The 562,459-nt window shown below is 44.1% G+C and overlaps 12 protein-coding genes and 1 long non-coding RNA gene across 34 annotated transcripts; 7 read left to right on the top strand and 6 right to left on the bottom strand.

Moving 5' to 3' along the window:
* Positions 1-1,661: 1,661 nt before the first annotated feature.
* On the bottom strand, positions 1,662-4,835 carry POLR1C (RNA polymerase I and III subunit C). The gene is made up of 9 exons (XM_064158778.1): positions 4,631-4,835; positions 4,479-4,550; positions 4,294-4,401; positions 3,784-3,916; positions 3,549-3,668; positions 3,212-3,364; positions 2,881-3,030; positions 2,274-2,390; positions 1,662-1,961 (listed from the first exon to the last, which is right to left on the bottom strand). The coding sequence occupies exons 1-9, from the start codon at positions 4,697-4,699 to the stop codon at positions 1,843-1,845; spliced, it is 1,041 nt and encodes a 346-aa protein (XP_064014848.1). The 5' UTR covers positions 4,700-4,835; the 3' UTR covers positions 1,662-1,842.
* Positions 4,836-5,004: 169 nt separating this feature from the next.
* YIPF3 (Yip1 domain family member 3) lies at positions 5,005-10,306 on the top strand. 2 transcript variants are annotated; one of them, XM_064158779.1, is made up of 9 exons: positions 5,005-5,115; positions 5,190-5,390; positions 5,473-5,579; positions 6,201-6,246; positions 6,626-6,718; positions 7,046-7,177; positions 7,678-7,791; positions 8,233-8,356; positions 9,823-10,306. In XM_064158779.1, the coding sequence occupies exons 1-9, from the start codon at positions 5,035-5,037 to the stop codon at positions 9,942-9,944; spliced, it is 1,020 nt and encodes a 339-aa protein (XP_064014849.1). In that variant the 5' UTR covers positions 5,005-5,034; the 3' UTR covers positions 9,945-10,306. The 2 variants fall into 2 exon arrangements, with proteins under 2 accessions (XP_064014849.1, XP_064014850.1); XM_064158780.1 differs by lacking the exon at positions 7,046-7,177.
* A 4,484-nt stretch (positions 10,307-14,790) lies between these two features.
* On the top strand, positions 14,791-21,388 carry LRRC73 (leucine rich repeat containing 73). The gene is made up of 6 exons (XM_064158770.1): positions 14,791-15,436; positions 15,920-16,080; positions 17,151-17,273; positions 18,467-18,567; positions 19,217-19,400; positions 20,942-21,388. Exons 1-6 carry the CDS (start codon positions 15,165-15,167, stop codon positions 21,010-21,012), a joined length of 912 nt encoding a protein of 303 aa, XP_064014840.1. The 5' UTR covers positions 14,791-15,164; the 3' UTR covers positions 21,013-21,388.
* A 1,478-nt stretch (positions 21,389-22,866) lies between these two features.
* Positions 22,867-68,949, bottom strand: TJAP1 (tight junction associated protein 1). 4 transcript variants are annotated; one of them, XM_064158774.1, is made up of 12 exons: positions 68,809-68,949; positions 67,719-67,793; positions 40,909-41,003; positions 39,327-39,380; positions 36,039-36,197; positions 33,028-33,056; positions 31,832-31,993; positions 31,131-31,197; positions 30,645-30,674; positions 29,361-29,468; positions 28,582-28,665; positions 22,867-26,903 (listed from the first exon to the last, which is right to left on the bottom strand). In XM_064158774.1, exons 5-12 carry the CDS (start codon positions 36,162-36,164, stop codon positions 25,599-25,601), a joined length of 1,911 nt encoding a protein of 636 aa, XP_064014844.1. In that variant the 5' UTR covers positions 36,165-36,197; positions 39,327-39,380; positions 40,909-41,003; positions 67,719-67,793; positions 68,809-68,949; the 3' UTR covers positions 22,867-25,598. The 4 variants fall into 4 exon arrangements, with proteins under 4 accessions (XP_064014844.1, XP_064014847.1, XP_064014845.1 ...); XM_064158777.1 differs by lacking the exon at positions 30,645-30,674; XM_064158775.1 differs by lacking the exon at positions 68,809-68,949 and having other exon boundaries at positions 67,719-68,541.
* A 12,394-nt stretch (positions 68,950-81,343) lies between these two features.
* On the top strand, positions 81,344-91,251 carry DLK2 (delta like non-canonical Notch ligand 2). The gene is made up of 6 exons (XM_064158768.1): positions 81,344-81,429; positions 83,542-83,643; positions 85,165-85,228; positions 87,502-87,632; positions 88,339-88,483; positions 88,969-91,251. Exons 2-6 carry the CDS (start codon positions 83,571-83,573, stop codon positions 89,744-89,746), a joined length of 1,191 nt encoding a protein of 396 aa, XP_064014838.1. The 5' UTR covers positions 81,344-81,429; positions 83,542-83,570; the 3' UTR covers positions 89,747-91,251.
* A 2-nt stretch (positions 91,252-91,253) lies between these two features.
* On the bottom strand, positions 91,254-111,679 carry ABCC10 (ATP binding cassette subfamily C member 10). The gene is made up of 22 exons (XM_064158767.1): positions 111,222-111,679; positions 109,638-109,834; positions 107,308-108,676; positions 105,067-105,294; positions 104,704-104,860; positions 102,450-102,589; positions 101,893-101,972; positions 101,573-101,744; positions 100,565-100,663; positions 100,175-100,364; positions 99,730-99,807; positions 99,172-99,363; positions 98,621-98,756; positions 98,043-98,238; positions 97,368-97,711; positions 97,046-97,215; positions 96,588-96,748; positions 95,939-96,192; positions 95,474-95,619; positions 94,909-95,006; positions 94,601-94,713; positions 91,254-92,396 (listed from the first exon to the last, which is right to left on the bottom strand). Exons 2-22 carry the CDS (start codon positions 109,796-109,798, stop codon positions 92,261-92,263), a joined length of 4,620 nt encoding a protein of 1,539 aa, XP_064014837.1. The 5' UTR covers positions 109,799-109,834; positions 111,222-111,679; the 3' UTR covers positions 91,254-92,260.
* A 3,806-nt stretch (positions 111,680-115,485) lies between these two features.
* Positions 115,486-144,982, top strand: ZNF318 (zinc finger protein 318). The gene is made up of 10 exons (XM_064158766.1): positions 115,486-115,896; positions 121,448-121,593; positions 123,534-124,161; positions 125,684-127,105; positions 134,206-134,305; positions 135,037-135,320; positions 138,159-138,362; positions 138,857-138,956; positions 139,985-140,103; positions 140,542-144,982. Exons 1-10 carry the CDS (start codon positions 115,528-115,530, stop codon positions 143,848-143,850), a joined length of 6,681 nt encoding a protein of 2,226 aa, XP_064014836.1. The 5' UTR covers positions 115,486-115,527; the 3' UTR covers positions 143,851-144,982.
* Positions 144,983-146,711: 1,729 nt separating this feature from the next.
* LOC135183589 (uncharacterized) lies at positions 146,712-147,423 on the top strand. The gene is made up of 2 exons (XR_010305611.1): positions 146,712-147,148; positions 147,290-147,423. It is a non-coding gene; the product is annotated as an uncharacterized LOC135183589 (long non-coding RNA).
* A 3,922-nt stretch (positions 147,424-151,345) lies between these two features.
* Positions 151,346-170,650, top strand: FAM98A (family with sequence similarity 98 member A). The gene is given in 10 exon segments (XM_064158765.1): positions 151,346-151,421; positions 151,705-151,783; positions 157,020-157,168; positions 159,001-159,135; positions 161,630-161,814; positions 164,196-164,276; positions 165,502-165,618; positions 167,620-167,787; positions 168,807-169,316; positions 169,318-170,650. Coding segments are annotated over 10 exon segments (1,746 nt in total). The 3' UTR covers positions 169,564-170,650.
* A 14,463-nt stretch (positions 170,651-185,113) lies between these two features.
* Positions 185,114-240,887, bottom strand: RASGRP3 (RAS guanyl releasing protein 3). Of its 7 annotated transcripts, none has more exons than XM_064158751.1 (18): positions 240,728-240,887; positions 226,436-226,573; positions 212,257-212,447; positions 210,664-210,764; positions 209,972-210,036; positions 208,688-208,819; positions 207,203-207,350; positions 203,512-203,685; positions 202,763-202,879; positions 202,185-202,460; positions 196,038-196,115; positions 194,771-194,887; positions 193,375-193,490; positions 192,193-192,340; positions 189,693-189,729; positions 187,098-187,223; positions 186,229-186,593; positions 185,114-185,843 (listed from the first exon to the last, which is right to left on the bottom strand). In XM_064158751.1, the coding sequence occupies exons 3-18, from the start codon at positions 212,324-212,326 to the stop codon at positions 185,835-185,837; spliced, it is 2,079 nt and encodes a 692-aa protein (XP_064014821.1). In that variant the 5' UTR covers positions 212,327-212,447; positions 226,436-226,573; positions 240,728-240,887; the 3' UTR covers positions 185,114-185,834. The 7 variants fall into 7 exon arrangements, with proteins under 7 accessions (XP_064014821.1, XP_064014820.1, XP_064014822.1 ...); XM_064158750.1 differs by lacking the exon at positions 240,728-240,887 and adding an exon at positions 226,686-227,764; XM_064158752.1 differs by lacking the exons at positions 226,436-226,573; positions 240,728-240,887 and adding exons at positions 215,539-215,600; positions 215,672-215,775.
* LOC135183585 (uncharacterized) lies at positions 228,005-325,807 on the top strand. Of its 8 annotated transcripts, none has more exons than XM_064158757.1 (4): positions 228,005-228,859; positions 260,979-261,139; positions 276,717-276,862; positions 282,830-282,964. In XM_064158757.1, exons 1-2 carry the CDS (start codon positions 228,269-228,271, stop codon positions 261,036-261,038), a joined length of 651 nt encoding a protein of 216 aa, XP_064014827.1. In that variant the 5' UTR covers positions 228,005-228,268; the 3' UTR covers positions 261,039-261,139; positions 276,717-276,862; positions 282,830-282,964. The 8 variants fall into 8 exon arrangements, with proteins under 8 accessions (XP_064014827.1, XP_064014833.1, XP_064014831.1 ...); XM_064158763.1 differs by lacking the exons at positions 276,717-276,862; positions 282,830-282,964 and adding exons at positions 270,275-270,394; positions 270,983-273,306; XM_064158761.1 differs by lacking the exons at positions 276,717-276,862; positions 282,830-282,964 and adding exons at positions 270,275-270,411; positions 270,983-273,306.
* Positions 252,146-429,720, bottom strand: LTBP1 (latent transforming growth factor beta binding protein 1). Of its 5 annotated transcripts, XM_064158748.1 has the most exons (33): positions 428,856-429,720; positions 428,085-428,155; positions 413,094-413,382; positions 393,162-393,334; positions 382,413-382,580; positions 359,128-359,352; positions 354,684-354,961; positions 344,601-344,703; positions 337,623-337,694; positions 325,652-325,774; positions 324,583-324,750; positions 320,013-320,246; positions 317,578-317,600; positions 316,523-316,625; positions 315,839-315,937; positions 314,882-315,007; positions 313,419-313,544; positions 312,400-312,522; positions 309,314-309,433; positions 305,586-305,708; positions 302,717-302,839; positions 299,286-299,408; positions 294,603-294,728; positions 285,910-286,035; positions 281,675-281,818; positions 276,549-276,734; positions 274,700-274,786; positions 271,462-271,590; positions 270,048-270,188; positions 267,590-267,760; positions 257,887-258,006; positions 254,389-254,538; positions 252,146-253,217 (listed from the first exon to the last, which is right to left on the bottom strand). In XM_064158748.1, exons 1-33 carry the CDS (start codon positions 429,449-429,451, stop codon positions 253,048-253,050), a joined length of 5,139 nt encoding a protein of 1,712 aa, XP_064014818.1. In that variant the 5' UTR covers positions 429,452-429,720; the 3' UTR covers positions 252,146-253,047. The 5 variants fall into 5 exon arrangements, with proteins under 5 accessions (XP_064014818.1, XP_064014813.1, XP_064014814.1 ...); XM_064158743.1 differs by lacking the exon at positions 270,048-270,188; XM_064158744.1 differs by lacking the exon at positions 270,048-270,188 and having other exon boundaries at positions 315,839-315,934.
* A 55,481-nt stretch (positions 429,721-485,201) lies between these two features.
* On the bottom strand, positions 485,202-560,426 carry TTC27 (tetratricopeptide repeat domain 27). Its single transcript, XM_064158742.1, has 20 exons — positions 560,164-560,426; positions 556,703-556,880; positions 553,300-553,429; positions 545,814-545,954; positions 542,456-542,558; positions 538,042-538,206; positions 535,754-535,890; positions 535,374-535,486; positions 532,797-532,863; positions 518,947-519,060; positions 510,483-510,578; positions 508,511-508,633; positions 504,042-504,269; positions 500,233-500,331; positions 498,483-498,535; positions 496,502-496,667; positions 494,688-494,885; positions 489,217-489,328; positions 488,545-488,645; positions 485,202-485,434 (listed from the first exon to the last, which is right to left on the bottom strand). Exons 1-20 carry the CDS (start codon positions 560,375-560,377, stop codon positions 485,312-485,314), a joined length of 2,661 nt encoding a protein of 886 aa, XP_064014812.1. The 5' UTR covers positions 560,378-560,426; the 3' UTR covers positions 485,202-485,311.
* Between the last annotated feature and the right edge of the window lie 2,033 nt (positions 560,427-562,459).

The following is a 562,459-nucleotide window of genomic DNA, read 5'->3' as shown; positions in this document are numbered from 1 at the left end:
AAAAAAAGCAGGGCATGGATCTGACAACACAGGATATGGACATGGGACAGGGCGGGACTGTAGTCAGGATGCCACATGTACCTCTTCCCTACAGCATATCCTCCCTAGGACCTTTAAGGAAGTTTATAATACAAGTAACTATATTCCAGGGAAAAGAGGCAGAGGAAAAGTATGGTTTACTGTACTAAATTCTAGCACTGTAGTGAGAATTGATGCAATATAACTGGAACATGCCCATACTCCCAGACATTCTCTAAAGTTCCAGCTCCTTCATCAGCTTCTCAAGAGATTTTCACAAGCCAGGACCTACCCAGCATGACTAACAGTAGCACTCACCACTCAGGGAAGCCTAGGAGAACTCACAAGTTAGGCTATGTGGACACAGGCCTTTGACTGGCACTTGCCTTCCATCATCCAGTTCTGCTTCAACATCATTCCAGAGTATATTCAGTCACTGAAAGGGATAAGAGAATAATCAAATCTAACACCTAGGAAGGAAGGCCTTACCCTGAGGTATTTTAAGAAAGGACCTCATTGCTGTCTACAACTACCTGAAGGGAGGCTGTAGCCAGGTGGGGGTTGGTCTTTTATCCCAGGCAACCAGCAACAGAACAAGGGGACACAGTCTCAAGTTGTGCTGGGGGAGATACGGGCTTGATATTAGGAGGAAGTTCTTCCCAGAGAGAGTGACTGGCATTGGAATGGGCTGCCCAGGGAGGTGGTGGAGTAGCCATCCCTGGAGGTGTTCAAAGAAAGCCTGGATGAGGCACTTAGTGCCATGCTCTAGATGATTGGCTAGGGCTGGGTACTAGGTTGGCCTGGATGATCTTGGAGGTCTCTTCCAACCTGGTTGATTCTATGATTCTTTAGCATGTTTTTAAACTTCACCTTTGCACAGAGAAACCTGGTACTGTATCACATCTATTACTTGGGCTGGATCAGACCATCAACCCCTCTTGCTGTGGGCTGGGACATCTTTCACTTCCAGGGATGGGGGCTCCATAACTTCTCTGGACAACCTCTTCCAGCATCTCAGCACCACTCTTGTCCAATTTAGATGGGATATACTTTTTTATTTACATTCCTCAAAAAAAAAAGAAGTGTCAATGAGTAACTGCATCAGGATATTTCCAATACTCTACTCCTATATGAAGGTCCCAATAGGCAGGTCAACAGAATAGGTGCAGAAAGCTGCAAAGCACACACAGCAGGGTGTAGCAAGAAAGGGCCAGTGCACTTCAGCACCCTTGTTCTGACAGCCAGCCATTGCTGAAGGTGAGTCTTCCAGTTTAAAACCATTGCCCTTTGTCATGCCACTACAGGGCCTGGTAAAAATGCTTTCTCAGTACCATCTTTTTGTACTGAAAGGCCACCAGATAGGCTTCCTTGAAGCCTTCTCCAGGCTGAACAACCCCAACTCTCTCAGTCTTTCTTCACAGGACCTCCTAACAGTATAGCTTTTTTCCTGCTACACTTATCTACCCCACTCCTGCACTGGTGCTGACTTGTTAGATCGTGCTGATGGGCTGCAAAGTGCTTTACTATGCTGCCATACCAGACCTCTTCTCATAGTGCATACAATCTACAATAAATGCTATTACTCATCTTTCAACCTGCTGCCACCTTTTTGTTTAGTGTAATAGCACAGAGTGAGACAGCTGTAAAGAAAATCCTTTATTTTAGTGCATCTCCTCCCTGAGGCTCATTACCAACAGAAAACAAATTCAAAAAGAGGGTCCTAGAGCTCTCAGCAAGCCCACCTCAGACCTCGTCTATGGAAGAGGAATTGCCCCTGCAGGCAGGTGTAGGAGGTCCAGAACATGTTTCCCAGCTACAGCCCAGTTACTCCATAGGCACAGAGTCCAACTCATTCAGGAAGCGCTGACACTTTCCCATCAGGATCTTGATGGCTTCGCTCACCAGCACGTCTGGAGGCAAGATACCAGTCGACTCCACTGAAACTGCACAGAGAGGTAAGTCAGCACAGCCCCTAGGCAGCTTCAGCCTGCACCTGGCTCCAGCATTTATATTCCTTGTCTTTCTTACATCACACTTCTTGCAAGCCAGGGATTACATCTGCCATCAGGAAGCACAAACACACTGAATCCCAAAGCAGCACCTAATCACAACCTTGGTGGTTATTCACTGGAACATGAATGCTGATGATGGGGAGTGGGGGGAGGCAGAGACCCAGCTCTACCTGCTGGCCAGTCTCTGGCTGTTTGCACAAAGCCCAGCAGAGCACTATGCTCTGTGGAAGACAGGGCACTCACAGATGTAGTGGTTTCGCACTCTGGCCAGGCGCACGAGGTTTTTCAGACCCTCATGACGGAAAACTTCTCTGCTGAACGTGTCCAAGCGTGCATTGGCCACTCTTGCCACCTTCTTTCCTTAAAGGGAAAAGATTAAACAAAGTGGGCACCTGCAGCAGATGGGTCCCTCGTGCAGGTGACCACACCCTCCACTCCTCACCACCCCAAGGCAGTGGAGCCACCAATACAAAGAATTAGCACAGCTCCAGTATGAAACCTTAACAGAACACAGAGCTTACGCAATAGGTCTTCATGCTTGCCTGCTGGAAAAGAGCAAGCACACTACCAGGTCTTACTGACAACTGAACAGCACTGGAAGCTGCAGTCAGAAGCTGGGTAGCTCTGCAAAGAGGCATGCCAGCGTCTCAGCATTTCAGGGACATCCCAGCTCATCATGCAACACATCTGCATGTGACGGCCACGCATAGGAAGAAACAGGCTCAGTATGGCATGAGCACTGCTGACTGTCAGGTAAATATTACAGTGCAGTTCTGTCTCTGCAAGGTCTGGCTCGAGTCTCTGATCAGTCTCTGCTACGGGTAAGGAACTTGGAACAGAATAAAAGTACCCTTGATATTCTGGATCTCAATGACTCCAGGAGAAAAGCACTTCTGCAACTTCTCAGCTGCCTCATCCTCAACAGGCTGCAAGAGAGTAATGTCAGGAAGCAGTCGATAACTAGCTGTGGCCACAGGAGAAAACTTGGCATGGTCTTTACCTGCATGAAGAGTTAGAAGTCAAGGGTAAGGGCAGGGCTCAGAGAACAAGAGTGCAAGGATGCTGGGGCTTAGTTTCAGAAAGCCAGTTTTCCACGCCCCTCCTTCACACAGTGTGCCCTGCTCCAAGTACTCACACTCCTCCTCTCCCGTAGTCCCAAGTTACCTGTACCCACAGCTCACCTATACCCTTGACACAGTGCATAAGCACATCTATCTCCTGGCCAGGTCGCAGCAGTGCAATGAGGATGTCGTCGTGAACAGGTCGGAAGTCAGCATCCGGAAAAAGGTCTGTCTGGTTCCCCAGGGGCATCCATGTCATATGTTTACTGTACACTGCAAAGAGAAGCCACAGACATCAGACAGGTGCTAGCTCAAAACAGGTTGCTGCTCTACACAAGACACAAGATGTTAAAAAGTACTTTTAGTAAAATTAGTGAAGGAACTCTCTGCTCGTGGGGGTGAGAGAACAGACCAAAAAAGGGAAAAAAACAGCACCTGTTTTTAGGACAGATCTCACCTTTGTGATTGAAATACAGTTCGTTAGGATCAGATGATTCCTTGGCTGCCTGAGGATTTCGGCTGCATTTTATCTTCAGCTGGAACTGCAGAGTATCGATTTCTGTGCCTTCTTCATCTCCTGGAAAAGGCAGGGCATGAGCCTCTATGGAATCACACTTCTGGCAGTTTATGTGACCCTGGTCTCCTGCTTTAAGGGAATCGTTCGATATTTCTATTTGATTCAAGACTCTCACCCTGGTTTCTGTATTCAAAGAGTCGAGGGTCGGCGCGAATAGGGATGAGGCCCAAGCGATGAGCCAGAATTTCATCCTGCACAATGGATGTGTTGTTGTAGACAAAGACTTTCTCTACAGCCATTGTTGGCACCTTGGGGAGACGAGAAATCAAGCCAGGGTAAGATGACAGCTGAGCTACATGCCAGCAGCCTCTTTCAAAGAAGCTATCTCAAACAGTGAAGAGCAGGCTGGCTCGATGGCACTGCCAACAGCGCCCTTAGCGAGCACCGGGGCTCATGCTGTTAAGGCCCTGTCTTTCTTTAAGTACACGTGCAGAAGGAGTTTACACTTCTCTGGCGGACCTTGATGCCGTCTATAAGGACTGACGTAAGGCAGCATCTTCCTCTTTCTCCCTGCCCCTCAGCCGCCCCCCTCCCCACTTCTAGGCTGGACCCCCAGCCCTCTCCCTCAGCGTTTCGAGCCGCCCCGGCGAGGTTCAGTCCCCGTCCCGGCCGCCCGCAGCCGTACCTCGGCGAGCAGGATGCGGCGGAAGGCGTTGGCGATGGCGGCATCGATGCCCACCATGTCGAACTCCAGCGCGCCTTCCTCCTCACGGATGATGTCCACGCGGAACGCCTGCGGAGGCCACGCAACGCGGGTCACGCCGGGCGTGGAGCCGGCCCCGACCCCACGGCCGCGGGGCCCTCACCCACCTCCTCGAAGCGCCGCTGGTCCCAGGCGTCGTCGTAGCCGGCGTAGTTGCCAGGGAAATCGGTGGTGTGGACCTGCGGGGGGGCAAAGGGGACGGGCTAGGAGGGCAGCCGGGAGACGGGCGCGTCCCGTCGCTCCGCCGCGTCCCACTCACGTTGCGGACTCCGAATTCGCCCAGCACCACGCGGTCCCGCATCTCGTCTGTGGACCCCTTGGCCGCCATGGCCGCCGCTAGCGTGGGGCCGAGGAGGGAGTCACTTCCCGACACGTGACGGGCCTCTGCCCGCCCACGCGTGGCATCCCCAGCCCCCCGCCGCCGCCCCGCGGGCTCCGCAGCAGCGCATCCCCCTGCGGCCCGCCGGCTGCTCTGGCTCCGCCGCTCCCCGCGTCTCGCCCTCCCTCGGCTCCGGGGCTCTCCTGCCCCCTGCGCCACACACGCGATGGCCGCGGCGCGGCCCCGGGAGCGCGCAGGGACGGCCCCGCCGCAGCAGCGTCACGTCCGGGGCTGCGCTCGCCGCGGCCGGCAGGGGCAGCGCGCTGCGGGCCCGGGGCTGCGCTATGGCTGCGCCGGCAGCGGCGGCGGGCGGCGGCAGGGGGGGCGGCGCGGCCGACTGGGGCGGCTTCGAGGACAACATGCAGGTGGGGCTGGGTCGGAGGCGGCGGTGCTGCGGCGCCGAGGCTAGCGGGTTCTGACGCTGTGTGCCTGGGCGCAGGGTGGCGGCTCCGCCGTCATCGACATGGAGAACATGGACGACACGTCGGGCTCCAGCTTCGAGGACATGGGCGAGATGCACCAGCGCATGAAGGAGGAGGAAGAGGAGGAGGGCGATGTGGCGGCGGCGGAGGAGGAAGACGGCGAGTTCCTGGGCATGAAGGGACTGCAGGGGCAGCTGGGCCGGCAGGTAGCTGACCAGGTGAGTACAGCTCCCTGCGGTCCCCAACCCCGGGGGGCCTCGCCTGCCCCCCTGGCTGCTGCCAGCTCCCTTCTCTCTGCAGATGTGGCAGGTGGGGAAGAGGCAAGCCTCCAGGGCCTTCAGCCTCTATGCCAACATCGACATTCTCCGGCCTTACTTCGACGTGGAGCCCGTTCAAGTGCGAGCCAGGTGGGCAGGGCTTGGCCTGGGCCTTCGACACTGGGGAGAGCCCAGGGAGGCTGCAGTGGCTCCTTGACGGGGGGAAACCAGGCTGTCCGGTTCCCTGGAGTCAGTGAGCTGGGATCGGCTGCCAGCCTTGCAGGAAGGCTCAGATCTGGTGAAACGTACTGCGCTTCATCTTCATCCTGCTCTCCTTCATGAGGTCCCCCAGTTGGTCTGGCAGCCCTGTCCCCTGTCATACAGCTTGGCTGATTGGGGCAGACAGAAGGATGTTGGAGCATCTCCAGCCTTTTAGTACTCAGATGCATTATGTGGCTTCTCTTGGGCTCTAAACATGGGCGTGTGAAAAAAGGCAAAGTTTTATGAGGTGTGCTGTGCCTTCCTGCCAGTGTGTCAGAGATCTCTTACGCCTGAGTAGATCCCTAAACATTTTCACTGAATGCACCCCAGCAAAGTGTGTTTTTTTTTCTTTAGTTGCATTATGTGACCCTTCAAAAGGAATCTCTGTCCCCTGTGGCCACAGCAGAAAACACTAGTAATGGGTGTGTGGGATCTTTTACTTCTGAAGCAGTTTAGCAACCTGTTGTCCTCCCTGCTCTTGATGTCATTCTCTGCTTTGCTCTGATGCAGACTGCTGGAGTCCATGATTCCTGTGAAGATGATCAATTTTCCCCAGGTGAGTTTTGCTGGATCAGACTCTGTGGCTAGGAAGGCTGCATTGCTTAATAATATGGACTAACGTAGCCCACGTTACTAAGAACCTGACTCTGTTGGGTGTTCATCTCCCTGAAAATACTGCTCAGCTCTTGCCTGTGGTTGTTCCAAACTTCAGTGTGCTACCTTCAGTGCTGGTACGATTCTAGACCTGCAGATTTCACACATCCCAGACTCCTCATCACACGACTTTTGCCTGGCTCCTGTCAGCAGTGGCCTTGCTGTTATTTCTCAGGCAGCTGGGTGATAAACTCCATCTAAGCCGCTTCCCATTTGACTTAGGATGGGAAACCTGCTACTCAGGAGCACTAACCAAACCTTCCCTGATCTGTGTTCTGTAGAAGATTGCAGGCGAGCTGTATGGACCTCTCATGCTGGTTTTCACACTGGTGGCCATACTTTTGCATGGGATGAAGACTTCGGACACCATAATTGTACGCTGAGTCTCAGTGATAAGTTGGGGTTTGGCTGGGCTCTAGATTGCTATAACAACACTAGGAATGGGAAGGAAACCTCTCCATGTCTGAACAGCATTTTGCTGAAAAGCTTATTGATTTGAGGAAGAACCTGTTGGCTTGGGGATGGGAGGAAGGAAGTCTTGACACCTTGCTGCTGGGAGGGCTGGGGTGTACATGTGGCACCCTGAGCACTGCCTGTCAGCTATGTGATAATGTCTAGAAAGGCACTGGGCCTTTCTAAGGTGGAGTTTGGGTGCCAGCAGGTCACTTCTTTGAGTCCTCCTCCTGATGCTGTCTTCACAGAGGGAAGGCACACTGATGGGCACGGCCATTGGCACCTGCTTTGGTTACTGGCTGGGTGTCTCCTCTTTCATCTGTTTCCTGGCGTATCTCTGCAACGCCCAAATCACGATGGTGCAGATGCTGTCACTGTTGGTATGTAGAGATGGAGCTGCCCCAAAACGCAGGTTAGCTGCACAGTGTTCCAGCAAAAGCTCTTCTCAGAAGGGAAAAGGCCTTGTAAATCAGTCATCCTAGGTAACTGCAGTGGAATGACCTGAAATTGCAGAGTGTTCTTCTGACAGGCCGGGTTGCAGCCAGAGTGATGGCACAAAGGTGGCTCCCTCATGCAGGCCTCCTGGTTTACAATCCCCAATCTGAGTGCTTGGTGGTAAAAAAACAAGAGATTACAATTTCCCTGGAACCAGAGGCTCCTGTTTTCCACATTTGCAATCTCTGACATCCCCACGAATCCTCCAGACAAGTTACTTGGGTTGCAAGATGCTGTTAAAATTGTGTTTGTGAGCTCTTTGGCATTAAGTGGTTTATGGAGGTTTGCCTCAGTGAAGCATTGCAGAAATAGGCTGCCCACGACCTTGATCAACAGCCCTTTGTGTGGACTGATGTTTATAACCTGGACGTTTTTGTTTTGTCAGGGCTATGGTCTTTTTGGACACTGCATCACTCTCTTTGTCACCTATAATATCCACTTCCACTCCCTCTTCTACATCTTCTGGTTGGGTGTTGGTGGACTCTCTACACTACGAATGGTAAGGCACAGGCAGCCTGGGGCCCTTCTCTTCTGGGGACAGAAAAAGGAGGGAAGTAATGTTTGCCTTCCCTTCTGTGGCACTTCTCATTGCCAGTTAGGCTGCTATGAAGAACAGGCTGATGCTCCTGGCTCATTTGGCCCTTGATGCATGGAGGTGACACTTGGATTAATATGTTCACTCATTCTAACAGCTGCAGGAGGTTTACTCCCATACAGCCCTCGCCATCATGCAGAGTCATACCTGAGCATCTTGTATTCTTGGCAAGGTTCACTTCCATGAAGCAGAGTCAGATTACTCTGAACTTACTGGTGCAAAAAGGGATCTGAGTAGTGTTTTCACTGGCTGTTACTACTTGGCCTATCCTGTGTGCTCCTGATTTCTCAGTGCCAGAGGTTCAGGTGGCAGTTACCTGATCTCTGACCTCCTCTCCTCTCTTAGGTTGCTGTGTTGGTGTCACGCACTGTGGGGCATACCCAGCGGCTCATCCTGTGTGGGACCCTGGCTGCTCTGCACATGCTTTTCCTCCTCTACCTGCATTTTGCTTATCACAAGGTGGTAGAAGGTAAGCAAGGGAGATATGAAGATATATCCTGTTCGATCTGGGAGAAGAGAAGCTGCTTTTTGCACTCTCTGAAAGGAAAAACGGACAGTTTAGATCAGAAGGCATCTGTGCCAGTTTCCAACCCAAGAATGAACAGCACTGGCTTTGTTAGAGGAAGCTGTCAGAAGTAGGGCAGCAGGTAGACATGAGGTAGTTTCTGTGCACTGAAATTCAGTACTTAAGACCTCAGCTGTGATGCAGGACTCCTTTATTCTTTCCCTACAAGTGAAGTGTGACAGCACTGACTCTGTTTACATGCAGATGTTCAGTCTCTTGCTGAATCTTGCTGTAGTCAGGTTGCTTTTCTTTGATTAGGAAGTGGGTCAAAAGTCTTTCTTCCTTCTTTGTGTAATACATATTTTATCTTGTGTTGTACAACACAGGTAGCAGCCAGTGCTGTTTACCAGGCTACATCCCTTTTCTGTGTCTCTTTGTTTTCTCCTAACCAAGTCTCAACCTCGTTTTATATTTGGGGATCTGGAGAATATCCAGATCCCCAAACAGGCAATTTTGTAAACCTCTTTCTGAGTTTAAGGAGACCTGTTATAGATGTTTCAGATAGATCTGCATAATTTCGGATTACAGCATATAATTACAAATCATAGAATCAATCAGGTTGGAAGAGACCTCCAAGATCAGCCAGTCCAACCTAGCACCAAGCCCTGTCCAGTCAACTAGACCATGGCACTAAGTGCCTCATCCGTATTTTTCTTGAGCACCTCCAGGGATGGCAACTCCACCACCTCCCTGGGTGTTCTTTCCTGGATGCATTCTTATGGCACAGGTTCTGAGCCCTGAACTGTAACTTTTTAGCAGATTGAACAGGATAAAATACGCTGCCAAGTAATTTTCTTCATGACACTCCAAGGCTGACAATCAGTCATGAAAGGCTAATTGACAGGGACTGGAGGACTCTTGCATCAGTATGCCTGTTTCCTGCCAAGCACGGTCTATGTTTTCATTGCAGTAATAAAGTTTCCACACTATGCTCCCAGCTGCAGCTCCTGATGTGACTCTGCAAGTACCTCAGAATGAAAACTAACAGCTAGTTTAAAAGCAGGGTCTGTGCTGGGTTAAGGTGGTAAGAGGATTTTATCAGTCTGCTTTGGTAGAGCAGCATCCCTGGCAGCCTCTGAGTTCAGGTCAAATGGCAGGGGACTGAATATGGCACCTTCAAAGTGAAAGGATCTATGTTTCTCTGCCCAAGGGCAAGCTCTGATCTGTACCCTGTGGTCTCTGAATGGAGGTGTTCACTGCTGTTCAGTCTCTGGGACTAGATGTGTCTTCCCATTGACTGCTACTGCTTCACATGTCCTGGTCCCTGCCACCATCAACCACTGCCTGGCCAGAAAGAAAAGCAAGAAGAAACATGCCATCTGCATCTGAACTAACCCTTGCCACTCCCTGTTCTTTTCTGTTCCCTGCAGGTATCCTGGACACACTGGAAGGACCTAACATGCCACCCTTTCAGAGAGTTGCCCGAGACATTCCGGTTGTTTCCAATGCTGTATTGAACGCTACAGCCAAAGCCATTGCATTGACCCTGTAGTTTCACAGACTTGGACTTACTTCCTTCACTACTTTTGAGGTTGCATAGGGCTGCAATAACCTGCTGCCTCTTAGGAACAGGACAGAACAGCAAGAAGACTCGTTTTGTTTTCCTGGACCTTTCCTTTGGGTTGCAGTTTTGGGCAGCTGAGTGGACTGCAACTCAGTGACTCAGAAGAGCTATGCCTTTTCCCCATTCAGGTCTAGGCTGTCTTGAGTGGAGTGCTTCTGTTGCCTGTATGTTCAGCTGGGGTTTTCCCAGCACAGTTTGTCCCTTCTCTTTCTGCTTGCTGATGTAACTCCAGGGGTGCCTGCTCTGTTCTTGTCCTGAAGAGGGAAGAATTAAATTGATGATGGTGCTGAGTGATGTCTTACTTGAAGTCACAGAAGACTGGTGTTGGGTCTTTACACCCTTAGTTGTCCTGCCCTAGAATCAAATCGGGATTCTTTGCAACTTTCTGCTGTCCTCCTTCAAAGATTCTGTGACACATGGCCCAGCTTGGACATGTTTTCTGTAGCCCAGGAGGCAGAGAAATGTTTACTTCTCTGGAGATTTTGGGGGACAGCTCAGTGTTTGACCACATGCTCTTCCTTGTTGTGTTCTAGACTGATCCCTTCCTTTTGACGTGTTTGTCAAGCTGCTACCTGACTTTGCTGTCCCTTCTCCCGTATGTGCCTGAAATGTATCTGTCCCCCTGCTTTCACAGCACCTTTTGTTCTCAACCATCCTTCTGCTTATGTTACTCTGTAGGACAGCAGCTGTGACTGCAGAGGCAGTGTGTTTTCGGATGGTCTTCTGTGGCTATTTGTATTCAATTAAGAAGTTAATTCAGGCCACCCACATGCAACATTCTCTCGTGTCTCACAGCCAAGGGACTTTCACCTTGTTGTTCTGAGCAGGAGCATCTGACTCCCCCAGACACAGTCTGCTGCATACTGTCAGGCTTTTCAAGGCGAGTATACCGTGTTTCTGAAAGCTCTCTTGGAGCTTTAAGAGCCCAGCAAACTTCTATCCAGCATTTCCATGAAACAAAAGGAGAAATGGGGGAATGTGGAAGGGTAAGTTGGCACATTTATCTCTAGCATACTGATGCAAGAAAGCTCCAGTAAGGACAAGGAAAGTAAGCAGCCCAGCCTAGTCTTGCACTGCAATAACTCAAAATCAAGTAGTTCAGATACAGCTTTTCCTTACTGCTGTAATTTGTACTAGTCCAAGCATGGAAAGCTGTTAGCTGGTAATTGGTTTTCACTTTTCTCTCCTTGTAGCTATGGGTGATATGAGAAGAAAGTCACTCCTCAAAATAGTTCACACTTAGGCTGAAAAAAACCCAAGATGTTTCTCTTTCTTGGTGTACCCACAAGTTAGCTGTGCACAAGGCAGGTGGCATGGCAAATCTGCACTCTGGTCCTTTGCTTATATTAATGAGAGAGGATGCAGCTGTAGTGGCATTTGGACTAATACCAAGCTGCAGTGAAAGAGAGTAAGATAGCATCAGCTATTGTCAGGCTGATCATCGGCTTCAGTTAAAACAAAAATGTAGTCAGACAGGACAAGCATTTTCAGCCACAGACCTATTTTCCACTGTTTGCTTTCTCCTGAGTTCATTATTTGTGCTAACAAACACATACACAATCAGCATGCTCTCTCATTCTCTTCCCACACCCCTTGAGAAACTCACTTTGAAAAAGATCACTCAGCAAGTTAGTTGGAAAAAATTAAAGTGATTATTTGGGCTACTTGTCTCCACATTTTTTGATCAGTTGAACCACTTCAAGCTGCTAGAATTTCTATTACTTTCAAACTTGACAAAGTGTACTGCTGACTCAGGAGGTTGTTTTTATTTCACACTTGTCTGGCAGCCTAGAATAGGTCTGTTTCTGTTGGTGCAAACTCTCCAAGCACAGGCAGGGTGGGGGGGGGGAAAGGGAGAAAAAGTTAATTACTGGAATAAGTCCATCCAAGAGGAAAAATCATTCTGAGCTGAACTCTCTCACTGCTGATCTGTAGGCACTGTTGGACAAGGGCTGTGCTCCCTGCTGCATGTAGCCACTTAGTTAAATCGTAGCAATGAAGCTGTGCCCTTTGTCTCCTACATCCCACAGGAAAGAGCAGCAAGCAAACTCTTCATGTTTGCCCGGCACGGTTTGTGTGTCATGTCAGCTGTGGACAGATGACTAGGTCAACAAACAACCACCCTCTTGGAAGCTGTGGGCTTGCTATGCTTCAGTTCTTCATCCCTGATTAATTTTCTGTGCAGCAGCAGCTGGAAGCTGAGCTGTTCTCTACTGCCAGAAATTCAGTACTCAGCTGAGTGCTTCAGCATCTTCTTTTGCTGACAGAGAGGAACACATTTTTGCAGGGAATTTCATGCATGATGCAGTCCCAGGGAGTATGCTGCACACACAGTCTTGAAGTCTTTGTTGGAAGGCATCTCAGTGCTTAATCAAGTCCCCTAGTTATGACAGCAAGCCTTACAGCCTTATCATGCCGCATTCTCTCTGCCTTTGTGTTCTGCCGTGGCTCTTGCAGCAAATCTACATTAATTTTCTCCTTCCACCCTTGCAGCAAATCTAAATAATTTGCCCCTTGCCTCCATCACCCCTTCTTTAGAGGAAAGGTAGCCCTGTGAAAACTATAAGCCCCTTTTTATCAAACATTAAACAAATAAAGCTGTTGTATCAGAATGATAAAATGGATACTACAGCATCTGTGACCTCCTGCTCTCCTCTGCAGTACCTGAAGTCCAAATCTTCTCGCAGTCCACACTAATTGTCACCTTAGTTGAGTTTTGAGTTATAGGTAGGCTGTTTATTCCTCAATTTGTTTTTATTCCTGCATCTAGTCTCACTCTAGATGCTCCTCATCCAGTTTTTCTCTGTTCATGTGTTAGCTCTTAAGGATGTCAGACTAGACATCAGCTCTCCTTTTTTGTGTCTCCAGCAGGTAAGCAATAAACTACCTTCCTCATACCTGCTGGGTAACTGCACACAACAAAGAAGCAATATCTGGTTTGTCACAGAATACCACTGCCAAATTCCCTTCTGCACAGCTCATAATTCGGTTTGGTGAGGCAAAGCTCACTATTAGCTTCTGTGCCACTTTCCCCAATGGTTTTGAGCATAAAGTAAGGTGGGATGCTTGTCTACCCAATGTGCTCTCACTCCTGACAACAGGCAGTGAAGATGCTGCAACTAGGGCATCTTCATCACTGCTTTGGGCCTGCTGCTGTCAATTTAAGTGGGACATGTCTCAGGGGCTCTCCTTCAAGCACCTCTCTAATAATAGCCTGTTAAACAAAGCATGGGTTAATTAGTGCCTGGAGGTAACTGTAAGGTGAGACTGAGTGAAGTCTTCCCTCAGACCTGTACATAGCAGCTGGTACCTTCTTGGACACCACTCTGGCATTCAGCCTTGAAGCCCTGAAGTATGTAGAATCTCACCTGGACCATTTAATGTGAGAGAAATGTGTAGAGATAAATCACTTCTTTTTTGAGAACTGTGACCTGTAAGACAGCTGGATGGTTGCAGCTGCTGATCATATCCCCGTGTCAGTGTTGCCAGGCCAGTCATCTATTCTTGGCAGGCTTGCAGGTGCAGTTTTAAGCCCATGCCACCTTGTGTAATGCAAAAAAAAAGAGAAGTGCATGTAGATAGCTCTAGAGAACAGCAATGGGTTACTCAAAGGACATGGTGACACTTGCACTGTAAGTCAGGTGCTGCAGCCAAAGTCTTAAAGCTCATGAAGGAGTCCATCTCCCTCTCTGCTGCTCTTTGTGTGTTATTCAGGACCTAATATGCAGCCCTCAACCCAAGTGACCTGCTCCTCCCTTTCAGTTGAGGTGAACTGCTTCACATCCCACTCCACAGCCCATTTTCTCCTTCACTTTCCATCCCTTCTCTCCCACCCTGGTCTCCAAACCGAGCAGAGGAGCTTGGGTTTGTCCCAGAGTTACCCACTGGACCGGAATTCACATGGGCACTGATATATGCAGCAGCCAGATTAGTTACGTGCAGAAAGCTGCCTACTTAGGCGGTTTAACCTAATTTCCACATCACTGGCTTCCTTTCTCAGCTCAGCAGAGCTGAAAACACAGTGGCCCTGCTTCCTATTTTTCTCCAAGTCCAGCATTACTCAATAGAGAAGAGACAAATCCCTCTGATCAGCACCTGCAAATTAGCAAGGGGCAAAGATACACTGCTCACACTCCAGGGCAGGTTGAGGGTGCAGCTGTGTGCTGCAGGGATAGGGAAGCTTGCGGTACCTTCCCACCTCTTCACCCTCCATGAGCTGCCTCCGAGTACCAGCTCCCCGCGCCCTGGGCCGTGAGGAGTGTTCACAACTGCTTTGCCATTAAGCCGAGAGTTCAGGCTTGAGGCGCAGCGGGTTCAAGCGCAAACATCCCCGCAGCTAGCGGGAGACTGCTGCTGCTCGGAGCAAGAGGCGCTCGTTGGAGCCCAATGACTTGGGCCCCTTCCCAGGTGGGAGCGGGATTGCAGAGAGCATTTTCAGGGGCTTCTTCCACCCTTACCCCTCTGCTGCGGCCTTTCAGCGCCGGGGGCAAAGCCTCCGCTCGACGTTGTCTGCACGGTCGCCTCGGGGCGGCAGGCGGGAGCCAGCGGACGCCGGTGTCCCCCGTCAGAGGCTTCCAGCGGCGCCGGGGCCCAAGATGGCAGCGAGTGACCCCAGGGTGGGGTGAGGGGTTCCTCCCCTTGCCCCCTTTCGCAAGGAGGCAGACCCGCGCCCGGCCAGGCGCCGGTAGCGTGAGCGGGCGGGAGGCGGCGGCGGCCGGCCCCGAGCAGCAGGAGGGCCCGGGGCGGTGGCAGGGAGGAGGCGGAGCGCCCGGCAGGTGCGGGCGGAGCGCGGCGGGGAGGAGCGGGGCTGCCTCTGCTCGGCGCTGCTGGCGCACTGGGGAGCCCTCGCAGGTTTCCGAGCCTGGCGCTGGTCCGCATTAGTCACTGCTGATGGCTCGCCTGGGTCTCGTCATCCGCGGAGCAGCGGCGGCCCCGTCGGGTGGAGCGAAGCGACCCGGCGACCGCCGGTAAGACTGCGCAGTGACGCCCCCGGGGCCGCGGTGGGCCGGGCTGGGACTGCCCGGTGGCAGCGGCGGCGGCGTTGGCGCCCGCCCCGGTTCGCAGCGCGCAGCGAGACTCCTTCTCGGCGCCCAGCCGCCGCCACGGGATCGGCGGGCGGCGGGCAGCAGCTCCCCGTGCGGGGGGAAGATGCTGCCGGGATCCATCCAGATCTCCGGAGAGACGCTGTCGGGGGCGGAGATCCGGGACATCTGCGAGAGCCTGCGGGAGAACTCGGTGCGGCTGCTGTCGCTGCGGGGCTGCCAGCTCTCCGAGCGGGACTTCGGGCATGTCTGCCGAGGGGTGGCTGAGTCCCGTTCCCTGGCTCAGCTAAACCTCAACTTGGGCATCGTTTCCAACATCAACCGCGTCAAGCAGCTGGCCGAGGCCCTGAAGACAAACCGCTCCGTCCAGTCGCTCTTGTGAGTACAGCGGGGTGCGGGACTGTGAGGGTGCCACTGGCCGCCTCCCGACCAGGGATGTGCCTTTTGAGAGCTCGCAACTGCGGCCAGACCCTCAATTTAAACCTTGTCTGAGCAAAAATGCCCTTGACGTTGCAGAGAGTAGCCCTGGGCCCTTCGGAATTCGGCTGGGAGGGAGCCACCTCCCTCCCCGCCGGCTGAGTACGGTCCTGACTTTAGGCCCGACCCCCTCCAACCTGGCTGCCTCGATGGTAGGGGCTGCCCCTGCCCCGCTGGCGTTCGCTGCACACCCTTGTCCTTGCCGGGAGAGGAGAGCCGCTGTAGCGATCCTCTGACCTTCGCGGCAGAGGCTTCCCAGGGCGTCTTTCTCACCTGGGGTCAGGATTTGTCATCCTTCTCACTGGGTCTGCTTCTCGCTCCCTGTCAGGTTAGTTAGCCGGCAGAAAGAAGGTTCCACAGTAATTTTCCCTTTTACCTGCACAGCCTCCATGGGAGTCCCCTCACAGATGCAGGCTTGGCCCTCCTCAATCCTGCTCTCTCCATCCACCCCTCGCTGGTGGCTCTGGACCTAGGAGACTGCATGCTGGGTGATGAAGGCATCAATCTTATCTGTGGGCTCCTGCCGCCTGACGGGGCCAAGTCCGGTAAGCACCAGGGGCTGTGGGCTGCACAAGGACCAACGGAGCTTTCACACAGAGCAGATGCATGCAGCAATAATTCCTCAGCCCTGGAGGAATCATAGAATCGTTCTGATTGGTAAAGACCTCTAAGATCATCGAGTCCAGCCATTACCTAACTACCAAGTGTAGTGCTGAACCACGGAGACAGGTTCTGTAGTTTGCCTCAGCTGAGGAATTTCTTTCCCCAACTTAAATAAAGCAGGAAAGTCAAGCACTAGAGGAGCAGTTCCCTCGAGCAGGCATGGGCTTTCTGCTATTGATCTGTCCTCCTCGCAGTTCGGAGCTCAGGGACCAACAGGTTGCTTCTGGTTCATAACAGGAGCATTTGGAACCGAAGGAGGAGACATCTTTGGCTTTGAATGTGTTTTTTTGCATGACTACAGACAAACATATGGTGTGCCCCCACCTCAGCACTCACCTTAACCACCAGTGCCTGGGAATTGTTGCTGCTTGCAGGTTGCTACCATACATGTGGGTCTGTGGTCATAGCCATAGTGCCAGGACCCAGATCTTTGTGGGGGATAATCTTTTAGTGGTTAGAGGCCAGTGGGCCAGTGAAGCCAAGAGCTGGCATGTGCTGAGGTTAACATCATCCTTATTTCCTTTCTCAAAGTGCTTCCCACCTCTCCCCAGCACTTCTCTGTGTGCTCACAGTGCCACTGATGCCTTTAGGCCTGTTGGGTGCTTCTCCTTCACAGCCTACTGTCCTCTCCCCAACTTGTCACCTTTTGACACCTCCTTCTCCATAGAGTCACCTCACACAGCTCTTACTTATTTCCATTGTGTTTGTTATTTAGAGTAACTGGGACACAAACTGGGAGAGCAGAGAAATGGTGTGGTCACAGCATGGGAGATGAAGGGCTGCTAGTGAAGGCAGTGAACTGTTTCACTGCTCAGTGAAGTATGTAAAGTTGTCAGAGCAAATCCTTTAGCCCATCTGAGTATGGGGGACACAACACAACTAATCTGTTTAGCTGAATCAGTTCCCCCAAGACTGCTTTTGTGACCCTAAAACTCTGACTTTTCTTCTGCAGGCCTCAAAGAGCTAACTCTGAGTGCCAACCCAGGCATTACAAGCAAAGGCTGGGGACGCCTGGCCATTGCAGTGGCTCACAGCTCCCAGCTCCGCGTGCTGAACCTCGACTACAACCCTCTAGGTAAGCTGGGAGGCCATTTAAGAGAAGCAAGGGCTGCTGCACTCCTGTCTCAGCATTTCTGAGATCTGTGAGGGTGGGTGGCTGAGGACCAGGCTCTAAAAAGGCAGCAGAGCATCCCCAGCAGGATGGGGGGCAGTTTCTTGCATAGGTGTCTCCCGATTCACAGCAGCAAGTTCAGCGTGCCAGGTGCCTTTGGCTGTAGAGAAAGTCACTCTTGATGCTCTGCTCATGTGAGGTGGCCACATATGCTTTGCTCTACTGCCTTTGTTGTCACTTTTGACCCTCCGTGTCTCTCCTATTCATGAAGCTGTCAGCACTGATGTTGGCTTGGCACATGCAGTATGCCACTGTGCTCCCCCCCTTCATTTTCCCTGCATAGCAGGGAGGAGGAGAGCCTGGCACTCGTTACCATAGAAACCAACTCTCTCCAGCTCTGCTGCAAGGTGGTGGAGACTGGGCCATGCCTCCCTGAGTTTCATCAGGGCACTCCCACCCTCACACCATCTGGGAAAGGAGCCTCCCTCCAGGACCCATTTGTCTCACCAGGTACCTCCTCTTGGGCAGAAAAGGCCCCAGGCTGTCACCTGACATTAGCCTCGGTTCTTTTAAAGAAAGCTCATCACAGTTGCACAGTATCTTGGCACTGATGCCAAGGAATGTCAGGAGAACGTGTGGAGTCTTCTCTCTTCACCAGCATCAGTCTTTAATGCTCCTAGTTCTTCTGCATCCACCCTCTCAAAAACCTGCCCCCTTGCCAGGGAGGCACTCTGTCAGCTGGTGCAGAGTGCTCTGCCCAGTTCCAACCCCCCACCTAGACTGAGGTATTTAGCTTCATATTATGCATCCGGTATGCCTTGCAGAGACTGTTAAGGGCCCTCACATCCTTGAGTAAGCAGGAGATTTGGGAAGGTACAGTTCCTTGGAGAATAAAACCAATTTCTCTGTATTCCTCTTTGATTATCAGAGGCAACCGTGACTGCTGCTGTAAACAGGAAACAGTGCAACTTTACCTTGTCTCTTTTCTCAGCCAACAGCCCTTTTTTCCCTTGATGTAACTAAGATTCAGAGATTGCTTGATAGCAGAAACACTCTGAGGATGTTTCCATGACAGCCCCAGGCTGATAAGGGCATATGTTATTACACAACAGAAGCCAGGCACTGCTGATAATAGTCTCAGTTTGCTTCTCTCACAGGTGACCAGGTAGCAGGGATGCTTGCTGTTGCTGTGGCCTCCAGTCGAACCCTCGAAGTTCTGGACTTGGAGGGAACAGGACTTACCAACCAGTCAGCCCAGGTACGAGTGCCTACAGCCACTCTGCAGCATCACTCATATCTAAGGGTATAGGTCTAGACTGTTAGAGGCTCTAGCACTTACACCTGCCTTCAGCCCCCTCCCCAAGTTCATATGCACTCCTCCTTCCCTCCCTGCGCCCAGGGAGGCCCACTGCAGTCAGCTACAGGATGAGCTCATAAGCCACAGCTCTGACCTAGGGCTCTTGAATTTTACTCAAGTCAGCAGGGAGAAAGACACAATTCTAGTTGTAGTTTGGCTTTCTTGGAAGAAGTAAGGGGCTGGCCTTGTGGCTGAGGATCAGAGCTAATGCTTTGTAGGCAGATAAGGACCAAGATTTGGTATCACTGTCTCTCCTCTCGGAGTCCCAGCTCAATGGTAAGAGGTGAGTCTGGGTATGTAGCAGCAGTAGGGTGCAGAGCAGTTATTTCCTCTTTGAACAGAGACAGGGAACCCAGGCTCAGCTCTTCCCACAGAAAGATGGGAAGTCCTCAGGCTTTCAGAAAGCCAGGCAAGGGGAAGTCAAGGCCAAGGGAAATTAAAGGTAAGGAGGGCTGGAGTGTGCACTGAGACAACACATTGAAGCTCTTTCTGCTCAGCCTAGCTGCTGTTTGTACTGCTTGTCAGTCTGTATATGTTGCTCTCTACTTAGACCTTGCTGGACATGGTAGAGAATTACCCCACAGCCCTACGGACACTCATCCTGGCAGAGAACAACATTAGTCCTGAGCTGCAGCAGCAGATCTCGGACCTGCTCTCAGAGGGTGAGGAAGAGGAGGAGACAGAGGCTCGTGAAGTCACAGCCAGGGAGAAGAACCCCTGGATCTGCCAGAACAGTAAGAGCTCTGGGACCTGGGCTGTGGGCAGGGGCAGACAGACAGAAACTGGGGTTTCTGGAGTGCTTCCACTAATCTCTTGTGGTGGAGATGGTGAATGAGGGCTATCCCTTCTCCCTGTGAACTGGAATCTAAACAGCCTTCAGGTGAAACCCACACGTTAAATAGCTCTGGGCTGAGCTGCAATTGGAAAGACAGCCTCCAAGGACAATGCAGCTGCTGCAGAAAGTGGAAACAGGACTTCAGAGGCATTTTCCCTGATGCTGCAGGAACGAGATCCTTGTGCAAAGTCTTAAAACTCAAGGGCAGGAGCACTAAAGATCTCAGGGGCCTTTGCCAGGTATCCTAGCCAAAACTCATGTCATTCCTCACTGCTTCCAGAATCTCCCTACAATGCACAAAGCATCAGCTGTTCCTACCTTTGCATCCCAAATGTGTGAAGGGGTAGCCAGGTGGTACCAGCCTGTCTGTTGCTTGTATCAGAAAAAAAGGTATGTTATGGAGAGAGCTGTTGCATAGTGGTTTTACATTTCACACTGTCGTACCTACCTTGTGACAAGGGTGGTTTAGGGTTGTCTTTTTTACCCTTGGTTCACCTCTCTCCATCACACTTGTTGTATGTCAGACTAGCCCCAGACAAGTACAACCACTCCAACAAAAACACTTCAAATCTTTATTTGTTAGAACCAGGAAAGTCCTCTACTGACAGCTCTAGACAAATTTGGATCCCGTTTCCAGGAACTGATCCCCAAAATAGAGATCCTATGCAGAAGCTTTGAATGTGTAGGACACTGGATCTGAAGTGCATGGCCACTAAAAACCTCCTCCTTCACATCCAAGGACATTAGTTTTCTCTGCTTAAAAAGCCTTCTGGATGGGAAACTGGTACCCTGTTGAGTTTCTTACTTGCTATGCATGCCCATCCTTCTTGCAGCCGATTCACTTGGCATGAAGACAGATGCAGCATTCCTGGCTGGCACTCTGTGCCACTGCAGAGCCGGCGAGCTGCCCTCACCTTCCTGAGGCAGGCAGTGGAGGGCTGCACAAGCTCTCCATTCAGGCAGTACAGAAAGTCATCAGTTCCAGGCATCTGCTGCCATAAAATGGCTTCTTGCCTGCTGCATTCCCAGCTTTTGGGAAGGCAACACCACCACCCTGTGCAGCAGCCTGCCAGCCTACCCCACCTGGACACTTGCTGGAAAGATGCTCGGTGACTATCACTTCAAAGGTCAGCACCACCTGCGAACGTAGCGGGGGAAGGAGCAGCTCAGAGCTGACATTCCTTTTGATAGCCAAGACAGCAAATGTAGATCCCCACTCTGGGCACCTGCTGCTGTCTCTGCCTTCCTCCCTTCCCAAACCTTGAGTGTGTTCTGCTGCGTGGCCGGAGTAGACCTAGTTACCACTTAATCTCACAATCCTCTCAGCAGTTCACTTCCCACCCTGCTGTGGTGCTCTAATTCTTCACCTCTGGATCTGGAGTAAAGCCCTGCACCCTCTGGCGGCCCAAACGGCTCATGGTTTTCTCTCTCTTGCAACAGATTCCAGCTCCCAGATGGTCCTGGTGACGTCAGGTCTCGGTGACAGCCTCTTAGCAGAAACAGAAATGTAGCTGGGCTACCCCACCTGCTTCTGCCGAGGAGAGCACAGCGCCCACGGGGGAGCGTGTGTGCACCAGCCCCCCTGCCTGCAGCGGGCTGCCACAGCTGTCTTCTCGCACATTTCACGTCCCGGTGATGTCTCCCTCGCTCTCCGAGTCAGGAGCGTGGGCCGAGCGAACCTCCACACACATCTCCGTACCGTCACACACCCCGCTGGCCGCTTGTGCGTGTCCCGTCGCTGCATGTGTAGCTCACTGCCCTGCCTGCCCCCCGCATCTGGCTGTGCCCGCAGGCCACAGGCTGTATGTATCCAGATGTGTCTAAGAGATGTTCTTTCTAATGCTTTACTGCTGTCGCGATCAGAGTTTTATAAAGCCCACAGACGTAGCACGACTCACGGCAGCTCCATCGCTCGGCAGCTCCGGCGGCTGCGGGCGGCTGCCCGGTGGCGGGAGCAGCAGGAGCTGTGCCCCGCAGAGCCGGCAGGGGGCGGCAGCCGCTAGCCCCCGCGCCTGCGGCTGCCTCTCCGCCGAGCGCGCCGGTCCCGGAGCGTGGAAAGCAGCGGGGAAGGGGAGGGCTGCCCGGGCGGGGAGCGGGAGGGAGTCAGCCTCAATTTTGCTGTCTCCCGGGGCTGCCTCTGCCCGCGCACCCTCCAGCGAAGGCCTCGGTCGGCACAGGCACTCACGTTTCCCTGCTCGACCAAGCGCCATCTTTTGTTGGAGCCAGGCAAGGAAGATCGCGTTTCAAGGCTCAGATTAGGCTGGAAGATTAAATTGTAGCAACAGCTGCTACTCAAGGCAACACGGAATAAAATCATTAATTATGAAGACAAAGAAACAAGAAACTCTTCCTCTGTTATGCTTTGCACAGATCTAGGTCAGAAAGGCACAGGCTGCATAACTCGGGAGATGAAGGAAATAATCACAGCCCTCTGACCTCTGCAGCACCATTCAATATGCAGTGCAATGCTTCCATCCTAGAGGAACTCTCCAGCTCGTGGCTGGAAGGCTTCCTATCTGCGGTATAGCAAATCGACCCAAATCCTCCTTCCCCCCACCAAATGAAACCACTTGCACTAGAATTATAAACCTCCTATGAGCTCCAGAGAGAGAGCACGCTACATGTCCCCCCCTAACTCAGACTCTGGAATGAAGAAGTCACACTCTTACATGACCCTGAGAACTAAGGCTTCAAGAAAACCAACAAATACTAAAAGACTTAGCTCCACATCCTCCTCTCAACTCAGCATGTGGAGGCCTTTGTCACTCAGTGACACAGACAGAAAAGTACCTGAAATACAGTAGGCAAAATTCTGTGAGAAGCACTTTTAACACTTAACCAGTTTCAGTGCAGGCTTTTTGACAAGCGTAGCCTTCACAGCCTTCAAGTAACGTGAAAACTACCCATGCTGGTATTCAGTGCTTCTCAAAGTTGCCTGCTTGAAGTAATCTGCACCCTTCAAGGCCACTGTCAGCTGCCAAGTCAAAAGTGACACGAGTGCTGCTGTGAATTCTGGTCTCTGGGCTCAGTTTGATCTTTGAGCTGATAGCCAACATAAAACTACAGGAAAGAAACACTGCACATCTCATACGGCACTCCTTGCCTGAGACTTCACTTCCCCTCCGACTGCACAAGCACCCTGAGCCAGGCTGCTGCTGAACTGGGCACTCAGGAGAAGCAGTGAACTTACAGCCTCCTGGAAAACCCACACGACGCAGGATTGCTCTCCCTGGGAGAGCTAGTGGGGGGCACACACAGTTCAGCAGATCTGGGACACTACCACGAGAGGCTCTGCCCCCTCACATGCTCAGCATCAGTCCAGGCCAGGTTTTAACCAACAAACAGAGCACTATAACCACTGACACTTACTTTTAAAATAGTTTATTTCTGGTCTTAAAATATACATTGGTTTCAAAATTTCAGAAAAAAGCCCACACATTAGTTACAGATTAACAGTCTGGAGTTGGGACACTGAAAGTGGGGTCAGCTCAAGGCTCCAGAGACAATACTGCTAGAGGTGAGCAGGAGTGCAGAGGGCAGATCTGCTCCCTGCTGAAACCGAGCTCTGCTCTTCTTGAGGCCACTGGTCCCCCCTTCAACCTCTGCCAGTAGCCTAATGCTGCAAAGCAAAACCATCTGGTGACAGGCACTGGGCACTCTTTTGTCAACCCCCTGCTTCCCCACTGTTTTGCTTTTCAGTCTACCTTGACACAAAGCAGAACTGAGGCTGGCTCTGCTCAGCACTGTCACCACTAGCTGCTTCAGCAAGACTGAGTTTTGTACACCAACTGCCATCTCAAGGTCCAGTGGAGTTGAGGCTAAGCCTTGAAAAGGGAACGCCTCCCACACCGGCCAAACGGGTGTGCTGCCTTACAGGCAGGCCCCCGCTGGCCTCAGAACCAAAGGAGCTCACTCAGTGAGCATCCAATCCCAGGTGATGTCTGTGAGGCAGTAGCTGACAGCTGCTGCAGATGCAAGCCCTTGACGACGCTGCAGAAGAGCAGAAGCAATGCAGCAGTGGAGTGGCTGATGAAAGCAAACAAGGACCCCACCACCATGTGCAGGACAGCTGAGACAAACATCCTGAAGGCTCAGAGGAGGCTCCTGCTCTCAGCACCTGCCTGTTTGCACAGGTATCAGGCAAAATACTGTACTGAAATACTGAGTCCCACCACCCTGCCAGAGGGTGGCATCCAGCTCCACAACTGTTCAAGATGGGAAACAAGGCGATCATATAGGCAGCAGCTCTAGCCAGGGTGCATTTAACAACCTGTGCAGCAGCCAGGGAGGACTGCAGCTCTTCCACAAGCCCTGGAGCCTCGAGGCTTGAGCTGAAGTCTTGGCTGGCCCCAGCTACAAGCCATCCACCCCTTGGGGAGAGAGTGGGTTAGGGAGAGGAGCAGAGTCCCAAGCAGCTAGTGGCTGCAACCACGTGAATGGGAGCTCTCCCTTGGACAGAGGACTGCCCTCCTACAGCCCAGTGAAGAGCCCTCATTGAATAGGGTGGGAGGACACAGACCCAACTCAAAAACCAGAATGCAGACTGAGGACAGCCAGCGGGGTTTGAGGGAGGCATGGTGCAGGGAATCGAGCTAGTATCTCACTCACACCCCTGGGAAAGCCAAGAAACATCAGACAGATGAGGGCATAGGACAAAATTAAAACTGGATGCCTGGGCTTTGCAATCCCTCAAAAAATACCTACATCTACAGACCTCTCCCCTTCCCTCCCCCCACCCAACCTCCCCCAAACAAGACATCAAGCACACAAGACTGAGAAGTCACAAAATATCCACACTACACTAGGGAAAAAAGGCAGGGAGGTCCTACCCAGAAGAGACCCTGGACAGTCATCAGAGACAGCAAGAAGCCCCCCCTAGAAAAAGGGGGCATGTGAGGAGACCCTGGCAAAGGGCTGCTGCAGTGCCATGAGGTAGTATGTCTATAGGGAGCAGCTCCTCAGCATGCTGCCCTTGCATCCCTGCCGGCCCTGCACTGAGCCCTGCCTAGAAAAGCCCAGTAGTGTCTTTCATGCCTTGCTCACATGGGGCAAGACCTTGTTCTTGAGCCTGGAGGGGTTTCTGCAGGCTAGAGGCCAGGATCAGAGGGAAGCATAGCTCTGAGAGCTAAGCCTCCTCAAACACACCCACAACACGGGCATCGGACCAGCTGCCAACAGCTGTATCTGTTTATGCAGGGTGGGGAGAAAGAAAAACAATACATCCCCAAAACAAAAGGCTTGGAAAGAAGAAAGAAGCCCACCCAAGAGCAAAGCATCAGCACCGTTCAAACAAACCAACAGCACAGAGAGCGGGGGAAGAGGTGTGAGGGAGGAGACACACTAACACAAACCCCAGTGCCTAGCAGGCAGTGCCTCCCAGAACCACCTCAGCAGGCAGCACCCGTGCCCCATGCCATAGTAGCAGCACCTGTGTGTGGCCTCACGGAGGGCTGGGTGCTGCACCCAGCACAGGAGACAAGAGATGTGGCCCTGAAGAAGCAGATTCTGAGGAATCACCCAGAGGGCAGCCGTGGAAAACAAAACCTAGCAGGACAATGGGACAGCAACAATCCCAACACGTCCCCCAAGAGCACACAGCCATCTGCTGGGAGAGTCCTTGCGCCCCACTCGTGGCCCCTGGGGACTCCCAGGCAATGAGACACCACCACACAGGCACTCTGCCCTGTTGGCACAAGTTAAAAAGAGGGCAGAGCAGCTGCAAGCAACCAGCACAAGAGCACCCATGGTCTCAGGTACCAGAATGGGAAAGGAAGATGCAAGCCTAAAGAGGCACAGGCACCAGGATGAGGGGTACCAAGAACAAGCTCTGGTACAGGCACCAGTGTGAGGCTGTGAAGAGAGCTGTGGGTGTGCCAGGGCAGTGGATGTGCTTCTGCACACTGTTGTGTGCTAGTAAAGTGGGTCTGAGGGGCTGGGGGGCCCCAGCTCTTCTAGGTAGCAAAAGAAGAAAATAAATATGAAACTTCAGAGCAGAGCCCCCTAGAGAGGAGGTTACTAAGGGAAGTTTCCCCCTCAGAAGGTGGTCAGATGCAGACATCCCACAGCTCTGCAGCATGTGGCTGCTTCTTGCCCTGCCTCAGCTGAGAAGGTTGCCTTGCTCCTGGGCCTGCGTCAGACTGTCCTTGCGGTGTAAGTGGTGGACCCCCATCCTCTTGGGACTGCGGTGCGGCCGACTAAAGGAAGGCTTGACCCTGCTTTCACTTTCCTCTTGGGTACCTCCTTGGCTGCTCTCCTTGCTTCCCTGCAGCAGCATTTCTCTCTCCTCAGCTGGGCTCTCAGGCAAATCAAGGTCCACATAGTCCTTCTGCTTCTCTGGTGAGGGGCTTCCAGGTTCAGCAGTGCCTCCACCACCTTCCTGCAACAGCTTCTGGGCTTCATCCTGTGAGAAATCTGTACCATAGTCTGAGGAAAAATGGCTCCTGCGGGCCCTGGACTCGGTGCTGTCTGTGTCCACACTTGAGTCTCGGCTCACGGTCCAGCTGCAGCTCTCCTCACCGTCCGAGTAAGCGGAGGCTGCCCTGCCCAGCTCCTGCATGGAGCGGCTGAACCTCTTCTGGAGCTCCGGGGCTGAGTCACGTCCGAAAGCTGTGCGGTTCAGCAGCACCCGCTCTGAGGTGGGAGGTGCCTTGTCCACAAACATACGCTGCCAGTTGGCCAGCAGGTCCTCCTCAGAGCTGGCAGAGCTGGCAAAGGCGCTCGGGATCTGGGGAGGGCTGCTGAAGGGGCTGCTCTGGGAAGAGCCATGAGCTCTGGCTGCCTTGGGGGACTGCTGACAGGAGCAACTGGAGGCTGAACGTCGCCCTTCTGAAGCAGGGCTGCTGGGGAGCGTCCGGTGCCTGTCGCAGCTCTCATCTTCACTCTGCACCAGGCTGAGGGAGATGGCCTGGCGTGTGGCATAGGTACAGTTGGGCAGGGGGCTGTTCTTTGGGATCCTTACCTTGTCCTCAGAGAACTCAATCACTTTGCGCCCAGGGTACATAGGATGGGGAGGCGAGGGTGTAGGGTATGGGCTTAGCTTCTCAAAGGCAGGCACCTCCTCTGGCACGCTTTCCACACTGCTCTGCGGCTTGCAGCCACCATTCTGCTGTTTCCCCGCATCTCCTCCCTCCTTCCCCATCTGCCCTGTGCTGTTGCAGGCATCAGGAGGGGCTCCACTCATGTCCACGTGCACAAAGACATCCTCAGCCATGGGACAGCTGCCACTGCTAGACTTGGCTGAATTCAGAACCAGAGATTCTGGCTTCTCCAAGACTCTGGCAATGACTGAGGTGGGCACAACATCAGATGGAGCCAAGGTGTGGGTTGCCTCTTGACCAGGGCCTGCAGACTCCTGAGTGCTATGCAAATGTTTATTGACCATGTCCTGCAGCTCATAGGGAAGCTAAGGAGAAGGAAAAGGACATTAGAATGGGGATGCCACACACACCAATTTGTTTCAAATAACCTGCCTTTTCCAAACAACCTTCACGTATACTTTGTACTCTACCCTGACCCTAGCATTCACCCACGTTGCCTCCAGAAAGGTTCTCTTTCCCAAGCAAGCTTACACCAAGAGAGACTAACAAGGTTGTCACACCAGCCATGTTTCTAGGCCATGGTTCAGAGGCCCCATGTTGTGAAGAGGACAAGAAAAGACAGTGCATGAGCTCAGTCCACTATGCCTCTGTGCACAGAGAGGAGGCCTAGCCAGCACATGCTAGGAAGGGGTCTATTGATCTGTGGAAAATCAGCTGGTAGTTGCACTGAAGTGACTCAACAACCCTCAGTGCTGGGATCTGTAGTGCTCCCCAAATACAGTAATTGCAGCCATGCTGCTTGGCAGCCTGCCCACAGACCAGAATCGATGCCTCCCCCTGATCCTACCAACTTCACCACCTCATCCCACTTCCTCACCCTCTCCATTCCAGAGAGGCGAACATGGGGTTTGTTACCAAAGCTGCAGGACTAGTGTCTCAGCATGGGGTAAGCACTGCTCCTTGTCCTGTCAACGAGCACTCCTGCTCTCTCTATCACTATGCCAAGCTGCCCTCACCTTAGTCACCACACCCACGCACAATATGAAGCGGAGAGCAGAGCTCCACAAGCCACTCAAGGTCTGACCCACCATAGTCAGGAGAAAACTGTGTCCAAAGCTGAGGACACAGGACACACTGCATGACAACAGCTGGCTGTGTGACAAAGTATCTGCACAGCTGTTTAGCATTAACACCCCTCCAGTGGCAGCCAAGTGGGATGCAGCACTCTGGGGTGAGGGCAGAATTCAAAGCTCCAGGGAGGGGTGACAGCTGGGAGTAAGGTCAAGGTTACTCCAGCCGTAACTGATACACTGCCCTCAAGAGTGCTAATTTGAGACACAATGGGGGAGGGTGACATATTGTTCACCTGCCAAGTTAAAAAAGACAAGCACATGGTTTTGATGAGATGAATACAAGAAGGGATGAATACAAGAAGGGTACAGCAACAGGAGAGCTGAGGTAAGGGCCTGAATGAGACTTCCAGCTGAAGAAGTGATACTACTAATATGAAAGACCTAAACATCTTTGCTCATCCCAAGTGCAGGATGAGCTGTAGAGCCCACAAGAGAGAGTATGAGTTAATACCAGTTCAGAAGGCCTAAAAGACACTTTGGTGCTGCCTCCCACCTTTTTCTTCAGTAAGAAGTGAAGCATGGCCAGACTACTGCTGCTTGACTCCTTATCAGGCAGCATGGCCTTTCCACGTGGCCAGGTGAGAAATGGAAGACGACAGAGCAGAGTAAAAGAGAGAGGCCTGTCCTCCTGCCAGCTCTTACAAGGCACCCAGCAGGCTATCAAATTCAAGGTTATTGTGCTTTTTATATCAGCTCCTAGCTGAGCTGTGAAATGGAGCTGGCATGAAAGAGGAGATGACAGAGGCTCTGTGATGCCTTCTCAGTGAGAGTGGGAAGAGGAGCCCCCTCCAACCTCTCTCTGAGGCTGAAGGATAAGAGACCAACAGCCCTGCAGAGAAAGCTGGAGAAAGCAAGATGCAGGCGGAGACCGTGAGCCCTTCTTCCCCATCTCAGCAGGACTGCTACTCACATCAGCAAACTTGTGGTTCCTGAAGTGGGACTTGTTACACTTCAGAAGCTGTACTGCAAGGTTACAGTCCTGTCGATAGCGTTCCTGCAAGAAAGAGCACAGGAGTGCAACAGTGTCAGACTTGTCACTTGCCTGAAAGGGTGCCACCTGAACAGATGCTGCTTGAACAGAGGCAGAAAAAGGCATCTGATGCATCTCTCACAGGGCACCTGCCACTCCCTCCTCTCCACATCCCTATGCATTTTCTCACAACTCAGCCAAGGCATGGCTTTCAGCCCTAGTCCCTGCTCCAGGCATATACTCTGTCAGTGCATCAACTTCCTCTCCCTCTGGGAATTCTAATAACCTCCAAAAGTCCACTAGATTTGCTGTGCCATCTCAGAGCCATACCTGAAGACACTGCCTGATGTTAGGCATCTTGCAGAGAGACTTGAGGGAGTTGAGAGATGCTAACAGAAACAAGCACTGGATCCCAGAACTTCTATATTAATGGTATAGAAGAGGCAGCGGCTCCCACCCAGATCTAAAGTAAAAGACATCTGCCATTGGTACAGCCTAGTCAAACCCTAAGCTCCAAAGAGCAAATACATTGGACTTGAAGATCAGTTCTTCCCTGCTCAACCCCTCAGACACTTCTTCTGTCCCTAGTGTTGTGTACAGCTCCCACACTTTCATACACAGTGAAATAACTCTCGTGCTACTTTACATTAATGATTTTGAACAAGAGGAAAAGCCTACACCTCACACACTTCCACAGCTATTCGCAGACTGACACTTACATTGAGTTCCTCCAGCTTGTTGATGGTGGTTTTGGCATCAAGCAGTTTATTAGTGAGCTCTACAATTTCCCAGTCCAGCGTCTTGCGGTCCATCTCTGCCTTTTTAATCTGGGATGCAAGAACACCAGGTTTAAATCATACCAGGCCAGAAGAGTCTCGTTTCACCACCCACTTCAGCCCAAGCATAGCACAGTAACACATTCAGCTGGGATACAAAAACTTCCAGACAGACAGACAAGGGGGACAGCCTGACTCTTTGCAAAGGAAGAGACCCCAAAGGCCAAATGGAGCCAGCCACTCTGCTAGCTAGTCAGTAGGCTAAGTTTGAACCTACTCAGTCAGTATCACTTCTTACAGCACAAACATGTTTCCTCTTCCCTGGTTCACACAGTGCCTGGTGGAAAGCTAGTGGTTTTGACCAAGCCTGCTACTGGTAGCAAAGACCTCTGAGCCTGAGATACCCAGACCTCTTCTCTGGGGCGACAGAACTGCCTATAAAGATCCAGCAGTCAATGCTGAATAAAAAAAGCAGGTTTAATTCACAGGGAGAGGGCAGCAAACTGAAAGAGTTTAAGCCTCGCTCTAGTAAGAACTATCTGTGTAGCTTCATCTGGAGCTCAGTTAACATCTTTCCTCAAGCAGGTAATACTGCCTTTCTAGACTCTATAACAGAGTTAGGTGCAGAGCCAGAGACCCAGAGGTAACAGCAGAGAACAGCAACAGCTCCGAACAACCAAGCTATCTCCTTCTCAGGTTCATCCAACACTACCCAAGGATGTAGTCACCAGCTGTGCACCAGGAGTACAGTTCAGGGATGCACAAGGGGACAGGGGAGGACTATGCAGCCTCTTCAGGCATTAGCACAGTGCATATTAACCCAAAAATTCAAGTGCTACAACCAAAAGAATTCTCATCGTGGCCAACATGGAGGCAATCAGCATCTCAGCTGTTTGACTTGCCTGCTCACAGGCCAGAAGGGGAAGGAAAGGGAGCAAACGAGGCTCACAGCCATCCACATCTTGTGCTGTGCCACAGTTTATGGGCACCACTTCCCAACACGCCATGCTCCAGCTGGCTCAGAGTCAAATGCTCTTAAGATGGAGCGTTACAAGCTAGGACTTGCTGCATCTGCGGGCAGCTGCTGGATACCAGGTGAGCCCTTGGCTGGACGAGGGCTGGGGCCCCTCCATCTGGGATGGTGTATGTAGGACTGACAATGAAACCAACAGGCTGAGACATGTAACAGAGGAGAAAGAAAAAAGCACACAAACGAAAAGACGCAACTGCAAAAATCCAGCTTTGGCTGAGAGAGGCCTGAGAGGTAAGTGCACCCAGTGTGTGCAGCGGCAGCGTGGGGAGGGGAGAGAGAGAGGGGAAGGGAGAGAAAAGAAACAGCCATGAGTGTTATGAATGCACACAACAGACATACATGCACATTGGCTCTCCTCTGACTGCCCTCGTCCTCCCCTCCCAGACTGACCACCCCAAGACTGGCAGTTTGAGAGGGACTGAAGCAACATGACGGAATACCATGCAATTATGTTGTGGGGAACCAAAGCTCATGTGCATGACCAACTAGGGGGCTCAGTAAACCAAGAAAACAGTTCATGACACCAGCTGGAGTAGGGAGTAGATGGTCATGACCAGAATCTCACCCCTCACCCACTGCCACATCTGCTGAGTAAAGCCAGGGCCCCTTCCTCCATCTGTTCCCAAAAAACAAATTCCTTCCACCTCCTCCTCTCTGTAGCGACTTAATAGTGCACTTACCAGGGCATGCAGCTTCTCCTCCAGGTCTTGGTTGGTTCTCTGGGAAGCAGTGTAGCTGTTCTGCAACCTACAGAAACAAGATTGTAATCATGAGTAGATGCCTGAGATCTGTTCCCAAGTTTCCTTCATAGCTGCCAAGCAAACCACCAAGTCCCTAACTCCAGAAAAGCTGGCACTAAGAGAATCGTGTGCATTAACTATGCCTCGCCTCTGCCGCATAATGACCTTCAGACCCCTGTCAGTTCAGGCAAGATGAGGTTCAGTGGGTGAAAGGATCTTGCAGGGGAAGGTGTAAATGACTTTATAGAATCACCAAGGCTGGAAAAGACCTCTGAGATCATCAAATCCTGCAAAGACACCTTTCAGCTATGTCATGTGGCCAACGACTAGCACTGATTTTTAACTGAAGTACTTTTCAGGTGGTGTGGTGATGTACTTTCTTGCAGCCATTAGTGGATCCTTTTGCACATGGGGTAACCATTCAAGCTGGATCCTGCCTGGTATCCAAGAGGTGAATTCCCTGTTGTTGTAAGCCCCTGAAGCTGGCATCATTCCTGAACTATACCCTGGAGAAAGTAAGGCTGCATCCCCTACAGCATGGGGATGCAGATAGTCTGTGATCTACACAACAGCCTGTTCACAGCAGCTGAGGGCGTCCGCGGTGGGAAGCATCTCTACCCCTTTCGTTTGCTTCTTCGTACCTACGGAATTTGTCCTTGAATTTCTCCAGCTCCTCACGGTTCTGGCCCAGCTCCATCTCCAGGTAGTCCTGACCTGACTCCAGCTCCCTCTCCATCGCCTCCATTTTGTTAGTCACATATGTCAGTCGACGTCGAAGCTCTTCATTCTCATGTTGCAGTAGCCTGGGACACACAGGAACAAAGTACCACTGAGTGCAGAAAAGGTACTCCACACCGGCACTCTACACCCAATACCCTGCTCTAGGGCTCAAGACTCCAGAACAGGGGCCCCAGGAAGCTAAGAATTAAGTGGCACATGCAGCAGGAGATGAATCTCTGTCAGGAGAGGGAGACTCAAACTCTCTGGCAGAAGGGAGCAAAGAATCATGAGCTAGCTGGCCAGGCGTGTGCCCCAGCTCCCTCTCGGGTTGCAGTGCTTGGACAAAGCCCACTAGCCAGATGAGCTGTGCAGCTTTAGTGTCCCTTACTAGTGAATGAAACACACTCAATAATTTATCCCAGTCTAAGTTAGAAGAAGTGAAAGCAAAAAAGAGGAAAATCATCTTCTCTTCTGAAATGGTTCAAAAGCCCTCACATCTTTAATACATGGTGGAAATAGGACTTCATACAGCCTTATGGCCAGAAGCAGAGGTGGTAGGTTATGTTTACAGATGTGATCACAGCTGCCAGTCAAGCCCATTCCAACACAAACTGCTCCTCTCCTCCCCAGCCAGGACATGCCTGGTGGTCAAAAAGACTTCCTGTTGTTTTTCATTCCTTTGTGCTCAGCTGCTCAGAGAAACCCAGAAGCACAGCTTCTCTTTGGCAGTGGAAGCTCTCTCTTCACTGTGGCTTGGGAGTTCAGTGCTAGCAGCTGTCTGTGCCTCACACCAGCAGCAACAAAGGGCTCAGCTCTCATCCTCAGTCAGCAGCACATATTAAAGCCTTCATATCCTACCTTCTTTCACAACCACAAACTTCTCTGTCTTGCACCTGCTCTGGTGATCTAAGTTCCCTCCCTCTACAGGGGCAGAGACATGCAGAGGTTAGCAAGGCACAGACTAAAGGTTCTGCCCACATGGCCCCAAGAAGACTGAAGATGTCAGAGGAGCCCACAAGGACAGGCAGCTTCAATGTGAAGGTGGCACAGGCAGGATGTGAGGAATCAGCACCTACACAGTTGCAGTATGACAAGCACATTGCAGTATGACACTTACTTCATCCTTTCTGCATCCGTCAAGGGTTCCTGCACAGGGGAGAAAACAGCCGTGAGGTTCTTTCAGAGGAGATGGTCTCTCATACTGTTCTAAAGGACAGAATCTTGGTTGCTAGACCCTACCTGTGAATCTTCCTCACTTGTTCTGACAGGTCATACTAGGCAAGCTTAGAGCTGCTAGCATTTGTACACATGGCTCAAGCTGCCTAATACCAAGGCAGACTGTGTGCTCTGTCTCAAGGCAAAAGTGCCAGACTAGAAACCACCACACAAAAGGTAACTTTATGCTCCCACAATACAACCTCAATATCACTTGTAACACGTCACCTTAGCTAGTGCTTCAGCTTCCTCCACGTCCACAGTTGGTGGGTAGCAGAACTCCCACAGGCCAGCATACCCAGGACTAAATTATCACAACAATCACAACACACTTGAAGCCCCACAAAAAGAATGAAGAGAATCATTTGGGAGCCAAAAAATGCATCTATGATTTACACCACTCAGATGGTGCTGTGAAAAGCTGTTCTTTCTGCAGACCTGACGCAGTCACTTGAACTACTCCGGGATAGCAGAAGAAAAAAACAAAGGTCAGAAAAGCCTGTGAAATAAATTAATCTTCTGGAAAGGATCCCTTGAGATGGACAGAGCAGGGACCTGCAGAACAAGGAGACACAGCACAGTGAAAAGAGCACACAGCTCAGCTACTCTCACTTACTTTGCACTCTGTGCTAATGTGTGAGATGGCTGCTGCCAGCCAGCAGGGCTGAGATAGATTGAATTAGCACTAGAAGGAACTCTGTGCTCTGTGAAAGTCCAAGACTGTGACCATTCTCATGAAGTCCAAGCTGCCAACACATTTATTACTTGTGGTGCTTGGTACCAGCAGCACTGCACAAGACCAAAGTGCTGCCACATGTTAAGCTGTCCAGCTCTGAGCTGACAGGCTGTGCCACAGACAGTTGTGGATGGGGTTGCTGAGCTGCTAGCAGTATTACAGAAGGCAAACCATGCCAGTCCTGGCCCTGAAACGTCTCAAGGCTGCCTCCTTCATCAATTTACACTTTAAAAGAATGGTCCTTACCACCTGCATACACCCTCCTATCCCTACAGGCAAAGTATCGATCCATTCTTTTCTTACATGCCCTACATGGCAATCAGTGAATTCACACAGAATTATCTAGCAACTGCCTCACGGACACACACAGAGGATAATGACCAGGCAAAGGGGATAACAGGACTTAGAGTAAAATGGGTGATGGCTCCAAAGCAGGCTGGAGAAAAGGGAAGGCTTAAAAAGACCTGAAACAGCCACTACACAGAGAGGGTACCCCAAGACAGCCACACACAGGGCACACACAAAACACCACGAGCATCCTAGCACCTCTTGCCCTGCAATCTGGAGGGCCTCCAACCTGCAAACACATGTGAAGCCTGCAGTGAGGACAACAGCACCAGCTCTTAAATTCCTAATTCCTGAGGCCAAAGGGAAGCTGGTTCCTCCCAGGAAAATATACCCAACCTGGAGCACAGTCATGAGTGTCGCCCACAACAGAACAGGTTCTGGCAATTAAGCACCCACAACATAAGACTCAGGGGCTTGCTCTTGCTGTCCCCACCGTCACTGCGGTCTGGAAGCCAACGGGGCTTTGGCATTTGTAAGACCCCTGTCTGTGAGCCAGTGGCCCTGGCACCTACCTTCTTTAGTGCCAGGCTGAAGGAAGGGGAGGATCTAGTAGGGGTAGGCCCCTCCTCCCGACTCCAGCGTGTTGGAGTGGAGAAAGATCCTTTCTCTGGGTGGTTCGGCTCCACTGCACGCTTCTGCCCAAGTTTAGCACACAGGTGGTGTGGCTTTAATAGCTGTGAACAGGGACTGCTTTCATCCCTTTTGCCCTGTGCACTGCTTTTCCATGAAGACAGTGAGTGCTGCTGCCCAGAGGATGTCCCTGCCAGCCCCAGGTCTGCCACCTCATACTGACACAGATCTACTACCCTTCTCTCCAAGGAAAGGAGTTTTTCCTTACTGTTCTTCCTCCCAGGGACAGGCTTCTTTCTTAGTCTGGAAGCTCTCTCAGCTTCCTTATCATGCTTTCTCTGGCATGAAGCCACTCCTGGCTCCCCACACTTCTTTTCTGCTTTTCTTCTGCTTGGGCGGGGGGACCTTTCAGTTGCACGTTTGGTTCTGACCCCCTGTAGATGACCTTCCACTTGGCCTTCTGGCATGGAGCTTCTGGGAGAAAGGGATGTGTTCTGGCCTTGTTCTGCTCCCTTGGTCTCTCTCAGTGAGCGCAAGCGGATGGGACTCAGCACCCTCTGGGTAATTTCATCCAGGAATTTGGAGAACTGGAGTTTTTCCTCTCTGATCTTCTCCCTGCGCTTGGCAGAGTCAGCGGCACTGCTGCTGCTGTGCTCCTGTGGGCACTTCTCCCTACGGCTGAGGCAGACCTGAGGATCACTGCACTTGTGTGAGCCACGGCCATAGGAAAGTGTCTCTACTGAGCGGGACTTGCGTAAGCTCTCAGGGCATGGGCCTGTCATGTTGGTCTGCTTCAGGATCCCTTTGAGAGGCGGACGTGTAGAGGAGACCTGAAACTTCCTTGGTGTTAGGACTTCAGGAGGCTCTTTAAACATAAGCGAGCGTTCCAGGCTTCTGCTCTTGAAACAGCAAGTGGGATGGTGCCTTTCATCTCCAGACACCACAACTGTCTCCATGCTACGGCTCACAAATTTCCTGAGGTGCCCACGACTGTGGTTTGGACACCGCTTCCCACTTCGCTGCCCCATCTTCCCACCATGTGGAAGTGCTGGCGAGACAGTCTGACTTTTGATGTTCAACTCTGTTCTGCACCCTGACACTTCCTTCTCACTGCTGGACTCCAAGGACCACGATGAGGAGAAATTCAGGTTGCAAACCTCAAACCCCTCTGCCTGCTTCGGATGGCCTGCCTTGGTGTAACTAAGCCCTGTTTGCTGGTGCAATGGGATTAGGCCCTTTGTGACCCGGCAAGCTGTTACCTGACTCTGCTCAGCCAAGATCACTCCGTCCTGGTCGTCACGAATGATGGGTACCTCATGGCGGATCTCACGATGCTGTGGAGGCGCCTTGCGGTAAGGCTTCTTTGATGGAGCTGTGCTTGACATCCTCCCACCTGCGTGGCTCCAAAAGTGGGTCACCTACCAACAGCAGAAAGTGCAGAGAAGACAGTGTCACAGGCACTCCATCCAACCCTAAAAGTGACCCAGCAGGAATCTGGCTCCCTTAGAGTCCCAAAGCAGGTCCCCATGCAGAGTGGTGGTAAAGCAGGGAAAGGATGTGGCCACAAGCCTTGAGCAGCAGCAGCAGGAGAGGGAGCAAAGGAAGAGGTAGCTGTGTCCTTTTCCCAGTCAGCGAGAGCAGAGGGCTGGTACATCCTCCCCCCGCTTGACACACGCTCACTCACGTAGTTTGTATGTGTCCAGATTATATATAGCAAACAAGAACAGACCTCACAGCAGCATATTGATTAGGCTCTTTAGGAAAGGCCTTTTCCAGTATGGAAACTGCAGGCCTTGCAGGCAGCAGTGACAGCTGGAGCAGGAGTTATTGATCATGTGCTGTCACTGTCAGTGGGGACTGTGTGGGAGGAGATTGAAGTTATTAAAGAGCCCAAACCCAAATGTTTTTGGTTCACTCTGGAACCCCAGTGAAGTAGACCACAAAAAGCTTGTCAGAAGGAGGTACCACACCATTACAACTCTTCACTCTGTTACCAAATTAGAGAGCAATGCCAGTGATCTTGGTAACTAAGGCCAGATTTTGCAACATGCAAACCAGTTTAGTCCCTTTACCCCAGCCACTCTGGGCAGGAGCCGCAGCAGTACAAAATACAGAAGTAGAAGCAGCTGCCTTGTACACATGGAATAATTTCCTTCCTTTCCAGCACTTTGGAGCTGCTGTGGAAAGGAAGGAAGATTTCCTTTCAAGCAGCCAGGATTTTGACCATCCCACTGTACAAAAGATGTACCAGAAATGCCAAGGAGTTCTTGTAGACTTTCCCCAATGACAACATATGCACCACTCACAGCCTCCATATATTCAGGGTAAACACCCACTCCTCATTACCTGTCCCCTGCTGGACCCTAAGGATGAGCAAATCTAGCATCTCTGCAATCCTCCAGCACTTCAAAGTGAAGGACTTCCCTCTCTTCTCTTCTACAAGAAGAGCCATTTGACTCCAAATCACCTACCTTCAAGGCAGTCAACAGACACCACTGGGCCAGTGCCCTAGCAGACTTCACTCTGTGTTTTGGTCAGAGGAGTTGTTCATGTTAAACCTCTAAACAGAGCCTCAAGAATTCTCTCAAATTCATATCTGCTCTTGCTTAGCTGTGTCTTCTTGAGACTTAGACCGAGTCCCCTGGGAGGACTGGCAAGTGTGAGGTGTCTGCACTAAGCACACAGTGGCTCCAAGCCACAACAGGCTTTATATTTCACAGAACATTTGCAAGCTGCCCTTTTCTCTGCTAAAAACACAAGCTCACAAAAGTTTCTCATGCCTTTCACAGACATGAACAACTTCCTAGGACTGCACCACTCTACATCATTTTTGAAAGGTTATGGAGAACAGAGGAGGTGCCTGAGCATTGGAGGAAAGTCAGTATCGCTTCAGTCTTCATAAAGGGCAAGGAGGAGAACTACAATCCAGTCAGCCTCGCCTCCATCCCTGGAAAGGTGACAGAACAGTTCATTGTGGAGGTCACCTCTAAGCATGTGGAGAAAAAGAAGATTATCAACACTAGTCAGCACGGATTTACGAAGGGGAAACCATGCCTGACCAGTCTGATAACCTTCTGTGATGGGTAATGAGGGGACAGCAGTGGATGTTGTCTACCCTGACTTCAATAAGGCTTTTGACACTGTCTCCCATACCATCCTCCCAGATAAGCTTAGGAAGTGTGGGTTAGGTGACTCAACAGTGGGGTGGATTGAGAACCGGCTGAATGGCAGAGCATAGAGTGTTGTGATCAATGGTGTGGAGGCCTATGGCTAGTGGTCTGGTGTAACACATTCATCAACAACCTGGATGAAGGAACAGAGTGTAGGCTCAGCAAGTTTGCTGATGATACAAAATTAGGAAGAGTGGCTGACACAGCAGATGGCTCTGTTGCAATTCAGCAAGACTTGGACAGGCTGGAGAGCTGAGTAGAGGTGAACCTCATGAAGTTCAATGAGGACAAATGTAGAGTCCTGTGCCTGGGGAGGAATAATCCCATGCATCAGTACAGGTTAGGAGTTGATCTGATGGAAAGCAGCTCTGCAGAGGAGGATCTGAGAGTGCTGGTGGATAACAAATTCACCATGAGCCAGCAATGTGTCCTTGTGGCCAAGAAGGCCAATTGTATTCTGAGATGCATTAGAAAGAATGTGGCCAGCAGGTCAAGGGAAGGTCTCCTTCCCCTCTACTCTTCCCTGAAGAGGCCGAATCTGGAATATTGTGTTCAGTTCTGCATTTCCCAGTGCAAGGGAAGTGCTAGAGAAAGTCCAACAGAGTGCCACAAGAATGAACAAGGGGACAGGAGCATCTGTCTTGCAAGGAGAGGCTGAGAAGCCTGGGGCTCTTTAGTCTGGAAAAGAGAAGACTGAGAAGGAATCTTACAAATGCAGGTAAGTATGAGGATGGGGCTGGGCTCTTCTCAGTGGTGGCCAGTAATAGGACAAGTGAAAACTAGACCACAGTGAAAACTAGACCTTAAGGAGAGACTTCCTTCTTTGAGCTTGACAGAGCACTGGAACAGGCTGCCCAGAGAGGTTGTGGAGTGTCCTTCTCCAGAGACTTTCAAAACCTACCTGGATGCATTCTTCTGCAACCTGATCCAAATGTACCTGCATTAACAGGGAGGTTGAACTGGATAATCTCCAGAGGTCTCTTGCAACTCCTACCATTCTGTGGTTCTGTGACTAACCTGTAAATCTCCACCACCAGAATAGTGGAAACTCTTCCTTGCAGCAGTCATTCCCACAAGGACCCTTCTCCTAAAAAGACTCAAGCAGGTGAAGTGATCTCTAATACTTCAGAAGGATCACATCCAGTGTACCAAATACACATTCCACTGGGCCCCCAGGAAAAACAGCTGGGTCTGACTTGCTCAGAAGACATTTATTTTCTTCAAAGAGGAATGCTGAAATTCTGACCAGAAGCAGGTTTGTCAACACGCTACCACCAAACAAGGGATCTAGGGGGCTAAGGAGAGGAGATGCACATGAAGATATTCCAAGCTAAAATCACAACAATTTCTCCAGCCTACAAGGATCTGAGCACTTACCAGCCTCAAGTCAAATCTGAAACCTCATGAAGCAGAGACAGTCACTCAGATGCCCTGAAGAAAAGAAACAAATAGCTTAGCATCCCGTCAAAACAACTAGGTTGAAACCTTACCACATAAATACATATAGGCAATGTATATAACCAAGGACAACTGAATGGTCATCTTACTCCAAGTACCTGCCCCAAACCACATCAGATCTTCTGAAATTAAGTGAAATTGGCCTAGGATAGCTGGGTCACATCATCCAGCTAAAGCTGGAAAGACATCTAGCAAGAACATGTCTAAAGCAACTCAGCTGGGACCACACAAACTCAAAATTCATGAAGCAATAGCTTCAGGAGAAGCCTGGTTTCAGGAAGAACTAAACAAATCTCATGTGAAACGGAACCCTCCCAGTCAACCTTCCCCACTGCAAAGGAATGCTAACTGCAAAGCCTTCAGCACAGTAGTTTGCTAATGATAACAGTTACCACACTCATCCTTTTAAGTCAGTGATCCTTACCTACAAATCAGTTGGCTATTATCAGACTCTCATCTGAGCCAAAACATTACATCCTTGTGCCTACAGCTGTGATAACCCACACCTCCATGAGAGAGGAGGGCAAGTGACTCTCTGACTGCCAGGAAGCAGCTCTGCCTTGCTGTTAACAGGCTTCTGTAAAAGAGTGTCCAGCCAGCTAGAGATGCAATACAAGTTCAGAAATAACCTTCCTCTCTGCTCATAGCTCAGGGTACTCATCACTACAAGAGAACGGTGTTGATCTGGGAAGCAGATGTAAGAGCATAGCTCTGTGGCTGTCATTGCTACGAGCACAAGATACTGCGGAGGAGCCTTCTCTTCCCTGATGTACTTCTGCTGCTGTGCTGCTTTCTCCCTGTCAATAGTACCGAGCCTTGGGAAGCAGGACAGGAGTGCAGGGTGTAGAGCAGTTGTGTACACACACAGAGAGCCAAACTGAAAGTGAATGGAACAGACAGGCAACCAGGACCACACAAACTCGAGCTTTGCCAAAACAAACTGAAGAGGTGCCCTAGTGCTGGCCTTGCCCCAACAAGCTGTCTGGCCCCTTTGCTTACTACAATGCTGTTAAGTCAGGTCTCAACTAGCACAGGAAAAAAGAGCTTCACAACAGCATAACTGCTCTGCAAGGCAAACTGTAAAGTACAGAGGGAGAAAAAAAAGAGAGGGAGAATGTGCACCTCCAGGAGGGACCAGGCAAGCATAGTTTGAATCTGTTTTTCCACCAACTCCCAGCAGGAGCTGGTTCAGCATCAAGGCAAAAATCAGCCACGTGGGCTGGCAGACAAGCAGAGGATTCCAGGAACAGCTGCACGCGTGGGCCAACATGTTTCCATTGCAGAGGTGCTCAGAACAAACACACCAAAGGCCTCCCTGTCTCTAAGCAGACTCCTCGTGCTTCCTACCCCAGAGCTACCAACTGTGCTACCTGCCATCTCATCCCCACCTACCTGGAAAAGATTCCAGGATTCGAAGCTTACTCTTATGATCTGAGAATTTACAGAGACAGTGAAATCCTAACAATGCCTCCAGGCAACTTTCCCTCAGACAATGACTTACAGATCCAAAGTGACAATGTGTCCAAACATTTCTGGTCGCCTCTCTCCGAATCGGCTTTCCCCTGTCGGCATCCAGCAGCATCTGGTCAACAGCTTCTGAAACATGAGAAAGGAAAGTTAGCGTCAGGCACCTATTAGCACAACACATGGAGACAGCCAGGCATGCTCAGAGTAACCCACAGCCAGGTGCCAAAGCAGGAGTTGGCAGCAAACTGCTGGACCATCAGCTAGGCCCTTCTAGTGAAGTAATCTCCTTATCTTCACTGTGTCCCAGAAAGGAACTACCTTCTGAAAGGCAACTGCTTTTATGAAGTTATTCCAAGAGTTACTGCTTCCCTACTTGCATCCCTGTCCAACATCAGGAATCCAGCCTCTGTCATTCTGCTCCCACCACCCTGCTACATCAGTCTAACTTTCCTCTCCTGACTTCCCTGCACTGCACAGCACAGTGAAGCCCTCCTCACCTACAATGCCTGAGCATCCTTTGCTACAGCAGAGGGAGAATCCCAAGGCAGCTCCACTCACTATACCTGCACTTGAAAGAAGCACATACTCTCTGCAGAACAGACAGACCTTGTGCTCCAAAGCAGAAATGGACATTGGTAATACCCAGAAATAGAATGCACCAGTTCTGCTCACCACACTATTCACAAGCCTCTCTCTGAAGAAGCTTGCTGTCAAGTCCACATTCTGAGCACCCTGGAGAAGCTCAACTTTAGCCGGTAGCTACAGCAGGAGGCAGCTCCTCAGCTATTCTAATTAGCATTGTAATACGAGAGGAAACTTAACCTCCTGATTCCTTTTATCTGCTCCTTCCATCTCGCATCAGTAACATTCCTTAACATTTACAGTCCTCTTTCCTAGCAGGCTATCATCTACAGAAGCTCCAGTTCTACTGTCTTGTAGCTATCACCCACAGTAGTTCCAGTCTTACTTCTAAGCTCACTGACAGTTACAGCTTCGCTAGAATGGCTCATTGAGGGCTACGAGGACTGAGATCACATTGATCAGCATCAGCCACTGACGTCTTCTAGGTAAAAAGATACGAACACACAAAGGGTCAAAAGACTGCAGTGGAAAACAGTTTGCTTTGTTACTACCACAAGCTGAGGCTACCTTCACTCCCTCGCAAAGACAAAACATACAACCCCTTCCCTCTTCATAGCAAAGGAGTGCAGTGACAGCGACCGAATCCAGCTGCACAGACAGTACGCAAGCTTGACTCTGGCTGGTTTTATCAGAGAGCATCCCTCAGTGGAACATTCACCTGCAGAATAGCTACGTTCTCTTTTTGATCAGAGAAAGACAAAACCTTTATTACACACCAGGAACAGCTATCACCTACAAAGAATTGATTAAAAATACTCTGTACAGGACATACAAAACTAACAGCCACATGTCATGCACACAATGCCACAATACCCATTAGCAGCGTTAATGTCTCCAGTTAAGACATCCACAGCAGACAAAAAAAGACCCAAAAGCAACCTCAAGAGAAAAAGAGAGAGCACCAAAGAAAATAAGGATAGTAAGCACTTACTACCTTCCTGATATTTGATAAGCCCGTTGAGGGCTGAGTTAGCTAATAGTAAGTTTCAGTTCTAGGATGCACACAGTTTCTTGCCTGCTTGCTGTTGCAGTTGTCTTCATCATCACCTTGTCTAGCATTGCCTTTTCTGACCCTATTAAACAGTTTGCTTCTCAGCGTTCACGGTCAGCAGTCTCCTTTAACAGAAATATCACAGAATCCCACAATGTTAGATGTTCAAAGTGACTTCCAGAGATCACCCAGTCTGACCCCCCTGCCAAAAGCAGGATCACCTAAGGCAGTCCAGAGAGGAATGCATCCAGGTGGGTTTTGACATCTCCATACAAGGAGACTCCACAACCCCCCTGGGCAGCCTGCTCCAGTGCTGCATCACCCTCACTGTAAAGAAGCTTCTCCCCAGGTTGAGGTGAAATCTTCGATGTTCCTATCCATTGTTCTTTTATTGCTGCAGACCACTGAAAAGAGACTGGTCCCATCCACTTGACACCCACCCCTCAGGTATTTATAGGCATTGATCAGATCCCCCTCTCAGTCTTCACTTCTCAAGACTAAACAGCCCCAGGTCTCTCAGTTTCTCTTCACAGGGGAGATGCTCAAGTCCTGTAATCATGCTTATAGCTCTCTGTTGGACTCTCTCCAGCAGGTCCCTGTCTCTCTTGAACTGGGGGGCCCAAAACTGGACACAATACTCCAGGTGAGGTCTCACTAGGGTAGAGAGAGAGAAGAACCTCCCTAGACCTGCTGGACACACTTTTCTTGATGCACCCCAGGATACCATTGACCCTCTTGGCCACAAGGGCACTTTGTTGTCCACCAGGACTCCAAGGTCTTTCTTGCTGGAGCTGCCCTCCTGTAGGGCAACCCCCTACCTGTACTGGTGCCTGCTGTTATTCCTCCCCAGATGCAGGACCCTGCACTTGTCCTTATTGAATTTCATGAGGCTTGCCTTCACCCAGCTCTCCAGCCTGTCCAGATCTCACTGGATGACAGCACAGTCCCCCAGTTTTGTATCATCAGTGAACTTGCTGAGGCTGATTACATTGCAGGAAATATCTCTTATTCCAGACAGTGTCATCTTTCTAGTCATATCTTAAACCCAGGATTTCTTTGTTCTTTTGTTCAGAAAGATAAACTTGTATGACACAAAAATACATCACATAACACAATCACAGTCACACACATGTCTAATGCAACACTACAGAAACATTGCCTATCACAGAGTCACTGTATGCAAAAACCCAAACCCCCAAACAGCTCCGAATGCAGCATCCATATGTAAAAAGTGTTGATGCTGTCCTGTGTCACATATTTGGATCCCCACAGCTAACCCAGAATTTTTAAGCTGTCTGGGCCAACCTACGCTCCAGTTGCATATCCAATACTTGGCACTGGTACACCCTGCTGTAGCAGGCAGCACTGGCTATTCACTAGCATCATGACAAGCAAAAGAAAGAGACATGTCCAGCTGCCTTCCTCTGCTTATGGGCAGAGGCAACCTTATTCTCCACAAGACTCAAGCTAGGCTATGGGAGAAGCTCCTGCAGTAAGCCTGATCAAGACAACTGATCAGCAAGATGGATAACTCCATCAAGAAGTCTTGTCCAGGACAAACAAGTTGTGTGAAGTTAAAAACAGCAGCACCTGTAGGCTGGTGGTGCCAAGTATGATGGAAAAGGACTGCAAGGTTATTAAAGGACACTTTAAAACTTAATAAGAGTGATCTTTTCATTCAGAGAAGTCATCTCAAAGCACATTCAGATCCATTCTGCTACTAGCTACTTTGAGGCTCGTTTTACAATGAAAGGATGACAGCTCCTAAGCAGAAACTCACGTCTCAGTTCTGCCTGGATGGTAATGCTCACGATTCACATCTGAGTAATGGCATTACAATGACTCTTGGATTAAAATTGAGTTTCAGGAGGATTATTGCTCATTCCTGCTTTTCCATACTAATTAACCTTGCCTATTAAGCAGAATCTTCTATTCTGTGCACGGGAACAATTCCAAGAGCTATCAAGAAAAAGGGATCAGGCTAGCTGCTGAACAACAAACAGTCCATGTAACTAGCTCCACTTAGCACCTACCATTTCCAAAGAGAATGAAATCCCTAGACTTGACAGTCTTACATAGCTCATGTTGAATGTAAATGCCACCGGACATACCATGTGTCTGTCATATCCACTCTGCCCTACCAAAGCCTCTTCAAAGTGATCAGAATTGAGCTTTTATTACAGTCTTGCTCCTCTTTTCCACGACACAAAGATCTCGGTCTCCCTAATTCAGTTACACTCCATACCCTCAAGTATTCATGGTTTTATCTACTCTCTCTACTGTGTTAAGAGTAGCGTAGCTTCCCTAACTCTTTTTCTAAAAGCCAGGACAGGTCAGCATCGCCCAAGAAATACCAGCACTGCTAGCACATCATTGGAATCGAACACAACAGCTGATTAACATCTGAAAAGGAATGGGACAGGAAGCAAAAGACCTGAATCCAATCCCTAGAAGGAATGTTAATGGAGAATAAAAATACCGAGGGGAGATTCTGACCAGGAAATGAACATTAACTTTCTAGTGCATACAACAGCATAGAACCACCCTTAATGGCTCCATCTCTGGGGGGGCTGGACTGGATGACTTTCAAGGGCCCCTTCCAGGCCAATGCATTCTGCCATTCTGTAACCTGAAACTGCACAAGAACAAGCTCGGCAAAAGGTCATTTGGGAAGTTACCTTTAGCACTGACACCTACATCATGGGCTACTGACAGCTTCTCAGCTTCCAGAAATGCTGACATGCCAGCAGCCTCTTTGATTTGTTAGTGATCCTGTTGGTTTGATTTCTTCAGCTCTCGCAAGGCGGTTTGGTCTACAAAATTCCAGTCTCTTCATCTTTGGGCTTTCATGTACCCATTCCATCTTCTTACCTGTTCTTTTAACATGCTTTTGGAGCATGTTTCTCAGATATTTAAAGAGAAGTATACCAGACCCTTAGAAATAACTCATGGAGGTTAGGAGAGCACCTAAAAAGTTCCTGAAAATAACTGCCTGGGCCCTAGGAAAAATTTGTTAGGAAAAAAAAAGCTTGACTCTCTAAGATGTATCTTGCAACAAGCTGGCAGACTATACAAGGGAAATTTGGGAGCCACAGCCTTAAATTTTCTCAGATGTAAGCTAGAAAACAGGTAGATCAAGCAAACATTTGAAGAAGAGGAGGAAGTGGGTAAATATTCCTGTAGGAATTCCCTTCCCAGACCTCTGTCAGCTTCTGTGCTGTGTAAGAGGGGACAAAAATAGTGTGGGGAGGGAAGAAATCATCCATTACCCTCCCAGAACATAAAATCAAAACGTATGTAATTAGAACAAGGTAGGAACAGCCTACATTTTTCAGACACTGAGAATGTAGCCCTTGTAAGTATTCCCCAAGCCTCATACAACTCCTAACAATTAGTATCAGCAATCCTTTTGTTTCAGTCTTTGGTTTTAGAAGTTCTGGGAAAACTACAGTCTTCAGCTCCTCAGTGCCAGGGACCAAATGTCACTGAGCTGTCCCTCTATCAGGCAATATAGCAGTGTTAAGAAGAATGCTCCATCAGTGCACAACTTATATACTTGCCTCAATACACTGTCCAAAACATCACCTCTATCTGTGAGTCGCAGTGGTGCACAGATGGCTAACACAGCATGTGTTAGCTACAAAGCCAAGCAATGGAGCACAGCACACTATCTGCATTATTTACAGAGGACAGATGGACAAATTGTTGCAGTGACACAGGCTACAGAGCATCTGCAATGCTGAAGAGGCTTCAAGTCCAGTCCTAACACTCACAGATGCTGGCAAAAGCAAATTGCAAGAAATGAAATGACCGTTTACAGCAGCCAGCTTTATTCTGAAACACTACGGCCACCCCAGTAAAGTAATTCACATGCCAGCTGTGTTCCCATAGAGCCTTCACCTGCAAGCAGAAAACACAAAATGCATTTACTAGAGTTACCCCTTTCAACAAGAAAGAGACCTGACATCTGCAGCCATTTAGTAACTTCTTCCTTGACCATGAACTTAATATGTAAGTTGCCATACATCCTGAGGCACACGCTAGGGAGAGACAGTAACTGCAAAACAGCATCAAAATGGAATGAAATTTCTTCAGGCTTGGAACAGCTGTAGAAAAGTCCAGCCCAAACCTGCTCAGTCATCTGAATCTTTTGAAATACTGAATGTTTGCAAAAGTTCTGAGGCCTTGTTTTTGCTGCATATGCAGCATGCTAACTGGCTCTGCACACACTTTCATTGGCAGGCTGAGGAGGAACCTTACAATAACATTTCAGGAGTCCTACATCTGCTCTAGATTAAAAACGTCTGATTTATAAGGTGGATCAATCTACTTTCATTGAACACTATGGTTAAGAATGACTCAGTTGTAGAAAGGCTTGCCAGGATCAGTTCACCCATCCTCCAGCAACAGGCACCAGAATAGGTTCTTTCATTCTGCAATCACGTGCCTGCAGCCAAACACCAGATACTGTTCAGCAAGTAATAAAAAGGATTATTTTTCCCCCAAAGCCTTGTCTACATATACACTGTACTAAATTAAATGGACTCAGAAAATAAGGCAAGGCAGCATAACTCTCCTAGGTAAACGTTCTTAATTCAGTTTAAGAGCACTTAACACTGAGCCAACTTAAGTTAAATAGATACAAGATAAACTAAACCAAGGATGCCTATAAGAATGCTGCACTAATATAATCACAGCTGCTAATATAATCTAATCTGATTAATTAAAACAGTACAATTTCCTGCAACAGCAACATCCTCACCAATACTGAGCTTAACCCTTTTTTTGCCCTTTTCTATTTCCAAAGAAGGTTTTGCTGGGTTTTGTGTGCTTTTCTTTCAAATAATCCAGGGACATCTCTCTCAGTGTCAGTATCAGCTAACCACACTACACAAGATATTAAAAGGCATTGATGTTTACATGACTTCAAAGCTTTACTACTCCTGTGACATCATAATGTGCAGGCCAGCATGATGTAACATTTTCCTCTGCTTTCCTCAAGCAAGAAGAGAAGGGTGATCACAGATATTTGTGCTGCTTTCCAAACACCCATGCAGGTTTTATTTGCTGAGGCACAAAATACCTGATGTGGTTTTGAAACTGGAAAGGTGATGTTCCCCACTTTGGTTCCTAAGGGTACGACTCATCAACAATTAACTGAGCCAACTGGAGTGTGGAGTTAGAGCACATTATCTAACTGCCCCCAGACATGGTCTTACTGTTGCCCATCTTCCACCAAAATACAAGGTTCTCTCACTAGCTGTTGGATAAGCACATCCACAAAACAAGGCTGAGGTCAAATCGCACTACAGTTGCCTCTCATCTCCTCAGTTCCCATAGTGCTTCCACCTGAAAGGAGAATTACTGGGATTTCTTTTCCTTTTCTCATTGAAAACTACCTGAACTGCTCCTCCTAAATACAAAGACTTAATTTATCTTCATTCTTTTGGTACTCTCATTTTTACCTCTACCAGCTTCCTCAGTTCAGTCACTCTGAGCTCACTCTGACCTTCCTTGCTCTGGCAACACAACCATCCCCCTCTCCTCACTGCCATCTTCTACTGCCATCTCTGAACTCCCATCTACAGCACTAACTTCCTCTTCACTACAAGTTTTCCATGTTCAGCACAGAAAAACTAGAGCAGGAACCTGCTCAGCATTACTTGCAAAGAACTAAGCCCTATAATTCGCCTTCAGAAACTAAACTGTTGCACCTCTGAACAACGTGGTGAGCTGTCACTTCTGCTGAGTACCAGCAGCAGCCCTGAAATCAACCAGAGCTGGAAGTCCATTTCATTTATTGTATTTCTGACAGAGCTAGTTTGAAGCCCTGACCACATGGCAACAGGGACTGTAGGTACACACAAGAGTTCAGTTGCTAAGGGAACCACATTTCCACATATTCTATGTTATGAGATTTAAATTTCAACTCTCAAAGGGCTGCAGGCATATTTTTACAATAAACTGTCTGCTCTTGAGTCTCAGATTCACACTGGTAGCTTCCAGCAATTATAGGGTGATGTGGCCCCACACAAGCTCTAGGATAGATGCTCACCATAAATACAACAAGGAAGGCAGGAACAATTTCCATTCCATAAGCAAAGAAATTAAGGCACTATGAGAAAAAACAGCTGTGTGCACTGTTCCTGCACAAAATTCAGTATTAAAGACACATGACTTTGTCTGTCATAAGAAAGGAACTGCAGGAAAATACAGCAAGACATAGCTTTATTTCTTGCACCTAAATCAAAACTCATCTGGGACAGAAAACAGGAGGAAAGTGTACATGAGACAAACACCTACCTGAAAGCAACTGAGTCGAATAGCCTTAAATTCCATATAAGTACAAATAAAGCAGTATCCCTGATCCAGTGGTAGAAGAACAGTATTTGTACTATACTCAATCCTCTCTGCTGCTGGGGTTTAATCCCAGCAAGAACTGGTTTGGTTTAATTAGCTTTTCACTAGCAGATGGTCAGATGTGAGAGGCAGAGAATGGCACAGGCTTAACTGTTGGGTGATTGTGCAGCTGCATCTGTAGCTGCACAGTTAAGCATGTCCAGGAGTCCAGCTGTAGTTTGCATGACACAGACCATGCATGCCATTAGCCAAATGTCAGCCTCCTCTTTCTCTAGACTATGTATCAGCCAGAGGCAGTATCCAAAGATGGGCAAACAAGCAGCATGCAGTCTCACCACCATCCCCTTTCTCAGACAAACCCCTCAAATCTTAACCAACCAAAAGGCCCTCTTTCTTTGGTGCCAGAAGCATATTCAAAAGTATTGCCATGGAAACTTGAGCCATCCTCTGTGCTATTCATCAGAGATGATGTTTTAGCACTGAAATATTTTATGATCTCTACAACATTAAACAGCAGTTAGTACAATGAAATAAAACTACAGACTTCAGCAGTGTGTGAGGATGGCAGTGGTGCACTCTTCAACTAAGCCACCCAGTTCCCACTTCACCTACATTATAAACTGACAGCAAAATACAGTGCAACAGAGAGAAACAGAAGTGGTGTCAGAGGAGGAAACCTATCCAGCCATGGGGAGAAAAGAGAAAGGGGTTCAAGCCTTTCCACAAAGCTGATCAGATTCTGTCACTTTCCTTTCCTAGAGGTTACAACTGATGTTGTTGCTGACTAACCCAAGTCAGAGACATCATCTACCCTGCATCAAGTATTCCCCACTAAACACCACTCAGCCTCTGCATCCAGGCACATCATGGAGTGCTAAAGTACCTACACACTGGCAGGAGTCTCAACAGGCCACACAAGCACAACAGGGAAAGGAGACTGGTTTCAAAAACATGCTTTGGGCCCAAAGGCAGGAACAAGCACAAAACTTGTCCAAACTCGGTCAACAATAGAGAAATATGGTTCCTAAAATGGAGTGCAATCCCAGAGCATCTTCTCTCTTTCTTGTGGTGTGGCCTGTAGTTTATCTGCCTCAGTCTGTCACATTTGGTTTGGGTTTGGTGGGTTTTTTTGGGGGTTTTTTTGAGTTTGGTTGGTTGGAGTTTTTTTGGGGTTTGGGTGGGGGTAGGTTTTTTGTTTGGTTTCCTGGTTTATTTGATATTTTCTTAGTCTTCAGCATCACTGAACTGCTGAGAGATTTTGTTCTGAGAGTTCAGTCACCGAAATACAACACTGTCTAGTTCATTTAGGAAAAAAGCCAACAGATCCACCTACCTCTCCTTAATTGGTGACCTGCATAAAGCATGCAACTAACTAAGGCTCTTCCCATTCACCTGCAGACTAGTCAGTCCTAATAGCAGGATCTTAACCACAGCAGAGGGGACTTGGGGATAGCATAAACCTGTTAACTATTCTCAAGTTAAGACAGAGAAGTAGTCAGGGCTTGTGGGAAAGCAACAAGGAATGCCAAAGCCCTTTTGGAACTGAAGCTGGGAAAGGAAGTAAAAGAGAACAAGAAAGGCTTCTTCAAATCCATCAGTAGAAAGAAGAACAGGCAAGGTGTGGGGGCACTGCTGAACAAGGAGGCAGCCTTGATAACTGAGGATGCACAGAAGGCAGAGTTGCTGAATGCCTTCTTTGCTTCAGTCTTTACACCTAAGACTAAACTCCCCTATGGACTCCAGACCCTGGAAGAAGGAAGGGAAGCCTGGAGGAGGGAATGCTCCCCACTGGTCAGTGCAGACTGGGTTAGGGATCAGTTACACAAATTAAACATTCACAAGTCCATGGGCCCCGAGAGAACTGGCTGATATTATTGCTCTACCACTCTCCATCACCTTTGCCAAATGGTGGCAGACAGGAGAGGTGCCTGAGGACTGGAGCAGAGCCAATGTCACTCCAGCCTTCAAAAAGGGCAAGAAAGAGGTTCCAGGAAACTACAGACCAGTCAGCCTCATCTCCATCCCTGGAAAAATGATGGAGCAGCTCCTTTTGGAGGGCATCTCAAGGCACTTGGAAGAGAAGGTTATCAGGAGTAGTCAGCATGGATTTACCAAGGGTAAGTCCTGCTTAACTAACCTGAGAGCATTTTATGACACCATAACTGAATGGGTAGATTCAGGGAGAGCAGTGGCTGTAGTCTACCTTGACCTTAGCAAGGCCTTTGACACTGTCTCCCTTGATATTCTAGTGAGCAAGCTGAGGAAGTGTGGGATGGAAGAGCAGACAGTGAGGTGGGTTAGGAACTGGTTGCAAGATAGAGTTCAGAGGATGGTGATCAATGGTGCCAGGCCCAGCTGGAGAGCTGTGACCTGTGGTGTCCCCCAGGGATCAGCGCTGGGGCCAGTCCTGTTCAGCATCTTCATCAGTAACATTGATGAGGGCACAGACAGACAGAGTCTGCTCAGCAAGTTTGCTGATGACACCAAGCTGGGAGGCTTGGCTGAGACAGCTGCAGGCTGTGCTGCCATCCAGAGAGACCTGCACAGACTGAGAGCTGGGCACAGAGGAACCAGATGAAGCTCAACAAGGACAAGTGCAGAGTCCTGCGTCCGGGGAAGAATAACAAACTGCATCAGTACAGGCTGGGAGGTGATCTGCTGGAGAGCAGCCCTGTGCAGAGGGACCTGGGGCTCCTGGTGGCTAACAAGTTACCCACGGCACAGCAATGTGCCCTCGTAGTCAAGAAGGCCAATGGCATCCTGAAGTGTATTCGGAAGAGTGTGTCCAGCAGATCAAGGCAGATTCTCCTCCTCCTCTATTCTGCCCTGGTGAGACCTTATCTTGGAAACTGTGTTCAGTTTTGGGCTCCCCAGCTGAAAAGGGACAGGGATCTGCTGGAGAGGGTCCAGCAGAGGGCTAAGAGGATGATGAGGGGACTGGAGGGCATGGCTTATGAGGAGAGGCTGAGGGACCTGGGGCTGCTTAGTTTGGAGAAGAGAAGACTTAAGAGGAGATTTGATAAATGTTTATAAGTGTCTGAAGGCTGCCAGGAGGGGGGGACAGGCTCTGCTCACTGCTCCCTGGGATAGAACAAATAGCAATGGGTGTAAGTTGCAGCAAAAGAGGTTCCGCCTCAACACAAGGGGTAACTTCTGTGCTGTAAGGGTCACAGAGCACTGGCACAGGCTCCCCAGAGAGGTTGTGGAGTCTCCTTCTCTGAAGACTTCCAAGGCCTGTCTGGATGTGCTCCTCTGTGATCTGTGTTAGATAGGATTGTCCTGCTCTGGCAGGGCGGTTGGACTCGATGATGTCTTTGGGTCCCTTCCAACCCCTAATATCCTGTGAGCCTGTGAAAAACATCTCCTCTTTAGCAGTGAAGACAAGCTGTTCACCTCCACAGGGCTCCACACTGCAGACCCCTCTGTAAGTTAGCTTTACACAGCTCTTCAGAGAGCAAACTGGGAAGCAGAGATGAAGGTGAAGTCACCTAACTTCACAGGCACTCTAACTGGGAGCAGAAGATGATCAGCCCCAAATATCCTAATGAATAAAAGCCATCATATTCCTATCATTTTTCCTTTGTTCAAGTCAAGTGTCAGACTAAACCACTCGAAGAGCTATCAGCTCACCACTCCTCTCAGAGCAAAGACCAAGGATGAATGTCAGTGTGTAGACAGGCAGATATAGCAAAGCTAAGGTGTTTGTTCAGTCCCGACAGCAAGCTGCTTGTTCACGCTTTCAGCTTCATGCAGCTGCATGAGCTTAGTGCTACAGACTCTGTGACTCTGGGCTAAGGAATGTTTTAGCTGGAGAAACCCCACATCTGCTGCTGGCGCAAGGTCCCACAGGATCAGACCAACTCCCAGCTTGCTGTCCAGAAGAAACTCTGCTTTCTGCACCCTGTCCCACCAGGGGGAGATCTAGTTACTTGGTGAGGGTTACTGCTCTAACCAGAGAAGCTCATCGCCCCAGAAGATGTGTTTATGACTGGACAGAGAGAAGCACAGGTATGTGAATTCCTAGACAGTCCTGAAGGACACCAGGGAAGCCTAAACAAGGAATTAGAACCTTTCTCTCCATAACACATTAAAACTCACTGACAGGAAAGAAAAAGGCCAATAATTAGCCTCTCTTCTTCCTTAGCCAAGGACACCTCCATTTCATTCTAGCTCACTTACTCCCTGGCAACCAGAAAGTGACAGCAGAAGTAGTATTTAGTCCTAAATGAGACCTCCATTTTTGCAGCAATAGCCTATAGTACAGAACAAAGCTGAAACATCCAATGATTAAACACACTTAAATGTTCTATCAGTAACACTCCATCTAACACATTCTTAGGCTTAATTTTGCCATACAGCACATTTTTTAGTTTGGCACTTCACAACAGAGGAAGGAAAACAAAGATTCGGGCAACAGACTTTTTTGTCAACATCCAAGCCCTAGAAGGCAGATATGGAGTCAGTGACAACTAGTTTGAAACCAAATACACAGTTAGCATGAACTCAGAAGAGAGCCTAATGTGAATAATTTCAAACTGCTTCACAATAACAGGAGTCTTGTGCAGTGAGTAGCATTCCCCAAATCACCATCACTCAGATCTGCTTCAAAATGTGACACATCCCTCTTGAGAGGGTGGCATGAACCAAGCTGTTAGCAGTAGCTCTGCAGCAACTGACTCAGACTGTGACAACCAGCAAAATTAAAAGCTATACCATGAATCACAGAACATTTTGGGTTAGAAGGAATCTTAACAGGTCATCTAGTTCCAACACCTGCCTCAGTCTTGCCACCATAGTCAGGGACACCTCTTGCTAGACCAGATTGCTCAGGGCCCCATCCAACCTGGCTTTGAACATTTCAGGGCTGGAGTCTTCACAACTCCTGAGGGAGCAGGGGGTGTGCAGCCTGGAAAAGAGGAGGCTCAGGGGTGACCTCATTGCTGGCTACAACTACCTGAAGGGAGGCTGTAGTCAGGTGGGGGTTGGTCTCTTCTCCCAGACAACCAGCAACAGAACAAGGGGACACAGTCTCAAGTTGTGCCAGGGGAGGTCTAGGCTGGATGTTAGGAGGAAGTTCTTCACAGAGAGAGTGATTGGCATTGGAATGGGCTGCCCAGGGACGTGGTGGAGTTGCCGTCCCTGGAGGTGTTGAAGCAAAGCCTGGATGAGGCACTTAGTGCCATGGTCTGGTTGACTGGCTAGGGCTGGGTGCTAGGTTGGACTGGCTGAGCTTGGAGGTCTCTTCCAACCTGGCTGATTCTATGATTCTCTGGGCAGTCTGTTCCAGCACCTCATCCACCCTCAAGGTTAAGAATTTCTTCCTAATGTCTCATCTAAATCTAGCTTCTTCCAATCTGAAGTCACTACACCTCATCCTGTCACTAAATGCCTTTCTAAAAAGTGCTTCTCTAGCTTTCCTGTAGGTCCCCTTCAAGGACTGGAAGGCTGCTATAAGGTCTCCCTGGAGCCTTCTCTTCTATAGGCTGAAAAACTCCTACTCTGTCAGACTATCTTCACAGGAGAGATGCTTCAGCCCTCTAATTATCCTTGTGGACCTCCTCTGGACTTGTTTAAAGAGTTTCAAGTTCTTGTGTTGTGTGCTACAGAGCTGGATGTGATACTCCAGGACATTATACATGAGAGGAGAAGGGGAGAATCGCCTCCCCCACCCTGCTCACTACCCATTCTTTTGATGTAGCCCAGGATACGGTTGGATTTCTGGGCTCCAAGTGCACATTGCTGCCTCATGTCAAGCTTCTCATCAACTAGCATCCCCAAGTCCTCCTCAGGAATGTTCTCTATCCATCTTCCACCCAGCCTGTATTTGTGCTTGCAACTGTTCCAACCCCAGTGCAGGACATGTCACTTGGATTTGTTGAACTTCATGAGGTTGGCACTGGCCCACATCTCAAGCCTGTCAAGGTCTCTCTGGATGGCATCCCTTCCCTCCAGCATGTTGACTGCACCACAGAGCTTGGTGTCACCAGCAAACCTGCTGAGTGTGCACTCAATTCCACTGTTTGTGTCATCAACAGACATGTTAAACTGCATGGGTCCCAGTACTGACCCCAAGAACACCATCTGTCAGTAGTTGTCACTTAGATATTGTGCCACTGACAACCACTCTTTGAGTATGACCATGTCAATTCCTTGCACACCAAATGGTCTACTCATCAAATCCACGTCTTTCCAATGTAGAGGCCAAGATGTTGTGGGCAACAGTGTCAGACACTTTGCACAAGTCCAGGTAGATGACACCAGTTGTCTTTTCATGTTCATCAGCAAAGCCAGAACACTTCTGACCGACAACTTGTCCATGCTTGCTACTGTCCAAGGACAGCACCGAGGAGGTCTTTTGCAAAAGACTCACTTTAATATGGAAATGATTAGCACTCATAGAATTACAGGCTGCTAGAAATTACCAGAATGGCATTCAAGTCCTGTGTAATGAAGGGCTTACCAAGGGCATAGAAGATGCTCTGATGTTCTTTCCACAAGCCTTGCCTATGGGCTGCCCATACTGGCACTGCCAAGGGGACCACGTTTCCCCATACCAGGTAAATGAAAGACTTATATAAAGAAGACAAGGATGGCCTGATAGGGACATGGAAAATTAGTGACCCTATCTCAAAGACACCATCGAGGATGATGTCTTTGAGAAAGTCAAGGATCTCTGCATCCTGATCTGCCATCCTTAACCAAGCTTTCCATCCTCTTCTTTTGGGGTACCAGTCAGCAAAACAAAGCTTTGCCAGAACAAGTTGCAGTAGTCCAGCTGCAGAGCACACATTTAAGAGCACTTACCCACTGACTGAGGGAAACGCCCCTGCCCGGGTTAAATCCTAGAGCCATTCCATCCCCAGGCAGGCATCTCATGCAGAGTTTGTACCACACAGAGCTTGATGCCACTAGCCACTCAATCGTCTACTGATTGCCAAGAGCACGCAGAGGGACAACCCAACCTTAATTGGCCTTGTCGGTGTAAATTAAACCCCACAACACACCCAAGCAAACAGCCAGTTCCTCTGGAGGAGCAGGCATGAGTTATTTTGCTGCAGCTATAAAGGAAACATTGCTGCTAGGACATGCCCCTGGAGTGACTGTGCTGCTCAGCTCTCCTGCTACATTCCTGGGGTTGTTTAGCACGGATTCAGCTCTAGCCTTTCCACAAGCGAGAAGTCTGAACCCTGAATGCCATCTGCAAACACAGCCAGACTCCACCTCCTGCATGCCTGCAGGCCACCAGGTGTGGCCAGGAATGGCACAAGCTACACTCTAAACACACCTTTGATGTGGAGCTGAAAGCATGTAGCCAGAGGGCATGAACAGCACGCCGCCTGCCGCTGCGCTGACTCCCAGGGCAGGAATGCGGCTGCAACCACAGGCCAAGGAAGGCAAACACATCGCATTCCTCACCAGGCAGGGAAGGAAAACAAGCAGCAAGCCCACACACCCACCTCACCGACACTGACCACGCTCCTCAGGCACGCCAGTCCTGCCACTGCCAAGCCCCCAACAACAGCTTCAGCCTCAAACTCATTTGTGGATGAGTCCTTGAGTTCTCCAGACAACTTCTTGTGCCATGGGGCAAGAGAAATAAAGCACGGCAGAGGAGCTATCAACTGAGTTCAAGCCATGGAGAAGATAAGATCTGCCACCAGGGCTGGGAAGTAATCTTTCAGGGCAGAAACAGCTCTGTTCAGTAGTCTGGGAAGGGAATTTCCCTGATTTTTCCTGTAAGACAAGGGACAAACATAGCTTGACAAGTCTCAGTGGAGGCAGAGCTAAGACACCTACATCAGGCATAAGGAGTGCTTGGAAGGATCTAAGCCTTTTTCCATCCCCCAGGAAACCTCTTTACCTTAAGGGATGCAGCTTCTGAGACGCAGACACTTCCTCATTACCCCAAAATCCTTCTGTAAACACTGTCCCCAGTGCCCACAGAAACAGGTCTGATGCTTTTTCTCCCCTTTCCAGTAGTGACACCTGGCCACTTTTATGATCAAAAGATGAGAGACTCAATATACAAAACACCAGGTAACCTCTTGTCTCAGACCTTCACTATTTTGAAGTCACAGACAGACTACATGTTCTAGTCAGAAAAGTAGTCCTCCTTTATGTGCTGCTCCTGCAAATCCCAAAACTTTCCAAAGAACTCACAGTTCCCAAACACAGAATTACTTTGAAGGAAAAAAAAAAAGGTGAGAATGCATCAGAAGGAGAAGTTCTCAGCAGCATTGTCAAGCCCACTAAAGGAAGGGAACTGTACTGTGAACCCCTTCCCTGCCCTGTTCTGAATCTGCACTTACTTCATAATATAACTGAACATCACTCCTAAAATCCCATTTCCCAGTGCTAAAGGCCAACAGTGAGACTTCATAGTCAGTGCTCTCTCGGCACCAAGCTGCAAAGCCAACACTGTCACAAGCACTGTAGCAAGCATACATCCCATTTGAATCTAAACTAACATCCCAAAGGCTGCCAACAAAAAGCTTCTGTGAGTTCTGAATCTCAGCAGTGCACAGGGGTGTCAGAAAGGAAGAGGGTTCCACAGGACACAAATGTCAGGAACTAGTTAACACAGACAGACATGGCAGAACACATCCTCCCTTCCACTGCCCGAGAAGCAAAGGGTGCACACACAAGGAGGGAGCCCTGTGCTGTCACTGCACAAAACAATGTCAGCGCTGGCCAGAGCACTGACTAAGGACTGGAACACCAATCTCTGCAGAACCTGGAGGGGGAAAGGGCAATGCAGCCACAAGCTCTAGAAAAACGCAGATGCAGCTAGCAAGCTGCCAGAGCTGCCAGTTGCAAGGCTGTGGCCCAGCTGCTCACACCCCACACGTGCCCCGGGAAATGCTCTGGTGTTAGGTAACAAGAACAGACCAGATGAGGTCCAGTAGACTTTCACACGGCTGTGAAAATTCAAGGCCTCAAGCTACCTATTCCCTTCCCAGCCAGCACAGTAAGCTGCTTTGCTCAAAGAAAGAGGCACGAAAGGCCAGATGTACCAATAGATCTGTATCCAAAGATATAAATAGAAGCCTGGCAGGATTTACAAAAGCACCCAACCAGATTAGGTGTCTAAATCACTGTATGCAGGAGACAGGGCTTCTGCACTTCTAACCACTCCATACCTCTCCAACCCCAGCCACCACAAGAAAGCCCGTTTCAGGGAGGACGGAAGCCCCTGCTGCTCTACAGGTTGCCAGGGGCCATCTCTGTGTAATCCACTTCGATGGTGACAGCTCCCAACCTCCCACAAGTCTCAACAGTGCGATGTGCAATAGCTGCAGCTCTCGCAGAGAGAGGTCTGCCTGTTTCCTGGAATAGGTGCTGCCTCGCCAGTCTCTCCCTTCCCCCACTACATCCTTATTTTTCCTAAGCTGAATACTGTTTCAAGGTGCAGCCCTCATCCTGCCACCGGTGGGCGGGTGAGTGGGGGAAAGGGGCCCTTTATAATTGTAGTGTTGCAATCTGCCAGCACGGCCAGGCGGCCTGTTCCCGCCTGCACTGTATTAAATACCTTATAACTGATTACACCCCCATGGGGCATGATTAGCAGTCTTCAGAGAACAAAGTCTACTTTCATAGGAATAAGAACAGACACGTACTGCTAACCTACTACACAGCTGGGCAGGTGAGGAAATGGGGAAAGAAAAGGCGGGGGGGAAGAGTTAACTGTACAGCTAACTCCGCTCTTTCCTTCCCTCCCCTATCCTAGCACCTCCGAGTTGAGACTTCCACCGCCCCACATCATTCCCTCCAGAGCTACCCCAGAAGATGCAGGTAACGTAAGCTCAAAAGCAAACTACCATCTATAGAAGCCAAGCAAACTCCTAACCTGGAGGGGTAAAGCCTTGAGACAAGCAGATTGATCTTAGCTCTGGGTGACAGCAATTCCTTCACACTGGTTCCCAGGAAAAGGGGAGGGTGAATTCCACCAGCAGCATCAAAACAAGGAGAAGGAGGGAAAGCTCGAAATACGAGCACATACCCACGCCCCCTCTCCAGCTCCGTATGTACCTGGAAAGTCTACATCAGTAACAGCAAGACAACTAATTCAATCAGAAATTAACAGCTTTCCGGAATCAGGTGACTTTTGTTTTCCTGTGGGGAGAGAAGGCAGCAAACAGGAGGAAAGCCCCCTCCAGCTGATGCCAAACATATACAGTATATGTGCACTGCCGAAATAAAGAACCAGCCTGATGGAAACTCAGCCAATCTGACACGAAATGACCTACAACTCATTATCAAGTGCCTTCCTAATCTCAAGTGCCCACACAAACAGCCACAAACATATTCAGTGCTATCTGACCTCCATCTCAGCAAAAGCACAAAGAACCAAACTAACTGTGCAGCATTTACTAAAAGGAGTAAGAAAACTGGAGGCAACTCCTAGGCTCAAACAAGACTAGGATGAGCCCTTCCAGCTACTCTCCCCAAAACTGTAACAGAGGATAACAGAGCAGGAAGCCCCAGGAAAGCAGCCTTATTTCAGAGGGATGCTGTGCAGCAGCTTCAACAAAATTAGTAACCATCTTCCTAAGTGTGTCATTTTGGAAACAGGTCACCTGCTCTACCCAGCGACAAAACTGGCTTTACTCATGGTAGTCTGGAAGCATTTGCGCTCAAATGATGCATCTAGAAGGGGGCACCTTGCTGACACATTCCACCCAGATTCTTATCCAACTCACCCAATAAAGGATTTGTTGATGAAGACATCACCCCAGCTAAAAATGGTCTATTTATATCTGCTTTACTCAGCAGCTGGTCCTTCAGCCAGCACATAGGAGGCAACTGAACTGTACTGTCTAGTCTCATTTGTGCAGCAGAATCTCTTTATTACAGAAAGACCTGAAGGCACCAACTGACTTTAGGATCTGATGAACTCAGCACTGATGTAAAAGCATCCATACGTTTAGAGTTAGTAAACAGTTTGTGCTTCCAGGGTTTGGATAAATGGGAGGGTTCACCATAAACACAAGACAGTCATTAGAAGCTCCAGAAGGTAACCTGAATTATCACAACCACCATAAAAATAGTTTTCCTATGGAAGCAAAAACTGCAAAGCCATGATAAATCCAAGTGACAGGGGAAAACTTTTTATGAAAGCTGAAAATCAGTTGTGAAGCCCTAGCTGGCCTTGTATATAATCTGATTCTGCTATATGGGCTACTAAAAGGGAAACTACTCTTCACACTGTACTCTTCATCTCCTAGGAGATAGAATTGGCCTGCTTGCATTCTATGTGTATTTATATATGCATGTAAAATACATAGAATTAATACCTAAAATACAATTTAAAACTCCACAACTAACAGTTAATTGTTCAATACCACACCATGCTGGGCAGCTATCAACAGGCATCTGAGATCAAAATGGAGCACTGCAATCCAACACTCTCCTCTGGCTGCTGTACCCTCACACGAATGCCCCGCACCCACCCCCAACTCCCAGAGTAAATTGCCTTCTACCGTAAAGAAGCACTCCTGCTATTCTGGTATCTGTATTTACCACCAGGGCAGAAGACCCTAATTTAGTCCCACACAGGCCTTCTGCAAACTGCTAATCCTCAATACACAGCTGTTTTTCAAATGTATGGGCATGAGCAAACCCTAAACGATTTATGGCACGTGGCAGGAAGACTCCTGGCTCCCTGTGTAGGCAGGGTTTTGGGACAAGATCATGCTTGGACTAATGTTTATATTGCAAGTTGTCAGTCAGGTAGTAAATCATCTCTAGAGTTGCAGAGTAATACAGCTCTTCCCATCCTTACAGAGCCTTGAATTCTGTTATAGCCATTACAGATATACCTGGGGACCCATTTGCAAAGGCATCATCTAATCAAGGGAAAACAGATACACTTATAAGCAGACTCTATAGAAATTCTGCAGCCCAGAAAGAGTGAGTTGCTTTCAAGAATCAATCCAACCTGGTACAAGAAGCTTCACAAATATAATATTTTGTACTAATCTTTGAGAAAAGTGGCCTGTGTGCCTGCCCAGACATCTCCTGACAGTGTACCACTAGCAAAATGCAGTTAGCTGAGAAAATCCCTCTGAAGAAAACTTTCATTTCCTAGCATTTATATTAGCATAGTAGAAGGAATGGTCCTGAAAGCTCAAGAAATGCATTTTGCATACTTTAGTGCATGAGACACTTTCTGCTCAGAAAAAAAAACTGAAACCACTTAAAAGTGTGATGTAAACTTGAAGTCCATATTCAAGAAAGGCTACTTATAACAACCCTAATTTTAAACAGCCTGACATTTCCCATTATTTTCTCTTTCCCCATTTGAAAGGGCTGTGCACACAATACTCTGGGGGCAGATCTCTCACAGGTAAAAGGGAAGGAGGAAGAGTTCTCAACAACCACAAAAATAAATTTTAAAGAAGCACACAATTAAAACCAGCAGAACCAACAGCAATCGATTTTTAGTTACACAAGACATCAAGTCACCTCCCAAAAGTATTTTAATCTTCCCACTGGGCAGCAGTAGAGTCCTCTGCCTAATGAACAGAATGAAATCTGATTTAGCAGACAATGAAGCAAGGCATCTTTGGAAATTGTATAGAGCTCGTGCAACAAGACACATCTAGATCTAAAAGCAGCTACCCCAAGTAGCACATGCTAAAACCATGGTCAAAAACCCTACTGCCACAATGGTTATCTAATTTTTATCTTGAGAAAATCACTTACATTCTTTGGAAACAGTGCTATGAAGTAAAACTTGCCTAAGGCTTTTTATGAGCCTAAGTGCAATTCTCCAATAGAGGAGAATTAAAGAAATTACCTCATCTGTCCCTTTTGATATCAGAACCATTCATGCATGAGTGTTCCACTACGGCAGTTGGACAACTGAGACTTTAAACCTAAGAGTAAGAAAAATCAGTTATGATTCCAACAGTACTGCTACAAACAGCTTTATCACAGTGCCAAAATACAAATAGAGAACTCAAAGACACAGTAGCCACTGTGAGACTTTCAATTCAGAATTTGCTGACTCCTGGAAATCATAAATTTAAAGTTCTCTGTTGTCACTAGTAGTTGGTCAGATGCTCTGCACTAAAAAAGCAGCATAAATCCTGCAGGGAATACTACTTTGCAATCCTGACTCATTTCTGTGAAAGTCAGTAACCCTTTACTCACAGCAGTTATGCCCTATGTAACCCACTAAAAGGTTATGTTCTGCTCTTAAGTACCAGTTACCTCAAGGTTGGCATGACCTGTTCCAGCTCTGAAAATCCTCCCTCCCCACTTTTTCTTTCAAGAGTTCCTTTACTGTTTAGGCAACTGCTACAAACACTTTTTGTATGTGTTGTCATATCACTGCCACCTACCTGTACCAGCTCATCCATCCAACCCAGCTATGTCTGACCAAGCAGCACTGACGATTCTCTTAATCCTCAACGCAGATTGGACATGAGCACAGAACACAGACTATGTCTTCCCAAACACTGGTGTGTTAAGGCTCATGCTACAACATACTGGATCTTATCTGAACAGCCTTAATGCCCTTGGTTTCAGCCACTTTCTGGACTAAAGTCCACCATGAGACTGCGACGTGGAAAGGCCAAACTCCATGCATTCTTTTCCCTGCTGCAAGCAAAGAAGCACAGAACACTTTTCCTTACAGCTCGTCGTGCAAATACAATACTTGCATGTTTTCACATTCATCAATCCTCACTTATGGACTGCACTAGCATTTCAAGAGAACCCTGCTCTTCACCAGCCTAAAACTCTCAACTACCAGGTCTGCTCTAAGAATCTGGAGTGTTTTATGGGTTTGTTTTTTGGTTGGTGGTTTGTTGTTGTTTTTTTTCCTAATGTAGTTATCAAAAAAATAAAGGTTAGCAGACAACCTAACATGGCAAGTAAGTATGACTCAATACCTGGCCTCTGACATAGGCCAGTATAAGCTGGTTTAGAAGATGCAGCAAGAATCTTCAGTGGACAATTATGGAACACACTGCCCTTCCTAAAAAACTTTTACTCAAGAGATTGGATTGTGTCTAAAAAATACACCTTCTAAAATGAGTTCTTTAGCTAAAACAAGTCTGAACATTTCCACTCATAAGTGCTTGATCTTCTCTGAATCCTGCTCAGCCCTTAGCCTCAGTGCTATTATGTGGTAGTGAATTTCCACAGATTAGACATCATGTGAAAATACTTGAAAATTATTATTCAGTTTGATGCCTATCAGTTTCACTGAATTGCATTCACCTCAACTGAAGAACACATTCCAGTTTCTTCACTTCTGCACAGCAGTCTTCCTCAGGCTTGGCACCTAGCATTGTTGAAAAGCAGAGGAAAACTGAGCCCACCCAAGTAATGCTTATTCTGCATTCCAACCATTGCAATGCTGTTCTCACACTCCTACACAGCCTTCCACACCATTTCCTTCCTAAGCACAGCTCCCGGGAGGATACTCCAGAGAGGCTGGCTCATGTCATTCCAAATATAAGACAGCCTGCAAGCTGCTGCTCTTGTCCCTCTCTAAGCTTATTGGCAATAATACCATACATGAATATCCTCACAACGAAGATGAATTTCTGAGTCTGGAAAAAAGGGAGCAAAAAGGAGAAAAGATTCAGCCAGATAAAGCATTATAGGGCATGGAAACATTCAAACATCTCCTGAGAATGAAAAAAAAGGGGATGCCTCAGAATGCTCATTTGCTTAAATAAAGCAGAGCCTGACTAGCAACTTCTCCATGCTAGATTACACAGGACAGTGGATCACAAAGGCATCATCTTCATTTTGAAGTCATGAAAGTGGAATACACTTTTCATCTCTCCTCGACTGAGCTTGCAGACACTAACAGACTCCTCCTCAAATCTTCAGTAAGATGGATGTTAATCCATCTTTGCAACCAAGGAATGAAGAGTAAATACCAGTAACAATCTGAACACGTTTACATAATAAATCTGTAGCAGAAATGAGGTATTCTGCATTGCAGTTCAGAATTCTGACCACAGGGTCATCCTTCCTCTCCAATTAGCTGTAAAGATACTTTAGTTTTAAGAAGCAAAATTCTTCCTACTACAGTTACAGCCCAGGCCAATCTAGATCAATGGAAAAGCCCTCAGGTAAGGTAACCGGCAGGGAAACAGGATGGACTATTTCATGCCCCAAGGCATTAAGCCCTGTTTGCATAGATTATGTGTATAGTTCCTTTGCAGTCTTGTGTAAAATGAATTTCAGAGGGAATTTATGTACTCAGCTCCTACTGACTCAAAATACACACAACTAGCACAAATGCCACAAGCACAAACTTTTCTCCATAGCTTGAGGCATCGTACAGAGAGAGGATAGCTCTCAAACCAAAGCCTTCAAGTGAGGGGATGAATGTATCCAGCTTCAAGACCTTAAATTTACTCAAAAAGCATCAATCAAATCAAACTTCCAAGAAAATTGCTCTATTGTGACAATTCTATCACTTGATAACCTGATCACAGAGCAGAGATGAGTCAATGAGCTGTTATGCCAAATCCTCGTTTCCCGCAAAGGAAACCTACCCTCAGTCTGTACCACATGCAGATACATGAGACCCCTACACCTTGTATTCCTCTGAGCAACATGAAAGGCACAGGGTTATTAGCCACTACATCATTACAGTCATACCTGCCCCTGTACTCTGCACTGGTTAGACCTCGCCTTGAGTACTGTGTTCAGTTCTGGGCCCCCCAGTTTAGGAGGGACATTGAGATGCTTGAGCATGTCCAGAGAAGGGCGACGAGGCTGGTGAGAGACCTCGAGCACAGCCCTACGAGGAGAGGCTGAAGGAGCTGGGATTGGTTAGCCTGGAGAAGAGGAGGCTCGGGGAGACCTTATTGCTGTCTACAATTACCTGAGGGGTGGTTGTGGCCAGGAGGAGGTTGCTGTCTTCTCTCAGGTGGCCAGCACCAGAACAAGAGGACACAGCCTCAAGCTACGCCAGGGGAAATTTAGGCTGGAGGTGAGGAGAAAGTTCTTCACTGAGAGAGTCATTGGACACTGGAATGGGCTGCCCGGGGAGGTGGTGGAGTCGTCGTCCCTGGGGCTGTTCAAGGCAGGATTGGACGTGGCACTTGGTGCCATGGTCTGGCCTTGAGCTCTGTGGTAAAGGGTTGGACTTGACGATCTGTGGGGTCTCTTCCAACCCTGATGATACTGTGCTGCAAGAGCTACACACATGCTAACAAGTACACCACAGAACCAGTGCCTTACAATCTAACCTCTAGAACTCTTTCTCAGGACTACACTGTAGATGTGGTGACACCAGGAATCCTCAGAGTCCAGTTTTCAGTGGATTCTTGACAAAATACAGCAGCCATTTCAAAAGGTTATGGATCCCACCTTCAGAAAAATCACCAGCCTCCAGGACTCACAAGCTTCAAGCCTGCTTCAAGCAACTACTCAAAAATACAGTCACATTTTTGTGAATCTGGTGTATTTTGCTAGAGTTCAAAAAGCTTGGCCACCTTTTAAAATGTGCTTTACATGCCACAAACCCTCCCTCCAAACCAGCTCTGATATCATTTATTATACCACTAGGCTGACCAAAATAACCTGCTCCATTTGCTTTGTCCTGCTTTAGGACTCTCTCAAAGTTACAGACTGTTTTCTCTACTCACTATGCCACATGAGTGGACGGCAGAGGTAAGAATTCAGTTTCAAAACTGCAAAGCAAGTGACTTAGTCAACAAACAACTGGAAACAGACTGGAAAAGAATGCAAGGTCATCATTGGTTCAGAAGGCTGGTTTGAGGAGGCAGCATGTCTTGGCACATAACTCATGCCCCTGTTGACCCGATGCCTTGCTAATATTAAAGATGAAGACAGCCACATGCTGTACTTTGGAACTCAGGTGGCTCTGCTCAAATGCATTCCCATGATTTCAAGAGCACGGAGCGTTTGTGAAGGAATGAAAAACCAGAAACTCCTGATACCAGAGCTAAGGCTACTAACTTAATTGCTGATTTAACATCCAGCAGCTGAAGCACACAGTATGCAAAGCACTGCTGGGATGCATATGCTGTCTCCGGTGAGTCACTAAGAAGCAAAGCAAAGAGAAAAGATTTGTACTAAAAGTGATTTTACAAGTAACTGAAAGGTATGATCAAAGGACCAGCTGCTGCATGCTAAATAGCTGTCCTTTAAATTGGATCTCAACAGTGAGGTCAGAAGAGGCCAGAAAGTTCACCACTGACTACAGGATCAGTTAAAATACTGGTGGAAAACATGATATGGCTGAAGAAATACTGAAACAGAACAGAGTATCACTATAATTGCCCAGCTTTGGCATCACAATTATTGCACAAGCAGGATCATCAGAAACAATTTAATCAGGATTTGGGATAGGTATACCTCTTGTGATTAGAAAGAACAAAGCCACTTCAGCAGTGACAAAAGAGACTTTAGATTGCTTCCCTGGCTGGTGTGCCGAGAGCACTGGCTGCCATCTTTAATTGAACTTTTCTTCCCAGGAGCTCTTAATAAAATGTTCAAGGTCACTCCCTTTTCATTGACATCCCTGGCCTCTCCATTCAGGCAACATAGGCACACTATGATCACAGAATCACAGAATTCTTGAGGCTGGAATAGACCTCTGAGATGATCAAGTCCAGCCTATGACCTAACACCACCACATCAAGTAGACCATGTCACTAAATGCCACATCCAGTCTTTCCTTAAGCACCTCCAAGAACAGCTTATTCCTTCACCTCCCTGGGGAGTCCATTCCAGTGTCTAATTACCCTTTCCATAAGGAAGTGCTTCTTAACATCCAACGTAAACCTTACCTGGTGCAGCCTCAGGCCATTCCCTCTCATCACAAGGTGCCTGAGAGAAGAGCTTGAACCCTATCTGACTACAACTTCCTTTCAGGTAGTTGTAGAGGATGATAAGGTCCCCTCTCAGTCTCCTCTTCTTTAGGCTAAACAGCCCCAGCTCCCTTAGCCTCACAACACTTTCCCTCCAATCCCTTCACCAGTCTTGTTGCTCTCCTCTGAACCCACTCCAGCAACTCAATCTTTCTTGAAGTGAGGGGCCCAGAACTGCATAGAGTACTCGAGTGAGGCCTCGCCAGTGCTGAGTACAGAGGCAGAATTACATCCCTAGTCCTGCTGGCCACACTATTCCTGATACAAGCCAAGCCCTTCCGTGTCACCTGAGAATACTGCTGGCTCATATTCAGCCAGTTACAATGAGCTGGCCAAGTCACTCTCCATCATTTATCAACAGTCCTGGCTCACTGGAGAAGTTCCTGAAGACTGGAAGCTGGCCAATGTCATACCCATCCACAAAAAGAGCCAGAAGGAGGAACCAGGAAACTACGACCTGTCAGCCTGACCTCAGTGCCAGGTAAGGTGATGGAACAGGTCATCTTGAGTGCCATCACCAAAGCACTTACAGGATGGCCAAGGGATCAGGCCCAGCCAGCATGGGTTTAGGAAGGGCAGGTCCTGCCTCACCAACATGAACTCCTTTTATGATCAGGTTCCTGCCTGGTGAATGTGGGGCAGGCTGTGGATGTAGTCTACGTGGACTTCAGCAAAGCCTTTGACACCATCTGCCAGAACAAGCTCCTGGCAAGGCTGGCAGCTCATGGCTTGGACAGATTCACTCTGATATGGGTCAAGAACTGGCTGGAGGGCTGGGCCCAGAGAGTGGCAGCGAATGGTTGGCCTGGATGATCTTGGAGGTCTCTTCCAACCTGGTTGATTCCATGACTCTGAACCAGACACAATGAACACCAGAGCTGGAGGTTTGCAGGTATGTGTTCACACATTATAAAAAGGCTCAAGCAGTGGGACCAAAAGAACAGTCCTGGCTAAGCACTGGCCCACTGCTGGCTTTCTTACCTGCTGCCTGCTGCCTCAGCAAGGATTCATTGCTTCCTCTTATGTAGGCCCTTTATCACGGTTCTTTCTCTGAAGCTGTAAAACAAAAGATGCAGGTCTCTGAAATGCTTTTGCTGGCACATAACTCTCTACATTTGAGGGATGATTCTTTGCAGTGGATAACGTCCACCTGGCAGCTCTCAGATCTAGGTCAGTCTCAGCCTTGCCAGACTAGCATATCATTTGCACATGGTGATGCCTACCAAGGCAACCTCTTGCCCATCTAAAAATATGTTTATTAGCACTTGATCTTACTTTTCTGGATGCAGCATGCTCAAGCCCAGACCCAGATGCAGTTCAGTTTTTACTGTTCATCTGTTTTCCTTTACATTTTCCCGATGTCCCCAGGAGATGTTCACTAACTGTACGGTAGGAAGCATCCCTTGCAAGAGGGATGGGGGGTCCAGGCTGCTAGAGAATTTCCCACTGCTGCTTGGCAAGGACTGGCACCAAAAGAGTGCTGCTCCCTCCTTTTCAACTCTGCTTCTGTCGGTCATAGCACAGGTCTTTAGTGCACACACACATGCTGGTCCAGACTTGTTCCGCTTCACAGCTTTCACAGCTCCCACTCCAGCAGTGCTCCCTGCACAGACGCTAACTTCTTATCCCCCGTATCACCTACCCCTCCATCACCCAGGACAGGCTACACCCTGCGTAGCTCGGCCTGCTTCTTCTGGACTGCTCTGCTCCCCGCGCAGTTCCCCCCACGGGGAAGGAGAGCTGCTGACAGCTGAGGAGGTGGCACTGCCGCCCTTCCCAACGGGGACGGCCCCTTCCCCGCCGCCGCGGCTGTGGTGCCATCACCCTCCCGAATATCGCCCCCGCCTGCCGCCCGCTCCATCCGGCTGCCTCCCCCGGCCCACGATGCGACCCGCCCGGACTCGCTGCTGCGGAGGAACGAGACACCGCCTCTGGGCCCCGAGGCACACGCGGGGCCGGACAGAGCCCCCAGCTCGTAGGGTGACGGCCCGGAACGCGCCCGGGCCCAGCCTCTGTCCCCACCGGTCACGCTCCCCGCTCCCCGCCCCCAGGGCCCCACGCCGGCTCTGACCCGGTGGGGCTCGGCTCCGCCCGGGCTCGCAGTGACTTTGCGGACGGTTCTGCTCAGGTTCGGTCCCGCCTCGGTCCCGCCCCAAACTTTGCCCCGCTCGGCCCGGCCCCGCGCCGCCACTTCAGGCCGCCATGTTGCCGCGGGGCACGCCGGGCGGTGCGGCGGAATCCCCACGCCGAGCGCGGGGCGGGGCGGGGCACGCGCGGGGCGGAGCCGGGCGCGGCGGGGCGGGGCGGGGCGCGTGCCTCCCGTCACCGCGGCAGCGCCGGGGGCGGGCAGAGGCGGGAGGGAGGCGAGGGGCGAGAGCGGGGGAGCCGTGCGGGGGCTGGGGTCAGGATGAGCTGAGCCGAGTGTCAGAGCAGAGGGGGATATGGGGACAGTGCCTTTCACCGCAGCAGGGGGCGAGGCGAGGGGTACTGCGCGGCTGGCGCTGCCAGCAGCCTCAATCTGCTCCCTCACCGCCCGCGCCCCTTACCCTCTCCGGCCCAGTGTGATCCGGGGTCGTAGTGGCAAGCGACGTATGGCAGCCTAGGGCAGTCCACGTTTGTCTGGGAAAGCTTTTCCGGGCTTTCTGGGCTTCTTAGAATCATAGAATCATAGAATCAACCAGGTTGGAAGAGACCTCAAAGATCATCCAGTCCAACCTATCACCCAGCCCTAGCCAGTCAACTAGACCATGGCACTGAGTGCCTCATCCAGTCTTTTCTTGAAGACCCCCAGGGACGGTGCCTCCACCACCTCCCTGGGCAGCCCATTCCAATGGGAAATCACTCTCTCTGTGAAAAACTTCTTCCTAACATCCAGCCTATACCTACCCTGGCACAACTTGAGACTGTGTCCCCTTGTTCTATTGCTGGTTACCTGGGAGAAGAGGCCAACCCCCACCTGGCTACAATGTCCCTTCAGGTAGTTGTAGACAGTAATAAGATCACCTCTGAGCCTCCTCTTCTCCAGGCTAAACAGGCCCAGTTCTCTCAACCTCTCCTCATAGGATTTGTGTTCCAGGCCCCTCACCAGCTTCGTTGCCCTTCTCTGGACATGTTCCAGTACCTCAACATCTTTCTTGAATTGAGGGGCCCAGAACTGGACACAGTACTCAAGGTGTGGCCTGACCAGTGCTGAGTACAGGGGAAGAATAACCTCCCTTGTCCTGCTGGCCACACTATTCCTGATGCAGGCCAGGATGCCATTGGCTCTCTTGGCCACCTGGGCACACTGCTGGCTCATCTTCAGCTTACTATCTATCAGTACCCCCAGGTCCCTTTCCTCCTGGCTGCTCTCCAGCCACTCAGTCCCCAGCCTATAGCGCTGCTTGGGGTTATTGTGGCCAAAGTGCAGAACCCTGCACTTGGCCTTGTTAAATCTCATCTCATTGGCCTCTGCCCACCCATCCAGCCTGTCCAGGTCCCTCTGCAGGGCTCTCCTACCTTCCAACAGATCAACACCTGCTCCTAGCTTGGTGTCATCTGCAAACTTACTGATGCTGGACTCAATGCCCTCGTCCAGATCATCAATAAAGATATTGAACAGGACTGGGCCCAGCACTGATCCTTGGGGAACACCACTTGTGACTGGCTGCCAACTGGACGTGGCACCATTCACCACCACTCTCTGAGCTCTGCCATCCAGCCAGTTCTTGATCCAGCACAGAGTGAATCTGTCCAAACCATGAGCTGCCAGCTTGGCTAGGAGCTTCTTGTGGCAGACAGTGTCAAAGGCTTTGCTGAAGTCCAAGTAGACTACATCCACAGCCTTCCCCACATTCACCAGGCGGGTAACCTGATCATAAAAGGAGATCAGGTTGGTGAGGCAGGACCTGCCCTTCCTAAACCCATGCTGGCTGGGCCTGATCCCTTGGCTATCCTGTAGGTGCTTTGTGATGGCACCCAAGATGACCTGTTCCATGACCTTGCCTGGCACTGAGGTCAGGCTCACAGGTCTGTAGTTTTCTGGCTCCTCCTTACGACCCTTCTTGTGTATGGGAATCACATTGGCCAGCTCTTCCCCACGAGGCTCCGTGGCAAGGGCGTCCCGCGTCATGCCCAGTCCCTGCGCGGCCTTGCACGGCTCTGTCAGAGGCGATGCTTAGGGACGCGGTCGCGCCACGAGGCTGCGTCGGTACCTTCGCATTCATTACACCTCCCTGATGAGACAAACTGGCCCCAAAAGTAGCATGGAGCGCCCGGCACAGGGATAGCCCAGCCAGCCGGGAACCTCGTGCCCTCGGGCAGGACACTGGCAGGGCTGAGATAGCCTCACATGTATCAAAGGGCACGGGATGAGCCAGGGGGCTGTTCGGCTGCCTTCAGCTGCTGAGGAAGGAAGCAGAAGCTGCCTCTGCTACCGCCTCTGCATTTGATTTTGGAGGTTCCAACAGAGCAGCCAGGCTGCGGCCCGTTGTTACTTCGCAGGCTACCTCCAAGGTCACACACTGGGGAAGAAGCCGACAAAAAAAAAGGTAGTCCAGGCTGGTCATGGCAATTAGAACCTGTGGGTGTGCTCAGGACCCAAAAGTGGGCTCACAGTAGCTGCAGATGATCTGCCCTCTTCAGGTCTTCGCCAGCCAGGACAATTCACTTGGAATCTGTCTAGGATCGGCTCTTTCCCCTTGTTACAGGCCTCCGCTTCCGAGAAACATCCCGACAGTGTGCGGCATATCACAACCTGTTCTAGGGAAGAATAATCTCACCTATGGTGTCAGGTGGAGAAGGGGGGAGGGAGGGAGAACAGCGAGCAGAAAAATCTACCTAAACACCCCAAAGCCTGATTCTTAAAGGAGAGGGGGGGACTACTGCATGTACCAGCCAACAGTGGACAAGAAGTAGTCACACTTAGAGATAATTTGGTAATGTGCTGTGGTCTTTGTTAGCAAAATCTTTCATTCTGTTGTTCCAGCCTTGGGGTTTCAAGAAGTCAATACAGTTCCATTTTACCTCAAATTGCCCCATTTATTCCACTCAGAACTCAAACAGATGTTTTGCCTTTTGCCTATCATGCCTGGTGCCATAGACTTATGCACGCTCTACTCTTCTTCCCTATTATAATTTCTGTCATAAGCATCTCCTGAAGTGATTATTCACATGATCAATAATGGAGCCTAGTCCAGAGAAAAACTGCAAGAGAGTCTTGATAGTATTTGGGAGATGTTCCCCAATGTACTGCTTCTACAAAGCCTTCAGGTGTGCATTCAGGTAGTACCAGGCTAACAGCGTTGCAAATGTGACTGAAATGGTTCTCTCTCACACACAACAAAAGGCAGGTGCTCAGCAGGACCCCACTTCCATGACCTTGGCAATGCTGCCCCAAAACGTCTGCTGTGCACCCAGCAAGTGCCGTCTGCACCGTGCCATGCGTCAGCCAGGGATATTTCAAGAAAGCCCTCGGTGCTTGTGCCCCATAAATTCTCCAAACCCTCCCTGTGCCGGAGTCAGATAACAAGCAGAAGGACAATGGCTCCAAGAATCCAGGCTGCCCATCTGCTCTGCACTTCCAGATTCTTGCTTCCACAGCGCCAGCTGATGAAATTTTCATAGCTGATGAGGTTTCTCATTTCCACTGGGACTTGCTGTCTTGGAACCTTCACAGTTGTGGTCTGTTCAGGTTTCCTTGGGTGCACACTGCTGGCAGCAATGATTAGACTCCTTTGCTTTCTTTTGATGACTTATTAGAGTAGGATCATCAACCTTTTTGCAAGTCTGTGAAGAGTAAGCTCTGCAGAAAGGACAGTTTGGTTTTCAAGAGGTCTTGGTATTTATTAATTCCATTAAATTGAAGTCTCCTCAAAACCAGATCCTAAGTCAGACAACTAAAGGGGGACAGAAACTGAACTCAAGGTGTCTGAATGCCAATAACCTGCTCTGAGCACCAAACCCCATTCCTCCCTCAGATCCTGAAGGCCTTGATTCCCCATCTCTCTCCACACACATCCACCCTGCCTTTTCCCATATCTGCTATGCTTTTCAATTGGATTCACCACTGTCCTGAGCCCAGAGATGTGACATGATGCAGAAGCATGACATTAAGTTACATTATATTCATTTATGTAACACCATTAATACCAAAGTGCTGCTCCCTGCTAGAGCCAGTTGCTCACTAAAGCCTCTGAAGTTCAATTAACAAGCACCAGGTAATTTAACACTTGACTCCCAATAATCCTTTTATTTTAAGGGGCCTCTGGCGGATGTAAAGCCCTCAGCAAACAGTCCTGGAAGTACATTTGAGATTCTCTCAAATACCAGCTGAATTTATGACCCTTAGTCAAGAGCAGGAAGGAATCTCTTCAAAATACTTTCCAGCTGGCAGCACTTTATATAGTCCTCTGTAACTGTATAAAAGGAACCCCTGGAGGGGCAGGTGCCACCCTGTGGAGGGACAAATCCCTCTAAGTGCCTATGGTCTTGGCTTGTGAAGAAGTAGACTCCAGAAGTAATGTCTCCCCACCAGAAGAAGGCAGGACAGCCATGGTCCTTTCAAGATCCCCACCAACCTATGTCAAGCAGGTAAGACAGTGGGTGCCAGACCATCCTTTGGTATCTGACTTGGAGGCTGTCACCTGTCTGAGACTAGCATGAATTCCCATTTTCTCGACCCTGGAAGCTGCAGTCCTGACGAGACTCTTAGGAAGCACTCCCCACTTCTGCTACTTCTCTGATGCCAGCTGCACAGAGGATTCCCCAGTAGATGTCAGCTGGGAAACCCTCAGAGGCAGGTTTTATGGGTGGCCTCAGCCCACCAAAATGAAAAAAAAAAAACCCTGATACATATTTCGAGTAGAGCTGGGATGTGCCAGTACAAGAGGAGTGCAGCACCCAAAACCAACATCATCACAGGAACAATAAGATCAGTGAAGCACAACCAGCCTGGCACAGCCAAACAAGTCTGTGGATGCAGAATTGGACGGCCAAACACATCCTGCCAGCATGCCTGGAGCATGCATCTACCAGGGAAAAAAAACAAAACCCAACAACCCACCAGTGAAGCAGTTGCTAACAACACTCATGTGTGTAATTCAGTCTGTTCTACTACGTGGGGGCTGGGGCTCAATTTTAACGTGAAGAAGCAACCCTCAATAAAACTCCAGGATTTTTTTCCCAGGCAAACACTTTGCTGACAGACTCTTCAACAGCAGCAACCGAAGAACAGAATTGTGCTGACCCATTCCAACCCCAAGTGCTCTTTTTCTTATGGGACTGCCTAAAGGCACCCATCAGGGTTGAGGTGTAATTGTGATGGGCGCTGCACAGAAAGATAAGCAGACACAACATCCTGCTCCCAAGGCTTGAATCTCTGAATCTCTGTTGTCTCTCTCAAGATATCTCTGCCAATACACAGGATGGAGGACAAAGGCAGAAGTGGAGAATAACCACAGAAAACCACCGTTGCAATACCCTGGCACTTGGCACGGCTCAGCAGCTTCATACCGTCGTGGGGTTTGCGCAGAGGGGGAAGCTCAGGTCATTTTGGTATTACAGACATACAGAGGGGCACTTTCCCCCAGCTTGTGTATTCAGTGCAGGCCTTGCACATCAGCACTTCCCCACGACGATTTCTGCCTGTGCCTGTTTGCTATCTTTGTAAGTGTATATGTGTCAAAAGCGAATAAAATGAACAGATATGGGTGACTCCTGCTGGCCATCTCTAACCAGCCGTAAAATTGTGCAGTAGCTGGGTCTGGCCCCTTGTCCTGTCCCCGCTGCAGTCTGTCGTGGGATGGGGAGCACAGAGACTGGCAGCAGTAAAATTGTGCAGTAGCTGGCTCTGGCCCCTTGTCCTGTCCCCGCTGCAGTCTGTCGTGGGATGGGGAGCACAGAGACTGGCAGCAGTGGATTTGTACTCTCTGCACTCGCTTTGCACCAGCAACGTCACTCCCAGAGGTAGACAGCAGAACTTGGGGTCTTTCTAGCCTCAAGTATTTGGTTGTGGCACCCCTCTCATCTCTCTGCTTACCCCTGCCTTCATGTCACACTTGCTCAGTGGACTGCTCCTGGCTTTTGCACTGAGCCCTTCACAGGTGCCTGCAACTCTTACTCTGTGTTGTTCCAGGGCTCTGGAACTAACTGGGCCATGACCTTACAGAAGGTATTCTGCCAGAAGAAGTTGGTTCCCAGCTGGGCCCCACACCACAGTTACCACTGCTCCCTGGAATGAACTTCCTGCATGAGGAGCTGTCCCAGCACCGCAGTCTCTCCTCCCAGCAGCCTTGCCCAAGCCCCACCAGTGCTCTGTGTAAAGCCTTTGCCCCAGTGAGCGCTCAATGCAACACGGGTGCTGTTGTGTGACAGGCTGAAGGGCAGTTGCCCTCCCATGGCAACTGAGACTGATGACTGAGCGGAGAGAAGCGGTACCCGTGCCGATGGGCAGGACGGCTGCTTCAGTGCAAGGCAAAAGCTGGAGTCCTGGTGTCAGCCTCAAACCAAGACTCGAGGGGGTTTGCCTCTCCTCCCCTTTGCCAAAACTTGTTTAGCTTGTCATGCTAATGAAGCATTCATAACGGACCGAGGTAAAAGTGCCCGGAAAGGAAGACAGAGGACATCTCAGCAGAGAGGACAAGGAGGAGGCAGAGAGGTTAGGTGTGATGCTGGGTCTCCCCAGTGAGCACAGGTAGACAGGGCTTCTGGCTGTGGGGCAAGGCGTCTGCCCTGCAGAGGGGAGGAGAGTGCATGCTGGGCTGCTTAAATGGGGGCGAAGGAGCTGATCCTCCAAGCCCTCCTAGGGCAGAGGAAGGGCTCATGAGCTCCTCCAGACAGACGTGTGGCTGTGTTGTCTCCGGAGGAGCCCCCCTGCATGCCTAGCAAGCGTCTCTAGCTCAGAGAGACTTTTTGTTTCTTTTCATCTCCAGCATTGCTCTCCCACTGCAGCTCTCATTGTTTATAGGAACGGGCCCAGGCAAGCTGAGGAGGAATTACCTTTCCCTAGGACATGTTTGGTGCTTGGCTGAGTGCTGCTCCCTGCCTCACAGGAGCTGCTGAGGGCCAAGGAGCCAGCCAGTCTGCAATTAACCTCCCGCCTGCCCGAAACGCTCGTCCACATCCCCTGCGGCTGTTAATTACGGACTCTTCTCCCCTGCACCCTGAGTTCAAGCCTTTCTAAGCACAGGCCATAGTTCTGCAGAAGCACCTTGAAATTCAGCTGTGCCATGCTCTCCTGCAGGGTTTCTCTGCAAACATCCAGGCGTTCCAACTGCAAATACCTAGGAGCAAACTCGGAGTCAAGCACCAAGGAAGCCCAAAACATTCAACGACTCAAGAGACTCCCATTAGATGCTTGTGTGCTCCTGGTGAGATGAAGAGGCTCCACTGCTCTAGCTGCTGGTTGGAGAGGGAACGGCTAGAGGTGGGCTTTGAGGCACCTGTGGGTGTGTGCCAGCAAAGGGCAAGTCTGGCAGACATCTTCTCCCTGCTGTAGCCTGTGCCCTTGGGAGAGCTCTGGCGTTAGCTGTCACACGGACGCAGAGAGAAGGCAGCAATCACAGGACAAAACACGGCCCCACACCTTCTCAGTGAAGAACTCATGGGGTTCTTTTTGCAGGGGAATGGCTGATTTTGTTTTAGTTGTGGGGGTGCTTTTCTCTAGCCACCTTCCTCAGATGATTCTTTCTCTCCTTCTTCAAGTCTAACTCCTTTTGTTTCTCATTTTTTTCCTTAGTAGCCCTGTTCTGTCTTGGATAGAAGTACTGAAATCAGACTCAGGGGATGTGCATCTCAAAAATAATGTGTGACTTAAGCTTGCTTTTCCAGATCCTCATGTCAGGTTTGGAGGCTGCCGGGTACTGAGCTCAAGTCCATGACAAAGACACGCACTCTCTCCTACTCTTAGAGGATCTGTTTTGGTGGAGCAGACAGGCAAATAGTCACATTTTAACCCTAAGACAGCAGCTTCCTGAAAGCCAGTGCAGGGTACAGATGGCCCTCAGAAAACAGCAGATCTGATGAAGAGGGACTCTGCAGCTGGTTCCAAGTGGAGGAGAGGTGAGCTGGTGATCAGAAGCTTGGACAGAGGTTGACACTTGGCTCTGGACACCTGGGAATCAGCTCTCCAGGACACCTCACAGACACCACCTGGAGCATCTATATAGTCCATCTGCCCTTGGCCTTGGTGATGGGAAACATATACTGGACCAACCCTCTGTCCAGTAGGTATGTATGAATAGTGCCTCCTCACACCTATCATCCTTCTTTTCCCAGTGCTGGGTCGCCATGGATTAGGGAAAGGTATGAGCACTGCTCTACACAGAATTACTGAGGAACCCACCCTCTTTGAAAGTTGCTCTTTACTCCATGGTCTGGAGATCATCTTCAGTGCCCTGGAGCAGAAGGATTTGCAGTTCTTTGGTCCTTTGCTATTGTTCTTGCCATCTGTATGACTGTCTAGTCATTTTTTTTAACTGATGTCTTGCTACCCAGTGGCAGTGAGTTCTTTGCATCATCCACATTTAGGATAAGGGCAGTCTTTCTTGCACTTATTTCTGACTTTGCTGTGTGTCCTGGCAGGCTGCAGAAGATGCAAATACAAGAGGCTTGTGCCATACCTAGGCAGTGTCATAAGGCAATGTGACACTGGGCTTGGGTAGCATTCCTGAAGGCTTTGGAAAACCACAAAATACATCCTGGGGTAACCCAGGGTGGCTACACCCTAACACAGTACTGAAATGGAGGAGGCTGGATCCCAAGGCAGCTGTCATGCACTGAGACACCCCTTACACAGCCATCAGGCTAAGGGAATTAGCTATTTCCTTCCCTAGTGCCATTTCTCATGTCCTCATCCACCAGAACTAGGGCTTTTGAAGACTGTACTGTATTTTTGCCACCAAGGAGTGAAACTGAGGGAAGGGCAACACAAGATGGATTCACCAAGAGCACAGCTTGGCCTTTTTACTGTCATTGCCTGTGTCTGCCACCAGTGCTACTGCTGCGTGTATGCGTTGTCGTCTGTCAACCCAGCCATGCATCACAGAGTGGCAGGTCATCAAGATGGTGCAAACTGGGAGAGAAGAGCCACCTTTGACCTCCACCCTCTCCTTGCTTCTTTTTAGCCTCCCCCTCCACTTCCCTGCTGCAGGCACAAACACCTACTGCCCATGGAAGCTATTTCTAAGCAATCTGGAGCGCCTGGGGAATGAGACTCTGAACAAATATTGGAGCGTGCCTGTGCAGTAAGCACACACACACAGATACAGAACCCCTGTGCTGCAGAGAGTCAAATATAGACGTTAGGGACAAGGGAACAATGGCTGGGGTTGGGTTACATGGCTGCAGGGCCAGCAAGCTGCTGATGTTTGTTGTGGGATAGGGTGGAATGGGAAAAGCAAAGGGGGGTGAGATGGGGGAGAACACTTGTTTTAGCCAAGGGACCCCAGGCTGGTGCCATGTGTAAGGCAGAGAGGTTGTCCTGGAGCAAGAGCTGCAGAAAAGGATGATGATTTGTGCTGGCAGCTCACAGTTATTTGCAGTGTTTCTCCAGCTGATTTGTGCCACTTCTCTGTCTCTCTCAAGAGATTAGAGTGGGCAGGAAGAGGCGAGCTTCTCCAGGCTTCTGCACAAGGAAGAGTTTCTTCCCTTGCTCCAGAGAAGCTCCTCAGTAGAGGACAGACAACATGTTCCCTCAGCCCAGCATCTGCTTCTCACTCTTGATGTCCAGCTGCCTCCAAAGTGCAGGTTCCAGACTCTGGAATAAAGGGAAGCAGTTCCATCTGATTTTGACAGGTAGTTCCTCCCTCAGGCTGGGAGCGGTGATGGTGCATTGGAAGAATGGCAGGGGAGGCATGCATCAGAGAGGGAGACAGGTCATGCCTGTTCCTAGTCCAAGTCCCTGCTTTGCAAGGTTTCCTTCACTGAAGGGAAAAGGCAGTGGACAGACTTATGGCTAGAAAAAAAACTCAACTTCCTAATTCTGACCCAGCAGCTGTTCCAACTGAGATGCCTCTACTGATGGCATGGCAGAGATAAGAGCCTAGCAGATCAAGGTCTAAGCCAAGTGCAGGAATCCCCCTCTCAGCACCCGTATTTTGGGTCTGCAAATAGAGCTGCTTTGCTTGAATCACTCTGGGCAGTCCAGAGACTGACAGAGGAAGCCTGGGTCTCAGGACTTCTGCCCAGGAATGGGACAGGAACCCTTCAGTGCTGAGAAAGGAACACGTCCATGGTGCTTGGGCTTCACCTCTGGTCCCTTTGCTCTGCTATATATCCACCTTTATTACTCTCTCTCACACACACACACATCTGCCTGCTTCTGTCTGTGATACTCACACACAAAACTAAAGCTCAAACCCCAAGCACCATTGCCTCAAATATGCCCATTTTCCTCTCCCTGAAACCCCATCCTGGTTTCTGTTCTCCACTCCCTTGCCTCAGTGTTCAGGTTGCCAGCAACCAACTTTATCTCCTCAGCCTGGACAGCCCTCACTCCATGTCACAGCTCTCAGCTCTGAGAGATGTGACACGGGAAGAGCCACTTTTCCTGCCCTACTGACTGCAACCTGATCTCATCTCCCTCTCTCACAGTGCTTATGTTGTGGGCACAGACACAGATACTAGAGGATATCAACATTCACAGGGATCCTTTCACAAGTGCCCTCCTACCTGCCCATTCAAATGCACCCACAGCATACAGAGGGTTTTTTTTAGGTGCATTTAATCAGGTGAGAGTTAAGAGCACAATTGTGCAATTGCATTGCAGTGCAGCGTGGTCAAAATCAGGGCAGATCCCAGCAGAGGAGTGCAAGAGCAGGTGAGGATGTTGTGGAAGGTAATGTTGTGTTTCAGGCTGTTGATATGGTCAGAGGGATTTGAAGGAGGAGGTGAGGGTGAAGCTGAGAAGCCTACATTCCATGTTGGAGGTGCCACCAGTAAAAACTTGGTCACCATCCATGACTGGAAGAGCAAAGAGTGCAAGGCAGGGTGTTGTAGGGGTCAGAAGAGAAAGGTGGATCCTCTCAGGTTCTAGAGCAGAAGTGACTGAAGGATTGTCTGGTTTTCAGTTGAGTATCAGGAGCTATGCTTTGCTCTCAGCCTCCCTCTCTACCTTGCTGCAAGCCTCAGACACGGTGTGAAGCAGGACTCAGAAACAGGCTGAGCTTGGCATGAAGGACTGGGGATGAGAACAGCTAGAAAACCACAGGAAGCTTTTCAGAACAGAGCTGTTGCACATCTGCCCCGTAAATACCTGAGAAGCAGATGGAGCAGCCTGAGCAGCAGGAGGTTTGGACCTCTCTGGCCTCCAGGAGCCCTGGAGTAGTTAGGTGGGATGATGGAGCCAGAAAGAGGCCAGCAAGGAAAGGAAGTGCTTCTGGACAACAAGAGAGCAGGAAAAAGGCAAGAAGGACTCATCCTCTGCAGTGGTGGGCAGGGTGAAAGGCTCCCATTGTATTGCTCAGTAGGGTTGTGCTGTCCAGACCTGTCAAGGATGGAGCAAGCAGGGGTCCACAGTAAGAGCTGGCAGAAAGCTGGGCTTTGATGAGGCTGATAGCTGTCCCAGGATGCTGGTGCCCACAGTGTTATTCACATCTGTCAAGCTTTGCCTGGTGAGATGAGATGGGACATGGAGGCATCCAAGTAGTTGCCAGCAGGACATGGTTCTTCTTTCCTGGTGGAAAACAGCAAGGCTCACGGGGTGCAGTGTAGAAGAAGGCTAGCTGAAGTGAATTTGTAATCAAGTGTTGCAAGGACCTTTGAAGGTGATGTTGTCAAGTAGCAGGACAGATGTGACCCCCCAGCCCTTCTCACGGAGTTGCCTTGCTGTCCATCAAAGCTCTGGTGTCCAGGGCTTGTGAGCAGCAGGAAGAGAAGTGCCAGGGACCACAGCTTCGCTGGGTGGCTTCTTTCTTGTGGGGTGACCATTCCCCGTTACACCTCTGCTTCAAGGGTGGGGCTTCTTAATTCTGCTGTTTGCCAGTGAGGTGTATTAGCGTTCCTGGAGTCGTCAGGGAGGGGCTGCAGGAGGTGTTTTCGCTTATGTCAGATAACCTGAGTGAAACGAGGCCTTGGATCATCCAGCCCCTATTTTTGAGAGAGGAACCGCGCTGCGGGGCGGCAGTGCCCCGTGAGAGGCGCTGCCCAGCTGCGTCCGTGTGCAACCGCGGTGGGGGCGAGCACTGGAACCCCCTGCCCCCGGGCGGGGTCTCCCCGGCACAGCGGCGCCCCAGGAGTCACCTTCATCCCAGGTCACCCTCCATCCTCCGTGGGCCGCTCCCGGGGGACGGGACCGGTGATCCCTTTCAGACTCATTCCTCCCTCCACCCCTCGCCTTCCCCGGGGGGGTGCGGGGCAGGCGGGCAGGCGTGAGGCCGGGCCGGGCTCCCCGCCCCCGCCTCCGGCGGCGGGAGCAGGGCAGGGGTGAGCGGGCAGGGCGGGCCGGGGGCTGCCTGTGGTTTGGGGCGGCGAGAGGCGGGATGTCCCGGGGAGGGAGCGGGGATGTGCAGGCACACGCAGCCGCTGGCAGGCGGCCGGGGCTGCACGGCGGCGGCGGGCGGAGCGGCGTGGCACACGCGGAGGCAGCTCCCTCCGCAGCCCCGCGCCTCCGCAGCCCCGCAGCCCCGCAGCCCCGCCGCCGCCGCCGCTGCGCCGGGAATGGCCGCCCCCCGCCGCGGCGCCCCGCGATAGCCCCACGACCCGCCGCGACGCCGAGGTGAGCAGGGAGGCAGAGGGCAGCGCACGGCGGGCACTGGCAGCGCATTCTCCCGGCTTTCCCCCGCGCCCTGCCGCCGCCACCCCGGGCGACGGGGAACCGGCGGGGCCGGAGCGGTGCGGGGCTCCGCGGAGTGTCCCCTCTAGCTGGCCCTGGGGTTAGGGTCACGCCTATGGCCGCGCACCTCCCTAGGGCACCGGGGGCTCCGGGTAGTCCCAAAGCTGCGGGGGTGGGGGGAAGGGGGCAGGAGCGGCGAGCAGCAGCAGTGCGGCATCCTCTGTCTCTGCTTCTCACGCCTGCCCCCAAATCCCTAGCCCGGAAGGGGTCTCTGGTGTCCCCCAGGCTAGGCCGATAGCCCTTTGCTGGGGTTGTCCCTCGCAGCCTCCAGCCGTGTGGAGGTCCTTAACCACCACGAGCGGGAGGAGGTTCATAGCTCCCGGAGGCGTCCGTAATAACCCGCAGGCCCTCGGGGGCTGAAGACCTCAGCCCGACTAGATGGTAGCGGAGAAGTGAGGTGGAGGGAGCTCCCTCTTCCATCTTCCTGTGATCCAAGGACAGACCTGCCGGGTGTTGCTTATATCTCCCTTGGGCAACAGCTGCCACCGCGGATGCCCCCAGCACCTTGCCGGGGTCCGAGGTGGCCTCTGAGTGGGAGCCGAGAGCAGCACCCGTGGGGCGGCTGTGTCAGAAGGTCTGAGATTCCGCGCGTTGAATGAGGAGGCTGCGGGAAGCCGGAGGGGGAAAAATGACCACTGCGCTGTCGAGGCTGATCTGCTCAGGGCCCTGAAGGAACAGGATACCGACCATTCATCGCCAAATTATTCTAGAAGTTTCATAGCAATTGCTTCACCCTGCCCTGAAATGCAGCAGCTGTTCACCACTGCCCAGCATTTTGGGTCAGGAGGCAAAGGAGGGTCCTGCAAGCATGGTGACAAGGGGACTATAAGGAGGGAGGTTGCAGCAATCCATGCTGGAATTTGGCAGGGGCAGTGACAGTAACATCCTGTAGCCCCTCTGAAATGCTGCATCTTTTTTTGGTGATGGATTGTTTGTTGGAGAGCTGCTCCAACAGCATCATGACTTTTGTAGGCTGTTTTGGCTGGTCCAGGTGGGTGAAGCCCTTAGCAAGAACCAGGGGAGTGGGAGGACTTCTGTCCCCATCTGAGAAGTCTTTCATGCAGCTATTGACACCACACAACCTTCCCGAGCTAAAGAGTCAAGCTTAAAGTGGCCCCTGTCCTTCACACCCACGCATCTGGATGGAGTCTGCTCCATACCTTCACCACTCCTAGCAGAACTGTTTAACCCCTCCCATCTCATTATAGTAATGTATTTATGGTATCACCCTCGAATTTCCTGCCCTCAACAACCTCAGAAGGCTGGGAGGGAATAAACATTTTTGGAAAGTATTTAATGTTACTTCAAGTGGGCAGGAGGCAGTCGGAAAATAGATGAGTGCCTGGACCTTGGGCTGACAGGGGCTGCAGGACAGCCAGGGGAAAGAACCACACCTAGGGAGAGCTGCATGTGTACCTTTCCTACCTGGGGCTGTAGCCCAGATCTAGTGCCTATTTGTTGCTTCTTTCCCTTGCTTGGAAGATGAAATGTGGGGTGCTGTTGACTGCTGAGGTGCTTGCTTGCTGGATCTACTAGTCTCCTGAAGGGCTTGAAAAGCAGCCTGGGCACTGGGAAAAGAGTCAACTTACCTTTTCATTGAAGCATGCACAAGAAGCCCTCCATATCTAGGGAGGGAAGAAACAGGTCTTTACAGTGGGGCTGGTATTTCTGGAGGCTTCTGCTTCTGTGACAGCAGCTAGCAAAGACTGGTGCTCCAAGACAGCTTGTAACAGCCTGAGCTATTGCTTGTGCACAAGACTGAGCGTGCACACTCGGTTCTCCTGCACACATTTAAAAGGCTTTTAGTTCTTAGTGTTCCAAAGTTGCTTTAGAGGAAGGTGTCTGGAAGGACAGAGACGAGTGCAGTGACAAGTCTGTACAAAATGAAATGTTTCAAGTCAAAACTCCCAGGTGGCAGAGAGGAAGGGATGCATGAAGTGAAGCTGTGGTGCGAGCCAGGAACTGTTTTTGAGCTTGCTCTTTTTCTCTCTGTAGGTGTTCATCTCGGTGGGCCCACACTGACCATGCTCAGGAGCTTCTGTCTCCAGCTCATGTCCTTAGTTTGGATCCTCTTGGCCCATCACCAGCTTGCCCAAGGTAGGTCTCTGTAGACATGTGCTCTCTTTTATATCCATCTTTCCAAACCTGTCCTTTGCATTGCTGAGGTCTCCTTAGTTTTGAATGCAAAATAGAGCTAGCCTGACCTGGAAGACCAGAAAATGCTGCTCAGTCGCCCAGCACCTGGGGAGCGACTGTCTGCAACTGTAGAGACCCTCTTTCTGGTGCCCATGGAGGTGGCAGTGTCAGAGCAGACTAATAGTGATAGGTCCCACTGGTTTGTCTCTGAGTTAGGGTAAATGAGTCCCTAAACTGATAAGCCTGTTCCAACAGGCAGAGCAAGGGTGAAAGAAGATCTCAAAACTGAACAGCTAAGCCTGGATATTGAGAGACAGAATCTCTTCCCAAAGATTAGTTTGTTTTCCCCTGCCCTGGGTAAGCAATGAATTCCTAAAGCTGTCTGCCAAGAGAAACAATTACAAACAGGAAAGGCAACGATACCCATGTTTGGGCTGAGCAGTCCCAGGATGCTACTCCATCTCCACCAGGATTGCTTAGGGACCTGCAGTGGGACCTGCTACTTCACAGCAGCAAAAATGGATGCATGGAGGATTTCTCCCTGTGCTCACTTACTAGGCAGCACATCACATGGCTTGGGGAACACCTGAGCGTGCCTCTTGGCATAGAGGCTTTAATCTGCCCCAGTATGGGATGGAGTGGCTCAGGCAAGCAAGGGCATTCAACTCCCAGGCCTGGCTTGGGATCATGCTGGGCTCCTGGAGAAACGCCCTGCCTCCTGAACTTGTTCTAACCCTACTGCCTGTAGAGTTGGAGTGAGCCTGCTCCCTGTGGGGCTGAGATGCAAGTGATGAGCGAGAGGGGAAGGTGGAGATGAAAAGGGACACCTGGCTGCAGAAAGCAGGCCAGTGCCAAATGGTGGATGAAAAGTGTCACAGTGAGGCCATGGCTCAATTACAGCTTCTGTGGCCTTTAAATAAATAAACAGAACTGGATACCTGGCCCCATGTGATGCCCAGACCTTCCTCAGCATGCCAGAAGGCGAGTGTTGGCAGCTGGGTCCTGGTGGAGAGCAGAGGCCCTTGAAGCCTTTGTGTCTGTTGCAATACCTGTTCCTGAGCTTTCCCATCATACTTGCTGAATGACCATGGGACCATGGTCCTAGATGGGTCAGGTCCTACTAGATAGGTTGCTTTAGTGCATAGGCAATCCCAGCTCTTGCCCAGAAGGCCCCAAGGTCTAAGTGAAACAGCAGAGAGGCAGGGAAGATGATCAGAGACTGGACAGTTTTGAAGCAGTCTAATTTATCCAATAGTGTTATCACAACTTGAGTGACTGCAACGTCCTCAGCTCTTGTGTGGCATCCACCTAGTGAAAAGAAGGTCCCCCACCTTACAGTTCTGGGGAAGGGCAGGCTAAGGGGAAGGACAGCCAAAACATTCATGAAGGAAAAAAGTGCTGTGAGCCAGCAGGGCCACAGGCAGCTCCTGAGTCATCTATGATCTCTGCTTAACCCAGCTCCACCTGTCTTCTGCTCTGTAGGTGATGACTGCAGTGAGCGCTGTAATCTCGCCCACGGCTGCTGTGACCAGGATGGGAAGTGCAGGTATGGCTTCTCCTTGGCTCTCCACTCCTGCTGCCCCTGACTGTAATTGCTCTTTCTCTCTCTTGGTGCTTTCCCCCTGGTGCCTACGCTCCTTCTCCAAGCTGAAGTGCTCCCTCCTCTGCTCAGGCATGCCTGGAATAAACACCTCTGTTCTCTCTTTACCTGATACCCTCTGGAGTAGAAAACTCTGATCCCACAGCTTGGCTCCAGCCTTTGCTCCAGTGCTTCCAGGGTTCCCACCACCACCCACTGATCAGTGTTGCTCTGCTGGGCACTTACTGTTGGGATGGGAGGCTGGCCTTGCCTGCGTGGTGGGAGGCAGCCTTCAGGCTCAGATACGATGGGGAAAGTCATCAGGCAGCAGGGCAAGCTTGGGGGTTAGCCAGTTTGCTTGGCCTCCTCACTGGTTGAAATAGGAATGCTCTCTCTGGAGGCATGGGAAAGAAGAACTTCCATTGTGCACATAAATATCTAAAGCCATCAGATGTCCCCTCTTGGAAGCCTAGACTGTGGTGGGGATCTCTGAGTGTTTTCATAAAGGGGGATACTGCAAGTACAAGTGTGAACCCTGGCATCCCAGATCCATCTGGTGTCCAGATGCCACAGAAACAAAGCTCAGAAGAAACCACATGGCTGCCCTGGGCTTCCATGGCCCTGGACACTGCCTCTTGTCCCACTGCAGTGCCATCCAGAGTCCCCATCCTGCAGGGCAGCCCTAGGAGGAACAGGCTTCTCTGGGCTGGCTCAGACACTGCAAGGGGACAGACTGCCCACTGCTGCCTCATTTGTAATGAGGCACACTCAGCTCCATTTTACAGCATAGCCCCCAGTGTCACACCATGCCTGGGCCACTTGTTCTTGCCCAGTGGAGCAGATGTGGCCTGGCAGTGACTGTAACCACACTGACCACTGCATCAGGGAGCATCCAGCTCTGGTTTTGCTGGGGCCTCAGTTGCAGTTGCAAAGAATTTGCTCCTCCTGAGCCCTTTTGGTGACAGTGGCTGGTTGGGGGGCTCATTTTGCAAAGCCTCAGATGGAGATGCTGCACTTCTCCATGTTGCAAGTAGGTCTTAGTGGTGGAGGCGTGCATGAGCTGCTGACTCAGACTTCAGGCTTCCCAGAGCATCAGCTTGGCAGTACCCCATGAAAATCACCCCCAAGTCAGAGAGACTTGACCACTTACCTGAGCCCCTCTCTAGTGATTTTTAGGTTGGCCATCTCCCTTTTAGAGAAAGGGAAGAGTTGATGGCACCTGCTTCCTTGTGGGTACTATGATGTGCAAGGTCCACAACCTCGTGTTAGCCCACGGCTGTCCAGGTATAAATGCATTTCCCCAGACCTCATCAGGCACATGGTATCACTCCTCTCATTAACATACTTAAACCCCCCCAAAAAAATAACCTCCAAACATTTTCCTCATCTCTATGGAACAACTTCCAGTGACAAGTCAATCTAGGTGTGACAGTGCAGCCTTGGACCAGCCTAGCAAAACACCTCTCACCACAGATCACACTGAAATGAGCCCCAGCCATGAGAATGAACTTCCTTGCTTACTTTAGAGCCTGTGTTGGTTTTGTTAGGTTTAATTCCATGCTGTTTTGAGTACAGATGTTTCTGTGGCTGGTGCCACCTCCACTTAGCTCTCAGGATGTTATCACTTGTTCACCTCCTTGCTGGTAGGTCTGAAGGAAGCCACTGGAGCAGCACAGCTTGGCTTCACTGTGTGCTGCAGGCTTTCCCATCACACTGCCCCTGTGAGCTGACTGATAACTCTACTCCATATGCTAGCCATGGCAAGTAAGGTTTCACAGCTGGATTGTGGTGCACTTCAGATGAAAAATTACATTAGGGTGCACAGAGATGCAATGAAATGTGGACCTCAGAGGCCTCTTGTCCCTTTCCTTCAGGGAGTTCAGATTCAGGCTGCATGAGGGAATTGCTGAGCTATATGCAGTGCTGTATAGAGAACGGATGGCTGGGGAGAGCAGTGGGACATGGGCACTGAAAGCAATGCTGCTGAGCTCTGGTTTCTGCCCACTCCTCCTTCATGGCTGCAGAGGCTGAGCCTGACTGTGCTCTGCCCGCTGGCTTTCTTTGAAAGATGAGATGCCAGTACTGACCTCCTGTGGAGGAGGAAGTCAGCAGGTTCAGGGAGGTGGTTTGGAGAACTTCCCAGTGCCACCATATCTGAGGGCACCCTGCATGGCGAAGAGCCAGCTTTCCCACAGCACCTGCTTGGCTTTTACCCACTGCCGTGCCCTGTCTTCCTGCAGGTGCGATCCAGGCTGGGCGGGCGAGCACTGCGAGGACTGCGTGCTTATGCCGGGCTGTCTGCACGGGACCTGCCACCAGCCTTGGCAATGCATCTGTCACGCTGGCTGGGCTGGCAAGTTCTGTGACAAAGGTAAGTCACCAGCCAGGCATCCTAGCCTCCAGTTGTGAGGGCAGAGCTGAGCCCAGCACACGCTACACGGACAGGTGAGCTGGCACAGCCAAAAGCCACTGGCAGGGGGTTGGACTAGATGGTCTTTTGAGATCCCTTCCCACCCTTGACATTCTGTGATTCTGTGATGCTGTTTGGACTGCACAGGAGATAGGATATTGCCTGGCTGCCACAGCTGGCACTGTCCCCTTCCTGCACACGAGGCCAAGCTGCTGGCACCTGCTGTCTGGATGCATGGGAATGGCTGCCACCATGCCAGCCAGACTCAGGAAACAGAGCAGATGAACTCAATGCCTTTCTCACCCCACAGCTAGGTTCCAGGCAGCACCTCCTGCTTTCCCTGGGAAGCTTCTTGCCTTCAGCAGGTGGCTGGTAGACACCCCTCCTTCAGTCTGAGAGCCTTCTCTGTGCCATAGGGACTGCACTGTCCAGCTAGATGGCATGCACAGCATCTTATGTCATGCAGGTTTCTCTGCACCCTTAAGCCTGTGCATTTTGTGAACTGAGGCACCACATAGACACTGCCCTACTGCTGCAGGTGTCTGTTGGAGAGGCAGCAGAAGCTCCTGACATTTCTCCATCCCCACTGGGTTTGACAGACTGTGTTTGAATTGACTTGACCATATCATCCCTTTCTTCTAATTCCCACCTTCTTCTTTCCCCTCAGACATACACATCTGTGAACACCAGTCCCCATGCCAGAACGGGGCTCAGTGCATCTATGACAGAGATGGGGAGTATTCCTGCCTGTGTCCAGAAGGCTTCCATGGGAAGGACTGTGAGATGAAGATGGGGCCATGTGAGAAGGCAGGGTGAGACATGGTAGCAAGGGCAGTGAGATTACAGCCAGCCTTAGCTTTGGGTCACGCGCCGCCAAGCAGTGGCCCAGCTTGGCTCCTTACCTGTGCATTTCCATGTGCTAATAGAGCTGAGACAAAGCCATCCTTGACTTTGGTTTGGCTGTGTGCACCATACAGTCCCATGGGCAAGGTCCTTGCTGCAATCTGAACAGATGCCCGTCCCTTGCTGCTGTACGTGTGATGAGCTGACAGCCATCAGGCCTTTGGGGAGCATCAGAAGGGCACATTTCCTCCCTGGCTGGTGGTGGGTCCATGCACAGCAATGGCCTGAGGTTCTAAATCCTCTCACTCGTGGAGGCAGAAACTCCTCCCTAGTCTCCTCGAGATAGCTGCTGGACTAACTTGCCACCTGAGCAGCTCTGTGTGTCTACCTCCCTGAACTGGGGAAAGCTGCTTGCTCTGCAGGGCCATGACTCTTCCTCGCTCTCTCCGTGCAGGTCTCCATGCAAGAATGGGGGGCAGTGTCAAGATGAGAACGGCTTTGCCAGCAACTTCACCTGCCGTTGCCTTGCCGGCTTCGTGGGGGACTTGTGTGAGGAGGATGTGGATGACTGCCTGATGCGTCCCTGTGCCAACGGTGCTACCTGCCACGACGGCATCAACCGCTTCTCCTGCCAGTGCCAGGTGGGCTTTGAAGGGCGTTTCTGCACCATCAACATCAACGACTGTGCCAGCCAGCCCTGCAAGAACGGGGCAAAGTGCTACGACCGCATCAATGACTATGACTGCTTGTGTCCCGATCGTTTCACTGGCAAAACCTGCGAAGTCTACGTCCCTGAGCCCACCTGGGCTCCCCCCTACCACCCTGGCAACCACGAGAATGGCAGGGCTGTGAAAAGCACCACCGGTGAGATGCCAGCGGTGACAGAGCTGGAGCCTGTCAGGACTGCAGTCACCGGGCAGCGCACGGCCAACCACAGCGAGAAAGAGCCGGGGGGAGGGTTGTTGAAAATCTCTGTGAAGGAAGTGGTGACCCAAAGGGACTCAGGGCTGAGTGAAGTCCAGCTGGTGACAGTGCTAGTGTTTGGAGTGCTGACAGCAGTACTGGTCCTCATCACTGTCCTCCTAATGCTGAGGAACTGGCAGAGGGGCCGCCAGAGATCAAACTGGTGCCAAAGCTCTTCTCAAGCTGCACGGAAGCTCCAAGACCCAGAGTGTCAGGTGGGCATGCTCAACACTGTCCTGATCGAGCCCAGGAAGACGACAGAGCTGTGAGCTGCGAGGACTCTGAGCTGGTCCCTGGCAGGTCGTTGTGCTGGCAAACCCCTCGAACTGCACCCTGGGGAGCTGAGCTGGCACAAGCTGGGCAGCAGGGAAGAGCTCCCAGGGCAGTGCCCATGTCAACAAAACCCCTGGGCATTGAGCATGGTGTGGCAGCCTCACCTGGCTCTGAGCTGTCTCCCACCTGGCCAGTGCAGACAGTACCCACGGGTATGTGAAAGCAGAGCTGTGTTGGGCCAGCCTTGCAGGCAAGTGGTAACAGGCTGCTTGTGGCAGCCCACACCATGCGCTGCCGATATTGCCCAGCTTGAGCTCTCAGGAACAGGAGGGGTAGTGCTGAGCAGGGTATGGCCTTCTTGCAAGCCCAGATTCTGCCAGGCCCTTTGTAACTCCTCTTTACTACTACTGGAAAGGGGTTTGTCCTCATTTCTGCTGGTGTTGGGATGTTTCTTCTGAGGCCTTTGGGATGGTCGTGGCTGCAAGGGCTCCCTGCCCCAGCACTGCACGGGATGGCTCCTGGCTCTTTCTGGAGGCTGTCATTTCAGATGCTGTCTCTTGCTCTCTGGTTTTGTGGTTCTGTAAGCCAGTTCAAAGAGACTCTGGAGAGAAGTTGGGGGTCTCCTTGTGCCCTTCTGCTGCCCCTGGTGATGTTCCTTCCTTGTCAGACCTGGGTTACAAACACATTCTGTACTTTTCTCCTGATGATCCAGGTGTTTTCTCTTCCCACTTACCAAGCCGTCCTTTCTGGTCAGGCCACAAATGACCAAGCTCCTTCCCTTCTTCAGTGTGCACTTCTCCCTCACCATGTGCTGACATGGAGGAGCATGGCCTGCTCCCCTCTGGGGTCCTCTGGGCCTGAGCTGGTCCTCATCATTTGCCCTCACAGGTAAAACTAGAGATGGACAAGGCTGAAGATGTGCTGTGGCTGGTTCAGAAGCAATACAAAATTCAGATCCTCTTTTCCTCTCCCTGTCAGTCTGAGACAGGCAGCTGGCACTAACTGCAAATCAGCCATAGTGTTTCTTGACACAGCAAAGGCTAAGCTCCTCATGGTGGATGTGAGAACAAGCTACCAAGCCTGGGATGACCACAGCAAGCAGATTCGGTACTGTCTTCTCCACCACTGCTAAAGTATGACTAAGAGGCTGGCACTTGGAGAGCCAGGCCACTTACCCCTTGTATTAGGTCTGCTCCTGTCTGTGCAGGTGTGGTGTGCAGCAGTGTCCCTCTGCCAGGGCCAGGGTTTTCTGTGCCTCCTCATGGGCATGGAGGGCTAAGCAGTGGAGTAAAATACATGAAAACCCAAGCCTTGCTATTGGCCTGTAGGGTTGCAGAGCTGGGTTAAAGATCATCTAAAGCAAGCAGACAGAGGAGTGAGCACTCAGCCTGCAAGGGATACCAGGGAATGGAGACTGGGGCTTCATCAGAAAGACTATTTTTATACATGGATGGATGATGTACCTGTATGAAATAAAACAAATACAAGCCCAGAAACAGTGTATCAGAGAATCAGAAAATCATTTAGTGTGCAAGGGATCACTGGACACCAACCTCCTGGTTGCAGCCGATTCAATTAGATCTGCTTGGTCACCTACTCACTGTGGATAATTATCTTCCATCACTTCCCTCCAGAAGGCAAAACCAAACTGTAGCACTGAGCTGTCTTGCCTCATGCTCTGGCTGCAGGGGTGAAGGTGACTCCTGCAGGTTTGGAGGAAGGAATGGGACTTAGCTCAGGACAGCAGAGCAAAGGTATGTACCTGCAAGGCACAGCCTTAAGAGTGTCAGGAGAAGGGTAAAGTCCAAGACTGAGTTCAAGGGTGCCAATGAGAACAGCAATCTGACCTTAAAAGTGAAAGCAGCTGGAAGCAGGGCAGGAGGGATAGGGAGTTTTTCCGTTGGAAAAGTAATCTTGAAACAAATGAGCCTCACAGGCCTCTAATGTAATCACATTCTATCTCTTCAGCTAAAGGCCTCTACTGCAAACTGGAGGGAAGGCAGCAAGGCCTCCAGCTGCAACCTTCTGGGCAATGAAAGGTCACTGTCCTCTGAAAGTAGTAGGGAGAAGGTAGGGTTGCCTTTGCACAAAGGGCACCACAAAGTCTATGTCCAGTAGGAAGAGGGGAGAGGGACCTGACTAATGCAGCTTCACAAGAGCTAGAATCATTGAATCATGTTACCACCTCAAAATGCACATGTGAGGCTAAGTCTCAGATTAGAAGCCTCTCCTTCAGTGATCAAAAAACCCCTCTGTAGTCTCAAAGGGGAAACTTGAAGGGGAGCAGTATCCCATCAGTCAGGCTTGCACAGCCCTAAGCACCATGTGCCATCTTCCACAGTGGCATGCTCCCATACCTGAGGCCACACAATTGCTGTCTGCAGGAAGGAATAACCCCTTCCCTCACCTCAGCATCTCCTGGTCCTGCAAGGACAGGGCTGGTTGCTGAGACAAGAGGAAAGCCAGGCACAGAGCCAGGAGGGCTGCCTGGGCCCAGCCCAAGGTGGAGGTCACTGCTGCCCACTGTGCAGGAGGCGCTGGAACAAGGAGCCATCTTTCTGGCTTAGGTGGGTGGGTGAGTCCAGCTCTGCCACTCTCCCAGCTTGCATCACTAGCACACGGTCTGAGTCCAAGATGGTGTTCAGCCTGTGGATAACAAACAACAGGACAGATGTTGGTGGATCTGAGAAATAATCCTGGACATTGCTTCCCCCAGTGTCCAGGGATAGCCCAAGACATGCCCAGTGCCAGGATCTGAGGACCATGTCCCTGTGCACTCAGGGGCACAGTGCAGTGCAGGTCCCCAGAGAGACTCTGCATACTGCTGAAACACACAAGCCCTTAGGAGAGCACAGCAATGCCTTCCAGTTGCTGGACATGGCAGGGCACCAGAAGCAGAGAGGGAAGCTCTATGGAGGGAGAGCTCAGGGCACACCTGGTTCTGTGGTTGAACATCTCTGTTCCCACAGAAAAGTTGCTTCTCTTTGCCCCTACATTTCCTCAGCTATTGCCTCCTGAGGGTAGCATAAATGGCCTTGTGCATCAGCTGCCCTTCCCTAGCAGTCTGGCATATTTCCTCATGCTGCCATCACTAGTGGACAGCTGCCAGACTGCCAATCACAGCACCTGTAGCACACAGATGCACCCAGTTTTGCCCAGACTGCTGCTAGAAGGGCAGCAACCTCTGGCCCCAGGAGAGAAGACAGGGCAGGAGGAATTCCTTTACATGCATTGTGCACTGTTCAGTGTGAAACCACAGTCCTACAAAACTGCAAGTCACAGGGAAGACACTGCACAGCATTTCAGCAGCTAAAAAGCTGTATGGAGTTCAGGATTATAGTTACATATTCACACACGAAAGAGGGCCAAGCTACTGCACTGAAAGTGATGTGGAGTGGCAAGGGACAAGAACAAAGTCACTTCACTCCCTAGATTTCACTCGTGCAACTAACAGTTCACCCAAAGCTGAACACCATGGAAGAGGTGAGGAGGAAGTTCTTCACTGAGAGAGTCATTGGACACTGGAATGGGCTGCCCGAGGAGGTGGTGGAGTCGTCGTCCCTGGGGCACTTCAAGGCAAGGTTGGACGTGGCACTTGGTGCCACGGTCTAGCCTTGAGCTCTGTGATAAAGGGTTGGACTTGATGATCTGTGAGGTCTCTTCCAACCCTAATGATACTGTGATACTGTGATACTGTAACCATGGGTACAAAGCAACTCCATCACCACTTCTCCCTCCTTACTGCTCTCCTCAATCTCCCTTTATCCCACTGGAAGAGAAGCTGGAGCCATCTTCAACCCAGTCTTGCTGCCTTGCCTTCAGCCACTCTTTCCACCACTTTTTCCTCTGCTGGTGTTTTCTAATTACTCCTCCATCAGAGGTAGCCTCCTCCCACCCACCCCAAACACACATCTCAGCCACAGTGCCCTTACCTTTCATCTTTATTTACAGACAACACCCCTAGTGTAGGGACCAAATTCCCTCCTACCTACCTGATGTATTTAACAAGACCCACTCAAAGCACTTACCAGGCCCAGACCACCCTGCCTGCCATCTATCACTCCCACTTCTGTACAGCAGGATACAAGCCTCTGACACCTGCTCAGCTGATTATTTTTGTGGTAACCTTTGTGCTATGAAAACATTCCTCATGCAACTCCTCCAAATTCTCCACTTAGCAAGAGTGAGAGCACTGCCTAATGCTAACCCAGCCCTTCTCAGTATCCATGGTACTCAAGTTTTGCCTTCCTCCTGCCACCGGTAAATATCTGCTGTCCCTGCTCTCACACTAAATCTCTCCTCTGTGGGGCGAGCACTGTTGCCCTGTCCTTCCTGGGCAGCGTCTAGCTTGCTGGCACAGGCTTCTGGAAAACAGAACTACTCAGCGTTCCGCCTCCCCTGGCCATGAGCTCGCTGCAGCCCTATGTGCTGGCTGTCCTGCAGTGCCCTCTACTGAGCCAGAGACACCTGCTCCTCCCCGGTGTTCAGGATGCTCCTTCTGTGGGATTAGTTCTCCGTGGCTCCTTGCCCTAATTTGGCAACACCGCAAGGTTCGATTTACTACTCCTGTCCCAGCAGGAAGCGCCCAGGGGGAGCCATCTGCCACACAGCGTAGAGTTTCGCCCTTCGCTGTCCCGCAGTTTCTGGGTACAAGATTTTCACGTCTAGTTATTCCCAGCACCCAGGAGCTAATAAAGCAGAAAAAGCAAACAGGCAAAGTCCAGCCTTAGACACTTGAAAAGCCTCCTCGTGGAGACCTCCCTGCTCGGCTCAAGGCACAGCCATGGCATGTAGCCACCAGCCCGGAGGGGTGGGATGAATTTAGGCGCAGAGTGCTGCTTCCTCCGTACCTGTGGGCAATTGTCAGAATGGTTTTGGCAGCAAAGCACTGGCGGATGGTCTGCTGCAGCAGCTGGTCTGTCTTCTGGTCCACACTGGCTGTGGCCTCATCGATACACAGCACCTGCCACGGACAGAGAATGAAAGGAAATGCCAAGCACCACAGAGAATCCCACACAATCCCTGCCTGCAGACAACCTGAGCAGGTAGGACAGGATGCCTGTTCCAATCACAGCCCCAGCTCGGGAGTGCTCTGCTCCCCACACAGCCTTCAGCAGCTCCCATCCCAGGATTGCTCCAGCAGAGGCAGGGCACTCACCTTGGCTTGTGTCAGGAGTGCTCTTGCCAGACATAACAGCTGCCTCTGTCCCACAGACAGACTTTTCCCCCTCTCTCCCACTTCACTGTCCAATCCACCTGCAGAGGACAAACTCAGCAGTCACCCCAGCAGGTTCTGCACAGTTTGGGGTGCAGTTTTTGCTCTCCCAGTTTGGGGTTTTCCCAGTAGCACTCAAAATGCTAGTCCCACTCAAGCCCACGCCCTGGGAACTAGTCTTTACACCTGAACACAAGCAAGATCTGGCAGAGATGCCACGTTTCCCAGAACTAGGAGCTGGCTTATCTCTCAGACTCTGCTTTAACATCCACTGGGGCCTGTTATCATCAGCAAGATTCTGTCACCCAACCCATCATCTGCCAGTCCCTTGCCACTGAGTCTCAGGGAACGCCACAGGGTCCCACTGGTCTGTTCCCACCCTGTTCCTAATGTGGCCTCTCCTAACCAATTCTCTACTGTACTCATCTGGCCTCTCTTCCTCAGCTGCCTGAGTTGAGTCCTCCTCCTGCCTCCCCACAAAAGAGCTTCTCACTGGGCTCAGACTCACCCATTCGAGCAACAACATCCCAGAGGTGGCACTGCTCTAGCACCTTGTGGAGCTCAGCATCTGTCCTTTTTCCTTCGGGGTCCAGGTTCTCTCGGATTGAGCCGCTGAACAAAAACGGATCCTGGGGGATGATTGCTAGCCTAGATCTGCAAGCAAACGAGAGTTGAGAGCCCATGGGGTAGGTTCTGCTGAAAAGCAAAGGCCTGTTATTGTTCTTTCCTGAGGTGAGGTGTCTTGGCGTGTTCCCTATCTGAAAGGCACATGTCTCACATATTTAGCCTCATTGCCTCAGCACAACTGTTCAGAAACAACGATGCAACTCCTAAAAATGTGCTACAGTTAGACAAGAGGGTGCCATGACAGTGAGCCCTTTGCTCCTCACTCTTCCCTTTGGCATCCACCCACTGACAGCTCTCAGCCTCCAGGCTCTGCCAGCTGCCCTCCACTCTGCTCTGCCCTCCGTACCTCAGTTCCTCCAAGCCCACAAGCTGGCTGTCAACACCATCCAAGAGAATCCGGCCTGCCTTCAGCTCCAGCATGCGGAAAAGAGCCAAGAAAAGGGTGGACTTTCCAGATCCTGTGCGACCCACAATCCCCACCTTCTCTCCAGGGTAAATGGTGAAGCTCACATCTTCGAGTACATTAGGCAAGCCTGCTCGGTACGCCAGGACTACGTGCTGGAATTCCACAAGCCCCTGGCATGGCCAGTCAGCAGCAACCTACAGGTGAGACAGGACGTGACCATGACCCACTGTTGTCTTCAGCCTCACCTTCCCAAATGTCAAGTCCTATTCCTCCCTTTGGATGGTTACTCTGCTCCTGAGTGGACCAAATGCACAGCCCAGCTCCAACTCCAGCCACCTCCTAGGCTTGTTTTTTTCTCAGTCTGGACCTATCACCCATTCTTCTCTCCTAACCTTTCCCATCATTCCATTCTTCATTAACTCTGCAAGAGATTCAGGGATATACTGATAAAGGATGAGTGATCAAGGTAGTTTGTGGGGATGAGGGCCCTCCACCCATTCACTAGACTCCTGTGATCTCCCCAGGGAGCAAGAGTAGGGCACAGAGCCAGAGGATGCGCAGGGCCCTGAGAACATATTTGAGCTTTTACCTCAATCAGTTTATGCTGAGGCTCTGTGGGGATGTCTGTGGTGTACTCCTCTGTCCGCTCCACACTCACCATCATGGTCTCTGTCATAGTGAAGCTGGAAATCAGACCTGAGAGCAGGTTTGTGACAGATAGGGCGTATGACAGTGCAAGGCCCACAAGTCCTGTGACAACAAAAGCATAAGCAAGGGTGTTACTGGCAGAGAAGAAGCCAAGATCATGATGGCAGGACAAGGAAACAAGGGAGAAATCAGCATTCTGGAGTCTGGGATCACACTTGATGATGGGGACACACAGAACGAGGAACAGGAGCTGATGCACTACACTGTGGATGACTTGCAAAGGGACAGGGAGCAGGACCTCTGGATCTAACTCCAGTGTAGGAAGATGTGCAGCTTCGATCTAGGAGAGAGGAACAGCTGGGCCTAGGGGTGGCCACAGAACAATCCCTGGCAGCCTACCTGGATTTCCCAGCTGTTTCTGGTGCTGGATGATGGCAATTCCTGCAATAGCAGTAACCACGGCGACCCCAATCATCTGCAAGCGGACGTCCAGCCACTGCGCTGCTGTGTTGCTGGCAAAGAGGCAGCGCTGGCTCTCTTCCAGGCGCAGGTGATTCTCCAGCTCAAACCTGGCAGGCATGTAACAGAGGTCTGCACCACTCAGTCTTCACTCCTCCTGCCCCAGAGCACAGCCATTCCTGCTATACCATAACCAGCCCCACATCCAAGAAGGCCCAGGTCTGTACAGCCAAAGCTCTGGGTGCTCTTTCTTTCCACTCACCTCCGTGTTGCCTGCATGGCTCTGATGCTGCTCAGCCCTGAGAGGGTCTCTGAGAAGTGAGTGTAAATGGGAGACAGGGTGACACTGCAGAGGCGCTTGAGCTCCCGGGAGGTACACCGGTAGTAGCGCTGGATGGAGAAGTAGAGGGCGGTCAGAGGGAGTAAGACCAGCCCAATCCATGGGAGGCCATAGGTCATCATTATCAGCATGCCCAAGAGCCCATATATGTTGGCCAGGAAGATGTTGAGCACAAATGGCAGGCTGTCATCCACACAGTACAGGTCTGAGGAGAAGCGGTTCAGGATCCGTCCTGTTGGTGTGGTGTCAAAGAAGGTGACTGTGGCCTGGCAACAAGGGAACCAGAAAGTAAGTCAGTCAGTTGCCCTCACTGTGACTGTACACTGAAGCCTAATTAGTGAATAGATACAGGTGGTAGCCAAAAAACACCCCTCCATGAAATGGAACAAGCTTCACAGGACACATTTTGAACCCCAGGTCACTGGCCCCTTGTCCTGATTGTGGTGCAGCCCTTTTTGGATATAATCCTACAGGCAGCTCATCAGATAGTATCAGCAGAAGCCCTAATCCACCTCCCACATCCTTACTCTCAGCTGTGAAAAAAATGTCAAAGCAGAGCAAGTCGAAGGAGCCTCAGCCTGCCCTGGACTTTCTGACCTTCAGAACCCTCTGGAGCAGTCGGTTGTGAATAACGGTGGCAGCACGGAGAGCACCATAAGCAAAGAGGAAGGCCCGAAGAATGGTGAAGAGGGAGTTGGCCCCTGCAATGCTCCCATAAACTATCAGATAGAAATCCACATCCAGTGAGCCATTGGAAGGGACTGGGGTGGTGTCCAAAGCTTGAATGGGGGAGCTGGAACACAGAATAAGGAAGATTATGCAACTGCCAAGGTCCCCATGACAGTAAACTCACAGACAGGGCATGAGAACTGAGAAGAAATCTCAGTGGGAAACCAGGATACCTCAACATGATACTCCTGTGAGAGACCTCCCCTTTGGCACACTGGGACAAAGTGATTCCTGTGTAGGTGCCTTCCACCAATCCCAAATAGGAGCCCTTTGAGCATTTCATCACAACAGTGATTTTGTTTCTCTTTCTTTGCCAAGGCAGTCAAACAGATCCCCTGGAGCGGGCTGGTTAGTTTATCCCTGCTCTCAGTAAGGATCTTCACAGCAAATACACTTAAGGGCAAAATGGGAGCTTCCTTTGGCAACTCCTGATCAGATTCACTTACACAAGCCCAACAATGGAGAAGAGAAGCAGGTGTGGGGAAGGCAGGGATGCTGAGCAGACCATCACAGAGGTATTTGCTGTCTGGGCTATGCTGGAGATCCAGTGTGACAGCCACCAGTCTGAGACATTTCTGGATGCTACAGAGGAAGACAGGCTATTGCATAAAGTGGAATTCAACCTTCGAATCAGCAGATACAAAGCAGAAAATCTGGAGGGGAGGCTGCTGGGTAGCTTTTGTTATTGTTTCACTGTCTAGCTTAGTCTTCCCCTGCCTTAATTTTCCACAGTTAGCAGTAGAAGCAGGAGCAAGGGAACAGTCCTGACCTGAAGCAGCAACACAGCACTGCTACTGCAGCAGTGTGATGCCAGATCCTGCTCCCACATGTGCTCCCTCCCAGCTGTGCCACTTAAGTTTGGGAAGAGAAAAGAGGTCTTCCTGCAGGGAGAGCTGTTAATTCCCAGGCCTCTTGTCTTCCCTGGACTCTGAACAACCAGGGAATGACAGGAGAGTATACATCTGAAGGGAGATGTGCTGCTGGGCCCCTGGCTCACCTTGCATCAGAAAGAGCGAGAAAAGGATGGACAATACCAAGGAGGTGCCCATTGCTAGCCAATATGCTTTGTACACATGAAAAGCCACTGCCCCTTCCTTCTTCTCTTCCTCCTTGTGGATGAGATGATTGTTTTGTGTTGACTCTTTTGCCTCTATCTCTACAGCCACTTCTTGGTCCTGTTCATCAGGGGCTGTGGGAATGGAGACAAAAGCAAATGTCAGTGTGACACAAGTTCCTCCTGTAACTGTTCCTTGCTGTGAATGGACTGAGCCTAGGGTACAAGAAAGACTTCTCTTTGAAGATAGGTGCAACAATCCTCTCAGACTTGCACCCCAAGTTGAATCACAAGTGGAACAATGGATTCAAATATTACTCCAAGCCAAGAGACAACAACACACGGGCCTCCTCTACCCTTAGGCACACACTACCCACGGATCAGTACTGCCACAGCAGAGTAACATGGTGGAAGCTCTGCTCTAAGGCCAGCAGCCACCAGGTAAAGGCTCTGGGCTGAGCTGTGCTGCCCCTCCCACCCTCAAGCTTGCCAGGTATGGACCTTTCTCCTTCTGTCTCTTGTCCGTGTCCTTGGACTTGGGGAAGGCTTCCACAAGTGGCAGGATATCAGCTGGTGTGCCTGTGAAGAGAGACGTAAAAATGCTTCAGTCCGTGAGGAATAGATGTCAACTACTTCCTGCCTCTTGCTATGAAATGACCCAGTTTTGTTCTAACTTTCCTTATTTTCTCTCACAGCACCTCCATCTGTAAGGCCCTACTCCATACAACCTGCTATAGCCTTCTGCCTTAGCAGCTCCCCACCTCCAGGGCTGTCCTGGTTTGTCTGTGAATCCGCACATTCCTTTCCATCCCATCTTTGCACACACACAGTAACCTCAAGCATGGGGTCCCTCACTAGTTAATCCTACTCCCTCATGCCCATCTTTGCTCAAGTCATTCCCAGACTGGAACACAGGCACGAATGATGCCTGAGACAGTGAATGTACCTGTCTTAACTATTCTGCCGTTGTCCATTAACAACAAGGCATCAGCCTTCTCCAGAAACTCTGTCCTGTGGGTACAAAGGATCCTGGTCTTGTGTTTGAGAACTCCAAGAATGCATTTCTGCATAAGATGGTTGGCTACTTCTGCATCAACAGCAGCCAGGGGATCATCAAGAAGGTAAAGCTCTTTCTCCTGAGAGGGAGACACAAGACAAACAGCAGCAGGAAATGCTGTAGAGAAATGTGCAAGTGCCTCTGTGTGGCACAGTACCAGCACAATGTGATTTAAGACAGGCTGCTAGAGCACACTGTACAGCTGAGTGCTTCCAGCTTCTTTATAGCTGACTTGGCAGTGGGCACAATCTACCACAGCACAACTCCTTTGCTATTTACCTGGTAAACGGCTCTGGCAAGCGCGATTCGAGCCTTCTGTCCCCCACTGAGAGTCACACCATTTTCACCCACCTCTGTCTGGTCACCTGCTGGTAAAATCTGAAACATTTTAGGAAATCCATTTAGAAGGGACAGGAAACTACAGGAGACCCAAAGCCAGAACCCTGGAGTCCCTCTCCTACCTCTGGTAGTAATTCCTTGGGGAAATTATCATACTGAAAATGAAAGGATGCAACAGTCTACACTGAAGCTGCAGACAACTGTCAAGCTTGGTATTACTGCAACTGAACTCTCTTACAACCCAAAACAGGGTGACCATACCTCAACTACCCTTGAGAGAGACTTCTGGTCTGAAATTGCACTTGGGCATTTTCTGGGAAAGCAAGAGCTGTATCCACACCAAAATCATGCCAGGGCCCAGCCAAACAGTTTAGTCGTAAAAGCTACAGTTTCCTCTTGATTTGGTGGCACAGACATAGTTCAGTGTTTGTCAAATCTTGTGTTTATAGAGTATTTCTTTGCCAAACCAAAGAGGAGCTCCTAGTACTTGACGTTTCAGAGAATCAGGTATCAGGTTAGAGAGTAACAGAAGGCAAGCTGTGCTTACTGGCTGATACAGCCACAAGCCTCTAACCTAGCATATGCATATTACTGACAGAGGAGTGCAGACTCAGCCCTTCCAGAGCTCAGGGACATTTCTTCTCAGCCAAAAAAATGCATGAGCCTACTAACAGGTTTTGCCTGAAAAACCTGGCAGCCATCAGCTCTGCACAAACACATCCATTCCTCAGGAACAAGGTTAGGGTTTGGTTTAGCAGCAGCAGAAACTATCCAAAGTGCTACCAGAGTGTATGGTCTGGGACTGGTAATCAGAGCAACATAATGTGACTGGCACATTGGAAAAGCAGTCTATAGCCTGAAAGAATGAGAACTGCTCCCACGGAGCCTCAGGCTGGATGCAAAAGCTGCCCAAGGCAGCCCAGACACGTTTACAGTTCAGGCACTCACATTCAGGTCATCAGAGAGCGCGCAGGCCTCCACCACCTCCTTGTAGAGCCTAGCATCATACTGCCGCCCAAAAAGGATGTTCTCACGGACAGTGGCAGACTGTATCCAAGGCTCCTGTGTGGCCAGACCAAATCCTTGCTCCAGGCCACAAATATACACTCGTCCACCTTGTCTGCAGGCATACCAGAAGTGGATGGAAAGGGCAACAAAGGAGAACTGTTGTCAAATCAAAACGGTCTCCAAATAGGGATAGCAGTGGAGGGTCTCTGTCTGCTACAGCATGGAGGGACCAGGCAGGGAGAAGCCTTTAGGCTACTTACTTAATGAGCTCTCCAGTGACGGCTGCAAGCAGAGAGCTTTTGCCAGAGCCGATCTTCCCAACGACTCCCAGGAGCATGCCCTGAAAAAGGAAATGGAAAGGAGCAACCTGATGTGCTAACACAGAGTGGCTTGTCTAGATTTCTTGAGCCACACATAGCCTGTAAGAAAGCTGACTATTGTATAAAACTAGGACTATCTCACAGGTTCAGTAGTGGAGCTGGGTGCAGTTGTTGGGTATACCAAACTCCTGATATGAAAGGGCACAAGTCTGCAAGGAATGTTAATTCTGGTGCCTTGAGTGTGTTCCCTGCTCAGTCTGCAGCAGCCGTAGAAAGCAGGCAGAGCTGGTTCATCTTTTGTGTGTAAGCCACAACTCAATCTCCTACAGCACCTTTCAGCTCTAAGAAATGTGACACGTGTCCTGAGCCTCTTGACTGAGAAAAGACTTGATCCATGGCTCATAGATGAGGAAAACATGAAAGCATGCCATTCTTGCTCCACTATTTGGCTTCTCTAGAGTAATTCTCTCTCTACGACCTCCTGTGTCCTTGCTCACCTGTTTCACTGACAGGTTCTCAATGTGCAGTTGCAGAGTGCCTGTGAGTAAGGACTGCCTGGTGCTTTCCTTCTCAACTGGTGTCCAGGAGAAGGCTGCACATTGCATCTCTATGGCAGCAGCAGTACCTGAAGGGGTATCTGCAAGAGAAATGCAGCACAGCATACTATGAGAAGGCCACAAAATGAGAGACACTTGGCATCACAAATTCTATCAGCTTTGTTCCCAAATAGATGAGACCACAGGAAGGACATCACCATGATGCCCTTGAGCCAGTCACACAGTGGGACACTCGCCTCCTTACATGTCCTTAAACTTGTACTTCCCTTCCTCCAGTCCTCCTGTCTTCAGCTTCCACCAGACACACACAGTGACCTGCTGGCTATCATGGAGACACTGTGAGGATAAGCTGCTTTTGTTATTGTTTAAGGTAAAAGAATGGCAGGCAACTAACAAAAGGCAAAGAATGAGAGAAAATGAGCTGTGATGGAGGGGCACCTCTCCAAGCCTTTCTGCCAGGGAAATTCAGGGTTGTTTATAGCTTCAGTGTCAGAGGAGCTTTGGACAGAGGAGGAAGAAGCTTCTAAATGGCCATCTGAAGGCAGGGACAAGCAATGGTCTATGGTTTGTAAAGAGAAGTGTTACAGCCTTCTCTCCCACTTGCCACAGCACGATGGTGCAGATCACCCCTTCCCTGGGACACTTTTGCAATGCTGGCACCTGGAAATTTATGAATTCAGCACCAGCTGTGGTGCTCTTGCTTAATTACAGAATGAAAGTGGCTGGGACAACTTCATACCTTCTGATCTTGCCTAATGGGAAAGCAAGCCAAAACAACTCAGTATCTGCACATCCCTGGGACAAGTTCAGTGAGTGGGAACTATGAGGTACCACTAACCACACTTGCAACTCCTCAGTACCTTGGGAAGGTGCTGACAATTCAAGCCCATAGGCCCCTATGAAAAGTGCCAGGTTTGCCTGGTAAGATTAATGGCCACAGTGGAAAAACCACTGGCCAAAGCACCAACCAAACTCTTTCAGTCCTACAAATACTGATCCAAAGTGAGGCTTGTTAGAGCTCTCTAGGATTACAATGACTGTGACTAAAGATTCTGCTGAGCTGGAATGACTCTCAGGTCCAACTCCAATCATCCCCACTGTCTGTCTGTAAAGACTGACGACAGGGAAGACCATCTGCTTGTAGTAATCAGACAGTAGAGACATAACTATTCACTACCTCTATGATTTTATGAAATCCTAAAGACTCCTGTATGCCCAAATCTACTAGGATCCACAGGAAAAGAAACATCCTAATCACAGGCTAATCTCTATCAGTACACAGCTCTCTGTGTGTCTGTTTGCATGATTGGCTTTTTGCTTTTGTTAAAAACTGCCTTACAGTTCACTGCAACAGTGTCCAAGCACTTTAAATTCCTGCTATCCTGAAATTACACAGGATGCACAAACTTATGTTAGCCACACTGTAATCCTTACACCCAAATCACCTCAGTCATAAATAGCTGACCAAGTCTGAGACTAGAGGTGGATATAATCTTACTCTCTGAAGACATCTGGAGAACAAGGGAGTCCATTCTGAGCCTCATTACTCAATGGGAGGGTCTTATTTACCACCTTCACTGCCAGTCTCCTCAGTACTGTTAGTCATGAACTGCCGACCGGGTCTAAGCATGGATGCAGGCACACCTAGGCTCCTCTCCAAGAAGGTGTTTAGAGAGCCAAGGCAACCATTCTGAAAACCTAGTGAGTCAAAGGGAAGGCCATCTTTACCCTCTTTATTCCCAGCTCCTGTGAAAGTCAGCCCAGCCTGATCTAAGTCAATTTCTCTCTGGATACTTCTTGCACAACCATATTAATCCAACTCCAACCAATTTGACTTTGCAGGAAGGTAGTGAATCCTGCCACCAAACTGAACTTTGATTAACCTTTGCTAAACTTTGCTAACATCTCTCAAGCTCATTTGAGCTCTGTCAAATTATCTACCTCAACAAATACATTACTGCCTTCCCATACTGGGCGAGGGGCATTCCACTCATTGCACAGCAGGCAGAATTCTAAACCAGGATTCCACAACAACTGATTTAAAGGGGGAACACACAGAAATGAAGAGCCTTTGCTCTGCCTCTGACATCAAACAGCTTGAATCCTGAAGTCACAGACCGCTGTCCTCCCTGGGCCTTACACCTCAGCTCTCCCTGCCCAGTGTCCCAGGTGCAGCAGCATCCTTTGACATTACCTAGGGAATAATAAGCTTCCAGGTCCTGGTCTACAAGCTCAAGGAAACGCTGGATTCGATCCAGGGAAACTTTGGCTTCCAAGATTGAATTCAACACCCACGGGAAACTATTGAGAGGAAGAATAAGCATCCCAACAAGGGCCAGTGCTGTGAACACCTGTATGGATAGGGAAACAACCGTGAGTTGGAGACTGTACTTCCATGCATCTTGTTCCCTCCAAACAGCTTCACCAGTGAGAACCTGAAGGGCTGTGGGGAAACACAGCCTGGGTTTATCCTGCCGTAATGCCTCAGGACTGCAGCACCACTGAAGACTGTTCTCCAAAAGCACAAGGTTGGAGGTCTGGTCCCCCTACTACTTACTTTTGTGGCCGTCAGCAGGTGACCCAACAGGACATAGGTGATGAAGATGGCAATGGAGACGATAACAGGCAGTGCTGCCCACAGATACACGCACACAGCATCCAGGTACCGGACAGCTCGTAGCTTCTGCAGCTCTTCAGCTCGGCAGGCACTTATCCTGCTGCTGAAGTGCTTCTCCCAGGTGTAGAACTTGATCACACGGATGCCAGATAGGAACTCTGTCATTAACTGCAGGCAAAGAGGAAAAAGCACATAGAGAAACCTGTGCCTGCCTAATACAACAAATGCTAGCTAGGTATCTGGGCTGGGGGCAGGTTTGCAGTTGCCTCCTGCTAAGGGCCTAGCTAGAGATACCAGGAACCATTTACTGCTAACAAAGACAGAACCTCAAGTGGCAGTCACTGGGAATTTTTCTTTCACTCATTTCACCAGCTTCCTCTGCCAGCTGTGCTGTGAAAAGGCAAAATATACTGCTTCTCAACTGAAAGACATGCTACACAAGCAAAGGGGTGTGTGAAATTACTGTGTCCAGACTGGATGCCATTTACCTGCTTTTGCCTGACAAACCCCTGAGATAGTAACATCTGGCTCTCAGGCCTGGTACTGCCATGACACAGCAAGGCTGTGTCCAGCACCTGGCTGGCTGACATCCAGCAGCTCAGGTGTCCCTCCAGCATGCTGTCCTCATTCCTGCTCTGGGGTCAGCATGTGCAGAGTGGGCAAAGAATTATGTGTGTGTCTAACGTGAAAAAAACCCTAACATGAGAGAGTTCACTCAGCAAATCAGTCATACAGCAGCTAGAGAAAAGTTCAACATATTCCATATGGAAAATAAGTACTTCTAAAGCTCCCAACAGTTCCAACATGGAGTTGACTTATGTTCTGTGCTTCCAAGGCACGATAGAAATGGCAAGTGAAAGTGCTGTCCGCTCTCATTACAGATACAAGGCAGGAATTAGAAGTAAAAGGTGGGAATCAAATGTTTGACATGTGGTAAGGAAAGAGAAGGTACTGCAAATATGCAAAAAACAGTGGACAAGACCACTTGAAGGTGCCAAGCTTGGAGCAAAATAAAGCTACCTTGATAACTGCCTTTGTCCATACTGCAAGCTACCTCACCACTGATGGCACTACTGGAGGAAGAGAATACGAAGCAGTTGTGAGTCCTACTTTGACAATAAGGCAAAGTGTAAGGTCCTGCACCTAGGTTTGGGCAATCCTCAATATCAGTACAGACTAGAGAATGCTGAAACAGAGTAGCCCTGCAGAAAATGACCTGGGGGTGCTGGTGGATGAGAAGCTGGATATGAGCCAGCAGTGTGCACTTGCAGCCCTGAAGGCAAATCACATCCTAGGCTGCATCAAAAGAGGTGTGGCCAGCAGGTCAAGAGAGGTGATTCTGCCATTTTGCTCTGGTAAGACCTCACCTGGAGTACTGCATCCAGCTTTGGAGCTCTCAGCACAGGAAGGACAGGGGCCTGATGGAGCAGATTCAGAGGAGGGCCACAAAAATGATCAAGGGGCTGGAATATCTCTCCTACAAGGACAGGCTGAGGAACCTGGAGTTGTTCAGCCTGCAGAAGAGAAGGCTCTGGGGAGACCTAATAGCAGGCTTCCAGTAGCCGAAGGGGGCCTGTAAGAAGGATGGAGAGGGACTGTTTACAAAGGCCTGTAGTGATAGGATGACAGGCAATGGCTTCAAACTAGAAAAGAGTAGATTTAAAATGGATGTTAGGAGCAAGTGCTTTACAATGAGGGTGGTGGAACACTTGAACAGGTTACCCAGAGAGGTAGATGAGGCCTCATCCCTGGAGATATTCAAGGTCAGGCTTGACATGGCTCTGAGCAACCTGATCTAGTGCAGTATGTTCCTGCTCACTGCAGGGGTTTGGATTAGTTGACCTTTGGAGATCTCTTTCAACCCAAACCATTCTATGATTCTATGCTACACACAGAAAATAAAACTGCAAGGGAACATGAATTAGCCCAAGGGGCAAAACAAGCATTAAGGTTTACTTTCTTGTCAGTGGTGAAACTGCATCATCATGAAACACTCCTGAACCGTGTGTGTGTGTGTGTGTGTGTGTGTGTGTGCATGCACCCCGTCTAGCAGTCTTCCCAACAGCTACAACTCAACTAATCTGCCTTGGATCATGACAAGTAGCCAAAAAGCCAACATCTCAAGGTCAAACAGGGAGAAAAAATAGCAATACACTCAGAGAACCATCAGCTTCCCCTCACCTTGACTCGTGTATCTTTGTGTTTCAGCATCTCCTGGTTGTTCATCACAATGCGATTAGCTATAACCTTGTTGATGGGCACAAGCAGCAGTGCCAGGGACAAGCCTCCCAAAAAGGCTACCCCTACCTGCTCATAAAGGAGGTAGAGTGTAATGGCAAACTGGAAAGGCAGGCTCCACAATTCATGGAAGCTGGTGCAGAAGCTGACTAACCTAGTAGCATCTGTGCTCATGAAGTTGACAATTTCCCCTACAGTGAAGCAGGTAAGGCTGCTGCTACTGACACGCAGAACCTTGCGGTAGATGGCAGAGATTATGGCAGCTCGCACCATCAGTGTCACCTTGTTCATCTCATAGTTGAACTGGTTGCGCAAGAGAGCACCCAAGAAGGAGCCAGCAAAGAGTCCAAGGGCATAGAGCACCCCATGGCTCAGGGGCTCTTGCCGTGACTCCATGAAGTTCACCAGCAGGTTCAGAAGCAGAGGGCCTGAGAACCCCAGCAGGCTGCCAGCCAGCTTGAGAAGTCCAAGGGAGTAGAAACGAAGCCCAAATGCTGCATGGAGGACTGAGAAGAGTTGCACAGGCTTCTGGGCACGGTGAAGGCTGTCTGGAGCATTGCTGCTCCCATCACTTCTGGCAATGATTGGGCTAGTATGAGACACAGTCTCTTCCTCTACTTGGTGGAGAGCTGCCTTCTTCTGCCAGCAAGTGTAGAAACGGTCACAGACTCTGGCAGCCTGGAGCTGGCGAGGAAGCACACAGACATCCTGTGGCTGTTTCAGCCTGCCCTGACTGCCACATTTCATAAGAGGGTTCATCCAAACATAAAAGAAGCGCGAGAGCCAGCTCTCACCATCTTCTGCCACTCTCTGCTGGTCAGGCACTGGTATTCCTGCCTCTGACATGAGCTGGTCTTGATGCCAGGAGTGATTGATGGAGAGGAAGTCTTGCCTGCCGGTAGTGGGGAAGAGGTAGCCAATCATATACACAAGCAGAGAGGCCAGCTGCAGACAGAGAATGGCAAACCTGAAGGAGGCGGCAGGGTGAGCAGGGGACCAAGCTATCTTGCTGTGGTAGTACCATACCAGTTTGATGATGAGGGAAGGTATGGGCAAGAGAGCAAGGAAAGCCAGGACCACTGGGCCCTTTTTAGAGTCACGGATGGATCTGAAGAGCATGAGAAGAGCGAGGCCGTGCGTGAACCATGTGAGGGCAGCGGTACCATTTACCAGCACTTCCAGGAACACAGGGCCCAGCTCTTGCTGAGAAATGCTGGCTGGTATGGTATCAGCAAGGAATAAGACAACAAGTACAAAGGAGGCAGCAATTCTGCATCCCCAGCTTGGCCTGCAAGGCACCCAGGAGCCAGATCTAGAGGAGGAAAGAACAGAGCAAAAAAATACAACTGAAATTAAACCATCTTTCAGTCAATACTCTCCTTTCTTTCCTCCCTCTTCCAAGTTTTATCTGTTACTCTTACTTAACCTCCTGGATTCACCTCCCTCAACTTGTAACTTCAGATGCAGGCATTGCTAAACATCAGGTCAGTACAGCCCAGTATCTGATCAATGTCAGAGACTGAGATGCTACCAAAGAGCATTTCTCTACAACAATGAGTTTGCAAATCGTGATGCATTGTGGTTAAATCAGACTCCAGTCCGTGAGGATTAAAGAATAGAAAAAGTTTATTTAACCTCTTTAACACAAACCTGGAAGGACAAATTCTCTCTATCACACTTCCCATCCTTGATTTCTCATGTCTTTCGACATTTGTTATTTTTACCAATGTTGGTTTCAGTGATGCTGTGTACATGAAGTCCACAATCCACTGCCCAAGGAAGTATTCAATTATCACTTGGTACATTATCATTTGTTGCCTTTTGATATCATTAAATGCTGCCATGTTCACAAACTTCAGAAGAGGGTAAATAAATCCCCATTTTTTGGTTTCTTTGAACTCATTATTACCAGATACATATATATATGTCCTGGTTTCAGGACAATCCTTCATGTGATTTTGGATTTATATTCTCTCCCAGAAGACTCACAGTTTTCCCAACCTTCATTTGTTGAAATTCTTTTGAATTATTGCCTGTTGGTTTATATTCTCTACCCTCTCTATTATTTATGGACACCTTTCTGCAATGGAGGGACCAGAGCTGTACAGCACACTCCAAATCAGGACTGATGCTAAGAAATATAACAGCATTAGAATATAGTGTCCTTCTCTAACTACACATACAGTACACTATAAGAAAATTTGATTTCCAGCCTTTCACCTTGCCTCCAGTCCTGCATAACACTAAAGAGCTAAACAAGTTAGTTGTCATACCTTGGAGTGCCAAGGAAGCAGGCACTAACCACTGCAAGCATTGCATGAGGAATCACATTTAGTGTCAGCTGATTAAAGCAATGGCCAATGCTGCCATGAACCCACACAGGGAGTGGATCGTCTGGGCTGGTCCCACACAAATCAGCCAGGATCTTCTCCATCCTTTGTTGGGAACTGAATGTGAAAGACAGGATTTCCTAAAAGAGAAAAGAAGAAACAGCATGCAGTGCAAAGGTACAGCCCCACCCCAAAGTGGACTACGGTAAGAATGAACATAGCACTAGAAGTAACATCCTGGGTCACAGAGTCCAGGTCCTATTACTGCACATTTTCTATCTTATCATCTCCTTTACAGAATGATCAAGCTCCACCTTCAAATAAATTATGCTGTTTGCTCCACTGAGTCATCCTGAGACCTCAATGCTCCGAGAATACAAGACTTGCTACTTCCAGGTTGATTTTTTTCTCATGGTTGGTGTGCTAGTTTGAAGCAGGCTAAAATGTTTTGGTGAGAACAACTAGATTACAGGCTGTGAAAGGGAAACAATGGTGATGTCTGCTTCACCCATAGGCTTGCTGAGATGCATAGGAACAAGAAATAAAAACACAGATAACTACTCTCACTTGGGGCTGCTGGCTGAGCTGCATCTCACTCTCTAACCTCACCCTCCAGTTTGGACTAATCCACTTTGCTTCCTAACCCCCTGGCTGAACCTCCATTCTTCCTTGGGACTGGGATAAGGTTGAGAGGGGCAGGGGGAAGGTGAGGGGCAGTTGGGAGCCCCTCCTGGGGACTCAGGTTTCTGGGAGGGGAGTTGTGTTTCTGTATTACCTTTTACCTTGTCTATTTCTGTCTATAACTGTATCTACTGTAAATATCTGCTTGTATATTGTGCCAGATGTAAATATAAGCTTCATTCATATTTCCAAAGCTGGCTGAGTCTAGTCTGGGTGATTTCCAAAGTGTGGGGGGCAGGGAACACTCAAACCATCACAGCTGGTTTATCCTTTGAAACTAACACGAGAAGGCATTTGCCTCGCATACTGATCACTCTGAAAAACAATTTGAGCTGCTCAACCAACTGTATCGATTGTATTTCCACCTTCAAAACAACTCTCACAATGATACTCCTTAAGACAGCAGTTAACATTTTTGAAAGAACAAGATTAAGAGTCGCAAAAATTCCACATTTTCCAACCATGTGGGCTTGTGTAAGGGGTTGCACCTGGGAAATTAACCACTGGTAGCAGTGCATTAATCTCAAACAAGAATAGCAGACCAAGGATATCAAACATCTGTTTTAGTATGAAGTTAAGAGTAACAATGACTACTCATCTGCTGCACCGCAGTTTCTCCCTCGTTGTCACTTTGTACACGACATGTCACTTCCCCAAAGGCAAACTAGCGTTGTGAATTATCACCTAGCACCCCTTTCTGCACCAGAACTGGAATAAATCAGGTTATCTCAATGTTAATTGGGGTTTTTTGCACACTGGGTAAAGAACCTAGATTTGGGGCAATATAAAACTCCCTCTAGACCGCTCGGGAGAATGCCGGTGGCCACCAAAAAAAGCGAACAGTACCTCCAAGCTACACAGGACACAGAATCCCAGAAGGACTGCGACTCTCTGTGCTGCTCCACGGACTGAAGCACGCGTGGGAAGGCTTCAGCTTCAAAGCCATTTCTGTTTGTACCGGCTGGTCACACTCGAGGCGGCCCCGGGCAGCCTGAGCTATTTGGAGGTGTCCCTGCTCACTGCAAGGCCATTGGACAAGATGACTTTTGAGGGTCCCTTCCAATCCAATGCAATCTGCGAATCCCCAGCGTGGGAACGCGGGAAAGCAGCACTATACCACCCGAGCCGAGATGCACGTTCAGATCACGACGGTCCTCCAGGCATGAACCGCTGCAGCCCTGGCTGCGGGGAAACCCTGGCTAAAGCCCGACTTGGCGACCGCCTCACTGTGGCGAAGAGCAGGCAGACGGATCGGTGCACGGCCTGCAGCGCTGGGGACCGCAGAGAGCTTCCCCTCTGCCACTCCTCACGGCACAACGCGCACCAGCGCCGCTACCCCCGTCCCGCTCCTGCGGCGCGACTAAGTTTGACCTGCGACCCCACCGTACCTCGGCTCGCGTCCCACCTCGGCGCTCACTGAGGGGCAGAAGGGCCAGCGGTGCCACGGGCGCCCCCTGCGGGGCGGGAGGACGCGCGGCAGGCCAGCGCGGGTGCCGCGGGGCCCGGCGGCGGGGCCGGCAGAAGCCAGCGCTGGGTGAGGAGTGGGGTCAGGGACACACCGGCGTGGAGCGGGCGCGGGGCATAACGGGCCAGCGGCGCCAGGGAGGCGATGCACAAGCACCCTGCGCTTGTGGGTAGCTCTCCCCAAGCAGCGCCCGTCAGCCGGCTTCAGAGCGCCGTGCCGCCGGCAGGTAGATGGAGAAACCAAGAGACTTGGGGATCAGCCAAAAGCACCGGGCTGAGGAGAAGCAGCAAACGAACCGAACACATGTAGCTCGTTCAGACTTTTCATCAAAAATAAGGCCTTGTGCTGGGAGGTACAGCCCAGGCAGTGCTTTTATGTGTGTCAGTGTGACTTTAAAAGTTTATGATCTTAACCTAATACAACCCGCCGAATAACACCAGCTAAACAGAAACACTTGCTTTGCCTGCGGATGACAAAGCTGAGCGGTGCAATTCACACGCCAGAGGGACGGGATGTGATCCAGAAGGACCTGGAGAAGGGGGCCCAGGTGAACCTCACGAGGCTCACCGAGACTTAAGTGCAACATCCTGCAGCTGGGTTGTAACAAGTCCCATTATCAATCCAGGCTAGGGGAGGATGTCATATCCACAGCAACAAAGAGCTATGTGGCAAAGAAAGACTGCTCCCCTCCCGTATGGTTTTATTTTGTAACAGATGACTTAATACACTTCCCAAGACTTGGAATGAGTGTTGGTTGCGTGCCCATTCACTCCCCAGGTACAAAGCTAGCCCAGACAAGCCTTAAATTCAGAAATATCAACCTTGTAATTATAGATGTAAAAATTTCTGACAGCAGTTGTCTGCTTGGATGCATTTTCTGTTCTCCTTACCGGGACTCTGCTATCAGCTGAACCATCCTTAAATTCCATGGTGTGATGGTTTGGGTGTTCCCTGCCCCCCTACACTTTAGAAGTCACCCAGACTAGTCTCAGACAGCTCTGGGAATATAAATGAAGCTATTTACAGCTAGCACAATATACAAGCAGATATTTACAATATATACAGTTATAGACAGAAATATACAAGGTAAAAGTAATAAACACAACTCCCCTCCCAGAAACCTGAGTCCCCAGGAGTTGCTCTCAACCACCCCTGCACCTTCCCCCTGCTCCTCTCAACCTTACCCCAGTCCTAAAGAAGAATAGAGGTTCAGCCAAGAGGTCCAAGGCTTAATTACTTGACATAGACCAAAATGTTCTCATGGATAGGCTGCTTTGCCTGGACCTGAAGACACAACATACATATTTTGCCTTGTTTTTCAGGGGGAAAAATAGTGATTTTGTTATAAAAATGCATTAGTTGTCTTTATTCTTACTAGTAGCCTAGCAATTTAACATTAGAGGGAGTGCTGCATGGTTGTCCCATGCCCCTGTATACACTCTTGACTCAGAGATAAAACATTATAATTAGGGTCTTATGCTTTTTCTGTTACTGCACTGCCCTTCAACCTAATGGTCCAAGTTAAATTAAATTCAATTCTGATTCCTGTTTATTTGTTCATAGTGAGCTACTCCTAACTTATTTCCTTAATGTTGTTTTGTAGTCTTCAAAAGAGAGTCCTTTACCTGATGTGTGCAAAGGCAGTTAATACATGGAATTGAGATAGCTGCTTTTTTTGGTTCTGCAGAATGATGTCCTAGACAGTGAAATCACAAATCCAGCACACAATTAGCTCCAACAGTGGTTTACACACAATAATTATGTATGATTTCACATCACAAATCTCAGTATGCATGCTCCATCAATTACTTCATTGTACTACTACTGTATTCATTACATTAAGCTAGTCCTAGAATTTAAATTCTCCTCCTAGAGGATGTGAGTTTTTAGTACTAAAATCACCACACATTAGAATCATAGAACCATAGAATCAACCAGGTTGGAAGAGACCTCCAAGATCATCCAGTCCAACCTAGCACCCAGCCCTAACCAATCAACTAGACCATGGCACTAAATGCCTCATCCAGGCTTTGCTTGAAGACCCCCAGGGACGGTGCCTCCACCACCTCCCTGGGCAGCCCATTCCAATGGGAAATCACTCTCCCTGTGAAGAACTTCTTCCTAATATCCAGCCTATACCTACCCTGGCACAACTTGAGACTGTGTCCCCTTGTTCTATTGCTGGTTGCCTGGGAGAAATCTGTCTCTGGTTTATGGAAAGAAGCTGTAACAAGGCATTATCTACCAAGGCAGACAGAATCATCCCATCTTTAAGTACTGCTCTTAATTACTGTTTCACCAATCAGAGGTAGACGAGGCAGAACTCCTTTTCTTTGTTGTTCCAGTTTGTTGTCTAAAAGAAGAGTTTAACCCTGGCACGTATGCTTCTTTAGTACAATCCCTCCCTTTGAGACTTGAATTTCTTTCTTGCCAGTCTCAACTTCATGTTATTATTATCATCATCTTCTTCCCTGGGGTTTCCACATAGTTTTGTTACACACTGGGTGATCATTTGAACACATTTAATTGTAAGACGAGATACATACAGCTGTCGGTATTACAGTGGCCACGAACGTTTCTTTGACCCACTGCAGGTTTAGTAACCAAGAAGGCAATGTCACTAGAATTTTCTTTTCCCATGCTCGCACTGCATTCTCAATGGATGATGCCGGTGGATGTTGAAATCATCTATCTACATGCACACATCACACATACCCCTTCGGCTGGCTAGTAAGGAATCGAAGGCTCTCTAGAGAGTGTAATAATCTTTCTACCCATAGTCTGTAGCACCAGAACCATCTGATTTGCGAGCCTGCTGGCATCATCATCATCATCGCTTACAGCAGCAGGTGCCGAGGTGAGGGTAAGAGGCAGGAACCAATTCCTCCCTACCGTGTCACCCCAGCTTCTGGCAGCCCAAGCACGGTATCTTTTCCGGAATTTTCCGAGCTGGAGGCTCACACCCAGCATTGCTTCATCGAGTAGAAAAGCACTGTCCTTAAATAGGTTTCTGCTTAAGGACAACATCCGTCCCATACGGACAACCTCCACAGAACAGCGAGGAAAAAAACAACCACCACCACAACCAACCAAGTAAAGCTCTTCTGCTTTTGGCGTCAACCTAGAGGCTGCTGCTGCCACCGCCGGCACAGGGAGCTGCGGCAACGCCCGCCCCTCAGCCTCCGCGCGTCGGCGGACTCCCACGGCCTCCTCAGCCACTCGGGCGGCACTCCCTCTCTGCCCCCTCCGCACCTTTGCCCCTGCCCGCTCTACCGATGGGGCGAGCCGAGAGCGCGGCGGGAGGCCGCGGAGGAGCGGCAGAGAGGACGGCGCAGGCGCAGGGGCGGGGGCGCCGCTGGCTCGCACCGCCGCGAACCGCGCAGGGCCGCGGAGCGAGCCGAGCGCCCACCCCTGCGGCCACGTGACGGCGGCGCGGCCTCCGCCATCTTCTGCGCGCGGCCCCCGGCAACGCCTCCCGCCTCGTCCCCTCCCTCCCCGGCCCGGGTCACTCCGCCCCCGGCCGGCCCCGGCCAGCCAGCCTCGGGAGCGCGCTCGGGGCAGCCGGCGGCGCGCACGCGCGGCGGGGTGCCGGGGGGGGAGCCCCGAGGCGGGGGGGGGGGCGGGTCGGGTCAGGGGCGTTGGGGCGCCCGCACAGGCCGCCGGGACCCCCGCGCCGCTGGCGCCATCATGTACCGCTCCAGTAGCGGCCGCTCCGGCCCCTCGTTCTCATCTTCCTACCACCGGCTGAAAGAGGGCAGCTCGTCGGCAGCTCGTTCCTCCCGGTCCAGCACGTCGGGTCCGGGGCCAGGCCGCGGACGGCCTTCCCTGCCGCCGTCCGCGGTCCCTATCTCCGCTGGCTCTGCCTCGCCTCCGCGCTCCGCTTCGCCTCGTCCCCCGCTGCGTCGCCACCGCTCCCCGTCGGGCCACCGCGGCACCTCCCGCCGATCCCCCTCGCCGCATCGCAGCAGAAGGTTGTCATCGCCGCCTGGAGGACCGAGCCCTGGGGGGCCCCGGGGCCGCCGGGGGAGCGAGCACGGAGACAGTAGCAGCAGCCGGGTAACTACCGTCGTGCTCTGAGGCGTGTTGGTGCGGGCCTTACCCCCTCCCTCAGGCGCTGTCAGGCCGCGGGGGTCCCCGCCGCCTACACTGCCCCCGGCGATGGCGGCCACCGAGTCGCACGGTTTGACGGACGGTGTCTTTCCGGCATCTGCCTCTTCTCAGCGGTACTCAACCGCCGCGACTCTGTCCAGGGGTCAGCCTGTATCCCCGTCGGCAGAAGGGCGGGAGCGGGAGGCAGTGGGGCCAGGATCCTGAATTTGCTTGGCGGGGTCCTTGCCGAGTTTCACCGGCCCCGAGGTCTCCCCGTGCGGAGGGAGAAGTGAAAACAATTAAGTGTCATGTTAAGTAATGTTTTGCTTTTAATTTCTATTACATCTTGTGTTGTATCAGTTACATCCATTTTAGATAAGGCTCAGAGATGATGTTACCTTTCGCTAAGGAAAGGGATGGAACTAGTCACTTTCCTCCATTTAGCACTTATTTGTGTTATTCAATAATTATCACTTGTTTTGTGGGAAGATAACTTTTAAGATGGGTATTTAACGAGTACTTAGAACTCTTCCTATTACGAGTGTGCAAGGGAGACTTACACAGATCGATGTCTTAGAGAGGTAGGCAGTACTTCCTAGCTGGAGCTGTGCGTGTGGTATTAGAGTCTCGCTCAGCCTCGGCAAAATCTGATTTGGACGTGTGAAACTCTGGTTCGACATCTGAAGTAATACCAGCTTGGATGCAGACCCTGTTGCACTAAACCAGCATGTACAACTACTTTTGGAGCAAATGCCTTTCACTCACCTTAATTTTCCCTTGTTGCTCCTTAGTGCAGTGATTGTCTTGTCTGATAACTTACCCATGGTAGGTAGTAGGTTCTCTCTGTGTTTGTATTGCACTAAAAGAAAGAAATTTTCATGTGGGGGTGTTTCAGGCTGTGGTGCCATGGTCACTCAATTTGGCAGATGTATAATTAAAAAGAATGGTGTGCTCTTTCCTGTCACTCAGCAGTATATTGTGGCCCTTCCTTGTGTTCACACTTGTTTGTGAAGTTGCAAGGTGAGCTGATTTGAGGAAGTGGCGTTGCAGAAATTCAGTCCATCAAAAAATGCAGGCTTCTACGATTCATTGCATGGTGAGTCCTCAAGAGAGAACGGGGTCTTTCTGATGGCAGTCGAGGTTCTCATTGGATTTATTTGGTACTGTAGCCATAGAAGAGCTCAGAGATGAGTGCAGTGAAGTTAAAATTCAGTTATTGGTGCTATTTGTTTTTTAAAGGTGTCTTGAAGGTATGGGAAGATAATGTTGTATTTGATAGTTAAGCCAAGCCAAGTTGAGAAACTTGCCTCTGCCCACTTGTTTTCAGGCTGTATTTCACTAGTATCTCAGTCCTGTAAGTTGTCTGTGGAGTAGCCTTGAAAACTGCATTGCTAGTGAGACCCTGGCTGAAAATAAGTAATTATTTAAAAAGAGGTAATTTTTAATCTGATTAATCTCGCTTTGTGTTGTAGCTCAATGGACAGTCCTGTGGTCATAAGGGAGGGGATGACAGACTAGGATAGAATCATAGAATCAACCAGGTGGGAAGAGACCTCCAAGATCACCCAGTCCAACCTAGCACCCAGCCCTAGCCAGTCAACCAGACCATGGCACTAAGTGCCTCATCCAATCTTTTCTTGAACACCTCCAGGGACGGTGCCTCCACCGCCTCCCTGGGCAGCCCATTCCAATGCCAATCACTCTCTCTGTGAAGAACTTCCTTCTAACATCCAGCCTATACCTACCCTGGCACAACTTGAGACTGTGTCCCCTTGTTGTATTGCTGGTTGCCTGGGAGAAGAGGGCACCCCCCACCTGTCTACAATGTCGCTTCAGGTACAGGAGCAGAACTTTCTTAAACTGACTGCAGTCAGTCTACCATTTCAATGTTTATGCAACAGACTGTAAACCTGTGCCAGTTGCAGTCATAGAATCATAAAATTACTTAGTTTGAAAGGGGCCTTACAGATCATCTACTCCAACCTTCCCATCACAGGCTTAGGCCTCATCCAACCTGGCCTTGAACACCCCTGGGAAGGAGGCATCCACAGCCCTCCTGGGCCACCTATTCCAGAGTTGCACCACTGAATAACTTCTTCCAATGATCCCATCTAAACCTACTCTCCCTCAGCTTAAAACTGTTCCCCACCCTTATGAATTCATAAGTCACTCCAGTCTTTCTGTGGGTATTCCAGTCTTCAGGTGTTGGAATGCAGCCGTAAGGTTTCCCTGGAGTCTTCTCTACATTGAATAACTCCAGCTCTCTCAGCCTGTCTTCATTGCAGAGGTGTTCTTGGGTCATCTTTGTGACTCTCCTCTGGACTCACTTGAACAGCTCTGTGTCCTTGTGAACAAACCATTTAGTGCCAAATACGTTGGTCATTCAGACTTAGAGAAATGCGACCTAGGAATATTGTCTGGAAGCCTCCTACTCTCCTTTTAGGAGGAAAAAACCCAAACACAAAAAGCTTCCACTTCCCACAAATGCTATTCTTGATAAATGCCGTTCTTCTGGTGTTATTTTGCACCTTTCTGGCTCAAGTTACAGTAATCTAAGCAAATTGTTGGAGGTTCTTGATATGCTTTGTGCTGATTCTGATTTCAGAGGAGGATTGGAAAATTATTAATCTTGGAATAAGACTTTAGCAAGTTAAGTAGTGCTGAAAACTGAACCAAACAGGCTTTTTGTTTATTTGCAAGAATACTGCATTTGAGACAAGTACAGCTGTTTAACCTGCAGTGTACTATGCCATCTCTTGCATGTGCTGAAGCCCAGTGTTAAGTAATTCTTAGGGTGTACATCATGAACATTTTTTCATGGAATTTTTTGTCCACCAAAATCTGTTTGACCAATACTACTACTACTTTAAAAGTGATATTATAAAGCATAAACTTGTACAGGTTGATTTTACCTTTTAGAACTTTACAAAACTAGAGAAAGGTAAGCACTGGGATTATGCTGATGTTTTCCAAACAGTGAAACAAAGTCTTATCAAAACAAAACAGACACCAGATATGTTGGTCAGCATGACTGGGTAAAGTTTTTTTCAGATTTCTATGGTTTAAGACTTCTGCAGAATTTTGAGGATACAAAATGTGGAGAGTTACACAAATGTTTTAGTTAGAGGCATTTTGGAGCTGTCACTGAAAGGAGATTAATTCAGACATAAGATTGTGGAAGAGAAATTTAAGATGCAGCAAGGAAGGAGGACTTGGGAGCATATGCGTAAGGGTGGAAGATATAGGAGGTGGAATGAAGACACTGATGGAGTAAGGGCATGGGAGTAGAATGTCTCTAGCCTTAATATGAATTGGAGTATGGAATGAGCACCCTTAAAAAGTTCTTACTCTGTTTTCTTCATTATGAGAGTTGTTTGGGGTTTTTTTGGCTCTATTTTTTGTTGGTTTGGTGTGTTTTTTTAGATGGAATGCATGCACTCCCAGGTTATCAGCGTTGTTGCCTGTTTTCTCATGCATAACTGGGATGCTGCTTGCCACTGGAGCTTGACATTGCAAGTATGGATGGTGCTAGTTTCTTAGTAGCTGGGAATTGGAAGAGCATGAAATGAGTAATAGAGGAAGAGGATCAGGATTGTGCAGTAAGAGATTTTGGTGGACTTTATTTGTTACTGCAAGCTTGACACATGTTGTTTTTATTTGTTCCTACTGACCTGCATGCTTGTCTCTTTTTTTCAGCTTCTCTCAGCTTCTTTGTGGTGCTCTAAGAAAATAGTCTGAAATTAGAGGACTGTAGTTTGTTGGGTCAACAGAGAAAGAGGTAATGAGGAGCCAGTATGCATCCTGTGCCATAATATGGTAATAGTACCTGTGGTTAGGAAAATACTGTACAGCTCATAGATAGGAATGACTAGTGGTGCTAGTCAGTGCTCCAGATGAAAAACTTGTTCAAAGTGGAATTTCTCAAACAAAACCCAGAAGATTTGTGAAGTTCAAATGTGTACCACTGTAACTGCTGTCTCTGGGCGATCTGTATAGCAGTTGTAGGCAAGCTTAACATCCCAAACTTTCTGAAAGTAAACTCTCTTTCATTTGTCCATAGGTTTGTGCTGAGATGTAATCATCACTTCTGTCTCCAGTTGTTGAGATGGTTGTCATTTATGTGTCCAGCTTGCTGGTGGTCTCTTTGGCAAGAAGATGCCCTTCACAAAAATCACTTCTTGAGGCAGCCTTCAAAATTCAGTGTTGTAGGGGGCACGTGTGAGCTTTCAGAGTGTTTGTGTGAGACACATACAGGTTGTATATGTTCTGCCTCAGCCAGGCTGTTGTGAGATTATATTATGCTATACAACAAAGGTCTTAGAGAGTAATTAAAGTGTGTTCTGATCAATACTAAGACTGGAATTAATGGAGCAAAGCAGAAATAGCTAATACGTTACCTCAGGAGGTTATGTACACAATGTACGTAGCAACAACAAATCTACTGTAGGTTTGTGCTGCAAGTAAATTTTGTTCAGACAAATTTGTGAGGTTCAAATTTTGAGCTGAATCTGGGGCATCTTACAGTGGGTGCAGACAGCATGGTGCACCTGCTACTCGTTTCTGCAGTTTTCAACAGTGAAAGCAATATGCAGTGTGTGACTGGTTTGGCAGAACTGAAGATGGTTCATTGTTTTATGTTAAGCAGAATCTAAATTGCTTTGGGTAAAAAAAGCAAATAAGTATCTCTGTCTTCAGGCAGTGTCACCCTTTTCTTATGGGATTCTCCTTACTTTGTATATTAGAATATTTCTATATTCTAATTAGAATATAGAAATTAGAATATTTTTATATTCTGATGCCCTATTATAGAATGGTATGAGGTGTAAGTACTTAAGCATAATACATCAGTAATGACATTTTCTGTAGTCCGCTCAGTGCTTCTCTGCTGTATTTTTTTTTCAAAGGCAACTGTACTTAGCTCTGGTTTAGCTTTACCAATGATAGTAGGAATTCTATTATAGAAGATGTTTCTCTGTTCATTGGTGTTCTTTGTACTATGTCATGCTTACCTGCTGAAAACACCAACACTAGGAAAATTTTATTTTATACTTTGGTTCAAGTTATTACAAAAGTTGGAAAAAGACAAAAATCCAGATGCTTTTATTGAGAAATTCCTGGCACTGTTTTAAATGCAGTATTTATTTAGCCACTTTTCCTCTGCAAAGAAGGGAGGACAACAGCAAATCTAGGGCTTCTTGAATTTATCTCTCTTGTTTTTCCACCTTCCCAAATGATGCTTTATGAAATGCTTTTCTGTGTTGAAAAGTGCTGTTCTAGTTAGTGTAGCTACAGACAGTGTTAATGGCAGCTGGGATAAGAAGCAGAATGCCGTCAGTACCCTTACACTTCTTTAGTAATTAAAGACAACTGAAATGTTTCAAACAATTGTTCTTCTGGTTTGTTTTTTTTATTTATCCATCCACCTCAAGTCTTATATGTTAAGCAGAGCAGTCAATTGCAGAGCAGTCAAGATTGAATTCCCTGATTGATGGGCTTGCACTCTTTCTTCAATTTACAGAGACGTTCACCAAGTCTCCGCTCTGAATCATCACTGGAACAGAGTTTACGGATTACGGTTGGCAATGACCGGTATTGCATTGGGACACCAGAGCGCAGGAGGCTGCCTGATAGACTGGGCTCACCAATTGATAACCTGAGTGACAGGTATGGTTCTCTGCTGATGGGAATTGGAGGGTTTGAAACAGTAAGAATGTGGGAATGGCTGTACTTGGTAAGACCAAACACCTAATTAGCCCAGTGAATGCATAGGAAATGAGGGTAAGAGGGCAAGCATGTAGTGATGCTTCCCCTGGAATACTCCTTAGCCTCCAGCAAGTTGTGGTCCAGGAGATTCCTGGACAGAAGTCACTGCCTGTGTTCATAGTAACTAAATGGGTATTTCTTTCCTTTTTGTCAACTGATTCTGACACCCTTATAAACTAAAAGTGCCCAGGGTATATTGCAGGAAGCAGCTTCTTCATTTGTCATTTCACTGCTTCAGCCATCTTCTTTTTCTTAGGAATCTAACTGAAAGGAAAGTCATATGTGGATAGTGTAAAGCTTTAGCTTCCTCATTTTTTGGGAGGAATAATCTACTTTCCTGATTTTTTATAATATTCCATAAGAAAGCTCTAGTGTAGATTGAAGATAATGTATTTTGACTTTTAAAACTCTGCAGAAGAGAAGTGAACATAGTCAGATAGTCTTATATGTGATTAAATGATAAAATTCTTATGATCCCTTGATGGGTATTAGAGAAACATAGTTAATGAAGAGATGTCTTTTATGTTAAAAACACTACTGTGAACAGCATAGTATAAGTAATATATGCTGTTTAGAAATCTTTGCCTTGAATAAGGAGAATAGGTATACTCTGTCAAAAGAACTAAAATCAGAAGGATTCAGGCAGGTAGAATGTTTCCTTTGTCTTGAATTGCAAAGTTAAAGAGGACGTAGTTTATGTTCCAGAGCATCCAATTTCAGTTTCAGGTCAGAGTTAAACACCCAGCACTAAAAGAAAGCATTATAACTTCCATTTTGGATACAAATATCTCCAGCAATTAAATGAAGAGAAAATTGAAAGAAAGAGGAAAGTGATCTGAATGAGTCAATTTCTGGTCTTTCTCAACTGTAAGGTTAAGCTTTAGCAGGTGCAGAAAACCAAATGAGACTTTTGTGTTCAGTACTTCTATTGTACATCACTTGTACACCTTTAGTTCTCCTGAGATCAGTGTTCAATTCCTAAATCCCCTGTCAGTCTACAGTCTTATGAATGAAATGAGTTTATGTGCCTGTGGAGAGCAGTAGTTGTAAATGGTAAGTAGGAGAACCTGCACTGCTCTGGCAAATCAAGGACATACAGGGCGAGGGACTGTTTGTCCCATTGCTTCCTTTTCCCTAGTGTGGTTTTGTGTTTAATCTGTTTGGTTTTGTGTTTGTGATGCATGGTTAGAAATAATACCAGCTACAGTGGAGTTTATTTTAATGTAAGAATGAAAATGACAAAGAGCTTCCACTTTGTCTCTGTTACAGGATCCACAGATTTAAAACCAAATGGTCAGAATAGACTCCTGAGAAGGTGTTAAAGTGACAGATGAATCAGAATAAGAGAAAGGGAGACTCTCTAGACCACAGTTTTCAAGTGATTTCCCATATATTGCTAGTGTAGGTGTGGAAGAATTTAAAAAACCTTGCGAAACTAAATTGTCCTTTGAATAATTCATAGAAAATGTGACTTTGGTGTCTTCCTGGGAGAGGTGAGGGAAAAAGGGATTGTGGTTTGAAATATGATTCTTTTGTAATGTTTAACCTCTCTCCTTCACGGAAATAAATCCATCTGATCAGTTTTTCAAGGCTCTCCTGCAGTCATATTGTTCATGTCACTGTGCTTGCAGATGACTTCCCAGGAGGGATGTATCCTACCATTAAAAATAAGTCTCTCTCTATCTCTGCTTTGCCTTTAAGTACATACAATGCAGCTTCTCTTTAGTGATGCAGATATTATTCTGGAACTAATTTGGAAATTTCTTTCTCTTGAGTAGGAGCCAGACTTAGTTTACTCCAACTTAAGTACTTAACATTTATTCTGTGCCTCTCCTACACAGGGATGATATGGCTGATGGTGCAATATTCAGTAGAGGCCTCTCATGCCCTCGAGGCCTTGAGAGATACCCATCGCATGAAGATCCACCTTCAAGTCCCTACATCATGAGACATGATGAAGACTACCGCAACCGAGATGTCTTCCTTCATCGTTCAGATTATAGTCCACATTATGGCCGTCGAGAAGAGCTGCCTCACGGTTCTGACAGAGATGGTGACAAACTCAGGAAATCCTCCTACTCGTCAAGGCCAGAAGAGAGGGGACGAGAAATCAAGCGCCCGCGATATGAAAAGGATGAGAAGATGCACGTTACAGGCGGAGAGCATCAGGGTTTCTCATCAGGGACACGAAACTATCGCAGACGAAGCCACAGCAGAAGTCAGAGCCCATCATACCTGAACGAAGAATTCCGAGAGCTCGACCGTGCAAGGAGGAAAAGAGAAGAGGAAGAGCGTAGCAGAAATTTGAATCACGACGTTTCAGGCGGTGGTTATGCGATCCCTGGCTTGGCTAACACGCTGCAGGCCTCTGAGCCCCGATACACGTACAGGCCTGAGGAAATCCCATCCATGCCCAAGAAGTCTATTTTGAAGAAACGAGTGGAGATGGAAGTAGAGTCTCCTATTCAGGTTTGATCTCTGTCTTTCTATGTTTCTACTTTCCAAACCAGTGTTTTAATGGCACAGGATATTAGTTTGATTTCCCAAATAGAAAAGACAAATCTCAAATTTCCTATCTTTGAGAGTACAGATGTCTTTTTGCAGGTTTATACAAGTAAGGATTACATGAGGAACTTTAAATTGTGAAGTTGTTTAATCAAGAATCACATATACATGTAAAATCTGAGTCAGAGTAAAATATCCTTGTTAAATTTGAGCCCAAGATGCTGAGATCTGGGTCAGCTGTTATAGGAAAGCTGAGTCTTTTTGTAACACAGGCAGTCAGGACATTGATCAGGGAAAAGTGCTCTGCCTGTTAGAGTATGCCTTGCTTGTCTCTTTATAGACCTTGAGAGCTAATTGTGGCTGTTTGAGCTGATCCTCTAGCTCAGACATAGGGGAGAGATGAACATTCCAGGGATAGGCCACATAAATGGCAACAATAGATAAATTAATATAATTTCATTGGAGCATCAAGAACTTAATGTCTAGAAGCACAGCTTGTTCTGCCCCTTCTCCTGCTGGCTTCTGCTGCTGCAGCTTCGCCTATCTTCCCCGGCTGCTGTTTTGGCTACTGCTGCTTTGCTGCTTCGCCACCGCTTGAGCCCTCCCCCATCTCCCTTAAGGTTATTGTATCTTTTTTTTTTTTTCCTTCCTTCCTTCTCTAGTTATTATTTCTCTTTACATTGTTATACTATAAGAAAATACAATTTCATCTTTCCCTGACTTTCAAAAAAGGAGGAGGGTTTGTGTTGTGAATTTTCTTCCCGGGGTAGGGATCAGCCCAAACCCAGGACACTAATCCTGAATACCTGTGGCTGAAAATGTGTTAAAGTTTCTTCATTTTTTCCCCTTCAGACTGTAGGCTAGGGTCAACCCTACTTAACTGCTATCCAAGCTATACCAATCAAATCTCAAAATCAGAGCAGTAGAAAGATAAGTGTTTGCAACCACAGTGATACATTGACTTTTCTCATATTTCAGTACATCACTTTTGATCTTCCTATGTTGTACTGATCAGCGTTGATTTGACAGTGATGTGTTTAATCTCAGGAACTGCTCTAACTCCTATTATTGGAAATCTTATTTAATGTGGCATTAATATGACACATCTGAAGAGGTGACTGGGAATAACCCCAGTGCAGTTGATATTATCTGTCTTAAGGTGTTGAAAGTCTTTGACTAAGCTCAAAGAGTAGCCAAAACTGTGTTAACAGTGTTTCCATTTGAAAGTTTCAGCTCTTAGACTTGTAAAAAGTAAGCAAACATAATTGTGATCTTGTGTAATCTCTGAGATAACCATTCATTGCTGGATGTGACATTTCAAAATCATTAGGCAACTTGTTTTGTAATCTTGTGTGTTCTCTTAACATTTTATATTGTCTTTTCTAATTGGCTGTGAACTCAAGGAGAAATTATGTTCCTTTGTTCAATGAGCTGCATAATTGCCTCAGAAGGTGCTGTAGTAAATATTAACTTCTGTCTCTTTCAGCCTGAGGGCTTTTCAAGCAGTCTGGATCCCAGCAACGATCTTCCTCTTCACTCTAGTCACTCGTCTTTGCCCCAGAGCAACACCACCGCTCCCTTTGCCTCTGAAGTAGAGAACTTTCTCAAACGGTTTAACAAGGATTCTGTTGTGGAAGCTGCAAATGAGGGCTTACGTGACAGTGTATATGAGTGGAGTCCTCTTTCTGGAGCTCCCAAAGATGGTTTCACATTTGAAGAGAAATTTGGGAGCTTCTTAAGTCACAAAGAAAAGGTAGAACCCAAATCAGAGACTGGTGATCGCCATACTGACTTCCTGCTGCCTCATGAGAGGGCCAGTCAGGATGGCAGTGGTTTCTCCCGAATTCTGGGCATGATGGCTGATTCTGTCAGTGCACAGGAGAAGAGGAGGCGTAGTTTTCCTGACATTGAGGATGAAGAGAAATTTCTTTATGGTGATGAGGATGAAGACACCAAAATAGAATCTCTTCCCCTTCAGAAACCCTCAGTGAATTGTGGCAATGAGATAATAAAGCAGAAATTGAGCCCACCTCCTCCTGCTCCAGCTGTCAAGCTGGATCCTTTAGAAGAGCCTAATGCTGAGTACGCCAAGATCCACGACCTACTCAAAACCATTGGACTGGACATTGGCGTTGCTGAAATTGGGAAGCTGGCTGTTCGCACCCAGGAGCGCCTCCACGGCAAAAAGGTAGCCTCTCGGTCTCCCGACCGGCGCTCTTCAGATCCTCACAGACTGGACCCCTGGGACTTCCGTCGCAGCAGGAGTGACACTCGTTCTCCTGAGTCAGGCCAACAGTGCTCAGCATCGCCTCCTGTCTCTTTCCAGCAGTCTAAGGATATATCTTCTCTTCAGAAATCAGAATATACTAAGAACCAGCCAATGGGACAGGATATACCTTCGTGTGCACCAGAACAGCCTATTCCTTCTGTCTCTCTCATTCCTTCAGTTCCACCAGCTCCTGCTAGCTTGCCACCTACACCGACTTCTGTTTCCCAATACCAAATCCCCAGCTATTCCCAGTTCACTGCTGCTCAAATTCCCCAGAACTATCCACCTCCCACAATGGCTCCTCCAGGATATGATGCGTATGGGCACTACATGGCATATGCAGCACCTAGCTGGCCCATGTACCCCCCGGCCCAGCAGCCTAATCCTACACTGCCAGAAGCTCACGGTCTTATTACTATGTCCATGTCAGCAAACCCCATGCGTCCTAACCTCCGGGTGATTGAGACAGTCTCTATGAGGAAGGATGCTTCTGATTTAAAAAGAGATGGTTCTGTGCTCGTTCATGTCCCTACTATTCCTACTCCTCCCAAAGTGCCCCCTCGTCTGTCTTCACATCCTCTGAAAAATACCACAGAAAAAATATCAGATGAAAAAAATCGTGCAACTCAAAAGCAGAAGGTATGTTACCTGTTCTGATACAGCAACACGTGTTGGGCTGCTTGATCGCTGGGGTAAAAGCTTTTCCCCTTCAGATGTTGTGGTGGTTTGGCCCTGGCTGGGGACCAGATGTCCACCAAAATTGCTCTATCACTCCGCTTCTTAGGGAAGAGGGAAAATATAACAAGAGGTCTGTGGGTCAAGGTAGAAGCAGTTTAAGGGAAAAGCAAAGGCTGTGCGCAGAAACGAGCAAACAAAACTACTGTTCTCCAGCTGCTTCTCGGGAAGCAGGGCTTTGGTACGCGCTGTGAGTGCTCCTGAGGACAAATGGCATTAACACACAGCCTCCACTTCCTTCTTTCTCCTAGCTTTTTTGTCTGAGCTGACATCATATGAGATGGAATACCCCTTTGGTCAGTTTGGGTCAGCTGGCCTGGTGTGTCTCCTGCCAAGATCTCGCCCATTCTTCAGCATACAGTTGGGGGGGAATGTTGGAAAAGCACAGCCTTGGTGCTGTGTGAGCACAGCTCAGCAGCATCCAAAACACTGTTGTATTACTAACCAGCTACCACTACAAGACACTGTGAAAGATGCTGTGGGTAGAACTATCTTCATCTCATCCAATACTGCTATGTGTTGTTTTTTATCTTCCATAGTGGTTTCAGTTTAAAAGCAATTGGACTGAATTTGCTGTAGTTAAAGATTCTTAGGCACTTGCCTGTATTACTCTGAGACAGGTTTAAAAAATGCCTTTAAGGTCCCTCAAAGTCATGTGCCCATAGGTTATCAGTAAAATCAAGCATGAAATAGAAGTACTTTGGGGCAGACAAAATCTTAGAGAAAAAACACCTCTTGGCCACAGATGGAATTTATTCTGCTGAGCTTTAGATACTGAAATACCTGAATATATAGACATACAAAAAGGGACAGCATAAAGGTGGAGCTGGGCTTTCAGTGTTCATTGGCTGGACAAGAGGCAATAGGCACAAACTGAAACACAGAAGACTCCATCTGAACATGATACATGGTACAGTAGTACCATGGTTGTACCTATATTAAACATTCTTAAATACATACTAAAGGATGTCATCATACACAATTGCATACAGTTTGCTCTAATTTTGTAATAATTATGTCTTAATCACAAAATAGAAGAATGTAAGGGAAACAGTTATTTACTTGATGCCTCTGACACCAGTTTAGGTTACAAGTGTTAGTTTTTTCCTCTTCTAGTTACCTCAGTTTGTGTGATAATTAAGAGAGTAGTGGGAAAGAACATGTTTTAAAATAGGAAACTGTAGTTACATAGCTGTCAAAAGACTGGATGATTTCTGGAAGTTGTTTGGGTTTTAAAACTGGGGGCCACTCAATCTTTCTTGTTAAATTAAAGGCATAAAATCATAGAATTATTTGGGCTGGAAGAGACCTTAAAAAATCACCTGGTTCCAACCCCTCTGCTGTGGGCAGGGATGCCTTCCACTAGATCAGACTGCTCAAATCCCCATCCAGCCTGGCCTTGAACACTTCAAGGGAGAGAGAACACCCAGTTTCTCTGGGCAACCTGTTCTGGTGTCTCACCACCCTTATTGTAAAAAGTGTTCTTCCTTATGTCCAGTTGAAATGTAGCCACGTGTAGCTTAAAACTGTTGCTCCTTGTCCTGTCATTACAGGCCCTGGTAAAAAGTCCCTTTCCATCTGTCTTACAGAATTACAGAATCATTGAGTCTGGAAAAGACCTGAGATCATCAAGTCCAGACTATGACCACAACATCAGCTAAACCATGCTACCAAGTGCCACATCCAATCTATTTTAAAGACCTCCAGGGGTGGTGATTCCACCACCTCCATGGGCAGTCCATTCCTAATCGCCCTTTCTGTGAGGAATTGCTTCCTAACATCCAACCTAAACCTCCACTGGCACAGCTTCAGGCCATGCCCTCTTGTTAAGTCACTAGTTGCCTGGGAGAAGAGCCTGACCCCCACCTGACTACAGCTTCCTTTTAGGTAGTTGTAGAGAGTGAAAAGGTCCCCTCTAAGTCTGCTCTTCTCTAGGCTGAACAACCCCAGCTCCCTCAGCCTCTCCTCATACAACTTTCCCTCCAGTCCCCTCACCAGTCTTGTTGCTCACCTCTGGACCTGCTCCAGCACCTCAATATCTTTCTTGAAGTGAGCAGTCCAGAACTGCACACAGTGCTCGAGGTGAGGCCTCATCAGTGCCGTGTACAGGGCCAGAATCACATCCCTAGTCCTGCTGGCCACACTATTCTTGATAACAGGCCAAGATGTCATTGGCCTCCAGTGCCACCTGGGCACACTGCTGGCTCATGCTCAGCTGTTGTAAACCAGCACTCCTAGGGCCCTTTCAGCCAGTCTGCTTTCCAGCCACTCATCACCCAATGTGTGTGCATGGGGTTATTGTGGCCAAAGTGTAGGACCCTGTACTTGGTCCTGTTGAATCCCACACCATTCATCCCATCCCATCTATCCAGCCTGTCCAGGTCCCTCTGCAGCATCTTCCTACCTTCTAGCAGATCAACACTCCCTCCCAACTTGGTGTTATCTACAAATTTAGTGATCCCTCATCCAGGTCATTGGTAAAGATGTTGAGTAGAACTGGGCTCGGTACTGGTCCTTGAGGGACATCTCTGGTCACAGGATGCCAACTGAATGCAGCACCATTCACAACCACTCTCTGTGCTTGGTCCTTCAGCAGTTGTTAACCCAGCGAAGGGTGCACCTGTCCAAGCCATGGGCTGACAGCTGTGCCAGGAGGGTGCTGTGGGAGGTTGTGCCAGATGCTTTGTTGAAGTCTAGGTAGACCACATCCAGAGTTTTCCCTTCATCTACCAGGCGGGTCACCCAGTCCTAGAATGAGATCAGGTTGGTTAGGCAGGACCTTCCTTTCCTCAATCCATGCTGGCTGAGTCTGATTCCCTGGTTTTCTTGTACATGCCACTCGGTGGCATTCAGGATGACCTGCTCCATAACCTTGCCAGGTACTGAGGTCAGGCTGACAGGCCTGTAGTTCCCCAGACCTTCTTATTTTGGCCCTTCTTGTGGATGGGCATCACACTGGTCAACCTCCAGCCACCTGGCACCTCCCCAGTTAGCTAGGACCGGTGATAAATGATGGAGAGCAGCTTAGCTAGCTCTTGTGCCAGCTCCTGAAGTAGCCTGGGATGAATCCTGTCTGGACCTATAGACTTGTTAGGATCTAAGTGGCATAGGTCACTAACTACTTCCTTCTGGATTACAGGAGGGATATTCTGCTTCCCATCCCTATCTACCAGCTCAAGAGTGCAGTAGCCCTGGGGATAGTCAGTCTTTTTGTTAAAGACTGAAGCAAACAACAGTGTTGGGTACCTCAACTTTTTCCTTGTCTTCTGTTACTATATTCCATCCTTCATCCAATAAGGAATGAAGATTTTCCCCGGTTCTCCTTTTGTTATTAATGTACTTAGAAGAGCACTTTTTACTATCCTTAGTAAAGGATTAAGTTCAAAGTGAGCTTTTGCATCTCTTAATTCTCTTTCTACATGACCTTACAATGTCCTTATATGCTTCCTGGTTCACCTGCCCCTTTTTCCAGAGTTGATACACTCTCTGTCTTTCCTTTGAGTTCTTACAGAAGCTGATCTTCTCCAACAGCTTGTTTTGTGGCACGTAGGGACAGCCTACTCCTGCACCTACATAATTCCATCCTTAAAGTAGACCCAGACTTCCCAAGCCCCCTTGCTTTTGAGGGCTGCTTCCCAAGCGAGTCTCCAAACCAGCATCCTGCACAGACTGAAGTCAGCCCTCTGGAAGTCCAAGGTAGAGATTTTGCTGAGAGCCCTCCTAACCTCACCACCTATTGAAAATTCTATCATATCGTAGTTGCTGTGCTCCAGATGACCTCCAGCCACCACATCTTCCACCAGCCCTTCCCTGTTTGTAAACATCAGGTCTAATGGGGCACCGCCCCTTGTAGGCTTCTTTACCAGCTGCAACAGAAAGTTGTCATCCACACATTCTAGGAACTTCCTGGACTGCTCCCTTTCTGCTGTGTTGTACTTCCAGCAGACATCTGGTAAGTTGAACAAGGCCTAGGAAACGTGAAGACATCTCCAAATTGTTGAAGGAATGTCTCATCGGTGTCTTTATACTGCTCAGGTGGTCTGTGGCAGACTATCAGCCTCACTGGCCTTCCCTTTTAACCTTATTCCTAGACTTTCAACTTTGGTGTGTCTAACATTGAATTCAGGACAGTCAGACCATTCCTTAACACACAACACTGCTCCTCCACATCTCCTCCCTTTTTAAAGAGCCTGTAGCCATCCATTGCAGCACTCCAGTTGTGCAGATCATCCCACCACATTTCCATGATGACAATTATATTGTGGTTTCCCTGGTGTGCAGTAGTTTACATTTCCTCCTGTTTGTTGCCCATGCTACAGGTGTTGGCATACAGGCACTTGATCCAAGGTACAGATACAGCCTCTAATACCTTTCACGCAGGCACTGGCATGTTGCATTCAGGCTCCTTTCTAGTGACCTCAGTTTCACCTCTGCTCCACTTCATACCGCGTTTTAAGCTCTGATAATGAGCCCTGCCAGCTCCCTTCCTAAAACCCTTTTCCCCCTGTGGGATAGGCTATTCCCATCTGTTGCCAGCAGGCCTGACCTCTTGTAGATCAAGCCATGGTCAAAACCCCCAAGCCTCTGCCAGTAACAAAAGGCTTGGAGCCAGGTTTTAAATCTGTTGGCACATCCTGCCTTATCCCTCGTCGTTCCCCACAGCTGGAGGAGAACACAACCTGTGCTCCCGATCCCTTGACCAGCCATCCCAAGGCTCTGAAATACTTCTTCATTGTTCTTGGAGGTGTTCTTCCTATTTCATCACTGCCTACCTGAAACAACAAAAGGGGATAATAATCTGAGGGCTGTACTAGGCAAGGGAGCTTCTTCATTACTTCTTTAACCCGGGCCCTTGGAAGGCAACAGAGGTCCTTGTGTAGCAGGTCTGGTCTGCATATTGGGCCTTCTGTTTCCTTAAGCAGTGAGTCACCAGTGACAGTGACCTGTCTTACTCTGCTGAGGAGGTTTTAATGCAGGGGGCAGTTCGACTAGACTTTGGTGACACCTCTAAGCAGGCAGAACCATCTTCCTCACTGTTGCCCAGTTCCCCTTGCAGAGCACTGTACCTGTCCTTGTCTCCATCTTCATTCTCCTGACTGTCAAGTCCCAAAGCCCCATACCTATTGTACAATGGCAACCAGGGAGGTGAGGGGGGCTGAGTAGACTCTTGCTTGCCTTTCCAAGCAGGGACCTCTTTGCATTCTGCCTTGTCCCTTAAGTACTAAAAGGCCACAGTAAGGTCTTCCCAGAGCCTTCTCGTATCCAGACTGAGCAACCACAACTCTCTCAGTCTTCCTTCATAGGACAAGTGCTCCTAGCTCACTAATAATTGTCATGACCCAAAAAGGTCCATGTCTTGTGCTGGGGGGGCCCAGAGCTGGATGTAATACTCCACATGGGATCTCACAAAAACAGAGTAGAGGCTGAGAGTCACCTGGGTGCACCTGCTGGCCTTGGTTTTCCTGCAGCCCTGTCTTCAATTTGCTTTCTGAGCTGCTAGTGCACATCCTGAGTTTGTAACTACATACCCCTAGCTGCATGACATCACTTCAGTGTAGCGGTGGTAATCATACATTGTGTCGGTAGATCTGCTAGTAGAGGAGCAGCACAAGACACAGGCTGGAAGCTTTTTGCCTACTCAGATCATGTTTGAATCCACTGATTCCAAGTGGATATTTGGGCCACTGATTCCAGGAAAGGCTCAGAAGAGGTCACTTTAGAGTTTTGTTCTGAGAGAAGCTGTCTGATTTTTTTATTTGAAGAGATATAAAGAGTATTTGCACAAAGTTCTACATGGAGAAATAAATGAACTTTTACTGCTTACAAGTATTAATTTCTTCAGTTGACATGCTTGAAATGTTGGTTTTAATGAAACTTGCTACTTCTGGAAGAGCTTTGTTGGCTGAAAGTGTGTGGTTTTCTCCTGCTATGACATACTCTTATAGCTCCTTTATGCATCTTGGCAGAACTTTTAGGGCTCAGTCTGCACTGCAGGTGTCCTTGCCTTGGGCTTAGTCTGCAGGTTTTATTTCTGTTGGGATGGCTTGGAGTATCCAGTTGATGCTTCTGTGCTTTAAGAAAACCCAGAATGAGAGACTGGTGTTTTGGTGATCAAAAAAAACAACACAAACTCCCAAAAAAACTTGTTGCATTTAAGACATGGCATAACTGTTTTGGTAGAACCCCATTCAAGGTTTACTCCAGGCAGGCTGTAGGGGTCTTACTGACATTGACAGTACCACAGTAGGACCTGGGTCATTTTTCTTTGTTGTCATAGTAGGCCTGGGTAATTTGTTCAAGTAAGAAGTCAGTAATAAGCTTTAAGAGCATTGTGGAAGTAAAGAAAAGGGATTTATCTGTTGAAAAATGTAGCTGAGAAGGAAATGGAAAGAATTTTTCTGATTAATTTTAGCATATTGCTTGGTTTCCTTCTGTGAGAATCAATGAAAAACAGTGAAAAGCAGGTCTGTGAGTTCCTTATGCCACAGTTCACCTTTTTGAGCAAGCAACAGGCTTCATCCAGATGTTTCTTTTTGGATAATTATGCCTGCAGAATGTATTTGGTGATACAGTTATGATAAGATTGAAGTAAAAGCCTAAGTAATATCTAATACTGTCTGGATGGAAAGCAGGAGGCAAAGTGAAGGGCTGATGGAACATGCTACCTTTAGAGGTACTGCATGAAGAGCTGTTTGGCATTGATCTTGCTCACCCCTTTAGAAGATAGTTGGCTGAGCTGAAGTACAACAAAGCAAGTATTTTTGGGCAATATGCTATCCAAAAGAAAAAAATGGCATTCCTATAGGGTTGAAGTGTGAGCATATGATTTAGTTACCTGCAGATGCAGAGGAAGAGTTGTATTGTGTTAAAGTTCTCAAGAACATTTTGGGAATAGTGAGCAGTGTTCTGTGACTGACAAATTGAGGTCTTGCTGTCATTCTGGCAAGACTGATTAACTGGCATAGTGAAGAGAAGTAAATCTGGTCCTCTTCCAATCTGCTTAGGTTATAGAAGAGAGAGAAAAACTAAAGAATGAACGAGAAGCACGGCAAAAGAAGCTTTATTACCTCAAAACTGAGCTGGACAGGCTTCGTAAACAGCAAGGTACAGTGCATTCCTCACTCCTGGATAATTTTTTTCCCAGTTGTATTGTAGGTTGTATCTCAAATCCTAGTACATAGTAGGACAAGTGAAGACCAAAAGAATAGTAGTTCATAGTTTCATATTTTAATACTTGGAGAAATGCAAAGTATGAGAAAACACTGACATAATTCCTGCATTAAAATTCATTATGTCAAAATTTGACTGTTATGATGAAGCAAGCAGTTGCTCTTGCGTCTTCTTTGGCAACTTGGTAAGTTAAATCAGTCACAGTTTGTGCATTTTAGTGCTTTTTAAAAGAAGTGAGAAATAGAAACTGAAGACATGTCATTGTGCCTTTCAGTTTTTCATAAATGAATTCTTACTTGGAGAAGGAAAAGTAGTCCTCTTTAGACAGAGCTACCTTATTTTTAAAACTTCTGTTCCATCAAAGTAAGTAGTAATTTATCTCAGCTTTGGAAAATGATACTTTCAGGTTAGAATACATGATTAACTTTAGTGTGTTTAGTCATAAAAGGAACTAGTGATCATTAAATGTGCCTCTGATAGGGTTGTGCATTAAAGCAGTCCTTATAGAAGTGGATTAATGCTGCTGTATCTGACAGTCATCTTTACAAGTACCTAGTCACAATTTAGCTGTAATATTAACATTTCTCTTGTTGCTGGAATAGTTGTGCATATTGTGTGACTTTTCCTGTTGCATTTCAACTCTTCTACTTCTTTGATTGGCTCAGGAGAGATGTTGAGGAAAAAACGTCGTGAGAAGGATGGACACAAAGACCCCTTGTTGGTTGAGGTGAACAGACTACAAGAGAACATTGTGAAGGAGATTTCAGAGCTGCATAAAGAGTCTGATGCAGCTGACAAGAAGCAGTCTGAGCTTGACAAAGTAGCACAAATCCTGGGGATTAACATATTTGAAAAACCTCGGAAACCACCTGCAGAAACCAAAGATTCCTCAGAGAAGAACAAGTCAGAAAATGCGAAAGGTCCAGAGAAAACATCTTCCTCCAACAAGGTAAAGTCTTCTCATGTGTATGCTAATGATTCTCTCAATAAAAGAACAGGGCATTTCAGAGATGGCCACTCCCAAACACTGACTAGAAGATTGTTTGATGCTGTTTGTGATCGCATCTCATGCACTGTTTTTGATGGTGCATGCAGATGGGAGTGAGTGTACCAGTGTTTATAATTTCCCTCAGGATTTGCACAGTTCAGTACCACCTGCTGATTTTGATCTTGGTTTTGATGAAATGACAGTTGAACTAAAATAGTATCTTGAGTGTTTGTAGCTGTTCAGTCTCAATGCCATACCAGCAGGACAGACTTCTCTAGAACATTTTTGGCACAGCCTGTCAAGGAGGAATGTTTGCATCAGCAAACCTTGACATGAGTTTGGAGTGTGCTGGTATCTCACTGGGTGATGATACTAACAAATCACAAGACTTATGATTGTAATCACCTTAACATGATTATTATGCACATATTACATGTTCTCACTTAAAAAATGTCAGTATGTATCAGTATGGTGTCTCTGACATGGTCTATAGTACTCAATGCTGGATATACCAAATCAAGCTTCTGGTGTTCCTGAAGGTAGTTTTTCCTTTGATAGTAGTGTATAATAGCAACATCTGAAAGGTTTTACATGTATTCAGGAGATTATTTATCTTTCTTTTCAGATGTTTATTCAAATATGTAATAGAAATAGCTGATGGGAGATTGTGGATGCTTTTTGTGTAGACCTCACTCTGCATTTTTTGCAGTGAGGAAAATGTTAATAGGGTAAGAGGCATTTCCCACAAGGTCACTCAAATTTGTGTATCCTGTAAACTTTCCCTTATGCTTCTTCATGGTCTGGTTCAGAAAACCCATTTGATTTTTAAGGCTTGCTGTTGTTTTTTTATTTTTGTTGTTTCTTAAAACACCTCTGAAATTTAGTATCCATTTATCCAAATCATTTGTTTCAGTCACCACATCGTGAAACTGAAGTAGGCAACACTGTCTTTTAAACCCTTCATTGCATTAAATTATGTTGCTTTCCTTTTGTGAGATATGGCATATGTGAATTTATTTTTCATTATTTTATCTTTCATTGCCTGTATCAACCAAACTCATAATGATTTGATCCCCTTTTCATAATTCTTTGTTTAACAAGTTCTGGCCAAGAACATTTAGTACTTTCTGATACCTGTAGGTACGTAGAACACTGTCTTTAGTCTTTTAAGATTCACTTTGTAGTTCTGATTGTTAACTTTTTTAAATTAAAAGAAAGGTGGTAACAAGTCTTCTGACACTCAGATAGGTTGACTCTGCTAACCTAAGTGCAGAGACATGGACATGGACATGTACAGAGCTTATGTGCAAGCTACCTTGTGGTGCCCTGCTGCTGCTCCTAGGTCTGTGTGTTGTGGTCACATGGTGAGTGCAGAGGTAAAGCTAGCCTGGTACCAAACAGGTATTGTCCCTTCTGGGGTCTAAATAGCCACAAATTACAAAGGCATCTTTGAGCTGGGCTTGAGCACAAACTGGGATTAAAGGTTGGCTGTCACCTGTCTGTGTGTGAAGCATTGTCTTTTTGAAGTTCTGGCTGAGAGAGCATTTTTATACAGTGGATGCTTGGATGTCTGTAAATAGCACAAACAGTGACGCTTCTCAGTCACTGTGAACATCCTTCCATGGACTTCCTACAGATCATACACTGATCTTTTTAAGAGAATGTCAGCTTTGCTGTTTCTTACAGACAGAATATATACAAACATTCATGGGGTCACTTCCTACTCTGCTACAAAGAACTAGATTGCATTGGGATATGGGTATCTGCAGGGTGCATAGTGGACAAAGTGTCTCTTCGTTGTTTGATTTACGATGTATGCTGTGTGGGGTGCTGTTAATAGGAGAGAATCTATCTGGGTTTTCCAAAAGGAGTTTCAAGTACTGCAGATGTTATTTAACAATTTCATTCAGTGTCTGTAGTGAATAACTTGGAAATCACACAACCAATTCAGGTCTGCTAAGTTAACATGCTCTTCTTTCCAGGCTGCCATGAGGATTAGAAATGGTAGCATAATGGGCTTTCAGCTGTTGAAAATGTGTTTCAAAACTCAAATGACATTTAGTACTATTGTAATATAAAGTAGCAGGGCTCATTCATGATCCATTTCAGGGATTCTTTGCTGCTCTGCAGTGTTAGTTTAGTATTCATTTTAGCTAGAGTTCTGAAATGTCTGTGTGTCACTGTATGGTGTCTTTCTGTACGAGTCAGTGTAAGTGCAAATATCACAAGCTCAGATCACAAGATGCTTCACCATATATACTCAGGTAGTTAACAAAACACCATCTTTATTACTGCTAAGCAATGACTTTTCTGGAGAATTCAGGAACTGTCAAATAATCTAATAAAGCTGATTGAGTTAAATGCTTTTAGTCAACTAACTTACTTCTTCATTCTACTTTCATTCAAGCTACTTTTGCAGTAAAATTCTGAATGCTTCTAGGGGAGCCATTTTAGGTCGAGGCACTGTTTTGGCTAGGATGGTAACTATTCAGAACCCATACAGTGAGAAGGGTGCATGCCATAGGGAATGTGTTCATTTGGTTCCTTGATAACCTACAACTGTCCAGCCATTACATCTGGGAGCCTTATTGGAAACTCTTCTCTGCGGCCACGTAGCGTCTTAGTCGGCAATACCAGCTCCCTGAAACACTGGAATTAGCCTGGGCACTGAGAAGCAGGTGATGTATTTTATTTCATTTTTTGTTCTTTGTGGCTTCTGCTGGAGGCAGGTTCTGAGTTTTAGACCATTATGTCTGTCCTGCTTTGACTTAGAGAAGTGTTTCCTTTTGTTCAATTCAGGAATCAAAAACTACTAATGACAAATCCAGAGGCAGAAGCCCGAAACCAGCAGAGTCATCTTCACAGTCTTCCAAACATCCTTTCCAGCTGGCCAATATTTATGACTATTACGATGCAGGGAACCACTGGTGCAAAGACTGCAATACCATCTGCGGGACCTTGTTTGACTTTTTCACACACATGCATAATAAGAAACATAGACAGGTATGTTGCAGGCTTCCTTCACTAAGTGCATTTCATACTGCTGTAAATACTGGCACTAAAACATACACCAGAGAACTACATTTTACAAGAAAACCTGAAGTAATAACCCAATGAGTTGCTTATCAAATTCCTTTTCCCTAATGTTGGACTTGAGCAGTTTGTACGCCCACCAGTGTGTTCCAACTAGTGTAAATGGGGCCTGTGTTCAGTTCACTTAGGATCTAGCATTTGATACTTGTGTTTCATATGTTTAACCTGTTCTTTGCTATGGTTTACATTTTACACTTCTCACAGATTATTTTCCCAGTGTAAATTGCAAAATGGGAGGGTAAAGAGAGGAAAACATATTTCTTGTAAATATTTGCACGTTGATTTTAATGTTCAGTGTTCTGAAAGGAAGAAGGATGTTCTGATGTTAAAAAGGAAAAAGACAAGTGTATTTGCCTTGCTGGTGTAATACATGAGCCTGTATGCCTCTGTCACTGTGCAAATAGACCCTGGATCCTTACAACAGACCTTGGGCTTTGAAGACCCAGAGTGAGACCAAACAAGACTCCATAAAACGCATTGATAAGATAACTGTTCCTGCCAAAGGTATGTTAATTCTTTTTAACTTTGATATCTTCATCCTTTGCCCTCCAGCAAGTTCCAGTTGCATAGAGAAAGGAATTTCAAAGCTTTACCTTCTTATAGCAGCATATATAGGTATTATTAGATAAAAGGAAAACAGTTTAATTTCCTCACTGTTCTTGTGGGAAAAGATCATGAAGCAGGAGTGCAGGAAAATGTAGCATGGTTCCTCCTCTTCTTTTTAGAGTTTCATTTATTTATTTTGACTATCAGGTGACTTCTTTCTCCAGTGTAGTTCTGAAGTGATTTTTGCTAACATACTAGAATTCAGAAAATTACTACAAGAGCTTGCAGTGTTTGGGCAGATTTATGCAGTACTCCACCCAGTCTTGCAACAGTCTTCTATTCAATACATTTTTAGTAGAGGTGCCCTTGAAAAATCACTGATGAATACTTGATAGAGTGTGGTGGATACAGAGAATCTGAGAAAGTCATGTGGAAGGTGTTGCAAAGTGATTTGAAAAGTAATACAGTATTTAAAATCTTACTGTCCAGATAGGCCTGCCAATGGTCAATCTCAGTTCTTACATTACATACTTTTAGTAGGTCCCACTGAAAAAGAATCTGCAGTGCTGGGTAACTGCAGCTGTTTCTGTAGGCACAAAGATGCAGTCTTCCTGAGCTTCAGTGAAAATAAATGTGTTTTTCTCATAAACCAGATGTTTAATATTTCAGCAGACTGCATCACAAAGATGTAAAATACATTAAGACTGTAGGAAAAGTTAGCCTACTTGAATAGAGGTTATCCTTAATGTGGTGGAGAGCACTGAAACAGTACTTTGAATCAAAGTAATCAAGCTTTTTAATTTAATGTGTTTGTTTCTGGTAGTGCTGTTTTTCATCCTGTAAATGTAAGGAAAGCAGCATTAACTGTTCCAAAAGGAACACTGCTGGAGGTATTGCTGTTGGTTTTGATACATTTATCTGGCTTTGTTAAGAGCTTGGCCTTTATTAAGTTTTGTCTCTCTGATCATTTTCTTCGGCCTTTTCAGGCTCTGAGTTTCTGATTCCCATCACTGGATATTATTGCCAGCTCTGTCATGAATTTTTTGGAGATCAAATCTCAGCAGAGCAGCATGTGAAAAGTCATCCCCACAATGAGAAATACAAGGTTGGTAACCAGTATGCTAGGAGTGAGTCATTCCTTCTGTTAGCTTCTACTTGTTTTGTCTTCATTTTCCAAAGACTGACATTTGACTCCTCAGAATATGTGTATTTGCTTATCTTCAGTACATTCTACAGAATGAAATAAGCAGAACTTCTCATTACACAGAGACTAAGCTTTCATCTGCCTGAAGTTGAAAAGGTGTTTAAGACCCAGTGTTGATTTTCAAACTCATCTTTAAAGTGATAGCACTGCTGAAAGCCACCACTCAATTCACACCAAATTGCAGAGTGTGGAGTTTGTAGAACCTCCTTTTCCTTTAGGATAAAATTCTCTGCTCTTTTATCATTGAGATAGCTTTACTGAACAGGTCAAGAGCAGAATTTATTGATTTAATTATTTTAATAGTAAAAATGGCTAAAATTGTGCCATTTATTTCCACAGAAGTACATAGATGAAAACCCACTCTATGAAGAGAGGAGAAATCTAGACCGTCAAGCTGGATTGGCTGTAGTTCTGGAAACAGAGCGCAGGAGGCAGAATGAGCTGAAACGGAAACTAGTTGAGAAACAGAAAGAAGTGAAGGATGAGAAGAAACCAAAAATAGTAAAGAAAGATGATGCAAATTGCATGCCAGAACTTGGAGAAGGGACTAATGAAACTCAAGGCAAAACAGATTCTTCTGAGCAAAAACTGGGTATCAAGCTTAAGCTGAAGCAGGAAGATAAGGAGGAGAAAAAAGAAGAAAAGAAAGAGGAATCAAAAAAGGAATCACCAAGCCAGACTTCCTTTGGGAAATTCAGCTGGAAGAAGACTGAGAAAGAGGATAAAACCCCAGGGGGTGCTGTTCCAAAGGAAGAGACTACAGAAGGAAACAAAGAAGAGAACAAGTGTCAGTCTGGGAAGCTTCATGTCAAGCCCATTGAAATCAAGCTGTCTGGGAAAACTGTTATTCCACACACTAGCTCGTGGACACCAGTGGTTTCCACATTATCATCAACAAAAATTCTACCCAATCTACCAGTCCCCACCATGATTTTCAGGAAGACTACTGCTACAACAGTTAGCAAACCGGCACCGTTGAACACCTTTTTATCCATAAAATCCTCTGGAGCTACCACCAAGCCGCTACCTGTTGTAAAAGAAACCAATTCAGATATTCTGCTGCCTCCAGATATCATCTCAAAAGCTTTTGGAGGAGAAGAAGTAATTTTAAAAGGGGCAGAGGAGGATCTGAAAGAAGCAGAGAATGATGGATCTTCTCAGACCTCTGATACGCCACCTTCCCCACCTCATCCACCAGCGGTCCAGCAGGCAGCTGTCATCCCTGCAGATGAGGTAGCTCCAGGTGTATCTGAAAGTGAACAGACAATGCTGGCAATGCCTGTGAGGCCTCCTCCACTACCACCTTCAACTGCTTTCAGTGACCAGGCAAAAAAACTAGAGAAACGAAACTCTTGCTTGGCCACAGCCAATGCTAAAGATCTGTATGATATTTTCTACAGCAGTGGTGGAAAGAGCTCGTCTGACAGCAAGCTTGCGAATGCAGTACCTCCAAACGGAGAAAACTCTAACCTACCAAAACCTGCAGACTCATCTGCAGACCCTGGATCAAATAGTAGCTCGTGCTCCTTCAAAGAGGATTCTCAGAATGGGGCTTCTGAGGTTAGGCAAGTCCACTCAGTTGAGAACAGCTCAGAACTGGAGAGAACTGGTATTTCAGAGACTTTAACATGTCATAATGAGATGAACTGTGACACTGAAAATGGTACTCAAAAAGATGTAGCTAAAAAATGTCAGGCTCCTCTTTCAATAGATGTTCAGTCTCAGCTGAAGGAAGGTTCCTCACAGTGTAATAATCAAGTAACAGAAAGTTGTCTTCTTGGTGAGAATCAGGCTGAAATGAACAAGAAATCACTTCAGCCTCAGCTGTCAGAAATGTTGGTCACAGAATTTCCAGACACAAAAGCTGCTTCCCATACTGGACTTGTGGATATAGGAGGTAGAGAGCAAGTAGACATTCAAGAACTCTGCGATCTACAGAAAACAGAGGTCCAAAAGAAAGTTGGACAGAAAGATGCAGATAAAACTACAGTTACTAACGTGAATGTTCCTGGTTCCTTGAAGAAAGATAGAGAGATGAAAGACTGGGAAATAAAAGCAGTAAAGCCTGAGCTTATTTTACACCCAAAGACTTTGTTACCTGAAGCACAGAATGAAATTAAAAAATTGGGAAATGCACATTTGGAGGAGGAAGGGCTAAATGGTAACTGTAGAACTCAGTTGGAAACTGATAGTCCAGACTTGCTTTGTGATTCTCAAAACACTTCCAAAGAAAAAGCTTTAGTAGCAGTAATGACAGAGCAGAATTCTGTTGATGCCTCCTTAAAAGATGTAAAACTGAATAGTGTAGCTTTGGTAGTATCTCAGAGAGGAGTCCCTGACAAAGCCTCTCGAATTTCAGAAACACAAAATCAAATTTTAGAATTGACAAGAAGTGAACGGGACACTTGCACAACTAGTAATGGAGAAAAACAGGTCATCACAACCTGTTCTTGCTCTGAAAGTGGCTGGGATCTGTCAGCTACCCCAAAAGCAGAAATAAAAACTGATTCTAATGAAGTTAGTGCTTCAGAGATAGAGGTACAGCCAGACACGTATCTTGCCAATGAAGAAACTAGAGGTAGCATATTGGAGATTCAGGAAAGGGTTCAACCTGAACTCCCAGACCATGCAGTGTTGGATAACCAAACTCAAAGGAAGGACAATGCACAGTTGGGCAATGCCAATTGTGCAAATATTGTTGAACTCAGATCCAGTGTAGAATTAGTGGTTGAAGTTGATCAAAAATCATTAGGCTGCACTGGATCTGATGCAACATTAGACAGTACTTTTATCAAGAGAGATGCAAAAGAGGTAGGGACTGGAGGCTTTCCTAGGGTTCACTCTGATCTTGTCCAAGAACCAGTAGTTGCTTTATCAGCAGATTTCCATAGGAAGCATCTTTCAGAAGAAGCTGTCCACTCCCCAGAAACAAAGCATGAGGTCGTAAGAAATTCAGCAGCCAATGACTTTCATCTGACTTACGTGGGATTGAACACTGAACAGTCCAAAAGTCTCTCTGAAAATGTTCATGTGGATAACAAGAAAGTGTCTTTGACATCAGAAGATGTAAAACGCAGTAAGACTCCCTCCCAGAAAGCAGAACTTGAGTTTAGAAGCACCGATTGCAGTTTGGGAGATACTAAGGTAAAGCAGGAATGCTTCAGCATCCTTACAGCAGGACTTTTAAATGAGAATGCAGGAGAAGTTTCAAAACTAGGAACTACTGCATCTGTTAGGCTAGAGTCTGGTAATCTTAAGAAGCTGGGCACTGGAAAAACAGTAGATGAAACAGAGATTACTGATTTTGCTGCACTAACTTCTGGTAGTCAGGAAGATAAATTTTGCACACGGATTTCTCAAACGGCTCTGCCGCGGCTGGGGTTGCAGTCCTCAAACAGTAGCACTACAGAAGTGGCCCTGCCAGTTGTAGAAATGCAAGGCATTTCTCCTATGTCTGAGATCCTCCTGCAAGTAGAGGAGAACAAAGGCGATGCTGTCCAAATGCCATCACTGAGTTGTGATGGAGGCAGCACAAAAAGTCAGGCTTCTGGATGCGCAGGAACTGTCTTTCCTGGGGTTAAAGAAACAGGGAAAGGATGGTGGCTGAGGAGCCAAGGGAGCGTGTACCATCCCGAGCAAAAAGACTGAGCAAACAGAAACTGCTTGCAGTAGCTTGGAAGCTACAACAGATTCAGAAATCACTGAAAGCATAGCAGAAAGCCCAGTGGGTTGAAATGAACCTGGCCAGTCCCAATATTTGAGGAGCCTGAGCTGGGATTATGTATATATTTGGGTATTTTTATTTTCTCTTGTTATTGTTTTGTTATAGTTGAGGGGTTTGGGTGTATTTTGCATCCCGTGGTAGGACCTGACTGACGTCCAGCTCACATCGTTGGAAGCAGATACCTGCTTTATTCTGTACATGAACTGTGTAACATGTTTGCTCGTGTGAATTCTTTGGCCAATTTCTTTTCTACGCTCTGCTATTAAAATGGGATCTCTCATTTCTAATGTGTGTGTCTTTGTTGTTTATTTTGGAAGCTTTTCTTTCACCATTCATGGAACGGTTTGCAGCTCACCCTGTTTGTGTCCATAGCACCATGTAGCCCAGCTGCTGGGACAAGCTCAAGAACAGCAGTTGAGAACGTGGGAAAATGGAGACTTGCAGAAGAGCTAAAACGGAAGGTTTCTTTAAACTGTAATGCATGGTTTTGTTTACTTTCACTGTTTGAAATGCAAGAATGTGATTGGAGTTTCCTTTGTTTGTTTGTTTGTTTCTCTGTCTCTGTGCTTTGTAATTACTGTTGTATGACAACTGTACTTAAGCTGTTCCATTGTATTGTATAAGCACGTGTATGGATGCCACATCACTAAGCAAGGGGAGAAAATCTGCCCGACTGACTGGAGAAGAAGACTAATCGGTAAGGCTCTGTGGCCTGACACCTGAACCAGACATGTTGAGGTCACTTAAATTATTTGAAATGGGCTTTCTTTCATTGTATTTTGATCCAGTAACTATTTGTGTTAAATCATTTAGCAGCTGACCAGCTCTGAAGAAGCAGAAGATCAGAATCTTGGTGTCAGGAATTGGACTCACTTCATGTGATATAGACACATGCATGCCTACCCTGAATGGTCCTTGAGCAATCAAAAGCTCTAATGTGGTGATTCTCATTTGTATAGCTTGTTAAAGACTGAAGTATTAAATGTGTTTGCTTGGATAAATATAACATTTTTCTTTGTAAATTGTTTAAAAAATAAACATAAGTGATCAACAAGACTTTCTTCTGGATTCTTTTTGTCCTTAAGGAAAGTGTTTTGCTTCAATTAGTTTCTAACTCCTGTGGTAGCTAATAAAATGAGAACCTGTAGACAATGAAGATACTGAATGGTTAGCCTGATCAGTAGGAAACCTACTCCCAGCAGAAGTCAAAGGAAGAACTGCAGTCATCATCGTCAGTGGAAGATTGTTTCAATCCTCAGTCCTATGTAAAGTTCAAGGTGGGGCACTGCAGGGAAGGAATGCAAGCAGAGTTCATGTTCTGTAATCATTACCAGCATATGAGCCTCCAGAGGGGAGAAAACCCCCCACCAGTTTTCTCCCATCTCCATGCCTGTGTCTGAAGAAGGTATGAAACATTTTTCAGAGTCATTATGGTGCTTCTCATATTAGAAATGTAAGAACTGTCAGAGCTGAATTGGAAATACATTCTATATGGTCAAGTCACAAAAAAGCGAATTAAGAAGGGAAGAGTGGTTTGAGAAAGACTTTTAAAGCTGTGTTTCTGATGTTAAGCTCTGAATATTAGAAGTCATTACCCTGTTTCTCCAAATAACCATTTGCTGTCAAAACCAAAGACATCAAAGGTTTGACATTTTTTGATACTTCCTAAATGGAGTTGTATGAGGAGTAGAGATTGGTTAAATTCTGGTTTATAAAAAAGTCCTTTGCAGTTGTTTCTCTCTTTTCCTATGTAAATGATTTTTTATTCTATCTCTGAGTTTCTTTGTTTATATTTGACAGTTAAATATTTTCCCCTCCTTTTTTCCCCCAATTTATTCAGTGAAGTGCCTGGTGCCTTGTAAGTCCAGAAGAAGGGAACTGAGTTTCTTGCCTGCATTGTATTGAGGGATATCAGTGCAGGGAAGAGAGACATTAAAGGGAAAGATGAATTGTTTGACAGTTCTGCATTTTAGATGGTGCTGTTGTGGAATACAGACATACTTTGTGGTTAGTTTCCTTTTGCAGAATCCTTTTCTTGAAGTTCTTGGTGCAGACAGTGACAAACAATAATTTGGACAGTCATCTTCAGATGACTTTATTCAGTGTTGTGTTATGTGCATGTTATGCAGGACATGCTCTTGATTTGGTTTAGGGGAAAAGATACCAGTTATCTGCTCTCCTACACAGTTGTTACTAAGAGTAGTGGTGTTGTTCGTGCTGAACCTGGCTGGGCACAAATGGAGAGCAGCTAGCACCCAGGGAAAGCAAGAACTTTGCAAATGATACACAGAATTTTTACCCCATGTTTGTCTACAGCCTTCCAGAAGCTGAACCTTATGGTACAAATTACATAGTACTTCTCTTCATACCCTTACTCAAATTGTCCTGTTCTTAAGTGGAAGAGGGCTCTCTATTCCACACTGAAGAAAAACAACAATCTGGTCTTTCTTTGAGATGGGAGTAGAAGGTACTCCTGGAACCACTGCCATGGACAAAGATGAAACAGGCGGTGTAGATGATGACAGCTAGAGAGCCTGGCAGAGGCTTTAAGAGCTGAAATGTTACAAAATGGCATGTATCTTTTATTTATGTATGCTTTTTTTTTCTTTCTTCCTTTTGTGTGTGTGTGTGTGCTGTGGCTTCCAGAGGCATGCAGTACATGGTTTGTCCACTGTACTGGTACCCTGTGCTGGCAGAACTGTAGCGTAGCGCACTGACTGGGAAGCCTTAAGTTCTAGGCTGGCCTTGGACTCTTGACTCCAGCTCTTCAGGAGGAGGGGTGAGTTAATAGAAGGGACTTACTTGTGTGTCTGAACGGTGCAATGCAGTGCTACCTCTCCGTCCTGACCTAGTTCCCTAAAAGCTGTATAAGGCATTCAGACTTGAGCAAAATAACACAGCTGCTAGTGTGCTGCTCAAGCTCCCAGTATGTTCAAATACAGCTCTTCATTCTGCATGAAGGTTGCCTGATTTCTTCCAGACTTACAGCAAAAGCTTTTGGAAAGGAAAGCTTTTGATGCAGAAAGGAAAACAATCAAAAGGGCCTCAGATTTGAGAATGTAGCAATGAAGTCCACTAACTGTTCTGCAAGCAGGATTTTAGGATGAGCACTGAATTTGCTGTAACAAGACCATTCTCTTTGCTGCCTTTTGGTTAATTTCCACAGGAGCTAAGAAAATGTTAGCTGGAAGTGCTGGACTGCTGGAATCCTGTTCAGAGAAGGTGGGTATGGATTTGCGTGACGGGGAATGGCTTCTCTTTCTCTTCTCTTTGATAGGAGGGCACAGCCTCTTTGTTAGTCTTGATGTGATTAGTTGGTGAGGCTTTTGCTATATTTGTAACAGTTAAACATACTATTCACAGGTATGTCTGTAATTTCATTTCATGTGCCAGCATCCAAGAAGGCTGTGTGTGTAGATCACAGGATCACAGATGCTTCCTTTCTCTTGATTGAACAGTATTGTTTTTAAAATGAGCATTAAACTTTTATATACTAACACTGGATCCTGAGTGCTGTTTGTTTAAAAATCAGTCTCTAAAGAGGATTTGAAAAGTACAGTCTGCTTTAGGGTATTAATGATGGCAAGAGATTGAGCTAGATTCTGAAGCTTCTTGGTTCATAGAGCTTTCATGGCCCAACAGTAATCTGCAGAGAAGGGCAACAAAGCTGGTGAGGGGCCTGGAGCACAAATCCTATGAGGAGAGGCTGAGGGAGCTGGGGTTGTTTAGCCTGGAGAAGAGGAGGTTCAGGGGGGACCTCATTGCTGTCTACAACTACCTGAAGGGAGGTTGTAGCCAGGTAGGGGTTGGTCTCTTCTGCCAGGCAACCAGCAACAGAACAAGGGGACACAGTCTCAAGTTGTGCCAGGGTAGGTCTAGGCTGGATGTTAGGAGGAAGTTGTTGGCAGAGAGAGTGATTGGCATTGGAATGGGCTGCCCAGGGAGGTGGTGGAGTCACTGTCCCTGAAGGTGTTCAGGAAAAGACTGGATGAGGCACTTGGTGCTAGGTTGGACTGGATGATCTTGGAGGTCTCTTCCAACCTGGTTGATTCTATGATTCCTGGAAAAGCTGCTTGAAGTAGAAGAAAATACTTTAGAACTCTCCTCTCTCTATTTCATCTGGACTCTTCTAGTTATTTTTAAACTCAGCTACCAAGTTAAATTATTCATGCAAATTTTTTGGTCATATGTTCACAGAAGTCCCTTGTTGACTCTTTTTGCAGTTGTTTCACCAATAAAAAAATCCCCTGACAGCAGCTCCTAAGCATGTGAAAAATATGAACAAAACCCAGCCTGCTTTTTTGCAGATGTATCATAGCTGTTGGCTCTAGAAAATAATGGGTAAGAGATTGCTGTACAGTATGTAGATAGGCTTTTCTTGCTTTGAATGTGATGAAAAAGGCACAGCAAGGAAAGGAGGAAGTTCTGTATTGTCAGACAGAACTCAGGTCATGCTGGATGCTAAAACCAATCAATCACAAAGCACAGATTAACAAAGACAAGTTTCCTGTGTAAGGACAACTGGTGTCAGAGCAGCAGAGCACCTCACAGATCTCAGAATAAGTATTTCTGGCCACTGCACAGCCTCAGGTCATGCAGAGGCTGCCAACTTCCTTAACTTATGTATGTCACAGCCTGAAAGCATCTGACCAGGAGGTGTCTCATACATCCACATTCCTCCAAGACTCTGTGGACTGGAAGGCCTTTACTGGGGGGTCCAATGGATAGGACAGAAGCAGCCTGGGCTACTTTGGTTCTTCTCATAGGGGAAATTGGTATTAAATGGCTTTTCCAGTGCTGGCACAGTGCAGGGAGCCATGCACAACTCCAGCCAGGATGCTGCAGTGAAGCTGCATACAGCTCCATGTGGAGTTCCAGAACTACAGCTTCTCATGAGTGGGGAGGGAAGGAGCCATAACAAACCTAGCCAGGGAGAGAACAAGCAGGAGGAGAGCTGAGCTTGGTTCTGCATCTTGACAAGTCTTCTGCAGAGCTTTGGGTAGCCCATGGAAATCAGTAACCACAGTTCTAGCCCTGGTGTGAGGTGATGGCCCGAGTGGCTGCTGCTTCCAGAAGTAACTGTTCTGCAAAGCCATGGACCTTATTGTATACCAGTAAACTGCTTGGAAGCTACAAGATGAGATTGCTTGAGAAGTACTTGTATGCAAAGCAAAAACTGTACACTATCCAAGTGAATTTCTTCTAGAGGGGCCAGGATGCTACGCAGTTGCCACTCACATCTCCCATGCCTCCAAAATTTGGGTGGTGAAAAAACTTTATGTAGCTAGGAAGAAAAGAAATCACAACTGACAAAGCACAGAATGACAAAGCAAAGCTCTCTTCCCTTGCCTCAGGGGAAGTTGTAGCTGCCTGCTTGAGGTCAGTATGATACCTCCACTTGTTCTCCCCAGCCACAAGATCCAGGCTGCTGACAAGGAACTGCTGGTTCCCACGGCACAGAGAGGAAAACAAGGCAGATGTAGAACTGAGAGAGAGACTGGAGAGGATGCTTTCTGTCTTGTCCTCACCTTGCAGCATTGCCACAATGGAATCAGAGAGAGAAATAAGCAAAAGGCAACTGGTCCTTAATTGAGCACCAAGATGAATACAACCCCTCTCTTATCTAAATCACCTACATAGTGTCAATATAAAGTTTGCCTGCAGTTAAGTGTAGGACAGCAAATGTTTCCATGAAGTCAGCACAGTGTCTTTGCTTCTGTGCAGATTCAGGAGACAGAAACGGTCTCTGAATGAGAAATCTGTTTCACATACTGCTTGCTACTACAAATGCCTTCAAGCCCCAGTTTTGTCCTTGTCCACATGCAAGAGAAAAAGCAGAAGCTTCAGAAATAGGAGCTAAACATCAAGACCAGAAGCAGCAACTGAGGAGCAGGGGCTGACCATACTGCCCTGTTTTGTACACTTCAGCTGTGCAAGCAACCCCAGCTGTTGCAGCAAGAAGTGTCACAAGTCTTCAGCAGCCGTGATCAATTTAGGAGGGGAAAAACCCAGTCCCCCAGACTCCCAGTTTGAGACTATCCACACAGGCAAGGCTCCCAGGCAGAACACCTGAGGTGCTCTGAGTAAATCCAAAGTGAATGAATCTGAAAGGAATGGACTAAAGAAATTCCCACAGCCAACTTTAGCCCAACAGCGACACGGCAGCTTGCATGTCCCTTACTCAGTTTCTGTTGGCTGTTTTGGTTCGGGTTTGTTTGTTTTAATTGAAATGGTCTACAAAGAGACAGGAATGGCCTTTTTATTTTCTCTTCACATCAGGTTTTCAAGAGGTATTTTCCCCCTCGATGTACAGATTGATCTGTCTTTAATAGTAGATCTGTCTGAGACACTGTTTTGCTGTCCTTCAAGACTACAAGGTCCCTCTTTACTTGACTACAGTTTTCCTCTCTGTTTGCCAGGGACAGTGACTAAGTACAGGCAAACCCGGACTTGCTCGTTAGAGAATCAACTTACTGACGGTGACAGACTGGCATTGTTTTTTAACGAGAGCTTTTGGATTTCCCTGACACGGCCTGGCTGTCACAACTTGCTCTGCTCTTGCAGCCACGCTTCCTTTATAGTGCTGATGTGCTTTCCGCAGGACTGCTGCGCCCCAGGCAATGCGGCAGTGCTGCCTCAGAGAACCAGAAGGAGCAAGCATGGTGATATACAACAGAGTCTCCTACTTTTAGTAACCCATCTCTTCACGTGCGTGGCTTTCCTGTCCGAAAATGCCGGCAGGGACACCTGAACCAGTGTGCCACTAGCCTCTCAGCCTGCGGGGGGAGAAAAGTAAAGCTTCCGGAGCATTGCCCAGAGGAGTGCCTGGGCTGGCGCTAAGCCGGGCAGCATCTGGCACGGCCAGCACTGCCTCAGCGTCCTCAGAAGTCGCACCAGCAGCAGGACACAGGCACTGCTGCAGCCGGGGAACGGGCACAGGCCTCCGAGCCGCTTCGGTCGGCGCAAACCGGCGCAGCGAGAGACGAGACGGCGGCAGCAGCGACTGCAATTCGCTAACACTACTTGCTGCGGAGCCGCGCCACTCGCCGCCAGCCCCGCCAGCCCCGGCGCCTCTACGGCGGCCGCGGAGGGCCCCGCCAGCCCCGCGGCATGCTGGGGCTTGTGGCCCCGGTGGTGCAGAGGGGTCCTCCAGACGAGTGAAGCACTCGTACGCCGCTGCAGTGTGGCCCTTCTGGCGCACCGTCCCCCAGCGCCTCCCGGCGGTACGCTCACCGCGGCGCCCTCCGGAGCGGGCTCCCGGCAGGCGGGGCAGGGCGGTGCGTCCTGCGCGGGGCGCGCCCAGAGCTCTGCCTGAACGCAAACCCGGGAGTCTTTGCTCCTCTCCACCTCCTCCCCACACAAATACCCTGGCATCTGCCCTCGCACCGCTCAGTGCGTGTAGTAGCACTGTCTGGCGCCATGAGCAGGAGAGAAGCCCCGCGAAAGGCGGCAGTGCCGGTCAGGCAAAGCGGCGGGGCAGCCCGAGAGACGCCTGGTGAGGGGTCAGGCCGGGGGCTTGCTGCTCTTTCCCTCCCCGCCCTGACATGCCAGCCCGGCAGTCGGCGGCGCAGGAGCGTGTGAGCAGTGTGCGTGGGGCCGCCGGGGCGGGGACGGGCCGTGCTGGGCAGGGTGTTCACCGGGAGCTCCGCACGCTCCCTACGCCGCAAGGCAGGGGCCGGGTGTGGCCGCTGGGGCCCCGCAGGGCCGGGCTCGGGGAGAGCGGGTGCCGGGCGGTGGGGCTGCCGGTTTCGGAAGCACTGAGTCCCGCTGTCGCGCAGGTTCATCCCCCGTGCCCCGTCGCAGGATGGAGTTTGAGCTTCTAGAAAACGATGTGCTGGAGTCGCTGGAGGACCTGGGGTAGGTGCCTGGGGCCAAGTGCGCCCTGTTGCGGGGCTGGTGGGGTCTGAAGGGAAGGGCAACTTGGAGGCCAGTGACGGGGCCATGGCGTCTTCAGGCCGCCAGTGTGAGCCGGGAGCAGGAGAGTGGCCAGTGTGTGGACCCGTGGCGCAGGAGGCGTTGTTGTCCGCCTCGGACAGGAGGGGCCCGTGTCCCCCTAAAGCGGTGTGACCTGGGGCAAAGCTGCGCTTGGGCCAACAGCTGGAATGGTGCCGTCTCATCAGAGCTGAGGTGCCGCCTCCATGGCGAGGCTAATGGTAGTGCCGACTGGACGTGGAGAAAAGCACTGAGTCAAACAGGCAGGTCTTCAGCTGCTCGGCCTTTGCGAACGTTTTGTCTCTTGCTGCCTGCTGATCACCTTCAGTCTTGCGATGCTGTTATATCGGTAACGTCTCTGTTCAATAGAGCAGTCCTAGCGGAGGGGGAGGGAGGGACAAAGAAAGCTCTGCAGAGAGTTCGGGAGAAAAAAGCAACTTTTAGGTTTTGTATTCAGGCAAAAATTATAGACTGCAAAAAGCTTGGAAGTTGCAGTATGTTCTTCCCCTTCACTTCTTAAAAATAGAATAGATCTCAGGACACTTTTGTTGTTGAAGCCTGTTTCTCTGATGGCGTCTTTAAAGGTTATATAAACATGAAAGCCAGAGCAAGGAGAAGGTGCTTTGTTGTAAGCTTGCATGTCTGTAAGCTGCTGAGAGCTCAGCAAAGAGGTAGGCACACTTTTGCTGTGCTTTGCTGCATAGCACCAGCCTCTTATGCAGAGAGTTCTATTTACTCACAGTGGCCACGTTCCCCTGAATCACTTGGTGGTTAGAGGCACTGTGCACCAACAAAGATCGTGTTTCCAGGGTCAGTTGGTGATGAGAGCTCCAAAGCTTGACAGATAGGCTTCTGCTTGGGCAAGTATTTCTCTGACTGAAATGTGAAAAGGTCTCTGCCATGACACACTGTACTGTGATCACTTTTTTTTTGTGCTGTGTGTCAGGATGTTAGTGGCTTGAAGGACAGTTTTGCTCCTTATCAGTGTAATCATAGACAGAGTATTGCCACTGGCTTTTGAAATAAGGAAACAATGCAAGCACATTACAAAATAAGTCATATCAAGCAAGATTTGCAACAGTGGTTGAAAAGAAGATTTGGAGGACGAAAGACATGGTGCTTCAGCAGTGTTCTCAACAACTGGAAAAGCTGCTGCAGAGAATCATAGAATCAACCAGGTTGAAACAGACCTCCAAGATCAGCCAGTCCAACCTAGCACCCAGCCCTAGCCAGTCAACCAGACCATGGCACTAAGTGCCTCATCCAGGCTTTGCTTCAGCACTTCCAGGGACGGTGCCTCCACCACCTCCCTGGGCAGCCCATTCCAATGCCAATCACTCTCTCTGTGAAGAACTTCCTCCTAACATCCAGCCTATACCTACCCTGGCACAACTTGAGACTGTGTCCCCTTGTTCTATTGCTGGTTGCCTGGCAGAAGAGACCAACCCCCACCTGGCTACAATCTTCCTTCAGGTAGTTGTAGACAGTAATAAGATCACCCCTGAGCCTCCTCTTCTCCAGGCTGCACACCCCCAGCTCCCTCAGCCTCTCCTCATAGGATTTGTGTTCCAGGCCCCTCACCAGCTTTGTTGCCCTTCTCTGGACATGTTCCAGCACCTCAACATCTTTCTTGAATTGAGAGGCCCAGAACTGGACACAGTACTCAAGGTGTGGCCTGATCAGTGCTGAGTACAGGGGCAGAATAACCTCCCTCATCCTACTGGCCACACTGTTCCTGATCCAGGCCAGGATGCCATTGGCTCTCTTGGCCACCTGGGCACACTGCTGGCTCATCTTCAGCCTACTATCTATCAGTACCCCCAGGTCCCTTTCTTCCTGGCTGCTCTCAGCCACTCAGTCCCCAGCCTGTAGTGCTGCTTGGGATTGTGGTGGCCAAAGTGCAGAATCCTGCACTTGGCCTTGTTCAATCTCATCCCATTGGCCTCTGCCCACCCATCCAGCCTGGCCAGGTCCCTCTGCAGGGCTCTCCTACCTTCCAACAGATCAACACCTGCTCCTAGCTTGGTGTCATCTGCAAACTTACTGATGCTGGACTCAATCCCCTCGTCCAGGTCATCAATAAAGATATTGAACAGGACTGGGCCCAGCACTGATCCCTGGGGAACACCACTGGTGACAGCTGCCAACTGGATGTGGCACCATTCACCACCACTCTCTGGGCTCTGCCATCCAGCCAGTTCTTGATCCAGCCAGTTCTTGATCCAGCACAGAGTGAATCTGTCCAAACCATGAGCTGCCAGCTTGGCTAGGAGCTTCTTGTGGCAGACTGTGTCAAAGGCTTTGCTGAAGTCCAAGTAGACTACATCCACAGCCTTCCCCACATTCACCAGGCAGGAACCTGATCATAAAAGGAGATCAGGTTGGTGAGGCAGGACCTGCCCTTCCTAAACCCATGCTGGCTGGGCCTGATCCCTTGGCCATCCTGTAAGTGCTTTGGTGATGGCACCCAAGATGACCTGTTCCATCACCTTGCCTGGCACTGAGGTCAGGCTCACAGGTCTGTAGTTTTCTGGCTCCTCCTTACGACCCTTCTTGTGAATGGGTATCACATTGGCAGCTTCCAGTCTTCAGGGACCTCTCCAGTGAGCCAGGACTGCTGATAAATGATGGAGAGTGGCTTGGCCAGCTCAGCTGCCAGCTCTCTCAGCACCCTAGGGTGGATCCCATCCTGTCCCATGGACTTGTGAGGATCCAAGTGGCTCAGCAGGTCCCTTACTGCTTCCTCATGGATTAGAGGGGGACTGTACTGGTCCCTGACTCCATCCACCACTTCAGGAGTCCAGCTGTCCTGGAGACAACCTGTCCCACTAGTGAAGATTGAGGCAAAGAAGGTGTTAAGCACCTCTGCCTTTTCCTCATCCTTTGTCACTATGTTCCCCTCTCTATCTAACAAGGACTGGAGGTTGTCCTTGGCCCTTCTCTGCCATTCAGATATTTAAAGAAACACTTTTTATTTTCCTTGACAGCCGTGGCCAGCCTGAGCTCCAAGTGGGCTTTTGCCTCTCTAATTTTTCCTCTACAAGACCTAACAATTTCCTTGAACTTCTCCTGGGACACCTCCCCTCTCCTCCAAAGGTGATACACTCTCTTTTTAATCTTTAATTCCTTCAGCAGCTCCCTGCCCATCCAGCCTGGCTGCCTCCCTCCTCTGCTCATCTTCCGGCTCAGTGGCACTGCCTGCTCCTGTGCCTTCAGGAGTTCTCTCTTGAAGCAGCTCCAACCTGCCTGGACCCCTTTGTTTTCAAGGGCTATTTCCCAAGGAACTTTCTGAGTTAGTTCCTTAAATAGGCTGCAGTCTGCCCTTGGGCAGTCCAGCATGGAGGTTCTGTTGATGCCCCTCCTGGTTTCTCCACGTATTGAAAACTCTATAATTTCATGGTCACTGGACCCCAGGCAGCCTCCGACCACCACATCCCCTACCAGCCCCTCTCTATTTGTGAGCAGCAGGTCAAGCAGGGCTGCCCCCCGGTAGGTTCACGTAACAGCTGGGATAGGAAGTTGTCTTCCATGTGACTAAATGGCTTCTGTTTCCTTGTCTGGGAAGACAGGGGTGTTTTAGTGGAGTTTTAAGGCTTGGCAGTGATCCATTACAGTTCATCTTATTTCTCTTCAGGATCTAACCAGATACCCAGATACTGAAGACATTTCTGCTATATGATGCTTTTGTTTTTTTCCCAAAAGCATAGCATGTTAAGTACTTGTTTCTTTCTGGTTCTGTGCTCAAGTAGTGGCCTTTTGCCTTGTAAGTCAGTTTCATGAACTACTGAAGTTGCAAACAACTTGGACAGCATAATGTTACCAAAAGAGGAGTGAAACATGAGAACGCGTGCCACTGGCAGGAATGGAAGGGGAAAGCTACTTGCAATCAGGAATGTCTGAGTTGTTTTAATAGGCACGCAGCTGAAGCTTAGTTGTCAGGGAAAACACAGCCAAGATGTCATATCTGTCAAAGAAAAATTCTAGAGAAGAGCCTTCAGGCAAGACCAGTGACTTAAATCCAGCTCCTGACAAGGCAAAAAGGCTTGTCATCACTTCTCTTCTGCATTAGTCTGTAGCTGGATGTTTCTGTTCTGAGTCCCAGATGTTCCTATATGCATATAGGTCTGAAACAGCTGTGCAAATGGACTGAAACTTGCTCTGATTAGTTGGTTGGAATTGTTTACCCTACTGTAACAATGTAGTAGGATTGTAGTAGATCAGATTACAGCTTCCCACCAGCTGCTGGTATGTCACTAATCGAGGTGCTCTGTGAGGTAAAAGATATTTCTGTGTGTGGCTTTTTCATTGTGGTTGGATAAAGTAGCAAGCTGTTAGAGTGAAGGCCAAATCTTTTGTAAGTGATGTTAAACACAAGAACAAAATGTGGAGAGCAACATTTTAATTTGCTCTTTGAGAGAGGGTTTGGTGGTTGTTTTTTTTACTTCTTGATGTTTGCCAAGAGTTGTTTAGACTCAGTGCAGTATATCAGAATAATGTGGTACATTTTTTCTTGTCAGCTCTGACTTTGTGCTCCTACCTAGCTAATAAGGCAGTTTCCTCTCTGCTCACAGATGCCTTCTCTCGGTACACAGGTGTTATGAAAACTGTCTTCTGAGGCCTGATCTATGGACTTAAGCTTTCTTGCAGTAGGCTTGATTTTGGCTTAGTTTTTCTCATGTGAAGAATTCATTGCATTTCTTGTGACTGTTGGAGAAGATTGGTTTGCAGATAATTGTTTTGCAGAAAAGATGCTCTAGTTCAGGAGCAGTTATTCAACTTGGTGCAAAACAACTGCTGAAGAATGATGCTTTGAAACTGCAGATGCCTTAGGTCTATAGGAAAGTAACACCTTCAAGAGAGAGAAGCAGGGAAGTTGCCACTTTCCATGGTAACATTCTCCAGGAGGAAAACTTTAACAATAATATTTTGTGGCACTATCTCTTTGGCAGCAAGCTAATGTGCATAGAATTGCTGAGTTTACTTCTGTTCTCAGTGTATTTTTTCTTACAGTTCAGTGCAGAAATCCTACTGGCTTAGGTGTTCAGTATTGCAGCTGTGATGGCAGTGTAGCTTTCAATATGTTTCTAGCATACAATAAATTTATCACAGGACATCAACCACAGCAAACTTTACTAAACTGTGCTTTTGTTTGACTTGCCAGTTACAAAGGTCCATTGTTAGATGACAAAGCGCTGACTCAGGCAGTCTCCAGTGGAGCCAGCTCCCCTGAATTCACCAAACTTTGTGCTTGGTTGGTGTCGGAGTTACGGCTGTTCTGCAAACTCGAGGAGAATGTGCAGGCAACAAACAGTAAGTAGCTATAACCCTAGCACAAGTGTGCACTTAGTGTGTATTCCTGCATGCCAAAAACATGTGGACTAACCATTGCTGAATCTGCTCTGTCAGGGAGGATTGTCTACAGGCTGGCAGTTTTTGGATATTTTCCACCTCAGGCTTGGCTGATGAGTGGCCAGTAGAGGTTGAAATAATAGTGAGGATCAGACAGTCCTTCTGAAACTAGCTTTTTCTTTCAGTTGTTCAGTCGTGGAGTGGTTTGGTGTTAAGTTCTTGCATGGGTTTATGAAAACATCAGTGTGGATTTTTTTCTTTCAATTAGATCGTGAGGCTGCTTCTATTTCAACACTTCTGTTTGTAATTGATTTAAGAAATACCTACTGCCCAAGGAAACATGACTACAGTAACAATAGTTTGTTTTTATTGTTCATTACTTTACTGAGAGACACTGTGAGAAGGAGCCTTGGAATACTTATTTATTGTTTTGATGGAGGAAGCACACCTTAGGGTTTTTTTTTTAATGGCTTTTGGTTAATTCTAGAGATGAAATTGTTCACCCAATAGGGTAAGCTATACTTCTGAATATCTACTGTCTTAACTCCTAATGTCTTTGTAAACTTATCTTTGGCCACTGAGTATATTGGAAGATCTCTGCTTTTAACCTCAACATCTGTTCTTTTCCTCCAGCTCAGGGCAGAGCTCATTGCTGTCTACAACTACCTGAAGGGAGGTTGTAGCCAGGTGAGGGGTGGCCTCTTCTCCCAGGCACCCAGCAACAGAATAAGGGGACACAGCCTCAAGTTGTGCCGGGGGAAGTCTAGGCTGGATGTTAGGAGGAAGTTGTTGTCAGAGAGAGTGATTGGCATTGGAATGGGCTGCCCAGGGAGGTGGTGGAGTCCCCGTCCCTGGAGGTGTTGAAGCAAAGCCTGGATGAGGCACTTAGTGCCATGGTCTGGTTGAGTGGCTAGGGCTGGGTGCTAGGTTGGACTGGCTGAGCTTGGAGGTCTCTTCCAACCTCGTTGATTCTATGATTCTATGTTCTTTCTTCTTTGAGTGTATTCAACTTCCTTTGTTAACAGTAGAGGATCTTGCTTCTGGAAGTATGAGGCTCCTACTATATCTTTTGTATAAAAATACAATCCAGAAGTGTTCTAACACTTGTTGAAACACAGTGATAGAAACATTTTATCTGCATCAAGTCCTACATTCATGTTGTGTGACTTGAGCTTATAGTAGACACTGTGTGTTGAAGTCACTTTTCAAGAGTGACGTAAAAGAGAGGTAATGAGTTGCCTCTTGTTAATCACTATTCAAATGAGTTTTACTAATTTCTGAAATAAATGCCAGTCTAAGCTTTGGTCTACATGACTTAAAGAATAAGTAAGGCTATTGTTGTGAAATAAGGTCAGTTGACCAGTGTGAGCTTACAGAGAGAAGGAGCAAAAGCAAGAGCACACAAACAGTGTTATTCATGATGTTACTAGAACTATCTAGTACATTTTGAGTGGAAAGGGTTAGTTGATACTTAAACTCCTGTAAAATTGGTAGATTTTAATGTCACTTTTCTTTGGAGATTTTGCCAGTGGCTCTGGAGTAGCTGGGAAAAGCTGTTAGTGAAGTGTAATTTTCCAGTGAGGAATATTGTGGCTCCAAACAGGTTGTGCTGTGTTTTTAGGAAACCCAAATAATTAATTTGGCCTCTATTAAGACCAGGGGTTTAATGTTAAATGGCAACTGAAGCAAAGCATCATATACTTTTTTTCTTTAAAGTAGCTAGTTATTCTAATTACAACCAGAGATACATATATTGGCCATGAACAAGTTGTTCTTTCTTTTTCCCTTCTAAGGTCCCAGTGAAGCAGAAGAATTTCAACTCGAAATGAGTGGGTTGCTGGCTGAAATGAACTGTCCATACACATCATTAACATCAGGAGATGTAACAAAACGCCTTCATAATCAGAAGAACTGTCTCTTGCTGCTTAGTAAGTTAAGACAGTGCTTGCAAGCAAATCTGGTTTTGTGCAGGAATCATACTATTGTTTCTTAATGAGTTCTGTTTACTACAGTGTATAAAATCAATTACCTCAAATTAGGAATTCTTTTTCCTGGTGATTTACACTGTCAGGGTGTTATACTTTTGGGTTTCATAAATTAATCTCTCTGTAGCCAATATATAGTAGAAAATGTTCTAAGTATTAACCTTCTTCACATTCACTAGCAAAAAGCCTGTCCTATTAGTTTTCAAAGGTGCTCTGAAGAGGGAATAATTTGAAGACTTCTGCCAGGACTTAGCCACTGAGCTTTGTTTAGCAGGGTTGTAAAAATGACCACAAACACCAAATGCATCTTCCATTTTCAGCCCTAAAGTACTCCCAATTCCTTTGATGATCTCTCTTAGTAAATAGCTTCAACATTGTTTTCTGCTGGTTAAATTAGCAATAGCAACAGTGATGTCCTTCCTCTCCTTTTCCACCCAGCAGACCTCCATTCCTAAATTCCTGCTTAGGAAATGCTAATGGGAAAGATGGAACGTTTCAATTTGGCAAAAGTATGTGATGTTAATTCCTGATAAAAAAAATAATTGTTGAAGTGTCTGAGTTAGAAGTTACAACACCAATTTTAATCTGGATATTAACTCCAAAATAAATGTGTTTTGTTTGGTTCCTCAACCACTGCTGATTCTTTAGCTTTTCAAAACAGGAATTTAGTTCTGCCCTCAGCCTGAGGTGTAAGAACTTTATACAAACTTCCTGTATTTCAGCAGTAGGAGAAAGATGAATAATAAGACTTAATCTGATTTTCTTTTGATAGTGTGTTCAGAAACGTAAGATAAAGTGAGCTAATTGTTGTACAGCTCTATGGCTGTCACAATCTGCCCTTTAGCTTGTTCTCTATAAGCCAAGCTGTTCAATAAATTTGGCTTGCCTATGGCACACAGTTTATCCCAGCAGTCCTCACTGATGTATTCTTTGGTAGCACAAGGACATGTTCAGAAGCTGAGCTCTGGTATCCCATCTGGCAGGAGCAATATGTTTACTGTCAGATAGGGAATTGAAATAGCAGACTTCTTTTTTGTGCACCACGATAGTTGCATAGCTTTCTTTACCTACATTAAGATAAATTATTAGGTGTCTTGTATTACATGAGACATAAAATCACGTTTGTTTTCTGAACAGAGTAACTTTCTTTGATGGAATACCAGGTTATTTTGCATTTTAACAAAATGCAGCACAGTTTATGTCAGTCAAAGATGTAGCAGCATTGCTGGGAGAGGAAATGACCAAATAAACATGAGTAGTCAGGATCGTCCTGGTGCACAGCATCACTAGAGTACAATGTTAAGTACTGGCATCTGCTAAAAAAATTTCAGGTTGTTTTGGAAATCATCTGCAAAAAAAGAATTACTGTCTGGAGAACACATGTCTTACAGTAATGGACTTAAATTTCAGTTTTTGTTAGAGGAGGCTGAAGGTAGCTTGAATGGGATCTCTGAAACAAAATTCTTCTGCTGGTTTTCCTTTCATGAGGTCCTTACAAGGTTTAAATAATTGAAAGTTGAATGTAAGAAAAATCTATATAAAGTACCACTGAAGGAACTTGCAGAGAATTTTTCACTGCTTCACCAATGTTAAGAATTGTGTAGTTTATATGTTCTTTATCTTTACTGGACAATATTCTAGAGAGCTAGAAGAAATTCTGGAGATTATTAAACTGCTGTGATTTTTAAGTCTTTTGACCTGTCTCAGTTTTACAGGTTGTAAGCTGCATTTGTGCAGCCATGGGTTTACATCCCTGCTCACAAGTCTGTCTTTATCAGTGCTGTATGTATTCTGCAGTCCTTATTTTCATTAGTGTTATGGTCACTCAGCATGATGAAAAAGACTGTGAGCATCCTAGCTTCTCTTTTATCAGTTACTGCTTCCTTTTCTGTAGTTGTCATAGACCTGAATTCTTACTCGTGCTTTTAAAAGTGCTGTTATTTTTCCACTCTGCATCTTGCTTGGGGAAGTAGAGGATATTCATCTAACATTTCACTTGTGTCTACTCATTTCCTTGCTTTGTTTCCTAGATCTTCAGGGAGTGCTCTCTTGTCTAGCTTTAAGCATGTGTTCTAGTCCTTCATCGTGCTTGTTTCCATGTTCCTAGTCTCCTGTCTTTGCTGGGCAAAGCCTGAAGAAAAAGAGCTGTGCTCTCTTGAACTCTGTGATTAATACCTGTTGGAATCAGGGATTTTTTTTTTTCCCCCAGGTTTTAACTGGTTGTACTAAAAGTTTCCCCTGTTTGTTGTTTCTAGCCTTGGTCTCAGTGATTATTAGAAATATGAATGTTCTGTGGATACCAAAATTTACAGTCCTCATTCTTTCTAAAACAGTTCATGTGCACATTTGTTGATTGTAGCCACTTGGATTCTTGTTGGTACTAAAATAATTTAACTTGGCTGTATGTGATGCTGAAATCTAATTTTTCTTACCCCAGCATACCTCATCTCAGAACTGGAAGCTGCCAGAATGCTGTGTGTGAACGCCCCTCCTAAAAAAGCACAGGAAGGAGGTGGCAGTGAAGTCTTTCAGGAGCTAAAAGGCATATGCATTGCTTTAGGCATGTCCAAGCCTCCAGCCAACATAACGATGTTCCAGTTCTTCAGTGGAATTGAAAAAAAAGTAAGAGCCAAAAGAAACCAAAATAGACTATTTAAGATATTGCTGTTGTGATAAACCCCAGTTCTGCTGCCATGAAGATATTTACCTCTTGTGAAACCCCCGTGTTTGAATTGTGAAGAAGAGTTAGCATGGTTTACTGAGCATGCCGAGAGTCAGCGTTTTGAAAATGAAAGGCTTTTTCCACGCCCAGGCATGAGGTCAGGGACTACTGCTGTCATTGCCTTCTGGCTGAGGTATTGGTTACTCCACTCTAGATTTTAGTGTCATCTCCTGTTGTGGAAGACGTGGGAAATGCTGAGTTTAGGCCTCAGGAAGAATGCTAAGGAGTAAGGTATTCCAAGAAATACACCTAAAGAAACTTTTATGGAAGCACACTCTTTTAAAAATGCTAAAGTTAAAAGGAGCTGTTGCAGATCAAATCAGGTTTAGACATTTTCTCTAGGGCTGCTTCAGTTCTTGTGGTTCCATTTATTTTTTTTTTCTTTTACATGTATGTTTCTCCAGGTTATTGTGTTTGGGAGTTGTCAAAAAGAAATTTACTTCAGAGCAATATTTCTAAAGCAGAGAAATGAAGTGGCATGGACTGTCCAGTGCACAGACCAAAGGTGGGGGGACAGAAAGTTTTAAAATGACATTAAGCAACTTGCAGGAAGGGAAGAGCAGAGGAAAACCTTTCATGAACTTTTATAGAAGAGAGAGAATTACAAAGCTCCTCATCATGTTTTCCCAGAAGTTTTTTAGTTACATTGTAGATGAACAAGTCCAAGCAATCGAAAATAGTGCTTCTTTTTTTGCAAGAAGTCTGTTTGAACTGGTTTGTTTAAGAGAAGGAGGATGGTTTTACAGCAGGAGTCCAAGATGTAGAATGGAAACAGTTTGTTTTCCAATGTTGACATTGTCATGGGCATTAAATAGTTTGACCCATAAGAAATCTGTGCTTCCATTCTCTGTAAAGGTAGAAACTATAACAGTGAACAACACTAGCAAGGTTTGTTGGTGAAAGAGACTATAAAAATGCAGAGTCTAAAGTAGATCACGATGTAGGAATTCTGTTTTACTCGTTGACTTTTTTTCTTCTACATTGTCTTGCAAGGTTAAATGGATGTTACCTCCATTATTTATAACCATGGGTGGTTATACTGAAAAAAATACAGCAGAAACATTTAACCTATAGATATGTTTGAAATTGTACATAGCTCTGATGCTTATAGTCCAAATAGATTCATAGAATCAACCAGGTTGGAAGAGACCTCCAAGATCATCCAGTCCAACCTATCCCCCAGCCCTAGCCAGTCAACTAGACTTCAGTTATTGGTAGAATCTGAGAAATAGAAAGCAGTGCTGCCTAATAACTGAAAAATTTATTTCACTTCATAAATGAGAAAGTATCACAGAGGTGAGCAAAGTGTGAAAACGTAAACACCACAGTCAAGAGTAAAATTCTCACTCTGTAAGATTGTAGTTACAACAAGTGATCACTCTAAGATGTTCCTGATTTTAAAAAGCCAGTTTTAGAAAGGCAGTGTCTAACATGTGAAAATCAGACCACCTTTTACTCTGCATGCACATTGTACAGCTTGAAGTAGAACCTTTGTATAGTTGGCTATCTTTTGTTAGTGGTCTGCCACGCTTTAACAAAGCAAGCTATGGATACTTGAATGAACTGCTGACTCTGCATTTCTGAAAGCACTTGGGTTTAAAATCTTCAAGTTAAACAAATTGGTCTCAGTGCCTTTGGAAAACCAGGTCACTACGTGCATTAAATCAACTGCTGGAATGAGCAGCCAAGGAAGATGAAAAATGTGGCTCGCGGCAGTGGAAAAGTGAAGTTTTCATAGCTCAGTCCCACTTTGATCCAAGTTCTTGTCACTGCTACTCCATTTCTTCCCCCTCATAAGTTTTTTGGATGGGAAAGATAACCTAAGGGGTACCCAGACTTTTAAAATGGAAGTTAAATTTTCATTTTCATATTGAAGATTTTCTCCTTTTGATTATAAACAGGAGTCCTCCTTTAGGTCCTGTTCTGTTTCACATAGTATTAAATACTGTTTGATACAAGTGTGGGGTTCTTCCTGAGTTAAAGAGATGATGTGTAGAATAATCTTTGTTTTCAGACAGAGCTGAAATTCATGGAGTTTTTGTATTTTAGCTGTAGATTTACTTTATAGTCCCTTTTATTGACTTTTTTATATAGCAGAGACCACTAGAAATATAAAAAGAGTTACTTTCCAAATGTGCTTGGTTCTCCGTTCCAGAGAAAACAACTTGGTATTGGAGCCTGTTCTGTCACATCTATGACTGTCTAGGAGTTTTCTCCTGTAATTTGAATCTTTAAGATCTTTTTTTAGTCAATCCTTACAGTTTTATATGTCTCCTAACAGCTGAAGGAAACTTTAGCAAAGGTTCCACCTAATCATGTTGGAAAACCTTTATTGAAGAAACAACTGGGGCCAGCTCACTGGGTAAGTAGTTGTTAGGTATTAGAGCCTGTTTCTCATTTTCAGGCATATAAACTATTCATCTTGATTCTGTGTATAACACTGCCAAATTATTTTGCTCAACTTTTCCTAAAGATAAGACAGTTTCTTTCAGTTCTTAACATAAATGTTGGTACAATAAGTGTCCAGCAACTGATGGTATTATCTTAGGATTGTGAAATCTGTATGTCTGGATGCAGACAGAAGTTTTCCAGCTTAAAGGAGATGTACAGTGGTAGGGCTGACCTGAGTGCTTAAGCCTTCCTCTCCTTTGCCAGCACTGTGTGACTCACCCTTGCTGAGATGTGAGCTGGAAAGATGTGACACCATGTGAAGTCTTCTGATCATTTCCTCTCTCTTTCTGGCCTGTTGGAATAGTCTGCTTCCTTAATAGACTGCTCTCCAACGAGTAGTGAGTGTGCAGGTGGAAGCTGGGAGAGGCTGTGCACCCAGGCAGCAGAGCCACAATCATTTTCAGATGTGTTTTGGCATCTGCTATTCAAGAAGAATAGTGGCTGGGTTAGATACTTGTGCTGCACTAGCACAAAGTTGTGGTGGCTGCTGCTCCAGGTCTACGAGTCTGCTTTGTCTCTCTTGCTTAAAGTTTGAACCACATCTACTCTGCTTCCTTCAGCCCTTGTAGTGTTGAGGCTTAAAGTGGGCCCCACTGGCTACCTGCATCCAGGCTTCAATCCTTTTCTTAGTGGTGCATAGCTCAACTACATCTCTGACTAGAACACTCTGCTACCAGATGTGGTTTTAGTGATGTTTTTTCCTGATAGGGCACCTTGTTGTCTTGTCTGTATGCAGATTTTGCTTTAATCAGCATCCTCTTACAGTCCTTTACTTTCTTCTAGTGCTTTATCTTTGCACTTTCTTTGTCCTTAAGCTTACTACTTTTTAGGGTGGCAAGGACACCCTGCTCCCTAGAGTTTATATGTATTCTTGCATGTAGAATTTTCTGGTTTGCTCCTCTATCCTAGTGGGTGCTGAGAAGTGACTCAGCAGTGCATGCAGTTCCTAAGTCCCTTCTGGAAAGCAGACAGCTGTGCTGTTAGAAATGGTAGAAAGCTGAATGTGAGGGTGACAGCCTTTTGAGCCTTCAGGAAGGTGTCACATGCTGTTTAATATCTCTTCCATCCACATATTTCTATTTAAGGTAATAAACTATTTTTTCTATATAGGTTATGTTTGCATATTTTTGTTTCAGGAAAAGATTGAAGCAATTAATCAAGCCATAGCCAATGAATATGAAGTCCGAAGAAAACTCTTAGTCAAACGCTTGGATGTTACGGTGCAGTCCTTCGGCTGGTCAGATAGAGCTAAGGTACAAACAACTTGCTCTGATGTTCTGGTCGATGGTAATGCTTTATTCTAAGTGTCTCTGGAAGATTGCTTTATTGTTTCATTCTTCATGAATACAGAATAACCACAGAAACTGTCTGCTTCTGGATTGAGTTTCTAGAGAAGTTTGTGACCATGTAAGATAGCTTAAAAATAAAACAAAACTGATGTGTTGGATTTTGAAACTGTGTGTAAACTGAGAAGAGAGACTGCGTGTAAATGTACACTACAGCCAAAACATACAGTTGAATAGGTCACTAGAGAAAAAGAAGAGGTTACTGATCCAGTCATTTCTATTCCTAGTACCATAGCATGAATCTTTAAGTACTTTGTGTGATGCCAGAAAATCAGCTTCCCGTTGACAATGTCTTAACTTACTTTGTGCTGTCTACAGTGGTCAGGTTTCATTAACTCAGAATGTGAGCACTACTCCACAGATGCACATGAGAAAAGCTGCTAAGGCACTGATACTAGGCAGGGTAATGTTCTAAGCGGTTCATTTGTGTTTGAACAGTGCAAGTGGCTGTGCCATGACATCTGTTCTCTCCAAGTATGTGATACATATTCTGCTGTTAAAAATAATGGCATGTTTTCCCTATTTCCTATATTTTATAGTGGAAAATGAGTGATTAAAAAATAATACAGGTATTTTCTAGGACTAAACCAAATCTGCTAACGTACTGTTAATTGTGCTGCTGACAGCATTTGGGACTGACTTATTAGTGATAAACTGTGACACATGAATCATCAAATGCCAGTGTGGTTAATGCCAAAAGGTAGCAGACTAAAACAGATTGCATACAAAGCACAGTTGGTGTGCAGGATCTCATTCCTAGAAAGCACAGTTGATGTGCAGGATCTCATTTCTAGTTTGGGTGCTACAGTGTGAAACAAAGGACTGTTAGAACAAGCACTTGAGAGCTTTAGTACCTCTTGATGGCTTGACTTTGTGAAGAAGCTGCCTGGAATGAAAACTGTGAAAGTGTTAACACAGCCTTGTTCTGGTGTTGGAGATACAGTGGTGCTAGCTTCACTGGTATGGGTGTGAGTCAGGGTGAGGTGAAGAAGGTCTGGAGGCTGGACACAGATGTGTCACCTTCAGTGTCTCTTAGGCGTTAGCAGTAATTTGTATCACTGTGTGATACACTTCCATTCTGTGTTTGACTGCCTGAAAGTATGTGATGGGTTAGGAATGATCCCTCTCCACTATTTGACATTACCCAGACCAGTTCAGGTGGTTTGGAAGTAAGATGAAGCTCTATTTACAGCATATATACACAATATATACAAGTATTTACAATTACATTCAAATTAGAAACACAGAAATCCCAGTTCCCTCCTGGACAGAGAAGGGCTCAAAGCTACCCCCATCTCTGTTTCCCCCCCCCGTTATCTCAGAAGCACGCACATAAACAAAGGACATCTTACATGTTAATTGCCGAGATTAGAGGTGAGATATCAAAGCAGATTGGGGTTAACGTGAGGCAATTAGATTGAATGCCACAGACCAGACCGAGAGGGGAATAGGGCAACAGGGGAATAGGACAAAGTCCCAGGACAAAAGTGAGAGAACCTTGTTTATGTTTTGACTTCTTAATCCCTCTCAGCAAACCAGTGAATGATACAGACATCATCATTATTTTCTTCTCATAACCATTCAAATATTCCAATTAGCCTCAAACCAACACAATGGAATGCAGTCTGAATGTATATAGATATTGTTAGTCTTAAATCTGTCAGAAGGTCAGTGTCTTGGCATGAGTCTAAACATCATTTCCTGCACTGTGGATGAAATTCCTGTGAGAAATGCTAGCTTTCTTGCAGTGATTCTTACTTATAAAGTGGTTCTCACTAAGTTTGTCTTTATTTGTTTTTGTTCTTTTACAGTAGTGTCTTGTTTGTCAGTGTTGATTTGGCCCTTCTGGTGAGGTGTCCTGTTGCTTTCCTATAACAGACTTTTTTTTTTTATTCTTCTCTCCAACAGAGTCAAACAGAAAAACTGGCTAAAGTCTACCAGCCAAAACGTGCCCTCTTATCTACTAAGTGCACTGTTTCCGTGGCAAATCTCTTGGCAGCTCGACAGGATCTGTCAAAGATTATGAGAACAAGCAGTGGGTCCATCCGAGAGAAAAGTGCATGTGCCATTAATAAGGTACCTTTGGTGGCAAGTGACTTGTTCTGTTATGGATATTGAAGCATTTTGAATGTGGTAATAAGTAATTAATTGTTTAAAAAGGTTAAGTGGATTTTGGAAATAAGGATTAGAAAGTTGTTGTTTGTGTGCTCCATATTATTCATCAATGCATTATGGGAACTGCAGTTCATAGAATCAACCAGGTTGGAAGAGACCTCCAAGCTCAGCCAGTCCAACCTAGCACCCAGCCCTAGCCAGTCAACCAGACCATGGCACTAAGTGCCTCATCCAGGCTTTTCTTCAACACCTCCAGGGATGGTGACTCCACCACCTCCCTGGGCAGCCCATTCCAATGCCACTTACTCTCTCTGTCCAGAACTTCTTCCTAACATCCAGCCTAGACTTCCCCTGCCACAACTTGAGACTGTGTCCCCTTGTTCTGTTGCTGGTTGCCTGGGAGAAGAGGCCAACTCCCACCTGGCTACAGCCTCCCTTCAGGTAGTTGTAGACAGCAATGAGGTCCCCCCCTGAGCCTCCTCTTCTCCAGGCTAAACAACCCCAGCTCCCTCAGCTGTGGTTGGTGCTGTCTGACACCTGGTTTTGGTTTGCAAGTTTTTGCATGTGCTAAAGAACAACAATCTTGTCACTTTGTTCATCAAGCCAATGGTTTCTACAGTAACTGGGAGTACTAGTTAGGAGACAGTGTGTTGCACTGTAGTTGTGCCTCTTTGAGATGTGTGGTCTGCACTAGTAAACAGTTCAGTGAAAGACTGTTGAGGCTGCCTCTACTGGTGTGCCTGCTGTTCAAGCAAAAACCCAGATCTCCTGATTTGTCTTGTTAGTTGCACCTGGAGTACTAGATAAGCTTCATCTAGTTTTTGTTAGTTGGAGACTAATCAACAGGCATAAGTTTGTCTCGATGAAGTTCTCTGTTGTAAGAACCTTTGAGTAGCTGCTGCTTGTAGTGTGTACCAGCAAATGTGACTCTCCTGTGAAGTGCTACATCTCCTTTGGCAGTTTTCTTTTTGCCTTTACAGGTGCTGATGGGCAGGGTGCCTGACAGAGGAGGAAGGCCCAATGAAATTGAACCACCACCTCCTGAGATGCCACCGTGGCAGAAAAGACCAGAGGGTGGTTCACAGCAAGGTGGTGGCAGAGGAGGAAGAGGTGGCTATGAATCCTCTTATGGAGGACGAGGAGGTTATGACCATGGGGGTCACGAACGAGGAGGAAGAGGAGGCTATGACTCCTCATATGGAGGACGAGGAGGTCATGAACAAGGAAGCCATGATCGAGGGGGACGAGGAGGACGTGGTGGTTATGATCATGGTGGCAGAGGAGGTGGAAGAGGAAACAAGCTTCAAGGAGGCTGGACAGATGGTGGCGGTGGTGGCTACCAAGATGGCAGCTACAGGGAGAGCAACTACAGAGATACAGGTTTTCAAACAAGTGGCTACCATGGCGGTGGTGGTGGCTACCAAGGAGGAGGCTATGGTGGCTACCAGTCAACTATGTATTCAGGAAGTGGCTACCAAGGTGGGGGGGGGTGGTGGTGGCTACCAGCAAGACAACAGATACCAAGATGGTGGGTCCCACAGTGACCGAGGGGGTGGGCGTGGAGGAGGGAGGGGTGGCCGTGGTGGGAGGGGTGGCCGTGGAGGTCAAGGAGGAGGCTGGGGGGGTAGAGGTGGACAGAACTTTAATCAAGGGGGGCAGTTTGAGCAGCACTTCCAGCATGGAGGTTATCAGTATAATCAGTCTGGCTTTGGACAAGGAAGACACTTTACAAGTTGAGGATGCTCAAAACTTTTGCTTCAGCAGAGCTCACGTAATAGAAACCCAGTTTCAGAGGCCTGGTTTAACTGCTGCTTGAGTCAGAAAAGGTTTGTACATGACAAATAGAATCTCTTGGGATGGGATGTTTTGCATTGAGTGCAACTCTCCACCCACCCCCAGCCTGTCTGAATTAAATGCATCATCACTACCCTAAACATCAACTAATAGCCATGGCTTTTAGATGTTGGACTGGTTCACTCTGCACAAAACACTTTTATGTTCAGAAACTACCTTCTATGTTTTGCCTTCTGCTTTGGTTTAGACAAATATTAAGACCTGATCAAATTTTTCTAATGGAACTTGTGCATTTCCCCCCCCTCCCCAGTTAAATCATTCAATTACATGTTCTGAAGCCAGTTCTGAGTATTGCTTTGACCTCTCCTTTCAGTCACAAAGGTGTTAAAGGCGCCTGTGTGCGTGCAGGCACAGCCAACTTCCTCTGACAAAACAGGTTCTATGTATTACGTGTGTTCTACTGTGAATGCCATGTTCAGTAGCCTTATCTCCTTCTAAACAAAGTTGTCCCCCACCTGCTCAACAATGAAGACTGACCACCACCAACATCTGCAACGGAGCATTTAAGACTAAGCTAATTTGTGAACTGATAGCGTCTGTAGGCCTGTAGTTAGGTATAGCAATTGAAACTGACCTGCATCCATCCAAAACAAATTGCTCCTTCTCCAAATGAAATTTTTACTTAAGATCAGCTAGAAGAAGTGGTAGACTGAAACCTGGGTTTGTTTGCAAGTGGATACCACTGCCTTGGCCAATCTAGGGCAATTTGTTTTGGAGGCTGTCTTTTTAAAGAAATGCACTACGGCCTGGGAAGATTAGTTCCTGCCTGGAGGAAGCCCTTTCATTATTGCTGCAGAAAACAAAGCCTGGCTGAGTTTCATGTTCTAATGTCATTTGGTTTCTTTTTTTTTCTTTACTGCTTCTTGCTGGGTTTTTTGTGTGTACATAAACATTGTCAAGCTGTGAAAGAAAATGGCTGAAGGTGTGCTGTTGTATAAAAGGTGAGCAATAAAGTATCTGTATGTCGTTCCCTTTTGCTTTAGTTTCTTTTCGTTCTCAGTAGTAAAAAGCAGTAGCTGGGAATTTGTGTGAGTTTCTGTCTGTTTCGTCTATTTTATACTTTAATCTGGTTTATATGTTCTATTTTTCCTAGCTGTATTCTGCAGTCTGCTCTCCTGAGAAGCTGTCAGAGTAGGAGCAAACAGGAGGAGCTGATCTGTAGTTGCTCAGAGTTTTGTTGTGTTTCTCCTCCTGAAGCGGTGTAGCAGCATGCAGTGCTCTCTCTTGGGGGATCACTGTGTAAAGTTACTCTTGGGCTCTGTGAGGACTCGCTGCCCAGGTTATGCACCTGTGTGCCATGTGAACGTGGTGTGCTGCTTCTGGGAGCTCTCCTGTTGCTCTGCAGCCCTGTGAGAAACATAGATTCCTACTGGTGTTCTTTGAACACTGCAGCAGAAGCTATGGTGTTGGCATTCCCTGGCTACTTTAAGTGCCCTTGGGGCTGAATCCAGGTTGATGCAGGCAGTTCCTTGGATTACAGAATAACACTCAGAGAATTTTTGTTAACGCTGGCGCTGCTGTAATTCAAGCTAATCGTGTAAATAAGCTGACAAACGTTGTTTTGAAATCATTTCCCTGTATCTCATTTCATGATGGACATGACCACGGCTCCTTTAACTTGTGACCACTGGGTGCTGCTAGTGATTCACGGGTTGGAAGCAAAGGGCTCGGTGAAAGACACTTGAGAAGCTGACTTAGGATCTCTTCTCGCTTTTTAGTGTTTCAAACAGTTTATCAAGCCTGACAAGGTAAACATTTTTGTATTGAATCCAGATAGAGATCTATGTCAGCAAAATACAAGCCAAGTTATGAACATCTGAAAATGAATGTTGCTACTTCACAAAGGTATTGATGGTTTCTTACAGTGGGATGCTCTAGAGAAGAGATCTCCCTTGTGGGAGAGTAGTACCTTTGTGTGAGCATTAGCTGGTGGTAAGCTACATACATAAAATAAATACATGCAAAAATGATTAACAAGTTTCTTAAGAATTAAGGTTTCTACAACTGGATCAGTCCTGAATTGTTGGAAGTAGGGAGACTGACACAGTTTAGAACCCTTTATTTGGAATCTTCAAGTTGACAGCTTCTGCCTTTCTTCACACTGCTCCTCGCTATAAAGAGGCTGGTGTTTTCATTCAGAGTGCTGCCAGCTTGTTCCTAGCAGGAGGAAACCCAGGAGGCTCTTCAGAGAGTGACTGAGTGAGTTGCATCAGCACCTTCAGAGGCTTCTCGCTGTGCTATAGCTGCCAGTTTCTCTGCAAGGTGACAACTGTTGATACAGTGAATAATTTTTACACATTGACACAGTGAAATGATGCTAGAATGAGGCAGGAACATAGAGCTTCCTTTTCTCTCAACTCCAGGCACCTCTTCCCTCAAAAGAGGTTGCTTCTCCTCCCTGTTCCAGGATTGAGGGTAAGCTAAGCCTTGCTTTGTTGCTGTTTGAGGGGGAAAGCACGTTTTGTGTTTGTTTTTGAATCGGGAGGCAGCAAAACAGGAGACTTCTTAGTCTTCCAGCAGGAAAGAAAACATTCTGTTTCTGCCAGCTGTTGTTGCTTTTCCTTGCTTTATTGTTTCTTCCTAGTGTGCTGTGACTTCTTTGTTCTCCAGAGAAAACAAGCTTTGTATATGTGGAGAGAACAGCTTTGATTAATGAAAGCAAAGAGCCACTGTGGTGTTACTGTGTGTATGATACTCTGATACTTACTATGTTCCAAACACGATTCCTGCTGCACTGGAAGAAATCTCTTTAACTGGAAGCTGGAAGAGGAGAGATCAGTTGTGGAGATTATTAGGCTTGTGGTGGATCAGATATTGTGCTCGATTTCTTTGTGCATCATGACTGAAAGCAGAAGTCCAGTGGCTCAGTTAAGTAAGCAGGCATTAATACAGGGGACAGACATGTTCTTTTTAACTATGGCTGTTCTTGCTACTCTTCTTCCACATGCTTTAGAGATCTTGTTCTGATTTTCCATTTGCCATTCTTTCCTGAAGACTCCACTTTCACTGCCCTTTCATTCCATCTGTTAGGTTCACCCTGTCTCAAGTATTGTCACCATGCAGTAAAATAACTGTAAGGAGTGGGGACACTTGCTTACTATGTCAGACACGTTAGTGTGTGACTTAATACTATGATCTATATGCACAGTGGCCAGGGTTGGGTTCTCCTTGCAGGTCTAAGAACTGGATAGAAATCTCTTCCTCACTGTGTGCAGAACAAGGGACAGGGCTTCACGCAGAAGCTTTGCCATGCCTCACTCGCTGCAGGAGGGAGCTTTGACTGTGTGTCTCCATTAAACTGCTGTTTGCATCTGAATTGGCATAAGTGGCAAGTGCCCCAGCCAACCTCTGGCCTAACGAACAACTCAACAGTGGCACCTGAGACAGAGCTGGGAATAAGGAAAGCAAGGTTCTTGTCAGTGTACAGTTGTAAGTAGTGACTGGTGCTTGAAAAGTACCATGGCATAGAAATACTCCCTGTAATGGGCTATGCACCTGAGAAATAAACTGTGCCGAAGTGAGAAGAATTGAATGGGCAATAAAGGTTCTCACTAAGATCTGATGATTCTCTTAGGTGTCCAAAAAGTTCATGCTGGTTCTTAAGAGCACTAGAAGTTAATCCATCTCCTTAGGTTAACAAAGGCCAGCATGCAAAAGCCTTGGGCTGTCTGCTTCTTGTGCATCATTTCTTCTTAGTTCTACCATAGTTAGGACACAGTAGAGTGTCTGTTGCTGCTGCTGGAGGCTGCCAGGCTTGTGATTCTGCTGCCTCTTTCAGCTTACTGATTCTCTTGGAAACTGGGCATGCTACAGAAGTATGGATACATTTTTAAGGTGTTCAGTATGATTTATCAGTCCCAAAGAAGACTCATGCTAAACTGCAAGCTTGCCCTATCAGCCTCCTAGCATATTCATGAGTTAGAGTCACAGCAGCGGCATTGTCAGCAGCACACCAAGGTGGATGTGAACTTCTGTTTCCCCTGTGTGGGCGCTCAGGATTCTTGTGTGCTGGCTTGTTCCGGGTTATGCCTTTCCAAAGGGACACAGACTGCAAAGGCAAGCGCTGCTGCCAGCTGTAAGCATTGCCTTCTGCCCTCTTCGGCTGGAAATACATTGCAGCTCTGTCCTGGAGTCCTGTATGCCCCAAAGTCCCTCTCCCGCTGTGGTTTGGATGGGAGAGGAAAGGCGCCGAACACCTGTCCCCTCCCCGGGGGCTGCAGGCTGCAGGGAGGCGGCACAGGGCCCGTGCAGCACGGGGGGAGCCCGCGCAGTGCCCGCGCTGGGCTGGGGCTGCGCTCGGCCGTGCGCTTCCCGCCCGGGCTGGGGCCGTGCTTGGCTGTGCGCTTCCCGCCCGGGCTGGGGCTGCGCTTGGCTGTCCGCTTCCCGCCCGGGCTGGGGCTGCGCTTGGCTGTGCGCTTCCCGCCCGGGCAGCGGCGCTCGGCCCTGTGGCCGGGAGGGTGTCAATGCTGGGGGCTTCCCGCCTTGGGGTGCCTGCCTTAGAGCGCTGCCCCGCCGGGATAGTCCCTGCAGAAGGAGTCCCCTGGCGCTCCGAAGGACAAGCTCCTGAGGGACAGGACCCTCCCTGCTTTGGGTGCTTCCCGCCTGAAGTACCTTCTGTGTGCAGCTTGATAGGCCTTAACGATAGGCCTAATGGCAGCGGACAGGCCCCTGGAGCGCCCTTCCTCTCACACAGCCTGGCTCACCTGTGAGTAACCTTTTGGCTTAACGGTGGGGAAGGCTGTGCTCAGTAGCTTTTAGCTTTTCCAACTCCTGACTTCCAAAACAGTCCAATTTACCTGTGGTATCCTTGTAAGATCTTCTCAATCAAGCTGAATCTGCTAATGAAAAGTAAATTAATTTCAGTGTGTAGTTTGGGGGAAATGTCAGTATATAGTTTTGGGAAAACAAAATAAGTCTGTTTTTATATATCTGTGTTCCTGACTTGACCACATTAATTCCCTGCCTCCACAACAGTCTCTAAAGGCTTAACAAACAAAGGTGGAAAGGAACAAATATTTTCCTTTGTGTTTACTTTGTGCTTTTTACAGCTCTGAGTGCTGTCAGTGTCATTGTTTCCCCTTTATTGTCCAGTAGTTTCCCCTCTTGCCCACGTGGGTCTTTCCCACAGCAGAGGGGAGAAAAACAAGTGCCAAAGGTAGCAAAAACACTATTGTAAAGGCAAAGAAAGATGGAGTCTGCCTGTGCTGTGGACAGGTGGAAGGTCAGAAGTTGTTTTCACATATGAAACCATGATGAAGGTGATGAGGGCTCCTTAAACTTTCTGGCATTAACTTAATGCTTAACTCACGGAAAAAGCAAACTTTTGGGCTGTATTTCATTCTGCTCTAGTGGCAGCCTTTCACTGATGGCTTTTCTGTTTCCTAGGACCAGATTGTCAACAGCTATAAACAGCACTTGAGAGTTCAGCACACAGATTTTCCAATGACTTTAGCCTGCTGGCTGCAGTGCTTATTTTGTAAATCCAGTACAGATCAATGCTGATAATGCAAACGTGTTCCAAAATTACATCTATTTCTCCGGTGTCCCTGGCTGGGCAAACTCTGCTGCCAAGACACTCTTGAGAAGTACGTGGGGCTATTTTTTGTGCTGTGCAGAAGCTTGTCAGTTAACAGGTTGATTGTATAGGGTTAACACTCCTGGGGGAGTGACCCTGAACCTGACCCTAGGGGTCTTGGCCCCTCCTCAGGGGTGGGCCACACTCCAGGTGATGGTTAGCCCATTCCCCCCCACTTCCTGTGGTATAAAAGACAGGAGTTCTCCTGTCTCTTCCTCTTTTCGCCCTCTTGCTCCCTACCTGCGTTCACGAATACACACACACACTGATACTGCATACCAGCCACGAGGCAGAGACACCATCACACTACTCGGGTTGTATCCATCCCTGTTTTGTATTTTGCTGTTTTCCCTTCCTTATCCTTTGTAAACTCCCCTACCTCCAATCCCTTTTTCTAAGTTATTGTTAAACTTTTCCTTTTTAACTTCCAAATCGAGTGAGATTGATTTATTGGGGTGTCCCTACCTTTTATCTCTCTCCCTGTCTTTTGGGGAAAGGAGGGGGAGGAGGGGAGGGCACTCTATAAACTCTATAAATTCTATAAATTGTCATTGGGTCTACCAAATTTATAAGAGTCTCTGGGAACTTGCATTTGAACCCAAGACAATTTATTTGGCGTCTCAACGTGGGGCTAGGTAGAAAGAATTCTTTCAGAGAAGATTTGGAAGTTAAAAAATGGATATTCTGAAAGTCTTAATCATTAACGCATTTGCATGGCTGTTGTGGGGCTGGCTGTTAAAGTTTATAAGTTACCATGTCTTCTGGATTGTCATTGATATGCTCTGGGAATATTCTAAGCATTTGCCTGCCCGAGTCTATGCCTATTTCCTGAATTCTGTTAGTAATATCACTGTGTTTAGAAATGTTTCTGGAACATGGAATCAATCTGAGTATATGCATTGGAGCACAGAAGCTCCAGATATTTTGGGGGAGAAATGGTACTGGATAGCTGTTATTTCACTGTGTGTAAATGTGGGTTTGGGAATTTACAACGTAGCTCCGAGCTGGAACACGTGGGGACATCGGGTGGGCGCCGCCATTAGGGTGCTTAGGGGGAGGGGTGGTCCTCACTGCCCCAGCTGCAGTTGCGGGGGTTGGGCGACAGGTCAGGCCGTTCCGGCCGCCCCCAGCGCAGGCACCGCCCCTAGCGCGGCTCCGCCCCGAACTCCGCCTCCGGTCCCGCCCAGGGCAGCCCCCCGGACCCTGCCCCCTCAGCCCAGCCCCCTTCACCTGGCGCCAATTACGACGCGGCCAGCAAGATCAAATCAAAACCCTCCCGCAGATACCGATCCAGGGCAAGGGACCTCTTCGGGAACCAGCACCCCCCAGCAACAGCAACCAGCTGGAAATGGACCTGATAATGGAGTGATCCTTATCAGCTCCACGCCCAGAAAGGAAATCAGGCACATAAGGCAGGAGTATGCAAGGGCAAACGGACAGTCCCTTTTAGCCTGGCTTTTGAAATGCTGGGATGCAGGAGCAGAAACAGTGGACCTAGATCACAGGGAGGCGAAGCAGCTGGGATCCTTGTCGAGGGATGGAGGTGTGGATAAGGAGCTGGGAAGGCTCGATGGTACCCACTCACTTTGGGCCAGGCTTCTGATAGCTGTGAGGTACAGGTACCCGACTAAGGATGACATGATTTTCCATCCCCTTAGATGGACAGATATGGAACAGGGTATCTCATACCTGAGGCAAATGGCGGTTCAAGAGATAATTTATGGAGCCGACCAGAGGCCCTCGGACCCTGATGATGTCCGCATGAAGCCAGCCCTCTTAAAGAAACTGACTCAGTGTGCCCCTTCCACATATGCCCCCACATTGGGAGCACTGCTGCTGGGCAGAGACCCCAACAACCTTCCCACAATCAGGGAGTTTGTGAATGACCTAAGACAGTTTGAAGACAGTTTGTCAAGGAAAACCTTAATTGCCACTGTAGAGACCCTCACCCAAGAAATGAACGAGCTAAAAGCCTCTTTCTCTGAAATGCAGAAGGCAGAGGATAACTGCTCTTCACCTTCAGAATGGGTGCAAGTCTCAGCTATAAGGAACACACGCCGCCGTGCTCCTCCTCCTCCTCCCCGCAGGAGACCAGCCCAGAGCAGACAGGGTACACACAGGGGGTCACTCTGGAGAACACTCTGTGACCATGGGGAAAACATGGATAGATGGCATGGCCAGCCCACCTCAGCTCTATGGGCCAGGGTAAGGGAACTGCAGGGGACAAACACAGGGAATAACTCCTCCAGAAGAGGGGTTGCCCCAGTGTCCCGCAGGCAGCGCTCTCGCTCAAGGGGTGGTGAAGCCAGTAACTCAGGTCCATGTGCCTCATGCAGTCACACTGCTCAGAATTAGAGGTGCCCTGTCTCCAGCCAGGCGGAGGCCAGGGATAACAGAGTATATTGGGACGTGTTTGTGAAATGGCCTGGCACTTCTGAAGCCGAGAAGTACAGAGCGTTGGTAGACACCGGTGCCCAATGCACTCTGATCCCCTCCAGCCACAGGGGGACAGATACTGTTACAATTGCAGGAGTCACAGGGGGGTCTCAGGAGTTGACTGTGCTGCAGGCTGAGATAAGCCTCACCGGGAATGTGTGGGAGAAGCACTCCATAGTAACTGGCCCTGATGCACCTTGCATCCTGGGTATTGACTTTCTCCGGGAAGGGTACTTTAAAGATCCGAAGGGGAACAAGTGGGTTTTTGGCATAGCAGCTGTAGAGACTGCAGACAAAGAGCAGCTGTCTATCATGCCTGGCTTGTCAGATGACCCTTCCGTGGTTGGTACCCACAAGGTGGAAGATGTCAAGTTACCTATTGCTTCTCGTGTAGTTCATCGCAGGCAATACCGCACCAACAGAGACTCCCTGCTACCCATACAGCAGCTGATTCGCCGCCTGGAGCAGCAGCTTGTCATCAGCAAGAGCCACTCGCCCTTCAACAGCCCGATATGGCCAGTGCGAAAGGAGACAGGGGAGTGGAGACTCACGGTGGATTTCCGAGGCCTGAACGAAGTGACTCCTCCAATCAGCGCAGCCGTGCCTGACATGTTGGAGCTGCAGTATGAACTGGAAACAAAGGAGGCCAAATGGTATGCCACAATTGACATTGCTAATGCTTTCTTCTCCATCCCCATTGCAGAAGAATGTAGGCCGCAGTTTGCCTTCACCTGGAGAGGAGTCCAGTACCACTGGAACAGACTGCCTCAAGGGTGGAAGCACAGCCCTACAATCTGCCACAGCATCATCCAGACTGCACTGGAGAAGGGTGGAGCTCCGGAACATCTGCAGTACATCGATGACATCATTGTATGGGGTGAGACAGCAGAGGAGGTCTTCCAGAAGGGTGAGAAGATCATTAATATCCTGTTGGATGCTGGTTTTGCCATTAAGAGAAGCAAAGTGAAAGGGCCTGCCAGAGAGATCCAGTTCCTGGGAGTTCGATGGCAGGATGGCCGACGCCACATCCCTATGGATGTGGTGAATAAAGTGGCCACTATGGTGGAACCCACTAACCGGAAGGAGACACAATCCTTCCTGGGGTTTGTGGGCTTTTGGAAGATGCACATTCCCGGGTACAGTCAAATTGTGAAACCCCTCTTTGACGTTACAAGAAAGAGAAATAACTTTGAGTGGGGACCTGAGCAGCAGGTGGCATTTGACCAGATCAAACGAGAGGTGGTCCATGCCATGGCCTTGGGACCAGTTCGAACCGGCCCAGAGATTAAGAACATTCTGTACACAGCAGCCGGTGAGAATGGTCCTAGCTGGAGCCTATGGCAGAAAGCTCCTGATGAGACAAGAGGCCGCCCACTCGGGTTCTGGAGCAAGGCGTACAAAGGCTCAGAGACCAAGTATACCCCCACAGAGAAAGAAATCCTAGCTGCCTATGAGGGAGTCAGAGCTGCCTCTGAGGTGATTGGGACGGAGTCACCACTCCTTTTAGCTCCAAGGCTTCCGGTCCTGACTTGGATGTTTAAAGGGAAGGGTTCGACTCCGCACCATGCCACAGATGCCACTTGGAGTAAGTGGATGGCTCTGATAACTCAGAGGGCTAGGATGGGGACTCTCGAGCGTCCAGGCATTGTGGAGGTCATCACCAACTGGCCAGAGGGCACTGACTTTGGAAAGCCAGCAGAAGAGAAGGCAGTGACCCGTGCCGAGGAAGCCCCCCCATACAGTGACCTTCCTGAGGAGGAAAAGGCATATGCTCTCTTCACAGATGGATCCTGCCGCCTGGTAGGCAGCAAGCGGAGATGGAAGGCTGCCGTCTGGAACCCCACACGCAGGGTTGCAGAGGCAAGAGATGGAGAAGGCGAATCCAGCCAGTATGCTGAGGTGAAAGCCATCCAGCTGGCCCTGGACATTGCAGAACGAGAGCAGTGGCCAATGCTATACATCTACACCGACTCATGGATGGTAGCAAATGCCTTATGGGGGTGGCTGAAGGAGTGGAAGAGAAATGATTGGCAGAGAAAAGGGAAGCCTATTTGGGCTGCTGATCTCTGGCAAGACATTTCTGCACACCTGGACAAACTGCCAGTTAAAATCCGCCACATCAGTGCTCACATCCCAAAGAGCAGAGCCACTGAAGAGCAGCAGCATAACCACCAAGCTGACCAGGCTGCCCACATCTGCCAGATTGACCTGGACTGGAAGCACAAAGGTGAACTGTTCTTAGCTCGGTGGGCACATGACTCTTCTGGTCACCAAGGAAGAGATGCCACATACCAATGGGCCCGAGACAGGTCCGTGGACATATCCATGGAGGCCATAACTCAGGTTATCCATGAATGTGACATCTGTGCCACCATAAAGCAAGCCAAGCGCATGAAGCCTTTGTGGTACGGGGGAAGGTGGTCAAAGTACAGGTATGGGGAGGCCTGGCAGATTGATTACATCACTCTGCCTCGGTCTCGTAGTGGCAAGCAGTATGTGTTAACCATGGTGGAGGGAAGCACGGGGTGGCTGGAAACCTACCCAGTACCTCATGCTACTGCCCGTAACACCATTCTGGGTCTGCAGAGCCACATCCTGTGGAGACACGGTACCCCAGAGAGAATTGAGTCAGACAATGGGACCCATTTCAAGAACCACCTTGTAAGCAACTGGGCAAAAGAGCATGGGATAGAATGGGTTTATCACATCCCATACTACCCACAAGCTGCAGGAAAGATTGAGCGACACAATGGCCTGCTGAAAACCACCCTGAAGGCTATGGGAGGTGGAACTCTCAGAAACTGGGAGAAGCACCTTGCAGAAGCCACTTGGCTGGTGAACAGCAGGGGATCAGTTAACAGAGCTGGTCCTGCTCAGTCTGCCCTACTGCCCACAGTTGAGGGAGATGGAGTTCCTGTAGTCGGTGAAAGGAATCTACTGGGAAAGACTGTGTGGGTTGCTCCTGCCTCTGGTGGGGGAAAACCTATCAAAGGGGTGGTATCTGCAGAGGGTCCTGGTCACACATACTGGGTGATGATGGAAACTGGTGTTATCGAGTGTGTCCCTCAGAGAAACCTCTCTTTAGCTGAAAAGGTTTTGAAATCTCAGAGTTGATTCCATGTGTTCCAGATACTTTCAGGTTATCTTGTATTATAGTTGTATAATAGTTGTATCATAGTTGTGCAATACTTGTATCATAGTTGTGCAATACTTGTATTATAGTTCATAAGGGGTTACAAGTTGTTTTTGTAGTTATACCCTCACCACTACACGGCGTCCAACAGAACCTACATCACAGCAGCAGCTATCCAGAGTCCTACAGCATCGCATCACACCACGGCGTCCAACCAGAACCCTGCATCTGATTCGTCACTGATGCCCTGCAGTGAGAGACTGTTCCTGATTTCCCTCCAGAGGATGTCTACAGCCAGCTCATCTACACCTGTTCCCCTGATGCCAGACACCAAGAGAGACTGTTCCTGATGTTTTTTTTCTTCACAGAGGAAAAAGACTTTCCTGAGTTCCAACAAGAACTGTTCCTGTTTCACTGACTTTTCTTCCGTTCCTGCCCTGCTCACATCTCAGCAACCTGCACCGGGCCAGAGGAGCACATCGCCTTGAGATACAGCCGGGGACCAAGAAGGACTTCACGAACTCTTAACCCATGGACACTTTTCCCATCTTTGGAGAAGAAGACTGTTCTTAGGAAGGTGGAAGTGGTCTAACCAAGGGGTGGAATGTATAGGGTTAACACTCCTGGGGGAGTGACCCTGAACCTGACCCTAGGGGTCTTGGCCCCTCCTCAGGGGTGGGCCACACTCCAGGTGATGGTTAGCCCATTCCCCCCCACTTCCTGTGGTATAAAAGACAGGAGTTCTCCTGTCTCTTCCTCTTTTCGCCCTCTTGCTCCCTACCTGCGTTCACGAATACACACACACACTGATACTGCATACCAGCCACGAGGCAGAGACACCATCACACTACTCGGGTTGTATCCATCCCTGTTTTGTATTTTGCTGTTTTCCCTTCCTTATCCTTTGTAAACTCCCCTACCTCCAATCCCTTTTTCTAAGTTATTGTTAAACTTTTCCTTTTTAACTTCCAAATCGAGTGAGATTGATTTATTGGGGTGTCCCTACCTTTTATCTCTCTCCCTGTCTTTTGGGGAAAGGAGGGGGAGGAGGGGAGGGCACTCTATAAACTCTATAAATTCTATAAATTGTCATTGGGTCTACCAAATTTATAAGAGTCTCTGGGAACTTGCATTTGAACCCAAGACATTGATGCTGAAAGAAGCAAACATTGGTGGTTTTTTTTTGCCATGGTCATCATGGAACAAGAATCCCTTGCTTCTCCTGCCTCTTGTGTCTCCATGAAATCTGCATTCAGTCTCCTTCCTTTCTTTCTTCCTCCACTGCTTGGGCTCCATTGGGATTCTCTTCTGTTTTTGGTGTCAAGTAGAGAGGGAGAGCTTTCTTACTGTACTTCCCATATTTACTCCCCATCCATCTGTTATTTATTCTCCAGGGCTGGTTGTCTGGGTTTTCTCTGCCCATGTCCAGGATCTTTCATATGCAGCTATTTTGCATTCAGATGCCTAAGGCTTCTGGTACTAGTGTCCTAGGCTGCATGGACACTCCTCTGACTGCTAAGACTGTCTCAGACAAAGGCTGCCAGTCTCCCAGTGTGGAAAACCTTGGGACTGCGTTAGGGTATGCTTTCACTTTTATTTCCAGAGAGGAATTCCTGTGTAACGGTCCACAGAGGTGCCAGCAGCCAGCCCACTCCATTGTGAAAAATGACAAATTTTAGGCAGGAGCTGCAGCTCAGCTTTTTATCTTCTGTATTGGAAACAGCTCACCTTTCCCAGCTGGTGAAAGTCCATGCTTCAGGCTAACTCTGGTCAGTGTTGCTGTCCCCACCCACCTCTATTCCCTGAGACTTCACCTCTGAGAAGATACCTCCCTTCTAGAAAGACATTTCTTTAGGAAACTGATAGTACTTTGTTTAGAGTCCAAACGCTAATTAAGACTGGAGGGTGGCTGAGGGGGGCAAAGCTTTCAAGGAGATCTAGAACAGAGGGCTGCAGCTCAAACTTGGGTTTATATTTTACTCAGAAAGACAGATGTTCCCTTGACTTCTTGCATAGCACTCAGGGCTACTCCATGAAGTTGACAGCAAGGCTGAAGCTCCCTTATTTACAATGCAAAGCTTTGCAGAGGTTTTGCACAAGCACAGAAAGTCCCCATAGGTCTGTTTCTGCAGAGGCAAATTATTTGTTATGGGATCTGTCTCTCCAAGCATCCTTTGGGATTGTAATCTCACTTTAGGCACTTTGTTAATCCAGTACTCTTGTCATTTTGACACTTTTCCTACTGGACACTCTCCTGCAGTTGCTCTACTTGTAACCGCCAGGATTTCTCCAAGCCCAGCAGTGGCACATGTCTCAGTTAGGACCTGTGCTGGCCAATACATTTTGCCTTTTGTGAAGGCAGGGAGGTGAACGAGAAAGTTCTTTGTTGATTTGCCTAGACTGGAAAACTAGAATTAGTTTTGTGGTGCAAGGAATAGCCTTACCTCTGTTCAGAAAAAGATGTCAATTTGAAGTAAGGAGATACAGATTTTTTTCTCTCTTTCACCAAGATTTTTAATTGGTTGTTCATGTCCCATCAGTTCTCCCTGCTCAGATGCCTGCTACAGAACTAGAAGATTAGTATTCAGCTGCAAAGGGCCTGTTGAGGCTTAGTTTCGTTGGCTTTTGATGAGTCTACTTCTTTTAAGATGGTAAGGGGGGAGGAATAGTGTGGTGGTGAAAAAGAGTGTCTTTCTACCCAATGTTTTGTTCCTCAAGTTTTTCAATGGCCATGAAAGTTTACTGCCAGCAGCACACTTCCAAGACCTCCTTCCTGAAATGCCTAAAGCAAAAGATTTCCAGTAGGAACAGGTGGCTTGGAATTTTCACCTAGTTTGAGTCCCTCTCTTTGGACACTGCAGTATTTTGCTTAGAAGGATCAGCTATGTCAGCTTGTAGTCTGTGCTTGATCTGCGAACACTGTTGTGGTACGCACCTAACTGCCCAAGGCTACCAGGCTTGCAAGAGATAAATTGGTGAAATCTCTACAGTGGAATGAAATGTAAGCAGTCTAATTGCTAGGAGAATGCCCCCCCCGCCCCCACCCCAGAAAGTGGGAGCTGCTTCTGTGGGAGGCATATTTTTTTTTGATTAAGCATGAGTCTATGGCCTGATAATACTGTACATGGAAAAAAAAGTCCTTGAAACGGACTTCCTCTGAAGAACATTGTGCACCTACCCTTTTAAACAGCTTAGGGAAGAAGCTTGGTAAGTATCTTGGGGAGTAAGTAAATGAGAAGATTGAGAAACATTCTAGTTCAACAGTGAAATAGGAAAGCAGGTACCTTGCAGAGCAAGAGCAACAACTAGCTGAAAACCTGTGTTGTGCGATGCTCATAAAGAAGTTGCAGATGAACAACTGTCAAAAGCCTCATTGCAATGGAACTAGTGACACCCTGGGTCGTAAACAAACTTCTCTATTCAAATTCTCTACCACTTCATCCTGTGCAAGCTGCACGTTCTAACAGCAGCTGTGTGGTCAGCCTGTTGTGACCTGTCATCTGACTCACCACAGGTAATAAAGACCATGTTTTTGCTAATGCTTGTTCTCTGAACACAGCAGTAAGAGTGAAGGAGGCTTCTGATCCTCATCCTAGCTTGGATATCTGTGCTTGCTTCAGTGCTTACTTGAGTTTGTAACACAGTAAGAGCAGAGTTGTTGGCTTGGGCTTGTTTTGGTGTTTCTCCCTCTCTCCAGCTTTACCATCATTGCTAGTTGTGTAATGCAAGTCTGGAGACACAAACCTAAGAGAGGCATCATGTAGTCACAGTGCAGAGTACAGTCAGGTGGTCACAGAGGAGTGCAGCTGTCAGTTGTGATTAGGTCAGTGACATTACTCTGTTACTGAGGGCTTTTAACTTGATGAAGGGTACAATAACTTGACTGTTGCAGGAAATCTTTCATTGCTTTAATGTTTTAATTCAGAGTGTGTGCTTGCCACACCTGTCTTTGTGGGGAGCTGGGGTAAGAAGTATCGTAACTGTAGGCCAATTTAGAACTCCTCTTACAGGTTTGAGCTTTGTGCTGGTTTGGGTGTGGGTTTTTTTTGTTTGTTTGTTTTTTTGTTTGGTTTTTTTTTTTTTCCAGATGGGGACTGTGCTCCTTAAGTAATTTGATGCTTCTGAGAAATGCCACTTTATGCTTTCTCAGGCCATTATGGAATCAGATGCTAGCTCCTATGTTAGCAAAGTGCTACTTTGGAGGTAGCTGTTCAGTACATTTAGTCCTAACCACATACACATTGCTAACCAGGGAAAAACATATTAAGTACACATGGATACACACACACTTAAAACTAAGGTGTTTATTACATTCTTATTTTTCCATAATCAGTGCTGGCAGAGATGACTCCTCTCCATTGCAGTCTAACCACACAAATGTATAGTGTCTTGAATTCCTTCAGTCTTAGCCACATGATGCTTTTTTGAAGGATCTCCAGTCTGGGAACTGGTATCACAGTTCTGAACACCAATAAACTCATTGTAGCAATGTAAACTTGGCCAGAATTCAAAACCTCAGGTGTGTAGAGCTTCAGCACAGATGAACCTGAAAGATTTTTGCTTGAGATTTAATCAACATACACACCTACTTCTTTCTGTAAAAGATCACTACAAGCCTCTGGAAAAGTGTTATCAAACGAACTTGGCTTCTGTCCTCACAGTTGTTGTTGCTGGCAGACATATCATCATGATGCAGTACAGTCAAAAGAGGCCAAGTTTATCCTCGCTGGCAGCTAGAGGGAAGTTTCCACAAAAGTCATGCAAGAGAAAACACTGAGCACAGAGACCCTTCCTGCTGTGTCTGTGCAGTGTTCATCCAAATGGCTTACTCATGAGAAAAATTAATAGTGCCTTATAGCACCTTTCAGCTAAGAAAATGGGCTGGTGGTTGAATGTAAAAGTATGAGGAACAGGAAAACCTCTCATGGCTGAATGTGGTTCATGAGAGCCTGTCAATGCTTGCTGTATTATACTTGCCATCTTCATTTTTCTGTGCTTCAGGGTAAGCACTCAGCTGTCCTGGAACCAAAAGAAAACAGGCATTAACAGGCTAGCAAAGATGCTCAACAACAACATGAGGCTTGGGAGGTATAAACTATGGGTTACAGCAACAGAAATTGGCCTTTGGTCAGGTATCCACCAGGCTATTTTCAAAAAGAAAAGTGCCTGGCTCCTACAATCACCTACTGATTCCAAAAGCCAAGCCTGTAGTTAGTGTTAACAGTAAAGGTGCATTGCAGTTTAGGAAATTGGTACCTGTGGATGATTTGACTTCCATTTGGAAGTCATTCTTCTGCAAGTGGCAATGGCAAATGTGAATGAAAAAGCACATTGAGAGTCAAAATAAGGCTATGAGGGCTCAGACTCCAGCAGATTTAGAACAGTCTTGGTTTCTGCAACTTACCTCAGATTCTTGTCTTTCTAGGAGGGTTTCTGTTCCATTGTGATCCTCTAAGTGTTGTGGGGTCTGGGCTTCTAGCTCTGCATCAGCCTGTACACCGGGCTTCTCGTTCTCCCATTTTGCAAAGCCTTTGTTCTTCCCAGCTTTGCCATGGAATTTAGACTTCATTTTGGGGAAAGTATGGGAACCTGAATCATTCCAGCCTGCCTCATGCCAGAGTGGCTCTGTCTGTGTTGCTTGGCTGGTGGTCGCCCTCTGCAGCCGCACGGAAATTTTCCGTGAAGAGCCAGTGACAAGGGTGATAGCTCTGCCGTCAAGCTCCTGGTGTTCTGTGCCAACACTGGGAAAGTCAAATATTTCATCTTGGACTGCAAGAGAGGGTGAAACTGTTTATTTTACATTTTCTACTCCCAGTTTTTGCAAAAGGCTAACTTCAAGCCTGGGGCAGGGGGGAGGTAGTGCTCTGCATGAAGCAGTAGTATAATTAGCAACATCCTTACACTGCTTGGAACCCGCTTCTAGCCTCGTATGCACACACATCCTTCTCCCTCCATCTGCATGCTGAAGGGATAAGGCGGAGCTATGGCCCCAGACCCTGAGTGGCTTGTAAGGAGAAGGAGTTTCCCTAACTATAATTTAACTTCTTTTCAGCTGGCATGGGGTGCTATTAGAGAGGGTAAGGAATCTCAGGCAGGAGACTAAGGCCATTCCTGCAGAAAGGGCTGTTATAATCTGAACACAAACCACAGTACAGGGAAAAGTACATGTGCTGGTCTGTGTGTTGATACAAAGAAGTTAAAAATGGCAGCAGGGACACTGGCCATTAGAAGGATTCCAGAACTGGTTTAAAATAGGAACAGAAGTGCTCTCACCTGGCGGCAGAGATGGACTGCTAGGCAGAGAGCCATGGTTGCTGCCTACTGAGGTTCCTCTGGAAAATTTCCTGCAGGCCAGCACAAGCAGGTCTCTGCATTGCTTATGACAGTTGGCACCACAGTCTGTGAAGAAAGGAACTGTCAAGTCACCAAAGGGAAAGCCACAACTATCTAGCAAGCCTTCAGGGCTACTAGCAGACAGATACCAGGAGGCACTTTGAAGGAAGAAACGTGTTAAAAGGAGGTATGAAGGGAGTTGCAGAAATGGATCATTTGGTGAGAAGAGTGTTACCAAAACAAAATGGATAATTTCCATGGCATCCATTAATAGAAATCTGGCAGCAGGTGGGAAAAGGAGATGATATTTTCATCAGAAATTCATCTCAGGGAAGAGATATGGAATTACTTGTATGGCCCTGTGTAGGCCATACATAACTCATCTGCTCCATTAGATAGGAGTCCAAAAACCAAGGACATGATTCTGTTTGTTTTTAATTTGACAAAGCAGGAGCCATTATGGTAAACATACTTAGTCAGGAGACACTGGATTGTCTAGTGTTCTCTGGAAGGACAGCTGGAGGTCAGTGTAGGTTAAAACTGTAGGTTAAAACTAGGCTAAGCAGCTCAGCAAACATCAGCAGAGTAAGGTCTGTGGAAGTGTCATCCATCTGAAGGGAACTGGCTGAGTGCTTGCACACGCAGCCTCTGCTAGGCTTTGTAGCACTGCAGATGCACTCATCACTATGTACATTCATCTGAAGTGCGACTGCAATATGGATCTTATCTGCAAGAATGGGCCAAAGGACAGAGGATGTGTGCCCTAAACACAGCTGTAGCTTCACTGTGTCCCTTGCCCTTGTTTGAAAATTTCCTTCTCCATTGTTTCCCTGATGCTGCTCCATGACCTAACATTTTGCTCTAAGTGAGCCACTTTGTTTATAACTCTTCTGAAGAACCATTCTGTTCAGGCAGCAGCTCTAGCATGATGTGTGAGAGTTCTGGTTTCTCCCCTCACCTTGTTCATATGAGCAATACAGAAGTACTTCTTCAGATGTGGTTTTGTCTGGCCTAAAGGTACCCACCCTCCACCTCCACTCCCCAGAGAAAACCCAGCGCCCAAACATTAAGATCTTTCTTGGTGGTGGAGAACCATTTTCATAACATAGGCCACACAGCCTAGCTTTGTCTCCTTCACAGTGTATGGGTAAGCAGCAGATCTGAACAGATGAAATCCCCTCCTCCACCTGTTAGTACAGTGTCAGAGGTTCAAAATAAGACAACAGCTGCGTGGTCCAAAGCAGAACTGTCCACAATAGGTGCAGCACTCTAGCGATGCTGGTGTAGAGAGCAGCTGGCAGCTGCTGCAGCAGTGCCCAGGAACTAATTATATTAGTTGACATCTGTAAAATCTGAGTGAGCAGCTCTGCCCTCTTGCCCTCATGCTCTATTGCCTATAATTCTGACTCTACAGAAACACTTTTGCTCTCTCTCCACTGGACCATTGCCACAAGCAATGATGCAGGGCAGGGTTCAGCTTTCAGACCTTCAGTTCACATGGCTGCTGTGACAAAACCCTGCATTCCCTTCCTCATCCTACAAAAAGCATAGACCACAACTAGTCCTTTTGTAGCTGTTGAGTAATCAGGAATAGGTGAATTACATAGGTTTAGCCATGAACATTTTTGCTCACCCTTCTCTGAGGAAGAGATCTCCATGGGTGGAGAGTGAGACAAGAATATGATGTATCCTAAAAAAAAAACCCTACAAATTTGTCACCTGCTCCTGGCACTCACTGTAAGACTAAGTAAGAAGATTGCATATAAATACAACTGTGAAGCCCCAGCATGAATGTTTCCCTGTGTATAACTGAGTTGCAACTACAGCTGTGAAAACCAAATGCCCTTCAGCCACAGCTATGCTGGTTGAGCAATGAAACAGCTCGAGGATTTAAAAGCCAGTAAGGACCATTACAATGTCAGTCTTGATCTGACCTGCTCAATATGGTGCAAGTACTGCATGAGAAATTAAGCATTTTATGAAAGCAAGAGGGAGGGCTGTAAGAGCTGTAGGTTGTTTGGGGTTTGTTTTTTTTAAGCTGAATGTCTGGAAAAGATCTTGCAGTGAGATCTGCTGAGCAGTCTACGAATTAAGTGTTTATCTCTCTAGCTCAGCCACTACTGCACTGAGAGGCCAGTTAGGTTTCACTACAAGCATGCAGAGGAACCTGACAGATAGTTTTGCCAGCAGACCTTTTCCTGGCCCCAGATCTCAGGAAATGTATTTCAGGATGTCTCAGTATTAGGATGAGGACACTTGGTTTCTCAAGATGCAAAGTCTGTGCTGGTAGAGAGACACTTCACAGAGACAGTGGCTGTTCTGGACTTTTAGGTCACAGAACCTGTGTGTCCTACTGGGTTCCATGTCCCTTACCACAGTGAGACTTCCTAGTATACCAGCACTGTTCACAGACAGCACCAAGAGCAGAAGCAGAATCTGGATGAACAAATGACAGTTTGGTAGAGAATACAGTTGACCTATTTGTGATAATCCTCATCACCTATAGCTTGAAAATCCCATACAATATTCATTTACCTTTGCATTTGTAGCCTTGTTTGATTATGCCCCAGAGCTGCAAAGAAAGACAAAAGAACGTCAAGGAATCAGAAAAGAAAGCCGGAAGGAAAATAAGGTCACCATGAGGAAGTACCAATGGCTACAAAAGCACAAACAGGATACAACTGCTCTTAACACCCTTCCTGTTAGGGAGACCTCCCCCTCTAATTGTGATAAGAATTGTGTGGCTTCCCCCTTACTTGTACTGCTTGCAGTGGGATTACCAGAGAAGATGACACAGATGACATTTGCTTCCAAGAACAGATGAATAATTGCTATCATATCAAGCTTACTGATACCAGCAGAGCACATTTTGCTTCTAGATTCACCTAATATTATTGAGGGGTGGGTGGGAATTTCTATTGTACATCCATTCTCCAGACACATAAATGACCAATGCCATTCAAATACAGCAGAAGAAAACACCGCTGGGCATAAAAATCAGGTCCTTGGCTCGCAGGCTGGTCCCCAGCCATAGCAGTCTGAGTTGTTCACCTGACTTTTTGCATTAATAGAAAGGTTGAAGATGGAAACAGGCAGAAAAGCCACTAAATTCCACCTTTGCCTCCTTCCAGAAGAGGTCCTTGTTGAGTATATGGCAACTGAACACTATACTTCCAGGAAACAGTGTGTGTGCAGCCCAATTTTTGGGAAGCTATCACTGCAGCTCAAGCTGCGGGAGGGAACTGTGGCCAGCCATGGACATTTCAATTTTGTGCTGTTTATGGCAGTAGGTTTTAGCTTGACCTTTAGAGTTCATACTGGTTTGGCAACAGATAGTTTACTGAATACTGCATGCATTACACTGCCATGGCAATTCATCTTGCTGCACTGTCAGTGCACATTATTTTGACACTGAATCAGTGCATCAGTTTGAAATTAGGTTTCCACCCGTGAATGCGCAGCACTGAAACGTGGAACAAATAAGCAGCAGATTTTTTCAGTTGGTTCCTGTCCTATCAGCCCAACTCATCCACAGAACAATGCCAATGACTTCAGTAAGCTGACAGGAAAAAATGACCTTATTTCTATTTCCTGTACAACCTTTGTATTCCTGCCCTGGATGTAATCAGTGAGACATGAAAAATCCTACAATGGCCAATTAGCAAACTGATGCAGAAGAAAAATGTCTGCTGGAGAGGACATAACAGGGCAGTCCTTGGGCCTTACTTTGCTTCTTCTGAACATGAACTGAGTGTCATGAACAGAGTGACATCTTCCCAAAGCTGCAGGCAGCAAGCAGCAAACAGCCTGAACCGACAGGCTCAAACCTGTGACTGCCCCTGCTCCATCAGTCTACTGGAGCTGTCAGCACAAGAGCCCACCACCACACTCCTGAATCAGCATTGACCATGTCACCTCTGAGGTTTTTTCAAGTTCTAGCAAAAATAGGTGGAATTCCTTCTTCCATATGGCCAGGCTTGATTAATGGTTATGATAGGAACCATAAGTACTTGAACAAGACTGACATGTCACAATAGAAGTGAGCAGAAAATAGGAGCATGGACAAGAGCAGCAACAATAAAGCTGGTCTGGAAGGAGGCAGAGTTTTGTACTTAGCAGTGCTGTTATTGTTACTTTCAACCAGAAAGAAGCAATGCTTAGTGGAAAAGTTCATGTGATACAAGCTGGGGCTTTTGATACAAATCTGTACTGGAGAGGAGGAATGACAGTCTCAGTCTGTACCACATAAGCAGAGGACACAGCCCTTCTGCCCTTATTGCTTTAGCTGTCTAGATTTGGATATGATGTGTGTGCATTAATGTAACCTTTAAATCATACTACTTCCTTTTTCTTCACTATACTTGTAGTTAGAAGAGGTGTATAATCCACACAAAGGTTCACAAAGCACTAACTTCCTAGCTATGTGCAGAGCACCCTAATAAGTGGCATCTGGTAACTTATGGCTGAGAAAAAAATGCAAATAAAAAAACTCCAAAGCACAACAAATACATTATAAAAATAAGTTGTTATTGTACAGTAGTGCTGGAAGCACTACTGATTTCTTGACCAAGTTACAAGATCTGTTAATTCAGAAGAGAAAAGATTAAGGCTGCTATGGCAATTCCAAGAATCATGAACACAGCTACGTTGCCATGTGCAATTTCCTGAGAAAGAATGGCTTTTACTTCATTCACATCCTCTGTTCCAGACACCCATTTTCCCTTAAGCTTGTTTACATGGGAAATCAAGCCAAATTACAGAACTAAAGATAAACCAAGTAAAGCCATTCATATAATCTCTAATATCCTCTAGCTAACGTTCCTCCCCTGCCCCATTAAACAATAATTCCTACCAATTCCAGTGTTCATGAACAGCTAAAACAGAACTGGATAGCACAGTTACAACATGAGTAAATATTCTGTGCAGTAAGATATCTGACCGAGACTTTAGTGATGTGTGGAGCTAGTTTTACTTCGCCTGTAGCAAAGAGTAAAAACCTGTGCTTAAGATATACTATTGTTAAAGACATACTTACAAATCCTGCACAGTGCTCACAGAAAGTTGGCTTAAGATATGTCATCTCCTGAAAGTTATGAATAAACCCTGGTCCCATTTTGCACTGGAACTGTGATTTAGCTCTCAGAAAGTAAGCCATCATTTCTTCTTTGCTTATAAGACCATCTCTATTAGGGGAAAAAAAAAACCAAACAAAGAAACAAAAAAGCAGAGTAGATATTTCACTGCTCACAGCACTGGACAATCCAGAATTTTCTCGATCAAAAAAGAATGCGGCACACAGAACACATTGGTTGAAAGAGTTGCAACAGTCCTGGGGAGGGGAGGGTGATAGGGGGGGGAGGGGGAAGGTTAAGAAAAATAGAAAAAAGCCATCAGAGCACCTGTGGTCTTATTCTTCATTAAATAACATGCATCAGGTCATTAAATGAAGTATCATGATTTAACTAGTATCAGAGCACAGATTAGGTCATTCAATGAAGTGTCATGATTTAACTGGTATCAGGGCACAGATCAGGTCATTAAATGAAATATCATGGTTAACTGGTATCGGAGCACAGATCAGGTCATTAAATGAAGTATCATGATTTAACTAGTATCAGAGCACAGATTAGGTCATTCAATGGTGTGTCATGATTTAACTGGTTTCAGAGCACAGATCAGGTCATTCAATGAAGTATCATTGTTAACTGGTATCAGAACATAGATCAGGTCATTCAATGAAGTATCATGATTTAACTGCTCTTGCAGACAAAGAAGTTATGCCCATGGCACACCAGCTGCGACAGCCAAAGAGATTCTGGACATGAAGAATTATGAAGCCAAACTAGCTAAGAAATACACATTATATATACCTCCTAGAGCATGTATTAACCTCTCTCTGCTGCATACACTCATGTCTCCTGTGCTGTATGTAACTTGTTTAATCAGTTTGATGCCTGGTCTGGATACAGCATCTCCACTGTAACTTGACAGTACTCTATGGGTATTGACTCGCTCTCAGCAAGGAGGACTCCAGCCTGGGTGGGCTTATAGAACTGATTGCAGCATAAGAAGTTAAATGAGAACAGAGCTAAAACATCAGTTTAGTTTTGAGATGTCAGACACGAGGAACTTGGGAGACATTATTTCCTCAATATTTGGTTTTCATGAGGTTCTAAATCAAGATCAAGAAAAATCACAAAGTAATCTCCAAACTTACTGATCTTTGTCCAGCACACAGAAGGAGTCCAAAAATGGGAAGTTAGCAGCTATACTTTCAAAGTCTTCCTGAGAAATATAGCCGTCATGGTCATGATCATAGTTTCTAAAGACAGACTGAAGAGAAAAAAAGAAAAGAAGAAAAATATTGCCCTTATATCTAAGATCTGCTCTTCAACTTTATAATTACATGTAGCTTAATGTGCCACACATTTCCATTCAGGTGCTCTGCTGCCTTGTTTTACTCCTTTTATTCCTACTAGGTACTTCAGTAAGCAAATTTATTGCACTCTAGGGGGAAAAAAACTAATTCTGAAAGGAAACTTCAGCATTTATCTAGGATGGTGTGCTAGTTTGAAGCTAGCTAGAATGTTTTGGTGAGAAGAGTTAGATTACAGGCTGTGAAAGGGAAACAATGGTGATGTCTGCTTCACTCATAGGCTTGCTGAGATGTATAAGAATAAGAAAGTAAATATAGATAACACAGGCTGGGCTTTGGGATGCATCTCTCTCCAACCTAACCTGCTGTCTCTCTGATTAATCCGCCTGCTTCCTAACCCCCCCTGGTTGACCTTCTAATCTTCCTTGGGCACAAGGCAATGTCTGGGGTAAGGTAGTGGGAGGAAGGTAGAAGGGTGGTTGAAAACCCCCTCTGGGGGGCTTTCCTACAGCTTTTCCTACTGTCTCACAGACAGTAGGAAATCTTCCTTCATTATTTACACCACATTTCTGGTTCCTCTGCATGTTTCTCACATCACTAGTAGTCCCTTACACACCAATACAACATGGCCTTCTCTCTCCAAAGGAACTTGGTAGCATTTGGTTTTGTCCGCATTAACTACCACATCACCTTCCAAAGTGAACCTAGAAGAGCCCAGCTATAATTCTCCATGGCTTTATGCAGAGATTTTTAAAGTGATACCACAACAGTGCTTTCTTTACCATACACAGAATGCACTGGACAGTCAACTGACAGCACATTGAAAACCAGAACCAGTATTTCCAGAAACCTTCTCTGGACTTAATTGTGTGTGAGTTGTCAATTCTGAGTATTCCTGGTTCCAGCAATCTGTTACCAGACATAAATTGTGAGATTAGAGCTGCAAAAACTCAAGTTTTCCCTCTGAATTTACATTTGCTCATCAAACTTATTGAATGTATCCAGGCTTTGGATGTTCCTGAAAGCTTGCTCATTTGTTCCAAGAAACCTGCTTATTAATTCTATCACTGATTGCAGGAATAAAACAAAGAGTCCTAGAAGTGTCAATAAAGGCTCAGATTTGTTATCAGGTGTTTAAAATTCATCCCAACCATAAGAATCTCTTGAAAAGAATTATAAAGATGACAGTATCAAAGTGATCATTCTCTTTGACCAGTATATTCTTCCAAATACTTACATCCACAAGTTTTCTAATGTGCTTGTTAATGACAGTAGGGTCAGGTTTTGGTACCACTCCAGATGCCCACTCCAGTGGCACTACTGGCTTGTTTGGGGTCGTTGGGGAGGTAGGCTGCTAAGAGATGGATCAGAACACAAATACTTTAAAATCTGAATGATCAAGTTGAATTTCCTGCTAAAAGTAGCTCTATACATCAGAGCTACAACCACAAACTTCTAGTCCCCATGCTGTGAAAGTGTGGTTAGGAACACATTAGACAAGGTTTTAAGGGTTGAGGGCCTGTGCTGGCAGCTTCAGTTTGGCTCTCTGTGGCACTTTACAGCAATCACAGCAGTGACAGTGCCAAGTGAGCTGAAAAGCTTTACTAGTAAAAACTCCCAACAAGTGGGCAACTAACACACAGGGAAAACTGTGACAAGGAGAAGCTATTTTACAACTTGTGGTCAGTCTTCATATTTTTTAGGCTGCTACACTGACTAAATAATTTCCTCCCAGTTTTAGCAGCATGAAAGTCTTGCTTGAGAACCTGTTGAGAAGAGACTTGCATCACAGAATGAATCAGGTTGGAAGAGACCTCCAAGATCATCCAGTCCAACCTTGCACCCAGCCCTAGCCAGTCAACCAGACCATGGCACCAAGTGCCTCATCCAGTCTTCTCTTGAACACCTCCAGGATAATGACTCCACCACCTCCCTGGGCAGCCCATTGCAATGCCAATCACTCTCTCTGCCAACAACTTCTCTATAATAGAAAGTGAAGGTGTTCTGCTTCCTTGCTTGATTTTAAAAATAATTTGGATACATAAAAAGGACTGCAACAAGTCCCCTCAGACCACTGGACTCTGCTCTCCCACTCTGTTAAGCATTTCCAGCCACCCACAGTTTCTGCTGGTGGCTTAGCTAAAACAAATCTTTGGGCTCAGGGTTGATTTATACAATCACACCAACATCCAGAACATGAAAGAATGGTAACAGAATAAATAACTGCTGTAAATTTGCAATGGAAAACTTCACATAAGCTCTGTTTTCAGTGGCTTCAAGAGATTTTGCTGAGAAATAATTAATAATGAAGTCTGGCATGTGTCACTGTTTACTTCTCCCATTATGCACTAAAACCAGTAACTGTGTCTACTATACAAGCACACACAGTAGAAGGCTTTAAGTGAATAGGAGCAATGAAACTCATCAACTGTCATTTAAAAATTCAATGAACTGCCTGCAGAGAAATTAAGAAATACAAGAAAATGTGGTTAAAGATGACCTACAGATTTTGAGTTCCTTGGTTCCAGCACCAGTGAGAGCTTGTAGATGTCATCCTCAGTGTGATAGAGGTCCAAGGACAGCTATGTATAAGAAATAGGAAATTATTAACATTTATTAGACTGGGTTAGTTACAACAGTCTTGCAAGCAGAGCTACATCTATCACTGAAGCTAAGCCAAACCTTTTGCTACTCAGAGCTTGAGACAGATGCTGAAGCTGCTTGCAGCTGCTGGGAAAGCAGCTCTTCACAGAACTAGCACAACCTGTGCTGGCAAGCACGCCGAGCCAAGCCACTGCTGTACTTGAGGTATGTCACAACCTGCATCCAACAGGTTGAGCGAGAGAGGCTGTGTATTGACCTTCTCCAAAGGGGAATCCTGGTAACAAAGAGCAGCTTTACACAGAACACTTTCTTTTAGCAGCTCCGTGGACATGACAGATCTCAGAGAGCTCGCTGAATAGAAGAACTGCAGGAAAGAAGTTGTAAATGAGCTAGGCTGGAAGGACTTTAGATTGTGTTCTGGTCAAATGTTGTGCTTGAAAGAAGGGTCAGAGTACAGCAGCTCCTTTACAGAGATCAGCCAATACAACAATAGCTTCTCCAAAAAGCCTTGGGCACTAGCACAGGCCCAGGAGAGGCAAGCCAGGTTTGGTAACACTGTTGATCCAGCAAAGTGCATCATGAAGGGCAACTCGCATTACTTTAGCCCAACTTGGCCTATTTCTGATGCCCTCATCAAGTAATGCAAATTCCTTCTCAGCCTGCTTTTTTGTTTGGTTTTGTTTTGAGGTTTTCCCCTCCATGTATTCAATCTATTGCATATAGGATTTATTGATGAAAAAAAAGGGGCAGAAATATGCTTAAAGTAAAATGAATTTCTTTGATTTCACTTTGCCATCTGAAGCCTTGTGCCAATGCAGGTCTGCTCTAAGTTCCTCTTTGCCTGGCGAGATGAAGGAGAAAAGCAATCACTGTGGCTGATGTTTTACAACGAGAGGAAATGAATGTTGCATGTTTCCTGTGATCATGTCCCTGCATTAACTGGTTTTGGAGTAATTGACATAATTCAAAGTTATCCTCTACCTTGCAAATTTCCTATTAAGCTGACATTAAATTAAGTAGATGTTTCCCAGCAGGCAGATAGAATAGCTGCTGACTAAATGACTGTGACAGGAGGTTATTTTTAGAGAACCTGAAGTGCTAAGTTAGAAACAAGCAGGATTTAGTGATCCAGTGCTGTAGAACCACCCTTAGGAAGTACCTTCTTGTAGGCAGAATTCTGCGCTCTGACAGGCAGGAGTTGTGCCCTTTCCCCTGATGGGTACACATCCCAGAGCAAACACACAGTTTTGGGCCCCTCAGTTCAAGAGAGATGTTGAGGTGCTGGAATGTGTCCAGAGAAGGGTGACAAAGCTGGTGAAAGGCCTGGAACACAAACCCTATGAGGAGAGGCTGAGGGAGCTGGGGGTGTGCAGCCTGGAGAAGAGGAGGCTCAGGGGTGACCTCATTGCTGTGTACAACTACCTGAAGAGAGGTTGCAGCCAAATGGGGTTGATCTCTTCTCCCTTGCACCCAGCAATAGAACAAGGGGGGACAGTCTCAAGTTGTGCCAGGGGAGGTCTAGGCTGGATGTTAGGAGGAAGTTCTTCACAGAGGGAGTGATTGGCATTGCCCAGGGAGGTGGTGGAGTCACTGTTCCTGGAGGTGTTCAAGCAAAGCCTGGATGAGGCACTTAGTGCCATGTTCTAAGTTGACTGGCTAGGGCTGGGTGCTAGGTTGGACTGGCTGATCTTGGAGGTCTCTTCCAACCTGGTTGATTCTATGAAGAGGGATTAGAAAGGCATGGTGGGTTGGGTTTTTTTGGTTGGTTGGTTTTTGGGGTTTTTTTTGGTTTTTTTTGTTAAGTGTAAAATGCTGAACCCAAATTAGGGAGGGTGACTTTCAGTTTGATTGTTTAGGTATTTCTCATTCTCTTCACTAGACTGTATAAATGACTGGGACTTTCCAGTCATTTGCCTATAGTCTCAGAACAGGTTAGACAAATAGCTTTTGAGACCTAAAAATAACAAGGGGAACAGTTGCACCAAATAAATTCAAATGCAGTTTGTATAAATCCACTGTAGACTTGAGAGACTGAGATTCTCTTCCAGTCTACAGAAAGTGATGAGGCATTTACCCACAGTCTTTTGTTCTTGTTGTGAAACAATTTCATGTTGTAGAAACACTGCACAGCAGGTAAGAAAATCCCTTAAGTATCCTCACAAAATGTTGCTTTCTAATGATGGAGATGTCATTAGAGCTATTATTCCTCTCCAGTGCACTTTAAAGATCATGTTAAGTCCTCTTTCACTACTTCTGATTTTTAGCTCCAGGTTTTGGATGCCAAGGGCTGGCATAGAACTGGGTGCAAGTCAGTAGAGGTGGAGTAAACGTGGCCAATAAAGCAGGGAAGGAGGAAGAGCCTCATACATGCATACAAGAGTATGCATGAACTAAAACTTGAGTCCTGTCTTTGTGTAACACGCTCTGGTTCGTAGGCAGCTGAGTTGGGGCACATTTCCTTCTCTTGCTTGGATAATTCAGATTCACGTACAAAAGACCAAGTGAGGGCCTACAGCACTAAAACTGCCCTTCATCTTTTGCAGTCTCCTGTGGCAGCAAACATGAATTTGTCTCACTGCCCTTCATAGAACAAACCTTTGCTTTATTTGTGACATGGAATATCGGCCTCTTTCAGCTACTTGTTCAAAGCTAAAATCCTGTCAGGTAGAAACTGATTTTTTATGCTTACAGTAAGACAGGGAGGGTGGGGAATCATAGAATCAACCAGGTTGGAAGAGACCTCCAAGATCATTCAGTCCAACCTAGCACCCAGCCCTAGCCAGTCCACTAGACCATGGCACTAAGTGCCTCATCCAGGCTTTGCTTCAACACCTCCAGGGACGGCAACTCCACCACCTCCCTGGGCAGCCCATTCCAATGCCAATCACTCTCTCTGTGAAGAACTTCCTCCTCACATCCAGCCTAGACTTCCCCCAGCACAACTTGAGACTGTGTCCCCTTATTCTGTTGCTGGTTGCCTGGGAGAAGAGACCAACCCCACCTGGCTATAATGTCCCTTCAGGTAGTTGTAGACAGCAATGAGGTCCCCCCTGAGCCTCCTCTTCTCCAGGCTAAACACCCCCAGCTCCCTCAGCTTCTCCTCAAAGGGTTTGTGTTCCAGGCCCCTCACCAGCTTTGTTGCCCTTCTCTGGACATGTTCCAGCACCTCAACATCTCTCTTGCATTGAGAGGCCCAGAACTGGACACAGTACTCAAGATGTGGCCTGACCATTTCTCAGTACAGAGGAAGGATAAACTCCTTTGTCCTGCCAGCCACGCTATTCCTGCTACAGGGTGAAGCAGACACAGAAGTTTGTTTAGTGACATTTAAATCACGAGAGAGCTTTAACTTTCAGAATGGTAATCATTTAGCAGCTACCACTGAAACCACAGAGATTTAAGTGCTCTTGTTCACCATTCACCCTTTAGGTCTATACCCACAACAGCATCTGAAAAACACTCAGCTCTTCCTGTATATCTCTTAACATGTTCTTCCCAAATGTCACCATTTCCAAACCAATTGAAAGGTATCAGCTTGCCCAGAGCAGACAGACCTTCACCACTGAGGAAGAGAAAGACCAGAGCAAATTCCCACAGGGCCACTTAGCCCATGAAATAGCCATTTCATCTTTTTTGTACAAGTCGTTCAACTGGCAAGCCAGCACTCAGTGATTTACTGGTCAAGCAAGCACAGCCCAGGCTGTTAGAGCTCACTAAGTGCCATATAAAAGCCAATACCATAAAGGGACAGAGGTCGGGCAAGAGATTTACACATTGCTTACCGAGACAAATCACCTGCTAAAACCCTGCCTGGATAGAAATGGAGAACAGCAGAAGTTGCTCCATACAAAGTGCTGCAGGAGAAGGTTTTCCTTTCCCCCTAAACTTCACCAGAGACTGAGAGACCCAGAGCTGTTCAGTCTGGAGAAGAGAAGATTGAGAGGGGTCTGATCAATGTCTGTAACTGTCAAGTGGACGGGGCCAATCTCATTGTGGTGGTCCGCAGCAATAAGACAAGGAGCAATGTCTATAAATTGGAATATAGAAGGTTTCACCTCAACATGAGGAGAAACTTCTTTACAGTGAGGGTGATGGAGCACTGGAACAGGCTGCCCAGAGAGGCTATGGAGTTTCCTTTTCTGGAGACTTTCAAAACCCACCTGGATGCATTCCTGTGTGAACTACCCTAGGGAATCCTGCCTTGGCAAGGGAGTTGGACTCGATGGTCTCTGGAGGTCCCTTCCAAACTCTAAATTTCTGTGATTCTGTGAACAATGAAGGCACAGGTATATATGTGTTGTCTTGGTCACCTCAAACTCAGGCTTGTATTTGTTAGGCTCTGTAGTGTAAATCTTAGTACCTGATCAGTCCTAGCATAAATGCACCACAAGCTCTGCTCAGTTTCTAGGTGTGCACATATTGGATCTCATGAAAGGAAAGAAAATCCAGAACTCCTGCCCAACATTATTTCAGTTAAGGCATTTGCCTAGAGTGAGATAAGTAATGAGAGTCACCTCAAGCCTGAGATCTGACTGAGGAAAACCTAGAATTTGGTTCCCACTTCTGCAGGGAGTAAATTCTGAGAAGTCTGTGCTATCAGATGAAAAACTGCACAAGAAGAATTCAGAAATCTTACTTTTAAGCACATTGTTGTTTTGCTTGAGGATTGACCAAACTGTGGTGTGGATAAACACTGCTGCAGTTAAGACTATAGCTAAAGTGACTAAACTTAAAGAGAAATAGGATTTGGCTGGATGTCTCAGGGTCCATGCTTCCATATGCTTTGAAATAAAATGTACTATTTCTTAAAATGACAGCTCTTATCTACGCATTTAAGAGAGGATTAAAAACTAGTTCCTTCTAGCACTGCCCGTTGGTGTGGAGGTTTGGGTGTTACCCACACACACACTTTGGAAATCACCCAGACTAGACTCAGCCAGCTCTGGAAATGTGAATGAAGCTTATATTTACAGCTTAGCAGAATATGCAAGCAGATATTTACAGTATATACAGTTATAGACAGAAATATACAAGGGAAAAGGTAATACAGAAACACAGCAGCCCTCCCAGAAACCTGAGTCCCCAGGAGGGGCTCCCAACCACCCTTCCTCCTTCTCCCACCCCTCTATCTTACCCCAGACATTGCCTTGTGTCCCAAGGAAGAATGGAGGGTTGGCCAGGGGGGTTAGGAAGCAAGTGGATTAATCAGAGAGATGGAGGGTGAGGTTAGAGAGAAATGCAGCTCAAAGCCTAGGCAGTGCTCAAACTGCCTTATTTATGTTTATACTCCTGTTCTTATACATCTCAGCAAGACTATGAGTGATGTAGACATCACCATTGCTTCTCTTTGACAGCCTGTGATCTAATCCTTCTCACCACAACATTCTAGCTAGCTTCAAACTAGCACAGTTGGAGATTTTATTATAAAGTAATGATTTATTCAATATCTCTGTAATCTCACTTTCCTTTAATTTGAAGTGGGACATTCAAATCTTTACCTGCATTTTGTATGCACAAATTTCAAACCTCCCCAAATGTAGCCACTGCCAAGGAGTATGAGAATGGGAAAGAGCAAGGATTGCAGGGGCCCTTTTAAGACAAAGCAAAAGCATTTTTATGTGCTGGATAGGAAGAACACTGTGTTGCACACAAAGAACAGAGTAACAAGAAGAGTTTGATGGTCAAGCTGGAATTTCACTTGTATGTCCATATTGACGTGTCACCCAGTCTTTGCATAGAAGACATGAGCTTCAATTCTAAGCAGCCAGAACTTATTTATATTTGCAACACAAAGGAAGCCCTCTTTCTGTCATCCTTAAAAATAATTAACTGTTAACAACCCTGTTGCTACTTTCAGCTCTCATATGGACTTTATTCATACCTTATGTGAACTTGTTTCTGTTTTGTGTACTCTCCTGTGAGCTTGTTTCTGTTTTGTGTTCTCTCCCTTTTATTTTACAAAACTGGGATAATAATCCAGAGTTATTTCTACAGCTATGAGTATTCCTACCAACACTGAAGTAAATAGAAATGTGTTCAATACTTACGGTTAGCAGGTTAATTAAATCCATATTAGGCTCTAAATGATGAGAGGCGGTTTGCAGGGAAACCAGTTCGCTCAAGGTGATGGAAAGCTGTTGCATTTTTACTATGTTAACTTTGTTCTCATCTATCCAATCTGGGAAAATGACATGGACAGCAATCAAGTCTTTCAAATGAACTCCTAAAATAGGAATTTTGAAGCCAATACAGTCAGCAAAAGCCTTGCGGTAGCTGCAGTAGTTTCCGTTGGAAGAGACCAGCTCTGTCATTTCATTCCAGTCCTACAAAGAGCCAAAGAAGCAAATCTCTGTGAAAGCATTCATATAATTTCCTTCATCTGTTATAAATGAGCACAACTCATGTCAGAGTGTCAACAGCATGGATTTCCTCTATGGCATGGGCAATCAAGCAGGGGATCCCTAGGAGCCGATTCTTCACCAAGTGAAATGCAACCAAAATGCCTTTTATGATGCCCTGCCATGATCCAAGCATTGTGCACGTGAGACACCTGCACTGTAGAATCCACCAGGCCTCAAAGAGGTGATGTTCTGCTCATAAGTCTATAATCTGGAGTCCACCTTACCTTTGTGACTTCTGAAGAGAGATGAGAATGTGTTTCTTTCAGGCGAGAAATAGAGCTGTGGCTTAGACCTCCCACAACTGCCATCAATGTGTTGAAGTTCTGGAGGTGAAGCAGCTTCTGCAGGAGACATGGATCATGTGTAATTAAAAACCAAAGGAATACATGTGGCAGCTATACAGTGTCACATATGGCAAGCAGGAGACAACTTATCACTGCTAAAGCAGCATCACTAAATCAGACCTTTTTCAATTTTATCTTAGGTCCATAAGAAACACAACAGTGACAGTGGTCAGCCAGAATACAACAAAGAAAAACTATTTTATAGTTATGGCTGGTAGTTTAAAAACGCAGACATGCCACGACTGAACAAATAACCTGCAGTGATGCTGAGCAGACTGTTCACTGAGGAAACAGCATGAAGATCATCCTGTCAATTTGTTTACTGCAATCTCTGTATTACCACAGAATCAAGCAGGTTGGAAAAGACCTCTAAGATCATTTGGTCCAAAGTATCACTTAACCCTTCTAAGTAACTAAACCATGGCACTAAATGTCTCATCCAGCCTCCTTTTCAACACCTCCGGGGATGGTGACTCCATCACTTACCCATGCAGCCCATTCCAATGGGCAACCACTCTTTCTGTGAAGAATTTCTTCCTAATGTACAGCCTAAACCTGCCTTGGTGCAGCTTGAGACTGTATCCTCTTGTTCTGTCACTGGGTGATCAGTACTCATCTGCAAGACTTACCTGTGCAACATTGATAAACTTCGTGATTACTTCTGCCCTTTGCTGGGGCGTTGGTTTGCTGAGAACCATGAGCTGGACCCATTTGGAGATACCATTAAATAAAGCAATGGATCTCTCCAAAGTAGGATTGTTCTCCAGGCAGCCATGAATCACATAGCTTTGGTAGTCTGTGAACTAACAGAGGAGAGACAATTTCAGCCAAACAGTGGACAACTTAGGAATAAAACTGAAGCTTTGTTAATTTTCTTCTTTCAAAGCTCCTCTTGTTTAAAAAATGACTGTTGTGCAGACTCCACTGCACAACAGCTCTTTCTTAAAGTAGTATTGGTGGTGGTGTATTTTTTTATTACTTAACTGTTAACTTTTTGTCTGTGTGTGTGTTGGGTAACACAGCAGCACACAGGATGAGCATGATTTATTACTTCGATGGAATCACCTTTCCATAATGTACTTGACACAACATTTTATTCTATGTAGTAGTTTGACTTGATATCCTCATGGCATGATGCTCTATAGGAATTATCTAGTGCTACAAGCAAGCAGCACATACATAACAGGTTTTATCTCACTCCAATATCCTGACCAATTGTGTTGCTGATGTAAACAGGTAAACTTTCATAGAATCATAGAATCAACCAGGTTGGAAGAGACCTCCAAGATCATTCAGGCCAACCTAGCACCCAGCCCTATCCAATCAACTAGACCATGGCACTAAGTGCCTCATCCAGTCTCCTCTAGAACACCTCCACCTTTGCCCCTATTGAAATCAATAGAAGTCTGTTGCTCTTCACAGGAGCTTGACCTGTGTCCCAAGAAGCTAACTACACACCCATGTTCTTTTCCTTACCTAAAAAAAAATCCTGTAGCACAAGCAGCTACTTCTGCTACATCTCACCTCTTCTGATGACATTGTTCAGTCCCTGCATGTACTTGGAAATCTACTGCTCTGAATTAGGTTTCTCTACATGTTTGGAAAACATTTTCCAGCCGTCCCTTGAAAATAGATTTTCAGAAGCTTATGCCATAACTTCAACTTGTGTGGGAGAATTTCTCCAGCAGCGGGGCATGAGCTGTAAACATGAGACCTTGTGATGGGAGATGTCCTTGGAGCCCCAGCCGGCCCCAAGGAAGCTAGGCTGTTAGGCTGAGCAACCCACGCACACCTGATAGGGGATGGAATCTGCCAGCCCCTGGGGCATACACAGCTCCAGGGGGCTGACCCTGCCAGCCCCCTGAGGTGGGACCACGGGCTGTTTGGATAAGGGTAACCTATCTGCACCCTGCACGTGGCTTGGGGCCAATCGGTACTGTCCACTTGTACCAGCCCCAGGCTGGTTGTGCACACCTCCTCTGAGGGCTATATAAACTGCTGTATCGCCCTCATAAAACGTACTGATGCATAGCAAGCTGCTGAGTCGAGTCATCAGTACCCCGATCTCGCCTCTCGCCACCTCCGGACCCCAACAAACTTGTGCAGGGCTTTGACAGCCACAGCAGCCAACATGCTTTTCTTGATCTTAGCTGATCAAAAATTGCCTGCTAGAAGACCCTGTGATTGCATATGCTCTAATACAGCAGATGCTCTTCTCAGAGATGCAGGTCAATAGTACTTCAGTGTTCAGATACTCTAAAATGCTTTCTGTTACAGTTAACACTGCCTCTTCTCCACGGCGGTTTTTAAATGGTGAAAAAGGAAGACAATTACCTAACTTTGGCATAACAGTTTGGTCTAGCTTGCAAAAATAAGTAGCACTCTTAATTTCTGAACAGCTTCTGGCAAAACACTTGGTCTTATTGCTATCTCCAAATAAGTGCTGGCTCTTTCTCCCTAGCGGTTGTCAGTTGTTCTTTACGTTAGATGAAAAGCAATGGGCTCATTTTTCAATCTCTATGTTTTGAAGTATACCCTTCACTTTCTTCCTTGGAGATGTACCATTTACATCTTTTTGGTTACCAGTCTCACATAAACAAGTACAGCATCTTTCAAACTTCTTCATTGCACTGCAGGATAGTCTAAGATTGATGCATTGTAATCAGTGACAGAGAAACACGCGAGATAGCAAAATTCCACATGAAGAATAAACAGACAAGTTAGAAAGAGCAAGGAAACAAGAAAATTAATTGCAGGTCTGATTTTTCTTTCTGGATTTCCCACAATTCAAATATATCTTAAGTCTAGTTAGAAGTATATCCCTTTTTCCTTGTCCTCCCTCCTTCTTTGAGGTTAGCATTGCACAGATCATGACAGGGTATTTTCCCATGATTTGAAGTCTAGAGCAATAAACTTTCAGATGTTATTAAATGACATCAAAAGTGATTCTATTTAGACTGGTCTTAGCTCCTCATTGATCTCTTTTTCCTTCCTCTCTTGAAACAAACAAAAAAGCTGATATATTTTTCTTAGTTTTGGAGTTTGCTCTCTTTCATGCTCCCAAACACTTCAAAAAGAGTCTCTTTTTTTTTCTTGAGAACTTAGTGCTTTCATTTGTCACCAGACACAGTGGCACCAGCTGATCTTTTCATATGGATATTTGCCAGCAGAAATCACCATTTCTTTTCGACACTTGGGTTACTAAATTGCTGTCCTTTAGCTAGTACTTCCATCTTCAGCCATTTTTACCTCTTGTATGGTCATGTGTAAAAACAAGTAATTGCCTCTAATTTTTTCTCAGTGTCAATATGGGAGAAGGAGGAAAACAAAGCCATGATATCCCTGTTCTTGAAGGTTTTCAAGACCCAGCTGGCTAAATCCCTGAGTAACATGATCTATCTCAGAAGTGACCCAGCTATAGGCAGGAGGTTGGTCTAGAGGCCTCATGAGATCCCTTCCAACTGAATTATCTTCTGATCCTAACCTGACAAATGAAGAGTTTCTAAGTGGCTGTGAGTAAACAGAGGCTACAGAAGGACTCTCTGTATTCCAGTTTCTTCAAAAATTAATTAGTTGCAAAGGCTCTGATCACAAAATCACAGAACCACAGAATTGACCAGGTTGGAAAAGACCTCTAACCAACCTATCACCTAACCCTTCTAATTAACTAAATCATGGCACTAAGTGTCTCATCCAGCCTCCTCTTGAGCACCTTCAGGGATGGTGACTCCATCACCTCTCCATGCAGCCCATTCTAATGGACAATCACTCCTTCCATGTAGAACTTCTTCCTAACATCAAGCCTAAACCTGCCCTGGCACATCTTGAAACTGTGTCCTCTTGTTCTGTCACTGGCTGCCTGGCAGAGGAGATCAACCCCCTCCTGGCTACAATGCCCTTTCAGGTAGTCATAGAGAGCAAGAAGGTATCCCCTGAGCTTCCTCTTCTTCAGGCTGAACAACTCCAGCTCCATCAGCTGCTCCTCCTGATGTTTCCTGAAAAGCAATTAACTCTTTTCCTCAGAGAAAAGATTTTGAGCAGTAGTACTAGTTTAATCAACTGCTGCAACACATGGCTGCAGTGGCTTTTAGCAGAAATTTTTGCCCAGAATTTCTCCACAAAAGTAAAATTAGCCTTTGTCAATAGAAGAATCAACCATGAAAAAGACCAAGAAACTGCTGATGCAGCTGTGGCTGTGTACTTCATATGAAGGATTACACACTGAAATGCTGAGGGATAAAAGCCATGAATGTTAAATCCTGTGAACACTCTTCAAGGGTGGGCTCCTAATGGCAAGCGACAAAGTTGGAGGCTTCTTACTGAAATTCTCCTGAAAGATTTATGCTCCAGAAAAGTGAGATGTTCAGCAAGCTCAATGGGCTCCAGATGGTCGAAGAGCAGACAGGCCTTTCCTTTCTTGGAAATCCTCTTCCTCTGTGTAACTCTTCTCATCCAGTCATAAGAAGGACTGTAACAGAAAACAGGTATAATTTTCATTTCTGTATGGACACACATGAGTCTAGCTTATGGTTTGCACACATGACACCAAAATACCAAGAGAAAGATCATGAATCTTCTGATCCAAGACAGCGAGTACTTAATAAACACTCAGAGCAAGATCTGCTCAGGTGCATAACAGAAGATAGAAGTTTTGAAGGCACTACTGCAAGTGATAAATAATAGAAGATTTCTGTCACAACAAAAGGAGGACATATTCTTTTCTATGATACAGAAAGCCCTAATTAAAGTATGTCTTGACAACAGAGGAAGAATGAGTCACACCAAATTCTGACAGAGATTAAAAGCATTCTTGAATAACATGAAGGATTAATTTTTACTCTGTGAGAACACAGAGCCATGGAACAGCAGAAACAGTCAGCTAGCAAAACAGCAAGAAGCAGGTGGACAGAAAGGCACATCATTTGCTTACAATCAGTGGAATAATCCCTATCCATACACACTAAAAAAACTTGAGAGAGCAGAAGGAGGTTGCTAACAGTATTTTAAAGTGAAGATTTATGAGCTAGTATTCATGTGATTTCAATTGCTCTTGCAGTAAGTCTTGCAACAGTCATTGAGATGAGTAGTGCTGTCCTTTTCACTGGTATTGCTCTTGCAGTAAGTCTTGCAACCAGCACTGAGATGAGTAGTGCTGTCCTTTCAGGGCACACTGACATTCTTCAGTAAGAAGTCCCTATATGTATGCCATATTAGAAAACAAAATCTCCAACACCAGGTGAGATGCAAGGGCCTGTGTGGTGATGTTTAAAATGTAACTTTCATTTCCTTGTATCAAGGAAACAGCAGTGGAATCATTCTGATGCAATGAAACTGCAAATGTGAATACTAAAGATGATCGAGTTAATTTATAGGAAATAAGCACACAGAAAGCCATTAGAAAGAAAAAATGAACATGTTACTCATGAGAGAAGAAAAAAGCTTCCCTGAGAAAATGCAAGATTCATACATTAAGCAAATCACTGCATTGTTTGCCATTCTGTACGAAAAAAACCATAGGAGAAAGTTAATATTAATCACTTACTGGTGCCAGCTTTGTCATGAAAATTCTTCATTTCCCACTTATTTTTGTAACTAACATACAGATAAGAACCTTCTCTTTATTGTGACACCGCAACTAGAATTCTGAGCTTTAGTAACTTTAAATTTAGACGCCAATATAATCTTTTTGTAACTGCTTTTCTGCTCTCTCGAGATCAAGATGACCCTTGATACTTTTACGTTTGGCACAGAAATAGAACTCTGCTGTTGCAGAGACAAAGATGCTGAAGCTTATAACATCCTTACATGCTGGAGATATCAATGAGGTGGATGTGATCCTCGTATCCGAGCTGGCTGGCTACTTCTCGAAACTCTTCAGTCAAGCGAATCAGCCCAAGATCCAAGTTGAACTCCGCAGGAAATTCCAAAATCCAGTATCTGAAATCCACAGAGAGCAGTTCAAAGATGCACAGGGATTCAGGTATAACATTCAGTGGTCGCATGTTCACATTTTATTCAACTGGACTTAAAAATATTTCAGACCCAGTGGATTTTGGCAGAGAAGGCAGACTACTCCAGCTTCTGGATGCTGTAATTATCTGTGATGCTGAAGCCACTTTATCACATTATCAACCTTTAGTTATCTCACCATAGCAAAACATAGCAGCATTCCATTGAAATGAAAAATGAACGTGTTGTCTTGGGTGACACACACAGGTGTGTCCTGATTCACACTGCCAAGACACTTGAGGGAAACTTTCACTTATCCCTCGCCTATTTGAGAGACTTTATCTGCTCAGAATTTTTTTTCCAAGGAAACGGTGAATTTGAGTGGCAATTCTACCACAATAACCATGTGAATGAAGTGTCATCTCTGCTATTTAAGGGGGTATGGAAAAGGCTTCATCAGTCCTGCTTTCAATGCCTCCCTCTGCTTCTTCACAGTAATATAACTTAGTCCAGAGGAAGAAAGAAAAAGCATTTGTTTGAGGGAAGTTGGTTACTCCATGTAAGCTTAAAAATTCATGCTTTCTCTTTTACAGAGATCTCTACACAAACACAGCCTCACACATGAAAGCTTTCCCATGGATACAAGATTTGAGATAGTGAAAAGATCAGAACACATTCAACCTGCAATACCTTTGGCATCACTAATGCATACCTGGAGTAATAAACTGTGTAGGGATTGTGTGAACTGAAGCCAACAGCCCCAGAGGTGGTAATCTTCCTCTACCATACTATACAACACTGTGAAGCAAAACATGCCTCTCTTCTGTGTAGCACTGAACTAGTTTCCCTCTAAGAGATGTCACACTCAAACACCAGGTAAATCACAGTTCTCAATGAGTTTTTAAATTGAATACACTAAAGTACACTTAAGACTGGATGGCTCAATGTCAACGATTGTTTCCAAAGCACAGAAATTCACTCTTCACTTGGAGATCAAGTTAAAAAAAAACAAATAAGCCCAAACAAACCAACCCACTCATATTTCCATGGCTTAGTTTTAATCTTTAAAACAAGAAATTACATTGATGATATTCACAGAAATATAATCTCAAAATGCTAGAGGGCCAGAGGCGTGCTTACCTCATGAAATAGCAGATTTTCAGCCTGAATTCATTGCAGTTGTCCCCACTGGCATCTCTATATGTAGGCCAGCTAAAGAAAGCTTTGTGTGCCTTGATTCAGTAATGCTGGGTTTATTCACAGAATACTCTGACATTGGACCAGCTGAATAAAAAAACACTATCATTTTCTTCTCCTACAGCCAACCACAGTATGCTTTGAAGTTACCTTCACTCTCACAGCATCCTAGGGGACATAGATCATTTTCCTGGCTGCCACTTTGTTTTTTGTTCTAGTAAAAATGCTTTATTAACTATTCTGAATATTCTGCTGAATGGCTTCTTGACAGGTCTGGATAACCAAACACAAGAAAACTCCTGATTACTTAAGCCTTTAAGAGGTATAAATGACATAGGTGCTAGTTACCACTGAAAGCTCATACTAGTCCAAGGCCAACAAACCATTGCAAGGTTATCATGGCAATAACTTCCATTACTCAATGTTAATTCAAAGTATTCAGCAGCAGACTTGTACATATGCAAAAATTTCACAACCAATAGCAGGAAGATCAGAGACTTCCATCTTAGAGGCTCACATAATCTCACCCCTAAACTTTGTTTGTCACTGATTAACTGATGTATTGTTACAGTCACAGAAATAACCTGCTTTTGACATTCTAATGTCGACTTGCAAGTGTTCCTGAAAGGATATGTGGACAGAAGTTTGCCAGCCAGCTCTGTGGAAGGCAGATACCACTGGTGCATTAAAAGAAAGGTTCTTGGCAGATGGCTGGCACACCGATTTCCTTTGTCATCTGCAAAAGAGAAACAAGCGAGTTAAGCACATTCATGAACAGAGGGTGACTTTTATTCTTCAGGTGGAGTCACAGAGACAGGATCAAAAGTGAAAATGTTGGGTCATTATCTGCCAAACAGGTAAAAAACAAGATCAAAGAACACAAATGCTCCTTTAGTGATGCCCACGGTAGTGACAGGTTAAAAATCCCAACCCAACCCAACCAACTAAAGAAAAAAAACCCAAAGTTAAAAGTTGTTGTAGATAATGGGTGAGCATAGAAAAATCAAGATGTGAACAGCATTATGCTAAATGTTATTCAAAGAGACCGCTGCTAATCTAAAGAGCAAATGCAAAATTACTCTCCCAAGAGAGTGGGGACAATATTTTTGTACAGCCACTTCCAGTATTTGTTTTATTGCAGCTCTGTAGATTTATGTTAACAATTAGATTGTTACAAAGGAGGAATTAAATGTCAAAGCATCCCCTCATGTCCGTGCCCAGGGTCTCATCTCCAGCTGCTGTACAGACCCTGGCATCTTTTCAGTGTTGCAGCTGAAGCTATAGAAGGAGTTGACGCTTGCTGACCAGCAGTGTTCCTCAACATCTGCAGCCTTAGATTATTCTCTATCTGTCACTCTTTGAATTTGAAGACAGTAGATGATATGCATGTGTGAAATGGGGGCCACATATGGATGAGAGTTGTCAACAGTGTGTATACAAGGAATATGATTTCCAGTAGACAAGTATATGTGCTTTGCTACTTCTCACTAGGTATTTAGAACAAGAGGCTTTATTGTGGTCTACAGCCAATATGAGGATGCATTCAGTAGCTAGATAATCAAGGGACAGATCTTATCTCTCCCATCTTTAGATAATAGCTTCTCTCCACAAGATAAATAAAATTAACATGTCATTCCAGTCAAAACCTGTCCTGCATTTCAAGAGAAGCTAAATGTAGAGCTGTGAATTAAGGCCCCATTTCAAAGGAATTAAGGCTCCAGTGGGGCAAATATGATGATTAATGGTGCTACGGATCAAGGTCTATTTCATCACTTCTTTTCCCCAGATCCAGTACATCACATTTTAATAAGAGTAAAAAGAATACATGGTCCTGAAGTCATATTATTACAAGTATTCCATGATGATTCAGAAAGCCTTTAAAAAAACATGCCTGGTCAAAAGGCAGTTGTGTAACTACGCAAGACAAAGGTCAATACCAGAAATAAATCCTTGAATAATCCAATTCAATACTTCTTTCTGTGAAGGCCAGCATTTGTAAAACAACTACAAGCAACACTGCGCATTATCCATACTAAGAAAATGTAATACAGTGTGCATATGATTAAAAGTCTGGCAAACATGATTCTGGGCCCAAATGAAACATGGAAAATTTTATAGAACAGAACTATTGCTTGCCAAGGGGAAGGCCAGCTAAGTCAGAAAACAGCAGGGGTTCCACTGTGAGATGAATTTTAAGAACAGCAAAGTAAAACATTGAAAACGCATACCAAACATTTCAATGCAAGCATTCAAAAGCTCATCTAATGTTGCAGCCTTCCCAAGTGTGTTTGATCCCATTGTCCTTTAATTGTTGTCAAAAAATAAGAGACATTTTCACCAAGAAGAAGGATGCTTCCTCAGCTGCACAGCTTTTTCACTTTATTGTTGGTTGCATTCTTAGCTGGACTTCAAGGGAAATCTGAAGAAAGTAAAAGAAATCATTATTATGTGACTATATGGAAGATTTAGCAGGATGCATTGCTTACACTTTTTTTCTGTAACTTGATTTTCCCCACACAGCACAGCATGTGTGAAAGACTGCCACAAGCTTTCACTGCATTCCATCTTGGGTTTTTAAGTGGTGCCCAATCATCTGTTCATGTGCACAAAATACATCCATAGCTGGGATCACAAAAGAGAAACCAGATGGGAAAAAAGAACATGCATGTATAGTGATGCACACTTTGTCCAGGTCATTTTATTACACTTGATAAGTCACTTTTTGTTAATAACCTTGCTTTTATGTTTTTAAACATAAGTAGGTTTTTCCTCTAAAGTTATCAGTTCATGGCAATGATAACGGTCCTAATTGGCACAGACCACACAAAATGTTCATAGCAAACACTAAATTAAGAGGAGATTTTATGAAGAACCTTAAGACCAGTCCCTACAGCTTGTTCATACAAATCTTCCCATGGTAGCTAAACAGTTGTAGAAAGTGAAACACATATACAAGCTTCTACGTTGTATCATTGTGCTAGTTAGAAGCTATTGAAGACACAAGAGGCACACAATCCTCCACATCTCTCCGTTCTCGCTTCTTAATCAGGTCACTTAAAATGACTTAAATTGTCATACACTTAATTTATTGCACGTATCATAGAAGAGTTCATCTTTGGTCTTTTCTGTTTTTGAAACAAACCAAGTGCAGCTCTGCACTCATGATTTTGACTTGCACTATGACTCTTTTATTATTGCTGCCCCTGGTTGGGTTGTGCTGCTTGTGAGCGCCAGACTCTTAATAAACTCTTGCAGTGGTGAATCACTTCGACCTCGTTGACCCAGAACTGAGAAGCAGTTTTGAGTACTGTAAATGCAGAACATTTTATGCTAGGCAGGTCTGTTAGTAAAGTTTTTTTATAAGGAAAGGAAAAAAAAACAACTAAACTTAATATGTAATTGTTTTTTCTATTTTCATGCACAAATGTGAGCCTGGAATGGGTTGCCCAGGGAGGTGGTTGAGGCCCCATCCCTGGGGGTGTTTAAAGCCAGGCTGGATGGAGCTCTGGCCAGCCTGATCTAGGGTAGGGTGTCCCTGCCCATGGCAGGGGGGTTGGAACTAGATGATCCTTGCAGTCCCTTCCAACCCTGACTGATTCTATGACAGTCTCTACCGTGAGTCTTGCTGGGAACCTGCCACACACTGGGGGAAAGGACTTCAGGGCAATAATCATGGCTGGGTGAAGTATGCTAGGCAAATGATGGAAGATTACAGCTTTGTTTAAAGGAGACCCTGCAGTAACTTGATAGATCCAGCCATAAACACTCTTGTGAGCCCAGTCATGGTATCAGACATGCCATGTTTATTTCATGAAATATTACTGTTATGGGATGTTGGCCTGGAGTCCTGGATGCCCCTAAATTTCTCTCCCTCCATGGTTTGAATGGGAGAGGAAAGGCATAAAAACCTGTTCCCCCCTGCCCTGCAGGTGTGAAAGGGGGGAGCAAAGGCCCCTCCGGCACCAGGGGTGCCCGTGCAGTGCCCGCGCTGGGATGGGGCTGGGGGCTGGCTGTGCTCTTCGCGCCCAGGCAGTGGTAACTCGACCCTTTGTCTAGGAAGGGTGTAAATATTGGGGTGCTTCCTGCCTTAGGGTCCCCGCCTGGATAGTTCCTGCAGAAGGAGTCCCCTGGCGCTCCGAAGGACAAGCTCCTGAGGGACAGGACTGCTGCAGCTTTGGACAGCTTCCCACCATAAGCACCCTTTGTGCAAGCTGAGGAGCCTCGGAAGTCCTTTGGAAGAGAATGAACTGGCACGCACCTGGACTGCCCTTTGTCTTAGCCTAACTCCTCTGTGAGTAGTAAACTCTTGGCTCAGCCTGAGTAATAGTGGGAATGCTGTGTTTAGTAACTTAGCCTTTCCATCTCCTGACTTCTAAAATAATCAAATTTATCTGTGGTATTCTTGTAAGATCTTCTCAAGCTGAATGTGCTAATTAGAACTAAATTAATTTCTCTATCTAGTTTTGGGGGTGGGTTTTTGGGGAAAATAAAATAACTCTAATTTGATATATGTTCCTGACTTGGCCACATTGATTCCCTGCCTCCACAACAGATGTGCACTTTGTATTTAGAGGCAAAGCAGAAACTTCTGCAGTGATGTGCCTGTAAGTAAGAAGTCCCTAATAGACTGACCTACAAGACACAGAGTCCCTTCCAAAGCTTGCCATAGCCCTGACTGATACATGCATAGAGTTACCTCGAGCAGGTGGCTTTCCTTAGCACTCTCACGCAGTGTAACTGCATTCTGTGTTCAATGTTTTGGAAGTCTTGAGTGTGGACTAGTGTGGGCTGTCTTAAGAGATACATTTGAAACCAGTAAGTTTGCTGCAAGCTCCTAAGACAGATGTGACCACACATATTGCATCAGTTTTAATACAACAGCCTGACAGTAAACTTGTAGCTTGATGGTGTGAACAGAGTGGGCAGCATGCAGTCAGGTTCTAAATGTTGGCTAGTGCACTAGCAAAACCAAAAGACAGCACTTTGACTGCTGGAGGCTACTAAGGGGAGGTCCACACCTACAAGTTACAGCACTTTCAACAATATGAAAACATCAAACCAGCACAAATGCCTGTGTGGGCACTTTCACATGGATTTCAAGCAAGTTATATGGGTTACAGGTGCAAGGCAAACAATTTAGTTGGATTAAAATAGGCTTAAATTTGATATGCAGAGTAATATTTATTTAGTTAAATGAAATTTAAGCAGCTTTATACCCTAGCCAGAGTAAATGTACATGCAGTATTTTCCCCATTAATTAAAAATGGGCTGTTTTCCTCCTACTTTGGGACAATAAACAGAGCCATATGCAAACAGTTCATCTCTGACACAGAGGCACCTCTATGGATCTCAGTTTATCCATAAACCTTCTAGAGGCCTGCACACAGGAGACTCATATTCTTTACAAGATTAGGACATTCTTGGGGATTTAAATAAGCCAGGCCTCCCCTCATCTCCTCCTTCAAGCCTACAAAACACACCACTGAATGCATGCATTAAAGGGCTTCTACCTGGCTGCTGGAGAAAAGATGCTAAAGGTAGGCAGCTGAAAGGGGAATAAATCAGCAGCATTCTGCAGAAAAAACAAGTCAAGATGAAATTCAAAGCCTCACAAGAAGGTTTAAGGGTAACTTCCCTTGCTACCTGTTTCCTTTGTTCTGTCTTGCTCCTGTCCAGGGCAAGTTCTTCAGGATAGAATTCATCTGATGGCCAGTAGGTGTAGTGGAGGCTCTTGCAGTGAGGCCTTTCTGCATGCTTGGTCTCCACACGTTAGTGTGATTACCATAATAAGAATCCCAGCTGGGACACTTGACAACTGCAGCTTTGCCTACACAGGTGCAATCGAGACATGTTTGGGCTCAGGTCAACACAGGTCTTTGAATACCTAATGCATGGTTCCTGAAGTTTCTCCTCTCCAAGCAGTTAAATGTTTCTTGTAGGTGGCCAGCACCAGTTTATTTATACAAGTCATTTTTAGACAACTCTGAGCAAGTGATGTATGTAGTCAGCTTTCTCCAGTGTCTGACGTGTAACAAAGTGCTGCCAGGCAGGAAAGGACAGAGATGCTGTCCTGTCAGGCAGCCTAATGCTGTGGCTTCTGTCCCAGTCCATGACCTCAACCATTAGCTGGCTGCAGGATGGTACATCTGGATTACTAACAATGCTTATCACGTGGAGCAAGGACACAGAACAAGGGAGAGATTGTGACATGAATGCAAGATACAAGCCTTGCTGGGGGCAGCAAGGGAACAAAAAAAGAAATATTAGTCTTGAGCTCATATGATGCAACTCTTCAATGCTTATTGTCCTTTGCTACTACTCTTCAGACAGCATCATAGAATCACAGAATGGTAAGGGTTAGAGAGGACCTCTGGAGATCATCTAGTTCAACCTCCCTGCTAATGCAGTGCACTTAGATCAGGCTGCACAGGATCCAGGCAGATCTTGAAAGTGTCTGGAGAAAGAGATTGCACAACATCTCTGTCAGCCTGTTCCAGTGCTCTGTCACCCTCAAAGTAAAGAACTTTCCCCTAAAGCTCGAGTGAAACCTCATGTATCCTAGTTTGTACCTGTTGTCCCTTGTCCTGTCACTGGCCACCGTGGAAGAGTCCAGTCTCATCCTCATAACCTTTATCCTTTAGATATTTATATGCATCTCTCAGTCTCCTCTTTTCCAGGCTGAAGAGCCAGAGGTTTCTCAGTGTCCCCTCATGAGAGAGATGCTCCAGTCCCCTAATCATCCTCATGGCCCTCTTTTAGACTCTCTCCAGTAGCTCCCTGTCCCTCTTGAACTGGAGAGCCCAGAACTGGACACAGTATTCCAGGTGTGGCCTCACCAGGGCAGATTAAAGGTGGGAGAAGAACATCCTTTGACCTGCTGGCCACAGTCTTCTGAATAACCCCCGGGATACCACTGGCTGCCTTTGCCACGAGGGCACATTGCTGGCTCCTAGTGAACTTGTTGTCCACTAGCACTTCCTGCTCCTTCTCCAGAACAGAGTTGCTTTCCAGCAGGTCAACCCTGTACCTGTCCTGGTTCATAGGCTTATTCCTCCCCAGGTGCAGGAATTTACACCTGTCTTGTTGAACTTCAGGAGGTTCACCTCTGCCCAACTCTCCAGGCTGTGCAGGTCTCGCTGAATGGCAGCGCAGGCTGTTGGTGTGCCAGCCACTCCTCCCAGTTCTGTATCACCCATGCTGAGGCTACACTCTCTTCCTTCATCCAGGTTGCTGATGGATATGTTGAACAAGATTGGACCAGTACTGCTTCCTGGGGAACACCACTACTCACAGGCCTCCAGGTAGACTCCACACTGGTGATCACAACTCTCTATGCTCTGTCCTTCAGCCAGTTCTCAATCCACCCCACTGTCAGCTCCTATAAAAGCTGACCTAGGAGGATGCTGTGTCAGACGGTGTTAAAAGCCTTGCTGAAGTGAGGTAGTCAACATCCAGTGCTCTTCCCTATCTACCCAGCTGGTGACACCACCATAGAAGGTTACCAAGTCGGTCAGGCATGGTTTCCCCTTCATAAATCCATGCTGACTACTACTGGTAATTTTCTTTCTGTGCACATACTTAGAGATGACCTTCAGAGTGAGCTGTTTGTTCATCTTTGCAGGGATGGAGGTGAGGCACTCTGGCTTGTAGTTTCCTGGGGCCTTCTTGTCCCGTATGAAGACTGAAGTGATATTTGTTTTCCTGCAGTCCTCAGGCACCTTCTCTGTTCTCTATGGCATCTCAGAGTGGCTTAGCAATAAACTTAGCCAGCTCCTTCAGCACTTGTGGGTGCACCGCTTTGGGGCCATGGATTTGTGGGTGTCCAGCTTGTCCAGGTGATTTATCCAGACCTCACTAAGGGAGAGTCTTTCTTCCTCCTGACTTTCTCTCTTAGCTCCAGTAAGTGTAGTTACACAACAAACCACAGTAATTGTCTGCATGTTATTAATTTATTTCATTCTTTGTTTGGACTAAAAAAGACACTGCAGAGAGTGGGACATAGGAGAGGACAGGAGGATGGTTAATTGTACGCTGCTGCTGAATGACTAAAGCCAAACCTCACGTTAACAACAGACATTGTACAGGGGTGTTTTGGCTCCACAGCTTTACAGACTGCATGGGATAAAGTTTCACCAACTTTGACTTGCATACTCCAGCCCAGAGTAATCTCTGTAAAATTTAATTCAATGCCAATTAATAAAAATGTTTAATTACTGACTTGAGTATTGGGAAGCAAAGATGACAAACATTAAAATACCTTTCTCTTCACTTTCCCAGGCTCAGCTTCACTCCAGACACCTCTCCTCCTGGTTTGTTATTGGTGGACGTTGCATGCAGTCTCTTTGGTGAGGCAACATGCAGTGCAGGAGGTCAGGGTAAGTACACAGCAGTTTCTCTTTGCTGCTCCTTCCTTCTCACCCTTGTCCTGTGCTCCAGCATGAGTCCTCTCTGGGCTACAATGCCTTTGGAGTTGTACAGCTTTGCCTGGGGCTTATCCATAGGCCACAGTCACTTCAGGAAAGTACCTGCTCTGCTACAAGGCACTTCTTTGACCTTGTTACTGCCTCTGTTCTTTCCTTCTGCTCTCCATTATCATCTTCCCTCTGTGTTCCCTCCCCTTTGGCCTTTCCTGCATTTTCTTACATATGTTTTTACAGAGGTGCCATCAACTCATCTGTGGCCTGCAATAGGTCCTTGGCAAAGACAGCTGAAAGGAACTGCCTCCCAACACATGGCAGCCTTTGGCTTTCTCCTACAGAGACAATGCCTGCAGCTCCTCTGCTGTAAAACTTGACCATTTACATCCAAGAGAACCACTAGGGAATGAGCATTTGCTCCTTTAGCACAGAAGCTTGCAAATTACAGGCTGTCAAAATGCATTTAGTTGTGAAGCTTACAGAACTAATGAGGAATGCTAACAGACAGGCACACTATCAAATACCTTCACTGATCAGAAAGCCACTTGATTAATGGTTGTTCTGCCTAGACAGCATTCTTATCACTTGCAAAACCATAATGAGATGATTTTTGAGACAACAGATCCCCCCCCAGGTTTCCTCACTTACAACCCCCCTAAAACAATGGATAACTTTAGAACAGGAGTTCTCAAAACAACACAGCTTTCATTCTCAACTGTAATTGTAGCATTTTATGGAACTGATCATCTGCCATACTTCAACTCTGTCCATTCAATTTTAGATTTGATTCCTCAATTCACCACGTTGGGAGTCTTGGGTCTGTTAATCCCATACATTACATCAGATGTCTTCCCATGAATTAACAACCTATACCTATCCTGGTGTGAGAAGGCCTTCCCCATATAGTGAGAGCAGTTTTGCTGCTGATATTTCCTTCTGTGGCTACAATCAAAACATGAGTTTGCTTCAGAAATATCTCAACCACTCATTTACAGCCTGGAAAACACTTATCAGTGCAGTAAATTGAAGTCAGCAACTGGCAAAACAATAAAGGCAGGAAGAGGCTTTCAGAGACTTAAGTAATGGGAAGCTGACAGTCTGAGATGGAGCAAGACAGAGTTAAAAGGACAGAGGGGCTGAAAACAACCCTGTCTCCCTTTGCTCATGACTGTAACAGTGCATTTCTAATTGAATCTTCCTTTGTTTTCCTTTGATGACTGCAGAAAATGGTTCACACACAACTGCTATTTCCCCACAGATTTGCTAACAGGTCTCAGACAAGGAGCTAGACTGCACCAATTGCTAATGGCTAGTAACTCTTCTCTCCCTGGTGGCAGCTTCTCATTTGTTTGAGAGCAGTTGCTCTGTAAAGAGAGAATGCAAACTAAAATGGTACTCTAGAAAACACTGACAGTAGACAGATGTGTGTGTAATTCTAGGAACTCGTGCAAATTGCTGTCTGTTAGAATCATAGAATCATAGAATCAACCAGGTTGGAAGAGACCTCCAAGATCATCCAGTCCAACCTAGCACCCAGCCCTAGCCAGTCAACTAGACCATGGCACTAAGTGCCTCAGCCAGTCTTTTCTTGAAGACCCCCAGGGATGGTGCCTCCACCACCTCCATGTTGCACTTACATGAATCAGGGATGCCTGCACTGTGCAGTGCAATGGCTTTGCATCTGCAGAAGGAACTGATCACTCACTGGCAAGCAGATGCACAGCAAAAGAGTTGGTAGAGTGAAAACACAGCCTGGAGATCAGGGAAGATCCAACATCTTTGTGCAATTTTGTCAATAGGTGCTGGACATCAAAACAGGTTTGCCTTACCTTAGGTTTGCCTTAGAATCAACCAGGTTGGAAGAGACCTGCAAGATCATCCAGTCCAGCCTAGCACCCAGCCCTAGCCAGTCAACTAGACCATGGCACTAAGTGCCTCATCCAGGCTGTTCTTCAACACCTCCAGAGACGGCGACTCCACCACCTCCCTGGGCAGCTCATTCCAATGCCAATCACTCTGGCAACAACTTCCTCCTAACATCCAGCCTATCCTTCCCCCAGCACAACTTGAAACTGTGTCCCCTTGTTCTATTGCTGGTTACCTGGAAGAAGAGGCCATCCCTCACCTGGCTACAGCCTCCCTTCAGGTAGTTGTAGACAGCAATGAGGTCCCCCCTGAGCCTCCTCCAGGCAAGTTCCTTACATAAGCAGTTCCTTACATCTAATTATTTTCCACGAGTTTTCTTTGGGAAAATGGGTGGAACAATGTCAGCTTCAGATTTCTTAGTGATGCAAAGACAGTATTTTAAACACAGGCATACAGAGTTTCTTATGGCAGTTCAGGGCCTTGTAGGCCTGCCACAGAAAAGAGCAAGGAAGAGATGATTCGCTCTTTCTAGCATGTACGATTAGATTTGGTACCTTTTTCAGAGGTAACACAGTAATCATCAGTCAGCTGACTAAGCCTTGCTTCTCTGCTAAGCAGTCTCCTAAGAAACCCATGCTTGTTAGTATGGCCTTACAAAGACACACAGCAAAAGCCCCAAACTGTTTACGACGTAAGAGGACTCCAGAGCACAGGATGTGCGAATAGCGTCACCACCGTTGAGTCCTAAATCCCAGAGTTTGGAACAGAGCAAGCTTTATTAATCACCATGTACCTTCCTAACAACGGGGCAGTTTGCAGCCAACAAGTTAAGCTGCCTTCCTTAAAAAGAATAATGGCAACACAGAAATTTGTCATCAAAGGACTTCAAACACAAGCTCATCTGAAGAAGGTGCTATATAAAACAATACACAGAACAGCAAGACAGTCAGAAAAAGGGGAAGAAGCAGTGCAAAAAAAAATCTACCTCAAATCAGAAGAAAGAGGAAAAGCACATTAAAGGCTCAGCCTCAATAAGTAATACATTAAACAAATAACTTTGATCTTTAGTCTACTACTACTATTTTGGTAGTTAAATATTTATTGCATGAAAAAATCTTTAATCTGTCGCTGCAGCTACACAAATATCCCACTTCCACAGCCACAGGACACACTGCTACAACAGGACAACTACCTGAAGGGAGGTTGGTCTCTTCTCCCAGGCAACCAGCAACAGAACAAGGGGACACAGTCTCAAGTTGTGCCGGGGGAAGTCTAGGCTGGATGTGAGGAGGAAGTTCTTCACAGAGAGAGTGATTGGCATTGGAATGGGCTGCCCAGGGAGGTGGTGGAGGCACTGGCCCTGGAGGTGTTCAAGCAAAGCCTGGATGAGGCACTTAGTGCCATGGTCTAGTTGAGTGGCTAGGGCTGGGTGCTAGGTTGGACTGGCTGATCTTGGAGGTCTCTTCCAACCTGGTTGATTCTATGACTTCAGAGAAACAAACCTTACCAAACCCCACTGGTTAAGTTTGTAATGCTCATGTCTTAAGATGCACCACTAATTCTCTAAGGGTCATGAATCTGTAGCTCAACCTTTATTTTCTACCTGTAAGAGTAAGATCTGCACAAAAATCCAAAATGTGGAGATGCTATGCCAAAGATTCACCACTATTTGATAAGCAACAAGAGCAGTCACTGTAACAGCTGAGAATCACATATTCCATTAAGTTTTTTTTTGCTCATATGAACAAAACCTCTTCAGGTAATTGTTAGTGTAACACCTCTGCAATGTGTGGTTCAGGCCATCCCAAATACATCACTCCCAGAAGCCATTTGGAAGCCACTTATTAAACTAATCCAAGCTTGCTTGATTTGTGTTTATAGAGAAAACTTACAACTATTTACTCCTTAGCACCCATTTATCAACTGTAAAGAGCATATCAGAATTTCTGGAAGGGTCTGCTTAGCATCAGTGATTGAAAAAACAACTGCAGTCACATGGCAAATCTAATATGAAGTGAAAAAAAATATCATGTAAGGAGATGGGTAGAAGGTGTTAGTAAGATCTGGATTCAGAAGCTGAGACAGGGGCTCAGGAACTCATTTTTCTTTCCCCAGTATTCAGCACTGAAAGACTGATTGGTATTGCAGTCAAGTTTTTAAAACACTTTGCTGCTGTTCAAGCTTACAAGAACAAATTATATTTCTATAGGCATGATAATCACACCCAAATCATCATTTACCCCAGTTGCCAAATTGCTGCATCAGCTAAAGAATTTAAAACAAAAATATACCAGATTTTGAAACACAGAGGTGAAGCAAATTGCAAAAGAGTCATTACTTATGGTGTATTAATCTGAAAAACACCTCTTTTATTTTGATTCCAAGGTGTGAGCTAAGAACTAGATCAAAAAGAAGGATTAAGCACCCAAATTCTGTCACCCTATCACTTCCTGGGCCTGATCTCAGGGATGTGATTCTCAGGTTGGTTGCTTGTTTTTCATCTCCTTGCCCCAGAAGGTAATTTCCTACATCTTTGAACCTTTTTGTTTGTTTTCAATATTTAAGTACCTAAATGCCCAACAGTAGGCTTTGAGCAGCATCTCAGAGTCAGCGACACCAAGGAAAACCCTGCTTGGGTCAGTCCTAAATCCTTTTGGGATCAGTACATCAGAAATGCCTGTCTTGCTTGCATTAGGCATCATCTGCTGCAAAACACAGCACATCACTCCCATGCTAGATAGGTGCAGCCACGATGCTCTTTGTACAAGACTTCTGAACATTCCTTAAAGCTGTGAGAGATACAGGATCAATTCTTCCCACTAGTGGAGAGACTCTAAATCTCTCACTGTTTCAGCTGAGACTACAAAGTAGATTTATCAGCCACAGAACATCAATGTAATGAAACACTCACACTAGCACAGGACCACAAAATGTCAGGGGTTGGAAAGGACCTCTGGAGGTCGAGTCCAACCCCTCTGCCAGAGCAGAACCATAATCTAGCTCAGGTCACAGAGGAACACATCCAGATGGGTCTTGAAAGTCTCCAGAGAAGGAGATTCCACAGCCTCTCTGGGCAGCCTGTTCCACTGCTCTCTGACCCTTACAGGAAAGAATTTCCTCCTTATATTGAGGTGAAACTTCCTGTGCTGTAGTTTATATCCATTGCCTCTTGCCCTATTACAGGGCACAACTAAGAAGAGCCTGCCCCCTCCCTCCTGACAACCAGACCTCAAAATATTAAATGAAACAAAATATATAATAATAAATGAATCAACAAAGTGGTTTTGGTCTGCAGAGGGAAAGCATGAACTAATATGACCAAGTAATTTAAGGGGAAGAGCACTCATTCAAGAAGGGTTGAAAAAAAGTGAATTCTATTTCTTGCCCCAGTGCCTACTTGAGATAAAAATATACAGACAGTCATTAGGGCAGGGCCTGGAAACCAAGGTTTTAGGAAGGGTGGCAGCTGTTTCAGGAAGTATGTGTTCATGAATTTGGTAAAGCAGAGTGTGAGTAAGCAAGCTAGAGCAGCAAGACATCTTTAGCAGAGGAGACTGCTAACAGTCTTTTAAGGAAGCTATTTCATGAACGGTGTGATAAGGCTGGAATGTCATGGCTATTCTGCTTCAGCTGACAAAAATCACTCTATATTCAGGCAGTACATTGAGTCAACTGAAGATTTTCTCATGTGATTTGCCCCACCTGTAATCAATCACATATTTGCATAAACTGTTTTCAATTCCCCCTACAAAGACCAGAAATTTCCCAACCAGCTCTGGGTTCAAACACTGGGGCACTGCACAGCAAGCAGATCCATGAGAAACTCCACGACATTTGAAAAGTCATGGTAGTTAGATGAAGTCTCTGGTGACTGAAAGAATGGAAATATTGTGCTAATTTGTGAAAAGGGTAGAAAAAAAAGGACCCTGGAGATTACCAGCCAGTTAGCCTCACCTCTGTGTCCAGGAATATCATGGGACAGATCCTCCCAGAAGCAATACTAAAGCCCACGAAGGACAGGAATGCTGTCTGAACCAGCATCAAGATTATGGATTGGGTGGACCTAAGTGAATTTTGGGTTATCATAGAATCATAGAATCAACCAGGTTGGAAGAGACCTCCAAGATCATCCAGCCCAACCTAGCACCCAGCCCTAGCCACTCAACTAGACCATGGCACTAAGTGCCTCATCCAGGCTTTGCTTGAACACCTCCAGGGACGGTGACTCAATCCCCTGGTCCAGATCATCAATAAATGTTATCAAGTTTTCTTTATTTTGCAGAGGAGTTAAAAATCTACTTATCAGTCTTCAATTCAATTCAATTCAAAGCAAGATACAGCAATGACAGCTAGAAGCTGCAAATAAAGTAGGGGTGTTTACCTTAACGTTTGCAGGTTGAGTTACTCTCTTCAATTGCAAACTACCTTAATAATCATTGAGAGACAAAACTGAGCGGTCTGACCACATTTCTTAGAGACAATTCAGTGACCTCTGTGACAACATATTCCCAGACATTATTGTCTGAAGGAGTGACATCAGCAGTGCAGTTATCTAATGTTTATTGCCCAACCATCACTAGTTTCCTTTTACACTACACTTACTTCCCAGGGATGGTCAGGAATAAAATCAGGAATGGTCTGAACTTTCATCTATTTTCTGGTGGATTTTGGAATTAACTTAGGTTTAGAGCATGACCCTTAAGCAGTTTTATTTGTCTGACAGAGCAGTTTCCTTAATAGAGAATATTCATCACAAACATAAACCACAACACCTGGAAACAAGCACACTGAGGCACAGTCTTAGTCAAATTTTAGAATTCCTATAATGGTGGAGGGGGAAAAAATAGCTCTTCTGGGCTCAGAACAAAAGGTGAAACAGTTACTCTCCCTGTGCCACTTGGCATGGAGACCTGGACAGGCCGTTGAGGGGCCTCACTGCAGCCACTGTTCCTGGGGAGCTAGGGGCTCCTGAGTGCAATGCCAGGCACTTTGGAGCCCTACAGGTCTGCTACATTCATGGTGCTGCCATCTGCGTGGGAAGGCTGCAGCATGACCACAGCCTAATAGTACTTCAGCTGGTTCAGAGGGAGTCTACCCTGGGAGCCACAAGCAGCAGGAAGCCAGGCAGACTTCTGGTTCTGTGAGCAACTGAAACTGATTGACATTTTCCTATAAAATTGCCATCTAACTGCCAAAGTCAGAAGCTATGGTTCTAAAGAGAAAGACAAGTTTGCAGGGGGAAACACGTAACATTCTTCTTTCTTACGTGAGAAGACTTTGAATGAAGATTATTTTTGGAAGTCTCTTTAAAGGAGCAACCACATGGTTCACTTAAACTGACAGAATTTACCCTGTTTTGAAGTTCAGGCTTTTTGATTTGATAGGCACTTTCCTCGACGTGACCCCTCTGCTCTCTACCTCTGCCCCTCTTCAGCCTTCTTCAAAGCACCTCAGTCACATCACATATCAAGCTCCATCACCTATTTGTTTGTTTCCACTCCTCCCAAGCCTTCCTCCAAAACCTAACCCATCTCTGTATTTTAAATAATGACCAACAGTTATTTCTTAATACATCCTACACTCAAATTCACAGCAGCCATAAATTGTCAGATTGTACAATGAATCATTCACGAAGCAAAACTATCTAAAACACAACTGTCCATAAACAAATACAATGAAAAACTTGGAGACATCTGTGACCATCCCTGCTTGGGTGGTGTGTGGGGTTGGGTTTTATTTCAATATTCACAAGGTAATTATGCATTATCATCCAGAATGACTCAATTATATCTTAATCAGTGCATCTCTGCTGTCTTCCTGTATTTCTCTCTACTTTCTTTCCTTAAAAATAAATCTCTACATTCACCTCTAATAAGCCACCAGTTATAAGCCACTTTCTTCAGACTAATCACACTATTTTGAGGGTGTACCTCTGTCAATTATTTACATGAGAATTTGAAGTCAAACACTAAAAATGCTCTATACTCAGGCTGCATCATTACCTGTTTACTAGCTCTAAAGAGAAAGGAAAATAAGTTAGCCATAAACAACCTCTTCCCTCCATCATCTGAGGAAATAAACACTCTTTTCCCTCCCCAGCTAGCACAAGAACAAAACACCATACCTGCCTCGTCCCTGCAAGAGCAAAACCGGCGTTGTTACTAACCACAGATCACAGAAGTACAGGCGTTCTGAGCATGAATGACTGCTTATCAATGAAGCCACAAAAACATGCCTCACCCTTAGGTGTTTTACAAAAGCCCTAGGATGAAAATAGGAAAGCAGTGGCAGTTTAGGAAAACAAAACAAAACAAAAAATCCCCAAACCAAACAACCCAACAAACAAACCCACAAAACCAAGGGAAATCGCTTACTGTACTTGCTTCTGCAGAGGTATTCAACACAAACATCACCCTTCCTTGTCCAGCTGCCAAGTGCTAAAGCATGAAATGAGCAGCTGTTTCCTTCGAGCCGGGGCTGTGTGTCTTAACCAGTCACATGCCCCTCCTGATAAAGCTCAATACCGTGCCAGGAGGTCAGAATCTGAAGATCATTATTCCCCTTATTAGAAAATCCTTTTCATAACAGAGCCTTTGCTAGAGCATTTGACTGGACGCTATGTGCTCCAGAACTTCTGTTGTTGCTTTTAATGAGTAACACCAAGCAGAAGATAAACCTTAATCGACAGTAGGGGCAGGAAATTAAACACATCCCCGTTGATCGCTTCAGGTTTGTTTCTGACTTGACAGCTGAGTGTGTTTCAATCTAGGAATTTAAGCCATCAGGAACAGGACAATTTAAAATGCATCTTTGAGACCAGGCCACTCCATAGATTACACAAAATATGTGAACAAAATCCCACTTCTGGGGTTTAGTTATACTTAAAGGGCAACATTGTTACTTTTTGTGTTTGGACAGTAGAGTGCTGAGTGCTTTATTAATATCTGAGATCACTTTAATTTTGCTATCCAGCATTTTTTACAGCATGGATTATAGGGCTGCATTGTGCCAGACACTGTTTACTCAGACTCTGACAACCCTTTTGAGGTGAGAACTATCAGTCTAAACAAAGAGAGCAAAATAGGAAACCACAGCGTACTTATGCCCATGTTCCCAGGTGTAGGACAAATGAAGGAGAACACTGAAATCAAGAAATCAACAGATTCTTATGGTAGTAGCCACATGTTACTGAAATGCATCTGAGAATCTGTAGCTTGGTCACATATTTGAAGATACTTAGTTATACTGCCAACAGCACTTGGAGGGTGAGATGCAGAACGTTTTCCGGAATTCTTAGCTCACGTCCCACTTACTCTGGTGGTGCTTTACTGAAGAGACTGACAGGACACAGGCAGTTGCCATACCTGTGTACGACGTGGTTATGGCGTTTTACTGTTTGGTAAGCAACCCAGCTCTCGCATAGTGCATAGTCTCACCGGGTTACAACGAGCACTCCGGGGCATTTTTCTGAAATACAGCCCGCACTCGTAGGACTGCAGCTGAGATCCGCACAAGCTCACGCAGCTGCTCAGATGCAGATGCCTATTGGTACAGTTACTCCGTTACAAGAGCATACCTAGCGAGCAGAAACCGATGGAAGCCTGCAAATCGCCGATGGTGAGGGCTGCGCTGGGGGAAAGAAAGTAACTTAAGTTGCTTCCTTTGGACTTACGCAGCTCTTGGTGTTCCATAAACCGGCACAGGGTACCGAAGGCATGCAGCAGTCAGCACCGCCTGCAGCGGGGAAGGAGCCCTCCTGCTAACTGCCGCGCCCTGCGCGGGGCTCTCCTTTCCTCGGTGTCACCGGGAAGCCGCTGCGCCTCCTCGGCCAGTTTAAACAGCAAATAAACGCCTGTGCTGCAGGGCCCATATAACCCAGCAGACGTGGGTGTGCTCACACCCATAGCGGACCTCGGGAGCAGTGCGGGAGTTGAGCGGCCCCCAGCAGCCGCGGCCGATGAGAGGCGCCCCGCCAGTCCCCCGTACCCCTGACCTGCCTTTGGCGACGCCTGGATTGCCCTCACCTGTCTGCACTCACAGCTTGTTAGCTTGTGCAAACAACCAAGCGGCGGGGAGAAGGCACTGTCGGGCAGTGTGCAGCGTCCGGGCGGGGAGCCGGCTCCCAGGTGGCCCCGGCAGGCTGAGCCCGCGGCGGCAGCTGCCCCCCTCCCCGCCCGCGCCCCGCCCGCTAGTGGGGCTGATGGGGGGGGGGGTGTTGCGCCCTCGGGACCAGGCGTTTCAAAGCGCAGAGGCAGCGCACCAGGTGCGAAAGGGCAGCGGACAGAAGCTCGCCCGGCCGCCGTGCAGGGGCACTCTGCGCAGGCCTGGCCAAAGGTGCTTCCTGCCGCCGGTGAGCCTGGGAGGCGCTGCGGGGAGCCCCGGCGGCAGCCCCGGCGGCACGAAGTCTCCGCTGCAGGCGCCTCGGGCCTCCCCTCGGAGCCACGGATTTGTGCTTCAAACGCTTGAGCGTAGTAATGTGATGCCAGGCATTTGTTCTGCGTGGGCAAATCCAGTATCTGTAGCGTTAAGGAGGAGTGCTCCTGGAAAGGTAAGCGAACGGCCAGGCAAGCAGCAGACATTTGCTCCAGGTGTGAAGCACCACTCTGTGGAAGTGCACAGACAGCCTTGGCAGCAGCTCAGTAAGTTACTTCTTTTGGCTATGCGGGGAGGCTGCGCTGCGCTGAGGAGGCTTCCCGAAGCTTCTCTGGGGACTCTAATCGGGCCTCTGAGGCGGTGCAGGTGCGCGGGGACTCGGTGGCCCTGGGGCCTTCTGAGCCGCTGAGGCTTTAAAATGGGCAGAGAGGGGACTGTAAAAACTGCATTTGTTGTAAAAACTGTGACCTTGAAAGTAAGAAATCAGCCCACGAGGAATAAGTTCGCTTACATTTAGCATACTTAATGGGGACTGAAAGGTGCCCTTGCAAAGCAGAGTTGGAGCTCCTGCAGCCCCTGGCCGTGGGTGGCTGCTCGCAGCTTGGCTGTAAAGTAACAGCTTTGGTTCGCCGTGCCCTAGGGCATGGCCCGTTGGCCAAATGAGTTGACTTTGTTAAATAACCATTTAATTTCCTCTAAAGGCGTTTTCCTTTGGCATCAAGGGTAACAAAAGTTCATATGAGGCTTTAGGATGAGTCTTAAATCTCTTTGCAGACGTTGTTCGGGAATTCCTCCCTGCTGATACTGAAGAAAACATGATTGAATTTTGTTCCAAATTAGCCTACCAGTCCACAAATGCTATTAATATTCCTCTGCCCATTTCTCTGATTATGCAGTGTCCTTCATGCTCCTTTACATTTATCAGCACCATGTGATGCAATTGGTTTTATAGTGGCAGTACCTGGGCCGTTTTAGTGGCACACAGAGCAGTGCCATCACCCTGTGTTTTCATCTGATAGTCATGCTCCGCATAGGAACCTAATTTTGTGACTGAATCACAATATTCCACTTGGATTACACTTCCTGAAAGGAAAATGATCCTTTGTGTTTTCCAAAATGAGTAGACAAATGATTTTTTTCATGGCTTAGTAAAAAAAAAAAGTACCATAAACTGTGATTGTGTTCAGGGAAAAGTTCATCGCTTCCTCCTCTTAGATGGATCAATTTAAATTGTGGTGAAACAGAACAGAGAGGAAAAAAAACGTAGTCTAAATCTTGAAACAATACACAGTAGCTAATGCAGGCAGCATTAATAAATGTTTGGTTCATGGATATGCTATGAAAAACAGGAGCAACAGAAACTGAATACAGTTGTGATGGAGAGGGGGATATGTGAGGTTAAAAATGTCACATCGCATGGATTGCCTTTAGAAAAGTTGTGCAGAACAGAAGTGTCTAAGAGTTGCCTATTTTGGTCCAGTTTGAAATTACTTCTATTGATGCTGGGTAGACGGATCCAGAGTCTTACTTTAACACTGGCTTCTTTGTAACTATTGTTTCTCTTCCGTTTTCAGGCATACTTGCCTATGTTTTACTTATGTGTCATTTCAGTAAGTTAGGTGCATTCATTTGTGAATTGATCAGTGATAAAGAACTTATCTGAGCATCAGTGCTTTGATACCATGCCTGCTTTGCTGGCCTGCCTCACTGCCTCATATTAGGTAGCTTTCACTATCAGCAGAAGTGAATGAAAGAAAACCATGGAAGGCTTCACTAGACAGGATGTTTTATGAATACCTAAATGTGATTTCAAAGTCTGTTATAAATAGTCCATCAGCTCTTACACCAAGCTGCCAGCTGAAGGACATAACGGAAAAGAAAGCTTGGTGAAAGTATTGTATATAAATTTCTCAACCTTACATTAACTCAGTTTTGAATGTCCATAGGCTGTGTGGTAGCTCCTAGCACCCTTAAGTAAATCCCAAGTTCTTCAATACAGTACAGGAGTACTGTAAGTGCCCTGCGTAACTCCCCTTTCATACACAAGGGTACACTCCATAGTCATGTTATGGTTAAGAAAGCAAAAGCTGAGAAGCTATCATCAAGTTAGGTCTTCTAGTGCCATGTTCCAGAGAGGCTTCTACTTGTTCTCCTGGCCATCTGTTGCAAAACACCTGTTTTAGCTCAGGTGTTGCAGAACCCTGATTAGCTTGCTGCAGGAAACGTGGTCAAGGCCCTCATAGATCAGTGTGATCAAAGGCAATAGCACATGGGCTCCAGGTGATTCAGTGTGAATTATGCCAGAGACCTTTATTGATCAGCCATCTTCCTACTTTCTGATGACTCTTGGTTTTCTCCTAAGAACTATGGTCTGCATAGTGGAAAACCGAGAAGCAGCATCACTGGAATGGAGGGGAATGTAGTGGGAGGTTTCTGGAATTAGAGGGAAGCACTCTGAAGGTACTAAGGTGCAGAGGAGGTGAATACAGTAGAATATTTCCATTGGAAGGGACCTACAGTGATCTAGTGTGTGAACTGCAGATGCATGAGATAACAGGAAAGAGAATCCAAGAGTTAGAGATGGAAGGTGGAAGGATGAAGTCTGATGATGAGTGGCTTGTAGGAGAGTGGAGAGAATAGCATGATGGAACCACTGAAGGCAGCCTTTTCACTCATGTACGTTACTGTGGCTCTTGTTAATGGTGATTGTGCCTTAAGTCATAGAGTATTTTCTCTGAAGAAGTGTAGGGAGATACTACATTTTAGCGGTTACAAATTTGATGTGAAAAGTAGTGGATAGTCTTAATCTTTCTGTTCCTTTAGTCTTCAGATTTAGAATGGAGATGACAGTGACTAATGGGGTGAATGGGGAACCTCAAACAAACTCCAGACCTACTCAAAGAACGTGTTTGTAAGTGGAAACACCTTGCTGACAGCCTACAGCATAAACTCAATGCTAACTGGCTGTTGCAGTGAAGAGGCTGTGGTGAAAAGTTTTTGAAAACTAATATTAATATAAGACCCTCATCTTATTAAGATCCTCAGTGGATTTTAGTTAGTGATATGTGAGGCAATGAATTTGTTGTTTATCCAGTATATTGTCTTCAGACGTGGAAATGCATCCAAAACATCTCTTGATGTCAAGGTGCTTGGATAGACCACGATGAGGAATTCCTTGTGTCTTGAAAGGCATCAATGCACCAACAGTATCCAGCACAAGGCATTTTGGTGTCAGTTTTTGCAGTGCTTTCAGCAATTTGTTCTTGTTTAGTAGATTCTTAGTTGTTTGATAATGAGGCTGTGTGCTGCTGTTGAGTTTATCTGCAGTGCTTCTCGTGGAGTACTGCGACTTCCAATTTTATGAAAGCAGCAGGAGTCAATGAAGTAGCTGATCCACAGCAACTGATGGATGAATGTGTTTGTGATTCTCACATTGTCAGTCTTTCACATGGAATTGGTTTCTTTTAGAAAGAATCTTTGTTTCTGTTAGAAACAAGCAAGGAATCTTCACTTTGAGTGCTTGAAGCACTGAGATGGACCGAGAAGTGTAGTCGTTCTGCACAGTGAATGCTGAAGCTGAATGGCATTGCTTCCATTAAGGGATAGGGTGAAATTGTGCCATGCAGGCAAAGGAGGTGGTAACTTCAGCAGCAATAACAATACATTAATTATTGATTAAAAATCCCAATGAAACATAGCAACAAAAGGTCTTCACTGTCTATTACCAATTATATGGAGTAGTTGTATTCCACACTGGGGACATGCTCATTTCAGAAATGGAGCTTGAGGAGTGTATTCCTGTAATTCTAGAACTAGATGTAGTAGCACCACTAAGCAAAGCCCCAAATCTGTCATAAAAGGTGTTTTTTTCCAGTGCTACCTTAATTGTTCTGAAGTTGAACATTCCTAAACAGACTGGAGTATTTAGAAGAGATGTGTGTTCTGGGTTTGTCCAGCCATCCTTGAACAAGGATGTGACATTGCTGCTGAATTAGAGCAGCCCTCAGTTTTATAGTCTTTTCTGCATCTAGGAAGCTTGAGGTAATCAGCAGTTCCTTTACCTTTTAAAAGTCTTCAGTGACTATTTTTTTTCCACAGTTGGTGCATATGATTAGAAGTAAACAAGAGTATGACATAAGCACTTTTTCAGAGCTCTTCACTGCATCCTCTCTCAGACACAAAGTGGAATGATAGTGGCTCAAAAAGTTTTCACCTTAATGACTGTATATTTTACAACATAATTATTTCTGTTGTGTAGAAACCACCTAGCTGTGTGGGATTGTGTATTGTACTTGTCTCTCCCGTTGCAAGTTAGCTTTTTTCAGCTATGTCTTGTATAAATCACCTCTGAGTATGCTTTTCACTCACCATGTACATCAGAGAGAATGTAATTCTGCCAATTTGTGTTACAATAAGTGGTGAAAAATGTTTTCTGTGTTTCATAAATTTTGACTAAGTCTGTGAACCCATGCATTGGGTTAATTCCTCCTGCTCCTTTTTCAGTATCATCACAATGTAGGATGTATTTTAATACATAGAGATGTTTAAAGTAGATCTTGGTTGCACAGCCAAGCTTTCAGAATTCAAGAGCTGTAAGAAATAGTACAATGTCAAATTCCCTTAAGGTTCATGTACCTACAAGATCTGGTTCAGTTGGACTTCGATAACTTGATCTTATCAGAGCCTTTCAATACTTTAGGGGCCTATAAGAAAGATGGGGACAGAGCCTGTTGTGACAAGACCTGTTTTAAACTAAAAATGGGGAGATTCAGACGATGTAAGGAAGCAGTTCTACAGACTGAGGGTGGTGAAACACTAGCCTAGCTTGCCCCAAGCGCTGGTAGATACCCCATCCCCACAAACGTTCCATGGATGGGGCTCTGAGCAGCCTGATTTAGTTAAAGATGTCACTTCTGACTGCAGGGGAGTTGGACTTAGATGATCTTGAAAGGTCCCTTCCAACCCAAAGCATTCTGTGATTCTGTAATGTTCATGTTGACACCACTGATGTCCCAGTGATTGTTCTTTTGGTAATTTGGTCTCCTCTCAGTGAGGCAACACAAGCTGGTACTGAGTATCTGAGTATCAGCCAGAAGTGATATGTTCCACCTTGCACTTTGACATAGTTCATTCACATTGGCTTTACAGGATTTGAAACAATGCAGTCTAGACCCAGAAAGGAGCCAAAACCCAAACCTGTTTCATTCCTCTCCCTAGAAAGGAAAAAAATGAATGACTTTTTTTACCAAGTTTGATCAAGATATTAGAAAGTAATGTACCACTCCCTTAAGAAAAAGTAGCTCTTTAATCTTGTACTGTAAAATGAGGTGTGGATCACAAATGCTGACCTGGTAGAACTGGCAGGCAGGGCCTCCTCCATGTCCAGCACACAGCATGTTTATCAGTCAGACCTCTCTGAGATCTGCTGCATTGCATGCAAACATCTTAAGGATCATGCTTCCAAATCTACTGTGAGATGAGTGAATTTGGGTTCATCTGTACCTTCTCTGTACTCTATAGAGTACCCACAACTGAGAGCCTATTGCTTCCATGCTCATTAGTTGTGAGATTTACTCATTATATTCTGAACACCTATTATTTTTATATGCCAGAGCCCCTTGGAGCCAAGGTCCCTCTATGTATAGCTACTGGATTCATTTCACTTATTTGAGTCTGGGCCTTTCTTTGTTGCTAATTTATCAATTTTCCTTTTTTTTTTTTTTTTATTATATGAGCAGTATTTGCTTATATTATTTCTGCTTTTAATTGCTGCTTAAGACAGTTATTCATCATCCTACTCTAATAGAATAGATGTGAAATTAATAGAACAGAACTACAACAGAATGATATGTCCAGAATTCCATATAGACTCTGTTGCAGTATAAACTCACAGCTTTTTATGAGGGCAGTATGGAGGTTCCTTGTTTTAAGAGAGAAAAAAAGATGTAAGTCATGACTGGGAGGAAAGTCAAGCAGCTTGGAAGAATTCATCATTAGTCTATTGCTTTCCCTTGCCTCTTCTAATTTTTGAAATTATGGTATTTCATAGTTTAATTGAGAGCTATTTCACTTTTCCTTTTAGTAGTGAGTGAGCCAGCTGATTTTTGAAGATTTATCTTTGTCTCCAGCCTCCCCAAGGAAATTATGGTGAATTAATGATCCAAAATAATAGTGAAATACTATATTGGAGAAATAAAGTATGGTAGGGTATAAAAGGATTTTGAGAATGCTGACCTATCAGCATGTCAGTATACATTAATTTTTGTTCTCTCCAACTAAAATGACCTACAGCTTTAAACTAGGGTGAATTAATGAGTGGGACAATGCCAGACTGTTAACTTGGCAGGATAGTAAATCTTTATCATTCCCCTACCCCCTCTCAAATTGACTTACTGTGCATATGGTTGAAATACATTGGCAAAGCAGACTAGCCACAGTACTTTATATTGCATGGTAACTGCTCTGGCTGTTTATTACCTTCATGCTATCTTGACAAATTGGCATAATTTATTTGTAATACTGGCAGCAGGATGGCCAGTTTATAATTTCATATTCTTGGAGGTGGGTAGTCCTGTGTTGTAGAACTGTTACAGCAGGCCTGTATTTTGCATCATGCAGTTGCTTCAGTCCAAAGAGTCCCTTTGGGGACCACTGCAATAAGCTGGCCTGCAACCATTACTAAACAAGTGGCTGAGCAGGGTAATTTCAGAGATGCTATCTGGTGCAGAAATGAGCAAATGGCTAATACGAGTTTACAGAAGAGCCAAGGAGTGAAACATAGTAGTGTGCTTGCCATTTTCCCCAGCTGTCAAGAGTTAGGACAGATTTCTTCTTACTCTAGTGCTTCCCACCAAGTACAGTACTGAGTAACAAGAACATTGCCAACTCAGAAACTCAGTGGAAATAGGAAGAATATAAGGACAAGAATACTTCTCAAAGCCAACATATCTCTTTTAAGAAGATGCTTGCATGGTTACTGAACTTGCAGGCTCACCAAAGGAGTCTTTAGCCAGTGTGTCCTGTTGTGTTTGGTTAAATTTTGCTATGAACAAGCATTGGTAGTACAATATCATATAGTGGAGCTGTGCTTTGTTCAGGGTGTTCTCTGAATACAGTCACTTGGAACATACAGCAGCTTCAGTGGCTTTAGGCTCTTAGTCACATAAAGCACAGGCCATCCCATTTCCCTTAGCTGTGTTTTCAAAAGAAGTCCTGGAGGTTGTACAATCCAACTTCTCTGTTATGATGCAATGTGGAGATCCTTTGTAGTCAAAGGTCTTTGAATCCTGGGAACAGAATATGAATTGTGGGCAAGGTGAACCTGTGCTCCAAAACAGTATTTCTGGTTCCCCCTCCCTTGGTATTTTGTTATGTCTGTATGGTGTAACCATCCACGACATTGTTTGGCTGTTGCATGTTCATGCAGTATAAACCTGCTGTTACTGATCCTTGTGAAGGAGGTCCCAGGTCAGGTCTCCCACTTTTGTCTTTGTTTTGCTTCAAATAACAAGCCTGTTTAAATTGCCTTTGTGTGTTCAAATGATTATATAAGATTTGGCAATTCTGTCTTTGCTCTGTGTCTCCATCTGGTTAATATTTCTTTGCCTCATTTGCTTCTGAACAGTGGCTCCTAATAAGGAGTGTACAGTGCATGTGAGAGAACCAAAGGCAAAAAAATAGAGCTGCACTTTGGCATGAAGATGGACTTGTAAAGCAGCTTTTTCATCCTTCCTTGCTTATGCAGCAGCACTTCTCTAGTCCAGTAGAAGAGTAGAAAAGCATTTAAAGTAAAGCTAATGGCTTTTTCTCCTAGCACATAGACTTTTGGGAGAAACAGTTGGCTCCATACACACACTGACCTTCACCCTTGTGCAGTAATATGGTACAAAGCCTGTGCAACATTTAGTTCTCACTTGAGCTAAGGCACTTGTGTCAACCTGAGCAATTCTCACTGTAGTTCGTTGCCCTTCATGCATCTACAACATAATTTCCCCCTTAAACCTTTGTCTTGAACATGCTATATCCATATGGTTCTGTTGCCTGTAAGCAAGCTTTTGGGTTTCAGATGAGAAGAATGATAAAATGAGTGTGCTATGTTTGAAGTTGGACTAGATGGTTTGATGACTCTTCCTGACTTTACATTTTATCAGCCTGTTGAAATAATTTTGCTTAAAATCAATGGGACTACTTACATGCTTAAATTTAAGCACCTGTATAAACATTTGCATGAGTCAGGATGTTATTCTGCACATAGTTGTAAGCTAGGTTTTTTAGATGTTGTCAAAGATACTATTTTTGAGCACTGACATTTGTGCTATTGAGCAGCTGCTTCTCTTTACAGAGCTATTATGATGCTGTCCAATACTGAACTTTGATTTCTTGCTGTATTTTACCTGGATTTCTCTTTGCATTCCCTCTATGGCAGTTCTGCTTTTTGAGTAAGACTGCTGGAGACAGGATACATATTCTCAGAAAATGTTGCTTTGGCTGCTACAGACAGATGTAGTGGTACTTCTAAGCCTCTGCTCCTTTTTACCCTGTAATGTTAGTGGACTTGAGTGGGACTTGGAGCACAAAGCTCCCTTGTAAGAGCATGTGGTGTAGTGGAATAGCATCTTCATTTCTCCCTAAACTCCTAACACTGGAACAGTTGCTTGAAGAATAATAAATCCTACTAACCATGAGCTAGCTTTGCATGAAAACATAGCATGGTTTGTCTGTCAGCCAAAGTGCATTATTTTTTAAGTCATGTGATTTTACTTTTGGTCAATCAGCTTTCCTGGAGCCAGACCCATGGTGCCCACACACTAGTAACAGCTGACTGAAGTATTTCTTTGGCAGCCCTAGACACTCACTTCTTCCACTTCCTTCTGGTATATCAAATTACTTAATTTAATTTTTAGCTTAGAGCCTTAGTTACACATCTCTTAGTACTTGTGAACACTCAAAGGTGTTCCTATACTTGTTTATGTGTACAGAATCTCCTGCAAAGTAATCAGACCTTAGCAGGTAGTAAGAGGTGGAGTCACCATCCCTGGAGGTGTTCAAGAGAAGCCTGGCTGAGGCACTTAGTGCCATGGTCTAGTTGACTGGCTAGGGCTGGGTGCTAGGTTGGACTGGCTGATCTTGGAGGTCTCTTCCAACCTGCTTGATTCTATGATTCTAAGGCCACCTGGAGTGATTGTATTGATTGGAAGACAAAATTCTTGGTCTGCAAACTTTGAGCTTACAGACTTGTGAACTCTCACAGTTTTGAACCAAATCTTCTTAAGCATGTGGTTTGTCATCCCCTCCCCCCCAAATGCTACTTCTGTGATTATGTGACTGTGTGAAGCAGCTGCCATGTTTTAAACTAGGGTTGTACTAACTCTTGCAGTTACAGAGACAAGCTTGAAAGCACTGGTGTTAGGCCCTTGAAGAAGGAAAACTTAGCACTAATTCCTAAGCCAAGTTTTTCTAAGACAATCTTGTTTTATTTGGAAACTGTGCTATTTCTATATGGCTGTACCACTAACAATTTTTCCTCAGTTCTGAGTTGGTCTGAGCCTGTCCAAGATGCTAAAATGGGAGAAGAGAGTGAAGAAAGAGTAGGGTAGCTTTGATCCACTATCATGGTCCTCACACAGCACACTGTAAGAAGCAGAAGCTAGCTGAGTAGCCAGTGGAGCAGGCTGTCCTTACTCTGTTCTTAGTGATGCAAACATCTTTCTTGGCTTCAGTGCATTCATGCAGCGATCCTGAGCTTTAACAGAATGTTGTGGTGTTGCAGACCTGAATAAATTCAAGTGGTCTTATGTTTGCTCTTCAGTTGTACTGAAATGGCTTTGCAGCTCGCATCTCCTGGAAGTGATTGCGTTTGTTTAGCGGCAGAACTTGAAGTGCTTCTTTGTTTCCGTAACTGTCTCTGCAGATTTGCCTCCCTTCCCTCCACCCAATGAGTTTTACAAAAGCTTATCTAATCTAGCACTGGTTACACATTTTCATCTCAAATTGTTCAATTAAAGCTTTTGCCTCGTTTTGGTTTCTGCTGAGTCTTTGTGCAGGGCAATCAGTTGCCGAAGCTGCAAACAGGGAATGTTACCTGAATTAAGAGCATGCTATGCTAGTTAGTCAAGCTGCAGGCTAAGGGGCTTCTGGCTTTACTTCCATTACAAGCTTTTTATTCTTCACAGGGCAGGCTAATAGCGCCCCAGTTTAGGAAGGACACTGAGATGCTTGAGCGTGTCCAGAGAAGGGCGACGAGGCTGGTGAGAGGCCTCGAGCACAGCCCTACGAGGAGAGGCTTAGGGAGCTGGGGTTGGTTAGCCTGGAGAAGAGGAGGCTCAGGGGTGACCTTATTGCTGTCTACAACTACCTGAAGGGTGGTTGTGGCCAGGAGGAGGTTGCTCTCTTCTCTCAGGTGGCCAGCTCCAGAACAAGAGGACACAGCCTCAGGCTGCGCCAGGGGAAATTTCGGCTCGAGGTGAGGAGAAAGTTCTTCCCTGAGAGAGTCATTGGGCACTGGAATGGGCTGCCTGGGGAGGTGGTGGAGTCGTCATCCCTGGGGCAGTTCAAGGCAAGGTTGGATGTGGCACTTGGTGCCATGGTCTAGCTTTGGGCACTGTGGTAAAGGGTTGGACTTGATGATCTGTGAGGTCTCTTCCAACCTTGGTGATACTGTGATACTGTAAATAATTGAGTACTGAGACAAAGAAGAGCCCGATCTTTTCTAGGAGCATTAACTAATATGCCTATTTGCAATTGCTTAGCACCTCCCTGGATCAGATTTTCAACTGACTGCTGCTGTTTACAGTTGTCCTATCACAGCTTTTCACCTACATGGATGACATCCTGCCTCGCTATCTTCACAATAACAGACTCTAAACATAGTAGTATCCTGTGGGGATAGAGTAGAATAACAACACATCACACTTCCCTTTTACTGAACAGAAACTTTACAATAAGCCACTCATCTCAAGCAACACCTGAATGACAAATGAATATTCTGAATTACATATGCGTAGAGGTAATGTGTTAACAGAAGGGAGACTAATGCAGAAGTTACTCTCATAGGTCAAGGAAGAAGAAAATCACTTGATTAAATCCAGACTCTAGTATTTTATGGTTTCCATCTTCTTCCTCTCAAATGACAATGGTGTTTTCTTTGTTAGAAGAGCAAAGGGTATGTTGGAAGTTGAAGAAATCAAACACAATCTCCAAATCACTTTCCCCCTCTTAAAAATCTGTCTTTTGGATGCTAATTCAACAAAGTAATACGATCTCTACAGTACAGTAGTATGTCTTAAAACTGAGCTTTTCACACATGTGGTCCTGGTAGTCTAACTCCATATACAGTATCTGAAAATAAGCAGGTTAAAATTTCCACTCATTCTGCTGTCAATTTAAATTAGATCTCAGAATGCTAGGTGCATGGTTTTTAAATGCCAAATCACAGGGAATATATCAGTACCCAAGCATAGTATATTTTTGTGTACATGCAGACACACAAATCACCTACTGTAATAAACTCTAAAACTGCAGGAACTTTCAGGTGCTTTAATATTGGCTAAGCTCCTAACTTCAGATGTGTCTCATGACTGTATGACTAAATCCTCCCAAAACTTCAACTATGTTATGTACATTTTGCTGTCTCTGTATTCTAAATTAACACATCTTGTATAATTATGTGTTACTTGTGCTGCTTCTCCCTCTGTCTCTAAATCTGTATATCTAAGCTGGTACAGAGATGATTTAGTTGTTTTTCTTACAGTTACCATCAGCATTTCTCTAGTGCTTAATCATTGATTAAGATGAACATGATATTGGTGAGGAAACTGCAGTGTTATCTTAGACAGCAAAGGATTCTTTTGCTTAAGGCAAGTTCTGAAGAATGTGTAACTGAATTCAGATGTCTTTATCTAAAAATCAGACATCCTGCCAAATCTTTACCTAGAAATCAGATATGGTTCCACCTCTAAAGCTCTTTCTGTTTTCATTTACCAGTGTGGCCACATCTGAAAAGACATGGAGAATGCAACAAATAGAAATGCCAGGAGACACTTACCTTAATTGAATAAGCGTCTAAATTTCAGCATGCTCTTGTTTTTAAAGAGCTCTTCTCACGCTGTGGAGGTGCCGAGATGATTTGCTGCCAAGCAGTGTCCTGTACGTGGCTGTCACACTCAGCAGCCCTGAAGAGAGAGGCAGGCTTGCGCTGCTGTTCGCTCCCAGCAGCTTCACTGAGGCTGGGACTCTTTTGAGCTCAATTAGTTCTAGATTGTTTGTCTGAATGGCAGCCACACTTCCTTCTATTCTTTCCCAACTTAGTTTTCCTGCCTCCAGTGGTGCTTTTTCCTTTCTTCGGACTATAAATAGCCCTGCCACAACACAGTCTATAACACTAAGGGAGGCAGGAAATGCACTTAAACAAAGGAAAGAACTTGGAGGTTTTTGCCCTCCACCACCAATTAGAATTTGAATTAGAAATTGCTAAATATTGCAATGCAGACACAGTTGTCTTGCACGAGGAAAACACTTGTTCAAAACCATTCTGGGATGTCATCTTTCGTACTGTACAAAAAATAAAGAGACTTAGTGGCACTCTCCATAGTCTCTTGAGTATTTATCACTTCCTCTAAGAATTTAGTTTTGATTAAAACTTGGAAACTGGAGAGTCAGAACAGAGGTTTTCTTTGGCTTAGAAGAGTGGACAAAGATGGGTAAGATGTTAGGATGGTAAAATATATGTTACAGAAGATGCTGATCTTGAATGCTTTAGAATGACAGGTAAAGTTGGAGTACTTCTCTCCTCAGTGAGACTTCACTTGCAGCCTCAAGCCAGCACCTAGGAGGTTGGAAGTGTTTAAACAAACTAAGTGCATTTACATGCAGGGAAACGTAATTTTCTGCAGCTGTTCAGTGATGTGCAATAATGCCTCTGTAGCTGTAGCTCTTCAATAGAAACTATGTTAAAATCCTCAAATAAATTTTATTCTATGATGATTCTGTGAATTAATTTGAGATAAAGAATTATTTTGGTCAACTTTGGATAATTTTTTGATCAGAAACTTTCCAGTTTTAATGATTATCATCTTAGTGTGTTTAAAGATACACAGCAAACTTCCAAGGCTCTGTCAAGCTGAAAAAAAGCAAAGTAAAATTTCCACTTTATACTGGATGATAATATAATACTTGGCTCTTTGTTTCTTCTCCCTATTTTCCTGCTGTCTGAGGTGCATTGCTTTGCTTTGTATGGCTTAGAAAACCTGCTGTGAAAAGCTTCCTGCTGGTCTTTAAAGTGCTATCTTTGTGTTATAATAGCACCACGCACATTGAAGATAGTTAAGGTTGTAATACGTGGTGTGGGGGTTGGGATTATTTTAGTGGGAAGGTCCAGACTTAAAACCTAATTGGGGCTCCGTGGACAAATAATTTTTCTTCTAAGGTCTGTGTGTGAGATACACACGAGTCAGGTTGAAGGTGGTGAGCATTAAGGACCTGTGGCATTTGAGGAATTTGGAAAACTAAACCTTTTGTTTCCGTGGCATTATGCAGCAATGATCATGACTGTTAGCTAGGATGGTGTTTTAGGCAGCAATCTGCAACTCTCTCTTAGCTTTAGCTAGACTAGAAGGTACCAGAGCAATTGATATAAAAATCAAGAGCATCTTTAGGAAAGCTTCTGTCTTGTTGAGAACTTTGCAAAAACAAGAATGGGACTGTTTGGAGAGAGAGGAAAAATAAAGATGTACAAGTGGTAGGTGAATAAATATTTGTGGAGAATTAATAACTGAGACCAGTGTTTTCCTTGAAAGTACCTTTTTATAAAGTTAAGTCAAAATTGAATGCTCCAACTCATCACAAACCCAGTGCTTCCATTTTTATAGAAGGACCTGAAAGTTACAATGTTTATGCTTGTTCTTTCCCTCCTGTTAATATTTGTAATTAGCAGACAAGTTTAGGAGGATGCCCTTTGTAGATCACACACTGCAGATCTGGCAAAAAGGAGTATGAGTCTTTGTAGTGAACATTGGATCAAACACTGACTTCAGTCGAATCATGGAACCATTTTTAGCTGAAACAGTTCTGTCACGGAGATGACCAAAGGCAACCTGGAGTCTTTCTGGCTCTTTCAGGCCAAGAATGAAGGAGTGGCAATGTGCAGAAGTTGATTGGATTTTTCATTATTGTGGAACAGCTGTGGAGCAGGCCTAACTAACCCATACTCAGGAGCAGTGTGGCCAGCAGGACAAGGGAGGTTATTCTGCCCCTGTGCTCAGCACTGCTCAGGCCACACCTTGAGTGCTGTGTCCAGTTCTGGGCTCCTCAATTCAGGAGAGATGCTGAGGTGCTGGAAGGTGTCCAGAGAAGGGCAACAAGGCTGGTGAGGGGCCTGGAACACAAAGCCTATGAGGAGAGGCTGAGGGAGCTGGAGGTGTTTAGCCTGGAGAAGAGGAGGCTCAGGGGGGACCTCATTGCTGTCTACAACTACCTGAAGGGAGGCTGTAGCCAGGTGGGGGTTGGCCTCTTCTGCCAGGCAACCAGCAAGAGAACAAGGGGACACAGTCTCAAGTTGTGCTGGGGGAAGTCTAGGCTGGATGTTAGGAGGAAGTTGTTGGCAGAGAGAGTGATTGGCATTGGAATGGGCTGCCCAGGGAGGTGGTGGAGGCACCGTGCCTGGAGGTGTTCAGGCAAAGCCTGGATGAGGCACTTAGTGCCATGGTCTAGTTGAGTGGCTAGGGCTGGGTGCTAGGTTGGACTGGATGATCTTGGAGGTCTCTCCAACCTGGTTGATTCTCTGATTCTATAACCCAGTTTCTGCAAGGTTTATCTCCACAGTACAACCACCCTGAAATGCAAAGCTGCTTAGCTGTGTTTCTGTTGTGCATACCTTTATTCAAATGCAGTTTAGTTTAAATCTTAAATCTGCTCAACGAGTTGCTAGTGGTTACAGGCTTGAACTGCAGCAGACATTGTGCTGTGGTGCACTTAGCACCAAGCACTGCCAAGAGCCCCGGAGAGGCTTAGTCTTGAATAGCTGCTCACCTTGTGTCAGCATGGTGGCATGGTTGCAGGAGCCTGCTTGCACTGACTTTGGTGGTAGCCTTTCTTTCAAACACACATATCTTTTCTCAGTGTCACTCAAGACATCTCCAAACATCAAGAAAATAGAATGCAAGGCTAAAGCAGGACTTCTCTGTTATTCTGACTGTGCACACTGGAAGAAATTCTCACCCAATGCTCAGATTCTTTCAGTCCCACTTCTACCCTTGCAGTCTTGAGAGGAGTCTATCTCAGGAGAGGTCTTAAGAATTTCCTTTGAGGATTGATCAGGCATTTGATGGAGCCACAAGACAGCTAGGAGCAGGATGAAACTGTTGCTGAGTGCAGCTGTACTTATATTTTTCTGTGTCGAGGCAGATGTGTATTTTCTCAGGCATTAACCTTTACTACAAACAGTGGTTGCATGAGCAGGGTTAACACTGTGGTGCCCAGATCTTGTGGGCATGCTTTTGGTCTCCTAGAATTCAAATCACCTTGTCTTTGCAGCTCATTTGTACTTCTTTGTGCTCAGAAAAATAGGTGAATGTGTGCATGTGCTAAAGATGTAAGCAAACTTTCATTTCAGCGAGTGTGCAGAGTCAGCCTATTCATGTAAAGAGAACTGTGAATTCTTCTCCACAGAAAACTGAGACTGAGCTGTCACATGGCAGCATGACAGAAACACTGCGTTTTGCTGCACACTTCACACAAGTATTTTTGATCTCTACCCACGAGGTTGAAAACATGAATCTAGATGCTTTGGTACAGTTTCTCCCCTAGTGCTGATTGCTGAGTTCCTTCTAGCTCTGCATCTGGCTTTTCACAGCTAGAATGGTAGGAGCTCCCATGAAATTTGAATAGGGAAGCTTTTCAGATCTCCTTGAACCTTCTTATCCTCTGCTTTTGTGCTGCTGCTCCCTGTGCTGCTGAGCAGCATTGTGTTACACCACACCTTCCGCTGACTTCAGTGGCAATGGGTTTGACGTGAAGTCAGCATGGGCAGGGCAGCAGACTCTAATTTGTTATGCCTATAATTCATTAAGTAGCTTGAATTCTTTATAGCGTTATTCCTCTCTTTCTTCTCTTCTCAGTTGTCTCCTTCCTGACTTGGTATTTCATTGCTCTGTGGAATATGTTACAAGAAATTACATAACTGTCCCTGGTAAAGCTATACTGAGGAAGAAACAATAAACAGGTTTTTATCTCATGCAGTTCTTGTTTAGTCTACCTGACTTGATGCCATGGAAATCGCTTGTCTTAGTGTATTGAGTAAATTGTAAGGACATGGACTTTTCCTTCTGATTTCTGGTCCTGTTAAACACAGATGGTCTTTCTGAACTGCAGTGCAGCCTGTGGGCCAGATTCCTGGCTTCTACAAATTGATGTTGCTTCATCAACTTCAGTGGAGCACCACTGATTTGAGCTGTCTGGGGAATCTGGCCAACTGGCTTTAATGGATTTGTGCCAGTGTATAGCAGCCGGGAGGCTGTGAGTTTAAAGGCCTTTTGAATTGTCGCTTACACTCACTGCATAGAAAATGGATTGTTTTCCTTGTTGTATTCCTCCCTTCCTCCACTGAAGCAAATCATCAACAATGCAGAAATATCCTAACAGATCTGCTGCTTACAGCTATGGGGCAAGATGAAGAACAGTTCATTGTGATCTTAAAAATAGAAGCTAAGGAGACTGTAGGTCAGACAAACCCTGAGTGAACACAAATGTGGAAGGTGATGTGTTGGTTCTCTGCCCTGTGTGTTTGTGGCCTCATGAGGTTAGCACATTTAGTACAATCATAAACTATCTGTTTTAGATCAGTTGTGTGGTAAGGAAGGGAAGCCATGAATAGAAGCCATTGTTTTTCACCTTCTTGCTTACCAAAACACAATGTATGCTTTTTTCTTGGTACCTTAAGCAAAGAATATGCATTAAACCTGGTGGCAGCTTAAGAGTGGAGAAAGTTTAAGATTCATTTACACATGTTAAAGTTCTCTGCATCCTCATCTCTTCCCTGGCGTTGATTTCTAGACCACTGGGGGATTATAAAGCTTTTAGGGAGATAATGACAAGAAGAAACATCTCCATGATATTGATGAATGGACTCGATGATCTTGGGGGTCTCTTCCAACCTGGTTGATTCTATGATTCTATGTTGACTGGCTAGGGCTGGGTGATAGGTTGGACTCGATGATCTTGGAGGTCTCTTCCAACCTGGTTGATTCTATGAGGAAATACAGTACCTTGCCAAAGGTCTCATAGGAAGTAATACTTCTATCTGGAAAGCTTATTCTGTTGGTTGTTTCTGGTTTTCATCTTTTTTCCTCTGCCTTTTATTTTACTTTCCCTTTTCCTTTACTATTCCCTTTCTATTATGTCTTTGTATTCAGGGTTCTTTGTCTTCTACTTCTGTCCTGCTTGCTATGTGCATAATTAGGTCTAGCAGAGCTGATATTTGCTTCCAGGCAGCTCACGATTTCATCTTGCATTTCATTTTATGTGCAGTTTTCATGTGAGTGCCCTAGTTGTGAGAAGCTGCTACAGACAACTGTGGCATCACCTCACTGTTTGTCTGCATAACTTTTCTTTATCCTATGTGCAGTTTTCATGTGAGTGCCCTAGTTGTGAGAAGCTGCTACAGACAACTGTGGCATCACCTCACTGTTTGTCTGCATAACTTTTCTTTATCCCACCACCCTCCAGAAATGTCCCCAGCATTGCTGCAGGGTGTCAGGTGCTATGTACTCCAGAAAGGTAGAAGAGATGACTTACAGTTTCAGCAGGTTCTCAAACTGTCTTCTGGCCTTGCCTGTCTTAGTGTGTGGATTTTCTGCTTGGGATGCCATGTTGAAGGCCCATTTTTGACTCCTAATGTGACTCAAAGATGTTAGCAGTGGATAGAGGATCCCAGGCATTGTAGTTCTCCACTTCAGCTTTTAGATGTTTGATCCTTTCTACTCTTGTATTTATTTTAATGTGTGTCTTCCAGAGTGGATTTTTTAAGGGAAAAAGGCAATAAATTTGTTTCCTCATTTGTGTAGATTGTACTAATAAAGGAGCAAAAATGTATTTCACAGGTAATGCATTTCCAGCAAAAGGTCTTCCCTGCTGGAATCTGTTGAATTTCCCAGGGTTGCCAGAGGCTGGGTGCACACCATTTAACTTCTCCTTTGTAGCCAGCTGTAGATTAGGAAAGAAAATGTTCTTCAAAGGGCTACACCTGCTTTTTGTTAGGTTGATGGAGTTAGCCTCTTGTTTACACTGTTTGCCCTTCCTAGAATTCATGGACCAAGATGAGTGACTTTCCCCATATGTCAGTGTGAATTATTCTCCCGTGGTTTGTTTTGCCACTGTTCCAAATGGCTTCTGTTTGCTGACCAAACATTCCTGGATTTCAAGGTGTTGCTTTCCAGTGCCTGCCAGAGCAGGAGAGGCAGATGAAGTCGTACTAAGTGCAGCTGTGTCAGCTTCTGGAATACTCTATAATCCCAGCTTCCTTGTTGCTAAATGGCTTTTCTGGGTAGGTACAGCGACACAGCTCTCTGCTGGAGAGAGCAGCTGCAGCGCTGACATGCTGACCAACATTGCCCTCTGCTGCAGCTGTGAGCTGAGCACCGCCAGTGACACTGGAGCATGGATCGCTCTTCTGCCGCATGCACTGCGAGGGGAGGTGACAGGTTTGCCCTGCTTCCAGGTAACATCTCTGCAGAGCCAAGTCTCTGCTGCCTGCACTTGTCCTCCTCTTCCAAGAGGAAGAGTTGCTTTGTCACTGTTCCTGCCGGGTGCTGTGACAGACTGCCAGTAACTGGGTCTTTGAGCGACCCCAAGGGACACAGCACAGCAGAGTGCACGGTGAGAATCCTTAACCATGAGGTGTCTCCAGTACCTTCGAAAGGACAAGGATGACACAGTGGATGTCTCTTCTGTTGTGCTGCAAAAGATGAGTGCTGTGGGCTTTTTGTTTGTTGTTTCCCCCCTCCCTGCATTCATGGGAGCAGATCCAGCATAGTTAATGCTTTTCCTATCCCCTTGAGCTGCATGTATGAGCTGGCTTTACAGGAGCTAGACCAGCTGCTCAGTCTGGGGTAGGGACGTCGCTGTACCCCGAGATCAAACAGATTGTTTGTCATGCATCAGAAGCGGTCCTCAGAATGTGTCACCTGGGCTTTTTACGGGAGAGCTTTTGCCTTAGGCTGATGGGCACTGTGAAAACAGCCTCTCTTGGGCTCCTGGGAACCTCTAAACGTGTACTTTGCTTTTACTCTGATTTGGGGTTGAAGCTTTTTTGGTTGCTGCTTTCTTCTTCTTATTTCACAACTCTTTCACTGCAGAAACAGTCTGTTTCTTGGGATCGCTGTGTAAGAGTCGTGTGCTTCCTTCTCGTTCCTTAGACGTGAAGAGTGTTACTGCAGAGGCTGTGCTGACCTCTAGTGACGAAGGCTAAGGCAAGGATCTTGCTGTTCAGATGGCAGACTTGCTGAGCTCTCCTCTTTATCCCAAACAAGTTACAAGAGGGTTATCTCTCCAACTGTATGTGCAGATCATTCTGACACTTGTTAATATTTCTGTCCAGCTGTTGAACAGCTGGTTCTGTATCCACATCTGGGGTGAGATTGAACAAGGCCAAGTGCAGGGTTCTGCACTTTGGCCACAACAAGCCCAAGCAGCACTACAGGCTGGGGACTGAGTGGCTGAGAGCAGCCAGGCAGAGAGGGACCTGGGGGTACTGAGAGGTAGTAGGCTGAAGATGAGGCAGCAGTGTGCCCAGGTGGCCAAGAGAGCCAATGGCATCCTGGCCTGCATCAGGAACAGTGTGGCCAGCAGGACAAGGGAGGTTATTCTGCCCCTGTACTCAGCACTGGTCAGGCCACACCTTGAGCACTGTGTCTAGTTCTGGGCCCCTCAATTCAAGAGAGATGTTGAGGTGCTGGAAGGTGTTTGGAGAAGGGCAGCAAGGCTGGGGAGGGGCCTGGAGCACAAACCCTGTGAGGAGAGGCTGAGGGAGCTGGGGGTGTGCAGCCTGGAGAAGAGGACGCTCAGGGGGGACCTCATTGCTGTCTACAACTACGTGAAGGGAGGTTGTAGCCAGGTGGGGGTTGGTCTCTTCTGCCAGGAAACCAGCAACAGAACAAGGGGACACAGTCAAGTTGTGCTGGGGGAAGTCTAGGCTGGATGTTAGGAGGAAGTTGTTGGCAGAGAGAGTGATTGGCATTGGAATGGGCTGCCCAGGGAGGTGGTGGAGTCACCATCCCTGGAGATGTTCAAGAAAAGCCTGGATGAGGCACTTAGTGCCATGGTCTGGTTGACTGGCTAGGGCTGGGTGCTAGGTTGGACTGGCTGAGCTTGGAGGTCTCTTCCAACCTGGTTGATTCTATGAATCTGTCCAGCTGTGGCTTTCCCAGAGGAATGGTAGTGCTCATTTTGAGTAGTGTAACTATTGGCTGATTTTTCACTGAATACTACCTCAACAGGAATGCATCTATTCCCATCAAATGTCTGTCTAGCTGAAATAGAACTCTAGTTCTGTAGCAACTTCATTCTCATGAGCACAGCAGCATTCTAAAGGACCTAGCAGCATTCAATTCTACCCTGTCAGCAATTTGCTTTTTTGTAACAAGGAAATGGCTGGCTGAAAAAGGAATATATATATATATATATATATATATATATATATATATAAAGGGTACAGATGGATGTAAAACATATTGGTGCCAGTTGGTATAAATTGTAAGCGATTCCAGATTGCTGCATTCAGAAACCTGAATTGTATGTGGTGGTTTCTGTATTTTGAGGGCTCTCACCTAAACCACAGCTCTTTCAACAAGTAAATGGCTACATCCACGGTGTCCAAGCCCTCAGTGATGTTAAGAAAATGTGTAACATTGTTCCAAAATTTTATCCCTAAGTCCTGCAGTTTTTTCAGGTGAAACAACAGAACCAGCCTTGCTACACTGGGGCAAAGTAGGTGGGCTCCAGTGGCTGAAGTCAGCCGGGCAGAAATTATCTTCTTTAGTTGTGGTTTCTTTCTTTCTTGAACCATTTCTGAACGCCTGGATCCAGGCAACATAGAATGCTAAGCACTGGGATGTAAGGAGAGTTTACCTTCAGCTCCCTGTGTGCATTTGAAGGCATATTAGAGGCAAGAGGAGTCAAGAGAGAAAGGCAGAAGCATGCACAAAGTATGTTGTTTGCTTGTGTAGTGTCTGTAATAGGTAAGTGCAGCTGTGATAAGGACATGGCTATTGAACTAGAGTAACATTTTCAAGCTTCAGGGCTTGGTTCAACTGCTGTCCTCATGAATCAGGCAGGAAGATAGAAGGTGGCTGTACACACCGATTTTGTGACTTGCTGTTAACATAAGTTGATAAGCCAAGAGGCCTTTTAGGCTTTGTTTGCTGGTTAGTTTTTCTGTGGGACCAGAGCCAGTGCATGCCATCTCGCTCAACTTACTGCCAGCTTTTAACCCAGTGACCAACTTCAACCATGTGTGTAAAGCAAACAAAGCAGAAAGGCCAGTACAGTCTGAGATCTGTGAAGTTTGACCAGCAGCTGGAGACAAGTGACCAGGCTAACATTCCTTGCTGAGGTCGCAGACAACAGTAAGGTTGGCAGCAGGTGTGTCAGTGCAGCTACGTCTCCCACTGTGTCCTGGCACCCACAGCTGCAGACAGGTACTGCCTGTGCTTGTTCAGAGGGGCAAGGAGTTGGCGTTAGTCTGTTGAGGAGAATGTTATGAGGAAAGGTCATAGGAGGTCAGGCTTAGTGTTTTAGTTTTGATGCTTATGGAAGAGCATGGGTGAGGGTTTTCTTTTTTGGTCTGAAATAACACAAAAGTGGCCCAAGTGTATATTGTCTGAGAGTGGCAGAGTCCCAGGCTGCTCGAAACTTGCTGCTTTGAGAAGATGTAATCAGCCAGGAGCCAGTCTTGGCGTTCAGTACGCTGTTTGTACCCAAGAGGAGACTTCTAAGAGTATTGAAGTGTGGGTGGTGCTGTCACACTGGGGTACTCCCAGGAAAAGCCAAGACTCGTGCTGCCATGTTAAGGCTTTAGCCAGGGAAGAATTGCTGGAGTACTGGGATGTTGAAAGCTGAAGCTGTGGTGCCAACTGTAATAGCAGCTGCGGGGCCTAGGCTGCCTTTCAAACAAGGGAGCAGTGTCCTATCAACTTTTTAATAGCTCAGAGCAGAGCTCATCTCGAGCCTAGCAAAAGATGGTAAATTTGACTTTTGATTTTTGATTAAGATCATAGGATTAACCTGAAGCAGGACAAATAAAAGCTCTTTAGTTATGGAATTCTCCAATAAGGCCTGACCTTCCTTCTTCTAAGCAAGACAATTAATTCCTTGGGTTTCTGCTGGCATTTTTGTTTGGTTGGTTGTTTTGTTTGTAATTACAGACCATCCCCAGTGTTTGTAGTGTATCTCCTTTGCCTGACTGGATCTCCATCCCCCTCCTGCTTAATTAAGGAAAGTCCAGGGAATTGTGCACATTACCAAAAGCCTCCTCCTTAAAGATGCCTCCCCCCCCCATTTTTATGCCAAACCTTTGCTTGAATTTTAGCATACAGGTACAGTATCTTCTCCAGTCCTGCTGTCAAATTCCTGCAGACAGAGAGGGGAGAACCTAGGAAAGGACAGATGCTTCTGCACATGGGTTTTAATGAGATCGACTGAGTGTGCAGTACTGAAAGGAAGATAACTTCTGCCAGAGTTCTTTCTGAGGCTGGCCAAAACACTGGAAAAGAAATTTGCCTCAGAACAAACTCAAACATTTCTTTTTGTGAAACAAGAAATCAAAACCTAATTTTCTGACAATTGAACCCGATTTGATTTACTTTTAAAAGTCTCCTAGTATTGTTTTCCTGTTAGTGCAGGGCAGGTCTAAAAGACACAGCAAAAATGTTTCATTTGGAAAATATCAAAAGGACCTGTTTGGGGATTTCCAGAGAAAACTCTTTCACTCTGGATAAGGGAAAAGTGAAACAGCTGTCAGTCTCCTACTCTCCTCCTCTCCTTCCACTGAACAGTAGAGCTAATGGAAGGATCCAGTTCATCAGAAGCTCTCCCCCTGCTTTTCAGTATTTCCTGAAACCCAGGCCATCATATTGAAGAGCTTTATTTGCAGATGTAGTGGGAAACATGCCGAAAGCAGGGAAGAAGAAAAATTCCATGGCAATCAGCTTCCAAGTCAAACAGTTTCTGTAGGTCTGTGTTTGAAATCTTCCCTCTGGAAGCCTAACCTCAGGCATTAACTAATTGAGGTTCTAGTCTTATTAAAACAGTATGAGAAGTCAAAACCAGCCAGCTCTCTTGAAATATTGCAGTGGAAATTATTGCTAGTACTGTAAACACTCGAGGAGTGATTTCTTGGAACATAAACACCAATAAAAGAAAGAAAGAAAGAAAGAAAGAAAGAAAAAAAAAGCCTACAATTAGTAAATAGCTGTTTTCTAAAAAAAAAAGGTGATTTTATTGAGTGTTAATATACAGCTTTAATATGTTAGGGTAATCATACAAGAGCTCTCTTGTGTTCAATTTACATATTACAATACAGACGTGAGCTAAAAATCTTTTGGTTTAATGTACAAAAGGAATCCGATGTTGTCCTCTAGCAGCTTTGAACTTGGCAAGAAAGGGTCTAGAGACTTTTAAGTGCAGTAACAACCATACAGAATACAAAAATGAATATAAGGACTTTTGGCCAAGGAATATAAACATTGGAAAACAAACGGTGCCTGCTCCACAGGGCAGACAACTAGCAAATTAACAACAAAAGAAGTCACTGACCAATGTTTCAGAGGAGAAGCATTACCCTGTGTAACAGTTCTTACAGAATGGCCTAAGGATAGCTGTATTACACAACTTGTACTGATCAGAGGAAAGGTCTGAAAAGAAACAGTAGGCAAAGAACTGAATGATCAAAAGAAGGACATAGTAATATAAAATATTTCCATCACTATTTAAATGCCAAATTGATCAAGCAATAGGAAAAACAAACCAAAACAAAACCACAAACACAACAACAACAAAACCCAAAACAAAACCCCAAAGCTCTTCTGTTTAAAATAACAGCACTGGATTTGCTTATTTTCAAAGGAGTTGGGTTTTTTTATGAGCACACTATATACTTGATTGTTTCTTTCATACAGAGTGATGTGTCCATTTGGTCTGTCACTTTAGTGAAGCTGATGCACCATCAGCCCATCATGTCTCAACTTCGACACATTTGAATGCCTTTCTCCCCTTCAATTTGCTACTCCGGTGCCTTCTTGTCTCAAGTTAAATACTTTCTTTTCCTTTTCTTTATACAGTGCAGAGTGTATGGGCTTAGGATGTGGAGATTTTCCTCTACTCCAGCTCACTGTCTAGTTCTGAGTTCAGTGGGGTACAGTAGTTTGGCTTGTCTGAAGGTACATACCCAGGAAGACACAAACACTTGTACGAGCCTTCTGTGTTAATGCATTTGGCGTTCTTGCAGAGAGACATCCTGTTGTTCAACTCATTGCACTCGTTCACATCTGCACAAAGGGGACAGCAAAAGCCATACAGTTAAGTCTGGTGTGTAGATAAAACTCATTCATCTCCAGCACTGTCAGAAGTAGAACGGTATGAATACACAGAGAACTTTATTTTCAGTTAAGGTGGAATTAGGCTGGAAAGGGGCAGAAGTTATCACAGGAAATCAGGAGTGTATTAAATCGTCTTAAATGGTTACATTGCTGAGTCCAAATTCTGCCTAAACTGCAGAACGAAAACTCAACAACTGATAATCAGTTTTTAGCTGATGACTGAGAAGTGGCTTGCAAGAAAGAAACTCTTAAGTTCTTAGTACAACATCTGTATTTTAGAAAATCAAGTATTTCAGGAGCAGTTGCTGTTATCACCTAAATAGGTGATAAATTGTGGACAGCAAAACAGCTGTACTCAATACTGTGCAGCATTCACCTGAAATATGCAGAAGTGACAGCTTTTCTTGCTAAGGAGGCCAGGATGTTATGAGGTCCTAAAGATCACAAGGCATGCAGGCAGCTTATCATGATACACCTGGAAAACTCCATCTGTAGGCCATGAAGTGTGATGCCAACCATGGTTACTACAGACTTGAAACTGAAACACCCACAGTGTCTGCTAGGCTTCTACACTGAGGGGTGCTTTGGTTCGTCCTGTCACTTACACTTTCTACTTCCATGTTTTCTTGTCTTAATTGAAGACAAACTCCTTAGATGTCCTGGTTAGTAGTTGTGCAGATTTACTAGTCTGAGAGTAAAAGGAATAGTTGAGGCTGTTGAAATCAGTGAGAGTCAGGGACCAAACCTCACCAAGTGGTTATCTGCATAATTTAGCTAATTGAACCACTCTCAAAGTCAGCTCCTAAAACTACTCTTCTACACTGTTTCCAGTTCCACCCTTTTAGCTTGCTAAAGCCTTTGAAAAAACCATTTGTAGTGTTAAATTATTTCTAGGCTCTTAACTGAATACAGTGCTAAGGACCAAGATGAACTGAGGAACACCAGCAGTTATTTCTGTAACAATATTTGCTGGCCTTTGCAGTAAATCAAACAAAGTTGGCATCTTTAAAACAATTTAGATGATTATCTCTAAACCCTTTGTTCCAGACCCTCCTTGGGGCTAACGACAAAGTAAACCAACAGACTGACAAAAGAAGATGAAGTAATACATTGTCCTCACCGACACAAGTCATTTTGGCCATGTCCAGGTGGTAACCATCAAAGCAGTCACAGGTGTAGCCTTCCTGGACTCTGACACACCGGCCATTCTCACATCCATTCAGAATCCCACATTCCTCTGCTTGTAACTCTTCAAAGCTGTTCAGAAAACCTGAGTGGAGAGAGAATTGCAACCAGTTACTCACTGAGTTGTTGAATCAGTACATCCAGATGTATAGTCAGAGGATGACATTCTCTCACAAGTGTACTGCGATGTGACTTGACTTGGTGAAAAATAAGTCAGCTTAGCAGATCTGCACCATCTGGAGTTTTGAATGCACTAGAAAAGTGCTGTGATCTATTTCAAGATGAAAGCTAAAAACCCTCGTGAACTCTGTGGAGTGTTTGTGGTTTTGTTTTGCAAAGGAAGCTGTGTAATCTGGCAGTGTTTGTTTTAAAGAGTAAGTCAGGGTGCTCTAAATAGCACCTTCTATCTGAATGCCTCTGTCTGTCAACCTCTATGGAAACAAAGATAAGAAGTGGTAGTGCAGTCTGGGCAAGAAGTTTCTTAGAACCTTATTCTAGGAAAATAAGGTGTGTCAGGAGGAAGAGAGGCATTTAATTGCTCTAGGAAAAAAACATACTAAAAAGAAAATCCCAGCTGCCTTAAGGAAAGCAAGAAGAAATCAAGAGACTGCTTTCCTGTTATGGTTTTGGTTAACAGCCCCTTGGCTTGTACTTCAGTGACTGGTGCTGATATGAATACCTATTATCTACCAGCTGCTCCTGGTGGGCAGTCAAAGCTGAAGAGCTGTCTTTGTATTTAGTGGTTTGTACAATGCCTTTTGTGCTCCCTGTCTTAGGGCTTTCCTGGCTGTTACACTTTTATGTATAAGGAACAATTTATACTTAAGAGGTTATTTGACACTTTTGCACAATCAGAGATTCTACCTGGGACTGAATTGATCCTGTTAGTCCTGCACTGATTTTTGCACTAGCTTTCTATTTGGGAGCAGTGGTGTACCAGAACTGCAGATGGCAGCCTATCACATTGAAAAGACTTTGGAGGAAAGAGCTGAGAACGTCTGAGTCCTGTGCTTACCAGCATAAAGGATATATAGCACAGGAATGGAGAAGCAGCTGGAGTGCAATCGAGTAGGATACATCTCTCTAGCTGTCCCAATACCATGCAGTTACTACAGTGACTCCACAAACAACTTGTTGCTTTACCTAAGCCCTATTTACTGCTTTATATTGCTGCAACAGTTGTGATATGTAGATTTGCATTGTGACACACAGATTTGCAAAGCTACCCAGGAATATGAACTTCTCCCTTTCCTTGTGCTTGGTCTCATCTTTTTCATATTTAACTCAATCCTATCTCTGTTCTTGAGGTCCTTTATTCTCTTGTCCTTTTTTCTCTTCTCCAGCCTTGCCCTTCCTACTCTGCCATTTCCATACAATCCTCCATTACACTTTGGCACTGTCATTTCCCTTTCTCCTCTCTTTGACTACACACATGGTTTCTATACTAGGGTTTTCCTACCATGGTGGGATTCATAGTAGGGATCATACTGGTCAGTCATACACTGAATAGTGTCTGGAGACACTAAACAGGAGGTGACAGAAGTGCTTGCTGACATCTGCCACATCTCAAGAACACAAATAATACAACGGATGTGTGCACATGTACAGTAAGTGGGAAACCCCAAGATCTTTTCCATGAACATGGTACATTACAGTGCAGTAGTACTGGGGATGTTGAGCAGACAGTCATGATGTATAGTAGCAATACAGTAAGAAACTTGACCCAGGTTTCATTATGTCTACGAGTCCTCTATTAGAGCCTGCAGAGGGCTCAGGAGAGTCCTTCACAGTGAAGATCTTTGCTAATTTAGAAAACTGCCTGTGCCAAGAAATGAAAGGAAAGGTAGCACCCTCCAGTACATAGGTGCTTTCTGAATGAAGCCAGGACATGATTTACTGGACCCGTAGTGTACACACACAGATGTATGCATGTGCACATGTACGTCTCTTCTTCTCCCGCTATCTCCTGTAGATGCAGTATGTTGTAATTAAGTAGCTAAACCCAAAGTGTTTATCACACAGGGCAAGTTCTACTTCACAAAATAGTTCACTTCAAAACAGCTGGATGGCAGCTGGGTTGTAATTCTAAGCTGTTTGATTCTGTGGAAGTTGACTGCACACAGGTGACAAGTACCACATGAACGTACGTGGCCCTACCACAGCATGGGAGGTGTTTCTGTATTCTTTACACATACCACAGCAGGACTGGGACCTTGATGTCTTGGATACTCTAACCATGTTGCAACTCTGTCAGGGAGTATGTCTCTGAGGACAATCATACAGCCATGTGTTTTGGTGTTTCTTATACATTAGTTTGCCACTGTATCTGATTCAGTGATAGGATGGGAGCAAGACACAGGAGCTTTCCAGCCTCAGTCCCTAAGATTTATTGTTATTTACGACTGCTTCTGACTTGGAAAGTGCTGCTTCCCTACCCTCTCTTTAGAGAGTCTCTTCTTTGTAGAGCTAAAAGGTCCTTTAGATGCTGGAAACAAACTCATTAACCTGATCTGTGTAGTTTGGGGTAAACGTGGGAAGCGCAGTGTTTCTAAGAAGTGTGTTTCCCCCTTCTCATGCTGTGCTGTAGTCCTCTGCTCTCTTTGCACCTATTACTGCTGGTTTAAAAAGAACTCTTTATACAGGCAAAGTACTTTGGGAAAGAGCATAGTGACTGCTTGTAGGCCATGTGTATAAAGCATGAGAAGTTGCCAGTGCCTTCTGATAGCTGCATTTTTTTCCTCCAATACTGTGATGAAGTATGTTGAACCTATACAGGGTGGCTGATTTTGAGGTAGATGCTGAGATATGTAAGCATCCCTCTCACACAATTCTTAACAGTGATCCAGGAACCCCAACATTTCTCAAGTACAACTCAGATACTGTATGCAATCCCTCAAATCCTGCTTGGCATTGAGCCTGCAGGCTATATGCATGTATACTGCCCGAGCATGCTGTGCTGTGCCTTTTCTCTGGGGAGCAAGAATGACTTGCATGCTTTCCATTTCCCCCGTGTGAATTCTGCTAGAAAAGCATGGAAAGTTGGCATGAAGGATTTTTTTCCCCTTTTAAACTAAATGCACTCTGAAGAAATCTGTCCTGTACTCCAAAGGAAAATCAATTTGTGCAAAGGAAAACTGGCAATCCTTTTGACCTTTAGCTGTCAATCTGTTGGTAAATACAAACTGAGTACAATTGGCACAAACTATTCCACTATATTGAAAATTAATATTGTACTCTGAGCCAAACCAGACTATTATACAACACCAGCTCTTGAGCCTGAACACCTGATGGAAGCTAGCATCAAAGGAGCAACTAAAACATAAACAGGCCACATTACTCCGAAGCAAATAGAAGAGTGAAGCCAGCTCCAGGGAAATAATCCAAGTTACCACCCCTCTTTCAGTTACTTTACATAACAGGGAAACTTGCTTACGGTCTTCAACAAAGTATGGATTAGTTTCTGGAGTGTAGTGCTCGAAGTCAACCAAAGCATCTTGTCCATATGGCTGTCGAGATCCTGGAACAGGAATGTTGCACAGCTGGGCATAATCCTCTGAGGGGGGAAAGAAAACAGAATATAAAACTAAAGCCACTTGTAAGACAGGCTGCATTACGTTAGTCCCAGTGAGCTGTCCATATTAGCTGGAAAGAAACCTATCTTCCTAGAAACAGCATCCATCCGTAATTTCCAGCAAGACTTCTCTGTAAGAAGAATGCCATCAAACGTTAATGAGCCAAGTACAGACTATTAAGCCATAATAGGAATAACACCAGGGATAGATTGGAGTCAATAACTGTACAAAAACGTATGGGTTGAGTTCTTCTGGCCTGCCTGGGAAGCGAGAGCAGAGGGATGCTGTGTGTCCCGCGGACAGTGCACGCCTCTCCAGTACTAGCATTCTGGGGAAGAAAGGCTACTCCCGACCGTCATGGTCGCTAGCAGAAGCCACCCCAAAGGAAGCCAACTGGAGGAGGTGGGGCTGTATTTCTGGCACTCTCAGCCGACCTGCAGAAATCACAGAATGAAAAAGCCTTCTGCAATAACCCATGCCCAGCTGCAAACTCTATCTGCAAACCACAGGCTTAAGTATGAGTGCATTTCAAAGTCTCCTTGGCTATGAACCAAGGGGAAACTGTTACACCCTGATTTTTCTGCCTCTCTCCAATAGCTATACTACACAAATTGAAGCAAACTAAATCATCTCTTCATATTAGGTGTCAGAATCTGTGCCTGAAATGCTGACAGAGAGTTTTTATTTGGTTTATTGTCACCTCTGTTCCAATTCTAATGTACTAAAATGCAGAGAAGACAATGTATTTTCAGATAGAAGCACCGTTAAAATATAGCAATCCAGGTGTGCCTTTGCTCTTGCTGCAGGCTGTTTAGCATCTGTTTCTGTGAAGATTGCCTGGTGTTCTGAGAATCAGGGAGAGTGAGGACAGGAAAGAAAACCACCAAGAGAGAGAGAGAGGAAAAAACAGTCCTAAGCACATACAAAATCCAAGAACTGCAGATGGCTCCGAGGCCAGAAACCTCATGCTGCGTGGAACCGTTGCAGACAGCAAATAGCTGAATAAATCCAGACTGTCTCTAGACAGTGCTGCACACAGCTCCACTTGCTGTCTAGCATTGTATTTTTGTTTCACAGGTAGTATCTCCTGGAAGGGCTTTATTTTCTACTGAAAAACAATACAGCATTCAAAACGTCTGTTTGAATTCTGTGGTCAACAGCTTGGCTCTTTGAAAGCATAAGGCTGCAGAGTGTAGGCAAACTTTGTGCACATCCAGAACTGTCATGGGTGCCAATGCAAGTCTGCAGAATGAACTCCCCAGAGAACTTAGAAATCATTGTGAATCTCAGCACCTGTTTCAAGTACAAGGTGATTTAGTCCCATATGTATCCTCCAGAGTGTATTTATATACAGTAATATTTATATTCAAGCAACCCTCTCCTCTCTCAGATGTAAAGTGCAATGCTCAAGAGAGATAACCCATGGCAAATGAAACACAGCCAGCATGAGAAAATAAATGACATATAGCAAATGTTACTCACATTGCCTCATGCACTGCTTCCTACTGACATGTGGTGATAACATGATTAGTATTAAGAGCTGTCATAGGACTAGAAGCACCTTCATTTCCCTTCCCCACATCTAACCCCAGGCAACACCTACATAGGGGAACAGATGGATTATCGTCTCAGACTGACCCCTTCATTGTTTCATGCTGACCTACCTGTACTGGTTTAAGACAGACTGCTCTCACAAGCAAGCTCCCCCCAAAGATTGAGAAGGAAAAGAACACAAAAAGCCCTGGGGTAAGGTAGGACTGTAATGAAATCATGCACAGTACAACTACCTTAGCCTGTTTCAAAGCACACGCAGCAGAAGCAGCAGAAGGCAGTGATAAAACAACCCTCCTGTCCCCCAGGCCCACAGCCAGCCTGGTGGAAAAGACCAACACCCTCACACCAGAAACTGCAAGCAGCAACCAGCAGTAGGAAGCCTCTGCTGTTACAAGCTGCATGATGCTCTGCTCCTGCCAGCACCTCCATTTTAAGGCTGGCATGATGTCAGCATGGTATTCAGTACCCATCAGCAGATTCAATTAGCAAAACCCATGGCACAAAGAAAAGCTGTGCAGAAGAACAAAGGCACTTTTTTCATAGATGCACACAAATGTTCTTGGCAAAGGAAATCAATGTTCTACCACAAAACACTCATTCATCTGGCCTGTGTGGAAGAAACCACCACACAAACCCAGGCACTGAATGGCAAGGAGACAAGGCAAGCAGATCTGAGGGGTTGCTACTTCTTCCACCTGAATCTGATCTGATGGAAAGGATTGGACACAACCTGGACATTGGCTTCTCAGATTACTCACTGCTAATTCTCCACTTAGTGACACTGGTAGTAGAAACATGTTTTTCTTCTGAAGGAACATTGAAAAATCCATAAAGCTGGAGCTTTTGTGTACACAGGAGTTGGGTAGTTTTAAGGTTGGGAAGGACTATTTCCTATTGCATGTTTGGTGATGGAAAGTTGTTTATTATGTAGAGAAGAATAAAGAGATGCTGACGATAAAAACTTGTTTCCTGCCATGTTGGTGCTTTGCCAGTCAAGTTCTAGATGTCTGCATTTTTAGGTCTCCTTATAAGTAAATTAGTGGCTACAAAATGATGCAAAGCTGTTTTAGGACATACTCTAAGTCCAGTATTTGTTACAAAGAGCTGTAGCTACACTGAGGTCTATTATGCTTAATTAACCATTTGTTAATACATTATAATACTTTAATTACTCATACATTGTATATAGAGCTTTAGTATGAGTGCTGACAGAGCATTTAAATAGTTTCAGGTCATTTTAGAATATATACACTTTATCCTCATATATGATTTACATAATTGTTTTGATACATACTGTAATGATTTGGAATTATCTATGATACTCTTTTAATACTGTATGTTCTGTTTAGTTGTTCAAGTAATAGAGACTATCTCTTGTCTTTTGTAATGTGTGATCCAGTTACTTGGTGCTCAGGAGATACATCCAAGGAGAGCAACAGCAACTCACCTTTTAAACTAGGAGTGAAAATTCGAGACTGAGAACAATGGGAAGTTACCTGTGACACCTTGCTGAGCTATGAGAGTTCCCCTCTGGGGACAGAACAAGTTACAGCAAGACAGGTAGGTATGTACAATTTCTGTTGTTTTAAACTTCTCCCTGTGCTATACTGTTTCTGCAGTTCAAATTAAAGAAGTGTATTTTGGCTCACTGTGCTGTATGCTGGTTGCATTTTCCCAGGAAGGGAATTAAATGAACAGAGATCCTAAGATGTTTGGGTAAAAGCGTGACTGGTGCATAGAAACTTGCAGCAAGTATACAAATGCTAGAACATGAAAGAATAGAATGATAGAACAGCATGATGTCACCCTAGGGAGATAATGGTCAGAGGCTTAGTTCAAGAAGGTAGTAAGGGGGCAGAGAGAAAGGGAGAATGTGTAACTATGAATGATAAAAAGAACTTTGTTGTCACAGAAATTATTACTCATTTTGAAAAGACTCTTACATGTAAAGTGAAGAAAAAAAACTTTGCTGCAATTCACAATCCAAGACAAAACCTTTTTTCTATATGAATTATTTGCTCTGCTCACTCATCTGGCTACGATCAGACATAGTGCAACTATGAACATAGTTCAAGAGGGAAATAACCACTTGTGTTCTGAATGTAATTTAGTCAACATTGCTCCATGTGTTTGTAAATGTTTCTCATAGCTTGCACATGAAGCAGTGAGAAAGCTTCCTGTATAACCTAGGATAGCTGTTACAAAAAGAAGCTGATGTGTGCTTCCAAAAATGTGAAGGACATTTTAAAATCAGATGGCTGCAGGTAAGTCGAGTGTGCTAGGGGAATGCAGCTAGGTACACAGGCATACTGGCACAAATGTGAGCTGTGATGAGGGTTAGGCTGAGGAAGACAATGCAACATAAAGTGGATGGACTGACTGACTTTCAAGTGCTTGTTACCACAGGTGCAGCTGTGCAAATGTACACTTACAGTTCTTGCTGCTCTGCAAGCTTGTGTGGGTCTTATTTGTTCATGGAGACCTAAAAATCCTAAATTCTCTAGTCAGAACAAATATCCCATACTGAAAGTAAAATACATAAAAAAATCTTCTCCTGATGTAACCATGGAAGAACACAGCCAGTGTTAGCTCCTACCTGTAAAGCAAGCTTTGCTTCTGTTACAGCTCACAGCTGTCACCATCACACACACACACACACACACAAGCAGCCAAAGCTATCAACACCAGGAGAGTTCCTTCAAATTACTGAAGAATGCAAGTTCCACAATGGAAGGAATCACTGGACAGAAGGAAGGATAAAGCCAAGAGAGCATTCATTATAGATGTCCCTTCCCAACCACAGGTTCTGAACATCAGTCTGAACTGGTTAAGATTATGCTTTCCCTGGGGATTGCATCATCTGTGAATCAAAGCTGAAGATATTTCTGCTCTACATTTACACTGTGCCATTTGACCATTTAGATCATGTCATTGACATCCTCCAGGAACAGATGCTGAGTTTTATGGTGGACAGCATTTGTGTATATTCTACAACTCCAGGTGCTAAAGAAAAGGGGAAGGGAGGCAGTCTTAAAGCATTTTTCTAATGAGTTTAGAAAGATCACAGAATCAACCAGGTTGGAAGAGACCTCCAAGCTCAGCCAGTCCAACCTAGCACCCAGCCCTAGCCAGTCAACCAGACCATGGCACTAAGTGCCTCATCCTCTCATGGTCATTTTCTAAATGAAATCACTGAGGAAGAGCTCTCAGTGGATGTAAAGCTCTTGTTAAAATGGAAGTAATTACTACATAGACTATTTCAAAACCTCTTGGTAATCACCTTTTGTTCCTCAACTAATGCTGCTCAAATTTCTAAACCAGTCTCTCCTTCTGCTTGTAGTTAGGGTCAGGTTGTTTCTGACACAACTTTGCAAATAGCTTTCTGATTCCTTGCTGACTCCCAGGAAAACTTGGAATGTGAGGTTCCATGAAGAAAACCCTTCCAAGGCTATTCTGTGTTTCCTCTAGGCTTCAGGAACAAAACCACTAAAAATCTTTATCAACAGAAACAGAAGTAGAAAAAATCTGCACAACTGAGCATAAAACTTTGAATATTCAAGGCCCAATCACTGTAATATTTTGAGCCCAAGATACAATCCATTTTTCCAGTGTCCTTACCAGAAAGGAACAATCTCTTCCTAAACAGAAAGACAATCAGAAATGAATCCATGCCTCCCTGCTGATCTTTACCATCTCAAAAATGGGCAGGTGGAAAGGTGTCTTTCCTTTGCATGCATTGGTTCTCTTTGTGCTTCCAGATCTTCACGTGTGAAATTAGCAAGAAATTGAAGGGAACACTATATTCTCAGTATGGAAACTTAGCCACAGAACAAAACACAACGTTTAAAAGGACACACAGAGTTCCTTGCAACAAAACTGCAATCCAAATAATCTGTTCTGCCAGAAGAGGTAGAATGCTACACCTGCATGTAGGCATCTCCAAGGGGCTGCACCAAATTAATCATCCAGTGCCCCTTTATAGTCCACGGGAAGATACAACCACTTTTAAGACCCCAACTTATACTAAAGTAGATATCTAGAATAGGTCTGAGGAACCTAACTTTCAGGGTGCCTATTTCTCTTTCCTGATGGAAAAGGAAACTGGTAGGACCAGCACTGATGTTGGTTTCTGTTTAAAACCCCCCCAGCATAAGTGGCCAAGAGAACTCCTAGATTATATAACATCCCAGATGATTCACATTATTCACTGCCTCCAGTCTCTTTCTACTCTGGACTTCATGACTGCTCAGGTGATAATAAAAAGCAATGTCAAGTGGTTGCACATAAACCCATGAATTACTAGAACTTAAAATGTACAGTGCAGGAGTAAAAGGTGTATCTAAGTTTACACAAATAAACGGGCTGATAAACCGAATGCTTGCTGCCTAAGAATGTGCTCAGGACATTGTCTTAGTAATTAAGTCACCAAGTTCTTAGTTATTGATGTATTAATATACCCCCACCCTTGCCAAATAATTACTGAAACCTCTGCTAAAACTCTAGGCTCTTGGTCCTACCTCACTCCCTTTTCCTATATTAAAATTTCTCCATGCAGACAGCCACAGAAGGACAAAGCACCCTTCTTAATGGGCTGCTGTATCTTTAGGCACATAGGTTCACCTTCCTAGCACCCTAAGGTGTTACTGAAGCAAAGGTGGTATGCACTGCAGTAGCAGACTCCAAGAAGGTAACTTCACAAGGTCAAAAATAGCAGTCTCCCTAAATTAAACACTGACCTTGACACACCACTTACTCTGCATTTTCTAGCTAGTACTTCTAGCTCCTCTTCTCACTTTTCCTGTAACCACATACCTTGTCTAAAGTCCACTCCAGCCCCCTGAGTGTTTTACAGCAGCTTCTGGAGGCTCAGCAAGTGCACGGTTCAGGGGCTAGGTGTTCAGGTTAACACAAGGTACATATTGTCTTAGTTTAGATGCTGACTTTTCCAGTCTTGGCCAGTTGCTCTATTGTCTGGCATGGATGCTTTGACTGAGTTCCTAAACCTCTAGGTGCCTGGCACGCTGCCAGTTACAGAGTGTGGACTCTGGATGGGTTTTAGGGCATCAGCAGTAAACTGGCCATGGAAGCAGGACTTCTGAAGGCAGGTCACCCGACACAGGTTTTTTTGGGGGGCTGCAATGGAGAAAGAGTATTTTGCTTTTGTTATCTGAAATGGAGTCTCTCTTCAGTAGTGTCCTGTGACATTAACAGTGGGCAATGGATTTCAGCTAGAACACAGGAAAACTTTCTTCACTGTAAAGGTCACAGAGCACTGGAAGAGGCTGCCCAGAGAGGCTGTGGAGTCTTCCTCTCTTCCTCAGACTTTCAAGACCTGTCTGGATGCCTTTCTGTGTGACCTGCCCTATAGGTGATCCTGCTTTGGTAAAGGGTATGGACTTGGTGATCTTCAGAGGTCCCTTCCAACCCCTGGCATGCTGTGGCTCTACGATTCTCCGTTTCCCTGTGCTGCAGAGCTTCAGAATGCCCCTAAATGCTCCCAGAACTTGTGAAATCAGCAAACGTTTTTGGTAGTGCCTCTGGCGAGCACAATGCACAAATATGTTACAATGGAGAAATTCCAGCTTCTGCAGCCAGGACTTGAACCTGTGACCTGCTGGCCCAGAGGTGTGAAAGTGCTCTCTTGAGCCAGTGCTATCACTTTATAGCGCTCCAGCCTGAAGACATGTGAAGCAATTAATTGATTCAGTTCAGTCAGCTTCAGATCTTTCCTGGGCAATGTTCCTGAGAGCAGAGCAAGGCTTCCAGGTTTCTGTGTGTGTGTGTGCAGATGTATGAGGACACACAGGCATGTCCTACCCCCACTAAGAAATGCATGTCCTGACATAATAGAGAGTCAATATGCTTTTGTTTTTTAACTATGTTCCCATCTGTAAGGATGATTTAATGAATTTTGGATCAAAGTGTGCCTTGTAGTTTCAAGTGAAAGCAGATAATTTCACAGCATATTAAACTTCACATAAAAATGACCTTATGTCTGAAGGGAGAAAGCGTTTGTGATCCAACACAGTGCCCTCCAGCTTTGACTGAGGGTCATCCAAGTGACATTGAAGATGTTATCTGTCAAGAAACATTAAAAATTAATTTCTCAAGTTTCTTCATAAAACTCATTGGAGTCTGCACCCCATTACAAGGATGGGACCTCACACCTGGAAGTAACCCAGGTAAGTTCTGCAGGCAGAGATGTGGAGAGGTTGTCTGGGCTTGGTACCTTGTCCTGTGCTGAGGGAGCTGGGGTTGTTTAGCCTAGAGGAGAGGAGGCTCTGGGGGGACCTCATTGCTGCCTACAACTACCTGAAGGGAGGTTGTACCCAGGTGGGGTTGGTCTCTTCTGCCAGGCAACCAGCAATAGAACAAGGAGACACAGTCTCAAGTTGTGCCAGAGGAGGTCTAGGCTGGATGTTAGGAGGAAGTTGTTGGCAGAGAGAGTGATTGGCATTGGAATGGGCTGCCCAGGGAGGTGGTGGAGTCACCGTCCCTGGAGGTGTTCAAGCAAAGCTTGGCTGGGGCACTTAGTGCCATGGTCTGGTTGACTGGCTAGGGCTGGGTGCTAGGTTGGCCTGGCTGATCTTGGAGGTCTCTTCCAACCTGGTTTATTCTATGATTCTATTTGATTCTATAATTCTACAACCCACACAGGATTGCTGCACCAGTCTCCTGTGGCCCTGATCATCAAAGCTCATCTAATTTCAAACCTAAGTAGGTTTGCTGTCATGCCCTGTTTTTGTTCTTCATTCTGCTTCTTAGGTAAGCATAGGCTTGCAAGTTACTCCAGCCAACATCATCAAAACCAGGCACCTTTTTTAGTTGATGCACTCCCAAAGCAAACTCAAACAAGATACATAAGAACAGACTGAGGAGCTGTGCAAGTAAATGATAAAAACATAAACCCCAAGCAGACACAACCAACCACATCAATGCTTTGCTGAGCTTTCTGTGTAGATTAACTCCAGGGTTCTTGCTAGAAACAGAACGTGCTGCTTTAGCCACAGCACTGTAGTTAGAGTAACACAGTAACAATTCAGCTATGATCAGAACAAAAGACTTTACTAGTGTAGCAGGGTATTCCTGCCTGGGAAATCCTAGTAGTGTGGAAAGAAAACTACATCCAAACTATGCCTTTGAATAGTTTATATGGGGGCAGAAATTCATGAGGTACCCGACTCTGCAGGCCAGGGCTGACCTATCTTGGGTACAGCATGACACATACCTATGCTGCTTCCACTGGTCCTTTCTTCAGTCCCCAGAAATAAGTCTGTGTGTCAATGACAACATTTGTCTTTATACCCATTTAGCTTTTGTAGCCAGCACACAAAGCAGCTTCTGCCTGAAATGCCTTTGAACAGTGTCTAATTTCTGAACACATAAACAAGTCTTTAAAAATGTGACTGTGTCTCAGCATTCTTTAGCATTAAATTACATTATCTGGAAGTTCATCAGTCCTTATTGGTACTCTCTTTCCCTTATCTATCTGAAATTACTCAGCTGGACATTTCCTAACATCTGAGCATATAGCCACATAATAACAACAACTCATTCTTTGATAGCATTAGTGAGCCACAACCTCCCAGATCCTTATCAAGCAAACACATCTGATTGCAGCTGGCCTGGCAGAACATCACACCAAAAAATGGATCTAAATGTCTAATATTAGCAACAAAAGTCCAAACCAGTTTTGTGACCTGCTGAGTATCATGTGTCTGCACACATGAACTGCATCTCTTTTCACAAGGTCATCTTAAGGAGCCCAATCACTGATAGCTTCACCTGAAGGAGGTAGGTCCTGTAATCACCACAGAATAAAGGCAGCTAACTTTTCTAAACCTAGACTGCAATCATTTCCCCTCAGTTCATGAGAAAACTTTCTATTACTTCTGGAACACTTAGGGGTTTATTATTTCTTATGTTATTAGTCCAAACATTAGTGCTAGGGATTAAAGTGATTAAGCACTTGGGGGTTCACTCCACGAACGGACAGGTGTGTTTCCTTACCTGACTCCTTCATCGGACACAGTGCGCACTGCATGCCCCAGGCTTCACCGTACAGGCAACAGCACTCAGTGTATGTAGTCTGCTTTCCAACCAGAGGTCGACTACAAACAAAATCATCACTTAGATGCTGCCAGCACAGATCCTGGTAGACCTCAGTTTCTTCAGTTTGTTCTGATGGAGAAGAGAGTATTAGCTCATCATTCAGCACTGTTCTGCGAGAAAGAGCCTGGCAGCATGCAGAATCTTCTCACTTAGCTTAGAAAATAACCTAGCTTTGCAGACTCTGCTGAACACAAATTCACGTTTAGAGGTCTTGACCATTTTAAAGGTGGCTCAGCCCTTGGATGTTCAGCTTTACAGCATGTTAAAAGGTTCTGTTTTGGCCAATTTGAAAACACAACGGGTTTGATTCCAAAGAAATAAAACTTCTTAAGTCAGTAGTCATTGCTGAACACTTCACAGTCACTCAGTTCTACTTCCATAGTTTACCAGAGCTGGGTGAAAGCCAGTGTTAGGGCAGAGGTGAATATGTGGGACACTCCAGCTACAAAGTGAATCTTTAGAAGCTGTTATTTTGCTTTTCTTATATTACAGTTGATAGCACCTGAAAGAACAGGGCAGAGCTGAACAAAAATTTTACATGGCCTCAACGGGAGACTGGACAAATACTTGGAAGAGAGTCCCATGACTAAACAGACAAGCTAAATCAGGCTCAGGAAATCCCCTGAGCTCAAAACAGGTGGAGGCTGGGAGAGTGCTGGGGAAGGTGAGGAGAAGCATTGTTTGTCTGCTCCTCTGGACCCTAAACATCTACTTAGAGCTGTTGTTAGAGACAGAATACTGCTGTGAACCACAGTCACTGTCTTGCAACCATGAAGCATTTGTCAAAACTGGAAAATGTGAGAGGCATACTAGTTTTGAAAAGATCTCAGTAGGCACAGTCCTAGCAATTTATGGTCACTGCTGATTGAAGGGAGAGGAATTGTGAGCTTAATCTTTGCCTTGGAATGTAAAAACCTCAGCCCAATTGTTTTGTGAAGACATCTGCAAAGTTTTGATCTTGTTCCAACACAGAGTGAGAAAAAAAAAGTGTTGCCACAAACCAAGGCTCTGTTTTGTCTCTGCATATCTGTTTAGTGCATTTTTACATGATGTGCTGGTGCATGGGCAAGTATAGAATGGAAACCTCACTCAAAAGTGAAACACTGAGATCTGAAAGTGCAAAAGTGATCAGGATTTAAATACCTTTTCTACTAAGAGTTTTCTAAAACACATAGACTAGCAGCAGTGGATTTCTGCAACCGGCTTCAGATTCTGCTGGCAGCAAAGGAACCAGCCTGTCCCCTCCTCCTCTGCATTAGGGAGGACACTGCCAATAGTCGTACAAGGCTTGAGTGCTTTGTGCTGGGTGAGAAGATCATTGCTGTGTCAGCCCCAGTGTTGCATGACAGAAGGCCTTTTGGGCCCTTGAATTCGCTCTGTGCTCTAGATGAACCCAGAGGACATTCCTGCTCTTGGTTTGTTTAACTGAAGACTGAACAATAGAAATGCTGTGGTTCTTTCACAGTTCCAGGCAAGAGGATGACCACATTACTTCTCAACAAGTACCAGTCTCATAATTTGGAGTGACTCGAGCAGGCATTCAATCTGTATTCCCATTTCCTTTCACAGAAGCACCTTAGGAAGATGCACTGCGAGTTGCTGGGATCAGTGTTCTGGATTTATGGCCATACAGTGCCCATATTAATCAAAACCATTGCAACACTTCTCTCAGAGATGTGTTTGGCATAGATAAAGCTGTGCAGTCTGCATAGTGCTCTGGATTTCTGATATGGTTCTGAGAATCTCCTAATACCCAACTTCTTTTTTTTCCTGAAATCAGTGTCAACTGAAATGAACATTCAGTACTCTTACTTTTGACAGTGACACTGCGGCTCACAGCTTGAAAATATGAACTTGATGTGCCCTCAATATTAATCAATTCAAAGCTAAGACACGATCTCAGCTATTTCCTCCTGTATCCTGTTATTCCTGTTTCTATTTCTTGCTTTGTAGAAGCACTCACTCACTCTGAACTGCACCTCAGAGTTATTTTGTTCACAGCCAAAGCCCAGCATTAGTGAGGCAGTAAGCAGGCTGAGGCTCATTACCTACAAGGCTGGGCGAGGCAGACACAGAGCTGGTGAACTGACAGGCTGAAGAGTCTCCAGCCCAAGCTTAATCTTATTACTACTTCCAGCAATCTTCTATCTGCGCTGGCAAAGTGAAGCCCTATAGAGTCCTATATGATGATGCCTTCTGGATTAACAGATGATGGTCCAAGCATTGCCTTCCAAAATCCTCCAAGAGAGCAGGCTCATCCAAGCATGACCCAGCTGAAGCTTACTGGGGTGTGTAGCATGTCAGTACCACCTCACAGGGGTGTACTCACTTCAGTAATATGTATAATGGATCATACCACTTGAATCTGCTGGTCTGATGCATCGCTTTTCTGTTGGGTCCAGAGCCATGGGGTGTGTACAGAAACAGTTGTAAGATCCCTCTGTGTTAATGCACTGGCCATCAAGACAGCTGTTTGGGTCCTGACATTCATCCGTGTCTTTAAAATGGAAGGAAATAGATCAAGGAGAGCCAGCACAGAGTAGCTGCATTCTGTTAATCCATGTTTTTGTTTTCCTATATTAGGAGCAGATCTCCCTGCATGCCTTCTGTTAATTACCATGAATAGCAATTGCTGGCAGCACAAGTCTGTCTGTGCCCATGGAGGACAGACACACCAGCAGGATGCTGACTTCTAATCCTCAAGTACTACGGAGCATTGGGTGAGAGAGGCTTGCTGTTGGGGTTGGAGTGCCAGGCATACCCTGCTCCCAGCACAGCTGCAGCTGCTTCCCACGTTCCTATGCCTTTAGGACTGTACTAGCAGGCATTAGAGGTGGGTACACACTCTGAGATTCTTTATGAGCTGGTGAGAAGAGATCGCCTTACCTAGCCACAGCACTTCTATTCCTCAGTTTGTCTTGGAGAGGAAAATCAGAAACTTAGCTTGTAGGGAAGAACAGGCATTTTACTTGAAGTAAATTACATTAAATCAGCAAAACCTCATCCTTGGTATAGAACAACCTTAGAATCCCAAGGTGAAAGGCTCTCCTATTGTGGCTGCCAAAATTACTTCCTTTCATTATGCTACTCTGCATGTTATATGTGACTTTTTGCATACAAAGCAAAAGCCAGGGCCATGGTTATGAGTATAATTTTGAGCTGAACCAGAATCAAAAGAGTAGAAGGTTGTGTAGACTAAAATGGGCTTAGCAATGACCTGAACAGAAATTTCACATTGCCTAGTAACTTCTTGAAAAAAACCCCAACCTTCATTACTTTGGTTTCTTACAGTAAAACCAACACTGACCAAATGAAAAGTGAGCTTCACTGCTCACCCCGTACACAAAGAACAGAAGGCCAAATTGTGCCTCGGCAGAGTGAAGCAACAGTGTGCATAAGAGAAGGAGATGATCACTTTGTGCTGCCTCCATAAAAGCTGGTACCAGCTCTAGACTATGCCTACAAAGGAGCAAATGGTGCTCTCTTGGAGATGCAAACTCCTGGGAGCAATCTGCTGGAAAAACAAGCAAACAAAGCAAACCCTTCCCTCCATGCCATCACCACGTCAGCCAGAACTGCTGCCCAGCCAAGCAGAAGGCAAGGGAAATGACCCAGTGCTTCTTCAAAAGCTGCCACAGGAGTCCAGAGGCCCAGCATTCCTCTGCTTGCTGAGAATACCGCAGCTCTGATGGGACTCCTGCCACGGGAGTCTGCTTGTTTTGCCCATCTGCATACCGTTACAGTGACAAGACCACTTCAAATAAGCTTACCAAAACACTGGAGTTTAACTGGGTCGTAGTATGTGCCTTGCTTGCAGTAGCACTCATAACCTGGCTGCGTGTTCAAACAGAAGCCATTCTTACAGATTTCCTGTCCAAAGAGTTGGCATTCATCAGCATCTGGGGAGAAAATGTTAATGGTTGTGTTACCATAACTATTACGAGGCCCTGCAGAGGAGCAAGAAGGAATAAAACTTACACACATCTCTGTTCAAGCAACTTCTGCTTTAAACAGAGGGCCCCAAGGAGCACAGATAGCCACAGGAAAAAAGCAACTGGTGGGGAGGAGGCTGCAGTGTGCTCGTAGCCAAAATGGAAAAGGAAAATGGATAGATTGTGATGCTCCTTGCCCCTTGTCAGAATAAGTCACAGAGACAAAGAATCTGCAGCTCCATTTTCTTTCCTGTGGTATCTCATTTCTCTTAGCACCAAACAAAACAGGTTAAGAGTGCAGCCTTTGTTCTCCAGTATAATTTGCTTCACACAGGGGATTCCCAGCATGAATCAAATTTCCTCACACTATCTAATTACAAAACTAAGCATTATGGTTATGGATGGGCTTTGTGACTGCTCTCCTCTCTCTATACAGTCTGGTGACTCTATTGCACATAGCAGAGAATCTTCACATCCCTATGAATGAGAGCCTATGACAGACCTGGGGCTGTTTAGTCTGGAGAAGAGAAGACTGAGGGGAGATCTTGTCAGTGTGTACAAATATCTGAGGGGTGGGTGCCAAGTGCATAGGGCCAATCTCTTTTTGGTGGTCAGCAGCAACAAGACAAGGAGCAACAGCTACAAACTGGAATACAGAAGATTTCACCTCAACATGAGAAGAAACTTCTTTACAGTGAGGCTGACGGAGCACTGGAACAGGCTGCCCAGCAAGGTTGTGGAGCCTCCTTCTCCTTAGAGTTTCAAAATCCACCTGGATGAGTTCCTGTGCTAACCACCTTAGGTGATCCTGCCTTGGCAGGGGAATTGGACTTGGAGGTCCCTTCCAATCTGTAAGGTTCTGTGATTCTGTGATGTTGCTTACAACTGGCCAGCAAGGTGTTTTACTCCATACACATCATATCTGCTACATAGCTGAGGGATCATGAGGGTTCTTCTTCAGTGTCCAGTGTCCAAGTAGGACTTTGGCCTGTGTGTTCCTTAATCCCAATCCAGAATCCAGCCCACACCTGCTGCTGAGTCCAGTGTGGGTCTTCATCAGTGCCTGCCCACAGCATCAGTGCTGATGGTGACATAATTGCTATCAGGGGGTTGGGTTCAATATTGGTTTTGTCTATATTTGTATGTGTTTTATTATTCTTTTCATTAAAGTGGATTTAGTTTTCTTTTCCAATCCATAAGTCTCTCTTCCTTATTCCCTTTCTCTTCCACTTTGGGAAGGCAGAATGACTAAGAGAGAGCCTCTGTCACTCATTCAGTGGCTGGACCAACCATAGCTCTTGACACTTTCAAAGGAGGCTGAATTCCTGGGAATTACATGACAGCTCAGATACAGCTCTTCACAGTTACACACATCTTTTTCCCAGTCTTGCATCTGTGTATTTGTTACAGCTGGAATTCCATTCACTTCCTTTTTAACAACGTACTTTTCAGTTGCTAGGCATACCATGAGTAGTTTGTTGTACTACTGTCTGGTATTGAAATGGCTTTGAAGAGCACAGTGTAAAGTGCAAATATCAATGGTCCTAATCCACTGTCTTCTATAGATTTACTCCCTATTTACTCTGGGGCAACACAGACTTTAGCTCAAAGCCTGTACAGTAAGTTTAAAGGTATTTTTAAATGCTTACTTTTTCTGGAAGAATTAAAAGTGCTATAAAGCTGTTTATGTCTACAGTCTTTCAGCCACTGAGTTGCTTCAAACATTAAATGTTTTGATTGCTTAGCAGCAAGAACAATGCAAACAGTTAATAAGAAATGTCATGTTCACATCAATCTCTTGCCTGTGGAACGTGAATTTGTGTCTAGGGGAAAATAGGAAAGCCTGGGAGTAAAGTTAAGGAAAGCTAGCTGAGTATATTCACTTCTGACACATAATTCCAGTTAAGAAAAGAGTTGTTCCTACAAGCAGAAGCTTGTGGACAAAAGCAGCAGGAAGATGTGAGTTAGTGTAACAGAGAAGGATCACATTACTAAAAGTACTTATCCACAAATTGTTTGTCCTTTGTGCCATTCCTAAGGTTATTACAAAATAAACTTACTAAAAGCAGACAATTTCACTGATCTCACTCTTATTAGTGATGCCAGCTCCCTCCCACCCACTCCTTCTTTCACTCACAGATCTCTACCATATTTTGATCAATAATTAGTTCATTAAATTCTATAATGAAAATACCATTGCTGAACTCCTTTCATTTTTATACTTACTCTTACTTGCAGGTCTAGTGTTAAAGAGAACTTTTCTCCTCTCTCCCAACATCCTATGCATTTATATAAAGGAGTATTTGAGGTTTGTGATCTCAGCCCCTACTCTTGCAGTATTTAGCACTTAGTAGAAACTAACCCAGAATATTACAGAGACTGCATAATTGATAATCCTAACACTCTGTCCAATGATGATTTTCAGTGATGTTTTGTAGCACAAGCTGCTTTTGTCACCTAGTAAAATTCAAATTAATCTGTTTTCATGTGATGGTTTTAGGTGTTCCCTGCCCCCCCCCCCCCCCACTTTGGAAATCACCCAGACTAGATTCAGCTGGGTCTGGAAATTGAATGAAGCTTATATTTACAGCTGGCACAATATACAAGCAGATATTTACAGTAGATACAGTTATAGACAGAAATAGACAAGGGAAAAGGTAATACAGCAACACAACAGCCCTCCCAGAAACCTGAGTCCCCAGGAGGGGCTTCTAACCACCCTTCCACCTTCTCCCCCCCACCCTCTCAACCCTACCCCAGTCCCAAGGAAGAATGGAGGTTCAGCCAGGGGGTTAGGAAGCAAAGTGGATTAACCAGAGAAACAGCAGAGAGGCTAGAGAGAGAAAAAAATGCAGCTCTGAGCTCCCCAGCAGAAGTGCCCTATCTATGTTTGGATTCTTGTATATCTCAGCAAGCCTATGAGTGAGGTAGACATCAGCCTTGTTTTCCTTCCACAGCCTGTAATCTAGTTCTTCTCACCAAAACACTCTGGCTAGGCTCAAACTAGCTCCTTCCATTACTGGCTCACATTTCTAGTCAATCAACTACCAGAACTTCTGAAATAATTAATACTGACCTTTGTAATTCTGAGCAACAAGTCCATAAGATGATTCTCCAGAGGGAATGAAACCTTTTCCTTCAGGACACAAATCAGCAAATTCAGCTAGGAGAGAGAAAACAAAAAAGCTGTGTTGTTAAGAAAGAGTTAGTCACAGATATATGTTACAGAGGTGTTTCAGGGTATTTCAAGCAATCTGAGGTGATACTCTGCTACATTCATAGCCATCAGGCATTCATATACGCCTTTAGCTAAATGGGGGGTTTTAATGCTATAAAAACATACTCAGTTTGGAGATCTAGCTTAAAAAAAAGTGCACCCAGAGCATCACAGCACTCCATCCAAACTCATTTCTTCTGCTGCTTGGCAGGAGAGGGTAGTTCATACTGGGTTTCATGGTGCACTGCAGTTCTAACAATACCAGTAGCCAAATTATCTTAATTAAAGCTAGCATGGGTCTCTGAGCTATACTGCAAGCTGCAATCCAGACACATCCCAACTGAGATGCAAACCCCTGCCCACATTCTTCAGTCCTTATATAGGAAAAACACTAATTGACTGCAGGAGAGTATGGTGTGGATTACAGAGGAGAATTAAAGTGTCTTGGAGACTGTACAGAATTAAATAAACCTATGCAAATGGAAAGGATCATTTCATTTCACTTGTACTGATTCTAAAATACAGCTAAACCAGAAATGAATCATGACAATATAGTGGTGTGGAAAGCAATCTTCAGTGTTTAAACTCAGAATCTTCTCCTACAAGACCCTTTTTTTCCTAGAAGAATTCTGAATTTCAGCCATCACTGTTGATGTTTCAAGTAATGTGTTCAACATTTGTGGCAAATATCACATGGCTCTGTTTTCTGATTTAAACTAAAGAGGTTAAAGAATGGTTTGCAGACAACATGATTAAATGAATTGTTCAATAAGTAGCAAAATGTAAAACTAAGATCATATTATGTATGAGTAATTTGTAGTGCTGTAGAAACAACATTACAATAGCTGCAGGCTTTATTTTCCAGCTGGTGGGAAAAATGTGACATGTTTATTGTAACATCTGGAAAACACTTCTGGGAGAATCCATCTTTGTTTAAAACCAGTTGAAGATAATACTGGTCAGCAACAGGCTGTTTTGATCCCTAGGGTAACTGCAGTGAAGCAAGTGGAGTTACAGCAGCTGTGAGTTATCCCTATTGACTTTTCCTCTGTGGAAGTTTCCCATGTGTAAGCTTACCAGTGTCTAAATACTACTGAGTGTGGGATGGAATGGACAAGTCTTCTCTGAAGGTGTGCTGGTTTGAGGCTTCTTGGGATATTTTAATGAGAGAAATTAGATCATTGGTTGTGAAAAGAAAATAACGATGAGGTCTGTATCATTCATTGGATTGCTGAGAGGGATAAAAAGCCAAAACATAAACAGTCACTCTCACTTGGGGCTGTGTCGCTGGATCTAATGACGTCCTCTTAACTCTGCTCCAGTACCTTTCCATTAACCTCAGCTAACAGAAAACAGCATAAGCTTTGCTGGCTTCTGCTGGTTTTGTCTGTCTGGGAAAAAATAGGGGGAGAAAGGGGGGAGGGGTAGCTTTGAGCCCTTCTGGGCAGATTCTTTGTCTGGGAGGGAGTTTGGATTTCTGTATTATTTCTAATTTGTATATAATTGCAAATGCTTGTAATATATTGTGTATATATGCTTGTAAAGTTTGCCATGCTGTACACAGAGCTTCATCTTACTTTACTTACTAGTAAATTTCAGTAGTGGGGAGGGGAAAGTTCATAACCCACATAAGAAGGCAAAACACACTACTGTCAACATAAACACAACGCTTCCAAAGTTTGCAAAGGGACAGAAGGCCTCCTCTTACCAGTTCCAAAGACAGGACATGGGAAGATTTCACAGTTATCACCCCATCCAGCACCCAAGGTACAGCAGCATTCTTGTTTGGTCACGTTAGATGTGAGCACATTGTCACAGAAATTAGCATCGTTCAGATTGTAGTAGCACTCCTTCTTTCCATCTTCATGTTGATCAGCCTCCTCGACTGGCAATTCTACAAGTGAAAAGAAAACATAAACTACATAAGATGCCATGAAAAGAATCAGTTCTACAGGAGAATCAGAAGAGCCACAGTACCTCAGTTTCAGCACAATGAAGGGCTGCACTGTCACTGATTCCATGGTAGGTACAAGAACGTAATGCAGTATGCTGAAATTAAGTTTGCTGCTTTGCTTTAAAATAGGCTTTTCTTTCAAGTAACTGTCCTGCCAAGAGGTCAGAATTTTCTACCTTTAGCAGTTGACTGGGTCCTCTCACAGTATTTGTAAGGAAGAAAGGGATCAGGGGGTACTGGTAGTTAGTAGCTGAACATGAGCCAGCAGTGTGCCCAGGTGGCCAAGAGAGCCAATGGCATCCTGGCCTGCATCAGGAGCAGTGTGGCCAGTAGGACAAGGGAGGTTATTCTGCCCCTGTACTCAGCACTGGGCAGGCCACACCTTGAGTGCTGTGTCCAGTTCTGGGCCCCTCAATTCAAGAGAGATGTTGAGGTGCTGGAAGGTGTCCAGAGAAGGGCAACAAAGCTGGTGAGGGGCCTGGAACACAAACCCTCTGAGGAGAGGCTGAGGGAGCTGGGGGTGTGCAGCCTGGAGAAGAGGAGGCTCAGGGGTGACCTCATTGCTGTCTACAACTCCCTGAAGTGAGGTTGTAGCCAGGTGGGGTTGGTCTCTTCTGCCAGGCAACCAGCAATTGAACAAGGGGACACAGTCTCAAGTTGTGCCAGAGGGGTATGTGGTCTCTTGAATTGAGGGGCAAGATTCACTGCAATGAGATACATTAGTGTGTATGAGCAGTTTAGATGTCTGCTAGCATGTGCACTTTTTCTTACTGAGAAATAATTACCACCATGTTATTATGCAATACTACTCTAACTGCATTCAGTTTCATAGTTGCTTGAAATTAATCATAAATTGATTTGTATGCCTTGTTAAAAGAATAAATGAGATTTTAACTCAAACCAGGCATGTTTTAATCTCCTGGGTACAAAAATGTGCAACACCAAGGGTTCATCTAATACAAAGTGAGTTCTTTCCTCATTTCTCTACTTCCTTCTGAAGCATTTGCTACATTTTGTGAATGAAAGGGCAGAGAGGAGGGGAATAAGACAATCAAGCCCAGCAGCATTATTTCTTTTCCTGTTTGTTACTGGGATGTGACTATATGGGCTGGATGCACACATTGAGAAGACTGTTCCAGGACACAGCTAACAATGGATGAATTTCCACCAAGTGAAATCTAAATAGAACTTAGTCTTGAGTTCCTGATATGTCACATCCAGAGGTAGAGGGGATAATGTCACCACTTGACTGTTCAGTCTCAGGTCTTGAGAACCAGAAACCAACTGATAAGAGAAGGAAAAAAACAACCCAAGAAACAGCCCAAAAATCAGCAAGGATGCAGGATGTAGAGGAAAGCAAGGATCCTTTTTAGGAAGAACTAACAACAATACTTGCTTCCTTTGACTTCAGAAGACAATGAACAGTAAGACCACTGTTGCTAGTACTGCCACTGTTCCCTGTTCTAGAGCATACAGTATAAAGTACATCTTGCTGGATCCTAATTTACAGAATCATAGAATGGTTTAGGTTGGAAGGGACCTCAAAGCTCATCCAATTCCAACCCCACACCATAGGCAGGGACACCTCCCAATAGAACAGGTAGCTCAAGGCCTCATCCAACCTAGCTGTGAGAACTTTCAGGGAGGGAGCATCCACAACCTCCCTGGGCAGCCTGTGCCAGTGTTTCTCCACCCTCACTGTAAAGAACTTCTTCCTAACATCTAGTTTAAATCTCCCTTCTGCCAGTTTAAACTCATTATCCTTCATCCTGTCATTAGAAGACATTGTAAATAGTCCCTCCCCAGCCTTCCTGTAGGTCCCCTTCAGATACTGGAAGGCCACTACAAGGTCTCTTCAAAGCCTCCTCTTCTCCAGGCTGAAGAGCCCCAACTCTCATAGCCTGTCCCCATAGCAGAGGTGCTGCAGCCCTCTGAGCATCTTTGTGGCCCTCCTCTGGACTCAGTCCAACGGTTCAATGTCCTGCTTGTGTTGGGGGCCCCAGAACTGCACAGAGTACTCCAGATGGGGTCTCATGAGAGGAGAGTAAAGGGGGAGAATCCTCTCCCTTGCCCTGCTGGCCACCTCTCTTGCTGCAGCCCAGGACACAGTTGCTGTCTGGGCTGTGCACACACGCTGCTGGCTCATGTTGAGTTTTTCATCAACCAAGACCCCCAGGTCCTGTATTTGGGCTTGGGATTGCACCGACCCAGGTGCAGGAGCTTACACTTGGCCTTGCTGAATGTCATGAGGTTGGCCTGGGCTCACTTCTCCAGGTCCCTCTGGATGGCATCCCTTCCTTCCCTCTAGCAAGCTGACTGTGCCACACAACTTGGTGTCATCTGCAAACTTGCTGAGGGTGTAGGTATGTATTCTGGTCTCCAGTGTGAGGTCTTCCTCATTATGATCTTATTAGAGGAGAAATAAAGATGAAGCACATTTTGTTAGGTTCCAGTGAAAGCTGAAGGGGAAGGAAGGGTGGTTTCTTTCCAAACTAATCACAGTAAAGCTATGTCCACTGGTAACAACAAAATGGAGTTAGTAATGGCAGAGGAGCATTTGTCTCTTGACAGTACAAATTGATTACATAGGGTTTTTCACCTCCTTCCTCCCCAGAGTCATGTTTGAGTATGTCCCTCTATGCTCCTAGGACTTCTGACTTTATGTTACACAGGCTCAGGTCCTCTGCTAACTTCTTCATCTTTGATTTTGATCAGCAACTGAATTAATTCACATACTACCTCCTCACAAAACCAAAACAAAGCTGGCACTTGCATCTCCTGCAAATCTGGATAGTATAAATGGTCTTCTTCCATAAATTCACAGAAGGAATTGAATGCTGCTACTTCAGCTGACCTCAGAAGGTACAGAAGGTAATTGGCTTCATGGTGGAAAGGTACTGCACTATTTTTCCTTGCAAAAAGGAATGGAGGCAGTACCCTTGGGCACTGCTCTGCCGCCTCAGTTAATCGTTTTCATTCCTCCTTCCAAACCAAGCCTCTGTAAGCCTGAATCTTTCTCACATGATTCTGCCAAGGTTTCAGTTTGTCAGTCAGCTATTAATGAAACTTCACAAGCAACTTCTTAAAGGCTGCTGAGTGCTACATTTAGTGAGCTAAATACTTGTTGCAATTAGGTCACAGCTATTTCAAGCCTGTTTACAAGTCTGAAGGATCATGAGTGATGGGAGAAAACAGGCAGAGTCTTGTAGGCTGTAGAGTCTGCATCCTGGCACTAGAGCCAGTTACTCGAAAGCTTTCTGGAAGGCAGATCTGCCTGCAATGTACAAACAAGACACGAGAAATGCCAAGAGCTGCATTATGGAGAGGGGGAAAAAAGAGCTGTGCAAGGAAAATCTCTTTGTTCCTTGGACTCTGTTGCTCCATATCCTTTCCTGCTGCCTTTCCTTTCTCCAAACTAGATCAGGGCAGAAACGTGGATGTAACTTTAAGAATTCTAACTTCAGTTATAATGAGTGTATTTGCAACACCCCAAACACCTGACAACAAACACTCACAAAACCAGTTCAATGGACCATCACAAAAACAGGGCAAAAGATGAAGCAAAACAGGCAAGACCACTCAAACACGCTGACAATTCAGCAGTTTGGTTTTCTGCCTTACCAACTATTTTCTGGGATGAGATTGAACAAGGCCAAGTGCAGGGTTCTGCACTTTGGCCACAACAAGCCCAAGCAGCGCTACAGGCTGGGGACAGAGTGGCTGAGAGCAGCCAGGCAGAGAGGGACCTGGGGGTACTGGCAGATAGTAGGCTGAAGATGAGGCAGCAGTGTGCCCAGGTGGCCAAGAGAGCCAATGGCATCCTGGCCTGCATCAGGAGCAGTGTGGCCAGTAGGACAGCACCTTGAGTGCTGTGTCCAGTTCTGGGCCCCTCAATTCAAGAGAGATGTTGAGGTGCTGGAAGGTGTCCAGAGAAGGGCAACAAAGCTGGTGAGGGGCCTGGAGCACAGCCCTGTGAGGAGAGGCTGAGGGAGCTGGGGGGGTGCAGCCTGGAGAAGAGGAGGCTCAGGGGGGACCTCATTGCTGTCTACAGCTACCTGAAAGGAGGTTGTAGCCAGGTGGGGGTTGGTCTCTTCTGCCAGGAAACCAGCAACAGAACAAGGTGACACAGTCTCCAGTTGTGCTGGGGGAAGTCTAGGCTGGATGTTAGGAGGAAGTTGTTGGCAGAGAGAGTGATTGGCATTGGAATAGGCTGCCCAGGGAGGTGGTGGAGTCACCATCCCAGGAGGTGTTGAAGCAAAGCCTGGATGAGGCACTTAGTGCCCTGGTCTAGTTGAGTGGCTAGGGCTGGGTGCTAGGTTGGACTGGCTGATCTTGGAGGTCTCTTCCAACCTGGCTGATTCTATGGCTCTATGAAGCAAAGTAGGCAAGACCACTCAAACACAGTGACAACTCAGCAGTTTGGTTTTCTGCTTTCCCAACTACTTTCTCTGAGGACTTACATTAGTACTAGATAACACTTAAAGGACACTGTTACACTGTGGTTTTAATCACATGTTCCCTTAAGCATTGTCCAAGTCTATAAGTGCATGCTTGCAATAAAGTGTGAACAAAAACTAACACCTCTCAGGCCACAGACTTGATTCCACGTCGCATTTCATGATTAGAGCACAGCAAACAAGAGATTGTTTGAACTGCAGTTACTCCAGGCCTGTTGATGTATAACATTTAGAAGGTGTTTCTGGAACATACTACATCCTAGGAATGTCTCCCCTTAAGCACACACTTTCAAAACAACCAAGTTTTACATTTTTCTGTTGCAGCTAATGCAATAGCCGCAATGAACTGAACTTTTTCCTTTCCACTGGTCACATATGCAGTGGAAACTGTGCCAGGCACATAAAAGCCTGCTGGCATTTTACCTGGTGAGGTACGGAAGCGACACTGTCCGGTCATTGGATCGTACTCCTGGTTCTCATCGGAGCACAGGCACAGGAAAGAACCGTCAACATTTTCACAGAGAGCTTCACCACAGACTCCACTCAGCATTTCACATTCATTCACATCTGGGGAAAAATCCAAAATATAAATCAATATCGACCCATTAGTGACAGTTGGTTCTTTTATCTCCTGTACCTGTGCCAAAATTCTCTGCCAGATTCTAGGTGTGATCTCTGAGGAAGAATTAAGTTCTCACTCATATCTAAGTGGATTCATGCACAATCAGTCACTGGTTTTCACAGTGGCTTTCTTTTTTTCCAGGGTGTTTTGAATTTCTAATTTTTAAACACTTTTAATTTTGGCATTTGAGATTCAGACTCAATTATTTTCTTTGTTATCAAGATTCTACTGAACTCCAGGAGCAAAATGAGTAGGTTTGAGTGATTCAGACTGCATTACGAAAAAGGAATTCCCCTTTCTCCTCAAATTCCCACTTTCCTTGCAAACATCCACTGAAAAGTAAATTCCTCAGCCCCACTACCACCACATTCATCTTGGATGCACAGCCACGGGCTGCTCTGGAACCCACGTGGGTGTTGGGGGGTGAGCAGAATTGAGCAGTCTGAAATAAAGGAGAGTAGGCAGGGTAAGGTTAGGGCATGCTGATAAGGAGACACAGCTGCAGGGAAGTGGCCTTGGGAAGGCTGGCAGAGAAGCTGCGAAAGTCAGCTCTTATCTGCAGTTAGCTGTGCTAGAAGGACGTAAGGGGGGCTGGTTGGTTAGCTCTGGCTCTCTGGGCGTGAACAGCCCATGCTTCTGGTGTGTAACCCAGCAGAATCATACACCTAGTACTAAGCCACTACACAAGCATCACTCCTAGCTTCAGCAAACGGCGTCGAGGAGATCCATCATACTGATGTCTAAAGGTGTCACGCTGCTGCCCTGCGCGGGTCCTGAGGGGAGGAACACACATTGCGGCACGTGGGTTACGTCCAGGTCACACAGGGAGCTGCACAGGGCTAACCCTCCAGGGGAGTAACCCTGAACCTGACCCTAGGTGGTCTTGACCCCTCCCCCAGGGGTGGGTCTGAACAGCACCAGGTGATGGTTAGCTCACTCCCCCTTCCTCTCTAAAGGTCCATAAAAGCAAGAGGACTCTCTCTCTGCTCTCCCTGCCTCCCTGCTTGCCAGCATCACCATCCTGTCCCTGTCTCTCTGTTTTACCACGTGGCCATCACCCACGAGGCAGACAAAGCATCACCACCAAAAATTCAGGTTGTATTTACACATTTTGTATTTGTTTTCCTTTCTCTATACCTTTGTAACTTCCCTACCTCAGATACCTTTTTAATTTATTGTTAAACCTCTTTTTTTAACTTCCAAATCAGAGTGAGATTACTTATTTGGGTGTGCTTACCTTTTCTTCTCTCTGCATCTAATTCTTTTGGGAAAGAAGGGGGAAGAGGAAAGGGCACTCTATAAATTTTATTGGTTCTATCAAATGTATTTGAGTCTCTGGAAATTTCAGTTGGAACCGAGACAGGAGACCATGCCAAACAGTGCAAAGCTCCTATCCCCAAAATCCCAGTTACTTTTAACTTGGATTCCATGTACCTGACCAACTGGTGCACCCTGAAATGCTCTTTTGATTGATGGAAGAGCTGTCTGCTGTTCAAACAAGGGTTACAAAGTCCTGTCAGCATCACTTATCTCTACCTCCTTTTCAGTTGCTAAATTTTACACTTGAAAATCTCCTTTGTCTACTAACACAGAACCTGAATATTGCAATTTGTGTACTGCAATTCAGACATGTCTGGAGTTGCATATGGTCTAAAGTATAACTTGAAAGGTATTTTATCCTTCTTAGCTCTTACTGCTTAAGAATGAAAAGAACAGCCATATGACTGAATGCTGCTCTTTGGGTACTTTCCTATAACTATGCATTTGAACTTGCAGTTTGCTCTGCACTTTTCAAATGCTTACACATTTCTTCACATTTTTGATTGACTCTTGTCATAGGATACCTTGCCTGGCCAGGAACTAAAGAGATTTACTTTCTCCTGAAGTTGTGTTGGTAGATAACTGGCACCAGAGTGTTTTATACTATACAATGTATGCAAGAAAAAAACAAAAGCAGCATTATTTTATGGTGCAGAAGTATGTCACTGGTAAATAAAAATACAACTCCATTTCATATTAGCATTTGGGGGGTTTGCCCTTTGGTTTTCTTTCCCTTTTTCCCCACCTTTCTTTGCTTAATTTGTTTTCATCTGTGAACAGTCACTGTATGCCAAAAATATACATTGGTATGTTGCAAAGTAAATGCCCAATGGCATAAAGTGTTTTGTAATAAAACTATTTAATCCATTAGAAAACACACAGAAAGTCTAATTTTAACTCCTCCTTTCTGTTTGGTATTCCACTTAGGCCTCTGTTCCCAGTACATGTGCTTCATCCTGAGTCTGGACTGAAGGTATTGCTTAATGAATATCTGTTCTTGATCTGCTCTTAATTTTACATTCAAAATTTGTGCTGCCTCAAACGGTTCTCAGGTCCAGCCATTACTTTCCATCACACAGGAACATGTCCAGGTGGGTTTTGAGTATCTCTGGAAAGGAAGACTCCACAAACCCCCTCACAAATCCCCTGGGGAGCCTCTTCCAGTGTTTATCATCCTCACAGTGAATTTTTTTTTAACTCATGTTTCCATGGAACTTCCTATGCCTCAACTTCCACCCATTGCCCCCTGTCCTGTTGTTGGGCATCTCTGAGAAGAGCCTCGCTCCGTATTCTTGGCACTGGCCCCTTACATATTTACAAACATTAATGAAGTTACCCCTCAGTCTCCTCTCCAAGCTAAAGAGCCCCAGCTCCCTCACTCTCTCCTCATAAGAGAGATGTTCCACTCTCTGTGCTGGACTCTTTCAAGCAGATCCCTGTCCTTGAACTGAGGGGCACAGAAATGGACACAATATTCCAGGCTAGAGTAGAGGGGAAGCAGAACCACACTTGGCCTACTAACCACAGCCCTTCTAATACGCTCCAGAATGGCATTGGCCTCCTTGACCCCAAGTGCACATTGCTGGCTCATGGTCAACCTTCCATCCACTGGAACCCAGAGGTCCTTTGCCCCTTCCCTGCTCTCCAGCAGGTCAGTCCCCAACCCATACTGATACCTGAGATGATTCTTCCCCAGGTGCAAGACTCTACCCTCGTCCCTGTGGGATTTCTTTCAGTTTCTCCCTGCCCAACCCTCAGCCTGCCCAAGTCTCACTGATGGCAGCACAGCCCTCTGCTGTGGCAGCCACTCCACCCAGCAAACTTGCTGACAGTGCACTCTGTGCCCTCATCCAGCTCCTTGATGAGGATATTTAACAGAGCTGGCCCCAGTACTGAGCCCTGAGGGCCCTTCTAGTTACAAGCCTCCAACTAGCCTCTGTCCCACTGACCACAACTCTCTGACTTCTTTCCTTCAACCAGTTCCCAGTCCACCTCACTACCCAATCATCCAGACCACACTGCCTCAGTTTAGCCAGAAGGATGCTGTAGGAGACAGTGTCAAATGCAAATCAAGATAAACCACATCCACTGCTCTGCCATCATCTCTCCACCTGGTTGTGCCTTCATAGAAGGCTATCAGGTTGGTCAAACATGACTTCCCTTTGGTAAAACCATGTTGTCTGCTCCTGACCACGATAGGTGCCTTTTCTGGAGCTCAGAGCCTGTTCAAGTGTGATGTTTCTAGGGAGGTACACCAAAGTCAGACTGGCTGTACCACGTGCCAGATGTTATTTCCTGTAGGGGGTAGCACAGAGTTCTGGTTCAGCAGCTAAGAGACTAAGCAGATGTTGCATTTAAATAGGCTGAAGTATTAAATTCTATTATGATTTATATCTGTGAATAGTCCTGGCATGCAGACGTAGTGGGTTTTGTTTTCTTACAGAGAGGTAAAATGAGTGGCTAAGCTTATTTGCTGTTGGTTTCCATTCAATCCTAATAACAGGTTTTCATTACACAGACACACAGTTGAGTTTCCTTCTGGCATAAAGTTCAGCAAGTAAAGAGCAGCTCAACCTTGTTTTACTAGTAAGTGATAGGACTTCAACAAAAATGATGAAACCCAAAAATGTTCTTGTGAACAAATGCAGTTTGCTCATATGCTGCTATTTGCTTACCAGAGCCTTGCAGAAATGCCTGCTTGCACCCAAGTACTCACCTGTGCAACCTCGCCCATCCTGCGTGTCCTGATACCCCTGGTAACAGAGGCAGCGGTAAGAACCATCCATGTTTTCACAGAACCCATGGCTGCCACATACTGTGCCATTGGCACATTCATCAACATCTGCAAGAAAGAATGTCAACATCAGACAGGCCATGTGACAACTAAAGGCAGACATTCCTGAAGCATGCAGAAAAACAGCTGGGCCAAACAGATGCAGCAACATCCCTCTATATATTGGTAAGGAAAATACAAAGGACAAGATCTGCAAGAAGAAGAAATTGTTTTGGTGTTTACCTTGCCAAAAATAGTTTATCAGACAGGAGTTTTGGTCAACTGTTCCCCATCTGTATCATCAAACCTGCCAATTGTGGCATGATGCTGCATACCACAGAGCAAGTTGTAGCCTAAATGTGACCATCTCTTTGGCTGCCTTACAGCTTCTGCGAGCGTAGTAGCATTATACAATCAACAGCACATGTGAAACTGAACCCACTATCGCCTACAGGAAGAGTTCAAAGGTATGGACACATCCATTGTGCAGAAGTGCTGCACAGATCTCATTCTGTCTCTTGATGTAGAAGAGAATTTCATACCAGTAGTAAATATCTGTGGACTGAGCTTTCTGTCTTCAATCTTGTAAATCTGCACACATGAATAATCTTAGCCGGGTCGGGGAAGCAATCTCCTCTCCTCTCCTCTCCTCGTCTTTCCTCCCTTCACTTAGAATCATAGAATCAAACAGGTTGGAAGAGACCTCCAAGATCAGCCAGGGCTGCCCAGGGAGGTGGTGGAGTCACCATCCCAGGAGGTGTTGAAGCAAAGCCTGGATGAGGCACTTAGTGCCATGGTCTGGTTGACTGGCTAGGGCTGGGTGCTAGGTTGGACTGGCTGATCTTGGAGGTCTCTTCCAGCCTGGTTGATTCTATGATCCTATGATATAAATATTACTCTTCCTTCATATGTTAAAGGAAACAAGGGAAGGGATTTGCAGCTGGTTCTCCAAAGGTAAGCTAAGGTCACTGACTAAAAATATGCAGAAACAAAACCTGAGTGCAGCAAGGCTCCCAATTTAGTACATAATGCAGGCACAGAAGATGGTTTTGTTTGAAAAGCGCAGAGTCTGAGCACGACTGGATGTTTCAAAGTATGGGAAATTACAGAGGAGGTTCAAGCACCACATAGTTTTCCTTGTCTAGACAGCTCACTAGAAGAACTCCTGCTTTACAGCTGGGAAGGGCATTTGTTTCTTTAATTACCCTGTGATGCATGAGGCCTGTAATTGGTGATCCTCTTGGTGTATGGAGACAAAGCAAGGAGAAAAACTAAACATGAAATGAATATACTTTATCTGCATGATGACTAATGCAATTCTCTGTAATTACAACCTGTTTCAGAGTGCATGACTCAGTGCTGCCTGCTTCAATCAGAAGTCCTTTGATCTAACATCACCAGGATCTCAGGGAAGGCAGAACGTGTGTGCGCTCAAGCGCGCTCCTATTCAGCTCCACACTGCGTTCCTCTCTTCTGCCAATCTGGACAAGATGAAGGCATGCTTAACCTCAGATGGGATACTGAAATCCCACTCAAACACACTTACAGGGCAAAGTCTCTGGAAGAGGAACTGTTTCCTAGGACAGTTCTATACAGTGCTTAAGGGAACAGAGCTCAGATCCTGTGACTTCCAGGGCCACCCATGGCACCACACATAAAAACACTGTCATGAGAAAATGAGACAAGTGAGTATTTGAATACAGGCTTGGGCTATCTAGAGGCAATGATGCTGGATGGGCACTTCAACATTGCAATGGTGTGGGTCAGAAAGAGAATGTTTTTTCACCCTTTGTGTTCGCATTTTGCTAGCTGGACTTCAGAGAAGGAGTAGTTGGTCCCCTAAAACATCTCTACAAGCAAATGTGAGAAGGCTGGCATAGCCTGTGGTTACTCACTGTGAAATATGAAGGTAGCTTATAGGGGAACACTCTGGAAATGCATACTTGAGTCTATGTTTGGCAGAAGCCTGACTTTTCTTCCTTAGTAAAGCTGTGAAGTTGTCTACTGCATAAACTTTACCTCATGCAAGAGATTGCGTAGGGATAAGGTTAGGAAAGCCAACACACAGCTAGAACTGAACTTGGCAAGGGATATGAAGGAAAATAAGAGAGGCTTCTACATTTACATTAGCAAGAAGATGAAGGTTAAGGAAAGTGACCGTCCCTAAGGAGCAACAGTGGGGATCTTGTACAAACAGACAAGGAGAAGGCTGAGGTTCTCAGTAAAGCTCTTTTGCCTCAGCCTTCACTGGCAATCCCTCTCCTCATAGCTCATATATTGATGTCCCACAAGATGAAGACCAAGGAGACAATATGCCTCAGAGCCCTGAAGCCTCAAAGGAAGACATGATACAGGAGGAGGTTTCCTGGGTTGAATGTGAACTGTGTAGATGAAGATTGGGTTAGGGACCAGTTAAGTAAAATGAACATCAATAAATCCATGGGTATCAAAGGCATGCACCCATGGGTGCTGAGGGAGCTGGCAGAGGTCATTCCCAGACCACTCTCCAGCACCTTTGGTAAGTTATGGTGCACAGGAGAGGTGCCTGGGGACCAGAGGTTGGCAAATGTCACTCCAATCTTCAAAAATGCAGGAGCCAGGTAACTATAGGCTGCTCAGCCTCACCTCTACTCACAGAAAGGTAATGCAGAAATTTACACTTAATGCTGTCCTTAGGCATAGCAAGGACAAGAGGGTCAGTAGGAGCAGCCAGCATGGTTTTACCCAGGGGAAGTCATGTTTGACCAACCTGATAGCCTTCTATGAGGGCACAACCAGGTGGAGAGATGATGGCAGAGCAGTGGATGTGGTTTATCTTGATTTGCATTTGACACTCTCCTACAGCATCCTTCTGGCTAAACTGAGGCAGTGTGGTCTGGATGATTGGGTAGTGAGGTGGACTGGGAACTGGTTGAAGGAAAGAAGTCAGAGTTGTGGTCAGTGGGACAGAGGCTAGTTGGAGGCTTGTAACTAGAAGGGCCCTCAGGGCTCAGTACTGGGGCCAGCTCTGTTAAATATCCTCATCAAGGAGCTGGATGAGGGCACAGAGTGCACTGTCAGCAAGTTTGCTGGGTGGAGTGGCTGCCACAGCAGAGGGCTGTGCTGCCATCAGTGAGACTTGGGCAGGCTGAGGGTTGGGCAGGGAGAAACTGAAAGAAATCCCACAAGGACGAGGGTAGAGTCTTGCACCTGGGGAAGAATCATCTCAGGTATCAGTATGGGTTGGGGACTGACCTGCTGGAGAGCAGGGAAGGGGCAAAGGACCTCTGGGTTCCAGTGGATGGAAGGTTGACCATGAGCCAGCAATGTGCACCTGGGGTCAAGGAGGCCAATGCCATTCTGGAGCGTATTAGAAGGGCTGTGGTTAGTAGGCCAAGTGTGGTTCTGCTTCCCCTCTACTCTAGCCTGGTGAGGCCACATCTGGAATATTGTGTCCATTTCTGTGCCCCTCAGTTCAAGAAGGACAGCGATCTGCTTGAGACTCCAGCACAGAGCCAGAAGGATGATTAAGGGAGTAGACTGAGGGAGCTGGGTCTCTTTGGAGAGGAGGAGACTGAAGGATGGCCTCATTCATGTTCATACATATGTAAGGGGCCAGTGCCAAGAGCATGGAGCCAGGCTCTTCTTCCTGATGTGCAATGACAGGACAAGGGGCAGTGGGTGGAAGATGAAGCATGGGAAGTTCCATGGAAACATGAGGAAAATTTTCTGTATTTTGAGGGTGACAGAACACTGTAGGATGCTGCACAGGGGGGTTGTGGAGTGTCCCTCTCTGCAGATATTCAACACCCACCTGGACACGTTCCTGTGGGATCTGCTATAGGTGATCCTGCTCTGGCAAGGGTGTTGGGCTGCGTGATGTTTTGAGATCCCTTTCAGCCCCTAACGCTCTGTGATTCTGTTATAATACTCTGCCCAAAAGGAGTCCTAGATTTACCATACCTTTTCCTCTGCCTTGTCTTTTCTAACCATGGGCAGAATTACAGCTGTGATGTGCAATCACAGCAAATACATACCCTGTTGAAATGTCTTTGGTGACAGAGTTGACATGCATCATTCAGCCCTCTCCTGTCTCCCTGATTTTCAGACTTTGTTACTCAGTCATCTCAAACAATGGACAACATAGCATCTTTGTGTACAGATTTGTAAATGATTCGTTGTGGCAGGCTGTGAAGCTCAGGGCTTTGGGCAAAGGGAAAGGTGAGGAGACAAATGAGACTGAACATGGGGATAGAAGAGGCACTTGGGGTAGGGTATTCACTTAAGCATTAGACTCCAACTTGAGTTTTTGCCAGCATAGTTGACTAGCAGCCAACTGAGTGAAGCTGCCTTTACAGGAACCCCTGAGAGATTGACATGAAGCTGAGAGCCTCCTGTTCAGAGAGAAGCAAAATGCTGAGCGTGGGGCCAGGCAGCAGTGGAATATCACCGCTACAACAAAAGTTTGTCTACGCCTTGGAAGAAGAGAGAGTCTCTACAGCTGTTCAGTTTATGTTGGCCAATGGTCAGAAAAGCTCCATACCAGAACTGAACCACAAGGGGTTCTAAAATATTTTATGTTCTTGTTGTTTCTGACTTCTCAAAAAAATAAAAGAGTCAAACTCATACAAAACCAGTCTGGAGATATGGAAAATCTGCTCCCCAGGTACAGAGAGGTGTCTGAATCCATCAGAATTTCCTCAGGTTCTTTCTCTGATGGTGGAAACAGTTATTCTCACTCACTTAAGAGAAGTAAATTCACAGAGGCACCTAGTGTAAAGAACAGTAGCTCCTGAGACTGGAAGCCACATCCCTTCTCAGTATCTGAAATGTCACATGCTCCTTTTGCTTCTGGTCTCTTTGTTTTGTCTTGCCTTTTTTGCATGAACCTGACCCCACTACAGATATTAACACTGGTGTCATGGGTCCTCCCTTCAAAGGATTTTTTGTTTCAATTCTAGACTTGTTTTTATTAAAATGACACAATGGATAAACTAATCATGGCAGAAAAGGAGTGCTGCTGCTGCTGCAGAAGACTAGAAGTACCTTTGCTTTGCCAAGTTATTAAAATACTTTTCCGAGTGCCAGATACAAAGTCTGATCTGTATTCCATACACACCACCAATTACTTGGGAAGCATGCTCAACTGGTTTTGTACTTTTTGTTTTATTCTTCATCAAAAAGTTCCAAACCCACTCACAATCCTGGAAATAAGATCTTGTGATTTCACCTTTTTCTATTTGAAGTTTGCCTTTTGTGTTCTAATGGAGATTAACTTTGTGCTTCTTCGTCCTGTGTGACAGTAACCTTGCCCTGGGAAATGTGATGCTCCATTAACTCTTAGAGCCCCAGACAGAGAGGTTCATTGTTTCTGCTACATCCCCTAAAATCAAATGCCACCAACTTCTTTTTTTGTTAATGTTGTGTTTCAATTCAGTTCTGCCTTTTTTTAAACCCTGAGAGTTTGATTTCACAAGATTAATTAGATTTCTTCTAGCTTTGTTTTGGAATAAAGAGTTTTGTTTCTACTAAGAGCAGGCTGCATTCTTCTCTGACCACTTTCTTTTTTTCCTAGCTAAGCTCAGCAGTGAGACAAAACACCTGCTATCAGTTTTCTTGCAGAGGTATTTAACCATATCCTTCCTAAACACTGCACACATGCTGCCAAAACGGTCCATGAACATGCTTTGGCTTTGTCCCCATCACCTGAATTGGCAAAACCCTGCCCTCCCCATCAGTCCCTGGAGTCATTCAGACTTATTCTTTCTAGCCTACTTGACCAGTCTTTTATCTTGGCAGCAACACAAAGTTTCTTTTAAACTTAAGCCATGATTACAAAATAAAGTAAATGTTTACAGGAAACAAAAGCACCAAAACCCACTGCTGAATTCTTTTTTGTTATCAGTAATAAATAAAACACAAATAGCATGCTTGGTGTCATGCTGTATCTACATATACAGCACTTATCCCCTTACATGAGCATAGTTACTCTTGCCAGTAGTGTATTTCATTTCACTAGTTATTGTATTACTAACTCTGTGGCAGGTTATATGCTGCCTCAAGTAACAAGGCTGTGATGCTGTTTTTCCTTTGATAAGGGTAGGAGTAAGTGCAACAGTCAGAAGTTTCAATATATCTCTTGCACTAGAGGAAGAACCTTTTCACTATCCCCAAGTGAGCTATGAGAAGAGCTGGCCCATAAAAACAATCACATTGGGATTTCCTGGCCTGTAACTTCGGAGAGAGCAGCTCACTTACTTCTTGGGTTCACTACCTATAGGTTTTAACAGTGAGCTATCATCTGCTCAGTCCTTCTCTGCATGCATTCTGTTAAACTACTACCATGGAACTTTTTTCCCCACAAAGGTTCTTGTCTTGAACAGTCCTCTTATCCAGAAGAACAGCCATTCTTCAGCCACTAAGGGTACTATTTCTCTCTGGCAACAGCACGGACTACACAAAGCCATCTATCTTCTTGATATCACTGAGCAGCAGTCACCTATTTTAAATGCAGTGCTTCAGCACCACTAGCAAGTGTGTGCACTCCATTAGCAACAGGATATACTCTCATGCTATAAGCAATAAACCCTACTTATACCTAAATTCTAGGCTCCTGCTAGATGTTTCTCACCAGTGTTATTACTGGAGGAGCTTTTACTACCTTTATGTAAAAAATAGCCGTTAAGTTTGCTTGCACACACTTCATAAGCTGACCTCAGCACTGCAAAGGTTTTGTTACTGTTATTTACTTCATCTCAGCCACTTCAAAACACCTGAGATTCTATTACAGGTAGTATTTTCACAGTATCACAGTATCATCAGGGTTGGAAGAGACCTCACAGATCATCAAGTCCAACCCTTTACCACAGATTTTGCTACAGTTTCTGCCTGGAATTACTTCTGCTGTATGGATGCTTCATCTCATAGAATCAAGATCATCCAGGCCAACCTAGCACCCAGCCCTAGCCAGTCAACTAGGCCATGGCACCAAGTGCCTCAGCCAGGCTTTGCTTGAACACCCCCAGGGATGGTGACTCCACCACCTCCCTGGGCAGCCCATTCCAATGCCAATCACTCTCTCTGCCAACAACTTCCTCCTAACATTCAGCCCAGACTTCCCCCAGCACAACTTGAGACTGTGTCCCCTTGTTCTGTTGCTGGTTGTCTGGCAGAAGAGACCAACCCCCACCTGGCAGTTCCTTAAATAGGCTGCAGTCTGCCCTTGGGCAGTCCAGCATGGAGGTTCTGTTGATGCCCCTCCTGGTTTCTCCATGTATTGAAAACTATAATTTCATGGTCACTGGACCCCAGGCAGCCTCCGACCACCACATCCCCTACCAGCCCCTCTCTATTTGTGAGCAGCAGGTCAAGCAGGGCTGCCCCCCTGGTAGGCTCATGTAATAGCTGGGGTAAAAAGTTGTCTTCCACACACTCTAGAAACCTTCTAAACTGCTTCTTCTCTGCAGTATTTAAGTCCCAGCAGATGTCTGGTAGGTTAAAGTCACCCACCAGAACAAGGGCAGGTGATCTTGAGGCAGCCTCCAGTTGTTTAAAGAGTAATAAATCAACCTCTTCTTCCTGGTTGGGTGGTCTGTAACAGACTCCAACCAGGATATCAGCCTTGTTGGCCTTCCCCATAAAGACTCAACTTGATCATCCTCATTTCTACCTCCATGACATCCAGAGCATCCCTAATATACAGAGCCACTCCCCCACCTCTTCTCCCTTGCCTGTCTCTCCTGAAGAGCCTGTAGCCATTGATTGGAGCACTCCAATCATGCCAGTCATCCCACCACGTCTCGGTGATGGCGACAACATCATAGTTTTCCTCCAGCACCAAAGCTTCCAGCTCCTCTTGTTTGTTACCCATACTGCATGCATTAGTGTGCATGCACTTCAGCTGGGCTGCTGCTTTTGCTCCTAGCTCTAGCCTACCGTCCTCAAGTTCCTTCGGTTTATCTCCAGTGCTATCATGTTTAACCCCCTCCCCCTTCCACTCTAGTTTAAAGCCCTCTCAGCAAGCCCAGCCAGCTCATGTGCCAGGGCCCTTCTCCCCCTCTGTGTCAGTTGTACCCCATCTGTTGCTTGCAGATCTGTGGCAATATAAAGTTCCCCAAGATCAAAGAATCCAAAGTTTTGTGTGTTTTGTTTTTTAACCAGAATGTCTTGATAGTTCTGGCAGGGGGGTTGGACTAGATGATCCCTTGCCACTCTTGCTACAAGACAGAAATCATTTCTCATCTCTGAATAACTTTTCATGTTATTACAGATGCCCACTGGTTTCATATCTCTTAATGTAAGAATATCACTCTCTCCTTCACCATCATTTCCCACAGTTTGGTTAGCATTCCTGCTTTTTCACCAAGAAAGACATAATCCAAATACCAGAGTGAAATTATTACAACTCAGGGAAAAGTAAGCCACAGTTTAACTACTTTTGTGCTGCCCAATTTGTATGTTTCCTGTGATACTTCTTACTGTTCAAACAGCAACACACCATTTGGTGCATTAATGATAAAGAGAACAAAGGGTCCCTTAGGTGGCATATTACGGATTTAATAGTCATTCTGGGGTATTAGACCCTAAATCAGACTACTTTTCTCCCCCCAAGTAATAACAGCAAATCAATGGGAGTGCAGTACTGTAACTTGTCTCACCTTCACATGTTCGGCCACCTGCAGGCACAGAAAAGCCCAGCTCACAGATGCACTGGTAGGAACCATCTGTGTTCAGACACTCCCCATGCGGTGAACAGAGGTCAGATCTCTCACATTCATTGATATCTGAAAACACAGAGACATTGATGGCTTTGCAAATCATCATATCCTTAACATTAAGACAAGTTTAATCAGTCGTGAAAGCAGCTTTCACTTCTACCAGCTATGTAAAAAGGGCTCATTTTTCAGAGTAACCAAACTTTCCAGGATGACTCTTAAATTCTGTGTAAGCATCAGAGTGTCCTGCTGTGTCACAGCTCTCACTGTATCACACTCTGAGATCAGCTTGAGCAGATGAGAGCAACTTTTGAAGTATCAATATAAGCTCCTAGCCAACATTTCTTCCAGATTAGGGAAATTCTCAGGCAGCTCTGTCTCACTGTTTTCTGACTGCTGCATGCTGGTCAACTTGAGCATCTGGCTCCATGTGTTAGCAGCAGGTCTGGAGCAGCATCTTTCTCAGCAGGCTGGGTTTATGTAATTTAAAGCCACATCCTCTTTTTTTTGCTGGTGGGGAATGCTTGAAAAAGGTTGCTGTAGGAGTCTGCCACCATTAGTTTTGCTTTCTTTTCAAACTTAGAAAGCATTTTTCAAACACTGCCTTTCAAGCAGGGTTGGTTTTAAATTGGTGGTTCATCTTAATAACAAAAGGCCTTCACTCACTGACTGAGGAGGTACCACTGTCATATGAGCTGCCAGTGTGGTTGTAATTGCACTTTTGTATTTTGCTTTACAAAAACCCATTGAGAAAGCTTCAGTATCATGTTGAGATCAAACACAAATTTGCAAACAAAACCTACAGAAGTGGCTCATTCATCCATCATCACAGATGGAACATTTTCTTAACTGTGCCTTTTGTGGCTTTGATTCTGGACACTGCCACCATATAAAATGGAGGATGACAGCAATTTTATGGACTAGAGACATTATTTCAACACCATCACTTCCAGACCCATGGCATCCACTGTAGAATTTTCTTTAGACACAGACTATTCCTATCTTGTGTGTAAACCTTGCAGGCCAGTGTCATGAAGTCATAGCACACATGAGGAAAGGACAGAGGCAGCTCGGGGAAAGGTAGCATCTGGGGCTGGAGAGGTAGGCTGAAGAGAATCTCATGTGGTTCAATAAGGCAAAGTGCAAGGTCCTGGGGATCATGAAGTTGAGAGCAGCCCTGCAGAAAAAGACTTGTGGGTTACTGGTGGATGAGAAGATGGACATGAGCCAACAATGTACACTTGCAGCCCAGAAGGCCAACTGCATCCCAAACTGCATCAAAAGAAGCATGGCCAGCAGGTCAAGTGATTCTGCCACTTCACTCTGGTCTGGTGAGACCTCACCTAGGGTCCAGCTCTGGGGCCTTCAACACAAGAAAGACATGGAGCTACTGGAGTGGGTCCAAGAGGGCCACAACAATGATTGGAGCACCTCTCCTGTGAAGACAGACTGAAAGACTTGAGGCTGTTTAGCCTGAAGAATAGAAGGCTCTGGGGAAACCTCAGAGCTACATTTCAGCATCTGAAGGGGACTGACAGGAAGGCTGGGCACTGTTCAGAAGGCCTTGGAACAACAGGATGAGGGACAATGGTTTTAAACCAGAGCAGGGTAGATTTAGATCGGACATGAGGAAGTTCTATACCATGTGGGTAGTGAAATACTGTAACAGGCTGCCCAGGGATGTGGTTGAGGCCCCAGCCCTGGAGATATTCAAGATCACACTTGATGTGGCCCTGGGCAGCCTGGTCTAATTTGAGGTGTACCTGCTGACTGCAGGGAGTTTGGACAAGATGACCTTTGAGGGTCCCTTCCAGCCTGGTGCAATCTGCAAATCTGTATGAGGTGGACAGGGCAAAGACAAGAGTGCTGCACTTCACTACATGTCTGAAGTTCTCTCTGAATTCAGAGAAAGTGCAGACCAATGACACAGCTCCTGAAGCTCTCCAAAAGTCAGTAAGATGGAAGATCAGTGATGATAAAGACAGGATGGTTATCTTTGGACCCACACTGTTCTCAAGACTGAGATGCCAGTGTCTTAAAAGTGCCAGAAAACACTGAGAACCAAACAACTGATCATGCAAGGCAGGCAGGATGATGTATCAAAAGACAGGAAACAAAATCACCAATGTTAGGGAACTCATCTGAAAGAGCTAACTGCACACTTACTCATCTTTTGGAATCTGTTCAGTTTTGTTCCTTAGCAAAACTCATGCTCCCACGTTCCAGTCTAATCCAGACTCGACTTGCAAAGGCTGCATTCAGTAATAAATTTGCCAGTTCAGTTCAACAGCTCTCTACTTTCAATTATGGTTTCCTTTGAATGTAGTAAGACTATGAATGAGTCACCTCCCTTTTTTCTTCAACAAAACAAACAGTTTAAAAGCATTCCATTCTTTTCCCCCCAGGCCATCAGATCTTTTGGGTTCATCTCTGATTCTCCTCAGCTGATCAGCACTCACCTTGAATTGTGGGCATCAAAATATCTGTGTACAACAAAGTGCCAAGAGCAGCTGTATCAGTGCAAAACAGAGATAAGCAAATCTGCCAGATACTGATTTTTCAGACTTCTGAGGAATGCATTTGTTCTACTGGCCATGGGGCTGTGCTGGAAGCTCATAAACAGCTGGCATTCTCTAACCTCTAAATCCTTCTCAGTGACTGTGTCTCAGAAGGAAATCCACTATCCTACAAGGATGACTGAGATTCTTTCTTCAGCACAGAACTGTATATACACTGTTCACTCCTATCCAGTACACCATGTAATCAACACTACTCTGCACTAGTGGCCTATTAGCTGGAGCATTTGCCATACCCTTAATCTCTCCAGGGAAATGCTCTCAAAAATGTTATGCCTTTCTTCCATGCTACCACAGAACTCTGACAGAACTAACTTTCAGCCATTTATAAATGGCTCAGCTTAGTTGTTGCTTAAAATATTTTGACTCTACTGTTGAAATGTACAACAAGAAGTGCCAGCCAGAAAGGCAGGGAGAGGCTATTTACAAGGGCATGTAGCACTAGGACAAAGGGCAATGGATTTAAGCGAGAGAAGGGTAGATCCAGATGGGACCTCAGGAAGAAGTTCTTTAGCCTGAGGGCAGACACTGGAACAAGATGCCCAAGGAGGTGGAGGCCTCATCCCTGGAGACAGGCCAGGCTTGATGGGGCTCTGAGCAACCTGATCTAGTCAGGCAGGTCCCTGCATGCTGCAGGGGGGTTAGATTAGATGACTTCTAGAGGTCCCTTCCAATCCAGTGCGTTCTGTGAAATGTAAGTCATCATTTATGATACAAATATTGCTACTTTTGTCCAGTACAAAATACAGGACAAGTAGATACACTGAAGATTTCCATTCTGACAAATAAAAATTCCACTACTGCATCCTCTAACAGCTTAACAAGTAGTCAGCAAAGTAAAATAAGTTACTTCAATTCTGCTAGCCAGAGACATGCCTGTTTGTTCTTTTCCTGTGTCTAGTTCTATTATTCTAACTTGTCTGTATTCATTGCATCAACTCCTTCCATTTGTTTTTGTATTGATCTGGCAGTTTCTCGAGCAGTTCCACTCTCCTCTGCAGCAAGTTGCTGTTTGTTAGTGTTGGTCTTCTGTCTCATGTAGAATTATTTCCAATTTTCATCCACATTTTTCTGTTGAGCACACTGTCTATACTGTCTGTCCACTAGCTGAGTCACAAGTGCTCTCAGTTTTGTGACAGTTATCCATTTAAAACACAAAGCCTATGGACTACTACTTTACCTAGCAGAGCAGAAAGAACAGCTAAGCAAAGCTGGCATTGATTTGCAGCTTGTGATCGCTGTGCAGCCCAACACAGCACTTCTGTCTGTTAAATACAATGTTTTATCACTTGGGAAGCAGTCACATAGAACACTCAAAACTTTTAAAGGGAATTGACTGTTGGTTGCACAAGATCTTCAAACACAGAAGCTGACACAGTCCCTCAGTTCAAGTCTAAGCTGTGCATAAGAGAGCAGCCAAAGCAAGTCCAGTCCTTTAGAGCACAAATGTGTTGCCCCTTTCCAAGCTCTAATACCACTGCCTCTTGTCTCATAAAACAGTATGGCAAAAGGGAGTTGTGAGGCATGCCTGGGAACTGTGCCAATGTGGAACTGGGATTGTCCAGAACTAAAACCTGGGAACTCTTCTTTTGCATTTGTCAGTGCTGACTCAGACTCAGACAACACATTCTCTTTCTCCCCACCCATCCTCCACAAAGCAATGCAAGTATTTTAGAGCTGAGAGAGGTTTATCTACTGTGACTTGATCCCAACTACACTGCTCATTCTCTTACCGTTACTGATCCACCAACAGAGAAGTTTCTATCACACTAGATGTTTACAGGACTTGGGAAGATGCAGCACTATCTCTGTTAGCTCTAATATAGATTCACTTCCAAGTTCTGAGGATGGAGACTTCAGCCTCTTGAAGTATTTTCTCAGCATACATTTACAGATGGCAATATAAACTGAGAAGACCAAAGAAGCACTACAAACAAAAAATGAAACCATTTTCTCTTCCACAGCACAATCTGTGCCAGTCCCAAGTTCTGCTTCCAAACTTGCATATTTAAAAGAATGATCCAGGTATTTTTTTATGGCTGTTTCATACCTTGACATCCCCTGTTTGCTATCTGCTGGAAACCATCTGGACAAGTGCATTTGTAAGACCCATCAGTATTCATGCAGCTTCCTCTGTGGCAAATATCACTGTGCTGGAGGCATTCATCAACATCTGAAATAAAAATGTAACTGAACTATTAGCCACTCAAAGATAGGAGGTCCTTTAACAACAGTGAGAATGTGTGGAAGTCAGGTTTGCTACAATTTATGATGTCCTCTAAATTTTTCTTACATTATCATCAAACTTGTTCTTTTTCTAGAGAGCTTTAAAGTTTGAGTTGGTATGTCATTTGTTCCTAGCAAACTTGTGCAATGTGCCATCTGTATCTCTCATGAAGGCTATCATAAAAGATCTCTACATCACTCTCTACCCCACTATAATGATCAATGTGGTGTCATAGTAATGCAGTTAAAAAGAAATCCAAGCAGCTGTACCTTTAGAAGACAGACATAAAAAATGCCTATTAATGTAGATTTGTGCTTTCCAGCATCCATCTTGGAACATGTTTAGACACTCCATGGGGATCCCTGAGTGACCTGATTCAGACATCCCCCAGAATATGGGCAAGCCCAAACACAGTTAGGGTGTCACACCAGAGGAGACACACCTGCAGAAACTACTCACAAAATCCACCACATGGAAACGAGGCTTGTAGGACAGGGATCACTTCAGGTGTACTGCTGTGCTCATGGTCACTTTGCAGGCTGAGCAGCTTGGTCACAAGACTGGATAGCTGCTTTTGTACAGGCATAAATCCAGCTCTAGAGGCAGGACATGTGGGGCCTAAACTCACAATTTTCTCTACATGACACTCCCAGCATCAAGTCTCAGGGCCTGTAGACATCTGATAGGTTGGACTGGATGATCTTGGAGGTCTCTTCCAACCTGGCTGATCCTATGATTCTATGATCTAGATGACTGGCTAGGGCTGGGTGCTAGGTTGGACTGCTTGGGAGATAGCTGGACTGGATCATCTTGGAGGTCTCTTCCAACCTGGCTGATTCTATGATCTTGGAGGTCTCCTCCAACATGGTTGATTCTATGATTCTATGATTCTATCTGCAGGACAAATGTTCTGACACACAGGAGGACAAGTTTAAGGAGACAAAGTAGACATGAAGTAATCAAATATTTCAAGACCAGGGCACTGGCCTTGTCTCCACCTATCTTCTTCCCTACTGCCTTTCAAAAAGTTTAAAGGCAGACTGATAGAAGAAACTGAGCACAGCTACTGTGGGTACAGGATTAACTCAGCAACTCCCTACACTCCAGTGATATTATGCACTTCTGTTACAGCTAAAGGTCATAAAGTGTTTGATGACTGTACCTCTAAGTTTTAAAAGCAGTCAGAAAATGAGAGTCAAATAAAAGAAGCATCTCATAAGCATGTTTCCCCTGCCTCCACAGTGCCCTTCCTCATAATTCACTGGGTCTATTACTCTGATAATGCAGACAGTTTCCTTTGAAAAACAATTATCCACCTTTTCCACTGTCTTTGATTTCTTAAGCATGGATTTTAGCTGATAAAATTCTAACTTTTTTCTGTGTTGCAGGAATTGCTAACAATGGTAATTAAAAAAAAAGAGCACATGACCTCATTCCTCTACTTTAGAAAGCTTACAAGTACAACTATCCTTGGGATTTAATCTATTTGCTAAGAGCAAGAAACAGGGATAGCTTTCTTAAAGAAATTAATGGTACTGCAGATAAAACTGTGCTTAATGCTGATGAAGTTGTGACCTTTTGAGAACCACACATTTTTAACTGCAAAATAAGTTGTGGTTTGTTTGTTTCAAACAGCAATTAATTTTCACTAGGATCATGAGAAAAAAACCTAACAACTCCCTTGCGCTGAGTTATTGCCAAGTCTCATAATAACAAGGTGTCTTTGGCCAAATTCAGTCAAAATGAATCTAATATGTTATTTTCTGCATAGGATGCACATGTCCCTTTCTCTGACACAAGTCTTCACAGGTCCTGTGGTTGCAGCACAAGAATTTCCAGAAAAATCAGTGAGATTAACTCATGCGTGAGATATGTAGTGCTTTTTACCACCCTTTAACACATGCATGCATAGAAAAGCAGTTAGAAGCTGTCTCTTCCACAGTTGTCACCAGCTACAGAAAGCATATCACAGAATCACAGAATCAACCAGGTTGGAAGAGACCTCCAAGATCAGCCAGGCCAATCTAGCACCCAGCCCTAGCCAGTCAACCAGACCATGGCACTAAGTGCCTCATCCAGGCTTTGCTCGAACTCCTCCAGGGACAGCGACTCCACCATGTCCCTGGGCAGCCCATTCCAATGCCAATCACTCTCTCTGCCAACAACTTCCTCCTAACATCCAGCCTAGACCTCCCCTGGCACAACTTGAGACTGTGTCCCCTTGTTCTATTGCTGGCTGCCTGGCAGAAGAGACCAACCCCACCTGGCCACAATCTCCCTTCAGGTAGCTGTAGACAGCAATGAGGTCCTCCCTGAGCCTCCTCTTCTGCAGGCTGCACACCCCCAGCTCCCTCAGCCTCTCCTCATAGGGTTTGTGTTCCAGGCCTCTCACCAGCTTCATCACCCTTCTCTGGACAGAAACTGGAAAGCTTTTACATCCAAATATCACACCAATGGCAAAAAACTTGAGAGTTTTTTTCCCTCCTTAGGATGAAATAAGGAAGCAACTGAGGTGACTTCTATAACACACATGAGCAGTGCAGCAGATGTGCTGTATTGGGTGGTATGGCCAACAATGGAGAAGAGGGAGCAGTGTTGAAATAATTAATAAGAAAAAAATCTCTTCAGCAATTACTGGGCAAACACCTTGTTCTAATTGAGAGGTAACAGAACGTTTCTCTTTTCTGTAACACAGCATTTCTCCTTACATTTACCCCATGTCTATCACCTCTTACTTTTCCCTTTCCAAGCTTAGTATCTAGACTGTCTCCTGAGACAGAGAAAGCTGTGAGCTTCGACAGATCACCGTGGAGCTCATCTTGTACTATGTATTTTGTCCTGCCATTGCACATATGGGATTGTGGAAGCTGGCTACAGGCTCCCAAAACCAGCTGGAGAAGAAGTTTTAACTTAGCAGGTCCCCATGTGAATAATGTATGCTGGCAGAAGCTTTTGTAATAGAATTTGAGCAATAAGGTTGGAAAGATGTAATGGCTTTTAGTAATAATGTCAAATGCTCTTCCAATCTCACTGTTGGAAAAGCATGCTGACTCCTTGTGTGTGGAAAGATGACAAGGACTATTTCTAAGAATTCATTAAATATGCATCTGTGTAGGTGGGGACTGTTGAATGCTTGACAGTGAAGGAGAAGCAACATGTCTTTCTGCCCCATTCTCAGAAGAGTTCATGCTTATAAATGAATACCCAAGATCTTATTGAAAAAAAACATCACTTGCTTAAGCCCACAAGCTTACCTTCACACTGGTCTCCACTGGATGATACTGTGTAGCCTTGGCTACAAATACATCTGAAAGATCCTTCTGTGTTCCGGCAGTGCCCATTTGTACAGAGCGATCGGTGCTGGCATTCGTCTATATCTGCAGCAGAAGAGGTGGTGAGCACAAAGCAGCTGAAAAGACCAATTACCTACCCAGTGGGGTAATAACCTACTCTGACAAAAGGATCAGCAGTGTCAATATCCAGTACTGCTTCTCCTGGGCTCCTTGACACAGTCTTAAGTTGTGCCGGGGGAAGTCTAGGCTGGAGGTTAGGAGGAAGTTCTTCCCAGAGAGAGTGATTGGCATTGGAATGGGCTGCCCAGGGAGGTGGTGGAGTCACCATCCCTGGAGGTGCTGAAGAAAAGCCTGGATGAGGCACTTAGTGCCATGGTCTAGTTGATTGGGCAGGGCTGGGTGCTAGGTTGGCCTGGATGATCTTGGAGGTCTCTTCCAACCTGGCTGATTCCATTCTATTCTATCCCATCCTATTTATTAACAAACTGCTAGAGTTGATACAATGGATCAAAACACACAAATATGCAGACTGGATTTCCTTGAGATGACCTCATTAAGCATTCTCTCCTGCAGTGTGAGTATGCCCCTCAGTGTACAAGTGGGTACAGACAGACACACAAATACACATACATGCTGCCTGAGAGCTGCTTTTGTTTCCTTTAAATCTGGTGAAGGCAACAAGCCAGCCACTCCAATGAGTGGCTATCCTACCCTATTTATTAATAAACTGCTAGAGTTGATAAAATGGATCAAAACACATGAATTTGCAGACTGGATTTCCTTGAGATGACTTCATTAAGCATTCTCTCCTGCAGTGTCAATATACCCCTCAGTGTACAAGTGGGTACAGAGAGACACACAAATACACATACATGCTGCCTGAGAGCTGCTTTTGTTTCCTTTAAATCTGGTGAAGGTAACAAGCCAGCCACTCCAATGAGTGAGCAAAACCCACAAAATACTTTCCACCAGGATCACCACCTTTTAACAGGGCATGGTTTTCAGATGCACACTGACAGGCTGTTCCTCTATTAAACTGTACCTTAAGGCTCTTTTAAATACTTGCCTTGTTAGAGTATGGGGAAACCACTGCTAATTCCCTCAATGCTTCAGCTCTCATAAACTGGGGTCAGCTGAGATTAACAGATGGATTTGAACATCAAACTTAAGTTTTCCTATGAAAAACTCAAAATATTGGAAGGGAGTGGCACTTTAAACTCAGAACATAGCACATGTCTTCCTTGAGCTAGGAAGCTTGTTTTCCCTCTTTATATATAAATGACTTGTTAATGAACAGGAATTAAATTGATATAGTAGGTTCTTGGTAACTTCTAGGATTTAAGCATAGCTGAATGTCTTCCTGAAGCTCCTAACAGGAGAAAGTTACTCAAGGAGTGTTTTTAGGTCTGTGTTATGGCTACGTAATCTGACCTCTTGAGTAACGGTCCTGTGACCACATCAGTTTTCAATTTAAGGCTCACTGAAATCTGTGGGGCTGCACAAAGGATCTGGGCACATGCACAGGTCTTCACTTTAGAAGGGTGCACTTTAAGAAGAACAGTCTGCACATGCCAGCTCAGCTTGGCAAGGGCTCCTTTCCATGAAAGGCTTAGAGGAAGCAGTCAAACTTTGTCTACATACTTTCCCCAAGACCAGTCTGCTGTGTGTCCTGGACTGCACATTTAATTCACTCAAGATACTTAACTTACACTGATGTTTTGTCTCAAACCTCCTGACAAATTTACATAAATGGTCATTTGGTTTTACTGTATTATTTTTAGCACTCAGAAGTCTGAAGGTGTTTGATGCTATACACAGACATGTAGGCAGGGGTAAGGGGAAAAGAAGAATAAACAGCATCTGACAAGAAATGTTCAGATTTCTGTGTGTTTCCACAGCTTGGAATCATTCTTCCAGATTCAACAATTTTCAACAAGTCCTCTCTCCCTAAGGACAAGAATATTCATACCTCTTGTACATATTCTACATTGTCTCAGAGTGTTCCACTCTGACTTCACTTCTGTTCCACTGGAGCAGTCCTGATAGGAATTGTAGGTGTCAAAGAAGCATTGAACCTGACACTTTGTAAGTACCTGGGCTCTACTAAGAAATATGACAACAAACTCCCTCTATTAAACACAATTCCAGCTCAGAAATAAAAAAAATTACTAAGTGTTCTTGATTGGCTTTATAACAAAGGTGAAAATCTGCACATAGAATCAAGCAGGTTGGAAGAGACCTCCAAGATCAGCCAGTCCAACCTAGCACCCAGCCATAGCCACTCAACTAGACCAAGTGCCTCATCCAGGCTTTGCTTGAACACCTCCAGGGATGGTGACTCCACCACCTCCCTGGGCAGCCCATTCCAATGCCAATCACTCTCTCTGCCAACAACTTCCTCCTAACATCCAGCCTAGACCTCCCCTGGCACAACTTGAGACTGTGTCCCCTTGTTCTGTTGCTGGTTGCCTGGCAGAAGAGACCAACCCCCACCTGGCTACAGCCTCCCTTCAAGTAGTTGTAGACAGCAATGAGGTCCCCCCTGAGCCTCCTCTTCTCCAGGCTAAACACCCCCAGCTCCCTCAGCCTCTCCTCATAGGGTTTGTGTTCCAGGCCCCTCACCAGATTCATCACCCTTCTCTGGACACCTTCCAGCACCTCAACCTCTCTTGACCACGAGAGCCATAAAATGCAATACCTAGTCTTACATATTGGTTATTTAGCTTCAGTTTTGTCCATTTGCTGTTTCTCCGTTAAAAGAAACACTATTAGATGAAAAATACTATCTAAAAAGTGTAAACTTATGAATGTCAATCACATTCTTTCCTACCTTCACACTGATTTTCTGATGCAGAGAGCTTGAAACCGTGGCCACAAACACACCTGAAAGACCCCTCTGTGTTTTCACAGCGTCCGTTTGTACAGAGATTGCCATACTCACACTCGTCTATGTCTGTGAACACAAAGAACACAGGAGTGTGTATGTTGGGACTTGGCTGCAAGCACCTCTCATCTCATTTGGGGAATTCATTGAAGCCCTGAGGCAAGTATGGGCAAAATTGATTTTCCTGTATATTATTGACCTTGACAATTCTGCAGCAACTCTCATTTTATAAAAGGATTTGAACTGATTTGTCCTAAACACTCAAATACACTTCCAGCACTAAGCAATGCTTTCATCCCAGTACTGCAAGGACTGCAGTTTAGGCTAACAAAGAGCTGCTTCTTTCTTTACTTTTCTTCCTTTCTTTCTTCCTTTCTTCCTTCCTTTCTTCCTTCCTTCCTTTACTTATCTTTATTTCTTCCTTCCTTCCTTCCTTCACTTATCTTCCTTCTTTCTTTCTTCCTTCCTTTATCTTTTCTTTCTCTTTCTTTCTCTCTTTCTTTATCTTTCCTTCCTCCTTTCCTTCCTTCCTTCTTCCTTTCCTCCTTTCTTCCCTTCCTCCCTCCCTTCCTTCCTCCCTTCCTTCCTTCTAACAGGGGTTGCACTATGAGCTAACTGTCCACATCATCCTTACCTGAATAAGATTATTTTGCCTATCATTTTCCCCACAAGCAGCTTGAACCAGTGCAGCTTTTGTACAGAGAAGAGGTCAGCAAATGTTGTAGTACACAGATTTACCCTTAGGATATGGAGCAGTGAAAACACACACCAGCAGCTGCCAATATCTTGTAACCATTGCCACTAATCCCTTTGATACTGCAAGGAACAGTCCAAAAAAGCAGACACAGCTCATGCTGGCAAGGCTGTTAGAAGCTGTTCTCTCTGAAACCATGCTTCTGGTCAGAATCCCCCAACCTGTTGCCTTTGTTTGTTTATTTGGGGCTTAACTACTGATGTGTAGGAGCAGGAAGGTCCTTCCAGAATCTAGAACAGAACTTCAGACACGTTTTCTGCTATTGAGTTTTTCCTGTTTTTTGAAGCTAGGTCAATTAATGTACAGAATTTAGGGGAGTTCTTCAGTGCATAACTCTGCTCTATGGAACACATGCACAGGTGAGATGATCTTAGATGACATTTTTCAAGATGACTTAAAGAGGGCAGATTCTAAAGGACATAGGTGACACCTGAGGAATTTCAAGGGGATTTGTACACTCCATGCAGTTCTCTTTGTGAGGTTGTTCTGCATTGGCAACAAGGAACACCACTGGATTATGCCCTTGTAACAGACATTTCAGAAGCAAAATCTCTCCTCCTGGTCACAAACTATGCTTTACTTACAGGTGGGCAGATCCTTTATTTCTCTAAGCTGTCCCCCAGACACCTATGTCTTGGTCTTGGTTGGGATACAGTTAATTTTTTCAGTAGGTGGTTCACTGCTGTGTTTTGGACACAGTGTGAAAATAACGTTGATAACACATTGATGGTTTACCTGTTGCTAAGTAGTGCCAAGTCAAGGACTTTTCAGTTTCCCATGCTCTGCCACTGACAAAGTGCACAAGCTAGGAGGGAGCATGGCCAGGACAGCTGACCTGAACTAGGCAAAGGGATGTTCCATACCATAGAACATCACACTCAGTGTATAAACTGGGGGAAGCTGGGCAGGACAGATTGCTGCTCAGGCATTGGTCAGCAGATGGTGAGCAACTGCACTGTGCCTCACTTCTCTCTTCTTGGCTTTTATTTATCTCCCTTTTTTATTATAATCCTTTTCATTCTCATTAGTAGAATACTTTGGTTACCAAACTATTCTTATCTAATCCCATGAGTTTTACTTCTTTCCCCCCCTTGATTCTCCTCCCAACCCTACAGAGAAGGAAGGAGGAGTGAGTGAGCAGCTGCATAGTGTTTATTTAATGGCTGAGGTTAAAGCACAACAACTGACTTTGATCACTCTCTGAAAGAAAAGTTTTAACCAGATGGGCCATTCTCTATAGCCAACATGAGAACTGCTACATTACCAGTTCACATGTTCATTTTCAAGAATGCCTTCTGAATACAATTTGGATAAATGAACAAAGAAAAAAAACCCCCAAATGTATTAATAAATAACACATTTTGTTATAAACCCAGCCAGGATTACTTTGGTATTCTAAAACAATCAATATTGTCTTTTTCCTAGAGTAGTTTTCACTTAAAAAAAAAAAAAGAAAAGGTTAATTATCAAATTGTATTTATTTACTTTGGAGATGCAATTAGCAGCAAGCAGGTGTACCCTGTTTGCATGGAAAAATGCATTTTTTAGCTTCAGTGATGCAGAAAGAGAATTACACCTTATTTGCTTTGATGTGCCAGAAATCATATTACTCCAAATTATCCTTTTGATTGCAACCACAAAGCACCACAAATCTATCAACATAAAATAGTAAAACTACTGATTAGTTGAGGTATTTGAGCTATTTAGGCAGCTGTAGCATAGGGAGAGCTGGATCATCTTTAAATCATCTTACAAACATTTGGCCTTGTTGAAACTCATCCCATTAACATTATCCCATCAATCCAATCTATCCAAGTACCTCTGTAGGTATCCATGAGCCTCCCTAACCTCCTGCAGATTAATACTCCCATCTAACTTTGTGTCATCTGCAAATGTACTGATGACACATTCTATGTCTTCATCCAGATCATCAAAAAAGACATTAGACAGAAATGGTCCCAACCCTGAGCCATGGGGGACAATAAATGTATTCTACACAAGTTTGACTTGAACTGATTGACTTGCCTTTATTAAATAAAAGCAGTTATACTCCAGGCTGGATATTACAGTGTCATCAGCCTCAGAGAACTGTGGGGTTGCTGCTCCAGACTTTCTAGGGCATAAAGTGCAGGCAGATAAATGAGCTGAAGTTAAAAAGAAGTACTGAGAACAGCAATAGGAGAAATCTGATTTGCAAGAGCAACAACTGACCTAAACTAACAACAGAAACAAATTAATGTATGGAACAATGGACCTAAATATCCTGCATTGATAATTTGGGATGTATTTTCCTTTCCAATGAGTTTAAATCTGTAGCTCTGCAGTACAGTACAATTTGAGACAAACTGTCTGCATTACATTATCTAAGATGTCTATGGCTCATTTCCAACATGACGTAAGCCTAGAATAAACAGAAAAATGAAGACTGATGAAGACTCACTAATGATGTGAGATGTCTAGGCTTAGAACATTTCATAAAACAAAGGAAAAAGCAAAATTACATGCAGTAATATGGAGGAAAAAAGTATCACTAATTAATATGGAGGGAAAAAGTATTGCTAATTTGGAACCAAGACTTATCCCTCACATAACTTAGTTCTATTTGTAAGCAGAGTAGCAACTTCTTTTCTGCCATTCTGCTCCTGTGAACCTTGTTAGTAAGAATGAAACAAGTGGAAGTTATGCTGTGGCATTTTCAAAGAGGCTACTTCATAAATAGATACAGAAATCAAAATCCATGTTCTCAGACTGCATATGAGAGTGTAAAGCAATTTAAAAAGTCTCATTTACTCAATTACTGTAAAATGAAATGGGGACCCAGGGCATTGGACTGTCATGTGGTTGTAACAGTGAGGGAATAGGAAATACAGTATTTCATAACAAAGATTACAGCCAGAGATACAAAGAGTACTGAACGTACCATGGCACTGTCCATTCCAGCCTCTGAATCCCACTCTGCAAGGAATGCACTGGTAAGAGCCAGGAGCATTAATGCACTGTGCATCTGGACAAGTAGTTGGAGTCAGGCATTCATCAATATCTTCAAAAGAGAAGATTAAAGGAAAAGCTGTAACAGAATACTGAACAACAAACAAATCTGGTTACTCTGATTGTGCTTGTGCTATACCAACGCAGTTAAAGAGTTGTGTACTTTACCTGATAGAGATCCAAGAAGGGGCAGATTTGTACCACCCTCTGAGAGACAAATTATAGCACACACAACTGAATCTGAATTCTGTTACACTGTGATCTTTGATAGACCCTCCAGAACACAGAGCAGGTCCTATTTCTGGCTTAGATAGATAACTTTGCTTGTGTCACCCCTTTACCATATGGAAGTGTCCTGAGGCTCTCCCTATACTCAAGTCTCAAGAGACTTTGAAGGCCCATGGCAGTCATGAGAAAATGTTAACTGTCTTCTCAAACCAAAGAGGAAATTGGCATTCTTCAGTGTCTTAGAGTTAGTTATGCAGCATCTAAGCACTGCATTATGTGGACTATAAATATATGAGTATGGTGACATGTTTACAGGGAGTAGGGCATTAACTGTGTCTGAAAGAAGGCACAAGCAACACACATCACTGAGGCTGGCAATGCTTAGGGTGACAGAGAGACTTGCTGCACCAGGAGAGGTCCTAGTTTTCTTATGTCAAAACAAGAGATCCTGAAAAGACTTAAGTAGTCTCATGTCCAGGCTCTGAACATCTACCAAGAACTTCTTATCCTGCACCAAATAAACCCCAAAATCACAATATGTGCAATATATGCAATCTAAAAGTGACCACAGACTAAAATTACATTAAAAAAAATTGCTGTCAAGTGACCAATGATCAGAAGATGCTGGAATTAAAACTGTGGGCAGCCTCATTTCAGTCTGCTCCTGTATTTGAGTATCATTTTATACTATCAACGTGGTCTTTAATGACACAATAATTATAACCTTTCCTACCAAATACTTGCTTCACGCACTGCATAGAACTAATGGAATTGTCAAACACACCCCTAAACCCAGCTTTATACCCCAAGCCCAGGTTGTGTTTTCTGTAATCAAGGACTGCACAAATTCCTCTCAGCTTTGGGAACAAGCTGATGGAAGGAAAATAGCCTCCAACACTTGTAATTTAACTGGACAATCTCTGACATTTGGAAAAGTGAACATCTCAGAGTGAAACAACTCACTGGATTTTGGCAAGTCAGTTTTTCACAGAATCAGGATTGTCCAACTGAGAACACTTTCTCACAAAAAAACCCCAACAGGGGGCTTCAGCTGCACTGATGCAGACCTGCAAATGTTTCCCAGTGAAACTGTGAGGGTCTTTGATTTAATTAACAAAACCTGCTGAAATTTGTTCTCAGAAACGTCTGGACTGTATCTGTCTCCAAACACATAACAGAAGTTTTCAGTCAGAATAAAATCCAAATGCTGCAAAGCTTAAAGAAATCACAAGAAGATTTAACAGGAATCCTTAACTGCATGCAGTGATGTCCAGGTATGCCTGTGACACTAAGCAACAGACTGGGCAACACTGTCGATCCATTCTTTGTGTTTCCCAGGTCAGGCTGGTGACAAAGCCTGTGTGAGTCAAGTTTGAAGGCAGAAGATGGAGTGAGGGAGTGTAGTGAACTGTATGCATTGTGTGCCTTTGTTTCTGAAGTGTGGAGGAGGTGGAAAGGAGTTATTTGTGGAATTTGGAATCTGTCAGTAGGGTGACTACACTGTGTAGGTGTAATGACATGGTGATATGATTCCTTGAATGTGTCACTTCCTTGGTTTGATAGATTTAGTGTAGGAGTTTTTCACTTAAGGAACCTTAAATAACTTCCAGCAGAGGCTTTGGTTTCAGAAATTACACACTGTTAAGTTAAATGACAGAGAACTATCACCTCACTACATAAAATACAAGATAATAAGAAATTTGACATGCTGTGATAGTCCAATTTCCAGCCTATTTTAATTGAAGATTCGAAAAGAGTGGTTGTAAGAGTGGGGGGTGTGATACTTTCATTTAAATAAATGCCTGAACAGAAAGAGAAATCTTTTAGCAATGCTCAGAGCAGCAAATATAACCACAGCAGATTTAAACTGCTTGTTTGCTAGGCAACCTTACAAGTTAGCAGTTCCTCTGTCCTAAGTAATTAGTAAAGCATGAAGTAAACTATGTTAGAAATGGTTGTCTGTGTTTTTCAGCTCACAACTCAAGCTGAAAATTAATACAAGAGGAGGAAAAAAAAGCAAAAATACCATGCTTAAAAATAATGTGAAGTTTTGAGAGTTACATGTCCTAGGAGCTGTTGCAACATGAAATACCTGCTAGATATATATTTCCAAAATAAAGAAAAGTCAACTTTATCATGTGCTAACTCTTGTAATATAGAAAAAAAATACAGATTTCTGCTTTGGAGCCAGAAATGCGGTTAAATATGCAGGGAAGAACTAATAATTAATGACTAACTAACAAGTTAAGAGATGTGTATAGGGAATAATGAAATGACCTGAAGGCCAACTAAATGAAGAAAGTAGCTGTGAGAGAAATATAGCAGTAAGATTAAAAGGGAGAAATTACCCATGGAAATAAGCAAAGAGAGAAGGGGGATTCTGAACACAAACAGACATAAAACCACTGTGCCAAGACATTCCATCTGAAATCAAACAGCAAATGAAAACTGAAAGGAGCTACAAGAAATATAACAGGTACAAAAATATTAAGTTAAACATGAAAACAACCTGTGTTGAATTATTTTAATGTTGCCACCTAATAGGCTTCTTCAAAAATAAGGAAACAGATCTGATTTTTTTCTGCTGAGATCAGAAACAGGCACTTTTTGCCATGGTCTGGTTGACTGGCTAGGGCTGGGTGCTAGGTTGGACTGGGTGATCTTGGAGGTCTCTTCCAACCTGGTTGATTCTATGATTTATGATTTAACAGTAGTAAAAGTGAATAAATGGCTCATCCTATTGCAGTTTGACTTGGCAACTCTTACTGTTGGTGAAGAGCCCAAACCTACCTTCACATTCGCCTCTCCTGTTCATTTGGTATCCACTATCGCAATATTCACATCTGTACGAGCCAACAGTATTTACACAAAAGCCTTCCCCACAAGTATGAGGTCTTGAACACTCATTAAAATCTGCAAATGAAACAGAGAAGTTAACAGAAACTTTGCTTTACCAAGAAATCACTGAATGCTTGCATTTCCCTTATCCTCTGTTTGCATTTGTGAAACTGCACTCCACAGCCCTACAGCTGCAGTTACTGAGCAATTCCACCTTTACCTCCCTGCTTGTAACTGCAGAGAGAATCACATTTAGAAACAACCCGGCTGTAGGAAGATGGCCAGTGAGTAGCCCTGTGGCTGCTAACAAAATGCATGTCACTGTGTGTATATTGTGCTCGAGGCAGTGCTAACCTAAGGAAGATCACAGTCACTTTAGGCCATTTGCATTGTTCTGAGACGTCCGTATCTGTTTGCAACAGTATTTAACCTGTGTATATTTGTTACAGCTGCTAATGATTAAAACTTCTGCATATTTGTATTTTCCATCACAGAAGGTGTTTTTAATAGATGGTGGCTGTTAGGAGGAAGTTCTTCACAGAGAGAGTGATTTCCCATTAGAATGGGCTGCCCAGGGAGGTGGTAGAGGCACTGTCCCTGTAGGTCTTCAGGAGGAGACTGGATGAGGCACCTAGTGCCATGGTCTAGTTGACTGGATGGGGGCTGGGTGCTAGGTTGGACTGGATGATCTTGGAAGTCTCTTCCAGCCTGGTTGATTCTATGATACTGAATAAATTCTTGCTTTTTAACAAATAATAATTCTGAAAATCAATGAGAGCTACCCAAATATACTGTGAAATATTCTCCTTACCGCAATACCTGGTGAGAGCCAGCTAGAAACACTTCCAGACACTAGTCCAGTATCAATAACATTGAGGCAAAAAAATGAAGAGGGAACTGTGGCAGGATTCAGATAAGCTTCTTGGCTAATCTTGTCTGTTTTCTTTTCTATAAAGGACATGAGTAGTTACCAATGCAGTCGGTTCCATCTTCACTGGCCATGAATCCAGCTTGGCAAATACATAGGAAACTTCCTTCTGTATTTTCACAGCGTCCAAGGGAACAGAGATGGGGTGCCTCCTTACACTCATTAATATCTAGAAGAGAAATAAAAACATATGACTACATATATAACACATTTAATTGTGATTCCTTTTCTGCATTCTGTGCCATGCTTTTGAAGAGACTGATCCTGTATTTACTTCAACTATTTCAAAAAGTGCACTTCTTCTCCCTCAGAACTGCAAAAAAAGATGCATTAAATAGTTTTGGCTGGAAAAAAATGCTCCTATGGGCTTAGATAAGAACATTGCACTGGCACGTGACATGACTGCTATTCAAACCACTGCACTGACTGCAAGTTGGGCACAGGCTGCAAGCACAAAATATTAACACAAGACAACCAGCAACAGAACAAGGAGACACAGTCTCAGGTGGTGCTGGGGCAAGTACAGACTGGATGTTAGCAGGAAGTTCTTCACAGAGAGAGTGATTTGCCATTGGAATGGGCTGCCCAGGGAGGTGTTCAAGACAAGACTGGATGAGGCACTTAGTGCCATGGTCTAGTTGACTGGCTAGGGCTGGGTGCTGGATTGGACTGGATGATCTTGGAGTACTTTTCCAACCTGGTTGATTCTATGATTCTAGGATTTAAAGTTGCCATTTGTCTGTGTATATGTGTAAATTATTTTTACAACAGTAGTTGCACCTGATAGCAGGTGTATCAGTGTGAAGTTGCTGGACATTTTGTAGCATAACAGTGTGTAATATGGTAACACAACATAACAAACTCGCTCCGATCCAAGTTACGGAGGAACCAGCATACTCTGAATGGAGTGAAGACAGAGATCTATCTGCCTCCAAATCTGACGTGGCTCATGTAGTCTGGGCTCTGCTTTACACTCATCTGAGCAGTGCGCTCCAGAACTTGCTAGTTTAGAAGAGGATAAAGACTGCACTTTGCAGATGTACTCTGGGGTTGTTTAGGACATACTTTCTCTTTTCAGCTGAAGGTTGAAAGGAAAGACTTAAGTGAATGACTGGATCCAGTCCAGATGCAGATCTGGTAGCTGGGTAATCATTACAAGAAACAGGCACTAATTCAGTCATTCTTTCTCCAAACAGAAGTGTATTTCTTCTCAGCAGTCTGATGATTTTAGATACTCCATATAAAGCAGAGAAGAGATGGTCTCTCTAATCACATTTGCTCTTATCTTACAATGGGAAAAGCTTTCATCCATTTTAATCAAATTCGTGTTCGGTTCTGAGAAGCTGAAAGGTTGTATCAGAGACTGGCTGGCAAGTTTTGCTTGACACACAAACCCCAGTTTCTGCACAGTCTGTAAGCATTCAGTAGAAGAAGAAACTCCTAACTCTACATTTCAAGCACTTCATAGCATGGTTATTTCAGAGTTTTGAAAGCATCCATTCATACCAAAGCACTTTGTCTGCTGATCGTTAAGTTTGTATCCCTCGTAGCAGATGCAAGTGTATCCCACAGGCAAATTGATGCAGTGTCCAGCTCCACAGATATCAGGATTAACTGTACATTCATTGATTTCTATGCAAACAGGGGAAAAAAAAGTTTAACATTAGAAACCTCTCACATAGTTCCCTGAGATGACAATATTCTGTAAACCATGTAGAAAGATCAGGCCAGAAAACCTGAAATAAAGTTTTTGACTTCTGAGTTTCTGTAACAGATACTTATCTGGAAGAACCTAAAAACCACCTAGGCTCTTCCTGCTGACATGTTTTCATTTCCCATCCAAGACCCATAAATGAGTACATAAAAAATAAGAATGGGCTGCCCACGAAGGTGGTGGAGTCACCATCCCTGGAAGTGTTCAAGCAAAGCCTGGATGAGGCACTTAGTGCCATGGTCTGGTTGACTGGCTAGGGCTGGGTGCTGGGTTAGATTGGACGATCTTGGTGGTCTCTTCCAACCTGGTTGATTCCATGATTCTATGATTCTCATCTGCTTTTTGTAGAACATGCTGATACACATCCCACAGTCTACATCCTTCAAAGAACCTGAACACATGTGTAGACTATCTTAAGACCTCACTTTTATCCAAGAAGTCTTCAATTCTGGACTTTGACTCCAGCCCATGTAATCTGAGGTGGAATTATTAACTTTTCCTTCTGTCATTTACTTGTGGGCACAGAAATCAGCAGGCACATCCTGTGCCAGCCCAGTCCTAGCTCTGTTTGCAGTACTCTCATTGCAGTGCTGGTTTGTGCTTTCTGTCTCTCTTTAGGGTATTCCTTTCTATTCTACAGCTGCCTTCTCTTTGCTATCATGATTCAGAAGTAGCATGGAACAAATTACAGCGCCAGGAACTCAGTAATTATTTTAGTTCTAAAAAGGAAGAAAAAGGAAGTACAATACCTGTAACTTGAGTAGGTGCAATTACTTGACTGGCACTTGAAGTAGAGACTTCAGGAGCAACTTCAACAGGCAGAGGAGGAGATGTTTTCTCAATCACTACTGTGTGACATGGAATAGAAATCAATCACATCTAAAAAAAACACCCCTTAAAGCATTCAAGGAGACCAACACCTTCAAAAATTCACACCTGATACTGAATGAGACAGATGCTATAGAGCTTTCCATTAGTGTTAGATCTTAGATCTGGAGCACAGAAAATAGTTCAGCTTTCCATCATTGTACTGCTTGTGAAAAAATATGAGGTGCTAAAGAAAACAGGCACAACAGTAAAACTTTTTCAGCAAAAGTTATGTGTAAATCCAAAAGGAGGCACCTAAGGAAAGTTTCTTTTTCAAAGAGGTAGAAGACCTCAATTCTGCTGACATTAAAATTCTCATGTATGTAAACCAGGGTATCACTTTAGTCTCAAACACACCTTTGCCTCCTAACACCAGCCAATGTCAATCTCTCAATTTCTCCCACTTCAGCTGCCATGATTTTTTTCCCTGTATTCAGCTCATGGAATAAATTGTTTGTGAAGCTGAGATAAAGTTTTCATTAACCTCTGTTAGAGTTGCTACCTTCCCATTCTTTGAGGAATTACAAGCACTTTCTCATACTGAACAACAAGTCAGAACAAATTACCTGGAAACTGTGGATGCAGGTTAATTGTTGAAATTCCAGGTGAAAGCTGAGGCTGCCCAGGCTCTAGATTAGGCTGCTTTTCTTGATCAAAGGAGTCCAGTTCCTAAAAGAATGGTTAAAAATTTGTGTTCTGTAAATATTCTCTCAATTCAGCTATCATAACAACTCACAAACTCCTAGCTTAAGAAACTGCTAACATTCTCATAAGCATCTATGGATAGCAGAGCATTCATTACCACCAATTTCAGGCTGAAAGGACATGGAATACTCTACACAATGGCACAAAATTTCACATTGATTTTCTTTGAAGCAACCATTTCATGGAGCTTCCAGTTATAGCTTTGGTTTTATTAGTTCATAGCTTTCCCATCCTCTGGTCTTTGTGAGTAGTATTAACTGCAGTTCAGCATCACACAAAAGTATACAATCACATATGTCTGTAAGTTCTTGACTAGTGTGGAAGGTTCTCTTAGCCAGTGCACTGATCATCTTACTTTCATACAAGTCTTAAAAGCTTCTAAGTCTTTAGGGAAATGACATTAAGTACAGCTGCAGTTATTCCTAACAAATTCTATTATCTTCAGCATAGAGAACCTGAAACTTTTAGAGGAACTTCACAACTCTCTGTTGAATATATAGGAACTCTAAAAAGACCAGGGATGGAACTGAGGCAGTAATGCACGTCTCTTAAGCAAGTGTTGCAAATGCCTCCTATTGTTGCTTTCCAATAATGTTCTTTATATGTCACTATCTGGGGCTCTCCTTTACCCTGTCTGCATTTCTCAATATCCTCTTTAATATACAGCTTCCAGAACACAACAGAACAATATAGTACTAGACCCTCCACTGATGCCCTAAAGTGAAGTTCAAGTAATCTCCTCCCTGTGCCTCACTACCTCCCTGCTGTATATAATAACATGAGTTCTTTTTGCACTGTAAGTCCACAGTGAGTTGTCTCTTCCTTATAAGCCTTCAATCCTTTTCAGAGTTACCATATCACATCTCACAGACATGGTCTGCATTGTAATTCCCAGGTAAATCACATCATGCTTTACCTGATCAGGGGCTGCAGTTGCCACTAAAAGCAAAAAGGAAAAAAAAAAAAAGCATCAATCTTTACATGACATTTACTTACACATGCTCTTTAAAAATGCTACAACATTTGAAAGTGGTTCTTGCCACCGCAGAAAAGTCTCAGGCTCTAACTTTACTTCAAAATGCATCTTCCTGAAGCAAGTGTAAAAACTAACCTGAAACCAGAATAAGATCCTACACTCTAACCAATGCTTCTAATTATTTACTCAGGATTTGGGTGCTTCAAAGTATTATCAATGGTTTGTTTCCACATAAACAATCTTTAACATTATTAACTCACTTTACAAATTCCTTCCTAGGAATACCAACATTCGTGATTACTTTAAAGGTAAATTAATATCATCATGATATAGAACTACCCCTTAACAAAAGATTGTGACTATTTTTGGGAAGGGGAGGTGGAGAAGATATACATAGATTTCTGAAATGTGCTTCTTTAAGCAAACCAAAGTGGTTTGAGGTCTTTTTTCCTCCACTAAATTCATTATTTTTTTCCCCTAGGAAGGAAAGCTAAAAATTTCACATAAAATTGTATTTCCCACTGCAGTTTACCTTGCTTTGAATTTGTCTTCTAGTGATTAAAATCATGCTTACATACTTTCTCCACCTCTACTCTGCCCTGCTGAGACCTCATCTTGAATACTGAGTTCAGTTTTGGGCTCCCCAGTTGAAGAGGGACAGGGATCTGCTGGAGAGGGTCCAGCGGAGGGCTGTGAGGATGATGAGGGGACTGGAGGGCATGGCTTATGAGGAGAGGCTGAGGGACCTGGGGCTGCTTAGTCTGGAGAAGAGAAGACTTAGAGGGCTGGCCAGGAGAGGGGGACAGGCTCTGCTCACTGCTCCCTGTGATAGGACAAGGAGCAATGGGTGCAAGCTGCAGCAAAAGAGGTTCTGCCTCAACACAAGAGGGAACTTCTTTACTGTCAGGGTCACAGAGCACTGGACAAGGCTTCCCAAGGAGGTTGTGCAGTCTCCTCTGGAGACTTTCAAGGCCTGTCTGGATGTGCTCCTTTGTGATCTGTGTTAGATAGGATTGTCCTGCTCCGGCAGGGGGGCTGGACTCGATGCTCTCTTCGGGTCTCTTCCAACCCCTAACATCCTGTGATCCTATCATCCTTCTATTAAAAACAAAGAACAATTTAATTTCCCTTCATTCTTCTTTTTGTTTTTTTAAAGTATCACTGCTCCTGCTCCAGTTTCTTCAGTACTAGTGGGGAAGTGGATTATGAGAGCTGGAAGAACTTAAGAACATCTCAAAAATTTCAATTGCAAGCATCTAAAACTGGAATCTAAAACTCAAATGCATACATAGCATTACTGACTTAGAGGAACTATATATTAATTTAAAGTAAGACAAACAATTCTTTTTGCTCCAGGTTCTCAGTGTTTTGTGAGCTACTAGAATGAGGCAATCTCTCCAATTCCTGAGGTAATGTTTTAGGAATGGTACACCACTTTTCCCCGCTTTGTAACACAGAAAAACCCAGAGTTTTATGTGAGATTTTATAATCCAGCAGTCTGCTAAGTCTATTTGTGTCATATTTTTCTCTCCAGATTCAGTTTAGCTCCATTTTCTTTTTGAAAGCAAAACCAGAGCAGTGATTTTAGCTGGAAAGTAAAACATCACCCAGAATTTTGCTAAGTCAGCTGGCTGAAACTCTTTCTAATAGTAGTTTGACCTGCAGATAACATAACTGCTAGTTGGAAATAACCTATCAATTAATCAATACCATGAAAGAGTTATTCATCATTGTATTTCTTCTGGTGTACAGTTAGCTCATGCCATGTTTGCTGGCAATGTATTTATGATAAAGCTGCTTTCTGCATTTCTTTGTTTCTGCATTTGTTTTAGACTCAGAACAATTGTGGCTGCTGTGAGTTCTTACAAGACCTTGCAGAAGGAAAATCTCTTAGAGGAATCAGCTATTTGTTAAGTGGTCCACTGTGATCAAACATGCTCACACTGAGGGAATGCACAGCTGCAGGCTTGCCAGCAGACCACACGAAGGGGACAGGTGTCCACTTCAGCTAGTGTTGATCTATAGGATTCTATGGAGGGAATATGATAACCACTTAGCCCCTGCCACCTCAAACAGCAGTAAATCAAAGCATGAGTCGAGTCCTTTGCTACAAGTTGGAGATTACAAATATAATTTGACAAGACTTGCAATGAGTATTTCCTATAACAAAAGTGAATGAGCTTAAAGCAGTCTCTCTCTCTCCACAGTGTTCTTAGCATCTGGCAGGACCTAGATGTAAAATTTCAGAAGTCATGCACACATTCCACAACAGGGAGTGCTCTGCTGTGGGAAGTGATGCAGTTGCATCACAAGGAAACAGACCACTGAAGACACAAGCACACAAACACAAAAAGACTCCATTTCCCCACTCTCACCTTCTTGCACAGCCATGTCAGTCTCACTTTTCTGTGAGAAGGTCAGTGCCTCCACTGGCTCTTCCTTTGCTGGGAGAGGTGGAGGAGAAGTACCTTTAGCAACAGGTTGAGTAATCGGGGTCTTGCCAATGACAGGTGGCTGTACTCTAACTGCAGGGTGATGATAAAGCTTGTTTCTGTGAGGGCCAGAAACCGTATAACCCATTCCACCAGGGCAGATTTCCTTAAAAGCAGCTAGATTTGGGATGGGAAAATATTCCTTTTAGGAGTCTAAAAGTGCAATATGTTGACATAGTGGAAAATATAACAACTACCACTCAAAAATTTAATCTCATACTCTAACAAACATCTTTACAAAACAACTAAAGACCAGCTATGCATTGCATGTTAATATGAGTGAGTGCTCTCCCAAATAAATGTTCTACCTGCTATTTCCAGAAGCTTTCCACTCCAGGTTACCAGATTTCTTCAATCACCTTTGGGCTATCATTATATCAAGATTTTTTTTTTTACTTAATCCTCTTCAAATAGTATATTCTTTCTGACTATGAATATGCATATTTTCATCATCTTAGAATCATAGAATCAACCAGGTTGGAAGAGACCTCCAAGATCATCCAGTCCAACCTAGCATCCAGCCCTAGCCAGTCATCTAGATCATGGCACCAAGTGCCTCATCCAGGCTTTTCTTGAACACCTCCAGGGACGGTGCCTCCACCACCTCCCTGGGCAGCCCATTCCAATGCCAATCACTCCCTCTGCCAACAACTTCCTCCTAACATTCAGCCCAGACTTCCCCCAGCACAACTTGAGACTGTGTCCCCTTGTTCTATTGCTGGTTGTCTGGGAGAAGAGACCAACCCCCACCTGGCTACAGCCTCCCTTCAGGGAGTTGTAGACAGCAATGAGGTCACCCCTGAGCCTCCTCTTCTCCATGCTAAACACCCTCAGCTCCCTCAGCCTTTCCTCACAGGGCTGTGCTCCAGGTCCCTCACCAGCTTTGTTGCCCTTCTCTGGACACCTTCCAGCACCTCAACATCTCTCTTGAATTGAGGGGCCCAGAACTGGACACAGCACTCAAGGTGTGGCCTGACCAGTGCTGAGTACAGGGGCAGAATAACCTCCCTCGTCCTACTGGCCACATTGCTCCTGATGCAGGCCAGGATGCCATTGGCTCTCTTGGCCACCTGGGCACACTGCTGCCTCATCTTCAGCCTATTATCTATCAGTACCCCCAGAGATACCTTTCTTCCTGGCTGCTCTCCACCACTCTGTCCCCAGCCTGGAGCTGCTTGGGGTTGTTGTGGCCAAAGGTCAGAACCCTGCACTTGGCCTTGTTCAATCTCATCCCATTGGCCTCTGCCCACCCATCCAGCCTGGCCAGGTCCCTCTGCAGGCTCTTCTACCTTCCAAAAGCTCCACAGCTGCTCCTAGCTTGGTGTCATCTGCAAACTTACTGATGCTGGACTCAATCCCCTCATCCAGATTATCAATAAAGATGTTGAACAGGACTGGGCCCAGTTCCTGGGGGAACACCACTAGTGACAGCTGCCAACTGGATGTGGCACCTTCACCCCTTGCATAAGGAATGAAGGTCACTACATCTATCAACATTACTTTTGCTAAAACTGAAGGATAAAAGCTCACCATCCTTGTACTAAGGCAGCAGAAGTTTATCAACCAGTAACAATATTCATTCACAGGATCCCATTTGACTACATCAGAGGTCTCATACCAGCCAGAAAAGAAATTACACTGAATTGATTAAGCCTTTGCACTGACCTCAGTGGGCTGGGTTAAAACAAGATGGGGATCATTAAAAGCCAAATCACCACTGGTAGAGAGGGGAAATAATCTCATTTATAAAGCTGCTACAGAAAAAGATAATGAAAGTCAGGCAGCAGCACCTGCTCTGATCTATGCAGCTGCTCTATACGAGCAGCAGGTACTGCAGTTCTGGTGGAAAATTAGAATGCAAAAGAAATTCAAGTAAGCCTTCCTCCTCAACAGAGATAATAGCTATGATCCTGTCAGGGACAGGGAGATCTCCAGGATCTTGAGTAGGTAGTTTTGCATTGTTTCCTTATTGCCCTAGTTATAGATATGTTGGGATGAAACACCAAAGATTTAGTCTCCCACATGCCTGATGTGATTACTAACATTTTCTTAAGAGAGTGGGGCACTGGTGAGCTCACAAATTCTGCCTTGGACATATCAGAGTTTAAAATTCATTAACATCTGAAATAAACACACAAAATATGTACCCCAAAGACTAACTAAATCATACAGTGAATATCAGTATGCATTAAGTGCAGACATATGTTCTGATGGTATCTCAGTAATAGAAAAGATGAAGGGTCAAACTGATTTGCTTGAGTGGCTTCAGAACGATTTCTGTTGGGAAATGCCAGTATCAAAACTTGCCACAAAAACACCTAGGTCAAGGGCAGTAATTCTGGTCAAAGGAAGATGACAAGGAAAATGTGAAGCCTATCTCTTCAGAAGCATAGTCAGAATGCAGAATCTCTCGTTTCAGGTCATGTTCTCTCAAATGCAGAACAGAAAAGTGAGCTTTCTTCTGTTTAGTGTTTTCAGCACCCGGACATACAAAGCTAACCTCTCTTTTTGGAGCTGGTCTACTTTGTACATACATTTTAGTAGATATCAGGGGAATGAGATGATGGCTTTTTAATCCAGTGACTCTTATATTAACATTGGATGCTGCAATAAATACATTAATACATTACCCCATTCTGGAGTACCTCACTTTCACAGTTTTTGCCTAGTAAACTCTGTCAAATTATGAATTTAACCTGTGCTAGACAGGAACAGGTTAAATCATGAAAGTTGTCATGAAATGGAAAACATGCTTCCCACACAGCTGATCAGAACTTACCACTAGCATTTTTCTCCCTGAAGCCTTTTCATTAACAAAAATCACTAAAAAAACCCCAATTCCACGTAATATTCCACGTCTTTCTTTATGAGAAGAGAGTAGTCCAAAAAACCCAGATATATTGTTTGCTGCAGAATACTGAGCATAGAGGCTCATGCAATACTTTCATGTGTAAAGCATTTGCATTTAAATCACAAGCCACAGAAAGATTACTTATCTGAAAGTCAACTGGACCTTAAAAATCCTTCTCAGTGATCTCCCAACCCAATGGTCATGCAGGAAACAAATCAATTTAAAATGCTCCCAAATGGTCACTTCCATTTCTGCAATCCCAGCTACTTCTGAAAACCTGACTACTTATACAAAATTCCAGAGAAATACATGACCTGACTTAAAAGAGTGACACCTCCAGCAGTAACTTCAGTAAGAACAGGAGATCACTGTTACAAATACTTGTGCTAAAATACTGGCCAGTCTGGATGTCATGTATGTCACAAGAAGCAACAATGCTTTGAAAAAAGAAAAGAAACATTATTTGACTGCACATTTGGACAAAAAATAATATTGAAGTGATTTTGACTACAACTCTGGTTACTGCAATTTTAAGCAAAGTAGAGGAATAAAAGGTACCTGAAAACAGCTATCAGTATCTACCTTAACCTAAGGGCAATGACCAACCAAGATGGCATTTTCCAAGTCCTTATGTATTTAAAAACCAGCAGGACTCAAGTGAACACAATAAGGAATTAACTGAAAGGTGGCACAAAGTGTTTAACAGTTTGTTGTTAAGCAGGCAACATGTTCTTCAAAATGGATGGTCAAGATATGAAGGAAGGTTAGAAAGCAGAGATACTTCCATACATAGCTGACTAACTGTAATGCAAACCATAATACATGACATTCTGTAATCTAATTGTCAAAAGCTGCTATCATTCCACTCCTCCCTGAGGAGGCTCAGGGGGGACCTCATTGCTGTCTACAACTACCTGAAGAGAGACTGTACCCAGGTGGGGTTGGTCTTTTCTCCCAGGCAACCAGCAACAGAACAAGGGGACACAGTCTCAAGTTGTGCCAGGGGAAGTCTAGGCTGGATGTTAGGAGGAAGTTGTTGGCAGAGAGAGTGACTGGCATTGGAATGGGCTGCCCAGGGAGGTGGTGGAGTCACCGTCCCTGGAGGTGTTGAAGCAAAGCCTGGATGAGGCACTTAGTGCCATGGTCTAGTTGACTGGCTATGGCTGGGTGCTAGGTTGGCCTGGCTGATCTTGGAGGTCTCTTCCAACCTGGTTGATTCTATGATGCCTTTAACAAATAAAGACTATTAATTAGATTTTGCATTAATTTGTCTCTTTCAATAGCCAGAATTTAATGCACAGTAGTTTCACCTCCATGTAACGGGGAACCAAAGTTCAAAGACAAATTCTGAGATGCAAATACTGTTGATCTGGAATGCTATCCAAAATTATCAATGATTCTTCTTCTTTCTGGTTTTTTTTAATCCCTACACAACAAAACTACTGCTGTGATTATTTTACAATCATGTAGACAGTATTTACTGATGGAAAAGTCCTATTTAAAACAAATGTTTGGATTTAACTTGGGTTTGTTTTTTTTCTGAAGTATGCACAACAAACCAGGTAGGGTCAAGAGCTTCTATTATTAATGGGCAGGTCTTACCTGTCCCTGCAGGTGGACACTTCTCACAGTGTGGACCCCAAGCTTTGCCAACGCTGCAACAGCAAAGCTGCTTGCTGAGCTGAACAGAAAGAGGATGCATGCATTGCTTTCCAGCGCTAACAAACCGGTAGCAGGGTCCTTTCTCTTCAGCAACTACAGGATTATCAGCTGCAATGGAAGTGGAAGAGAGGATGGTACTGTTTACATGAAAAGCAAACCAAACAAACATCACCAGATTCCCAACACTAGTTAAATGGATGACCACCTGCACAAGTTTTATTTCAAACACCCACCTCAAGCTGTAATAACAACATAAAATTCTTACTTTGCATCAAACATTCCTCAATTCTAACTCATCCTAGACCAAAGACAAAAAGTATCTAAAAGAATAAACAAAACCAAATTCCAAACCAGCACCTGCCATGCTGCCACAACAAAGTTCAGATAAGGAGTTCAGGAAATGAAGTATTGGTCAGTGTAAAAATTCTCTCCCCCAAATCTGAGAATTTACTTCTCTATCCCTTCTTTTCTTCTTGAGGTAGGTGATTCTCAAGTAAAAGCTGATTAACACAGGAGAATGTTTGCATTCATGCTGTTATCCTTTTTCTTTCTTCTAATTATTTCTTAATTGTTAACCCTTAATTAGAAGGGAAATGTGCCACAGATCACCCTGGGCTGACTGTTTGGTAATGGAAACCACCCATGTCAAAGCTGCAGAAGTGGAACAGAGGAGGGCAGGACATGAAGATGATTTTGACTGGGGAACTAGCAGAGATGAAGAAAAAACAACTGTGACAAGCAGAAATCCAGGCTAGTCAGAAAGAATGAGTGCATGTTTTGTGACAACAAAACCAGGAAAAGGTGGCAAGCACTTCAGCCAGGCACTGGTGGAGACAAAAAGGCGAGAAACCAGGCATAAGCACTGAGATTGACTAAAGAAAGTAAGCAGGGACACAGTGACAGCAAAAAAAGACAGAGACAACTTGGAATAATTGGAACCAGCCAAATAAATGCTCACCCAAAGTGCAACTAACTGTGTCTTGGTACTTTGGTTAACGCTGTTACTTACGTATGCATCTTGAGAGGGTAGGATCTGGCACAAATCCCATTTTGCAGGTACATCTATAGCTGCCCATGGTATTCAAGCACTCACCATTAGGGCATACACCCTGTAACTGGCACTCATTGATATCTGTGGGGAAATGGGAAACAATCAAATACTGAAACATGCTTTATTCTTCTTCTTTCTTCAGAGGTTATCTTTCTTTAAAGTTGTGCAGGAGAACTATTACAAGTTAACACTTCCAAAACTTCTTCCCATACTGGCAACACTGCTGAGAACATTAACAGAAACCCAATTACATTTCTACATCATTCTGAAGTACTCTCAATTAAAAAAATAATGTGCTAGTTTGGGCCTAGCTGGAATGTTTTGGTGAGAAGAATTAGATTACAGGCTGTGAAACAGTGGTGATGTCTACTTCATGCATAGGCTTGCTGAGATGTGTAAGAACAAGAACAGACAAACATAGATAGATAACAGAGTTGCTCTCTGTCTCTCTGGGGCTGAACTTCTCTCTCTAACCTAACCTGCTGTCTGTGTGACTAATCCATCTGCTGCCTAACCCCCCTGGCTGAAACTCCAAACTACCTTGAATAGAAGGCAAGATCTGGGGTAAGGTAGAGGGACAGAAGGAAAGTGGAAAGGTGTTTGGGAGCCTCTCCTGAGGACTCTGGTTTCTGGGAGGGCTGTTGTGTTGCTGTATTACTTTGTAACTTGTATATAGCCACATCTATTGTAAATACCTGCTTGTATCTTGTGCTAAGCTGTAAATAATAAGCTTCATTCAATTTCCAGAGCCTCTGAGTCTAGTCTGGGTGATTTTCCAAAATGGAAGGGGGGGGGCAGGGAACACCCAAACCATCACAAATAAATGCACTTTGAAGGGTTTATTAACCCCTCTTTTCTTGACTACGATTGCAGGCAAAGTCAAACATAACTCACAAGAACATTGATGGAGACAAGCTCCAAGCAATGTGTATTTTATAGAAGGTGGAACACCACCTGGCATTTAAATACAGTTCTTATTTAGTATTTGTATTAAGTAGAGCCTGAAGGTTCATTGTGCTAGAAGAAGCACAATGGAAAAATACCATCTCCAGCCTAAAGAGCTTAATCTTAATAGCAAGAATGTTCTTCAGGAAGCTCAGACCACATGTGAAGTGGAGTGAGAAGGACTGCACCCATGGGAAGACAACTTTGTAATAATTAACAACTGCTTTGATAAAGTTTGCTGTTACCAGGCTACCTCATCAGGGTCCCATTCAGAATCTCACCCACTTATTCTTCCCATGGTCCAAGCATTGGGCCTCAAGCCTTGGTCATAAACTTCTGGAGATCATCTAGTCCAGCCTGCCACCTAACACAGGTATGCCTAGATCAGGTTGCACAGGAACATGCCCAGGAAGGTTTTGAAAGTCTCCAGAGAAGCAGACTACACAACCTCTCTGGGCAGCCTCTTCCAAAGCTCCTTAGAATAGGACCTGTGTGACAATCATCTGTAACCAAGTCAGCTAAACCAGGGTTTTGTTTCAGCAGACAGTAATGATAGTCAGGCCACACCTTGAGTGCTGTGTCCAGTTCTGGGCCCCTCAGGTCAAGAGAGATGTTGAGGTGCTGGAAGGTGTCCAGAGAAGGGCAACAAAGCTGGTGAGGGGCCTGGAGCACAAACCCTATGAGGAGAGGCTGAGGGAGCTGGGGGTGTTTAGCCTGGAGAAGAGGAGGCTCAGGAGGGACCTCATTGCTGTCTACAACTACCTGAAGGGAGGCTGGAGCCAGGTGAGGTTGGTCTCTTCTGCCAGGCAACCAGCAACAGAACAAGGGGACACAGTCTCAAGTTGTGCCAGGGGAAGTCTAGGCTGGATGTTAGGAGGAAGTTGTTGGCAGAGAGAGTGATTGGCATTGGAATGGGCTGCCCAGGGAGGTGGTGGAGTCACTGTCCCTGGAGGTGTTGAAGCAAAGCCTGGATGAGACACTTAGTGCCATGGTCTAGTTGAGTGGCTAGGGCTGGGTGCTAGGTTGGACTGGATGATCTTGGAGGTCTCTTCCAACCTGGTTGATTCTATGATGTGGCTTGTACCAATAACCAAAACCTTAAAATAAAGAACTAATAAAAAACTCAGCCTCCTCCCCCAACCTGTAATTGTCTTTGCAATAAATTGTCATGTTTCCTCTTCCAGAAACCCAGAGACAGCACATTCAAAAAGGCCTACTTTAAAATGTTTACAGGGCATTATTTCCACATAGGAGTTTCCTTCCCTATCCCTAAGCTAGGGAAAATTGCCTGCTGGGTAAAAAGGTTACAAGTGGAAGCCAGATATTCCAGCTGGCTCTTTGACAATCAGTTACCAGTGATCATTTTATCTAAAAATATATAGCATTTACTACCTTTCTTCTCAGTTCTTATAAAACCTTCACCGTTTTATGTGGCTTTATTGTATGCTGCTGCCTGATTGAACACAATCTTTCAGGCTAAGAAGTTGAGCATGTAAAAACGTAACAGATGTGTGGGAGTTTGTTTTTAGAAACCAACCTAAAGAACCTTTCACATTCCTAACTTGTTAATTTTTCTCCACAAGTTTGGCTACCTGCCCCACTATACCAAAGTGCACAACTGAAGTTTACCATACAGCAGACTAACAGTTGCTATGTCAGCTGCAATTTTTTTCCTGTTCAGTGTTGAGTTAATCCCTCAGCTCTTCCAGGGCTGTACCTAATCTAGTATCCTGACACCAAATGGATCAACTTCACCTCTATGCACTTAGCCACACATTACACTGAGTGATAATTTCTATCCTAGAAATCTGGATGAAATGTAATGGAAAGCAGATGAGTTACAAAGGATCAGCTCTACCTCAAAAGAATTTCCAAGTGAAATCCCAAGACTACAGGACTTTCTGACCTCAGAGGGAGTGTCCCCTTTTAAAAGGGGAATGGTATAAGAGCACAAAAATCTCCTGAAATTTCTCCTACAGCAGGTTACATTTCAACTCATCTGATTTTCAAATAGGAAAATGTCCCACATAAGTAAAGGAGTATCTCAGGAGGTTACATTTCAACCCATCCAATTTTCAAACAGGAAAATGTCCCACATAAGTAAAGGAGTATCTCAGCAGGTTACATTTCAACCCATCCAATTTTCAAACAGGAAAATGTCCCACATAAGTAAAGGAGTATCTCAGCAGGTTACATTTCAACTCATCCAATTTTCAAACAGGAAAATGTCCCACGTAAGTAAAGGAGTATCTCAGGAGGTTACATTTCAACCCATCCAATCTTCAAACAGGAAAATGTCCCACATAAGTAAAGGAGTATCTCAGGAGGTTACATTTCAACCCATCCAATTTTCAAACAGGAAAATGTCCCACATAAGTAGAGAAGCATCTTGTTTAAGAACTGCATTAATAGAGAATATTTAGTGAGCCAGACTGGTTCTGATGCACTCATTTTTTTTTCTGGAGTCTCTTCAGTTCTTTCTTTCTCCTGACATCTCAAAATATGATGGAAGGCATCTACCCACTGCAATTGATTCTAAAAGGAAGATCACCATTGTTTCAGTATAATCATAGAATGGTTTAGGTTGGAAGGGACCTCAAAGATCATCCAGTTCCAACCCCACACCATAGGCAGGGACATCTCCCACTAGAACAGGTCGCTCAAGGCCTCATCCAACCTGGTCTTGAACACCTCCAGGGAGGGAGCATACACAACCCCCCTGGGCAACCTGTCCCAGAGTTTCTCCACCCTCACTGTAAAGAACTTCTTCCTAACATCTAGTTTAAATCTCCCCTCCTCCAGCTTAAACCCCTTACCCCTTGTCCTGCCACGTGCCATGCCACAACCCCTGTTGGTGATTGGTTTTACTATTCCATCCAAAAGTACAGCTGCTTTACTATAACCAGAGTTGTGACGGTGGTGTGGTAGTACTGTACAGATGAGACTGCTGCACCTCAGCTCCTCCTATGTACTCCTCTAAGCACACAGCTTGGTACATGTTGAGGTCAGCCTTCCTCCAAACCAATCACAGTGCTCCCTAGCCTTAAACAACCCAGACACTGTAACCAAATTGTCCTTAATCTATCCCACAATCTTTCCCACAAAGGAGAACTTAAAACAGTCCTCTCTTAACAACAACAGCAGTTAGTGTTTGGTATATGCACACAGATATTCATAGGTCAAAATGCAGTGTGCTAATGACTCAATGCCACTGAATTTCCTGAAGAGAAAAAAGCCAACAAGCTAAACCAACCATTTCCCAACTGAATGCTTGTCTGCTTACATTAAGAGTGTGACTACAAAGTAATTTTCATAGAATCATAGAATCAACCAGGCTGGAAGAGATCACCAACATCATCCAGGCCAACCTAGCACCCAGCCCTAGCCACTCAACCAGACCATGGCACTAAGTGCCTCATCCAGGCTTTGCTTGAACACCTCCAGGCACGGTGACTCCACCACCTCCCTGGGCAGCCCATTCCAATGCCAAGCACTCTCTCTGCCAACAACTTCCTCCTAACATCCAGCCTATACCTACCCTGGCACAACTTGAGACTGGGTCCCCTTGTTCTATTGCTGGTTGCCTGGCAGAAGAGACCAACCCCACCTGGCCACAATCTCCCTTCAGGTAGCTGTAGACAGCAATGAGGTCCCCCCTGAGCCTCTTCTTCTCCAGGCTGCACACCCCCAGCTCCCTCAGCCTCTCCTCATAGGGTTTGTGTTCCAGGCCCCTCACCAGCTTTGTTGCCCTTCTCTGGACACCTTCCAGCACCTCAACATCTCTCTTGAATTGAGGAGCCCAGAACTGGACACAGCACTCAAGGTGTGGCCTGACCAGTGCTGAGCTCATGACTTGGAGAAAACCGAACAACCAGCCCTCCAAAAGCAAACACACATGAAAGAGGAAGATAATAACATAAGATGGTATTCCTTCAAACAAGAAGGAACATGCTAATGCTAAACTAGTAACAAACCATGTTAATTATACATAGTTTTAGTAAGTCTGAAAATAACTTCATCTTTAAAGAACTTTACATAGGTTAATTAGTAGATACAAGATGGAAACAGATAATACAGATATCAAAAAGAAAATTCACTTTACACATGGCTTCTAAAAATGTTCACAAAGAAAGTTTTGTGGATTTTTTGTCCAGGGTAAGGCAATTTTCAAGGCTTCACATTAGAAGCATCCCAAAACACAACTGTGGTTTGAAAGCACTTTACCAGAATCATGTTCCACAAATAGTAAACAGAATCAGATGAAGAACTGCCCTCACTTTGGACTCCTGACCACACACATTTGCAGCTGCATGGCATGAACTAAATTTTAAGTTTAAATGCTCATGTTGCACATTCAGATGAAATGTTCAAGTCTAATTTGTGAACATTTGACTAATTCTGGTTGGCTTCACTAGTAGTGACATCTGACACTAGTAGTATCATCTCACTGCATGATCACAGTATCACCAAGGTTGGAAGAGACCTCACAGCTCATCAAGTCCAACCCTTTACCACAGAGCTCAAGGCTAGACCATGGCACCAAGTGCCACGTCCAATCCTGCCTTGAACAGCTCCAGGGATGGCGACTCCACCACCTCCCCGGGCAGCCCATTCCAGTAACTGACTCCATAAGCAGGCATCATCACTGCAACAACTTATTTGTTTCTAATACCTCTGATTTAGGGAAGGACTGAATAGTCTAGAAGACATTAAAAGAACAGAAAACTTTTGAAAGCCATCTTTATTTGTTACTCTTGACTAAACAGTTCTTTCTGGCTTAAAGATCCTAACCCCCAATTCAACATTTCAAGCTAGATTATGAGTGTTGGGCTCTTTGACCCAAGCATTTATTTACTTGTTCAGCAATCTCACATGTGTTGTCAGACCTCACAGTTCCCTGGTGGGCAAAGAAATGTATGAATCAAAATTTTAGGAGAAATTGCATATCTAATTCAATCACATTCAGGAAGTGAGTTGCTTCAGCTTTGTCCCAGGATAAATGGCACCATAACATAGCCTGAGTATCCTTTTCTCCAAGGATAACAAACCATCCCAAGTGTAAATACCCAGTCCTAGCAAAAAAAAATCCTGTACCTACTCAAAATGAGATCTGCACCTGCCACTTACTGAAGAAAGAATATGTTTTGCTTGATTATTGTAAAACATGCCAAGTGATTTACTAGATGCATCATGAAGCTACTGGGATCTCCTTTAATTTGCCTAGTTTATTTATTATACTTTACTAAATTCCACAGCAAGCAAACACAGAAATGCTTTACAGCCTACTAGTCTTCTACATCCTAACAGGTCAACCAAAGCTGAAGAACATGATGCCCACTACAGCCAAGCAAAGTGGAGCAGAAGGACTAGTGGATCACCAGAGAGCTGCTCTGTTATAAGCCAATCTACAGAAGCTGACAGTTGGAATATCAGCTCTGTAGTGTTTCCCTTTGACAGCCTCCAGCTGGCAAAGAATTTAGGAAGAGAAGTTCACTGTATTTTGGCTGTGTTAACCATTATAACAGCTCTTCAGACCACCCAGGCCCAGCTGCCCTAATGCAGAACCACAGGAAACGCTAGGGTGGTGTAAAGCTGTCTTCTCCACCTTCAGTCTTACAGCTCATTTGAACACAGGGTGCAAGTCCACTCTTTACCCTTTACAGATAGCAAGTGAGGCCCATATTTGGTCACAGACATGCTGGAATTTGAAACATTCCCATAAAATGAAATTCATTCTTTCATCTCCATGTTAAACACATTGAATTTATGCTCACCAAGATCACCATGGACCGAACACATATGTTTATTACTGTGTTCTGGTGGTAGCCACCATCTTCTGCCAGAATGTTCTTTAAACCTATCTGCTAATGTAAAAGAAAATACTTTTGCCCAAGCAGAAGAGTCTGTGAGTTCAGAAAAGCCAAAGGTCACCACATAAATTCTGAAAGACAGTCTACAAGTCACGGAAGGAGGGGCTGGCCACCTGGGAGGAATATAAGACTCTTGTCAGAGGATGTAGGGAGGCAACCAGGAAAACTAAGGTCTCCTTGGAATTCACAGAATCACAGAACTAAGCAGGTTGGAAAATACTTTCAAGACCAACCTATTACCCAATACCATCTAATCAACTAAAACATGGCACTAAGCACCACATCCAGTCTTTATTTAAACACTTGCAGGGGCAGTGACTCCACCTTCTCCCCTGAGAGCCCATTTCAGGAGCAATCACTCTTTCGGTGAAGAACTTCTTCCTAACATCCAGCCTAAACCTCCCCTGGAACAGCTTGAGACTCTGTCTTCTTGTTCTGTCACTGGTTGCCTGGGAGAAGAGACCAACCCCTACCTGGCCACAACCTCCTTTCCAGTAGTTGTAGAGAGCAATGAGGTCTCCCCTGAGCCTCCTAATCTCCAGGCTGAACAACCTAAGTCCTCTGGACTTAGCTCTGAAATCAGATTTCTATGCTTTTCAAACACTGACTTTGTTTAAAAGACTAAGGATTAAAACTGAGCAGAAAATGTTTATCTCCCTCTGATGCAAAGCAAGTAACTTGCCTTTCCATGAAAACCACACACACTTAAGAAACTTTGCTGTATTTAAGCAAAACATGCTTCAAAATGAATTAGACACTAATTAGAATTTGTCAAAGTACTGGGAAACTTCTTCATTAAAATCACCTTGTGGTTACACACTGTTATTTAGTTAAAATCTGCTTTGACAGATGCCTTCATGAAGTAAGGGTTTTAATATACATGATAGCTCATGTTGCACACATTAAGATGAAATATTCAATTTAAGTCCAGTTTGTGAAAATGTGACTAATTCTGGTAGGTGTATACTGGGTTCCACTAGCAGTGTCATCTGACCGCATGTTCTCCATACTGACTCAATCTGCAGGCATCATTTTCCAGTCTCTTTATGAAAATCAATTACAACTGTACCTACTGAGACCACTGTTGCTGTAGCTGTATTGTTAACTGCTAGCAATAGCCTCAGTTCCAAGAAAAATATACTCTCAAGATTTTACTGCCTTCATTATAGTTGTCTCAATAATAACCTGAGAAATACAAACAACGAAGAGGTGACCTCATTGCTGTCTACAACTACCTGCAGGGAGGCTGTAGCCAGGTGGGGTTGGTCTCTTCTGCCAGGCAACCAGCAACAGAACAAGGGGACACAGTCTCAAGTTGTGCCGGGGGAAGTCTAGGCTGGAGAGTGATTGGCATTGGAATGGGCTGCCCAGGGAGGTGCTGGAGTCACCGTGCCTGGAGGTGTTCAAGAGAAGCCTGGATGATGAACTTAGTGCTATGGTCTGGTTGAGTGGCTGGGGCTGGGTGCTAGGTTGGACTGGATGGTCCTGGAGGTCTCTTCCAACCTGGTTGATTCTATGATTCTATTCTATGAAAAGAAACAAACTACAACATTTGGTTGCTAATGAAACTACTGCTGCCTTTCCTTTTTTTGTCTTATTTTTTTAATTACAGTAAAAAGCTACAGTTGCTTATTCTAAGAAGTGACTCACTGATTTCTGTGAGCTAACAGAGTAGCAGCTGAAGAAATCAATTCGACTTGTTTTGTGCTGCTGTGTGGAATTTACTGGTATGTAAGTTTGCAGAGCCACACTTTTCCAACACATAATCAAAGTCCAAACAGCAAGTCAGCCCAGTTTCTGGAGATACATTTACTTCACAGTATGATCATCATAAAACAACTCCTTTGAAAGAAGTTTGTTAACTTAGTAACTAAGAAACATTAGCATTTCTTATGAAGTCCTTTTATTACTTAGAAGCAGTAAGATAAATATACAAGATGCAGAGAAAGAAGCTTATTACTATATCTTAGGGACAAATGTAGGAAGGCAGAATATACCTTCATGATTTATTTCAAATCATGGTGAAGCCAAGAAGAAAGCTTGAAGTCCCCAGAGTGCATGATTACAGAATTCAAGTCCTAGACTCTGCAAGCTCATCTATATTTAGCTTTAAGCATATGGGGGCTTCTCATAAAGTTCCATGCACAACATTTTCACTGAAAAACAAGTGTCTAGGTACTTTTCCATTTCTCCCTGATAAGATTTTTAAAGTGCTCTATTGGCAGTATGTTAGTTTCCAGAAAGATGAATCAAACCTTTCCACCAGCTGTTTTCTTCATTCTATTTCAGTTTTCCAAGAAAACCATTAGCAGAAGAAAACAGTAAAGTATAATTCTAAACAGAGACCCAAAAATTAGCATCACATGTGGATTCTGCAAGGCTGATAAGCAGTACTTTGGCTTAAACGACAGCCTTAGGGCATTCATGTGTGTACATGTAATAAATCATCCCATTGAAAAGATAATTACTGAGGGGGGGGGAAAGGCTTTCTTGATAACAATTACACTAAGCTGTTCAAATTAGCATACACACAGAGGGTTCTTTGTTGTCCTACATACACATTAAGGAGAAGAATGTTTCATTACATCAGTTCACTCACTTGGAAAAAAAACCCAACATGATCTGGTTATTAATCAAACTAATACTACATAGACTTTGTAAACCAAGAAGACTTTTGATTGGAAAATCAATGTAGAACAAAAGGTTAATTAGGCTTTTAGATCAGAGCTTTCAAAGGCAGTGAAAGTTGGATAGTATTTAGGTGAAAACAGCAATCTCTTTTAGCTGCAGGCAGGGACTCAGAAATGTATCCCTATTACTATTTGGCCTAGTAATGTTGGCCCTTTCTGAGTCTGGCCACAGCATGCACACTAAACTTTGGACAAAGAATAATCTAATTAAAACATATGCTTGCATAAGGACATGCTGTGCCTCCCCTTGTCTATTTAACTGCAGGGATTTTTACACGAGTAGGAATACTCTGCTCTGGCAGCTGCTTAGAGTTTTCACAGGTACTGCTGCTGCTTTGCATTGTGCTTGTGATATGGACTGCACTTTCCTCCTTAGCCCTGTCCTCTTGTCTTCTGGAAAAGCTTGTCTGCTTCAGAAAAACAAACGGGACACTTCTGCCCCACCCATTAAGGAGCATATGCTAATGACCACTTGAGGACTGAAACATCTCCTGCCTGTAGCTTTCCCATATGAAGCTGGCTTTCCTGATGACCTTTCAAACAGGTCAAAAGGTGACTGTCTGAAAGAAAATGATAATCTTGTAACTTAGTTCAATAGGACTAAATTTAACTCTGGCTTTGTTTCATGGGCATTCCTTCTTCCAGTTCCTTCCTTACTCGTACCTCCTTTTTTGAGTGTGCTGGTTAGTAAACTACAATGAAGTCATCCACGTCTCAGTAAGACAGTAAGTGGAGCCTGCATCAGTTACCATCTCTGTCTTCTCCAGGAAAAGACTGTCCTCATTCTCAATATATCAACAATCCCCTTCTGGTGAGATAATCCAGTTTCCATTGTCTGATTAAACTCAAGGCTGTAAGTTTCTATGTACCAAGTACAAGTTATATTTAGCCTCTATAGCTGTCCCTTGTACGATAACGACAGAAATAATAAATCAAACTATTTAAAGCTTCATATTTTTGCACATTAGTTACACAGAACAAAAATGTGCCAGAGGAAAAACTATCAAAACCTAGTACAACAACCAATGCCATGTCAGGACCTAGCTCCCCATTATGCCTCTACTCAGAGACATATGTCTTCCCTCTCTATCAGCCTGTCACTGCTCACTGAAACAACTTCCTGGCCTAATTCTGACAACTGTCACAAGCACCAGGTAATTTTTTTAACTGCATGTAAGCCCTGATTAAGGACCTTAGTTTCCATGATGTAAGTTCTGCCAACACCCCCTTGAAACAAACTGAATGCCCTTGAATGCCTGCTGGGTTGCTGCTGTCTAGGAAATCACTGTGTTTATGGTAAGGTTTGTGCACAACTACTAGAGATATCAAAAGCACTTGTCTCTCTTGGGCCATGCTTAGAGGGATGCATGATAGTAGGATGGGGGAGGTTATTCCTCATGTACTCAGCACTGGTCAGGCCACACCTTGAGTGCTGTGTCCAGTTCTGGGCCCCTCAATTCAAGAGAGATGTTGAGGTGCTGGAAGGTGTCCAGAGAAGGGTAACAAGGCTGGTGAGGGGCCTGGAGCACAAACCCTAAGAGGAGAGGCTGAGGGAGCTGGGGGTGTGCAGCCTGCAGAAGAGGAGGCTCAGGGGGGACCTCATTGCTGTCTACAAGTACCTGAAGGGAGGCTGTAGCCAGGTGGGGGTTGGTCTCTTCTCCCAGGCAACCAGCAACAGAACAAGGGGACACAGTCTCAAGTTGTGCTGGGGGAAGTCTGGGCTGGATGTTAGGAGGAAGTTGTTGGCAGAGAGAGTGATTGGCATTGGAATGGGCTGCCCAGGGAGGTGGTGGAGTCACCGTGCCTGGAGGTGTTCAAGCAAAGCCTGGATGAGGCACTTTAGTGCCATGGTCTGGTTGAGTGGCTAGGGCTGGGTGCTAGGTTGGCCTGGCTGATCTTGGAGGTCTCTTCCAACCTGGTTGATTCTATGATTCTACACATCGTTGCTCATTTCCCTTTGCGAGAGACATTATCTGGCTGGTCTCAGTACTGTTATGTCTAACCTCTGAAGTCCAAAAGAATTCTTCTCCAATTCCACTACACTTTCATGATTATAGAAATCATTCTCTATTGCTAGTTTCATCTCACAACTGAAAAAAGTCAGCAGGTTTATCAAAAGATCTGGCAGAATAACTTACATTTAGTGAAACACAACACAAATGAATCCTTGTGAAGTCACCTTTATACAATCAGCAAAGAACACAAGGGTATACAGTGAGGTTTGAATTTTTTTTTGCCATGGCACAAAAATAAGCTCTACGTAGAATTGCCAATACTTGGAAAGAGTTAAACACAGCCTCAACAATTTCCCCCTAATACAAATCAATGGACTGGATTAATTCATCTAAGTCAGAAGCATAAAACATTCTGTCGTGCAAAACTGCTACTCAAACCAAACATGATCAATTATGGGCACTATCATACCTTGACAAAATGTGGCATTGATCCTCTTGTAGCCTTGTAGGCATTCCATCACAGTACTGTATCCATGATAAGCTGAATAAAACAAGGAAAAGATTGTATCAGTGAAACAGTAGTGATTTACACCCTTAGAGAGCCTCACAGACAAATTATTATGCAAGTATAAAACAAAAAGTACTTTTCAGTGAAGTATGCTTAGGCATAAAAGGCCAAGAAACAACAAATGAAGGTTGCACAGGTAACCTTAATGCCATCTCTTTCCACATGCATACCACTGAAGTCTTCAGATATCCAGTCAAATCCGTGTTCTTTCCAATAAATGAACTCTTTGCAATCAGGACATTATCTTTCATCCTAGATGCTCACAAATATTCAAGTAATTACGTTCCCAACCCATCTACAAATACAATGTTCAGAAAAGATAAAGTTGGGGATTCATGATGGAAACTCAATGGTTTTAGAAGTGGAATATTTTAGAAAGCAGAAGTATCTTCAATGTTAAGCAAAATTGTTGGGTACCATTTCTCCCATCACAGTGAATTTAAAAGATACTTGACATAGACACAAATTAACTTTCCAAAGAAGGTGAGACAAAGAGACACATTTGAGATTTGCCTAACAAAACTGCTGAATTTTAGAAGACTGTGCCACTGAATTGGCTGAACAGTGTACACTGCTGCAAAATACAGACTGAACTCAACTTTGCCAAGATCAAAGGTGTTCCTTAATTAGATTTTTATGCCTATTTCTTGTTTCTCTCCTTCATTTAAGGTTGCTTTGAAGATTACAGACAATTACTTATGATTCTTAAGCTGTTGTAACATCATAATTGAGAGCAGTAAGTTTGTGTGGTTATGCACTAACCTAAAAGTCAACCTCTTGACAAATCCCAGTATTTTATTAAACATACAAGAATAAACTTTTGGCACTATGATCACATAAGCTCCTTTGATAAGAGTCAAGAAAGTTTTTTCCTAATTTGAATTCTACAACAGAGATACCTTACACTTGGTCACATCTTCTGTTTTCCTTTAAAAGTGTTCCAAACATTCATCAGGCCAAAAAAAAAACCCTAACCCAACCAAACCCAAACACATTACTCTTCACCTTTACTGTATATAAACTGTCAAATAAGGCAGAACAACTGAGTGAGGTCATTCTTTGACCATTATTGGTTTCACTTTGCATATATAATGCCTAAATTGTACATTTAACCTTGCAGCTCATTGTGAAAAGGGTAATTAGAAGGTTGTAAAAAACAGGGGGGGAAATCCACATTAGTTCTAAAGCTTTTCACAGAATCACAGAATCAACCAGGTTGGAGGAGACCTCCAAGATCAACCAGGCCAACCTAGCACCCAGCCCTAGCCACTCAACCAGACCATGGCACTAAGTGCCTCATCCAGGCTTTGCTTGAACACCTCCAGGCATGGTGACTCCACCACCTCCCTGGGCAGCCCATTCCAATGCCAATCACTCTGCCAACAACTTCCTCCTAACATCCAGCCTAGACTTCCCCCAGCACAACTTGAGGCTGTGTCCCCTTGTTCTATTGCTGGTTGCCTGGGAGAAGAGACCAACCCCCACCTGGCTGTAGCCTCCCTTCAGGTAGTTGGAGACAGCAATGAAAAAAAATTAAGTGATGATCTCAATTAGCACTTTCTAAAGTGAGACACTTTTCTTTAAGAGGTGAGATAGTTTCATTTAAAATGGCTGTGACTGAGTTAAAATAATAGCTGGATCAGAACATCAGGATTCTCCTCAGAGACTGCTTAAAGAGGCAAAATGGTTAAACACAAAAATAGTGTGTGCCAAAAGAAAGCAATATTGTTCTTACAATTTTGAATACTTGTCCAGCTTTATGTTGACTACAACCACGTGACCACAAATTAAAAACTGAAAATTTCATCTCTCATGACAAATTAGCAGCTACATATTTTTGTGGCAGCTGTACCATTTTCTCAATGTTAAAAATAATTGAAATCTAAGGTGAGATTTTCTAAAGCACAATGGATTAACCTACTTCTGGTCTCCAAAAATGTCAGCTAAACTCCTAATGCTCATGTTGACAGAATGAGATTCATGATGGCACTGATTATGTCCTAACTTGTCTGTGTTTGTCATTACAGATCTAGCTCGAGTTCGCACTAAACCCAAGCAAGTCTCTCAACTTTTTGTAGGCATGAATGGTACACTGCAGTACAGCCTGGCAGAGGAAAACAGACGAAGAGCAGAGCTCTTCTGGTTGTAGATAGAGACCAGCCCATTAATTGCAGGCCTGGAAAAGGCCTGGCACAACTTATTTTCCCTTCCAGGATGACTCAGCTGCTCTAGAAAGTGCAGTGGTGGAGTGAGGTCAGAGATTTTAACCTCTCCCTCCCTCATCATTCTACTCCCACACTGAACAGGAAACAGCAGCTTACTAGCAGCTGTTTTCTTCCTTCTACAAAGAGCCCCAACATAAGCAGGTCACAGTAGAGTAAGGAGCTTGTTCAACGATGGCTCCATGTGGGAGCTGGATTGAGTCCGACATTACTTACCCTTTACTCACTTAAAAAACCTGTTTGCAATTAATAACTGTTAGCAGGAAGCCTCAACAATCACAGCATTCCCTATGTAACACAGAAATGCAATTGATCTTAAAAATCATCTCATGTAGAAGCCCTCAAAAATGGAGATGTGTTCCAAAGTGACTTGGTTTGCAGCAACACCAAATAATCAGTAAACTCACAGACATGGGAGCTGGCTCAGGCCAAGGCACTTGAGTCTGCAACAAGACAGTAGCCCTGACAGCAGTGGCTATTGTCCCAAAAGACACAAGTACATCTCCACAGAGTGACACAGCCCTGTTCAAGGCCATAGGAACAAGACACAGGTAAACTCATGTACCTCATGTACCTCTTTAAGTTGCTGACTAAAGAGAGGAACAAAGTGCCTGCTAACAAGACTGAAAGACATACTTCAGTGTTTTGCTCAAGTGGCTCTCACAGAAGATCATGTGAAATGCAACCTGATGACATACCATGAAAGCAAGTCAAAATTAAACAAAATGTATGACACATAAAATCACAAGAGCAAAAGGAAGTATGTTTGCTTCCAAAAAGTGTCCAATAAAAAAGGCTGGTATCAATTTAGTGAAGGATCACAGCAGGTCAAAACTACACAGAACTAACATGAGACTAACTTTGCCTGCTGAAACATTACCATGGGCAGCACTTAGCTGAGAACTCCATAATAACTTACTTGACTCTCAAGTTTTTCCATCCAGTATCATATATATATATATATACACATATATGTGATATTATATGTGTATTATATGTGTGATATTCAAAGGATGTCAGAATGTTAGGGGCTGGAAGTGACCTCAAAAAAATCATCTAATCCAACCAGCCTTCCGGAGCAGGTCATACAGGAATGCATCTAGGAGAGTTTTGAATCTCTCCAGAGAAGGAGACCCCACAACCCCCCTGGGCAGCCTGTTCCAATGTTCCATCACCCTCACACTGAAATTTTTTTTCCTCATGTTTCCATGGAACTTCCTATGCCTCAACTTCCACTCATTGCCCCTTGTCCTGTCAGGGGACATCAAGAAGAGGTTGGCTCCATCCTCTTAGTACTCATTCTTTATATATTTATACATGAATGAGGTCACTCCTCAGACTCCTCTCCAAACTAAAGGGCCCCAGCTCCTTCTTTCTCTCCTGGAAGGAAGATGTTCCACTCCCTTAATCATCCTCCTGGCTCTGTGCTAGACTTTCTCAAGCAGTTCCCTGTCCTCCTTGAATTGAGGGGCCCAGAATGGGACTCAACATTCAAGATGCAGGGCACCAGGCAGAGCAGAGGGGGAGGAGAACTTCTCGACCTACTAACCACATCCCTTCTAATACAACCCAGAATGGAACACAAACCCTATGAGGAGAGACTGAGGGAGCTGGGGGTGTTTAGCCTGGAGAAAAGGAGGCTCAGGGGGGACCTCATTGCTGTCTACAACTACCTGAAGGGAGGCTGTAGCCAGGTGCGGGGTGGCCTCTTCTCCTGAGCACCCACCAATAGAACAAGGGGACACAGTCTCAAGCTGTGCCAGGGGAAGTCTAGGCTGGATGTTAGGAGGAAGTTGTTGGCAGAGAGAGTGATTGGCATTGGAATGGGTTGCCCAGGGAGGTGGTGGAGTCACCGTGCCTGGAGGTGTTCAAGAAAAGCCTGGATGAGGCACTTAGTGCCATGGTCTGGTTGACTGGCTAGGGCTGGGTGCTAGGTTGGCCTGGCTGATCTTGGAGGTCTCTTCCAACCTGGTTGTTTCGTTGATTCTATGATTGGCCTTCTTGGCCACAACAGCACATTTTACATATGTATATATGCACACACACATAAATATGTACACATACTCTTTTTATCACTGAAACATTCTCATTATTGTAAAAAAAAAACCCCAAACAAAAAATGAACAAAAATCCCTAACAAAAACTTAAAATACAAATCCTTAAGAAACCATTCCACACTTATAATAAATTTGTATTTATCTTTTGAAACTGCTCTAGAGAAGCATAATACTTTGATACTGTCATGAGGCTTAATTTGACACCTTTGCACAAATGATGGTTAGGCCCAAATCCAAAATTACGTTGAAGTTGCATGCCTAAATTCAAAATGAACACCTATAAAACTCTAAAATGCTGTAAGACGCTTAAACTTCTGCAACATTCTGAGTTTATCACCTTAAGAAATCTAAAAAGTCACTATTCTATTTGTGCTCATGTGGAATTGTTGTAAGTCATGGCACAACTGAAGAGCTCATTCTTAAATCAAATCTAGCCTAAGAGAACACAGAGAGAGCTACCAAAGTTTCCTGACAGTGAATATTCCTGAGGTATGCACCTATCAAACCATAATCCCAATATAACATATGGTAGGTGATACTGTATTGAATATGGATAAAACTGACAGTGCACCCATCTCCTCCTCCCTTCTTCAAAAAACTAATTTACAGTGAGAGCTTCCACCTAGAAAGATGAGAAATGTATCTCATTATGTCTAGGAGACCAAAAGTCCTACTTTCCAGGAATGTTTTAATCACAAGGAAAGGATTATTCCAAGTGGCAGGATTCTGTCTCCTCTTGAAATCATACAGTCACATAAAACCCATTAAAATATTCCAGATTGAGCCCAAATTGAGCTCAAGAGTGAGTATGACTCATACCAGAAGTAATTAAGGACACTGAGAGAAAGACTGGGTTCCCAGTCCTGTTCCAAGAATTGTTTCTACATTTTATGGGTTAGGACATCTCCTCATAGGTAGAAAATGTAAATGGGAAAATTTTCTGGCATACAAAGGAACTCTGAGTGAATCTCCTAGCCATTAAGCTTTTACAACAAAAGGAGAGTGCTCATCTTAATTAGGGTTTAAAAAATGTTCTTGCTAAATGCTTCAAAAAAAGGGTGGTGGATTTCAGGAGAGATTTTAGAGTGAGTTCAGGCACTTCTCTATCCACCTAGGGAACATTTTGGGCATAGGGTCCCAGCATTTCCCTATTTGCTTGCTCTTTACATCATGCTGAGTGTGTTGGCATTAGAATGCTGCCTGATCAACCTCTCATTTGTTGTGGATTCTAAGTTGAGACAACCAAATACTCTATCTGAGTGATGAAGAACTACCAAATGGGTGTCCCCTTGAAACAGGCATCAAAAAACTGTATTAGTACTTCCAACCAGTTTTTGGTTCAAGTACATTTAAGGATTTCAGGGTTTTTCTTATGGCATACCTACATCCACTAAGCAACACTCCACATGCCCACATGCTTCTGATGAGCAAGACTTCAAGTTGGAGTTAAACTGCTACCTCTTTAGAGAAAACTATAAAATCAGAACACATTTCCCAATTCATACATCCACACAAAATCATGTCTCCGTTAGCAACTGTATTAATGTGCTACAGGAGTAACTTAATAGAGCCCTCAAAGATCCCAAGGAGGGGCTCTTATGAAAGCATATCAGACAACAAAAACAGTCCAAAATGCAAAGTTTAAATGCTTTCTAAACTAGCACATCAGATTGAGTCAGCATAAATTTATATCAGAATCTTCTGTGGAAGGAAGAGTCAGAGGAGTAACAGCAGGTTTTCTGCTGGAATTGTATTTACATTCAGATTAAGACTTGCAGGCAAAAATATGCTTCCAAAAACATTGAACACTGAACATGTTTCCAGCATTGCTATCTGTACAAATAACAGCAACATAGAAGACCTACATAAGAATGACTGCAACTCCCTGTGCTATTTTTGGCCTACTAAATGCAGGTCCACTCCATCTGCAAAGCAGAGATTCCAGTATCACATCTCACCTTTCATTTAGTGATGAAAATATGACATGACAAAAGCACTACTGGGAGACAATATAATTCCCAAGAAGTTTCCTGGACTAGCTTCATCTATCATGCAAATAATTCCAGTTTTATTCCTCAATCCAATATATCATCACATCAGAAGAAAACTGTGAAGAAAGCCTATGTCATTGCCTAATTGTTGAGGCAGATGTTTCAAGAACAAAGCAAAAAGAAAATGAAACTGTCAATGTGGAGCCTGGAAAACTTTGGCTCCAAACTTGAAAGTTCATCTGCAGACCCAAAAGGTCACTGCATTCTCTCCAAGCAGGAGCTGGCGCCTTTGTAATTTAACTGGGCAAACTTTTACATAAATAAATCCAGCTGGAGGAGACAAGATAATTTGATGTTATCTTTCCTGCACAGAGAAAACACAACTGTGCATCACTGACTCAAAGGAGGAGAATGTTAACTTTGTTGGCTGCACCGAGTGCCTACACATTACAATGCTGCTGATATGTAGGAGCATTCCAGTTTCTGCAATCAGTCTCTAACCAAACCATCAAATATTCTAATAGGCTACTTTTTTTTTTTTTAATAGGAAGAAAAACATCATAAATTGATCCAGAGAATAACAACAACAACAAAAAAAAAACCACTTACATGGCTTCTTGGGACACTTCTGGCATTTGTTAAAACCCCAGGAAGTACCCACAGTTCCACAGCAGTCTTCTTGCTTGGAAAGTCCAGGAAGTGCTTTGCCACACTGGAAAAGTCAGGAAAAGAATGCTCTGGTCAGAGATTGCATTGGGTTGGAAAGGACCCTCAAAGGTCATCTTGTCCAGCCTTGTTGCAGTCAGCAAAGACACCTCCAAATCAACTAGTCTGTGCAGGGCCACATCAAGTATCTGCAGAGATGGGGCCTAAACCACATTCCTGAGCAACCTGATCCAGTATTTTATCACTCTCATTGTAAAGAACATCTTTCTTATGCCCAGCCTAAATCTACCCTGCTCTAGTTTAAAACCACTGCCCCTTGTCCTATACCATAAGATGCTCACTGCTAGCATAACATTATTTTTCAGTCATCTTGGGTCAACCTCTCGCTGAGCCAGTGAAGATTCACTGGAGTTCTTAGCTGAACTTAGATAGTGCCCATGCATTGCAGTGGCACTCTACACAGACATAGGTAAATTAGTACATTTCTTTGTAACAGCTTGAAAATAAGGAGAAATAAGCAGAAGAGACTAAGCAGTATGTCATAGGACGAGTGAGAATATTTCCAAGGTAGCAACATGCCACTGGCATCTCTTTCTTACATTTTCCCTCATAAAAATGTGCTTGCTCACTTTCTCCAAAGCTGCACAGATTATCTAAAATATCTTTCTAATTACTTTCTAAAACAAAGACAAAAACTTTTGACTGCGACTTCTAGAATGTTAGTTGCACTTTAAAAGCCTCAATTTCCTGCCAACTTATGCTTAATGTTTATGACCACTTACTGAAAACTGCCAAATTGTAATGACAGATTCTGCTGCTCAGGCACTGAAAAAGGTAATAAGTGACTGAATCCAGTCAGTGTTTTTCCCAACAAGTGTTTTCCTTCATGCAAATATTTAAATGAATCCTTCATTCATTTTTTAAATGAAAATTACTAGTTTTCTCTGATCCAGACTATATTAATTATGCATTCTGCTGGAATTGTATTTACATTCAGATTAAGACTTGCAGGCAATAATTCTATTATCTTTTTTCAATTTTCTTCCATTTTGCATGGTAAAGAAAGCTTATTTTATTTCTGAGATGCATATGTGAAAAACAGTACATGCAAGCCTGTTAAATAGGTATTGATGAAAGATCACAAAACACAACAGCTGCCCTTATTAACACTTTCCAAGCAAACGCTGATATCACAGGATCATAGGATATTAGGGCTTGGAAGGGAGCCAAGGAGATCATTGAGTCCAACCCTCCTGCCAGAGCAGGACCATACAGATCATAGAGGAACACATCCAGACAGGGCTTGAAAGTCTCCAGAGGAGACTCCACAACCTGTGTGGGGAGCCTGTTCCAGTGCTCTGTGACCCTTACAGCAAAGAAGTTCCCCCTTGTGTTGAGGTGGAACCTCTTGTGCTGCAACTTACACCCATTGCTCCTTGTCCTACTACAGTGAGCAGTGAGCAGAGTCTGTCCCCCCCTCCTGCCCAGCTCTCAAATATTTATAAACATTTATTAAATCCTCTCTCAGTCTTCTCCAGACTAAAAAGCCTCAGGTCCCTCAGTCTCTCCTCATAAGCCATGCACTCCAGTCCCCCAATCATCCTCTTAGCCCTCCGCTGGACCCTCTCCAGCAGATCCCTGTCCTTCTTAAACTGGGGAGCCCAAATCTGAACACAGTACTCAAGATAAGGTCTCACCAGGGCAGAGTAGAGGAGGAGGAGAACCTCCCTTGATTTGCTGGATTCACTCTTCCTGACACGCCCCAAGACTCCACTGGTTACAGCTCTCCAGCTGGACCTAGCACCATTGATCACCACCTTCTGAACTCTATCTTGCAACCAGTTCCTAACCCACCTCACTGTCTGCTCTTCCATCCCACACTTCCTCAGCTTGCTCACTAGAATATCAAGGGAGACAGTGTCAAAGGCCTTGCTAAGGTCAAGGTAGACTACAGTCACTGCTCTCCCTGAATCTACCCATTCAGTTATGGCGTCATAAAATGCTCTCAGGTTAGTCAAGCAGGACTCCACCATGGCATGATCAGAATACAAATAGGAACTGCAGCAAACAGTTCAAATGTGAAAATGTGAATCCTCAGTATGGATTGAGAAGACCTTTCCCAATCTAACTTTCCTTCCTGACAGCATATAAACCCCTGACGCAAATGCTCGCTGCCACTTAACTTTCAGCTCAAGATAGCTGACTCATCCTGTAGCACAGACTGTGGCCTTGTGGTTGCTTTCACCTCAGCTGGCAACCCAGTCACTCCATAATGGGGATGCATGCTGAATGTACAGGCACTGACAGCTTCCTCCAACCTTTTCAGAATCTTCCCTATGTGCTCTTAATCATACTGACACCCATAAGCCAACAGTGTTTCTGAAGTACAGACTTTGTGTAGCACCACAGTGTAACTACTAACAGGGCAGCAGACTACTTCACAATGTCAGGGTTCTGAGTCACCAGAGGGTTCCCACTTTGTGTGGGGAGGGCTGAAGACATCATCCCAGCTGTCTTCTCTGCCCCTTTTTGGAAGATACTTCTCCAGGTGCCAACAAATTAAAAGCAGTACCAGAACACAGTTTAAACACCAAACAGTATTGTGCAACCTGCGGCAGCTCAGCACTTGCTCAATGTGAAGATCAGACATCTGTCAAGGGACATGTGAGCATCCTCTGTTCCAGGGAAAAGTCAGCCTTGCTCAAGACACAGAGCTTTTAGCACTAGGTCAACTTTGCAAAGTTATGCTGCATCTCCACATCTCACCCTTATAAAGGCTAGCACCACTTATGCTTCAAGCCTCATTTTCCAGTGACAGCATGAACAGCGCAAGGCTAAAAGAGACTGCATTCCAGGTGAGCATGCTCTAGGAAAGACAATTGTACTTTACAATCATGGCTACTCAGTTTTGTTTCATAATCATAGCTGCTCAATTCCTTCCTAGACTGCCTGCTCAAAGCCAGAGAAACCATTTCCAAAAGTCCTATGCTGTGGCTGCTATTGAGAGTCAAATAAACCAGTCTGCACTGAAATCTTCTCCCCTCCTTGCACCTCAGTTTTACAACTCTACTTTCTCCAAAAAGAAGAGAGAGGAATCAAGGCTGGTGCTACACCTCCCCTTATGATCTCAGAAATGGAGCATTTGGGCAGTAAGGTACATTATTTAACACAAAGTCCTCCTCTGCAGGGTCAGAAGCCTCAAGGACACATCCTAGCAGCTCATGTGTGTCAAGGAAAGACTCCATTAAGATAAGCACCAGCATGCTGCTATGAAGTTGGTTGGCTGGGTTTTTTTCTTCTCCCTCAGAATAAAAAGTGTCATTTAACAGTAGTAAATTAAAAGCATATGAAACAACAACAACAAAAAGCAGAAACAAAAAAGGAGGAAAATGGACTAAAGCCCACTTTTAGTTTAGGTGTGGTGCATTTGTACTCTATTGAAAATCATGATCACTGTGGCCATAACTTTTTCAAATTTCCATATAAAAACCATGAGCAAATATAAGGATGCCAAAGTCTGAGTCATCTGGCAACTGTGGTTTTTAGTCCTGTCAGTAAAAAACTGGCAATGATTAATGCTGCTGCTCCCACTGCCTCTGTGGTGAACTAAAGCTTGAAGAATCAGTGATCATTTGGTTAATGTCCAGTTCATTGTAGAAACTGGTCAGTGTGGAAAAGCAACTGCCACATGGGGCTCCCAGTGGTGTAAGATCTGTGTAATTTTTGAGCTACGCATCAGAAAGAAAAAAAGACTGCTCTGCAGAGTCCTAAACCAAGCAGGAACAGAGCTCTTCTGTGGCTGATAAACCCTGCTACATCTAATAGTACTTCAGATACTTTTAATATTCATGGCACTGCACAAACTACTTCTGAGCCAGCTACAGTTTCTTAAGATGCTTCTCCCCTTCACAATCCCTAAGTATCGATGAATTGAAGCTCTGTCTCTATAGGTTCAGGAGCTTCTAGGCAATTTCTATCCACTTCAAAAGTCTTACCCACTTCCTACTGACAACTCCTTAGCTCTTCAGACAGTCTGTTCCAGTCTCTGAGTCACAAGTGACTGGAAAAGTCACTTGTGGGAATCTGTAACTATATTTAGTTTGTTCACCATTCAACATAACTCCCAATACATAAATATAAGGCTAAAATAAGCAGGGATGCAAAACATAAGCATATAGCTTGCACTACACATGGAAATGATGCTATTGCCTAAGCTTAGCTTTATACATTTTTGTCCACCATCCACATGTATTTTAACTAATTCAGCCTGTATTCCTGACTTCTGGAAAAGAGCACACGTTTTTATGAATGATACTTCTGTCACAAGCTTATGATTTGGAGGTAGTTCTTGGTGGTTCAGATGGCAAAGAAGTCAGGAATGATTGGTATAAAAAAGCTCAACTGTGCTGAAAGAAGCTCAGCAGTAGCAGCAGCGTGAGGCACACATGGTACTGCTATAAAACAAAATTCTTCCTGGGTAAAGCACTCGAGCACACTGAAAGTATTGTTTCAAAGCCACATATTTTTCCCCATGTGTGCCTAAGCTTCTAAGCCAATATTTTATATAACTGAAGTGAATACCGAGTATTACCAATGGCAGACTGAAATTCTGGCTGACCCTGTGCTGGTGCAAAAGAGCCACCCCAAGCCACATCAGCTCTTTGTTCCTTTGTGGAGACTACAGCCTCTGCCCCATCTCCACAGACCTGGAGTACTAATAGCCCTTGAGCCGTGTACTGCCACTAGAGTTCCACATGTTTTCTAAAGCCTGGGAAAATGAAGGATTATACCTTCAAAATCCTTTTGCCTCGGTAGTAGAAGGAATTTGGCTGCCTGTAAAGCAGACAGCCTGGTCTGGCAATTAGTCTTAGGGCAAATGCAGGGGATTCTGGCCAAAGGACGACGTTTCCTGGGAGTCTCTCTCCTGCATGATACGCCGACAAATCCCTCTCCTGGGCTGTCAGTTAAAAATCACAACACGCGGATAAATAAATGAGTGTCACATGCTTAACTCTGACTGACATGGAGAGGTGCTTTGCCTGACTTAATAGCTAATGACTCTGGGATTCAGCTCAAAAGACTGCATTTCACATACCACAACAGCAGAAGTGAATGGATACACTGTTCAACTTTCTGTAAACTATTCCACAGGCATAGACCTTGGATTGTTCCTCCTCTCTTTTTTTCTGTAGTCACGGCAGAGTAACAAAGCTCAAACTTAATAAACCCTACTATTGAAACAATTAACAAAAGTACTTAACTAGTATATTGGCCACCTGTGTGACAGGTTGTTACAAATGAAGAGTGTTATTCCATGTAGCACTGGCTCGTTAATAGGCATTGTCTCATGAGCAGAGGAGAGAAACTTAAATACTTCCAGGCCTCCTCAAATACTGGTAAAGGATTTGTTTTGGCTTAAGCAGAATATTCTTCATAGGCAAGTAAAAATTACCCATCTTTCTTCTATTTGAGTAATTAAAACAATGTTTGGTGGTTTTGGTACCTGATACATCTTTAATGTTCTGATATTTCAGGGTATTGATCTTGCAAATAACCTATTGCGAATGAAGCATTAATGCTGGAAATGAATCCACACTGATTCCTGACACTCTATTTGTTTAAAACTTCAGAAGCCAAATCATGAGCTTCAAGCAATTCCAGACAGTTATTTTATTTTATGAGATGGCATTGTGAAGACTGTTCTGATGAAAAAAAGGTTTTAAAAGTGCTCTAAGAGGAAAAGTACCAGTATGAAGTGCTGAATTCTGCTTTTATCAGTTTTCCTGCCCAAAGAATAGGGTAGTTCATTCCACACAGCTGTCAAAAAAATTGAAAATACCTGAAATTTGCCTCCATAGGAAATGTTTTGTTAAATCTGAACTTCAGAGGTATTTACACAGTTGAATTGCAAATACTTGCATGCAAATACTGTCACTGCCTCCAGACTACACACAATGTGATCATATTGCATACAGTGGTATCAATACATTAGGTTATGCAGTAAGAGCTATAAACACATTTTGCTGCTCTGATTTCTACCTTAAGAAGTTGGCTGCTTTTGTTTCACATTTCCCATCATGATCAGCAGTCTAAGTCCAATCCACCCCAAAACTTATGTATGTTCTCTAATTTAATTGATCAGTGTGTGCTCTTGTCTGAGAGAAGTTAATGGTTTGCAGTTACGATCTTTATTGGGATACAAAGGCAATTTCTGACCTTTTCCAGCTGCCACATATCATTTGACTGATTTTGTGCTCTACCCAATCTGACAGCAGAAAGAAGAGCGTTTCCCAAACTAAAACAAAGGTTTTCTGTAGAACATGTTACTGAAAGACAGCATTAAAGAAACTATTTCCACAGAAACTTATCTCACTAAAGGTGACGACCAACTAACATCTGTTCATCAGACATACTTTTTACTTATCAGAACTAAACTGCACTTGAAACAGATTTGAATGCACTATGATCACACTGAAAAATCACAGAATCATTTCAGTTGAAATAGACCTTTAAGATCATTGAGTCCAACCATTATCTAATGCTACCAAACCTGGTGCTAAACCATGTGCCTCAAGCACCACATTTGTATGCCTTTTAAACACCTCCAGAGATGGTGATTCGATCACCTCTCTGGGGAGCCTATTCCACTGTTTGATAACCCTCTCACTGAAATATTTCTTCTAACAGCCAGTATAAACCTTTCCTGGTACAACCCAAGGCTATTTCCTCTTGTCTAGCACTTGTTACCTGGGAGAAGAGCAATGGGGGTTATCCCTCACCCTCCTTTTCTCCACACTTAATGCCAGTTGCCTCAGCCACTCATAAAACCTGTTATGCAGACCCTTCACCACCTTTATTGCTCTTCTCTGAACACAGTAGGACCTCGCTATCTTCTGTGTAGTGAGGGTCCCAAAATTCCATCACAGAATCACATAAGGTTAGGGGCTAGATTGGAAGATCATCTCCCCTGCCAGAGCAGGATCACCTATACCAGACCACACAAGAATGAATCCAGGTGTGTCCTGAATATCTCCAGACAAGGAGACCCCATAACTCCCCTGGGCAGCCTGTCCAAGTGTGCCATCACCCTCACAGTGAAAAAATTCCTCCTCATGTTTCCATGGAACTTCTTATTCCTCAACTTTCAACCACTGCTCCCTGTCCTGTCGTTGTGCTTCACTGAGAAGAGCCTGAGGCTGCCCTTTTGACACTTGCCCTTTATATATTTATAAACATTAGCGAGGTCACCCCTCAGTCTCCTCCTCTGCAAACTAAAGAGCCCCAGCTCCTTCTGCCTCTCCTCGTAAGGAAGATGTTCCATGCCCTTAATCATCTTTGTGGCTCTGCATTAGACTCTCTCAAGCAGTTTCCTGTCCCTTCTTGAACTGAGGGGCCCAGAACTGGACACAATATTCCAATTGTGTCTGAATACTGAACACAGTATTTGAGCTGTGGCCTCACCACTGCTGAGTACAGGGAACAGTCACTTCTCTGGCCCTGCTTGTCACACTATTCCTGATACAGGCCAGGATGCTCTTGGCCTTCTTGGCTACCTGAGCACACTGCTGGCTCATTTTCAGAGGGCTGTCAATCACCAGCCCCAAGTCTTTTTCTACTGCATAGCTTTCCAGTCGCTCTGCCCCAGGTCTGTAGCACTGCATGGAGTTGTTGTGACTCAAGCGCGGCATGCAGCAGTTAGCCCTGCTGAATCTCATACAATTGGCCTCAGCCGATGAATCCAGCCTGTCCTGGTCCTTCTGTAGAGCCTCCTTACCCTCAAGCAGATCAACACTCCCTTCCAGCTTAGTGTCATCTGCAAACTTTACTGAGGAAGAGCTCAATCCCCTCATTCAAATATCTTTGATAAAGACATTCAAGAGAATTGGCCCCAGTACTTAGCCCATGAAACACCACTAGCGATAGCTGCCAGCTGGATTTAACTCCATTCACTACAACTCTTTGAAGCCAGACATCCAGCCAGGTTTTTTATCCAGCTAAACATCCACTCATCCAAGCCATGAGTAGTCAGTTTCTCCAGGATGAGGCTGTGGGAGACTGCCTCAAGTGCTTTACTATAGTCCAGATAAACAACCAGCACAGCCTTTCCCTCATTCTCTAAGCACGTTGCCTTGTCAATGAACCAACACAGGTAAACATGACTTCTTAGCCAGCTTCAATTCTGGACATTTTGGTGTATGTTGCCTTCAGCCATGTAAGCAACTTTTGTATCATTCTCTCTTGAAAGTAATTACTCTTCTTAACTTTGTTTTTAATTTCTAAATGCTGAAATCAACAGAAGTCTCCTTTGTTAAAACTGATACTTGAAAGTATCTGCTGAAGAGAACAATGTTGCTTGTGAATCTAGAATCAGAATCAACCAGGTTGGAAGAGATCTCCGAGCTCATCCAGCCCAACCTAGCACCCAGCCCTATCCAATCAACCAGACCATGGCACCAAGTGCCTCATCCAGTCTTTTCTTGAACACCTCCAGAGACGGTGACTCCACCACCTCCCTGGGCAGTTAGAAAGAGCCTGATATAGAGGCATTTGGTAATACCAGCTTCTCCAAAGGCTGTATAAGAATTGAAGACTGAGCATATAGTAGGATTCCAAGTCAGACACAAGGACAATGCAAGTGTATTGACATTCTTAAGCTGCTTCTGGCTGCATCCTGCTTCTGCTCCTGCCTGCTCCTTATGACTGAGCCTCTCCAAAGCTCCTTGCCCTGTTATGAATCAGGTCTCTCCCCATCTTTCCCCACTGCTCTCTTTTGTGCCTATCTGCACTGCTTGGGAGGTGTGAAAAAGTTTCTCTGTTGTCAGTTCTAACTCTCAGCATCACAAAACTCATTGAGAGCTAGAAGAAACATTTTGCTCCAGTCCTGCATTACATGGATGGTGAGTGCTGTCCTTTGAGGGGCAGGCAAACCATGCTGCACCCAGGTAAAATCTTTGGAGAATTCTGCTGACAACATCATCTAAAAAACGTTTGTGAAATACATTGAAAGCTGGCTGGGTTTAGATGCTTGAGAATCTACTAACTTTCTATGCATGTTACTGGAAGGATCAGAGGCAGCGTAACCTTTAGGATAAATGTAAGTTTCTACTTCAAAGCACACAGAGAATCCAAATCTTCAACAAAACAGGTGTGAATTACATTTTTAGCTGAATAAAACAACATACTCATTCTCTCACATCATCCCTCAAAATAAGTGAGGAATTTTTCTGGTATCTACCACAAAATTTCAGCCTTAGGCATGTATTCAAGGTTATAAAGAAACCACCAGCAATTGAAAAGTCACATTTTGGCCAGGTGGCAAGCAATAAATAACAGTCTCTTACTAACTTTTACAATCTCTTCACATGTGCCTTTCTCCTATTTACACATATATGCAAATGCAAGAATCCTAACTTGTCAAAACGTTTTCAAGATCTGAAAGAAGAGACATAATTTTAAGTAGTTATATGTAAGAACTCATAGGAATATATTTTAACCTGAATGAAGGTTTCAATGCTCTAGCAAACATAGCTGGCTTTCATGATTTTTTCCTACACTAAACTACACTATTCAATTGTCAACAGATTCAAAACATCAGCCTGCAATACTGTAAAACATACCAAGCTGTTGAAAAATGCCTGTGGAGATACCAATGAAAAAAGACTCATTAAACCAAACAACAGTACAAGGCATGGAAGATAGTGTGACCATAGCTGTTCAATCAGATCAGATAGAGATAGGCTTTAAATTATGTTGGTGTTTGTTTTAATTGGGAGAAATAGCTTATAAATGGAGAAGTTATTTCTGGAATAAACAAAATCAGAATGTCAGAGATCCAAACATGAAGAAAATAAATTAGGTTGAAAGAGAAGGAGGTTCAGAAACAAGTTATTTTGTAAACATTTTACAGTCTGCAAATAATTTTCTTTTGGAAGAAAAAAAGTCAAATGTATCCTTTGCTGGTGCTTGGTGGGGTTTTTTTTCACTTTAAGGATACAAGTCTCAAAAGCCTTAGTAAACATTTCTTACCTGTGTCCCAACAGTCTCCTGGAAGCAGCGCCCAAGCTGAGTTTTAACTGAAACAGGAAACATATGAGGAATGGGTTGTTGGTTTGTGTAAGTAGCATGTCCTTTCTGGGTCTTCTGATACGGAAGACCTTGGTAAGAGACCTGTGGATGCACTGGCTGAGGTACTTTTGCTTTTTGTCCTGTTGATGTGCTGTCAATTCTTGAAACTTGGTGGATCTGGACTGAGGCTTCAGGAGGATGTTTCACATGGATATTCACGATGTTAGGAGGAAATTTCACTAAAACAATTGAAGGAAAAAACACATAAAGAAAAATTGGTAACAAAATAGGGTTTAAAATATACACTTTTGGCACCTTTAAGCCATTTCTTTTTTGTACATTAGAATTTTTACAAAATGACTTAAAGTGACCAAAATACAAATGAAACCTAAATAAAATATCATTAATAATACAAGAAAATGAAGCAAACAAACAAAACAAAACCTAACACACACACAAATTAACCCAAAGAACAAAATAGCAAACCAATCAACCAAAAAAACCTCCCCCCAAACCACCAAAACCACCCACAACTATTCACACAGAAAAGGAGACATTATAGGATTGTAAAGACTGCTATATAAACATGGATGTCTAAATTGGCTGGTGAGACACTAATATTTGTGGTTACACTGTGTAACAAGAATCCCATTTAAAGTTCCAGCATTCAAACTGTACTGAGTTATTTCTGAATATATAGCAAACTTTGTTTTCTTTTCTAGATCCATCATCTCTCTCTGGAACATAGAAAAAGCTTCAGATTTCATCCCTTCACCTTGATATACCTGCCAAACCCCAAGTTTGGCCCTACGAGAGTTGCCAGCATCTCAACCATCTATAATTGTCACTCCTTTTGATGAACTTTGAGTTCAAGATTTGGCAGATGAAGGGGGAAGAAATGTTTTTCAGATGCTTCCATTTTTAAATGTAGTTGTCATTTTAAGTCTGAGTATATAAACTGAGAAACTTCAACCATAGAATCATAGAATCAACCAGGCTGGAAAAGACCTCCAAGATGAGCCAGTCCAACCTATCCCCCAGTCCTAGCCAATCAACTAGACCATGGCACTAAGTCCCTTATCCAGTCTTTTCTTGAACACCTCCAGAGACAGTGACTCCAACACATGCCTGGGCAGCCCGTTCCAGTGTCAGTGTGCACAAAATTGTTTCCGATGCTCAAGCTTCTTTTCATTTAAACACAAAGATATTGTGGAGGATGGGCAGGCAGGGAGAAGACAGGTAATAGCTCTTGTACTTTGTAAACTATAACAAATTTCCCTTCTACTGCATCTGGCTGGGTCTTTGTCATCAATAAGCACTGGACAGACAACTTGAGGCCAGACAGTCCATTAGCTCTAACACCTCTTTGACTCATTGAACATACTTCCTCTACAATGCATACTGGATGGTTGAGCTTTCTGAATTGTCTTCTTGCCTCAGGATTTGATTAGGTGTTTTCAATTCTCATTTACCAACTTCAGCCTCACAAGTCCACTTCTCAGGAAGCAGATTTCACTTATTTTAGGTACTTTAAAATGATGTTTTTTGGTAGAAATTGCTTTTGGTCTGTCACATTATTTTCATTTCAATAAGCACATTTCAATACCGATTGGTCTTACACTGGAGTTTCTGAAAAGGAAATATTACTTTAACTCTGTACTGTTTCATTTATGGAACCATTCAACATACTGCAGACAAAAGTAGCAAAAAAATTTATGCTACATGAGATGAGTCTACAAGGAAAAGATTCAGTGTCACAGAGAGAAGCAATAAGGCCCTCCTTAGGCTCAGATGAGTTTTGCAGGGCCAGACAAGACAACATAGTTTGGCTGTGGAAAGCACAAAAATCACCCCATCTTACTAGCTTACATTTCAATGTATGAACGGAGACCCCTTCAACTAGTTTCTTCAGCTGATAAATCTCCATTTGATAAAAAATTGTATTAACCCTCAGGGGAAATAACTGAATTGCTTTCCTTTAATCTCTCAATTCACACAAACCCATCAAATTAAAGCTAGTTCTTCCCATGCAGTATTATTACTGCAATTATCTTCCATTTCTTGGATCACTGCCTAAATGTGCTGATTAATTTTTATTTCTGCCTGCCATTTCGGGATGATTTGTTTTATTCTTTCCTTGAAAGAAAGGAACATTCCCTTCTCCACAATCCAACATTCTCATTTGGGCATAGAAAAGACAAAAATGGCATTGTGACTGCTGATGGTTCTGTGAAGACTTCTAAGGAGATTAAGGAGAAAAAATAAATTTAAGAGATCAAACTCCTTAACAATAAGAAATCTGTCACAGGATCACAGGATGTTAGGGGTTGGAAGGGACCCAAGGAGATCATCGAGTCCAACCCTCCTGCCAGAGCAGGACAATCCTATCTAACACAGATCACAGAGGAACACATCCAGACAGGCCTTGAAAGGCTCCAGAGAAGAAGACTCCACAACCTCTCTAGGGAGCCTGTTTCAGTGCTCTGTGACCCTTACAGGAAAGAATTTCCCCTTGTGTTGAGGCAAAACCTCTTTTGCTGCAGCTTACACCCATTGCTCCTTGTCCTACTACAGTGAGCAGTGAGCAGAGCCTGTCCCCTGGCTCCTGGGCAGCCCTCAGATACTTATAAACATTTATCAAATCCCCTCTAAGTCTTCTCTTCTTCAGACTAAGCAGCCCCAGGTCCCTCAGCCTCTCCTCATAAGCCATGCCCTCCAGTCCCCTCATCATCCTTGCAGCCCTTCGCTGGACCCTCTCCAGCAGATCCCTGTCCCTCTTCAACTGGGGAGCCCAAAACTGAATGCAGTACTCAAGATGAGGTCTCACCAGGGCAGAGTAGAGAGGGAGGAGAACCTGCCTTGATCTGCTGGACACACTCTTCCTAATACACCCCAGGACCCCATTGGCCTTCTTGGCCACAAGGGCACATTGCTGTGCCATGGGTAACTTGTTAGCCACCAGGACCCCCAGGTCCCTCTCCACAGAACTGTTTTCCAGCAGATCACCTGTCCTTTAAGGCAGAAACTCTACTCCTGAAAACCAGCTGTCTTAAAATATTTTATGGTCTACAATATTGCCTAAAATAATTTAATCTAGAATTAAATAGTGATAAATTGCTGCTCTGCTAAATGTATTCTCATCTTCTCTTAATCCTCTCTCCCCCTCCCCTTTTTTTTCTGGTCAGAAAAGCTCTTGAACGTTTTAGGGAATAATACTCCAACATGTCAGTGGAAACTATTTCCCAGTGGACTGCACAGCAGTCCCTAGAGAACAAATCCACTGAAAAGATGGAGCAGATACTTTGAAGTGTTTATAAAATATTATGTTTCCAGGCGAATTCCCTTTCTGAAAACAGAGTTACTACATTAGATTATATTTATCACAAGCATACAAATAATTTGGCCTCTTTTACCAAAGTTATTCAGGAAGTTGTCACCAGCAACATATTTTTCCCTCATACACTTTTTTTTTAACTCAGAAGCACCAATCTTGGAGAGGTAATTGTAAAATTACCATCAAGAAGGGGGAAAAAATTCAACTAATCAATCTGGCAATTCAAACAAACAAACTTCACATTGATTCACATGTTCTCAAAGGAAATTGCAGGAGTCTTTCCTTATGGATAGATTCTCACCCCAGAAGAAAAGCCACCTGGAGTCATAGGACACACCAGAAACACATTGAACACTTCTTTTTATAGCCATCAGGACTTGACACCTCACAAAAAAGTACTGGGGGAAATGGAAATCTGAAGCTGGGTGAACTTTTCTTGACTGGACAAAATTTGATTAACACCACAGTTTTTCTTGTTTCTGATCATCTGCCTTCTTCATGGCATTAGCAGCAGAAAACCCTTCCCATTTTTTCCATAGAATCTTTATATGACCTGGAAAGAACACTGCATTTAACTGGATCCTATCATGGCCTATACTTAGAAGTTCACCACAACATTAACTTATAGGAAACTACCAAATTACTTAACAAAGGTAAACATGGATTGGATTTTTTGTTTTACATGAGTTTACATTTGGTTTCTTCCCTCAACCATCAACTATGGAATCATGTGCAAATTTCCATCTAGGTATGCTGCAATTTATGGACTCTGATCAATTGCAGTTATTCTCCTCCTGAAAAGGTCTGAACTCCTGCAAGGAGTCACCTGCATTACCCTTCTGAATTCGATTCCACCACAAAATACATTTAATTACAAACTCTTCTTAAGAGCAGTGTTATTCCTAATTATTTCTGTCACTGAGCAAAATACTTCCCAGTCACTCTGGGAAGCTCATGGTTCAGGTTTGAGATTCAAATTACTTAGACAGACCACTATGATTATTAGTTGGATATCTGCTACTTGCTAAAATCAACTCCAAAGGAAAACATAGCTTTCAAGGAAAAAGTTACCTTTTACACCTTGTTGTCCAGACATGGTCAGTGGTAAAGTATGAGTAGAGTGGATGATTTGTGATCCTCCGGCCTTGTTCACCTGCTGTGGGTGATGGTACAGTTTTGGAGTATTGGCAGTCTGCACAGGGATCTGACAAAGCTTGCCAGTGTAATTAGGAGGGCACTGGCATTTATCTCTAGAACTGCACTGGCCTCCATTCATGCATGGAAGGTGGCAAATAACTGAAATGAAAGCAGAAAGAGAAACTGTTGTAAAAGACTTTAGCTTTAGTATTACCTGACCACACAACACACGGAAGCTGAAGAAGAAAGGAGCAGTGCTGGGAGCCTCTGTTCTTCCAGCATCAGAATGACTGTTTGTACAACATGCACATTTCATTGCCTTCTCTTCCCTGCCTTGGGACCTCTGTTTGGTTCACATCCTTTTTCCATGACAGACCCTCCTTCTGACCTCTGCCCCCTTCACAGCTTCTCTCCACAACAAACAGGGCAAGCACATTCTTCCCTTAGAAGTTCCAGATACTCCACAATGCTAAATTAATATTGGTTTTGGCTGCACCTCTTATTCAGAGTTTGGTACAGGCATTCCTATTTAGTCAGCCTTCCATTTCTCAAAATCAGGGACCACCTACACTTCCCTAGAAGACTAGGGAAAAACTCACCAGAGAGCAGGCAGTATGGGGATACATTTCTATTTTCCCTGTAAGCTGTGTTTCTACTGCAAAAGCCATGTCTTAATGAGTACCTGTATTTTTGCTTAATATTTATCTGTCAGATAAAAGAAGCTGATTTGTATACCTACCCACCAAAATCCTAAAAATACCCAGAGATTTCAAATTATTTCAGAGACAAATTTCAAAGTATTAAAGCATTTTAACTCTAATATTAAGACAAGGGTAATTACCTCTGTGCCAGCACAGTACTTGCACATTTACAGCTAAATAAATTATCAGATGAAGCACAAAAAATATCCACATTGAATGACAAACATTTCGTAACTCAGCGATACAAACAGTAAAAGGCACAGTTCAGTCTGATGTGGGACTCTATAATCAACCATAAGCTAGCTGAGCTGTCAACATTTTCAAGAACTAAATGATGTAAGAAAAATACTGTCAGATTTCATTCAAGACAAACTAAGGTTGCTTTTTCAGAAGTCAAAGATTTTGTTGAGTAATACCAGAGAGTATCTATTTGTCAGCTCTAAGATATGATTCTGACTGTAGAAATAAATTAACAAAAATAGATACTTTAATTACAGCCTTTATCTGGAATGATATTGCTTGGTCTGTAGTGAATTACAGTGTAGATAACACAAGACACTTAGGAACCTAATGCTTTCTTCCAGTTGTCAGGCACCTCTCCTGTTCTCCATGACTTGTAAAAAATGATGGAGAGAGGCTCAGCAACAGTATCAGCCAGTTCTCTCAGCATTTGTGGGTGCAACCCAGCAGGGGACATGGATTTTTAGTTGATAGAAGTGATCTCTAATCACTAGTGGAGTGTCCTCCTCTGTCCAGTTCTGCTCCCTTGCTTCCAGAGAGGATAGCTGGGGGACTTAAGCATCTTGCCTACAAAGAGAGACTGAGAACCTGAGGCTGTTTACTCTGGAGAAGAGAAGACTGAGAGGAGATCTAATCCATGTGTACAAATATCTGAGGGGTAGGCATCAAGTGGATGGGGCCAAGCTCTTTTTGCTGGTCAGCAGCAATAAGACAAGCAGCAATGGCTGGAACATAGAAGGTTTCAACTCAACATGAGTAGAAACTTCTTTACAGTGAGAGTGACAGAGCATTGGAGCAGGCTGCCCAGAGAGGTTGTGGAGTCTCTTTCTCTGGAGACTTTCAAAATCCGCCTGGATGCATTCCTAAGCAAACTGCCCTAAGGGATCCTGCCTTGGCAGGGAGCTTGGACTCCATCTCTGGAGTTCCCTTCCAAACTCTAAAGTTCTGTGATTCTGTAATGCTTATCATTCCAAGTGGTGTAATCTCTGGGCAAGAGCAAACTGTTGCTATTATTAATACCACAAAACATTAGTATCAGATAAGGAATCCCTCTTCTGTATGTCACAAGACAGAGTAGGACATTGAGCAGTGGAAGGAGTTCCAACTCACCTGTGTTGGGAACAGCAAGAGGGCTCAAGAAATGACACAATCAGCTGGGCTCCTTGCAGAGCAACCTCACATCATATTGCCAGGGTCTGGACCACTGATGCCTTATCACCACGTAGGTCAATGCACAAATGTAAGCAGAGAGTCATTTTTCACTCTGTTCTGCAGCTGTATAGTGGACACTCTATCCATCTTGCCTCATATTTTCATTTCATATAAACTGAAAGCACTTCAGGCTGTAGCACCACTCTAGGAGGCCCAACTGACTTCACAGAAGGCTATCTATGCCAAAACAGGCCTCACCATTTTGGGTCCCAATGATGTTTGGACTTTATCTGAGTGCATAAAAGATGTCCTTACATAATGATTGTTCTTTTAGAGCAAAACGAAGGATTTTTGACCCCAGCAGTAATTAATGCATGACAACTCTCTCTTTCTCTGGTACCACCTCTCCCTTTGAAGCCACAAAGAAGAAGGTTTATTGTAATAGTGAAAACATACAAAGAATTTTAGGTACTTGAAAAGACCTGCTTAAGGTTGAAAGCTGAGGTTCCTTTCATGCAAAAGCAACTTTATACCATGAGATCATGTAAAGTAGCATTACAAGGACAGTAATTCCATGTAACAAACAGTCTGAGGAATTATTTGCATACAGGAAGCCTATAACATACATGTTCTTCCTCCTGCTGTCTCCAGTCTTGAAGCAATTAGGTAGGACACAACATCCACCTTTTAAACAATATAAACATACCAACTATTTCCACCAAAATAAATCATTTTCTTCCACACTCCTGTTCCTATAGAGCAGCCAGCATCTGGAAGGCTATATCACACATGAATCTGTGCATTACAGGTCACTCCTGGGGCTTTCCTCTCCTGCAGCAGCCCACTGGATAAAGAATGAATACATGAAAAGCTTTGTCTTCAAGCAAACAAAAGTTGATGCTAAAACTATCATGAAGGAAGATATCAGTTAAAAAAAAGACTTAACTCAGGTCCCATTTCATAACTTTTTGCTGAGGATATTTCCACAAACAGTGCAAACATGTGAAAACAAATGGCACTGAAAATCTAGTGAGAGCTAAATAATGAAGAATGCTTCATTTTCTCAGTGTTTACATAAACCAGAAAAAAATTCCAAGCTGCCCATATTATCATGTGGTGTAAATCAGTCAGCTGATGTATGGACAGACAGACTGATTCACACCTCTGCAAGCTCTGACCAAATGTATCAGGAATGAACTGAAATCAAGAATACACTAAATCTAGTCTGAGAATACTACCTTCTGCAACAATAGTAATAAATCAGAACTACATAACTTTGAAGTTACAAATAAAACCAAAGAGGATGTGGTTGCTAAACTAATCTGAGAAGCTGATAACCTCAAATGGCAAATATTAGAAGAACTTTAAAAACATAGTAAGTCGAAAACAAATACAGAACTCCCCCAAAATTGTGAATGAAACATGCTGAAATGAAACACGTGACAATTTTAAGCAAGTAGAATAAGCACATATGTAACATGTATGTTCCCCTATACAGTTTGTAGCCAGTAGAAAGGGCTAGACATGATTACAACACTAGTACTGCAAGTCACAGACATGCAACGTCACTAGAGCTGGAATCACACACAGACTGTTTGAAGAAATTGAAATGAAAAAACTTAAAAGTCTACAAAGCCAGGAGAAGGAAATGCTACTTTTGTTATACAAGGCAAATCTCAGGTTAACAAAGACCAAAGACCCTAGGGAAACAACCACTTAAGATAGGAACAGGATAGGTTGGAACAGCTCAGATTCTGATGAAGGTTTTTGCTTTGTTTCATTTTGTCATTGAGGTTAAAGAACTTAAACAAACAGAATGGCTGAACACTGCCAGATGTGCCAGGGACATTCTTGACAAAAAGCAGACTCATGCCCCGGGAGAGACCATTAAAAGATGCTGGCTTTGCACGTATGTTCACAACTGGCATTCACACAAAGAGCGCACCGGAGCCTGATTCTCACTATTGCCATTTCCTCTGTGAAAGAGAAGGGGAAAAAAGGAAATAAAAATATCCATTGTGGTGTGAAACACTCTAGCTGCTTGGAGTGTGATAGAAACATGCACAAAATGACAAGAAAGTTCAGTGACCATGTGGGTATCTCACAAACAAAACAAACAAAAGCATTCATGGACCTAAGAAAGGCAACAAATGCTTCATTCAAACATGCTGTAGCCAATTCTCTCAATTGTCTCTTAAGGATCAATCAACACACAACTGAACAAATGTCTTGATTTCTTAATATATATGAAGATCCAGCCTTCAGAAATGTAAAGGCAGATTTCAGGAATTACAAACATTGTAAGCAGGTTTCTTATCCTTGGGCAATTGGCAAAAACAAGCTTTGGTTTCTCTCCAGCCTGGCACAGCTTGGTGGGTTATCACTGTTCAAAATGAGCCAAGCAGGGAAAGTCCATCAAGATGTTCCCACAGGAAGTTTATTAAAAGGTGGATGCATAGAAAATGAACATCCAAATAACACTCATGGCTCTGCATTGGAAACACACAAACAGGACATGGAATAGTCAAAGAAGCAGCTTGGAAGCCACTGATACACATTTTGTCCATGTAGTTACACAATGTAATTTGTTTTCAAGATACTTAAACAACATTGAACAGTTACAGAGAAACTAACCAAGTCTGAACCTTTTCATTTAATCAAACTGATGTGTAACAAACCAAATTTCAAGCACCTAAATCTTCCTGATCCTTAAAAAAATATCCTATGCTTAGCCAAAGAAGCCCTTAGGATGGATTGATGTGTAACCAATGTGAAAAAAACAAAGATGGGTTTTGAAACATTCCTTAGCTGACTCCTTGTCTTTCACACCTCAGGGAACACGTGAGCTTCGATCTCACTATTCCTTCATGGCTCTTTGCCCTTTCTACTTGCATGCTACCAACCAGTCAAGTGTACATACTATTCAACAACATCAAAAGGCTCTCAAAGGAAAACCTTCAGACTGCTAATTAGATTACAATATTTCCACTGCATGCAACACAAATCTGCAGACTAATTTTGTCTTCAAGTACTCCAGAGTTACCCAGCATTACTGCATGCCCCATAGCTGCTTGTGCCTCTTTCATCCACGCTGATACTAAACACGTGGGAAATGATGGGACCAGCACCCAGGTCTACCAAACAGAGTCTCTCACAGGGAAGAACAGATGGCATCACTGAAAGCAAGCACTGCCACATGCAACGTTCTTATAAAGTAGTGCCTCTAAAAACATGGTTTAGGTAAATGTTGAAACTCAAAAGTGCTACCTGCAGATCTGTGCAATTGTTCCAAGCCTGTTTCTACTTTCTAACTGAAGAAATTCTAACTGTAACTCACAAAAGGCACAGAGCTACAGTAATGATGACATCCTCCCATTTGGACTCTTCCCTATTCCCCTACATCTTTTGGGTTGGGTTTTTTTTTTTGCTGTTGTTTATTGTTGTTGGCTTTTGTGTATGGGTGGGCTTGTTTTAGTTGGGTTTGTTTGAGTTTTTTGGGGGAGGTGATGGGTTTGTTTGAGGGTTATTTTGCTTTTTCTTTCATTTTTTGGTTTCTTTGGATTCTTTGATTGGCTTTTTTTTGCACATCTGGCTTCTTGTTTCCCAGTTTTGCAACTACAGATCTCTTCAGATTCCTGTTGTAGTTTAGAGATATGACATAAAGAAGTTGCCAGTTGAGTAACCAATTAAGTTTTTTAAAGGTAATATTAAGGTCATCTTGTTTTTACCAGCTTATGACTGGGAAAACAGCATAAGAAAAGAAAATTTAAGAGGCCTTGATTTAGTAAGTATAACACTTTCATACTCACCTTGGCATTTATTCTGCAGTTTGTGTTTTGACAACTTCTAAGAGAAATATTTTATTCCAACAACCAAGCACAATTCTTAAAGGTAAATTGGATGGGAAGAGATTCAGCAGTAGAAGAAAAACACTGTCCTCTGCTAACCACTTAAGACAGGCCTGAGATGCTCTGCTCACGTGAACAGCCTAGTTACTACCTGCAAAAAACATGTTACATGCCACTGCTACTCTAACAGTGAAGACAGCGGCAGGCATGATGCCAGCTGTGAGCAATGACGTAGAAATGTCTACTCTGCTACTGCTGAGAAAGCAGTCAGGGTATGTGACAAATGGCAGCACTGTGTGTGGAATCACAGCCAATTTTAAGGGAATCTCTAGTATCCAATGAGGAGAGAAAAATGCTTTGAGGCTCTCCTTTATTTTGCTTAGTTGAATTCAATCTCAATAAACAATGGCCTAAGTACAAGGCAAGAACTCAGGTAGATCAACACCCTGTAATATGCTTATTACTATGCAATTTCATTTTGGATGATGGTGGTAATAGTAAGAGTGCTGTTGGAAAAACTGGTATAAGAGAGGTAGGCAGAGTATACTTTTATCTGGTCGGTCCGCCAAAAAGATACAAAGTAAAAAAAGGTAATGGAGGAGTTGCCATATTAACACTCTCCAGTAAACAGTTTTGATTTATTAGTGGTTTAAATAGTTTAAAATTTGCTTTCATGATGTCATGGTTTGAGGGGGTCCCAGTTTCCTGAGAAAACAACAGGTCAAGACCTGTCTGAGGGGACGGATCCATCATCCCCGGAGAGCGTGATTTTGTTACTCAGTCCCACAGTCCTGCCAGCGCTTTATGTGTGGCCAGAAAGGTCAATTTGCTCCCTTTTCTCCCTTCCTTTTCAGCTCCTCAGAGGGATTCTTATCTAGGTAACTATGTAGGAATACCCTGTGGGCCACAGTCTTCAAGGCCACCACTACAGCCAATTTCTAGCTGCGCGATCCAAGCCTGCTTTAGGCCTAATTCGGAGACAATGGTGAGGGGAGACAGTGAGCATTGGGGTTTTGGTGGGTTAGCCTGGTTGTGGGGAAGGCTTTGGGGGGAATTCTCATGTATCCTGTATCTCTATCAGGTGCTAAGGATGCATGCATGCCGAATCTTCCCCTGCACATCTTTAAATACAAACTTTTCCGTGTTCCTCTCCAATTCAAAGAGTGTCATTATTTTACTGCCTTCTTTGAAAAGTAAAATAATCTCAGTCAGTCACACTCTTAAACAAAAAACTACACCACATATCAATTCCCCTGCAACAGCACGAATTTAAAGATGTAATATTTTTACAAGTAATAATCACACATGAGCAGGCATTACAGAACACTATAGATAAGGGCATACCTCAAACAGCATCTTTACTTCAAAGTGTCTGTCTTTATTACCAGAGGCTTTTTTTTATCAGACCTGATGAAAACCATTTGAGTGAGAACACCAAAATCTAGTTTGTTTACACACTCCCAGAGTTTTGTTCCTCCTTACTCTGTGCTTCTCTAGTTATAATTATCAGCAGCATAGCATATTCAAAGCTGTAATGAATGTTCCTTCACAAGTGAACACTCAAACCATCTTGTGAAAAAAACACAGTAGTCATAGAATCATAGAATCAACCAGGTTGGAAGAGACCTCCAAGATCAGCCAGTCCAACCCAGCACCCAGCCCTAGCCAGTCAACTAGACCATGGCATTAAATGCCTCATCCAGTCTTTTCTTGAACACCTCCAGGGATGGTGACTCCACCACCTCCCTGGGCAGCCCATTCCAATACCAATCACTCTCTCTGGGAAGAGGGTAATTTTAAACAGGAACTTTTCATCTCAGACATAATGGGATAGGTAAAAATATGCAGCTACTAAACTGAGTTCTCAGCTATTGTGAATCAACATGGTCACTGACTTCACTAGAATTTGTCTTGCTTTTCTAAACCATTACTACTAAGGGAACTTTTAACAAAGTAATGCACCCAACTTGAGACTGCACCATAAGTACTGTTGTTTATGCAGGCAATGAAACTAAAACATTGCCAAAATAGACAAGCTTTGTGGTGCTATCTCTCTTTTTGTGTATATGTGGTGTGTGTGTAACCAATGTCAATTGCAGGGCCTGTTTGGTTGGCTTGCAATTGAGTGCACATGAGATTTCGAGACTGTTAACATTAAAGATGTAAGCAAACAAAGTTCAAAGATGAACTCAACTAATAAAGAATTCTTAAGCAAGAGAATGGATCACATTCTTTAAATAACCACAATTTTCTTTGGTCTAATTCAACTGCAACCACATCCAACTTTGTCAAGCTGGCCAAAGCAGCAGTTTGCCTCCCAAAATCCCAAAGTAAGGAGACCTGTGTACAGGTCACATTCAAAAACTTTGTTATCTTTTTCTATAAAACTTCCTTTTCTGTGTAGCTTCTTTATCCAGGAGATAGTTGTGCCTCTATTGGAGTCAAACCAACCTTTACATTTCCTTTGTCTGTAATGTAAATTTCAACATGCATCTTGTATGTAGCAGTTGACATCGAAGCTGTCTCAGTCTACATGCTTGTGCAATTTGTCTCAGTTTTTCAGTATCAAAGCATATCAATATTGGGGAATCAGTCATGCTTTAATGGAGGATACATTATCAACTATGGGATGCCTTGATACTGAACACTGGCACATGAGTTCACAATGCTGCCACACATTTTAGAGAAAACTGTACTTGCTCAGTAAGCATCAAAATCAGCAAGATATGTACACAGTTAACAAAGAGACATCTGATATGCCCCCAGGTGTTTCAACCATCCTTCAGAGTAGTAATCTCAGGGAACCTGTATCAGATCCTTCTAAGCCCTTGAAAAGCCAGCTATCCTCAGACATGTCAAATGGAACTGTACAGACATGTACAGAGGGATCTGGACAGGCTGCAGAGGTGGGCACAAGCCAACCTCTTGAGGTTCAACAAGACCAAGTGCAGGGTCCTGCATCTGGGTCCGGGCAATCCCGAGCACAAATCCAGGCTGGGCAGTGAGAGCAGCCCAGAGGAGAGGGACCTGGGGGTGCTGGTGGATGAGAAGCTCAACATGAGCCAGCAGTGTGCACTTGCAGCCCAGAAAGCCAACCAGAGCCTGGGCTGCACCAGGAGGAGTGTAGCCAGCAGATCGAGGGAGGTGATTCTCCCCCTCTACTCTGCTCTGGTGAGACCCCACCTGGAGTACTGCATGCAGTTCTGGAGCCCCCATTACAAGAGGGATGTGGAGATGCTGAAGTGTGTCCAGAGAAGGGCCACAAGGATGCTCAGGGGGCTGCAGCTGTGAGGACAGACTGAGGGAGTTGAGCCTGTTCAGTCTGGAGAAGAGGAGGCTCCCAGATGACCTTATTGTGGCCTTGCAGTATCTGAAGGGGCCTACAAAAAAGCTAGGGAAGGACTTTTCAGGATATCAGGGAGTGACAGGGCTGGAGGGAATGGAGCAAAGCTGGAGATGAGCAGGTTCAGGCTGGAGGTGAGGAGGAAGTTGTTGAGCATGAGAGTGGTGAGAGCCTGGAACGGGTTGCCCATGCCCAGGGAGGTGGTTGAGGCCTCGTGCCTGGAGGTGTTTAAGGCCAGGCTGGATGGGGCTGTGGCCAACCTGATCTAGGGTAGGGTGTCCCTGGCCATGGCAGGGGGGTTGGAACTAGATGATCCTTGTGGTCTCTTCCAACCCTGCCTGATTCTATGTCAAATGTAACTATAGGCCTGTGTCTAGGTGGCTGAAACTAGCACCATCTGACCACAGCTGCCAAAAAATTATTCAAATGCTGCAATGTGGAAAGTGTGGGAGGGTTGAAAAACATCAGAAAAATAAAAGGCATATTCTGTCATATAAAATGGCCTAGAACTGCAGTTTCCCAACATAAAAAGCGTAGAGCAAAAATGATGGCAGTTGATAAATGATTGACTGGAAGATTCTGGCTTACTACCAAGCATGATGCTTACAGTAACTCTCTGCTAAATCCTCTTCTAATATTCTCAGTATCAGGTGGTTCCAACACAATTTTTAAAGCCAAGCAGACAGACAGTGTAAAGAGATGACTCACTCCTGTCCTGATTGTATTTGGTGAATCTACTGATCTTATTAGAGCCAACCCTCATATACTGAGTACAACACAACAGTTAAGCCTGGAAGGCTAAAAGAAACCAACGAACCAACACAAACAAAACCAGCACTCAGTGGTTTTGTTTTACCAGGAATTAATGCATTACAAATAGCCAATGTCAGACCTTTGGCAATGATGTTAACACATACATAAAAGCTACTCAAGGCACTTCTTCAGGTTTCTGCAATGTGCTAATACTAATTTTCCACTTTGTGCAAGACATAAGCAACTGCAATAAAGTCTCTAGGAAAGGTCCAGTTTGAAAGTGTAGCAAGTTAACAACACTTTTTTTAAACTATCCTTTTCAAACAGTTTCCTGCAGGACACAAAACCTGAGCAGACTGCAAAATCCTATGTTGCAGCACAAAGATTTATAGGTACCATTTTAAATAGTCCTCTCTAACTTCATTGCCATTGTCGAAGTGGGAACACTGCAATCAATGGGATCAGTGTCTGACAAAAACCAGCCTGTCCTATGTTCCCAGTGTTTGAAAGACACTTACTTCTCTGGATAGTTACCTGTGCCTGAGCATGTGCAATACTAACATGTATTAAAGTTGCAGTGTACCCATTTTCAAAGAACTCAATGGAAGGGCAGATAACAATGAACAAGCAGCATCTTTACTGTCACAGATTCCTTCCAGGCTATACTTCTGTTTCTTGTGTCAGCAGAAGAGCACTGCCCACTTTTAAGGACAGAATCAGCAAGTTACTTGATCACAATGACACAAAGCTATTATTGCCCATGCACTGCTACAATCTGAGAAAGTCACTTCTGCTCTGACACCATTCTCCTATTGGGCTGTTTCCTAAAAACCTACTGAATTCTTTCATGGGGTAAAAAAAGTAGTAACATTCAGTAGTGGACAACGAAGAGCTGCTCTTCAACATCAAACTACTTGGTTATTGTCACACAAAATGGCCATCAGTCCTGAGAAACAAGCAATTGGTCATGCCTCTGTGCAGAGCAAAGGCTCTGAAGACCACAGAGAAGCAGCAAAGCTTACACTGGCCAAAGACATCAGCATCTTTGGCATTTCTGGTAACTGAATAATAAATAGTTAGGCTGAGATTCATCCCATCTAACTTTTTGAGACTCCCTCAGCCATCTAAGCTAGGGCTGTTGTTATCTGAGGTTTACCACTGTCAGTGAAGAGAGACTCACTCAGCAGGCCACTCAGGCCATCCATATGCCACCTGCCATGAAGGATGCTCTCACCACTGACTATTAGACTCCTCAGGCAGCTCAGGATGACTTAGTGAGTGACAAGAGCCACAAACCTAAGATCTAAAAAGTCTACAAGCACAGATCAACTGCATCCCATTCTGCAAGAAATCTTCAGCAACAAAATTGTTCAGAATAGAAAAAGCCACAGAAACTACTCAATCAAAACATTTCCATCATTTCCAAACACGAGGAGACTGCTCTCGGATTACTGTAACATTAGCACAGGACTCATTTTTGTGTGAAAATATTTACATGAAGAACAAAGTAGGAACAGATTCTTTCAAGTGGATTGCTCATTAACATACAAATAATAGCTCATAATCCAGATCGTCCTGGACCAGTTAAAAAACATGAACAACAAACTATCTAAGATTTTCTGGCACTGGCTGCATCACAAGAAATTGGAAAGCTTCCTAGGGAGTTGACCTTGAAGAGGTGACACAATATGAGAGTATTGGGAAGGATATTATTCAGAGTCTGAGTAATAAATTAGGTCATAAGAGCCCAATGAAAAGCAAGAGACTCAAATCCCGGTGTTCTGAAGGAGAAAAGGAACAGAGTCAGTGCTAATGAGTAAGAAAGATAAAGATTACTCTGCAGAGAGTATACATTTGGAAATCCCCCACAAGACCTCAGCACTTCTCACTGTGGTTCTTCTAACAAAGCATAACTACATAAATTATTGTGCAAGGTGCTCAAACCTAACACACAGTTAACGCTCTGAGGCACATCTAGTTCCAAGCAATTAAATCAAGCATCCAACTTCCCTGAGAACAACCCCACTGACAAACTTCCCTCTGCTGCAGTGCTGTAGCCATCCCTGTGCATGGAAATGTGCAAGTACATAAAACCCCCTTTGCCTCTGCTGTCACACACCAACTCTGGGGCCTATGAAGCTTCTGATTAGACTGAAAAACAGGTGTTAGAGCACTTACACATACAGCATCTAACACAACAGGCCGAATTTAACACATTTAAACAATGAGTATAAGAGACATGGTGGACACACACCAACTGCAGAAGTATAATGTTATAGCTTGTGTTATGAAGTTGGCCTCCTTTGTTTCCCTATATGAGTGGTTTCTAAAGCAAGGTGTGTTCACTCCAGGTTGTGGGCAAGACAACTTACTGGGATGTTAGAAAAAAATATGGTTTGCAGCATTAAAAAATAAAACATATTTTCAAAACAGAGGTTACTTCACTTATTATGTGAGCCAGATTTGCATGGATTATAAGGTACATATATATGATATATATGTTAGTACATGTATATAATTAATAAATATAGATATGTTGAGAGAGTGTACTCAGAAAACTTTTACTGGTAGGGATGTGTATGATCAAAGAACTTGGAGACAGCTGCTCTATACAACATATGGACACAGGCAGCTCCTCTCAGGAAGAAGCCACAGAACTTGTGTTCCTAAATTATGACATAAAAAGGGGTTGAAAGTTCCCCCGAACTTGAAGCATGAGAATCATATCAAGAATAAAAAACTTACTTCATAGCTTATAATCTTTAAATTAAACTCAAAATACACCCAACATGACAAATGGATCTGTTGGACCTAGACAGGCTGGATGGGTGGGCAGAGGCCAATGGGATGAGACTGAACAAAGCCAAGTGTAGGGTTCTGCACTTTGGCCACAACAAGCCCAAGCAGCGTTAAAGGCTGGGGACAGAGTGGCTGAGAGCAGCCAGGAAGAAAGGTATCTCTGGGGGTACTGGTAGAAAGCAGCTGAAGATGAGGCAGCAGTGTGCCCAGGTGGCCAAGAGAGCCAATGGCATCCTGGCCTGCATCAGGAACAGTGTGGCCAGTAGGACAAGGGAGGTTGTTCTTCCCCTGTACTCAGCCCTGGTCAGGTCACACCTTGAGTGCTGTGTCCAGTTCTGGGCTCCTCAATTCAAGAGAGATGTTGAGGTGCTGGAAGGTGTCCAGAGAAGGGCAATAAAGCTGGTGAGGGGCCTGGAGCACAAATCCTATGAGGAGAGGCTGAGGGAGCTGGGGGTGTGCAGCCTGGAGAAGGAGAGGTTCAGAGGTGACCTCATTGCTGTCTACAACTACCTGAAGGGAGGCTGTAGCCAGGTGGGACTTGGTCTCTTCTGCCAGGCAACCAGCAACAGAACAAGGGGACACAGTCTCAAGTTGTGCCAGAAGAAGTCTAGGCTGGATGTTAGGAGGAAGTTATTGGCAGAGAGAGTGATTGGCATTGGAATGGGCTGCCCAGGGAGGTGGGCACCGTCCCTGGAGGTGTTCAAGGAAAGCCTGGATGAGGCACTTAGTGCCATGGTCTGGTTGACTGGCTAGGGCTGGGTGCTAGGTTGGCCTGGCTGATCTTGGAGTTCTCTTCCAACCTGGTTGATTCTATGAGTCTATGAAATCAACAGATTGTTTGGCTGAATAAAATACAGATGAGAAATGCTCTCTGTGATTAGGTTTCTTAAAACTCAACAACTTTCCTCAGGACTTTGTAACAGATTTGTAAAAAAAAAATTAAATTCCCATGGATTTCAACCCAACAAAGATAGATACTGAAGAGATAGCTTATCTGCCATTAAAGAGGTACTGTTCTGTACCACTACAGTACAAAACAGGCCTCTTGATAACAGTGATGCTCAAATCTAAGAGCTAATTTGAGGTGGAATGGATAAGTTAAAGCGTCACAGGCTATGCTGTGCAGAGACAGAAAAATTCTCTGCAGCAGAATAAACAAAAACCAAAACAGACTCTATAGAGGCTGAATGAGGAGAGGCTCTGATCAGCTGGAGCACTGGCAGCTGCTTGCTTGCTTCTGATTGTGTTACATCCAAAAGGACACATTAAATACAAACTCATTGCTAAGAAATCTGCCTATGAGAAATGCCCCATTTTAACCAGTAAAGAAATGTGACAGACTCTTTAGTGTCTGCACAATCCAAAGGTATCTTTCTTCTTTTTTAAAACAACATTAGAGTATGCCTGACCTTCAGTGAGGTCTGTGCAAAGACATTTGGTGTAGCAAGAAAAAATTATAGCTGTACAAGGTAATGTGTTTATTTGAACACACTGCAACAATGTGATTATTCAAATAAATGCACTCAAAAGTCTCTTTACAGTACTTCAGGTTAGATGTATATAAACTAATCCTTATAAATTTAAACCATGTACATTAAAACAACACATTATGCAGCTCAACTTTCTGTTCTGTTTTGCTTTGACACTGAGGGAAACACACTCCATGTGTCTTTGAATGGCTGCAGGTGTGGATTTTGTACCATTTCCATTTGTGTTTTTTCCTGTGACTGCACACCCAAAACCTGTGTTTTTTGTAATACATGGTTTGGTAAGTGCTTTAAGAGCAGATGGACTTCTGCATCACAGTGATGATCTGAAGCCCTTAAAGTGAGGGAGTGGAAAGGCAATCCTAAAGCTTGTGCAAGTTCAAGCTCATTAATATCATCTATCTTTAAATGAGCACCTGGCCTCTATTTTAATTTTAAGATTATGAAGAAAGCTCATAGATGCTCTAAGCATCTAAGCTCTAAGATGCTCTATACAGTAGAAACCAGAACTATTTGCTGGTGACAAGTGCTGACAAATACATGGGGGAAAGAAAGAATTCCTTCAGAACAGGCGTAGATATCAGTGACAACTTTCTACTCCAAATGGTGGAGGAACCAACAAGCAGAGATGCTACACTGGACTTTGTTCTTACTAACAGGGAAGGGCTGGTAACCAATATGAGGCTCAAGGACAGTCTTGGCTGCAGTGACCATGATGCACTAGAATTTAAGATCCTCAGGGCATCTAGGAGGATGGATCCCAAGCTTACAACCCTGCATTTTATGTTTGCAGACTTGGATTGCTTCAGGGATCTGCTGGGCAAAGTATTGTGGGACAAAGCCCTAGAGAGAAGGGGGCCCAGGAGAGATGGTCCATATTCAAGGATCACCTTCTCTTTGCCCAGGAGCAAAGTATACCAACAAAGAGGAAAGCAGGAAAGAATGTCAGGAGACCTGTCTGGATAAGCAACAAAGAGACTGTACAAGGAGTGGAAGAAAGGACAACTGGAATGGGAGGCATATCAGGAAGCTGCCTGAGCACCAAGAGACCTGGTTAGAAAAGCTAAAGCTCACAATTAAATCTAGCCAGGGAGATCAAGGGAACAGCAAAAGTTCATACAGGTACATTGATTGCAAAAGGAAGACTAAAGAAGGTGTAGGCCCCCTCAGAAATGAAAGGAGTGAACAGGTTACAAGAAATGTGGAGAAGGCTGAGGTTCTCAAGGACTCCTTTAGCTCAGTCTTCACGGGCAAGGGCTCCATCCGCACCTTTGGAGTCACAGAAGATAATGGCAGGGCTGGCAGAAAGAACTGCCCATTGTGAGTGAAGATCAGGTTTGTGACCGCCTGATGAACCTAAAGCATTCAAGTCCACAGGACCAGATGGGATACATCCACTGGTACTAAGGAAATTGGCAGAAGAGGTGACTAAACTGCTATTCTATTCCAAAAGTCATGACAGTATGGGGAAGTCCCCATTGGCTAGAAAAGGGGAAACATAACCCCCATTTTCAAAGAGGAAAAGAGGAAGAGCCAGGGAACTACAGGCCAGTCAGTCTCACCTCTCTGCTTGGTAAGAACATAGAGCAGATCCTCCTGGAGGCACTGTGGAGGCAGAAGAATAACAAAGAGATGGCTGGATACAGTCAACAGAGCTCCATCGAGGGCACATCTTGCCTGACAGACCTGGTGAACCTCTATGACAAGGTCACAACATCAATAGTCAAGGGCAGAGCAACCAATGTCATTTACTGGACCTGGGCAAAGGCTTTGGCAATGTCCCATGTGACACCCTGGTCTCCACACTGGTAAAATATGGGTTCAATGGATAGATAAAGAACTGCCTTGATGGTCACACCCAAAGAGTGGCTATCAATGGGTCCATGTCCAAGTGGAGGCCAGTGACAGGTGGAGTCCCTTAGGGGTCAGTCTTATCTGTCATCTGCATCGATAACACGGACAGTGGCATTGAGTGCACCCTCAGCAAGTTGGCCAATGACACCAAGCTGTGTGGTGCAGCTGACACACTGGAGGGCATGGATGCCATCCAGAGGCACCTGGACAGGCTGCAGAGGTGGGCCCATGCCAACCTCATGAGGTTCAACAAAACCAAATGCAGGGTCCTGCATCTGGGCTGGGGCAACCCTAGGCAGCAATATAGGCTGGGCAGTGACTGGCTTGAGAACAGCCCTAAAGAAAAAGGTCTGGGGGTACTGGTGGATGAAAAGCTCAACATGAACTGCCAGTGTACATCTGCAGCCCAAAAAGCTAATTGTATCCCCCTCTACCCTGCTCTTGTAAGACCCCACCTGCAGTACTGTGCCCAGTTCTGGAACCCCTAGTACAAGAAAGATATGGACATGCTGGAACGTGCCCAGATAAGGGCATGAGGATGACCAGAGGGCTGAAGTACCTCTCCTTTGAGGACAGCCTGAGGGACTTGGGGTTGTTCAGTCTGGAGAATAGACCTTATTGGGGCCTTACAGTATCTGAAGGGGTCCTCCAAGAAAGCTGGTGAGGGACCTTTTAGGGTGTCAAGCAGTGATAGGGCTAGGGAGAATGGATCCAAGCTAGATTAGACATTGGGAAGAAGTTCTTCCCCTAAGGGTGGTGAGACATTAGAACAGGCTGCCCAGGCAGGTGGTGGAAGCTCCGTCCCCAGATGTTTTTAAGGCCAGGCTAGATGTGGCTCTGGGCAACTTCATCTAGTGGAAGGTGCCCCCTTCCCATGGCAGAGGGGCTGGAACTAGGTGATCCTTAGGGTCCCTTATAAATGCTGTGATTCTGTGAACTATTTTCACCATTATTTGCCCTTTTTTTTCTATTCTGGCCACTCAGACCAGAGTCTGGAGGAAAACTTTTGGTCTTCATTTTGTTACAGCTGTTACAAGGCTGCTGCTTGTATAAATATTTCAAGCATGGTCATCATTTATACAGATACAATTTCAAATCACCATCTAAAGCAGCAAAGAAACTCCAGCGTTCTGATCCTTGTTTGGTTTTCCCTCCCTACCCCCACCCCAGAGAGGGACTGACAGACTGAACAACTTCCTTGACTACTGTTGCAGAAAGTTTAGAAAGTTAATCTTTCAACCAAGTTGTCCAAGAATTCCAAAACCTTCAAGTGTCTGCCAGTATCTGTTAAAACAGAAAATATTTCATCTGGCAACAAAAAAGAGCATAAAGCAATAAAGTCTGACAAGGCAGATATGATAATCACTTCAGGAACACCAGAAACAAAACTTTTACCAAATAAGGCTGCAAGGTAGCCACTATAAAGTAAAAGGACTAAAATGATACTTCTAGTGGAATAGCAAGGTTCTTAGGTAGCTATTTCAGAACAGGATACTATAGCAAGTGTAAAAACAAAAGAGATTTCAAAGCAACATAGCCCTCTTATGCAGACAGCACACAACTCAAACCAGACTATGAATACCTTGTTCTTGAGCTAAGCAGTTATTCCAGAAATAATCTCCTTTTTCAATTGGGATGTCTGATGGAACACAACAAAGTTGAAAACTAAAGCATTTTTCTTATAAATTCCATTCTCAGTTATATTACCAAAAGGAATTCATAAATCTCTGTGTGACATCTGCCTTCAATTACATTAAATCCTCCATTTAAAAAGTTACATGTACATCTGCTAAGTCTTAGCTGAAGCCACAGAAACGCTGATTTGCTGGGGCACAATTTACAGAGATCAGACACAATGAGTTCTCTACCCAGGCTGACATCCTTCACTGAGTAGTAAACACCACTTCATAACAGACAAGAAAGCATCTCTTCTAAAGCACTGACATCCTAGCAACTCTTATTAAACCCATTCCAACAAAGAACAAAATATAATAGGTAGAAAGGTGGAGATTGTACACCTCAGCAGTCTGTAAATTCTCAAGAATCTACACTAATACTTCTGCAAGGTGTTGGTCTTGTATACATGCCTTTATAAGTCACAACATCTATCCTCCAATGTTATTTACAATAAAAGCTTTCTCATAGCAAACAAGAGTGAAAAGTCTTCCTCAATTGTCACAGCCTTACAGTAACTCCCAAATGTAGTAGGACAGATGTAGGATGTATCTTGCAGACTAAAGATACGACTTTGTTATAACAAATAGTAGCAAGAAAATGTCACTCCTTGGTCTTAGGTTTCCTGTCATACACAAACTAGAAGAAAAATGTGCTGGCTTGCTTGCAGCCTCGATTGTCCAAACCCATTTGTGCAGAGCCAACACAGGAAAACAGAAAAAAAAAATCTTGATTCAAAATTCCAACAGGGAAAGTGTCAAAATTCATCAGGCAATGCAATCTGAGCGTTATTTCAACACAAGATAGGCATAGCAGGGATTCATACTGAAGCTCTACAGTTTGTGAATTACATCAATGTATCAGGGCCTTCAAAATAGGAAGAACCAGACATATTTTCTCTTCAGAGGCCATGACACCACATCACCAAATTATGTCTCATAGAGCCTTATCAATGTGTTCATACAGGGACCAGAGACAAACGGGCTTTTTATAGATGAGAAAAGAAACAGCTTCTCATTCTCTTCTAGCTTCAAAAAGAATATGAGCTATCATAGACAGCAGGCCACAACACACATCTGACATCATTCTGAAGCTCACAACAACTCTCTGAGAGACCAGTGAAACTGTAGGAGAAACACTATCACCAAAATCCAATGAAACAAAAATTAAAGGGTTCTTAAAGATCTGCCTTTCTTCCATGGGGAAGCCCTCAACAAATAATGGCCTACACAAACTCTGGGCATGCACAACAGAGCCAGGAAAAAGAACAGCTATGCAGGCTATAAGAAAAGGGTTTAGAGGCAAAGGGAAGGGGAAAGTTAAAAGAAGAGATACTGATGAGTGTTAAAGAGTGACATAAAGGGGAGTAGCAGAGCAATAATTCTGTCACCACCTCTGCCACAATCATCTCCTATGGTCTAGGGAAAAAAAGTCTTAAACACTTTTTGGTCTCCATGATACAGAATGCTGCTGCTTGCCTGTTTGACATGGATACTGCCAAGTGCTCAAACAAAATTTCCACAGAACAATATGCAACTCTTTAACTTCTCTAACAGTTTGAATGAAGCCATTTAAATGAGATGCAAGGCTACAAATGAACAGCAAACGTAAATCTAAGTATCAAATGACTGCTTCCTTTGCTAAGTTCTGTCATTTCTGTGCAATGAATGAGGTGGAGATGCCATGGAAAAAAAACAGAACACAAATCTGTAATTAAACACATATGCACAATAGAGGGGGGGATTAAAAGCATGATGAACATTACTTGGGACATTTCCTAATTTCTTACCACATCGTTTTACAGTTACAAATTAGTTGCTGTCCTCCTACTCCCCACAGAGAGAAAATTCATGTCAAAAAATGGTATTTGGAACGTGGAATAATTGTGAGGAGAAACAGCACACATCACTGAGTAACTTCCACAACGAATGAGACAAAACCCTTTTATGTTGTTCTATAGGCATACTTTCCTATGCACATATATCGATCCTGTTTTACAAGCCTCTGTAGATATATGAAGACTGAAAGACCATACAAACTGCACATGCCTCAATCCAACAGAATAACAAGAATCATGGATTCAGCAGAAGTTTCCACTTAGATTAAATGCTTTAACTCCAAGCCAATGAAATATTGGAGGTTGGTTAGCTTAACTGTGTAACATCTCCCATTCACAAAATGAAACTGCAAAATCCACTAAGTTTCACTGAAGCAGACTGGCAACTAAGGAGATTCTTCCTTTTAACGACCAAGCTTTCACCATCTTAACTTGAAATGCTAGAGGTCTTCGTGAGAACAGCCAAAATCTCAGCTACCTGGAAAGCTACACTTCCCCTTAGGTGGTTTCTTGTTGTGATTTTGTGTTTTTAATGGCTAATCCATATGTAACAAGGTTTCAGGAAACCATATTTGTTCCGTGCCTGCACTCACTGGTACCAAGCTAAAGCTGGAATGACAAACTGAGCAAGTTCAATTAATCTGAAATAAACCATGGAATACTTGACTACTGCAACTTACTCTCTCTGAAAATCAGAAATGTTCAGTGCAAAGTTTAAAACACAAAGTTTTGCTCTGGTTCATGCCCAGAGAAGTGGTGGAGTCACCGTCCCTGGAGGTGTTCAAGCAAAGCCTGGATGAGGCACTTAGTGCCATGGTCTGCTTGAGTGGCTAGGGCTGGGTGCTAGGTTGGACTGGCTGATCTTGGAGGTCTCTTCCAACCTGGTTGATTCTATGATTAGAAAGAATGGATTATCAAGAACTAAGCAAAGTGATGGCTAGCTGCAATCTGACATCACAGAATATAAATCAAATCTTGTGCACTAAGATGCTGCTCCTGCTACAGAAATGTGTTTAGAGCTATGACCACAAAGCAGTTTCCTAATTTTCTCCCTGACAGCACATGCTATTAGCAGTAACAGTTAGCTTCCTAAATAGAGCATGTGAAGTTCTCTTTTCTGGTTTTAGGAAGAACAAATACTTCTTTAAAAACCACAACATACTGAAAAAAGTGCTGTTCCTTACTTTAAAAGTATGGTGCTTTCTCACATGACACTGTTTTATGGTGGCATTTTTAACATGTCAAATAATCAGAATGGATAAACTAGTTTAGGACAGGCATTTACAAGCCAAAAGCACAAGTAAAACATAATACAGATGTTAAAAAGATAATAAAAATAAATTCTCTCAGAAGATGCAAAGTATTTCTGCTTTACTCTATCAGGACAAGCCTAAGCTAATGACAGGCAACAGTCAGAGAAAAGGTACAGAAATTATTTCAGTAGTGTATAGTTTAAAGCCTGATTTGAAAGTGTTGAAAACCTGCAATCAGTGCAAGAGCTCAATCTACAGGTGTAGGATCTCTGGCTGTTAAGAAGTCTAGTTCACTCAGCATTTTTGTTTTTCACTGGAATATCCTGAAGTCACAGTTTAGATCTCTTCCTTATTCCTTTTCTGTAAAAATGATGATGCTTAGACCTGCAGGGAATGCCTTTGGTCTTTTAAAAGCAACAGTGAAGACAGATAGCTACAGGCAGGTTAAAATCCCTATACATATGTAGTAACTTGATTTTGTACTATTTTGAATATAACTCTCCCTTATCTTTCCATCAAATACTATCACAAGCTGCTTTTGTTGAATATTTCTAGCAGTATTGTACGGAGAGGAGAGTATCAGGAGCTGCATGGCCTGAGGCCAGGAAGGAAGGTGTGGAACATGTCTTTACAGGTCAATTTCCACTCTCCAAGTTTTCAAGTATTTGAAAGGTCATGTTACAGCACAGACTTACATAGCAGACAAATTACAAGACTGCCCATTCTCAGCATTTCATAACTTCAATTAAAAAATCAGGTCAAATGACAGGAGAGAAGCATAACCTTATCCTTCCACAGCAGTTAGAAAATTAAACAAAAATTACTTCTTTAGCTGTGGTTCTTGCCAAGACATTGGTAAAAGTATGAACTGAATCAAGCACAAGTTTAAAGTATTTGACTCTCCATTCCCTGGCAAAATTCTTTTCAATGCTTCATAACAACCATAAACCAACTCAAAATGTGCTCTATTGTACTGCTTTTATTAGTAGTAGTCCAACAATGTGTGTTTTTACAAGCATGTATATCATCAAGGAGCATGTTATTAATGTAAAGAGATTTCACCCTGCAGTCTGACAGTCTAGTAGAAGCACTAAGAGAGGAAAACTGTGCTTTATATTGTCTGTCTGGAAGGAAAGAATCATTTGGCATTATTTTTCTGCCCTCCTTAGATCCCGAATTGCAGTGCACTTTAAAAAGGGCAATATTGGCCAGCTTACCTGACATCACATTTACACTAGACAGAGAATAAAATTATAATGTTCATATTTGGCATTCTTTGAGTACAAATTGACCCAAAAAATATATTTTTTTTAAAATAGGTTGGGTTTTGTTGTGTTTTGGGTGTGGTTTTTGTTTGTATAGGGTTGTGGGGTTTTTATTTGGCTTGGTTTTTCATTTGGTTGGGGTTTTTTCCCTCCAAAGAGAACACTCTGGTATTTTCAGGGTAACAATAATATACTTCCCTAGAGCAGTTAAGGATATTATAATGTGAAAAAAGTATCAAGTATGTTTTGGTATGCATCCATGTCTCTGTGTTCTCTTAGCTTACAGATCTAATATTTGTACACAAAATCCTTCCAACATCATACAGTGTACAGTTAAAGCACACTAATCATTATCCTAGATAGCTTTCAGGATTTGTTTCACCACGATCAAGCAGTTGTAGGGTATCAAGCACACTGCTGAGACTCCACTGAGCAAGCAGAAAGAATACACATTATCAGAGAAATGACTGGCTTCACTAACTTAATTTGACTTAACAGTATTTTGGTTTCTAAAACTGCTAAATAAGAACTCTAATCTCCACTCAGCAGTAAGCAGAAGGTTTAAGGTGAGGGATTTTTTTAAGAAGACTGCAATTTGAAGGAACTCCTGGAAAATGTTTTGAAGACAGATTCCCTGCATTAGCTGGATTTTATGTGCGTTTGATACCTACTGAACTAGCAAAAAGAGAAAACAGAACTTTTGGTGAATTCTGACATTTTCTCTATTTACCAACAAAAACTTGGAGGGATGATTTTTGCCAAAAGCTTCAGCTTAGCATGCTGCAGCCCTGCAGCTGAAACTTCAGAGAGTTTTTTTCCTATGACACAAAAGGAACTCTTGGCAACATTTCCGAAGGACACCAGAAAGCTTGTCTAACATACAATGGTTCCTACTCAGCACAGCCTCTCAAACAAAGACCAACAGATGCACAACTGGTATTAATAACAAAGCATCTCCTCCCTCTGTTCGTTAAGAGAGGACAGCTAAGGACAAACGGTTTCAGGGTACTTACCTACTCGGAAGTTAGTGGCTGTCAGAGTGTCAGCAGCATGGCCGTTTTCACTAATGAGGGTGGTGGTATTTCCCTTCTCACAGTTGTTCTGACAGTTGCCTTTGGTACAAGTTACTTTGCAGATGCTGGGTGTAAAGACCACCTTAATGCGGCCAGTGTGATTTCCCACTGTCAGCGGAGGCAAAGAAAAAAAGAAGAACAAACAGATCACTTTGGTATCCATCGATTTCCTTAAAAAAGCTTTGAAGAAAGGAAAAAGAAAAAAAGGCAGGGGGGAGAAAAAGGCGACAGGTCTACAGGAGGAGGGCAGTCTGCCGTGCTCGCTCATAGATCTCCAGTGGTGTCTCTGAAACAGGAGTAGGAAGCTTAGCAAACAGAGCTCCGGGATCTGCTCCAAAACCACATTTAAAGTCAAGTCACTGGAGTGGGATTAGTAATCACAATGCTGCACTTTATTCACAGGCAGACAAAGAGCAATACCAAGGGCATGACAGCTTAAATAGCCAACCCTGATAGGCAGATGTAATGTAAAGAGGCTGGCTGTGCACCTAAGGGTGAATAAACTCTTGTGTCCTCCTGCATAGTTTTGCTGTTTCTGCACTTATTAAGTCACTATTTGTAGCTCGACCCCTGGAAATGTTTTAGGCATGCGGCATGTCTGAAAACATCTGTCTCAAATCTCCTGGCACCCCAGCCTGAAGTGGTCAAACCTTGTGACGCAGCTGCCTGGACCCATTTTTTTTCACAGGTTTTTGGCACTGTTTTTCCACATGGATTTACATATTATAGACTAAGCTTTGCTGTCAACCTTTAAGTAAGAAATAGCTGAGAGGAAAGGCCAAGTATCAGTGCCTGAAAATACTGGTTCTGAACTCAAAAGGGAAAAAAAGTTACTAGATTGTCTTTTCTTATATACTTCCTTACAGTCATTTTACAAACCTGACCAGAATGAAGCAAGCATCAACTTTAAATTAAGGTAATTAGAAGAACTTCTTGGTTCCTAATTTGATTTAAAACCAGATGTGTTTGATTCCACATCTAACAGCTGAGGACAAAAAAATAGATTAAAACTACTCATTAGGAAAATAAAGGCAAAACCAGATTCCATTTGCAATAATTTAAAAAGAAAACAGTTTATCCCCTGCACACTTAGTAATAAATTCAGTAAATGTGTGAATATATTACAGCAGCTCTGTGGAAACTACGAGTAAATCCTTCTATATCAAGCCTAGCAATCCCAAGAAACAACACACAAAACTAGAAGCATCTCCTCCATGTCACAGAATTTTTGTGTAAAAGGCAGACAGCTTCTAACCAAATTTATGAAATACCCTCTGGACATTTTTTTGGTAAACCTCAGTAAAATGAAGAAAAGAATCCTCCTGCAAAAGAAATATAAAGCCTTCCTTATTTCTGGCTCTTCATAAACAAATAACACAGTCACACCAACTGTTTTGTCTACAGCAAAGGCACTGCTATGTTTCAGCAGCAGCTGTAGTACAGATGCTTCCACCTTATTCTTCCTAAACAACAGTTAGAAAAAGCACAGCCTGGACAAATATAGGAATAAAATATTTCAACTGGAGAGCAGTATTGTGACATTAGTTGATTGAGAAGACTCCCCAGATTTTGGGATGCCAAGTTTTCTTTGTTGTGAATTGATTTTTGGTTGCTGTTGTTATTTTGGGGTTTTGGTGTGGTGTTTTTGGTTGGTTGGTGTTTCTGCGGGGGCTGTAGTGGAGGTGGGGGGGAGTTTCTTTGGTTTCAACCAAACTTATTAATATATCTTTCCCAGTGAACAGACATAAGTGGTTTGTGAACTGCTGAGGCTAGACTTTCTAAGCTTCCCTTGTGTTAAGTACAGCTACACAAGCAATACTGCCACCTCTGTATTTTATTTGCATAGTTCTATGTAACTATTCCTAGAAAAGTCCAATCCATTTTACATTTTATAATTTCAGATGTTTTAGTAACATTTTTCCTTTAGGATATGATCTAACTAAAAAAATATGGTTTGAGTCACAAGAGTCAGTTCTGCCTACACTCTACTGGGGTATCCACACAAGTTTTCCAGCTTAGCTTAAAAAAAAAGGCTTTGCCAGTAGAGATGGAACTAAACCAGGATTTCACTCTCCTTCATAATACTTCATGCTATTTTGAGTGCTGAGCTGTAACACAATTTGGACATGCTTATACCAAAACCAACCAACGCCACACTACTAAACAACAAACAAACAAAAAAATCTTATAAGTAGTTTTTATCACAGCATTCATAGAATCATAGAATCAACCAGGTTGGAAGAGACCTCCAAGATCAGCCAGGCCAACCTAGCACCCAGCCCTAGCCACTCAACTAGACCATGGCACTAAGTGCCTCAGCCAGGCTTTGCTTCAACACCTCCAGGGATGGTGCTTCCACCACCTCCCTGGGCAGCCCATTCCAATGCCAATCACTCTCTCTGCCAACAACTTCCTCCTAACATCCAGCCTAGACTTCCCCTGGCACAACTTGAGACTGTGTCCCCTTGTTCTATTGCTGGTTGTCTGGGAGAAGAGACCAACCCCCACCTGCCTACAGCCTCCCTTCAGGTAGTGGCAGACAGCAATGAGGTCACCCCTGAGCCTCCTCTTCAGATTACATCAGAAAAAAATCTGTGGAAAGTGTTTTTTTTTATAGAAGAGACATCTTAGTCTGAGACTGAACTGAAATTGTAGGTTTGCCTCTCAGCCCCTTTAGGTGAGAAAATGTTAGCATCTAAGTTTGGGAGTAACAAAACAGGAACAGTACCTTAAAAAACACAGGCCTGTATACAACAAAATAAAGAATATCCATGGCAGAAATTCTGCAAGATTGGACTCCTGGACTTCCTTCAATGCTCTCCCTTTATGGCTCTTTTTTTTCTGCACCCCTCTTCCCAAAGAAGGTATGACTTAGTTCCAAACAAGAATCTGCATCCTTCAATACTCTTAGCTGTTTTAGCAGTATTAAGGTCACAGCTTTGAGTTAGAGAAAAACATATTACTGATATAACCTTGACCTCTATTGGTTTTGGGCTAGTTCATATTAAAGCAGGAAGGTGCATTAAGGTAGCACACAATCTTTTCCTCTTTAAACTTCAGAAGCTATATTCAGGTCAGGTGGGATGAAGAGAAGATAAGACTTTAATGTGTTGAGCAGATGTTATATTACTGTGTGTATGACATTTTTGTGCTTCACAATAAAAGTGACATCTTCTCTGTTAGAATCTACACATACCTCTACCGGAATCCTTGCATAAAACTTCTTTCTGACTCTATTTTTAGGTGGTTTTCTGTTTGGCCGTTTTACTACCTGTAGTACCTTCACATACGGCAAATATTCTAAGACTAATCTCCTGAAGAAACAGAATTAAGCAAACTGTACCATTACTGTCTTCCAAGAATGATACATACTCCTTTTTTCATGACACTCCTGTTTTCATGACACACCAGGCAACCAGCAATAAAACAAGGGGACACAGTCTCAAGTTGTGGCAGGGGAAGTCTAGGCTGGATGTTAGGAGGAAGTTCTGGACAGAGAGAGTGATTGGCATTGGAATGGGCTGCCCAGGGAGGTGGTGGAGTCACCGTCCCTGGAGGTGTTCAAGAAAAGCCTGGATGAGGCACTCAGTGCCAGGGCCTAATTGACTGGCTAGGGCTGGGTGCTAGGTTGGACTGGACGATCTTGGAGGTCTCTTCCAACCTGGTTGATTCTACAATTCTAAACCCAGTATATTTTCATATGTGCATCCACACAGAACCTCATCAGATCTGGAGATCCCATCTTAAAATTACATTCTCCTCCTAACAACAACTGATTATCTTAGACAATGTCATGTTCTTAAATGACAACGACGATAAACAAGAACTTTGGAATGAAAATCTTGTTCAAACCAAAGTCAGTAAGCTTTTAAACAGTGAGTAGATTTCACATTTGAAATTTGCAGATGACCAATTCCATCTTTCTCCCTCTCCCTCCCCACCCCCTTAATTAAATGCTGACATAAAAAAAAAGAAGGAAGGAAATGCTTCCTTTCCTGAGACAGGTGTCTCTTATTTATCTCATCAGTCCACCTGGGTTAGTTCTCACTACTAGTTATGCTTGTTCAGCCAAAAGGAAAGCTGACATGGCATAAAAACCAACGACACAAGTAAAATAGCTAAAGGTTTAGAACTATTGTTGAATGACCTTTTCTACTTTTGACAATACACAAGGAAGTTCTGTCTTATCACCACTTAGTCATACATTCAGAACAAAACAAACCTACAAAACCTAATTCCCAAAGACAAGAACAAACTGAAATATGTCTTAGGTCTCCCAACATCTGGAAGATTTACTAATGCTAAAGAGAGAGAGAAGAAGAAAAAGAGAGACACCAGCCTCACCTACACACCAGAGGCAGATCTTCCCTAAATTTCAGATCATACATTGAGAAAATACATCCTTTGCTCAGCATAAAAGGAATACAAAAAGATTCTGAGTGATGGCCTGATCCTCTTTCTTTTTATTAACACAAGATAAAAGAACAGCCCATCCTATTCTCAAAACTCTTGTTACACACTCTACAGCCACCTTAAGGAGGGTATTCCAGTGCTTCAGCCTCTCATTATAAGGCATTCCTAATACCTAACCCACAACCTCTGTTTCAGTTCAAGTGTATTATTGTCCTGCCTTACCTACAGCAAACTCTGACAAAACCTTACTCTTCTGAGGATCAATTTCTAATGTACTCAAAGACTGCTACAGTGAACATCCCTCAGTCTCATCTTCTCCACACCAAAGCCACCTAAACTATTTCCTGTTTAACAGGCCATGTTCTGCAGACCTCCATTCTTTGTTTTGCTTTTGATACCACTCACTTGGGCCTCATCTTTCTTCACATGTGCTATCCAAGGCTAGACAATACTGCAGCAGAGGTCTGACTAGTTCTGTGAAGAGTGGCAGAAGTACTCATCACAGCTTATGTGAAATGTTTATGTGAGTGTAACTTATTTTTCTCCTGCAACAGTATGATGCCTCATACTCAGAGCCAGTCTACAGGCTAGGCCAAAAGGGAAGAGATACAGCAAATCCCTACTCTGTACAATCATCATAGGTCATCTCAGTGAAGCAATGTGGAACATACTCTACACAGCCTTAGCAGGACTGAACTCAACCCTTACTCTGCTCTGAGCACAGAAGTGAAACTTTTTTACATTCAAACCTCATCCATGTGAAAATTACACAGAATAGAAACCTTATTCTTTCTATAACAGTCACAAATACAAATCTGGAAACTACATGGACTCAAAGAGGCAAGGCATAGCTGCTGGATGATTTCACGTTTGGCTTCAGCAAACAAGGCCTATTTTCAGATAGGGCAATGCACCTTTGCTCTTTCCAGCAATTCTGTTACAGTACACTTGGACACCTCCCATTGTGTTCTCTTCACAAGCATTGGTAAAAATTAGATGTGGCAGTGAAATTAAAAATAAGACAACCCAGCTTTATTTCATCCAAGATCCAATGCCTTGTCAGACACTTAGAAGTATTCCTGCCCAGTCCTGCATGAAGTGAGGTGTACTTGTGCATACTCACACTGTCAAGTATTTTGAAGAAGGCAGTGTTTCAAGCTCCACTTTATTTACTGTCTAGACAGTTATAGCTACGTATCATTTACATGTAATTAATTCCAGCATTCCCTCTACTTCCATTAACTCCTTATTTTTGTTGCATTTATATGCTCTGGCAGGTATTTCATTAGTTAATACAGCTTAACCTTTGATATTTTGTCACTTTCAAGCACTCATTTGTATTGCTTTTGTGAAACCAGCCGGGCTTTCAAGGAGCAAAACATGATCCAGCTGCCTGGAGCAGTGATCTCCCCAGCTGCTTTTTGAGGTTGTTCTTATTGCCACCATTGCTATCATAAACACTTCTTTGTCCACCTATTTCTGATTAGCCATGTCATTACATCTTGACATCACTTCCTCCTCCTGTCTTGTTTAGATGCTTCTACCACAATCATCTTCTGCTTGCTTCTTCAGCATCCTTGACAGACAGCCAAGTAAATAACTGAGAAGGCTTCATGCATCCAAGGTAAGGAAGAAGGTACCTGAAAAATACTTTTCCTTTCCTGATTATCACAGAGATATAATTTCTTCCTTGCCCCCTTTCATAGCAGAGAGAAGAAAGATTTCTGCTGTTATCATCATCATCCTCACTATGCCTCCTCGCACACAAAAGAACCCAAACTAAAATAACAAAGGTTTTAGTCAATTCCAGGAGAGGCAAATAAACCACTATGCAGTTCTATTCATTTCAGTTTCAAGAAAGAGATGAAGGTAAACATTATATTGTTTGAAGTAATTTACTACAGCAAAACTTGCTTCCTGTTGCTGTCTACCACATAGGTTTATATTTTCTTTTATATAGAATCATAGAATCAACCAGGTTGGAAGAGACCTCCAAGATCAGCCAGTCCAACCTAGCACCCAGCCCTAGCCAGTCAACTAGACCATGGTCTTTTCTTGAACACCTCCAGGGATAGTGACTACACCACTTCCCCGGGCAGCCAGCCTGCAGAAGAGGAGGCTCAGGGGGGACCTCATTGCTGCCTACAACTACCTGAAGGGAGGCTGTAGGCAGGTGGGGGTTGGTCTCTTCTGCCAGACAACCAGCAACAGAACAAGGGGACACAGTCTCAAGTTATGCCAGGGGAAGTATAGGCTGGATGTCAGGAGGAAGTTCTTCACAGAGAGAGTGATTTGCCCTTGGACTGTCACTTGAAGTATCAAAAGGAAGAAGGTATTTGTAACTGCATTTACATGTCCCTCTCAGGAGCCCTTTGCTGATAAATTCTCCTACTCACACAGCCTTTCTAGAGTAAGTCAGAGTAATTCACAACAATTACACTGTTTTTTGTCCTGTACAAGCACTAATATACAAGTTCACACAGATTCAAAATCTGAGATCTGTCAAGCAGGTTTAATGAGTCAACTTTTGTCTTCTTTTTTTGCTACTACAAAGATTCTCCTGCAATGATCATTCTATTTGGAATTACAGTTCCATGTTAAAGCAATTAAAACCTCTAATCAATAGTTGATAATGACCATTTCCCTTTGCACAGTTCAAGATGAAAGACCCTGCAATGTTTTTAGATGTCTACCAGAATAGCCTTGGCTCTACTCAGTTAAATTTATCTGGGATACTTATTTAAATGTGTTTTGAGTTTTACTTTATAGGTATTATATGTAGACTAGAGTCACAGATAGATGAGGTGTTAAAAATCCTCATTTTTACCTTCGAGTTGTACCACTCATCACTCCTAGGTCTCTTGTAAATGCGATGAGTAAAGTTCATTGCATGGAGCAAGCAGTCTAAACAGCACATTGAACAGGAATGTGCCCAACCCATTAAACAGGAAACACTGAGGACATAAGATTGCTTGTTCAAATCCTTTTAGGGCTAAGACACATTATTTGAGGAACTAGGCAATTCTTCACTACATCTGGGTTCCAAACTCCATCATGACTACACTACAGTGCTCCTTAGGGAGCTTAATCCTGCAGAAGAGGTGCCTGCACTTCTAAGGACAGACAGGCAAACAACTGCTGCAGCTGTGGGTTCTAGATAGGAATTAAGACATTAGCACTCAGATGGCTTTCCTTCTTCAAAGTGAATCACTTCTGAAACAGAACTTCAAGCACTTCAAGAGCTTCATGCTTTAAAGTTCACATCCATGCTTTAGGCTTGGAGACAATTCCAGCTGTAAGCAACCCAGCACAGGTTTCAGGTCCACAGGCCTTTTTAAACTTTGATTCAAGTTATCCAGATTCTTCAGTACCTGAAGTGGATCTGGACTGCTCTACACAGTGCTCAACTCAGCTATAATGGAGCAGGAATGACTTCACATCCCATCACAATTTTCCATCCACGAAGGCTACTGCAGGGACTACTGCAGGAACTGCACATCCCAGAGGTGAAGTCAGTATCTTCACACACAAACTTACAGCCATACACAAACTCAAGTGGGCACAGATGAACACGTTATTACTGTCACTGACACTTTATCATTACCAGATAAACACAATCAGAACTGTCCCACTTTATCAATAGGACTCTTTCAAGAAGGTCTCCATTAGGCCTTCATACACCAGGAATGAGATTCCTTCCCACTTGGTCTCATTCCCCTGAAAGCATGCAGTTTGCTTAAGGTAATTATCTGGCTCCTTTCACACTCATGACAACAGATTTTACCGACCTTTATGATGGTATGACAAGTCTTAAGTTGGAAGAAAACAAATTCTTGAGACAGTTTCCCCCTCTGAGCGTACCTGACTCCCCTATATGAGAAACTAAGTTGCAACAGTCTAAAAGTGCTTACCATCTCCAGGCAGAATGGGGAATAAAAACTAAATTAATATTATCTTTCTAACTATACCCATTTAACATTCTGTTTCCTGAAAGGAAGAAACTAAAATGCACTAAGGAAGTCAACAAACTGTAAAGTGATAAAGTCAAGGAATGAAGTTAAAAGTTATAAATGAGCATTGCCCTCTCCACATGCTGAATCACTACTCAGCTCTCTTGGCAATTCCTCTAATTTTCTGAAGGAGGAGAAAATGACAGAACTGAGGATGTCGCCAATTCTGAAATCTCCGTTTCAGTGGGTATGAGAGGACCTTCTTCTTGCAGTACTTTTTTTGGGTCAATATTTTTCCTTTCCTTCTGACATGGACAACAGCACTGACATCAGAGAAGAGCACTTTCACGTCTCTTACAAGTAAAACCAGACTTAGCTACTTGCAACAGTCAGAATGAATTCTTGGTATTGGAGACTTGCATCACAGCAAATCTTTATTTAGCCTGGCTAACTAGTTAGTTAGCCAAGCTAAGAGACTTAATTACTAAATTAATTACTATTTTCAAAGATATCACGGAGGTTTTCCCTTGCAGAACTTTCTGAAAAGTCTCTTCAACTTCTTGGGAAATCTTTGGGTTTGGAGCCAATTCTCTTTCACCATAGCAGATGAAACGCATTTGTCTCAGTCTTTCTGTTCCCCTAGCTACAACACATTTTTAACTGATTTTAATTCTGCTTGTTAATCTGTTCTTCCAACATTTTCCCCTCAGACTGCTGTCTTGGCCTCCATATTTTAAGGTATAGAGAGATCATAATTCATTTTTGTGTCAATGTAACATTTAAATTAGTTCCCATGACAGCATCAGCAGCCTTTGCCTGTCACATAGTTATTCCATTATTAGTGAGCTCAGGGCCACAACATCTTTAGAGCCAAAGAGGAAAACACAGTATTTTTTTGGGGGGACTGATTTACCAGCCTTCTCAGTCGTGACTTCTTCATGGATATACAAACAATCACAAAAACAGCTTAGAAAGAGTACAGTTAAAGTGCCTGCAGCTAAAGTAGATTGACAGAATCAGTTTGTATTCAGCTTTGTGCTATCTCCCAGGATTTTAAAGAACTCCATAATCTTTTATAACTGCAAAAAACAACCACACAAACAAAAACTGCCCACAAAACAAACACACATCCCCCAATACTATTTAATACTATTTCTAGAGTGGGTTTTTTATTCTTATTGAAGACTAAGACTTCTTCAATATCAGCATAAACAGTTTGAATAGTGACCCTCATTAAGCACAATGAAAGAGAATTACAGATTTGGCACTGACCAACTTAGAACTTTTCTTCAAGCTTTATGACTGATTATGCTGACTAGTCCTAGGAGAAGGCTTATGGTCCAAAAGATCAAAATGTTTGATAGTAGAAATGGCTGCTGGCAGGTAAGTGCATTTCACACCTTACAGATATATGCTATTATTATAATGTTATATTATATGAATTTTCAAGCTCTGTTGATGTGATGCAAGCTAAACTTCAGGGAAAGGAAGCAGAGGGTTTCATTTAAGTATAAGCAGACAGACCACACAGATGCACAATGCAGAAATTCAGGGATATTCACACAAACCATATTTACATATTCAGAAAGAAAGGCTCTTCCCTAAATCCTAAGCAGAACATATTTCTCTGTGGCTACAGCAGAGGTTGTCTGTCAGGACACTTTTCTCTAAATCAAGCCTGCAGATGCTCTGTAACATCTAACCTGTACGCCACTATAACCTTCATCTTTTAAGCCAAACTTGTCCTCAAGCTCCTCAAAGGGGACATGAGCCCAGGCTACAAACTGGGCACCTACACAACCCTTTTTAAATAAATGTGGCAGAAATTCTCATGCAGCTTCCACAACATGCAGAAGTTCATAGACACATAATAAATTCAATCTATAGAAAAAGGGTCACCAACAAGACCATAATCCTGGCCTTCAGCTTTCCAATAAGGGTACCGATCATACTGAAGGAAAGTGAATGAAGGGAACTGTCATCTTATACCAACTACACTCACACTTAAGCCTACCCCAGTGAGTGTTCACAAAGCACCTTCTATCTGAAGGAAAAACTATCATCCAAAAATAGCATTATGAAATTCCAGCAGTTAATTTTTTTTTCCTTCATCCAGGAAGTCTGTTCTGCCTCTCAACAGGACACAGAATGTGAGCACATTTGCTAATCTAAGAATTTTTTCACATTTAATTCTTTTAATACCTTTCTTTCTTATAGTGTTAATGGCAACTCAGGTGAATAAAAGAAATTTTCAATCTTAAAACCAGGGGAGGGAGTTTGAGGGGAGAAGGAGAGAAGGAAGCATGCTTTCTGCAGTTGTACTCACACTGAAAAGGTGACACAAGCTGATCCTGGCCCAGTCTCAGTGGTAATGAGCCCTCAGTGGACTGCTCCGAAATCACTTTTTTCACTGGATAATATTTGGGTTTGATCACATATTCCTGTGTTTGGCCATGATGAAGATTCATCATTAGTGTCTGTGATGAAAGGGGTATCATCCTGTTTTAGGATAAAAAAAATAAAGTTTAAAAAAAAAAGAAGGAATAGAATGATGTAACAACAACTTAGACTCAGAAACTACTGTTAAATAAAAACCACAGATAAATTCATTTGTATCCCAAGTTCTCAAAGCAGTTTAGGAAACTTACTAGCTTACAATTAAGTACCTGATATTCCATGTATTTCACATTGTCTTGTTAGCTCAGCAAACACCTAACAAAGACTACAGGGGCAAATAAAGACTACACTTTCTTTATGACACAGCAAGAGAAATGTTATGGACAGGTCATAAAATGGAGAAGAAAGGGAAAAAGCCCTCCTTAAAATCCTAAGTTGGTGCTCAACTTTGGTAACACAGAAAGTTTTTCAGACTGGTCAAAGAAGCAAAGGTGCATTCAAACCTCTCTCCATTTCTTAGAGCTGTCATTTCACACTAAGTATATTAAATAGAACCTAAGCCTAGCTGACTTTCACTCTCTGTTCCAAGAAACTCTTTTCTCTTCACTTCCATACCCCTAAAACAGAGAGCACAGCACTGGTCCTCTTCTTTTTCAGTCTGCCTCCTATCTCAACAGAAGGTCTCTGTTTCCCAGCTCCACACTACCTTCCTCATCCACTTGCTCTTTGCCTGGACTATCAAACACCTCTGACAAATGTCTCATAACCATATGGCTTCCTTTAGCAGCATAACTATTTCCCTGTCCTGTTAAACAACCTGATTCCTACAAGCTCACCAATTTTTATTGCCAGCCAATCTCAGTTCCTCACTTGTATTGTTAGGCTCCTCCCTAAGACCTGAAATTGTCTCATGAGATTTCATCAGAAATTCCCTTCTCCTTCTCTGAAAAAAACACTGTTATTTAGCCACCAGCAGCAGAAGAAACCACCTCTTTACCAAAAACTGGTTTTCACTCTTTCACAGTGCTACCCAGCAATAAACAAGCAAGAGAGCAAATCATGCAGCTCTTAGCCACTTACAACGAAACTGTAAGCCACTGTGGGGCTTTGAGCTACAGAGTTCCACTGCCTAGCAAGTGGCAGCACACTTTAAAGTAACAAACCTGCTGACAGCAAGGCTTCAAGAAGTTGTAGCTAGTATAGATCAGTGTAGAGATACACATTCCTCAAAGAGTAGTCCCAATTAGTAACCTAATAACAGTGACTAATAAGACTACATTGTCCTTTGCTCGAGATGAAGGCATTGTGCTGGTTTGAGGCTAATTGGAATATTTCAATGGGAGGAATTAGATCATTGGTTGTGAAAAGAAAATAATGGTAATGTCTGTATCATTCATTGGTCTGCTGAAAGGGATAAAAAGCCAAAATGTAAACAGTTTATCTGACTTTGTTCTGTGATGCTTCTCCCTTTCACATCCCCTTTGTGCTGCTCTAATATTTTCCACTAACTAAAAAAAGCTTTGCTGGTTGTTTGGTATTCCATCTGGGAAAGAAGAGAGAAAGAGGGAGAGACAGGGTGATTTTGAGCCTCTCCTGGGTACTTTCTCTGTCTGGTAGGGAATTTGAATTTCTGAATTATTTCTAATTTGAATATAATTGTGAATACTTGCAATTATATTGCACATACACGTTTGTGAATTTTCCTTTGCTATGAATATAGTTTTATCTTACTTCCAAGCCACCTGAGCTGGTCTGGCAAACTTCAACAGTGGGGGGAGGGGGGGGGGGGCAGCGGGAGAAGTTCCTAACCCACTACAGGCACAAAGAGTGGGATGCTGTAAGCCTTGCTCACTTTTCTCTCAACTAAGGGCCTGTACTAAGTTCAGTCTGCACAACTGGAAAATAAAGCTATGGGATCTGTAACAACCACTCCTCAAAAAGCCACAGTTCTGCAGGGAAAATAACTGTCTTCTGAGAATAAAACATGGACCTTGTATAACAGAGGACAGCCGAGCAGCACTTCCCCACAGTGGTGAGACCGAAGAGTTACAGCAGTAAGAGGCCAGATGATTGTTGTATTGTTTTCTGACTTGGGGAGCCCGAGCCAGCCCCTGTCTCCAAACCAACACATAATTCCTTAGTCATATTATTCGAGGATGCTTAGTAACTGCTGTAGCAAATAGATTGGTGGTTAGAACAGAAAATTGGGTTTTGTTCTGTACAAGTCCTTATTAACTTGGATCAGCTTGACAGAAAGTGCTTTCATTAGAGACATTATATGACTTATACACAACAGAAATCTAACTCCTCAGATTATCTCAATGCAGTGTTTCTAATACAGTGTTACACTCTCATTATGTTAACTTAAAATCCTTAACCCAGATTTAAGAGTGAATACTGTACATTCCATATTGTCTTAAGTTTCCCTACCAGCAGATCAGAGACTTCAGGGACACTGGACCAGTGCTGTATACCACCTCAATGACATAAACAGTAAGACTGAATGCACCCTCAGCAAGTTTGCATACTGTATGTTTGCATCCATGGAGTGGTGCAGTTGACACGCCTCCAGAGAGATCTGGACAAGATTAAAATGCAGATTTGTGCAGTGAACTTCATAACATTCAGCAAGGTCAAGTGCAAAGTCCTGCAGCTGGGTTAGGGCAATCCCTGGTATTAATACAGGCTAGGGGATGAAAGGATTGAGAGCAGCCTTGAGGAGGAAGACTTGAGAGAACTGGTGGATGAAAGGCTGGATGTGAGCCAGCAATGTGTGCTCACAGGCCTGAAGGCCAACCATATCACAGAAACATTCCGATTGGAAAAGACCCTCAGGATCACCAAGGCCAACTGACAACCCTACTCTGCAAAGTTCACCCTTAAACCATATCCCCAAGTATCACATCCAAATGACCCTTAAACACATCCAGGATTTGACTCAACAACCTCCCTGGGCAGCCCATTCCAATGCCTGACTGCTTACTGTGAGAAAGGGTTTCTTAATACCCAGTCTAAACCTACCCAGTCATAGCTTGAGGCCATTCCTCCTATCACCAATTACCTGTGAGACCAGCAGCAGCCTCTCCACAAAATCTTTTCAGGTGGCTGTACACAGTAAGGAGGTCTACCCTCAGCCTCTTCATTTTCAAACTAAACAGCCCCAGCTCCTTCGCTTGCTTTTCACTTGATTTGTTCTCCAGGCCCTCCACCAGCTTCGTTGCCCTTCTTGGCACTCGCTCCAGCATGTCCACATCTCTCTTGTATTGAGGTGCCCAAAACTGCACACAATACTTGAGATGTGGCCTCACCAGAGGTGAGTACAAAAGGACAATCACCTCCCTACTCCTGCTGGACACAGCATTTCTCATACAAGCCAGGATATCATTTGCTTTCTTTGCCACCTGGGCATACTCCTTACTCATATTGAGTAGGTTGTCAGTTACACCTCCCAGGTCCCTTTCTGCCAGACTTTCAGTGACAGTTTGCCACATAACACCCCTACCAGCTCAGTCTGCTTCTTTCCTTTACTGTAGGGTGGCTTGTGCTAAATCCTGGAGCTCTGTCCGAGTGCCTTATGCTGCTCCCGACTCTGCATGGGGGCCCAGGTGCAGTGTTTGCAGTTACATCACCTGTGCCAGGGGCCACAGGCACAAAACAAAAGCCAAACTTGCTACTACGCTCAGATTCATTTATGCTGTCCCATGACAACTGTTCAGGTAGTTTAATCTCCTAGTACACTAAGGTTACAACAATGCTGGGCACTGAATGGAGCATATTCATATCTTTTTCTGTTGGAATATCCAAAGAAGTAAGCAAGCAATAGAATACATTAATTTCTTCACAATACTACTCAAGATTCAAGGCCACTATGAGGACCTGGCACTATCTTGCTACCATAGTCTGCAAGAGGATACTCAACATTAACTGTAAATGAGGTTTTTAGAATATAAGCACTCTAAGGTTTTTATAATTTAAATCTGAAACATGAAACATTTCAATTCATGGCTAACCATATTTAATATTGAGAGTTAATAGTTATTAAGAACAGCCATCATCACAGCTGAAGGCATTTATTACATCTCAGATTTAGAACACTGCATTACACAGGTTTATGTCATTAATTTATCCAACAGTTTGTAATTAGATGGTCAAAACTGATATTAACTTAATAAATGTTACAAAAAGTTTTCCACTGCTTTAGTGTACACTAGGCAGACAGACATCTGCATCTGCATTTTCAACAAACAAACAATACAAGGACTGATAAGGTTACAACAGCACTACAAACATTAGTTGCTAACAGTCATGCAAATGAAAGCTCTCTCACTTGATAAAAGCAAACCAGGAATGTGATGTATTAGGGTAACTCTGGCAAGCAGAAATGTGACCAGCAATGTTTGGCATGAAATGTACTGTCTAGACTAAAGACAAGTCTGACTCAGGCTGTTTTCTTCATTTTATTTACTGTAAGTCTGACGTTCCCATGCTTGGCTCCTAGATAGCAATACTTATGAAAAACAAATCTCAATTGCTAACACAACTGTATTGTGAAAAACTATAAATTAATTCCTTCTTCAGTACATCTGCTCAGACTCAGAAGAAAATGCAGCATTTTGTAAACCTATGAGATAAAATATGCAGGCCAGTTCAGAAGGCATGAAAATGGCACTGAACCCCACCCCCTGCAGATTACTGAAATTCATTTACTCGTTCAGCCTAACCTTTGCCAGCTGTTCCCTCCTTAAATTGCTTTTCTGATTTTTTTTTAAGATATATGAAAAAGTTTCACTTCCAAGCTGATGATGAACAGATGGGATTTTTTTCAAAGCCCTTTACATTATCATACTCAACATTAGTCAAGCATGGCCTGTTTCACAATGTTCTACCATTCACAAATGGTGAAAGAGTGGAAGCCTTCAAGTGTTTCTCTTTGCCACTGAAAAGATTACACATGCTTTTTAACATAAAATCAAGGCAAATTTTAAATGCATAATTTAAAATTCTATTCCTGAAGTCTAGTGCAAGCACTGTAAAAGATGCACTTAGCCCTACCTGCCCTAATATAATCATAGAATCAACCAGGTTGGAAGAGACCTCCAAGATCAGCCAGTCCAACCTAGCACCCAGCCCTGCCCACTCAACTAGACCATGGCACTAAGTGCTCCATCCAGGCTTGTCTTGAACACCTCCAGGGACGGTGACTCCACCACCTCCCTGGGCAGCCCATTCCAATGCCAATCACTCTCTCTGTCCAGAACTTCCTCCTAACATCCAGCCTAGACTTCCCCCGGCACAACTTGAGACTGTGTCCCCTTGTTCTATAGGTGGGTGCTCAGGAGAAGAGGCCACCCCGCACCTGGCTACACTGTCCCTTCAGGTTGTTGTAGACACCAGAAATCATTAATACCTCAGCTTGCAAGAGTAGCTGCCAATCTTACAAATATTTGCATTAAAAATTTGATTTTTAGGCACACATTTTGTTGCAACAGCAAATTCACTAGTTAATGGGAAGCTTACTTAACCAGAGCACTGAGCAAGTTGAGTACACAGCCTTTACTAAATGAACATGATGTCCCTCCCCTATTTCATGTTACATTTTCTACAGAAAACTTGCTTGTTTCCATAGGACTAGTGACATGCTACACAACATGAAACTGACACTGTAAGATCATTACTCTGATAACGACAGATTAACTACTGATAATTTGTATTAGAAAAATATGCTGAACTGACCATTAAAAACTGAGACAAACTCCCACAATGGCTATTATCCAATAAAGGCAAATGACCACAGCTGTGGCAAAGCAAAACCATGCATCACTAATCTAACCAAATTCTTTAGCATGTAAAACAAATAGCAAAGAGCCTAGTTCATTAATACACTTTCTTTCTAATTCAAAACAGACTTTGAAGACTTATCTTACAACAGGGTATTAATAAACAAAATTATAGAACTGTGTTACAAGCTTAAAATGGGTAAAGATATTGAACAGATGTATTTTTTTCCTCAACATATATTAATTATAGTATGCCCTTCTGAAGTCCACCAACACATATGGTATGGTAATACCTCACTTGCCTTATGTAACTTTAAAGTATATGAAATGGTGTTAGAGTAACTTGGAAAACCTTTTAGCAAACATAGATGATCTTGGAGGTCTCTTCCAATCTGGTTGATTCTATGATTCTACTGTTCTGGAGCCCCCAACACAAGAAGGACATCAAAGTATTGAAGCAATGCCCCCCCCAGAGGAGGGCCACAAAGCTGATCAGAGGGCTGGAAATACATATATATAAAATACTATGACCAAAAGCCCAGACGACATTCCAGAGGTCTAGGAATAGCTTGTTTTCCTATTTGCAGTCAGTAAATTTGAAGTCTGCAAGGCATTCCTCTGGTTTTTAAGGATGTCTCCAATTTCTCCTCAAAAATTCACTGTACTCCTCCAACTACATGTAAAATTCTGTGACAAGCTTTGTTGTAAGAAATATTTTTCAAAGTGAAATTTTAGAATATGCATACACATATATTCTAAGTTACTGAAGTTTGTGATTAATGGCTTTGTGTTAATACACTGGCTCAACAGTAAACCACATCTCACAGTACTTATTCTTCTCTTGTTGCATAAGGGTTTTTTTAAAACATAAGCTGAATACTGTTATGCCAACAAGTCTAAACTATAAAAAGGATGGGTTATAGGATGTTTGAATTTACATCCTTAGGGCTCAATTTTGAAGCTTCTCCCCACATTCCTTTGATTTGCAGGCTTCATGATTGAAATGTTTGCTAGAGTTCTTTTTCTTTCCTCATTAATAACTTCAAAGAAATACATGCTTGAACACCTAAATATATTTAACAAATTTAAATAATCTTAAAACACCCAGTGACTGCTCAGCAAACCAGAGAAGCAGACTGTGATTCTGGAAATAATATACTATTAAGTTGGTGAACTGCACACACACACACAATTCAAAAACAATGTAAATAAAGAATACCATCAATATACATCCGGATATAACTGAGTTTGTTAAAGTTGTTAAAGCACCACAGTAAACTAGAAACAGAAAATTTTGTTTAACTCCTGAAAGTGCCTAACCTTTTTGAATTTTTGTACTACAAAAGGTTTTCATGGCCATTTATGCACAATTTACAGGTGCAATGCAAAGCTACAAATCACTTGACAGTGTCATTCTCATGGACATATCTAGGTTTGCTAACTTAATGAAAACCAGAAATCTAGAATGCAGCATTTTCCTTTACAACCATAAGCTCTAAGATAGAGCTTCTCAAGATTGAAATGAGGCTTTTTAATTTTTTTAATATTATACACAGAACTGAAAAAAAATAGCTTTAATGTAGCTATAGTTTGGGCTGCAAAGAATACTACTGTTACTAAAAGTGGTGCCTTAATTATAAACCAAATCCCAAATTGTACTTTTAAATCAGATGATCAACAGTGACATCTTACTGCCAAAACCAACACAAAATTGATTGTTCTCAACATTTGCACAGGCTAATACACTGAACCACAAAACAGATCAAAGAACCTTAGGAGCATACTAAAATACATGCATCTTAGAAACAAAATTCTACTGAGATGATTTATCGCAGTAGGAATATGAGCAAATTAACTCAGTATCATCTCAGGACCCCTAATATAAGACTGTATTTTGAAAGCATTCTGTTAGGTGGTGCCATCCAGTTTGGGAATTACATATCCTCAACAGCCAGGCAGAACCTGTAATCTTGCATTTGTGCCAAACAGACCTTTCTGAGGCAAGTGTTCAGACCCACATCCAAACAGCCTGTCGAAACTCCACAGTCCTTGGTTCTACCTCAAGATTATCTACCTTCACCTTAATAAAGCAACAAGGATTTAAGAAAGCTGTGAAGGCTACTGTGAATCTGACAATGTTACACATTTCCAGGTTGCTTGCTACCTTGAATTATGACAATGTTGAGCACAGTCCTGTTTCCAGCACTTAAACATTCCTGTAATTGCCTGATATTTCTTGACATTGAGTCCTTTGGCAGGACTCTGCTCAAAGCTGGTTTTAGAAGACCCAGCAACAAATATCACAGGTACCTATCCCTACACACTCTTTAATGATTAAATAAGCACAGTTGGGTTTAACATACTACTTTCAAAGAGCGAAAGATAGAGCAGTCACTACTCATCTCCAGTAATTTAAATATTGCTTTGGGTTTAGTTTGTTCAAATACCTTAAACTTTTCAGATACAGGTTTATTGGTACAAGACATACAACACGAGCAATGAACAAAAGCTGTAAGCTCCACTACACACAACCAATGACATCTTGAGTGCTGAATTCCATAGTTCTGCCCTTTCAGCTAACTAGACAATATGGAAGCCCTGAAATCTTTCATAGGCACTTGAGGGCCAGACAGTCTGCCACCTTAAGATCCATTCCTGTTCCACTAGAGTAGAGACTAGGTTTTTACAATTAAAACAATCTAGTTACACCAAAATAATCTCCTGTGTATATTTGTTCTTAAAGAGAAGCCTTTTTACAGTTCATCTTAACTCCTCATGTAACATGAATGCACTTAACATTTATCTGTGAAATATTCAACAGTGTCTTCTTTAATAGAATTGCATATTAAAACCCCATAAGCACCTGAAAAAACACAAGCTTTCAGGAGCATAGAGCACATAGCTATTTCCTATGAGAATTATTCAGTTGAATGTTGAGACCATTTTGACTTTAGAAGTACCTTTAACTTACATATTTTTTTGCTTTCTCTGTTCTGTAGTTTACTGCATGAGCTGCCATAGTTCTTAGCTCTGTGGTGTACTGTATGAGGCTCTGTTTTGCAGTTCCAAGTGCTTTGCTAACTGTGAAATAATGCATAATAATAAAAACGTCTCAAAACAACATATTGGAAGTGTTAAAATTTGGAATGCACTTCCAGCCATAACTGTTATTGCTACCTACTGATCATTTGAGATCCAACTACAGCTCCTATGAATGCCACATTTTTTTTGTATGAAAAAGACAAAGAACTGCACACAAACTGCAATAATTTCATTTTACCAAATTCTCAATCAATTTATAAAGCAATTACAATAAATAGGATGCACAATGGTTACAACTGATTTAAACTATACAGGATAGTTTTGTTTTCATTTGTTGCCCTGCTCATCCAACAACACAGGAGGGATGGGAAGAACAACAGAAGGGCACAGAAAAGCCAAATGCCAACAATTCAATTTTATAGTAGAGGCATATAGTGCTTTAATTCTAAGTTTGACAAAACAAAGTATTTTCAGAAGACCATCACTGTAATCCATGGTTTAACTGAACCTAAAAAGAATTATTTACCTGAGTTACATAACTCCAGTCACAACCTTTTATGGGTCCTCATACCATATGCTTAAGTGTCCTGTTGAAAATGAAGTTCTGAAAGCATGCTCAAAGCCTTTTAGAAGTTAAGACTTCTCTAGCAAGCACTATGAAGTTACAAAGTTAATAAACCCACATCAAGTTCAGTAGGTTAAGCAACTTGGCAACTATAATGCACAGATCTTATAATCTACCCCTTTGAGCACCAAAAATGAACTTTGACTTTGTACTGTATTTACAGAAAGAGAAATGTTTAACAAGCCTTCCTACAGAATTTTCTACCTACAACAGTACACCCACTACAGACTGAACAGAAAGAAATGTAGAACAACCACCAGCTTTTACTGTCACTTTGATTTCATTCTTTCAGGCTCCCCTCTCCCCTTTCTCTTTGAAGAGAAAATAACTGACACTTCAAACATGTTTTTAAATGCCTTGATTTAAGTAAAATGGTAGAGTGTAACCTCTTGTGTTAGAGGTGCATTGCAAGAACACAACCTCACAAACTGAAAGTTATGCCTATTGAACTCTGCACATCTAAACCCAGGTAGACCACGCTTAAGAGTGTTAAGGACATGTTTTGTAACATGTACTGAGGAGAATCTTTCATCTTAAGAGATTAAAGCCAAAACTTGGCACTCTTGGTCTTGTTTCAAGAAAACAACTTTTTTGGTCAGACTTAAAAATGAATGGATTTTAACATTTCCAGCTTGAAAGAGGGGAGAAAATGTTATATTTATGATCATATAATTCAAACAAATACAAAAAGCCAAGCAAACAGCAGCTGTTCTAAAACTCTAACATCATAATAAGGACTCATATTTTGCCCATCGAAAGAAAGTTAATTTAAACGAAAATGCTGAGTGCCCATAGCATACCACTAATAGCATACTCAGGAAGAAATGACAATGTCCATACAAAACACTTCTCCAAAGATGTCCTACATGACTGAAGGCAAAATGACAGGAAGACTATGAAAAAGTTGTCTCTGTTTGCTTCCTTTAAGACCACGATCAGTCAAAGCAATCAGAACTATACCTGTCTCTCCCAAAAAAGGGTATCCCAGTTATTAAGATAGGAAGCCGTATCTTACTTCTCCAGTAAGAACATGAAACATGGGTAAAATGCCATCTCTCCAGACTACCTATTACAGAAAGGACCAACAGACTGACTAGTCTGGTATCAGCCCTGAATGATCTCCTTGCCAGAAGCACAGCACAGAGGATTAGTAGTTCCCCTCTACTATTTCAATAACAACAGAACCTGAGAAAGAATGGGAAGGAGGGGGACAATAAAGCACAACAATGAAAACCAACAAACAAGTAACCATCAAAACCCAAAACCAAGAACAAAAGAAACCCAAACAAAACCACACAAACCACCACTGAAGTTATGCAACTCTTTTTCCTTTTACAACTTACTTCTCTCCAGCCGTCATCACCTAACTCTCATTATAAATGTTTTAAGTGTACAGCTATGAGTTACATCTCTTTCTAATCTCACTTCCATAAGCACATCAAAAGACAATCCAACTTTGGGATTCACGAGATCTCTAAATAGTCCATTAAAAAAATAGATAGATAGATAGATACAGTCCTTCAGGGTACAATAGAAGTAGAACACTTCAGAATGCAAAACATACGTTGCAGTGAAAAGTCATCAGAATGGGGGCATGAGGAGGAGTTGTCTGGTAAAGGATCTGCACATGTGCAACAGCTGGAATTCCCAAACAGGCATTATGTAACAAGAACAAAAGCTGTTCAAAGCAGTAAGGAGACACAGCTGGAACTGTGGTGATCAGCAATTGTCCTCTACTTCAGTACTTCAATTTCTAGTGCAGGAAGCAAGAGCCACACTGGAGCTTTTGCTCCAGTAAATAAATATATAGATTTAGAGACATATTTCTGCTTCACTGTAATTGATAATTTGACAGTTGTACCAACTCTACAACCGTCTTTGTGTTCACCCTGCAGAAACCAGAACAGAATCCATATCAAAGTAGTAATTAAGATCAAAGTACTCATTAACTGTACAGTTTATATCTGATTGCTGCCTTTCCTAGGAGCACATACAGGCGATAAAATTGTAAAATAGTTAAGGAAAGACTTCTTACACTGTAAAACCTATATAAAAGTCAATCTACCTTTATGCTCCCCAAAACTGTGACACTCTAAAAACACTTTTTAAAGTAGTATTTAAATCTAAAAGATTTTTAGACTCATTATTTCTGCCCAGGAGCTATCGCTGAACACAGCTACCTAAGTAGAAACTTTGTTTCAAAGTGATCTGGGATGTGGTTCAGCAAGTGGTTGAGCAACATACTGGGGCCCAGCACAGAACAACACTGAGACTTTTATTAAAAAAAAAAAAAAAAAAAAGAAAAAAGAAAACATAAATGTATTAAGGTTGTAAATCTTCTAGCTCTGAAGCTGATGTAAAGCCAGGAGTACTGTTTATAGTCTGTAAGCTTAGATGTTCCCACACCACAATGTCAATTAGACTGATTCTTAAGAATTTAACATCCTTGTATTAGAAAAAAAACTAATTTATACTATCCAGAGGCACTTAATTTTCCTGTAAAAAAAGGTTCTACTTCTGAGAATCCCTTTCATACCAAAGATACTAATGAAAACACTGAACATGCCTGTTTGTGGGCTCTTCACTAGATGATAGCTTAAGTGTGGATAAAACAAGACGTTCACACAACGGTGGGCTGATTCTTCTCAGGTACCTCAATAATCCAAAGTGCAGGACACTGCAGCTGAGTCTCATGAATATTTTACCTGGCAGTGTAATGATGGTACTTTAATTTTCATCATTCCTTCCAAGATAGCTCTACTTTTCTGGTGGATGGAAGTCAGCCTACTGCTGGGAGTTCACTGCTTATGAGAACTCCTGACATAACTGGATCCGACCTATCTCCAGTCCACTCAATGTTGTCTTAGCTTCACTCTCAAACTAAGTAAACTGCTTACTTCCAGCTCCTAAGACTTCAGCCAAAATAGGTGTGGTAAAAATGACAAATGCTCACTTCCAAAAGGTCTTACAAACAAGTCATAACAAGAGACTGGATTTTGTCCATGAAAACACCGACGACTTCCCTCAAGACAGTCTGCTGTAACAAACAGCAAGAATACTCAATACAACAGAAGTAACTACAAGTTATCTGCTGGTTTATGGAGTAGGATTGAAGTATGAAGCAAGACTGCTCAAAAAGGGCACCAGGACTAAGACTGAACATTGTCAAAAAAACCCCATGTTCTCTGCCAACACAAATGATCCCAGTCCTGAGGTAGACCAGACATTTCCATAAAACAGTGACTTCAGCTCCTGCAGCCCAATGGCTACATTCCCCTAGAATGATGAATGGAGGTGTTCTTGAGGGCTGACTCAGTGCCTGGCAGTACAAAGAGATGAGTAACTACCTTTGAACCAGTTTTTGTTACAGCACACATACATCAATAACACTGCCAAGGACTACAGATGTGAGAATATCTGCAGTATCAGAACCTCACACACTGGTTTCAATTTACCGATAGTTGATGCCAAAGATCTTTCATGGATACACAGTGCTGATGCAGCAATTAAATTACCCATGCCTCAACTGACAGCTCAGAACTGCATTACCAGTCCCTCAAAATACTTCTGACCTTCATTATGAATAGTGAGGACACAAAGCTTTTGCAGTGAAAATGTAAATTCATGTGCAGCCTCTGTTCACACAAGAGGACTCTTGTGCAGAACGTCCTGTCACAGTAAGAAGAAGAAATAATAAATTACAATTACTGGTTTAGAATTTCTAGGATGACATAATAGGGTTGGACTTGATGATCTGTGAGGTCTCTTCCAATCTTGGTAAATTATTTTATTATTTTTTATTTTTTATTATAATTAGTTACCTATATCAATATGTTTAAGTTTGAGACCAAGATAGCTGATCCTCCTCAGAACAATTAAGTGCATGCAGGGCAGATGGAGCAAGTATAAGAGAAAGATATATTTTTTTCAAGTTTGCTGTGGATTCAAAACTTTAATAGCAAAGCAAGAGGAACACTGGAGAAAATCCAACGAAGAATTAACTTAGTTAACAGGCATAAATATGTTCTGTAAAACAGCTGAGAGTGTCCTAGCTGGACAAACTGCACAGGAGTAGAGGTGCCATGCCCCTGTATCCTTGATACAGATATGGCTGCTAATTCGTGGGATGTCAGGTGGCTGACTAGGAAGCCTGAGCAAAGAAGTGGCCTTAACAGTCACCCACAATGGAAGGTATCTAAGGAAAAGCACTTAAGCATCGCCCCCTCTACATGCTCTTAGTTTTAACTACACAGTTTGCTGCTGCTTTACTATCCCCATGCCTGACCCTACCCATCATCAGAGCAGGCTGAGTTTTTAAGAGGAACTGTAACAGCTCACTCATAGTAGAAGAATAGAGTGGGAAGAACGGGAACAGTCAGACTATGACACAGGAGAAAGGCAAAACAAACATTCTGCTGTTTTTCCTTTCCAGTTATTAGCTACAGAAATAGAAGTATAAATCACATTTTAGGAGGATCCCAAGTAATTCGGGACTGACTGCGACTGCAACTCACTTGGTTTTAATTTGTGTATTAGTAATCTGTCTGCTAAAGACATAAGAGAATACAACAGAGCTCACATGTATTAATTTGTGTCTGTCATTTGAAGAAGAGGGGCCTCACTTCAGCACTCACTAGATAGTTATATACAATGAACAGAAATAGATTGCTCAATAAATTGTCCTGCCAATAAATGACATATTCCAGCGTTCTGCTACCAAATTCTGGCATTCTGCAATATAGAAATAAACCCTACGTAGAAGAAAAAGTAAAGTTTGCCACCTACTGCCCAATGACATAATATGTACTAGTATTGACTATCTCCTTCTAACAGACTATCTTGTCTTTGAAACTCCTCTCCCTGACACAGAACATACAGAATTGCATACTCAGTTTGCTTTTCAACCAAAAAAACCACAAAGCCAACAAACAGAATGTCCAAAATTAGCCTTTTCCTTTAATTGAATTTTAAATGCTTACAAAATCCCTGACAATCCTGAAACATCATTTCTCATAGCATCCAAACTGAAAAATAATTCCTTTTAATATCCTCCAGTGGCGCTACAGGCTTTAATAAAGTCTGTCCTCAGCTGTATGCTGTGCTTTCTCTATAGAGTGCTTTCAATCTTTGCTCTTTCTCAGAATTTCACACCTCAGCAGTAGAAATGATGCTTTTAGCTTTTTAGCACAGAGATTTTTTTTTCCAAATAATTACAATACACTTCAGTAAGGTCTTGGTCTGGAAGTATTTGTTTTCCTACATACAAAGAGTCTTTCAAGAGATCCTTTGCTTAGCGAAGGTAGTTGTTTAAATATCCAATTGCCTGCATAACTTTTGAGCACACTATCAGATTTATCTTTACATACAACACTATGTTAAACACTTCAAATTATTCAACAGCTCACCTTCTGGTCCTCCAACACCTCCTCCTAAGGCCTTAAAAGATAATTCAGATAAAAACTGCTAAAGAGAGAAATCAACAAGGATCTGAGTTCCTCTAAAAGACAACTACATACTGGTTACAGTCTCAACATTTGAACAATAAGATCAGAGGAAGATCCTACCAATCAATACTTGAACAGTAACATCAGGAGACAATCCTGCTTCCTCCAGAATAATAAAACTCCTTGGCAGTGGTTAGATTAGCAACTGATTATGCATTGTGTAAAAGAAGAGTTTGAAATTCATTGAAGGAATTTATCATAGTACAAGGAGGCACATCATATGTAATATTCATGGAGTTTAAGTGCAAACTCCATGGGAGTGGGAAACAGTGAAGTATTCAGATCTCAGCAGTGAAGAAGAAAAGTTTCCTAGAGATTTAGTATATATCTCCTAGGGTTCCTAAACCATGAGCAGAACAGGCTATTCATATATGAGAAATCAGTGAGGCATTTGTAATTCAGCATAGAACAGCTTAAGTTAGAAGAGGCCTTAAAGACCATCCTAGTCCTAATCCTATTGCCAGAGACAGCAACAACTCCTACAAGATTGGGTCACTCAAGGCCAACCTGGCTTTCAGCACTGCTAGGGTCAGAGTCTCCACATCTTCTCTGGGCAACTTCTTCCAGTACCTTGCCACTCTCATGGTGAAGAATCAGAAATCAACATACTATTCCCACGAATGGAAATGACATAGAAGCAATTCCCATTATCTTATTTACCATACATGCTCCAAGGAAATGGCTACCTGTGATCAATGTGCAACAATGCAAACTGCAACTGCACAGGGAGACTTTCTTTTTCCTGAAGGTGGTCAAATATTACATGAGGATTCCAGAAATACTGTGAAATCTTCAACCTTGCAGCTTTGACAATGTCAAGCCTCAAGCAACTGCTTACAGTAATCTCATTTTAAGCAGAGGGTTGGACCAGGTTGCCTCTACTGACAGCATAACAGGCTTCTGAGACAAATACTATCCAAAAGTCCTTTCTTTACCAAAGCCCTTGACTTTCTTAAAGTTTGGGGGTTGTTTTGGTTTGGTTTTGGTGCAGATTTGTTGTTGTTGCTTGATTCTATTAAAAAAAAAATCAAGGTCTTTTTGGACAGAAGTTCACAACTAAGTTCAAGTGTAAAGCTCTTAGAACTAAAAAGTAGTGGTGTCGCTTGCTCTGTACATCTTTATCACACACACAAAAAACAATCAAAATAGTGATGAAAGTGGATGTCCTCCAGAACTACTGATTCTCACAATAGCTATTAACCTTCAAAAAACATTTCTCTAGTCTTTTTTTCATATCATCATCTGTCAGTCAGCACATAAACCATCAATGCACCAACCAATATTTATGTTTGAGTGCACATAAAGAACTAGTGTACTAGACAGAACAGTTCCACATACTGCAGTAATTCTCAGCCAAGAGTTTGCACAAAATGAAGTCAATCTTCACAGACTATTTTCTATACATATATCAACTTGTAAGTATAGATTATATGAAAAACAATTTCTAGATGCATCAGACACCAGTAAGTCCAAATCTATCACTTAAAGGTCTGCATCTACCTCTCTTTTGACAAGCTTTGTTTCACTCAACATAAAAGCAAACTACCAAATTTCACCAATGGCCTCCAAAAGAGGCTGTAGGAACAGTAATGTGACATTTCACTGTATTCAGCTGGTTGATGCTGTCTTCCTTTCAGGGACCATTTCCAAAACCATACCAAAAAGTTCCCTTTAAAAGAAATATTTTTTTCTAATCTTACAGCTGGTAAATGCAGAAAATCAAGCTGTTGGAGCTATAGTGTTGCCAACAAGTGAGAGGATAAGATGTGAAAGGGTCACCTAGAGTTACTGTAGAGCTATCACTGGAATTCAGGACCAGAAAACATGTTGAGATGAGAATCCCAAACAGGTTCCAATGAGAAGCAGATTTGTTTCTGAGACACCACTCACTTTCAATTACAGCCAAATATATCTTCTGCTAACATTCTTCCAAGATGAGACCTTGTACCTGATAGTATCTATCTTCCTCTCAGAGCTATGACAGACTTCACTAATGCTAAATGCCAGTATTCTAAATCCAGCATATTCCAGAAAATTAATCTCTCTCCATATTTCCTTCTGTCCAGCACCATATTATTTGAAAAAAGACCTCTGGAAATAAATACACATGAATTCTCTGCTTCTCTAAATATCATAGCCACCATGATGCTTAAGGAAACGTGTAAGAACACATCTTGATGACTGAGTTGGGAAAGCTGCATTCACACACAAGCCAGAAAAAAAATGACAAAGGATATCAATACAGAAACATTGTAGATATAAGCCTCCCCTAGAAACTTAATTTGGTCTTCCATATGGGGTTCTTGCCCTGACTCTTCATCAGTTCTTGCCAGCTCTGCAGAGCAGCAGTGTCTAGATCAGTGTACCAACTCTACTGGCAATGGATGGTTACACTCCTGGCAAAGTCTTCCCCATACTGGTAGGAGCAGGAACAGAAAAGTGCCATTCCAAAAATATCTGGGCACCCTGGTGCAATGTAGGACATCAGAAGACATTCAAAGACAAACTGAAGCAGAAACTAGCCTATCTGCTCTGCACCAGTGGCAGAGAGCTGCCCTCAGAAAAATCTTTCAGCTCTGTAAATTGTCCTAATAGCCTAGGCAAGAACTACTGCCAGCACTCACTTATCTGAAAATCCACCACATTCTGCTGTGCTTCACACAACTCCTTTGGTTTGTGAAACAACCTGTTTCCCCTCTTCCTCGTGATCCTATGTCTGCCTCCCGACCCATTCATAGGCTGGCGCTCTCATGACTCCAAAGGCCCAGTCCTCCATTTCCTACTTTATCATTAACCTGGTTGAAACAGACATCCTCAGGTGATCTCAAAGACTAACAGTCCTATCTACCTGAACAGGGTTTTTTTTTAACATCTAGGAGAAAACCCTTAGGTTGACAAGGGTCGCATGAACAGCAAACCCCACTTGCATTAACACTGCAGTGGCACTTTGGCTAGCATGTAACAATTCATGGATTTTAGTAGACTGCAGTTGCTTCCTCTACATCTGTCATGTTGTCTTGTGCAAGCAGGAGCAAATATTCTAGTGAAGCATGGCATGCTGTAGGTAACCTCTAAAAACACTTTGAGCATCACAGCCTGGCAACTATCATAGTAGCACAGAAGAATATCAGCTTGATAAAATTTTTGCATAAAGAGGAACCTTTTGGCCCCCAACCTTACTTTTCCAGAAATATGGAAGTTTCAGAACACCTGGATGAAGGGACATTTGTTTTCTTTCCAGGCAAGAACAAACTGTGTGTACTTTTCTTGAAGTATATTTCACTATTCAATTTGGAAAATTTGCCATTATCACAACAGGAAGAATTCCCTGAGAATGCTTGTGTGTGGAGGGAGGGAGAAAGACACAGTACACTATACAGTTATCAGTACTTATTAAGGCAGAAATTGTCTGGCCTGTTTGTAGTGATTGAACTGTGCTCTGTGGAGCTAAGCAGAAAAGCAGGGTTCTGAGGATTATCAGGATGACCTAGATGGAAAGAAGAGGGAAAAAGCCTGCTGATTCAACAGGTAATTTCCTCTTCACATTAGTCACTTCAATAGGAGCTTCACTGAGAGGAATGTAACTCGCCTAGTTACTCGCTCAGCTAAAACTGGGTAATGAGTTGTCTGTCTTTGAAAGCTGTGAATGTAATTGTTCCTAAAGCCCAACCACACCCACCTACTGTTCCCAAAGTACATACCACCTTAGGGCTTAGAATTCCAAGGGAACTAGGGTAAATTCCTCTTTCCTATTACAGAAGACATGTATGAACCCAGTTTTGCTTGTAGGTTCACAGCAAGATGAGTGAAGACAACAGTAAAAGGAACTGGAAGGATTTAGGAGAGAAGAACCTGATAAAGATGTTACCAGGTAACATCAAACATGGCAGTCGCCAGTGATTTCTGTTCTCAGATGTGGAAATTGGTGCCAGGATGCACTTTGCTGTATAGTTACTCAGGTGCAGAGTTTTATAACCACACACTACCATGCTGCATTCATTTTTGTAATTTTCAAGGACAGGAAAAGACAAGTAATTCCCAGTCCTGATTATCTTGCCTTGGAAGCTAAACAAGAGACTATACCCTGCTTACAGCTATCCAAAACCAACACCACTAATAGGATGGAAACACTTTTTGTCACTGACGTCAACTGAAACTGGAAGGACAGCAGCTGCTGCAGACACCTAAAGCCTACATTCAATTTGATTACCATCCTCCTGTGCGCCTCTCATACCAAATGCAGCTCTGAAGCAAGTTAAGGCCAGACACATTAATACAACAGCATAATAGCCATAGAAATTTCAGACTCACTTGACCTGTTTACACCAATGAAAGCAACATCAAAATCTAAGCCATGAGCTACTGAAGAAGCATAGAAAAATATTCTCCAACAAGAAGGGTGCTTCCTTGCTGCATATGACATGCAAGTAAAATCCTAAACTTTGAATGGAAACAAGCATAAGTATCCATTGTACTAAAGCCATCCATATTCAGCTAAAAAATACAACAATGAAGTGGAAGAAAGAAACCAGAACACAACACCAAAGTTTACTCTCCTCAGTTTCATGAGGTGTTGAAATTCTACACCGGAGTGCCCTGGGTTAAACTCAAAAAGTCACTATTGCAAATTAAGAATAAATCCTCTGAAAATAGAACAGTTTTGTTATTCTAAGGGAAAACAGAAACTGACTGTTATGGGATATTCTATTCAGATGAGGAGATCAGGCTTACAAGTAACAGAAGTTTAAAAATCCACTGAAGACTTACAGTTAAAATAAAAAGCTCTTTAGAAAAAAAAACAACAAACTTAAATCTGTGAATGTTTCCAAGTATGATTGTTTGAAAACACTTCCAAGGATCAGTGCTCTGCAAATCCAACGTATTAGACTCGAAAAGCAAAAGAAAACACTTACTGTGGTTGCATTTGTTGAGGTAACCCAACAGGAGGCTTCTGCTTGATGGTGAATGCCATCTGAGTCATAGGGCCAACCTTTGGTGGAACTTGCACCTTTTGGGAGAAGGTCTGCTGGGCTGCCTGCTGGGGTATGGGCCATGGAGGAACAACAGGGCTCCGGCCTCCAGTGGAAGATGTGTCTTGCATGACTGTATTCTCACAGGAGTTACCTTTTGTTCCTGGTTTACACACACAAAGCTGAGGTCGCAGGCACGTCCCTCCATTTTGGCACGGTGGCACACAGTTAGCTAAGAAAAGATATTTTTGAAAGTACCTGTGAAACAAGGCAGGATTCAAAATGCAACCCCCCCCCCCCCCAATAGCACATTCATTCTCAGTGTTAGCTGTAGTAGGAGAAAGCAACATCACTAAGTTCCACAAAAGACTGGACACAAATGGACATAGGTTTTACTGCTTTTCTACGCAAGACACGCACATTTGAAAAGCTTCAAATGTTGTTCAAAGCAGTAAAATGCTGGTGAGCTGAAAAAGAAATGAACAAGTTAAATCAAGAAATACAGCTGTTAGCAGCCTTTTAGAGCCTCCTTCATAGAATCACAGAATATGCTGGGCTGGAAAGCACCTTGAAAGGTCATCTTGTCCAACCTCCCCTATAGCAAGAAGGGACATCCCCAAGTAGGTCAGGTTGCTCAGAGCCCCATCAAGCCTGATCTTGAGTGTCTCCAGCAATGGGGCCCCTATCACTTTCCTTGAGCAACCTGCTTCATTGTTCCACCACCCTCAGAGTAAAGAGCTTCCTAAGGACCAAACTAAATCTGCCCTTCTCTAGCTTAAAACTTAGTGCTCCATGCCTTTGTAAACAGTCCCTCCCCAGCTTTCTGGTGTGCTCCCCTTCAGGCTCTGGAATGGTGCTATAAGGTTTCCTCATAGAATTCTCTTCTCATAGCTGAACAACCACAACTCTCTCAGCCTGTCTTTGCAGGAGAAGTGTTCCAGCCCTCTGATCACTTTTGTGGCCTTCTTCAGGATCCTTTCCATCACATCCACATCCTTCTTGTGTTGAGAGTGTCTGATCTGCAGACATCACTCTAGGTGAGGTTTCACCCAAACAGAATGGAGTGGCAGAATCATGTCTCTCAGTTTGCAGGCCACATTTCTTTTAATGCAGCCCAGGATGCCACTGACATTCTGAGGTGCAATTGCACACTTCTGGCCAATGTCCAGCTCTTTATCAACTAATACCCCCACGTCTTTTTCCACAGGGCTGCTCTCTATCAGATCATACCAGCCTACGCTGATAATGAGGAATTGCCCTGACCTAGGTGCAAGACCTTGCACTTGGATTTGGTGAACCTCATGAGGTTCACCTGAGCCCTCTTCTCTAGCTTGCCCAGGTCCCTCTGGAAGACACAGCAACCCCCTGTCTTATCAACCACACCAATCAGCACAGTACCATCTGCAAATTTGCTGAGGATGCACTCAATCCCACAGTCTATATCACTAGTGAAGACATTAAGCTGGCCCAATGTGGACACTTGAGGGACACCACTTGTCATTCATCTTAACATCAAGCCAGTGACCACTACTGTCTGAATGCAGTCATCCAGCCAGGTATTTATCCATTGAACAGTAGACCCATCAAATCTGTATCTCTCCAACTTAGAAAGATGGATGTTGTGCTGCATCCTCCTTCCTCATACTTCAAAAAGCAAACTGTATCCAATGAAACAGTATTATGCAGATTATAGAATTTTACTACTGATTCAGGCTTGGACTCACTCTATCACTGTTAAAATCACAGGTTCTCCAAAGAATCCTCACAGTCACATTATAGATAAGCAAAACAACGCCGAAAAACATGAAGTCATTCAACCCTTACCCCTCTAAATCCCAATGAAATTCCCTCTGGTATCACCACTGTATTAAAAAAAAAAAAAGGAGATATGGCTATACTTAGGGGCTGCATTCTTTGAAGAAAGGGACAGATGTTTGTGATTATCCTGAACTAGTTTCTATACATTCTTTGTATCACAAGTGAAAAGGAATCAGATTCTTCAAGACAATTCACTTTTAGATACCTGCCTTCAGATAGGATTACACTGGTTTTGTTCTCTCCACTGACTACGGAGGGAGCCTGAATAATCAGCCTAGACTCATTCAGCTTCATAAACACAGGACCAATTTCATTCTGACAGGGTAAGAAACTTTGAGGAAAAGCAAATCCTACTCCCACCTCAGGAAGAAAAAAGACAATCAAAAGCAAAAGCAGTTGCTGATCATATGTATACACAACTTAGCAAAGGAATGCCTCTTCTGAGGATTTATTCTGGATGCTTCAATACAGAATGCCATGATATGTAGAGACTATTAAAATAACACAAATATGGCAAATTAAATTAATTCTCTTATCCAGAGAATACAACAACAGTAGAGAACAATTCTAATTAAAAGAACCATCAAAATAATTTACTCATTAGTCTCATTAGAGATGAAGCACATAGAAGAAAAATCAATGCTAAGCTACTCTGCTCCTTCAAACTAAGCATGCTTTTAATAATGTTAAAAGAGCTCTTAACACAGGCAAAATGATATGGCATAATTCCACAGGTTTTAATAAAACAGGCAAGATCATATATTAAACCATGACATGCAATTTGCACCAAAACTGCCCTACAACTCCACTGTGAGCTTTTACATGGGGTTATTCTCACATACACTTCCCCCTTACAGATGTTGTTCAGCAACCTATCTCCTTTCCAACACTACCAAAATGAGCTAGATGTTGTTACAAACAGTAAAAATTCACTTATATGCACATGACTGAAATTAAGTGTATCTTTAGAAAACAAAGCTCCTGAATCAGAGCCATTAATTCTAATTAGGTTTCACTGGCTTTGGGGAGTCTCCAGAACACCAACCACATCATCCAGATCATCTGTAGGAAATGAGCAAAGACTACAGTTAAAAAAAAAAATCAAACCCAAACAACACACAAGTTTGGGGCACTGTTGAGAGTGCTACTGTTAAAAAATATAAATCAAGGTTTTCACAAGTCACTTTTTTCCAGCATTGAAAAAGCACTCATACTGAACATATATTTCTGGAGACGTATGGATATGCATCTACATTAATAGCCAGGCTTCTCACTAAGTTTGTTGTTTGTTTTTCTTTTGTAATTTAAAAACTACACAGAAGCAAGCTAATAAGACCCAAAAGTCAATCTAACAAAATGCCCACTCTGCCAGGACATGGATAATTGTGTGCAATTTAACTCTCAAAAGTGAAATAACAATTTACACACACACAGAAGACCACCCTGAGAAAACTGCAACTCTAGTTCCTGCAATTAAGAACCAAAACTGTGCTTCAGAAGCCTAAGAAAATTTAATTTGCCACTTAGCAAAGTGAATTTTAAATTATGCAGCTGAAAATAAAATCTGTCTCTTTTCCCCATATTTGCAGACTCTTACTTCTTCGACAGCAACATAAACCCTCAACATCTCTCAGCTTTACATACACATAAATCATACAAAGTTCCTCAGAACAAACTGCCTTACTCTATTTGGTCTTACAACAAAACAAACATTAGCAGATCCAGCATCACAGAAGACCAAATTTGTCTCAAATCATGCAAAAGGTGAAAATTGATTTAAAAATTATCACAACAATACATCATGTTATTGAAGTTCTCCATTAATGTTGTGTAACAGCTGATCACAAAACAGGACAAAAGATCACGTTTGTAGGGAGAAGCTAAAAAGAACACTTTAATTGACATAATACAGCAGTTTAGTTTTAAAAGTTTCAAGACAGCCACAGTGTGCCAAATGTATGACCTAATTATGTATGACAACAATAATGGCACATCTAACTGAAAACATCATTATTTTCCATAAAGGTAAGCTTCCAAAAAACTGGAGCATGGAAGTACTAAGTTTAAAACTGAAAAGTGGGCAAACATACTCCTGTTAAAGACAACAGGCATGGTCCTACTCAATTCAAGAAGGTCATGACCAGAAATTCCAAATGGAGCTTGGCAAAGACGAAACTAACAAGAGATTTAGTAGGTCAGATCACAGATCCTCTCTCCATCACTAAGGTACTTAGGACAAGTATAAGAACAAAAGTTTGTACCACTACAGCTTTCAATAACTTGAGACTCAGCAATTTCCTGAGCAAGAATGCTGTATTTCTGTTTAATAACCCTCAGTTTGTTGCTGTTTGGTTTCTTTTTTTCCCCAGGTGTTCACCAGTCTGCTTTTTGAACCTCTTAGTTTCAAACCCCAAAACTTGCTGTGCTAAGGAAATCAGCCAGGCTGGAAGGCCAGGTAGAGAATCACATAATTAATGAGGCTGGAATAGATGACTGAGATCATCAAGTCCAGCCTATGACCTAACTCCACCACATCGACTAGACCATGTCACTAAGTGCCACACCCAACCTTCCCTTAAACACTTCCAGGGACAGCAACTTCATCATCTCCCTGAGCAGTCCATTCCAGTGTCTAATTACCCTTTCCACGACAAAGTCCTTCCCAGCATCCAACGCAAACCTCCCCTAGTGTGACTTCAAGCCATGCCTTCTGATCTTGTCACAAGTTGCCTAGGAGAAGAGTCCAACCTCCACCTTAATACGGCTTCCCTTCAAATAGTTGTAGAGTGTAGACTTGTAGAGCATAGAGCGCTGAGTACAGGGGCAGAATTACATCCCTAGTCCTGCTAGCCACACTATTCCTGATACAGCACAATGCAACCAAACTCATCCCACTTTCCAGAAGCATGAGGAAGGAACATGAGGTCCTTTTTAAGATTGTTCTTTGTGTTTTAAGGCCATGCAATTTGTAACTACAATGAATAAACCCACATCTGCTTTGGAAATTTCTTAATCACAAAAAGTGGAAAGTATTTTGGTGGCTGTATTAATTCTTTCTGTGCATCTTCTGTCTGCACACCACCGTGGCAGACAGAATACTGGGTTAGAGAAACACATATTAAACCTGATAGGGTTATATTTGCAACAGTCTTTCATAAAAGCAAGTACAAAGTAACATTGTTAGCAATAGGATTAAACACACTGCTTCAAACACATCTGTATGTTGGTTTGGGACTGATCTATACATAAGCACTTTTCAGTCCATGTATTAATATTATTTTAGTTAAAGAGTATATAAAGATTTGCAGGAGCAAGACCTGAAATAAAAGGTTTATAACATTATTCTAAAATATGTAAATATTTTTAAACTTCTACATATACAAAATACATTAAATCAGAGTGCATTAGAACAGAAATACAACAAACGACATCTAACTTGCTAAGTACAAAATACTATCATATGTTGAAGTTTAGATAAAAAATTCTTTTTTAGCCCTTTTGAAAGGATCAAAATACAGGTACAATTAGCTCTACTTGTCATGAAAAAAAACTTTTATATTAAATTCCTGATAATTCTTCAAAGTCCCCAAGGTTTCCTGCACCCAAGTTTCTAACCTTTTAGCCTCAACTCCACCTTTAAGTATGTCATTTCCAAATTTCTCTAAGTTTGATATGATTACACTACAACAGTGTTTAGAGTTTTGTGTTATTTCCAGTGAGCCCACCTACCAAAAAGTTTTCTTTCTGTTTTCACATAATATGTAACATAAAATCCTTCTCTAAACATGAGGCAGTCAAGCAGCAGTTTAAGCAGAAAGCATTGACTTACAGCAAATTTCACTACTGGGCACCCTGGCACAGTACATACCAACTTCTCTCACAGAAGTGTTTAAATCCTGTCAGGCAAAATACATGCCAGAGGGCAAATAACAGCAAGTATAATAATTGGAAAGAGGGTTTTAAGTGTGGGTCTGTTTCAGATTCCAGCACAAAAGGGTTGACAAATGATGCATGCATCGAGTTCACAGGAAGGGGAAAACCCATCACTGTGACATGGATGTATCTGTGCTTACAGCAGAAATTTCAAGTCATTTTACATGCAGCACAGGAATACTGTTAAATGCAAAGCAAATACTGTCGTATTTAATTAATTCAAGATTTCTATTCCTCAAGTAAACAAGGCAACCAAACCGAAGCTCATCTTGGTTGAGTGCTCATCCTGAACAAAAAAGTTGTGATACAAAGGCACCTTTAACTCCTGCTGTGTTGAAAGACTGAGTGATGACTCCCCACAGATTCCAAAAGAAAGGCAGTGAAGCACTTTCTCTGAAGACTGACAGACTGCAAATTCTGAAAAGAGATAGGAATATTCCAGTTTCCCTCCGAAAAATCTGAATATCTGGATTATTTGAATAATCTGGAGAAAAGCACAGTTTACTATGGTTTACTGTTCTCCAAATTGCCCTTCTGATTACCTCACCATTTTAACACTTCTATTCTGCCATACCATTGTAGAATATTTCATGTCATTGTGAGTGAGGATGCAATGCTGCAAACTAGAAATCCCAAAGCTGACCAAAGCAACACTTGATGCTCATCATCTAATGCTTTTCTGGGATCTATCTCTCAAAATGAGTCTCTCCCTCCAAACAGTTCTCAAAAGTTGAATTTTATCAGAACTATATAAAATAATTTTATGCATTCACTGAGGATAGGGGAGAGAGGAATTTATGTTAACGGGAAAGATAACCATGTTGCGAGAAATTCAATACAATTAGTTGAAATCTTTATCAAAAGAAATGCAATTACCTGCAGAAAACCTATATAACCTCTACACTACTAATAGAGGAAGCATTACAATCAACTGTCTTCCTACACAGAATTTTAGTTTTATCATATGGTCTTAAGGATTTTTTGTTCTCTAAACATACTTCAAATAAAAGCATGTGCCACTGCTGGAATTCTTCACTGGTCTGCTTCAAAACATCTGATGCATTCCCACACTGGTGTGGATGGCTATGTAAATGTGACCTCCAAGATAGGAGAGAAACAAAAGCCAGTGCTCTGAGTATGCTTTTTAGGCATACATATTACTTTTCAAACAAGCAAACAAAAATCAGTGGTGTCTCCTAACTTAATGACAATGCAGCATTTTACTAAGATTATTTTTTAATGCATTTTCATAGTACTATCTCTAAATGCCAAGAGCCATCAGAATTTAGTAGCAGATATAATCACTTCAAAAGCCTAACTTCAGCAAAATGATGTATTATTTTATCAATCATAAGAATACAACATGCTCTTTGAGATTTGGCATTTTCATTCAAGTTGTTATGCTGGAGGTTATATAGTATAAAAAGGTAGAATGTACAACTTGGAAGATATTTTGAAGTGCTTAGTTTTGAGATTATAATTACATATTCTCTTACAGTACAAACATTTCATAGATCTTTCTATCATTCCAGTACTGAAACAAGATTATTCAGAATGGACTAAGCCAAGAAAGCCAGAAGATTCACATGTTACATGCTGTTCTTGCTTGCTGGAGTAGTTAACACTCTAGTCTGAAATGCTTTAAATTCTCTTAATCTCTCTCATTACAGTGCTTATTCATTTTGTTACAAAACACTTTGCAAGAAATATGAAGGAAATTGAACTGAAGAATTCAATAAAGAGAAAACTGATTTTTTTTAACCAGATGTTGTATTCAGACACACAGAAGTGTCACATAAAATGCCAGAGAAATTATTATTAAAGTAATTAAAATGCTAAGAAAAATACAAGTTTTTCCTAAATCAAACCAACTCTTAATATGAGTTTGCTGTTTGAGCTTCTTTGAACATCCAGGCCTAAACTGCCATCTAAAGATAGTGACAACATTTGAATTATGAAATAACAAATCTTGTCATTGGACACAAAACAATCCCCCTTTAACAGGAAGCAGCTCTCCAAAACTCTAGGTTTATGCAGGAATTGCTATCTGCTTTTCACAAAAACAACATATGGCCAAGCAGAACTGTTTTTACCTCTGCATTTAAATTAATATCCTGCCTCAGTACAACGCAAAATTCTTGTTGCTTTCCTGCGTGCAGTCAGAAGTTAGAGGCAGAACAAGAAGGTACAAAAAGCCCTACATGTTGGAGACTGCAAAGAAGTGGATCTTTAGAGGAGCTGCACTCAAGGTGCCGGAGTGCAAAATCTCACCCCACACTACACTCTGACTTTCCCAAAGACTGGGAGGCTCGCTGATCCCGTACACACAGTCGTTTTGCCCTGCTCACTCACTTTGCTGGAGAGAAAGGAGAGAGGAACATGTCCTGCTTCCATCACTTGTTTTTTCCACACACAGAGCAGCCATACAGAACAGATGTGTAAGACTGTATTGTAGGTATTAGAGCATGACTTCACTATCAACATGCTATTTCATTCCTGCACTCATGCAGAACCAGAACGCTGCACAGCTGCTGGATGAACCACTGCTCCAACCAGCACCTATGCAGCTTTCTGCACCACTCTGGATTTAGATACTGAAAAAAAAAAAGCCAATATATCTGAGGCAGGGGAGAGGGGTGGACAGGCAGCTTCTGAGCTTCCTATCCACTGTAGATTTACCAAAACTTTACTATACTACATCCTGCTTCTTTGGCTGCAATGAACAACTTCACTATGGATCTGTCATCTGCTTCAGTACAGAAGTTTCTCTGAAGGTTTTTTGTTTTGTTTCAAATGCATACACACATGTAGTACTGGTATGAAAAAGAGACTAAGTATCATAAGTTTGCAGATTACACCAAGCTGTGTGGCACAGTCGACTTCCTAGAGGGCAGGTATGCCATTCAGACGGGGGACCTGAACAGGCTGGAGAGGTGGGTCCAGGCCAACATCATGACATTCAACGATGCCAAGTGTAAGATCCTGCACCTGGGTCAGCACAATCCAGAGCACAAATACAGGCTGGGTGGTGAAAGACTGGAGAGCAGCCCTGAGGAGAAGGACCTGGGAGTCTGGGTTGATGAAAAGTTCAACATGAGCCAGCAGTGTGCACATGAAGCCCAGACAGCCAACTGTGTCTTGGGCTGCATCAAGAGAAGCATGGCAACAGGGCAAGGGAGGTGATTCTCCCCCTTTACTCTGCTCTCGTCAGACCCCACCTGCAGTACTGTGTGCAGTTCTGGAGCTCCCAGCACAAAAAGGACATTGAACTGTTAGAGCAACTCCAGAGGAGGGCCACAAAGATGATCAGAGGGCTGGAGCGTCTCTGCTATGAGGGGAGGTTGTAGCCAGGTGGGGGTTGGTCTCTTCTGCCAGGCAACCAGCAACAGAACAAGGGGACACAGTCTCAAGTTGTGCCAGGGGAAGTACAGGCTGGATGTTAGGAGGAAGTTCTTCCCAGAGAGAGTGATTGGCATTGGAATGGGCTGCCCAGGGAGATGGTGTCGCCACTCCTGGAGGTGTTCAAAAAAGCCTCATACTGGTATTTATTCCATGACACCAGACTACACCTAGCTCAAAATAAAGTACTAAGTCCTGAAACACACATACCATGGACCTCAGGTCATCAAACCCAAAGGCTTTGGAGCAGTCTATAGATCTGCTCCAGTTAGTCCACACTGCTTGCTAGCATAGACTAAGCCAAAATTTACAAGAATTTGGATCCTCTTGTTCTTCTCCATCCCAAGGACAGCAAAGAAAAAGTAAGAGTAGAACAACTGCTATGAGCTAGTAAGAGCTTTCCTACTATAAAAGCCAATCTACACCTTGTATATGAAATTCAAAAATATTATTTACATAAATATTACATTAGCAAGGATAGCAGAGGCAAACCCAAGCTACTCAAGTGATTAATTCCATTTTTCAAATTTGAAGTGTTTAAAAACAGTATCAGAGGATACTTTAAAAAGGATTAACATAGGTCAGTTACATCAGCTCAAAGTAGTTGCACCTCTTCAAAACTGAGATATTTCATTTTGATGTAGACATAATTTGTATCATAATTTGAAGCATATTGACACTGTCTTTACTGAGGTGATGGTCCCAGAATAAGAAGAAACATTTGGGGAAAGTATGTTATGGTAAAGCTTTGTACACACAATGTAAATAATCAGAACTTGGTAAAACTTGAAGTCATAAAGTAATTAAGCACAAGCTTGAGAAATCATTTATGACCAGAAAACCTCCAAGAAGCACAGCTGCAAACATTTGAAGTACTCAGTTCCACCAGTTCAAAGAGCTGCAGTGAAGACAAAGAATGTAAAATCTGAACAACCAATATAGAAATACTTAGTGGTGCAGAGTTCACATCTAAACTGGGGGACCCATGTATTCTTCCAAGCTGCCAGGACTGTATCCTAACCCTGTATCAGAACAACACCTAAGTGTGCAACCTTGCCCTCACCTTTCCAGACACACAGTGGCAGCAGAAGCTAGAAGCAACTTAGGGCATGCTCCATTCAAATCTTGTACACCTGAACACCTAGAACTACTGGTCACACTCTGATGTGTCTTTGTCCTGAAGGAGACACAAAGCTGCAGCATGCTGACTCAGCAATAGCAACAACCATAGTTCTGGAGATTTAGGGATCAGATGGCTCAAAACTGAATAGCAGTACACACATTGATGCTGGAACTGAACAAAGGGTACCTTGCATCTGGGCAAATATTAGTGCAACATTTAGTCTCCTTCTCCAGCAGGAAGGCTCTACCATTGCATATTTTCCTACTCTGAAAAATAAATTAAACCTTGTTTATCTATAGCACATTTGTTTAACGTGGAGTCAGGAAGTCTTCAAAAGAGAAGAGAATGAGTATGATAATACAAAAAAGACAGACTGCTTGTTTTTGTAATGACTTTTTCCAAGGTGCCTAAGCACACAACAGACAGTAAAGAACTTCATAACTCAAAGAATCCAGTTCAGTTCCAACTCCAAAGTCCTCACCTCATGCCCATGCATGGAATACATACATGCACACATAACACCTTTAGCTAACAAAGACACAAAATTCTTTTTCACTTAATTGACAACAATGATATACCTGGGTTTTACATCTACACAGAGATTCACCTCCCTAAATCCACTTCCTCACCTCTTTGCCCTACAAGCCTTTCTTACACCTCTGCGATATGGAGTTCATGCTTCAGCATTCCATTTACAGCCAACTCTCTCCTTCCCACTAGCATTAAAGTCTCATTGTTATGTTAGTAAACCACAAAATTCTTCCCAGCAATGTTTTTTTAAAACATCTAACTTAAACACAGAACACCCACAAAGTGTATTACTACATATTTCACAAGTGGTCAATTATTAAAATAAGGTGGTGGTGATTTGCTGTTGTTGTTGTTTTACAATATCCTATCAGAGAGGTTTTAGAGTCTCCTCTGGAGACATTAAAAAACTGCCATGATGCATTCCTGTGTGACCTAGATGATCCTGCTCTGGCAAGAGGGGATGGACTAGATGATCTTTTGAGGTCAATTCAAACCCCTATCATTCTGTGATTCTATGTAACTTTTGATTCTACACAATTTCTTGACTTCCCAACATAAAAAACAGCTCCTTGTAACCATTTAGAGGAAGAAAATAAACCTAGAGCAAACAGGTGAGCATATTTTGTAGGCAGTAGCATTAATTACCCCAACAGAACCTTAGCAGCAAGTAACACAGCAGGGGACAACTGGTTTTAATAGGATACACCTGCAGTTGAGAGGCAGGAGCTCTTAATTTCCATCTCAGGCCTTCCAGTCAGCTGTTTTAACTCGTCCAAGGCCACGTTTAACCTATGGCTCAATTTCCATAAATGAAATAAATAACAAAAAACCCACACTCTAGGTTCTCTTTGCCTTACAGCCATGATATAGAGCTAATTAAGGTTTGTATAATGCTCAGTTCATGCAACAAGTACTAACAAAACATGATGTCTCCAGCCTTGGTGGTATTTTATTATTCCACTTAAAGAGATTATAACCTATGATAACTATGACTGGAAGACAATCTTTGTCATAAACCCCTTCACATGCTTATAACTTTCCAAGGTGTTTACTGCTGTGGTTGAATTTTTCCCACCTTTGTCTTCACCTAAAGCTGGATGTTCTGAATGCTTCAAAAGAGTATTTTTGACTGTCAGACATCATTCTCCCACTATAAAGCAATTCCAAATAATTTTAATGCTGAGCTTTATGAAGTCATCTCTTTAATTACAATGATGCAGTTCTTCATAAGGAAAGTCACACTAAACTTAAAAAGAAAGTTCTTAATGTAAAACTTCACAATATAAAACTCAACTATTAAGCACAGAGAGGGATAACCTCTATGTCTAAAGTCAGACATGGTGCATGTTATGGCTACAGGTAGTTAACAGGAAAAAGCAGCTCACCTTCTGAGGACACACAGTAAGGCTTCCAAGAGAAATGAATACTATAAAGCCCATGGGCAGTTCAGCTTCAAACCACAAATTAGAAAAAAAGACTTGAAAAGTCCACTTGCCTCCACTGTGCAAATGCTGCCCTCTGACCTGCACAGAACCATTTCAACTACCTGCTATTGCTGCTGCAGAGGGAAACGTGATACAGCTGCCACTGGTCCCAGATGAGGCATGGAAGTTACCCAAGAGAATGGCAGCTCCAAACATACCACCATGCATGAGAAAGTAGAGCTAGCAATCACCAGTATGGAAGACAATGAGCAGGGAAAATTAAGAAAACCTGTGCTGTGAGACCATTCCTCTTCCCTTCCACCCCTCTTTCTGTGGCTTACAGGCAGGCTTATTCTCACAGGTGCAGCAGAGCAGAAGCACATGGTGCTTGCTCCAGCCTGAGCTTACACCTGAGTTAATAAAGCCTCCCTGATCAGAGCTGGCTCTCAGCAGTCTGTTTCTGGAAGCACAATGCAGACAAATGGAAACTGGCTCCAGAAACAGCCAGTATGGGTCTGGGGTTTATTAGCTCAGGCTTTGCACCACACAAAAAATATAAATTGGCCCTAGAGGCCAAACAGCTTATTTAAGTGATACTGAACCTGAGCTAATAACCCCTGGCAGATCCAAACTGGCACTGCATGACATCAGCTCAGGTGTGCCTGCATTTGTAACACAATTAATCCACAGCTGCAACAATCACTCGCAACCAACTCAGAATCCAGCACCAAAAATGTTTAATTACTTATTTTTACAAGAAACAAAGGGGTTAACTTTTCTTTGGCCGTGGGGTTTCTCTTCTTCTGAAAGGCATATTTGGTGGTTCAAGAAAAGGAGATAACTGGCTTTTATGAGCATGAGACTAATCTTCCACAGCTAAAACAAGTCGATGCTATCTCATAGTTTGCCTAAGTTACAAAACAGACATTTTCAGTACACTTAGTGCTTCCTTTAGCTTGCCAAGCAGGGGTAAACCAAAAAGATCCAAGCCAAGCATATTATTCCACTGCTTGGAGGTATCAGAGTAACATCACAGGAGAGAGTAAATATATCTAATGCTAAAGAGAGCACACTGTCAGAGATGCAAAATGAGTAACAGAATATTTCCCCATCTTTCTTTTAACTCTTTCTTTACTACTCTATTCCTCCAATAACCATATGAATGAAACAAGCAATTAATTCATTTAGATGAGATTCTACACTGCTATCCCATAAAAATCCAATCGACTGACTTAGTTGTTACTGAAGACCCTAAATATGGAATCAAAAGACCCAAAAAGGGGAGGAGGAAAAAGTTGAAGGATAACTGGAGAAGTCAAAGAGATAAACCTTTATGACATAAAGCAAAGAAAACTACTTCATTTCTCAACAAAAGTTTAAAAGGTTGTTGTATTGTATTCCAAAAAGTGAAAACAAAATTCACTGACAATAGCACTGTAGTTGAAATACAGCTTTTAATCTCCTGAAATTAAGAGGTTTTTTTCCTACTTTGATTAGTTTTTCAGCTAAGGTAGGTGCTTACCAAGTTCTGCAATGAGACTCAAAATACCATCTCAAACATTGTAAACTGAAATAAGTAATTCTGGTCTTTGTAAAACATGTTATGCAAAAAAAGTGACTAACCTAATATGTCAGTGTGTAGTTTAGGATGAAAATGTTAATTGGGAATGAAATGTATGTCTAAGCTTGCCACGGAAATGGTGACATTTTGTGTTTAACAGCCTACTGTAATAAAGTCTTAGCTTCATCCAGGTCAAAGATGCCCTTACTGAATGGATTTCTCCCTCTTGCAAAAAATTCCACACAGGGACAAAAGGCACTATAATTATTTTTTTTAAAACACCACAGAATTTGCATCTTTGAAGAACTGTTTGCTGCAACTCTCTCAGGGACAATAGTCTGTCCTGCTGAATCAAAGCAACGTTGCAAGGTCAACTCAATCTTGCTGATACCTAACAGAGGTTTGCTGAACAGGTGTATGTCTTCCAGTGATCTTATAACAACATCACTCCAGTTATGCTGTTGGTGATCATCCTGAATCCTGCCTACATCAGCAGGGATTCTTCTTGGGGGCAGTCTGAGTATAACAGCACTGACTTGGTTAGTGTTATCTTATTCATGTTTTGTGTTTCTAGATACCTCAGCAAAGGTACATATACCCCTCTACAGGAGCTGGTTTAGTCGTTTTCACTGCTTCAGAAATTCCATGCCTTGAGCACAGGACTGCTAACAAACAGTGCAGGGAGACAGCAGTTCCCTGTATGCCACCTGTACTCCTCTGGCAGGTCCTTCACCTTACCAAGCCACTCTGTTCAAAACACTCCCAACACCCAAGCACCAACATGGTATTCTTCCTCCACAAGCCTCTCTAACAAAAAAGCCACTACCTGTGTGAGAATAGGCCTTCACTAGTCACCTTTCAGCAAAGCTGGAAGTTCACAAGCAAGGGTTTAGGGGTGAAAATGGAAGTGTTAACATTGCCGTGCAGAACGAAGCTGTGGGGAAAAGAGCTCTAACCAGCACGCCGGCTGACCACGCCAGTGCCGCGCAGGTGGAACCTGTCTCTCAGCAAGCACCTCTTCACCCACAGCCTGTGTCAGCAATCCATGGCCTGGCCAGAAGACCGCGCGGTCCCCACAGGTCTCCCCGGCACTGACCGCGGTGGCATCCCCCAACCCCCCAGTTCCGAGTCACAGGACTACTCACGTTTGATGCACCTCTGGGATCCCGTGGCCTTGCTCCAGCCGTGGCAGCACTGCCCCCCGCAGACATTGACCCTGCGGGAACAGCAAAGAAGGACGAAGGTCCAGCGGGGCCCCTCCAGGCGCCGCTCTGGCGGCCAGCCCCGCTCCCCGTCCCCAGCAGAGCCGCGGGGCGGGCGCTGGAAAAGGGCGGGAAGAATTAAACGTCCCGAGGAGCCTTGAGGGAACTCTTAGTCCGGCGCCAGCTGTGACTGGAAAGATGGGGAGGGCCGGGGACGGAAGGCCATCCTGAGCGCTGCTGTCAGGGACGCAGGCAACAAAAGCAGTGCCCGCGACCCGCGGCCGTGTCAGGGCCAAGGTCAACCCCGCGGCCCCGGGGGCGGACCGGCAAAGGGCAGCTGCGGGCCGCCTCGCGCCCTCGACGCCTCAGCCCGGGCGCGGTGCCGCGGGGCCGCCGCGGATCGCTGGGGGCACTGCTTCTGCTCCCGGCCTCAAGTGCCGAGGGGAGGCGACAGAGGATCGGGGGCGTTACGTGCCCAAAGCGGGTTTGCAGCCACCCAGGTACCAGCAACGGGCAAGTAACGCCGCAGTGCCCCCAGGGAGGACTCTCGGTCCTCTGCCCTTGTCTTCTCCACGGACAGGAGGCGACAGGAGGAGCAACAATGATGTTCGGGATAGTAGGGAGGCTGCAGGCGGCCGGACGGCACCGCTGGCGCCTCAGCAGTGCTGGGGAGCGGGAAACATGCGGGGGACGGCGGGCCGGAGGGCGCCTTACCCCGGCAGCGGCGGCAACTGGTGCTTCTGGCGGGTGGGCAGGCCGGCGCTTCTGTTGCCGTGGGAGGCCGGCTGCAGCTTGGGCCGGGGGCTGAAGCGGGCCGGCTTAGCGAAGGAGGAGGCGTGAGCGGCGGAGTTGGGGTGGACCTGCCCGGCGGGGCCCAGGCGGAGCTGGACGCCGGCGCCCGACTTGCTCATCCGCCGGGTCCGCTCTAGGGTGCCGCCGCCGTAGCGCGTGTTCAGCTGTACGTTAAACGTGCGCTGCTGCTGCTCCCCCCCGAGGAGGGTCGGGCGCTGATGCCGGCTGCCGGAGGAGCCCCCCCGGCCAGGCTGTAGGACGTACGTGATCCTCCTCAGCCTGCCCTTATCGGAGGCAGCGAGTGCTGGTGACAAAAGTGCACAGGCAGCGAGTAGCAGGAAGCCCCATCTGATCCGAGCCATTTCCACAGCAGGAGCCCCTGCAGACAGCGAACTTCGCGGACCCCTGGTGCAAGAGTTTCCTCTCCGCCAAAGGACGTGTACGCCCCTGCGCCCGAGTGCGAATCCGTCCGCTCGCTTCCCCTCAACCTGTCCCGGAGGAGTAAAGGAAAAAAACATTCAGGTCCCTCCTGTCGCCCCCGAAACTGTTAGAGAAGTTCAGCAAACACGTCGCCCCATGGAGCAGGAAAACATCATTGGAAGAAAGGAAGCGGCGGGTGCGAGCCGAGCTGCGAGTCAGAGAGGGAAGGGAGGAGGAGGAGCAGCAGCAGGGGAAGGGTGTTTGCCGGAGGGGGGTGGTCGCAATGGAGAGCAGATGTGTCGGTTGCCGGAGCCGCCAGGGGTCTGCGGGTGTGTGTAAGAAACAGTCCTGAAACCAGTCCGAGCTGGAAAAAACACCAAAAACACCTCTATTTTTTTAAGAGTTTCTCCTAGAGTGTGTACGGTAGGGAAGGAGGGCGGGGGGGCTGGGGTGCCCTTGCACCGGTGCCGGCCCCACGCAGCCAGTCTGGGGCCGCCGTGATGTTAGGCGGCGCTCCCGGGCGAGAGGATGGGGCCAGGGCCAGGTGATAGGGATGGGGAGCCTCAGAAATACATATTTTTACTCGCGGGCGCTAACTTTTCATCTCCCTGTGGCACAGACTACAAAGCTGGCCCGTGCAGTTGGAGCAACATACCTGTGCTTTTGCAACAGCTGAGTAATACTATTTCGATGGAAGTACCCCCAAAAGCTTTATATACTTGCTTCGTTTTGTTGGTAGGAACTCAGTGAAAGCACTCATGCACATTAAAGGTGCCTGATGAAAGCCATTGCTTTCCAATTGCTTTGAGCACAATCCCCTTAGGATTAGGGGAGACCATATTCTTGTTCTGATTTGTGTTGGTAAAGCAGTATGTATTCCTAAAGAACAAAATACCAACCATAATTGTACACTTGGAATTTATAAATAAACAAAACTGCCCAGATTTTTATCCAGTGTGTCACTGATGTCACCCTTTAGCACTGTAAATTTAAACAAACAAACAAAACCAACCAAACACCACCACCACCCAAAGTTCATGAAATAACCCAAAAGTTACATCTCTTAAAACACTCAGAAGCTGTTGTGTCAGAATTCTTTCCAAGAAACTTCACAGAGAATCAAAAAGTTGGCAAATTCAATGTCTTGGGATCCAGGTCTTCTTCCCTGGATTCTCTTCTGTTGTTTTCCAGAGCTTTAAGGACATTGACCCTGGTTCCAAACTGATGAGATTTTGTACTTAAATGCTCTTGGCACAGCTACATAGCCAGCACAGGGAGCAGGAGGGTTTTACATTGACAGGATTCCAGGCAAGAGCCAGTGTTAGGGGCACTATGGTCCCTTCCTCCTTAGTTCTCATCTATTTAAAACTGCTCATAAATAAATAGATGTTTTAAATAGTTCAGAGCTTTCTATAGTCACAGTGTAAAGGAGCCACACTGATGTTAAAGGCTTCCGTCCTGTGTCTCCAACGTCTGAAAAGAAAATGCCACTAGTACTGCTGCTTTCTGAATCCACAATGGGTTAAGCTAGAATTAAACTCTGGTGATACAGAAGAAAACCCTGAGATAAAGCTTCAAAGGAGCCCCAGCATGCCGATAACTAAGAAGTCAGTTGTAAGACCACAGTCTCCTCTCTCAACAGACATGCATGTCTGTTACTTTTTTAACTTGGAAAACATTCTCAGCAACTGAAATGTTCAGCCTGCTGAGGCTAATTATTGTCAATCCCGAGTATGCTAAATGTTTTTACAGGGTTTAGAGAACAAAAAATACCTTGAAATCAGAGAGGTGGGGTGACAACTAAGTAGGGAGAAGCTGATGTGGTACTTGGGATTGTTGCTCTGCAGAAGGCCGCTGTCCTTCAGAAGTTTTCCAGAATGAGATCACAACTACGTGTGTGGCTGGGTTTGTTGAACAGAGGGCAAAAACTGCATCATTCCACAGTAGAAGCCAGTTGCTTTTGAGAATGTGGAGTTTAAGTCATGTCATGCAAGGAGCAAATGTGGTAGATTACTGGCGACTGTACAGCAAGTGGTAAGGGACCTCGAGGGAAATGTACCCACAACGGTAGACACCTTGCATGAAGTGACTGGGGTTGAAAAACATTCTTGAAAGAAATATTAAATACTAGCTAAGATTAATTGGTTGAGGTCAAGCACTCCTCACAAATTCACATAGCAGATCAGACTTCCAGTGTTCTCTTTCAGTGTAACAAGGAAATTGACATTTTTCTTTCATCTTTTGTCTGGTTTTGGTGAAGTATTTTTTCTCACTTCCCCCATGCCCCCTCCCCTAAGTCTGGAGGGTCTTGGGTGTTGGATTTTGTTTGGCTTTAGTAACACAATTGATTGGCTGTAGAAGTTTTAACAGCTGAAAGAGAACTTCAGTGAACCACCACTGCAGTCTGAAGCAGAGTTCAAACTTTCTTCACACACAGAAATCTCTTCTTCCAAAGGAAAAAATGCACATCTCTCCAGAACCAAACAGCTAGATGCTGGCCCTTCAAAAAAAACCAAGCTGCTTGGTTACTAAAGTTGCTGAGGATCCTTTAGTAAATAGTGTCACTACTCATGAGAAACCTGCTCTAGCTGCCTCCCCACCTCCTGTGGAAGAGCCACTAACTGAGTGCAGTTGCAGGAGATACTATCTCACACCACCTACCAGGCACACTACTTTCTTAAGAGTTGGAAAAGAAATTACTACTGTTTCTGTTTCCACTCCTTGTACTTGTGGTTTATGACTAAAGGATGAACATAGGGGAAGAAAAAGTCTTCAGTCCATACACCTTTTGCCAGATGGACAGTCCTCTGGGTGCATCTACATTTAGGCCATATCTGAAACTAAACTACAGCAGTTGCACTACCACCCAGTTACTCCTCCCTAGCAGAGAAGGAGAATGGGGAAAAAGAGAAGATCTGTGGGATGAAATGAAAATGGATTTAATGGAACAACAAAACTAATACCAATGTTAATATATCAAGTTATACTCAACCTAGCAAAGGTACAGCAGTTACAGTAAATAGAAAAGCCATCCTCAGAAGCAGTAAGATGAGCAGGAGGCTTCCCTCTTCTTGGCAACTTCCCTCTTTATACTGAGTATGATGTTTATGGTATGGGATACACCTGTGAGCCAACTCAAGTCAGCTGTCCTGGTTGACTCAAAACTGCTGATGGCCTGCAGCCCATTGCTTGCCTGTTACTCTGTACCAGCAAAAACAACGACAAGGTGTTCTGCTAGAAGAGCTTAGCTGAGGCTGAGAATGGCAGAACCAGCTGGAAGACTGGAAGGATGTGAGTTATATTGAAAGTGAAGTCATCTGAGCATGGGTGATCACTCAGCCTTCCTTCTGTAGCACAGTGCCACAGTATTTCTCTGTGACTCAATGCCTAGGTTAGATAGACAGCAGTTAAGTGATTGGCAATGCCCAATGTGTCAGTCTACAGGGCCAGCAAGTGATCTTCTAGATCCACACGGCAGCAAGCCTTAGATGGCAAGGAAATCTGGGTTTGAAGCTCAGAGTTTGACAAGGCTGAATGTTGTGTTCAGCCCAACTTTTGCTATAGAACAGCACTTTCATGGTAGTGTAGATCCGCTAGCTTCAATAGCATTCAAACTTCTGAGACAAAGAAGAAAAAGCAGTCTCTTGTAAGTTGAGAATCAGCTGGAGACATGTATCTGTTTTTTTCCATACGATATAAGTATCTGGGAAAAAAACCCATAACAACCTGTATTTTGCAGGCTAAATTATACTTTTAGCCACAGCTATGTACAGGTAAGGTAACTAATTTAGAAGGTATTTCTTTTGAACAAAAGAGAACAACTTAGTCTCATTGACATCAGAATAGGGAAAGAAGTAATTGGTCTTTATCATGTCACTAAAGTATGTAGCACTTGTGACTATGAATACATAGATGAAGTAGATTTGCAGAGTAAGACCAGGATAATCTAATTTCTACACAGTATGTCTTGAACAGAACTGTACCTTCCAGCCATGACTGTTTGTTCCTTCAGACAGAAACTGTAATTATGGTTTGCAACTAACATCCTGAGGCTGCCACTATTCCTGAGTGTTACCATAGTATAAATATCACTACAAATATTTCACCAAAGGACAAGTCCTGCTTGCTTTATTCAAGTAGGCACTTAGGTTGATTTCCAAGGAACTCAGATAGTCAGATTGGATCTGAATGGATCTGTGAAACTTGGAAGGAAGTCGTTTAGCTTTGCTAAACCCATTCACTGCTGGTGGCCTTCCTTTGTGACTTGGAGATCTATAATCATCAACCCTGACATGTCTAAGTGTTTCCAGACTCACACTACATTACCTTAAGTAAAGAACCTTCTGCCTCCCCCCCCTCCTTGGATTTGCTACCATGAATGCATCTTTGTAGTGCCTTCTCCAGTATCTTCTCTGCATCATCTCCCAATGCATCACTATTGCCTCTGTGATTGCCTCTGATGTATTAGTCACTATAAATGTGCCAGCAGATAAACCAAACCAGCTTTTCTGACTGAAACCAGCTTTTCTGACTGAGAGCCACACAGCCTTGAAGCAGATTAGCTTTTCAGGCATGACAGAACTTTTATGCTGAGACTTAGAGCTTGGTCTGTGTATGAACATGAATTCAACATCTTGTAGCAATACGAGTCCTGTGTGGCACTGGGTGATTGAAGCAGGCAGATTAACATTCAGATAGTCCAGAGCCACAGGGCAGGATGGGAAAAGGAGACAAACCAGTGATACCTGGTGTAATGGTCATCTCCCCACCTTGGGCTATTACCAAAGCAATTGCCAAAAGAACTTTTTTCTCCCTTTTTTATTAAGCCACACCAAAAGTTGGATCCACTTGGCAAAACTATCACTTCTGACCACTGCCATATAAAAAGCAAATGAACTAACAAAAACAACCAAACAACACAAAAACCCACCCCATGTTTAAGGCAAGTAGAATTTGGCTTCTTTTCAAGTTGCTGACATAACTGTCATAGTAAAAGAAGTTGTGTGGATTTGGATAGCCTCAAATTCCTTTTCCCTATACTAGAATGTGTGGCACTTTCACAGTTATCCTCACATACATAAAGTAACTTATTCAGAAACAAGATTTTGTTCAAGAGATTAAAATTTCCACACTGCTGCTGCAATTATTCTTCCCCTCAAGGAAAAAAACGTGTCTTGTCTACAAAACAAAGTTTTTCATTGCACTATTCTTTGCAATTGCTTATTTCTTTCTACAGTGCCATGTACACTGAAAATAAATAAACTACAGAGGAAGTTAGGTGGGAAGAACCATAATTATATCACTTTACCTTAGAAGACATGTTTAAGTGAATACATACTTCACAAAAGCAAAGTAAATATTATAACTAATATTTGAAAACTCTCACAGTATGGCTATGTTGTATGCCAAGAATACTAACCTCTACAAAAATAAACTTCAGCCCTGGATCCTTATTTTTCACTGTTACACTGTGCGCTGCTCAGACTTAAGAAAGCTGATGGAAAAAAACTCCTCCTGACATAAGTTAGCAGTGAAGAACATCTTCAGGATTTTGAAATTACACACAATCCAGGCAGATCAGCTGACACAGGTGGTAGAGGAGCAGATAGAAATGGTATGAGAGTATGGAAAGAGGAGCTGTGCACAGCTCACGGGAATACCAGCCACAATTCCTTCTGCAGCAGTTGCTTAATAACTCAACTGGCAACGTTTTCATCCCTTTGTTCATGCTTGGTCTCACCCTCTGAAAGCTTGAAATGATGCTGGGTAGGCAACTTGGGAATCTACTGTTTCCTTTAACTTTGCTGATTGTCACAAAGAGAGAAAACCATCTCTGCTTAGACTTGTGCTAGGAACCTGGGCTTGACTGTCAAAGTAAACAATAAAGACCAGCTGGGCCCACAGAGCAGTGGATGCTGCTTCTCTGGATTAAAAACAGGACAGACTGCTCCTTCTAATGATGTATTTGGACTAGCTCCCAGGCACACCAATGGTAGAAGTTGAGACGATGTGTTTAGGTCCTCTGTCTGCTGCTCTTTCAAGGTTTGTGGTGTAAGGTGATGAAATGAAAAAATGAAAATTACAAGCTTTTTTTTTTTAAGCAGGTAGGGAATAAAATGCTTGTCTTTCATTTCCACTGCCTTTTTTTTCAATAGCAAGAGGTGTCTGTAGAGGTGTTTAATGTCAGTCCGCAACGTGTCTGTATTTCGCATCACGATGCTTGAACATTGACCCTGGTCTGAGCAGAAGGACCTTTGAGGCTCTCCTCCATACCAGTTATTGTGTGAACCTGTGATGAGGTGTGGCATTGTGCCTAACAAGCACCCTCAGGTGGACACAGGCGCAGCTGATGGTCATTTGGGTGAGACAAAGTATGCCTGCAGTGTAATAATGTACAGGGTGCAGGGTGGAGGTGGGAAGGAGCTTGAGGACTGGAAAAGCTAGGACATGACAGAAGGAATAAAGAAGACCCCAGAAAAAAGGCAAAACACCTGAGCTCAAATATGATGCCAGGCACCATCTGAATTGATATTGTCACTAGGCAGGTTGTAACACAAAAGTATTGCAGAGAAACGTGCCAGCCCAGCACAGAGCCTCACAAGTATTTAGAGAACATTCAGTCTGGCCTTACGGCAAAGGGTCTTAGTCAAGAAGGGCCTGCTAGGAGCTGACAATACCAGATCATTAAAATATGATTTGTAACCAGCCAATTATGAGTGACTACTTCCAAAGTAGATGACTGTAGCTGTCCCAAATAACCTGCAAGACCTTGAGCAGAGCAGGCATGTGGCAATCAGAGGAAGCCAGTGACTTGGTTTGGTCTTACTGCACTAGCCTCATGTCCAGTTCCTAAGTAAGGTCTTTTTATACCAGGCAATGTAAGTATACCCAGCAGTAGTTCAGATGCTGTTGCATCCCTGTGCGAAGGGAAGGCAGTGAGAAGCACTGCTCTAGTATGGGCTTCCTGGGACACAAGGAGAATGGAGACAAGATCTGCCTAGCAGTTCTCAGCAAGAAGATGTGCGATCTTAAATTGTATGTAACCACTACCTGCCACAAAGGGGTGCAGCATGGGCATAGACAAACAGATTTCTGGTTTCCTCAGAAGGCTTCAATCTCAAGTGAGCTGCAGTCAGTGGAAAGACTTTGTACTGATTTTGCTGGTCTCTGGACTGAAGCCTATTAAGTGGGAAGGTAGAGAGTATTTTGTGCAGTAGCTGTCACTTGCCTCAGAGTCTATCACATCACTAAATATTTTTTCCATCCCAGTTGATTACAGCCTGTTTTGCAATGTTTGCTTGTTGGGCTCAGGACACTGAGCCTAAGCAAAGGATGATTATGAACATCATAAATTTGTGTTATCCCTGTTTAAAACAAGTCTCTGTAAATGTCAGATTGTTTTATGGTTGCCATCATAACTTACCGTGCTTCCCTAAAGCAGTAGCAGATTAATCTCAGCAGCGCACAGCTTGTGGTCCATCCAAAGCATGCCCACGACAGCGTCCCACGCTCGGACATTCCCGTGGCAGCCAGCCGCTGAGTCACGCAGCTGCAGCTCCTCACTGCCGGCAAAGGGAGCCCACCTGAGGGGCAGCCTTTCACTCTTTCCTTTCTTCAGGCACCCACTCACTCCTCCCACTGGGGTTCCAGTCTGCAGCACGGGCAGTGCCTCCGCAGCGGCGTGCGGATTGTCCCTTCAGAAGCGTCTCCGCACACACAAACCCAGGCACTTCCCCTATACATCTGCACGCTGAATTAGGCGAAGGCAGAGATTTCCAGGGCAATATAGTATCGTACGCAGCAGGCAGAAACAGCATGCACAGAGTCCTTTAGCTACACGCAACCGTACTCCTGTCTGGAAACAACCTGAAGATGTGCCTCAGCACTGGACGGTCTGTCTGTGAGATACAATTGTTTTGGGCTGTAAAGAGCAGAGCCATTATCTGTTCAGACTAGGATCACCCAGGAAAGCAAGCCTTTGTAGCAAGAAGGTTCAGCTCGAGTAGATCTTCTCCCCGCCTTTCTCTCATTTTGCTTCTGTTGCCTTCTAGCCAGAAGCACACAGAAAATTCTCAAGATTCAGGATCCACACATGAATTTGTTAGCACTACACAACATTCTCAGGGTCTGCAAGAACCTCTTAGGTTTCAGTTCACCAAATACTGCATTTTTCACTTCAGTCTTTCATGACTTAAAGTAGCTTTTGCAAGCCCCAGTCATACAGTTCTTTAGTCTTTCCTTGTCATCTGTGTTATGTACCTTTTGAATGATTTAGCTTTGCTCAAAGACAGGGCTGATAAATTAAACCTTCACTCCTAGAACCTCTTGTTAAGTTTTACTAGTTTTAAAATGAAAGATTTTGGTTTATTGCAGAGAGGATCTAGGTGATTTGACAGCAAAAGTAAGTAGAACAAAGTCTTTCCACAAAACTGTGTCAATAGTTATTCTGAACAAAAGATTCACAACAGCAGTTTAAGTATTTTGTTATAATTCCATGTGGGGTTTCTGTAAAAAAAATGAAATCCATATTCACCACTCATGTGTGTGTTTGGATTCTGCATCCAAATTTCATCTGAGAATTAAATTGTGCCCCATTATGGACAAAGTGGGGAGTTTTGCTTAACTTATGCCTGGTTTAGACTGCTGTTAAGAGATCAGCACATCAGGGAATGTGGTGTTTTTTCTTTCCTTTTCTTCAAAACATGTTTGTAGAGATGAACTTGGACTGAATTAGCATTTGAACCAAACCTCTTTAGCAAATCATTTCCTTAAATGATTCCACAGCCAGTTTTTAAAAAGTGTCTGTAATGTTGTCAGCAGACAGGTAAATTATTGCTCTCATTAGAAATAAAAAGATAGTTTTGACTGAATTTTCTAATGGAAATGGGTATCATGTTCTGGAAGGGGTTACTATGTATTCTCTGCTCCTCCAAGCAGGGAGCTTGTGTGTGTGTGTGCCTGCTGTAAAGAAACGTGTGGTGGTTTGTCTTGTATACTAAAAAAGAGTGGATGTGACCATCTAGTTAAGTACAATCTATGTGCTGAATTCCCCATTAGCTCGTTTTCACGGTTAAAGAAACATGCTCCATGGCACGATTTTCCTGTCTTGTTGTGCAGTAATCTTCCATACATATTGGCCTTTATACTTTATCATGAAAGCTTATCTTCTCAGCAAATGAGGCTTCAAGTTCTCTCTCCCTGGTAAAGCGGTTTAGTTCTGTGCCAAACTGGAAAATTTCACCCTTCCCCAGGGGTAAATAAATTCTCTATAAGCAAGAGCTGAAGTTCTTCACTAGTTACTCTTTCCATGAGTCACACACTTCTTTTATGCAGAACCTGTGCAGTTCCTTGTCTCAGCGATGTAAGGTCAGTATCAACCAGATTATCCCTTGTGACTGAAAACAACACCAACCTTCAATACTAACGAGACTAAAAGCCCTCTGCAGTTACCAACCAAACTTCTTGCCTCCTTTCCTTCTGCAGTTTTCTTCACTTTGCCATTCCTCTTGCTGTTTTCCCAGGTCTGGCTCTCTAATCAAAACAACATGCTTACCTTTTAGGTTTCTCATGATATTTCTAAAGCAGACATTGGGAGATGATCTTCTTATACTGTCAGACTGCACTTGCATTAGGAAGTTGTATTATCATTCTTTTCACCATTCCAGCGCTGAAGCTCAGGTTGAAATCAGCAGCAGTGTGGTGGTGGACATCAAGCCCATGTTCAGGGGCTAGCACTGCCCATTACTTTTAATTTGTGCAAGATTCATGTCTTGGGAAGAGTGAATGCTCTTTAAGCACACTGGCTGATCCTGAAATCAACTAATTTTGTGTGATGTCTTAGCCATTCTATACAACTGTTGTCTCCACAGGGTAAGAAAAATAAATAAGAAAATGTTCTTTCTTAAAAAAAAAGTATCTAGTGTGTGAGAGGATAACCTGTTCTGTGCAAACAGGGAAACACAGCACCCTGATTAGCATCTTTCAGGGCTAGGTGTTACATATGGTACACGGGAAACTTCCTCAAAAGTAAGAAAATAACACATTCAAAAGAACAACGAATGCTTAAACTGAGAATGTGGGTGTGAAGTTGTTCATTTTTGCTACTGATAGTGCTCATTTCACATGTTACCAGCCCATGTGAAATAGTGCACACAGCAAGCAGAGCTATCCCGAGAGGGAGCTTCTTTTTTATTGGATGTTAGGGTGATGTGTGCACAAAGTTCGTGCATTGTCCAAGATGATCTTGTCATAGACAACAATCCCATTGAAGTGCTTGGAATGTTTTCATAGTTTCACTTTCCAGGATAATTCCAGAAGTGTAACTGGTGATGTCTAAGTATTGTGGAAGATTAATTATATTCTTTTGACCTTCAGTAGCAGGTTAAGCCACTAGGTAGCCTGTTAAAGCCAAAAGGAGTTACACTAATATTTTGGCTGCCTAAACTTGTAATTTAAAGTTGCTTAAAGTCACAGGTTTATGAGTATACTGGAGCAACACAAACTATAGCACAAAACATTTTCAACTGCAGGCAATGAATTTATACTGCTTATCTATATTTGGTTTACTCAGTCTCTTTTTTCTACCTGCAAGTGTTAAGGTATACAAGAATAAACATCATTAGAAAGTGTATGTAACAAATGCCAGTGTGCTTAGAGTAAAAGCCCAAGCCTCCTAATAGTTTTTGCTTTGTTTTAAAGGTACAATGGTGTGGACAAGGAGCACAAGTTTTAGGTTCCCTTTTACTGGTTTAGAGTGTTGTCTGGCTTTTCCAAACCATAGACATAAATATGACTACATACACTGAAGATAGGAAAGCACTTGTTTAAACATGTGCGTGCCCACAGGACCATAATTTACAGAGACTCAGAGTTGGCACTGCCTTCTGACACAGAAATTTAGAGTTACACCACATGTACTGAACAATTGCTCTAATGTCTGAAATACAATGGCCACACTGTTTTGTCTCCAAGTTTTTTAGGAAAAATCAGTACATTTTTTAAAGTTTTTTTTTGTATGACATTACATCTGTAGGTACTGTAGAAAAGTATTCACTGTACCACTGCTCAATATAGCTATACTTATAATAAAACCCCCACATGCTCCCAAATTCAATCTTAGGCACAATTTACCCACTGGCACTTGGGGACAAAACTCTGAAATTCAGTGGCAATGCTGTGGCAGCCTGTGCGTTCAGAAGCTGCAGGTGGAACACTAAAACAAAACCAACCACACAAACAGGCTTTCTAAAAAATTTTCCAAGTTACACAGAGCAGTTTCCTACCAAGTCAACCAAGCACTCTGCTTTATGAGGTGTTAACTGTGTTGGAGGAAAAGTGGTTGGGGTATCGTATCAAAAAGTAACAGTGCAAAGCAGGAGAGAGAAAACCTCTTATTTGGCCCTGTTAGAAGACAATTCCCTGTCCTGGGTGCAGCTGCAGTCTATGTTGTATAGCTGCACACATCCCAGTGTTCCTCAGTGCAGAGAAGTTAACTCAGAAAATCCCCTCAATTTTCTCGGCTTAGTCTCACAGTGTGCCCAGGTGGCCAAGAGAGCCAATGGTATCCTGGCCTGCATCAGGAACAGTGTGGCCAGCAGGACAAGGGAGGTTATTCTGCCCCTGCACTCAGCACTGGTCAGGCCACACCTTGAGTCCTGTGTCCAGTTCTGGGCTCCTCAATTCAGGAGAGATGTTGAGGTGCTGGAAGGTGTCCAGAGAAGGGCAACAAAGCTGGTGAGGGGCCTGGAACACAAACCCTGTGAGGAGAGGCTGAGGGAGCTGGGGGTGTGCAGCCTGGAGAAGAGGAGGCTCAGGGGGGACCTCATTGCTGTCTACAACTACCTGAAGGGAGGCTGTAGCCAGGTGGGGGCTGGTCTCTTCTGCCAGGCAACCAGCAATAGAACAAGGGGACACAGTCTCAAGTTGTGCCAGGGAAAGTCTAGGCTGGATGTTAGGAGGACGTTCTTGCCAGAGAGAGTGATTGGCATTGGAATGGGCTGCCCAGGGAGGGCAGTCACCGTCCCTGGAGATGTTCAAGAAAAGCCTGGATGAGGCACTTAGTGCCATGATCTAGTTGACTGGCTAGGGCTGGGTGCTAGGTTGGACTGGATGATCTTGGAGGTCTCTTCCAACCTGGTTGATTCTGTGATTCCTTTGTAACACTGTGGGGATCATGGTCCTAGCACCTCTGCATATGGCAGCTCCTTAGTGAGTGGTTGTAAGAGGGAAAAAAATTGGTGATGCGTTCATTCAAAGCTTATTTCCTGATGGCAAATCATCCCTCTGCTTTCCTGGTGTCCAAAACTGACTTGTTATCCCATCTAAAGGAAAGCACCTCTGTGGCATGAATGCAAAACACTTCAGCTATCTGGTTTTAAACTGACACTGCTTTGGCTCACTGTCTGACTGAGGTTCATTTCCAATGTCATCTACTTCTATGAAGCAGCTAATAATACTGACATCTATGTGACCCTCATTTATAGCCACTCATTTATAGCACACTGGCACAGATACAGCCCTGTTTTGCACTAGGGGAAAACCAAGGAAAGCAAGACTGACACTGGACCATCTAATTCATGCTGCACTTTGGGTGGCAAGATGCTGACCGACATTACTTGTTTTTCACTCTGGTGTGATGGAAAAGGGTTTAATTAGCCACAGTGGACTTCAACTGTGCAGCCATTTACGAGGCTGAAGGCCCAGCAGTGTTCCCACACTCCTGCCAGCACAGCTGGTTGTGCTTTGGGCATGGGGGGCTAAGACTAAAGTGTGGCAGCATGCTGCTGCTGAAGCCTCGGGGCAGAGCACATCCACTACACCCAAACACAGAGCCTGGTCCCACATTACAACGACTACCAGAAATAAAGAGGTGGTAGACACAGAGCCTTAGAAAGTTTAGTGCACGGGTCAGAGGGAAGGCAAAACGTAGAGGAAAGCTGTGTAAGGAGGAAGGGACACAATGCAGAAGCTCCCAGAATGGTAAGGGGAAATGCATTCACTTTGTACACTCAAGTTTGGATCCAGCAAAAAAGCCTAAGCATTGCATAAATGTCTTTTGAATTTGGGGAGTTGGAATATAAATGAGGTGCAGTGTGCACCTGCATCTGGCAAGATGTGAATTAAGAGTGTGCAGACAGATTTAAGCCTGGAGTTCCCTATTTGAGTGCCCATGTTTTGCAATCTTAGCATTTTTCCACATAGACATCTGTCCATATTCCTGCTCTCTATTGGAAACATTCATGGATTCAGTCTAGTCCTGATTACAATGCCCAGGTAAATGAAAGCTTGACTAAACAGGAAACTGAGCACCTAGAATTACATAAGAACAAAATGGGCCATAAGGCAAGGTCCTAGGGTTACAAGGGCCAACACTGCAGTCCTCCTTCTTAGGAGCAACACCATCATCCACGGTGCAGAGGTGTATCAAGCTTCATTGTCATTACGTGCAGAATTTTTGCTCCACCACTTCTTTGTAAGGCTGACACTATTTTAATTTCCAGCTTCCACTTATTCCTCACCATCTTCTATCAACTCCTTGCTTTTGGTGTGAGAATTTTCTTTCCATCTTAGCATAAAGATTAAGGACTTCTCCCAAGTGGATAGCAGGCATTGAGTTAGCGGAAAATCTGCCGGCATATCGCTTATGGATTAATAACTGCTATGTTAATACAGGACTAGAATATCCTAGTTGTGGATGTAAGAGGAAGACTACATATCCAGTCTACTTACTAACACCTTCCAGTTGTTAATATAAAACATTGATTCCTTTTCAAGAGGTGTTCCCAACTTAATCCACTATCAAATCTGTGATGTTTAAGAATTAGTACGCAGACTTAACAGACTTGTCAGTTAAATAACTAAGCTTTAGCCTTAAGAAAACATGCATGGAATTAGGGTTTAAACAGAGACTCTAGAGAAAACACACTTAGAGCAGCTTTTAGAAAACACCACATAATAAAGAGTTTAGTCTGACAGTAAAGATTATCAGCTAAAAAAAAAACCATCAAACATGGGGAAGCATACAGTTACTTGCCAGTTAATTTCACTATGGCTCCTGTGTTGAACAGGAAATACACACTGGGCCACTTCTGTTGAGTACAAAATACTTTTTATGTGGTTTGAGTTTTAAGGCATTTGTACATTTTACTAGGTTAAAAAAAATCAGCAATTAACAGAAACATACACTACGAATAGGCTACAAAATTTTCTACCATATGCACTCAAATACTCAGAGAAAAATATCATCTCTGTATGAATTTAACTCTGTAAAAAGTCACCAACAGCTGCTAGGTTCTGATTTCCTTTCAAAATTAGATTATTAATTTAGGTGCAACTAGAAGGTAAATTTGGCCACCCTAGTTTAAAACTTAGCCTTTGTATAACATTGTTCCCTGCTCTGTAAGGATTTGCTATTTACAAAGAAACCCTAAGTTGCTAGAAAGCTGTGCTATCAAACAGCTGGCATAGCCCAGCAAAAATAGGATTTTCTTTTTACAGTTAATATTGCCATTCACAGCCTCGGCTTGTGTGTGGCTCTAACCCAGCTGTTCAGTTCAACAAGGGCTCAGGAAAAGGCATTTCAGACCTTGCTGTGCTGCTTCGGCTTAGCTTTTTGTTTGGGAAATGAAGGGGGAGGACATAGGCTGCTACTGGTGAATACCCCTGGGAGCTGATGGGCACAGACGCAACTTTCCTTGAACGTCCTGCTTACTGTCCACTGGGAGAGAAACATGGTGTGGGGCAAGGAAGCTTCACTACCCCTCTGCTTACTGCATGAGGGAACACCCCAGGCTGGAAGTTCTGAGGGGTACCCTCCTCATCAGAGATGCTCCCTCTTGGAGACTGAACACTCAGCCTAAACCGCTGTCAGTAGAGAGCAAATTTCTTACAGCAGCTAGGAAGGCAAAAAACAAAACCAGGCACCGCCACCACTTTGGTCAGCTGTGAGGGAGTGAATGTTAAACAAGTATGCTGAAATACCTCTTTGAGCATGGTAAAGTGGGCAGAAGGCAGGGCCGGAACACACACACGGAAGGTACACAAAAAGCCCTAAAAATAAGAGGCTACAAATGTACTACAGAGTCAAAAGTAAGTGAAGTGCTCTCAGAAAATCATGAAGGGAAGAGTGGAAGAAAAGCAGACCATCCCTCCAGGAACTCTGCTTTCCTAAGTCATAAAAGCCTCTGTTTTCCCTGTCTGGAAATGTTGTCCACAATGCTCAGAACAATGCATTTTTATTTTTAGTCTTTTACACGAAATAACAATGAAAAAAAAATAAATAATTCCTTGTCAGCTGCTGTGAGTGAGCAAAAATACCACCTTAGAGTTGAGAGATGTGGTTTGAAAAGCTGGAGTTTGAGAATTGAAAGTGAAATTGATAAACAAAGTTAACAAGTAAACTTAGCTTTTTGGAAACATGTTTATGTCCTTAACTAAACCATGCTTTCCAAACTGCCAGATGTAAAAACATTTCATGTCCCTCACTTAGGAAATTCACAGAGATTTAGGATCTCAAAAGGGTTTTGAAAAATGAACATGCCAAATGTGTTGTTAACAAACAACAACAGCAATGACAAAAATATTGAATGAAATGGTTTGAAATCAAGTCAAATTTCCAAAATGGAAAGGAAGATACAATTTTTCTTCTTTCTTTTAAGGCATCTCACTGGGCAGGAATGCTTTGTTGAAAATTTAAAGACAGAGAAATAAACAACAACTTGGTGGAGCATGGAGCAGCAGACTGTATTAATTAAACCACAATTATCTTTGTAGCACTATTTGGTCTTGCATGATTGTGCAGTATATTCATGCATATTGTGTGTAATCCTGCTGCCACTAGACAGACAAAACTCTAGACATCAGGAATCTGGTTTGGCTAAGTCAAGCACAGCAACTTATTTCAGATGTTGGTATCTGTTTCCTAAAAAGAACCATTGTTACTTTTCCCTGTGTATTCTGCAGCCATAGGGAGTGAGGCTCAGATCATGTGGGTGTAGCCAAGGAAAAGCTTCAGACAGCACTCAGATAGTGCAGAAATGTACAAAGCTGTTACTGAGCCTTTGCCTGTGTGCCTTGCTGTATCTGCACATAAACTGGGTCAGAGCCTGAAGATCCTGGGCACCTTCCCTGTTCCTCACTGGTGCTTTTTCCTTTTTAACTCTGCCAGAGGTTACCATCCTCTGAGATCAGCCTGTGTCACTGCATGCTTGCATCGACATTTGTGAAAGCAAGCAGTAGCCACTGTCATGATTGCTTTGTCATTAATACCTCTCCATAGTACCTCATTTCTAGAAAAGATCCCACCTGTATCTCTCTGCAGTTTTTCACGGGTGGCAACTGAAGTGGAGTGAGCTCACTCAGTGAGCTTGCTGATGCCTGCACCCACCAGTGTGGCTAAGGCTGCTGTAAGATTCCAGAGTTTACAGAAGCAGAAAAGTCATCAAAGACACTGGCAGTTCTCTCTGGGTAGTGAGCCCTTCCTGAGCACACCTCCTAAGAAATGGGAGCCTCTGCTGCAGGTCACTGGGCTAGGCCTTACTCTCAAATTCTGCTGCACCATAAATGCAGATGCCCTCAGCATGTTAGCCCTAAATGCTAACATTTTAGTCTTCATTTGGCACACTACAGGACAGGCGCTAAGGAACAGACCCAGGTGGAGTTTCACTGCATTGACATGGAGGGCAGGGGTCCCCAGAAGTCGAGCACACTGTAAGCAGGGTGGTAAGATGCTTGGATTTTTCAGTCTGCCACCACAAGCCAGCAGTTTGCATTATCTTGTGTTATGGGCAGATCCTATGCAGAGGTCACAGTGAGCTAAACTTTACAAATCCTAAAAGGTTCTTGATCAATTAGTATTTAAAAAATAATATATATTATATAGACTGCTGTGCTTTAAAGAGGCCACGAGAAGGTAGTCTGCAGGCAGGAATCTGCCAATTAAAGCATACAATAGAAATATTAACCAAGTGACCCTAGAGGTTAAAAGGTGTCAGCAGAAAGGGGGAAGAGGTCACATAATCCCCTCAGTACTGTATTCCAGTGCCGTGAAAAGTGGGGCAGACAGACAGGAAGAGAGCAGTCCTGCCATCCTGGCTGGCAAAAGATGTCTCCACCGAGGCAGCAGCTCTGCCTAGGCCTAAAAGCCTTGCATAACATTTCTGAGCACCCACCAGCACATGCCATGGCTGGGGTACACAGAGATCTATGCCCACAGAGGCCCTACAAATGATGCTTACCAAATGCAATTCCCTTAGTGGCTTTTGGTTTACTTTTCCTGTTTTTGTATTACAGATTGATGGTTTGAAATAAGCCTCTTATTTTACCTTCAAAATTTTCCCATTAAGAGGACAATCTGACTGGAAGTAGCCTCACATAATAAAGCAAGCATGGCTTCTAAAGCTTTTCCTGTAACCATCATCCCTATCTGTGTTTGTCAGGATACTGTATTGATCATACAGTCAGCCTCCTCTTAGTCACACAGGCTGTTTGAGAGATGGTATCTCTGAGGTGGAGGAGCATCTGCCAACAGACTTCTTTAGCCAGGAAAATCCTCTGGCACACAGGGTGAGCCAGGGGCCCGCTGAGTACAGAACACTGCGAGGGAGTTTGCACTGAAGCAGTGCAGCCTGTGCATACTTCTTTGCCTGCTCTCTTGCACCCTTATGTTATGGCCTAACTCCTGGCTTGTTTTGTTTAGACCTACCCGGTCATCTTCCTTTTCTGTCCCAAGCTGATCTTACAGATAAATTGGGCTCTCCCTCTTAACCAACCCTGTCTCTCTGTCTGTCATGGAAGGGACAAACTATCACAAAATCGGCCTTGCATATCATTCCCCAAAGCCCCCCAAACAAACTTTCCCGTCCGCGACACTGTCTCAACTCAACACCAGCCTTGTGTGTGGCTGTTAAATTGCTCACTCAGTACTTTCTATTGCTTGATCATGACCTGATGTCTTCATCAGCCTCTGATGTTCAGGCTGCTGGGCATACAGCAGCTTGGAGCTGGATTTCCCTGTCAGGAGCTCAGGGAGCTCCCAGAAGTAGCAGTGAGAAAGAAAGGTGGAGAATCTTAGCCAGATTCTGTCACACGAATATACCACCTTAGAGTAATTAGAGACCTCGTAGCAGCTGGATATCTACATGCCCTTTACACCTGCCCTCAACTTGCTCGCACACTGTAATTTCTTTTAGCACTTCTTTCCTGGTCTTTTGAATGGCATTTTGGAGTGGCTCTCAGCATCATCAGCAGGGTGAGTAGGGTAATCCTGTTCAACTCTGGTTTGTAGCTTGCACTAAGAATAGTAGTCAAATATCAGCTCTTACTAATATAACTACATAAACTTCCTTGCATGCAAGCACTCAGTCAAAGGAATGCATGCCCATACCAAAAGTTCTTTCAATACCTTTGCTGGCATCTGTTGTATATTGCCTGAACAAAGAAAGAGAAAGGGCCTTTTCAGCCATTTAACAATTCATACCTAAGGTCTTTGTTTCTAGGGCACAGGAATGAAGCTGGTCCCCAGGGGGAAAAAATGGTTAAAAAAGACCTCTGTGTAATCCTGTTTCCTTTCATGATTAACTGCAGCCCGGGAAAGAAAGAAAAAAGAAAGAAAGGGGGAAAAAAAAAAAGGGATCTCTTTCATGAGCTTTAGGTCGCTGAAAACACACTGGAGTCATGCTGCTTTGTCAGCCGCACAGGAGCTCCCGATGTGACACTGCTCTAAGGTACACAAGCATATACACAAGGTCTATCAAGTAAGACTACAGTCCTATGTTTGCATGCCGTCCTGAGGAATTCTGCTAAACTCCTGCCCAGGGTTAGTGCCTGCAGTTCAAAAGGGATGCTGATAAATTATAGAAAGTTCAGAGAAAAGCAACAACAGTGACCAGCAGGGACATAACCAATCTTTCTTGTCATACAAGCCCTCTAGCAAAATCTTTCTTTAACCAAAAGCCAGGAACAGGGAACTCCAGGACCGAACAGTAGAAGACAGTTTTGATCCCCTAGGAGTCCCACTGCTCACTACGTGAAAGGTGAGACAAAGGCTGTGATAAAAGATGGGCTGGTGACTCACCTTCTTCTGTAACCATGCCTGAACTACTTGCACTGCCTGTAGCTCCCACGCTGATGGTTATCCATCTGGAAAATAAATGTCATATATGAAAAAAGCCATGAATCCAGACTACTTAGCTCATCAGAAAAAAGGTTAAGGACTGCCATATTCAGAGACTAACACATGCATAACAAGACTTTAACAACAACTGTTCAATTCAGCAAAGGAAAATGACTCTGAAGGTTGCCTATTAAACAGCATCCTCCTTTCTTAAGATGAATAAACTAATTTTGAATGTAATTCACCATTTGGCATTTTGAAAAACAAAGTTCAAGGCAGCCATAAACTCCACTTCTCTTTTAAAGCCATTCTGCTCTGCACAGCCTTGTGCACACATATTGCTCATTCACATGGGGAATGGCAGGAGTTGTGTAACTAAAAGAAATCTAATTTAAAATGATATTAGTTTTCTATATTGAAAAGAAAAATAAATAATCACCATACCCATTTCTAGCTTTCTACTTTGGAAATACCTATTTATAATAGAAATCCATAAACACAGGAAAAAACCCAAAATGTATACCCAAAGATCTAACCAGTCCAACTGCTCTGGCAGTTCACTTCTTTTCTGATGGTGGCCAACAGTATACACTTAGCAGTAAATTGTGACCTGTCTTCAGGCCTACTACAGGAAGAAAACACCACTCAGAAGCCCTTAGCCAGAATGACCTTTGCTACCAGGGTTTTAAAACTTCACAGTGAATTATGGCACAGAGCCATTATTTTGCAGGGCACAGGTCTTCAGAAAAGCTACTAGAAGAGCTGGGCAGAGGTGAGCCTCGTGAAGATCAACAAGGGCAAGTCATGCACCTGGGAAGGAATAATCCATCATACCAGTACAGGTTAGAGGTTGACCTGACTGAAGGCAGTTCTATAGAGATGGGCCTGGGAGTGCTGGTGGACAACAAACTCACCATGGGCCAACAATGTGCCTTCATGGCCAAGAAAGCCAACAGTATTCTGGGGTATGTTAAGAAGAGCGTGGTCAGCAGGTCAATGGAGGTTTTCTTCCCCCACTACTCTGACCCAATGAGGCCACACCTGGAGTACTGTATCCAAGTCTGGGTTCCCCAGTTCAAGAGGAGTGTAGAACTACTGGAGAAAGTCCAGTGGAGGACCACAAATATGACTAGGAGATTGAAGCATCACCCTTATTGAGGAGAGGCTGAGAGACCTGGGGCTTTTTAGCCTGGAAAAGAGAAAACTGAGAGGGGACCTTACAAATGCAAACAAATATCTAAAGGGTAGAGGTCGTGAGGATGGAGCTGGGATCTCTTCAGCGGTGTCCAGTGATGGGACAAGGGGCAACAGGTAGAAATTAGAATGTAGGAGGTATCACTTGACCTTAAGAAAAACTTCTTTGAGAGTGACAGAACATTTGAACAGGCTGCCTAGAGAGGTTGTGGAGTCTCTTTCTCTAGAGGCTTTCAAAACCCATCTGGATGCATTCTTTTGCAACCTGATCTAGGTGTACTTGCACTAGCAGGGGGGTTGGACTAGATCTCCAGAGGTCCCTTGCAACCCCCCCCATTCTGTGATTCTGTGACACTAGGAGATGACTAAAAGCAGGGGATTCTGGGAAAACAACATTCTCAATTACATGCTCTTAAACAACACTATATATATTTTATGAAACATCAGAATAGGCTAAGAAGAATCACACGACAAAGATGAGCACTTCAGCAGCCCTTATTGTGAGGTTTTAAAGCAACAACAGAATTATTGCACATTACTATTAAATCCTCTTTGTCACTGATAGATGTTGCTCTGACCACCAGAGGGGGCTTGCATCGTCCCAGATTGCCTGCACAAACAGAACGATGTCTTAGGAGAGGAAGAAAACGCTTGTCCTTGTACGAGGGTAGCACCTGCAGGTACCGAGTGATGATCAGTAGCTTACAACACACTGATGAGAAGAAGGGGAAACAAGCTTATGTGGTGTGAGCAGGGAATGCTGCCTGATACTTACCCCTGCAGCTATGCCCAGAGAGTACCCTACAGAGGAAATTCTTGAGGAGTGATACGAGATTTTCTGTGACTGTATGTGAAATGAGATCGTTTGGGCTGTTGTATTGATCCACTGCCTCCTCCTCCTCTGTTAACTCAGGAAAAATAATGCTGTAGATGCAAGTTTTCCAAACTGGTATTGAATGTCATCATCTTGACATTTCTGTTTTCATTTCAAATGGGATATTGGCCAATCATCAATGTCTTATAAACGTTTTGCATAGATCTAAGACAGAGTTAGGTGTCCCAGCTACAAAGAATACACTTTGGGAATCCAGTTTCCAGTCAATGATTCCAATGATAGTGAGAAATCCTGGCACAAAATTTAACATGTAAGAGAGGAATACCTTTTTCTTTTTTTTTTCCTAAAAAAAATGGTCTTTTCCCCTAATGAAAATGAACTTGCATCACTTTTCATCAGTGTTCCAGTTTGGGCCACAAGCATACCTGGTTCTGGAGAACAGAACTTACTCTTAGTCCTTTCCAGAAGTGAGAAGGAGGATACTGCACACTGACTGGAAGTTTGAAAGAGGAATTCTATTTACAAGAGCATATATACAAAAAGTAATCAGGTAGAATAAGTATAAAATCCACTAGGCCCAAACTGGCCTTCTAGAATCCTCTACCCTTTCCACCCTCAGTCAGCCTAAGGGTAGGCCAAAACTGCTTCCCCAGCTGGGCCTACAAGGCCTCAGTGGCTCAACTCCCCTGCTTGCCAACTCCCCCACAGACCATAAGATAAGAGCACACTGCTTGGAGGAGTGGAAGCAAGAGAAGCAGAGAGGAGACAGGGGAGAGATCAAGTTAGATGTGATCCTTTAAGCTGTGATGTGAGAAAAGGAATAGAATAGCAACATTACGATATCCTGGGATGGGCCTCCCTCCCTAAGGTTTTGTTTAAGGGGGACCTGGGATCCCTCAAACTACCCCAATCAGTCTCTACTTAATCATACTGTAAATCTCAAAAGCACTTGTTTGCCCCTGGCCTGTATTTTGCTCTTTTAACCTATGTAAAATGAATGCAAAGCACATATAATAGCACACCCCACGCTTGTGCTCTAAAGCAACTTTCAACAAGCATCCATATATAATCATATAAATAGTGAGGCAGCAGCAACTCCAATCCAGCATTTAAGGTAAGAAATCTTGTTTGTGTTCTGTGACTTTTAGAGTAGGCCATCTTTGCAAAACAATGGCATTAACACCACTGTGTAGCATTTTAAAAGACAGGAAAGTTACTGCTGCTCCAATGGCATTTGATAGTCCTCTGTGTTCTTGCTTGAAAACATTGTAAAAAGAAACCAGATCTGCCATCTGAAAGCCTTGTTCCTAGAATTGCCCAGTAATTCATAAATAGAACTGCTTAAGCACACAGCATTTGTCCCCCACCCTGACTTATTAATCTATTTGTAGCAGATGTGAGAGCTTGTGGGTGGCCTGACATGGTCCTCATTCAATTTTATTTAATTACTCACTTGATTTCACTTGAAAGAACCAATAAAATGGCATCTTAATTGCTCAGTGTTACCCAGAATCTCTTTCAAAGCCTGTAAACTGTCAAGGGTTAAAAATTATGTCACATTTCTGAATTACCTATTAAGAGGGGGAGAAAAAACATCTCCATTGGAGCCAAAATGAATATATAAACACATAAAAACACACAGCCCCTGAGGAGGGGGGCAGTTCTCCCCTTATGCTGCACTTCTGCTGTGAGCAGGGTCTGGGAAAAACAGATAATCGATGAGGTACTACAACCACAAAGGTTTAGGCAGGAGAGAAAGTCATGTATAGGACCCCCAGATCCTGGAAGATGGAGGTTCACTGCCACACCCCATTCCACCCCCCAGACACACAGGAAGTGCCATCTGGGATCAGATGAAAGATGCGTCCAGCTCATATCCTGCCTTCGACAGCAGTCAGGGGCAGATGCTTAGGAAGAGAATGCAGGAACAGGGTGTGTGCAGAGTGCTTCTCTCAAAAATAAAGGAAAAGGACCTTCCCTGTTTCTGACAATCATAAGTTTAGGGACTTCCTAAGCCAGATGTTGCACTGCTTTTAATACAGAGAGAGAAACTGAGAGCCTTTTCTACCAACAGAAAGGTCCAGAGGCTTGGCTGTACTGCAAGTCTGGCTAACGCAGCAGCAGCCGCAGAGTGGCTTTACTGCTTCTCTGAATTCATAGAGAGTTTCTTCCTTTTTCTGACCCTCACATAGAAAAATGCCATAAATTCAGGATTAGCTTTAAGGAGAAAGAGTTGCCACCAGATTTCAGGAAGCTAGATGCCATCAATAGTCCTATTAAGCAATCTATTACTTGTAAGGAAAGCCCTCTTCTTTGCATGCACAAACACAGAGCCTTTGTCTGCAAGGAGATCTTAACTTCAAGGCATATAGAATCTGTCCCTTAAATATCATACCCATCAGAAAAGTGTGTCAGCGTATTTGATTCAAATGCACCTCAATCTAGTTGGGAAGCAAGAATATCAATTAAAAAAATAGGTATCTATTGCTGTAGAAATATGAGGCTTTAGTCCAGTTGGCCACCAGGGAACTTGAAGTGCTGCTGATTCCTTGTGCAGTAGACCTCTCATAGATGGATATAAGAACCAGTTCCCATGGACCCAGAAATTAGATTTATTTTTACTTCTGGAGAAGGGAGGAAGTAAAGAGAGAACACTTTCTTCAAGAAAACAGGTTTTTCTGTGCTTGATCTCCATGCATATCCCCTTTTCCTCCTAATCAAATGTCACCCACTTTCTATACTACTACTACTAAAGTTTATGGAGCTAACTCAAAAATACTGATCTCTGAAATGTGGCATGCAAATAGTTCTAATCTTAGTGTACACACATGCTCAAGCTTGAAAACAGACTAAGTGAGATAAAAATAAAGGTGCTGGCAATTCTGAATATGGCTGCCTGGCATCTGCTAAGACCATTAGAATGTCCTGATGAAAATCCCCCCCTATTTTGTGACTTGACACAGATGTATCTGCCTGATCTGGATACTTACAAGGCTCTGCTGAAGCAGCAGATAATGCGGAGAGATACCTCACAGTTAACTCAGCAGAACCTTGTGGTCAGTGAGAGAAAAGGAAAAATAACTTGCCTAAACACAGACACACTAGAGGGTGTTTTCTTCAAAGAAGTACAGCTCCCAAATACTTTTGTTTCATTTTGTTACTTTGAGCTTTGCAGTTTCTTAGCACTTGACTCCAAGTGGTTCCAGTTCATCTGTTACTCGGTGTATCACAATTTACATTGCACTGAGCATACGACATTCCAGTGAAATAAAGAGCCTCACTGACTGGTTTTGTGACAATTCCATAGAATCATAGAACGTCAGAGGCTGGAACAGACCTTGCAAGATCATCTGGAACAGCTCCCCCGCCAGAGCAGAATCACCTAGAGCAGGTCACACTGGAATGCATCCAGACTGTTCTTGAATATCTCCAGAGAGGGAGACTCCACAACTTCCCTGGGCAGCCTGCTCAGGTGGGTTCTGAAAGACCTGAGAGATGAAGATGCCTGGTATGTGCGTACATGGACACACCTACACACAGGAAGAGCAGTCATAACATGTTTTAGCATTAGACACAACCCTTCTGTGGGAAAGTAATGCTCAAAGTAGCTTTTTTGTTGTTGGTGGTTGTTTGGCTTTGCACTAATTAGAACCCAAATAGTTTCTAGTTATGAAAACAATTGTCAAAACTGAGTGTTTGTACCTCTTACCTACCTGGCATTCCATGTCAGTTAAAATTCAAGGAGTAATTTAACATCTCCTACTGTCCACGCTGACTGCAGATGTGTAATCACACACAGTCCTACAAAGACTACTCTCATGAGGCTCAAAGGCTCAGTTTTCCAAAATCCAGCAGGAACAATTCAGTTCAAACAAGACAGTCCAGTAGTTACAATCACACTGTAATTGGAACTGTCAGTGGAAGAAGCCTATTTTCTAAGAAATTTGGATGCTTTAGGCCTGTGCAAAATAAAAGGGATACCTCCACCCTCACCCTCCCCCCCTTCCTCCCCCAAATAAAAACTCACTTTGGAATACTACAGTACAGATTTTTTTAAACTGATATTTTCCCATTTGCTGCTTGCCAGATGTTAACAGGATTGGAGGTGCATTTGCACAGCTGATAGACATCTTTTGAGTGTGAAGTTTACAAGAGGCATAAAATGCAACTCCTATTCTCAAATACCATTCATTATTTTTAACTATCCCAAGTGAAAGCAATAAAATTCCCTGCTCAGCACTTGAGAAATGAGTATCTGACAAGGAATGCAACAGAATTGCCCTTAAATAACTTTGTCCTGACCCACCAAATAGAAGGATAAAACAAACTAGATGGTTCTGCACTCCCCTCCCTCCTTTTCTGAGAAGTCAACATTCTCCACTGAAAATAAACCAGTATTAGTAAGTGACAATTCCGGAATTCTCCCTGGGAGTTAAGTCCCAGCTGAGACGCTAAATCACTTCATGAGAATGTGTCCCATCGCAAAACATTTCTATCAGGATTCCACTGCACTGTCCTCTGGTGCATTCTTTTGCAAATAAACCAGACTTTTCACCCCATGGGGGCACATCATAAAAATTGCCACCAAGTAGTACTTCACGTGACACTTCTCTAATAATCAAATAGAGATAAGCCTCTTCCAAGCTAAGGTTAAAATACTTGAAACAGAGTAGCAGCAGACACTGCAAGTGGCACTGTTTTTGGGAACAGTGCAAAGTATGAAGTACCACAAGAGTTCACCTGCAAAAGTGAAGGTAGCCACACAAGGTTTAGTATTTCTGTATACAGCCATTTTATTACCTTTTTTTGCCACTTAGGAGGGTGCAGTAGGTGCCTTACACTGCTCTGAGTATTCACTTTTCAGAAGATATAATGTACTTGGTCTTTTCTGCCAGGCAACCAGCAACAGAACAAGGGCACACAGCCTCAAGTTGTACCAGGGGAAGTCTAGGCTGGATGTTAGGAGGAAGTTGTTGGCAGAGAGTGATTGGCATTGGAATGGGCTGCCCAGGGAGGTGGTGGAGTCACTGTGCCTGGAGGTGTTGAAGCAAAGCCTGGATGAGGCACTTAGTGCCATGGTCTAAATGACTGGCTAGGGCTGGGTGCTAGGTTGGACTGATTGAACTTGGAGGTCTCTTCCAACCTGTTTGAATCTATGATTACTCTAAATGTTAGTCCTAATCCGCCAGGCAAATACTAATGGACAGTAGCGATTTGCGTAGTCATTGGAGCATAAAAATGAACTTTTAAAAATATCTAATGCTTAAAAAGAAAGCAAACACACACACACACTAGCTTGTTTGTCAGAGCACAAAAAGCTTCCCCACAAAACATCTGAGAAAGACTGAAATGGCAAAAGTTTGAACAGATCCAGTTTACTCATTTTGTGTGGGTCTCTGACCGCACTAGGAAATGTTGATGGGTTCCTATTTTACACTGGCATGAATGCTGCTGCTTTGAAGTGGCAAAAAATCCCAAACCAACAAAGCAGCCATATGCAGAAGAGGGGGCAGATGTACTGAACTGAAAAACATTGCTTGTTTTTTTGCTACAGGACAGTAGATGCTACAGCTAGATGTGTTAGACCAAAAGCAGCAAAAAGTGGTTGAAGAGACAAACATCAGATGTGTAAGTGGCATTGCAGGCATATACACAAAACTAAGCTCCCCAAACCAAGCTCCCCAAGTAAACAGCATTTCTACCAGAAGAATAATGATACTATATCATGTATGATTCAAAGAACTTGTCACCCAAACTCCAAATTTCCACTGAAAATGGAAAAACATATAGTCTTGGGATAATTTTAATGTCTCTTTTTATTTTGTAATTAAGTGCATGAAAGCAAACTATCAGACTGCCCCCCAACATGCAACAAGACTGTAATTTCACCGTTTTCCACTATGCTCCCCTTCATTTGTTTTTGGTTTTTTTGAAATTAGGAGTTTTCATGACTGAGGGTAGCAGGAAAAGCTGACACCTACCTTTTCATGTTCAGTCAGCAAGATACCTCAGCTAACGTGTCCTAGGAGCCTGCTGCTGAGGTCCAGGTGGTGATTCAGGGCTTCCCCATAGGACCAGTGTGCCAGGATACCGATTGAGCCCAGCATGGCTTGCTTTAGCTTCTTTAGATCTATGTGTCCCACTGCATCCTCCAGCCATCCTGGCTTCCAATGAGGCTCTTACCCATGAACCTGGAGGAATAAGGACAGAAGGAAATCGGATGCTTATGCAGTGTTGCATTAATATACACTTCTTGCCAAGGAGGTCAGACAAAACCTGTCCAAGCCTGATCCAAATAGATGTGTTTGGTAGTCTAAGGCTTACTGGAATATTCCAATAAGAGAAACTGGGACTTTCCTGAAAGCTCGGTGCAGAATCCAAATAAATTAGATCACTGGATGTGAAACAATAATAATGATGAAGTCTATATCACTCATTGGTTTGATAAGAAGGATAAACCAGCAATGTATAATCAGTTTTGTTCTCTTGGCTTTTGGGCACTGGCTCTCTTGCTGTTCCTTCACTGCTCTCTGACTCCTCCACTAACCTCTTCCAGGTAACATTAGCCTTACTGGTTTTCTATGTGGGGAGAGAGAAGGTGGAGGCATTGGCCCTTTCTGGGCTTTCTTTATGCAGGGTGGGGGGCAAGATTTGATTTCTGTATTATTTCTAAATAGTATATATTTGTAAATACATGTAAATATTTTTTGTGTATATCCTTGTAAATCTAGCTCTGCTGTAAAATATAGCTTCATCTTTCTTCAAAGCCATCTGAGCTGGTCTGGTACATTTTCATTTTGGGGAAGGGCGGGGAGAGAGGGGTGATTTCCTAAACCCATGTGATGGTTTGGATATTACCTGCAACCCCCCACTCTGGAAATCACCCAGACTAGACTCAGCTGGCTCTGGAAATTGAATGAAGCTTATATTTACAGCTTAGCACAATATACAAGCAGATATTTACAGTAGATACAGTTATGTACAGCAATATACAAGGTAAAAGGTAATACAGAAACACAACAGCCCTCCTAGAAACCTGAGTCCCCAGGAGGGGTTCCCAACTGTCCTTTCACTTTCTCCCACCTCTCTCAACCTTACCCCAGTCCCAATGAAGAATGGAGGTTTGACCAGGGGGCTAGGAAACAAAGTGGATTAATCAGAGAGATAGCAAAGAGGCTAGAGAGAGAAATGCAGCCCAGAGCTCCCAAGCAGAAGTAGTGCCTTATCTGTGTTTGGATCCTTGTTCTTATACATCTCAGCATGCCTATGAGTGAAGCAGACGTCACCATTGTTTTCTCTTTCACAGCCTGTGATCTAATCCTTCTCACCAAAACATTCTAGCTAGCTTCAAACTAGCACACCCACTACACTGTGTCTAATACATTCTCAGCTTCCTGATTGTACTGGGTCTCTCCTGAGGATGAACCCAAGCACAGACAGAAAAGTAAGTGCTCTTGAGGCTCCAACTGTAGAAATTCAAGCCTCTCAAAAAGGGAAGGACTTGATGACTGTGGGACTGGGGTGAAGCAAAATGAAGGATTTTTAGCTTTTTATTTTTGTCTTTCCAGTTTAAGCACTTATACTCCTTGTGGAGTTCAGCATAAAGCTCAAATGTTACCAAACAGGAATGCTTCTCCTTCAAATATGACCATCTATCTTTACTGTTACAAATACTTTTATCTGAATTATGCTGAAAACATACTTCCCCAAACAATTTTCAAGGAGCAAATAACATGAAACAATACAGCTATGAAAAAATCTAATCAAGCACAGAAATGGTTTTGTAAAAACTAACTGCTTTTCCTAAGAATATTTAAGACAAAACCCAGTATGTGTACTTGGAGCTTGATGAAAAGATGAGGCGAGGGCAAAGATCCATACAATTCTAATAGTATGTATTCTGAAAACTGCTACTTCTCTTGCTATTTATAATGTAATTCAATTCATGAAATCAAGTAGCCTGAACAGAGAAGACATCAGTAGTCTGCAAACACTGTTTATCAGTCAACATTCCTGCTCAGAGAAGCTTAGCAGTATGGCTGTTTGGTGGAAACCTGTGAAACTATGCTCTTAGAGTACAGAATCTGATGGGTTTTTAACTGATCTGAAAAGTAGCTTATGTTCCTGTTTATAATACAAACAGCACAAATTAAAATGGTAAACTCCTAGTGATCAATCAAATGCAGGCCTTGAAAGAAAATATTAATACATTTTATGTGCAAAAAACCCTTTAACTGTAATGTTTGAAGATCACTGACCTCTCTGATACAGTTATCCTAAACTTTCAAACCCAAAATGTCACTATAACAATTTCTTGCAAGAGTTTTCTGCCTTTTCCCTCCTTCTAGGTGCAGCATTTCCATCAATGCTTGCTTAAGCCTTCATATTGATGCTGATTTTGTGTCTCTGTGAAATGAGACAAGAAACATGAAGCATATTGTGCAAAATGAATTGTCAGATATGGAGGAGACAGAATTAAGTTAGTCACTTTCATGACCTCAGCAAAAAAAGACAGATCCTGTTCCTGGGGTTAGAAGTGAACACACTGGTATTTGGTCCATGCCAGGCAACATATTCTTAGCTCTGGAAAGATGAGGAAGATTAATTTTCTCCCTCTTAGATGTAACTCTGTCATCTCATGTGCCAGTGTGGTGGCTATGTTAAATCACAGTCTCTCACAGGATATTACCACTGAGAAGAGACATGTGGGAAACTAGTAACTTGTACTAAAACTGCCTGGTCTTTCATCTCTGCTGCTGGTAACGTTGGGGAAAACGTTCACACAGAGTTGTAACACTCATTTCTATGTAGACATCCCTGCCTCACTGCAGGCAGTGGCATTCACATTATAAATACAGATGCTTTAATGCTGTGCATAAGAAGATCTCATGGCTGGAAGATGAATTTAGAGAAGTTCAAATGATAAAGTACATGAATCTCTGCTGTGAGGAAATTAAACAGCTCTATGAAGGGAGACAAAGCAAATCTTCCATGACTTCAAGTCTGTGTCAATACTGACTCTTTTTTGCACCTGGCTCAAATAGTCTGGGCACAAATCAAGAATTGCAGAGTGAAGTTCTATGGTTTGTCCTACAAGGAAATCTGAAAGAGATGAATGTTGGGGGTTGGACTCAATGATCTCTTTGGGTCCCTTCCAACCCCTGACATCCTGTGCTCCTGTGAACTCCTGGCTTTAAAACCTAACATATTTCTGGCCTCTGATCAGAGTGCCACTGTGGAAGAATTCTCCACTCTATTCATTTCAGATTTTTTTATAATGCTTAACATTTTGGAAACATGCTCCTATCTTTTAGTTTGCTCCTTGCATTTTTTGTCTTTTTTTGACTTTTTGTTTGTGGGTTTCATTTGTGAAGTTTTTTGTAGCGGAGTGATATATCCAAAAGCAACCCAAAGCTTTCCCCAGAAGACATGCTTCAATTGCTAAATATTTCTGTCTGCTTCAGAAGTTTGGGTTTATATATTCATTACAAGACAGTACAAATAGGGTTTTTTTAATTGCTTAACTTAGATTTTATCCTGAAAGCATAATCAAGTATCTTTCTCCAAAGACAGAGATTTTATTTCAGCAATCAACAGATAATTCAAGTGGAGCATGTGCTAAACATCTCTGCAGGCATCACTTTCTGTGTTAAAATTTGAAGAATTAGAATCCTAAACTGAAATTCCAAAAATCCACATTTAGTTAGCTTTACAAATAGTGAATATAAATCAGCTCCCTCTGACATGGCTGACCAACATTAGACCTTTTATGTTACATAAAGTTGAAAGTAGATAAGCCATTTAAACTCATTTCCCCTTTGACTTCCTACAATCTACATAAGTTAATGCATATCTGTTTTCACCACCTGTCTTTCATATGGGGGAAAGCAGAAGATAGAGATCTGTCCTGCTAAGGAATATGCAGACAACTGACTTTGCAGCAAAGCCCTATAATGTATAATTCATTTTTCAAATTAGATCCTGCCAAACCTGGAGAGTTTGTGTGCAGAAACATCCTGAAGTGATTCAGTATTTTATTAAACAAACTCATACTTCTATTATTCTTGGCCTAGTTTCATCAGATACTGAAAATGTGTAGTCTTGGGTCTTCCCCTAAATTCTAAGCATGTGGCCAGTTTCACTGACATTTTAAGTGGAATATATGAGACATATTCCATTCCTACAAGATTGCTGAACTGTTAAAGCTCCCACTTTGGCTCCATTGAAAAATGACAACAGTATTAGACATCAGAGAATACAACATTTTGCATCTCAGCTCTGGGAACAGGTTTGGTTGGTATTTGCACTGTAGATTAGATAAGACAGAAAGCTGTGTGTAGTACATTAGACCAGTAGCTTTGCTGCTCATAAAACTATTTTCTATACAGTGATTGATAGATCTAGAATTTATTGTTTTTAAAACAGAAAAGTGTTTGTGCAGTCCCAACCTGCTGCACACCAAGTGCCAGCTCCTTAGTGCCATTCAGGCTACAGGTTAATTCCACGCATAAGATTGTGTCTGCCTCCCAAGAATGTCTGCTGCTATTCCCCATCATCCAGTGATGAATATCTGGAGTTCTACTTAGCCAAGCACTTCAATCCAGGAGCCATCATCTCTATGCCATGTTAAGTGAGAAAGTCCCACAACTAGTCTGTAACCCTCCTGCCTAAGAAGAATTGGACAGCTAATCACACAAGCCATAAAATCTCATCACAATAGCATCTGAGTTATCTCATTACATTGTTATGGAGTGCTGCTGGAACTGTGTTTCTATCTTCTTTTTTTTTGTGAGTGGAGCCCTCATCTGCAAAGCTAAACAATACAGAATTATGTTGTATCTATAAGGAGAAAAAAGCCACAACTCCTCCCCCCCTTAATTGAAAAATGACCCAGTCATTATGTCAAGATTTTTCCTGGAACTGAAAGAATACTAGATAGACTGCAAGAAGTTTTGAAAATAAGCTTTACAATATGGCTCTAATAGCTAACCAATTTGAACAGTCCTATGGAAACTTTGAAATCCAAGTTCAAGCCACAGAGATTGAAAACAAAAAGGTGGAAAGATCAGATTTTTAGATTTCATAAAAACATAGGACAAAATATTTGACTGAAATACCTCCCAATATATATAAAAAAACTTTACTTAATAAAATTTGCATGCATAAATCTGCTCATTATATTTTGATATCACTCATCTCTCTGATGAAAACCAATTGTCTGGCTGTGGGGAGGCTTTGGAAGGTTTTGGCCTAATGAGACTGTGGTAAGCCCAGGTTCAGTAGAGGGGACCAAGGCTGAATATGCACTTGTGTATTTTGTATCTCTGTATATACTTGTGAATAGAATTTCCATTTAAACTTCCAATTCAGTGTGGAACATTGTTATTGTAGTCCTTTGGGAAGGGGTAAAATAGCTTTCTGTCCATTCAGAAGCAAGACAGGGTTTTGATTTGTCAAGATGTGACAAACCATTCAAGGTGCAATAGCTGATTGTATGCCTATGTTCGCTGGAAGCGTGCTGCTACTGTTTCTCTAGCTTTCTCTTTGCTCTCCACAGTACACCTCTCTTTCAGTCTCCCTTTGTATGAAGACAGTCCTGACAAGATAACACAGAATTCCTGCAATGCAGAGTATTGAATAACTTCCTCAAGCATTGTTACAACCCGATTTCCCAGGCCAACCCTGGGCAGCAGGGGAGATCATGTTAAGATCCAAAAATTCCCTTGGAGTAAACGGTAATGGGTCAGAGGAGAGGGAAAATGAGAAGAAAAAGAGTAGGGGAAAATAGAGAAATGGAGAGGGAGGAAGGGAGGGAGGGAGGGAGGGAGGGAGGGAGGGAGGGAGGGAGGGAGGTAGGGAGGGAGGGAGGGAGGGAGGAAGGGAGGAAGGGAGGAAGGGAGGAAGGGAGGAAGGGAGGAAGGGAGGAAGGGAGGAAGGGAGGAAGGGAGGAAGGGAGGAAGGGAGGAAGGGAGGAAGGGAGGAAGGGAGGAAGGGAGGAAGGGAGGAAGGGAGGAAGGGAGGAAGGGAGGAAGGGAGGAAGGGAGGAAGGGAGGAAGGGAGGAAGGGAGGAAGGGAGGAAGGGAGGAAGGGAGGAAGGGAGGAAGGGAGGAAGGGAGGAAGGGAGGAAGGGAGGAAGGGAGGAAGGGAGGAAGGGAGGAAGGGAGGAAGGGAGGAAGGGAGGAAGGGAGGAAGGGAGGAAGGGAGGAAGGGAGGAAGGGAGGAAGGGAGGAAGGGAGGAAGGGAGGAAGGGAGGAAGGGAGGAAGGGAGGAAGGGAGGAAGGGAGGAAGGGAGGAAGGGAGGAAGGGAGGAAGGGAGGAAGGGAGGAAGGGAGGAAGGGAGGAAGGGAGGAAGGGAAAATGGGACAACCACTACCAGAAATGATCTCATTTTGCCAGGCCATCAGCTAATCAGGGCTATCAAAGTCATCACCCTGTATATTCAGACCAGGTATGTCACACATTGTTTTGAGACACTAGAGTCATTGGGGTCTCAAAACCATCTTTATCTTATTTTCTTCAGGAAGCACAAGCTTTTCTATTTCTGAAGAACAGCATTAACCAAGGTTGAGAACCCCAATATTTCTGCTGTCTGAAAATTATCTTTAAAGTTTTGATGTTTGTTTTTATGTTTATTTTCTTATGAAAGATCAAACTGTAAAGTTTGAAAGTAAATATATCCATCTGTTCTTTAAGTTATGCAAGGTTGGAAAAAACACACTTTTCCTACTGTATGAAGAAGGAAAAAAACCACCACCTTAGTCTTTGCACAGTGAGAATGCTCACTCCATTAGATTTGGCTTGTATATTACTCTGCAACATATACAGGATTGTGCTGGGTGACAAAAATAACCCCAGAAACATCATCAGTAACAAAAACCTATCTCTTCTGATTGTATTCACTCTCCTCAACTCTAAGTGTAATGAAACTCTATTTTCAGATTAAATTCTTAGCTTCTTCAGCTCTCTGGTCGGTTACCTACAACTGGTTTTAACACATGCAGACCACCACTGATTTCAGTTGGTTCTTGTCCTACTGGGTGGTAAGAGCTTCCTAGGAAACGCTTAGTGACTTTAACTTCTGTTGACCTCCAAGCAGCTGCGTGCTGCTGGCATCTCAAACGGCAGGGCCCCTGCATTCACAGGTTCAGATGTGGTCACAATGTAACTATGAGGTGCTTTTAAAGTAGTTTTAAAGACTGCCTGTTCTTTTCTTCTGCCAGGGACATCAGTTAAGTAAAGCATCGATTTTCCATTAAATAAAAGGAGGCCAAAAAAAGCAGGGTTCAAGCTTTGTGTTAGAATAAAGATGTGCACACTAATCCTTCTGACCTTGTGGGGCACCTTTGCTATAACCTGAGACTAAAATAAAAACAGCCAATCTAGAAGCTTTTATCTCCCTAAAACACCAGGAAAAAGCCCAGCATACTATAGAATGTGGGCCTCAGCCTTGCAGCATGAGACATGCTGTAGGCATCATCCCGCAGAAGGATGCAGGGATTGTACCTGGCCTTGCAGCATGGAACATGCTGTACGCATGACCCTGCAGAAAAAGACACAGGGATTGTACCTGGCAACCTTGTGTGCCTCCCTGCATGTGCAGATGTCAGAGCAGGGTACTTCAGAAACGGCAAAGCAGAGCCAGGGAAAGGGTTCGGAGGGGACCAGGCATTCTCAATAGTTCTTTATTTCTACAGCTGTATAGGAAATGTTAGCTGTTGGCAGTCTGCTTTGGCAAGCCACTCCTTGTCACCCTTTCTGAGCAGAGAGGAAAGAAAGAAGGGGAGCTATGTAAGAGCCTTCTGTGGATTCAGCTACCAGTCCAACTGTAACAAAATGCAGTATTTTAGAACCTGTTCTGCTTTACCTTAAAATTGAGTAGTTGTTGGCCTAAGGGCTGGAAGAGCATAAGTAGGAGTGTAAAACATATAGAAAGGCTAAATGCTTTCTCAGCATGGGAAACAGCTCAGCTGAAGCGCTTGCCCCATTTGGACTCTGCAATTCACAGAGGAAGCCAAATGGAGACAGCCTTGAGGAGAGCCATGGAAACTAATCTGAGGTCCAGAAAACCTGACATAGAAGAAAGACTGAAGAACCTGGAGAGAAAACGGATGAGAGGAGACTTGATATCAATCTTCAGCATGTAAGGCTGCAAAAAGAAATGGAAATAAACTGTTTCCCAGGTGCACTGTAGAGTGGCTGAGAAGTAGTATGCTTGATTTGCAGTATGATAAATTCAGGGGAAGGATACCTGTAACAAAGAAGAAAATAAAGCACTGGGTAGTTTGTCTGGAGACATCATTAGGGATGGTGTTTAAGAAGAGATCAGACAAATCTCTATGACAAGCAATGTTGGTTTAACTGATCTTTCCTTGGGACAGGAAGTGAACCTCATACCCTTCCTGAGATCATAGCTTGAGAAAACTGCAAGTGAGACAAATTATGTGTCACACTGCAGATGCCTAGACATTACATGTGAAAGAAGTTCAGCAAAGACTGCATCATTTTGATAGACCAACAGATTCCTTGTCACTTGGGTGACAAGGATCTTGGGTACATATTTCAGGCTACATCATGTGTGTGTGAACGTTACCTATTGACACTCACCACCCTTTGGGATTTCCGAGTCATTTCTGCTTATCATGGGAGCTGATTCAGAGAAGAATCTCCCAGTCACTGACAAGGCCTCACGTGGCCTCCTTTCACATGAGGGAGGAATGGGTCTGGGAAAAGAAGTTTTATTCTCTCGTATCTGGCTTTGAAGTCTGGATTAAGAAGGAACCAGATAATCTCTATAGTAAGCAGAGCCTTGGAGTGGGAAAAAGCCCACACCTTAGATAAGGCAAAAAAGAGAAGTCAAGAGAGTGCCACGTCCTACATACTTCCTGTATATGCAAAGAAGCTAAGAGTATTCTGGATATCCACATCTCAGGTGAATCCTCCTCTCCAACCAGCCCTAAGACAGAAAAAAGCCTTCCAGGAAGGGTTAGTATTATTTACTTCCTTCTGGCCAGACAATGTCCTCACCTTCATTCATCTCTGCAGGAAGCACATTCTGGTGAGTGCTGCAGTTCAAAGGACGCAGGCATGTTAATTATTAGAGCTTCAGAAGATAAAAGTTCCCGTGGGCAGGATTCCAGAGCTCTGAATGAAATGAAAACCTCATCTTGATCTTTCTTGGCCCACTGTGCAAGTTGCCAGGGGAAAAAAAGAATGAAAAAAAAATTGAGTCCACACAGAAGTTTACCATTGCAAACCAACATTACACTGCTCTAGGAAAATGGGACCATTTAAAAGCAAAAGCTGATGTTGGGCAGCCTTCCTTACATAGGCTGCTAAGAAAATTCAGCACGAAGATTTCAGTGTAATGTTTACATTGCTGCCCTGTAAAACACATGTTAAATACCGCTCCTTCTCTTCTACTGTTTGTTTGGAGTTCACGTCCCAGTTCCTGTGCTGTGACCATGCTATGTAATGGGTGCCAGTGAGGTTCTGAAGGCCCCAAGTGAAAAAAGAATAATTTCAAAATATTTCAGAACCATATTCCTCTATCTGTAGTTTCTCACCTTTCCCCACCACAGTTTGCCGTTTCTTTCCCCACCATTTTTTGCCACTCCTCCCCTTTTGCAAGAGAGTATGTAAAGTTATTCTTCTGCAGCTTCTCTCTCTCCCTGTCTGTGAAAGCCTGAGAGAAGAAAGGAAGGCATCTGCTATGTTCTTCCTCTGGCTGATGAAGAGTTGTAATGTTGGGCATTGGAGACAGGACTAGCAGCAGACATATTTCCCCACCTCTAGCTACTCAGGTAAGACAAGCACAATCCAGGACAGAAGTCCAAAATTTGGTCTGTCTCGCTCAGGTTCCTACTGTAATACATATGGACAAATTAAGCTTGTTTGTATTACCACTAAGCCTCAGATGTCTCATCTAGCAAAACATTAGATCAGGTGGTGTCTAAAGAGATATGAGATATCTGCACAGAAAGAGGGATAATTCTTTCATGAGCACTTGAGGGCTCAGCCACTATCACAGTTGAATAGTGTAGAATCTCATTCTATACCCAAAAAAGTATTATTTCTTTGAGTGAGAAAGAAAATACTGTGAAGATTGACACAGCCACAGAGGCATCCCTCCTCTCTAGTCCAGGCAGAAACACAAGCTTTTCCTTGCTAGCCCACTAGCATTAGCTGTCTGAACGTTGGAAGGTGCAAATCTCCAGCTCTTTCTACTCTTGTTTTGTGAACCACTTGGTTTAAATAACTCTTTTTCCTAAAGGTTAAAATCTCTACTATTCACTGCTAGCATGTGACATCTCCTCCTCTCATGACGACAAAGGCATGTACCTGAATGGATATGGCACAACTTAAAAGTCAGAACTCCTAACTCTAGTTCTGTTTCTTACTTGCTGGATGGTCTGCGGCAGGTCACTGCAGTCTCAGGTTGCCAACAGTTCACGTTCTTAAGCAGAAATAAAACCCAAACCTAAGAATCTGTCTAGTTAGACTACAGAGTTTCTCATTTAAATATAGACAGCCAACTCAATTCCACTTCTTACCTCACTGACCAATCAAAAGAGTTCTTCAGCACCCAAATAAGGCAGAGTTTGCAGTGAGTGGACAAAAGGAAAAGTTAGACAGAAGTCTCTCTGAGACCCTTGAAAAACATGGATATTATGCTCTCAACACATACCAAAATCACCAAAGATGAAGAATTGCATTTCAATATAGGCAGGAGTTTGAGTACTAGAAAAGCACCATTAAAATGTACATCACTGAGACAGAGCATAAAAGGACACAGGCTGGAGTTCTGCTTCACTGACTTTAATACAGGTACCACTGTACCCTGGCTGTGCTAGAACTCTCTTTATGACTTTGCCTTTGCTATGCAAATCTTATGTTCCTAAGTGCAAATCTATGCAGCACAGCTAATCAACAGCTGGTTGTGCTAGCTGTATTATTTTCAAGAACACAAAATAGCTCTGATTGCTCTCATACTGCATCAAGAAATGCACAAATTGTTTTCAGTATTGAAGCCTGTGTGGTCATTCATTTTGTGTTCACCTGTGTATTAATTCCAACAATTTCTCAATAATATATCCAACCAGTTTCTAACACTCAGAGAATTCTGAAAGATAGAATTCTGAATTCCTCTTCCCTCTTTTTCCTGAAAACAGACAGAACAGTAGACATGTTATCAGAGTCCTAGCTCTGAGAAAACTTGCAGTTCTGAGTTCAAGATATGAGAGAAGTCTCATGGGACAAAGGCCTTATATAAACACCCCAGTGATGGGAAAAGCTTTGCCTGGGGCTCACATCCTCTTAGACACTGAAACTCAATCACCCAAGAGACAAAAAGACCATAGGAAACCAGGCTTCATTAGCTCTGCTGCCACAAAATTACTTGCTTGACAAAATGGCTATCCTAGGATTTTTAAAGAAAAGCACTGTACAGTAGGCATGTGCAAGTCTGGATTTTTGCCCCTCTTTTTTACTCAGTGCTTCCCTTTATTCATCTATAAACTGTGTACCTAATTCAGGAAAAAATTACTCCATAAATAGGAAGACAATTAAAATAGTGACTTGTGAAGTAGACAGAAGAGTTGAGTGAATGTTTGGACAACCAAACCACGGCAGAAGTCTACTGAGAACAACAAAGAATGAACAAGTTGCATTATTTGCCTACTTTGCCATTAGTAAATGCTGCCTGATTTTCAGCAAGTAAATCTTTAGCAGAACATGTTGGGGAAAAGCCCCAACAAACTGACACCCAACACAGAATCACAGTCAGGGTTGGAAGGGACCACAAGGCTCATCTAGTTCCAACCCCACTGCCACAGGCAGGGACACCCTTCCCGCCAGAGCCTCATCCAGTCTGGCCTTAAACACCTCCAGGGATGGGGCCCCAACCACCTCCCTGAGCAACCCATTCCAAGCTCTCACCACCGTCGTGCTGAAGAACTTCCTCCTCACCTCCAGTCTGAACCCACCCACCTCCAGCTTAGTTCCATTCCCCCTAGTCTTGTCACTCCCTGGTAGCCCAAGAAGTTGACTTGTTCTCTCCACTGCCCTAGGGAAGATTAGTTATTCAGAATTTTATCTGCAGTAGTATATTATGTTCTGAGTTGTCAAGAGCAGTTTTGCATGTCAAAACAGCTGGGGAAAAAAAGGTTATTTGAGAACAAACCTTGAAAATTCAGCTAAAAAAAAAGGTGCATTTTGAGCTGGTGAAACTAGAAATGAGGCACATAGAATCTTCAGTGATTTTATTCTTGATCACTGACTTTGTGCATACTTCACTGTTTCTTGGAGTTTTCCCTCTGCTTGGGAGAGAAGTAAATTTAGCCACAAAAGTCCCTCTATGTTCCTGACAGAAGGAACTCTTCAAACACTAAAGCAGGTTACAAAACTGTAACAATCTGCACATCAAGTTCTGGATTTCACACATACACACACAAAATACCCTCGACACCCTGGAAATCGTTTGCTATCAAAACAACACAGACTTTGGCCAAAGAACTGAGTATTTTGGGTTCCTCAAGTAGCATCAGACTGATAAAGTAAAGCATAGCAGCTTTCTTCCCTGGTGGTCTGCTAGTGTGGTTTACATTTTTCAGGTCGGCTTCAGGAAGCAGGCTACAGGCTTTTAAAAATCAACCCAGTTCACCTCAAACCAAGTGTCCAAAACTCCTAAGCCTCACTGGGCTCTGGCTCAAAACCCTCAGAAAACAGGAGGGTGAAGGTCGTTACAGTTCCATATGTGAAATATGCACATTAATAGAGACAGAGATCCATCTACTGGAGGTAAATTGCTTGAAGGATGTATTAATTCTCTCGTGCCTCTCACAATTACACTTACTCTTTACTTTTCCTGTGTAAAAATAACACAGTCAAGTGTAATGAAGTCTGTAAGTGACACAAGCAAGGGCTCTGACTGGAATGGAAAGAGCTATATGCAGGCACTGGGAAGAGAAATGATCTGTAAGTCAGGCATCCTGGGAAACACGAATTAAGGGGGTAAGTGCTCCAATGCAGATATCTGATCCTGCACATTCCAGGCTATCTGGGACCTTTATCCTCCAATTCCTGCCCCACCCCACCCCCCACTCCTTGTGTCTCTGTAAATAACATTCCTGGATATGAACCACCCTGCATCTGGCACAGGACCACTTATGCCAAGCTGACTACACCCTTCCCCTCAGGCATAGGGTCATGAATCATGACAAACACAGTATAGGAATTTCACACCTTGTAAAATGATTGTTTACAAATAATAGCAGGGATTGCTCCAAAAAAATCAGAAAAAAAACGGGGGGGGAAAAGTTAATTGGATATGCAGACACAATAATTAGGCTGTAGCCACTACCAGTTATCTCTTTACACAGCAGACCAAGTCTTCCTTTATCCTTCTGCTGCTTTGGCTCCAAGGAAGATAAACCCTCTGCAGTGTAAGAGGAGAAACATAATTTCAATACTCTCCCCCTGCAATGCAAAACCTTAATTCAGTTCCTTTCCTTGCTCCCCAGGAAGAAACAAGCCGAGGGTGCCTTGTGGGGTATATTCATTTTGCTTACTAGCTTGAGACTAGTCAGACTTGGAGACTATCCAAACTATTCAGTCTTGCAGCCCTCCCTTATGCAATTGCTCCAAGCATAATCCCACTGAGAGCAGGCTGTCAGAAGACATTCAGCACTCGTGAGCCTTTGTGTCCTTTCACTATGTGATATGGATGGCCAACTACACAGAACTACCAGACACCATCTGGGAAGAGGTGAAGAGCAGTTTCCCCAGCCTCTATCCTCCAGCTAAGTAGGGATGAAGGACAGATGACCTGCAGCACACACAGCCAGGGCAGAGAAGTGGATGCTCAGTCATACTTCCAGACTTTGAGCTGCTACCTCTCCCCTGAGAGGGACCAAAACATGCTGTAGCATCCCAGGCTACAGTTTATTTTCAGTTCAGTTTAGTGGCTTGAATGGGTAAATCCTTCACTGGACTAAAAAATGCCTGCTTGTTTGACCCAAAGAGTAGTAGCGAATGGAGTTAAATGCAGTTGGCAGCTGGTAACAAGTGGTGTTCCCCAAGGCTCAGTGCTGTGGCCAGTTCTCCTCAATATCTTTATCAATCATCTGGACAAGAGGATTAAGTATGTTTACAGTAAGTTTGCAGACATCACTAAGCTAGGAGGGAGCGGTGATCTGCTTGAGAGTAGGAAGGTTCTACAGAAGGATCTGGACAGGCCGGATTGATGGGCTGAAAGCCAGCTGTAAGAGATTCAACAAGGCCAACTGCCAGGTCCTGCACTTGGGTCTCAACAACCCCCTGAAATATCACAGGCTTGAGGCAGAGTGGCTGGAAAGCTGTACACTAGAGAAAGACTTGGGGGTGTTGATTGACAGCCCTCTGAAAATGAGCCAGCAGTGTGCTCAGGTAGACAAGAAGGTCCAGAGTATCTTGGTCTGCACCAGGAATACTGTGACAAGCAGGAACAGAAGACTTGCCACGATAAGGAAGACACTGAGGTGCTTCGAGCTGTTCAGAAAAGGGCAACAAAGCTGGTGATGGGTCTGGAGAACAGGTTTCATGAGGAGTGGCCTAAGAAACTGGTTTGTTTAGTCTGGAGAAAGAGAGGCTGGAGGGGACACTTTATTGCTCCCAACAACTACCTGAAAGGAGGCCATAGCAAGGTGAGTGTTGGTATCTTCTCCCTAGTAACAAGTGATAGGATGAGAAAAAATGGCCTCAACTTGCATCAGGAGAGGTTTACACTGGATAGTGGAAGAAACTTCTTCACTGAAAAGGTTATCAAACACTGGTATAGGCTCCTCAGTGAGCTGGTTGAGTCCCTGTCCCTGAAGGTGTTCAGAAAACATACAGGTGTGGTGCTAAGGCAAACTAGCACAAGTCTTGGTAGAGTTAGGTAATGGTTGGATTAAATGATCCTAAAGGACTTTTCCAGCTGAAACAATTCTTTGATTCCATGAGTCTCAGTACCATCACACTTAGAAAATGTTTGGCTTCCCACTTTATTTCCCCATACAGCTGTTCACTCCCAGTGTGTGGGTAGCAATAACAAAGGCAAACTCCTTGTAGCCCTGCAAGCATGTGTGCACCACACGCTGAAGTAACAGCGATTCTCACTGGTTTGCAACCAGCCACATGATGTGGAACAGGGTAGATTATATATGCCACAATCTTTTTTCCTCACTCTTAATCTTCTGGCAACAAATATAACTTACAAGCTCAGGCTTTCTACATTTAGAAAATCCTGTCTAAAGCTGAAAACTCCACACAGGGACTTTCCAGATCCTTCAGAGCTATTGGAAACAGCAACAGCATGTGTCCTACTCCACTCTCACAAGTGAGCTATTTAAGAGTTCCTTTGGGCTCATCTTAAAAATACCCACAGCACAAAAATAAGCCATGCCTGAAGGTCAGTTAAAAATGAAATCTCCCAAATGGTGTTGAAAGTGCCCTGCTAGATGCAGCTGAGGTAGGGGTTGGGATTTATTTCCCAACTCTTTTCATAAAGCTCAGTCAGTCAGTACTTGCTGATGCTGCTGATGGCAAGAGGAAGCCAGGGGGATTCCAGTGGGTCAAACACTGCAGAACTCTTCCTTTCTGAATAGGGGAGTAGACAGGCTGACTAAAATGCTGGTAGCATGCCCAGCACAACAAGGTCCTGCTCCATTAACAGAGATCCATAAAACAAGGTTACAGAAAACAACAGCTACACCTTCCCATGCCATTCAGCCATAGGATGGGCCCAGCTGCTGTTGAATTTACAGGTTCTCTGTGCAGAAGACTGCTGTGGCCTGGCTGTCTCAGTGGTGCTGTCATCTGTAGCTGGAAGATAGCACACGTGGGGCTGCAGGCAGGCACGAATTTCAGATTTCTATTTCTTCCTATAAATTAAACCCTTTTACAGTTATATTTCTCTAAGGATATTCTGGGTGTTAGTATTTGTTCTGCACAGCTGTGAGAGGCTTCCTCATATAGAAGTTACATCTGCTATATTCACCATCTGCTATACTCACAGAAAAGTGTAATGCATAAAAATAACATGAAGATGAAGATAGGAGCTGACTAAATGAAAATTCTTGTTCTAGGCCAGAAGAAAGGAATTAATTTTAGTTGTTACTGCTAACTAGCAAGTTTGATTATTTTATGGTTCCCATCTCTTTACCCTGTTTAATTATTCTCCCTTATCAGCTGCTTAAAGACTAAGGACTTTGAAAACTGGCTTAATTCAGTCTTGTTCTCTTTTATGTTTTCTTGTCAAGACTCCTGTTATCTACTAATTCTTCCATCTGTGACTTATTTGTTCAGCCAAGGCAACAAGCTTCCCTTTGTCCGCTCCCCAAGGTCACCCCTGGGACATCTTCCACATGTGTAACTATATCCCTAACAAATGGCTTTATGGTGACCTTCAAAACCCTTTGCCTTTTATAAGGCTTTGTCTCTCCTCTCCTCGCTCACAGAAAAATCACAGTAACTTATACATGAAGTTAATGTTCCAAAACCAGATACTCTTACTCCTCTGTTTGTCAGTTCTTGAGCTGTAGTTTCCCAGGAAGAGGAACTGTATTCTCATCTGTGTTCAGACTGGTCAAACCAATAGTGCCTGAATCCAGGCCCACCACAGTCACCCATCTTGCTGAATCAGTAGCAACATCTGAAATGGTTTTGGTTTAAGCTAGCTAACTTTCTTTCAAGCATTATGTGTTCAAGTTTGGATGTAAAGATGGGCCAGGGACCTCTTCCAGCAGGCAGTTGAAGGATTCAGTGTTGTTCGAGAGAAAAAAGCATTTAGCTGTACAGATGTGAGCTCTGCCAAGTCAGCATGGAGCATGCTACTACTACTAGATGTTATGGTAAATCACAGTCCTTCAACAGAGACTGCTTGGAATGTATGTAGCACCCATCTTCAACCACGGGTGGGATCTGAGCTTGCTACCTGAACCACAATAACTAAACCATAGCTGTATTTTTTTATTCTAAGATTTTATGAGTGCCAAAGAAAACTTTTGCCTTTTTTGTTTCTTATATTACTTGAGTATCCTTTTCTTAAGGCACAGGGACACCTCACAATACTGTAAAGTGAAAAACAAATTCCTATCTCCCTTTCATTTGAAAGAATCCAAGAGGAATGATCAGAAGTCTTTGCACTCCCATTTATCTCCTGAGCCATCTGAATTACTTGGCTGACTCAGTGGTTAAAAGGGAAAAGCCAAGTTCTTCAGGGACTTTCTCTCCAACCCTGGGAGCTGGAGAGAGCCTGACTCCAGAACAGGTGTGTTCCAGGAGAAAGCAGGGCCCTAGGTAGGCACAGTGACTCTCAGCGTCCTGAATTTAACATCTTCAAGTGAGATGCAAGAGGGAAGGTTAATTTGTGAGGTGGTGACTTAAGGCAAGGAAAAGCCAACAAACCCAGTGGTTACAGAACGTGCACTATTCAGAGGGCCTCCCCATGGCTCTGGAGAGAGCAGGGTATCAAAGATCCCCTTGAGGCAATTGCAGATTATTGCTCACTTCTATAAAGGCACCTCTGAACGCAGAGAGGGGTAGGAAAGATCAAAAGGAGCCTGGGAAGTTATCATCTGTCTCTTGTGGAGCTTTAGAAAGGAGAATTTGGTGGCAAAAGCAGCAAGTAAGAAGGAAGCAAATAAAAGCAAAACCACACGCTTACAGCTTAATGTCATTCTCAGGCCAAGCATGAGGACTGATGGGTGGTACAGCGCTCAGCTTGTTCCTTGCATGCCTCTGACCACAGCACACAGAGGTTTTTTTACTTTGTTTTAAGAGGCAATAAACCCAAATTGGGACAGAATATAGACAATTGTGTGTGTGTGCCTACGTTCTTACCCAGATTTTGTTTTAAACTGAAGAAAAGTCAGAAGAGCAATCAATATCTCTCTTAACTGTGACTCCTAGCAAAAGCACTGCTACACCATCCTTTCCAACTCCTGAGTTTTGAGCTCTTCCAAACACCATTTCTTAAACTCTTCCATCCTATGGCTGTAATGCAGTCAATATTAGGAGAGATTTACAAAACAGTTTTATACCCGTGCCTTCATTCTGCTGTAATTAAATACCACATCCAGAGTTGTGTGAGATCACTGATGTCAGCAAACAAGTGCAAACAGGACAGTAAATCATAAAGGCATATTAGCACCGTTTGCCTTTACAAGGCACGAAGCTGCCACATACGTGTACACACACATACACAATTTTGCCAAACGTTAGTTATTTTTAAGCTCCTGTCAAATAGATGCATGACCGCTCTGAGGATGTTTACATGTTTAAAACGTCTATCTCCCTCTTAAATCTCTAATCATTTCTCCAAACAGGTTCTGAAATATTCACAAAGACTAAACACATTGAAGCTTGCAGAAAGGCATGCTTAGGGGCTGATAACACCATGCTAAGTGTGGTGGGTTGAAATCGCCCCCAAGATAAAATCGCCAGACTAGCTCAGAAGGTTTGGAAACCAAATGAAGCTGTATTTACAAGCAAGCTAAAATCAAAAAGCAAAAAAATTACAATGAATAAGTACAAAATATATTTATACTTCAGAAATAAGATTGTTACCTCATGCCTTTGGACAAGGGAACAGGGGAATAGCTCTGCTTCCAGAGAGAAAACAGAGAGAGAGAGGCCCCACTGTCTCAGCCAAGGTCAGTGCAGCAAAAGCACCAGCCCGAATGAAGAAAAGGAAAGGATGAACAGTTTGTGCAGCACACTTTATCCTAACCCAGCAAGCAAATGGAATGTTATAGATTTATCATTTTTCTTCTATACTAAATCTTCTATTTTATTTACTTTTTAATTGGATATGTCCAGAAGGTTCCTATTGCTTGTTTATAATTTAGAACCAGGACAGAATGTTAGTTTTAAACCGCCACAGTAAATCTGAAGAGTTACTACTTTTTCAAGCAGCACTGTTCCAACTATTGTGCTGTGGTCTACCCTGGCAAATCTACACATGCAGGAGCAACTTTCTTCCACTGCACCCAAAGAGAATACGCAAAAAAACAGTCAGGCTCACATGCAGAATAGAATCACAGAATCAAAGAACGTCAGAGGAGAGACATGGAAAGATCACTGGAAGAGACCTCAAAAGATCATCTAGTTCAGCCCCCCTGCCAGAGCAGGATCACCTAAAGCAGAACACACTGGAATGCATCCAGACGGTTCTTGAATATCTCCAGAGAGGGAGACTCCACAACCTCCCAGCTGGTTGCAGTGCTTTGTCACCCTCACAGTGAAAAAATTCCTCCTCAGGTTCACGTAGAACCTCCTATGCCTCAACTTCCACCCACTGCCCCTTGTCCTGTCACTGGGCAACACTGAGAAGAGGCTGCCTCCATCCTCCTGGCAATTACTCCTTACATACTTCTAAACATTAATGAGGTCACCCCTCAGGCTCCTCCTGTCCACGCCAAAAAGCCCCAGCTCTCTCAGACTCTACTCATAAGGAAGATGTTCAACTTCCTTAATCATTTTTGTGGCTCTGTGTGGGAATCTTTCAAGCGGTTCCCTGTCCTTCTTGAGCTGGGGAGCCCAGAACTGGGCACAATACTCCAGATGAGGCCTCACCAAGGCAGAGTAGTGGGGAAGGAGAACCTTCCTTGACCTACTAACCACATCACTTCTCATACAGCCCAGAATGGCATTGGCCTTCCTGGCCACAAGAGCACACTGCTGACTCATGGACTAAGTTGCAGGGGTCCAAATTTCAGAAGTATTCTTCACACTACTAGTCCCAAGGAAGAAGAAATGCTGTTTCACTGGGTTTCTCAAGGAAATTTCATAGCCTATGCATTTGACACATCAGAGTAACACCGCTGCTCCATTCCTGAAGTGCTGATGCAGTATTTGCACTAGGGTTCTCCCGAAGTCCAAAGGAAAACAACCCTAGATTAAATTTCAGTGACAATAAATCATAATACAAATATTTAAAACAACTCAAATGCAATTGCTTTTCCACATAGATATTACCTTGCCATCCCTTAATACAAATCCCATTTCCTTTCACTGGTGCAGAACCTTGTAACATCATTACAGCAAGAAGCAGCATCAGGGCGAATTGCAGGTTCTCCTTTGGATTTGTGTCTTGGAAGGTGGAGATATCTGCAGTGACCCAAAACATTCGCAGGCAGCATGACAACATATGCTGCTTGTGCTCACTGCTGTCACAGCAAGCAGCCTTCACTGCCTTCCCAGTCTTTTCACAAGGAAGCAGACCTGTATTAAACATTTGCAATGTGCTAAATATTTTCTAATATGAATGCATGAGAAAACGTCCAGAAAAAAATCCAAACACACAAAGGAATGATACATATATATTCATGGTTTTAAGAAAGCAATTTGTCATTTCCTTGCAAGGAGATGGATGTCATCACCTCGGCCCAGCTCCCCAAGCAGTGAGCTGACCACTCAGCTGAAGGCACTGCCAGCAAACCAGCAGAGTGGTCAGCAGCTTCCAGGGGAAAACTGCAAGCCTTTCCTTTTAAAAAACAACCAGCCAGCAAGGAAAATACACCAGGCACAAACCTGACGTCTCTTTCACTGCTCTGGAGGCAGGGAATTAATGTGGCCGAGTCAGGAACACAGAGAAAAATAGAATCATTTAATCTTCCCGAAGACCTGCCCCCAGAACTAGACACAGAAATTAGTTCTAATTAGCAGATTCAGACGGAGAAGATCTTACAAGGATACCACAGGTAAATTGGACTGTTTTGGAAGTCAGGAGTTGGAAAAGCTAAAAGCTACTGAGCACAGCCTTCCCCACCGTTAAGCCAAAAGGTTACTCACAGGTGAGCCAGGCTGTGTGAGAGGAAGGGCGCTCCAGGGGCCTGTCCGCTGCGCTTCCAAAAGACATCCGAGGATCGTTAAGGCCTGGAAGCCGTCAAAAGCAGGAAGGGCCCTGTCCCTCAGGAGCTTGTCCTTCGGAGCGGCAGGGGACTCCTTCTGCAGGGATTATCCCGGCGGGGCAGAGCTCTAAGGCAGGCACCCCAAGGCGGGAAGCGCACAGCCAAGCACGGCCCCAGCCCGGGCGGGAAGCGCACGGCCGAGCGCAGCCCCAGCCCAGCGCGGGCACTGCGCGGGCTCCCCTCGTGCCGCACGGGCCCGGTGCCGCCTCCCTGCAGCCTGCAGGCCCCGGGGAGGGGACAGGTGTTCGGCGCCTTTCCTCTCCCATCCAAACCACAGCGGGAGAGGGACTTTGGGGCATACAGGACTCCAGGACATTCACTCAATTACATGTCATGGAAAAAAAACCCAAAATCCTGAGCAGAATCTCTGAAGTTTTGTCTCAAGGTGAATATTTGCAAGATTTCATCGCACCCACAGCAGACTTGATTGTAAGCAGTGATGCTACTCTTCAGGCACTCAAACACTGCAGTAACAGGTGGGAGCATTCATATGCAGAATGCACAAACACCGAGAAAGAGAGTCCTAAACATGTCACCTTGTGCCGCAGAACATGCCAGACAGCTTTGAGCTGCCGTGAGGTGAGGAGAAGGCTGCCACACGCAAGAGGGGGGTGTGTGTGTGTGTGTGTGTGGTGTAAGAATGGTCTGCGCCAGGTTCCGTAGCCAGCGTCACCCAACCAAAGCACAAAGCTCCAAGAGAGTGAAGCACTCATAAAACTGCCATCGGCTCAGGATGCCAAGGGATCAGGATAAATAAAAGCTTAACCTCAGTGTCATGGAAGGGAGCAGAGCCCTTTTACCCTATTGCAGCATTTTCATTTATACACAAAATTGTGGCTCAGAGGCCTTCCATCGAAAAAGTCAAACCAATATTTTCTATCTGCTTGCACTGACGTAGCTGTTGTACCAGCAGACGTACAGGCCTTGGGAGAATCTCTCTCTCGGAGAAACGAAAGACATAAACATGGCTATGCTTTGGAAAAAGGTTTGAATTCTCAGATATGATGTCCACTCGACAAACAACTGCTGGGGGCTGACCCCTGGGTGGTTCCATAAGTTGTTTTTGGTAAGAATTAGCCAATTGTATGGATTGATTATAACTTTGTGCCAATCTGTAAGAATAACGCACTCAGTGCCATGGTCTGGTTGATTGGTTAGGGCTGGGTGCTAGGTTGGACTGGATGATCTTGGAGGTCTCTTCCAACCTGCTTGATTCTATGATTCTATAATAGCCTGGACTGGAGGATTACACCTCTTTTGAACATTATAAACATGGTGTATCTTCCTGGATCTAGAACTAGAGCTTTTGAGCTTGAGCTTTTGCTAGCTTGCTTGCCTGTTTGCCTTGCTCCTGCCGCGGTGACCTCTCGTTCTTGATCGGCACTGCCCGACGAGGGACTCGCAGAGACTTGAAACCTGCTTGGGCCCGATCCTGACGAACAAAGGGACACCGCCCAAAACCTCGAACCTTGCTGAACTGAACTACGGAACAGTGAGTAAACCAGAGGAAAGACTCTTTACTTAAGGACTGAATAACTTTAAAGACTCAAAAGAACTCTAAAGAAACCACAGACTCTCCTTTATCTGCTATTTTCTGAAATGTTATTCTACAACTTCAATCCTAAAAGAACTCACGTGGGGAATCTAGTTCGGGAGGGGGATCTCCGTGTTTGAGCAATAGATCACTTGAAATCCACAAGTGCGCCTCCACGTATTTTCCCCGCAACCTCCCAAACTACCTTCCGTGACACTCAGGAGACTGGATCTTTCTCCAACAAGTTCAGGAAACTTGGAAAACTCCTACTGACCTCAGTGTCAACACTTCTGAGGAGTAGTTTGCAAAAATGTTGCTATAGCTCTGATTAGGAACATCTCAGAATCTGAATCCTCTTTGACACCTGCAGTCAAGCAGCATGTGCAGACAGAAGAAGCAAATACCTTGCTGCCTTTGCCATGACCGAAGGGTGTCACAACACTGCAAGTTCTCAGTGCTACCACAATTTCATTTCATTTTATGGACCTCAGTTCTTAAACTGTTTCCATAGCCCATTTCTTTCCCACACTGATTTATAGAGACTCAATTGGAGGTTCTGTTTGAAACTGAGCAAATTACCTTACATTGCTTCTTTTGAACTTCCTTTGCTTGCCTTTATCAATTTAGAGATTACTGCATCAGTAGAAGCCCTCGTGGAGTACAAACACGTTACAGAATCACAGAATCAATGTGGTTGGAAGAGACCCCAAAGAACATCCAGTCCAACCCTTGACCCAGCACTGAAGGGGCAACACCAACCATGCCCCTGTGTACCCGGTCCACATGCTGCTTCAGCACTCCTAGGGATGGCAACGCCAGCACTGCCCTAGGCAGACCATTCTAATGTTTGATAACCCTTTCTGTGAAGAAATATGTCCTAATATCCAGACTAAACCTCCCCTGGTGCAGCTTGTAACCATTTCCTTCAGTCCTGTTGCTTGTCACCGAGGAGAAGAGGCTGGTCCCCTCAGGTAGTTGTAGAGAACAATGAGGTGTCCCCTCAGCCTCCTCCAGACTGAACAAGCCCAGCTCACTCAGATGCTCCTCATAGGCCATGTGCTCCAGGCCCTTCACTGATCCTGTTGCTCTTCTCTGATATGCTCCAGTACCTCAGTGTCCCCCTATAGTGAGGGGCTCAAAACTGAACACAATACTCAAAGTGTGGCCTTACCCGTGCTGAGTCCAGGGGGATGATTATTTCCCTGTTCCTGCTGGCCACAGTGTTCCTAATACAATCCAGGATGCCTTTGGCTTTCTTGGGCACACTGCTGACTCAAGTTCAGTCATCGACCAATACTACAAGCTGCAGCTTTCCAACCACACATCTCCAGGTCTGTAGCTTACTATGAGGCTGTTATGACCCAGGTGCATGATCCAGCATTTGGCCTTGTAGAACTTCATACAATTAGCCTTGGCCCATTGGTCTAACCTGTCCAGATCCCATTGCAAAGCTTCCCTACCCTCTAGCAGATCAACACAGCCACCCAGCTTGGTGTCACCTGCAAACATAGTGAGGGTGCACTCAACTCAATCCCCTCATCCAGATCATTAATAAAGACATTAAAGAGGACAGTCCCCAGTACTGATTGCAAGCCATATTTCAGCTACAACCCCCTCCTCCTGCTTGGCATGGAAGTAAGTTAGTTTTGCAGTTACAGTACCTTGCCAAACCTAAGACTTGCCTATTTTAAACTTGCAAACATAAAATGCAGACTGGCTAAGGGTGTGCTCACTACACCTGCTTCTATGACTGGATAGAACTGACAGTAAAATTACAAGCCTCTAAAAACAGCAGATGATAGCACTGACAACAGTGAAATCTGAGTGGTGCAACATGGGCTGCAATGAATTAAACAAATTAGAAATGTGTAGATATGGCTGGAGTGCTCCCAAACAGACACAGTCCCTCAGACCATATGGGCTGTTAAAAGCCCTCTGGCATTTGTGCCTAAAAGCTTGGCTCTTAATTTTGAGCTATTGCCAAGTTGTGACTTACATTCGCTCTCCTGCTGCATCTGTGACATCTGGTTGCTCTGCCGTTTCTCTCTGGCAATGCAGTTGGTTGGCCTGGTTATTTACTGCTCCATCCTCTGTGCAAGGTAGGACTTGTGCCTTCCTGCCCAATGAAGAGTGTTAATCTTTTTTGCCTTGTTTCAGCAGTTCCACGGGGACCATTATCACCCTCTCTGAGCTGCTGTTCTCTCTCCTCACACTGTGTTTTCTGGCAGAGGCTTACAGTGCCCTTTGCCCCCATCATACATAAAGATACTTGTTCTCTGTCTCATCCCCAAGGGGCTCAGACAAAGTAGAGGGAAAAAACACCCTTTTCACACTCCTTCAAGTAACTCTCATCTTACAACAAACTGCATTTTTTCACATTGCTGCTAGCTGCTCTCTAAACTAATTGCAACCTTGAGATCTCTCACAACGTCTTTCCTACCAAGAACTCAAAAAGAGACCTTGAAGTGGGGAAGACAGATTAGAGGGATGGGGAAAAGGAACATTACTACTGGAAATGGGCAAGATAAAATTTCTGCGTGGCAGAATTAAAGAACTATAAAATTCAGGGGTGCTTTTCCACAAACCAAAGGTCACAAAACACCCAGACCTGAGAGATCACACAGAAATGGGGAAGCCAGCTCTGTGCAAGAGACACTGGAGAAACACAAAGGCAGTTTCCAGGACTGCAGGATCACCATTCTGTCAAGCAGAAAGCAAAGGTTAAGCAGGACAAGAGACATGGAGGTGGATGGAATGATTGCACTGAGCACAGAGAGAATATGACCACAGGCTCACAGGATATTAGGGGTTGGAAGGGACCCAAGGAGATCATTCAGTCCAACCCCTCTGCCAGAGCAGGACAATCCTATCTAACACAGATCACAGAGGAACACATCCAGACAGGCCTTGGGAGTCTCCAAAGAAGGAGACTCCATGACCTCTCTGGGAAGCCTATTCTGGTGCTCTGTGACCCTTACAGTAAAGAAGTTCCCCCTTGTGTTGAGGCAGAACCTCTTTTGCTGCAATTTATACCCATTGCTCCTTGACCTATCACAGGGAGCTCTAAATGATGCTCATTGAGAGATGGCAGTGGGCAAGAGCTGAATTGTAGGGGTTAACCTCTAAATGTGACTTGCAAAATGTGGCTGCTTCACTTCAGCAGTGATGTCATTAATAGGCTAACTTGCAGTTTCGAAGATTTTCATGCTGTTAATCCCAGTTTTCCATTGCATGGCTCTTGGCTGAAATTTCTTTTGTCTGGTTCATTACATTGCTTTTTGGCCTAGAACTCCTGTAGCTGACTCACAGGTCACTGAGGTTTAAAATAAATAGGAAAAAAAAAAAAGAGAAGGGCCATATGACATCACTGGTGATTACAAGGTTCTTGGTGTGTTCTGAGAAAACATTTAGGTCAGAGTAAAGTGGAAACAGAAAAATGGGCTTTCATACTTACGTCAACTTGGAAAACAGTTCTGTACAGAAAACACGAGTTAAATACAAGAGATTTCTGGACTCAAGCCACTCAGTTCTTGCAGAAAGAGTATTTAGTTTAGGTATCTGTGGATTAAATTTGTAATAGGTCTTTTATCTACCCCACCACAAAAGGGCAGTGACTCAGTGAAGCCAGCCTGAGTCTGCAGACTTACTTTTCTTGCCTTAGCAATGAAATAAAACATGTGAACTCGCTCGCTATAAGGTAGATACACTCACTAATAATGATGAGACCTTGGTCTTTGGAGGATGTTAACAGTTAAAAAAAGAACCCTCTGCTACTGCATTTGGCCCACAAAGGATTACTCTTTTACTAGTGTAGCTGAGAGATCAGTATAAAAGTTTGTCTAATGAATGCAGTTGCTATATTAGAGCACATGCCTGAATAAGCTACTTGTCAATTGAAACCTATCCATTCATAAGTACTTCTGAATGATGTACAAGCTATCTGTATGGCAGCATTGCAATGGCTTCTGCGTAACACTTGCACTGTGAAATTCACCTTGTCAGCCAGTTTCATTTCTGAAATCTATCATACCATCCAAGGTGGACTTTACAACAACTTCTAAGCTCAAAAGAAAGAAAAAAAAAGAAGGGACGAAGGGAAAGGCAAAGGCAAAGGGAAAGGGAAGGAGTATTACTGGTTTAGCAGTTCTCACTGGGGGAGAGGTGTATCTTTTCTATGCACTTGTGTACAGAAAATTTTCAGAAAGGCAAATTAACACTTCTTAAAGTAAGTGCTATCCACCTATGCCTTGATTCAACTACAATGATTTTGTGATGCAATGATTTCTAAAATTCCCCTCTGTTCACTCTTCAGCCATCATAGAAGAATCATTTTTATTACTGTTTGAATTTAAACAGGTTTTTCATGCCTTTTCCTCTCCCATTCAAAGCACAGAGGGAGAGGAATTTTGGGGTATACTGGACTCCAGGACACCACTCTATCACTCCCCCTCTCAGATGGACAGGAGAGAGGTAAAATACAACAAAGGCCTATGAGGCCCATGAGTTAAGATAGATGCAATTTAATAGGATGAAAAGCAAAAGCAGAGGCTGCACACAGAAGTATGAGCAAAGACATTAGTCTCTACTTGCCATCAGCAGACAATGTCCGGTTGCTCCCTGGGAAGCAAGGCTTCAACATGCATAGCGGTTCCTTTGGAGGACAGATGCCATCAACAAATGGACCCCACACTTCCTTCTTTCACTTAGCTTTTATGTCTGAGCTGATATCATATAGTAAGGAACACCCTTTTGGTCAGATTGGGTCAGCTGGCCTGGCTGTGTCTCCTCCCAACATCTTGCCCATCCCTCAGCCTTACTGCTGGGGGAGTAATATAGGAAAAGCACAGCCTTGGTTCAAGAGCAGCCAAAACACAGGTGTGTTATCAGCACCCACCTACAGCACTGCAAAACACAGAACCAGCAAAGACCTTCTGGGGAGAATTAACTCCATCACAGCTAAACCCAATACAATCAGTAACCCCTAACACTGATTAGCCTGATTTAGATGATCCTTGTGGTCCCTTCCAACCCTGACTGATTCTATGATTCTGGTGGGCCCCTCCTCACTATATATATATGAGCAGAAGAATGGGAGCACCTCCAGCAAACTCACTCAGCATGAGTTTTAATGCTTCTTCCCTTTCTGGGCTATTGCAATGTAGAAGTGTTTTGGAGCCAGCTCTCCTTCACTAGCAGGTATACCTATTGATAAGATTCCACTTTTGTGGAAATCTTATGTTAAAATGCTGTCAGCAAAGTATTACTCTCCATTCCAAGAAGCTTTTCAAGGATACAAAGCTTTACCAAGACATGAAGATGGATTTTTTTACCTGTTGCACAGCAAAACGACACACTTTTACTGCTGCTTCCAATCCAATTAATTGCTTGGTTTCCTCTTACCGTCTGCCTTTCTCTTCAGGGAGAGTGTCCTTGGCATTTAGTAACAGTATAGCTTTAATGAGCGGATCACAGATGGTGCATACCCAGAATATTGATAACTGCATTGTTGGAGACTGCATCCTTCTCATACAGAAGAAAAAGCCAAAATCATGATGAATGAGAGAACTATTTTGCTTAGATTTCTAGGAAGCCCGAAAACAAATCCCTCTTTTAATAAGAGCTACAGCAAATATGCTCAAAAATGAAACAACACAAAATAGTTCAGATGAAAATGACTCCTCCAGGTCCAGTCAGATGTATTCTAAATTAGACTTTGTATCACGTGAATAATAATAAAGACCTTTTGCTCTCGGCACCCCCCTCCTCTTCCCTTGTAAGCAAGTAACACCAAATTAATGGCAGAAAATGCCCAGACACCTTAGGCAGTCACCTCTGAGCCCGACCCAGCCCTAGCCTGCAGCCCCCAGTGCTCCCTGTCACCGCAGCTTCCCACAGCCTTACAGCTGCTCTGATCAGCCAGTGGCAATCAGACACATCCTCCAATTAGCTGTGGGCTGGGCCTGGCTCCTGCTTCTGCTGTGTGCTTGTCCAGCTCCTCCTGCCATGGCGACAATCTTGCTCCCCCACTTGCAGCATACATGGGGTGTCCCACGAAGGGCAGGCACCTGGGTATGATGTAGTAAGGTACAACTAATCTGCAATAATTGCTTTATCAGTACAAGTAGTTCTGCTCCAGAAGATCTGGGCCTGAAGAACCAACTCTGTAAGACAGTGACAGCACATGAGAAATTTAAAGCAGCAGCCTGAGCTGCTGGCTACAAGAAAGCTGACTGCAAGAACAGCACAGTACAGGAAAAAATGTTTATTGAGAGTGTTGCTGCATTAGAATTTCACCAGCACAAGTTGTGGCAAAAGATACATGACATTGCCTTCCTGTTGTGAAATGAGGTCTTTGTGTCAGCACTGATCTCTCAGCTGGTTGCTCAGTTCCTGGAGTTCAGCAATCATGTTGTCCATAGTTGTCACCTCATCAGCTATCTCCCTGTGAACCTCATTACTTGTTACATCTACAAAAAGTTGCTGCATGACAAGAAGAAATAGGTTATTTTAAAACAAACATACATTTATGCATTTCCTCTCTTGCAATGTGGCAAGCTCATCACCACTATCCCTGTTTTCAGTAGCTATGATGACATTTCTCTCTTTAAAAAGGTCATTTTGTGTCAGGTAAATAGAAGGTGCACATATATATTTATGTATATACACGTATACAGACTGGAAGCCTGTGCCACGTGTCTGGAATTCTGCCAAAGGGGCTGATCTTCCTGTGAAGATGGGTTTCTGCTCTGACCTGACTGCCTATGCTGACTCCTGATCCCATCAGAAGTAAAAGACTTTGCCATCAAACTCAAATTAGAAGCACATCTCTCATACCATCACTGCAGTTTACAAACTTACCTGCTGATAAATTACTAGTTGTAAATTTTCATGTCCATTTTTCCCAGTGTCATGTTCTGTTGTGCTTTCTTTTTCTCCAAACCCTCAGATAAACATGTTTTTAATATTTGATGCCAAGACATGTGTGAGTGGATACATGGACTTGTGTGTAATTATGCCACACAAAAACCTGTGGAATAATAGCATTGCTGTCTAAAACTACCTGAAGGGGCATTGTGGAGAGGTTGCTGCTGGTCTCTCCTCAGAGGTAATTTGGGACAGAACAAGGGGGAATAGCCTCGAGCTGAGACTGGGGAGGTTTAGACTGGACATTAGGAAAAGGTTTTTCATGGAAGAGTTCTCAGACACCGGAATGAGCTGCCCAGGGAGGCTGTGGAGTTTCCCTCTCTGGCGATATTCAAGAACTGTCTGGAGGCATTCCAGTGTGATCTGCTCTAGGGGATCCTGCTCTGGCAGGGGACCAGGACCAGATGATCTTTCGAGGTCTCTTCCAGCCCCTGACATTCTATGATTCTATGATTCAGGGACAAATCCAAACCAAGAAAATACATTTCTGTGGAGTACATCTGTACATAATGATATCATCAAAACATCATGGGGTAGTTTAGATACAAACAAAAACGTACATAAAAAGCCTGAACCAAAGTCTTCAATGTGCCTCATAACAATGCTGTCAATGAACAAAGGAACATCTTGCACAAACCCAGGAACATATTCCTGCTATGAATAGAGAAACTTTTCTTTTGCCCCTAAACCTCACACTAGGAATGTGAAAGAGAAGTTTGGTTCTTCCCGTTAAGTAAATCAAGATGCTTTAATTTTTTTCCTCTCCTTTCCCCCACAGCTGGCGACCTATTCATCTAGAGGCAACATGGGGAAGTTTCATGCACCACCATTGCTTAGGCTTTGTGTCTTATGTTCCCCCACAACAGTACCCAAATTTCATGCATTTACAATAAAGCTCCATATCCACAGTTGCAGCCTTCAGCAGACTGTGGTTGCATTAAGAGCATGGCAAAACACAGGAGCAGTAACATCAGAGATGGAGATCCCAGGAAAGGTGACAAAACAAGTCTGAGAGGTAACATTGTTTTACCTACTGAAAAACTGCTGGTTTTGTCCAATTGCATGTCCTGAGTATAAAATTTTGGAATGTTACAGTTTAAAAGTTACCTTCACTGTCCTTTATTCTTTCTGAAATCTTAACTACTGTGTCTGCTTCTAGCCCATTCCTAAAAATGCTCTTCTCTGTTAAAATGATAGAGAAAAACCCCACACCTATAGTACTATTGACTAATAAGGCAGGGAAAGGAGATGCTGCAGTCAAGCTTGGACACATACAAGAAGTGCTCAATTGTTTGTGCCTAGATTCTTAGAGAAGATGACCGAGTTATTAAACAACACACTTTGAAAATTCAGTATGACTTCACATTAAAAATGAGACTGCATCTTGGAAAAGATGCAAAACCAGTGAGGTCATAACAGCAGCTTTATCTCTGACATGTTTGTTCTCCCAGAAGTGCCATAAAAATTAAAGGCACCTGCCAGTAATACAATGTTTATTTAATTAGTGTCTTTGGGAATTTGAAATGCAACTGGCTAGACTTGTTTATTCTTACTCTTTCAGATACTGTATGATCCTTGCATAATCTAAACCACCTGCACTTGAATTTACAGAACCTCTGTCAAGTAGTCCTGCTTTCTCTATAGTCATACTTGGTCTGCACACTTCCAGAAAAAAAGAGAAACAAAACCAAACTCAATTTATGAATCACACCAAAACATACACGTTGTGGCTTTTTCCACCACATTCTGAAGGCTTTGTTATGCCAGTATTTAAAAGCACAGCTTTCCTAGGCTTGTACCCTTAAAATTATAGGACTTAAAAGAGAGTGAGTCAAGTTTAGCAGGCTGATGAGCAAGCAATGCTTTGTAACACAAACATACATGCTGTAAAATTTACACTTTGTGATTGACAGTTACTAAATCCCACACACAGCCAGGAAGAATATGTCTTTAAGACATTAGGTGTACTTTGAATGAAAGTGTATTCTCTATCAGCCCTCAGTTAAACAATGACTGTCTCTCATGCTGTAGGATGAAAGGTAAAATCAGGATAACGATGGTTCAAGAAAGAGACTTGGCTCTTTGGGGGCCTGGCTATGTAGACACAACTCCAAACCCCAAACTCACAATTTAAACATAACATTTTCCAACAAATCATTACCTAAAGTGGCAGGGTGTGCACGAAAACCTTATTAAAAATAAGTTCTTGCTTTTAATAAATAACTCTGTTTATAAAACACTTCAAGTGGTGCAAAGCAATCCTGACATGTTTTGGGCCTTTCTGCAAGTTTGCATTCGTTTTTGCTGCGACTGCCCTGCTTCCCCCATGACTGCTCACAGAAGGGGAACAGATCTTTGAAATGATTGATTTCTTCCAAACATTTGAGTTTCTTTCCCAATATTTTAAGGAAAATTCTAACTTACTCTAAATTATCAATGCTATGTTTTAGACTAGGAGGTTTATTTCAGTCAAAGCCCAGCAGGAAGAAGGAAAGCATAAATCCATTTAAAACTGGAATCCTTAAGAGCATAGAGGTGAATGTCCATCTGATGATACACTGAGACAGGCAGGTATTACTTGACTCAAAACAGAGAAAGAGTTTCTGGCAGCAGAACAAAGATTCCTAGAGTTCAAACAAAAATTCCTACCTGTCAAACATTCCTACCTTTGCTTTGGATGACAAGCCACGTAAGTTGAGCCGAGCTGAGGAAAGCATCTGCAAAGCTTCCTGGTGATTAGATTTGGTTTTGCTGCATTTTATAGCCACTAGAATCCAAACACAGAAGAAAAGGACCCCAAACCAACAAATAAAAAGCATTACCTCTATAGCAATAATCCTTAAACAACATCTAATTAAAAATCTTGATACCACCCTTAGAAAATTTTAAATGTAAACAGCTCCCAAAAGAAATGCAAATAAAAATCATGGCAGGCAATTTGGAGAAGATACCTCTAAACTCTAGAGGTGTGTATATATCCTTCTTAAATGTAACTGTCACAGCACAGTGAATAGGTTTGCTGAGTCTAAACTTTGTCCACTTCCTGAGATAAACTACAGATACATTATTCACTTGCAGTATGAGATTGCTAGATCATGAAATGAGCTGATTCCACATTTAACAGGCCAGGTTGTGTTTTTGCCCAACACAGTTTCTGCCTGATTCCAAGTCTATTTTTGTATGCATTATCAATTGATGAGCTATGCTAGAAGATTTCCAAGAGTAGGAATAAATAAAATGGGTAAAGTAGAATATTATCAGATTATGTGTTACTAAGCTCAGTAAGTATTTCCTACACTCTTCATGAATAACAGAAGTCCTTTTCAGGGAAGACTTACCATGTGCAATCTCTATGGCTCCTTTCACTACTGTCTTAAAAGAAGAAACATCTTTCTCCCAGTCACTTGACTGAATTTCACATTTATGTGCCTTAGTGAGATACTGCAGGGACTGCAAGAAGGAAAAGAAAAAGATCAGTATGTGAGAAAACAATCTAAGAGATTAGTTTTAAATTTCTATGAAATTAATGCTCAATCCAGAAAATGAATGTATCTTTACTCTGCTTGATTTCCTGAGAGTTGGAGCACTGTCATTCTCTGCAACGGTAAGCACCAGCTGTAACACAGATGTTTTTCACCAATATTGCATGTCAAGCATGAGAGGCATATAAAGTAATGTGTGTCTAATATTTAGCTTCTAAAAATCTGCCTAGGCTGATGGATGTGACCCATGTTTGCAAGTCACCATAATTAAATGCACAAGAGTCCTGTGTCCAGTTCTGGGCCCCTCAATTCAAGAGAGATGTTGAGGTGCTGGAAGGTGTCCAGAGAAGGGCAACAAAGCTGGTGAGGGGCCTGGAACACAAACCCTATGAGGAGAGGCTGAGGGAGCTGGGGGTGTGCAGCCTGGAGAAGAGGAAGCTCAGGGGTGACCTCATTGCTGTCTACAACTACCTGAAGGGAGGCTGTAGCCAGATGGGGTTGGTCTCTTCTGCCAGGCAACCAGCAACAGAACAAGGGGACACAGTCTCAAGTTGTGCCAGGGGAAGTACAGGCTGGATGTCAGGAGGAAGTTCTTCACAGAGAGAGTGATTGGCATTGGAATGGGCTGCACAGGGAGGTGGTGGAGTCACTGTCCCTGGAGGTGTTCAAGAAAAGACTGGATGAGGCACTTGGTGCCATGGTCTGGTTGACTGGCTAGGGCTGGGTCCTTCTTGTGTTGAGGGCTCCAGAACTGCACACAGTACTCCAGGTGGGATCTCAGGAGAGCAGAGGAAAGGGGAAGAATCCCCTCCCTTGCCCTGTTGCCATGCTTCACTTGCTGCAGCCCAAGACACAGTTGGCTGTCTGGGCTGCATGTGCACACTGCTGGCTCATGCTGAGCTTTTAATCAACCCGGACCCCCAGGTCCTGTTCCTCAGGGCTGCTCTCAGCCATTCACCACTCAGCCTGGATTTGGGCTTGGGATTGCACTGACCCAGGTGCAGGAGCTTATACTTGGCCTTGTTGGATGTCATGAGGCTGGCCTGGGCCCACCTTTCCAGCCTGCCCAGGTCCCTCTGGATGACATCCCTGCCCTCTAGCAAGTCAACTGTGCCACACAGCTGGGTGTCATCTGCAGACTTGCTGAGGCTGCACTCGATTCCTCTGCCCATATCACTGACAAAGATGTTAAACAGCACTGGTCCCAGCACTGACCCCTGAGGGACACCACTTGTCACTGGTCACCAGGTGGACATTGTGCTGTTGATCACAATTCTCTGCATGTGACCATTCAGCCAGTTCCTCACCCAGCAGTGCTCCACCCATCAAGTCTGTATTTTTCCAGTTTGGTGACCAGGATGTCATGTGGGACAGAGTCAAATGCCTTACTCAGGTCCAGGTAGATCACTTGTACCACTTGTTTTCTATATTATTCCACTAGTATTTTCCTTACTATTGGCTCTTCTCTCTTTGTGTTGTCTTATTAAACCACCCTTATGTCAGCCAACAAGGTTTTAATGTTTGCTTCCAATTCTCCTCCCCATACCAGTGCAGAGAAGTGAGCAACTGTGTAATGCTTAGTTGCCAGCTGGGGTTAAGCCACAAGATCTTAAATATCATAAAAAGCAATAAAACACTTTTGGAATGGACTTCTGATTGCTGGACAAAGACAGGAATCAGAATTTGGAGGAGGGGGGGGATCACCCTAGAAGCCTTCTCCCTCCCATGGGAGCTCCAATTACTAAAGCACAGGCAACTGAACTGCTCATGCTGCCGTAGAGTGCAGTAAAGGCTTTAAGTCAAACCAAAGCAAATCATATTTTTTCACAGTAAGCTAGATTATACTTGGTAGAAGTTCTGGCCAGCAGAGGCAAGACTCTCCAAGGGAAGGAACAACAGCTTTTACAGCAGTCTTGTTTCAGTCTCTGCACATGTCTGAGTTAGAGCAGCAAATTATAAGGGATCTGCTGACAGATGTCAGGGAGGGGAAAGAATTCAAAGTCTCCTGGGCTGCTTTTTGAGCTTCTGGAAGTGGAATTTATTCTGGAAGAAAACAGTTATGTGATGGGGAAAGTTCAAGGAACAGAAGAGTTTCATAGCCTGGGTATCAATCATCAGGAAACTTGAAGGCTGGAAAGATTCCCTGGTGGGAAAGGGGTGGACTGGACTGCATTCAGCATAGTAAAAGAATGAAGTACTGAATGAGAAGTGTTAAGAGTAAATATATGCTAAGCTAAAGGAAAAAAACCAACACCAAACCAACTCCTTAATTTTTAACCCTATCTGACTGTGACTCAGCTTACCAAGCACTGTGTTGAATTGTAACTGTAGATTCTTGCAATTCATGACATCAGATACAGCAGCCAAGCAGAAAGATAAAGAAACTCAACAATAAACCTACCCTTTACAATAGCCAGACATACAAAGTTCTCTTTCAAATGCAACATCAGGAACAACACTGGTGTGCTGGTTTGAGGCTAACTGGAATATTATAATGAGAGAAATTAGATCACTGGTTGCAAAAAGAAAATAATGATAAATTCTGTATCATTCATTGGTTTGCTAAAAGGGATAAAAAGCCAAAGTGTAAATACTTTGCTCTCTGTTGCCTCAGAGCCCTTGCTGTTTTTCACTTCTCCTTTGCTCTGTTCTAGTATCTTCCACTAACAGATAACAAGTAAGCTTTGCTGATTGTTTGTCTCTCTGGGAGAGAGAGGGGGTGGTTTTGAGTCTCTTCTGGGTAGTTTCTTTGTCTGGGAGGGAGTTTGGACTTCTGTATTGTTTCTGATTTGCATATCAGGTAAATACCTGTAAATGCATTGTGTATATATGCTTGTAAAGCTTGCTTTGCTGTAAATACACTTTTACCTTACTTCCAAGCCAGCTGAGCTGGTCTGGTACATCTCAGCAGGGAGCTGGGGGGGGGGGGGAAGTTCCTCAACCCACCACAACTGGTTAAATGTAATTAAATCTACACTAAATAATGTATTACATGAATGGATAAAGGTCAGACTGCACATTTGCAAAGAGGCACATGACACTATGATGGATTTGGTTACATCTCTGTGTCCTGTGATGCTACAATACACTAACTAATGCCCTTGCAGAATTCGTTGACCTTTGTTGTAACAAATCTGGATGGCAAACTGCATGGATGTATCAGGATTTGTCCTACAGGTATTTACATTCAATTAATTTCTGACTGACAAATAATGGTGCTTGTGTAGCAAGGCCCACAAATACCATTTTAAACACTTGTACATGATAATGTATCTGAAAGCTGCCAGTGATTATATAGCGCATTGTAAGGTCATTTTTACACTGTCAATTGTTATATGCTGTGGCAGCAGGCAGGTTTGCTTTAGCATCATCTGTATCTGTGGTACCAAGGAGGTCCTCCTCCTCCTATGGTACCAAGATATTTGGGTACACACACAAAGCATGAATGGGCTGCCCAGGGAGGTGGTGGAGTCACCATCCCTGGAGGTGTTCAAGAAAAGCCTGGCTGAGGCACTTAGTGCCATGGTCTAGTTGACTGGCTAGGGCTGGGTGCTAGGTTGGACTGGATGATCTTGGAGGTCTCTTCCAACCTGCTTGATTCTATGATCCTATGATTTTAAAGCATTTTTCAAGTGTTTTATCTAATGATCACTACTAGAACAAGCAAAAAATTAATCTTGGCTTGTATTTCACATAAAAGATGAGAAAAACAACTCCAATTACCTCGGACCTGCTAAAGAACACAGGAACTCAGAACACCTAATACTGAGCTAATATCCTTCCCATTCAGTAGGAGGCTTCAAATGAAAAAGATCTACCAGTGATTGAGTACTGAATGGAGACTTATGAGTCTTGAGGAGGATTTTGCTTGTGTGTGGGTCTGTTGTTCAATGTTTTAATAATTACTGTTCTGCTGAGTGATAAAGATCACATTCTCTACCTGAACAGGAGGTATCTTCCAACCTGGTTGATTCTACGATTCTTAGGCATTGATAAACATAAATCCATTCTGCAGGGTAATCTAGACTGTAGGCATGTTCCATAACCAGTCTGAGTAGGAAACAGTTAAATTGCTGTCTAGTCTAGAAATAGCAAACATGTTTTAAAGTGGGTTAGTGAAAAATACTGTGAGGTAACCAGATTCTAAAATGACTACACAGATACTATAGACAAGGCTTCTGCTACTTTGCATGTCTGAGTAAGAACCTGAGGATATATTACAGGATATTGCAGTGTCTGTAGTTCTGAATCCTAAACAGGCCAAATCCCTTTATTGTTCATCAGTAGGGAAAAACAGAGAAGGAATAGAAGGGAGGAACTGAAGGTACAATGGAGCTGGCAATGATTAAACAAGGCATTTCACAGGGCGGAGCAGATAGAGGAAGACAATGAGTAAGGCCCAAAGAATTCTAAATTTAACCCCACAGGCATTCAGTTTGAAGGCCAAACCATCTGCCTGGCATGCCTGACAACAAGTGACATGCAATCCTCCAGACTGACATTTTTGCCCAGGCCAAAGGCATTCCCACAGTAGGAACTACATACTGAATGCTGACCTTGTGCGTTTTCAGCTTCAGTGAAGATCTAATCACCTGTAGGTATTTTTGGAGAGCACAAGGCTATTTGAATTTTGGAAACTTAATACCAGAAGCAAAGCACACTTCAGCACACAACAAAGTAAACACTTCCAGCATCACAGAGAGGTTACTTTGGAAATCAACTGAACTACCTGGGAAATAGTGGGAACAAGAAATGCAGTCAGAGCAGAACTATCAGAGGTATGGGAAAAGAAACCTACAGTTAACAGATTAAGAATTGAACAGCATTATTCAATTCAATTTTAAGGTAAGGACAAAGCACATTTATTCTGGAAACTCTAACTGTAGCATAAACTATCTTAAATGCATTTTCCCTTAGTGATTGCAAAGAAGAATATAGATGGTTTATGATGACACTGGATCATGCCACTAAGATCTGCTTCAATCCAGAAGCTACAGCATCTTGTCATCAGAATCAGAGATTCCAGTTGAAATAAAGCCAACAATCACCACCATTAGATTCTACACATTACACTGCCACAAGAAAAACTTCAGAATACAAAACCATGACAATGCACATTGGGTGTTTTAAAATAAAATACTGATAAAAAAAGAGAGATTGAAAAAAGAAAAAACACAAAAGCTCTTGTTAGAGATAATAAAATTAGAGGAACCTGAAAGCCAAACACCTCTGCAACAAAATCCTGTCTAGAAGACAACAGTTTGTTAGAGAACAGAAGGCTGCAGAAGTGTGTTTTCCATCAAATCCTATACCTCAATACATTTTACCTTCTCAGTATCTTCACTGCTGTCATTCTGTCCATTTCCATAAAGCTGAGCATAAAGTCTCCAGATCTCCCCATCATTTGTCACTCGTGAAGTCACTCTGCCCAACAGCTCTTGCAGTTTCCCTTTCAATCCACTTGCTACCTCTCCCGTGCGATCTGCCATTCCGTCCACTACTGCTCTCACTAGAATAGCCAGCACCTTACAAAAGCAGCAGGAAAGAGCTTTTATTTCAACACAAATCACTATCAGTACATATAAATATAATATTTGGTGTCTATTCCTGACTCGGTACAAGACAAATACAGAACCCTATGACACAGTTTCCCATACAAAAAAAACCCATGGGACAAACAAAACCTTAGAAATTAACCCAATGCTTTTTAAATGCTGCTTGTTATCAGTTAATCTCATTCCACAATTGCTCTCCAGACAGCTCCTTTCTTCCCAAAATTTACTTGGTCAAATCATTTCTACCAGTTTCACTTTCACACTTGACAGTGCTCAAATAAGAAGAGAACCCTTAGGTGCCAGACCCAGAATGATAAATCTGTAGTTTTAACACAACACAGAACTTAAATGAACTTTACTACAGTGAATGAGGAGCAAAAAAAAAACCTCCTTTCTTTGTCTGTGTTACAATTATTAAGAATCAATGTTCTGATTGCATTGCACTCAGTCTATGAAACTTCATTTTCAAAGGCTCATTTGTGGAATTTTCAAACAGGTGGGAGAAGCTTACTTATAAACTAAATGTATTATTTCTGATACCAATATAGGCAGAAGCAACATGGAAATATGAAGCTATGTGTTGTGTGTTATTTAAGAACAGAACTTAAAACTGCAAGGCTCATTTTTGGCCTTCCACAAAATCTAACAGAATCTGGATGCAAAGTTTACCACTCTGCTCATTTTTATTGCAAATGCTTCATTTTAGAGCCCAACAAACCCAAGCAGTGCTACAGGCTGGGGAGAGAGGGGCTGAGAGCAGCCAGGAAGAAAGGGACCTGGGGGTACTGGTGGATAGTAGGCTGAAGATGAGCCAGCAGTGTGCCCAGGCGGCCAAGAGAGCCAGTGGCATCCTGGCCTGCATCAGGAACAGTGTGGCCAGTAGGATGAGGGAGGTTATTCTGCCCCTGTGCTCAGCACTGGTCAGGCCACACCTTGAGTGCTGTGTCCAGTTCTGGGCCCCTCAATTCAAGAGAGGTGCTGAGGTGCTGGAAGTTGTCCAGAGAAGGGCAACAAAGCTGGTGAGGGGCCTGGAACACAAACCCTATGAGGAGAGACTGAGGGAGCTGGGGGTGTTTAGCATAGAGAAGAGGAGGCTCAGGGCAGACCTCACTGCTGTCTACAACTACCTGAAGGGAGGCTGTAGCCAGGTGGGGTTGGTCTCTTCTCCCAGGCAACCAGCAACAGAACAAGAGGACACAGTCTCAAGTTGTGCTGGGGGAAGTCTAGGCTGGATGTTAGGAGGAAGTTGTTGTCAGAGAGAGTGATTGGCATTGGAATGGGCTGCCCAGGGAGGTGGTGGAGTCACCATCCCTGGAGGTGTTCAAGCAAAGCCTGGATGAGGCACTTAGTGCCATGGTCTGGTTGACTGGATAGGTCTGGGTGCTAGGTTGGGCTGGATGATCTTGGAGGTCTCTTCCAACCTGGTTGATTCTATGATTTACTGATCTCAAAAAATTAAATGCCTTGTCTGCAACACTTCACTGATATATGTACTATCATCACTGCTACCATTATCAGCAGATAGCTCTGTCTCACAAGAAAAACTAATGAGCATACAGGATGACTTAACATGGCAACTGCCCCACCTGTGTATCTTTGTACTTTTCTCTCAAGTCCATCAGCCGGTGATAAGCTTTAATTGCTTCTGAAAACTCTCCAACATCTGTGCTGGTAAGCAGGTAGTTCTCCCAGATTTGCCAGTGCTCATAATTGCACTTGAGAGCTTCTTGCAGGGTTCGAAATGCTTTGATTCTAATTAGTAATAAAAAAGGGGTCAAAAAAGATGATTCCATGTTAAAAAATTAATATAGAAGATTTCTATAGTAAAATCAACTACAAAGCTGCTTACTTAAAAGTGCTAGGCTTAGAACAGCAGTGCAGTGTAGAAGTTATTGTTCATAATTTACAATCTCTTTAACCTCTCTTGACAATTTGTCTCAGCTCACTCCACAGGACACTCTGTAGAGTCTGAAATACGAAATTCCTGTGTTAGGGCTCTTAATTAATTCAGTTTTTACAAGAATTCATTATAATTGTGCCAAATTCAATATAGTTGTGTCAGTATTTTACTTTCTGAATTTTTAACTAGAACCACAAGGAAATATTATTCCATTTGGGCAAACTGAGACTATGAGCTGAAAGCAGTTGACCTACAAAGGTCTAGGCTGGATGTTAGGAGGAAGTTGTTGGCATTGGAATGGGCTGCCCAGGGAGGTGGTGGAGTTGCCATCCCCGAAGGCACTCAAGAAAAGCCTGGATGAGGCACTTAGTGCCATGGTGTAGTTGGTTGGCTAGGGCTAGGTTGGATTGGATGATCTTGGAAGTCTCTTCCAACCTGGTTGATTCTATGATCTGCAGGATTAGTCTGTGTGATCTCCCCCATCTTCTATAAACCATTAATAGGTTATCAGGAGGGCAGATACCAATCAGATGGAACTGTGAAATGCAGACAAGGCACCAGAGGGCTGGGATGAAAATCGTATTCCTCAAGTAATCACTCTTGCTACACTAATAAAGTCTTCTAGCTTCTGAAAACAAATTCTGTATGTATTTAACAAATCACATAATGATGGAGTATCCTTAGCCAAGGCAACAGCTAAATCAGTTCACATCCAAACAGCAAACAGAAAGCACTACCAGTACCTCATCCTGGTTTGGGAATCATGAATCTTGCCCCAAAGGACAGAGGGCCAAACTCAGTTTGTTTTGAGAAATAAGAGATCTAGGTTGCAAATGCCTCCTGGAACTCAAGAGAAGCTTTTCTCTTGAGTCTGTTTTCATTTCAATTAATTTTTCTGGAGGAAATTCAGAATACACAAATCTTGTGGATTCAGCCCCCCCCCACACAAGAAAACCTCTTTCATTTGGGTGTCAGCGAGCTGTCTGCACACACTTTTCAAAATGACTCATGCATTTACCACTTGTCTGCTTTATGAGGCTGTGCTAAGCCTTACCCAAATGCAGAGCCTGTGAGTGGGACTGATTTAAGAGCCAGGTTGAAGCAAAGCCTGCTTTTGATGAAGGAGCAGAAGAAAACAGGTAACTTAGGTATCCAGATTTTATTTTCCTTTTTTAAATCCTTCCTCCACTTTTTTTTTTCTGGTAGCAGGTGTGAAAAATAAGAATTTGAGCTTTCAGCATCACTCAGCACCCCAGAATAAATTATGCTGAAGTGCACTACTACAGGCACAACCTGTTTTGAGAGTGGGTTAAACTAACTCCCATAGTCTTCATCTGAGCAAGAGACTGAACAGGTGGGTGAAGGAGCTGCTGTTCCAGAACAAATACAGGCCATACTCAGCTATCAGTAAGTAACACTGCCTTAAGATTTCCTGTACACATATTCCTCTTCCACATGATCCCTGTAGAAAAAACCCTCAGAAATATGCTCCCCTGTACAACTTTGGTTACACTATGAAATATGTCACAAAGTCTGTATGTAATTAGTATATTAAGTCACAAGAGTAGATTAAACATAATCAAATTAAAGCAATAAAGTGAAACTAATTGCTAATTTCTTAGTATCCAATATTTACTTTCAAAGCATTACCTTTTTGAAGTACTTACTTCTGTTTTAATCTGATATAAGCAGTTGATAAATTGTTCCAGGCCTCAGCATTCTGTAATGATAGAAGGAGAACATCTGAAAAGAATTACTCATATTATGCTTACTTGACAAAAGCACAGAGAAGAAACTACTGTGAAATAGAATTGATTTTGCTAATCATATAACACAGACTTTCTAAAAGGCAGTCAAAATACTACACTGAAATAGAAAGAATTCTCTTAAAATAGAAATAGATAAATAAATGTTATTGAGTAGACAAACAATCTGCTATATAAATATCAACTAGAGAAACAATCTGGTATATAAATATCAACTAACTGCCTTCTGGTTGGAGTACACTAAGCCATCTCCTGTCTTCTGTTTAAACAGGCATCCCAGTCTGGGTCTAATTGGGATGGCTTGAGAGGTCAGTGCTCCCAGCAGCTCAACACTTTTCAGTAGCTACTGGAAGCTACTTACCTGCACAGCCCTGTTAATGCAAAAACCCCATCTGAATGTCCCCTACTGCATCTCAGGTAAAACTAATAGGGTTAGTTCCAACAGTGTTTATCAACTGTTTTAGCTGAAAAGGATTATGAAGCTCTTAGACAACCTGGTAAAACCAGTAGGGCCACGTACAGAGATCATTCCTGCCCATTGCTTTAGCCTGCTGTAAAACTGAAGCTGCACCACTGAATTCAAAGTGACAGCAAGTATGAATTTGAGGAACAGAACCTAGGTACTACAATACTTCGGTAGTGAAGGCTGTCCTCAGTCTCAAGAGCATTTAAACCAGGTTAGGAAAACTTTTGGAGGCTTAAATTAATGAAAACCCCTCCTGACATTGTGGCAGCATCCTTTAGGCACAGAAGAAATGCCACTTCACCCACTGAGATGCCTTGTTCATATGAATACAGTCAAGTACAGACCCCAGAGTGATAAATGAACACAATCTTAGTATCTGCTTGCAAGTTAAACCTATTGGACTAAGCAAAAAAACTATCAATACCTAAAGTAAAAATGCCAGTTCAACAGAGACTTGTCTGTATGTACTTTTTTTTTCCCCAAGTAAGTTATTTCCTATTGTTAATGAAAAAAAAGAACTGTCCACTATCTTTCATTGCTCTCATTCTTTTCTCTTGGGGAAAAGAAGGAACTACAGCTTCCATCAAATAGGTGGCATTAACTCTAAGCAAGCAACATGCTGCACATTGGGCTTTTTGACTAAAGTATTGACAGTGCATTCCCAAGAGGCAATCCAGCTGAGACTTCCATTATCTCAATGCACAGTCACCCTCAGCTGGCAGTATTGTACACGTTTGCTCCATGCATCCTGAGAAGCCACCTGACAAGCTCCATTCTCCCTGCTCATAAACAGTTACTTACTAATTTACTGCTCGTGCAACCACTTATTTGACTTTTATCTCAGCAGAAGTTGATTAGAGACTTAAGTGTTTAATACCATTAAAAATCTCTCAGCACTACTCACAGTTTGTTCATTCCCTTTTCTCTGCTTAAGCAATGTATGCAAGCATAAAGGAATTGGTGCTGAAACCTATTTTAACGTTCACCCACACATACTTGGACAAAGCACGGGCAAGTATTTTTAGGATGCCTCTCGACAAAAACAGACACTTCATGCACAAGTTTCATTTATTCAAAGGTCTAAGGTTTAAAAAAGTTTTCCATTATTGCTTTGCTTGTTTAGAATGAAAAGATCCTTGCTGCTTTTAGACAAGCCATCTGAATTGCTTGTTGAAAAGTACATACGTCGGGTTCCAGCGTCACACAGCGCTGAAATGCTCTGGCGGCACCTTCGTAGCCTTCTAAAGCAATGTAGGCACAGCCCAAGGAAAACCACACACCTAGCTGCAGAGAAAAAACAGATGGTTACACACATATCTCTACATATGCACACATATTCCTGCACAGAAGAAATCATTTTGCCTGGATGCTCAAACATGCACTGCCGCTGATTTTTACCTGATTTTCAGCTACCATAATAGCACTGCACTGGAATAAACAATATCCTGTATGCAGAATGCTCTTAGGGGTACAGTGCCAGTTTAGAAACAACCTGTATCTTGTAGATCAAAATTAATCTTTGGAGCTAGTAACTGCAATACAATTTTAAGAGCTCCAGTTGAGTGAAATCCTAGCTGAGTATATTACCAATTACTCTTTTTGGCATATTTTTTTCTCTCTTATCTTATTATCTGTTCTCTTTCTCTCTTTTCTCTTTCAGTTTCTTTTGAATGCAACACACCAGCAGAATTTACTATAGTTTTAAGTAAGTGTAAGGACCAGCCAAAAGCCTTCCAAAATACAGTGTCTACAAATGGTACCTACACAAGACACTGAACAGATGCCTGCTGAGTGCTGGGTTTTTTGGTGCCCTGGATAAAGTGGACTTCCAAGGTTTTTTTCCTTGCCCATTGGCTGGTGATGGTTAACAGCATCAAGCAAAGGATCTGCACTGACAGCTCAATAAACCATGGTCCAAAATCTACAATGTTGCACCACACAGGAGGTTTATGTTGGATATTAGAGGGAATTTGCCATTGGAATGGGCTGCCCAGGGAGGTGGTGGAGTTGCTGTCCTGGAGGTGTTCAAGAAAAGACTGGATGAGGCACTTAGTGCCATGGTCTAGTTGATTGCATAGGGCTGGACTGGATGATCTTGGTTGGATAGGTTGGACTGGATGATCTTGGAGGTCACTGCCAACCTGGTTGATTCTATGATTCTAAGAATTTACAATATGAGTTTGAATTATTTCTACTATTGCAAGATGAATGAGAAGAATTGTTGAGAATAACATTCTCCTTGCATTGTTCTAAACTTTACATTCAATGTAGATGGCAAGCTAGCTTCTCAAGTGTGACCCTTTTCCCAGATTGGAGAGAGATTGCTTGTCTTGCTTCACACTCAGTAAAACAGCCTGAGAAGTTATGAGTCAAATAGTCAAGCAGAAAAGAGATTTCTTCTTTTCTTCTAAGCTGTGACATGGTGGAGAATGGTACAGGCACAGAAAAGGTGCTATGTGTCTGTAAAATTCAAATGAGAAGTGGCTGGCTATAGAGAACCACACACCATTCAGCACAGGTACTAACAAATCTGTAACTTAACAAGCTGCATGGTTTGCTATGCTGGAGAATGGACTGCACAAGCTTTTTGATCACTGGAATTGCCTCAATATAGCTTTGCAAGATGCTGAAGAAGAAATTGCAAGAAATAATGCTTCTGTCATTCACTAGGCATGCACTATAGCAAGAAGCTGAGTGGTAAGGCTATTGAAGACAAGTTTCAGATGTGTTTGTACTGTAAGGCTTTAGTTTCTTTGCGAATTCTGCAAAGGTTACTATGGTGGTTGGCTTGTACTGCAAAGAACTACCCCAGAGATCTCAACAAAATCAACCAGTGTGTCAAAGAGCACACAAAATATAAAAGAGAGTTGACACAGAATGGTTTTATCCATTAGATACTGTAGGGAATCACCTGCTGCAGTCTAAAAATTCCTTCCTCCAAAGAAGTTTCTGATAACCGCAAAACAAACAAAGGTTTGTGCTAAGGAGTCCTTGTTTACTTGATAAATTATTCACAATTCTGGGAATAACCCCTCTATTAAAGTCCTCGCATCATCTTCCTCTCTGCTCTTCCTTCACAAGACATCCTGGAACAGGAAACAATGCATTTCTGTGGTGACAGAATACAGATAGACTTCAGAAGACAGTGATATGTCAATCCACACTATCCACTTGCTCAGTTGATTTGTTTGAAATAGCTCATCTGAATCTGAAACACAGCTTCCTGAGCAGTAAGAGGAGGAAATGTTCTCTTTCCTATATGAACTGCTCTATTTTTCTTGGAGTGACCTTCACTTTAAGCTTCCTTTCCTATCTTGTGCCCAATTTAGGACACAAGATAAGAAAGCATCTCAGCAAAACATTTCTCAGTTCTGAGCCCTATGGCCCATCTTCTGCAGCCCTGAATTATCTGTGAGGCCTCCTGGTTTCAATAAAGTTCCTATCTGAGTAGGTAAGCTTAGGAAGTGTGGATTATATGACTGGAAAGTGAGGTGGATTGGGAATTGACAATGCAGGAGCTCAGAGAGTTGTGGTTACCAGTAGAGTCTAGTGGAGGCCTGTAGCTAGTGGTGTTTGAATGACTACAGGTCTCTCAGTCACTGAAATAACATATGTCATTGAAATACAGAAAAAGCTTTGGGATAAGTGATTTGAAAGGCAAAAGAGCTGATTTTTTTTTTCTAAAGCAGAAGTCCAGCTAGCTATGTGTAACTCAAAGCAGTAGCTCCTGCAGTATTCCTTGGAGGGCACGAAGGAGGAATACCCTAGTTTCAAATGGACCTGGAAATAGCAACTATTTTAGCAACAACCACAAAGCTATCTTATATTCTCAATGCCTTTACAAGGTGGACCTTAACGAGATGGGTTGTAGTGGCTGAGAAACTGAAAGGAGGTTACAAAAACTGTCTGCAGAAGAGCTTGCAAAAGACTTTTCCAAATACCCAGCTGCATCAAGAGAAGCCTTTTTGACCCTGTTTTCAGTTTTGGTACATCACTGTTCTAAACGCCAGTGTCGTGGCAATTGTAACACAACATTTCTCAGTGACTCCAGGGCAGGACATAGCTGAACACTGGAAAAGGATTTATCTGAAACACAGAGATCAGAGTTTGCAACTCAAAGGCAACAAATAAGGCACAAGGATAGTTTCATTAAAATCAATGCAGCATTCTTCTTGTAACTGTTTTGCTTGACGCTTGCTCCTGATTTGATGATAACTGTACATCTGCAAAGGCTTGATCTCTTTGAAGCATGTGCTAGTTTGAGCCTAGCTAGAATGTTTTGGTGAGAAGGACTAGATTACAGGCTGTGGAAGGAAAACAAGGCTGATGTCTACCTCGCTCATAGGCTTGCTGAGATGTATAAAAACAAAAATCAAAACGCAGATATCTCACTTCTGCTGCTGGTGAGCTCTGAGCTGCATCTTTCTAACCTAACCCTATGTTTTTATCTCCTAATCCACTTTGCTTCCTAACCCCCTGGCCGAACCTCCATTCTTCCTTGGGACTGGGGTAAGGTTGAGAGGGGTAGGGGGAAGGTGAAGGGGTGGTTGGGAGCCCCTCCTGGGGACTCAGGTTTCTGGGAGGGCTGCTGTGTTTCTGTATTACCTTTTCCCTTGTATATTTCTGTCTATAACTGTATCTACTGTAAATATCTGCTTGTACATTGTGCTAAGCTGTAAATATAAGCTTCATTCAGTTTCCAGAGCCAGCTGAGTCTAGTCTGGGTGATTTCCAAAGTGTGGGGGGGCAGGGAACACTCAAACCATCACAAAGTAGAACTGTACTAGCAGAGAGTTAGCCACATGCAAAGACCTGAAAGCAAAACGATGCCTTCATTCCACTCAGGTACTGGTTTTGTACATGGTGAAAAATCTTCCAAGCAGGGAGCTGTTACTTTGACAGCTGTGCACAGAACTGCCTTCTTAAAAAGTGCATCACTGTTCCAAACTGAACACACCAACTCAAACAAAGCCATGTGTGTATCACTTCCCAACCTGCATAGGGTTGATCCGCACCGAACGTTCAAAGCACTCCACACATTCCCTGAATTCCTTGTTGCGGAGATGGAGGAGGCCTTTGGAGCGCTGGGCACGGGCACTGCGGTGCCTGGAGAGCTCCCAGGCCTTGTCATAGTACTGGTGGTCTTTAAGAACATCACCAAGCAAACAGTATAAGCCTGGGGTTTCCTTTTTCTCTAGCTCCCGTCTGAGTATTTCTTCTGCCTGTTAAAGAACAAAAAGAAATCAACACATAGTGGGACAGCTTCTTTTCAGTTAATCACCTCTTTGAACACATCACCTTAGCACCTTGCTGGCTTCAGCTGAAGAGTAAAGAGTGGGATAGCAAGGAAACATCGTTTTGATCCAGACTGGAGAAAATCTGATTCCAAACCGCTTTTAAAAAGCTCCAAACACTTTTACATCAACATAATATGGTTTAATGCACCCAGGGAACAACAGAATTGGTTTTCTGCACTGAGGGAAATATATCCATTGAAACAAGAAGCTGTTTGCTCCTCATTTTATATCTTTGATGTCTACTCTGTCGTAAGAGCAAACATCAGTCCTTAGCAGATATCAGTCCTTAGCATCCAACCTGCACCTAAGGCTGCGCCAGGGGAGATTTAGGCTGGAGGTGAGGAGAAAGTTCTTCACTGAGAGAGTCATTGGACACTGGAATGGGCTGCCCGGGGAGGTGGTGGAGTCGCTGTCCCTGGGACACTTCAAGGCAAGGTTGGACGTGGCACTTGGTGCCATGGTCTAGCCTTGAGCTCTGTGGTAAAGGGTTGGACTTGATGATCTGTGAGGTCTCTTCCAACCCTGATGATACTGTGACACCACTATCAGCAGCATTAAGGTATGTGCAATCCTAGCAGTTCATCATCTCTATATGGTAGTAAATACTCTTGCAACAACTCTCATTCTTTTTCACTAACTGTTGTTTGCTGAAAATAGTTATTTCCCTTGGATTATATCTGAAGACACACCTACTTTCATACAGCAGGTTTTGGAAATGCTACTCTTGTATGTAAGATGTGGAAGTTATAAATGAATCTAAATGTAGAGATAAAATAGATTCAGAATATATATATAGCATTATGGAAAAGAAGACCAAGCCAGGTCTCCCAGACAGCTATTTTGGGCTGTAACCAACCTTTGAAAGCTCTTTATCTCAGGGTGACTATCTTGCTCTAACAATAAACCCACTGTTTCTCTTTCAAACAAGTAATAGACTGCTTTTTGTGGCTCCTGGCTTTTTGAAGAGTTAGAGTGAGACAAACGATCTGTTGTTCAGAAAGAACTCTCACCTCAGGCCCCCACTGCAAAGATGTAATGTGCTTAATTCAGCTCACTCTAACTTTTCTAACCAAAAAGATCTATTTGAGCCTTCAGAACCAAGATCCAACACAGTCTGTCGCACAGTTTAAGTCTGACAATTTTTTTTCTAGCACAGCCAATTTAGCTATTAGGAAAGCTGCCTTTAAATGATTTATTATGCATTTACCAAATGTCTTTCTGCATTTAAATGATTTTTTTCTTCTCTTTACAAAAACTGCTTGCTTTGCTCTTCAGATGGTCCCTAGACAATTAAAAGTCTCTTCCTCCAGTTGGTAAAATTAATTCTCTGAAAATCATCCCTACAGAAATTACTTTGGTTTGAAATATTTAGTGCATAGTAATCTTAACACTTAATTCTTAGAATGAGTTTTGTTAAACAAAACAACAGTAAATCTTTTGGAAAGTTTTGGGAAGTATTTGAAATGCACAAATGAGAAGGCAGAAGGGATGTGTTGTTTAGACTTCTGAAGAGATACTAAACTAGGAAAAGTGGGATGCTGTTAAGAAGAAAATTAGAGGGTGAAAATGAGAAAAAAAAGCTAAATGACAAATGTTTTCCAGTTCCTGTAGAACAATTCTCCAAAGAAAAATGACAAACGTTTTCAAGTTCCTGTAGAACAATTCTCCAAAGAAAGCCAAAGAAATTACTGATAACAACACAGAATTGTGCCAATCAAGGCACTAGCAAACCTTGCCTAGCAAGGCACCTGCAGAAGGTTTGCTTAAAGGGCAATTTATTTCTGCTTCTCTGTCTCCATTACTTGCTATGACAAGATTAAAGGAACATTTTATTAGTAAATCTTTAAGACCATTTTTTTTCTCAAGCAGGGAGTGCTTTATTCTAGCAGTAACCACTTCAGGAAACAAAAGGTAAGCATTTTTCCCCCTTCAGATAAAGGGAAAAAAAATATATATGTTGCTGTATAAAAAGCAGCTCTGAGGTGAAAAGTGCATTGCATGCCACTTCTTTACCTCTTCCTCTGTAGGGCACTTCCAAGGTCAGAATCATAGAATCATAGCATCAACCAGGCTGGAAGAGTCCTCCAAGATCACCCAGCCCTAGCCAGTATTTAGACCATGGCATATATATTCTCCCTATAAAGAAGATGTCACAAACTCCTCAAAGGTCAGCAGCCATGCTCTAGAGCTCCTGCAAGGGTTAAAGGCCTCGCTTGAAAAGGAAGAATGAAAAATTTGTGTCTCTGGTTTACCCTTCTTTTTCCTTTAGCAAGGAAATGACACCATTTTTAGTGTACTATCTATTTTCAGCAAGGTTGGAGAGACTTCTTACACCTTAACAAAAATGAATTCTCCAATGTAAATACTGTTTTCAAGATCCCCAAGACACCTTCACTCTCCAAAGAGGGGAGAAGGAGGCTTTTCAACACCAGTTCCCACTAAATGCATGGAGAATAAGGCCTCCTTTTGCAACAAGTCTGCTAAAAGACTACAGCAAGTAGAAAATGTGCATTTCTGGAAGAATAATTACTATGCTTGAAAACACTGTTTAATAAAAAGTTTTGAGAGCCTTCTGAGAAGGAGCACAAATAGTCACTCCCCTCAGTTTACAGCTAAAGCATGCTCATTTTCTGGCTTCTTTTGGTCTGAAGCTGGTATCTTTCTCCAGCACTACCATTACTCAGTACTTACACAGCATTTCTGTTTTTCAAAGCACAGCACAAACCCTCATTCTGAAAGCATTTCTAAGAGTTTCCTGTGTCGATATCCTGTTCTATTCTCTGAGTAGCATTTTCATAACCCCCCAAGGGCAGCCTGTGAATATAACTAGGACAGAATGCATTTCCAGGAAATAGAAAACACTGACCTCCATTTCTCCACTGTACTGCAGGGACTGGGATATTAGCATACTATCCCCAAGGCATGCATAATGTGACAGAGAATTTGCCAGCAAGACATATCTGTCCATTTACAGTGACCAGAATCTAAGCATTGGTGCATGACAGTTAAGAAAAAAACCCATGCAAGTATCAGAAATTTTGCCTTTTCCCCCTATTATTTAAAATTATAACTCTGCACTCTACAAGCTCAAATTAGTTTAAGTATAGCCTTAGAGCTTATGGTATCATAAAGGCACACACATTTGGGATGAGATTTAACAAAGTCAAGTGCAGGGTTCTGCACTTTGGCCACAACCCCAAGCAGTGCTACAGGCTGGGGAGAGAGTGGCTGGAGAGCAGCCAGGCAGAGAGGGACCTGGGGGTACTGGTAGATAGTAGGCTGAAGATGAGGCAGCAGTGTGCCCAGGTGGCCAAGAGAGCCAATGGCATCCTGGCCTGGCTCAGGAACAGTGTGGCCAGTAAGACAAGGGAGGTTATTCTGCCCCTGTACTCAGCACTGCTCAGGCCACACCTTGAGTGCTGTGTCCAGTTCTGGGCCCCTCAATTCAAGAGAGATGTTGAGGTGCTGGAAGGTGTCCAGAGAAGGGCAACAAAGCTGGTGAGGGGTCTGGAATACAAACCCTATGAGGAGAGGCTGAGGGAGCTGGGGGTGTGCAGCCTGGAGAAGAGGAGGCTCAGGGCTGACCTCATTGCTGTCTACAACTACCTGAAGGGAGGCTGTAGCCAGGTGGGGGTTGGCCTCTTCTCCCAGGCAACCAGCAAGAGAACAAGGGGACACAGTCTCAAGTTGTGCTGGGGGAAGTCTAGGCTGGATGTTAGGAGGAAGTTGTTGGCAGAGAGAGTGATTGGCCTGTCCAGGTCCCTCTGCAGGGCTCTCCTACCTTCCAACAGCTCCACACCTGCTCCTAGCTTGGTGTCATCTGCAAACTTACTGATGCTGGACTCAATCCCCTCATACAGATCATCAATAAAGATGCTGAATAGGACTTGGCCCAGCACTGATCCTTGGGGAACACCACTATCACAACCTTCTTACTTAAGTTCTTATTTACCAGATTCTACTTCATGTGGCCATGACTCCAAATCCTGTTTATTTAGCGTTCACAGGTTATGACAGACTCGTGCCATGTGTCCGTTTCTCCTACACAGACTCTCCTCAGAAGATGTAGTGCCCTTGGAGAACTGACAGCTCAAGCCAGACAGTCTCTCATACTTCAGATGCTAATTGCAGGACAGGATCTCAGCTGTAAACCACACTTTTCTTACCTTTCCATGCTGTCCTGCTCTTTCATAGCAGATTACTGCATCTTCCCACATTTCCAGCTCCTCAAATATCTGCAAGGCAGAGCTGGTGCATCCTAGCTCAAACAGTAAGTTTGCAAGCTGTCGCTGGGAAGATAAGACATCCCAAGTTACTCAAAAGAGGTAAGCAGGTACTATTTGCACCCTAAAAAAGTTATGAGACATTTCTGACATCAAGAAGCAGTAGACAGAGAACATGAAATTATTTTCTTGAAACTTCAACTTGAGCCTCAAACAATGTATGTACTTCAAAACCCCCACCCTCAATAGAATCATAGAATCAACCAGGTTGGAAGAGACCTTGAAGATCAGCCAGTCCAACCTAGCACCCAGCCCTAGCCAGTCAACGGTTTGATGTGTCTTCTGTTCATGGATTTCTTTGAATTAATTAATAGTATAATGCAAAAATGGAAACAGCCATGACAAAGATGAATTGAGAGAGCTGAACTTTCACCCCTTAAATGAGGGCACATGGCTCATCCTTCTGGAGAGCAGCTGCAACAGTGTGTTGAGAGTGCTGAATGGGAAACAGAGGCTGCAGGATTACTGAGCTTTGCCATAGTACCTCTGAAAAAAATACAGATGGAGAGAAAGGCTCTGACAGTTTAGTTGGGTACTTGTGAGAAATCACTATTCCAACAGGCACTACAATAGGTTTTTCCAATCAAACCAGTATTGAATTTGAGCTCAGGTTCAACTTCTTAGCTGAGTTTTCCTCACAGGTAAGTCAGCATCTTTGTTATTTCAAACTCAGTTATTATTTCAGTCTGCTTATGAAAACGAGTGAGTAATCTTTTCAGTTCAAAACCAAACAAGGTGTTTTCACAGCTTTGAAAAACTGCTTTTGGCCTTTCCGGGTTTTTTTAGGAGAAGATTAACATTGTGTCTAGGTTTTCACCTTTGAAGAAAGGCTAACTTATTTACTATGTTAGATGGACAATTTGGTTTGCAAAAACAAATGGGAGCAGTTTGTATAGGGACACCTAATTATGCTCTGAGATCCTCTACACTGAAGCTTTGCAAGGCTTTTGGTGACCCAGAAGAGATTCTCTGTAGCTCTCCACAGAAGTCATGGATCTCTCTATATAGATACTGGGGTTGGGTCCAGTATCTATTACAAATTCAAGGAGTTACCATATGGGACTAGACCATGGGTCAGAAAATTAAGAACTGAATACAATTATTTGATATAAACATGTAAAAAACTCTGAAAATCCCTAACAAAGTCATTATTTGTTAGCTTGATATACCTTAGTGTGATGGGGTTTGGGAGTTCTCCACCCCCCTCACACTTTGGGAAATCACAGAATCATCGAATCAACCAGGTTGGAAGAGACCTCCAAGATCAGCCAGGCCAACCTAGCACCCAGCCCTAGCCACTCAACTACACCATGGCACTAAGTGCCTCATCCAGGCTTTGCTTGAACACCTCCAGGGATGGTGACTCCACCACCTCCCTGGGCAGCCCATTCCAATGCCAATCACTCTATCTGTGAAGAACTTCCTCCTAACATCCAGCCTGTACTTCCCCCAGCACAACTTGAGGCTGTGTCCCCTTGTTCTGTTGCTGGTTGCCTGGGAGAAGAGACCAACCTCCACCTGGCTACAACCTCCCTTCAGGTAGTTGTAGACAGCAATGAGGTCCCCCCTGAGCCTCCTCTTCTCCAGGCTAAACACCCCCAGCTCCCTCAGAAGAGGTCTCTTCCAACCTGATTGATTCTATGATTCTGTGCATGGCAGAACACAAATACTGAAAGCAAAACACTGTAGAACTCCTTCCGTTAGAAAAATGGGAATGTGTGTTGTTAGGTTGCGTCTTTCACTTCTAGAGTGTTTCAATCCAAGATCATATCATACTCTTTTGACCTTGGACTCATGCAGCATCAAAAATAATCATAGACTTTTAAGTGAAGCTTGAATTGGGATTGTTTCACACCTGTATGGCCCAGCGTGGAGGCACTTGACAACAGTAGAATATCTTCATGCGTTCAGATACTGATGTGTTTGCATCTTCAAATTGGTCTGCAAGTGCCTGTGAATGCAAAGTGTATTCTAATTATTAGGTAATTAGACTTAATCAATGTATAAAAAAACATGAAGAATTTTAGGCATTCTTAACAATTGGAGAAAAGATATTAAAGATAATATTAAGGGTCAGTAACCTTACATCACAATATACTGTAAGTCTTTTTATTACCCCATAAAAAAAGTGTAGGAAATACCTAAAAATTCTTTATTGCAGCTAATAATAAAAAAGCCTTGAAGAGATTAAAATTTTCAAGCACATGCAGTAGGAACAAGAAACAAAGCTACAACCTCAAACAAACACTTGGAGAGAAAAACTGTGTCAAATATTAAAGCGACCTTGCCAAATACATTTCAATCCTTTAGCTGTTTTTTTCTGTCTAAGGCAGTTATTTGTGTGCTGTAGGCATGAAATTTCTTATTAAAAGGAGAACAAAAGGCAAGCATGTTATAGCAGATGGTGTTTTTGGAGACTGTTCTAATATAAAATAAATTCTTGTGACTTGGAGTATAATTAAATTCAGACTTCCCCCCCTGCTTTGGGGGAGCTTTGGGTTGTGGAACTGTTTTCTTCTGAAACCTTTTGAAAGAGAATAGCCAAAGTGCAGCAGCTTCAGCACTGGCTTTATTCCTCTAAAAAGCTACTAAGAAGGTATGTAAATCAAAATGCAATAGCATGAAAAAGAAAAAAATATTAAAGGTAGCTATGCCCAGAAGGTTGATTAGAAATTTTAAGATAAGGGAGAAATTCTCATCAAATGCCTTTTAATCACTAAACTGTCAAATTTAAGGCTAGAGATATACATGAAGGAGGTGCTGGAAGGTGTCCAGAGAAGGGCAACAAAGCTGGTGAGGGGCCTGGAACACAAACCCTATGAGGAGAGGCTGAGGGAGCTGGGGGTGTGCAGCCTGGAGAAGAGGAGGCTCACAGGGGGGACCTCATTGCTGTCTACAACTACCTGAAGGGAGGTTGTAGCCAGGTGGGGGTTGGTCTCTTCTCCCAGGCAACCAGCAACAGAACAAGGGGACACAGTCTCAAGCTGTGCCAGGAGAAGTCTAGGCTGGATGTTAGGAGGAAGTTGTTGGCAGAGAGAGTGATTGGCATTGGAATGAGCTGCCCAGGGAGGTGGTGGAGTTGCTGTCCCTGGAGGTGTTGAACCAAAGCCTGGATGAGGCACTTAGTGCCATGGTCTAGCTGACTGGCTAGGGCTGGGTGCTAGGTTGGCCTGGCTGATCTTGGAGGTCTCTTCCAACCTGGTTGATTCTATGATTCTAAACTACTTGCTTTCCCATGATTAATCTACTCAGATACAGCTCAAAGATCCACAGAAGGAGCTAGCCAGGTTCTCAGCATGGAAAATGAATGTAAAGATTCCCAAATAAGATGAAAAACTGCTAGAATTACTTCTTTTCTCTTTCCATCTAAATGCAGCTGTTGGCTACCCAACCTATATCAATAATGCAAACAACAGTTGTCATAAAATCATCACTTGCACGATTTAAACTGCTAAGCATCTTATAACTACTATGATGATAATGGGAATTAGTAGGTGGCTTCATTCTTTTAATTAAAAAAAATCCAACCAGGTAGCAATAATTCAGGCTTTAAATCCATGATTAACCTCCTAATTTTAAATATAGGCTGGATGTTAGGAGGAAGTTGTTGCCAGAGTGACTGCCATTGGAATGGGCTGCCCAGGGAGGTGTTGAAGTCACTGTCCCTGGAGGTGTTCAAGAGAGGACTGGATGAGGCACTTAGTGCCATGGTCGGGTTGACTGGCTAGGGCTGGGTGCTAGGTTGGACTGGCTGATCCTGGAGGTCTCTTCCAACCTGGTTGGTTCTATGATTCTATGAAAATATTCAGTTTTATTCATATTCTTTCCCATAAAATTGTCTCTAGAGATATCTTCCTAGAGAATAGCTAGAAACCCATGCCAAGAACAGCTGAGGTATATTTGCAGTAAGGAAAGGGTTAGACTTAGTAAAATCACATTCCTTTAGACAGCTCCAAGCAATGCAAAATGAGTCAAATTCAAGTCAAACCTTTAAAGCAATGTTAGTTGAGAGTTCACTTGACTTCAACCTAAATAAAAACCAAATCATATTTCACCATTCTAATTCTGCTGAAATGTTCTAATGCTATGCAGAAAGACATCTTTACATATTTTGTTGCAACAAAACTGAAAGGGAAAAATACTCTAATTCCATGGGTAATCATTTTACAAGATGAAAGTAGTAAATTATTGCTCTGCATCTGAGCAATACCAGAAAATCCCAAATATGTCCTGCAAAATAATGTTTTGAAGACAACAGGAGATGGAAGTCACTAAAAACATCTTGTTGGTTTATTTGCCCCTTTTGTCTTTTTAAACATAACCATTTTCTATTGTTCTAAAAGAAAAACTGGAATTCAGTTTGTCAAAACAGTATTTTATTGGAATTTCTGTGGCTTTATCTTTTCTGTGCTTCCTAAGCAGAAAAGCAGAATATAAATGCCATGTTGTAGGAGATTATGACTACTCGCAAGCAGCATTCTCTCTGTCCCTAAAACAAACACTGTGCTCTGCTCAGTTTCAACAAAGCCTGAAAATGTAGGTAGAACCTATCAATACCATATAATCCCTAAAAAAAAGAGTAAATGCTAATGAACTTAAGACTTATTAAAATCAGTGCTTTATGTGTTCTGTTACATGTGGAAAAAAATAAGCTCTGATAGTTCTGCCATCTTGTCAAGTATAGAAAATGTGAACTCAAAAGTTGCTGAATCCTGTGTTTCTGAATGATGCTTGAACTGAGTTTTACAATAACAGGAAAATAAGAGTCCTAAACTTACTGAATAACTAACACATAATCATAGAATCAGCCAGGCTGGAAGAGACCTCCAAGATCAGCCAGGCCAACCTAGCACCCAGCCCTAGCCACTCAACCAGACCATGGCACTAAGTGCCTCATCCAGGCTTTGCTTGAACACCTCCAGGCACGGTGACTCCACCACCTCCCTGGGCAGCCCATTCCAATGCCAATCACTCTCTCTGCCAACAACTTCCTCCTAACATCCAGCCTCGACTTTCCCCAGCACAACTTGAGACTGTGTCCTCTTGTTCTGTTGCTGGTTGCCTGGGAGAAGAGACCAACCCCCACCTGGCTACAATGTCCCTTCAGGTAGTTGTACACAGCAATGAGGTCCCCCCTGAGCCTCCTCTTCTTCAGGCTAAACACCCCCAGCTCCCTCAGCCTCTCCTCATAGGGTTTGTGTTCCAGGCCCCTCACCAGCTTTGCTGCCCTTCTCTCGACACCTTCCAGCACCTCAACATCTCTCTTGAATTGAGGGGCCCAGAACTGGACACAGCACTCAAGGTGTGGCCTGACCAGTGCTGAGCACAGGGGGTGTTTTAACTTTGCTGTTCTACAGTTACTGAGTACATCATCAGTGCATGCAAAAAGTAAAGACCATTTGTAAATATTCAGCTTAATTACAATTTCAAACAATCATTTGACAGCTCCTACTTTATAAAGATAGACTTAACCCTTAACTGTATTTCAGAAAGTGAGCATTTAGAAAAAACACCATTTTTTCACTGTCTGCCTTCAGCAGGGCTTTTATCTGTGAGATTTTTGAAGTCTATTTCTCTGGCATACCAATTAAATCTGTTTCTCTTTTTATGCTTTACATGTGGAAAATTGCAAAGCTACCATTTAGACACATTTCCCAGACCTTTTCCTTTGGGATACTTTGGTAATTAATTTTCCCTCTAACACTACCTTGTCCTCAAGCAAACTTGGGGACACAGTCTCAAGATGTGCCGGGGGAGGTCTGGGCTGGAAGTTAGGAGGAAGGTGTTGGCAGAAAGAGTGATTGGCATTGGAATGGGCTGCCCAGGGAGGTGGTGAAGTCACTGTCCCTGGAGGTGTTGAAGCAAAGCCTGGATGAGGCACTTAGTGCCATGGTCTAGTTGAGTGGCTAGGGCTGGGTGCTAGGTTGGACTGGCTGATCTTGGAGGTCTCTTCCAACCTGGTTGATTCCATGATTAAAAAAATAAATCAATTCTTTACTTTAAACTTCTTCCTTAAGTATCTCCTATGTGTTTTAGAAAGCTACTCATCCAGAGTTATCACACATCACAATAATTTCAGGTTCTAAAATTATTCAGCAGAAGGCCACCTCTTTAATGGCTTCACCTATGCAGTGATAGGAAAGAGGGAACCACCTCTATATAATGGCTTCACCTATGCAGTGATAGGAAAGAGGGAACCACCTCTAGAATGGCTTCACCTATGCAGTGATAAGAAAGAGGGAACCACCTCTAGAATAGCTTCACCTATGCAGTGATAGGAAAGAGGGAACCACCTCTAGAATAGCTTCACCTATGCAGTGATAGGAAAGAGGGAACCACCTCTAGAATAGCTTCACCTATGCAGTGATAGGAAAGAGGGAAATCCAAAATCTGCAAAGCATCTATGGTGCAAGAGAACTTGAAGCACTGGACTACAAATAAGACCTAGTTTTTGTGTAACTCCAGGTGAATTTTTCAGATGCAAGATGTTGCTGACAGCTGTAAAAGGAAGTACACTGGGACAGAAGTTATTGATTAGGATGCTGGAATTGTGCACACTTATATTTTTTTCTAAATTGAGCCACACAGAAGATTCTTAATGTGATTGTTTATGTTCTATCAAGTGGTAAAAATGTGTATTTCACTTTGAAAATAATACTAGCCAACTAAGAAACAAATATTCACTTAGGCAGTGCCACTATACTGAAAAAAAGCTTCAATTCCTTTTTGAAACTGTTTGTGCAGCCGGGTGGGGAAGGAAGGCACACAAAAGGAAATGAGTGTAACAATCCCAAATAAAATAGAAAGCATTTCAATATCAAAATTAGCACAAAAGAGGTCAAGGTCATGGATAGAAGATAATTAGATCATGAATGTCTGATGTAATATTTCCTTTTCAGTTGGAACTGAGAGCCAAGCAGTACACCAGGCAATTCAGAGCACTGCCTATACAATGCCATTTGGAATGCTTCATTGTAGTCAAACACTACCACCTAAAGTAGTATGGTAAAACAAATGAGGCCTCTAACAGCACAAGAGACTCTGAAAATTATAAGCTTAGTATTCTGGACAAATATTGAGCCAAAGGCTACTGAGTAATAGTGCTCAGGAGACTGTTGAATAAAAACAAAGCACAGGGAGCAAGTTGGCAAGGGGGGGGACAGTTCAGTTTTGAAAATAAAAAGAATGTGTTTCTCTGATAAGAGACATCACTTCTTGGCATAACCACTTAGAGATGTGAAACAATGAAGCTGCATTCTGGCTCATAGATCTCCAGATGCCAACTTTGCTAGAACCATACATAAACTCTATCCAGATTTGAAAGAACTGAACATCAATCAGCATGTTTAAATTGTTTTCACTGTAGAAACAAACAAAAATATATTTTAAAAAATCCTTTTCTTCACAGACACAGAAAACCATTATTTGCTGGGAAAAAATGACACTCTGAATAGTTAGTGTTAGCATCATAGAACCATAATATCAACCAGGTTGGAAGAGACTTCCAAGATCAGCCAGTCCAACCTAGCACCCAGCCCTAGCCAGTCAACCAGACCATGGCACTAAGTGCATCACCCAGGCTTTTCTTGAACACCTCCAGGGATGGTGACTCCACCACCTCCCTGGGCAGCCCATTCCAATGCCAATCACTCTCTCTGCCAACAATTTCCTACTAACATCCAGCCTAATGGCCACACTGTTCCTGACCCCGGCCAGGATGCCATTGGCTCTCTTGTTTTTTCTTTGACAAACCATAAATGTAGCCTGCACTTTAGGACTGAAAAGCAGTGTATGCTTGCTCAGTAATAGCACTCTAAGATGTTTATCAGCTGCAGACCCATTGTAGAATTAGTAAGGGTGGAAATGGGGAAGGGGAGTGACAGCAGAAGAAAGTCCCAGCATCAGTAAGCCAGAGCCTACAGTGGCTCTTGTGCTCTTCAGTCAACCCTAAAGTAATTTCAAGGATTTAGTTTACCATTTCTTTCCAACTGACTCTGAAGAATTTTTCACAAATAGGTAAAAAATATGATATTGCAAACAATGGGTGGGAATCTAATTGTATTTATCTGAACTTCCTCTCTTAAGTTTCAATAGCTAATATTTTTACAGCAATCTGAACTAGTAAACACTGTGTTCTTTAACAAACCAACAAACCAAACTAAGCCAAAAGTCCACAACATACAACTTGCATGAAAATTCTTTGATTCTGAAATCTCTTTTCTACTCATAAATAGCTAGAGAACATGCTAGCTCTTAGGCATCTTCATGAATCAGAGGATGTCCTAGATTGGAAGAGACCTTAGAGTTCATCTATTCCAATATCCCTGCTACGGGCAGGAACACCTCTCAGTGAGACTTGGCTGCTCAAGGCCTCATCCAGCCTGGCCTTGAACAACCCTCCAGAGGAGGTATCCACAACCCATTCCAGAGTCCCACCACCCTTAGTGAAGAACCTCTCCCTAAGATCCAGTCTAAACCTACTCTCTCTCAGCTTAAAGCAGCTCCCCCTTGTCCTGTCGCTAGACACCCTTATGGGAAGTTCCTCTCCAGCATTCCTGTAGGATTCCTTCAGATATTGGAAGGCAGCTAATAAGGACCCCCCTGTGGAGTCTTCTCTTTTCTAGGCTGAATAACCTCAGCTCCCTCAGCCTATGCTATACTTACAGCAGAGCTGTTGCAGCCCTTGAATCCTCTTTCTGGTCCTATTCTGGACTCACTCCAACAGCTCTGTGTCGTTATGACAGGGACACCCAAACTGATCCACTGCTAAACTATGTATCATGTGTGAAAATAACATCATTCATCCCATGTTTTCTGATTCCTCCTTAGAATTATTGGAAACTAATGTTAAAAAATTCTGAGTTATTAATTTTTTTTTATTAAGCACATAACCATTAAACCACAAGTTGAGCTTGATGCTGCATCAACACAAATATCTATTCAAATATCTACAAAACTCAATAAAAGAAAACATAAACATACTAGAATTGAAAATAGTATTTCAAAACTACTGACTCTGTGTCTAGTGTGAGGTTATCTCCTGAAATATCACAGTGCATGCTAAATCATTCCCATTACTGCAGTTACAGCATATGAAGTCAAACAAAGGTACTTGCAATAACAACAACTCCTTCGTTAAGATTTCCATGATGTGACTGTCAAACATAGCATACTATAGCAATTCTCTGTACTCAAGACTAATCAAGCCAGACAAATGTTGGAGACATTCCAACTGTTTCATGGCTCTGGGCATCAAGGATTCTGAGATTGCTTCCCAAATGCTGTCACATGCTAAATTTCCAAGACTTGGAATCCTGTCTTCCTTGACACTCTTCTACTGGCCCCAGGAAATTCCACTGTGGCAATTCTATGTTCTCCTCCTCAGTAAAATAAAATGCAAAAGCACGTCCAAGCTACGCTCCTTCAAAGATCCAAGGATCAACACTGATTTTAGATGAAACATCAGCTTCTCAGGATTTAATTACACAACACCATAACCACCAAGTTTAGAGCCTCCTGGCAGTTTTAGTGTGCAGATCCATTCCTGACGGACGTACAGAAATGCCTGCTGTTCCCATGTGACAGCAAAACTTAACAGCATGAAGATGACAAATGGCTAACAAAACTCTGCAACAGAACATAAAACCAAGCAAACTTCACTCTTTCTATAGCCTACAGACCTCTCCTTTGGAAAAAAAAAAATCAAATAAATCCTACTAGCTGAAAACTTCCAGAATTTTCAGATTTCTTCTTTCTACCTGGAAAGTGCTTTCTCTGGAGTAGCTTTAGCTGTCATTTCCTCTAACTTGCATTAAGTATCCTAATCACCAAGTAACACATCAAACCAGTAAACTCAAAGTGCTGCTTCATTGACAAAAGTGCTTTCTTGTTTTCACACCACCAATGGATATCTGCATGGTTTTCAGTGCTTTCTACAGCTGATTTGAGTAAAAACTATTAAAAAAAATATATAGCAGTAGCAGCTTAACATTTATGAGCTATAACATTAAAAAACCTCCTTAGATCAGAAGTCAGAAACTAGAAGTGAGGAAACAAATGTTAATTTCAATCCTTTGAAACTTGCCATGCTTTTAAAGGAAGCAACCATTTGCTACTTGTGCATTTCAGAGTCTATCTCGAGACTGGCAAACATAAAAGGATGTGTGGTTTATACATCTAATTCAGAGACATAATCTAACAAATCATCTCACTGCACAGTTCACAGAGGAAAAACTGCAGAAACTCCTCACTTCTGCCTACTTCCATTTGATTTATAAACCCACAGATATATTTATAACGAGTGAGCACAGAAGTCTTACCTGTGTCTGCTTCATCGCCCGCTCCATTCGGCGAGTACTGCCTTTCTCAAGCTTGGTCCGAAGGAGCAAGGCTGATGTCTGAATGGCCCAGAACTTGGGCTGAGAGAGCAAGCACTGCAGAGAAACAGAACAGTTTTTTCATTACTGCATTTTAAAAGACAGAAAAGACAGAAAAGTTCTAAACAGAACATTTTTTTCTTCATTACTGCACTTTAAAAGACATAGAAGACAGAAAAGTTCTAAACAGTGCTCTCAAGCAAGAACGCTGTTCCCTATTCTCAAAGTCAAACACGTGGTTGTAGCACTTATTTCATGAATTGAAGGCTGTACAGACACCTTAATCTATTCTCATTATAAAGGGTGGCCAACAAAACTATTTCCTCCTCAGCTAGGGCAGCATTGTGTGTACACATGTGCATATGGTGCAAATGCCAATCTGCTCACACTGAAATGGCTGCTCAGAATGAAAAGAAAATAAAGAATTTACTAGAGAAGGGTGACAAAGCTGGTGAGAGGCCTGGAACACAAACCCTGTGAGGAGAGGCTGAGGGAGCTGGGGGTGTTTAGCCTGCAGAAGAGGAGGCTCAGGGGGGACCTCATTGCTGTCTACAACTACCTGAAGGGGGGTTGTAGCCAGGTGGGGTTGGGCTCTTCTTGCAGGCAACCAGCAAGAGAACAAGGGGACACAGTCTCAAGTTGTGCTGGGGGAAGTCTAGGCTGGATGTTAGGAGGAAGTTGTTGGCAGAGAGAGTGATTGGCATTGGAATGGGCTGCCCAGGAAGGTGGTGGAGTCACCATCCCTGGAGGTGTTGAAGAAAAGCCTGGGTGAGGCACTTAGTGCCATGGTCTGGTTGACTGGCTAGGGCTGGGTGCTAGGTTGGACTGGCTGATCTTGGAGGTCTCTTCCAACCTGGTTGATTCTATGATTCTGCACATCATTGTTCATTTCCCTTTGCCAGAGACACTATCTGGCTGGTCTCAGTACTGTTCAGCCAAAATAAGAGCTAAGACAAAACATGTGACAGAGAGTGATTCAAGAGAGGATTTAGGAGAGGGGACCTCTGGTACACAAGACAAAGAAGATGAAAAGTACAGCCTTAGAGATTTGACCCATACACTCAGGTCTCAATAATTTGATGAGGAAAGACATGTGAGACTGGCTGCTCCAAGAAGGAGGATGGCTCTGAGGAGGGTAAGAGTGCTCTTAGCAAAGTTGTGTTTCTAGGCCAAAGACAACCAGAAGAAAAGGAGAAGGATGATATCCAGGACTCAAATGATCCTCTCAAAGAGATCAGGGATCCTCATGTGCCAAAGTTTAGTTCTATGAGTAAAGCGTACACAGACACTCAAAATACACAAGGGTCCTGAAAGAAGACTAAGTGCTTAAGAAGCAACCCAAAGTGAAACAGGAAAGGAATGAAACCAGTCAGAAATATGTGAGTAAAAAAGGAATTAGGGAAGATGAAAGCAAGTCAGAGAAACAGGATTTGAGAGCTGACTAAGGAGGGCTGAGGGACATACGGCATAGATGAATAAAAAAAAGGGAAACTGAGATGGGCACAAGTGACATACTGCAACAAGTGAGACTGCTGGGCAGCATGAAAGAAAATCCTGCCTTGATGGGCAAAGAAAATCCTGCCTTGATGGGCAAAGAAAATCCTGCCTTGATGGGCAAAGAAAATCCTGCCTTGATGGGCAGAAGTGAGTAACATTCCTAAATCTGTCGGAGTTATGTAGAGAGAAGCTATGCTCCCAGTAGAGACCAAAGGCAATGTCTGGGATGTGCTTAGGTTTGAAAGAAGCTAAAAGCATGAACTGTAATGGATTAAGACTCAAAAAAAACCAATGCAAAAGATAGATCATAGAATTCTTTGGGTTGGAAGGGACCTTTAAAGGTCATCTAGCTCAACCCCCTTTCAATAAGCAGAGACAACATCAACTAGATGACATTTTTCAGATCCCTGTCCAACCTGAGCTTGAACATTTCCAGGGATAAGGATTCCACCACCACTCTGGCCAATCTGTTCCAATATTTCACCACCCTTTTCAGTTCATAAAAAAAAATATTCTTTGTATCTAGTCTGAAGAAGCTGCAAGACACTTTACTTAGACACACAAAAGAGGAAATCATTCTAGTTGTGCATCTTAAGCTTCCCATTTTCCCAGCTCTGTTGGATACTCAACACACATAAACTATTAGATAAGGGAAAGATACAGAATATGAAGACAAATAAATGGAAACACTGCAGTTCTTACACAATAAGCTGCAGGACAAGAAGCATGGCCTTATTCCAACAGCTAGATTACCTGCTTGCTTTCTGAATCACACTACTAAGCTACTAAACAGTTTTAAACCATGCAAGATGATCAAAACAAAATAAAAACAAATTTCTAAATATATTTTGTTCCTTTACTCTAAAACTGAGAGGGTTTCACTGATCCAATAAACTAAAATGTAAAAACAACAAAGCAACATACTTGGGTTTAGCCAAAGAGAAAAAATACTCAGCACGTGTGATACTAATTAGGGGGGGGAATGTAAATGCATTCACTGCTTCTCTCCCAGTGTTGTAATTAAAAAATCAAACATAATTTTACAGAGCAGAAGATTCTCATACATTCTATTGATAGAACTCTCTAAAAGTTATTTCCTCTCTCATCTTTTCTGTAGACTAGATAGAAGTCACTGTATAATGTGTTGACCAATATATTCTGATAAGCATACTTAAGAATAATCTAGCTCACAAGACAAAGTATTTAAACAAAAGAAAGCCCAAGCTCCAAGGTGATGCAACACATGCTTAAGGATAGTAAAGATGAGAGAGTAAAATCTTCTCAAGTATGTCAAAATCCAGAAACTAATAATGTCATGATTTTTATTTAAGTTCAGAGAAGGGCTCAATTTTCAGCTTTACACCTAGAAAAACATTAAAGATTATAAATAGTTTCAACCATTTTTTGCAAATTGAAATATAAAGAACACGATGCTTTAAAATGTTCTGTTGACATGGAGCAGTCTTCATAAGTACCAGCTCGATGTGCCATGATTAATGCAGCCAATCCAAACATGTCAAAAGTATTTATACCATTATCATCATATGATATACTATCATATATGCTAAGCATAGAAATTCTGCACAGAAGAGTCTGAATTTTCTCACAGTTATCAAGAGACTATGATATATATTGCACAAACAGTCCACTAAACCAGCTAGCATTGTTTCCTTTCCCTGATGCAATGAGCTAACCTCCATAAACAGAATAGGAACCTTTCCTTTCCAGCTATTTCCATAAGTGGAAATAAGATTTCAGAAGGTCACAAATGCTTCATGTGAATTACACTACGAAAATATCTGGCATATTTGATGGCACAAATAATTATAAAACCCAGCACTTTGCTTATCAGTATCTAAGTTGTTAAAGTAAAGCTGTATTTGTAGAAGAAAAAACCCATGCTGGGTGATGAGGTCTGCTGACAGAAATAAATGCCTTTCTCTAGTCTTTATTCACAATGCACTCTTTAGTACTAGACTCAAGCATTCTGTAAATACAGATATGGAGATGTAGTTAGATGTTTCACAGAATAACATCTTCATTTCTATTTGACAGTCCTTGAAAAATTCCCTTTGCTATTTAAAACAAATGTGTTTTAACCAAACAAAAAAGAAATACTGTAGAAATAACAGCATCAGAGCTATTTAACCTCTGTCTTTCTATAACACAGATGGGACCATGCTTCATCCACAACATACTGAAGCCAACTAACTACTTACACAAGTGTGCAAAAATGTGTCATAGAATCATAGAATCAACCAGGTTGGAAGATACCTCCAAGCTCATCCAGTCCAACCTAGCACCCAGCCCTATCCAAGATTACTGCTGAACAGAATGGCCTATACGGAAATGAGGACAGCTAAACATGGAAATGGATATTTTCCTGACTAAGCTACAAATGGTTTGTCAGGAAAAATTCTCAAAATAGGTAAAAATTGCCAAACCTTTCCCCCTTACACCTTCTTTCCAAAGCATGTGGTGTGTAGGCTCTGAACTTCAGTAAACGTCATTTTCTCCACAAAAATATTAAACTCTCACTAAATCCACAAAACATCATAGAATCAATCAGGTTGGAAGAGACCTCCAAGATCATCCAGTCCAACCCAGCACCCAGCCCTAGCCACTCAACCAGACCATGGCACTAAGTGCCTCAGCCAGGCTTTGCTTGAACACCTCCAGGGATGGTGACTCCACCACCTCCCTGGGCAGCCCATTCCAATGCCAATCACTCTCTGCCAACAACTTCCTCCTAACATCCAGCCTAGACTTCCCCTGGCACAACTTGAGACTGTGTCCCCTTGTTCTCTTGCTGGTTGCCTGGCAGAAGAGACCAACCCCCACCTGGCTACAGCCTCCCTCTCCACAGAAATATGAAACTATCACTAAACATCATTTTCTCCACAAAAACATGAAAGTGTCACTAAGTCCACCAAAGAAAATGCTAGTTAGAAATCCATTCAAGTATACTACAGGAGAAAGAGAGTAGAAAAGGGGGAAGAAGAGAAAAAAATGGGCACTTCGTGCCATGGTCTGGTTGAATTGGCTAGGGCTGGGGGATAGGCTGGACTGGATGATCTTGGAGGTGTCTTCCAACCTGTTTGATGCTATGATTCTATGAAAAGGAGTGGAGGAGAGAAGAGAAAAAAAGACAAAAGGGAAAGAAAAAAAAAAAGAGGAAAAAGTAAACCCAGAAAAAAATCATTGAATATATTTGATTTTTTTCATCTCTAGTTTTGAGGTACTTTTCCCATAGAAGCTAGAATAGAATAGCTACTGACTGCACCTGGTTGTTGTTTAAAAGAAACCCATCCCAAGACAGTGACATTTTAGTATTGACAAAGGAATCCAAGAGTATCAGATTTGTACACCACAGACACCTTGGTGGGAAAGGAAAAGATATACACTTCATGACTACAATCAAGTTAAAAATACATGCTTCATGACTACAATCAAGGACTGTGGCATTCTAATCAAACCTATCTTAAAGTATGTACTAAGTAAAAAACGTTGCTTTTTCAATATTTCCTCTTTAGTACAGACAAGAAAGACTGCTTGTGGCACTGATATCACAGGCTCACAGGATATTAGGGGTTGAAAGTGACTCAAGGAGATCATTGAGTCCAACCCCCTGCCAGAGCAGGACCACGCTATCTAACACAGATCACATATGATATGAGAAAGCTTTTACTGCAAGCTACAGATATATGAGAGAAAGTTAAACTTGGTTGCTTAGAGACAGCAGCAAGGTGGCTAGAAAGCACGAATTCAACTGTCTTCATTCTTTGAGATGCTATGAAACAGACAGGATTAGTGTTTGCGATGCTAGATTAGCAAAAAAAGCAAATGATAAGAAAATACTAAAACCAGACAGAGCAGAGGACAAGCTTATTAGGGCAGATGAATTTTAAGAATAAATTCTTCCCCACACTTGGTAAAAGAACAAAAATAACTAGCATTTACCTCCTGCTTAATACATCCAAATAGGTGGATCAGTAGAGTATGCAGCACTAAAAAAATATGCTGACTGCTAGAACTGATGACATAGGAATTGAATTGATCATCAGAACATTGTCAAAAAGGGAACATTAAGCATTACACAGAGTAGTGAGAATGTCTTCTTTCCTTCAGATGATACTTCAAGACAGCATTTTGTTGAGCAGGGATTTAATTTTATCCTCTTGCTGTAATGAAATCTTGCTTGCTGAAATAAACTATAATAGCTATAACTGGCAAAGGACACAAGATGGGGAAGGGAAGCCTGCAACATGTCAACTGACTGTCAGAGAAGTTGCTAGAAAGAATAAGCGAGCTGCTGATAGATGAAGAGGAAGGAGGAGGGGGAGAAATAAAGCTGCTGTGGGAAAAAAAATGTTACTAACCACCATTACATTTGCTTGCCTAACTGCTCAAACATTTAGACACGCATACAGTCGATTAAAACTTAAACATTACTTCTATGCTCCTCCTCCCCTTGCAGTTTCAAGTGAGATTACTAAAATCTATCACATGAGTAATTCTGTACAGATCATGCAAAAGTGCAGACTGCTCTAGAAAGAGAAGGCTCAATTTCTTCCCAAATTTCCTCCTGCCCAGAAAGACACACAATAAATCGGGAATCATCTCCTGTAAGACATGATGCAAGCAGAGGTGTGGATCCCATGGACTCAGGGAAGAATGTAGATCCCAGGGGAGAATTAAATTGAATGGAATAAAACTGTCAATTATGTTGAAATCTGATGTGTGGTAAAATAAATCAGACAGCCTGCTACTTATATTTATCAGTTTGGAATGGATTGCAAGCCTCTTCCCTGTCCTTCAAGACATGTACTATGTGTGACACTCAGTTCCCTTACCCTGAAACATCTAAATGCATGTGGCTCATCCAGTCTTTTCTTCAACACCTCCAGGGACAGTGACTCCATCACCTCCCTGGGCAGCCCATTCCAATGCCAATCACTCTCTCTGCCAACAACTTCCTCCTAACATCCAGCCTAGACTGCCCCCAGCACAACTTGAGACTGTGTCCCCTTGTTCTGTTGCTGGTTGCCTGGCAGAAGAGACCAACCCCACCTGGCTACAGCCTCCCTTCAGGTAGTTGTAGACAGCAATGAGGTCTGCCCTGAGCCTCCTCTTCTCCAGGCTGCACACCCCCAGCTCCCTCAGCCTCTCCTCATAGGGTTTGTGTTCCAGGCCCCTCACCAGCTTTGTTGCCCTTCTCTGGACACCTTCCAGCACCTCAACACCTCTCTTGAATTGAGGGGCCCAGATCTGGGCACAGCACTCAAGGTGTGGCCTGACCAGTGCTGAGTACAGGGGCAGAATAACCTCCCTTGTCCTACTGGCCACACTGTTCCTGATGCAGGCCAGGATGCCATTGGCTCTCTTGGCCACCTGGGCACACTGCTGCCTCATCTTCAGCCTACTATCCACCAGTACCCCCAGGTCCCTTTCTTCCTGGCTGCTCTCAGCCACTCTGGCCCCAGCCTGTAGTGCTGCTTGGGGTTGTTGTGGCCAAAGTGCAGAACTCTGCACTTGGCCTTGTTAAATCTCATCCCCTTGGCCTCTGCCCACCCATCCAGCCTGGCCAGGTCCCTCTGCAGGGGTCTCCTACCCTCCAACAGCTCCACAGCTGCTCCTAGCTTGGTGTCATCTGCAAACTTACTGATGCTGGACTCAATCCCCTGGTCCAGATCATCAGTAAAGATGTTGAACAGGACTGGGCCCAGCACTGATCCTTGGGGCACACCACTAGTGACAGCTGCCAACTGCATGTGGCACCATTCACCACCACTCTCTGGGCCCAGCCTTCCAGCCAGTTCAGTTCCATGGTCTAGGTGACTGGATAGGACTGGGTGCTAGGTTGGACTGGATGATCTTGGAGGTCTCTTCCAACCTGGTTGATTCTGTGATTCTCTCAGTAAGATGAACTAACACTAACTCATTTCTTATCCACAATACATTGTAAACAAGTACCAGACACTTCAGGAATGAGCTTCTGACAAAGCTAGTTGAGTCTTTGTCCATGATACTCTTTTGCCATACTCCATCTGATTTCCCAGTAATTTATGACAGGCAGAAAGCATAAACACATTAAATTAGCATCCTAACCTTGCTGGAAAGTGATTCAGACTTTTGAATAAAAGTCCTTGGAAGGGAAACAAAAAACACATGAACGCAACCAACCAAACAAAACCAAACAAGCTGTGACTGGGTAGGTTTAGGCTGGACATTAGGAAACACTTTTTCCCAGAAAGAGTGGCCAGGCATTGGAATGGGCTGCCCAGGGAGGTGGCTGAGTCATCAACCCTGGATGTGTTTAAAAGTTGTTTGGAAATGTTGCTTGAGGATATGTTTCAAGAGTGAACCTTGTAAAGTAGGGTTGTTGGTTGGACTTGATGTTCTTGGGGGTCTCTCCCAACCAGAATGTTGCTCTGATTCTGTGAAAAAACTAAATTCATTTCCTTGCAAAAAAAAAGTGTCTTACTCGTGCTAGCTGGGCTTCCTCAGGGAGAGTCTTTGCAGTGCTATAATCTTACAACCAACAGAGGCTACTCAAAGTGGGCAATGCAGCTTAGAAAAAAAGTGAAATAGACTTTTTATAAAGCCACAAAAGTTAAAGCAGCAGAGACACATGGCACTCTGAAGGAGCTTTTCAATACTCTTGCTGGATATAAAACATAAAGAAAACTGCAGCCATTTTCTCAGCAGAGAAAAATGCACTTCTTTTAGTTAAGCTACACAAACAGCTTCTCTTTAGAAACCCAGCTGGCATGTTAGCTTTATAGGGATTTTGATAGGAAGGCTTAACATTAAAAATATCACATGCCATGATTTAACTGCTCCCTTATTCCACATTAATATCACAAATGCCATACAAAAGATGAGAAAAATAAAGCACTCCCACTTCCACCCTCCACTACTTCCTCCCAAAGTCCCTTTGCTACAGTGAAAAGCAGAACACACACTCATAAATGCATACATACACACACACACACACTCACTCAGTGGAGTGTGCACAAGAGTTATTTGCTGTGATTTTCAAAGGTACCAAGCAACATCACTCTCTATCACACTCAATAAATGGCCACCTCTGAAAACAGTTCTTCTGTCCAACCATTCTCAAATTTTCTAGTAAATCCAGTCTCCTACAGAATCACCACCTCAACACACTGGATCATTCCCATCTGGTCCAGCTTTTGCATACACAGTGCTTCTTGGGTTTTGACAGACTTTCACCATATGCTCTAAGTCTTTGACCAGCCCTTAGTACCTCTCATGTCATTATTGGTACAATATCAGAAGGAGCAAGGTATTTTTGTGGGTGAATAATTTGAGATGTTGTACTCCAAGCAAAATAAAAGGGGTTTTTTGCCCTTTTCTTGTTTTTTTTTCCTCCCCCACTCTTTAGGAAACACATCCTCACCTTTTTAAAAGTCAACAGACGAAAGAGCTGCCAGAGCTTCATTTTCCTGGTTTTCCCCACTGATAAAGAAACCAATTACTCTCCATAACCGACAGAAATCCCAGGACCATATCATAGAATCAACCAGGTTGGAAGAGACCTCCAAGATCATCCAGCCCAACCTAGCACCCAGCCCTATCCCATCAACTATAGTGACCATGGCACTAAGTGCCTCAGCCAGTCTCCTCTTGAACACCCCCAGGGATGGTGACTCCACCACCTCCCTGGGCAGCCCATTCCAATGCCAATCACTCTCTCTGCCAACAACTTCCTCCTAACATCCAGCCTAGATTTCCCCTGGCACAACTTGAGACTGTGTCCCCTTGTTCTGTTGCTGCTTGCCTGGCAGAAGAGACCAACCCCACCTGGCTACAGCCTCCCTTCAGGTAGTTGTAGACAGCAATGAGGTCCCCCCCTGAGCCTCCTCTTCTCCAGGCTAAACACCCCCAGGTCCTGCAGCCTCTCCTCATAGGGTTTGTGTTCCACCAATGCAAATAAGTTTTCCAGACTCCCTTCTCATCTTCTATGAATTTCAGAGAATACAAATACAGAGCTAAGACGTGGGGAGCACAAAGCAAGAGGCTTATCTTCTGTGGTTTCTAGTTGCCTTTCCTCAGTCCCTTATAGGTTAACACTGTTGCTACTACTCAATGTGCCTTAATCATAACACTCTAACATGGAGGGAAAATGTATATTATCCCACAGTGGACTAATTGCTCACCAGATTTACTGCAAAGCCTGTTTCTCTTGGATGATGCAAGGCCAGATAGAGGAGGGGTAATGTTAAGGACGAGTTTGCAGCTCCTTCATCTTGGAGTGTCACGTCAGACTAATAAAACAACGAATTACCTGCCCAAAATGCAAATTATAAGCTACGGTATACATGTTTAATAAAGCTGTAATAACTTGCAATTCAGAGGCAAATCTTATTATTGGTTTGTTTGGTTAGGGTTTTTTTTTCCTCAAAAAAGACCAAATTTCTCTTTAGTAAAAGACAAAATAACGCAAAACAATCCAGTATTTAAACCTTCCCCTGTTTCCTGCAACAACTGCACAATCAATGTTAGAACATAAAGGAAGGTTTACTAGTTTTTACACAGAGGCTTCATAAGTTTCTGGAACTCCTTTGCATTTCAGAAATACTTTCTAGTTTCCTGTCCTATAGCTTCTGTTCACATGATGCTAGGAGGAAGTTGCTGCCAGAGAGAGTGATTGGCATTGGAATGGGCTGCCCAGGGAGGTGGTGGAGTCACCATCCCTGGAGGTGTTCAAGCAAAGCCTGGATGGCACTTACTGCCATGGTCTAGTTGAGTGGCTAGGGCTGGGTGCTAGGTTGGCCTGGCTGATCTTGGAGATCTCTTCCAACCTGGTTGATTCTATGATGGACATGTTTTTATAAGGCTTTAAACGTAGCTGTTAAAAAACTCTTTTAAAACACACTGAAATATCTTGTACATCTTTGGTTTATTCTCTTAACTGCATTACCTATCCAAAACAACACGAACAGCAAACATTTAATAGAAGTGATTTTAAGCCATTACTTTTGCTCATTTATGGGAAAAAAAGAATCTAAAAATAGTCTTTGGGCCACTTGTACACAGAGATCAGTCTGTGACCTTCTACTGCCAAACATAAAACTCAGCACACTTTATGTTTCTATTTTACATTAGAAACAATCCATTGAAATTAAAGATGGATGAGGAAGCATATTCAGGCATTGTACAAGTAACCCAGGGAGCTGAAAGTGCACTAAGCTAATAAACCTCAATATGAAAGATGTACTGAGACAGTTCTTTGGTTTCTTACAGTGTGTACTTCCTACTTTCTATACAGAAAGCTCTGGAGAGAAAAAAACATACTGTAAGGAAGAAAGCAGTAATTCCAAAGGAAAAGGACAGAGTTTCAATGCTGGTTTATTGTCTCTCTTTTCCTCTCTTAAAAATGTCTTTATTCAGTCAGTTAAATCAGAAAGTCTGCCAAAAATTATATGCAAAAGTGTCTCTGAAGTAGCTTGAATGACATTTGATTTCTAAAGAAGATCATGGCTTTTTTAGGACTTCAAGTGCTTACCACATTAAAGTTACAAACATTGTGACTGTTGCCTTAAACTGTTATGCAAGAGAAAGAAGATTTTTAGTTCTCCCTAAAATGAGATGTTTCATTTTGTATTAATTCTTAAGTGTATGTCAACTATACTACCTCTCATGCAAAGAGGCAAAAAAATCAAATCTAATTTATCTAATTTCAGCTATAGATGAACAGCTTCAAAGCTGAAATACTACACTGATAATAAGCAGATTTGACTAGACAACCTTGAGCACAGAAGTTCCAATTGCTGTACCATGAGGAGCTATCGAGCCAACGAGACTACACACGCGAGTATGCAGTACCTGTTACAACACTGCATCTTGCTTCAAAAATCTGCAATACTGAAGTTATTCTTCAAGTTAGTACTCTCAGGATGATAGCAACTGTTGCCAAGCAACTTCATTAAATGAAAAGCAGTAATCCTTGTGTATTTAACTGCAGTCACCAAGCAATGACTAACGGTGACGTTAAAAATATACGTACTTGGCAATTTTCAACTCCTCTAGATATAAAAAGGAGTTTAGAAAGTCTGTTTGCCAAACAAGGCCTATTATGAGTCAAGCACATAATTTACTTGAGTTGACTTCAATCATGCTTTCCCTCTCCTACTACCTGGAACTACTTCTCTCTGCTAAAAAGAAATTGCAAGTCATTTGCATTTGTTTTTGCAGCGTTCAAAGCAACTCACTGGTAATTAAAAATGCCTTACAATTTCTCGAGTGCCTAAGATACCTGGAAATGCCTTCCTCTCTTCAGGAAACAAATTTCAGCAGATATCAGATGAATGCATGACAACCATCTAACCAGCCTGCAGATTTAGGAATCCACATGTAGGCTGAGAAGATGCCTGCTCACACACACACACGCACACAGAGCAGTTTAAATGATGCTAAAGAGATTACTGGAGCAGTACTGATACAAGCCAGCAGTGCCCAGGTGGCCAAGAGAGCCAATGGCATCCTGGCCTGCATCAGGAACAGTGTGGCCAGCAGCACAAGGGAGGTTATTCTGCCCCTGTACTCAACACTGGTCAGGCCACAACTGGAGTGCTGTGTCCAGTTTTGGGCCCCTCAATTCAAGAGAGATGTTGAGGTCCTGGAAGGTGTCCAGAGAAGGGCAACAAAGCTGGTGAGGGGTCTGGAACACAAACCCTATGAGGAAAGGCTGAGGGAGCTGGGGGTGTGCAGCCTGCAGAAGAGGAGGCTTAGGGCTGACCTCATTGCTGTCTACAGCTACCTGAAGGAAGGCTGTAGCCAGGTGAGGGGTGGCCTCTTCTCCCAGACAACCACCAATAGAACAAGGGGACACAGTCTCAAGTTGTGCCAGGGGAAGTCTAGGCTGGATGTTAGGAGGAAGTTGTTGGCAGAGAGTGATTGGCATTGGAATGGGCTGCCCAGGGAGGTGGAGGCACCGTCCCTGGAGGTGTTGAAGCAAAGCCTGGATGAGGCACTTAGTGCCATGGTCTGGTTGAGTGGCTAGGGCTGGGTGCTAGGTTGGACTGGATGATCTTGGAGGTCTCTTCCAACCTGCTTGATTCTCTGATTCTATCACATAGGGATCATCTGACCGTTTCACTAGGTAGTACCAAAGCTTGGTAAATTACAAGTGTTAACATTTGCTGTGCCACTTATTTGCTCAGCTAGCAGAACAAGACAATCACACAAGAACATCCCTACTGCCAGGGAGCAGTGATGAAATTGCTCAGTTCAGTGACTCAGAGCCAAGATGCAGAACTGCTCAGAGATTTCATGAGGAAATTCAGCAGGTGGCTATCCACAATTTTAGGCTTATGCAAACCCCATGAAAGATGCCTTTACTGAAAAGCAATTCCTGTTTACACTTTCTAGGCAATATTTAGGATGGTAGTGTTACAACTCACACATGTTCTTGTTTGTCACCTTTGTCTAAGGTTGAATTGCATCCCTACATCCAGGCAATGTTAAGTAAAAGCTTATTAAAGAAAACCTATTCTGATGTTGAAATTCATTTCTTCCTCTAAGTTTTAGGCTATGAGCTACTTCTTCAGCTCACTGCTGCCCACTGAATTCTGCACTTGTAGAGTGATTCCTGTTTGTTTATTCAAACATGACCTTCTTTTTTGCTACTCAAAGCAGCAAGTGCTAGAGAAGCCTGCACATCTCTTTCAGCTGTGTTTCTCTGGAGATCTATCATGGTAGCAGCTGCTGATCTCACAAGCTTGAAGGAAGCTATAGCTGACTTAAAAGTTCTATAAGAATAAAACCAAATAAACCAATGAAAGCTGCCCACAGCCACAGCAATCAGTGTTTGAGAATCCAGTTCCTCAGCTCTTCCCTGACTCTTTGAGGAATCAGCCACTAGATGGCAGGAAAATGCAGACTCATTTTCTCATCGTTAGGGAGCATTCAGCCAACAGATCTCTCGCATCTCAGCGAGCAATAGCATCTCTCAAGCAACGGCAGATAGAAGATGACAGTAAAGTTGATTATAGTTCTTGCTACTTCTAGTTTTTCTCCCCTGGTGTCAAACCTGAGGAGTGTTTAAATGTTTGAACATTCCTGGCCTGCATCAGGAACAGTGTGGCCAGTAGGACAAAGGAGGTTTTGAGGAGGGCTCAAAAACTGGATTGAACTTCAGCATCACCAATTTCTTGAAATAAGAAAAAAGGTAACGAAATAACTGAGATGTTTGGTTTACAGCTTCATGATTCATGTGATCAACAGGTTACTAATTCATGCTTACTATGAAAGTCAGATAAGTTACTTACTGAAGTAAAAGCCAGAAGTTCCTCTTCAGTTAATTTGTGTATTGGATTGTTTCTTTGGAAGTCTATACTGTAAAAAATAAAAAGGCAAGAAAAGAAAGAAAAAAATTAACCCAGCTGATTTATCTTTAGACTACCACTATACACAACACAGTTTTGAAACCTGAGCAAATCTAAAGGACCTTCTGGAAAAGGCTTCCAATGACAAATGGGAGTAGGTACATAAGGTTTAGACCCAGGAGCAGTGACAGGAAAAAAAGAGACTAATTTGAGGAACCAAGAAATGTTAGTAGTGCCTTTGAAATGCCTTGCTCAGTTTAAGCTTATGGGAAAATCACTTTTAACAAATCCTAAGGAGCTTTAAATGTTTTCTCTGTTTTTACAGAGGTCTGTTCTCAATTCAAATTCTGTGACTAATTCAACACAATCTGCAAAGCAAAAAAACCCCAAACAAACAAGCAAAAACCCACACTAACACTCAGCAAGTGCTAAAAGGTAATCTCAATCAAAGGCCTTCTTTCTAGTCACTCAGGGAATGTGACCACAGGAGCCCATCTCTCATAAACCCTATACATTAACACTAGTTTGTGGTACACAAATGGCTTAGGAGGGACCCAAAAGCTCATCTAGTTCCAACACACCCTACCATGGATAGGAACACCCTTCACTAGAGCAAGTTGCTGAAGGCCCCATCTAACCTGACCTTGAAGACTTTGAGGGATGAGGCATCCAGAACCTTTCTGGGCAGTCTTTTCCAGTGTCTCACCACTCTTGCAGTAAAGAATTTCTTCCTAGTATCTAAGTCAAGCTCACTTTATCTTTACATCTCCACAAAAACATATAGAAACACTATCTGTATGGCAGAGTACCATGCCTCCTTCCTGATAGGATGGATCTCTTCCACATTCCACCACCATTACATGAGGAAAGCAGGGAAGGAAAAAAACCAACAAACCAAAGACAGGAAGAGAAAGCTCTTTAGGAAGAGCACTCCTTCAACAGTTCTAAAGTGACCATTCTCTGAGAACTTCCAACATTCAAATTAAGTAGCCTGGGAAATGAAGCATTCAGGAAATTAAGGGATGAGTTAGAAAAAATTCTACTCTGCCAACACAAATGGCATTTGTTCAAAGGGCTACAGGAGAGGCTGAGAGACAAGGCAAAAGCATAATTACACCCTTTACTAAGCAATCAGAGTGTTAGAGACATGACCACAGCTTCTGAAAAGGATGAGCAAACCAAAAGACAGTTACATTTTGACAAATCTGGAACTTCTTTTTTTTTAGCATATGCATTAATTCAAAGATAAAGAATTAATCCTCTCCTTGTTCAAGACAGATTTGTTGCAGCATTTGGAAGCATAAAGGCACAGTTCTTCCAGATCAAAGCAGTGCTAAAATAGGTCTCTAATTTCCATTTCTGCCACATCCATGTACAATGCTTTAAGACACATAATTACAGAAATACAAGCCTTGAAAGACAAGAGAAGAATGGAATTGTTTTAATGACTTTCCATACTGAATCCAATACAGTTTAAAGTCATATTTTAAACCCAAAACTAAAGTAGAATTGTAGCTTGGTTTTAAGCATTTTTAGTGACTGTGTCAGCTCTTGTCAGAGTGCCTTACAAATGTTTCACTTCTATTTGTTCTGATTTCAAGGACAGGTTAAGCAGTTCACTCCAAAGAGTTTCACTGAATTCACAGTGGAAGTTAGGATCTGTGATCAGGCATCTTTTCATAACCAAACAAAGAGATGTCACTAATCCCCACACCACTCAGCTTTGCAAAGTATTTTCTATTCCTTCTTTAATCTCATCTTAGGCAGTTGAATGAAATAGGTGAGGGAAACAACAGAGAAACAGACATTCTTTAAACAGGTGAAACAGGGCCTTAGAGTAAGATAAACTCTGTGCTAGTTTGAAGCTAGCTAAAATGTTTTGGTGAGGAGCACTAGACTACAGGCTGTGAAAGGAAAACAATGGTGATGTCTACTTCACTCATAGGCTTGCTGAGATGTATAAAACAAGAATCAAAACATAGGTAAGGAACTCACTTCTCCTGCTGGGGAGCTCTGAGCTGCATCTCCCTCTCTAACCTCACCCTCCGTTTCTTTGACTAATCCACTTTGCTTCCTAACCCCCCGGACCAAACCTCCGTTCTTCCTTGGGACTGGGGTAAGGTTGAGAGGGGTAGAGGGAAGGTGAAGGGGTGGTTGGGAGCCCCTCCTGGGGACTCAGGTTTCTGGGAGGGCTGCTGTGTTTCCGTATTACTTTTTACCTTGTATATTTCTGTCTATCACTGTATCTACTGTAAATATCTGCTTGTATATTCTGCTAAGCTGTAAATATAAGCTTCATTCATATTTGCAGAGCCAGCTGAGTCCAGTCTGGGTGATATCCAAAGTGTGGGGGGGTGGGGAACACCCAAACCATCACAATGCATTATGCAAATCTTTTAATGTTTTAGTCACATCAGGCTATGTGATAAGGAAGGAGAAAAAAAGTCACATCAACTCACCATTTCATTACCAGCACCATTCATGCAGTAATCTGTTCTGAGAGACTATGGACTAACTCACCATATTCCAAGGATAACAGCAAGCTCTTCTGCACACAAATCAGGAAGCTGGTACTGATCAGCATCTGCTAATTTTATCTCATTAAGCACTGTGTCATCATTTAAATCATAATTCTGTTGAAGGAGAAAAAAACATTTTTAAATAGATAGAAATAACTGCAGAAAAAATTATGCCTTCAAAAATAAGAAAAATAAAATAGACTTATTTGAAATGTCTTGCAGTCATTTGTTGTCTTACCCCAGGTCCTTCCCCAAAAGCTTTCAGATGCTGTAATCAAGTTTCTGTTAGGAACTAGGTACTTTTCGCTTGCAAACACTCTAGAACAGCACCAGATCATTCCCATTTTAAGAAATTAAAGCATTTTTAACTCAAATACACACCATTGTTAAGTTTTCTAAAGGTGTTGGAGCTGGACTCAGTCCACTATGAGGAATGAGGAGTTCATCTGTTCTTTGGACATCCAAAACAAGCTGTGCAATATATTTTTCCTGAAATCGTGTTCTCTTCCCCAAAGCACCTACAGAAAGTGAACACAAGCTTAGAAAAACGAGAAAGCAAAATAGGGAAAACACACTGAGAAATAACCTAGCATTGGTTTAACTCTGCTTGATCCAATTTGCATTGAACAACAGGTATCCTTACTGCTAGCTATGACAGAGAAAGAAATGCCTGTTACAGACATACAAACACAGCTAAACAGGTCTTTGTAAAGCCACTTTCAGGTAAATCCCCCATGATCCATCATATTGTCTCTTGAATAGTCATAGCCCTGAAGTTTCAGCAGCTCCTCACTTATTGCCTTAGCAATATGCCACAAGAAATTGTTCAATTTGCCTGCTAGAAGTTAATGACAACACGGAGATGACTGAGCAAATTAAAATCCTGTGAGGCATGATTTGAAATATTTCAGATCTTCATTTGAAGACTTAGGTCTATGAAGAGTAATCCCAGACATAAGGTTACCATGACACAGCACATAAGATACCATAAAAGTATCATGGGAGAAAGTAAAACAGTAAACCAATAAATGCTCTCTATTAATAACTATTCAGAATGCTCAACAAGAAACTCCTCTTAGTTCACCATCCCCGGAGGTGTTCAAGCAAAGCCTGAATGAGGCACTTAGTGCCATGGTCTAGTTGACTGGCTCGGGCTGGGTGCTAGGTTGGACTGGCTGATCTTGGAGGTCTCTTCCAACCTGGTTGATTCTATGACTCTATGAAATACCCACCTGGCACTTTATTGTCTTTTAATTTTTATCTTAATTAAATTTCTATAGCTTGGTTATCCCAGGCACTGATGTTTGTAATAGAGTAAAAGAGAGAGAAATAAAAAAGTGGCATATTTTAAACCAATTTCCCTTACAGAGTCATGCTTGCAGTACATGCCACACATAGAACGTGTCAGACATACAGTACATGTTGCACGTAGGAAAAAAGGGTAGGATCAGTTGAATGTATGGAATTCCTTCAAACAAATGTATGGAAATTACTTCTATGTTCTATGCAGATACAACTGAATATAATCATAGGATATTAGGGGTTGGAAGGAACCCAAAGAGATCATCGAGTCCAATCCCCCTGCTGGAGCAGGACAATCCTATCCAACACAGATCACAGAGGAACACATCCAGACAGGCCTTGAAAGGGTCCAGAGAAGGAGACTCCATTAATCCACTAGTAGTCATGCAAAAAACGTTATGCCACAAGATTTTCATACAGACTTCTCAAAGGTAAAGATTTACAACCTTTGAAGAAAGGAGTAAGAAGTTTGGTACAAGTTGTTTGGTTTTGTAGGGTCTTTTGTGAGTCTGTGCATTTCCATTGTTTGGTTGGGGTTTTTTTTGGGTTGTTGCTTTTTCTTAATATCTGAAACTTACTCAGGATATAAGCAGGGGTAGCTGCAGCTTCTATCTAAATATAAAAGAACATTTAATCCTTGTGACACATCTAATAGATAAGGAGGTTACTCCATTTCAGTTCCTTAGTGCTTTTCACTAATAAGTCTCTAAGAAAAGACATACAAGAGCTTTCACATTTCTCCTTGGGTACAACGAAAAGTTCTGTCACAGGAAACATGTGCATTCCATGTCATTTCAATTACCTAGCAGGAGTAGCTAGAGCAAATGTCCCCATACCTATACATGTAATTTTAAATGAAGTTTCATCAATCTGCTCTGCCTTACTCTGAAGAATCATTTCTGAAAAGATAATCATAAAGGTTGTGTTTCATACTTCTGTTCATCAGCAATTTGACATGTCTACCTGTTTCCTGTGACAACGCCAGTCCTGGAAGTGATTTTATCTAAGCAAGTGGCATAAAAGGTGGAAAACTGCATCAAATCATTCTGCAGGCTTTTATTCTCCAGAGAAACAAACAGAATCATTCATTGTGACACCAACAGATACAAGTAGACCTGGAACTCAATATGAAACACATGAAGGAAGGATTGTAGTACAACAACTGCTGAGACACCTGTACTTATTAGGGATTATATTGTACCTAGATGGCATATTGCTCTTCTCTTCTCCATTCATAATTCTCAGAACACAAAGAGGTCCTATCTGATAAAAGTAAAAATCACTTGGCTGTGCAATAAAAGCCCAATAAGCCATAGATTAGTTTGGTCTAACCAACCACCATCATAGATTGCATAAGCAAAACTTACCTGTGAGGTTAATCTGCAGTTTCGTTCTGTCTTTAGCTGTCGTGAAACACTCTTTAGCTTTTTTGTACTCATAGTAATACAAAAATGTATAGGCACACTCAAGATGGAACTGAACTGCTAAGTGCCAGCTTTCACCACACCCGAACAAAGCTTCTGCTTCTGCCACTGTGAATTAACAAAATTAAAGTCCATCAGGATGCAGCCAAGGAGAGTACATTAAAAATGCATTTAAAATACCAGGAGAGAAAGTCTGTCCTGCTCCTAGCAGACCTGTAGTTCTGCACACCTCCACACATTCATACATTGACTGTGGATGTTTAAAAGATAGGCACTCCTGAGGGAGCTGGGGGTGTGCAGCCTGGGGAAGGAGAGGCTCAGGACTGACCTCATTGCTGTCTACAACTCCCTGAAGGGAGGTTGTAGCCAGGTGGGGGTTGGTCTCTTCTGCCAGGCAACCAGCAACAGAACAAGGGGACACAGTCTTAAGCTGTGCCAGGGGAAGTACAGGCTGGATGTTAGGAGGAAGTTGTTGGCAGAGAGAGTGATTGGCATTGGAATGGGCTGCCCAGGGAGGTGGTGGAGTCACCATCCCTGGAGGTGTTCAAGCAAAGCCTGGATGAGGCACTTAGTGCCATGGTCTGGTTGACTGGCTAGGGCTGGGTGCTAGGTTGGACTGGATGATCTTGGAGGTCTCTTCCAACCTGGTTGATTCTATGATCCTATGACTTTAAAGCATTTTTCAGCTGTTTTATCTAGGGATCACTACTAGAACAAGCAAAAAAGCTGAAAAAACAGCTCCAAATACCTCGGACCTGCTAAAGAACACAGGAATTGAGAACAGCTAATATTGAGCTAATATCCTTCCCATTAAGTAGGAGGCTTCAAACAAGAAAGATTTACCAGCGATTGAGCACTGAATGGAGACTTATGAATTTTGAGGAGGATTTTGCTTGTGTGTGGGTCTGTTGTTCAATGTTTTAATAATTACTGTTCTGCTGAGTGATAAAGATCACATTCTCCACCTGAACAGGAGAAAATATCTTTGCAAATAGATCTGAAATCTTTAAGGGACTTGGTATTTTTCCAATCAGCACAGAAGCATCTGTATATTGTTTATGTATTGAAACTCTATCAAAATAGAGTAAATGACAAGAGAATTCTCCTGCATAGTAAAATACAGACCATTAAGTTGAAAACAGTGCATGTGAGCTACTCTTAAATGGAATTGCTTTGGGCTGTATTTATTATGAAAATCCTTTCTGCCAAAATAGAGGTCTTTAAAAGCCCAGAGCATCACAGTACCTAAAAAGCCTGGTATCCAAGACTGATACAGATGCTGTTTTACTTAATGGATGCTTACTTTTTCCAAACAGGTTTAAGACTAATAATATATTAATAATATTATAAATTATTTAAAAATGTTTTTCATTGACTTCTGATTTTAGAGACTGACAGTCAACTCAGCCTGAAAATTTTGTTTAAACATCCTAGACACTTTGTTGTCTACATGTTAACCCTCAAAATCTTTCAACTAACATAGAAACCCCCTAATACTGAACATATTTTTGCACAATTTCAATTAACATAGAAACTTCCTAATTCTGAACATATTTTTGCACAATTTCAATTAACATAGAAACTTCCTAATTCTGAACCTATTTTTGCACAGTTCAGTAAATAAGAAATTGCATGCAAAAATCCTGCTTAGTAACAGCTTCTTTCAAAGTCTGATTTTAGGGACTTCTGTGTCATGGAAGGAAGCCAGCAATTTAAAAATACTACTTGAATGGTTTTCAGCTAAAGTAAGACACAGAATGCAGTAGGTTACAACTTATGAAACCCCACACCACTTAGAATCATAGAATCAACCAAGTTGGAAGAGACCCCCAAGATCAGCCTAGCACCCAGCCCTAGCCAGTCAACTAGTGCCTCATCCAGGCTTTTCCTGAACACCTCCAGGGATGGTGACTCCACCACCTCCCTGGGCAGCCCATTCCAATGCCAATCACTCTCTCTGCCAACAACTTCCTCCTAACATCCAGCCTAGACTTCCCCCAGCACACCTTGAGACTGTGTCCCCTTGTTCTGTTGCTGGTTGCCTGGGAGAAGAGACCAACCCCCACGTGGCTACAGCCTCCCTTCAGGTAGTTGTAGACAGCATACTGGGAAAGTTAGCTGAAAGTTAACTTTGCATTTAAGTATAGAATCACAGAATGGTGTAAGGTTGGAGGGGACCTCAAAGTTCATCCAGTTCCAAACCCCTGCCGTAGGCAGAGACACCTCCCACTAGAACAGGTCGCTCAAGGCTTCATCCAACCTGGCCTTGAACATCTCCAGGGAGGGAGCATCCACAACCTCCCTGGGCAACCTCTTCCAGCGTTTTACCACCCTCACTGTAAAGAGCTTCTTCCTAACATCTATTTAAATCTCCCCTCTGCCAGTTTAAACCCATTACCCCTCGTCCTGTCATTACAAGACCTTGTAAATAGGCCCCAGGGGAGGGCCTATTTACAACATGAATTCTTTGTTAAGAAACAGTCTGAAGTCTTAATGCTTTTGCCCATCTAGCTCTTTAAAAAAGAGCACAATGTGCACAAGAGCATAAAACATCTGCCCAACAGAAGCTTTGTTTTCTGTAGAGAGTGGGGAAAAAACAGATTTGTAAATTATTTGGAACATCTGCTATCTTCACCTGCTTTTCACTCTCTTGAGATTCCTCTATCAGTGCAAGACAACTCTAGAAATTACTCCAACTTTCTCTAATAAAACAACCCCTTCCACTCCAGTCCTCCTAGTGTGCAGTAAGAGCATTATATCAGTGGCTTCTTCAGTGCAGAAGACAACAAAATCCTCTGTTCAGTTTTACTACTGCATTAATATCTTTGTTACACATTTTGAAGCCTTTTAAAACCCACTTCACATTCACATGGAATTTTCATGGCCTGAACCTACATAGTGAAGTTGTTTTGACCTGAACTGTAAGATGTGGTAGGAGAGGAGAGACTTGAAACTTTGGCATATAAGATTGCCACCTCTGTCAAAATAAAACATACTTGACAACTCACCTCTAAATGCACTAGGAAATCTCTCAAATGTAATCATTTGGACATTTCAGGTTTGTGAAATTGAATGAGAATTTTTATCTGACTCCTTAAGGGCAGTTTTCTTTCTTTTTCCCAGCTGTTATCAGTTGCTGTAGTATATATTAAGTTTTTATAAGAGTTCATTCCTCTCCAAAAAAACCCAAGTGTTAAAATTACACTTCACATTCTAACATTCTATGTCATGCTTTTGTAAACATCAACATATAAATGGTTCACTTTTAAGGTAGTTCTATTTTGTCTACATATAATGCAGAGAGATACCAATTCTCAAGACTTTGGTGGCAATAGAGAAAAAAGGAGAAAATAAGTTTGTCCCTATGAAGACAGAGAAGAACAAAATCAAAATTTCCAAATTCAAATTGTTCTTACTGAAAGATTTAGGGGTGCTGGTGGCTGAGAGGGTCAACATGAGCCACCAGAGTACACTTGCAGCCCAGAATGCCAACCGTATCCTGGGCTGCATCAAGAGAAATGCGGACAGTGGGTCAAGAGAGATGATTCTCCCCCTCTCCATCACTCTCTTAAGCCCTCATCTGGAGTACTGCATCCACTTCTGGAGCCACTATTACAAGAAAGATATGGATGTGCTGGAACATGTCCAGAGAAGGGCCAGAGGGCTGGTGCACCGCTCCTATGAGGATGGGCTGAGACAGTTGGGACTGTTCAGTTTGGAGATGAAAAGACCCTGAGGAGGCCTTATTGCGGCCTTCCAATATCTGAAAGGGGCCTACAAGAAAGCTGTTGAGTGACTTTTAAGGATGTCAGGTAGTGATAGGACTAGGAGGAATGGATGCAAACTAGAGGAGAGTACATTTAGATTAGACATTAGGAAGAAGTTCTTCACCATGAGAGTGGCAAGACACTGGAACAAGTTGCCCAAAGCGGTGGTGGAAGCCCCATCCCTGGAAGTTTTTAAAGCCAGGCTGGATGCGATTCTGGGCAACCTGATCTAGTGGTTAAGTGTCCCTGCCCATGGCAGGAGGGTTGGAACTAGATGATCCTTGAGGTCCCTTCCAACCCTGGCAATTCTATGACACATGGAATAAATACTATACATAATAGCTTCAAGTGAGCTTATAGTAAGTTAATAATAAGTATAGGGTAGGAAAGCCTTTGTCTAAAATTGCACAGAGAAACTAAAAGGGAGCATGTGCCATACAAGTTTCTGTCAGTTTAACTCAATTCTGTTCCCTTTCTGCTCTCCCTAGTTACATAAGCATGCTGGGAGAGCTATGCCTACAAATTCCTCTCCTCTGTGATGTCTTACAACTGACACTATAGGCCAATAAAACAAGTAATGAGAAACATACTTTGTTTTATACAGGTCTGGGCAAGAGTAAATAGCTCAGGTGATCTTTCCTCTAACAACTGCTGGTGAATATTGACACATCTCAGAGTCCACCAAGATAACGTCTGAAAGAAAAAACAGATACTTCGAGTTAATAACAAGCACAGAGCCCTTCTCTTAAAACAAGGCTTTAAAATACAGATTCTGTAATCTATTTGATTCTAATTCCTAAAAAGTAGGAAACCATCCAAAATAGCTGTTTTATATAAAAAGTGAGCACAAAGATTAATATATTCAAGCAACTCCAGAGAGCTCTAAGCATTTGATGTTTCCTCTGTTAGTTTCTCTAGCTGCTCTTTGAATCCTGCAAAACTTTAGGACCATAATCTGGTAAGGAACTCATGATTTTAGTACACAGCCATGAGCTCTCACTCTTCAGTCATCTTCCCAGTCTGAAGAGCTACTTTTTGCATGGAAGCCATTCAGTATTTCAGATCATTGAGTATTGCCCTTCTATGCATTTTTTTCCTCTTCTGTTTAACTTTTTCTTATTGTGGAGGCAGAGAGGAGATGGAGAGAAATGAAAGAGAACCATAACTGCTCATGAGAACACTTCACAATCACAATTGGAACTATTAATGTTTGCATGTGGAATTTCCAAAGGACAAGCACCTTTGTGAACTAAAGGAGCATTCTACAGCATAGAATCAACCAGGTTGGAAGAGACCTCCAAGATCATTCCTGTCCAACCTAGCACCCAGCCCTAGTCAGTCAACTAGACCATGGCACCAAGTGCCTCATCCAGTCTGTTCTTGAACACCTTCAGGGATGGTGACTCTACCACCTCCCTGGGCAGCCCATTCCAATGCCAATCACTCTCTCTGCCAACAACTTCCTCCTAACATCCAGCCTAGACTTCCCCCAGCACAACTTGAGACTGTGTCCCCTTGTTCTATTGCTGGTTGCCTGGGAGAAGAGACCAACCCCACCTGGCTACAACCTCCCTTCAAGTAGTTGTAGATAGCAATGAGGTCACCTCTGAGTCTCCTCTTCTGCAGGCTGCACACCCCCAGCTCCCTCAGCCTCTCCTCACAGGGCTGTGTTCCAGGCCCCTCACCAGCTTTGCTGCCCTTCTCTGGACACCTTCCAGCACCTCAGCATCTCTCTTGAATTGAGGGGCCCAGAACTGGACACAGTACTCAGTGCTGAGCACAGAGGAAGAATAACCTGCCTTGTCCTACTGGCCACACTGTTCCTGATGCAGGCCAGGATGCCATTGGCTCTCTTGGCCACCTGGGCACACTGCTGGCTCATCTTCAGCTACTATCTACCAGTATCCCCAGGTCCCTTCTCCCTGGCTGCTCTCAGCCACTCTGACCCCAGCCTGGGGTTGTTGTGGCCAATGTGTAGAATCCTGCATTTGGCCTTGTTAAATCTCATCCCATTGGCCTCTGCAGAGCTGAGTCACAGCTCAAGAAATACCTGATTTTAGAAAGCTATACACAGAAAGTATAAATTCCCTCTCTGGCCCCACCAGGTAGAAGTGCATGGAAAAGCTAACTGATAATAGAGTATCTTATTCTTAGAATTCTTCTTACTGCTTGTCAACATAGGGCATAGCTCTCTCTACACAGGCTTCTAAGATGACTAGTTATCATATTACTGTTAGCATGCCTATCATTTTCTAGAAAAGAGACATTTGACTGCTTCTGAGAGCTATCTGTTTCTGAACTTTTTACACAGGTAAGCTTGCAACAATCTGCCCTAAGGGCTGCGCAGTATCCGAGTATAAACATCTAAAGCAATCATATGTAGCTGACTGTGACAGCTCTAGAATGGAACCATCAAAATGAATAGCATCTCTTTCAAAAAGCAATGAAAGATGACTTATGATATCAAGCTTAAAGCACACAAGCAATAAACTTTGTGAAAAAGGTCAAATCCCAGCCTTTCATTTATTTAGAAACCTAAGGGCCATTTAAAGAGTTTCAGATTGCTTTGGTTTAGCTTTAGATAACAAAGCACTCATTTTCCCACACAACTGAGGATCCAGCTTAATGACAATTTCCTGAGGCCTGATGCTTGCCACTCAGAAAAGTTAGGGTCAGAGAGAGCATATATATTGAAAGCTTTGGGTAAGCCAGTTGAGCTCTGCTCAATATTCTATGAGTAAGGTCAGTTTTTTGGGAGTCAAGTTAAGAATGTTTAGATTACTTTTAGGCATTAAACCTACCATGTACAATACTACTTTTGAATAAAACAATGCTTTAGCTAATACACTTCAGAGTCTCTTTTTCTTGCACTCATCTTTAGAAAATGTATTAAGAGACTTCTCTTGAATCAAGTTGGAACAGAAAAAAGAATGTCAAGCATTAATTGCTACATTGACTTGTTGATCAAAGTAAGTTTTTAACAGTTGTTGCTTTTCAGCTACTATCCAAACCTAATGTAGCCACAAGGAATTAAATCTCCACTGGGTATATGGCAGCCCCCCATTATGTCAGTATGTGGGGGGACAGCAAGGGAATTCTCTCTACCAGGTACATTTTCTGCCTCCCTGACTGACCTAATTGCTGAGATTCAACAGCACTCATCTGTGAATTTGCAGGGAAAATGATGGAAGAGCTTGGCTTCCAGAAATGCAGTTCAGCCAACATCTCCCACGCAGTTTAATTCATCACTCACACAAAGACCCAGCTGGGAATGGATGTTGTCAGCCAAGCATAAAGAGGGACCATGTGGCATTCTGATCTCCAGCCAAATTCTGTTCAACTGGAGTGCAATAAAGAGAACTTGCTGCAATTGAAAGTGCTCCAGTTCAAGAGAGTCCAGCTACCAACTAGTCTACTGCTAAACTACAAAGCAGATAGAGACAAAAGAATTCTCAAGAGGTCCACCATATCTTACTGGACAATGACAATGGAGAATTAAGGTAGCCTTCATATAGTTGCCTCCTGAAAATGCAGAAGACAATGACAAACAATATAGGAGTTCCTTGGCACTTAGAACTCCTGGCTTAGAATGCATGCAGTAACAATTCAGTGCCCCAGAGCTTGTTAAAATAGACATAGTGTATGTATGCCACACTATAGGGCATTCCTTTTTGCCCTCCCTCAAATAAGGTCACAAAGTATGTGCCTTTCTTAAAAAGTTGCTCCTAATTCCTAATTTTCCCAGGCAATGAAGGCATCTTTCTTCTCTTTTGAGGCAGATGGTAGGAAAACTGTTCATTTTCAAGAAAAAGATACTTGTTTTTAATTGTAATCCCTTTGTCTCAACTGTTTCTTAGAGGTAAAAACCTGGTTCAATGAGGTATGAAGAATGAGAAAACCAATTAATAATTAGCTGTCAGTGTGAATAATTAGTCACACATTTCTTACCTGAAGAGATGCAAGTTTGTGTCTGGAATTCACCAGGATTATTCTGGCTATAAGTAGCAAAATAGGATGAGAAGTCAAGGTATAGACTGATTCACCATCCAGAACCAGCATCTTCAGAAAAGCTGCATGCAGCATTTTTGGCTGGAAGAAGAATAAAGGAGGATGGGGTGGGTAGAAGTTTCAGAAAACATAAGTAAATTTACATACAAGTCATGTAATATAAAACTAGGAAAAAATACCCTTAGTGTATTTAAAGAGAAACCTGCTCACAACCCTAAAGCACAACAACACTATCTCTTGAAGTCTCCACTTTTTACCAAGTCATGGTAAATTCCGATTATTTTCTTGCTGTCCTAATACACCATATCAACTTAGAATCATAGAATCAACAAGGCTGGAAGAGACCTCCAAGATCACCCAGTCCAACCTAGCACCCAGCCCTAGCCACTCAACTAGACCATGGCACTAAGTGCCTCATCCAGGCTTTGCTTGAACACCTCCAGGGACAGTGACTCCACCACCTCCCTGGGCAGCCCATTCCAATGCCAATCACTCTCTCTGCCAACAACTTCCTCCTAATATCCAGCCTAGACTTCCCCCAACACAACTTGAGGCTGTGTCCCCTTGTTCTGTTGCTGCTTGCCTGGGAGAAGAGCCCAACCCCACCTGGCTACAGCCTCCCTTCAGGTAGTTGTAGACAGCAATGAGGTCTGCCCTGAGCCTCCTCTTCTCCAGGCTAACTTGGTCTGAAAGACTCCGACTTTGTCCCACCTGAAACACCTATGTCCAGTCAACTCTACCCCCAAACACATTTCAGTAATATAATGCTTTCTAAGGAGAAGAGCTTCTGGTATACCCTTGCCATTCAATCTGTCATCCCAGAAATAGAGTATTTTGTTAATTAAATGAATCTTGCAGCACTGAAATATGCTAGGCATTCCTCCAGTGAGGTCAATGTGGTTTATCTTCTTTCTCCAGAGGTAGCTTCTAGTAGAGATGGCATCAGGGCAGCAATATTAGAACCATTCCTCCCTTTGACCAATAAATAAAATCCTCTCCCTGCTTCAGATGCTCTCCTTTATGATGTTCCCTATAGCAATTTTTTTACTTGATAGGCTTGAGGTAGCTCAGTGGTGACTGTCACCTGACAGTCACCTATTCTCTCCCTTTTAATGCAATGAAAGCACTCAAGCAGTTTATCTTCAGGCTCAGGGAAGATGTCAGCTCAATAGTTTATTCCCAGTTCATATACAGCAGCTTTCCTGTGCAAACTAACAAAAGCAGGGCATTTGTTTTTAGTTAGTATTGAAAGGGGCAAGGTAAGGGAATGGAAGGGAAAGAGAAGGTTAAATGACAACTTGCACTGAAGTCACTTGCCAGAGAAAGATTCCTCTTCAGTCTATACAATCAAGACAGAAGTAATTTGGATCACATTTCAGCTTTTTAACCTGAACAACTGATGTAATTCCTAAGTTATTTGAAACTCTTTTTGATACCTTTACCAATGTGTTACACTGAAGACAAAACTTGATAAGCCACATTATTGCCCCAGTTTACTTTTTAGTAACAGTGTAATCTTCAGGCTTTTTTCTTCTGATCTTAGGATGTTGCATTAACACTGGAAATATTTTTGGCTTGTTGACAATGACTATGATTAAATAATTTTAAGCCCTAAGTGGAATTCCTGCATGACATCACTGAAGTCATTTCAATCCCACCTTGGCAAAGAAAGTTTACAATAGTCTACAAATCAGTTTAGAATAAAGGGAGGAAACAGTGAAGTGGAATTATATCAGATTCCTCCCACACTTAAAATTCTCAGTGGGAAAGCAAAGGAGCAGTAAGCTTTGTTATAGAAACATTTTCTAAACCAGCCTTGCTGTGCTATAATAATCTACACTTGTTTAAGTGCTGTAATCTCAGACTCACATTTTGAGTCCTTTTAGTGCAGCACTCGGTTCAGCTAACATAACATTACAGGGAACATAATGAGGGAGGGAGATGAGAGATATGATGACATGTCACAGCCCTGACAATAAGCCAAGGTCTCAGAGCCAAAGAACTGCTATTTCCTATTTTAACAAAACTATATTCTTTTCCACTCAGTAAATCCCCTACAGGCAACCTTTTTAGCTCAGACAGCCTAAACCAACATTCTTTCTTCTAGATTCTGCTTTAAGACTTCATTATCAGTGCTGAATTCTAGCAACAAAATTTATTGCCCTGGGGCAGTCTTTAAAATGAGAGAGCAACCCCATAGACATATAAGCTTTTACAGCTTCAAGGGCTCAAAAGTTAGAAGCCAAGTCCACAACACCCCCTAAAACATTGGCTAAGAGTAAAAAGAAACTTTGAGCTTGTCTGCAAATTTTTAAACACTTATGTATTCAAAGTGTCAAACCTATCTCATACAGCTGAAAAGTTTCCCATATCTCCAAACTGCCACACAGTATTCCTGACCTAGTAAGCCTGGCTTGGATTGCTGAATCTTTCCATTCTTTAAATTTGCCATCAAAACATGTCATTATTTTATTCAAGAATAACATTCTTAAAACACAGGACCATACACTAGGCAATTAATTTAGGAACATATGCTGAGAAATCTCCAAGGTAATCATCCAGCTTCTGTTCCTTTCAGCCATCTCCAGACTACAGACAAATGAAACTCAGTTCACTCAAAATTCCTATTTTCTACTCTCTGAGTGGTTATGTCTTCATTAAGTAACTACTACTGAAGCCCTAAATCAACTGTAAGCTGGACAGTTCTCTTGGTTATTTCAATTTTCATAGCATTTCAGAAGTACTTCACAGCACACAACTGTTACCAACCCACAAATAATGACCACAACCAGAAAAAAAAAGCTTCTGCCATTCACATTCAATAGCTCTCAGAATAAAGAGTCTGAGAACTTTAGTTTAGAGGCTTTATGTCCCCTTCCTGCTAACAAGAGTAGCTAGAAGAAAAGTGAACATGCAAGAGTGACTAAAGGAAAAGTGAGCATGCAGGATGTTTTTCTATCAGGAACTGTTCTGAACTGGTCTTCCTAACATTTCATCAGCTCTTTGGCACTCTTGGGGATCCTTCCTCTTTTAACAGGTAAGTGCACACATACACAGAGGTAGAAAAAGGCAGAATAAAGGCTTGGGAAGATTTGATTACAAAAGGAAAGTGGGGGAGGGGAGATAATAAAAACTATCAATCAAGGACTCTGTCTCCACATGGCTACTAAGCCCCATATACTGGGCTTCCCACATTTTAAATAGTACAAAGAATACTGGACAACAATTTGTCATTTGGCAAAGCTGACATGTTTTCCAGAATAATGCAGGATGTCTTCAGGTTACCAGCAAAAGATTTGGTCCTCTGGAATGGAATTCACTCTTTACTCTGAGTTTAGGGGATGGAAAATGTAGTTTTGTTTGTAACTGCTTCTCCTGTCAACTTTCTGGAATGGAGACAAAACTACAGTGGAGGCAGCCTTCAGTTGCACAATCGAAACTACCAACAGGTAGCTAATGCAAAGCTGAATTGCAGAATGAAGACAATAAAAGTGAGATAGTATAAGCACTTAGCTATGAATGCTTTTGTTCATATCCCCTACAAAGAAGATTTTGCTCCTCTTTTAAGGGAGTATTTTCCAAGTGACTGCAAAGAGAATCTCCCTTCTTTTCTATATTCCTATCAAAGGAACAAAGAGCAACACTGTAGGCTTCTTTAGAAGATTATCTTAGTTTACAAGTCTGCCACATTTAGCCTTTATATTCCATCCTTATTTTGCCCACAAGAGGGAGAAAGCTGCAAAATCTTCAAAGCCTGTATCTTGCTGGCCACAGGTATTCAAACAACTTCTTCTTTCTGGCTAGTTTATGCCAATGGAAGCCAAGCATCTCGGTCTGGAACAGAGAATTCCAGCAGATGGTGGAATGTGAACTGGTTGATGGAAAGAAATCAGAGTTGTGGTCAATGGGACAGAGTCTAGTTAGAGGCCTGTATCTAGTGGAGCCCCTCAAAGGTTGGTTCTGGGACCAGTACTATTCAACATATTCATCAATAACCCGGATGAGGGAACAGAGTGCACTGTCAGCAAGTTTGCTGATGATACAAAACTGGGATGAGTGGCTGACACACCTGAAGGCTGTGCTGTCATTGAGTGGGACCTAGTGAGGCCAGAGAGTTGGGTGGGGAGACATTTAATGAAACACAACACAAAGACAAGCCTTGCATCTGGGAAAAAACAACTCTATAGTATAAGATGGGGGTTGATCTGCTGGAGAGCAGCTCTGGAGAAGAGGACTTGGGAGTCCTGGTGGGCAACATCATGACCTCAAGCCAGTAATCATAGAATCAAAGAATTAACTAGGTTGGAAGAGACTTCCGAGATCAGCCAGTCCAACCTATCACCCAGCCCTATCCAATCAACTAGACCATGGCACTAAGTGCCTCATCCAGTTTTTTTTCTGAACACCTCTTGGGACAGCCACCACCTCCCTGGGCAGCCCATTCCAATGTGCCCTTGTGGCCAAGAAGGCCAATGGCATCATAGGGTGTATTAGAGGACGTGTGAAACACATTTATGTGTGGACTCAACAGGAAAAAGCACAAGCCAGTTGTGTGGGACAAAAAGGGAAATCCTAATAAGAGTACATGAATGTAACCATAGAATCATAGAACCAAGCAGGTTGGAAGAGACCTCCAAGATCAGCGAGTCCAACCTAGCACCCAGTCCTAGCCAGTCAACCAGACCATGGCACTAAGTGCCTCATCCAGGCTTTTCCTGAACACCTCCAGGGACGGTGACTCCACCACCTCCCTGGGCAGCCCATTCCAATGCCAATCACTCTCTCTGCCAACAACTTCCTCCTAATATCCAGCCTAGACTTCCCCTGGCACAACTTGAGACTGTGTCCCCTTGTTCTGTTGCTGGTTTCCTGGGAGACCAACCCCACCTGGCTACAACCTCCCTTTTAGTTTACAGAGAAGGCTGTAATTAGTTTGGGAGATGGGAATAAATGTACACATACTCCTGAATATTGTTCATAGAAGACATCCAAGAGGCCCCTAGCAACAACTCTTCTAGAAGAGGCTATTTTATTTGTTCTTCTCTGAAATTAATTAGAGTCTCAGGCAGTCTTAATGCACTCATAAGAAATTAATGATGCATTCAGAAGCTATCTGGGAGTGGAAATGAAACCCAGAGGTGAAGCTTGCAAAGGATAGACATGGCAGCAGTTCTATAGCCTGAAAACATGGTTAAGACTAATCCAATAAAGTGTTGTGAAAATAAGAGTACTGAGGTTGTGAAAATATGCCTGAAATGCACGAGACATCGTCAGGCTGAATATGAGCGCTAGTACAAGTGCAGGCTAAAAGGAACACAAAGATCACAAAGATATGGGGAAAGAGAATTTCATCTGAACACCTGAAAAATACAAAGTCTACTTGAAAAGGGATTGTATCAGTCTTGATGACACAGTATGCAAGATTACTATAGAAAGTTAGAAAGTTATCCCACTTTTCCTGAACATTTGTGCATACAAGAGAGGAAAAGCTGGATTAATGCAAGCACAAAAAGATGTTTATCAAGATGTTCCTTTTTTTCTTGGTGGGGGGAGGAGTAGGAGTACTTTATGCCAAGAATCCTTAGGGAAAAAACATAAATCCATAAAGATCATTCAAAACACACAACAGCTTTTGAATTAAGACATTTTATAAAGAGGATAACCAGATATTATATTTTAGCACACAAATGTTTAGTGCTCTCGCAAAAAAAACCCTCAAGCTATTAGCAGCTCAGAAGAAGAGCAGTAATATAAAGAAAGAAAAACTTCTGCCTGAGTGCATAAACAGCTAAAGCTAGCAGCAGTATTGAAGTCTGGTGAAGTGCTCATTAGAAATCAAGAATGTTCCAATTTGTTTTCCTATGTAATCACTAGACAATTTAATTTCCAGAGTAACACCTTTGTATATGCAAATTCATCTTTCAGTGTATTACATTTACAGCCACAGTGGAAACATAACAGAAAAAAAATGGAGTCATGTACTCCCTTATTCAACAGGCAATTAATACCTCATTCTTCCCTTATAACTGACAATAAATGCAGATGGCTTATAGGAATTATGAACACTGTGTTTTACAGGTCTGTGAACTCTGTCAATGACAGCAATTCTATGGCTATAGCTCTGTGTTAGACTGCAGCCCATGCATGGACCCTAACATTGTATTGAGAGTCCTTCAGCAAACAGCACCCACAGATTATATGAGACTTTTCTACTAGAAGCCTAAAGGTTATAAACAAATTATATGAAGAATGGAATAAATCAGTTTGCATTTCTTGGATTATATAGATGAAGGGAGGTTGTAGCCAGGTGGGGGTTGGTCTCTTCTGCCAGGCAACAAGGGGACACAGTCTCAAGTTGTGCCAGGAGAGGTCTAGGCTGGATGTTAGGAGGAAGTTGTTGGCAGAGAGAGTGACTGGCATTGGAATGGGCTGCCCAGGGAGGTGGTGGAGTCACCGTCCCTGAAGGTGTTCAGGAAAAGACTGGATGAGGCACTTAGTGCCATGGTCTAGTTGACTGGCTAGGGCTGGGTGCTAGGTTGGACTGGATGATCTTGGAGGTCTCTTCCAACCTGACTGATTCTACGATTCTAAGGCAAATTGAACTAATTTCCCCCATCAGAATTGGCATAGTTTATAATTTTTCACACCGTAGAAGATTTAGTACACTTGGATTCCACTGTTACTTATTTAATCACCAGAAGACAAGATTTTAACTTCTAGCATCATCAATCAAGCAAAAATACAAGCTTATAAACACACCATGTCAGTTTTAAAAGGTAAATCAAACTAATAAACATCCATTTAAATAAAGGGGAGACACTGTATCTGAATTGGTTACTTAGAAACACAACTTTGCAAATGAACCCAGGGCAGGACTTCACCAATTACAAAACTCTTGCAAAACTATGCCACAATAATGCAACACTGACCTGTTTGGTCTATGTGAAAACTTTTGTATACTCTCAGACTGTTCTCATTCCACAGGTCAGAGCATTCACACCATTCATGGCCTACACCCTGTTCACAATGAAAGTCTAAATTCAAGCTCACGTAGAGTCGGCATTAGTAGAAACTAGGGGTGTGCTCTCCCAGACTGCAGTCATCAGTATTTTACCATATGCTGCACTCATCAGTATTTTACCATAGCTTTAGTTCAAAGAGAAAAAAAATAAATGCTCAAGAAACTGCTGAGCCACAGATGCAGAAGAATCATGAGACTGACTTTGGCACTGCCAAGACACCAAATGTATCTTAGAAAAAACGTTACGGTGTTGAGTCTTCTGCCACTCTCAAAGTTAAGTTCTTCCATATGTTGAGGTAGAATTGCCCATGTTCTAGGTTGTCCCTTGTCCTAACATCCCTGTGTTATGGTTATTTGTGAAAAGCAATGATGATAAAAGTACAGCTTATTAAAAATCAAGTGTACCTCATGGAATTTCTGCAACAATGCAGGTGGCAAAAAGTCCTGAAGCTTTAACTGAACTGGAGGCCCGGTCCAATTGCTCTGAACAAAGAGTTGCAAACTACCCACACCAAGCAGAAACATCAGCCTTTGCCTGCAATATAGATAAGAAACAAGAATTAGTAACATAGCACACTTTAAGGACACAGGATCTGATTTATTCTTGTATCAATTCCAAACTTTCAGCCTTAAAGAGAACTCTTCTTAGGAAAATACAATGACTGCAGTATTCAAGAAGGCACACAAGGAGCTAAAAGGCTTAGAAATAGGTTTGCTTATAAGAGGCTTGATTCATGACAAAACGTTTTGAAAGAAGAGTCTCAAAATTTAAGGCTGTATCTAACTATCAGAGATGAGGAAATTAGCATAGGATGCAGATTACCCCATGCTTGCCTGTGGCACACTTGTTACATTTTACGACAGAGCTAATCCTCAGCACTTACAGAGAAAATACACTGCATTAGGCTGCATTCCAAAGCAGCATGTTTCTTATTGTTTTAACGTTGCTGTTTATTTTCACTGCCTCTGATAACAACATAATTAAATGAACGTTGAAAAAGTTCAAAACTATCAACTCAAGTTGGTTCAGATACTTTGGCAGCAAATCTTATCTCATTTGACCATGCTTTTTAATTTTAATAGTAATACTTCACTTAAAGATGGAATTGGGATACTATGTTTTATTTCCAAAACTAAAGATGGTAAAATTATCCTTATTTACAAGACTAAGTTCATCTAATATCAGCAGGATATTAGTTCTTTATGCATGTACAATTACAAATAACCAATGTGGTCTGCAGAAGGCAGGGCACAATCCCTCAACATTTAAAGGTTGATTTTAACAGGTGTAGAGAACTTCTGGCTTGTTTTATGACTGCTTAATGACTTTGAACCTGATGGTGTTAAAATCAGTCACATGCCAATGACAACCTTGCCACCTGCCTACAAGAAGTTAACTGTTTAACTGTGCTGGTTTGATATAAAAATTGGTATGTTAAAGGAAAATAACCCAACTGCAAAAACCTGTTTGCTTTTTTCCTCCATAAACAGAGACCTAAAGCTTCATGAGTCCTTCAAATGGAAATGGCAGAATCTTATACAAGCCCCCACCAAAAAAAAACCAACAAAAGAGCCACACACAAACAAGCAGCTGGTGGGCAAGAATGTTGAAAAAGACGTAAACCAGTGGGAAAGCAGGGGAGTAGCAACATCAGGGGGAAAAAAAAGTCAAAGTGTTCTATTCAGTAAGCTTATTGTAAGGAATGCTTTGAGCCTTCATTTTTAAGCCATAACAGCTAAAACCTTGTCTGGTGCAGGGGAGGGAGGTGAGCAGTTCAAATGAGACAAAAAGGTGCAGCAAACTTTAAAATACTGTTATTTTTTCCCCTAAAGAACAACAGACTCAGAATTGGAATAAGTTACAAGCTATGTCCAAAGAAACGACAAACTGGATCACAGGATCATAGAATCAACTGTTTTGCCCCCAGGCTGCTCAGCTTTAGCTTCAGAAAAAGAGGTCTGTAAGAGTTTGTGCTAGTTTGAAGCAGGCTAGAATGTTTTGGTGAGAAGAACTAGATTACAGGCTGTGAAAGGGAAACAATGGTGATGTCTGCTTCTCTCATAGGCTTGCTGAGATGTGTAAGAACAAGAATATAACCATAGATAAGGCACTGCTTCTGCTGGGGAGCTCTGAGCTGCATCTCTCTAACCTCACCCTCTGTTTTTCTAACTAATCCACTTTGCTTCCTATCCCCTGGTCAAACCTCCATTCTTCCTTGGGACTGGGGTAAGGTTGAGAGGGGTAGGGGGAAGGTGAATGGGCAGCTGGGAGCCCCTCCTGGGGACTCAGGTTTCTGGGAGGGCTGTTGTGTTTCTGTATTACCTTTTACATAACTGTATATACTGTAAATATCTGTTTGTATATTGTGCTAGCTGTCAACATAAGCTTCATTCAATTTCCAGAGCTGGCTGAGTCTAGTCTGGGTGATTTCCAAAGTGGGGGTTGGGGGGGCAGGGAACACTCAAAGCTTCACAGAGTTCCTTCAACACTATTGCAAAAGCATACTTTGTATTGTGTTTCTATTGTGCTAAGAGTAAGACTAACTTTATCCAACTTTCCAACTGGATTCAACTCACTCTGAGTTTTTTTTACTCTCAAGAATTACAACTTTCAGTTCAGGAAATAAAAGCATCTCTGTGAACTTATGCAGTCTACTAAAAGTCACAAGAGAGACAGTGTTTTACTGAATTTTATGAGCTAGAACTTAAGAGCTTTGCTGCATCTTACTTGAATTGCTCTGTGGAAAAAGACCGTTAACATTTAACCCATTTAGAAAAACAAGCAAACAAAGACAGCCAAAACAATATTCACTTTAAGCAATGGAAGTTCAGAGTTCAAAAGCTGTATTAATTCCTTCTATAAGGCAGTCCCAGAACATAGAGCCTGAAGATAGGAAAAAGAACCATGTAATAGATTCTCACCTAGAAAGTCACTGGAGACTTAAGTGTTATAAGCACTGCCTACCTAAAATAGCAAATGATCTGTCTTTCAGTATAAGTTTTTCTATCAAGAAAAAGCCACAATTTACTTCCTTCAGCACTAATATAACTCAAAAAGTCTCATATTATTAGTAATGAAGCTTGCAAAATTCACTTGACTGCTACAAACAGAAAATGTTTCTGGCAGATAGTGACACATTCTGAGGATGACACACTTTCATTTTGAATCAAACCCCAGGCAGCAATTTTGGGCAGAAAATGCTGTCTGCTTCAGAAAAACTGACTATTGCAGATGTGCCTCCATGCCTTCTGACAAGGGGACTTCAGATGCCTCCTAAAGCTGTGGAGGCCACAAGAAAAAATTCAAAGGCTGAATAGCTGGAGTATGATCACCTGCCGAAAAAGTTCCTTCACTGTCCACAGTGAGGCAGCAGCAGTAGGGTCCCACAAATGATACAAAGAATCATAGAATCAGTCAGGTTGGAAGACACCTCCAAGATCATCCAGTCCAACCTAGCACCCAGCCCTAGCCACTCAACTAAACCATGGCACTAAGTGCCTCATCCAGGCTTTGCTTCAACACCTCCAGGGACAGTGACTCCACCACCTCCCTGGGCAGCAGCTTATCACAATACTACACAGTGAAAAAAACAATGTTAATGAATAGATGCCCCAAAGGAGTGGGGACAGACAACTCAAGAAATCTGTTTTCTGGTTTTCTCTCAGATGAAGAATTTTGGAGGCCTTGTCACATACATTTTTTTAAATTGCCTTTCACAAAAATCAATTAAATTATATTTCAATTGCCTTTCACAAAAATTAATTATGGCCTCTACTAATCTTGCATATAATAAAGAAAAATTTCCACCTTTCCATGTTATCAGCCTCCGCAGAACAGTCCATGTATGCTAGAATCTGTTTCTCCAAGTAACTGTCAATGTTCTCTTCTGTCACAGAAGATGCACTGAAAATATCCTTGATGGCTGGACTTGAAAATATTGCCTCATATTTCCCATCAAAAAGCAACTGCAATAACGATCCACTTTCTGGAACAAAAAAAAGAGAAAGAAAAACAACACCAAACAAATCAGTGACAACTTTGAAGCAACTTTGTCTTATGAGAGCCATTCTAACTAAAACGTATATCACTCTCCTTTCAAGGAAAAGTGCAGTTGCACTGGAAATAAAGAACAGCAGTAGCAGGCAGTGCTAATTTATTAAAATGTATTCAAATATAAATGTTACAGAACTTGCCTCAACGTTGCAGTGAAATACAAACTGCCAGAGGAAGGCAAAACAAAAGCCTGCACAGGAATTTCAGAGGAAATACACAGATGGCTTTGCTAACATTGTACAATGACATCATTGCTGATTTCTGTTATCACAAGAGGATTGTCTTACTCCAAAACATCTTATAAGAGCGTGCTAAAGTTCTACAGATGAGATAATAATTGCACAGAGTAGCAAAGCCTTTTAAGGGAAACACCACAAAAAAAACAGTTCAATATTTGCAGAGTTCAGTGCACGAATTCTCACATGTAACTGCAGAAACTACTCAGACCACCCTTCCAATGCTTACAATACTCACAAAGAATGGGCAAGATGATTGAAACATTAGAAAAGAATTCTTTTCCTATGATAAATGTATCTCAATGAGATATGGAATCAGATTCATAGGAGTATTTAGGTGGACTGAGCTGCATGAATGCTTCTCCACTCAAACCCTTCCAGATAAGCAGAAGTAATTAAATGCTAGGCATTTATTTTCTAAGGAGCTTCAAACCCATTAAATTCTTGACCCAGGTGACAATTTTGTTCACAGAAGGTATCATTCTTTCTCTATATGCTACAGTGCAATTAATCCAGTGGTTGTCAAAGAAACTTCAACATTGTAAAAATGTCTATTCTTGAGCAAAATCAGTATCTCCACATGCTACAGCTACTGCTTGTAAACTAGCTGGTGCAGGTGCTAGCAATGGCACAGCTGAGGAAATGCAGAGGTCTGCATAGCACAGGTGCCCTAACACTACTCTGTGATTCCAGCTGGGGCCACAGGTCCCACACACTCAACTGTTACCACAGCTACACTACTATTAAGATCAGTTAGCCAATACAACATTGAGTATGGACATGGATCCATATAGGCAGGGGTAAGCTAAATACTAACTCCAAGCTCATGGAGCTGAAACAAATATCCTACATTTCAGACACACAGGAAGACTGAGCACAGAGCCAACTTCAATAGCAGAGATGAATGACTCGGCCAGAACAAAAATAAACAAACACATGTATGTTATAAAAACATTAATTCAAATCTCTCTGGACCAGGCTGCTGACCACAGTTCACTTTTATTCCTTATAACAATGATCAACTGAATGATGTAAGAAATGATTTGTGCTACATGATTTAATAGGCAAACACCTTAAGCTGTATGTGGAAGGGCATACACAGAACAATAATGGTTCTGCAGCCTTGATGATGCCATGCTGTCACAGAGAGCAGAAATAACAAGAAACTTTCTCCAATCTATGTTCTAGAGAGACTTTCCTTCAACAAATTCAATACTGGACTATAGCTGCCCAAACAGGTGATGCTGTAGTTTATACAATGACTATTGGCTGCAAGAACACTGTGCTAGTTTGGAGCAGGCTAGAATGTTTTGGTGAGAAGAACTAGATTACAGGCTGTGAAAGGATAACAATGGTGATGTCTGCTTCACTCATAGGCTTGCTGAGATGTATAAAAACATAAATCAAAACATTACATAACCACTCTCACTTGGGGCTGCTGGCTGAGCTGCATCTCTCTAACCTCACCCTCCATTTTGGGCTAACCCACTTTACTTCCTAAATCTCTGGCCAAACCTCTGTTCTTCTTTGGGACCGGGGTAAGGTTGAGAGGGGCAGGGGGAAGGTGCAGGGGTGGTTGACAGCCCCTCCTGGGGACTCAGGTTTCTGGGAGGGCTGTTGTATTTCTGTATTACCTTTTACATAACTGCATATACTGTAAATATCTGCTTGTACATTGTGCTAAGCTGTAAATATAAGCTTCATTCAATTTCCAGAGCTGGCTGAACCTAGTCTGGGTGATTTCCAAAGTGTGGGGGGACAGGGAACACCCAAACCATCACAAACACTAATGAAGGATATTGAAGTTTCCTCTTTCCAGTAACACTGTAAAGTCATTGTAAGCACGTATGTGCTTAGCTCTTTGTAAGATACCATAAAATTCCAAGGTCATAGTCTTTACATTTAGTTTCAGGATCATCAGAAGTAAGGGCCCGTGAAAGTGATGACCAAGAATCATCACAAACCCACATCTCAAACGATATGCACCACCAACAGCACACACAACCTGTACTGAAAACGTAACAGATGGGACAGATGCCAGTTTCCATCACCTAACATTCCTGAGCAGTACAATGGTGGTTAAATAAGAATTAACAGAAATTGACCCGAGTAGGTCTGTGCAGCCACAGAATCACAGAATCAAACAGGTTGGAAGAGACATCCAAGATCATGCAGTCCAACCTATCATCCATCCCTGTCTGATCAACCAGACCATGGCACTAAGTGCCTCATCCAGGTGTATGGGTAAGGATGAGTCTTTCAAATGTTGTAAGCACCCTGGCACTCAACTTGAGCATAACCATATTTCCAGCCTGTCTCAAATATGGAAGAGCATTTTAATGAGAAACGTATTTTGAAACCCGCTGTGCTCCCCTATGGGTCAGCAACAGCTTAATCGAGTCCCTCAAGAGGCTACATTCTGTTCCTTCAAACAACTGTCCCTTAGTCACTAATAGAATACAGCACAGACAGTTCACGACAGAGCTTTTCTTCCCATGTTCTACGTGAACGACTTTCACATCACTGCCGAATTCAAACAGACGTCTCTCATTTTTGGCACTCCCTAGGCACTCGAAGGAAGGACTCTGACTGAAACCCCCAGGAGTGTGGGAAGTGGGCGGTGAGGTCTGCCGGGCCCCGCGCAGGGTGAGTGCTGCTGTAGGCGCAGCCTCTCCACCTGTCACCCCAGCAGGCAGCGAGCGAAACACTCAGCAGGGTCCCAGCACGGCGACCGCACCTCCCTCCCGAGCCCTGGCGGCTTTCCCCGCCTTGTGGCACCAGCAGGACCCTTCAAACCCGGCAAGGGGCAGAAAAGACAGGGGGCGAGGGGAACGCGGCTGCCCTCGGCACGGGCATGGCGCAGAGAGCCGCCAGCCGCCGCCCGAGCTCCGCCTGAGGCCAGCGGAGATGCTGCTGGCGCCGCACAGGCACAGCACCGCCTGAGCACCGCTTCCCGCGCTGGGCAGGCGCTCCCCTCACCTGCGGCGGCCGCTTCGCCTTGCTTCCACTCCAGCGACTCCGCGGGGCTGAGGAAGCCCCTCAGCAAGGCGCGCTCCAGAGCCAGCATGCTCCCCGCTGCCCTCGCCCCGCTCCTCACCACCGCCGGAGCCGTCGCCGCCGCCTCGGCCGCCCGCGGCTGCCCAGAGCGACCCCTGCGCTGAGAGGCGCTGCGGCAGCCGCTCACGCAGCCCATGTGCCGAACCAGCGGCAGGGAGCAGCCATGGCGCTGCCGCCGGGCACGCCGGGAAGACGCGGCGCAGGCGCAATGGCGGCCCGGCCGCACGCGCCCCGCCACGAGCGGCGGCGGGTGAGGAGCGCGTGCGCCGCGCAGCCGCGAGCCCCGACGGCGTCCCGGCGAGCCGCGCGGGGAGGTGCCGGGGGCGGTGCGGGGCGGTGCCGGGGGCGGTGCGGGGAGGTGCCGGGGGCGGTGCGGGGCTGTGCCGGGGCGGGGCGGGGCTGTGCCGGGGGCGGTGCGGGGAGGTGCCGGGGGCGGTGCGGGGCGGTGGCGGGGGCGTGTGCCGGCGCAGCCAGCGGCAGGCGTGCTGGGGACGCGGCATCTGCCTCTGCGCTCCCGTAGAGAGACCTGCGGCACCCGCGGCGAGATCGTCGGGCACTGGCGGAGGCGGCGTAGTGGCGGGGAGCAACCTGTTGCTGTGGCGCCAGGAGCACCACAGCTTTCTAGGGAGCTTCGTGCATCTGTCCGTAGGAGCTCGGTACTCACTGAGCGACGTGTTCGTGTCTCATCTCAGGCGAACTTTGCAGCGGATGGGGAAGTTAAAACATGTGAAACAAAAAATTCAGCAGCATAGGTGGAAACAATGATAGTGTTGCAGGCCTAAAGTAACTCTGATTACCAAATTAAACATAAAGCGTGACTAGTAACCAGGCAGGACTTCTTTCGAATACATACGGTTTAGATACCTACATACCATAAGGTGGTTTGAACATAGAGAATTGGTTTAGTTTGCTTTAAATGATTTAAGAGGAGGTAAGGACCATATTACAACAGAGAGGACTTCTGTGTCCCTGCCTCATCTCCTCTCCCCTGGGTAGGCGGGGAAGAGAGGAGCCGGGAAGATGAAATGTCGGTTGAATACTGCAGCAGAGTTACGACTAGAGAGCAGACTAGTAACAGACATGATGGGAAATCGTGTTTCATGTCTTGTTACAGGCTTGATCTCTGCTGATCATCCATTCTGTTCAAAGTCTGGTTATAGCAATTATTAATAAAGCCAGATAAGGAAACAGTAAAGTCCACATCTACATGTTAATGCATCCTCTGCCACAAAATAAATGCAGCTTTGCAGAGATAAAAGCCTGAAACAAATTCAGTCGCTTTATTAAGGTTCAAAACTTGGCTGAAAGCAGACATGCAGTAACAAATTTGAACAAAACAAACCCAACAACCAAACAACAAAAAACTCCATCAGAAAGTTGTTAGGAGAGTCTAATAAGAGCTGGACAATACTTTTTTTCTCTTTGAATTGATTCATACAGAGCAAAAAATATGTCAGTGGTTTGACATCCCAGTGTGGCTTTGAATGGTCTGAATCACAGACCTGCATCATAATGACTCATTCTGATTGCTTACTGAAATTCCTGCTGGGAAAGAGCTGCTGTCTTGAGCTGCTCTCTCCCTTGGAACAATTTCAGTTTGCGTATTTTATTTTCTCCTTCCACTGAAGTTTTTGTTCTTACAGACATCTGCAGCTGAGAGTACCTTCTTCAAGAAGACAGGCACTGATTTGCAGGTGCAATAGGCCATTTATTTCTGTGTTAGAAGCAAGTATTCACCAAATGGAAAAGAAATTTAAAACCTTATCTAGTGTCTGTAGAGCCTTTGCTATCACTGCAGTCCCTCCCATGTCAATGCAGAAAAGGTTAGTCACACATGCTGCAGATTTAGTGGCATTTCTGTATGGCTTTCCTTTATACATGTAACATCTAAACCCCTTAAAATAAAGGTACTAATCCCTGTAAAGCAAGCAAGTGAGCAGCCACTGAAAGAAAAGCCTCTCTAAAATAAGATCAACCAGTGCCATGAGTTCTTTTTATTCTGTTCCACTTAGCTCAGAACTCTCCTGCCTGGGAGGAATCAGTGCATATGTTGTGTTTTTCACTACTGTAGGTCAGTCCTAAAGAGGATGAACCAGGAATGGAGCACACAGAGTATATGCTTCACTAACTGTATGTTCTTCTAATCTCTCTGGATGTAGATGAGATGTGTTTTCAGGGCAGAGTTCCAAATTTATGTTGGAGGGGAGGAACCCAAACC

Source organism: Pogoniulus pusillus, chromosome 18 (assembly GCF_015220805.1).
Source record: "Pogoniulus pusillus isolate bPogPus1 chromosome 18, bPogPus1.pri, whole genome shotgun sequence".
Lineage (NCBI taxonomy): Eukaryota > Metazoa > Chordata > Aves > Piciformes > Lybiidae > Pogoniulus > Pogoniulus pusillus.
This window is presented reverse-complemented; position numbering and strand designations above follow the sequence as displayed.

What these genes read in the sequence shown, in the direction of transcription:
- TJAP1 (XM_064158774.1), bottom strand. Translation starts at nt 36,164, where the DNA reads ATGTCAAGCACAGCTCCATCAAAGAAGCCTTACCGCAAGGCGCCTCCA. An exon ending in TCTTGGCTGAGCAGAGTCAG is followed by an intron (nt 33,057 to 36,038) that starts GTAACAGCTTGC and finishes TCCCCTGTGCAG; the next exon opens with GAACCCTTGACGGATGCAGA. An exon ending in ACGGATGCAGAAAGGATGAA is followed by an intron (nt 31,994 to 33,027) that starts GTAAGTGTCATA and finishes TGTGTGTCCCAG; the next exon opens with GCTACTGCAACATGAGAATG.
- TTC27 (XM_064158742.1), bottom strand. Translation starts at nt 560,377, where the DNA reads ATGGGCTGCGTGAGCGGCTGCCGCAGCGCCTCTCAGCGCAGGGGTCGC. An exon ending in TGTTGCAGAAATTCCATGAG is followed by an intron (nt 545,955 to 553,299) that starts GTACACTTGATT and finishes TTCTTCTTCCAG; the next exon opens with CCAAAAATGCTGCATGCAGC. An exon ending in ACAAACTTGCATCTCTTCAG is followed by an intron (nt 542,559 to 545,813) that starts GTAAGAAATGTG and finishes TTTTTCTTTCAG; the next exon opens with ACGTTATCTTGGTGGACTCT.
- ABCC10 (XM_064158767.1), bottom strand. Translation starts at nt 109,798, where the DNA reads ATGGAGAAGATCCTGGCTGATTTGTGTGGGACCAGCCCAGACGATCCA. An exon ending in TGCTTCCTTGGCACTCCAAG is followed by an intron (nt 108,677 to 109,637) that starts GTATGACAACTA and finishes TTCCTCCTCTAG; the next exon opens with ATCTGGCTCCTGGGTGCCTT. An exon ending in TTGCCAGAGCCGTTTACCAG is followed by an intron (nt 100,365 to 100,564) that starts GTAAATAGCAAA and finishes TCTCCCTCTCAG; the next exon opens with GAGAAAGAGCTTTACCTTCT.
- POLR1C (XM_064158778.1), bottom strand. Translation starts at nt 4,699, where the DNA reads ATGGCGGCCAAGGGGTCCACAGACGAGATGCGGGACCGCGTGGTGCTG. An exon ending in GCCGCATCCTGCTCGCCGAG is followed by an intron (nt 3,917 to 4,293) that starts GTACGGCTGCGG and finishes CGTCTCCCCAAG; the next exon opens with GTGCCAACAATGGCTGTAGA. An exon ending in TGAGATCCAGAATATCAAGG is followed by an intron (nt 2,391 to 2,880) that starts GTACTTTTATTC and finishes TTTCCCTTTAAG; the next exon opens with GAAAGAAGGTGGCAAGAGTG.
- YIPF3 (XM_064158779.1), top strand. Translation starts at nt 5,035, where the DNA reads ATGGCTGCGCCGGCAGCGGCGGCGGGCGGCGGCAGGGGGGGCGGCGCG. An exon ending in GCCGGCAGGTAGCTGACCAG is followed by an intron (nt 5,391 to 5,472) that starts GTGAGTACAGCT and finishes TTCTCTCTGCAG; the next exon opens with ATGTGGCAGGTGGGGAAGAG. An exon ending in GACTCTCTACACTACGAATG is followed by an intron (nt 7,792 to 8,232) that starts GTAAGGCACAGG and finishes CTCCTCTCTTAG; the next exon opens with GTTGCTGTGTTGGTGTCACG.
- ZNF318 (XM_064158766.1), top strand. Translation starts at nt 115,528, where the DNA reads ATGTACCGCTCCAGTAGCGGCCGCTCCGGCCCCTCGTTCTCATCTTCC. An exon ending in AAGTAGAGTCTCCTATTCAG is followed by an intron (nt 124,162 to 125,683) that starts GTTTGATCTCTG and finishes TGTCTCTTTCAG; the next exon opens with CCTGAGGGCTTTTCAAGCAG. An exon ending in AAACATCTTCCTCCAACAAG is followed by an intron (nt 135,321 to 138,158) that starts GTAAAGTCTTCT and finishes TGTTCAATTCAG; the next exon opens with GAATCAAAAACTACTAATGA.
- LRRC73 (XM_064158770.1), top strand. Translation starts at nt 15,165, where the DNA reads ATGCTGCCGGGATCCATCCAGATCTCCGGAGAGACGCTGTCGGGGGCG. An exon ending in GCCTGACGGGGCCAAGTCCG is followed by an intron (nt 16,081 to 17,150) that starts GTAAGCACCAGG and finishes TTTCTTCTGCAG; the next exon opens with GCCTCAAAGAGCTAACTCTG. An exon ending in CCCCTGGATCTGCCAGAACA is followed by an intron (nt 19,401 to 20,941) that starts GTAAGAGCTCTG and finishes CTCTTGCAACAG; the next exon opens with ATTCCAGCTCCCAGATGGTC.
- LTBP1 (XM_064158748.1), bottom strand. Translation starts at nt 429,451, where the DNA reads ATGTTTTTTTCCTTTACTCCTCCGGGACAGGTTGAGGGGAAGCGAGCG. An exon ending in CAATGCCACATTTTGTCAAG is followed by an intron (nt 325,775 to 337,622) that starts GTATGATAGTGC and finishes ATTTCCCCACAG; the next exon opens with ATATCAATGAGTGCCAGTTA. An exon ending in TGACATGGCTGTGCAAGAAG is followed by an intron (nt 317,601 to 320,012) that starts GTGAGAGTGGGG and finishes TTTTGCTTTTAG; the next exon opens with TGGCAACTGCAGCCCCTGAT.
- LOC135183585 (XM_064158764.1), top strand. Translation starts at nt 228,269, where the DNA reads ATGAGAGGCGCCCCGCCAGTCCCCCGTACCCCTGACCTGCCTTTGGCG. An exon ending in GGAGGAGTGCTCCTGGAAAG is followed by an intron (nt 228,860 to 260,978) that starts GTAAGCGAACGG and finishes TGTGTGATCCAG; the next exon opens with TTACTTGGTGCTCAGGAGAT.
- RASGRP3 (XM_064158751.1), bottom strand. Translation starts at nt 212,326, where the DNA reads ATGGGATCAAACACACTTGGGAAGGCTGCAACATTAGATGAGCTTTTG. An exon ending in AGTTTATCAATGTTGCACAG is followed by an intron (nt 202,880 to 203,511) that starts GTAAGTCTTGCA and finishes TGTCTCCTGCAG; the next exon opens with AAGCTGCTTCACCTCCAGAA. An exon ending in ATTTAATTAACCTGCTAACC is followed by an intron (nt 196,116 to 202,184) that starts GTAAGTATTGAA and finishes TCTTATACATAG; the next exon opens with CTGTCCTTGGACCTCTATCA.
- DLK2 (XM_064158768.1), top strand. Translation starts at nt 83,571, where the DNA reads ATGCTCAGGAGCTTCTGTCTCCAGCTCATGTCCTTAGTTTGGATCCTC. An exon ending in CCATCACCAGCTTGCCCAAG is followed by an intron (nt 83,644 to 85,164) that starts GTAGGTCTCTGT and finishes TCTGCTCTGTAG; the next exon opens with GTGATGACTGCAGTGAGCGC. An exon ending in TGGCAAGTTCTGTGACAAAG is followed by an intron (nt 87,633 to 88,338) that starts GTAAGTCACCAG and finishes CTTTCCCCTCAG; the next exon opens with ACATACACATCTGTGAACAC.